The 487,478-nt window shown below is 43.5% G+C and overlaps 3 protein-coding genes and 1 long non-coding RNA gene across 12 annotated transcripts; 3 read left to right on the forward strand and 1 right to left on the reverse strand.

The window, feature by feature from the left end:
• Positions 1–36,969: 36,969 nt before the first annotated feature.
• On the forward strand, positions 36,970–278,659 carry pik3cd (phosphatidylinositol-4,5-bisphosphate 3-kinase, catalytic subunit delta). 4 transcript variants are annotated; one of them, XM_072245380.1, is made up of 26 exons: positions 36,970–37,209; positions 65,732–65,796; positions 107,858–107,966; positions 157,338–157,462; positions 193,455–193,623; positions 198,859–199,087; positions 202,337–202,569; positions 207,409–207,588; positions 210,573–210,728; positions 220,646–220,735; positions 230,211–230,432; positions 237,688–237,784; positions 243,117–243,247; positions 244,186–244,236; positions 245,855–246,022; positions 249,975–250,096; positions 250,478–250,621; positions 251,864–251,963; positions 254,152–254,330; positions 260,814–260,923; positions 262,339–262,417; positions 267,058–267,225; positions 270,467–270,590; positions 273,335–273,480; positions 275,617–275,749; positions 277,491–278,659. In XM_072245380.1, the coding sequence occupies exons 5-26, from the start codon at positions 193,483–193,485 to the stop codon at positions 277,626–277,628; spliced, it is 3,141 nt and encodes a 1,046-aa protein (XP_072101481.1). In that variant the 5' UTR covers positions 36,970–37,209; positions 65,732–65,796; positions 107,858–107,966; positions 157,338–157,462; positions 193,455–193,482; the 3' UTR covers positions 277,629–278,659. The 4 variants fall into 4 exon arrangements, with proteins under 4 accessions (XP_072101481.1, XP_072101482.1, XP_072101483.1 ...); XM_072245381.1 differs by lacking the exon at positions 107,858–107,966; XM_072245382.1 differs by lacking the exons at positions 36,970–37,209; positions 65,732–65,796; positions 107,858–107,966 and adding an exon at positions 129,036–129,162.
• Positions 278,660–294,009: 15,350 nt separating this feature from the next.
• Positions 294,010–309,944, forward strand: lzic (leucine zipper and CTNNBIP1 domain containing). 4 transcript variants are annotated; one of them, XM_072245343.1, is made up of 7 exons: positions 294,010–294,131; positions 294,659–294,766; positions 298,063–298,198; positions 300,825–300,923; positions 305,103–305,198; positions 306,377–306,458; positions 307,202–309,944. In XM_072245343.1, exons 2-7 carry the CDS (start codon positions 294,666–294,668, stop codon positions 307,300–307,302), a joined length of 615 nt encoding a protein of 204 aa, XP_072101444.1. In that variant the 5' UTR covers positions 294,010–294,131; positions 294,659–294,665; the 3' UTR covers positions 307,303–309,944. The 4 variants fall into 4 exon arrangements, with proteins under 4 accessions (XP_072101444.1, XP_072101442.1, XP_072101446.1 ...); XM_072245341.1 differs by having other exon boundaries at positions 294,122–294,209; XM_072245345.1 differs by having other exon boundaries at positions 294,122–294,209; positions 309,651–309,944.
• Positions 309,945–312,081: 2,137 nt separating this feature from the next.
• On the reverse strand, positions 312,082–317,285 carry LOC140188743 (uncharacterized). Its single transcript, XR_011883371.1, has 3 exons — positions 316,864–317,285; positions 314,444–314,703; positions 312,082–312,501 (listed from the first exon to the last, which is right to left on the reverse strand). It is a non-coding gene; the product is annotated as an uncharacterized lncRNA (long non-coding RNA).
• A 958-nt stretch (positions 317,286–318,243) lies between these two features.
• Positions 318,244–398,291, forward strand: ctnnbip1 (catenin, beta interacting protein 1). Of its 3 annotated transcripts, XM_072244966.1 has the most exons (5): positions 318,311–318,398; positions 324,592–324,843; positions 359,142–359,265; positions 369,621–369,711; positions 395,951–398,291. In XM_072244966.1, exons 2-5 carry the CDS (start codon positions 324,662–324,664, stop codon positions 396,007–396,009), a joined length of 456 nt encoding a protein of 151 aa, XP_072101067.1. In that variant the 5' UTR covers positions 318,311–318,398; positions 324,592–324,661; the 3' UTR covers positions 396,010–398,291. The 3 variants fall into 3 exon arrangements, with proteins under 3 accessions (XP_072101069.1, XP_072101067.1, XP_072101068.1); XM_072244968.1 differs by lacking the exon at positions 324,592–324,843 and having other exon boundaries at positions 318,244–318,398; XM_072244967.1 differs by lacking the exons at positions 318,311–318,398; positions 324,592–324,843 and adding an exon at positions 347,766–347,823.
• The last annotated feature ends 89,187 nt before the right edge of the window (positions 398,292–487,478 follow it).

Consider the following 487,478-nt stretch of genomic DNA (forward strand, 5'->3'; position numbering starts at 1 on the left):
ATCTCTTCCCCTTCCACTTCTCTCTTTTTCCATCCCCTCTTCTCTCCTTCTCACCCGCCAATCACCTCCCTCTGTTACCCCACCTCCTTCCCATTCTCCATGGTCCACTCCCCTCTCCTATCTGATTCCCTCTTCTCCAGCCCTTGCCCTCTTCCTCCTACCACCTGCCAGCTTCTTACATCATCCCTCCCTCCCTCACCACCCACCAATCTTCTCCCCCACCTGGTTTCGCCTGTCACCTGCCAGCTCATGGGCCTCCCCTCCTCTTCTTATTCTGGCTTCTGCCCCCTTCCTTTCCAACCCCGATGAAGGGTCTCGGCCTGAAACGTTGACTGTTTATTCCCCTCCATTTTGTGCAGGAAATGGTTAAATGAAGCTTTGAAGGTTTAAATATTTCTTTAAGGGTTGGGGCTTCCAGGCTGGATTCATTCAAATGCATTTAAATGAATTCGGTTCCAGCCTGTCTACAGTGCTGCGGAGATAAAGACACAACACAGGGCTTGTGGGTTGTAAAACAGAATACCACATTGTGTGGCAATCAGGCTTTACTGAACTAACTTTAATACTGGGGAGAGCTGAGCTGAATGTATCAGCTGGTACCTGAGGATTAAGTGGATTTTGATTGGTTTATTAAGTATAATTAGGCTAGGATTAAATCGGGGCATTGATAGAAGGGCCAGAAGGGCCGATTCTGCAGTGTATCTCAGTAAAAAAATAAACAAGAGATTCTGGAAATCCAGAGCAACATAAGACCATCGGATATAGGAGCAGAAATAGGCAATTCGGCCCATCGAGTCTGCTCTGCCATTCAATCATGGGCTGATCCAATTCTTCCAGTCATCCCCACTCCCCTGCCTTCACTCCACACCCTTCGATGCCCTAGCTGATAAAGAACCTATCTATCTCTGCCTTAAATACACCCAATGACCTGGCCTCCACAGCTGCTCGTGGCAACAAATTCCACAGATTTGCCACCCTCTGACTAAAGTAATTTCTCCGCATCTCAGTTCCAAATGGACGTCCTTCAATCCTGAAGTCATGCTCAAAATGCTGGAGGAGCTCAGTAGGTCATGGAGGGGAACAAACAGTTGATGTTTTGGGCTGAGACGCTTTAGAAGGGCTCAATGGATGACAAAGGTTCTGAGCCAGAGACTGCTTGAAATTTGTAGATCTTTTCCTCAAAGCAGCGCATCAGAGAGTCATAGAGCACCACAGCACAGAAACAAGTGCTTCAGCCCATCTAGTCAATGCCAGAAGTATTACTCTGCCTGGGAGGCTGCAGGGAGCAGAAGTCCGCACCTATTCACCTTCCCCCGGAACTCAGGTCCTCAATTCCCAGCAGCATCCTTGTAAACTTTCTGTGTCCTCTTTCAATTTTATTGATATTTTTCCTGTTGGTAGGTGACCATTACTGCACGTGATGCTCCAAATTAGGCCTCACCAACATCTTATACAGCTTCAACATAACATCCCAACTTCTGTACTCAATGCCCTGATTTGTAGGGCACTTGGGAGCACTTTGTGTCCCTTGTCTGACAAGGTATGTGCTGACATCGGAGAGGTTCAAAGCAGGTTCACGAAAATACCTCTGGGTTTGAAAGGTTGATCTTATGAGGAGCATTTGATGGCTCTCGGCTCAGTGGAATTCAAAAGGATGAAGGGGATCTCATTGAAACCTACTGAATGGCAAAAGGCCTTGATAGTGTAAATCTGGAGATGACGTTTCCTATTGTAAGTCTACTCCAGTTCCGCCAAATCTTCATTAGAAGATTGAGGGGGGATCTTATTGAAACGTATAGAATTCTAAAGGGATTGGACAGGCTAGATGCAGGAAGATTGTTCCGATGTTGGGGAAGTCCAGAACGAGGGGTCACAGTTTGAGGATAAAGGGGAAGCCTTTTAGGATCGAGATGAGGAAAAACCTCTTCACACAGAGAGTGGTGAATCTGTGGAATTCTCTGCCACAGGAAACAGTTGAGGCCAGTTCATTGGCTATATTTAAGAGGGAGTTAGATATGGCCCTTGTGGCTAAAGGGATCAGGGGGTATGGAGAGAAGGCAGGTACGGGGTTCTGAGTTGGATGATCAGCCATGATCATACTGAACGGCGGTGCAGGCTCGAAGGGCCAAATGGCCTACTCCTGCACCTATTTTCTATGTTTCTATAAGATTGGGACGGCTGTCCCACCCAAACCCCGTTTTGTGTGGATGCTGTGTAATTTGCTACCCTGTTACGACTCAGTGCCAAGAAATAACAAACACACTGCATACGATTAAAGGAATTATATTTATGAATCTTAACTAAAGGGTTAGTAAAGAAAAGAAAGAAAAAAAGGCAAGAAGGGCCCATTATAATGATGCAGTCAAATGTGCACAAGTTGGAGCTCAGCTCTTCCAAAGGCCATATTCACCCATCCTCTGTAGACCTCCACATCTTGTTCCATCAGATCATGGTCCCCCACCAGGCTGAATCCTACGACCGGTTCTCTGCAGCATCTTCTCTCTTCCCCTCCCGGCAAACAAAGACCCCCAACTCACACTGGTGTCAGGCACACAGGAAAAAAAAACACTCCCCCGATTGAATGGCTCACGTTCCAATGCACCTGTTATCGCTAACCATAACCCAAACACTGCTTCTACAGAAAGACTGTTACTTTAGCAGTGAACCTTTTACCAGGGCATTACACTGTGGTGGGGGGGTCTAAGACCAGGGGACACAGCCTCAGAATAGAGGGGTGTCTATTTAGAATGAAGATGAGGAGGAATTTCTTTAGCCAGAGGGTGGTGCATCTGTGGAGTTTGTTGTCGCAGGCAGCTGTGGAGACCAAGTCATTGGGTATATTTAAGGCAGAGGCTGACAGGCTCTTGATCAGAAAGGGCGTGAAGGGATACAGGGAGAAGGCAGGAGATTGGAGCTGAGAGGGAGATGGGTCAGCTGTGATGAAATGGCGGAACAGACTCAATGGGCCAAGATTCTGCTCCTATATCTTATGGTCTTATGAAGACCAACATGCCAAAGGTTCTCTTTACAACCTTATCAATCTGTGACACCACTTTTGTTGTTTTTTTCTACTTTTAAAGTTGTTATCTTTAAACCTGAAATTAACTCAGCTCCACTGATTACTGCACAGAAATATACGTTGAATACTAAAGCCCCAGTTAAGAACTCAGAGCCCTTTGTTGACTCAGAATCATAATCAGATTTACTATCACAGGCATATGACGTAAATTTGTTGTTCTTATATGGCAAGATATAACAAATATTCTTCTTCTTAGGCATCTGTTAGTTTTGTGAGACCACAGATTTGCACCTTGGAAGGTTTCCAGGGTGCAGGCCAGGGCAAGGTTGTATGGAAGACCGGCAGTTGCCCATGCTGCAAGTCTCCCCTCTCCACGACACCGATGTTGTCCAGGGGAAGGGCACTAGGACCCATACAGCTTGGCACCGGTGTCATCGCAGAGCACTGTGTGGTTAAGTGCCTTGCTCAAGGACACAACACGCTGCCTCAGCCAAGGCTCGAACTAGACGAACGCCTTAACCACTTGGCCACTCGTCAACACTATAACAAATATAAACTTCAAAAATAAATATATAGTGCAAAGTAAAGGAATAGTGTTCACGGCTTTGTGAGTCATTAAGAATTCGGATGGTGGACAGGAAGAAACTGTGTCTGAATCATTGAGTGTGGGTCTTCAGGCTCCTGTACCTCCTTCCTGATGGTAGTAACAAAAGAGGGAGCATGTCCTGAATAGGGAAAATCCTGAGTGATGGATGCTACCTTTCTGAAGGTGTCCTCCATGGTGGGTAGGGTAGTGCCCACGACAGAGATGGTTGAGCCTGTAATCCTCGGCAGCCAGGCCGTCATGAAACCAGTCTGAACGCTCTCCGCTGTACATTTGTAGAAATTTGAAAGAGTCTGCATGCTATTTGTTTGCTAGGGACCATGACTGGTCTTTTGGGAACTGTCAGGGGTCACAGGGAGATCATGCAAAACTTCATGTAAATATTTTGCCATTGTTCAGAATTGAACTTGGCTCCCTGGAGTTGTGCCACTGTGTTATCAGTAACCTCAGAAATGCTTGCCACAGCAGTTCGTGATCCCTTGCCAACTCTCGCCAGCAGAGTGCCACAGCTCCCCAGTCCCCAAACTTAGTCATTTCCACCAGCTCTCCCTTTCCTCAACAGGACCACACACTGGTTGAAGTTGCTCCTGTGGAACTACCCTGGGGTGTCACACTGAAGATAGGCACCATCAGACAGATGAGAAACTCACCCTTGATCCATACCATCAAATGAATGCAGCTGGTTGTTTGTCAGATCCAACAATAACAGGAGACCCGTGTGGGAGAGTGGTTAGAGAGGAAATTCCTTTGCCCTGGGACAGTTCCATTTTCTTGACCTTGGAAGCACAGATCCAGTGGGAAGGATAGCTGTCACAAACTGGGGGACTTCTTTGGCTGCACAACGCCTTCTGTGCCTCGCCATGCCCTTCATTCTACATGCCAGGACAGGCACGTCCTTCTCTCACCTGGTTCAGCCCTCCTGTCGAAGCTGTGTACCGGGGTGGGTGTGGCCACTGTCATAAGTAAACCGTTACTCAGAGCCGCAGATGAGGTCTGAGGGTACAGTAGGGCTCAAAAGGTGAGAGAGCTGCCCCAGAATGGATACAACAAACCCCTTCGCCAGAGGCTACCCATCCTTGAATGCCCCATGCACCCCAGTGCATGTTACAGCAGTACTAATGCACTTCCTCCAGAATAGATGTCATTAGATCCTAGTTCCTGAAAATGAGTTCAACTCATGTACCACTATTGCATGTGTTTAGAAGTCATGTCCCTCCAGGCTCCTGGGAATCTCTGACACCTAAAGCTGAGGGGCATTGTGGACAGTATTGAGAACAACCAGTCTATAAACAAAAAGTAATTAATGGTAGGATTGAGCCATCTCACAAGCCAATCATCTACCTGTCCCATCAGGTACCACCAAACATCTCACAAACTACTCATCTACCTGTTCCATCAAGTACCACCAACCATCTCACAAACTACTCATCTGCCTGTCCCATCAGGTACCACCAACCATCTCACAAGCTAATCACCTACCTGTCCCATCAGGTACTGCCAACCACCTCACAAATCTCACAAACTACTCATCCACCTGTCCCATCAGGTACTTCCTGCCCCATCTCTAGAAGACTCTGCATGTTCTATATTCACTTCATTAGCCACTGAGAAGCCTCAGAGAGAGAGCAGATGCAGATCCCCTCAATCCCAAAACCCTGTCTACAAAGACCAGTTGAGGATGAATTTCTTTCTCTCTGCAATGTTGCCATGCAAACTAAGAAGGCATGTGATGTGTTGACCTTCATTAGTTGAGTGCGGTCAAGAGCCATGAAGTAAAGTTTCAGCTCTATAAGACCTTGGTTAGACCACACCTGTAGTATCCTGCACTTCTCCACTTTGGCCACTCAATTATCTCCAAGTCTACTGACAGTCAAGCCCTCTGCGATGTCCCAATGTCCTTGGCGATCAGCTTCTTTGGCAGTAGGTACAGAGGAGATGTCAGGGGTAAGTTTTTTATGCAGAGAGTGATGTGTGCGTGGAATGGGCTGCCGGCGGCTGTGGAGGCGGAAACTATAGGGTCTTTTAAGAGAATCCTGGATGGCTACATGGAGCTTAGAAAAATAGAGGGCTATGGGTAAAGCCTAGGTAGTTCTAAGGCAGGAACATGTTCAGCACAGCTTTGTGGGCCGAAGAGCCTGTATTGTGCTGTAGGTTTTCTGTTTCCCCAAACCTCGCGGTCTTGTTACCTCTCTCCATTCTTATTGAGATGTCCCACTCTGACCCAAATTCTGTTCTTCAGCCCTGATGTCTTCAGTGGCTTGTCAAATGGTCTTTCTGATGACTCTCCTGTGAAGGTTGTTTGATGAATTTATCAGCCTTCAAACAGAGCACAAAAACTAAACCTCTCCCTCCTCTCTTCATTCCTATGAGGCAATCCTCATTGCTTGGGGCAAATTTTTAGTCATTTGAGCTACTTATGCAGATTTTCTCCCTTTGCACTTCTTGTTTCTTTTTTTTTGTAATTTGTAGTAATTTTAAAGGTACATTGAAATATACAATGAAATGCACAGATTGCGTTAAACCAAATCAGCAAGGACTGTGCCGGGCAGCTTACAAGTGTCGCCACACTTCCAGTGCCAACATAGCATGCCCACAGCTCACGTACCCTGACTGTACGTCTTTGGAATGTGGGAGGAAACCGGAGCACTTGGATGAAGCGCACGCGGTGATGGGGATAACATACAAACTCGTTAAAGACAGCAGCAGGAATTGAACCCCAATCATACAGCTGGCGCCATACAGGGACTGCGCTACCTTGCCACCTCATTTTTTATGCCTACACGGTACTGCTGCCACAAGACAAACGGTGCCAGCAAACCTGAACTGAAACCAATCCAGATCCCACGTTGGATCAGCTGAACCAAATCAAACCCTGAAAGGACAATGGGAGAAGTGACAGGGTGGAGAAGGCGCGACTTTAAGAACCAAGGTGTGCCACAGTCAGGCGTGAATGCAAAATCTATGCAGTCCGCAAAATCCCTTCCAATCTAACAGGTTTCAGCTTTCTACACAAAGCCTGCAGCACTGTGGTGCTTGGGGTGGTTGGTTTCTTGTAGCACGTTCACACCCAATTGTTATTTCATTTAATTCAGAGCTGGTCTATGAAAATCTGTGCTCACGACCTTCTACAGATGCATCCTACTGCATTACTGCGTGGTATGGAAACACCACCGCGTGGTACGGAAACATCACTACGTGGTACGGAAACATCACTGTGTGGTATGGAAACATCACAGTGTGGTACGGAAACATCACAGTGTGGTACAGAAACATCACTGCGTGGTACGGAAACATCACAGTGTGGTACGGAAACATCACTGCAGTGGTATGGAAACATCACCGCATGGTACGGAAACATCACCATGTGGTACAGAAACATCACCGCGTGGTACAGAAACATCACTGCGTGGTACGGAAACATCACAGTGTGGTACGGAAACATCACCACGTGGTACGGAAACATCACAGTGTGGTACGGAAACATCACCGCGTGGTACGGAAACATCACCGTGTGGTACGGAAACATCACTACGTGGTACGGAAACATCACAGTGTGGTACGGAAACATCACTGCAGTGGTATGGAAACATCACCGCATGGTACGGAAACATCACCATGTGATACAGAAACATCACCGCGTGGTACAAAAACATCACTACGTGGTACGGAAACATCACAGTGTGGTACGGAAACATCACTGCAGTGGTATGGAAACATCACTGCATGGACAGGACGGCTCTACGATGGGTCACCAAAACTGCCCAACACATCTCCAGCACCAGCCTACCCCCATCAGGGACGTATACACAGAAAGATGCTGGAAAAATGCCACTAACATCCCAAAGGATCCCACCCACCCTGCTCAGGGACTGTTTGTCCCACTCCCATCAGGGAGGAGGCTACGAAGCATCCACACCAAGACCAGCAGACTCAACAACAGTTACTTTCCCCGAGCAGTAAGACTGATCAGCACCTCCACTCTAACCCACCCCTCCACACCCCCAACCACCAATACTTTATCATTTCCTGTCAGTCACCTTATGTACAGACACTCCTGTGCCTAGCGTCACTTTATGGACATACAATCAATCTGTGAATATATGCTATCCTATGTTTACATTATCTTAGATAAAATAGGTTACAAGACATTGTATAATCTGTTATCTACATATATAAAATACATTAATACATATGTATAATAACATATAATACATGATGTTAGGTACAATACATTATTTTATGTATATAAGCTATCTTATGTATTCATATTTATTGTGTATTTTTATTTTGATCTTATTATTGTGTTTTTTGTTGCATTGGATCTGGAGTAACAATTATTTTGTTGTCCTTTACATTTGTGTACTGGAAATGACATTAAACAATCTTGAATCTTTTCTACCAAAAACATTATTTATCTGCAAGGTACAAATTACTGCAGATACCAGAGAGTGCAGACTTCACAAGGACGAAGGGCAGATTTGGAAGTGTTTCTCAGAGAAAGGCATAATCTGAAAGACAACACTCACTCACTCACTCACTCAGACACACACTCACACATGTGCGCATGCACACGTATACACACACACACACACACACACACACAGTGATTTGTCTGTAAGGTGCTAATAAGTGGTTCTCTCTCTTTTTTTACCTGCCTCCCAACATGGAAGTGATGACCAAGGGAGGGGATGACTATGGTGCACAAATCATATACTCAGCTGTAGCCAAGTTTTTAACTCATTTCTGTCGATCTAATTGGGGAACATTTAGCTAATGACAATTGCGGTTGATCCAATGGCTAGTTTTGAAATTTGGGTTCAGATTTATTTATCACATAGACATCAAAACATACAGTGAAGCTCGTCATTCGTGTTAACAATCAGCACACCTAAGGGTGTGTGTGCCTCAGGGGGACGGGAGGGGTGGCAGCCTGCAAGTGTCGAACTACACGGATAGGCCTAATCTCAAACAATAACGAGGTAGCCTACAGGAAAGAAGTCATCTCTCTGACACAGTGGTGTTAAGAAAACAACCTCTCCCTCAATGTTGCAAAAACAAAGCAGCTGGTTGTGGATTACAGGAGGAATAGAGATGGACTAACCCCTATTCACATCAATGGATCTGGGGTTGAGCAGTTTTAAGTTCCTCGGCATCCACATCACCAAGGATCTCACGTGGTCTGGATACACCAGCTGTGCGGTAAAAATGACACAACAGCGCCTCTTTCACCTCAGACCGTTGAGGAAGTTTGGTATGGGCCCCCAGATCCTAAGAACTTTCTACAGGGGTGCATTTGAGAGCATCCTGACTGGCTGCATCACTGCCTGGTACAGGAACTGTACCTCCCTCAGTCGCAGGACTCTGCAGAGAGTGGTGCGGACAGCCCAGTGCAAATGTCCCACTATTCAGGACATTTACAAAGACAGGTGTGTAAAAAGGGCCCGAAGGATCATTGGGGACCTGAGTCACCCCAACCACAAACTGTTCCAGCTGCTACCATCCGGGAAATGGTACTGCAGCATAAAAGCCAGGACCAACAGGCTCCGGGACAGCTTCTTCCACCAGGCCATCAGACTGATTAATTCATGCTGATACAATTGTATTTCTATGTTATATTGACTGTCCTGTTGTACATACTATTTATTATAAATTGCTCATTGCACATTCAGACAGAGACGTAATATAAAGATTTTTACTCATGTATATGAAGGGTATGAAGAATTGAATTGTCAATTCAATTTAATTCAGCAAGAAGCACAAAAGAACCCATAAAAATACGACAAACACCCAATGTGCAGAGAGAGAGAAAAAACAAATTGTGCAAACAACAGAAGTAAGCAAATAGCATTCAGAATGAAAGCAAGTCCTCAGACACGAAGCCCAGAGCAGCCAGCGCAGGCCACAGTGTTAGCTTTGCTGCACAGTGCAGCAAAGAGGGCAGTAAATATCGCCGAACAGCGAACAGAACTGGCCCGATCTTCACCTCCGGTCCCGACACCTTGCCATTCCAATCCATCTGGGCCGGCATTTAAATCGTCCAAACAACAGGTCGTTCCTCCGCAACCACAACAGCAGAACAAAAAGATTGATGGAATTCTGTTAATCAGAGATATTCATGGATATGGGCAAAAGTCAGAGTAATCCCATTAATTGGGAGAAGGGATTGAGGTTACATTTAAATGACATTTCAGAGACGTGTATACGGATGGAAGGGGTACGTGGATACACCGGCAAAATAGAGTAGCTTGGGTAGGCTCCTTGGTTGGCATGGGCAAGTTGCCCCAAAGGGTCTGCTTCCACACGGTAGTACCCTGGGACCCTAATGGGACTGAACGGCTGAACAGCCTCCTCCTAAAACCAGGAGAAATTGGCAATCGGTTTATATTCATCAGACGTACCATCGTCGTGGCTATCCCTCGAGGTCGAAGATGATGGTCTTCCTTCTGTTGGTCTACTTATAGGCTCTCAAGTAGCTTATGAGTCCAATCTTGGCTTTGAAAGTTCTTCCGCATTCAGGACAGGTAGTTCCAGATGGCAGATCGGGCTTTGGTTGTTGCTGCCTCTCTTTCCATTTTCTTCTCTTTTCTTCTAATTCTGCACATCTGTTGGCTTCGAAAGTTGCTGTTCCTTCTCGGATGATGGCTCGCCAGAGTTTCCCGTCCTTGGCATTGGTTTCCCAATTGTTGATGTCGATGTTACATTTCTTCATGTTGGCTTTTAAGACGTCTTTGAATCACGGCTGTTGTCCGCCTCTTTTATGTTTGCCTTCTTTAAGCTGGGAGTAGAAGATTTGTTTCGGCAGACGTTCGTCTTTCATCCGAACAACATGACTGCTCCATCTTAGTTGGTTCTTGATGACGTAGGCTTCAATGCCTGTTGTTTTTGCTTCATTTATCACACTGACGTTGGTTCTTCTATCTTCCCAGCTGACGTACATCAGACGTGTCAACATACAATGAAAAACTTCTCTTGTCTTGCTGTGGAAAACCATGCTGGGCACGGTTAGTGTAATGTATCACAGTGCCAGCTGTAAGATTGGGGTTCAATTCCTGCCACCCTCTGTATGTTCAGTGGATGACCCCAACAGACTCACAGGTGAAGTGTCACCTCACCTGGAAGGACTGTTTGGGGCCCTGAATGGTAGTGAGGGAGGAGGTGTAGGGGCAGGTATAGCACTTGTTCCGCTTGCAAGAATAAGTGCCAGGAGGGAGATCAGTGGGGAGGGACAAATGGACAAGGGAGTCACATAGGGAGCGATCCCTGCGGAAAGTGGGAAGTGGGGGAAGTAGGGAAGGGCGTGCTTGGTGGTGGGATCCCATTGGAGATGGCGGAAGTTACAGAGAATTATGTGCTGGATGCGGAGGCTGGTGGAGTGGTAAGTGAGGACAAGTGGAACCCTATCCCTGGTAGGGTGGCGGGAGGTTTGGGTAAGGGCAGATGTGGGTGAAATGGAAGAGATATGGGCACTATTGATGGTGGAGGAAGGAAAGCCCCTTCCTTTGAAGAAGGAGGACATCTCATTGTTCTGGAATGAAAAGACTCATCCTGAGAGCAGATGTGGTGAAGACGGAGGAACTGAGAGAAGCGGATGGCATTTTTACAAGTGACAGAGTGGGAAGAGGTATAGTCCAGGTAGCTGTGAGAATCAGTGGGTTTATAAAAGATATCAGTATATAAACCATCTCCAGAGATAGATTGAGAAAGGGGAGGGAGATGTAGGAAATGGACCAGGTACAGTAAATTTGAGGGCAGGGTGGAAGTTAGAGACAAAGTTGATGAAGTCGACGAGCTCCCATGCTTCAACCTTAAGGAACCTGCTCCCATTATTAAACCGAAACAGAAAATGCAGAAAGACTCTGCCAGCCAGGCAGAATCACTGTGTACAGTTAACAGAAACATTGTGCAGAGTTAACAGAAACATTGTGCAGAGTTAACAGAATTACTGGGAAGAGAACAGAATCACAGGGCAGAGTTAACAGAAACACTGGGCAGCATTAACAGAATCACTGGGCAGAGAACAGAATCACTGGGTAGAGAACAGATTCACTGGGCAGAGATAATGGATTCACTAGGCAGAGTAAACAGAAACACTGGGCAGAGTTAACGGATTCACTGGGCAGAGTTAACATTAAGTCAAAACCAATGGAAAGTAATTAAACTAGAATGTGAAATGTGATTAACGTCTGACCTCACCGACACTGTCAGACCTGTGGGGTGTTTCTGACATTTTCTGCCTTCATATTCGCTTCCAACACCCGCAAACACTTTGCTTTAGCTGGGCCATCTTCCTGTTGATTCCACGTCTCCATTGCATACAGTGAGCAGAATGCAAGTAGCCTCTGATGTTCGAACACCTCTTTGGGACAGGTATTGTGAGATTCCAGGATCTCATGCTCGCAGGAACATCCCTTTACGTACACTGCTTGATCAGCTGAGTTCCACCAGCAGATTGTTCTCTGCTCCAGATACCAGACCATCTGCACTCCCCTATGTCACCACAGCTCTCTCCCTCTCTCTCTCACACACTCCTTCCTTCTCTCTCCCCTTCCCTCTTTCCTTCTCTCTCCTCTATCTCTCTCCCTCTCTCCCCTTCTCTCTCTCTCCTTTTCTCCCTCTCTCTCTTTCTCTCTCTCTCTCCCCCTTTTCTGTCTCTCCCCCTCCCCGTCCCCTTTCTCCTCTTTCTCTCCCCCTCTCTATCTTTCAGTCACATGCCATAGAACCATAGAACCATAGAAACTATAGCACAGAAACAGGCCCTTTGGCCCTTCTTGGCTGTGCCGAACCATTTTCTGCCTAGTCCCACTGACCTGCACACAGACCATATCCCTCCATACACCTCCCATCCATGTATCTGTCCAATTTATTCTTAAATGTTAAAAAAGAACCCGCATTTACCACCTCGTCTGGCAGTTCATTCCATACTCCCACCACTCTCTGTGTGAAGAAGCGCCCCCTAATGTTCCCTTTAAACTTTTCCCCCCTCACCCTTAACCCATGTCCTCTGGTTTTTTTCTCCCCTTGCCTCAGTGGAAAAAGCCTGCTTGCATTCACTCTATCTATACCCATCATAATTTTATATACCTCTATCAAATCTCCCCTCAATCTTCTACGCTCCAGGGAATAAAGTCCTAACCTATTCAACCTTTCTCTGTAACTGAGTTTCTCAAGTCCCGGCAACATCCTTGTAAACCTTCTCTGCACTCTTTCAACCTTATTTCTATCCTTCCTGTAATTTGGTGACCAAAACTGAACACAATACTCCAGATTCGGCCTCACCAATGCCTTATACAACCTCATCATAACATTCCAGCTCTTATACTCAATACTTCGATTAATAAAGGCCAATGTACCAAAAGCTCTCTTTACGACCCTATCTACCTGTGACGACACTTTTAGGGAATTTTGTATCTGTATTCCCAGATCCCTCTGTTCCACTGCATTCCTCAGTGCCTTACCATTAACCCTGTCTGTTCTACATTGGTTTGTCCTTCCAACGTGCAATACCTCACACTTGTCAGTATTAAACTCCATCTGCCATTTTTCAGCCCATTTTTCCAGCTGGTCCAAGTCCCTCTGCAGGCTCTGAAAACCTTCCTCACTGTCTACTACACCTCCAATCTTTGTATCATCAGCAAACTTGCTGATCCAATTTACCACATTATCATCCAGATCATTGATATAGATGACAAATAACAATGGACCCAGCACTGATCCCTGTGGCACACCACTAGTCACAGGCCTCCACTCAGAGAAGCAATTCTCTACCACCACTCTCTGGCTTCTTCCATCGAGCCAATGTCTAATCCAATTTACCACCTCTCCATGTATACCTAGTGACTGAATTTTCCTAACGAACCTCCCATGCGGGACCTTGTCAAAGGCCTTACTGAAGTCCATGTAGACAATACCCACTGCCTTCCCTTCATCCACTTTCCTGGTAACCTCCTCGAAAAACTCCAACAGATTGGTCAAACATGACCTACCACGCACAAAGCCATGTTGACTCTCCCTAATAAGCCCCTGTCTATCCAAATGCTTGTAGGTTCTGTCTCTTAGTACTCCCTCCAATAACTTACCTACTACTGACGTTAAACTCACCGGCCTATAATTTCCCGGATAACTTTTCGATCCTTTTTTAAACAACAGAACAACATGAGCCACTCTCCAATCCTCCGGCACTTCACCCGTAGACAGCGACATTTTAAATATTTCTGCCAGGGCCCCCCCAATTTCAACACTAGTCTCCTTCAAGGTCCGAAGGAACACCCTGTCAGGTCCTGGGGATTTATCCACTTTAATTTTCCTCAAGACAGCAAGCACCTCCTCCTTTTCAATCTGTACAGTTGCCATGGTCTCACTACTTGATTCCCTCAATTCCATAGATTTCATGCCAGCTTCCTTAGTAAATACAGACGCAAAAAACCTATTTAAGATCTCCCCCATTTCCTTTGGTTCCGCACAAAGCCGACCACTCTGATCTTCAAGAGGACCAATTTTATCCCTTACAATCCTTTTGCTCTTAATATACTTGTAAAAGCTCTTTGGATGATCCTTCACTTTGACTGCCAAGGCAACCTCATGTCTTCTTTTAGCCCTCCTGATTTCTTTCTTAAGTATTTTCTTGCACTTCTTATACTCCTCAAGCACCTGATTTACCCCCTGTTTCCTATACATTTCATACAACTCCCTCTTCTTCTTTACCAGAGTTGCAATATCCCTTGAGAACCAAGGTTCCTTATTCCTATTCAATTTGCCTTTAATCCTGACAGGAAAATACAAACTCTGCACTCTCAAAATTTTCCCTTTGAAGGCTTCTCACCTACCAATCACATCTTTGCCAGAGAACAACCTGTCCCAATCCACGCTTTTTAGATCCTTTCTCATTTCTTCAAATTTGGCCTTCTTCCAGTTCAGAACCTCAACCCTAGGACCAGATCTATCCTTGTCCATGATCAAATTGAAACTAATGGTGTTATGATCACTGGAACCAAAGTGCTCCCCTATACAGACTTCTGTCACTTGCCCTAATTCGTTTCCTAACAGGAGATCCAATATTGCATTCCCTCTAGTTGGTCCCTCTATATATTGATTTAGAAAACTTCCCTGAACACATTTTACAAACTCTAAACCATCTAGACCCCTAACAGTATGGGAGTCCCAATCAATGTATGGAAAATTAAAATCCCCTACCACCACAACTTAATGTTTCCTGCAGTTGCCTGCTATCTCTCTGCAGATTTGCTCTTCCAAGTCTCGTTGACTATTGGGTGGTCTGTAATACAATCCCACTAATGTGGCCATATCTTTCCTGTTTCTCAGCTCCACCCATAAGGACTCAGTAGACAAGCCCTCTAATCTGTCCTGCCTGAGCACTGCTATAATATTTTCCCTAACAAGCAATGCTACTCCCCCACCTTTCATTCCTCTGCCTTGATCACATCAGAAACATTGGAACCCTGGAATATTAAGCTGCCAGTCCTGCCCCTCCTGTAGCCAAGTTTCACTAATTGCTACAACATCATAATTCCACGTGTCAGTCCACGCCCTCAACTCATCTGCCTTCCCCGCAATACACTTAGCATTGAAATATATACACCTCCCATGCCTGGGAGCCTAACAATGGCAAAGTTGGAAGGGCACGCACGAGGCTGCAGATGTTGGACTTCGAACCAACAAACAAGGTGCCAGAGGAACCCAGATGTTTAGGCAGCATCTGTGGGGAGAATTAGTTGCCATTTTGGGTTAAGACCCTTCACCTGAATTTAGAGGAAAACATCTGAGTCAAAGGTCAAAGTGCTTTTTTTTGTCATCTGCGCAAGTGCATGCCTGCACAGGGGCGATAAACAGTTTACTTGCCTCAGCATCTCCGGCACATGGCTTCATATAAGCAGCGTTCACAAAGAGAAAACTTAGATTGTTTGTAAATTTTAGAAGAAAGTGCACAAGTAGAACAAAGAATTCCATTTTATTGCGAAGTATTCGGAGTGGTCGCAGAGTTGTACTGTAGTGATGAGGGTTGTGCAGTCAGTTCAGGGACCGAGTGGTTGAAGAGAGGTAACAGTTCCTGAACCTGCTGGTGTGGGACTGCAGGCTTCTGTACCTCCTGCCTGATGGTAGCTGAGAGAAGATGGCACGACCCAGATGGTGGGGGTCTTTGATGATTTATGTTGCCTTCTTGAAGCTGTACATTCGAATTGACATACCAGCCCGCAATGCAACCAGTAAGGATACTTCCTACAGAAATTCTGCAGAAATTTCTTAGAGTGTTTAGTGACACACCAAACCTTCTCAACCTCCTCCTTAAGAGGGAGGAAAGACAGAGGGAGGGACAAGGAGAAAGACAGAGAGGGAAAGAAAAATGCTGTCACATCTTGAAATTTGTTTAGAAGTGTTATATGTTTCATTTAGAACCATTTTGCTTTAAAGGAAATGGCCAGTTGTTTGAGCTCTAGCAAATACAACCTTGTCCAACGCCACTTGGCTAAATTCACCTGGAGTAGCCTTTCCCTCAAGTGTGCATCTGCCGCCGCCTAGTGGACATGTAGCGCCCTGCAGGTTAATTCATTTCTCTGCGGCTCTCAGTTGAATCGTGAGTGAGGTCAGTTGTGAGACAAATTCAGGAGGCAAAGGATTGTCTTCTATCTTGCTGGGGAACTGGGAAGACAGAGGTGTGTAGATCATTCTGGGGGATTTGCTCAAACTCAACCTCCTCCTCTGTGTTTCACAGCTCTTGCATTTTTCTGTCTATATAACAAAGACAGAAAATGCTTGAAATACTCAGCAGGTCAGGCTGTGGCTGTGGGGAGAGAAACAAGAGTTAATTTTCTCTGTTCTTTTGACTGAGTTCTCACTCTCTATCTGCTCCCATTTGCTCATTGGCCGAATAACCTTAATAGAGTAGAACTTCATTGTCATTGCTCAAGACAATGAGATTGCAGTGCTACTCCAGTCTGTGATAAACAGAAATTCACAATGCATGCAGCACGGCTTAATTTTTAAAAATTCCTACACTTACATGCAACAAGTGACTTTGATAGTCCATAACACTCAAAGGCCATTGGCAAGCCGGGGTGTAGCATTATTCAGCTGCACAACAGCCCTCGGGAAGAAGCTGTTTTTCAGCCTTACTGTCTTGGCTGAGATGTTTCTGTATCTCCTACTGACGATTGAATATTGAAGATTGAATACGGGAGGTTGAACAGCTCGTGCCTGAGATGGGATTAATCTTTAATGATGTTACAAGAGTGCCATACGCATCGAGAGTTGTAGGTTGTCTCCAGGTCCGGTTGCTGAGTCCTGATGATGTGCTAATCGCGCGTTGGAGTGCTTTGTGATCAGCCTTGCTGCAGCTGGAGTCCCACACTGTCACTCGGTATGTCAGTATGCTGTCTGTCGCACATCGATAAAAGTTTTTGGCGCAGATTAGCTCTCCTTAAGCACCTCAGGCAGTATAGTCACTGTATGACTTCCCTACTATCGAGGTTGTGTTGACCGACCAAGAGAGCTCCTCGGTGATGTTCATCCCCAAAAACTTGAAACTGGACACCCTTTCCACTACCTCGCCATTTATGAATTTTATATTATAGAGTCATACAGCATAGAAACAGGCCCTTTGGCCCATCTGGTCCATGCTGACCACATTCCCATTACTCTTAGTCCCACTTGGCCCATGTTTCTCTAAACTTTTCCGATCACTGACTTGTCCACCTGTCTTGTAAATGTTGTCATTGTACCTGCCCAGCCACCTCCTCTGGGATTGGCAGCTCATTCCTTACGCTCACCACTCTCTGGGTGGGAACATTGCCCCTCATTTGATAGGGTGGTTAAGAAGGTGTGTGGAGTGTTGGTCTTCATTAGTTGGGGGATTGAGTTTAGGAGCTGTGACGTAATGTTTCAGCTCTGTAAAACACTGCTGACACCGTGCTTGGCTTTATTGTGCACAGTTCTGGTCGCCCCATTGTAGGAAGGATGTGAATGCTTTAGAGAGGGTTCAGGGGAGATCTACCAGAGTGATGCCTGGATTAGAGATCATGGTTTATGAGGAAAGGTTGAGTGAGCTGAGGCTTTTCTCTTTGAAGTGAAAGAGAATGAGAGGTGACTTGATAGAGGTGTACAAGATGATAAGAGGCATAGATTGAGTGGACAGCCAGAGAGTTTTCTCAAGGTGAAATAGCTAATACCAGAGAGCATCATCTTAAGGTAACTCCCGTCCACAAGCCCTACACTCAAGGTGGACAAGGACAAAGGACGCTTTATAAGACACTGTTCAGACCGCACTTGTGAGCAATTTTGGGCCCCTTAACTAAGAAAGGATGTTCTGGCATTGCAGAGGGTCCAGAGGAGGTTGACAATAATGATCCCGGGAATGGAAGGGTTAATGTATGAGGAGAGTTTGATGGCTCTGGGCCTGTACTTGCTGGAGTTTAGAAAAATGGCGGGAGGAGGATCTCATTAAAACTTTGAAATGTTGAAAGGCCGGGGTAGAGTGAATGTGGAGAGTGTGTTTCCTACAGTGGGGGAATCTAGTACTGGGGGCACGGCCTCAGAATATAAGGATGTCCCTTTAGAATAGAGATGAGGAGAAATTTCTTTAGCCAGAAGGTGATAAATCAGTGGAATTAATTGCCACAGGTGGCTGTGGAGGCCAAATCATTGGATATATTTAAACTGGAGGTTAATGGGTTCCTGATTAGTAAAGGTGTCAAAGTTTGGGGTGAGAGGCAGGAGAAAGGGGTTGGTAGGGGATTGAACCGTGACCAGTCACTGCACTGAGCGGGGGTACGTGAAGAGAGCTGCCCTTTCAATCAGGTCTGCACTCAAGGTTAAAAAGGCAAAACTTCGCAGGAGTTTTTCCAGAGTTGGACTGCGACCAATCACTGAGCGGGATTCATTAGAAAGGGCGAACAAAAGAAATCGCAAATGCAAAGGGAGCAGCCATCGTTGAGAGCGTGCCAGTGTTCAAAGTGGCTCTGGCGAGACCAGGCTCGGGCGAGGTGAAGTTTCAGGTAAATTCCTCTTTTTGTTCTTAATTCTTCATTCCTCGTCTGTGAGGTCAGATTGGTTTAGTGGGAGTGGCTCCAAGGGCAGTGTTTTGTACTCTGTGTGGGATGTGGGAAGTCTGGTAGGCCTCCAGTCTCCCGGATAAACACACCTGCACCAGGTGTGCTGAGTTGCAGCTCCTGAGAGAAGGTATTGAGGAACTGGAGCTGCAGCTCGATGACCTTCGACTCATACAGGAGAATGAGGAGGGATGGACAGGAGCTACAGGGAGGTAGCCACCCCTAGGTTGCAGGAGACAGGTAACTGGGTGACTGTCAGGAGAAGGAAGAGAAATGCACAGCCAGTGCAGAGTACACCTGTGGCCATTCCCCAAAATAATAAGTATATAAGTTTAGATACTGTTGAGGGGGACGACCTACCAGGGGAGAGCCACAGTGACTGGTCTCTGGCACTGAGTCTGGCGCTGTGACTCAGGGAGGGGAAGAGGACTGCAGTCTTGATAGGAGGTTCCTTAGTCAGAGGAACAGAGACGAGGTTCTGTGGGTGCAATAGAGACATCTGGATGGTGTGTTGCCTCCCAGCTACCAGGGTCAGGGATGTCTTGGCATTCTCAAGGGGGAGTTTGAGCAGCCAGATGTATTGGTACATATACACATAGGTAGACAAGGTGAAGAGGTCCTGAAGAGAGATCTTAGGGAGCTAGGCAGAAATCTGAGAAACAGGACTCCTAGGGTAGTAATCTCTGGATTGCTGCTTGTGCCACATGCCAGTGAAGGTAAAAATAGGAAGATTTGGCAGGTGAATGCATGGCTGAGGAACTGGTGCAGTGGGCAGGGGTTCAGATTTATGGATTATTGAGATCTCCTCTGGAGAAGGTATGACCTCTACAAAAGGGACAGGTTACACCTGAACCTGAGAGGGACCACTATCCTTGCAGGGAGGTTTGCTAGAATTGTTCCAGTGGGTGTAAACTAATTTGGCAGGGGGATGGGAACCAGGGTGACAGGCTGAGGATGAGGTAGTTGGTTTAGAAACAGAGACAATGCGTAGTGAGACTGCGAGCAAGAAGAGGCTGATGACAGGGCAAAATTGCAGTCACCAGGTGAGTTGCAATGTAAAAGAGGGACAAAATCGAAAAGGGTGAATGCGGGACTGAAGGTGTTATATTTGAACGTGCGCAGTTTACAAAATAAATTAGATAAACTTGTAGCACAGTTACAGATAGGCACTGATGATCTTGTAGGCACCACTGAATCATGGTTGAAAGAAGATTATACCTGGGAGCTTAACGTCTGAGGAGACACATTGTATTGAAAGGATAGGCAAGTATTATTAGAAAGAGGTGATAGAGGATCAATAGGTTTTGAATCCTTGTGGGTAGAGTTAGGAGACTGCAGGGGTAGAAAGACTCTGATGGGAGTTACATACAGACCCTCAAACAGTACCAACATCCCAGCACAATTCCGCTGATTTGATTTGGCACAAGTCACGCATTTCTTTGCGTGTTTCGATGCACATGTGACAAATGAAGGTAACCTCTGTTTAATCTTTAAAATCTTTTAACTTGCGTTTGAGAGGATTTAGTACATCACCAAAGACTGCAGACGTACCATGGAGAGCATTCTGACTTGTTGCATTACTGACTGATATGGAGGTTCCACTGCCCAGGGGTGAAAAAAATCTGCAGAGGGTAGTGGACACAGATGGCTCCCTCATAAGCAAAAGCCTGCATATCATAGAGAACAGGCAGGGCCTCAAAAAGACATATCCACCATCTGGGGCACGTCCTCTTTCTAATACCATTAAGGAGGAGGTATAGGAGCCTAAAGACACACACTCAATGTTTTAGAAACAGCTTCTTCCCCTCCGTCATCAGATTTCTGAACAGTCAGTAATCACTACCTCACTATTTTCAAAGTTCAAAGTAAACTTATTATCAAAATGCATATATGTCACAATGTACAACCCTGAGATTTATTTTCTTGAAGGCATACACAGATAATCCAAGAAACACGATAGAATCAGTGAAATACCACACCCAACAGGACGGACAAACAACCAATGTGCAAAAGACAAAAACAAAAGCAAATACAAAATAAATAATAAATATCGAGAACATGAGAGGAGTCCTCGAAAGCCAGCCCATAGGTTGTGTGAACAGTTCAGTGACGGGCAAGTGAAGTTATCTTGTCTGGTTCAGGAGCCTGACGACTGAGGGGTAATGACTGTTCCTGAACCTGCTGGTGTGGGTCCTGAGACTCCTGTACGTTCTTCCTGACGGCTGAGGGGTAATAACTGTTCCTGAACCTGCTGGTGTGGGTCCTGAGGCTCCTGTACGTTCTTCCTGACGGCTGAGGGGTAATAACTGTTCCTGAACCTGCTGGTGTGGGTCCTGAGGCTCCTGTACGTTCTTCCTGACGGCTGAGGGGTAATAACTGTTCCTGAACCTGCTGGTGTGGGTCCTGAGGCTCCTGTACGTTCTTCCTGACGGCTGAGGGGTAATAACTGTTCCTGAACCTGCTGGTGTGGGTCCTGAGGCTCCTGTACATTCTTCCTGACGGCTGAGGGGTAATAACTGTTCCTGAACCTGCTGGTGTGGGTCCTGAGGCTCCTGCACCTCCTTCCTGGTGGCTGAGGGGTAATAACTGTTCCTGAACCTGCTGGTGTGGGTCCTGAGGCTCCTGCACCTCCTTCCTGGTGGCTGAGGGGTAATAACTGTTCCTGAACCTGCTGGTGTGGGTCCTGAGGCTCCTGCACCTCCTTCCTGGTGGCTGAGGGGTAATAACTGTTCCTGAACCTGCTGGTGTGGGTCCTGAGGCTCCTGCACCTCCTTCCTGGTGGCTGAGGGGTAATAACTGTTCCTGAACCTGCTGGTGTGGGTCCTGAGGCTCCTGCACCTCCTTCCTGGTGGCTGAGGGGTAATAACTGTTCCTGAACCTGCTGGTGTGGGTTCTGAGGCTCCTGCACCTCCTTCCTGGTGGCTGAGGGGTAATAACTGTTCCTGAACCTGCTGGTGTGGGTCCTGAGGCTCCTGCACCTCCTTCCTGGTGGCTGAGGGGTAATAACTGTTCCTGAACCTGCTGGTGTGGGTCCTGAGGCTCCTGCACCTCCTTCCTGGTGGCTGAGGGGTAATAACTGTTCCTGAACCTGCTGGTGTGGGTCCTGAGGCTCCTGCACCTCCTTCCTGGTGGCAGAGCGAGGCAAAAAGCAGGAGGCCAGATACTTCCGAATCAGGTTTATTAACACTGATACATGTCATGAAATTTGTTTTGTGGCAGCAGTACTTATTTCTATTAATTATAATAAAACATAAATAATGTAAAAAAAAAGAAACATGAGGTGGTGTTCAGAAATCTAGTGGCAGAGAGGAATGCCCTGAAGCATTGTTGAAGATCCCTGCCACCCATTCCATAATCTCTTTGATCACAGGAGCATCAAGACTCTCTTTTTGCCCTATTTATTTTGTTATATTTCTTATTGCAACTTACTGTCATTTTGTACGGTATGTTGCCACAAAATAACAAATTTCAGTCAGTGATAATATGCCTGATTCTGATTTGTATTTTGCAATTAATGTTTGGCGCTTGCCTGAACTGACACGCTGGTCCACTAGGGGGCAGCAGAAGCTCAGAAATGGCAGGTCTTCGGGCTGGACAAAACTGCAGACTCCAGCCATTCCTTGGCTATGGCTGTGAAGCTCAGGACCTCAAACCTGACACAAAGCTCAGAGACCCTGCTCCCCTGAATGTTACTGAGACAACAGCCCCCTACTGCACTCTAAGCACTGGAGAGATTTTTATTTCAAAATTAGACCTGTTTCATGATAAATTAAATATGTGGGGATACATTTAGGAAATACTGAAATTGAAGATGAGATTGAAATTGGGCAGAGAAAAATTTACAAGGATGTTGCCAGGACCAGAGGACATGAGCTATAGGGAAAGGTTGGATAGGTTAGGACTTTATTCCTTGGAACGTAGAAGATTGAGAGGAGATTTGATAGAGGTAGACAAAATTATGAGAGGTATACAAAGGGTAAATGCAAGCAGGCTTTTTCCACTGAGGTTGGATAAGACAGGAACTAGAGGTCATGGGTTAAGGGTGAAAGGTGAAATGTTTAAGGGGACCTTGAGTGGGAACTTCTTCACTCAAAGGTTTGTGAGAGTGTGGAAGGAGCTGCCAGCGGAAGTGGAGGAAGAGATTTGATGTAAACTTTGAAGAGGAATTTAGGTAGGTACATTGTGGGAGGGTTATGAAGGGCTATGGTCTGGGTGCAGGTTAATGGGACTCAGCAGAATAATGGTTTGGCATGAAGTAGATGGGCCAAATGGCCTGTTTCTGTGATATTGTGTTCTGAGTCTTTATGGTTCTTTGCCATCAACATTGTCTGAGCAATATGGCACGAGAGAGTCTGCAAAAATGGAAGTCCAAGCAACACACACACAAAATGCTGGAGGAACTCAGCAGGCCAGGCAGCATCTATGGAAACGAGTACAGTCAACATTTCGGGCCGAGACCCTTTGACCTGACATCCCAAAGCAAGTTAAGTGAGCTGTTGAGTGTCCGGTCCCAGGCCCCCATCCCAGACTGAAGGCAAGATATCATTCCACTCTGTCGTTCCGATGGGCAGGCCATGTCGCGCCATGATCCATGACAGAGACAATCTATTGTGAAATAATTCTGAGCTGCCTCAGAAAGAGGTTTGCAGTCCCTGTGATGCTCATCCAGGGATCTCGGGCTATCCAAGGTCAGCTAGTCTCGGGATCAGATGTCTGTGCCAGCAGGAGGCACCAGGGCTATTTTTAAAAATTTGATACAACTGAATGGCTTGCTAGGCCATTTCAGAGGGCGTTTAAGAGTCAACCACATTGCAGAGTTACATATAGGTCAGACCAGGTAAGGACATTAATCAACAACGAGGGTTTTTACGACAATCGACATGGTTTCATGGTCATCAGATGGTTTTTTTAAATTCAAATTCGCCGTCTGCCATGGTGGGATTCGAACTCATGTCCCCAGCGTATAACTGGGTCTCTGGATTACTGATCCAGTGGTAATTACCACTATGCCAAAGCTCCCTGCCAGTGAGCCTGGAACTCGAGGTCCCATCACCGCTAGCCCGGTGGTCAATACTGAAAATCGAAGCCCAAAGGTCAATGCTTCCCAAAGCCTGGAGACTGGAATTTGGAGACCTGCCCTGCTGTTGGAAGACTGATCCGGTGCATGGACGGGTGGGTGGGAGAGAGGGAGGGAGGGGAAGGGTTTGTTTTACTGTTGTTGTTTTGTTGTTTGTTGTGTTCTGTGTTGTTCTGCCAAGCATGGTGGGCATGCTGTGTTGGCGCCGGAATGTGTGGGCTGCCCCCAGCACATCTTTAGACTGTGGCTGTTGATGCAAATAACCCGTTCCACTGTATGTTTTGATGTACATGTAATAGATAAATCCAAATGGGAATTGGAATCTGAATTGGAATCTGGTTTATTACCACTGACGTCACGAAATTTATTACTTTGTGGCAACAGTACAGTGCAGGATATTTTAAAAATTACTGTAAGTTACAATAAAAACAGATACCGTCAAAGAGGAATTACTATTGTGCTCATGGGTTCATGGACCATTCAGAAATCTGACAGCGGAGGGGAAAGCTGTTTCTAAATGGTTGAGTGTGCGTCTTTAGGCTCAAAACAACTACAACACATGAAATCAAAATTTAATACAGAATGCAATAATCCTGAGTTTAAAATTTTTAATATTGTGCCACAAAATGTATATTTCTGATGACTTTCTTTATCAAATCTGTAACAGTTGAGATGGTGTAGAGATTACCAGCATCAAGAATGTATCGCAGAAAGAATAAACCTAACAAGCCATCAAATGCTATAAACTTTAATTAAATTGAGAATGAAATGTGTTGTAATTTTATAAACCAGTGATGGTTACAAGTTTAAAGTCGCATTGTTACAAGATCGTTGGCACATTTACACAATATTTAATGGATATGCATAGTTAATGGGCTATGAAATTTGTGAAATTTCAACATTTTATATTAATTGATTTCTGCTCAACTGGAAATGTGTGAAAGGCTTTTCAGTGAGGTTAGAAACAAAATCAGGCTGTGATGGATTGCAGTTTACTGTGAGCCTGCTTTACGTACACTCAGTGGCCACTTTATTAGGTACACCTGTACACCGACTTGTTAATCCAAATATCTAATCAGCCATTTATGAGGCAGCAACTCAATGCAGAAAAGCATGCAGACATGGTCAAGAGGTTCAGTTGTTGGTCAGATCAAACATCAGAACGGGAAAGAAATGTGGTCTAAGTGACTTTGACCGTAAAATGATTGCTGGTGTCAGGTGGGGTGGTTTGAGTATCTCAGAAACTGCTGTTCTCCTGGGATTTTCACGCACAACAATCTCTAGAGTTTACAGATTTTTATTTTTACTGCCTGTTATGCTGCTGGCATTTAGGGCAGCAGTGAAGGTCCTCCATCTCTGACAATGTTCAGGGCTTCCTTCATCCTGTCAGTAACTTCCTCTTGGTTTTCACTGCTGTCAGTCATGCAAGTCCTGGGTGGAGACGCAGGAATACCGTCACACACAGATGCAGAAGGATTCTTCATAGCTGTTTCTGTAACGATTTTGTTTTACCAGTCAGGGTTGTTAACCCTGAGCTGAACCCCCAAACCTGGAGGACCAGTAGACCACTCTTAGTCCGGCCTCTACCCTTTGACCTGTTTAGCATGGGTGACCCTACCAAGAGCCAAAGAATAAAACCCTGACTCCAGCCAACGGAGCTCTCCGGGTCATTGAGGTACGCAGGCCTCCCAACCACGACAAGGTTGTGGTCCTTTTGGAGGAGAGTTTACACAAAATACTGCAAAAAAACTAAAGAAAACTTCCAGTGAGCGGCAATTCTGTGGGCGAAAACATTTTGTTAATGAGAGAGGTCAGAGGAGAATGGCCAGACGGGTTCAAGCTGACAGGACAGTGACAGGAACTCGAATAACCACGTGTCACAACAGTGGTGTGCAGAAGAGTATCTCTGTCAAACCTTGAAGTGGATGGGCTACAGCAGAAGAGGTCTACAGTGGGTTCCACTCCTGTGGCCACTTTATTGGTTACACTCCTGTACTTAATAAACTGTTCACTGAGTGAAAATGGATTATAGAACAATACAGTACAGGGCAGTACAACGCACAATGTTACACCAAACTTTTATTTAGACAGACAGCATGGTAACAGGCACTTTGAGCTCAACAAGCCCAGGCCGCCCAATTATGGAGTCATAGAACTGAAACCGGCCCATACAGTCCGTGCCAAACCACTAACCTGCTGAGTCCCATTGATCTGCACTCGGACCATTTGTCTCCTATCCATGTACCTATCCAAATTCTTCTTTAATGTTGAAATTGAACCCACGTCCACCACTTACACAGGCATCTCAATTCATACTCTCACTACCCTCTGAATGAAGAAATTCCCCCTCATGTTCCCTTTAACCATTTCACCATTCACCCTTAACCCATGACCTCTAGTTGTAGTCTCACTCAATCTCAGTGGAAAAGGCTTGCTTGCATTTACCCCTCATAATTTTGTATGCCTCCCCTCAATCTTCTATGTTCTAGGAAATAATCTCCTACGATATCGTATTTGTTAAATAGGGTACTGTGCACAATTCTGATTTGATGGAGACAGCTGTGAGAAGCACAAAGGAACATCTGGAGGAAGTTCTGAAATGCCCGGTTCACTGCCGCTGCTACTGTGCGATCGAGAATCCCCGGAGGGAAGGCCCCAAAACCCTCAGCTTTGCCTGCTGCTGGCGGCCGGGCTGGGGTCAAAGCGCTCGGCAGAGATGGTGCTCGGTGCTTGGTGTCAGAGGGCTGGTCGGATGCTCGAAGTTTTCGGGCGACTCAGAGTCGGACTGTGGTCGGGCATGGTAGGGAGAGTTTTTTTCCTTCTTCCGTCTGCGTGAGATGTGGGACTTTCAAGAGACTTTGAACTTTTTTTACTGTGCCATGGCCTGTTCTTCATCAAGTTATCATATTGCTTGCACTGTTGTAACTATGTTATAATTATGTGGTTTATGTCAATTTTTCAGTCTTGGTCTGTCCTGTGTTTCTGTGACATCACACCAGAGGAATATTGTATCATTTCTTAATGCATGCATTACTAAATGACAATAAAAGAGGACTGCGTGTCCTCATAATCTAATCTAATCTAACCTTTCTCCATAACTCGGGTCCTCAAGTTCTGACAATATCTTTGTACATTTTTCCTGCACTCTTTCAATCTTATTTACATCTTTCCTGTAGGTAGGTGACCAAAACAACACACAATACTCCAAATTAAACCTCACCAACGTCTTATACAACTTCAGCATAACAAACCAACTCCTGTACCCAATACTTTGTTTATAAAGCCACTGTTCCAAAAGCTTTATTTACGACCCTATCTACATGTGATGCCACATCAAGGAATTCTGATCTGTGTTTACAGACCCCACTGCTCTACCACACTCCTCAGAGCCCCACCGTTCACCGTGTAAGAACTACCCTGTTGGCCCTCTCAAAGTGCAACACCTCGCACTGGTCTGCATTAAATTCCATCTGCCACTTTTCAGCCCATTTGGTGTCATCCACAAATGCAGCAATCCAGTGTACCACGTTATCATCCAGATCGTTGATATGGATGACAAACAACAACGGACCCAACATCGATCCCTGCAGCACACTACTAGTCACAGGCCCACAGTCAGAGAGGCAACCATCTACAACCATTCTCTGGCTTCTTATGCAAAGCCAATGTCTAATCCCATATTGAATGCCAAGTGAACTGATCCTTCTTGACCAACTTCCTATGTGGGACCTTGTCAAAGTACATATAGACACCAACCACTGCCTTGCCTTCATCAATTTTCCTGGTAATTTTTTCGGAAAACTCTGTAAGATTGGTTAGACACGACATATCACACACAAAGCCATGTTGACTATCCCTAATCAGTCCCTGTCTATCCAAATACTCATATTTCCAGCCCCTTTGAATACTTTACAATAACTTTCCCACCACTGATGTGACTAATTAGCCTACTACTCTGTATGTCTTTGGAATACCAGAGGAAACCCACATGGTCACTGGGAGAATGTACAAACTCATTACTGACAGCAGTGGGGACTGAAACCGGGTTACTGGTGTTGTAGTAGCATTAACCTACTCTAAGATCAATCTCACCCTTCCCTCCTACATAGTCCTCCATTTTGCTGTCATCCATTTGCCTATCTAAGAGTTTCTTAAATGCCCCGAATGTACCTGACTCGACCAGCACCCCTCATAGTGTGTTCCGCACACCCTCCACGTTTGATGTAAAAAAACTTACTTCTGACATCCACTCTAGACCCATTTTTCTATTTTATATTCATGATTTATAATTTAAAATTTTTAAATTTACTTATTTTAACTTTTTAATATCTTTAATATTTGTAATCCAGGGAGTGTGAGGTGCAGAATCAAATACCGCTGTGATGATTGTACGTTCTAGTACCAATTGTTTGGCGACAATAAAGTACAAGGTATAAGGACTCTCCTCCAATCACCTTAAAATTATGCTTGCACAACGTCGTCCCCAGACTACAGCAGATACATTACAAGCATCTAACACACACAATAGTGAGTTGGAAGTCCAGTCATAACCCAGCAGAGGGTGAATGTAGACCTGTGTCAGCCCGACAGTCTCCCAGATGCTTGATCGTGCGTACTGTACATTAATCAGCCCTTTGTAAGCTGGGGGGGGGGTAGCTGTACTGGTAACAAATAACCCCATTCCCAATATGTTCCAGGTAGAGATTCCAAAATCAAAGTGTAGATATCAGAGAGTAGTCAGTGGTGTTAACAGTGGTTCAGTGGGGGTCACTCTTACCTGAAGTCTGAAGATTGCAGGTTCAAGTCCCATGCAGGTTGATAGGTTGTCCACGCAAGTTGATAGGGTTATCCATAGGGTTGTTCATACAGGTTGACAGGTTGTCCATGCAAGTTGATAGGTTGTATCACACAAGTAGGTATGTTGTACCATGCAAGTTGATAGAGTTAACCATACAGGTTGATAGGGTTGTCCATAAGGCTGATAGGTTGTACCACGAAAGTTGATAGGGTCGTTCAGAAACCGCATGGTGTGTTGGCCCTCATTAGTTGGAGAATTGAGTTTAAGAAGCGTGAGGTAATGTTGCAGCTCTGTAAAGCTTTGATTATACTATACTTGTGTTAAGTTCCGCAGAGGAGATTTAGCACGATGCTGCCTGGATTAGAGAGCATGGATTATGAGGAAAGTTAAGCAAGCCTGGGCTTTTCTTTTTGGAGCGACAGAGGAGGAGAGGTGACTTCATATAAGTGTACATGATGATACGAGGTGCACAGCCAGAGTCCTTTTCCCACCGTGGAAAAGGCATTGGGAAGAAAGTACAGGGGAGATGTCAGAGATAGGTTTTTTTTACACAGAGAGGTGGGACACACTACCATGGCTGGTGGTAGAGACAGATATACATATCAGGGACATTTAAGAGATTCTTAGATAGGCACATGGTTGAATGAAAAATGGAGGACTATGTGGGAGGAAAGGGTTAGATTGATCTTGGAGTATGTTGAAGGGTCGGCATAACATTGTGGGCTGAAGGGCCTGTGCTGTGCTGAATTGCTCTGTGATCTATGTTCTAACAGAAAGTAATCAGCGGGTTAGCCATGGTTCAGACAGAGAATAACATTCCTGCCTGAAACCTGAAGGTCACGGGTTCAAGTCCCATCGCAGGAAATTGCATACAAATTCTGTGTTGATGTCCCAGAAGAGAACTGAGTATTCTGGACAGTGAGGGCTGGAAGATTAAATGAGGACACCCACGTTCAACCCCCAGTGGGCTAAAATATTCCAGTTAAAGATCAAGGATCAAAGATGAAGGATCAGCTTTATTTGCCATATACTTTTACATGTAATAGGAATTTGCTGTGGTGCGCTGGTCAGGGAACCAATAAAACTGCAACATTCAACTATTATAAGTAATAAAGAAAATTAAAGTTAGAAGTTAAGTTGCGGATATGGAATAAAATATGCATAAATACAGAAACACTAGCATATGAGGTGAGAGCCTCTGTCGTTCAGCGTCAACCATGGGCGTTGCATCCTAGATACGCAAGCCAGGGCAGTACGATATGCAGAGCAAGCTGTTGCCCATGCAGCAAGCTCCCCCTCTCCACACATCTGATGAACGGCAGAGACCGATACAGTTTGGTACCAACAGCGTCACAAGAGCTGCCAGTCAGCACTGAAGTCAACGTAGGGCTGCTTTAGGGACTCCAGCTCCGGACTTTTCCCGGGGGTTTACTCCAGGAGCTTTCCCCGTGAGTGAGTTTAGCCACAAGGCAGCGGAGGTTTGAGATCAGAGTTTTCTTTCTCCACTAGCACGTATTTACAATAAAAACAGTATTAGAGCCATACAGTCATAGAGAAGTACAGCCCAGAAACAGGCTGTTCAGCCCATCTAGTCCATGCTGTAAGCATTTAAACTGACTACTCCCATCAACCCGCACCAGGACCACTACCATCCAAACCTTGCTCAAGTGTTGAAATTGAGCTCGCATGCCCCACTTGCGCTGGCAGCTCGTTCCACACTCTTACGACTCTCTGAGTGAAGAAGTTTTCCCTCATGTTCCTCTTAAACTTTTCACCTTTCACCCTTAACCCAGGACTTCAGGTTGTAGTCCCACCCAACCTCAGTGGAAAACGCCTGCTTGCATTTACCCTGTCTATACCCCTCATAATTTTGTACATCTCTACCAAATCTCCCCTCACTCTTCTATATTCTAAGGAATAAAGTCCTAACCTATTCAAACTTTCCTTATAATTCAGATCCTCCAGACCCAGCAATATCCTTATAAATTTTCTCTGTACTCTTTCAACCTTACTCACATCTTTCCTGGAGGTAGGTAACCAAGACGGCACACAATACTCCAAATTAGGCCTCCATTGTAAGAAGTGGTTTAAAATGTTTACAGAGCAGTGATAGGGTAGTGGTGGGGAAGAGGTTAAATAGAACAGTGGATCACATTAACTGCCTGGGGGAAGAAACTTCTGAAATGGCGTGAAGTTTTTGTTTCGGTAGCCCTATGGCGCTTTCCAGAAGGGAAAGACAGTTTGCAGGGTGGGAAGTGTCACTGTGAATGATATTCCATCAGAGTCTTGTGTTAAAATAAAGGTCCTCCTCTCTCACTCCAATAGAAGACTCATTGGACTAGTTGGAGGAAGTTCTGCTTGCCTCTTCCCCGTCATTACTTAACCTTTAAACTACATGGTCATTATCACAATCCTGTTTGCGGAACTTAGAAAATCAGAACTTACTTGGGTACTAAATTGTTTATAATGCTCCTGAGTTGTAACAGAGATCACGGCCCAAACATAGTGACCATTTCATCCAGAGATCATGAAAGGTAGCTATGCAACTGCGGGCTTTTTGAGGCAAATATCTTGAGCCAGAGGGTGGTGAATCAGTGGAATTATTTGGCACGGACGGCTGTGGAGGCCAAGTCATTGGGTGTACTTAAGGCAGAAGTTGATAGGTTCTTGATTAGTCAGGGTGTCAAAAGTTACAGGAAGAAGGCAAGAGAATGGGGTTGAGAGGGATAGTAAATCAGCCATGATGGAATGGTGGAGCAGAGTCGATGGGGCTGAATGGCCTAATTCTGCCCCTAAGTCTTAGGGTCTATTTCAAACCTTGAGTAAATAAAACCATAAAATCATGAAGCTCTGAACGCCATTCATGTTCATTTGGTATTTGCCATCAGGCAGGACACACAGAAGCCTGAAGTCCCACACCACCAGATTCAAGAACAGTTACTTCCCTTCAGCCACCTGGTTCTTGAAGCAGTCAGCACAACCCCAAGCACTGCCTCTGTAAGAGAACACCATGGCCACTCTGATCACTAAAATAGAGAACGACACACACATGTGCACAAAACGTTGGAGGAACCCAGCAGGTCAGGCAGCGTCTGTGGAGTTGACATTTCAAGCTGAGCCCCTTCATCAGGATTGTAAAGGAAGAGTGAAGAGGCCAGAATAATAAGTTGGGGTTGGGAAAGGGTGCAAGCTGGCAGGTGATAGGTCAAGCCAGGTGAGGGTCGAAGGTAGGTGGGTGGGGTGGGAAGGGGGTGAATTTAAAAGCTGGAATATGATAGGTAGAAAAAGATAAAAGGCTGAAGAAGAAGGAATCTGATAGGAGAGGAGAGTGGATCATGGGGAAAAAGGGAAGGAGGAGGGGATTGGTGGGAGGTGATCGGCAGGTGAGGAGAAGCGAAGGGATAAGAAGGGAACCAGAATAGGGAATGGGAATAGAGAGAGAAGGGGAAGGGAGGAGAAATTAAAAACTAAAATAGACTTTTTTTTTGTTCTAATTGTGTTCTTTCTTGCAAAAATTGTGCGCAATTTTTGCCTATCGTATGAATGCTAGTTATCTGATGCTAAGTATAAATTGAAACTACACCCATGTACTTGTGGAAATGAAAATAAACACGACTTTGACTTTCACTTTGATACCAGCCAAAAATGGGCATGAAGTTAATCCTTCGCCCCATCTCTTCATCCATGGTGCTTTCTGCTACTCCTTTTCCAGGCTCTTTGTAAAAATTATTAAATAATTTTATGTCCTTACATGGACATGAGCAAACAACTCATTTAAAAAAAATAATTTTAACATGGAAAAACACACAGAAAAGGAAAAATCTACTGGTGTTTCCTTGAATTCAGATTCCTCAGTTCTGACCAGCATCAAATGGTGGTAAGCTGGTGATAGATTGAGGTTTGCATTTACCTCTTCCAGCTGGATAAAGATTATGATGAATAACAATTGGAAAATAATAATGATGAAATGAACAGAAATAATTGTACTTGATGTAACTTCACAAGGAGATACTGAGTATTTTTAGTAACTTATTTCTTTTTTTTTGGCGTGTGCCTACGTGCATGCGAGTCTGTGCATGTGCGGCTGCGTGCGTGTCTGTGCGTGCATCTGTGATGATGTCTTTTTCATGGCTTTTTACAAGGCGCGGAGCGAGAGAGAGACTGTGTGGCACGCCATTCCTCACACAGACAGTCTCACAGTATTTTTCTCTTTTTATTTTGTGAGGTCGAGTTGCGATCTCGACACTCAACCTGGCATGGATGGAAAGTGTACTCGGGGGTGGACCTGACTGGCTTCGAACCCGGGAATCTCCGCTCCCAGGTCTAGCGCCGATGTCATTGTGCCACCAGCCGGCCCTTTTAGTACTTATTTCAATTCTTCAACTTCTTAAGCCCCGTCACCCCTACTGGGGCATAGACCACTGACAGCTGCTCACCAGAGTTCCCGGTCCTGGGCCAGTCGTTCAAGTTGTCCCCTGGTCTAGCCCATCTGTGTCCACAACTGTCTGTGGTTTCTAGCAGTCACATGTAGAGCAGTCGCCATACCAAACCATTATGCATTCAGACAGAATAGTAAGAGAGGATGGGGGACATACCAAATTCCTTTACTTCCTGAGGAAGTAGACGTGTTGGTGACCTTTTTTGGCTGCAGCATCAACGTGGCTGGACAAACGTCAAGTAAAAACAAAACTCCCAAGAGCCAAAAATATAATAGTGGAAGCGAGGAGGTGAAAGTGGGGAGAAGTATTTGTGTGTCAACCTATTGTGTGTGTCCACAGGACCTGGGCTGTCAGGAACCTCACTGTAGCCCCATGTCTGAACCTTGCTCTACTTTCATCATTTGGAAACTCAGGCCTTTTCAAAGTTCACAGTAAATTTATTATCACATGGTACCATATACCACCCTGAGGCTCATTTAAGCTTTGACCTTGTTACTCTATCCTGAGTGCGATGTGATGGTAGAAGATGGTTAGAGGAGGCTGTATTATCTTCTTTCAGAAGGGAAACTCAGGGCGGCACCTTGAAGATTGAGCCTGCCTGTCTCATCGACCATCCCATCCCCCAATGGGAATACGTGAACTCCTCATAACCTTCTGGTTGACTCACCATGAAATCAGCATAAATCCCTTCACAAATCAATGTATTGAATGCAGGAGTTGGGGTCTTACATTGAAGTTGTGTAAGACATTGGTGAGGCCTAATCTGGAGTATTGAGTACAGTTCTGGTCACTTACCTACAGAAGCTCAAGGCTTCAAACCTGACACGAAGCTCGGCCTCTCTGCTCTCCCGAAAGCTTCCGAGGTGTCAGCCACCAACTTCACTCAAAGCACTGGAGGGATTTTTTTATTCCAAAAATAGACTCCATTCATGATAAAAAAAAATAACTGGGGATGCCTCCAAGAAATACGTCAATAAGATTGAAATTGGGCAGGAAAATTTCCAAGGATGTCGCCGAGACTCAAGGACTGGGTTACAGGTAACGATTGAATAGGTTCGGACTTTATTCCCTGGAGTGTGGAAGAATGAGGGGAGATTTGATAGAGGTATACAAAATGATGGGGGGAAGAGATAGGGTTAATGCAAGCAAACTTTCTTCCACTGAGGTTGGGTGAGACTAGAACTAGAGGTCGTGGGTTAAGGTGAAAGGTGAAATGTTTACGGGGAACGTGAGAGGTAACTTCTTCACTCGGAGAGTGGTGAGAGTGTGGAACGAGCTGCCAGCGGGAAGTGATGGATTTGGGTTCGATCTCAACATTTGAGAAATTTGGATAAATATGTGGATGAGAGGGGGATGGAGAGCAATAGACCAGATGCAAATCGATGGGACTAGGCAGTTTAATGGCTCAGCAGTGCTGTAAAACCATATAGCCATATAACAATTACAGCATGGAAACAGAACATCTCGGCCCTTCTAGTCCGTGCCGAACTCTTACTCTCACCTAGTCCCACCGACCTGCACTCAGCCTTTCCTTTCCTGTCCATTCCTTTCCTGTCCATATAGCTATCCAATTTAACTTTAAATGACAACATCGAACCTGCCTCAACCACTTCTGCTGGAAGCTCATTTCACACAGCTACCACTCTCTGAGTAAAGAAGTTCCCCCTCGTGTTACCCCTAAACTTTTGCCCGTTAAATCTCAACTCATGTCCTCTTGTTTGAATCTCCCCCATTCTCAACGGAAAAAGCCTATAGTCCTCCGTGACTCTGTGTCTCTATGAAAAGAGCAAGTGGCTGTCATCAGCCTGGACACAGAGTTTACAGATGAGACGAAGATTGAGTGTCAAACACTCTGCTCCGTACCCAGATCTTCTATGCCGAGGTCTGAGAAAGAGGTAATTCTCCAGAGAGGCTTCATTGACCAGAAGGAGCAGGGAAACCCAATTCCAACAGAGTCCTCCTGAACAGAAAAAGCCTCAACATGGTCTTGCCATAATCAATGCCTTGCTTTGCCAGAGAGCCCAGCACAAGATCTCATAGGCGGTGCAGTAGGGTAGCAGCTAGCGTAACACGATTACATTGCCAGCGACCCAGGTTCCATTCCCACTGCTGTCTGCTAGGAATTTGCACGTTCTCCCCACGACCACGTGGATTTCCTCCAGGTGCCCTGGTTTCCTCCCAAAGTCCAGTGATGGACAGGTCAGTGGGTTAATTGTTCATGTGGAAAGGCTCATTGGGCCAAAGGGCCTATTAGCATGCTGTATCTTTAAATCAAAAATAATTAAGATATGGCAATTCCATCCCCCTCCTTTTAGATAATATCATTGTTCAAATGAGAGATTGCAAAAATGTTCACACAAGCTGCGCCGTGACAGGTACCACTGACGGTCAGACTCTCTGCCTGAAACCCTCTGCAATCTCCATCAGCCACACCCCAACCCAATGTTGATGGTCCCCAGGGCCCCGCAAGAGAACTCACATCGGACAATCAGATAGGACTCCAACAAGTGGAGCCACAAGGTATGGACTACCCTAAGTCCACCACAAATAGTACCCAGGAAAGGGTTCTTGGTTTCTTTGCCAGAAGGCAATAGGACAGCTTAGATGAGAGTGACAAGTAGATCCAAGAGCTAATGAATAGCAAGCCCACAATATCCATGGATTAGAGATCCATGATGGCTCAAGGAGAAAGAAACAGAACTAAAGGCACTTGTGGCCAAGGAACAGATGGTGCAGGGAGGGAGTGCAACACGATTGGAAACTCAGTGTGGCTGCACCTTTCAGCTGCCTTCATCTAAAGGCTGAGAGTGCAGTTATCACAGATAGAACACAAAAGTTTTAATTCTATTAGACATTGGATGACATTGGTATTGATTATATTAGACAGTGGGTGAGGGGTACTAATTATATCAGACACCATATGGGAGTATTGATCATATCAGTCACTGAGTGAAGGTATTGATCATATCTGGACTGTATGAAGGTATTGATTATATCAGACAGTGGGTGGAGGGTATTAATTTTATCAGAAACTGTGTGACAGCATTGATCGTATCTGTGACTGCGTGAGGGTATTGATTATATCAGACAGTGGGTAAGGGGTATCAATAATACCAGACAGTGGGCGAGGGATATCAATTTATACTAGTTATTATAAAGTATTATAAATTGCACATTGCACATTTTGACGGATACGTACCATAAAGGTTTTTACTCCTCATATATATGAAGTAATAAAGTCAATTCAATTCAATTATATCAGACCGTGGGTGAGGGATATCAATTAGATCAGATACTGTGTAAGGGTATTGATTATATCAGACAGTGGGTAAGGGTATTGATCATATCAATCACTGTGAAGGTATTGATTATATCAGATAGTGGGTAAGGGAATTGATTGTATCAGTCGTTGTGTAAAGGTATTGATTATATTAAATAGTCTGCGAGGGGCATTAATTAGTTCAGACACTAAGAGGGTATTGATCATATTGGTCACCTGTGTGAGGGTATTGATTATATCAGTCATTGTGTGTTAGTGGTATTGATTATATTAGGCAGTAGGTGAGAGATATTAATTATATCAGACACTGTGTGAGGGGTGATGATACTACGAGACAGCCGGAGAGGAGTGGGGATTGTATCAGACAGTGGGAGAGGGGAGGTATTTCTGTGGGACACCGGGAGAGGAGAGGTGATTATAACAGACAATTACAGTGGGTGTTAATTCGATCACACACTGGGAGAGGGGTGGTGATGATACCAGACAGTGGGAGAGGGATGAAGATGCTATCAGACAGTGGTGATTCTACGCGATATTGATGAGGGGTGCTGAGCACTCCGGGTGCGGGTGCCTGTGTCTGAGACACTCCTGTCTGCGCCGCGGCCAGGCTCTGTGTCTCCACACTGCGCTCTGTTGACCGGCTCCGCCGCTCGGTATTGGTGCGAGCCGCACACTTCAGCACTTCCGCTTTTCAAGGCAGTGGCCTCCATTTTTGTTCTCTCTCTCTGTCTCTGTCTGTGTCTCTCTGTGTGTGTGCAGTTTTCACTGAAGCAGCGGCGGCTCGTTGTGCTGCTGCGGGCGGCGAATGGGGACGGCGGGAGGGGGAAGAGCGGCGAGCGGAGCGGCGCAGTTGTCACGTTCAGCGGGCGATGTGAGAGGGGAACTGCCCTGAATCCTCGACCGCCGGCTGCACATCCTTTCTTCACTATGCTGGTGATGTATAACCGTCTAATAATACCCAATACATATTTGTGTTGTTACACCACAATGTTACAATGTAACTGAAGGAAAACATCGTGTTTACTTCATACTGTGGGTGCCGTCAGTACCAATCTCAGTGAGGCGTTTTTTTTTGTCATCTGTTCATAGTTTGCAGCGTATTTATGCGTGTGCGTCTATTTTTTCTTCAGTGATTTAGTGTTTCGTTTGCTTCAGTAGGTGACAATTAAAATCCTGATTGAATCCGGTATGGATTTGGCCCACGCATTGGAGTGACATCACATTACCAGTCAATTGGTGGTTCTGTCAGTGTTGACCTAGTAAATATTGTTGTAGTAATAGACGTAACGCCTCGTTGTGTGTGTGTGTTGATATATCACTTGGTTCAGTATACCAAGTAGATGTACATTGAACCTGACATTGAACGCCTGCGTTCAACTTGGTCCCAATGTCAAATCCAACCATAAGCTAGCTCACTTGATAATTTGTCTACAAGCTCTTCTGCCTTTAGTGGCGACATTAGTGACCTAAACCCTTTTCATCTGACGTTCTGCTGCAAGACAAGGTGGTTTTTGTTTGTAATGTAATTGTTTATTACTGAAGTGGTTTGAATGTATAATAAATGCAGTTTTTGTTTAAAAAGAGGTTGAGAAATACCTGTTTCAGATTATTTACAATTTTTCTGACATGGAACATTTTGTTACCATGGATAGGAAGCCTCTTGGCCTCTTTTTAAGACCTAATAGGTCATCTGATCTGAGTTTTACCTGTAATAAAACCATTAACTCTCCCAGAACAGTTGCCCACTAAATAGAACGGATATGCAGTCTGGTGTCTCTTGCACTCTTTCCTGAAGACAGGCAGGTGAACCGACACTAAAGGTACAAGACCTTCTATCATAGTAACATGAAGAAGATTTTATCAGTACAGTAATAGATGTTATCTTGTCTGCTAGTAAACTATGTTATTATTTTAAAGTAGTTGATCCCATAAATGTGAATGTGCGATTAAATGAGATAAGGTGAAGATGCAGAGGAAAAAGTGCTGTAAGTCTGGGACATTGCATTTTCAACACATATTAAAACTCATATTGTAGACTTCATTACATCTAGTTTTGGTTATTCTTCCCTTTGCAGTTTCTTGCTAATTTCTTCCTTAGATGTTAGTCATAGAAACAGTACAGCACAGTAACAGGCCCTTCTGCCCATCTAGTCCTTGCTGAACCTCTTAAACTGCCTATACCCATCGACCTTCACCAGGACCATAGCCCTCCATTTCCCTGTCATCTGTGTAACTATCAAAGCTTCTCTTAAATGTTGAAATTGAGCTCGCATGCACCATTTTGTGCTGGCATCTCATTCCATACTCTCTTGACTCTCTGAGTAAAGAAGTTTCTGCACATGTTCCCCTTAAACTTTTCACCTTTCACCCTTAACCCATGACCTCTAGTTGTAGTCCCACCCAACCTCAGTGGAAAAAAGCTGGCTTGTATTTACTATATCTATACCTCTCATCATTTTATATACCTCTATCAAACCTCCCCTCATTCTTCTACACTCCAGGGAATAAAGTCTGAACCTACTCAATCGTTCCTTTGATACTGTGTGAAAGTTAAGAATTACCTCAGTTTTTCACTATGCGCTTTGGTTTAATTAAAGAGAGTTACAAGGGCTTCATTACGTGAGTCTTAGGATTGCAGTATGGGAATGAAACACAAAATAATATCTTGTGCTTTAATTTTAATCTCTATGTCCAGTGATACAACTTGCTTTCAAGGAAAAAGATAAACTTCTGCTTGTAAGATATTTATTGCTTTAATAAGCTTCCATTTATCTAATTCTGGGCTTGTTACCTATGTTTGATTCCTGACCTGGGGTATTGCTGTCAATTTTACTGCTGGGGTCAAAGGTGGATGGGTCACCAAGCAGAGAGCTTACTGCCTGGATGTCCTGGGTTACGAGAATGGGTAACGGTTTGTCAAATGGAATATAATGTGGGGAAACATGAGGTTGTCATTCAAAGTGGAAAATTTTGTTTAAAAACAAAACAGTATAGCACTGTACATTGTATGTTTTGCCAACCATTTAAACTACTCCAAGATCAATCTAACCTTTCCCTCCTACATAGCTCTTCATTTTTTCTCTCATCGATGTGTAAGAGTCTCTTACATGTCCCTAATGTAGGGATTCCCACTGATCCCTCGGTTAACGGTAGAAATCTATGACATAAAGAAGGTTGGGAACCCCTGCTCTAACGTATCTACCTGTACCGCTGCCCCTGGCAGCGAGTTGCATGTGCTCACCATTCTCTGTGTCAAAAAGTTACCTCTGACATCCCACCCACTGTATACTATCCTCCAATCACCGTGTGTCTTCTCCCATAAGCCATTTTCGATCTGGGGAAATATCTCTGGCTGTCCACTTGATCTGTGCCTCTTGTCATCCTGTCCACGTCTTTCAAGTCACCTCTCCTCATCCGCTCCGCAGAGAAGAGCCCTAGCTCGCTCCACCTATTCTCAAAAGACGTTCTCAAATCCAGCTGAACTGGAAATTGATGACAGAATGTTGCTGTGCAGGGTAATCTGGGTTTCTTGTACACAAAACTGAAAGTAAGGGGTGAGCAAAGAGTAAGGGAAGGCAAATGGAATGTTGGCTTTCATTGTCAGGTGGGTGGAGATCAAAGGGACAGAGGTCAAATACTTTGCTGTTTATTCTGTATTTCTTGGGTGGAATGCGGAGCTCAGTATTTTCAGGACTGAGGGTGATAACTTCCATAGGTGTGTGGTGAAGAATGTATTGATTGGCTGCATCACAGCCTGGTATGGAAACACGAGTGCCCTTGAATGGAAAATTCTACAAAATGTTGTGGATATGCCCCAGTCCACCACAGCTAAAAGCCCTCCGTGCCATTGGGCACATCTACATGGAGTGTTGTTGCCAGGAAAGCGGCATCCATCATCAGGGACCCCCACCACCCAGCCATGCTCTCTTCTCACTGCTGCCATCAGAAAGCAGGTACAGGAGCCTCAGGACCCACACCACCAGGTTCAGGAACAGTTATTACCCCTCAACCATCAGGCTCTTGAACCAACAGGGATAACTTCACTCAACTTCACTTGCCCCATCATTGAAATGTTCCCCCAACCTATGGACTCACTTTCAAGAACTCTTGATCTCATGTTCTTGATATTTATTTATTATTTATTTATTTGTTGGTTTATTTTTGTATTTGCACAGTTTGTTGTCTTTTGCATGCTGGTTGAATGCCCAAGGTGCAGTCTTTCAATGATTCTATTATAGTTAGTCTATTATGGCTTTATTGTATTCCAGGGGTCCCCAACCTTTTTTGCACCACGGACCAGTTTAATATTGACAATATTCTTGCGGACCGGCCACCGGGTGGAGGCGGGGGGGGGGGGCGATGTTTAAGTAGGGTTAAACTCACCTCAACATGTCTTTTACAGTTAGGGTTGCCAACATTCTCACTCCCAAATAAGGGACAAAAGTAGCAGTCAAATCCCGGGACACTTGTGTTTACCCCGAGAAAGACTACCATGACCATGAAGCCTTGTGCGGGCACCTGTGTGCGCATGCGTGTACGTGCCGATTTTTTTCCACAAATCGGTTTTGCCTTAATCTTCCCATCTATACTGTACATGCATTATTTCTATTTTATATAGGCTGTGTATTATATCATTCCTGCTCTTACTGTATGTTAGTGTTACTTTAGGTTTTATTTGTTACTTGGTATGATTTGGTAGGTTATCTTTTGGGTCTGGGAACGCTCAAAAATTTTTCTCATACGAATTAATGGTAATTGCTTCTTCGCTTCACGCCATTTCGGCATAAAAGGTTTCATAGGAACGCTCTACCTTAGCGGGGGAAATACGAGACAAGGGCAGTCCCGTATGGGACAAACCAATTTAGCCCAATATACGGGATGTCCCGGCTAATACGGGACAATTGGCAACCCTATGTTCAAGTTCAACAGTGCGTGACAGGGAATGAGGAAAGGTGCAGCTGATCGATATCATTTCTTCGCGGCCCGGTAGCACGTGCTTTGCAGCCCGATACCGGTCTGCGGTCCGGTGGTTGGGGACCGCTGTTGTATGCCCACAAGAAAATGAATCTCAGGGTTGTTTCTAATGGCATGTATGTACTTTGATAATAAATTACTTTGAACTTTGACCTTTGAAAAAGAGAGCAATATAGTTCCTGAGTTCATGGATGTTTCAGAGACCAGCTAAAATCTGTTTGATTGAGTACAGATATTAGCCAGTGTTCCAGTGTGTGTACTTACTGGTTCCTGCTGGAATTACAGTGTAAGCTGTGGTAATGACAGAGTGATCCTTTTAATCAGTACTCAAGTCACTGCCACTTATTATCAAGAATCAGGAGCAGGATTACTTGGCTATCTTACTGAAAGGGGAAAAGGAGCAGGCTGGTGAGATGAGAAGTGATTTTACGGGGATCACTTTAGAGCGCTACAGTGTAAGATTGGGGTTTGTTTCCTGCCACTGTCTGTAAGGAATTTTTTCATTCTCCCCGTGACTGGGTGGTATCCTCTGGGTGCTCTGGTTTCCAAAGTCTTACGAGTAGTGACGATACTTGTGGGCTGCCCAGCATGATCCTCACTGATTTGATTTGACACAAACAACGCACTGCACTGTATATTCTGAAGCACACATGACAAATAAGGCTCTGGTATTGAACTTAAATGTATAACACTGACCTTAAACGTAACACGAGTTGTTTATAATTTTCGGTAATAGATATTTGAAACTTTTCACATAAAGTTCCATTCCAAGATTTAGCCTACTTGGGAGAGGGAGAAATATTAAAATTGTACATTATTTTTCTGGAATCAAGTCACTACATTTCAATCCTCATCAAGGTAAAGCAAGAGTTTGCGTGATGAAGTGGATGCTAAAGGGTAATTTGACTTGAATTTTGGCAAATATATTTCTGTTCTATTTGAGAGCTGAATTTAGACAAACTCAGGTTTTCAGATAAAACTATATAATTTAAATATAGTCATAGAAAAGTACAGCATAGAAACAGGTCCTTTGGCCCATCTAATCCGTACCAAGCCACTTAAACTTCCTACTCCCAGTGACCTGCACTGGGACCGAAGCCCTCCATATCCCTACCGTCTATGTACCTATCGAAACTTCTCTTAAACGTTGAAATCAAGCTCACAAGCATCACTTGTGCTGGCAGCTCGTTCCACACTCTCACCACCCTCTGAGTGAAGATGTTTCCCCTTATCTTCCCCTTAAACTTTTCACCTTCACCCTTAATCCATGACCTCTTGTTCCAGTCTCACCCAACCTCAGTGGAAAAAGTCTGCTTGCATTAACCCTATCCATACCCCTCATTATTTTGTACACCTCTATCAAATCTCCTCTCAATCTTCAATGCTCCAAGGAATACAGTCCTAACCTATTCAATCCTTCCTTATAACTCAGGTCTTCCAGACCTGGCAATATTCTCATACATTTTCCCTGTATTCTTTCTACCTTATTTACATCTTCCCTGTAGGGAGGTGACCAGACAATACTCCAAGTTAGGACTTACCATCATCTTGTACAACTTCAACATAATGTCCCAACCCCTGTACTTAATACTTTGATTAATGAAGCCCAAGTGTACCAAATCAGTGTTTCTGATGAATTATAAATATTATATGGATTAAAAAAAATTTGGTTGTACGTACTTGTTGCTGTAAACAAAAAGATTTTGACTATTTCTGAAGCAAGGTAGCACATTGTATTGAGAATTACTGGCAACTGTAAAGGATTCATACTGAATGTATGTTGCTGACTAAATTATGATGTTTGTGGAATGATCTATCTGACTGCCTCTTGCAATATGAAGTAAAAAGGAAGAATTGAGTTAGCTTTGCATGTTGAATCATTTATTTTTTTTCAAGAAATGCCTCATTTTTGTTCTGTTCTGTTATATTAAAAGGAAAAATTTGTTCCAGCAAAACTTTAACAACACTCAGTGGCCTCTCATTCGGTACAGTACCTCCATTAACTAATAAAGTGGCCACTGAGTGTATGTTTCTGGTCTTCTGCTGCTGTACCCTGTCCACTCCAAGGTTCGATGTGTTGTGTGTTCAGAGATGCTCTTCTGCACACCACTGTTGTAATGTGTGGTTACTTGAGTTACTGTCGTCTTCCAGTCAGCTTGAACCAGTCTGGCTATTCTCTCTCATGGACAAGGTGTTTTCGCCCGCAGAACTGCTGCTCACTGGATGTTTTTGTTTTGTTTTTTGCACCATTCTCCGTAAACTCTAGAGATAGTTGCGTGTAAAATTAAATAAATAAATAAATCCCAGGAGATCCGTTTCTGAAATATTCAAGGCACTCTGTCTGGCACCAGCAGTCATTCCACGGTCAAAATCACTTAAATCACATTTCTTCCCCGTTTTGATGTTTGGTCTGAACAACAACTGAACCTCTTGACCATGTCTGCATACTTTTATTTTAGAAGTGCAGTGCTGTAATACTTTAACACACCTTACTGGTATCCATAAAGATCCCATTATCCAAATAAATGTTTTTAAAAGGGTTGTCTACCTATTCCCTACAGTGCACTGTCACTGTCTGGGTTGATGAATAATGCACAGTACTCTGGAAGATAAAATCCATTCAGAGAGATACTTTAAAAGCATACACACACTACCAAAGCATGAGAATCTCCTGCCAAATACAAATACATCCAGGAAACAGTGACTCAACATATTCTGTTGGTTATTAAGGGATGAGTTAGAGAGATTTTCCTTAAAAGGTCAGTAAATTGGGTTCTCTGTTTCTTATTTGTGTGTCCTGGTTGTGCAAAAAGGATGGAAATTAGAAAATAGGTCAAGCTTTATCCTATTATAAACTGCAGGGTGCTTTTCACTCTGTTGGCTGAGATTTCCATTCTCGCTCTGACCATCCCCAGGTTTTTTTATAATTCACAGTGCCGGAACTTCCGGGCTGGGATTTTGTTCTCTCACACACAGTTGCTTTCAGTAGTAAACTATATTTCACAGGATCTACACAGAGTTTAAGTATCAGAATCGGGTTTATTATCACTGACATGTGTCATGAGATTCGTTGTCTGCTGCAGCATTACAGTATAATTCATAAAGTATTATAATTTCCAATAAGAAACGATAGATTCCAGTTAATTGGGATGCATCCCCAATTGAGCAGCTTCCCCAGTTAGCCAAAGTTTCATGGAGATAGTTAAAAATATATTAAAAAAAAGGCAAACTTCTAGTGAATGGAGTAATAAATTATATATTTAAATGAAATACAGAACAAATTACAATACTAACCATACTATTGCTATAGTACTATAAAACTGTAGTTGGAGGAATTCTTTCAATGTATGTGCCACGTTCTATTGTTTGACTGTAAATGAACAAAATCAGTGCAGACATCTAATGCAGATAATGGTCTACCTTCATAAAATGTTTTCAACAATTGCATCCTCCAAATCTTCATTTTCATTGTAATATTTAAGATGATCGCCAATACCTTCAAATTCTTCATAGTTCCTAACTTGTTGAAGTACTGAAATCTTCACTCCCAGCTATTCCAGACTTGTATGCTTGAAACTGCAGTGAGCAGAACAGTTCTAAAATGCCTTGCTGTTTATTTTTCACCAAAAATCACTGTTTTGAACACCAACACACAACTGACGCTATTTAAAATCACTCCGCTGTAAGTATGGTGCAGTGTTTAACAGCCACACAAGTTATCGCAATTGATGGTTGTCAGAAACTTCAAAAACAGTCTCCTGTCCTAATTAAGCAGCATAGTGTTCCAAATAAACAAAGGAAATCCTGGCTTTTTAAAAATCAATTAGTTTATATCCTTTGAGGGTTGTCGCAAATAAGTGGCTGTCCCAATTAACCACTGGCCCAATTAACTGAAATCCACAGTATTTAAAGAAGAGAGCAAAATAAATAGTGAGGTAGTCTTCACAGGTTCTTTGCCCATTGGATGGCGGAGGGGAAGAATCTGTTCCTAAAGCATTGAGTGTGTGTCTTCAGACTCCTGTGCCACCTCCTTGATGGTAGTAATGAGAAAAGGACACGGCCTGGGTGGCGAGAATCTTTAATAACGGATGTCATCTTTTTGAGGCTTTGTCTTTTGAAGGAGTCCATGATGGTGGGGAAACTAGTGCCCTTGATGGAGTTGGCTGAGTTTGCAACTTTCTGCAGTTTTTTCCACTCCTGTGCAATGGCCCCTCCATACTAGACCAGTCAGAATGCTCTCCACAGCATATCTGTAGATATTTGCTAGAATCTTTGGTGACACATCGCATCTCCTCAAACTCCAAATTAAACATAGCCGCTGGCGCGCTTTCTTTATAGTTGCATCAATACGTTGGGTCCAGAGTTTCGGAGCAGCATGCACGTGTCCTTACCTGGGCAGTAGATGTAGTTTCAACAAGGTGGATTTTGTTCTCCTCGCACCCTTGGTTTGTTTCTGTCCCCGAGACTTCCTTTTATTCCCTGGGACATGAGATTTATTTAAACAGGGATGAAAGTACATCTCACACTCTTTCTGGCCACCTCTTTCTTTGCTGTAGTTGGAAGGGAAGAGAGAAATTCTGAAGCTGCCCTGCTGTTTAATACGAAGTGATGTAGGGTCGGTATAGTGTTCTTTCCAATAGCCGTATTGCTTTGGAGTTCTGAACCTATGGACTCACTTTCAAGGTCTTTACAACTCTTATTCTCTATTATTTATTTATTATTATGTTTGTATTTGCAGTTTGTCGCCTTTTGCGCATTCATTGTTTGTCAGTCTTTGTGTGTTTCATTGATTCTATTGCATTCCTTTGTTCTGTGAATGTCTGCAAGAAAATGAAACACAGGGTAGTGAATGATATATATGTACTCTAATAATAAATTTACTTTGAACTCTGAAGTTTGATAAGTTCTAGCTGACTTCCTAATTTGGACAGAAGTTGTTTTTGCTCATTGAATTGCATTGTGGTTCAGTTACTAATCGGTAATCGATGGTCAAATCCTACTGGGGGAGATGGAAAAGTTTAAAAATCAGTTAATCTAACATATCTGGAATGCAAAGTTAGTAGCCTGGAAATTCAGTCTCAGTCGGCAGTGCTAAATGTATGCTAAAGTGATGTTTGGAGTCCGAGAGAGAAAGAGAGCATGAAAATGTACATTTGGCCCACTGATCTCCATAGCAACCATCAACCACTAACCTGAAATTAATTCTATTTTTATTCCCACATCCCCCATTCTCATCAGCTTCCCCAGATTCTATTCTCCTACGTACTAGGGACAATTTACTATGGCCAGTTAACCCACCAACCCGCACGTTTTTGGGTTGTGTAAGGAAACCAGGGTAACTGGAGGAGACCCAAGCTATCCCAGGGGAGAGCATGCAAACTCCACACAGAATACAGTCAAGGTCAGGATAGAACCTGGGCCTCCGATGAAGTAGCGGCTTGACAGGAAGCAGGGCACAACATGAAAAAGTAATTTTAAGATGCATTTAGTGCCAAGAACCCAGGGTGAATTTCTAGGAACGTACTGTATCTATAATGATCTGGAAAGCTGCCATATTGCCCTAAAAGCTCGGATGGTTCATTAATATCTTTTAGGGAAGGAAGTTGTCGCAAGAGTCCAGACACAATGCATTCTCATCTACTTGTTGTTGCCTTTGAATAATTGAGAAGAAATTGGGAAGAGCCAATGAACGAAGGTCTAGCTGAAGGTGTTCTCATTCTGTAAATGAATTTTAAAAATATGTCTATGCTGCTTTCCTAAGATACAGAAACAGTTCCAATCAAATCACATCCACTGGGAAAATTTTATTTGTAAAAAAAAATAATGCAGTGCAACTTCTTATGCAAACAAAGACAACATAGGACCAGATTTCTGTAATGGGTCACTCAATTGTGTCTTCACAAGGTTGGATTTATGGTGATTACTCAATTCTGATCTGTACACAGAACATGAAACAGTACCAGGCCTTTGATCCACGAAGTTGTGCCATCCTTTTTAAACCACACTAAAATCAATATAACTCTTCCCTTCCACATAGTCCTCCATTTTTCTGTTAGTCATGCACGTATCTAAGAATAACAACAGGAATAGTAATATAGTGATTATAGTATATTATCAGGGACCTCACCACCCAGGGCATGCTCTCTTCTCGTGGCTGCCATCAGGAAGAAGGTGCAGGAGCCTCAGGACTCTCACTAGCAGGTTCAGGAACAGTTCTCACCCCCTGACCATCAGGTTCTTGAACCAAAGGGGATAACTTCACTCAACTTCAAGCGCCCCATCACTGAAATGTTCCTACAACCAATGGACTCAATTTCAAGGACTCTTCATCTCATGTTTTTGATATTTATTGCTTATTTATTATTATTATTTCTTTTCTCTTTGAATTCGTACAGTTCATTGTCTTTTGCTCACTAGTTGAATGTCCAAATTGGTACAGGCTTTCATTGATTCTATTATGGTTATTGTTCTATTATGGATTTATTGAGTATGCCCACAAGAAAACGAATCTCAGGGTTGTATATGGTCACATATATGTACTTTGATAAAGTTACTTTGAACTTTGGTTAAGTTGCTTGGCCAATTGATTGTAGGTCCTCAATGATGTGGTATTTTATAAACTGCTCTCTGTAATGGCCTAACAAATCCTTCAATTCAGGTAAAACGATGCTGATGAAGAGTTGTTAATTGAAAAATTAATTCTAGAACTGCCTTCCCTGATGCTGCCTGACTTTATGAACATTCCCAGCAGTAATACTTTCTCAATCAGGGTACAAGGAACATAGAACGTGGTACAGCATTGACTGGTCCTTTCGGCCCATGATATTGTACCAATGCTTTAACCTATTCCAAGATTAATCAAACCCTTCCCTTGCACGTAACCTTCCATTTTCTATCATCCATGTGCCTATCTAAGAGTTTCTGAAATGCCCCCAATGCACCTACTTCTACCACCACCCTTGGCAGGGTGTTCCACACACCTATCCCTCTCTGTGTAAAGAACTTATCGCTGACATTCCATCTATACTTTCCAAAAGTTGCCTTAAAATTATGCCCCCCTCATATTTGTCATTTCCACCCTGGGGGAAAAAAATCTCTGCCTATCCACTCGATCTATATCTCTATCATCCTCCTTCACTCCAAAGAGAAAATCCCTAATGCACTCCACCTTTCCTCATAAGACAAGCTCTCTTATCCAGGCAGCATCCTGGTAAATCTCCACTATACCCTCTCCAGAACCTCCACACCCTTCCTATAATGAAGAGACCAGAACTGAACACAGTACTCCAAGTGTGGTCTGACCAGGGTTTTATAGATCTGCAACATTACCTCAGCTCTTGAACTCAATCCCTTGACTAATGAAGACTGACACACCATATGCACTTCTTAACCTTCCAACTTGTGTGGCAACTTTGAGAGATCTACGTACGTAGAGCCAAGATTCCCTCTGTTCCTCCACACTGCCAAGAACCCTGTCATTAACCCTGTAAATCTGCCTTCAGAGGGAATCTCTTCACACTTCTCTGGGTTGAACTCCATCTCCACTTCTTTGCCCAGCTCTGTATCCTGTCAATGTCCCACTGCAATGTATGACAACTTCCTACACTAAACACAACACCACCAACCGTCGTGTCATCTGACGTTCCATAATACAGAAAAGATGTAGAACAGTGTATCCATCTGGTTGTAAAATTCCCATGGCACTATTTGTACATACAGGAAGTTCTCATAGTGTGCTAGCCTGTATTGAATTATTCAACCATTACCTGAATAAAAAGATTATCTGGTCATTAGTTGTTGCTGTTTCTGTGGCATTCCACTGAGCATTATTAGTTGCTAAATAATTGCTGTTCTTCAAGGGTGAATGGCAGGATTCTTATCAGTGTGGAGGAACAGGGGGAACTTGGGGTCCATATCCAGAGATCTCTCAAGGTTGTCGTGCAAGTTGTTTGGGTGGTGAAGGGGACATATGGTGTGTTGGCCTTTGTGGGGGATTGAGTTCAAGAGCTGTGAGGTGATGTTGCAGCTCTCTGAAACCCTGGTTAGACCACACTTAGTGTATCGTGCTCAATCCTGGTTGCCTCACTACAGGAAGGACGTGGAAGCTTTAGAGAGGGTTCAGAGGAGGTTTACCAGGATGCTGCCTGGATTTGAGGATAGGTTGAACGAGTTAGGGCTTTACCCTTTGGAATGAAGGAGGATGAGAGGCACAGCTAGAGTTGCCAGCCAATGTCTTTTCTCCCCCAGGGAGGAAATAGCTAATACGAGAGGGCATAATTTTCAGTGACTGGACGGAAGTATAGGGAGGAAGTCAAAGGTAGTTTTTTTACAAAGAGAGCGGGGGGTGCCTGGAATGTGGTGGTGGAGGCAGATATATTAGGGACATTTAAGAGACTCAGATAGACACAGGAAAATGGGGGGCTGTGCAGGAGAGAAGAGTTAGATTGAGTAGGTTAAAGGTCAGTATTAACATTGTGGGCTGAAGAGCCTGCACTCTTCTATGTTGATTGGCTGTGAACCATTCTGGGATACCTTGAGGATGTGATGAATGTCATATAAGTGTGTGAAGCCATTCAGGGAGCTATTTGGTATAGGTTGTCTCTGGAAAACAATAATAATTTATGCATTTTTCAGATATTAAATCTGATTTTGCCCAAATTTAACACATTTTTGTTTAAACAGAAGATATTGGAAACACTTGAAGTCATAATATTTCCTCCATTTTCATTTCTTTTCTACTTTGGATTCTGAGTATTCGCTGTTTGTCAACTTTAAAAGTTTGCATTCTTGATGGTCTCAATTACTAGGGAAAACCCTGAAACTTTCTCCTTGGATCTGTCGTGCCCAATGTACAACACTTCAGCTTTTCAATTCTGCTGAGGTCAATCGAACTGAATTTCTGAACCATTGCATTTAACATCGCCACTCGGCAGGCAAGTTTCTTCCCAGATACTTCACTTATTTTCAAAGAATTTATTTTTCCCCACATTTGAACATTTTGTACAATTTGAAACTATATTTCCTGGACAATTTTCTTTACATTTTATTTGAAACATTTATTTGAAATTGCAAGGCCAATTTGAGGAATTAGAGTTAGTTTTAAAAGCAATTTTTAGATAACATTGCTCATTCAAATTCCCTTCTGTATTTACTTCCTATTAACTGCTGGGAGTGATTTTCCATATCTGTATCAATATCTTTTACAGAGTCTTCTGATGCCCACTTAGTAAGCATTGGTAATAAATTTGCAAGTCAAATATGTAATTTAATATAACAAGCAAACATTAGAACTATAAACTTGGTGACTGGTACAATGCACTCAGTGACATCCTTATTCAGTACTTCCTGTATCTAATAATTTGATGATTGATTGAGTGTATGTCCGTGGTCTACTGCTGTAGCCCATCCACTTCAAATTTCGACGTGTTTTGCGATCAGAGATGCCCTTCTGTGCACCGCAGTTGTAGTGTATGGTTATTTAAGTTAACGTCGCCTTCCTGTCAGCCTCAACCAGTCTGGCCATTCTGCATGAGACCATAAGACATAAGTGTAGAACTAGCCTATTTGGCCCATTGAGTCTGCTCCATCATTCAGTCATGGCTGATCCTTTTTCCCCTTCCTCAGCCTCATCCCCTGCTTTCTCCCCATAACCTTTGATGCTGTGGCCAATCAAGAACCTATCAATCTCCGCCTTAAATACACCCAACGACCTGGCTTCCACAGCTGCCTGTGGTAACAAATTCCACAAATTCACCACCCTCTGGCTAAAGAAATTTCTCCACATCTCTGTTTCAAATGGATGTCCCTCTATCTAGAGGCTGTGCCCTCTTGTCCTAGACTCCCCCACCATGAGAAACAACCATTCCACATCTACTCTGTCTAGGCCTTTCAACATTCAAAAGGTTTCAATGGGATTCCCCCCTCATTCTTCTAAATTCCTGTGAATATGGGCCCAGAGCCATCAAAAGTTCCTCGTATGATAACCTTTTCATTCCTGGAATCATCCTTGTGAACCTCCTCTGACCCCTTTCCAATGCCTGCACATCTTTTCTTAGATAAGGAGCCCAAAACTGTTCACAGTACTCATGGTCAGGCTCACCAGTGCCTTGAAAGTCCTTAGCATCATATCCCTGCTCTTGTATTCCAGACCTCTTGAAATGAATGCTAACACTGCATTTGCCTTCCTCACCACTGACTCAAACTGCAAGTTAACCTTGGGTGTTCTGCACAAGGACTGCCAAGTCCTTTGCATCTCAGATTTTTGGATTTTCTCCCTGTTCAGAAAATAGTCCGCACATTTATTTCTTCTACCAAAGTGCATGACCATGCATTTTCCAACACTGTATTTCATTTGCCACTTTCTTGCCCATTCTCCTAATCGGTCTAAGTCCTTCTGTAGCCTTCCTGTTTCCTCAGCTCTACCTGTCCTTCCAGCATTCTTTGTATCATCTGCAAACTTGGCTACAAAGCCACCTATTCCATCATCTGACGTACATTGACGTACAGCATAAAAATAAGTGGTCCCAACACTGTCCCCTATGGAGCACCACTATTCACTGGCAGCCAACCAGAAAAGGATCTTTTTATTCCCACTTGCTGCCTCCTACCAATCAGCCAATGCTCTCACCATGCTAGTAATTTTCCTGCAATACCATGGGCTCTTAACTTGGTAAGCAACCTCATGTGTGGCACTTGACAAAGGCCTTCTGAAAGTCAAAATATACAACATCCACTACATCCCTTTTATCTATCCTACTTGTAAACTCCTCAAAGAATTCCAACAGATTTATCAGGCAAGAGCTTCCCTTAAGGAAACCATGCTGACTTTGTCCTAGCTTGTCTTGTGTCACCAAATACTCCATAAACTTCACCCTTAACAAATTGAATCCCAACCATTGAGGTCAGGCTAACTGGTCTATAATTTTCTTTTCTGCTGCTTTTCTCCTTTCGTGAAGAGTGGAGTGACATTTGCAATTTTCCAGTCCTCTGGAAACATCCCAGAGTCCAATGATTCTTGAAAGATCATTACTAATGCCTCTACAGTCTCTACCACTACATCCTTCAGAACCCTGGAGTGCAGTTCATCTGGTCTTGGTGAATTGTGCAACTTTAAGTCTTTCAGCTTTTTGTGCACCTTCTCCCTTGTAATAGTAACTGGACTCACTTTTCTTCCCTCCCACCCTTCAACATCTGGCACACTGTTATTATCTTCCACAGTGAAGATTAGTGCGAAATACTCACTTAGTTCATCTGCCATCTCTTTGACCCTGTTATTATTTCTCTGGCCTCATTTTCTAGTGGTCCTATAGCCACTCTCATCTCTCTTTTATTTTTATATACTTGAAAAACCTTTTTCTATCCACTTTGATATTGTTTGCTAGCTTCCTTTCATATTTCATTTCTTCCCTCCTGATGATTATTTTAGTTGCTCACTGTAGGTTTTTAAAAGATTCTCAATCCTCTATCTTCTCGCTAAATTGTGCTTTATTGTATGCCCTCTCTTTTGTTTTTACATTAGCTTTGACTTCCTTTGTCTGCCACAGTTGTACTATTTTGCCATTTGACTACTTTATTTTTGGAATACATCTATCCTGCACCTTCCTCATTTTTCTCAGAAACTCTAGTCATTGCTGCTGTGCTGTCATCCCTGCCAGCATCTCCTTCCAGTTTACTTTGACCAACTTCTCTCTCATACCACTCTAATTTCCTTTACTCCACTGAAATACTGTTGTGTCAGACTTTACTTTCTCCCTATCAAATTTCAAGTTGAATTCAATCATATTGTGATCACTGTGTCCTAAGGCTTTTTCACCTTAAACTCCCTAATTGCCTCCGGTTCATTACGTAGCACTGAATCCAGTATAGCCAATCCCCTAGTAGGCTCAATGACAAACTGCCCTATAAAGCTATCTGGTAGGCATTCGACAAATCCACTCTATTGAAATCCATTACCAACCTGATTTTCCCAATCTACCTGCATGTTAAAATCTCCCATGCTATCATAACATTGCCCTTTTGACACACCCTTTCTATTTCCTATTGTAATCTGTAGTTCATGTCCCAGCTACTGTTGGGAGGCCTGTATATAACCGCCATCAGGGTCCTTTTACCCTCGCAGTTTCTTAACTCAACCCACAAAGATTCAACATCTTCCAATCCTATGTCACATCTTTCTACTGATTTGATGCATTTCTTTACCAACAGAGCCACAGCACCCCCTCTGTCTACCTTCCTATCCCTCCAATACAACATGTAACCTTGGACGTTCAGCTCCCAACTAAAGCCATCCTTCAGCCGCGATAACTGGATGGTTTTTGTTTTCCACAACATTCTCTGTAAACTCTAGAGACTGTTGTGCATGAAAATCCCAGGAGATCAGCAGTTTCTTAGATACTCAAATCTCCCCATCTGGCACCAACAATCATTTCTTGTTCAAAGTCGCTTAGATCACACTTCTTCCCCGTTCTTATGTTTGGTCAGAACAGCAGCTGAGCCTCTTGACCATATCTGCATGCTTTATGCATTGAGTTGCTGCCATGTGATTGGCTGATTAGATATTTGCATTAATGAGCAGATGTACCTAATAAAGTGGCCACTGAGCGTACTTATAAGAGTTTCCACTCTTTGGCTCCAAGCTCGCAGGCCGATGACTGTGAATCTGAGAGTTTGGGTCTGAGGACTGGAGGCCGCAGAGGTAGCCTGTCCTGGGTTTGGAGGCCTGTCTGTGTGTGTGTGTGTATGTGTGTGTGTGTGTGTGTGTGTGTGTGTGAGGTGGTGGAAGAGTGGGTGGGAAAGTGGCTCGTCTTGCTATTGTTGTTGCTTGCGTTGACCTGTTGAAAATTTGAGGGTATGTTACATTGGCCTCGCAATGTTTGGCGACATTTGAGGGCTGCCCTTGGCACATCCTTGGGTGTGCTAGTTGTTAATGCAAGCGAGGCATTTCGCTGTGTGCTTCGATGTGCGTGTGATAAATCTGAATCTGAGATTCAGAATTGCCTATGATTAACAGTAGTTGTAGAAGCCATGTTTCTGTTCTCTATCTGCCTTGTATTCTGTGCTGTGCATTTATTATCTTTATTGCGGTAACTAGTCACAAGAGCGGGGAATGTGGTAAGGGCAAAGGGAATAAGTTGCGTATTATTGCACATTTTGTGGCAGTTTTTAGTTTAGGACTAGTAGAAGGGCATATCTTTTGCTGACCGCTGAATAATGCTTAGCTTACTTTTGGGCGTGCATAAGTTTCATTGCGTCATAATTATATGTTTGCTAATTGCTAATAAATGATTGAATGAAGGATTCGACTTTTCGAGCAATCGTTGGACCTGGGGGCATGTCACGCAAGCATAACAAATCTGCAGGATTGCAGGCTTGTGGCAATTGCTTTCCTTTGGTTTGCTATCGTCACTGCAGTAATGGTTGGCCATTTGTAGACACAAGGGACTGCAGATGCTGGAATGTGGAGCACAGAAAGAAATCATCTGCCGGAGAGACTCAGCGCATCAGGCAGCCTCTGTGGGAGGGAAATGGACAGTCGATGTCTCAGGTTAAGACCCCTCCTCTGGATAAAGAAACTCAATGTGGAATGTTGACTGTCTGTACCACCCCATGGATGCTACCTGACTTGCAGAGTTCCTCCAACAGGTCAATTTTGCTGAGTCTCTCTGACAGCTAGGATTTCTCAGCAACACACACAGAAAGCTGCGGGTACTCAACAGCCAGGCAGAACCTGTGGAAAGGAGTGAACAGTCAACGTTTCGGGCTGAGACCCTTCATCAGGACCCCTCATTCTGATAAAGGGTCTTGGCCCAAAATATCGACTGTTTACTCTTTTCCATAGGTGCGGTCTGGACTGCTGGATTCCTCCAGCATTGTAAGACTGTAAGGTATACGAGCAGAATTAGGCCATTTGGCTCATCGTCTGCTCCACCATTTCATCATGGCTGATCCACCTCGGCCCTAATCTCCTGCCTTCTCCTGTATTCTTTCATGCCCTGACCAATCAAGAATCATTGATTCATCAACCTCTGCCTTAAATATACGTAAGGACTTGACCCCCGATTCCACCGATTCACCATGCTCTGGCTAAAGAAATTCCTCCTCACCTCTGTTCTAAAAGGACACCCTTCTATTCTAAGGTTTTGCCCTGTGGTCCTAGACTCACCCTAGTGTGTTGCTTTGGGTATTCAGTATCTGCAGACTTGCTCGTGTTTGGGATTTCTACCTCTACAGTCTAGCTCGTTCTTCTCTGAGCTTCATCGTACAGTAAACTGGCAGCTTCATGTCATCCTGATTTTATTGACTCCAAAGAAAGATGAGCTTTATTTGTCACAGGCACAAAACAGACAGTTCTTTTTGTCAAATCAAATCAGCGAGAATTGTGCTATGAGCAGCCCGGAAATGATGCCACACTTCCAGCACCAACATAGCATGCTCACAACTCACTGACCCTAACCCGAACATCTTTGGAATATGGGAGGAGACCCACGTGGTTATGGGGAGAGTGCACGAACTCCTTGCAGACTGCGGTGGGAATTGAACCCATAATCACTGCCACTGTGAACCGTTGTGCTAACTGTTCCGCTACTGTGCTGCCCTGTTTTTTTTTCCTCATTGCTGTAGCTGGAAGAAACCAGGTAAATCCTGCAGGTTTAGCGCATTTCCAAGCTCACTTTCAAAACTAAAGGATCTTGAGAAACAGAGCAGAGTTTGAAAGAAAGAAAGATTAGTTTTATTTGTCACATGCGAATCAAAACATTGAAACGTGCAGTGAAATGCTTCGTTTGTGTCAGTGAGGATTTTGCTGGGGGCAGACCACAAGTGTTGCCGTGCTTCCCAGCCAGCATAGCATGCCCACAACTCACTAATCCTAACCTATGTGTCTTTGGAATGTGGGAGGAAACCGGAGCACCTGGAGGAAACCCACGCGATCATGGGGAGATCAGAGAACGAACAAATTCATTTCAGACAGCAGCAGGAATTCAAAGTCAAAAATAAATCAGTTATCAAAGTAAATGTATGTCGTCATATACATCCCTGAGATTCATTTTCTTGCAGGCATACTGAATAAATCCATAATAGAATAATAATCATAATAGAATCAATGAAAAACAGCATCAATTGAGCCCCAGTCTTCCGATTGAAGGCGCTGTAAAGCTTTATGTTAACTACTGTGCTACCACGCTGCCTTGTGCAGACTGCGGCCTTCTGTATTGCTACACAAACCCGTGGATCAGCGCTTCATCATGCAACTGGGCGTGTTGCAGAACTTTGGATTCAATATCTGAATTCTACATCTTCAGGTAAACTTGGTTTCTCGGTCTAGGGGACTTCCCAACCTCCCTTTCAAGCTGTAGGATCTTGAGAAAACAGGATAGAGTTTGATTTTTGACAGCAAGCATGATGCAACATCTCAATAGCATTGTAAAAGAAAAATACAGCAATAGAAATCTGAAACAAGAGCAGCAAATGCTGGAGGGACTCAGCAGATCGGGTAGTGTTTGTGGAGAGAGAGAGAGACCGATTTGTTGCTTCGAAATATTCACTGTCTTGCAATACAGTCCAGTGCCACGGATTGCCACGGTTCACAGTGTTCTAGTGACAGGAGTGAAATCCAGTATTCCAGTACAGGAGCACCAGGATGACTGTCAAACTGAGGAACAGCTTCCTCCCTCAAGCTGTGAGACTAATGAATACTTTGTCATCACCGAGGTCTCGTCTCTAAGACAGCAAGCTGTTTACTGTTTTCCTCTGCTGCGTATTTTACGTGCATTTTGAATTAAATTTTATGAACATTTGTGGTAATATTTTGTTTTATATGCCGTGCGTGATACATGTGGGTGCACCATGATCTGGAGGAACATTGTTCGTGTTGTTGTACATGTCTACAGTCAGATTGCAGTAAACTTGAACTTGGTAGCACCATCTATAAATTTTCACAGTTCTGTAGGTCACACACCTTTGCCAAGTTTGAATCTGTTAAGTTCTGTTGCTTTCTCTGTGCAAATTAATTAGCCGTAAACCACTGAGGAATAGTGGAGAGTCCAAAGTAGGAGCAATTCTTTTTATAAACCAGAAAACTAAAAGCCTCACATGTGACTTGACCAATCATTTCATCATCCAGGCTTGACTTGTGGGAATGCCGCTTATTTATGAAATGCAACCGTACGTTTGTGTACGCTGTTTTGCATTCTGTTATCGCCTGGATCTGATTGTAATCTATTTAGGTGAGCTGATATCAACCCTGTCACTTTGTTGAAGTTGTTTTGCAAAGCAGTAGCAAAGAGTTACTGGATGCATGCTTTAAAACTCATATATGGCCAAAAGAAGCCCTCTTTCATGTAAGATAGGTGTTTTGTAAATGATGTGAATGTTTTGTATAGACCGTAATTGACTGGAACTCTCGGTAGACCTAATCACTTTTATTTCAGTTTAATCATCTGATCAATGCATAACTTAGCAATTGAGTCAATGCAAGAGTTCAAGTTTTTTCCCCTAGCTCAACAATAGGCGTAACGCTACTAAGCACAAGCTATAAAAACATACTGTATAAAACTATGAAAGGGATAGATAAGGTTGTGGCAAAATTGTTCTCACTGGAGCTGTGACTAGATCTAAGGGACATATTCTTAGGTTTCAGGAGGGTGTATTTATGACAGGGATGAGGCGCCACTACTTTTCCCAGAAAGTAATGGATCAGTGAAATTCTCTGCCCGGGGAAACAGTGGAGACCACTTTATTAAATATATTTAAGACAGATGTATTTTTGGATAGCAGGGGAATTATCAAATGTTGAAAGGCCTTGACATAGTAGATGTGGAGAGGGAGAGTCTAGGACCAGAGGACGCAGCCTCAGAATAGAGGGACATCCATTTAGGACAGCGATGAGGAGGAATTTCTTTAGCCAGAGAGTGGTGAATCTGTGGACTTAATTCCCACAGGTGGCTGTGGAGGCCAAGTCCTCGGGTATATTTGAGGCAGATGTTGACAGATTCTTGATTAGTCTGGGCATGAAGGGATAGGGGGAGAAGGTGGGAATTTGGGGCTGAGAGGGAAAATGGATCAGCCATGATGAAATGACAGAGCAGGCTTGATGGGCCAAATGGCCAAATTGTGCTCCACTACCTTGTGGTCTTATGGCAATTAAGGGTTATTGGGAAAAGGCAGGTAGGTGGAGCTGTGTCCACAGCCAGATCAGCCATGATCTCGTAGAATGGCAGAGGAGGCTCAATGGGCCGAGTGGCCTGTGGCTCCTATTTCTTATGTTGAGCAACCTTATAAAAGTAGGAAAGAAAGAAATGCATTTATATAACCTCTTTCACATGACATTCCCATCGGAGCCAATGAAATATTCTTTGAGGAGCAGCCCCATTTTAATGCAACACACACACAAAATGCTGGAGGAACTCAGCAGAACGGGCAGCGTTTATGGAGGGGAATAAACAGTTGCTGTTTCAGGCCAAGACCCTTCATCAAGAAGCTCATTGGAAGCTTCCACAAGCAGCACTTCAATAAAGATCACATAACCAGTTCTGGTATTTTAGATTGAAGGATAGATATTGTAGAGTCTTGGAGGGATACAGTGTGGAAACAGACCCTTCAGCCCTTCTAGTCCATGATGACCACAGCATCATCTCTACTAGCCTATGTTCAGCCCATAACCCTCTGAACCCCTCCCCTCCACATACTTTCCCAAATGCCTCTTAGGTGTTGCAACTGTACCCGCCTCAACCACTTCCTCCAGCAGCTCATTCAAGGTGCTCGTTATCCTCTGTGTACTGACGTAAAGAAGTCACCTCTCGGGTCTGTTCTGAATTCCTCCCCTCTTACCTTGTATCTGTACTCTCTAGTTTTGTACTCAACAACCCTGGAGAAAAGACCCTAACCATTCAAATTGTCCAACTTCTCCATACCCCTCATGATTTTATGAATTTCTGTGAGGTCACGTCTCATTCACTTTCACTGGTTGTTAAATTGTGTGCTGATCCATTGCATCCACTATAACTACACACTGTGCCCACATTATTAGGTATACCTGTACACCTCGTTAATATAAATATCTATTCAGCCAATCATGTGGCAGCAACTCAATGCATAAAAGCATGCAGACATGGTCAAGAGGTTCAGTTGTTGTTCAGACATCAGAATGGGGAAGAAAAGTGATTTAAGTGACTTTGACTGTGAAATGATTGCTGGTGCCACAGGGGGTGGTTTGAGTACCTCAGAAACTGCTAATCTCCTGGGAGTTTCACGGGCAACAGTCTCTAGTGTAGAGTTTACAGTTAATGGTGTGAGAACAAAGGACATCCAGCGAGTGGGAGTTAACACCCTTGTATATGAGAGACATCTGAGGAGAATGGCTAGGAAGGTGACAGTAACTCAGCTAACCACACATTACAACAGTGGTGTGCAGAAGAGCATCTCTGAACGCACAATACATCAAACCTTGAAGTGGATGGGCAGAAGACCATGAACGGACAGCAAAAAGCAGTCTGTGGCCATTTTATTAGGAACCTTCTGTACTTAATAAAATGGCCACTGAATGTATACAGAGCAGGTCAATGTTAATGTTCCCTTACATCCTATATTACTTTCTCACAGAATACTCTCCCTTTCCATTTTACTACCAACTGATTTAAATTTTTATTGGAAGTGTGTGTAACTAGCAAGACACACACGCTGGAGGAACCCTGCAGGTCAGGCTGTGTCTGTTGAGATGAGTAAGCCTTAGATGTTTCAGGCCAATGCCTTTCATCAGGACTTGTAAGGAACTGGGCAAGATGCCCCAAACATCACTTGCCGAGTTTCTCCATCATTTTGTGCATGTTGCTCTGGATTTCCATCAATCTGCAAAATTTCTTGTGTGACTAGTAGCTGTGTTTTCCCTCCAATCCTCAAGAGGGGTCTTAGGCACCGAGAACTCAGACTCAGAGAAGGTAGTGCAACCGAGTACACTGGTGCTGAGGGACGTTTTGCCAATCTTTGATTTTGATTGGTTAACCAGCAGTGAGCCCACTACGGCTATTAGTCATCTTTCTCATAAATGACACGCGGGCCTGCAACGTTGGTTAGATGTGTCAATACCACATTTGTGACCTGGAGTCAGGAGGGTGAAAACAAGCTTCACAGAGTTGAACAGAGCATGGAAACAAACGCTAACTTGCCCATATCAAACAATATGTCTGTTTCAGCTCATTCCTTTTTATCTGCGTTTGGCCCCATCACCTTTTCCTACCCACATACCTGCCCCAATACCTTTTCAACATAGTAACTGTACTCACCTCTACTCTTCCTCTAGCAGGTCGTTCCATCTACCCACCACTCTCCAGATGAAAAAATCCTGCCCCCTCATACTCCCTTTAAATCTTTCCCTCCCTTAAGTCCGTGCCCTCTGGTTTTAGACTTCAGGTAATGGTGTGATCATAAGATAAGATAGACAGATAGACATACTTTATTGATCCCAAGGGAAATTGGGTTTTGATACAGTTGCACCAACCAAGAATAGAGTATAAATATAGCAATATAAAACCATAAATAATTAAATAATAATATGTAAATTATGCCAAATGGAAATAAGTCCCCGACCAGCCTACTGGCTCAGAGTGTCTGACCCTCCAAGGGAGGAGTTGTAAAGTTTGATGGCCACAGGCAGGAATGACTTCCTATGAAGCTCAGTGTTGCATCTCAGTTGGATGAGGCATATAATTAGGCCATTTGACCCATCAAGTCTGCTCTACTTTCAGTCACAGCTGATTTAATTTAACCCCATTCTTCCCGAACTCCTTCCCCCTTACCAACCAGGAACCCATCTATCTCTGCGTTAAGTGCAACATATGACCTGGCCTCTGAGGAAACAAACTCCACAGATTCACCATCCTCCGGCTCGGCAGAAGTCAAGCTATATTGTTTTTGACTGCAGACTTCTGCAGTGTTCAGGGCCTCAGGGGCTTGGGCTGTATAGATTTTGTGTGGCTTGCTATCTGATACGTGCCCTGTGTTGTGTGTGACTGTCGGTACTGTGCTCTGCACCTTGGTCCGGGAGAAATGCTCTTTTGTTTGGCTGCATTCATGGGTATTTGTGTATGATTCAATGGCAATTAAACTTGAACTTGAAGAAAATCCTCTTTATGATGACTATGAAGACATGCAGTCCTCTTTTATTGTCATTTAGTAATGCATGCATTAAGAAATGATACAATATTTCCTCCGGTGTGATATCACAAAACACAGGACAGACCAAGACTGAAAAAACTAACAAAACCACATAATTATAACATATAGTTACAACAGTGCAACAATGCCATAACTTGATGAAGAAGTCCATGAGCACAGTAAAAAGTGCTTCACCTCAATTCTGAAGGGACTCCTTTTATCCTTAGATTCTGGAATCTCCCACTGATGGAAGCATTGTTTCTGTGTTTACTCAATCCAGGGTTTTCAGTATCTGGTAGGTTTCAATAAGAATCCACCTTCCCCATCCTTCTGAACTGCACTAAGCCGTAGGCAGTCACAGGTTATGAAGAGTTACTGGTTCTGACCAATTCTCTGGTTGTTGAACAGGACAATATCAGTTTAGGGTGAAAGATGACCATGCTGAACATACATTTCAGAGAAGGAATGACGTAACAACCATTCTATTCAGCAGATACGAGATTGCAATCACTCTTCTGTTTACAGCACGGCGGTGCAGTGGTCATTACAGCGCCACGGATCGGTGTTCAGTTCCCGCCCCTGTCTGTAAGGAGCTTGTACATTTTCCCCGTGATGGTATGGGACTCCTCTGGCGGCTTCAGTGCCCTCCCACGTTCCAAAGATGTGCGAGTTAGAATTGGCAAGTTGTGGCCATACGTGTGGGCGGCCCCCAGCACATGACTGTTAGTGCTAATGACCAACACAATGCACGTGATGCTGGGATTCCGGTCTGTTACATATGACACAAATTACCTTGTTAGAAATAAGCCTAGGTCACCCTATGGCCTGTCTGTTACTGCACTGAATCTTCCCCTACTTCGATCCACCGCACATGAGGAACTGAAGATTTGACCACGTTGGTGCTCATGGTCGCAGGAAGCATGTGTTCAGGATGTTGTGACTGAGAATTACCACAGCAGAGAGATTAAACTGCTTCTGGTTAAGATCAGCTTGATCAGTCTGCAGAGCAGTAGGTTAGATGGCAACGAGCAACGGCAATGTGGGACAGACCCTTCCAGCCTAATGAGCCGTGATACCCAACAACCCACCCATATAACATTAGCCATATCACGGGACAATTTACAACGACTGCTTAACCTACTAACCAGTATATCTTTGGACTGTGGAAGGAAACTGGGACACCTGCAGGAAGCCCACGCACACATGGGATGGAACGTTCGAACTTGCGTACGGACGACGCCGGAATTGAACTCCACACTCCGATGTCCCGAGCTGTAATTGCGTTAGGAACATAGAAACATAGGTGCAGGAGTAGGCCATTCGGCCCTACAAGCCTGCACCGCCATTCAGTATGATCATGGCTGATCATCCAATTCAGAACCCTGTACCTGTCTTCTCTCCATACCCCCGATCCCTTTTGCCACAAGGGCCATATCTATCTCCCTAACCACTAAATCCTATGCTACCGTGGCGACCCAAGTTTCAGTTATTGGTCTACTCTGAAAGGGTTCCCCTTGTGACTCTGTTCCAGAAATCTACCCCTTCCCCTAATTGCTCACCAGATGTGTGAAGTCTCACCTTAATCATGTAGAACTTCCATTCCTTAACCCTAGAACACTTGCACAAATTCAAGTTGAGGTGCAAGTTCAAGTTTATTGTCATTCAGCCAAACATACATGTACAACTAAACAAAGCAATGTTCCCCTGCGACTGAGGTGCAAAACAGTACATACATCATGGTTGGGAAAAGGGGAAGGGAGAGGGGAGGGAGCAGGAAGCACCAGAGAGACATTTTGTGATGATCAGTAAACCAATTGTTTGAAATCAAATTACCTTGCCTGGTATCTCAGGGCTGGGTGTGTCTGCACCCGTGCCAATCCTCTGTCCGGGCACTCCATCTCTGCCATCTGTAAAGCTGGCAGGAGTAAAGGATGTTGGGATTAGCAAGGGTGGAGTGCTGCGGGATGGGTGTGGGATAAGACTCGTCCACTCCATGCAGCTGATGAATCTGAAAGAACAACGGGGACCGATACAGTTTGGCACCAGAGGTGTTGCTGGAGTTGCCAGTCAGTGCTGAACAACCTGGGGACTCCAGCTCCAGATTTTTCCTGTGTTTACTCCCGGAGCCTTCTCCATGAGCAAGGCAGCGGAAGCTTGAAGTCAGAGTCTTCCTCCTCGATGAGCTGTCTGCCCGAAGTGACTGCTTTTAAGGCGCTAGTAGCCCACCTTTGCCCCTTCTCCTGTCAGCAGAAACAGTTCCACTGAGCTTAGTAGCTAAGCCACATGTGAAGGCCAGGAGCTGGACTTGGTTGTCAGATGTTATTTGAGATGGACGACGTTGGGAGCTATAATAGGTAGTCGGAACTTATTCCCCCCCCCCCCTCAAACCCCCAGCTATGACAACCTTAAGGAATCTATACATAATGCTGTATATACCTATAATATATAAATGTAATATATAATGTAAAATACAGTATATTAATAAAATGTACAAATGTATATAATCTATATATATATAAGGCATCCGTTAGTCTTGCGAGACCATAGATCTGCACCTGGAAAGTGTTCACTCTCCAGGTCGCAGGCCTGGGCAAGACCGGCAGTTGCCCATGCTGCAAGTCTCCCCTCTCCACGACACCGATGTTGTCCAAGGGAAGGGCAAGGGCCGATACAGCTTGGCACCAGTGTCGTCGCAGAGCACAGTGTGGTTAAGTGCCTTGCTCAAGGACACAACACGCGGCCTCGGCTGGGGATCGAACTTACAACCTTCAGATCGCTAGTCCAATGCCTTAACCACTTGACCACGTGCCCACATATAATCTATAATATACAGTATAAATATAAAATAAAATACAGTGGATTCTGGTTAATTGGGACACATTAGGACCAGTACATTTTGGCCCAATTAAGTGGCTACTCCAATTAGCCGAAGTTTCATGGAAATAGTTAAAAAGGTATATAAAAAAAGACGAGCTTCCGTTTAAGTGAGCAACAAATTATGTATGCAAGTGAAATGCAGAACAAGTTAGAACATTATCAATACGACTACAGTACTATAAAACTGTATATTAATTCTTAAGGGTTGGTTTGGAGGTTGTTTGTCATGCCCGATGATGGCAGGAAACCTGTGCAGGACGGTTTTAAAAATGGAAACGCTATTGCACTGGGGCAGTTTGACTCCCTCGACCTTGGAAGTCCCTGTCCAGTGGTACAAAGGTTGTCACAGCTGGGGTTCCTTGGTTGACCATGATTTCGTCTGTGCCTCATCATGCCCTTCACCCTCCACAGAACATTGCAGAACCACCTTTCTGCCCATTGGATCTCACTGTAGATCTCATCTGCCCAGTCTGCCTAAGCTGACTTTGCGTGCTAGGACAGGCATGCCCCTATCTCACCAGGGTATAAGACCCACCTGCTACCCTCATCTAGTTTAGCCCGTCTGTCAGAGCAGTGTACCAAGGTGTGGCCACTGTCGCCTGCGAATAGCTCTATGGAGCCACATTTGAAAGCTGAGTGTAGACTGCCATGTTCTTTTGATTGACTGTAACTGAACAAAATCAGCGCAGATACCTGGACTGCTGTCACACAGTGGTCGGAGATTGCATCCTCCAAATCTTCATTTTAATTGTAACATTCAAGATGATTGTTGATACCTTCAGATTCTTTGTAATTCTTTGTTGTAGTGAAATTGTTTCATTTTAATCCTGGCCGGTTCTGGCATCTCCAAGCCTGAATGCTTGAAACCGCAGTGAGCAAAACAGTTCTGAATTGCCTTATTGCTTATTTCTAACCAACTATCAGTGACAAAAATCGCTGCTTTTTGAACACAAACACATGCAACCTGTTGCTATTTAAAAATTGTTCGCTTTAAGCATGGTGTTGTTTCAAAAGGCCACTCAAGTGCACGCATCCGATGCTAATTAGAAACTATTCAGCAACGGTCTCCTGCCGCAATTAGACAGCAGAGTGTCCCAAATAAACAAAGGGAATCCAAGCACCTTTCTAAATTAGTTTTTTTGCTGTTTAAGAGTTGTCCCAAATAAGTGTCTGCCTCGATTACCCAATGGCCCAATTAACCAGAATCCACTGTATAATAAATATAGATGTATAATTCAAATTATAACTAAAATATGATGTTTTTTTCCATCAGCGAATGAAAATAAAAATGCTAAGCATATAAAGCAAAGACAGGAAATGCTTGAAGCATTATGCAAGCAAAGCAGCATCTGTGGAGGAGAATGTTATAATTGAAATTGAAGAGCCAGATGTAGTCAAGAGAAAACATATTGGAACCGCACCAAATCAAAACTAATTTGTTTTCCTTCTTTTCTAGTGCTGGTGGTGACTTCATCAGAAAGGTCAACTCTCTGTCTCTTCCCACAAATGCTGTCTGACCTGGTGAGTATTTTCGCCATTTTCTGTTTATATCTCTTTCCCTTCTGTGTGTTGGCCAAGGAGCAGAAGGACACATTAAAAGTAACGGCTGTGATGTGGAATTTGGGCAATATAAAGGTGATGGAAATGGAGCGATTGAGGCTTTCAAAAGAGGCTCTTTAGGGAAAATAATTCTCAGAGTTCAGAGAAGAAGTGGGGGATTGGAATTGTTCATTAAGAAGTTGGCATGGACTTCGGTCCTTGTTATTATTGATTCTACAATGCTACGTGTAGGACAAATTTTAAATGGTGATTTTATTTTTTTTTTTACCAATTGTTTGTATTTCATTTGCAATTTTCTTACTGGTTCTTAAAGAACTTTTAGCTTCCTCAAAGTTCAAAGTACATTTATTATCAAAGGATTTGATACAACCTTATACAATCTTGAGATTCATCATCTCCTAACAGGCAGTCATGAGACCTAACCATAAACCATATGGAAAAAAGAACCCATTAAAAAAAAAAGCCATCAAACACCCAACGTGCAGAGAAAAAAAAATACAAATCAACAAATCCTGCAAGCAAATAGCATTCTGAACTGAAGTCCACAAAGAGACTTTGTCCACAGACCCTTAGTTCAGTGCAGAGCCAAGTAAACGTTGTGGAGCAGTGAGCTGAACCAGCCTGACCCTTGCCTCCAGCCCTGACACCCTGACCTTTGATGCGGCTGTAAAATGGTTAGCGAGCATTATTGATGGTTGCATTTCTTGCGGGTGTGGTTGTCAGGGACACTGGCAGATTCCTTGACTTCCTACATCCTGCAAGAGGAGCACACCACCGTCCTAACCATCATTCCTACAGCTCTGACTGTGGAATGAGAAAGAGAGAGATCTTACCAGAGCCTCACTTAAGCCTCTACTAAATGTCTCTGTCTCTACACGCTGAAACCTCTTGTGCCAAAGCTCCAAGTTCCCACTCTTACACTGTTGCAAAGATGGGCAGGGGAGACCTATAGACTTTGAGGAGGGAGATTATGGGCAGAAGGCAGGAGAATGGGATTGAGGGGTAAAGTAAATCAGTTGTGATCGAATGGCAGAGCAGACGCAGTGAGCTGAATGACTTAATGGGTGCCATGGCAACGTAGTGGTTAGCACAGCGCTAGTACAGCTTGGAGCATCAGAGTTTGGAGTTCAATTCAGACGTCGTCTGTATGCCCTCCCTGTGGAATACATGAGTTTTTTGCCGGGTCCTCCGGTTTCCTCCCACAGTCCAAAAACATACCGGTTAGTAGGCTAATTCGTCACTGTAAATTTTCCCATGATTAAGCTAGGGTTAAGTCAGCGGTTGCTGGGCGGTGTGGCACCAAGGGCCTATTCTGAGCTGTTTCCCTAAATGAAAAATAAAGTAATTCTGCTCAACTTCTTTGCCTTTTTGTCTTTTTCTTTGTTCATTCTTCACACTTAATAAACATACGTAACCAGTGAACTTTATACCTCATCTTGACTTCCAAAGAACCTTTGGATTGCAAAATCCAACAGCACTTTGAGCACAGGTTGCAGGCAAATCTCAGTGGGATTGATGGAATTGCTGTGAAAGTCAGCACTGACTCAAGGAGCTGATTGTCCTAAGGAAGTAAGAAACGTGAATGAGATGAAGAACTTGGCCAAAGAAAAGATAGCGGAGGGTGCCCTCATGAAGAGCACTATTATGTATCAGATGTTGTTTCAGAATGACTCTGCAAGGACCTTGAGGGAGCTGCTGACGGCCTGAAAATCAGCAACGTATCAGCAGAAGAATGTGAGCAAACTGAGGAGCTTCGCGATCAAAAATATAACAAGGTCCCTCCCTGCCTCAGCAGCCGGCCGGGTCCCATCCTGATCAGCAAGCTCTCCGAACACCAGCTGAGCTTGCTGTTTGTAACTTCTGCTCAGAAGCTGCAACTTAAGCAGTCCTCTTTCGCAATATAAAAATGAAAATAAAAATTGATGATGGTTTGGAAAGACAAGTTGTTTTTAACACAAAAGATTTTGCAAGAGATTTTGCGGAAGCTTGGAATCCAGAGCAACACACCCAAAGTGCTGGAGGAACTCAGCAGCATCTATGGAAATGAATAAACAGTTGATGTTTTGGGCAGAGACCCTTCATCAGGAGGAAATCACCAGGTCATGTACGGTTCCTGGGTTCTTTGACCCCCTACTATCAAGCAGGACGTCAATGCAGACATCCCACCTCTCCCGGAAGTTCCGGGAGTCTCCCGCATATGAATAGTGGCTCTCTGATGCCCGCGAATTATATACAATATCATGGAAATCAATTTTTTTGAGAGCGAGCGAGCAAGAGAAAGCAAGAGAGAGCGCAAGAACGACCACGAGAGAGAGAGCGTGCGCGCGAGAGAGAGCAACCGAGAGAGAAAGCAAGTGAGAGCTCGCGAGTGAGAGAGCGAGAGAGCGAGAGTGCGTGAGCGAGAGAGAAAGAAAGCGAGAGCGCTTGAGAGCACGCGAGCGACCTCGAGAGAGAGAGAGAGCGCGCGGGAGCGAGAGCACGCCATGGCAGAGTGTTCCAAAAAATATATAAAATGTACGTCACCCCAGACTACACTAAAGTGTACCCCTGCCTAATAGGGGTCAAAATAATGACAGTGTTGCTCGCTGCACTGTTTGCAACAGTGGCTTTTCTATTGCCCATGGTGGGTTAAGACTGTAAAAGACGTGTTGAGGTGAGTTTAACAGGTGTCATTTGTTCATCAGCATAGCTAACGTTATTTAAACTAGCTGGCCAGCTGCTAAGGAGCTACTCTATTGCAGACATCCCACCTCTCCCGGGAGTGTCCCGCAAATTGATGCTGCTACCTCCTTGAAGTGAGTTTTTGCAGGGTGGGATATCTGGTACTGTAGCAGTAGGACTTGGACTGTTAGGATGGGAAACAGTTTCTTCCCCCAGGCATGAGACTACTGAACTCCCTGTCACCACCCAGGTCTCATTGTTTATGAAGTGCCAGTAACATTTATATTGTTCACTGTTTAACTTGTGCCGTAAATGTACTTTATGCTAAATGTCAATCTTCTGGAGTATATATGTTACTTGTTAATTAATTTGTGGTAATATTACTTTGTGTGCATCTTTCCCCTTCCTTTCCAGTCCTGATGAAGGGTCTCGGCCTGAAACGCTGACTGTTTATTTATTTCCATGGATGCTGCCTAACCTGCTGAGTTCCTATAACATTTTGTGTGTTATATGTGTTGAGTTTTGCACCTTGGTCAAGAGGAACATTGTTTGATTTGGTTATATATGTGTATACAGTGAAGACAATAAACTTCAACTTGAGCACGGAGAACCAAATGTACCCATGTGCAATTGCTGTTGTGCAGTGAGAGAGTGTGGTAAGGTGAACTAGAATTAGGGATTCCCCTGTTGTATTAGCTGTAAAATGGTTGAATATCTTGACAAGAATTTACAAACAGCAGCACGACCTAAGCCTCCCTCAGGGCAGTGAGAGTCATCATTCAGTTGAATAACAATGTGAGTTACCTCCTGACTAAGGCTACGTCTACACTAGACCGGATAATTTTGAAAACGCCGGTTTCGAGTAAAAATGACAGGCATCCACACTAGGCGTTTTTCAAAATATCTCTGTCCACGTCAAAACGGATATTTGGGCGAATCTACTCCTACTGGCATGCGCAGACACATCTACAGAAAACAAGCAAAGAGGAAACAGTATAATATTTACGTTTCACGGCGGGGTTGTGGTATTTCCATTGGTCAAAAACTAGAGTATCAACAACAACAGCGAAAGAAAGTTTTCAATAATGTCTTCGAGGAATATAAAGAACACCTCCGCTGGAAAAAGCAGACCGGACTTCTTCATTTGGACAGACAATGAAGTCGAGCTATTTCTGCGAGTTATGAACGACTACAAAGTCAGCAAAGCAGTGGAGAACGTGGAGATGTTTAACTCAAACAAGCTATTAACGTAGACAATAAAGTAAATAACACATGCATGAAGCCGTCCTCTACCCAAGATCAACAAGAGAGTGGAATCTTCTGCTGCTAGACCTGTGCAGTATTTCTGACATTAATATTTTTAAAGATAGACAGGATCAAATCAATTTAGGGGATCTAGTCAAAAAAGTTCACTTTACAATTTAACTCTCACGCCGTTCACACCAACTGCCCGTTATAACAACCGTCCAGCAGTGCTTGCGCAGTACCAAATCTACACTACAACGCGCAACAATCATTTTCAAATTTACACACTCTGGAGAGTGTTTTAGAAAAGCTCTGTTTTCGGGGGATGAAAACGCAGTTTCAATGTGGACGGAGGGTCAAAACAAAGAGAAAAACCTTCATTTTCAAAATTATCCGGCATAGTGTGGACGTAGCCTAAAGATTCAGATAATGTCCGTGAGAGGGACCACATTAAGAACATTGTTCCAGGTCTGGAGTTCAGAAGAGAGAGACACGTGTTGATGGAAAGGAAATAAGGTTGAGGGGAAGACAATCTGCTGGAGGAACTCACTGGGCCAGGTAGCATCCCAGATGTTGACACTTTGTCCCATGCACCACAGTTGCTGCTCAACTCACTGAGATCCTCCTCTAAGCTGTGTATTGGCCACACACAAAATGCTGGTCAACTCAGCAGGTCAGACAGCATCTACTGAGGGGAATAAAAAGACAATGTTTTGGGCCAAGACCCTTCATCAGGACTGGAAAGGAAGGGGGCAGAAACCAGAATAAGGTGATGAGAGACCCTGAACGTCTCTCTTGTTTTCAGTTCCAAAATGGATGCAGTACACATGGTACAGAGCAATGATTTTTTTTACACAAGAACGTTTTTTAAGGTGAAAGGTCTCAACCCAAAATGTTGATTGTTTATTCCCCTCCATAGTTGCTGCCTGACCTGCTGAGTTCCTCCAGCATTTTGTATGTGTCATTCCAGATTTCCAGTGTCTGCAGAATCTCTTGTGTATATTGGCCAAGCTGGGTAACCATTACAGATTTCTATCTACTCTGGGACAGAAGTGAATCAGGACATTTTTATAACAATACAGTATGGTATAGTACCATACAATACAGTATGTTCATTGGCTTTCTCCATGTTTGATTATTTTAATATAATTTAATTTATAACTGAATTTAATTACATTTCAATTTCTAACTGTACCTGGGCAATAGTCCAGTAACTACCTTTATGCTATCACAATTCATGTGTCTCAGTAGAACAAAACTTTCCCTTGATCCAAGCAAGTCTTTTAATTTCATTCTTTAAGTTGGTTCACAGGATCTGCGTGTTGCTGACAGCAACAGTAGTTATTTCCCATTCCTAGTTGCTTCATTTTTCAAGTTGATGAATATTTAATTTTCATGTTACTAATAGATTCTGCAACCCACGAAGTCACTTTCAAGGACTCTACAACTCATGATCTCAATATTACATTATTTATTTATTATTATTACAGTTTGTTTTTCTTTTTGTATTTGCACAGTTTTTGTCGTCTTTTACACATTGGTTATTTGTCCATTTTGCATTTTTTCCATTGATTCTATTGTATATTTTGTATCTACTGTGAATGCCCACAAGAAATTGAATCTATATACTTCAATAATAAATTTACTTTGAACTTTGAACTAGAAAAGCTACTTTATTTTGTTTTAGATACAGCTCAGACTGGGCCCTTCTGGTCCTTTGAGCCACACTGCCCAGCGACCTCTGACAAACCCCATTTGACCCTAACCTGATCACAGGACAATTTACAATGACCAATTAACCTACCCAGTATGGGATGTAGGGGAAAACCCATGCCAGGGCCAGTGGAATAAAACTATAAATCTCTCTGACATCAATTGTCACATCATAATATTGTTCCATTACTCTGGATATAATGGACCATTTCAAATTTTTGGAAATATATAACCAGTGGTTCTAATTGTTAAAGTAATCAGCAATCTTTTTCCTTAAAATAATTCTCTCTGCACTCTTGTTCAAAAAAGGCTTCTCTAAACAGTTCAAGTTTCCCATTTTTTTGGTTACACTTGCGTGGTTTAAATGACCTTTTGTGTGCGTAGCCTCAAAAACTTCCCACCACAGAGTTGTGTTGCATGGATATTTTTCGAAGAAAGGATGTTCTGGCATTGGAGAAGGTCCAGAGGAGGTTCATGAGAATAACAGGGTTGACATACACAGGAGGAGAGCTTGATGTCTCTGGGCCTGTACTTACTGGAGTCCTATCGAATATTGAAAGCCTGGACAGAGTAGATGTGCAGAGGATGTGTCCTATAATAAAGGAGTCTAGGACCAGAGGGCACAGCCTCAGAATAGGACATCCCTTTAGAACAGAGTTGAGGAATTTCTTCAGACAAAAGGAGGTGAATCTGTGGAATTCATTTCCGCAGACGGCAGTGGAGGCTGAGTCCTTGGGTATATTGAAAGCAGAGATTGATAGATTCTTGAATAGTGAGGGCATCAAAGGCTGTGGGAAAAGGTAGGAGAACTAGGTTAAGAGGGAAGGTAAATCAGCCTTGATCGAATGGTGAAGCAGACCCGATGGGCTGATCGTACACCTACAGTATGTTGTCTCTTATGGTCTTTCTCGTTCCACAGCCATCTTGGGGCAGCTGAAACAATGCTCCATCGTCTTTTCAATCTCTAACCTCTGAGTTACATGTTGCTTACTTGCCAGGTAATTTTCCTGGGAGATCTTTATTCCCTTGTCCAGAGTTTGCCTGGAATTCCTTTTCTGGAACTTTGCCCTCTTCTCAGCATCTCCACTGGCCCTTAAACTGAACGAGTTGCTGGGCCATTTCCAACTTTACAGCACTTTGCTGTGGATTTGGGGTCCCTGGGCAACTGGACTCAGCAAGTGCAACTGATTTCCTCCACTAAGGAGCACTAGTGAACCACGTGGGTTCTTGAAACAACCCTACTAATAACTTTATGGTCACTGTTACTAAATTCAGCCTTTTAGGGTCTCATGATGGCGTAGTGGTTTGCTTAATGCTTTACAGTGCTAGTGATCGGAGCTCAATTCCCGCCACTGTCGCTCAGGAATGTTTACATTCTCCCTGTGACCGCATGGGTTTGCTCTGGATTCTCCAGTTTCCTTCCGCATTCCTAAGTTTTGGGCATGCTATATTGGCGCCAGAACTTGGCGACACTTGCGGGCTACCCCCAGTACAACATTGGACAGTGTTGGTCGTTAGTGCAAATGACACACTTCACAGTGATGTTTCTATATAGACGTGCCAAATAAAACCAATTTTTATTTGATTAGAGACACAAGAAACTGCCGATGTTGGAATCCAGAGCACAAGTCAAACTGCTTGAGGAACTTGGCAAGCCTGTGGGAGGGAAATGGGTAGTCGATGCTTCAGATCAAGACCTTTTCATCTGGAGCCTTGATGTAGACTTCCAGTCCGGATGAAGGGTCTTGACCTGAAATGTTGATTGTCTACTTATCTCCACAGACATTGTATGACTGGCTGAGTTCCTCCAGCAGATTGTTGCTCAGGATTCCATCCTGTGTAGTCTCCATCTTTTAAATTCAATTCATCATAGTTTAAAAATGTTTCTTCTGTCAGCTGAGGCAAGTGTGGCTAAGTAGCTTTTCACATTTGAAACTGTTTATGGAGATATGATCAGCTACCCTTTAATCACTTGTTGTTAGATGAAATTGGAGTCCTGTGGTTTCAGAGTTATACCTTCTCGGTCAGAAGCAGTGGAAGAGATGGTCATACAATCTCCATGTATTCTTGATACTTCCTTTTTGCGTGACAACAATGATCAAAGACGTTTGAAAGTAGTGTCCACGAGTGCTGCAAAGCTGTTATTGCTGTTACTGCACCAGTCGGTTTGACTGCATGACCCAGGCTTTAGTGTAGCAGGTACTGAAGACTCAAGCCCCAGCTCGGACCTTACATGTGGGTGCTTTACAAGTTTGATTTTCCACACTCCCAAACCTTGTTCTGTTTCATGAACCTGCACAGTGAGTGGTCGGGCACTGTGGAGTGCAGTAGAATAGAGGGATCTGAGAATGCCATTCCATAATTTCTTGAAAGTTGCGTCGCAGTTAGATAGGGTTTTAAGGAGTGCTTTTGGCACATTGGTCTTCATAAATCAAAGTATTGAGTACAGGAGTTGGGATGTTGAAGTTGTATAAGACATTGGTGAGGCCTAATTTAGAGTACTGTGTGCAGTTCTGCTCACTACCTACAGGAAAGGTATCAATAAAATTAAAAAAGTACAGGGAAAATTTGCAAGAACATTGCCGGGACTTGAGGATCTGAGTTATAGCGAAAGCTTGGATAATTTAGGAGTTTTTTCCCCGTGGAGCATAGGAAAATGAGGAGAGATTTGATAGAGGTACAGGTGTCTCCCGCTTGTCGAATGTTCGCTTTACACCACTTCACTTTTACGAAAGACCTACATAAATACCTGTTTTCGCTAACCGAAGGAAGATTTTTGCTTTTACGAAAAAAAAGATGCCCGCTTTAAACTTGTGTTTACCCTGAGAAAGACTACCATGACCATGAAGCCTTGCGCGGGCAGGTGTGTGCTCATGCGTGTACGTGCCGATTTTTTTCTACAAATCGGTTTTGGCTAAATCTTCCCGATTCTGTTAAGTGAAGCTACACTCTACATACATTATTTCTACTTTATATAGACTGTGTATTTATGATATCATTCCTGCTTTTACTATATGTTTGTGTTATTTTAGGTTTTATGTGCTATTTGGTATGACTTGGTAGGTTGTTTTTGGGTCTGGGAACGCTCAAAAATTTTTCCCATATAAATTAATGGTAATTACTTCTTCGCTTTACGCCATTTCAGCTAACGAACTGTTTCATAGGAACGCTCTACCGTCGAATAGCGGGGAAAACCTGTATAAACATATTGAGCGGTATAGATAGGGTAAATACAAGCAGGCCTTTCCTGCTGAGGTTGGGTGAGACTAGAACTAGAGACCATGGGTTAAAGTAAAAGTAGATATCTAGCATTTTGTGTGCCCCATGTTTCAGTAGTTTGCTTGTTGATTATGTTTTTGGGAACCAGACCAATCCAAGAAGGTTTAAAAAATAAATCAGCCCTATCAGATTGTAATTCCTTTGACCTTGAATGGGAACAAGGGACAACATTGATTGTGGATTCAGTATATCATTAGTCTACAAGAAAGCTTGCACTCCTTCTACGAATTCCTGTCCATTTGTTGCGAGATACAGTGATATTATGGCTCTCTCAAGTGATTTTGTAGCTATAGTCTGTGGTACAATTTGTCTGGAAGTTGTTTGTTTTAAAGTGGTAGGAGGAATGTGTTGGGTATTTACTATTTCAGTAATATTATAAATATATAGTTTCATTGAGGATTCTTGTAAAATGATTCATTACGGGTTATGTGTAAAAATAAGTGAATTGCATACGTTATGGTGCTACCATAGGATGCGTGCACACTTCGCTCAATGTGGAAAAACTAAGTTAGACTCGCATTCTCGGCTCCTTTGTTTTATTTTTAATTATTTTATGTTTTAGAGAAACAAAACATAGCAGACTACCTGGTGTGGCATGTCTGGCTTGCAGAGGTTAGACTTGTGATCAGTTCTGCATAGGTTAGACCACACTTGGGGTATTGTGATCCGTTCTGGTCACCTCATTATAGGAAGGATGTGGAAGCTTTAGAGAGGGTGCAGAGGAGATCTACCAGGACGCTGGCTGGACTAGAGAGCATGTCTTATGAGAATAGGTTGTGTAAAGTGATACGCCTTGGAAGATCGAACTTGAGGGCAGAATACAGGGTTGATTCTTAGCAGTGTAGAGGAACAGAGGGATCTTGGGGTCCACATACATAGATCTCTCAAAGTTGCCGTGCAAGTTGATGGGGTGGTTAACAAGACATGTGTTGTGTAGGAAGGATGGAGAAGCTTTAGAGAGGGTGCAGAGGAGATCTACAGGGATGCTGCCTAAACTAGAGAGCATGTCTTTTGAGAATAGGTTGAAAGAGCTGGGCTTTTCTCTCTGGAGCAAAGGAGGAGGAAGGTGACTTGATAGAATTGTATAAGATAGTAAGAAGCATAGATACAGTGGTCAGTCAGAGACTTTTTCCCAGGGCAGAAATGGCTAATATGAGGGGGATTCATCTAAAGGTGATGAGAAGAAGGTATAGGTGGATATCTGGCAGGAGGAGAAGATAGCAGCACGCTGCGCTCCGTTGAAAATGATATCGTCCCTGTTAAACAGGGGCCGTGGACAATTCTGATTTGATGGAGACAGACGTAAAAGCACAGAGGAACATCCGGAGAAATTTCTGAAACGCCTGTTTGCTGCCGTTGTTACTGCGCGATCGAGAATCTCCGGAGGATGGGCCCCAAAATCCCCGGCTTTGCCTGCTGCTGGCGACCGAGATTGAGGTCGAATCGTTCGGATAGAGATGGTGCTCAGTACTCGGTGTCGGAGGGCTGATCAGAGGCTCAAAGTTTTCGGATGACTCGGACTGTGGTCGGGCATGGCAGGGAGAGTTTTCTTCCTTCTCCCGTCTGCGTGAGATGTGGGACATTCGAGAGACTTTCAACTTTTTACTGTGCCATGGTCTGTTCTTCATCAAGTTATGGTATTGTTGCACTGTTGTAACTATATGTTATAATTATGTGGTTTTGTTAGTTTTTTCAGTCTTGGTCTTTCCTATGTTTTGTGATATCACACCGGAGGAATAATGTATCATTTCTTAATGCATGCATTACTAAATGACAATAAAAAGAGGACTGCGTGTCCTCATAATCTAATCTAATCTAATATCAGAGATGTGTTTTTTCACACAGAGAGTGGTGGGAGTGTGGGACGCCCTGCCAGGGGTGGTGGTAGAGGCAGATCCATTAGGGACATTTAAGAAGCTCTTAGATAGGCACATGGATGATAGAAAAATGGTGGACTATGTAGAAGGAAAGGGTTAGATAGATCTTAGATTAGGGTAAAAGTTTGGCACAACATCATGGGCCAAAGGGCCTGTACTATGTTGTAATGTTCTGTGAACTAGATTATCCTTAAAATGGATGAACTTTAGATAAATCATTGTGTTGATTTTGGATGGCACCAGCCAAACTGCACCCAGGTTGCGTGCAAGTGAAACCACAAGAGTTGTGAGGCAGTGAGTTTAGGAGAGAATGCAGTTGCTTTGTAACTGGTGAAGTGTTGCAAACTGCCCTTTGGTGCTCAGAAGTTAAGGTGACTGTATCTTTGCTGGAGGAGAAGTCAGCCTGCCCTACCTCAGGTGGCGTAATCTCTTAAGAAAACACTATTCCTGGCCTGTTAATACTTGCTCAACATAATCTTATTTGCTTCATAATTATTATTCTAATTATGAACCAATTTGCATAACTATTGGAAAGCTTAATTGTTTTATTATAATAGTGCCAGTCACATTGTACTATCTCACATAAACATGCTCCTCGCACTTCATGTCAACTTGTCAACCTTCAGACCCTGTCACTCAGGGACTTGTGCTAATATTATTTTGTGACCATCTGTGCTGGATCGTAACTACATGTGCTGTGTTTTGCACCTGGGCCTCAGGGGAAGATGTTTTGGTTAGCTCTATATATGTGTATGGTTGAATGACAGTCAGCTTGAACTTTAAGTTTTTGGAATGCACTGGAGAAGGTGCCATATCAGTACTTAGGGCAGGAATAAACAGGACAACGAGAGGGGACGACCATAGGAGGACAACTCAGGGCAGAGCTGCTGGAGGAGGAGGAGGAGAAGGAAGTGGAAAACTCGGTCAAGCAAACAGAGAGGTTGCAGAGATTCAGTGAGCCCTAATCAGAAGGTAAAGATGAAAGGTTAGCTTTATTTGTCACATATACATTGAAGCATGCAGCGAAATGCTTGCTTTTGCACAGTCCAGAGATGTGCTGTAAAAATATGTGTATTGCCTATGTCATGACACTACCACGTGATACGAGCGCACTGGCTTAAACTGAAACACAAAGTTAGACTCACATTTCGGAATCTGGTGTCTTCCTTTGAATTAGTTTAATGTGCGAAGTTGCAAAATGTAACACCCACAACTTACCCCAACCGGTACGTCCTTGGAATGTGGGAGGAAACCGGAGCACCCAAAGGAAACCCACACGGTCACTGGGAGAACGTACAAACTCCTTACAGACAGTGACGGGAATGGGACCCCAATTGTACAGCTGGTGCAATGAAGCATTACGCTAACCACTATGACACCATGCTTTCTAATTCCCAGGAGATTGCCCGAAATTAGGAAGAATGGCTGGAATTCTGCAATAAGTATGTCAATCCTCTCACGTGCCCAGTGAAGTCTATCTCACCAGGGCACTTCTTCCCATTGGGCTTCTCTAGCCCAACAGTGCAAGGGAATTCTTGAACCTTTCTCATTTATTAGGTTAGCTTTCTAACAAATAATGAATTGTAAACATTACTTATATATCAACTAACACACATCAAAGTTGCTGGTGAATGCAGCAGGCCAGGCAGCATCTCTAGGAAGAGGTACAGTCGACGTTTCGGGCCGAGACCCTTCGTCAGGACTAACTGAAAGAAGAGCTAGTAAGAGATTTGAAAGTGGGAGGGGAAGGGGGAGATCCAAAATGATAGGAGAAGACAGGAGGGGGAGGGGTGGAGCCAAGAGCTGGACAGGTGATTGGCAAAAGGGATATGAGAGGATCATGGGACAGGAGGTCCAGGGAGAAGGAAAAGGGAGAGGGGGAGGGAAAAAACCCAGAGGATGGGCAAGGGGTATAGTCAGAGGGACAGAGGGAGAAAAAGGAGAGAGACAGAAAGAATATGTGTATAAAAATAAATAACGGATGGGGTACGAGGGGGAGGTGGGGCATTAGCGGAAGTTAGAGAAGTCAGTGTTCATGCCATCAGGTTGGAGGCTACCCAGACGGAATATAAGGTGTTGTTCCTTCAACCTGAGTGTGGCTTCATCTTCACAGTAGAGGAGGCCGTGGATAGACATATCAGAATGGGAATGGGATGTGGAATTAAAGTGTGTGTATCAACTGGTCACTTTTCATCTTTTACTGTGGCTGTTTCACAAAAGTATATGACTGCTTGCTTTATTATGATAGTGTCAGTGACATTATACTGTCTCACCCAAACATGCTCCTCGCACTTTATGTCAGCCTGTTGAACTTCAGGCCACGTCACTCATTAATATGACTGCTAGTATTATTTTTGTGTTGGGTCCTAACTATGTGGGCTGTGCGTGACTATGGAATTATTACCAAAGTCTTAGGCACTTGTATAGCCCAACATGGAGCGGAGGGTGAGTTTCTAAATCTGGCAGGAGCAAAGGATGTTGGGAATGGTGAGGGCAGAGCGCCGCGGGAGGGGTGTGGGACGGGTGGCAGAGTGCCAAGATGGGGGGAGGCACAGGTGCAGACACGCCCAGCCCTGATTCACCAGGCAGGGTCATTTGATTCTTAACAATTGGTTTATTGACTATTACAGAATGTCTCTCTGGTGCTTCCTGCTCCCTTCCCCCTTTTCCTAACTATGATTCCCCTCTCCCTGCCCTCTTCCCACCCTCAGTCCACAATAGAAACCCATATCAGAATCAGGTTTATCATCACTCACATATGTCATGAAATTTGTTGTTTTTTGGGGGCAGCAGTACAGTGCAATACATAAAATTACTACAGTGCTGTGCAAAAGGCTTAGGCACCCTAGCTATACTGAATGTACCAAGACTTTTGTATGGTACTGTATAGGTGCTGTGTTTTGCACCTTGGTTCTCGGGGAACATTGTTTCGTTTTGCTGTATACGTGTGTATGGTTGAATGACAATAAACTTGAACTTGAAAAGATTTCCTAATAACCATCCTGCAGAGGTTACTGAGCTTTCAGACTGGAAGAGCACAGAGTGATATTTTCCAGTACCTCTTCACCCTATGGTAATTAGTAGCTCTGGTCACAGTGATGGGTCTCCTTGAGCCTATATTATTTTTTAGTTTGGGACCTTGTGGACTGATCTTTAATTTGAACCCCAAAACTTTCCAACTTTCCATCACCAGCTCTGGCATGTGAATGTCACCAATACCAGAGATTCTGCAGATGCTAGAAATGTAGAACACACACACACATACACACACACATTCACTCTCTCATACACACACTCACACGCCTCCCCGTGGCTACGTGGTTTCCTCCCACAGTCCCAAGACGTACCGTTGGTAGGTTAATTGGTCATTGTAAGTTATCCTGTGATTAGGGTAGGGTTAAATTGGTGGTTTGCTGGGCAGCACCTCATTGGGCCAGAAGGGCCTGTTTTGCACCATCTCTCTAAATAAGCAAATAAAATGGTGGTGTAACACACATCAAAGTTGCTGGTGAACGCAGCAGGCCAGGCAGCATCACTAGGAAGAGGTACAGTCGACGTTTCGGGCCAAGACCCTTCGTCCTGACTCTTTCCATGACTATGATTGTTCTTGGCCGTTGGCTTAACATTGCCTTCTTCTGGGAAGTGTGCTTACAAGATGGGTGACCCCAGACATGATCAATACTCTTCAAAGAATATCTGCCTGGGGTCAGTGGTTGCACAACCAGGACTTGTGATATTCCACCAGCTCCTCATACGACCATCCACCACCTGTTCCCATGGCTTCATGTGACCCTGATCAGGGGGCTAAGCAAGTGCTACACCTTGCCCAAGGGTGACCTGCAGGCTAGTGAAGGGAAAGAGTGCCTTACACCTCCATGGTAAAGATGTATCCCCACCCTCCACACTCTGTATTTGATGAAATGGCAAAAAAAATGCAAGGTATGAAATGACCAAATACTTTTCTGAGAAGGGTTTAGTTCCTTTTATGTCGGTAATGGAAGAGAAGTTGTTTTACTAGTTTTACCCAAGAAAATGATGAGATATTTATAACTGAAGGCAGATTTGGGATGTGGTAACCCAGAGAGAGGCAGGCTCATTACCATTGAAGTTTGCAGAAACAAGCTCTCTTTTTATTCAATATATAAACAAAAAATGCCAAAATCTCTTAAACACTGGTGCAGCCATACTGGAGAGGGAAACAAAATTAGTAATTGTTCTTCATGGTGTAGAGGAGGTGGGTTAGAGAGAAGTAAACAGCTAAATTGAACGTTCGAGGTTCAACGTCAGTTTACTATCAAAGTGCGTATATGTCACTAAATGCTACCCTGAGATTCATTGTCTTGCAGGCGTTCACAATAAAACAAAGAAATACAATAGAATCAATGAAAAACTACACACAAAGACTAACAACCAATGTGCAAAAGAAAACAAACTGAAAATACAAAATATATAGGACCCTGGTCAGACGCCACTTGGAGTACTGTGCTCAGTTCTGCTCGCCTCACTACAGGAAGGACGTGGAAACCATAGAAAGGGTGCAGAGGAGATTTACAAGGATGTTGCTTGGATTGGGGAGCATGCCTCATGAGAATAGGTTGAGTGAACTCTGCGTTTTTTCCTTGGAGCGACGGAGGATGAGAGGTGACCTGATCGAGGTGTCCAAGATATTGAGAGGCATTGATTGTGTGGCTAGTCAGAGGCTTTTCCCCAGGGCTAACATGAGAGGGCATAGTTTTAAGGTGCTTGGAAGTGGGTACAGAGGAGATGTCAGGGGTAAGTTTTTTACACAGAGAGCGGTGAGTGCGTGGAATGGGCTGCCGGCGGTGGTAGTGGAGGTAGGGTCGTTTAAGAGATTCCTGGATGGCTACATGGAGCTTAGATAAATAGAGGGCTATGGGTAAAGCCTAGGTAGCTCTAAGGCAGGAACATGTTCAGCACAGCTTTGTGGGCCGAAGATCCTGTATTGTGCTGTAGATTTTCTATGTTTCTATATAATGTTTTTATTTATTTTAGAGATACGGTGCAGAACAGGTCCTTCCGGCTCTTTGAGGTGTGCTGCCCTGCGACCTAATTTAACCCTAGCCTAATAATGGGAGAATTTACAATGACAAATTAACCTACGAATTGGTACAGCTTTGAACTGTAGGAGGAAATTGGGAGTGCCCAGAGTGAACACATGTACACATGGGAAGGAACATATAAACTTTCTCGCAGAGGATATCAGCATTGAACTCTGAACTCTGATGTACTGAGCTGTAATAACGTTGTGCTAACTGCTCTGCTACTGGGGAGCCCTGTATCTTTGAAATAAATAGATAAAACTGAGAACTTGAATTGTAGAGTCCTTGAAAGTGAGTCTGTAGGTTGCACAATCAGTTCAAACTTGAGGTGAGTGAGTTGCCCACGCTGGTTAAGGAGTCTGATTATCGAAGGTTAATAACTGTTCCTGAACCTGGTTGTGTGGGACCTAAGGTTTCTGTAGCTCCTTCCCAGCAGCATCAGCAAGAAGGCAGCATGGCCTGGATGGTGGGACTCCTTGATGATAGGTGCTGCTTTCTTGCAGCAGTGCTCCTTGGAGATGTACTCAGTGGTGAACAGGGTTCTTCTGTGATGGACCGAGTTGTAACCACCACATCTTGTTAGCTTTTGCAATCTTGGGCATTGTTGTTTCCATACCAGGCCGTCATACAGCCAGTCAGCATCCATCTCCAGTCTGCATCTATCGAAGTTTGTCAAAGCTGACAGGCTGACTCTGCATAAACTTGTAAGGAAGTAGAGGCGCTGTCGCTATACCCTGACCTCCTTGTTGTTCTGCAAGTTTTTTTTATAGTCCTGATCAAAGATCATTGACATGGAAGTCTGTTACTCTCTATACAGATGGCATTTGAAAGGTTTTCGTTGTTAGACTTGCAACACCCTCAATTTTTCGTTCGCCCATCATTGCATTTCACTTTATACTTGATGTAAATGTAACATTTGCTGCCAGAGTTTCAGGTGAGAGAGAAATTTCTCTTGCTTGGAGTCAGTATGTGAGCTAATTACAAGGAACGCTCACCAATTTTGAATTGATGCATCATAGAAACATAGAAACGTAGAAACATAGAAAACAGGTGCAGGAGTAGGCCATTCAGCCCTTCAAGCCTGCACCGCCATTCAGTACGATCATGGCTGATCATCCAACTCAGAACCCTGTACCTGCCTTCTCTCCATACCCCCTGATCCCTTCAGCCACAAGGGCCATATCTAACTCCCTCTTAAATATAGCCAATGAACTGGCCTCAACTGTTTCCTGTGGCAGAGAATTCCACAGATTCACCACTCTCTGTGGGAAGAAGATTTTTCTCATCTCGGTCCTAAAAGGCTTCTCCTTTATCCTTAAACTGTGACCCCTTGTTCTAGACTTCCCCAACATCGGGAACAATCTTCCTGCATCTAGCCTGTCCAATCCCTTTAGAATTTTATATGTTTCAATAAGATCCCCCCCCTCAATCTTCTAAATTCCAGCGAGTATAAGCCTAGTCGATCCAATCTTTCTTCATATGAAAGTCCTGCCATCCCAGGAATCAACCTGGTGAACCTTCTTTGTACTCCCTCTATGGCAAGAATGTCTTTCCTCAGATCAGGGAACCAAAACTGCACACAATACTCCAGGTGTGCTCTCACCAAGGCCTTGTACAACTGCAGTAGAAAACGTCACATTCAACATGGTATGGCCTCTGCTCCATCCATGACTGCAAGAAACAGCAGAGTTGTGGACACAGCCCTGTCCATCACGGAAACCATCCTCCCTCCTCTGGACTCTGTCTACACTTCTCACCGGCTCAGTAAAACAGGCGGCAGAATCAAAGACCCCACCCACCTTGGACACTCTCTCTCCACTCCTCTCCCATTTGGCAGAAGATACAAAAGCCTGAAAGCATTTAACACCAGGCTGAAAGACAGCTTCTATCCCACTGTTAAAAGATTATTTAATGGTTTCCTGGTATAATAAGATGGACTTTTGACCTCACAATCTACAGTGCTGTGCAAAAGTCTTAGGCACATATATATGGCTAGGGTGTCTAAGACTTTTGCACAGTACTGTATTTGTCAACGTGGAGTGGAGAGCGAGTTTGTAAATCTGGCGGGAGCAAAGGATGTTGGGAATAGCAAAGGTGTGGGCCAGGTGCTGGGACGGGGGCGTTGGGGCAGGCACAGACACACCCAGCCCTGAGACACCAGGCAAAGTCATTTGATTCCAAACAATTGATTTATTGATCATTACAGAATGTCTCCCTGGTGCTTCCCATTCCCTCCCCTTTCTCTTCCCCTTCTCCCAACCATGATTGCCCTCTCCCTGCCCCCTTCCCACTCTCAGTCCACAATAGAGACCCAGATCAGTATCAGGATTATCATCACTCACATATGTCATGATTTTTTTTGTGGCAGCAGTACAGTGCAATACATAAAATTACTATGTACTGTACAAAGGTCTTAGGCACCCAAGCTATCTATATATATAATATGTGTTTAAGACCTTTGAACAGTACTGTACCTGTGTGACCTTGCACCTTACTGTGTATCTGCACTGCGTTTTCTTGGTAATTGTAGCACTTTATTCTGTACTCTTTTATTGTTCACCTTGTACTACCTCAATGCAATGTTGTACTGAATTATCTGTGTAGGCAGAAGGCAAGGCAGGCTTTTCACTGTACCTCTGTGCATGTGATGATAATAAACCAATTCACCAGTTTAGTGATTGGTTTTGAGCAGGTTTCTGTAAACGAGTTAACAAATCGGACTTTGAGCCTGCTTCACTTTGTTTTAACTTTTCTCTGTTTTAAAGTCCATGTAAACACTTCTCAGTAACAAGGAAGTCTGAGAAATTCTTCCACTTTTTATACAGGGCAAGCTGTTAAAATGCACACAACTATTTTTAAAGATTATAGATTACCTTTGTTTGTCACACGTGCATCAAAATAGTGAAGTGCGTTGTTTGTGTCAATGACCAACACAGTCCGAGGATGTACTGGGGGCAGCCTGCAAATCTCACCGTACTTCCGGCAACAACACAGCAAGCCCACAACTTACTAACCCTAACCCGTACATCTATGGAACGTGGGAGGAAACTGGAACACCCAGAGGAGAATGTGTGAACTCGTTCCAGACAGCAGCAGAAATTGAACCCTGATCTTCCGATCACTGGCATTGTAAAGTGCTACACTGACAACTACACCACATGCCGCATTGAACAATCAGTCAATGTTGGCCCAGGGGCACACTCGGTTTCAAAGTTCTGAGTAACCATTGCCGGCTGTACCCTTGGTGGGTTACCTGTGAATGATTATGTTGGGCACAAGTCTATTTGTTTTTGTTTTTGGAAGAAAAATTCATTTAGGGCACTGATAAAGAAAACTGGAAAATAGCAGCAACGATCTGAAGCTTTTTCTAAGTTCCTTGATGATCAAACATTGTGAACTTTGTAGTCTTGCGCAATTTGTTTTGTTCAATTTGACACGTAGATGTTGCAGTTATCTGGTGTTTATTATCTGCCCTAATTCCAGAAGCTTGATGACTTATTTCAGAGGGCATTTAGGGTGGTGCTGAGGTTGTGATGACTTGCTGGTAGCTCCAGTCTGGACCATTGATCCAGGGACAGGAATGACTCACTATCAAGGACTCTTTACCACTCATGTTCTCAGTGCTATTTGCACAGTATCTCTTCTTTTGCACATTGGTTGTTTGTCGGTCTTTGTCTACTTGTGTTTAGTTTTTTTGTAAATTCTATTATATTTTTATTTTTCCTGTAAATGCCTGCAAGAAAATGAATTTCAAGGCAGTATATGGTAACATATACATACTTTGATAATAAATCTACTTTGAAAATGAGTAATTATTCCAACATGATAGTCGGCAAATTTAGATTCAAGTCATTAAAATGTAGCAGGATTGTGTAAACTTCAAATTTAATTTAGTTAGGAAGGCATCCTTGTGCAGTTGGATCCTGAATGCCCTCACTTGCAGATCCCAGTCAGTTCAGATTGGAAACGATCCCCATCGGCACAGATGCACCACAAGGCTTAGCCCCCTGCTCTACTCGCTTTAGAATTATGATACCGAGGCTAAGCACAACTCCAGTGCCATATTTAAGTTGCTGATGACACCACTATCAGTAGAATCAGAGGTGGCGACAAATCGGGGAGTTTGAAAATCAGGTCGCGTGGTGCCACAGCAACAACCTCTCACTCAATGTCAGTAAAATCAAAGTGCTGATCATTGACTGCTGGAGGAAGAAATCGGTGGTCCAAGTGCCAGTCTTCAATAGGGGATCAGAGAAGAAGAGGGTCAGTAACTTTAAATACCTTGGCTTCCTATGACAAGCTCTCAGGTCGTGTGGGGGAAGATCCGCTACCGTCCCCAGGGTCAAAACTAAATGTGGTGAAGCAGCTTTTAGTTACTATGCTCCACATATCTGGAATAACCTTCCAGAGGATCTGCACTCTGCCCCAACTTTAAGCTCTTTTAAATCAAGGTTTAAAACTTTTATTTTTGCTGCAGCTTTTAATTAGACTCTCCTGCACTATAACTTATATTTATCATATCTATTTTTGCGTGATTTTCTTCTCTTATACAATGTCTGACATTTGATGTTTGATTTTTAGATCTTGTTCTGCGTAAAGCACTTTGAACTGCCTTGTGTTTGAAAAGCGCTGTACAAATAAACTTGCTTGCTTGCTTGGCTATGTGGCAGGGAAGATTGATCTTGGAGTAGGTTAAAGGGTCAGTAGGTCATAGGTGCTGTGTTGTGCTGTTCTATGGTATAATGGAATGAAAGGTATGAAAGTATTGGATTGTTGTAAAAATCATCCGTGGCCCTTTTTTTTGGGGGAGGGGGAGAATCTGCCCCTCACATTTAGTCTAGCCTGTGTGTAAGTCCAGATGCCCAGCAGCAATTGTTCAGAATCAGACTGAGCTGAAGCGTACAATCCTGTGCAGGAGTCTTCAGCACATACAGTATATACCGAGGTGGCTAAGACCTTCGCACAGGACTGTATTTGTGAACACGGTGTGGAAAGTGAATTTGTAAATCCGGTGGGAGCAAAAGATGCTGGGAATGGCGAGGGTGGAGCGCTGCGGGAAGGGTAGCGGAGAAGGGGTTCCAGGGGCGGGGGTAGCACGGGTAAAGACACCCTGAGACACCAGGCAAGGTCATTTGATTGTAAACAATTGTTTTATTGATCATTAGAGGATGTTTCTGCTGCTTCCCACTCTCTCCCCTTTCTCTTCCCCTTTTCCCAACCATGATTCCCCTCTCCCTGCCCCCTTCCCATTCTCAAGTCCACAATAGAGACCCATATCAGAATCAGGTTTATCATCACTCACATACGTCATGAAATTTGTGTTTTTTTGCGAGAGCAGTATAGTGCAATACATAAAATTACTACAGTACTGTGCAAAAGTCTTAGTCACCTCACTATACAATGCTACCATCAGGGAGGACATACAGGAGCCTTAAGGCACACACTCAACAATTCAGGAATAGCTTCTTCCCCAGTGCCATCTGATTTCTGAAAGAATGTTGAACCCATGAACACTACCTCACTACCTTTTTGTTTCTATTTTTACGCTACTTATTTAATTTAACTATTTAATATACAGTATGCATATATGTACCGTAATTCAGTTTTTTAATGATTATGATTTGCATTGTATTGCTGCTGCGAAGACAACAGATTTCACAATATATGCCAGTAATATTAAACCTGATTCTGATTCTGATTCATATCCTATGAACAAGCAAGAGGTGGAATTCACTCTTATATTTGGATCAATGATCCTCACTTTGGAAACTCGATCCACTAATTTAACCATTATGTTGCCACACTCGTTATTGCTGTGTGCTGGTGCTCAAGTGAAGTCTGATTGAATTAAAGGTGTATATATATATCACCATGTATGACTTCTGGTCAGGATGGTGCTGAGCTGCAGTCTTCATAGAGGTTCAGACCTAGTTGTTCATTTAGATTTGTAGGGATAGTTTTGGGGACAGAGAACAGAGTTCGAGGTCTGATTAGGGTTTAGGGACAGGTACGTGAGGGAGCTAGAAGTCAGGTCAGAATGTAGGCCTCTGCTCCATGGTCAAAGGCCAGCAATGTGGACGTATGAGAAAGGAAAGAGCACTGTGTGAGTGAGTGAGTGAGTGTGTGTGTGAGAGAGAGGGGGGGGGGGAGGGTAGGTAGTTAGGTGACTTGTTTTGCTCTTGTTGTTGTGTTGCTGTTGTTTTGTTGTTGCTTGTGTTTTCTGAAAACATGGTGGACATGCTCTGTTGGCACCGGAATGTGAGGTGACACTTGCGGGCTGCCCCCAGCACCTCCTTTGGTTGTGAACACCAACGTCACAGTTCACTGCACATGTGATAACTAAATGAATCTGAATCTGAAATGAAGTAGGATGCAGTGTCGCAGCCACAGAGAAAGTATAGTGTAGGTAGAGAAATGAAGAGCAAGGGGCTCGATGAGACAGATGGAGAGTTCATCGTTTAACCATGTAGCTGGTCCATTCAAGAGCCATTGAACAAGAGTTATTAATCAGCAGGTCAACAGCATCTGTGGAAGAAGTAATGTTTCAGTTCCAATGTTTTTGCATCTGTATTTGTTTCTGACATGTTGTCACTCCAAGTATACACATGTCAGTGAATAGACCATTGCAATATACACTCAGTGGCCCCGATATTCGGTACACCTGTACACTTGCTGATTAATGCAAATACTTAATTAGCCAATCATGTGGCAGCAATGCAATGCATAAAAGCTTGCAGACAAGTTTCAGAATGGGGAAGAAGTGACTTTGACTGTGGAATGTTGGTTGGTGCCAGGCAGGGTGGTTTGAGTATCTCAGAAACTGCTGATCTCTGATGGTTTTATGCACAACAGTCTCTAGAATGTACAAAGTATGATGCCAAAAGCTGAAAGAAAACAGTCAGCAATAGTGGGCTGCTGTGAGTGAAAATGCCTTGTTAATGAGAGAGGTCAGAGGAGATTGGTTAGACTGGTTCAAGGTGATAGTAACTCAAATAACCACAGTGGTGTGCAGAAGAGCATCTCTGAATGCTCAACACTTTGAACTTTGAAGTAGGTGGCCAAATGGAGCAGGAGACCACACCGGGCTACAGTCCAGTCCTAATAGGTAGCCACTGAGTATACTTGGAGTTTAATTTAATCCACCCCAGCACCAGTTGGGCACATTATTTTGAAAAGCCATGTTCCTACATAGCAGAAACTTCCATTTGAAGATGGGTTTCTCAAGCTGGCTTCTCCCTGCCTCAGTCTATACCTGCATCTTGTGTTCGGAGAAGGAGCTTCTCGGAATGACACTTCTCAGAACCCCGCTCCACAGTTTGAGATTGGAGTTGACGTTGACCCCCCCCACCACCACCACTGGCATTACAAAGTACTGAGCAGTTGTGAACTGCTGTTACATCTGCTGTCTTCTTTCAAGGAAGCTAGCGTGGTTGTGACCCTGAGCAGCTGTATTCCCGGAACTGGAGGCCCAGTTACCGTCAGGGGTCGACGTTTCTCACCCTTGTGTTGTGGTCCCACTGCTAAACATTTGCCATCTCAAACCCAGTCTCACACTGAAGTCGGCTATGTTGCAATCTTTCTGTTTGGGTGTTGATGTGGTGGGAGCACAACTAAAAACACACACATGATCTGTGAAATAAAAAGTGATTCTTGTGAAACTTTTATATACTGAACATGCAGGGTATAAGCCACAGGAGCAGAATTAGGCCATGCAGCCCATTGAGTCTCTCTGCCATTCCATCATGGCTGATTTATTATCCCTCTCAACCCCATTCTTCTGCCTTCACCCTGTAACCTTTGCCCTGATTAATCAAGAACCTATCAACTTCCACCTTAAATATACCCAGTGACTTGACTTCCACAGCCATCTGTGGCATTGAATTCCACAGATTCACCACTCTCTGGCAAAAGAAACTCCTCCTCCAATCTGTTCTAAAGGGATAACAGTAACATTTAACAGGGTTTTAGATAAGCTTTGTCACCCTTACTAACCTAGTCTGTGCTGGCCTGCTTTTCTGCCTGGCCTAATCGACCGGCATCCAGACAATAGCCGTCCATACCCCTTTCATCCATGTACCTATCCAGACTTTTCTTAAATATTACAGTTAGCTTCACATCCACCACTTCTGCTGGCTGCTTACTCTTCACCCTCTGAGTGAAGAAGCTCCCCCTCAGATTCCCCCTTAAGCATTTCACCGTTCTCCGTTAACCTATGACCTCTAGTTCTCATCTCACCCAACCTGAGAGGTATGCTCATGTGAAGAGCTTTCTGAAATGTTAACTCTATTAAGGGAGGACATACCTTCCAGATTTTTTCAAAACAAGCAATGGAGTTGTTCTTTCATGAATGCACTTATCCCTTAACGAAAACCTAGACTTTAATGGTTAGCATTTGATTGTGTGTGAACTTGCCCTGTGCAAATTTGTTGCTGCATTTCAAATATAATAAGGGCCACATGACCTTTTAGTCATCTGTACAGAAAATGCCGGAGATTCTGATAAGTGGTCTTCTTTTTGGGCCCTGAGCTCCCAGTGGAACACAGGCCATTGATAAACCTCTGTCTCCATCACCCTCTGTTCTGAGCCAGTTTCTTGAAGGTGGACCAGGAGCATCCCTGTTGACTAATTTCGGCCTTGATGTCTCTCCTCCACGTGTTATTTGGACGTTCCTTTTTCCTCTTTCCTTGGGGATTCCATTTTAATGCCTGCCTGGTGGTGATGTTGTTTGGCTTCCTCAAGGTCTGGCCAATCCACCTCCATTTCCATTAATGTATTTGTATCTCTATGGATTCCTAGTTGGTGTTTTCCCCACAGTTGGTTACTTTGTCAGTCCGTCTGATGTTTAGGATCTTTCTCAGGTGCTGGTTGATGGAAGTCTGTAGCTTTGAACATGGTTCTCACAATCCAGATACGAAGGTAGATGTGGACTTTGGTGGCAAAAGAGTTGTCAGCTGCACAGGATCCTGATGCTCTTCCTTGTGTTGCGTCATGTCCTCACTCAATGATGAGTCTATTCACACAAAGGTGATGGTACGGTTGGAGTTCATCAATATTTCTGTAATCCATTGCACCCACTGTTTAGGGGATTGGCCTATACAGCCTTCACAGGGGTGGCCTTACCCATTTCCACCTGTCACAAAGGGGACAAGGTCTGGTAAATGGTAACTGGTTTATCATGGTCACATGTACCAAGATACAGTGAAAGGCTTACAACAGGAATTCTGCAGATGCTGGAAATTCAAGCAACACACATAAAAGTTGCTGGTGAAAGGCTTTTTTTGTTTGCGTACCATTCAGACAGATTGTGTTGGTTGTCTGTCGTATCCAACAATGACAGGAGACCTGCGTGGGGGTAGGAGTTTTTAAAGTGGATAAAGCCATTGCACTATGGCAGTTCCACGCCCTCGACCTCGGAAATCTGAGTCAGATGGTACGAGTAGTCCCAACTGAGGTCTTCCTTGGTTGCAGTCGATGACCATGCCGCCTTCTGTGCTTTGTTGTGCCCTTCGCTCTCCACGAAGTGTTGCATAGCCTCTTTCGTGGCCATTTGATCTCCTCCACTGACTTCACCTGCTAGGACAGGCATGTCCCTATCTCGCCAGGGTATGAGGCCCACTGGCTACCCTCACCTGCTTTAACTCGCCTGTTGAAGCAGTGTACTGGGGTGTGACCGCTGTCGCGTGCAAACAGCTACTTGGAGCCACAGGTAAGAGCCGAGTGTCCGGTGGGGACCACAAGTGAGTGAGCCACCCCAGGATGGATACAACAAGCCCCTTCACCAGAGGGGCTAGCCCTGCATGGACCCCCCCCCCCCCGTACAACTGTTCAGACAGATTACTTCATATGTAAGTAATTGATACACAAAAAACACAAGTAATCTGAGGTACTGAAGTAGAAGATGAGGTACTATAATATTGTTTTGTTGCTCGTTGTGTTCTGTGTTTTGCTGAGCATTGAGGACGTGCTTCGTTGATGCTGGAATGCGCAGTGGCAGTTGTGGCCTGCCTCCAGCACATCCTTAATTCGTGTTGGTCCGTTCAGAAGTAATTTAACAGCAGTTATAAATCAGCAGGTTAACAGCATCTGTACAATTAGAAAAACAAAAGATAATGTTTCAGGTCTGATCTTTTTTTATCTTATTTGTTTGTCCTGATAGTCCCTTGGGCTTAACTTTCTTTTATCATTACTACTTAATTTATTTAGATCTGCTGTATGACTTAATGGTTCAAAGTAAATTTATTATCAAAGTATATACATATCACCACATACTACCCTGAGATTCATTTTCTTGCAGTCCTTCACAATAGACAGAGAAATACAATAGAATCGATTAAAAACTACAGGTAAAGACTGACAGATAACCAACGTACAAAAGAACGCAAGCTGTCGAAATAAAACATTTAAAAAGTAAATAAATATGCTGAGAACGTGAGTTTTAAAGTTCTTGGAAGTGAGTTGGTTGGGGAATCAGCGGACTGAGGTGGTTCAGAAGCCTGATGGCTGGAGGGTAATTACTGTCTCTGAACCTGGTGATACGGGTCCTGACCTGTACCTGCTGCCCAATAGTGTGAGTCCTTGATGATGGATGCTACTTTCCTGTGGCAGCGCTGCTTGTAGATGTGCTCAATGTGGAGCAGACTCAATGGGCTGAATGGCCTGATTCTGCTCCTGTGTCTTATGGTGGGGACTGCTTTGCCTGCGAAGGACTGAGCTGTATCCTCCATTTTTTGTTGGCTTTTTTTTAGTGTTTCCACACCATCTCTTTCACTCCTGTGCTTGCAACTCTACATGAACTCCCTGGTGATCAACACCCTTTTTATTTCTTCTCTATGCTTTCAAGTTCATTCCTTTCCTCCCCACCTATGTGACCCGTTACAACCTTGTGAAAAAATCTGCTCCGGTCAATCTGGTCACTAGTTCATTGCTTCATAGTTGGCTGCTGAGGTTCTGACCTCTGGAATTCCCTTTCTCAGCTCCCTAGGGCTTTTTTCTTTGGATCATAGGAGCATGAGAGATGACTTGACAGAATTGTACAAAGTAAGTGGAATAGATCAAGTGGATAGCCAGAGTCTGTATCCCAGGACGGAAATGGCTAATACGAGGGACCAAAACTTTCAAAGTGTTTGGAGGAAAGTATTGGGGGGATGTCAGAGGTAGATTTTTACTTACACACAGAGAGTGGTGGATGGGTGGAACGTGATGCTGGGGGTGGTGGTAGAGGCAGATACATTAGGGGCATTTTTTTTAGATTATGAAGACACGTAGTCCCCTTTTATTGTCATTTAGTAATGCATGCATTAAGAAATGATACATTATTTCCTCCGTGTGATATCACGAAACACAGGACAAACCAAGACTGGAAAAAAACTGACAAAACCACATAATTATAACATATAGTTACAACAGTGTAACAATACCATAACTTGATGAAGAAAGTTAAGAGACTCTTCGGTAGGTGAAAAATGGAGGGCGATGTGGGAGGGAAGGATTAGATTGATCTTAGAGTAGGTTAAAAGGTCGGCAGAACATTGTGGGCTGAAGGGCTGTAGTGCTCCATGTTAAACCTGTCTACTGTTCCTTCCTTTCACAAAGGCCCTGCGCAGATCCAGCCCACCCCCGCCCCCCACCAAGTCCCCTTCAAAAAGCCTAGCCTAACAACTGGGTTATAAATTTTGAACGAAATGCTCTTGGAACATGGCTGAAGACTTTTTACATAACCAGAGAAAATGCTGGAAAAACTTAGCAGGTGAGGCTCAATCTGCAGAGGGAGGAACAGAGTTAGCGCATTTCAGGCCAAAAACAGCTCATCGTGGTGGTGGACAGATACTGCTGAATAGTCTTCCATCTGAAACATTAGCTGTTCCTCTTTCTGCGGATCCTGACTAAGCTGCTGAGCATTTCCAGTAACTTGTGTTTTTACTTCAGATTTCCAGCGTTTTACATCTATTTTAAAATTTCCATTACTGTACTATAGATATGTATTTTAATCGAAAAGTTTCTATACAAAATAGCGGTTAGCACAAAGCTATTACATCAGAGGAAGGAGTTCAGTGCCAGCGTCCTCTGTAAGGAGTCTCGGCATCCTCCTCGTGAAATGTGTGCGTTTTCTCCAGTGCTCTGCCTTCCTTTCACATTCCAAAGATGTACCAACCAGCAGGTTAATTGGTCATGGTAAATCGTCCTGTGATTAGACTAGGGTTAAATTGGGGGTTGCTGGGCAGTGTGGCTTGAAGGACCTGTTACGTGCTGTATCTCCAAATAAAATAAATTAAATTTTGGTTTTGCTGAATGATATACACTCAGTGGCTACTTTGTTACGTACACCTGTTGTTAATGCAGATATCTAATCAGCCAATCATGCGGCAGCAACTCAATACATAAAAGCATGCAGACATGGTCAAGAGGTTCAGTTGATGTTTAGACCAAATATCAGAATGGGGAAGAAATGTGATCTAAGTGACTTTGACTGTTGAATGATTGTCAGACGGGGTGGTTTGAGTATCTCAGAAACTGCTGATTTTCTGGATGTTCATACACAACAATCTCTGAAATTTACAGAGAATGGTGTGAAAAGCAAAAAACATCCAGTGAGTGGCAGTTCCATGGGTGAAAATGCCTTGTTAATGAGAGAGGTCAGAGGAGAATCGCCAGCTGGAGGTATCTAATAAAGTAGCCACTGAGTGGATATTGGCATAGTAATTACAATACAAAAATTTGGTTTTGCTGAAAGGTATACACCCTACTTTTTAAACACAGACAATGCTGGAGGACGCATCAGGTCAGGGAAATGGACTGTCGACATTTTAGGTCACGACCTTTCATCAGGACTGTTGTTTTGCATCCAGCTTCCTATCATTGATTTAGTACGAGTTTTCTTGTCCAAATCAGCCTTTCAAGATAAGAAAATCTAACCTCTTTTGCTTGCTGATTATCTTAAATTCACATTAGTTATTTACAATTCATTGGAACTAGTTTCCCAAAATTGCTGTGTCATTCAATTCTCTCTGTAAGTAGATAAGAAGCAGAAATGATCTACGTGTTCCCTCAATTCAGCTTTACAACGCACATTTGCGTGACTCCACAGACTGACTCCAGAGCCTGTAGACTCCCTTTGCTGCTCATGTTCTCTGGATTATCTGTGTACTTTTCTGTTATTTGCACAATTTGTCCTCTTTCGCATATTGGATGTTTGCCTGTCTTTGTTAGGTGTGGTTTACATGGGTTCTGTTGTATTTCTTTGTTTTAATATAGCTTATACACATTGATTGTATGTCCATGAAGTGATCTCAGGCACAGGAGCATCTGTGTATTAGGTGGCTAACAGGAAATGATAAAGTAGTGGGTGAGGAATGTGGAGGGGTGGGTTAGTGGGTGGAGGTGTTGATCAGCCTTACTGCCTGGGGAAAGTAACTGCTTTTTGAGTCTGGTGGCCCTGGCGTGAATGCTACGTAGCCTCCTCCCTGATGGGAGTGGGACAAACAGGCCAGGAACTGGGTGGGTGAGATCCTTCATGATATTGCTAGCCCTTTTCCGGCATCTTTCTGTGTACATGTCCTAGATGGCGGGTAGGCTGGTACTGGTGATGCGATGGGCAGTTTTGACCTTCGGTCTTTTTACGTACGTTTTTTCATGGTTTCTACTGTATTTATTTGTTTTCCTCCGAGTGTCTGCTAAAAAAATAAGTCGCATGGTTGTATATGGTATGCATACTTTGATAGTAAATTCACTTTGAACTTTGATATTTTTGTTCACCCCTTCTTACTAGAATCCTTTTAACTCCACCCACCAACTACCCATGAAGATGCCTGTGTTTGCCAAGTCAAATAACATTGTAAGGATGGTCAAAGATCTCTGCTAATGGCATCAATTCAATCAGTTTGGGAAATTGGCCAAGTGACAGGAAGCAGATGCCATTAGAGAAAGGTTGTTTTTGAGAGTGGAGGGAAGTGTGCAGTGGAGTTCCCCAGGGGTTGGTCGTAGAACCACCAAGTTTCTTAAAATGTATCAGTGACTGGGTTGTGCCGAGCGCAGTTTTCACAGATGACAAGAATGGTGAACGCTGAAAAAGATAGAGATGGGCTTCAAGAACATGTGAAGAGCTGACGGAATGGGCAGATGGGGTGGCAAGTGAAAATGATAAGGCAGAGTGGGATGTAACATTTTCGTAAGAAGAATGAGAACAGTTTGATGTGGATCAGAATTTCAGAAATGACAGTTATTCAGTCATTTGCCCATTTAGTAGAGCTGAAAGAAAAAACCCACTGTGCATTTTATGAATACCTTCCTCTGTGCTTCTTCCACCTGGATTAACAGTGTGTGATTGAAGCAGAGACGAGCATCTGTGGAAGGTCGATGTTTCCGCAAGGGGTTCTGCAGATGCTGGAGATCTTGAGCAACACACACAAATTGCTGAGGAACTCACCAGGTCATGCAGCATCTGTGGAAGGGAATATTTTGGGTCGAGTCCTTCTGAGTTCTGATCCCAGAATGGACTAGATGGGCCAAATAGCCTGCATCAGGACTGGTCAATCCAGATATGAAGGGTCTCGACCCTAAACTGTCAACTGACCATTTCCCTCCACTGAGCTGCCTGACCTGGTGAGTTTGTCGAGCATCTCATTGCTTGCTGCATGTTCCTGCACGTTCAGTCTCGTGTGTCTCCAGTAGGTTTACTGAATATGGCTTTGGCCCTGAAATGCCTCAAATAGATTTGTTCCTTGGGACTCCAGTTATGCTCTGATGGCCCTGAGCCATGGAAGCAGGCAGTGGATGGTCATATGAGCAGCCGGTGCATATCACAAGATCCCAGTTCACACCCACACCACCACAAATCTCCCTCCCACCCGCCCACCCCCGCTCCCACCACATGCACACGCATGCCCTGCCCAAGGCTGAACAACTTTTTGGTCACACTCTTTGCTAAATCGTGTAAATGAAGTTTGGAGTGAGGGTGGCTGGGTGGAGATTTATTTCTACCAAAGGAGGTGTAAGGTGTTCCTTCCCTCTGCTAGCCTGCAGGTCACCCTTGGGCAAGGTGTAGCACCTGCTTAGCCCCCCCCCCCCCCCCCCGATCAAGGTCACATGAAGCCATGGGATGGATGGTCGTATGAGCACCTGGTGCATATCACAAGTCCTGGTTTTGCAACCACTGACAGCAGGCAGACAATCTCTGAAGAGTATTGATTACGGCTGGGGTCACCCGTCTTGTAAAGTCACTGCCCAAACTGCTTCTGAAGAAAAATTTGCCCAAAACTATCATGATCAAGATCATTACAGCCCACGCCATGCGACACGGCTCATAATGACGATGAAGTTTGGAGTGGGTGATTAGCTAGGAGTAAACAGACCAATGAGGCTAGCATTGTAAAGAAACTCGAAGAAATCTCCTGATGGCCTTTGTTTAAACAATTCAGAAAATTGTTATTCTGTTTCATGCCACTTAGCCATCACATCTTCGCTGTCTTGTACAGCTCAGGGGCAGAAATGGTTACTTAGGCTTTAGGTGTTTCAAAAAGGACAGGGAGGGAGGCAAAAGAGGTGGGGGTGTGACATTGCTGATCAGAGATAGTGACATGGCTGCAGAAAAGGAGGAAGTCATGGAGGGATTGTCTACTGAGTCTCTGTGGGTGCAAGTTAGAAACAGGAAAGGGTCCATAACTCTACCAGGTGTTTTTTTTATAGACCACCAAATACTAACAGGGACATCGAGGAGCAGATAGGGAAAGATTCTGGAAAGGTGTAATAAAAACAGGGTTGTCGTAGTGGGAGATTTTAATTTCCCAAATATTGATTGGCATTTCCCTAGAGCAAGGGGTTTAGATGGGGTGGAGTTTGTTAGGTGTGTTCAGGAAGGTTTCCTGACACAATATATAGATAAGCCTATAAGAGGAGAGGCTGTTCTTGATCTGGTATTGGGAAATGAACCTGGTCAGGTGTCAGATCTCTCAGTGGGAGAGCATTTTAGAGATAGTGATCACAATTCTATCTCCTTTACCATAGCATTGGAGAAGGATAGGAACAAACAAGTTAAGGAAATGTTTAATTGAAGTAAGGGGAAATATGAGGCTATCAGGCAGGAACTTGGAAGCATAAATTGGGAACAGATGTTCTCAGGGAAATGTACGACAGAAATGTGGCAAATGTTCAGCGGATATTTGCGTGGCGTTCTGCATAGGCATGTTCCTATGAGACAGGGAAAGAATAGTAGGGTACAGGAACCGTGGTGTACAAAGGCTGTTGTAAATCTAGTCAAGGAGAAAAGAAAGCTTACGAATGGCTCAAAAAGCTAGGTAATGATAGAGATCTGGAAGATTATGAGGCTAGCAGGAAGGAGTTTAAGAATGAAATTAAGAGAGCCAGAAGGTGAGCAGGATTAAAGAAAACCCTAAGGCATTCTTTAAGTAAGTGAAGAGCAAGAGGATAAGACGTGAGAGAATAGGACCAATCAAGTGTGACAGTGGAAAAGTGTGTATGGAACTGGAGGAGATAGCTGAGGTACTTAATGAATACTTTGCTTCAGAATTCACTACAGAAAAGGGTCTTGGCAATTGTAGGGATGACTTACAGCAGATTGAGCGTATAGTCATTAAGAAAGAGGATGTGCTGGAGCTTTTGGAAAGCGTTAAGTTGTATAAGTCTCTGGGAACGGACGAGATGTACCCCAGGAGGGAGGAGATTGCTGAGCCTCTGGCAAAGATCTTTGCATCATCAATGGGGACGGAAGAGGTTCCGGAGGATTGGAGGGTTGCAGATGTTGTTCCCTTTTTCGAGAAAGGGAGTAGAGATAGCCCAGGAAATTATAGACCAGTGAGTCTTACTTCAGTGGTTGATAAGTTGATGGAAAAGATCTTGAGAGGCAAGATCTATGAACATTTGGAGAGGTGTTATATGATTAGGAATAGTCAGCATGGCTTTGTCAAAGGCTGATTGAATTTTTTTGAGGATATGACTAAACATGTTGATGAAAGTAGAGCAATAGATGTAGTCTATGTGGATTTCAGCACGGCATTTGATAAAGTACTCCATGCAAGGCTTATTGAGAAAGTAAGGAGGCATGGGATCCAAGGCGACCTTGCTTTGTGGATCCAGAATTAGCTTGCCCGTAGAAGGCAGAGAGTGGTTGTAAACAGGTCATATTCTGCATGGAGGTTGGTGATCAGTGGTGTGCCTCAGGGGTCTACTTTGAGACCCCTTCTCTTCATGATTTTTATAAATAATCTAGGCTAGGAAGTGGAGGTGGTTCATTTTGGTAGGTCAAATTTAATGGCAGAATATAGTATTAATGGTAAGACTCTTGGCAGTGTGGAAGATCAGAGGTATCTTGGCATCTGAGTCCATATGACACTCAAAGCTGCTGCGCAGCTTGACTCTGTGGTTAAGAAGGCATACAGTGCATTGGCCTTCATCAACTGTGGGATTGAGTTCAAGAGCCGAGACGTAATGTTACAGCTGTATAGGACCCTGGTTAGACCCACTTAGAGTACTACGCTCAGTTCTGGTCACCTCACTACAGGAAGGACGTGGAAACCATAGAAAGGGTGCAGAGGAGATTTACAAGGATGTTGCCTGGATTTGGGAGCGTGCCTTACGAGAATAGGTTGAGTGAACTTGGCTTTTTCTCTTTGGAGTGACAGAGGATAAGAGGTGACCTGATAGAGGTAGATGATAGAAACATAGAAAACCTACAGCACAATACAGGCCCTTTGGCCCACAATGCTGTGCCGAACATGTACTTACCCAAGAGTCTCTTAAAAGACCTTATCATATCTGCCTCCACCACCATCGCCCGCAGCCCATTCCATGCACTCACCACCCTCTGCGTAAAAAACTTACCCCGACATCTCCTCCGTACCTGCTTCCAAGCACCTTAAAACTGTGCCCTCTCGTGCTAGCCATTTCAGCCCTGGGAAAAAGCCTTTGACTATCGACACGATCAATGCCCCTCATCATCTTATACACAATAATACCTTTTTATGAAGTTGGATATTTGATTCTAAGTTGAGTTGTTTATTTGTTTTAAAGTACCAACAAGATTTTGATCTAAGATCTCCAAGATAAAGGAGCAATAATGCATTTCCAAATTTGGAAAATTTACAGATTTGGTTAGCATTTTCTAAGCACCTGTTGCCCTTGCTTTTTTAGGTGGTAGACATTATTGATCTGTGATGTGGATCTGTTGAAGAGGCAGATTCTAATTTTGCTCTCACTTTGGTAAAGTTAACTATTGAGTTGGTTTTTTGAGCACAATGCAACAAACAGCTTTGTGCCTTGGGCAAACAACTGGCTGCCTCTGTGTAACACTCCATGAGTTGCTCAAGATTTCCAGCATCTGCAGAACCTCTTCCGTCTTATTTAAATACAGCTACCTGTCTACAATTACCCAAATCGAATATCACCCTCTGTACGTTTTCTCTGGAGAGTCGGAGGCTGAGGGATGTTTAAAAAAACTGAGGTGTGGCTAGGGTAGACAGTCAGAATCCTTTTCCCAATATAGAGGACCATGCATTTAAGGCAAGAGGAGGGAAGTTTAAGGAAATGTGTGGGGCAGATTTTTTACATGGAGAGTAGTAACTGAGTAGCGTTTGTTTGTTATGTGCTGTGAAGTATGACGTTGGGCGATCATGGTCTTTCCATGAGCATCATAGTTTTTGGCAAATTTTTATACAGAAGTGCTTTGCCATTGCCTTCCTCTGAGCAGATTCACCGCTCACTGGCTAAGACATTCCTTCTCATCTCTGTTCCAAAGGGTAGACTGTGACGTTCAAGAGGCACATGCAAGGAATTGTGAATTATTGATCGTGTGCAAGCGGAAGAGATTTAGTTTGATTTGGACACTGTGTTCTGAAAGTCCTGGTCCTGTGTGGTGCTGTTGTTTGTTGTACACTCAGTGGTCACTTCATTAGGTACACCTGTACTCTTCGTTAATGCAAACGTCTAATCAGTCAATCATATGGCTGCAACTCAAGGCATTAAAGCATGCCGACATAGTCTAGAGATTCAATTGTTGTCCAGACCAAACATCAGAATGGGGAAGAAATGTGATCTAAGTGATTTTGACTGTGGGATGATTCTTGGTGTCAGAAGGGGTGTTTGAGTATCTCAGAAACAACTGATCTCCTGGGATTTTCACACACAACAGTCTCTCGAGCACGGGTTTCCCAACCTGGGGTCCACGGATCCCTCAGTTATCGGTAGAAGTCCATGGCATAAAAAAATGTTCAGAACCTGTGGTCTAGAGTTTACAGAGAATGGTGTGGAAAAACAAAAAAAAAACATTCAGCGAGAGGCAATTCTGTGGGTGAAGATGCCTTGTTATTGAGCAAGGTCAGAGGAGAATGGCCAGACTGGTTCAAGCTGACAGGAAGGCAACAGTAACTCAAGTAACCACACATTACAACAGTGGTGTGCAGAAGAGCATATCTGAGCACACAACACGTCGAACCTTGAGGTGGATGGGCTACCGCAGCAGAAGACCATACCGGGTTCCACTCCTGTACCTAATAAAGTGCCCACTGAGTGTAGGTCCTAATTAGGCTGTGCCTCTGATAAAATCCAGCCTTTGAATCCCATGTCCAGGGTACCACTGCACAGACATGGTGGCACTGAGTTCTCTTTCCTCAGGGAGGGTAAGTAGAGAAGTTAGCCGCCCTGTCTGATGATTGTCTCTGCCACCTGTTCATTGGTAGTGTTGCGTTACGGAACAAGTGAACCTTCGTTGGCAGGCGGCCACTAGACGGTTCCTCTTTTATTGACTTTGTGGTGAGTCCGCACCTGGCAAGGGTGACTGAGGCGAGAGAGAAAAACAGGGGAAGAGACTAATTGGGCTGTCCTAGGAAGAGTCTGCATAAGACATAGACCATAGGACGTAGAAGCAGAATTAAACCATTTGGCACATCGAGTCTGCTCCAGCGTTCGATCATGGCTGATTTAAGTTCAAATTCAAAGTAAATTTGTTATCAAAATATGTATAGATCACTACCTACAATGGTGAGATGCACTTTATTGCAGGCATTCACAGTAGAACAAAGACAATAGTACCAATGAAAAACTACACATAAACACTGACAAGTAATCAATGTACAAAAGACAAACTGCGCAAATGCAAATAAAAATAATAAATAAACCAGTAAATAATAAATAAATAATACTGAGAAAATGAGTTATAGAGCCCTTGAAAGTGAGTCTGTAGGCTGTGGGAGTCAGTTTGGTGTTGAGGTGAGTGCAGTTGTCCATGCTAATTCAGGAGCCTGATGGCTGAAGGGTAATAACTGTTCCTGATCCTGGTGGTGTGGGACCTAACACTCCTGCACCTCCTTCCCAAAGGCAGCAGTGAGAAGAGGACATGGCCTGGTTGGTGGGGGTCCTTGATAATGGCCGCTGCTTTTTTTGGCAGTGCTTCTTCTAAATGTGCTCAATGGTGGGGGTGGCTTTTTCCGTGATGGACTGGGCTGTAGCCATTACCTTTTGTCCCTCTCAACCCCATTTCCGGCCTTTTCCCCGTAACCTTTGATGCCCATACTATTCAAGAACCTGTCAGTCTCCGCTTTAAATATAGCTAATGACTTGGCCTCCACAGCCATCTGCCCTCTTGATCCTACCCGGATCGAATCACTCTATGATTAGCAGAAGGGACCCTGAGTTCTAGAGTTTCCTCCCTGCACCTTGACCTGTTTCTGCATCTTCCTCACTGAGATATTGGGGTTAGCTCCTCCAATATCCCCACCCGTGATTCACCATCAGTCAGTCTTGTCCAACGTTCCTCTCCGCGCACATGGCCTGTCAGACGCTGCAGTGGTTTCATCTTGAATGTTTGCCGTTTCCCAGAAGCGTCGGCACTTACGCCAAGCGTGGAGCCCTTGTACCGAGGGTCACTCAGGACACTTCCTCCACACGCTGCCTCTAAAATAGAAGCTGTTGTGAGAAATGGTGGTGTAGGGGGAGGGGTTTGGTGGGCCAGGAGTGCGAATGCTCTTTCTCTGGTGCAGACTGTGTAGTTTCTGTTCTGCATTTGGAATTCCTGTTATTAGTTTGCAAGTCTGTAAATTAATTGAGCGTTTGGTGTCACTGATTTCTAACTTCCCCTCAACCACATGGCTGACACCTTCAAGTGAAATTTGTGCCAAGGTAATGTCAACAACAGCATATATAATCTATAGTAAAGCAAAATGTCCCCATGTATGTCAGGGGGCAACCTTATTTGCCATATACAGTACATTTACATGTATTAGGAGTTTGCTATGGTGTGCTGGGACAACATGCAATGAAAACAACATTCAACAATTATACAGAATAAAGAATTATATGGTGAATAAAAAGAATAAAGATGAGGAAAAACTTCTTCACGCAGAGAGTGGTGAATCTGTGGAATTCTCTGCCTCAGGAAACAGTTGAGGCCAGTTCATTGGCTATATTTAAGAGGGAGTTAAATATGGCCCTTGTGGCTAAAGGGATCAGGGGGTATGGGGAGAAAGCAGGTACAGAGTTCTGAGTTGGATGATCAGCCATGATCATACTGAATGGCGGTGCAGGCTTGAAGGGCCAAATGGCCTACTCCTGCACCTATTTTCTATGTTTCTATGGAAAGATTGAATAGGTTAGGACTTTATTCCTTGGAATATAGAAGATTGAGGGGAGATTTGATTGAGGTATACAAAATAATGAGGGGTATAGATGGAGTAAATGCAAGCCGGCTTTTGCTACTGAGGTTGGGTGAGACTACAACTAGAGGTCATGGGTTAAGGGTGAAAGGTGAAAAGTTCAAGGGGAACATGAGAGGAAACTTCTTCACTCAGAGGGTCGTGAGGGTGTGGAACGAGCTGTCAGCGCCAGTGGTGGACGCGAGCTTGACTTCAACATTTGAGAGAAGTTTGGATAGGTACATGGACGGGAGGGGTTTGGAGGGCAATGGTCCTGGTGCAGGTCGATGGGAGAAGGCAGTTTAAATGGTTCAGCATGGACTAGATGGGCCGAAGGACCTGTTTCTGTGCTGCACTTTTCTATGACTCTATAAAAAAGTACAGTTAGAAGTACAGAAATAAATACCAGCATGTATTTACAATGTAAACAGCATTACAAAAAGTTGTTTAAAGTGTTTACTGTGCAGTGCAGTGACCGGGGGAGGGGGCAGGGGCTAACTAGAATAGTTGATCAGATTAACCACTTGGGGGAAGAAGCATTTAAGATGACATAACTGATTTAATTTGATGGCCTCATGGTGCTTTCCAAAAGTTCCATCACACGCACAGCCCCAAATTGAGGGTATTTTCAAAACACAATGCCTCAAGAAGTTATCATACATCATTAAGGTTCCTCACCATTTGGGACACACCCTCTTCTGATTGCTGTCATAAGGGAAGAGATACAGGAGGCTGAGGACACATAACCAGAAGGACAGCTTCGTCCCACTTGCCATGAGATTTCTGAGCGACACATGAATCCAAAAGCACTATCTCTTTTGCATTATTTATTTTATCTCGTAATGTAATTTGTTATGCTTGCACTGTACTGCTGCTACAGATCAAATTTCACCACTAATCTCAGTGATTCTGATGCCCGAACCTTGGCTAGATCTTGCGTGGATCCCAATGCAGCTATTTGCTAGTTGAAATGAGCATTGTACGGTCATCAATGAGCTTGTCCACCTTCAGATCTGGACTGAAAGACTGCAGGAAGGGACTTCTTTTTCTGTCCAACTCTTCCCTCTCCTCCTCCCTGTATCTGTCCAGTCATGGCCACAACAGCAGTTCAGAGGCTAGGAATCCTGCAGCAAATATCTCACCTCCTTAGTCCCCAAAATATCCTTAGAGGCTCAACTCAGGAGCCTGATGGAATACTATCTACTTGGATGAGTACAGCTTCAACAGCACTTGAGCTTGCTGCTATACAGGACGTAGCACTCCACGCATAGTCCATCAAACCCCAGGACAGGGCACCGCTTGGCCTCCAGCCTCCCTTGGACTCACAGACACTGGGCCTCTGAATTTCCCAGTGGACTTGGAAACCCGAGGCTGTGGCCGTTGGGCCTTGTCTCCCAGACTTCTGATCGACTTTCAAGCTTTGATCTTTGGTATTGACCCCAGGACTCACAGTTGACGTGACCCCCGAACTCCAGACTCGCCAGTGATGAGACGCCATTATGAGGGACTCTCTCCCTAACAGAACTACGGGACACACCCAAAAGCTCAAGGACTGCAGCGGCTCAAGGAGGCAGTTCACCGCCACCTCACGGGTAAATAGGGATGGCCAATTAACTGCTGGCTCAGTCTGTGAAGTCCACAGCCCTTGAAGAATAACAAAAACTCAGACACTTTAGGACTCTCAACTCACTATGGTACAAAACCACAGGATTACACATTGGCTGGCCTGTAGCACAGATATACCTACCACCTCCATTCAAAGGTTCACAGGTTCATTTATTATCAGAGTATGTATGCAGTATGCAACTCTGAGATTCGTCTTCTCCAGATAGCCATGAAACAAATAAAACCATGGAAGTCAGATTCAAAGAGGAAACAGCAAATCCACCCACCCCGTGCAAAAAAAAGAACGGCGGCATGACCATCAACCCCCCCCCCACCAAACCCCCCTCCCCCCTGCAAAAAACACAAGAACATCAGCCCCCTTCCCCCTTTCCCCACATGAAATGCAACAAGAACATTGGCCCTCAAATCTTCCCTCCCCCTGCACAAAAAAACTAACAACAATGCAACAAGAACATCGACCCCCAAGCTATCCTGGATATCCAATTCTGTTATATTCTGGATATCTAATAGTCTCTCTTCTGAACCGAATTTGTTCTCAAGCTGTTGCGCATTGATACACAGTGTGGCACGGATTGTTTTTGTTACACTGATGGATTAGCAGTTTGCAGCACACTCGCACCGTGCCTTGGTGCATCTTCTGTTCATACTGACAGTGAGAGAGTAAACGATTGGTATCAGAGGACCGTAATGGTAAGGTAAACCTCCAGAGGCTGAGTGATTGATTTGGAAACAAGAGTTTTAAAACCTTCCAGAGCAGCTGAGGAATTTCAGTTATTGATTATATAAATCAAGAATAAAATGTCTCTTATTAGTAGTGGAACCTCTGATCTATAGTGTATTATTGTCTTTAGAAAGAAAATGTATGTCAAATTTATTGTCAAAGTAAGTGTATGTCACCATGTACTACCTTGAGATTCATTTTTACAGGGATTTATAGGAAAATAAAGAAATGGAATATAATTTATGAAAAACTACAGATAAACATAAATAGTCATAGTCATACTTTTTTGATCCCAGGGGAAATTGGTTTTCGTTACAGTTGCACCATAAATAATAAATAGTAATAGAACCATAAATAGTTAAATAGTAATATGTAAATTATGCCCACCCAGTACATTATGTAGTGGATGGGAGACATTGACCAAGATGGCATGCAATTTAGACAGCATCCTCTTTTCAGACACCACCGTGAGAGAGTCCAGTTCCATCCCCACAACATCACATAAACAAAGACTGTCAAATAACCAATGTGCAAATGATGACAAATTGAGCAAATAAAAAATAAATAATACTGAGAACATGAGTTGTAGACTGGTGGGTTGTAGAGTCCTTGAAAGTGGGTCCATAGGTTGTGGAATCAGTTCAGTGATGAGGTGAGTGAAGTTATCCATGCTGGTTCAAGAGCCTCACTCACAACACGCTGGAGGAACTCAGCAGGTCGGGCAGCATCCGTGAAAACGATCAGTCAACGTTTCGGGCCGGAACCCTTCGTCAGGACTGAAGAGGGAAGGGGAAGAGACCCTATAAAGAAGGTGGGGGGAGGGTGGGAAGGGAGTATGAGCATTGAATTCTCCAACTTCTGGTAATTCCCTCCCCCTCCATTTCCCTACCCCTATTTCACTCTGCCCCCTCCCCCAGCTACCTACTACCTCCCTCATGGTTCCGTCTCCTTCTGCTACCCATTGTGTTTTCTCCTATTCCTTCTTCACCTTTCCTGCCTATCACCTCCCTGCTTCCCCTCCCCCACCCCTTTATCTTTCCCCTTACTGGTTTTTCACCTGGAACCTACCAGCCTTCTCCTTCCCACCCTCCCCCCACCTTCTTTATAAGGCCTCTGCTCTTCCCCCTATAGTCCTGACGAAGGATTCTGGCCCGAAACTTCGACTGATCGTTTCCACGGATGCTGCCCAACCTGCTGAGTTCCTCCAGCGTGTTCTGAGTGTTGCTCTGACCCCGGCATCTGCGGAGTATTTTGTGTTTATGGTTCAAGAGCCCCAATGGTTGCAGGATAATAACTGTTCCTGAACCTGGTGGAGCAGAATCTAAGGCTCCTGTACTTCCTGCTGGATGGGAATGGTGAGAAGACAGCAGGACCTGGGAGAGGAGGGACCTTCAAAGGTGGGCTACACCTGGGGACAACCTGGAAGACTGGACCAGGACAGGGGACTTTGGCGAGCTGCTGTCGGCAGCCTTGTGCCCCAGTAGGTGATAGGAAGGAGTGTTGTGTATATAACATTTGAGTAATATTATAAATGTATTGATTGATTAAACATTCTTTGGTTGTTTAAATAATTCATTACGGGTTATATGTATCAGTGTGTGTGTGCCTCGCTTAAAGTAAAAGCGAAGTACCTGACTCTCCTGTCTCTAATTTCAATTAGTTTTGGATTTACAAAACATAACAAGGAGGAGGAGAAGGAGAAGGGGAGAAAGAAAAAGACTTATTTGCATGTAAAATGTAGGTTCATAAACACCCTCGTCCATTCATTTGATGTCACTTAACGCAAAATCCTCCCATAAATACATGGTCAATGAGCTGCAAACTCTTCTGGGGGCTGTGAAGCAATTTAGTCAAGTTACAAAGTACACCTTTTACAATTTAACTGAGGAGTCTGTCAAGCCATTGTATAAGAGAGAGGGAGAGAAAACGAAAGGCAATATGACTTTTTGAAAATTAAATCTCTTGTATTGCACTTGGGATGTCCCAAAGAAATACTTTGAACATTAGGTACTGTTATAATGCAGGGAACATGGCGGTCAATTAGCTCCTATGAACGGCAGTGTGTCGGTGTCTGGATTGTCTTTATTTTGTCAATGAGTAAACTATTGAAGGGACCCTAGTTCATCAATGGTGCTCACATCCTTTTGTCCTTTTTCAGTCTCTGGTCGCTGGTTTTGTTGACCGTATTTTCATTCTGTATTTTAGAGTCTCAGAAACGTCCAATGCAAACACAAGGCTGTGCTAAGTTGAAATTCAAATGAATGGCGATGGAATTATGGGCGCCACAAGTCAAGTTTTCTTCTGATACAAAGAGGTTTGTGTCTATTTATATTAGTACAGCAATGTGTGCTTGCGTAACCTCCTCGACAGTTGTGCCCTGAAGTTATTATTGCACTCTGACTTTTATATATTCTCCACAGTAATGAAAGGTTCCTCAGTATTGCATATATCCCATGTTCTAGAAAGTTCTGTGCATATTTAGACCATAAGACATAGGAGCAGTATTCGGCCGTTCAGTCTGCTCTGCCATTCAATCATGGCTGATTTATTAACCCACTCAAACCCAATCTCCTGCCTTCTCGCCATAAACTTTGATACCCTTACTAATTAAGTACCTATCAACTTCTGCTTTAAATATACTCAGTGACTTGTCCTCTACAGCAGTCTGTGACAATGAATTCCACAGATTCACCACCCTCTGGATAAAGAAATTCCTCCTCATTTCTGTTCTAAATGGACGTCAGTGTGTTCTGAGGCTGGGCCCTCTGGTCCAAGACACTCTCACTACTGGAAAGATCTTCTGCCTGACCACTCTGTCTAGGCCAGGGGTTTCCATCCATTTTAACCCATGGACCAATACCCTGGGGGCGGGAGGGGGACCCACAGGGAGAATGCACAAGTGCCACACGGACAGCACAGGGTGTCAGGACTGAACCCGAGCTGTTGGAGGCATAATGGCAGTACCTCCGCCACCGGGCCAGTTTCTGTTCTGTGCTTCCAGTGAACTGTTGGCAGAGATTGGCCGCTGATGTATTCAGGACCAAGGATTAGAACATAGACCTTACATTACAGTGCCATACAGGCCCTTCTGCCCACCAAGTTGTACCAACCTTTTAACCTACTCTGAGATCAATCTAACCCTTCCTCCTACATAGCCCTCAATTTTCAATCATCCACGTGCCTACCTAGGAGTTTCATAAATGTCCCTAATGGATCTGCCGCTACCATCTCCCCTAGTTCCATCACCCACCACTCTCTTTAAAAAAAAACACCTACCTGACATTTACCCTGTACTTTCCAATCACTTTTAAAATTATGAGACCCTCCCCCAGTATTAACCATTGCCACCCTGGAAGGAAGTCTCAGGATATCTATTTGATCCATGCCTCTTACCTTGCACGCCTCTGTCAAGTTGCCTGTCATTCTCCTTCACTCCAAAGAGAAAAGCCCTTGTGCATTTAACCTTTCCTCATAAGACGTGCTTTCTAATCCGGATCACATCCTAGTAAATCTCCTCTGCACCATCTCTAAAGACTCCACATCCTTCCTACAATGAGGCAACAAGAACTGAACATAGGTGTGATCTAACCAGGGTTTTATAGAACCACAACATTACCTCACAGCTCTTGATGGGAATATCAACACAAAGATATCCAGCAGGTCAGGCAGCACCTATGGAGCTAAAAAACAACAGCTTGAATCAATGAGCCTTGATCAGAACTGAAAAAGTGAGAAAACTAGTCTTTTTGAAATTGCAGAGAGGGGGGACAAGTTAGCGGGAGCAAAGTGTTTGTCCCTGAAACCCTCCACTCTGTGCTAGCTTTTGGTCACCTGTCATAATGACTGCTTGGGATCGAAGGTTCTGCCGCAGAATAAAGGAACGTCCCTTAGGAAGACTTCCTTCAGCCATAGAGTGGTGAATCTGTAGAATTTGTTACCATAGAGGTCAGTAGAGGTCCAGCATTAGGCATATTTAAGGCAGAAACTTTAATGTTCAGCAGCTATATTTCACTAGGAGGTTGATGAGATTTGGTTTGTCACCTAAGATTTTTACAGATGTACCGTGGAGAGCATTCTGACTGACTGCATCACTGTCTGGTATGGGGGGTGGGGGGAGTTACTGCACAGGATGGAAAGAAGCTTCAGAAAATTGTAAACTTAGTCAGCTCCATCTTGGGTGCTAGCCTCCGTAGTATCCAAGACATCTTCAAGAAGTGGTGCCTCAAAAAAGTGACATCCATTGTTAAGCACCCCCATCACCCAGGACGTGCCCTCTGTTACCATCAGGAAGGAGGTACAGAAGCCTGAAGGCACACACTCAGTGATTCAGGAACAGCTTCTTCCCCTCTGCCATCGGATTCCTAAATGAATAGTAAACCCATGAACACTACCTCACTTTTAAAAAAATGTTATTTCTGTTTTTGCACTATTTTTAATTTAACTATTTTTATATATACTTACTGTAATTTACTTTTCGTTCTATATTTATCATGTATTGCATTGTCCCACTGCCGCTAAGTTAACACATCTCTTAGCATATGCCAGTGATATTAGGCCCGACTCTGATTCTGAATGGCAAGAGAGTTAATGGTTACGAGATGAAATAAAAACAGCCTAATTGAATGGCAGAGTAGACTTGATGGGCTGAATGGCCTAATTCTAGTCCTATATCTTATGGTTTTAAGTAAATTCTTGTCACCTAGTGATAAGGAGCAAGGTTCGACTTTATTTGCCATAGCCATTTACATGTATTATAAATTTGCTGTGGCATGTTGTCACGACATGCAACAAAAACAACATTCAACAATTATGCAGAAAAAAAGACATATAAAAATAAACTTAGAAGTATGGATACGGAATGAAATGTGGATAAATACCATCTGAACATGATTAAGATGTGGAATTACAGTTCTTTTTCACAACCACAGTAAGTTTGAGCGGTGAGCTTGCATTGATGCAGTCCATGCCCTTTGTACACAACGCATGATAAATCTTGTTAATACCAGTAAATGCTACATTAGTTTTACTGCATTAAGTGTTTGGCTTAAGTTAAAATATTAATGGCAACATGTTGAGACACTGTGCAGTTTTACCAGTGTATCCTTTTAAGAGATTGGACATTTGTTCGAGTGTAAAGCTGATCCGGTGAAACTCTTTAATCAGTTGCTTTCAGGGAGTGTGCGTAATTCAATTGGACGATTCAATGATTGACAGCAGATGTTTTGGCCAATTGCGATGCACCTGTGTAAAAAGTGAATGTGACTATTCGGAACGTTTCTGTGAGGGTTGCAGCCGCCTGCAAATTCGTGGCTTCTTGCTCATTGGTTTGTTTTGCTAGTGGTGACATGTTTGGTCCGCTTTTAATGAAATCCTCTACAAAAAAACTGTTTGTGCAGTGGAAATAATTATCAATGATTAGTGAACTAATATTTTCTGTAATATTTAACATGTTAGAGTCACTGAGTCGTACAGCATGGAAACAGGCCCTTCAGCCCATCGGGATAGGGCTGACCTCAAGCCCTTGTTCACTAGTCCCACCCTATTATTCCTGTGTTTCCATCAACTGCATGATGAAAGTTCTTGGCTCAAAACATCGACTGTTTTTCCCCTTTCCATTGATGCTGCCTGACCTGCTGAGCTCCTCCAAACATTTTGTGTGTGTGTTTCTACCAACTACCCCCAAATTCTCCAACTCGCCTACACAGGGGCAATTTACAGTGGCTAGTGACCTACCAACCTGCACGTCTTTGGGGTGTGGGAGGGAAATGGAGGAAAATGATTTTGACACTACTGGAGGTCAGGGTTGAACCAGGGTTACTGAAGTTGGTTCTTCCAGCACAAACTTATCTCCTCTAACATAAGTTTGTTCAAAGTACAATTTATTCATCAGAAATGGAGTATTGTGAGCAGTTTTTCTAAGAAAGGTTGTGCTGGCATTGGAAAGGGTCTGGAGGAGGTTTACAAGAATGACCCTGAGAATGAAAGGTTAATGTGTGAGAAGTGTTTGATGGCTCTCGGCCTGTACTTGTTGAAATTTTAGAAGAATGAGGGGGGATCTCATTGAAATCCATCAGATATTGAAAGGCCTAGATAAAGTGGACATGGAGAGGATGTTTCCAATAGTGGGGGTGTCTTGGAGCAGAGGTCACAGTCTCAAAATAGAAGAACGTACCTTTAAAACGGAGATGAGGAGGAATTTCTTTAGCCAGAGGGTGGTGAATTTGATTAGTAAGGGCATTCAAGGTTAAGGAGAGAAGGCAGGAGAATGGAGTTGAGTTGGATAAGAAATCAGTCATCAAACAAGAAAGTCTGCAGATGCTGGAAATCCAAGCAACACGCACACAAAGTGCTGGAGGAACTCAGCATTTTGTGTGTGTTGTTGAATGAATTAGCCATGAGCAAATACTGGAGCAGACTCAATGGGCCAAATGGCCTAATTCTGCTCCTATGTCTTATGGTCTTCATCATCATCACCATTATGTACTGTGTCGTATGATGTGGACGATCATTGTCTTTCCATGACCATGTTTGTCCTTGGTAAGTTTTCCTACAGAACTGGTTTGCCATTGCCTTCTTCTGGGCAGTGTCTTTACAAGACGGGTGACCCCAGCCATTATCAGCACTCTTCAGAGATTGTCTGCCTGGTGTCAGTGGTCATATAACCAGGAGTTGTGATATGCACCAGCTGCTCCTACAACCATCCACCACCTGCTCCCGTGGCTTCACGTGACCCCGATCAGGGGGCTGAGTAGGTGTTGCACCTTGCCCGAAGGTGATCTGCAGGCTAGTAGAGGGAAGGAACACCTTACACCTCCTTTGGTAGAGATGTATCTCCACCCCACCACCCAATTACGGCTTACGGGCTTAAAAAATTTATTTGTACAAATGGGACATAGCAGTATTTTCATGCTCTGTACCTAGCACATCATTCTGGTTTACACTATGGCAATGTGTCACCGGTGTTTGATTCTCAAACGTTCCACTTATGAAGGTCAGAGAGGTTATTATATGAGATTCAGTGACAGTTTGGCCAGTGGTGGGAGGCCTTTCCGGCAACTGCTCCAAGCTTACATGTGGCACTCAGCATGGATGCCTGGAGCATGGATTGCAGCCTTGTATGATGTCTGGGTTGTGGACAACCCCATGTACTGAAAACTCAATGAGATGTCTTTCACCGAACTCACGACCTTTGAGCAGCTCTTCGTTACCATTAGCAGAAATTCTATGTTCAGTCAGATGTCTGGTTACAGAATCTATAGAAAGATCTGACCCTACGAGACAGTGGCAGCGTCTTTGTTGGTTAGAGTGAAAGCCTGATGCTCATTGCCACTTGTCCTGTACAGGTAAAAATCTTCAGGGGCCTCTACTGCACTTTCTTACAGAGTATGAGCAGTTATGAGGAAGTTATGCAAAAAGGTAGCAGGAAAACATAATTTTAATTCGGATTCCCATTCCTGTTCTGACGTGTCAGTCCATGGCCTCCTCTTGTGACATGATGAGGCCACCCTCAGGGTGGAGGAACAACACCTTAAATTCTGTCTGAGTAGCCTGATGGAATGAATATCGATTTCACCTTCCAGTCAAAAAAAATTCCCTCGACCTCCTGTCTTCTATTCCCCGCTGTGGCCTCTTACCTCTTATCTCACCTGCCTGTCACCTCCCCCTAAGTCCCCTCTGTTTTCTCATTTCCATAGATGCAGCCTGACCTGCTGAGTTCCTCCAGCGTTTTGTGTGTGTTGCATGGGATAACATAGGATTGACGTTACTGAGCTAACAGTTTCGGGAACCTGGCTCAGGAGGCATTCAAGTAGATTTATTATTGTTCAGTCTGACACAGCAGTTTTCAAATCTAACATAGCAGCAAGACCATTGGTTTATCATCAGACCATAAGACATGGGAACAGAATTAGGACATTCAGCCCATCAAGTTTGCTCCAACATTCCATCGTGGCTGACCCTGCATCCCACTCATTAAACTTCATTGGCCTACGTGCTTGTACCAACCTGTGACTGGATCATGACTGTTCTCACCCTGTAGAATTGCCCCAATAACAGCAAATATCACAAAACCCCCATGTGACCAATAGGCAAATTTGCCAATGATACCACTGTGGTTGGACTAATCACAGGGGCAGACACAAAGGAGACTACAGATGCTGGAAAGCCCAGGTAGAATGGACGTGCAGAATATGTTTCCACTCGTGGGGGAGTCTAGGACCAGAGGGCACAGCCTTAAAATTGGAGGATGTCACTATTGAATATTAAAAGGCGTAGACAGAATGGACGTGCAGGGGATGTTTCTTATTGTTAGAGTTTCTAGGACAGGAGGCACAGCCTCAGAGTGCAAGGACGTCCCTTTAGAACAGAGATGAGGAGGAATTTCTTTAACCAGAGGGTGGTGAATCTATGGAATTCATTGCCACAGATGGTTGTGGAGGCCAAGTCATTGAGTATATTTAAGCGGAGGTTGATAGATTCTTAATTAGTAAGGGCATCAAAGGTTATGGGGAGAAGGCAGAAGAATGGGATTGAAGGGGAAAGTAAATCAGCGATGATCGAATTTCAGAGCAGTTTTGATGGGCCGAGTGGTCTAATTCTGCTCCTATATCGTATGGTCTTATGCCATAGGACGTGGGAGGGGACAGGCCTTTCAGTCCGCGAATAGAGTGGTGTTGTGGTGGAGCTACCAGAGTGAGGATCCAGAGAACCTGAATATTGGTTATGGAAAGTAATCCGTTTTAATAAATATTAACAACAAGAGTAGAAGTATGGTGGTTACATTGCCTGGCCAATTAGTTGTAGATCCTCAGCATTGGGATATTTTGTTAACAACTCTCTGAAATGTATTTATTGCGATACAGCGCGGAACAGGCCCTTCTGTCCCCTCAAGCCACACCGTCCAGCAATCCCTCGATTTAGTCCTAGCCTAATCACAGGATAATGACCAGTTAGCCTACCAACCGGTACACCTTTGGTCTGTGGGGGACGGGGGGAGCTGGAGCACCCAGAAGAAACCCACATGGTCAAGGGGAGAACGTACAAACTCCTTACAGGCAGCGGCGGGAATTGAACCGGGTCACTGGGATTGTAAAGCATTATGCTAATCACTACACTGCCAAATGGCCTAACAAATCCTTCAGTTCAGGGCAAAATGATGCTGAGGAAGAGTTGTTGATTGAAAAATTAATTTTGGTGCTCCCTCCACTGATGTTGCCTGACCTTATAAACAGTCCCAGCATTATTGCTTTATCAATCAGCGAACAAAGAACAGTACAGCACTGTACAGGTCCTTCCCCCTACAATGTTGTACCGATGCTTTAACCTATTCCAAGATCAATCCAACCCTTCCTTTCTCCAGACCCCTCCATTTATCTTTCAAACATGTGCTTATCTAAAGAATAAAGGCATCCGTTAGTCTTGCGAGACCATGGATCTGCGCCTGGAAGATCTTTACTCTCCAGGGCGTAAGCCTGGGCAAGATTGTAAGGAAGACCAGCAGTTGCCCATGCTGCAAGTTTCCCCTCTCCACGACACCAGTGTTGTCCAAGGGAAGGGCATTAGGACCCATACAGCTTGGCACCGGCGTCATCTCAGAGCAATGTGTGGTTAAGTGCCTTGCTCAAGGACACAGTATGCTGCCTCAGCTGGGGCTTGAATCACAACCTCCAGGTCGCTAGTCCAATGCCTTAACCACTTGGCCACGTGCTTATCTAAGAGTTTCTTAATAAACCCTAGTGCGCCTGCCTCTACCACCACTCCTGGCAGCACGTTTCGTGCACCTCTGTGTAGAAAACCTACCGCTGATATCCCCCTCCCCATGCCCATACTTTCCTCTCAACACCTTATAGTTATGCCCCCTTGTGTTAGTCACTTCCACCCAGGGGAAAAAGCTTCTGTCTATCCACTCGATTGATGGCTCTTATCATCTTGTACCTCTCTATTAAGTCACCTCTTGTCCCCCTCTCCAGAGAGAAAAGCCCCAGCTCACTCACCCTTTCCTCATGAGACATGCTCTCTGATCCAAGCATCATCCATGTAAATCTCCTCTGCACTTTCTCTGAAGGGATTTGGGGGATGAGCGATAAACGCTGGCCTCCATGTGAAGGGATAAATCAAGAAAACGTGAGCTTGCTTTGTTATTAGTGTCCCCTCGCTTGTCCATGGAAGAAAATCTGAAGGGCTGATGTGCATGCGATGCCAGCCCCACACTGCTGTGACCTGTGGTAAACTAACCTCTAAAATATCTGAGCTGATGTACTGTGGAGAGTATCCTGACTGGTTGCATCACAGCCTGGTATGGAAACACCAATGGCCTTGAAAGGAAAAGCCCACAGAAAGTTGTGGATACAGCCCAGTCCATCACAGATAAAGTTCTTCCCACCTTTGAACACACCCGTCACAGGAAAGCAGCATCAGTCATCAAGAGCCTTCCATCATCCAGGCCACGATCTCTTCTCACTGTTGGCATCAGGAAGGAGGTGCAGGAGCCTTAGGTCCCTCACCACCAGCTTTAGGAACAGTTATTACCCCTCAAACATCAGGATAACTTCACCCACCCCAACACTGAACAGATTCCATAACCCATGGACTCACTTTCAAAGACTCTATGACTTGTGTTTCTGTGACTTGCTGCTAAAAGTTGTAAATTTGAGTGGTATTAGGGAGAAGGCGGGAGAATGGGGTTCAGAGGGATAATAAATCTGTCATGATGGAATGGTGGAGCAGACTCGATGGGCCAAACAGCCTAATTCTGCTCCTATGTCTTTTGGTCTAAAGTATTTTGGATTCTGAAAATACCAGGCTCCATTTTATCTTCCTTCCAATGCTGATGAAGCGGCTTTGACCAAAACTTTAATTCTCTCTTTCCACGGAAGCTGCCTGACTTTCCAAGTGTCTCCAGCGTTTTCTGTTTTTCCTGGAAATAATGTGTTCCAGTAAAAGGAAATGTTATATTTCATTAGCACCTCTCTTGGCCTTGAGATGTCTCAATCCAATGAAGCCTGTTATCTTCCATAGAGAATCCAACCGAATGATCTATCCAAAGCTTCTGAAAAGTAAGAGTTATGTGAACATAGTAACCATGGCAACCAATCTGTGCAAAAAGAGTCCCCACAGTAGTAGTGTGAGAAGGCCAAGATACAGGGGTTCCCAATTCTTTTTATGCCATGTACCAATACTTTTAAGCAAGCGGTCTGTGGATTCCAGGTTGGAAACCCCTGTCAAAGTCATTTAATTGGCCAGGATGTATGTGGTTGAGAAGGATAATAATCAGCCATGATGAAATGACAGTGCAGCTTGATAGGCCAAATGCTCTAAATTCTACTCCAATGCCTTCTGGTCTTATGAGACTTCAGGGAGAATTTTCTCACTCCTGCTTGGTCTAGTCAGGTGGAATCTTTAGAGAGGGGAAAACAATCTTTTGGAGGAACTCAGCAGGTTGAGCAGTACATTTCCAAAGCTCAAAGTAAATTTATTATCAAAATACATCTATGTCATCATATAGAACCCTGTGATTCGTTTTCTTGTGGGCATTCATGGTAAATACAAGGAAACACAATAGAATCAATGAAAAGACACAAGCGACGAGTAACAATGTGAAAAAGACAACAAATTGTGCAACTACCAAATGGAAAAAAAGTAATAATAATAAATAAATAAGCAATAAATATTGAGAACATGAGCTGTAGAGTCTGTAAAAGTGAGTCTATAGGACATGGCCTGAAATATCAGAAAAGGACATGCTCTCAGCATTCGATGTTGCTTTTTTTGAGGCATTGACTTTCAAAGACATCCTTGGAGGTGGAGAGACCAGTGTCCAAGATGGAGCTGGCTGAATTTACAACCCTCTGCAGCTTTATCCAATCCTGCGACTGAAAATAGAGTGACCGGTGGATAGTGGAGGGGGTGGGATGGGCAGCTGAGGGCTGCGTGGAAGCTAGTCGTCATGAAGCTGGCGAAGAGCTCAAATCCACATGACCCATTTCAATTGATGGACAAGGTAGAGAGCCAAATGGATTTAGCCTATTAGCAGTTCAAAGTAAATTTATGTCACTATATACAACTCTGAGATCCATTTTCTTGCGGGCATTCACAGTAAAGCACACAAGCACAATAGGATCAGTGAAAAACTACACACACCAATGTGCAAAAGATAACAAACTTACAAATACAAAAAGAAAAATAAACTAATAAATAATATTGAGTACAGGAGCTGTAGAGACCTTGAAAGTGAGTCCATAGATTGCAGATTCAGTTAACTGCTGGGGTAAATGAAGTTATCCACTCTAGTTCAGGAGCCTAATGGTTGAGGGGTAATAACTGTTCCTGAACCTGGTGGTGTGGGACCTAAGGCTCCTGCACCTCCTGCCCAAAGGTAAGCCAGAAGAGAGCATAACCCGGATGGCAGAGGTCCTTGATGATGGATAGTGTCTTCCTGCGACAGCAGTCCTTGCAGGTGTGCCCAGTGGTGGGGAGGGCTTTACGCTTGATACAGGAATAAACCAGAGAGAGAATTGTAAGAAGCTGTTTAGTTTATCAACCAGGGTGATTCATATTGGATGGGTGATTGTTTTTACTATAAAGTGTTAAGATAAGCGGAGCTGTGGCAGACTGAACCACAATTCACGCCTGTACAGAAGGTTGTTTTTAATGGGTAGTACACCACAGCCTCCCACACACCTCCTTGAATGACTAAGCAAGGCCCTTTTCTTTGTGAATTCAGGTAACCATGCTCATTCTGATTGCTTCCTGCTGAGGAAACGTACTCTCTGTCTAATTGTAGCGGCCAAAAACACTTTTATTACTCTTGGGTAAACAGAGATCGAGCCTGGTCCTAGTCAGACTGGGTTTTTCTTTTTTAAAAAACAAATGTCCGTGTATGTGACAAACACGAGAAGATCTGCAGGTGCTGGAAATCCAAAGCAACACACACAAAATGCTGGAGGAACACAGCTGGTCAGGTAGCATCGACAGAAAAGAGTACACAGTCAACATTTTGGGCTGAGACCCTTCTTCAGAACTGAGAGATGCCTAAATTAAATGGTGGGGGTGGCAGGGAAGGAGGCTAGCTGGAAGGTGATAGGTGAAGCCAAGTGGGTGGGAAAGGTCAAGGGCTGGAGAAGAAAGAATCTGATAGGAGAGGAGAGCGGACAGTAGGAGAAAGGGAAGGAGGAGGGGACCCAGGGGAAGTGTTAGGCAGGTGAGAAGAAGTGAGAGGTCAGAGTGGGGAGTAGAGAAGGGGGGATGGGGAAATTTTGTTCCCCGGAAGAAGAAATCAATATTATAGGTTGGAGGCTACCCAGATGCTCCTCCACACAGAGGGTGGCTTCATCTTGTCACAAGAGGAGGCCATGGATCAACACATTGGAACAGGAACGGGAGTTGGAATTAAAATGTTTGGCCACTGGGAAGTCCCCAGTTGAGGCGGCTGGTGTGGAGGTGCTCAATGAAATGGTCCCCCACATACGTGGCACTTTTCATAAGCTGGGTGGTCTGAAGTGTTTTACAGTCAATACTTTTTGAATTGTAATCAGTGCTATTACCTAGGACATAAGGCAACCATTTTGACTACACCCATGATCCCATAGGATAAAGGGGCAGAATAAAGCCATTCAGCCCATTGAGTCTGCTCATAGCATAGTGGTCAGCACAACACTTTACAGTACCACTGGCCCAGGTTCAATTCCCGCCACTGCCTGTAAGGGGTTTTGTACATTCTCCCCCGTGACACGCATGGGTTTCCTCCCACAGTCCAAAGATGTATCGTCGCTAAGTTAATTGGTCATTTAATCATCCCATGATTAGGCTAGGGTTGAATAAGGGCATTGCTAGGCGCCGTGGCTGGAAGGACCAGAATGGCCTAGTCTGCACTGCATCACAATATATAAATAAATAAACATTTCGATTGCGGCTGAAGGGTTTTCCCTCATAACTCCATTCTCCTGTCTCTTCCCCATAACCTTTGATGCCCTTACTCAGAAAGAAACCAGTCAAACTCCACTTTAAGTATGCAACCTACCATCCCTGGTCTTCCCCTAATCTGCAGTTCAGTCCGTTCACACCTCGGGCTGGAGCACCGTGCCCAGGAGTGTGTCAGTTTTTGTGTGTAGTGCTCCACCGGTTCTGGTGTATTCCCTGTTCTACTGTAACTGCCTCGAGAAAATGAACCCCGACATACTATATGGTAACAGAAAGTTAGGTTCACCTGTACACTTCGTTCACGCAAATATCTAATCAGGCAATCATGTGGCAGCAACTCTGCACAAGAGCATGCAGACATGGTCAAGAGGTTCAGTTGTTGTTCAGACCAAACATCAGAATGGGGAAGAAATGTGATCTAAGTGACTTTGACTGTGGAATGGTTGTTGGTGTCATACGGGGTTTGCTTGAGTATCAAAGAAACTGCTCATCTCCTGGGATTTTCATGCACAACAATCTCTTAGAGTGGGGCTTCCCAACCTTTTTTATGCCGTGGACCAGTACCATTAAGCAAGGGGTCTGTAGGCCCCAGGTTGGGAACCCCTGCTTTAGAGTTTACAGAGAACGGTGCAAAAGTCAAAAAATGTCCAGTGAGTGGCAGTTCTGCAGGAGAAAATGCCTTGTCAATGAGAGAGGTCAGAGGTGAATGGCCAGACTGGTTTAAGCTGACAGGAAGGCGACAGTAAGGGTGTGCTGAAGAGCATCCCTGAAGGCACAGCACATTGAACCTCAAAGCGGATGGACTGCTGTAGCAGAAGATCACGGACAAATACTCAGTGGACACTTTATTAGGTACAGCAGGGTACTTGTCCTGTTTTATCTAGTTTAGCTTTTTTTTAAACTTGAGTGAAGATCTGCAGTTCCAATATATTTTGTCGAAATATATATTGAAAATAGCAAATGGTGCACAGTCAGGATTCCTACTGCAAGGAATGATGGGGAACAATCTGCTGGAGGAACTCAGTGAGCAAACAATTTTAAAAATAGTGAGGTAGTGTCCATTCAGAATCTGATGGCAGAGGGGAAGAAACTGTTCCTAAAACGTTGAGTATGTGTCTTCAGGCTCCTGTAACACTTCCTTGATAGCAGCAATGAAAAGAGAACATATCCTGGTTGATGGAGGTCCTTAATTATGGGTACCACCTTTTTGAGGCATTGGCTTTTGAAGCTTTTTCAGGAGTCGTGATGTAGGGTTTTAACGTCAACCATTCCCTTCCTCCCATCGATACTGCTTGACCTGCTGAGTTCCAACAGCACTAAGCCTCCAGACTGTGTATAGCTCAGATTCTGGTATCTATGGTCTCTTGTGTCTCTAAGACGGTGAGTTTCCGAGCCACAGTTTTCCAGCTCTCTCTTTTCTACTTCCTCCTCCTACCACTTTAAATGGAACACATTAATAATTAGGTGCTTTTTCACTTATTTCTGTAATTAAATATTTTCTTTATGAGTTATGTTTACACATAAAGCCAGATTGACCTGCAAATAACATCGCTGGCTGTGTTGCAAACGGTGCATTTCACTGTATGTTTCGATATATGTGTTTGAAACCTAAATCTGAATATTTTAAAAGTATCTGGGGCATACAGGACCAATACTTTCAGAGGCTGACGAAGATTAACATTTGTAATTGCGGCACATTTTGACCCCAAGAAATTCAGACTGCCGATCTCACATCGGAGAGTGTTTAATTTTTAACAATCAAGGATCAACTTTATTTGCCCTATACATTTACCTGTATTAGGAATTTGCTGTGATGTGTTGGTCAGGGCATGACATGCAATGAAAAGCAACATTCAACAATTATAAGATTAAAAATAGAGGTTCAAGTACGTATATGGAATAAAATATGCATAAATACCTTTATGTATTTACAATGTAAACAACATTATGAGAAGTGGGTGATGGAGGTCCTTAATTATGGCTGCCACCTTTTTGAGGCATTGCCTTTTGAAGCCTTTTCAGGAGTCGTGATGTAGGGTTTCGACGATTCTCTTCCTCCCATCGATACTGCTTGACCTGCTGAGTTCCAACAGCACTAAGCCTCCAGGTTGTGTATAGCTCAGATTCTGGTATCTACAGTCTCTTATGTCTCTAAAACGGTGATTGTCAAAACACATATTTTGAATAAAATATGCATAAATACATAAATACCTTTATGTGTTTAAAATGTAATCAGCGTTATGAGAAGTGGTTCAAGTGCTTACAGTGATAGGGATAATAGATAGAGGGGGTGGGGTGGGGCTATCTAGAATGGTTGATCAGATCAATTGCTCGGGGAAAGAAATTTTTAACATGGCATGAAGTGTTTGTTTTAATAGCACTATACTACTTTCCAGAAGGGAGTTTTTTTTTAGAAAAGACAGCTTGCTAAGTAGGTGACACATGCACAAAGTGCTGGAGGAACTGTGAATGTCAAATTATCCTGTGGTAAATTTATTTGTCTGAATCTAGCTTTCTCCAGTTGGATTGTTCCTTGAAGAGACAGGAAGATCAGATTGTCCTCATGCACTCTGTGCCCTTTAACCTCGGGTCCTCTCTATGGAAACGGCCATCGATCGATCTGTGGCTGGCTTCTTTCCAAGCAGACAGAGAGCAGTCTGCAGTGTCCAATGCTCCTGTCGCACACGCTGTGGGTGGAGTTCAAGAGACCAGTCTGATCCGCAGATGGCTGCAACTCTTCAGTGGCTCCTGGACTCTTGCCACAGGAGACCTGAGCTGCTGGCCACCACTGCCTGTGCCTTTAATCTGAGAAAACATCTGTCTCCCCCACCACGCAGGCCAGCCTTTCCACAGAAACAGTTCAATAACAAAAGCAGTTGGGTTATTAGATTAGTGGCTTCCTTTAATTCTGGGAGCTTTCAAGGCAGGCAATTGATAATGTTAGTGGAAGAGCATGACGTTTTGAGTATTTCCAGGGAGTCTGACTACTGTTTATGTTGCACTTATCATATGCTTTTTAAATGGTGTTTTGTTTGAAAAACAGTGCACTGTGGAGAAGTAGTTTCCTGCGTGTGTTTGTCTTGTTTGTGAATGTGGCTTTGTGAGTGAATGTGTCTGAGTGTGTGTGTGTGTGTGTGTGTGTGTGTGTGTGTGTATACATGCACGCATCCATCTTTGTGAATATGTGTGTGTCTGGTCTGTGCATGTGCATTTCTGTGTGAATGTGTATGCATATGTCTTTGTGTGTGCTTGTGTCTTGTCTGTGCCTTTGTGTGTGGATATGTCTTTGTATGTGTGTCTGTCTTTATGTGTGTCTCTGTGTGTCTTTGTCTTTGTGTGAGCATGTGTGTATGTGCTTGTGTCTTTTTCCATTTTGTATGTGTGTGCATGTCTTTGAATGTGTGTCTGTCTTTATGTGAGTGTGTGTGTCTCTGTGTCTCTTTGTGTGTCTTTGTCTTTGTGTGAGCGTGTGTGTATGTGCTTGTGTGTCTTTTTCCATTTTGTATGAGTGTGTACGTCTTTGTATGTGTGTCTGTCTTGGTCTTCGTGTGTAAATATTTGTCTCTTTGTGTGAGCATGAGTGTGTGTGTGTGTGTGTCTCCATGTCTTTTTATGGTTGTGCGTGTTTGTGAGTATTTGTGTCTCCATGTGTCTTTTCTGTATAAGTGTGTGTCACTTTGTGTAAGTTTGTGTCTTTGTGTGTTTCTGTGTGTGTGTATGTATGTATATATATATATATATATATATATATATATATGTATGCATGTCTCTGTGTGTGTGTATGTGTGTATATGTGTGTATATATATATATATATATATATATATATGCATGTCTCTTTGTGTGCGTTTTATGTAGAGTGCTTTCAATAGCTCGAAGCCACATGCAAAAATGAGTTTGATGTTAATCAGCTGAGCAGTTTCACAATTCTTGCAGTTGAGCAAAGGGAAATGTTTACTGAGAGGTAGCAAGTCTTGAAATGTGTTATTGTTTAAAAGGGAAGCGCAGATGCTCTAGTTCTGGTATTGCTTGCAACACTTAGCAATCACTCAGTGCTTTCTGATCGATCATGACAGCCACAAGAATACTACAGTAGCATAGATGAACCTCCTACAGCTTATCAGATTAACCCCGATTTGAGAAGGAAGTAGGATATTTTATTGCCAGGAACGGTTTTTAAAAATTTGTCAGCTGAGATGTATTTTAGAGCTGCTACGGTCATAATAACATTCTGCAATTTGTCTCCATTTTGGGTTCATTTCGACATTGGGTGCTGGGTCTAGGAGAATGGTGGGAGACAAATTATTAGAGGTATAGCTAGGTAAATGCAAACTTTTTCTACTGAGGTTGGGTGAGACTAGGACTAGAGAACATAAGTTAAGGGTGAAAGGTGAAATATTTAAGGGGATCTTGAGGGAGAACAACTTCACTCAGAGAGTGGTGCAAGTGTGGAATGAGCTGCCAGCGGAAATGGTAGATGTGGTTTCAATTGCAACTGGGAAGGAAGAGGGCCAAACCAATCCTGATGAAGGGTCACAGCCTGAAATGTCAACTGTTTATTCTCCTCCATAGATGGAGGAACTTGCTGAGTTCCTCCTGTATTCTGTGTGGTTTGCACAATTTATACTTGCTCACGGCTGTGGCCTGAGTTGAACCCTGGTGGATTTGCAGGCTGCCGGGCTGCTAGCTGGTCTCTGTCCGGTCCTGGACGGAGGTCCCCAGCACGTTCCTGGAAAAAAGTGTGGGCGATGAGGAGCCTTCCCTGGGTGGCAGATGTTGCTAGCTGTCATGACAGAGGAATATGTCATCCAAGTGAGCAAGTGGGCCTCGTACTCTGGGGCTGGGTATGCTCTTGCGTGCCCACCGAGAAGAGGTGGAACCCCAGTTGGGTGGGCTCCCTTCAGCCCAAATTCAGAAGACCCTCTGTTCTATTTATTTATTTTGTGTTTGAACAGATTGTTTTCTTTTGCACTCTGGTTGTTTGTCAGTCTTTACTTTTGTATAGTTAGTAATTAATTCGGTTGTGTTTCTTTGTTCTACTGTGAATGCCTGCAAGAAAATGAATCTCAGGGTTGTACATGGTGGTATTACTTTGAACTTTTCCTGCTACTGGCTCTGCTCAAACTCCAGAAAGCACAAGTCAGGAGTCTCAGGGAACACTGGCAACAATCAAGGAAATCTGCAAATCGTGGCGATAGGAGGTGGAGGTCAGTGAGCAGTGGTGTATTGCAAGGATCGCTGGCAGGACCCTTGTTCTCTGTGATATATAGGTAATGACTCAGATGTGAATGGAAGAGGTATTTGTTTGTTTACAGATGACACAAAGGTTGGTGGTGTTGTGGATAGTGAGGAAGATTGACAAGAGTACAGCAGGACACAGAAAGCTGCGTGGAGTGTTGTCAGATGGAATTTAACTTTGATAAAAGTAATATTCTGGTATTTTGGGAGGTCAGAGAGTGATAGGATATGCAGCAAATGGTGGGGTGCTGAGAAAAATTGATGATCTGAGGGACCTTGGAGTTAGCACATAGAACATAGTAGAGCACGGAGCAACACACACAAAATGCTGGAGGAACTCAGCAGGTCAGGCAGCGTCTGTGGAAATGAATAAACAGTCAACATTATGGGCCGAAACCCTTCATCAGGACTGGAAAGGAAGGGGCAAGATACCAGAATAAAAGGGTGGGGGAAAGGGAAGGAGTGATGGGTGAAGCTAGGTGGGTGGGGGAGAGGGGGAATGAAGTAAGAAGCTGGGAGGTGATAGGTGGGAAAGGTAAAGGGCTGGAGAAGGAGGACTCTGATAGAGAGCAGAGTGGATCATGAGAGAAAGGGAAGGAGGAAGGGTACCAGGGGAGGTGTTGGGCAGGTGAAGAGAAGAGGTAAGAGGTGGGACCAAAGTGGGGAGATGAAGAAGTACAGCACAATACAGACTCTTCAGCCCATGATATTGTGCCGACTTTTTAACCTACTCTAAAATCAATCTAACCTTTCCCTTCCACATAGCCCTCCACTTTTCTATTATCTCTGTGCCTATCTGCGTATCTTAAGTGTCTCTAATGTATCTGCCTCTACCACCATCCCCAACAGCACGTTTCACATACCCACCTCTCTTTGTGTAAAAAAAAATTACCTCTGACATCCCGTTTTCCCCCTGCCCCCAGAGGCACTAGCTTTCCCAACATCCAAGACACCTTCAAAAGATGATGCCTCAGAAAGGTGGCATCCATCATTAAGGACCCCCATCACCGAGGACATGCCTTCTTCTCATTGCTACCATCAGGGAGGAGGGACAGGAGCCTGAAGGCCCCTCTGCCATCCGATTTCTGAATGGGCACTGAACCCATGAACACGACCTCACTACTTTTCCCTCTCTTTTTCCACTACTTATTTAATTTGATCTTTTGCTTTTTTATATATACTTGTTGTAATTTATATATTTTAGGATGCTGTCTAAGTTGCATGCCATCTTGGTCAATGTCGCCCATCCACTACATAATGTACTGGGTGGGCACAGGAGTACATTCAGCCAGAGACTCATTCCATCGAGATGCAGCACAGAGCATCATAGGAAGTCATTCCTGTCTGTGGCCATCAAACTTTACAACTCCTCCCTTGGAGGGTCAGACACCCTGAGCCAATAGGCTGGTCCTGGACTTATTTCATAATCTACTGGCATAATTTTACATATTACTATTGAACTATTTATGGTTCTATTACTATTTATTATTTATGGTGCAACTGTAATGAAAACCAATTTCCCCTGGGATCAATAAAGTATGGCTATTGCAATGTACTGCTGCCACAAAACGATGTATTTCATGACATATGCCAAAGGTATTAAACCTGATTCTGACTCTGTGCTTTTCTTAAATCAACTTAAGATTAAAGTTCGTCCATAGATCCCTGAAAGTGGCAATAGAAGGGGAAAGGATTACCCCTTCTCTTTTCTTCACCCACCTATCATCTCCTTCTGGTATACCCCTCCATGCTCCCTTTCTCCCATTGTCCACTCTCCTCTCCTATCAAACTCCTTCTTCAACCCTTTACCTCTTCCACCTATCACCCCCAGCTTCTTACTTCATCTCCCCCCTTTCCCCTCCACCTATCCTTCTCCTCACCAGGCTTCACATATCACCTGCCAGCTTGTACTCCTGCCCTTCCCCCTATTTTCTTATATCGATTTCCTCCCCTTTCCTTTCCAGTTTTGTTGAAGAATCTCACCCTGAAATATGGGTTGTTTATTGCTCATCATAGACGCTGCCTTCAGCATTTTGTGTTTTATGCCTATGGATTTCGAGCATCTATAGAATACATTGTGTTTATGATGCTGCATGCTTGCCTTCATTGGCCAGGGTGCAGTGTATAACATCTATAAGACCATAAGATATAGGAGCAGAATTGGGCCATTCGGCCTGTTGAGTCCGATCATGGCTGATTCATTTTCTCTCTCAGCCCCTTTCTCCAGCCTTCTCCCCTTAACCTTTCAAGCCCTAACTAATCAAGAGCCTATCAACCTCTGCCTCAAATGCACCCAATGACCTGGCCTCCACAGCCGTCTGTGGCAATGAATTCCACAGATTTCTGGCTAAAGAAATTCCTCCTTATCTCTGTTCTAAATGGACGCCCCTCTATTTTGAGGCTGTGCCCTCTGGTCCTGGACTCCCACACCAAAGGAGACATCCTCTTCACATCCCCTCTGTCTCGGCCTTTCAACATATTTTATGTGTTGCAACTTTACAAAACACTGGGCAGACCACACTTGGAGTGTTGTGTGCAGTTCTAGTTGCCACACTATAGGAAGGATGTGGTTTCGCTGAAGAGCGTGCAAAGGAAGTAGACTAGGATGTTGACTGGATTGGAGAACATTGGTTATGAGGGGAGATTGCATAGACTGGATTTGTTTTCGCTGGAGTGAGGGAGGCTGAGGAACAACGTAGTAGGGGTCTATACCATTATGAGAAACACTGATGAGGTTTACAGCCAGAATCTGTTCCCTTTGGAAGGGGCATCAAAAACAAGAGTGCAAAGGTATAAGGAAGGAGTTTAAAGGTGATTTCAGGGGAAAATTTTGTTTTATACAGATAGCAAATATTTTGAATTACTTTTATTAACTGATTTGTGGTAATATTTTGTTTTATGTGCTGTGTATGATATCTGTTTTGTGGGTGCACTGTAGCCTGGAGGAACGTTGTTTCATTTGGTTGTATACATGTACCATTTGAACTTGACTGACATCTGGAATTTAGAATTAGAATCAAGTTTATTACTGACATCCTGTATATCATGAACCTTGTTGTTTTGCAGCAGCAGTACAGTGCAAAAAATGACTAAGTTACAATAAGAAATATTTTTTAAAAATAAGTGCTACAAAAAAAGAGCAAAATGTGAGGTAGTGTTCGTGGTTGATTCAGCTATCTGAAGATGGAGAGAAGAGGCTATTCCTAAAATGTTGAGAGTGGGTTTTCCTCTTTCCTGATGGTAGCAATGTGAGGGAGCCAATGTACAATCACTACCTTCAAGAAACATTTCGACAGGCACTTGAAAACACAAGGCATAGCAAAATACTGACTTAATCCTGTCAGATTGGGTTATTGTAGATGGGCACGAAGGTTAGTATGGATGTTGTAGGCTGATTGGCCTATTTCTGTGATCAACAACTCCTTAGCTCTCAAACTCCCCTCTACTCTACATCTGCCCTTCATTCCTCTGAGCCAGTCCTGGTGAAGGGTCTTGGCCTGAAACGTCGACTATTTATTTACCTCCATAGATGCTGCCTGACTTGCTGAGTACCTCCAGCATGTTGTGGGTGTGGGTCTAGATTTCCAGCACAAAATGTACAGAAAATTCTGCAGAAAGTCTACAGAATCTCTCAGATCCATAGCGTAAACTCTGTCTTGGTTGTGCTGGACCTTCTGGGGCAGCAAGCAACATGCAATTTCTCACAAAACCCATAAACCAAGGTGCAGAATTTAGCCGTTCAACCCTTCGAGCCTGCTTAGATATTCGGTCATGGCTGCCTTATTTTCCCTCTCAACCCCATTCTCCTGCCTTCTCCCCATAACCTTTTGATGCCTTCACTAATCAAGAACCGACCAACTTCTGCATTAAATAGATTCAATGACTTGGCCTCTACAGCAATCTCTGGCAATGAATTCCACAGATTCACCACCCTCTGGCTAAAGAAATCCCTCCTCATCTCTGTTCTAAATGGACGTTCTTCTATTCCGAGGCTGAGTGTTCTGTTCCTAGACCCTCACACTATTGGAAACATCCTCTCCGCATCCACTTTGTCCAGGCCTTTCAATGAGATCTTCCCCCCACCCACCCCCCAATTCTTCTAAATCCAGCAAGTACAGAACTAGAGCCTCTGAGCAGTTAAGGAACCTGAAGATGCTTTGTCTTTTAATGCTTCGCCCAGCAACTACTTATATTTCACTTGGCAACAGTGTGGAGCAACGGTCATGAGATAGAGATGGTGCTCATTGGCTTGACTGTACACTACACCTTCTGTATCCTGGCCACTGGTGGCAGCACTGAGCTACACTGCCTGACCACAGATCTCGAGACAGGAGTTCAAAGTAAATTTATTGTCAAGGTATGTATATCTTACAATATACTGCATTGAAATTAATTTTCTGAAGACATTTACAGGAAAATAAAGAAATAAAATATAACTTATGAAAAGCTATTCATAAACAAGGCCATACAACCAATATGCAAAAGAAGAGAAATTGCGCAAAAAAGTACTGAGAACATGAATTGTAAGGAGTCTTTGACAGTGAGTACATAGGTTGAAGAATCAGTTCAGAGTTGAGGTGAGTGAAGGTATCCACACCGATTCAAGAGCTTGATGGTTGTAGGGTCGTAATTGCTCCTGAATCTGGTGGTATGGGACCCAATGCTCCTGTATCTACTTCCTGGTGGCAGCAGTGAGATACAACATGACCCTGGATGGTGGGAGAGGGGGTCTGCTTCTTTGTGGCAGTGCTCCATGTAAACGTGCTCAATGGTGGTCCACCACTTTCTGTAGTCTTTTCCTCTCCCGGGCATTGGTGTTTCCATACCATGGTTGTGATGCATACACTTAGAAAAGTCTTCACTGTGCATCGATAGAAGTTTGTCAAAGATTTTGGTGACATGAAAATGAATCTCAGGGTTGTTTATGGTGACATATATGTACTTTGATACTAAATTTACTTTGAAATTTGACTGGAATGAGGAGGCTGGAGCACCTGTCACTGAAAGCAAGCAGTACTCATTGAAACATTTATTATTAGCTATCCATGCCTGTGGAGCATTTCTCCTGATTTTGAAAGGAATTAACTTGCCTCGATAGGGAAGAGAGGGAAATGTATCTGATTACCGGGTTGGGAAATCATGTAGCTAACCTTTTCTACAGCTTGCTGTCCTCGAACTCTATTATTGTCCAGATAAAATTCGGGCAGAGAAGAGGCGATGAGGTAAATCACGCATGGTCACATTGTACGCTGGGATAGGCTTGAGGGGATGAATGGCCTACTTCAGCTGCTCCTGCACAAGGTCAGTTGAAGTGGCTAACAATGCTGGCTCTGTCCTTGGTTCCAACATCTGATTACTAACTTCTACAAAGAAACATAAAACAGTTGTGTTAACCTTGGTGAAGCAAGAGCTGATTGCTGAACAGCTTTGTGCAAAATACAAGGGACTGAAGTCAGACTTGGCAGAGGCACGGACACACTGAGATTTGGCAGGGCTGACTATTCTGTAACCGTCCTTCCTCTAGGCACAGTGAACAAACTAGAGAAAATCTGCAGATGCGGAAGTCCAAAGCAATACACACAAAATGGTTTTGGATAACAGTCATGGGGTCTTGGATCATTGAATCAAACCAGTAGGGCCAAAGTTTACAGTTCAAAATAAATATGTTATCATAATGCATATATGTCACCACCTACTACCCTGAGATTTATTTTCTTATGGAGATTCATGGTAAATGGAAAGGAATGCAGTAGAATCAATGAAAAACCACACACAACAGAGACTGACAAACAACAGGTAGATAGGGTAGTTAAGAAAGCTTATGGAGTGTTAGCTTTCATAAGTCGAGGGATAGAGTTTAAGAGTCGTGGGGTAATGATGCAGCTCCATAAAACTCTGGTTAGGCCACACTTGGAGTACTGTGTCCAGTTCTGGTTGCCTCACTATAGGAAGGATGTGGAAGCATTGGAAAGGGTACAGAGGAGATTTACCAGGATGCTGCCTGGTTTAGAGAGTATGCATTATGATCAGAGATTAAGGGAGCTAGGGCTTTACTGTCTGGAGAGGAGGAGGATGAGAGGAGACATGATAGAGGTATACAGGATATTAAGAGGAATAGATAGAGTGGATAGCCATCGCCTCTTCCCCAGGGCACCACTGCTCAATACAAGAGGACATGGCTTTAAGGTAAGGGGTGGGAAGTTCAGGGGGGATATTAGAAGAAGGTTTTTTACTCAGAGAGTGGTTGGTGCGTGGAATGCACTGCCTGAGTCAGTGGTGGAGGCAGATACACTAGTGAAGTTTAAGAGACTGCTAGACAGGTATATGGAGGAATTTAAGGTGGGGGGGTGGTTATATGGGAGGCAGGGTTTGAGGGTCAGCACAACATTGTGGGCCGAAGGGCCTGTACTGTGCTGTACTATTTTATGTTCTAAAAGACAACAAACTGCAAAAATACAAAGAGAAAAGAAATAACATTTATTGCTTATTTATTTATTATTGAGAATAGAAGTTGTAGAGTCCTTAAAAGTAAGTCCATAGGTGATTCCCCACCCATACTAATCCCACTTACCTGCCCTCCCATTCCCACCAGCTACTCCCTCGCACAAACCCATCCAGACTAGCCTCCAACACCACACAGGCTCACCTGGACCTGCCTTCCACATGCTCCAGTCCTTCCTTCTGCCTTTTTATACTGGCTTTCTCCCCTCTATCTTTCAATCTAGCCAGGGGTTCCCAACCTGGGGTCCAGGGACCCCTTGCTTAACAGTCTTGTCCCATGGCATTTAAAAAAGTTTGGGAATCCCTGGTCTAGATGAAGAGTTTCAGCCCAAAATGTTAACTGTCCATCAGGTGCTGCCTGACCTGGTGAGTTCCACCCAACATTTTGTGCGTTAGTTCAAACGTCATTTCTCAACTTGTGGTTACTAATCATTGGGTCCCAATTTGTAGATCATCCTTTTGGTCTTTCAGAACCTCTATCACTGTTGCAACTTTGGAACATGCTCTCAGTCTAGTTCCCTAGGTCTTATAGAATCGTTGGAAATTTATGGCACAAAGGCTAATCATGTTCAAGACAGTGTTTTTAATCAAGTCATTGCCAAGTCAGTCAAGACTAACAACCCCTGGCATGGGGTTCTCTTTGAATAAGGTTTTCCCTGGTGTCCTTCCTCCTTCCCTTTCTCCTCTCCTAAACGATTCCTTCTTCTCCAGCCCTTCACCTTTTCCTCCTGTAACCTCCCAGTTTCTTGCTTCCTCCCTCATCCCACACCCACTTTGCTTCACCTGTCACTTCCTGGATTGCCCTCCTTCTCCTTCCCTTACCTTTTTATTCTGGCATTGTCCCCTTCCTTTCCAGTCCTGATGAAGGGCCTAGGCCCAAAAACTCAACTCTTTATTCCTTTCCATAGATGCTACCTGACCTGCTGAGTTCCTCCAGCATTTTGTCTGTGTTACTCTGGATTTCCAGCACCTGCAGGGTCTTTTGTGTTAACAATGCAGGCTGCTTAGAACAATCCACAAATCCAGTCTCTTGGTTTTAAAGGCCAAGGAATTTTGGGGCAGTCGATCCTTACTCAATGTTGCAAGCTCCCACCCCACACAACTCTTTTAATCTTGGATCCCATAGTGAAACTCTTCCCATAAAATAAGACATGGGAGCAGAATTAGACCATTTGGCCCATTGAGTCTGCTCCACTGTTTTTATCATGTCCAATTTATTATCCCTCTCAACCTCATTCTCCTGCCTTCTCCCAGTAACCTTTGATGTCCTGATTAATCAAGAATTATCAACCTCTGCCTTGAGTATCCCCAATGACTTGGCCGACACAGCTGTCTGTGGCAATGAATTCCATGGATTCACCACCCTCTGGCTAAATAAGTGTTTCCTCATCTCCATCCTAAATGGATGTCCCTCAGTTCTGTGGCTGTGCCCTCTGGTCTGAGACTCCCTCACTGTAGGAAACATTCTTTCCGCCTCCGCTTTATCCAGACCTTTCAATATTCGATAGGATGCAATGAGTTTCCCCCTCATTCTTCTAAACTCCAGCAAATACAGGCCCAGAGCTGTCAAATGCTCCTCATATGTTAACCCTTTCAATCCTGGGATCATTCTCTTGAGCCTCCTTTGGACCCTTTGCGAAGTCAGCACATCCTTCCTTAGAAAAGGGACCCAAAGCTGCTCACAATATTCCTAGTGTGGTCTGTCCAATGCCTTATAAAACCTCAGCATTACATCCTTGCATTTGTGTCCTAGTACTCATAAAATGAATGCTAACATTGCATTTGCCTTCCTTAACCTGCAAGTTATGCTTTAGGGAATCCTACGCAAGGACTCCTAAGTCCCTTTGCACATCTGATTTTTGAATTTTCTCTCCATTTAGAAAAGAGTCCATGCCTTTATTCCTTCTGTCAAACTGCATGACCGTACACTTCCCTACATTATATTCCACTTGCCAATTCTTTTCCCATTCCCCAATCTGTCTAAGTCCTTCTGCAGACTCCCTGCTTCCTCAACACTACCTGCCTCTCCACCTATCTTCGTATTGTTTGAAAACTAGCCACATTTATGTACTCTGATCATAAATTTGACTTTGACTTCGACAAAGCCATCAATTCCTTCATCTGAATCATTGACACACAACATAAAAAGAAGCATTTCCAACACCGACCCCGTAGCACACTACTAGTCACCTACAGCCAACTAGTAAAGGCTCCCTTTATTCCCACTCTATGCCTCCTGCTGGTCTGTTAATCTTCAGTTCATTCTAGTACCTTTCCTGTAATACCATGGGCTCTTTTCTTGTTAAGCAGCCTCATGTGTGGCACCTTGTCAAAGGCCTTCCGAAATAAACAACATCTACTGACTCTCCTTTGTCTATTCTGCCTATTATTTCATCAAATAATTCCAACAGGTTTATCAGGCAAGATTTCCCCTTAAGAAAAACATGCAGACTTTGTCCTATTTTATCATGTGCCTCCAAGTACCCTAAAACCTCATCTTTAACAATAGAACCAACAACTTGCCAACCACTGAGGTCAGGCTAACTGGCCTACATTTCCTTTCTTCAGCCTCCCTCCCTTCTTGAAGAGTGGAGTGACATACCCAATTTTCCAGTCCTCATGAACCATGCCAAAATTTAGAGATTCTTGAAAGATCATCACTAATGCCTCCACTATCGTCTCAACAGCCTCTTTCAGAATCCCGGGGTATAGTCCATCTGGTCCAGGTGACTTAACATGCATACGAGGTTCAGTTGTTGTTCAGACCAAACATCAAAACAGGGAAGAAATGTGATCTCAGTGACTTTGACTGTGGAATGATTGTTGGTGCCAGATGGCGTGGTTTGAGTATCTCACAAACTGCTGGTCTCCTGGGATTTTCATGCACAACAGTCTCAAGAGTTTACAGAAAATTGTGTGAAAAACAATAAAACAAAAAATCCAGTGAGCAGACGTTCTGTGAATGAAAATTGCCTTGTTAATGAGAAAGGTCAGAGGAGAATGGCTAGACTGGTTCAAGATGACAGGAAAGTGACAGTGACTCAAATAACGACACATTACAACAGAGGTGTGCAGAAGAACATCGCTGAATACACATGTCAAACCTTGAATTGGATGGGCTGCAGCAGCAGAAGACCATGAATATACACTCAATGGCCTCCTTGTTAGGTACAGGAGGTATCTAATACAGTGACCACTGAGTGGAAGCCTTTCTGGTATTGTATTGCTTTGTGTCTATTTTTCTTCTAATTTCTTACCAGCTCAGCATTTTCAGTTTCTCTGTATGCATCTCAAACCCATAAGTGAAAGCTGTGTCCTGATGTCAACTTTCAATTAAATGTGCAGGAATAATGGTTACTTCGGGGGTGGGAGGTTGGGGGGGGGGGGGAGAAGAAAACTCAGTTTCTTTGATGCCTTCCATCTGCTTTGACTGCTTGGGGTGACCTGCATTGATTTTAACTCTTGAGTGTATTTCTCATAATTTATCAGTGGTTCATATTGTGGGAACTTGTATTGCTCTGTCTTCTACTCACTTTGCTTCTCCTGAGTGGAGTATTCTTGAATGAGAAGTGATTAAGTTTCGATTTCTATAAATGAGGAACCATTACATGTGCTTGCTGCACTGGTTTCATGGTTTCATTCTGTTACCAGTGCTAGTTGCATCTTCTATATTTCTTCAGCGCTTGCACGTTTTTGTGTGGATGTACACTCCCTGCATTCCTGTGCACGTGCGCAGGGTAGGGAGATGGTTACAGTTGACCAATGTGAAAGCTGAGTGACCCTCAGGTAAGAGCTATTCATAAACACCAAAGATTCTGCACATGCTGGAAATCCACAGTAACACACACAAGATGCTGGAGGAACTCAGAAGGTCAGGCAGCGTCTATGGAGAGAAATGAACAGTCAATGTTTCAGGCTGAGCCCCTTCATAAGTAAAGGCTAATGTTGTGAACTCTGTTGGGGTCTATACCAGAAGCTTTCTTCACTTGCTGCGTCGAAAGAAGAGGTAAGAATAAGCTGGTGTAAGAACCAGCATACCATACTCGTAAGAATGTGGCCATAATAGTGTGTGTGATGTGACTGAATGGGGAAGAAATGTGAGTCCTTTCATGTTTATTGTCTTGGGCGTTCAAACTGAGGGTATACAGGGTACTGTGCAAAAGTCTTAGGCACATGGAAAAAAACACTGTAAAAACAAAGATGCTTTCAAAAATAGTTAGATGAAAAGCTTATAAATAACAAAACCATTACTATAAAGAGCAGTAAACAGTAAAAAACTAAATCAAATCAATATTTGTTGCGATAACTCTTTGCCTTTAAAACTGCATCAATTCTCTTAGGTATACTGTTGTGCATATTTATCGAAAAATCAGCTGGTAGGTTGTTCCAAGCATCTTGGAGAACTGGCCACAGTTCTTCTGCAGACTTTGGCTGTCTCGCTTGTTTCTGTCTCCCCACGTAATCCCAGACAGCCTGGATGATGTTGATTTTGTGGAAGCCGTACCATCTGAAACCATTAAAAAAACCTAGGGTGCCTAAGACTTTTGCACAGTACTGTAAATACCACGAAAATTATCATTTTTGCAGCAGCAGCACAAAATCTGATCCTATTTGTATCATTAATACTTGTTACGAACATGACAAACACTCAATAAGCAGCAGCAGTACAGTGCAAGAGCATAAGATCTCTATAAAATACAAAGCAAATAGCTTAATGGACAGCCAGAGACATTTTACCAGTGCGGAATTGGCTACTACCAGGGAGTATAATGATTGGAGGGAAGTATTAGGGTGAGGTATGGTGTCAAAGCTAAGGTTTTTTTGCAGAGATTAGTGGGCACATGGAACACATTGCCAGGGGTGGTAGTAGAAACAGATACATTAGGGACATTTGAGAAATCTTAGACAGGCACATTAGTGAAAGAAAAATGGAGGGCTATGTGGAAGGATTGGACTGTTCCTAGAGTAGGTTCAAACTTCAGTTCAACATCACTGGCCGAAGTGCTATGCTGTAGTGCTTAAAAAGAAAAGCAATAAATAGTGCAGGGAAAAAATGAATAACGAGGTTGGGCTCATGCACCATTCAGAAATCCGATGGCAGAGGGGAAGAAGTTCTTCTGAATCATCTTGAGAAGAGGGTGTGTCCCAGGTGGCAGAGGTCCTTAGTGATGAACGCCACCTTCCTGAGGCACTACCTTGTAAAGATGTCCTTGGTGATGGGCAGGTTGAGCCTATGGAGTGACATTGCTGGCTGAGTCTACAACCTCTCCAGCTTATTTTGATCCGATATATTGGGGCTGCCGTACCAGGCAGGGATGCCATGAGTCAGAATGCTCTCCACTGTGCACGTGTAGAAATTTCCGAGAGTCTTTGGTGACAGACTAAATCTCCTCAAACTCCTAATGATGCAGAGCTGCTGGCCTGCCTTCTTCATGAAGAGCTGGGACCAGGAATGCTCCGAGATGTTGACGCCCAGGAACAAGGAGCAGCTCAAATTTACAAATTATGCATAACTTGCAGTATTGTGCAAAGTCTTAGGCACTTATATATAGCCAGGGCACCTTAAGACTTTTGCTCATTACTGTATTTCTCAACGTGGAGTGGAGAGCAAGTTTGTAAATCTAGCGGGAGTAAAGAATGTTGGGAATGGTGAGCATGGAGTGCCGCGGGAGGGGTGTGGGACAGGTGGCAGAGAAGGAGTGCCAGGGCGGAGGATTGTGGTGCATGTGCAGACACACAGCTCTGAGACACTAGGCAAAGTCATTTGATTCCAAATGATTGGTTTATTGATCATTACAGAATGTCTCTCTGGTGCTTCCCACTCCCTCCTCTCTCCCCTTCCCCCTTTTCCCAACCATGATTTCCCCTCTCCCTGTGCCCTTCCCACTCTCAGTCCACAATAGAGACCCATTTCAGAATCAGGTTTATCATCACTCACATACATCATGAAATTTGGGGTTTTACTTAACAGCAGCAGTACAGTGCAATACATAAAATTACTACAGTACTGTGCAAAAGCTTTAGGCTCGCTAGCTATATGTATGTGCCTAAGATTTTTACATAGTCCTGTAGCTGACAAAATAGGAAACAAAAAAACATAAGGACATTAGTGCCAGTTGAGGGAAATATTCTCTGTGGTAGGATTAGGGTTTTTCAGTTTGGCTGAAGAACCCGATGGTAGTAGGGAAGAGGCGGTTATTGAGATGTGGGCCTTCAGGCTCCTGAACCTCCTGCCTGAGGGCAGCAATGTGCACATTTACCTTGTTGTAATTCACTGTGTGATGGAAACGTGTCAATGACTGACCTCCAGCCAACAGCAAGGACTGGCTTCCAACACGCTCACTCTATCTAGGCCTTTCAATATTCGGGAGGTATCCATACCTCTTGTGACGAGAGGGCACAACGACCGTCAGGGGTTGTGGTCATAGTGGGTCTGTGAGGGGATGTGGGAGGAACATGCTGGAAAACAGGGGGATGCTTTCAGGAGTTTCCAGGATATTTTGTTTGTCTGGGAGTCTTCTCATGTTGATGTGGGAAGATTGCAAGTCCTAGGAGAGTTAAAGACTATCCCAATATTTTCACATGATCTGAGTGTCTTCTAACACTAACCTTTTACTCTCCTCTGTCCTCTGTCCCTATAGCCGGTGGTTGAAATGCTTTGGAACTGCAGGGCCCCCTGATGTTCTGCAGGCAATACAAGGCACTAACTAGCAGCTGATGAGAGCCTCACATTCATCGCAGGACATAAAGTTTTCTGTTTTCTCACTTACGTGTTTTATTCCTACCAAAATCTGATCAGGTCAGGGGTCTCCACCCAAAACCTTGACTGTCCATTTTACTCCATCAGTCAAGTTCAAATTTGTTGTCATTCAGCTCTGTACACGCATACTGTCAAACGAAACAACATTTCTCCGGACCAAGGTGCACAACACAGTACATATAATCCATACGTGCCACACAAAGTAATATTACCACAAATAAATTAACAAATAATCAGGTGCATTTACAACACAAGTTACAAAGTAAACAGAATAACTCAAACATGATGAAGCCTGGGTGGTGGCAGGGAGTTTAGTAGTCTCACAACCCGGGGGAAGAAGCTGTTTCCCATTCTAACAGTCCTTGTTCCAATGCTACGGTACCTTCTGCCTGATGATAGGGGTTGAAAGAGATTTTGAAATGCTGTCTGACCCACTGAGTTCCTCTAGTGTTTTGCGTGAGCCCAACATTATACAAAACAGATGACACAAAAGAAGGCCATTAGGCCCATCGTGTCTGTGCTTCATCCCGCCTTCTTAGCCCTGCCAGTTATAGCTGTTCGAGCGCACTCCATATACAATGAAGAGGGTTTCCTTCCCAACCACCTTTTCATCTAGATTGTGACAATCCACTGAAACCAACGACGATGAAGCTACGTCATTGGATATACTTAAAGCTGTAAATGACCTAATCTTCATTAGTAAGGGTGTCAAAGGTTATGGGGAGAAGACAGAAAAATGGGGCTGAGAGTGAAAATAAATGAGCCATGATGGAAAGGCAGAGTAGACTCGATGGGCTGAATGGCCTAATTCTGCTCCTATGACGTTTGGCCTAACCAGGTCCAGATGGTGTGTAATTTGGAGGGGATCCTGCAGATGGTGGTGTTACCCTGCGTCACAGGCCAACGGCTTCCTTGGTGATTGAGAGGTTTCAGAGGTGTTTTCAGAGTTGTCTGCAGCGCCTTTTGCAACAGGACACGCTGCAGCTACTGAGTACTGGTGGTGACGAGAGGGAGTAGATGTTGAGGATAGAGGAAGAGGCTGCCAGTCAAGTAGCTTACTTTGCTTGGATGGTATTGAGCTTCTTGGGAGTTGTTGAAGGTGTGTTCATCCAGCTGAGTATGAATGAGTGGTACCAATATCCAAGAAAAAAAAAGCCTACAAAAAGAGTTGGTTACAGCCTAGTCAATAACAGGCAATGCCCTCCCACTATTGCACACATTTAAAGGAACACTGCTACAAGAATACAGCATCCATTTTCAGGGACTCTCTCCATCCAGGCTATGCTCTACCTGCCATCAAGGACATATATACAGAAAAATGCTGGAAAAGGGCCAGTAACATCCTGAAGGATCATCGACTGTTTACCCCACTCCCATCAGGTAACAGACTACATAGCATCCACATCAGGACCAACAGACGCAAAAAATGGTTACTTTCCCCCAAGACTAAGGCCGATCAACACCTCCAGCCACTAACCCACCTCCTCCACAACCCCAACCACCACTGCTTTATCATTTCCTGTCAGAGTCACCAAAAATATAGACATTACTATGCCTTGCGTTACTTTATGGAGATACAATCGATCTACGTCTATAAGCTACATTATGTTTTTACATTTATTATTTTTTATTATTATGTTCTTTATCTGATCATGTTTTTTTGTGCTGCATTGGATCCAGAATTATAATTATTTTGTTCTCCTTTACACTTGTGTACTGGAAATGACATTAAACAATCTAGAATCAGGAAGAAGGTACAGGAGCCTTAGGTCCCACCCCACCAGGTTCAGGTACAGTTATTATCCTTCAGCCAGCAGGCTCCTGAACCAACGTGGATAACTTCACCCACCTCAACACCGAACTGCTTCCACAACCAATAGACTCACTTTCAAAGACTCTACAACTCAGTATTTATTCATTTATTGTATTTGAACAGTTTGTCTTTTGTCGGTCTTTGTGTGTAGTTTTTCATTGATTCTATTGTATTTTTTTGTTCTACTGTGAATTCCTGCAAGACAATGAATCTCAGGATTGTGCATGGTGATAAGTATGTGCTTGGTGATAATAAAACTACTTTGAACTTCGACACGAGGAAATCTGCAGCTGCTGGAATTTCAAGCAACACACATAAAAGTTGCTGGTGATCGCAGCAGGCCAGGCAGCATCTCTAGGAAGAGGTACAGTCGACGTTTTGGGCTGAGACCCTTTGTCAGGACTAACTGAAAGAAGAGCTAGTAAGAGATTTGAAAGGGGGAGGGGGAGATCTGAAACTTTGAAACTTTGAACTTTGAAGTGGAGAGCATCCCATCACACATCTGACGTGCACTTTGTAGATGCTGGAAATTCCACAGGGGTTTCAGAAGATGAATTACTTAACCATTGACCTCTTTCAGTAGTTGTATTTATGTGACTGATCCAGCTGAATTTTTACTCACAGTGAACCTCCTGGGATGTTGACGATAGCAATGACATTGAATGCCGAGGATAGTGGTTGGGCTCTCTCTTATTCGAGATGGCTTTTGGCTGGGACTTCCGTGGCATGAATATTACTTTGCAGTTACCATGATCTAAGCCTCGTGGCACTGTTGTGTAGCTATCGGCATAACTCTATTACAGTGCCAGCAATCAGTGATCGCAGTTCAAATCCCCCGCTGTCTGTAAGCTTGTATCTTCTCCCTGTGACCACGTGGTTTGCTCCCAAATTCCAAAAACATACGGGTTAGGGATTGTAAGTTGTGCACGTGCTTTGTTGGCACTGGAAGCGTGGCGACACTTGTGGGCTGCCCCAGCACATCCTCGGACCGTGTTGGTCGTTGACGCAAATGACGCATTTTTCCTGCGTGCTTCGGTTGTTTCAATGTAAACCCGACAAATAAAGCTAATCTTTAACCTTTTTTTTAAAAAATAAGCTGAGCTATGTGCAGGCATGGATCGTTTCATTCACTAAGGAATTGTGAATGGATTTAACTACTTTGCAATGGTGAGTGATGTTCCGCACTCCTGACCTTCAGTGGTGGAAGGTCATGAAATAAAGCAACTGAACATGGTTGAGCAGCGCACACAAAATGCTGGAGAAACTCAGCAAGTCAGGCAGCATTTATGGAGGATAATAAGCCACATATTAGCCTTTTTTTTAGATTATGAGGACACTCAGTCCTCGTTTATTGTCATTTAGAAATGCATGCATTAAAAAAATGATACAATGTTCCTCCAGAATGATATCACAAGAAAACACAGGACAAACCAAGACTAAACTGACAAAACCACATAATTATAACATATAGTTACAACAGTGCAAAGCAATACCATAACTTGATAAAGAGCAGACCATGGGCATGGTAAAAAAAAAAGTCTCAAAGTCCCGATAGCCCCATCATCTCACGCAGGCAGCAGAAGGGAGAAACTCTCCCTGCCATGAACCTCCAAGCGCCGCCAACTTGCCGATGCAGCACCTTTGGAAGCACCTGACTGCAAGGGACTCTTGAGTCCATCCAAAAACCTCGAGCCTCTGACCAGCCCCTCCGACACAGCCTCTCCGAGCACCATCCTCTGCCAAGTGCTTTGACCCTGCCCCAGCCGCCAAGCAACAAGCAAAGCTGAGGACTCAGGGCCTTCTCCTCTGGAGATTCTGGACCACACAGTAGCAGCAGCAGCGAAGCAGGAATTTCAGAAGTTTCACCAGACATTCCTCCGTGCTCTCTCGTCCATCTCCATCAAATCAGGATTGTGCATGGCACCCTACTTGACAAATAACAGACATCACCACCGGAGTGGCCGCTGCGAGCTGCGTCGCGCCGCCATCTTCTCCTCCCGCCTTTAAATGGTATTAGCCATTTCTGCCCTGGGAAATAGTTTCTGGCTGTCTGCTCTGTCTATGGCTCTTAGCATCTTGTACACCTCTACTTAGTCACCTCTTATTCTCCTTCGTTCCGAAGAGGACATCCCTAGCTCGTTCAACCTGTCCTCATAAGACATGCTGTCTAATGAGGATATGCCAGGATGCTGCCTGACTTAGAGAACATCTTGTATAACAATGAAGATAAGATGTTTTTCACATTAGCTCTCAGTGAAGCTGAATTACCATGGGAGATCTTCTGATCTACTGATGCAGCTGACTGGTTGTAGGTGCAGTTCTGTGAGGTCTGAAGCTGCTCTCTCCATGTAACACTAATCCTCAGATGTTTCTGAGGAATTTAAGATCACCTGGGCTGCAAGCGACTTCATCACCGTGTCTGAATTTAGTGCTGAGGTCTATGCCAGGAATTTATTTTTCTCTTTGCTTCAATTAGCAGTTACAGTACAAATGAGTAATTTATTTGGCCAGATTAGAGGGCACTGAGGTGTTAGCCATAATGGTGAGTTTGGAGTCACACACAGCCGGGAAAAGGGGAAGGTGATAGATTTCTTCCTTTGAAGGAGATTTGTGACTTGGGTGACTTCCAAAGAAAAGTAAGTTTATTATCAAAATACGTATGTCACCATATACTACCCTGAGATTCATTTCCTTGCGGGCATTCACAGTAAAACAAAGAAAATACAATAGAATCAATGAAAAGCTACACACAAAGACTAATAGAACATAGAACAGTACAGCACAGTACAGGCCCTTCGGCCCACAATAATAAACAACCAATGGGCAAAAGAAGACAATCTATGCAAATACAAAAAAGGGGTGGGTAAATAAATAAATAATACTGCGACCATGAGTTGTAGAGTCCTTGACTGTAAGTCCATAGGTTGTGGAATCAGTTCAGTGTTAAGGTGAGTGAAGTTATCCATGCTGCTTCAGGGAGCCTGAGGGTTGAGGGGTAATAACTGTTCCTGGCCCTGGTGGTGTGGGACCTAAGACTCCTGTACCTCCTCTCCATTGACAATATTGAGGCAACGGCAAAGCCTGGATGGTGGGGTCTTTGATGATTTCTTGTAGCAGTGCTCCGTGTAGATGTGCTCAATGGTGGACAATCTGGTAGTATTCTGGTCATCATTACTAAAGTAGTTTGTTTTTTTTCAGTGACTGATTATCAACTGAACTTAAATTCCAAGTGTTAAGAAAGCATACAACATCCTCATTTCTTTCTGAGTAAGTGTAAGTGTGCATCAACTAAGCATCAGGTTTAGCGGCATTCCCAAGCTGATTAACGCTATTTCGAGAGAGATGACAATACCTATAAGCCGAGGCTGCCACTTGTCATGTAACCCACTGTTCTCAGAATGAACCATCAGGCTCCTGAACCAGTGTGGATAGTTTTGCTCACCTCAACACTAAACTGATTCCACAACCTGCAGGCTCACTTTGAATGACTCTCCAACTCATCTTGTCAGTATTATTTATTTATTGTTTTTTTTTGTCACTTGTGGCCACATCAATACTCATGGCTGCCATTCTATCTGTAAGCAGCACTATGCCAGCAGAGTTAAATACAAAAGTAAGGAGGTTAGGCTTCATTTATGTTGGACACAGGTGACACCACATCCACATACAGTTGTTGCTAAATTGGTTTTTTATTATTATTAGGGAGGCACAGTAGTATAGCGGTTAGCAATTAGAAGATTGGGGTTCAATTCCCACCACTGTGTGTGAAGAGTTTGTATGCTCTCCCCATGGCCGTGTAGGTTTCCTCTGGGTGCCCCGGTTTCCTCCCACATTCCAAGGACATTCCGGCGAGGGTTAGGAAGTTCTTGGCTTGCTATGTTGGCACCAGAGGTACAGCAGCACTTGTGGGCTGCCCTCAGCGCATCCTTGGACAGTGTTGGTCGTTGACACAAATGACACATTTCACTGTACTTTGTGGTGTTTTGATGTACATATGACCAACAAAGCAAATCTTTAAATATCTTTATTGTCACATGTACTGAAGTACAATGGAAAAACATTTGTTTTTGCATGCCATCCTTACCAATCATTTCATCAAAGTACAAAGTACTCAAAGTTCTAAGTAAAATTTTATTATCAGGGTACATACATGCACCACATAAAACCCTGAGATTCTTTTCGCTGAGGGCATACTTATCAAATCTATTGAACAGTAACTGTAAACAGGATCAATGAATAACAAACACTGCAAATGCAAATATAAATAAATAGCAATAAATAACGAGAGCATGAAATAACAAGATAAAGAGTCCTTAAAGTGAGGCCATCGGTTGTGGGAACACCAGAAATAGAAGGAGTGCAGTTATCACCTTTTGTTCAAGGGCCTGATGGTTGAGGGGTAGTAGCTGTTCTTGAGCCTGGTGGTGTGAGTCCTGAGGCACTTGTATCTTCTACCTGATGCCAGCAGTGAGAAGAGAGCGTGGCCTGGGTGATGGGGGTCCCTGATGATAGATGTTGCTTTTCTATGGCAACATTTCATGCAGATATGCTGAATGGTTAGGAGTGTTTTTACTTGTGATATACTAGGCCGAATCCACTACCTTTTGCAGGATCTTCCGCTCAAAGGCATTGGTGTTCCCATATCAGGCCATAATGCAGCCAGTCAGCACACTTTCCACCACACATCTGTAGAATTTTGCCAAGGTTCTTGATGGCATGATGAATCCCCACAGGTTCCTAATTTCTTTGCAATTGTGCTTATGTGATGGGTCTGAGATGGTGACACCCAGGAATTTAAAGTTACTGACCCTCTCCACCTCTGATCCTCCAGTGATTACTGGCTCATGGACCTCTGGCATCCCTCTCCTGAAGTCTACAATCAGGTCCTTGGTCTTATTGTCATTGAGTGAGAGGTTGTTGGTATTACTCCACTCAGCCAAATTTTCAATCTCCCTCCTGTGTGCTGATTCATCACCCTCTTTGATACAGCCCACTACAGTGGTGTCATCAGCAAACTTGAATATGGTGTTGGAGCTGTGCTTAGCCTCACAGTTATTGGCGTAAAGCAAGTAGAGCAGGGGGCCAAGCACACAGCCTTGTGGTGCTCCTGTGCTGATGAAGATTGCGGAGGAGATGTTTTTGCCAATCTGAAATGACTGGGGTCTGCAAGTGAGGAAATCCAGGATCCCATTTCACAAGGGGGTATTGAGGTCCAGGTCCTGCAGTTTACTGATTAGTCTTGAGGGGATGATGGTGTTAAATGCTGAGCAGTAATCGATAAAGAGCACCATGATGTATGCATCTTTGCTGACCAGATGTTCCAGGGTTGTGTGAAGAGCCAATGACATGCATCTGCTGTGAACCTGTTGCGCTGATAGGCAAATTGGACTGGATCCAAGCTGCCACTCAGATAGGAGCTGACTGTGGATGTAAGTGCCACTGGGCGATAGGTCATTGAGGCAGGTTACCACGCTGTTCTTGGGCACTGGTATGATTGAAGCCTGCTCGAAGCAGGTGGGTACCACACACTGCTGGAGCAAGAGGTTGAAGGTATCTGTGAACACACCGGCCAGTTGGTCAACACAGGCATTGAGCTCATCTGGAAGCGAAGCTCTTCTGTCCCCTATGTCACAAGACTTACCTTTGTAAGAGGCTATGACATTCAAACCCAGCTGCAGCTGTCAAGTTATGCACTTTTGTGTGAAATAGACTTCCTTTGGAAGTTAATTTGATTGAAACACCACTGGGGTGCCATTCTGGGAGCACCAGATACAGAGCATGACCGTGACAGACATGCGGGTGAAGTGTAGCCTCACCTAGAAAATCAAGCATCTGATTGTATCAGGTATTATAGCTGCTATGAGATAGTTAGTCATATGTTATTGCTTTAGGACAAGTCAGAGATAACAGTTGAAGGTAAATTCTCAATAGTTTTTGCTTTCAATGAGTTAGATATGCATCAATGAACCAACATGTTTACCAATTGTCCAAGAGACCTTGTTTGCATGCACCAATTGTTTTACCGTCTCTGTGGTTCAGTAGATTGAGAAGTCCAATCTCCCTGCAGAGACTTGGGCATCAAAATCTAGGTCGATGCTCTGGCAGAATGCTGAAGTGTCAGAGGTGCAGGGTTTCAGGTGGGTGGTTAAACCGAGGCATGGCCACACTTGCGCGAACAGTTCCATGGCAAAATAGGCTGCATATCACCGGTCACCCATCTAGTACTCAGTCAGAATTACTGAGATAGAGTTAATGAGCTTTTGTTCCTGCTTAAGACTGTAACACACAGGAGCAGAATTAGGCCATTTGCCCATTGAGTCTGCTCCACCATTCCATCATAGCTGATTTATTATCCCTCTCAACCCATTTTCCTGCCTTCTCCCCGTACCCCCTGACAGTCTTACTGATCAAGAACCTATCAAATGCTGCTTTAAATATACACAGTGACTTGGCCTCCACAGCCAGCTGTGGCCTGAATTCCACAGATTCACCACCCTCTGGCTAAAGAAATTCCACCTCATCTCTGTTCTAAAGGCATGCCCTTCTATTCTGATGCTGTGCCATCTGGTCCAAAGCTCCCCTACAATAGGAAATATTCTCTCCATATCCAGCCTATCTAGGCCTTTCAATGTTCGATAGGTTTCAATGAAATCACCCCTCATGGGATCTTGTTGTAGTTTGTAGGTGCTGGTCACACCCTCCGGCGGGTTCCGTGTTTCCAACATTAGAAGAGTAACTATTTTAAAGAAAAGAACTTGCATGCGGTGCTTTTGGGAGAGATTCAGATTGCGTGAAACACAGCACTGAACTGATCACTGAACACTAACTTTGGCAAGGATTCTCAACTTTTTCTTATTCCATGGCCCACTACCATTAACCGAGGGTTCCATGGACACCAGGTTGGGAGTCCCTGATCCACGGGCTCACTTTCAAGGACTCTACAACTCACGTTCTCCGTATTATTTATTTATTTATTGTTTTTGCATTTGCGCAGTTTGTCTCCTTTTGCATATCGGTTATTTGTCAGTCTTTGTATGTAGTTTTTCATTGATCCTATTATAGTTCTTTGTTCTACTGTAAATGCCTGCAAGAAAATTAATCTCAGGGTAGTATATGGAGACAGATATGTACTTTGATAATAAATTTACATTGAACTTTGAATAGCACAAGCTATGCCTTTGAAATTGATGTCACTGTTACAGAGATAGCCTCTCTGCTTGCAAGGGTATTTAAGTTGAATTCTGCAGTTGTGGTTGCAGAGTGTCTGAGACATGGGATGAAATTCTATTGCTTTGGGTGTGTTTTCATTTTCTTACGGACAGCGGTTGCATTTAGAATATCGTAAACATGAAAAAGTCTGCAGATACTGGAAATCCAAAGCAACGCACACAAAATGCTGGAGGAACTCCATAGGTCAGGCAACATCTATGGAAATGAATAAACAGTCTACATTTTGGGCCGAGGCCCTTCTTCAGTACTGGGATATCTGCTTGTTTGGTTGTTGGGTTATGAGCAAATGTAGCATGCCACATCACATAGGTATGATCTGTTTCTGTAGTTTAGCTCAGAATATACACTCAGTGCCCTTTTAGTTAGGTACATCAGTACACTTTGTTAATGAAAATATCTTATCAGCCAATCATGTGGCAACAACTCAGTGCATAAAGACATGGTCAAGAGGTTCAGTTGTTGTTTAGGCCAAATGTCAGAATAGGGAAGAAATGTGATCTCAGTTACTTTGACCATGGAATGATTGCTAGTGCCAGATGAACTGGTTTGAGTATCTCAGAAACTGCTGATCTCCTGGGATTTTCACACACAACTGTCTCTAGAGCTTACAGAGAATGGTGCACGAAAATAAAACAGCCAGTTCTGTGGGCAAAAATGCCTTACTAATGACAGCAGAGAGGAGAAGGGCCAGAATGGTTCAAACTGACAGGAAGGTAACAGCAATTCAAATAACCACACGTTACAACAGTGGTGTGCAGAAGAGCATCTCTGAACACACAACACATTGAACCTTGAAGTGGATGGGCTTCAGCAGCAGAAGACCATGAACATACAATCAGCAGCCATTTTATTAGGTGCAGGAGGTACCTAGTTAAGTGGACTCTTAGTGTATATTCAAATCTTGAGTCCTTCAGATAGAACTCATTGAGACCCATTACTAGATAGTTCAAGGAGAAGGCGGGTGTGTAGGGTGATGAGCAAGGGACATGAGGGAGGCGTTTAAATTTTTTTTATCGGAATCTACTCATCCCTGATTGCCCTTGGAGAGGTGATGGCAAGTCATCATCTTGAAGCATTGTGGCCTCTATGCAGTTAGGTAGGGAGTCACTAGTAGTAGTCTACCATCACCTGCAGGACTTCTGGGTGTGCAGGATAAAGAAGTGCACAGGAATAACCACTGGAGTCTCTACCAACCCTGCAAGCTGCCTTTTCCAAGAGCTCCCTTCTGAAAAGCGCTGTAGGGCTATTAAAACAAAAACTTCACATCATCTTAAAAGCTTCTTCCCCTGGGCAGTTAATCCGATCAACCATTCTAGTTAGCCCCATCTCCCTCCATCTATTAAGCCGTCCCTGCACTGCACTGCAAACTCTTCAAACTATTTTTATAATGTTGTTTACATTGTAAATACAAGCCCGTATTCATTTTATTCCATATCTATACTTGAACCTCTAAAATATTTGTATATAATTCTTTTTTCTTTAGAATTGCTGAAGGTTTTTTTTTGTTGCATGTTACACCAAAAAACCACAACAAATTCCTAGTACCTGTTAATATATAAAGTGAATAAAGTTCCAGGAATTAGATCTAGCAAAATAGTAATAGTAACATATTGCTAAGTCATCGTCAGGTTGTCACTTGCCATGAGGAGATGTTTTATACTTGTTGAAAGGATGGTTGTGATCAGTGTTAAAGGGTAATTGAAACAGACAATCCTGATTTTTGGAAAGGAATTGCATAGATAGTTAGTTGATGGGGAGTAAGTTCCTGAGCAATGGGAAAAGAGGAGGGGAATGGGATAGATACAGTTTTCTGCCGAGAACTGACTCATTGGGTCCAAAGGCCTCCTTGCCATTACAATACCAAAAGTCCATCCTAAACTAGAGTTGATTTCTTATAAAATATTCTAAAGCAGGACCTCCAGGGTAGTAATAGCAGGATTGCTGCCTGTGCCATGTGCTAATGAGTGCAAGAATAGCATGATCAGGCATATTAATGCGTGGCTGAGAGACTGGTTAGGGGGCAGGGCTTCGGGTTCCTGGATTGTTCGGGCCAAATCATTGTATGTAACGATTTGGACTACGGTATTAATGGATTTGTGGCTAAATTTGCTGATGGTACAAAGATAGGTGGAAGAGCGGGTAGTGTTGAGGAAACAGAGAGCCTGCAGAGAGACTTAGATAGTTTAGGGGAATGGGCAAAGAAGTGGCAAATGAAATAAAAAGTTGGAAAGTGTATGGTCATGCACATTGGTGGAAGAAATAAATGGACAGACTATTATTTAGGTGGGGAGAGAATTCAAAATGCAGAGATGCAAAGGGACTTGGGAGTCCTTGTGCAAGATTCCCGAAAGGTTAACCTCCAAGTTGAATCGGTTGTGAAGAAGGTGAATGCAATGTTAGCACTCATTTCTAGAGGTATAGAATATAAGAGTAGGGATGTGATGTTGAGGCTCTATAAGGCACTCATGAGACCACACTTGGAGTATTGTGTGCAGTTTTAGGCTCCTTATTTTAGAGAGCATATACTGACATTGGAGAGGGTTCAGAGAAGATTCACAAAAATGATTCCAGGAATGAAAGGGTTACCATATGAGGAATGTCTGGCTGCTCTTCAGCTGTATTCCCTGGAGTTCAGGAGAATGAGTGGGGATCTCATAGAAACATTCTGAATGTTAAGAGGCCTGAACAAATTAGATATGGCAAAGTTATTTCCCATGGTAGGGGAGTCTAGGACAAGAGGGCACGACTTCAGGATTGAAGGATGTCCATTTAAATCTGAGATGCGGAGAAATTACTTTAGTCAGAGGGTGGTAAATCTGTGGAATTTGTTGTCACAAGCAGCTGTAGAGGCCAAGACATTGAGTGTATTTAAGGCAGAGGTAGATAGGTTCTTAATTAGCCAGGACATCAAAGGCTATGTTTGAAGGCAGGGGAGTGGGGATGACTGTAAGAATTGGATCAGCCCATGACTGAATGGCGGAGCAGACTCGATGGGCCAAATAGCCTACTTCTGCTCCTATATCTTATGGTCTTATGGCCTCTTCTGGGGAGGTATGACCTGTACAAAAAGGATGGGTTACACCTGAACCCAGAGGGGTCCAATATCCTAGCAGGCAGGTTTAATAGAGCTGGTAAGGAGGGTTTAAGCTAATTTGGCAGGGGGATGGGAACCAGATTGATAGAGCTGAGGAAGGGGGAAACAGAAATAAATCCAAAAATAGCGTGCAACAGAGATGATTGAAAGGACAGGCAAGAGATGAGGCATAATCACAGCCAGTGGGATGATTTACAGGGCAACAGAGGTATGATGCAGTTAAAACAGAAAGCAACAAATACTGGACTGAAAGTGTTATATTTGAATGCACGCAGCGTAAGAAATAAAATGGACAATCTTGAAATTCAGCTACAGATTGGCAAGTATGACGTTGTGGCCATGTCTGAAATATGGCTAATGAAATCCTGCCATTGGGAGCTGAACGTCCAAAGATATACGGTGTATCGGAAAGATAGGTTATTAGGCAGAGGGGGTGGTGTGGCCCTCTGTATAAGAAATAATCCAGAATTGGTTTGCTCACAGAAGGCAAAGAGTGGTTGTAGACGGGTCATATTCTGCATGGAGGTCAGTGACCAGCGAGTATGCCTCAGGGATCTGTTCTGGGACCCCTTCTCTCTGTGATTTTTATAAATGACCTGATGAGGAAGTGGAGTGATGGGTTAGTAATTTTGCTGATGACACAAAGGTTGGGGGTGTTGTGGATAGTGTGGAGGGCTGTCAGAGGTTACAGCAGGACATCGATAGGATGCAAAACTGAGAAGTGGCAGATGGAGGTCAACCCAGGTAAGTGTGAGGTAGTTCATTTTGGTAGCACAAATATGATGGCAGAAAATAGTATTAATGGTAAGACTCTTGGCAGGGTGGAGGATCAGAGGGATCTTGGGGTCCAAGTCCACAGGACACTCAAAGCTGCTGTGCAGGTTGGCTCTGTGGTTAAGAAGGCATACGGTGCATTGGCCTTCGTCAGCCATAGGATTGAGTTCAAGAGCCGAGACGTAATATTACAGCTGTATAGGACCCTGGTCAGACCCCATTTGGAGTACTGTGCACAGTTCTGATCACCTCACTACAGGAAGGATGTGGAAGCTATAGAAAGGATGCAGAGGAGATTTACAAGGATGTTGCCTGGATTGAGGAGCATGCCTTATGAGAATAGGTTGAATGAACTCGAGGATGAGAGGTGACCTGATAGAGGTGTATAAGATCATGAGAGGTATTGATTGTGTGGATAGTCAGAGGCTTTTTCCCAGGGCTAAAAGGGCTAACCTGAGAGGGCATAGTTTTAAGGTGCTTGGAAGTAGGACCAGAGGAGATGTCAGGGTTAAGTTTTTTACGCAGAGAGTAGTGAGTGCATGGAATGGGCTGCCGGCAATGGTGGTGGAGGCAGATATGATAAGGTCTTTTAAGAGACTCCTAGATAGGTACATGGAGCTTAGAAAAATAGAGGGCTATGGGTAACCCTAGGTAATTTCTAAAGTAAGTACATATTTAGTACATCACAGAAACCAATCTTCTGTCCTTGGACTCACTTTACACCGCACGCTGTTGGAGCAGTGCTGCCAGGATAATCAAGGACACAACCCACCTAGCCAACACACTTTTCGTCCCCCTTCCCTCCGGGAGAAGGCTCAGGAGCTTGAAGGCTCGTACGGCCAGATTTGGGAACAGCTTCTTTCCAACTGTGATAAGACTGCTGAACGGATCCTGATCTGGATCTGGGCCGTACCTCCAAATATCCGGACCTGCCTCTCAGTTTTTTTTGCACTACCTTACTTTCCCTTTTCTATTTTCTATTTATGATTTATAATATAAATTTTTAATATTTACTATTGATTTGTACTCCAGGGAGCGTGAAGCGCAGAATCAAATATCGCTGTGATGATTGTACGTTCTAGTATCAATTGTTTGGCGACAATAAAGTATAAAGTATTTGGCACAGCATTGTGGGCTGAAGGGCCTGTATTGTGCTGTAGGTTTTCTATGTTTCTGTGTTTCTCCAAAATAATTTACAGAATAAACTTGGAAATTTGTTGACTGGGATGTTGTTTAGATTGGCCTATACTGAGTGGTAACTCATTTTGTATCCTTCGGCCATTCAGCTTAGTTTAAGTCTCACTTTGTTACACACTGGCACAGTTGACAGAGCTGCTGCCTTACAGTGCCAGAGACCCGGCTTCAAACCTGATCTCTAACACTGTCTGTGTGGAGTTTGCACGTTCTCTCTGTGATGGTGCGAGTTTCCTCTGAGTGCAACGGTTTCCCCCCACATCCCAAAGGTTAATTGGCTGCTGTAGATTGCCCCTTGTGCATAGGTAGGTGGCAGAATCTGGGGGTTGTTCAAGATTGTTCAATGTCATTTCCAGTGCACAAGCATAATGGGAATGAAAGGGTTGTTACTCCAGAACTGATGCAGCACAAAAAAACACAATAAGATAAAGGACACAATCATAAAAACACAATGAATATAGATAGGAAGATAGCTTATGTACATCTTGTTGTGTCTCGTAACTCCAAAACATAAAAGCTCATTGTAAGAAAAAGCCAGAACTGGGCTAAGTTTCGTCTTTACTTTAAGCAAGGTGCATACCTATGACATGGTAGCATGTTGACATATGCCATGCACGTAATTTCACATATAACCTGTAGTCAATTATTTAATTGTACAATATATTACAATATTACTCATGACTGAAATATTAAATACGCAACACATATATTGATTGTATGTCTATAAAAGTGATGCTAGGCACAGGAGTGTCTGTACTTATAGTGACTCTGATAAAGTAGTGGTGTTTGGGGGTGTGGAGAGGTGGGTTACTGGGTGGAGGTGTTGATCAGCCTTACTGCTTGGGCAAAGTAGCTGTTTTTGAGTCTGGTGGTCCTGGGGTGGATACTACATAGCCTCTTCTCTGATGGGAGTGGGACAAACAATCCATGAGTAGGGTGGGTGGCATTCTTCATGATATTGATAGTCCTTTTCCAGCACCTTTCTGTAAGGGGGCAGGGTGAGGGGAATGATGGTTGTAAAAGGGGGAAGCTAGAGGAGAGGGAGCAGAAAGCACCAGAGAGATGTTCTCTAATGATCAATAAACCAATTGTTTTGAATCAAATGACCTTGCCTGGTGTTTCAAGACTAGGTGTGTCTGTACCCACACCACACCCCCCCCCCCACCCCTAACGCTCCTTCCCTGCTACCTGTCCCACACCCCTCCGGCAGAGAAAGTGCAGTGCAAGTAGACAAGTGAGGTGCAAGGAGCTCGACAAGATAGATTGAGAGATCAAGAATTCATTTTTTAATCATGTAGGCGATCTGTTCAAGAGTTATTGAGCAGCAGCAGTTATAAATCAGCAGATCAGGCAGCATCTGTGGAATTAGAAAAAAACAAAAAATAATGTTTCAGCTCTGATGTTTTACATCTTACTTGTTAGTCCCAACAGTCCCTTGGGCCTGTCTTTCTTTTGTCATTATGGAGTCATAGAATACTACATCTAAGAAACAGGTCCTTCAGCCCATCTAGCCCATGCCAAACCATCTGCTTAGTCCCATCGACCTACACCTGGGCAATAGCCCTCCCATCCATGTACCCATCCAAATTTTTCTTAAGTGTTGAAACGAAACCTACATTCACCACTAGAGCTGGGACCTCGTTTCACACTCGCACCACCCTCAGTGAAGACGTTCCCCTTGGTCTGCTGTGTGACTTTGAAGTTTGAGGTTAATTTATTACCAGTGTACATATATGACACCATATACCACCCTCAGATTCGCTTTCTTGCAAGCATTCACAGTAGGAAAAAAAAAGAAACAACAGAATCAATGAAAAACTGCACACAAAGACTGACGATCAATGTACAAAAGAAGATGAACTGTGCAAATTAAAAAATAATAAGTAAGTAAATAATTGAGTTGTAGAGTCCTTGAAAGTGAGTCCATAGGGTTGTGTTCAGTGATCAGTGAACCTGATACTACTTACTGCCTGTTATGCTGCTGGTGTTCAGAGTAGCAGTGAAGGTCCTCCATCTCTGGTGGTGGTTCAGGGCTTCCTTCATCATGTCAGTAGCTTCCTCTCAGTTTCTCTACTGTCGGTCACGCAAGTCCAAGGTGGAGACTCAGGAATACCGTCGCTCTCAGATGTAGAAGGATTCTTCATTGCTGTTTCCATGATGATTTTGTTTTTACCAGTCAGGGTTGTTAGCCCTGAGCTGAACCCCTGAACCTGGAGGACCGGTGGGTTACTCTTAGTCTGGCCTCTACCCTTTGACCTGTTTAGCATGGGTGACCCTACCAAGAGCCAAAGCATAAAGCCCTGACTCCAGCCAGCGTGGCTCTCCGGGTCATTGAGGCACGCAGGCCTCCAAACCACAACAAGGTTGTAGTCCTCTCGGAGGAGGAACCTGATAGTTGAGGGGTAATAACTGTTCCTGAACCTGGAGGTTGGGGCCTAAGGATCTTGTGCCTCCTTCCTGATGTCTGCAGTGAGAAGAGAGCATAGCCTGGATGATGGGGGTCCTCGATGATGGAAAGTGGGATTAGGCTGGCTTGCCCTTTAATGGTAAAGTGGCAGGATAAGTTGTCTCACAGGTCTGTGGAGGAAGTTAGAACCAAATTACTCTTTCGCCAGGTGTTGTTGTCAAAGTATCAGTGGTTTTAACAAGATAATTTTTTTTACCTTGAGGCTGCCATTGTAAATTTACTGTTTATTAAACAAAGAAGTTCCTGATTCTCACCTGAGGGGTTCCCCCAGCGGCCTTCTTCCTGCAATTATTTCAGTCAGGAAGTTAATGTGAATAATTCCATCTGTTACTCACTTATCAGCCATGCCCTTAACCCTGTAATGTCCTTTCTGTTTATATGTTTGTGAGCCTGAGGATCTCCAGTGTTTAAGACAAGAAAAAAAGACTTGTCTTTCTATATCACCGCCTTTATCCCAACCAGAACATCACAGTAAGACATCGTATAGCCAATTAAGACCATAATACCATAAGGCCTAGAATTAAACCATTTGGCCCATCAAATATACACTACCATTAGATCATAGCTGATTTAACTTCCTTCTCAACTCCATCCTACTGCATTCTCCCATAACTTATAACACCTCTGCTAATAAAATACCTATCAGTCTTCACTTTAAATGTACCCAAAGACTTGGCCTCCACAGTCATCTGTGGCAATGAATTCCACAGATTCATCACCCTCTGGCTAAAGAAATTCCTCTTCATCTCTGTTCTAAAGGGACATTCTTATATCCAGAGGCTGTGTCCTCTGGTCCTAGACACTCACACTATTGGAAATGTCCTCTTTACCTCCATTCTATCTAGGCCTTTCAATATTGAATGTGTTTTAATGAGATCCCTTCTCATTCTTCTAAACTCCAGCAAGTATGGGTCCAGAGCTTTCAAACACTCCTCGTACGTTAACCCTTTCATTCCTGGGATCATTCTCAATGACCTCCTCTGAAACTTATAAGTACTTTAGAAGAACAGTCATTGTTCAATACAGGAAACATGCAGGCAATTTATGTGCATCAAGATCTTGCATCTTAATTGTGACAATACCAGATAAAATTGTTTTCAGATATGCAGTCACTTGAGTTGTTTTCTCTAGAGTAGCGGAAGCTGAGGGGACATCTGATACAAGTTTATAAGAGTACAAGATGCATAGATAGAGAAGGCAGCCACTATCTTTTTCCCAGAGTTGAAATGTCAAATACTGTGACCTTTCCTCAGGGCTGGTAAGGAGGGGGAACGATGACAAATAAGAAGGTGGAGGGGGGAAGGGAAAGAGGACAAGCTAGAAGAGGATAAGTGAAGCCAGTTTTTTTTCTCTTTTTCTTCTCCAGCCCTTTGACTTTTCCACCCATCACTTCCCAGCATCTTATTGCTTCTCGACCCCCCCCCACCCCTCACCTGGCTTCCCCTTCCTTTCCAGTTCTAATGAAGGGTCTCAGCCCCAAACTTCAGCTGTTTGTTGATTTCTGTAGACGCTGTCTGACCTGCACAGTTCCTCCAGCATCTTGCCTGTGTTGACCTGGATGTGCATCATCTGCAGAATCTCGTGTGTTATATAACGCTGAGGATTTATAAGCCATTGGCCAGATTGCGCTTGGAGTACTCTGAGCAATTTTGGGCTCCTGATCTAAGAAGAGGGGCACTGGCATTGGAGAGGGTCCAGAGGAATGAAAGGGTTCACGTATAAGAAGCGTTTGATGCTCTGGGCTTGTACACACTGGAGTTTAGAAGAATGAAGGAAATTTTCATTGAAACTTATTGAATATTGAAAGTCCTTGATAGAATGGATTGGAGAGGATATTTCCTAAACTGGGGGAGTCTCAGAATAGTGGGCACACCCTCAGAACAAAAGGATATCCATTTTGAATGGAGATAAGAAAGAATTTATTTAGCCAGAGGGTGGTGAATCTGTAGAATTCATTGGCACGGACAGCTGTGGAGGCCAAGTCATTAGATGTATTTAAAGCGGAAGTTGATAGGTTCTTGATTAGTAAGTACATCAAAGATTACGAAGAGGAGGCAGGAGAATGGGGTTGAGAGGGATAATAAATGAGCAATGATCGAATTGCAAAGCAGATTTAATGGGCCGAATGGCCTAATTCTGCTCCTATGGGTCTTGTAGACTGTGTCAGGCTGCCTTGATCTTTACTGTGCCAACTGTTTAAAAAAAACATTGCAAAACGTCTCTAGAGCAATTTCTTCTGCTCTAACATAAATAAATCCAAAATAAATCACAGTTTAAATATTTGCAAACTCAAATCTTTCTCTCTCAAGTCTTATGTTTTGGAATTTAAAGTATTCCAAAACCTCTTCAGCTTTATCATTAAATGCTCTGAATTCCATGATTGCACCCGTGCCTTTTGTTCTGTGAGAGAATTGCACAGAAAAAAACACTCCATTGTTGTGCCAAGGCACCGTCACACTTAGTGAGGAGATAGTGGTCACAAAGCATCCCACACATGATAAATTATCAATCATTGCCTGTTATTCCAGAAGGTCCCTCCAGTAGACGTAGGCTTGAGCTGACAAGCCTCCCTTAGAAGTGAGGATCCTTGAGAATTTTTTATGCTTATGAAACATTTATTGTCTTCATGTCGTATTTATTGGGGAATAAAAGCCTCCAAGCTAATCCGTTCAATCTCTCTCTACTTGCTTCTGTGATAGATGCTGATGATCTGGCAATAGAACTGTAGATCTCTCTTCGCCATCTGATGGTCAACAATTCCACTGCATGTTCCTGGAACAAATTAAAGGACGTCCCCAAGAATCCTTGTTCACTACAAACAACGGTGAGAGTTTTGCTGCACAACTTTCATTTACTGTTGATGTTGGTTTTGGGTCAGGGAACTTTATAGTGCCACCCTACAGTTAACATTTCTGTGAACCACAGATTTTCAGCTGCATTCTCTTCTACGTTTTCTTTGTCATGGACTGTGGAACTCTCAGTTTCAGTTGAGGCCTCTGTTGGTCAGCGTCAACCACAGACGTTACGTCCTGGCTGTCTAGATACACAAGCTTGGGCAGTACAGGTCCACAATCCCTTATCCGAAATTTTGAGATCCGAAAAGCTCCGAAAACCAAAGTTTTTTCTCGTGGAGTGTGGAGCGTGTCGTAACAAGGCTTGTTTGGCACACCAACAGCTGATGTCACTCAGGTGTGACGTGGCAGCACTAGCAGAGGCCGCCAGACGTCAGTTGTGGCTCAGCGCTCGTACTGGTTACACGTGCGTTTGCTGTTTGCTGATACTTTGTGTTCACTGTTGACTTTGTGTTTAATTTCACTGTGAAAATGTCAAAAAGAGCTGCAGATACCCCTATGGGTAACGATGAGAAAAAGAGAAGGAAGCATCTACCATTATCAATAACGCAGAAAGTGGAGTTATTGCAGAAGCTTGATCGTGGTGTGTCTGTGCGGCATCTTACTGAAGAATATGGTGTTGGAACTGCCATTGTATATGATTTAAAGAAACAGAAAGACAAGTTACTGAAGTTTTATAGTGACAGTGATGACCATAAACTAATGAAAAATAGGAAAATACTGCATAGGGCAAAAAATGAAGATCTTGACCGTGTGTTGATTGAGTCAATATTCAGAGGGTTGGCTGCAAAAATTTAAGAAGTGTCATGGTATAAAATATCTGAAAACCTCTGGTGAAAAAGCTTCTGCTGATCATGAAGCAGCTGAAAATTACATTGACGAATTTGCCAAGATAATATCTGATGAAACAGCTTTGTGCTGGCGCTATGTTCCAGAAAAACATTAACAACAGCTGATGAGAGAGCACCAACAGGTTTTAAAGATGCTAAGGACAGGTTAACTATTCTTGGGTGTGCCAATGCAGCAGGCACACACAAGGTGAAGTTGGCAGTGATTGGAAAAAGCCAACATCCGAGATGTCTGAAAGGTGTACGCAATTTACCTGTGCATTATAGAAACATAGAAAATAGGTGCAGGAGTAGGCCATTCAGCCCTTCGAGCCTGCACCGCCATTTATTATGATCATGGCTGATCATCCAACTCAGAACCCTGCCCCAGCCTTCCCTCCATACCCCCTGATCCCTTTAGCCACAAGGGCCATATCTACCTCCCTCTTAAATATAGCCAATGAACTGGCCTCAACTGTTTCCTGTGGCAGAGAATTCCACAGATTCACCACTCTCTGTGTGAAGAAGTTTTTCCTCATCTCGGTCCTAAAAGGCTTCCCCTTTATCCTCAAACTGTGACCCCTCGTTCTGGACTTCCCCAACATCGGGAACAATCTTCCTGCATCTAGCCTGTCCAATCCCTTTAGGATTTTATACGCTTCAATCAGATCCCCCCTCAATCTTCTAAATTCCAACGAGTACAAGCCCAGTTCATCCAGTCTTTCTTCATATGAAAGTCCTGCCATCCCAGGAATCAATCTGCTGAACCTTCTTTGTACTCCCTCTATGGCAAGGATGTCTTTCCTCAGATTAGGGGACCAAAACTGCACACAGTACTCCAGGTGTGGTCTCACGAAGGCCTTGTACAACTGCAGTAGTACCTCCCTGCTCCTGTACTCGAATCCTCTCGCTATAAATGCCAGCATACCATTCGCCTTTTTCACCGCCTGCTACACCTGCATGCCCACTTTCAATGACTGGTGTATAATGACACCCAGGTCTCGTTGCACCTCCCCTTTTCCTAATCGGCCACCATTCAGATAATAATCTGTTTTCCTATTTTTGCCACCAAAGTGGATAACTTCACATTTATCCACATTAAATTGCATCTGCCATGAATTTGCCCACTCACCCAACCTATCCAAGTCACTCTGCATCCTCTTAGCATCCTCCTCACAGCTAACACTGCCACCCAGCTTCGTGTCATCCGCAAACTTGGAGATGCTGCATTTAATTCCCTCATCCAAGTCATTAGTATATATTGTAAACAACTGGGGTCCCAGCACTGAGCCTTGCGGTACCCCACTAGTCACTGCCTGCCATTCTGAAAAGGTCCCGTTTATTCCCACTCTTTGCTTCCTGTCTGCTAACCAATTCTGTATCCACATCAATACCTTACCCCCAATACCATGTGCTTTAAGTTTGCACACTAATCTCCTGTGTGGGACCTTGTCAAAAGCCTTTTGAAAATCCAAATATACCACATCCACTGGTTCTCCCCTATCCACTCTACTAGTTACATCCTCAAAAAATTCTATGAGATTCGTCAGACATGATTTTCCTTTCACAAATCCATGCTGACTTTGTCCGATAATTTCACCGCTTTCCAAATGTGCTGTTATCACATATTTGATAACTGACTCCAGCAGTTTCCCCACCACCGACGTTAGGCTAACCGGTCTATAATTCCTCGGTTTCTCTCTCCCTCCTTTTTTAAAAAGTGGGGTTATATTAGCCACCCTCCAATCCTCAGGAACTAGTCCAGAATCTAACGAGTTTTGAAAAATTATCACTAATGCATCCACTATTTCTTGGGCTACTTCCTTAAGCGCTCTGGGATGCAGACCATCTGGCGCTGGGGATTTATCTGCCTTTAATCCCTTCAATTTACCTAACACCACTTCCCAACTAACATGTATTTCACTCAGTTCCTCCATCTCACTGGACCCTCTGTCCCCTACTATTTCTGGAAGATTATTTATGTCCTCCTTAGTGAAGACAGAACCAAAGTAATTATTCAATTGGTCTGCCATGTCCTTGCTCCCCATAATCAATTCACCTGTTTCTGTCTGTAGGGGACCTACATTTGTCTTTACCAGTCTTTTCCTTTTTACATATCTATAAAAGCTTTTACAGTCAGTTTTTATGTTCCCTGCCAGTTTTCTCTCATAATCTTTTTTCCCCTTCCTAATTAAGCCCTTTGTCCTCCTCTGCTGAACTCTGAATTTCTCCCAGTCCTCAGGTGAGCCACTTTTTCTGGAAACAAGAAAGCATGGGGAACCGGAGAAATGTTTTCTGACTGGTTCAATAACCACTTTGTACCAGCGGCACGAGCTCATTGCAGGCAAGCTGGACTGGAAGAAAACTGTAAAATTTTATTGCTCCTGGACAACTGCTCCGCGCATCCCCCCTGCCAAACTTGTTGCCAAAAGTAATGTTTTCGCAATTTACTTGCCCCCCCCCCATCGTGACATCTATATTACAGCCTTGTGACCAAGGAATTTTACGCTCCATGAAGACCAAGTATAAAGACTATTTTTTGAATTGTATGCTTTCTGTAGTCAACAGAGGAGTAGGAATCCAAGACTCTCTGAAAGAGTTCAATGTTAAGGATGCCATTTACGCAGTTGCTAATGCTGTGAAAATGTCAACAAGAGTGCAGATCGGGAAAATCCGGAAGTTCTCCCTCCAGCACTCGTTGTTTGAGCGTGTACAGACTTTTTTCTCATCATTATTCCCTAAACAATGCAGTATAACGACTATTTACGTAGCATTTACATTGTATTAGGTATTATAAGTAATCTAGAGATGATTTATAGTATTCGGGAGGATGTGCATAGGTCCGGAGCTCCCCCAGACCGGAATTAACTGAGACAGGTTAATTATCAATATAATTATCAATTTTCTGAAATCTGAAAAATTCTGAATTCCAAAATGCAACTGGCCCCAAGGATTTCGGATAAGAGATTGTGGACCTGTACAATATGGAGAGCAAGCTGTTGCCCGTGTCGCAAGCACCTCCTCTCCACGTGTCTGATGAACCCAAAAGAACAGCAGAGACCAATGTAGTTTGGCAGTAGCAGCGTTGCAGGAGCTGCCAGTCAGCGTTGACCTCAACAGGACTGCCTTAGGGACTCCAGCTCTGGATTTCTCCCTCAGGGTTTACTCCCAAAGCCTCCCCCATGAGTGGGTATAGCCGCAAGGCAGTGGAGATTTGAAATCAGAGTTTCCCTTCTTCTGGGTGAGCTGTTGACCGTGGCTAACGATCCTCAGCTGCCGAAAACAACTGGTTTTAAGGTGCTGGTAACCTGACTTTGCCCCTTCTGCTGTTAGTAGAAACAGTTCTGCCGGACTTAGTAGCCAAGCCACACGCGAAGGCCAGGAGCTGAACTTGGTTGTCAGAGGCTATTTGAGTTGCATGCCATTGGGAGCATTTAATAGGTAGTGGGAGCTGATCCCCATTACCGCCATCGGCTATAACAACCTTACGGGTAGCATCCCAGTAAATTTACATTGTGCATCCAAACCTTGGGCGGCTTACCTGATAAAGGTTTAAACTAACGCTGAATTTAGTGCTGTTTTCTGTGGTAACAGAAGCTAGAGAGCTTGGAAAGCGACATGGATCAAAGTTTTGTCAATTGACCTTTGTCTGTATTCTGAGTCCAATAGGCAGCTAACTTGCCCTGAAAATTAGCACCACAAAATCGTTGGTTCCAGCATAAGATCATATTGTGTCAGGGTGGGATTCGAAAATTGCAATTCATACCTTGTCTTCAATGCTTGAAATCATGTAATGATGCCGGCACTGCCTGTTAGGAGTTGGGGCGTTCACCCCGTGACTGCATGGGTTTCCTTTGGGTACTCCAATTTCCTCCCACAGTCCAAAGACTTGCAGGTTGGTGGGTTAATTGATCATTGTAAATTGTCCTGTGATTAGGCTAAAGTTCAATCAAGGGTTGCTGGGCAGTGTGGCTTGAAGGACCAGAAGAGGCTATTCCACACTGTATAAATAACAAATAGATAGATAGATAAACCCCAATTTTAATGTAGGCTCTAATTTTTCAGTAAAATATTAAGATCATCAAAGAAAAGATACAATCAAATGTGAAGACAAGATAGTCTGTAGATGCTGGAAGTCCAGAGCAGTGTGACGCTGTGTGTTTCCTCTGAGCGCTCTGGTGTCCTTTCACAGTGCGAAGATGTGCCAGTTAGAAGGTATAGGTAGGGTACTGTTGCTGGGCAGTGTGGCTCATTGGGCTGGAAGGGCTATTCTGTGCTCTGTCTCTAAATTAAATAAATAGAATGCTGAATGAACTCGGCAGGCCAGGCAGCTTCTATGGAGGGTTAGAAACATCAATTCGAGCCGGTATCCTTAATCAGGAATGTGATTCCGAAACAGGAGAGCAAATTGCCTTAACCTGTTTAGCTTGTTCGTGCATTATTTTGCATTAAAGCTTTATTAGTTTCTTGTAAAATCTCTTCACTCTATAGGCTTACCCTTCCCCTACTCTAACCTCCTCCAGCCCTTGGGTGATTTGAAACATCCTGTACCACATGACAATTGGTTAAGAATAGCATGGGAGTTCATTTAAAGTGTAGAGTGAAAGACAGGCATTCAGTCCTGAGTGATAAATAAGGTAACGAATAAATCATATGCAAGCATTCATTTCATTCATGATGCCGTCATAAATGCTCCAGGAGACAGAAATATTGCCCCCAGATAGTGCTGGTAAGAGCAGAATTATAGCTATGTGACCTTCTCGAATCAAAACATCATCCATACCACATCAATGCAAAATTGGTTGGGAAATGTTAACATGTCAAAAAAGCAGATTCTTTGAACTCTCTCACCCACACACCCTCAGTGTGAAAGAATTGCAGCATTGTGTAGTGGGGCCGGGTTCTCTCCGGACACTGACTTGACCCAGTTAATTCCCCGATCCTGGCGTCGAATCGGTGTACAAAGGGGGAATCCTGTAGGCCTCTTGGGAACAGGGAACGGGACAAATGGGGTACAAAGCAGCACATGCCAGAAATAAGCAGCAGGCCAGGCAGCAGCTGTGGAGAGAGCAGATTTCACGTTTTGTGTTGATGATCTGATGAAAGGTCATCTATCCCTGTCATGGACTGTATCTGGATTACAGAAGAAGATGTGCTTCCTCTCTTGAGGCAAACTAGGGTGGATAAATCCCCAGTATACCCTTAAACCTTGTGGAAGGCTGGTGCAGAAATTGCAGGGACCTTGGTAGGAATACTTCAAACATCCTTAGGCACAAGGCTGGTGCTAGAAATTCTGTTGTTCATGAAAGGCTCTAAGACAGGGGTTCACAAACTTTTTTACGCCATGGACCAATACCATTAAAGCAAGAGGTCCATGGATCTGAGGCTGGGAACTCCTGCTCTAAGATTTAGCCAAGAAATTACAGATCAGTGAGCCTGACGTCAGTCATTGGTAAATTATTGGAAGGTATTCTAAGGAACAGGATGTATAGGTATTTGGATAGACAGGACCTGATTAGGGAGAGTCAACATGACTTTGTGTGTGGTAGTCATGTCGAACAAATTTTGAAGAGTTTTTTGAGGAGCTTTTGAGGAAGGTTGATGAAAGAAAATTGGTAGACATTATCCATATGGACTTTATCAAGGCCTTTGACAAAGTCCCGCATAGGAGACTGGTGCAGGAGGTTGTTACTTGGCATTGTAAGTGAAGTAGTAAACTGGATTCAGCATTAAGTTAGCAGAAGACAGAGAGTGGTAGTTGATGGCTGTCCCCCTGACGGGAGGGTTTTTATTAGTGGTGTGCTGCAGGGTCTGTTGTTTATTATCCAAATTAATGATTTAAATGATATTGGGGTAAACTGGATCAGCAGATTTGCAGATAACACCGAGATTGGGACATAGTGGACAGCGAGGAAGACTGTCAAAGCTTGCAAAGTGATCTGGACCAGCTGGAATAATGGGCTGAAAAATGGTAGTTGGAATTTAATATAGACAAGTGTGAGGTGTTATATTTTGACAGGAAAACCCAGGGTAGGATTTACACAGTGAATGGTAGGGCACTGAGGTGTGTGGCAGAAGAGAGGGATCTGGGAATACAGATCCATAATTCCTTGAAAATGGAGTCACAGTTGAGGCATGAAGAGAGCTTTTGGCACATTGGCTTTCATAAATCAGAGCATTGAACTTGAGGTTACTCTCAGTATGGAGAAGCAATATTTCATATTCCATCGACGTAGCCCCAACCTGATGGCGTGAAAATTGATTTCTCCTTCCAGTAATTTTTCCCTCCCCCTTTCCTCCTCTTCTATTCCCCCACTCTGCTATCTTACTTCTCCTCCTCACCTGCCTATCGCCTCCCCCGGGGTCCCCCCCCCTTCTCTTTCTCCTATGGTCCTCTATCCTCTCCCATCAGATTCTTTCTTCTCCAGTCCTTAACCTTTCCCACCCACCTGGCTTCACTTATCATCTTCTAACTAATCGTCTTTCCAACCACACCCCCCCCCCAAACTTTTTATTATGGCCAAACAAGAGAAAATCTGCAGATGCTGGAAATCAAAGTAATACACACAAGTGTATTAAGTCTGGAATAAAGAGATTAGAAGTCAGAGAAAGAAGGTGGGATGAGAGGAGAGGAAGGAGTACAAGGTAGTAGGTGATAGGTGAAACTGGGAGAGGGGAGGGGTGAAGTAAAGAGCTGGGAAGTCAATTGGTGACTTCCTGACTGGGAGACCTCAGTCAGTCTGGATTGGAAGCAGCATCTCCAACACCATCACACTGAGCAGGGGGCCCCCCCAGGGCTGTGTGCTCAGTCCACTGCTGTTCACTCTGCTGACCCACGACTGTGCTGCAACACAGGCCTCGAACCACATCATCAAGATCGCCGATGACACGACCGTGGTGGGTCTCATCAGCAAGAACGACGAGTCAGCATACAGAGAAGAGGTGCGGTGGCTAGCGGACTGGTGCAGAGCCAACAACCTGTCTCTGAATGTGAACAAAACAAAAGAGATGGTTGTTGACTTCAGGAGGACATGGAGCGACCACTCTCCGCTGAACATCAACGACTCCTCCGTAGAGATCGTTAAGAGCACCAAATTTCTTGGTGTTCACCTGGCCCAGAATCTCACCTGGTCCCCCAACACCAGCTCCATAGCAAAAAAAGCCCAGCAGCATCAATACTTTCTGCGAAGGCTGAGGAAAGTCCATCTCCCACCTCCCCATCCTCACCACATTCTACAGAGGTTGTATTGAGAGCATCCTGAGCAGCTGCACCACTGCCTGTTTCGGAAATTGCACCATCTTAGATCGCAAGACCCTGCAGCAGATAGTGAGGTCAGCTGAGAAGATCATCGGGGTCTCTCTTCCCGCCATTAGAGACATTTACACAACACGCTGCATCCGTAAAGCAAACAACATTATGAAGGACCCCACACACCCCTCATACAAACTCTTCTCCCTCCTGCCATCTGGCAAAAGGCACCGAAATATTCAGACTCTCACGACCAGACAATGTAACAGTTTCTTCCCCAAAGTCATCAGACTCCTCAATACCCAGAGCCTGGACTGACACCTCTATTTATTTATAATTATAAACCTACTGCCCTCTACTGTGCATATTGTCTTGTTTACTATTTATAGTAATGCCTGCACTGTTTTGTGCACTTTATGCAGTTCTGGGTAGGTCTGTAGTCTAGTGTAGTTTTGTGTTGTTTTACATAGTTCAGAGTAGTTTTTATATTGTTCATGTAGCACCATGGTCCTGAAAAACATTATCTCAATTATGGTTGAAATGACAATAAAAAGTGACTTGACTTGACTTGATAAAGGGCTGGAGAAGGGGGAATCTTATAGAAGAGGCCATCAGAGAAAGGGAAAGAGGAGCAGCACCAGAGAGAGGTGATGGGTAGGTAAGGAGATAAGGTGAGAGAGGGAAATGGGAATGGGAAATAGTGAAGGAGAAGGGTAGGGGGGCAATTACCAGAAGTTCAAGAAATTTTTGTTTGTGACGTCAGGTTGGAGGCCACCCAGACAGAACATAAGGTGTTGCTCCTCCATTGGCCTCTACTGCTGCAATGAGGCCACACTCAGGTTGGAGGAGCGACGCCAACAACGTCTTTTCAGATTCTGATCATGACTGCATGTCCTCAGTTATAAATGCCTAATAACATGACCATTACTCTATATTATCATTCCTCTCTGCACTTCGTGGTGCATCGGGCAGCAACCTTGCTGTTTCTGTAGCATTTTGTCCATTTTACGAGGCCGAGTTGCCAGCTCGACACTCAACCCAGCACAGATGGAATGCATGCAAGGAGCTGGATTCGAATCCGGGGCCACTTGCACGAAAGTCCAGTACTGATGCCACTTCATCACTGTATTACACTATATGGGTCCAGATAATTTAGACTACTACGTAGACTAGGAACAGAATTAGGTCATATGATCCTTCATGTCTACTCTGCCATTCAATTACATTTTTTTTCCAATACCATTAGAACAGCACAGTACAGATCTTTCAACCCACAATGTTGTGCCAACCCTTTGACCTACTCTAGGATCAAGCTAACCCTTCCCTCCACTTTTCTATCATCCATGTACCTACCTAAGAGTCTCTTAAATGTCCCTAATGTATCTGCCTCTACCATCAGCGTGTTCCACGCACCTGTAAAAAAAAAACTCCTGACATTCCTCCTATCTTTTCCTCCAAACACCTTAAAGTTAATCTCCCTCTCATATTAGCCATTTCTGCCCTGGGGAAAAGTCTCTAGCTGTCCACTCTCCCTATGCCTCTTATAATCTTGTACACTTCTATCAAGTCACCTCTTATTCCCCCTGCATGCTAAGGAGAAAGGCTCTAGTCTGCTCAACCTGTGCATTTTGTATCTGCCAATCTTTTGTGAGGCATGTCCTTGATCACCCAGGTCCCTGTGGATTTCCCACATTTGTGCTCTCTCACCATTTACAGAGTAATCCACCTTTTGGTTGTTGAGGATCTCTGTTCCTCGAGCAGCACATGCAGAGATGAAAGGTGTACATAATGAAACAATCTATATGGACGGATAGCAGACAAAACAATGCTCTTCACTGTAATTCCAGATACAATAATATTAAACCAATTGCGTTTGTTTTATTTATAACTTGCCTGACTCTCAGGTAGGGAGATTTTCCATTGATAATCAGCCCAGAGACACCACATTTGCGTCCTGACTGCCCACGAAAGTGCTCAGTTCAAGGGACACTAGGGATGGGCAAGAAAGGATGTGCTGGCATTGGAGAGGGTCCGGGGAGATTCATGAGAATGATGGCAGAAATGAAAGGGTTAATGTATTAAAAGGGTTTGGTGGCATTGGGCCTGTACTTGCTGCAGTTTAGAAGAATGAGGAAGGATATTGCTGTGTATTTAGTATTTAAGTAATATTTGAGTAATATTGTAAATACGTTGCAGACTCTTCTTTAAATAATCCATTACAGGTTATATGTATAAATACGTGAATTGCATACGTCATCACAGTACCACGTGATACATGTGCACCTCATTTAAAGTTATCTGGAAGTTAGACTAGCATTTTGGATGCCTGCGTCTTCCTTTGAATCAGTTTAATGTTTTAAAGTTACAAAATATAACAGATATCATTAAAGCCTATAGAGTATTGAAAGACCTGATAGAGTGGTGGGTGTTGGGGTGGAGATACATCTCTACCAAAGGACTGTGTGAGGCACTCCTTTCCTCCATTGGTCTGCAGGTCACCCTTGGACAAGGTGTGCACCTGCTTAGCACCCCTCCCCACCCCCCCAAGATCAGTGTCACGTGAAGCCTAGAGAGTAGCTGGTGCTATCATAAGTCCTGGTTATATGACCACTGATGCCAGGCAGGCAACCTCTGAAGAATATCGATCATGGCTGGGGCCAGCTGTCTGATAAAGACACTCCCAGAAGCAGGCAATGGCAAACCACTTCTGTGGAAAAATTTGCTAAGAACAATCATGGTCATGGAAAGACCATGCTTGCCCAAGTCATACGACACGGCACGTAATGAATGAATGGAGAGGAATTGTAGATTATTTTTAACGTGGGACAGTCTATGATCAGATGGCACAGCCTCAGAATAGAAGGATATCCCTTTAGAACAAAGCTGAGGAGACATTTCTTTCGCCAGAGGGCGGTGAATCTGTGGAATTCATTGCCACAGACGGCTGTGGAGGCCAAGTCATTGGGTATATTTAAAGGAAAGGTTGATAGGTTCTTGATTAGCAAGGGCGTCAAAGGTTACAGAAAGAAGGCAAGAGAATGGGCGTTGAGAGGAAAAATAAATCAGCCATGAGGGAATGGTGGAGCAAACTTGATGGGCTGAGTAGTCGATATCTGCTCTTATATTTCATGGTCTAATAAATGCACATCCTATGAATGAATTTAAAAATAGAAACTGTCTCCGCATTACAAGCATTGTATTATCTGTTGGTTTCATGTAGTGTGCTCTAAGCTGCCAAGAGGGCTCTAAATCTTACATGTAGGAAGTCGTAATCTGTCTGAATGGCTTCATTAAAACTGAAAAAACAGCATTTAATTCAGTGCATCTATAAACACAGACTCTCTGGGGCATCCAGATGTACTGTTTTATGGTGTATGTACTGGAATTTGTAAGGTTGTTTGCTTGGTAACTATGATTTTCAGAAGTATTACTATTAAGTAAGGAAGTAAACTGAACTTTCAGTGGCTCATTCTGGGGTGGAGTTTGTGTTGTGTGATTAACACAATCTAAGTCCAACCTCCAGATCGTGACTGGATAGGGCCGCAGTAGCACTGAAGCTGTGTGTGGGTTTTATTTTTCCCCTCTGCCTTCTCTCTCTCTCTCTCTGTGATCAAGTTGTGCCTTGCGAAGGAAGTTGCCTTGTCTGGGAGGATTCTGTTGCACTTAAGAGTCAGCGAGGGGAAGGTTGTGAAGAAGTAACGAAGTTTATGAAGGCTGCTGTGTTCTGACCGGGGATGTTTGCTTGGAGCTGTGACTGATGTCAGCTGGCGCTCTGTCATCAGTGAGCCGGAGTAAATGCTTGACTTCCCACTTGAACCGTCGCTGGTATTGCCGCAACCTCCAGCTCCAGCCGGCTTTGCAACTGCAGACAGGAATCTTGTGCGATGCAGCTTTTAACATCTTCCTGAACTGCAACAAACCAATGTTCCCTCAAGGAAGGCAGTTCCCCGCTGGCTGTTCTCATCACTACAGTACGTTCGCACCAGAGTTGTCAGTGCTACTGCATGGGTCCACTGGTCATTTGCACCCATTGTAACGCAAACCAAGGCAAGTTATTTAATGTGCTAGCTTACTTTGTGCAACAGAGCTGTGTTTTATTAATTGTTTTGCATTTTTCCAGCTCATTGATTGTGTAAATTGATTTAGACTACTCGACGTAGAAGCAGACTTTTTAGGCCATTTAGCCCGTCAAGTCTCCTCTGCCATTCCATCGTGGCTGATTTATTATCCCCCTCAATCCCATTCTCGGCCCTTCTCCCCATAACCTTTGATGTCCTTACTAATCAAGAAGCTATCAACCTTACTTTAAATACACGTAATGACATGGCCTCCACAGCCGTCTGTGGCAATGAATTCCACAGGTTCACCATCCCCTGTCTAAAGAAATTTCGCCTCATCCTTGTTATAAAGTGACATCCTTGTATTCTGAGGCTGTTCCCTCTGGTCCTAGATTCCCCCAGTATAGGAAACATCCTCTCCACATCCACTCTATCTGGGCCCTTCAACATTCGATAAGCTTCAATGAGGTCCCCCCCCCCCCATTCTTCTAAACTTCAGCAAGTACAGGCCCAGAGGCATCAAATGTTCCTCGTCCGTTAACCCTTTCATTCCCAGAATCATTCTCGTGAACCTCCTCTGAACCTTCTCCAATCCCAACACATCCTTCCTTAGATAAGTAGACCAAAACTGCTCACAATAGTCCAAGTGTGGTCTGACTAAGGCCTTACAAAGCCCCAGTAAAAGGTAATAAAGCCTGTAGCAATATGCGATAGAATGAAATCCTGGAGATAACAGACAGTTGCTCAACGTTAGTATCTAACTGGAACACTTCAGTGAGAAAGGAAACCCTTACTTCGGCCACTGTTACAGAATCAGTGGGAAATGAGTGATGTAATCAAAAGGCTACCTTTATAAAAAATCTTTTCTTTCAACAAGAAATTCTATAAGGGAATTACCTGTGAAGATGAGACTGAATGTGAGGGTGGAGGCAGACACTGGGATTGATGGAAGATGAAAAATAACAAGGGAGGGTTCTACAACAGTGCTGTTCGTTGTCGTGCTAACATGGCCGGCCTCTGGTACATCCTGCGTCCTTTTCTTAATCTTGTAACAGTTTTATAAGGTTGTAGTGAACGCTATAGGGAGAAGGAAAACTCTGATCTCAAACCTCTGTGGCCTTGCTGCTATGCTCACTCTTGGGGAAGGCTTTGGGAGTAAATCCCAAGGAAAAATCCAGAGCCGGAGTCCCCAAGGCAGTCCCACATTGGGTTCAATGCTGACCGGCAATCCTTAGGTGCCTCTGGTGCCAAACTGTATCGGTCCCTGTAGTTCTTTTGGATTTATCAGCTGTGTGGAGAGGGGCAGCCTGCTGCTTTCCCTCCATATTGTACTGCCCGGGCTTGTGTATCAACAGACATCTAGGATACAGCATCCATGGTCGACCTTGACCAGTGGGCGGCAAAAAGGAAGGAAGGAACGCTGCAGAAATGTAATTTGCTCATTTCTCCTTGTCTCTTCTGCCCTCTTCCTATTCAGTCCTGAAGGGCCTTGGCACGAAATGTCAACTGTTCATTTCCCTAAATGCTGCCTGGCCTGCTGAGTTCCTCCAGCATTTTGTGTGTGTGTGTGTTGCTCCTTATCAAATACTGTTTCTTAACCTGGTATTTCTCCAAGTAAAATTCGTTGCTTTTGAAGACTCTACAGGCTTGGAATGGCAGTGAAGAATGGTTGAGTGGATAATAGTGTTAGCTTTCATTTAGTGAGGATTATAATACAAAAACAAGGATGGACTGCTGAGGCTTTATAAGGCATTAGTCAGAGTGTATTTGGAATATTGTGAACTCTTTTGGCCACTCTATTGCAGGAAGGAGATGCTGACACTAGTGTGGGTCCAGAGGAGATTCACAGGAATGATCCCAGGAATAAAAGGCTGAATATACGAGGAACGTTTGAGGTCTCTGGGTCTGTACTCAAAAGAATTCAGAAGGATGGGTAGAGGTGAGGGGTGGATTTTAGTGAAACCTACTGCATTCTGAAAGGCCTGGATAGAGCAGACATGGAGAGAATGTTTCCATCAGTAGAGTCTAGGATTCGAGAGCACAGCCTCAGAAAAAAGAGACATCAGAATCAGGTTTCATATCACCAGCATATGTCAGGAAATATGTTGTCTTTGAGACTGCAGTAGAATGCAATACATAATAATAGAAAAAGTGTGAATTACAGTAAATATATATACTAAGTAGTTAAATAAGTAGTGCAAAAATAGAAATAAAAAAGTAGTGAGATAGTGTTCACGGGCTCAATGACCACTCAGAAATTGGATGGCAGAGGGTAGGAAGTTGTTCCTGAATCGTTAAGTGTGTGCCTTCAGGCTTTTGCATCTCCTTCCTGTTGGTAGCAGTGAGAACAAGACATGATCAGGGTGATGGGGGACCTTAATGATGGACGCCACCTTTTTGAGACATCGCTCCTTGTAGATACCTTGGATACTACAGAGGCCAGTACCCATTATGATCCAATGCAGTAGCCCCCCTCCTCCACACCTCCCCCATGCCAGACGGTGATGCAGCCAGATAGAATGCTCCCCACAGTACATATGTAGAAATTTGCGGGTGTCTTGGATATCCCTTTAAAACTGACTTGAGAAGGAATTTCTTCAACCAGAGGGTGGAGAATCTGTGGAAGTCGTTATCATGGAGGGCTGTGGAGGTTGTCACTGGGTGTATTTAAGGCAGAGATGGATTGGATCCTGAATAGTAAGGGGGTTAAGGTTTATAGGGAGAATGGGGTAGGAAAAATCAGCTATGATTTTATGGCAGAACAGACCCGATGGGCCGACTGGCCTAACTGCTCTTATGTCTTATGGTCTAGGAAGGCTTGTATCATGTATCAGGTTGGAAGAAAGGCTGCTTAACAGAACAAGACAGATGGTTCTGTGCATCCTCAAATGAACCTGCGGTTGAATGTGGTCCTGTGTTTGGGGCCAAGCTTGTGCCGAAGTCTGGGTAAGAAGATTGGTTGATATATTTGCTTCTGGCATGAAGGCTGCATTATTTCACTGTATCCTGAGTGGGTTTGACAGTCATTGCTTGAAGCGCCAAAACACTGTGAGGTTTTAGAGAACTAATTAGATTTGCCAGGATAAAACTATGCACTGGTGTTCCAGTACTGTAGCTCTGCGTTGGAACCCTTGTTTTAGAGGTTGGTAGCACTAATCTGGGTCGGGTTCCAGAAGGCTTGCTGTGCAGAAATCTTGCACTGATCTTTTGGAACACTGCAGAGGTGAAGCTTCAGTCAAACCCGGGTCGTAGGTCTGCTCTCCCTGGTCAGTATGAAAGCTCCGGGGGCAGTTATCCAAAACCAAGCAAGGGAACTCTTCCCCAGGGTCCTGGCCAATATGAATCTTTGAAAGTATTGTCAAGCCAATATTGTTTAGCTGTTTGTGGAACAGTCTTGTGCATTGTTCGGAACACACTTCGAGTATTATGAGCAGTTTTGGGCCCCTTACTTAAGAAGGGATGTGCTGGCATTGGAGAGGGTCCAGAGGAGGTTCAGGGGAATGAAAGGGTTGATGTATAAGGAGTATTTGTTGACACTGGGCCTGTAGTTGCTGGAGTTTAGAAAAATGAGGGGGGATCTCATTGAAACCCGTCAAATATTGAAAAGCCTAGAAATAGTGGACATGGAGAGGATGTTTCCTATAGTGGGGGAGACTAAGACCAGGGAGCACAGCCTCAGAACACAAGGATGTCCTTTTAGAACAGAGATGAGAATTTTTTTTTAGCCAGAGGGAGGTGAATCTGTGGAACTCATTACCACAGATGACGTGGTTATTTGAATTACTGTCGCTTTCCTGTCAGCTTAAACCAGTCTGGCCATTCTCCTCTGACCTCTCTCATTAACAAGGGGTAATCGCCCACAGAACTGCCGCTCATGGATGTTTTTTTTTTGTTTTTGACACCATTCCCTGTAAACTCTAGAGGCTGTTGTGTGTGAAAACCCCAAGAGATCAGCAGTTTCTGAGATACTCAAACCACCCCGTCTGGCACCAACGATCATTTCATGGTCAAAGTCACTTAGATCATATTTCTTCCCCATTCTGATGTTCGGTCTGAACAACTGAACCTCTTGACCATGTCTGCATGCTAATAAAGTGGCTGCTGACTGTAGATTTATCACTTGTGTAATAATTGGTCATTGAACATGACACAGAAATATGCTCTTCAGCTCACAAGGTCTGCATTGAATACAATGCCAAATTTAACCAAATCTCTAACACAAGAGATTCTACAGTTGCTGGAAATCCAGAACCACACACACAATGCTGGAGGAACTCAGCAGGTCACACAGCGCCTATGAAGTGAAATGTTTTGGGCTGAGATCCTTCTCCGCTGTCCTGGTACAGGGTCTCTGCTTGAAGTGTCGACTGTTTATTTCTCTCCATAGATGCTGCCTGACCTGCTAAGTTCCTCCAGCGTTTTGTGTGTGTTTAACTAAATCTCTTCTGCCTGCATGTGCTCCATGTCCCTCAATGCCCTCAATTCCCTGCACAATCACACCTGTCTAAAAGCCTCTTAAATGCCACTATCGTATCTGCTTCCGCCGCCACCCATGGCCACCCATTACAGGCACCCACCCTTCACTGCATTTAAAAAAAGAAAACTTTGCCCCGCACACTTCCTTTATACTTTCCTCTTCTCACCTTAACTGCACCTCATCGTTGCCTCAGGCAATCGATCTGCTTCTGAAGTTTTGTTGCTGTTGATAATTTATAATCAGAGTCCAAACTATTTAAGAAGAGAAAGTTGTTTCTTGAAGAGTTGCTGGAATGGATTCCAAGTACTGAGCTAGCCAGGCAGGCATCATCCATAGATACAAGAGATTTTGCAATTGTTGGAAGGACAAAAGAGCACCATGGTAGCATAGCAGTGAGCGCCTCTCTATTACAGCTCAGTACACCCTGGAGTTCAGGGTTCAATTCCAGCAATAGTTGTAAGGAGGTTGTACATTCTCCCCATGAAACACCTGGGTTTCCTCCGGGTGCTCCAGTTTCCTTCCACAGTCCAAAGGCCTACCAGTTAGTAGGTTAATTAGTCATTGTAAATGTTCCTATGATTAGGCCTGTGTTAAACGGGTGGGTTACTGGGCAATGCAGTTTGTTGGACTGAAGGAGCATTTTCTGCAAGGCTTCTCTAAATAAATAAATAGATATTGCTATTTATTCATATTTTTATTTACTTATATTTGCATTTACACAGTTTGCTGTTCATTGACCCTGTTTACAATTACTGTTCTATACTGTTGCTAAGTATGCCCGCAGGAAAAAGAATCTCAGGGTTGTATATGGTGACATGTATGTACTTATAATAAAATTTACTTTGACTTTAATAAATAAAATACTGGAGGAACTCAGCAGGTCAGTCAGTATCCATAGAGAAGAATAAAGAGGCGATATTTTGGGCCTTCAAGGGTCTTGGCCAGATACCTCGACTCGTTACCTCTCGGCCCAAAATGTCAACTATTTATTTCCCTCTGTGGAGCTGCTGAGTTCCTCCAACATTTTGTGGACATTATCTTTCTTAGCCTGAACTTTTAGAATCAAACAGATAAAGGAACTGTGATCATTGCAGGATTCAAGTTAATTAGTATACAACTCGGGTAACTTGCTGGTGACTGAACACAGGCCTCTGCTGACAAGGTGGATAGGAACATGGTGAATGGGGCAGCTCCCCTCTCTCCTCCTGCTACTTTCTTCTCAAATTGTTTGCTTTCAGCTGTGGACAGCAAACTTCAGTTGGCTCGGAAAGCCACAGAACAATTGCACAATGAAAATGAATTGTCTCATGTGCATAAAGTGGACTGTCTGCTCAGGGAGAAGGCAGGCCAAGATCAACTCAGTACAAGAGCAGGTAGCTCGTGATCCAGTGTATCATTGATGTGACCAAAAGGCAGTAAATAAAAGTCATCTTCACAACCAAAACTCCTTTTTATGTGTTGTTGACCAGCAGCATTACAAAATGTAATTTTTGTACTTAACCAGAATGAGGTGATAATATGTTCGGCATATGAGGTTAAATGTGTTGTTACGTGGCAGCAGTGTATTGCAATACGTTGTAGTACAAACGTTATTATTATTATTATTGTTGTAAATTACGACATATAAAAGTATAGTCTTTTTGCACTATACTGTAATTAGTGCAAAAAGAGAAAATAAAAGTAATGAGGTAGTGAGGTAGTGTTCATGGATTCAATGTCCATTCAGAAACCTGATAGCAGAGAGGAAGAAGCTGTTCCTGAATTGTTGAGTGTGTGTCTTCAGGCTCCTGTACCTCCTCCCTGGTGGTAGTAATGAGAAGAGGGCACGTTCTGGGTAATAGGGGTTCCTAATGATGGAGTCCACCTTTTTAAGACATAGCTGTTTGAAGATGTCCTTGAATGCTAGGGAGGCTAGTGCCAATGATGGAGCTGACTGAGTTTACAACTTCCTGCAGCTTATTTCGATCCTGTGCAGTCCCCCCCCCCCCCAACACCCCACCAGACGGTGATGGTACATCCGCAGAAATTTGCTATTGTCTTCGGTGACATACCAAGTCTCCTCAAACTCCTAATGAAATATAGCTGCTGTTGTGCCTTCTTTAAAGCTGCATCAATATGGTAACATAGCAGTTAGTGTAATGCTGTACAGCACCAGCAACCAGAAGATCGGGGTTCAATTCCCACTGCTGTCTGTAAAGAGTTTGTACATTCTCTCTGTGAACATGCAGTCTTCCTCCACGTGCTCCAGTTGCCTCCCACATTCCAAAAATGTACAGATTAGGATTAGTTTGCTGTGTACGTGCAGTGTGGGCGCTGGGAGCAAGGTGACACCTTTGGGCTACCTCCAGCACATCCTCGGACTGTGTTAGTCGTTAATGCGGTGTACACGTGACAAACAAAGCTTTAAAATCTTTAAAATTTTGCTGCCATACAACAAGTTTCACTCTAGTGAAATTTATGCCTTTTCCAGGGTGTAAACCTGATTCTGAAATTCCCCACACTATAACAGTGACTACTTGGTCGTTCTCCAGAAAGTGTTGTGAAGAGACAATTAAACTGAAATCTTTCTTTTATCGATGAATTGTACTAGTTAATTGCAACTAAACCAAAATGGGCTTTACCATGGCCTCATGCAGCGAAGGGAAAATTCTACTCCAAAGTTATCTTCTGGAAGATCAGACGAAAACTAATCCAATTTTTGGGGCAAATCTCAATAAGAAATCTGTCTCCAAAGCTCCTGATGATGCCCAGGACAGCGCAGAAAATGCATTAACAGGATAGATTTAACCAGCTCATCAGCCGTCAAGGAAGAGAAGACTTGGGGACATTTTTGACCCTCTGAATCTGCTCTGCGGCCTACCTTAGTACCACTTCCCTGCACTATCCCCGCGTCTTCCCAGGAGAGAAACGGCTAAAGTGAGGGAGCATAATTTTAAGCTGATTGGAGGAAAGTATAGTGTGAATGTCAGAAGTAGTTTTCTTTTCACACAGAGAGTGATAGTGCATGAAAAGCCCTGCCAGGGGTGGTGGTAGAAGCTGATACATTAGGAGCACTTAAGAGACACTTAGATGGCCACATGGATGATAGAGAAAGTGAAGGACTATGGGGAAAGGAAAGGGTTAGATTGATCTTAGAGTAGGTTAAAATGTCAGCACAATATTGAGAGCCAAAGAGCCTGTACTGTTCTATGTTCTATCCTTTGATTTCCTTCAAGTCTAGAAATCTGTTGATCTTGGTTTTGAAAGAACTCAGTTACTCATCCCCCACAGTCCTGTGGGACAGAGAATTCCAACAGTTCACCGGCCTCAGGGGGAAGATATTTCTCCTCATCTCAGCCCTAAACAGGAAGCCATCTCCCCTAATATGCATCTCCATGGCCTGTTGAACCCAGCAAGTTTCAATGAGATTAGTTCTCACTCTACTAAGTTCAAAGATCAAAGTTCAAAGTAAATTTATTATCAAAGTACATACGTCGCCATATACAACTCAGAGATTAATTTTCATACAGACATACACAGTAAGTACAAAGAAAGACCGTACCCAGCAATAAATATTGCTGCTATTCAGTTGGTTTTTGTTAAAGCAGTATGTTTTAGAACTTCTTTAAAAGTTAAAGATTAATATCCACGAAATTAAAAACGTTTAAACTAACGAACTGAAAAGCTGTATTTTGCGTTCTCCTGGCATGTCACTTCTCTCGTCTAGTTTTAATGGACTTGCTGTGTGTGAACCAGGTCTAACTTGGCTTAGGCGCAGATTTCTCAGAACCATTCCCTTCCGAGCAGAGGGGTCTGCTCGGAATTTGTTTGGTTATGAACTTGTTTGCTAGCTGATCAAAACTGGAGAGACCATCCCCCCAACCCCATTTTAATTGAACTAATTTGCCTTCATCCTCACATAAGACTCAGTTTGCTATCTCAGTCTGAATTTAGAGTCACAGCAGCAGTTTGTAGCATTCCGGCTGTTCAGAACCTGTTCCAACGTCCATGTGAGCCAATAACTGGGGGTGCATTTTGATTTTAAGTTTATTGTCAAGTTTTGAGTTTATTGTCGTAGGCATTGTAGAGGATGGTGAGGTGAAGATAAGTCTCTACCAAAGGAGGTGTAAGACATTCCTTCCCTCCACTAGTCTGCAGGTCACCCTTGGGCAAGGTGTAGCACCTACTTAGCCCCTGATCGGACTCATGTAAAGCCATGGGAGCAGGTGGTAGATGGTCGTGTGAGCAGCTGGTGCATATCACAAGTCTTGGTTATGTGACCACTGATAATTTCTGAAGAGTATTGATAATGGCTGGGCTCACCCATCTTGTAAAGACACTGCCCAGTAGAAGGCAATGGCCAACCACTGTTGAAAAATTCGCCAAGAACAATCATGACCAATGACCATTATCACCCAAGATATGACACGGCAGATAATGAACGACCAATAAATTACATGAATATTAGCTCCTTGCATCTGTAGCACAGTGCATTACACACATAAAGTTAACATAAATTTAAATTAACATAAATAATACATAACTTCTTGACAAAACTTATCCAAAATAAGCATCACAACAAGGTGCAAACTGAGAGATTGAAGAAACATAGTCTGAGGTAGAACTAGATTTCTTCAGTTAACCTGATGGCATTGGGGAAGGGGCTGTGTTGAACCTTGACATGTGGGTCTTCAGGTTTCTGTACATCTTGCCTGATGGCAGCATTGAGGAGGGGACATGGGCTTGATGATGGATGTCATCTTCCTGAAACATCATTTCTGCTAAATGTCTTTGTTGTTGAGGAGAGCTGTACCCATGATGGAACTAGCTGAGTCCATCACTCTGTGTAGCTTCTTGCGTTCCTCTGCAATGGATCAAATCAGACTGTGATGCCACCAGTCAGATTGTTTTCCACTGTACATCTGGAAGAGTCTTCAATGACTCACCAAACCTACTAACTGCTGGACCTGCATCCATTGTGTTGGACTCAGAATAGATCCTCTGAGATGCTGACACCCCAGGAACATGAATCTGCTCATCCTTTCCACCACCGACCCATCAGTGAAGAGTGTGCCTATGTGCCCTTCCTAAAGTCCACAATCAGTTCTTTGGTTTTGTTGACTCTGAGTATGAGGTTGTTGTTTATTGAAGTTTGAGGATCTCTTTGGTGTGGGTTCCTGGTGCCAGTGGGCACAGTCTAAAATCTGTTCAATGCAGCTCCCTTTACATCTACACTGAGTGACCACTCTATTAAGTACACCAGTACACTCCATTAATGCAAATATCTAATCATGTGGCAGCAACTCAGTGCATAAAAGCATGCAGACATGGTCAAGAGGCTCAGTTGTTGTTCAGACCAAACATCAGAATGGGGAAGAAATGTGATGTAAGTGACTTTGACTGTGGAATGATTGTTGGTGCCAGATGGGGTGGTTTGAGAATCTCAGAAACTGCTGATCTCCTGGGATTTTCGTGCACAATGGTTTCTAGAGTTTACAGAGAATGGTGTGAAAAACAAAAAAAAAAAATCCAGTGAGCGGCAGTTCTGTGGCAAAAACACCTTGTCAATGAGAGAGATCAGAGGATAATGGTTATAAATATCTTATTGTAATTTATAGCATATTTTATATATTTCATTGTATTGCTGCCGCAAAACATCAAATTTGTCAGTGATAATAAATCAGAGGCTGAACGTTCAGGTTCCCCTTCATGCCCTACTATAGGAAGGATGTGATTAAGCAGAAAAGAGTCAAAAAAAGATGCATAAGGATGTTGTCAGAACTAGAAGGCTTTAGTCATAAGGAGACACTGGATAGCTGGAACTGTTTCCTTGGAGTGAACGTGGCTGAGGGGGTGACCTTATAGCTGTACCTGGCATACAGAAGGTCGATGGTCACCGTTTTTATTCTTCCTGGGGTAGGGGATTTGTGGGCATAGATTTAAGATGAGTGGGGAAAGATTTAAAGGGGACATGAGAGGCAAATTGTTCACGCAGAGTGTGATAGGTATATGGAACGAGGTGCCAGAGGAAGTGGTTAAGGCGGTACAGTAGAAACATTTTGAAGACATTTGGACACATACATGGGTAGGAAGGGTGTAGAGGAATATAGGCCAAACGTGGCCTAATGGGACTGGCTCAGGAAAGCACTGTGGTCGGGTTAGGTTGAAGGGCCTGGTTCCATTCTGTTTCATTCTCTCTCTTATTTCCTGGTATCCTACAACATAGTCTCTCCCATGTGCTGTGGCAGTGCTCTGGTTCTGTAATAGCTGCTTGGGCATAAGAGGTTGATGCCTTCCATAGACAATGCCATGCATGATCCAAAATCTCTGAAGGGACACAGCTCGAAATCACAACAGATGGTGTGTGGCTTGAAGGGGAACCCAAAATTGGTGGTGTTGCCAAGTTGCCATTGCCCTTGTCCTTCTGGCTGGTAAAGTTCAGGGGTTTGGGACATGCTGTTGGGACACTCCAGAGGTGGTGAACCTATAGCACATGTGCCCCAAGGTGGCACGTGCAAAATTTTTGCTGGCGCAAGGCATGCATGTTTTCATAGGTATCTACATTTGTTGGTACTAATTCATTAATCAATTAAGATTAAGATTTATTTATTTGTAAATATTTGTCATATTTACATTGAAACATCAAAACAACAGTAAAATGTGTAATTTGCTTCAATGGCCAACACAGTCTGATTATGTGGTGGGGGCGCAAGTGTTGCCATGCTTCTGGCGCCAACATAACCTGCCCATAAGTTATCAATCCCCTAACCTGTACGTCTTTGGACTGTGGGAGGAAACCAGAGCACCTGGAGGAAGCCCACGTGGTCACGGAGAGAACATACAAACCCTTTACAGACAGCAGTGGGAATTGAACCCCAATCCTGCTCTGTAATAGCATTACGCTAACCTCTACACTATCACCGCAATAGCGTTATGCTAACAGCTCCATTATCCTTGTAATAGTGTTATGCTAACCACTGTGTGATCTTTACTGCCAAATGAAGCAATGAATGATTTTTCTACAGTCCGAGAGCAGTGAGGTATTTTTCCATGGGAGTCTGTGATCATTGTTACTAATTGATTAATTGGTGATGTTCTCCACTAAAATATACCATGGCACACGAGATAATTTTTTTAAGAAGATTATCAGCAATTTGGGCACCTGCTCTCAAAAAGGTTCGCCACCCCTGGCTAGGCAAATGATTGGAGTACATTTTTTTTAGATAGTGCACTGTGTATTCATGGTAGCAGTGAGAGTGAATGTATTGGGTGAAGTGGGTCGACTGTCAAGCAGGCAGCTTTGACCTGGATAGTATTATGTTCTTGTTGAAGATGCCTTGCTAGGAGTTTCCATAACGTTAACCGTCAACTATCAGAGAGTATCTTCTATGTGGTACCTTTCCTTTTCTGACCTTCTATCACCATCCCCCATATACTGAAAGGAAGGTGCTAAAATGTTTTTGACTCATGTGGCTGCTGAGTAGAGATCAAGGTGTCAATGGAAATAGGAATATGATGCTCACGCCAGCAGCTGAGTGTGCGTTACTTTCACCAACAAATTGTCTGCCCACACATAGATGGGTTAGAAATAATTGTAAGCCCAACACACAGCTATGAAGAACAAACACAATGTTTTAAACTCTCAAGAGCCAGGAGATTCAAATAAACATCAGAGCAAGTGAACTTGAGGTTCTGTTTTAAAGTCTCATCTTTGAGGATGAGAGGTGATTTGATAGAGGTGTACAAGAGGCATAGGTTGAGTGGACACTGGAGACTTTTTCCCAGGGAATGGCTAATATGAGGGGGCATAATTTTTTAAGGTGATTGGAGGAAAGCATAGAGGGGATATCAGAGGTAGGTTTTTTACACAGAGAGTGCTGAGTGTGTGGTAGAGGCAGATACATTAGGAAGGGCATTTAAGAAACTCTTAGATAGGCACACTGATGATAGAAAAATAGAAAGCTATGTGGGAGGGAAGGGTTAGATTATTCTTAAAAGGTTGGCACAACATCGTGGACCAAAGGGCCTGTACTGAGCTGTAACGTTCTACGTTTATAAAACTGGTTGTGGAAAAAATTCCCTTCAATTAGCTATCTAATCTGTTTGAGAATGTTATTCTATGAGTGTGTTGATCAATATCAAAAGTATTTGACAAGAGATTCATTCCTGGTCGGTGGCACTAAATGTGAAAGTAGCAGTGTCAAACAATTCGTACCCTGCCTCCTACTCCCATTGCGTTGATATTTCTGGGGCAGAGAACAACATGCTGGGGTTACCTTGCCTGGTTCTACTGTCTGGGCTTGAATTCCCGTCTGCCACTTGCCGCTGCCTCTTTACAAAACCAAGGCTGATGCAATCTTGAACTTAACTCTACTTCCCTGCCTGTTCCACATAACCATTAACTGCCCACTAGGTCAGTAACCAGTCCTTGGCATTATAGGGCTGAGGAGCACCAGTAGGCCGTTCGGCCCATCAAGTCTGCTCTGCCATTTCATCATGGCTGATTTATCATCCCTCTCAAGTGCAATCTCCTGCCTTCTTCCCTTTGATGTGCTTACTAATAAAGAATCTATCAACTTCCGCTTTAAATATAATCAATGACTTGGCCCCCACAGTCATCTATGGCAGTGAATTCCACAGATTCACTACCCCTGTCTAAGGAAATTCCTTCTATGCTTTGTTCTAAATGGATGCCCACCCCGTCTCCCTTATCCTGAGGCTATGCCCTCTGGTTCTAGACTCCCTCACTACAGAAAACATGCCCTGCACATCCAGCGTATTTAGATCTTTCAATATTCAATAGGTTTCAATGAGACCCCCCCCCCATTATTTTAAAACCAGTGAGTACAGGCCCAGAGCCCAAATGCTCCTCATGCATTAACTCTTTCATTCCTGTGATGATTCTTGGAACCTCCTCTGGACCCTCTCCAATAACAGCACATCCGTTCTTAGATAAGGGGCCCAAAACTGTTCACAATACTCCAAGTGCGGTCTGACCAATGCCTTATGAAGCTTCAGCATCACTTCCTTGCTTTTATATTCTAGTCCTCTCTAAATGAGTTTGCGTTGAACGTGAACTTATTCAGTAGCTGGTCCTCCATGACTCCCTGGCGAAGAGAATCCAAAAGTTCTTGAGGAGATGTTCCGTGTCACCAAAGTTACACGTGGGACACCATTCAGTTTGGAATGATGGTCCCCTAGTTCCAGATTTCCCCACAAGGGCAAATATCCCATCAGTGTCCACCCAGTCAACCCCTCTCAAAATCAATTCTCCAATAAAGTCATCTCTTGTCTTTCTCATTTCCAATGTGCAGCGCCGAGGTTGCTCAATGCTGGAAAGAGGCATGGTCACGTTGCTTTTAGTGTACAGTACTGCTATTATACTGCCAGTGAGCTGGGTTCAATTCCTGCCACCTTCTCTTGTAAAGTGTTTGTACATCCTCCCCGTGAACGCATGGGTTTCCTCCGGCTGCTCCGGTTTCCTCCCACATTCCAAAGATGTGCGGGTGAGTAGGTTGATTGGCCACACGGGTGTAATCGGGCAGCGCCTGAAGAAGTTTCTTGGCCCAAAATGTCGACTGTTTATTCCTTTCCTCAGATGCTGCCTGACCTGCTGAGTTCCTCCAGCATTTTGTGTGTGTTACTCTGGATTTCCAGCACCTGCAAAATCTCTTTTGTGTTTATAAGTGAGCTGGCACAGGTTTGTCAGGCTGAGTGGCCTTATTTAGTACATTCTTTCTGATGGACCCATGTTAGTCATGTAACATTGGACATCTAGCAGCCCTGCCCGGTGACACACTGCTTCCTGCCATCCCTTCGCTGATGGCTCACTGTTTTACATGGCTGGTTAGCTCTGTTGTTGAGCCCATTGCCTTGGTTAGACAGCCATGCATGTCTGTCTCTCTTTTTTTTCTCAGCCCAACCCAAATGCCATTTTCTAAGTGGATTCCTTGTAGCAGCTTGCAAGCTATTGCAGTTTGCCTAGACCTCCGCCCATATCCTACCCATAGTAAGACCACAAATCATTCACTGACATGCACGACAAGCCCAGAGCTTAGAATGTCTGCACACAGACATAAGGAGGGTTCAGTTCTTCAATTTGGAAAGCCCCATCTGCATGGCCTGTTTCCCCTTCAGCATTTAGTTACACTTTGAAAGACTTGCCGAGTACTTAAACAAAATAACAAATGCACCACCTACCAGTTTGTGCGGTTTTTTAGTTATTCTTTAGTGGAAAGAAGTGGGAGTTGTAGTCTCAATCCAAATGCACACTTAGCCTAATTATGAAAACATCTGCATATAGATCGAGTGGATAGCCAGAGTCTTTTTTCCCAAGGCAGAAAAGGCTAATACCAGAGAACATAACTTAAAGGTGATTGGAGGAAAGTATAGGAGAGATGTCAGAGGGAAGTTTTTTTTGCACAGAGAGTGATGTTTGTGTGGAATGCCCTGCCAGGGGTGGTGGTGGAAGCAGGTTCATTGCGGCTTTTAAGAGACCATAAGATATAGGAGCAGAACTAGGCCATTTGGCCCATCGAATCTGCTCCACCGTATCATCATGACTGATCCATTTCCCTCTGAGCCCCAATCTGCCTTCTCCTCGTAACCCTTCAAGCCCTGACCAATCAAGAACCTATCAACTCCTCCTTTAAGTATACCCAATGACTTGGCCTCCACAGCTGCCTGTGGCAATGAATTCCACAGATTCACCAGCCACTGGCTAAAGAATTTCCTCCTCATCTCCATTCCAAAGGACGTCCCTCTGAGGCTTTGCCCTCTGGTCCTAGCCTCCCTCGCCATAGGGAGCATCCTGTCCAGGATAGGTACATGGATGATAGAAAAATGAAGAGTTATGTCAGAGAAAAGGGTTAGATTGATCTTGGAGAAGGTTAAAAGGTCAGTACAACCCAAAGGGCCTGTACTGTGCTGTAATGGTTTGTGTTGTATATTTCACTTTCCACTTGCTGCTTATTGTTTTATGTAATAAGCATATTTGTTAATCTGAGAAACGGATACAGGAAATAGCCCAACAATCTCTCAAGCCTGATCTACCATATAAGACCTTGACAGATCCAGTGTCTCATCTGCTTTCCCACCTAGCCTCCTTGATTGCTTTAATCCAAAACCTCAGGAAAAATCTGAGTCTTGAATAAAATTCTCGGCTTTCTAGGGCCAAGTACTCCAAAAACCTGCTTTTCCTGGAAGTAAGGGAATTTTTTCCTGAGCAATCCACAAACATGGGACTGAAAGGGTTAATGTATGAGGAGCGTTTGGTGGCTCTGGGCCTGTACTCACTGGAGTTTTAGAAGAATGAGGGAAGGATCTCATTGAAACCAATGGCATTCCCACCCCTGACTGTAAGGAGTTTGTACGTTCTCCCTGTGAACACGTGGGTTTCCTCCGGGTGCTCCAGTTTCCTCCCACAGTCCAAAGACGTACTGGTTGGCAGGTTAATTGGTCATTGTAAATTGTCTTGTACTTAGGCTAAGGTTAAATCGGGGTGTGCTGGGCAGCGTGGCTTAAAGAGCCGGAAGGGCCTATTCCGTGCTTTATCTCAATAAACAAATAAATAAATGGAAACTTTGGAAGCCCTAGGTAGAGTGGACATGGAGAGGACGTTTCCTGTGGTGGTGGAGTCCAGGACCTCAGAATGCAGGAACGACCCTTTAGGGCAGATGAGGAGGAATTTCTTTATCCAGAAGAGTAGGCTGTGGAATTCATTGTCACAGTCTGTTGTAGAGGCCGAGTCACTGGGTATGTTTAAAGCAGAGGTTAATAGGTTCTTGATTAGTAAGGATATGAAAGGTTACTGGGAAAAGGTAGGAGAATGGGGTTGAGAGGGAAAATAAATCAGCAATTATCGAATGGCAGAGTGGACTTGTTCGGTCGAACGGCCTGATTCTGCTCCTAAGTCTCATGAGAAGGGTGGTGGCTTAAGTTACTATCGAGCTTAATGTGTAGGGGAGTAGTGGAGTCCCAGGGGAGAGTTGATGGGCATACTGGGGAGAATAAATTTCAGGGAATATTGGGGGAAGGGTGGTAAATTGGTATATTATTGTCATATGTATGAGTGAAAAACTTGTCATAGTCGATTGAGGTAGTACAAGATAAAACAGTAAGAGTGCAGAATAAAGTGTTATGGTTTTCAGAGAGAGTGCAGTGTAGGTGGACAACAAGGTCAAGGTCACAATGAGGTCGACTGTGAGGTCAAGAGTCAATCTTGTGCTTGGAAAACATTCAATAATCTTATAATATAAGTGGAATAGAAGCAGTCTGAGCCTGGTGGTCTGTGAACTAGCACGCTGATGGGCCGAAAGCTCTGTGGTCCTGTCAGAGTCTACAGCTGCTGTTCTGTGTGTTTGAACAGCAATGGAACCAGGACTAACTGGGTTTGAGATCAGTTTGCTCACAGATGCTGACTAAATGAGCAGGTGAGGAGAATGTGTCTCTCGGCACCTGCGATCTCTGAGCTGTGATCGGAAGTAAGGGATGTGGAGGTTCGAACTGGGCCCAGTACAGGAAGAAAAAAAATACTTGCATTTCCCTGTCGCCTTTCTCAACCCGAGGTAATTCCAAAACAACCTTTGTGTTTGAACATTAATCCCTATTGCAAACAAAAAGCTGATAGAAACACTCAGCAGGTCAGGCAGCATCTATGGATGGGGAAGCGGAATCAGCATTTAGGGCCCCAAAGAGTCCTTCCAGGTGAGGCAACACTTCATCTGTGGTTGCAGTCATATAATCTGTCCGGTGCTCCTGGTATGGCCCCCTGTATATCGGTGAGACCCAACGTAGATTGGGAGACCGCTTTGCTGAGCATCTATACTCCGTCCACCAGAACAATCGGTTCTCCCAGAGGCCACCCAACTTAATTCCACTTCCCATTCCATCCCAACATGTCCATCCATGACCTCTTCTACTGTCGTGATGAGGCCACACTCGGGTTGGAGGAGCAACACCTTATATTCTGTCTGGGCATCCTCCAACCTGATGGCATGAACATCGATTTCTCAAACTTCCAGTATTGCCCCCCCTCCCCCATCCTTCACCACTCCCCATTCTTACCAGCCCATCACCTCCCTCTGGTGCTCCTCCCACTTTTCTTTTGTCCATGGCCTGTTCTCTATTTCTCCGGCCCCGTATCTCTTTCACCAATCAATTTTCCAGCTCTTTACTTCAACCCCTCCCCCTGCCCCCTCCCAGTTTCACCCGTCATCTTATGTTTCTTCCTCCCCTCTCCCCACCTCTCACTCTGACCCCTCATCTTTTTTTCTCCAGTCCTGATGAAGGAACTCGGCCTGTAATATCAACTGTACTGTTTTCCATAGATGCTGCCTGGCCTGCGGAGTTCCTCCAGCATTTTGTGTGTGTTGCTTTCCAGCACCTGCAGATTTTATTTTGTTTGTGATTAGGCTCCTAAAGATGCTGCCTGGTGTGCTGAGGCCTTCCTACAAATTCTGTCTTTATTTCAGATTTTCAGCATCTGCAGTTTTTTTTAATTGTTCATTCACTGTTGGATGTGCAGTGGCCATTTTAAGCACAGCAAGCCCCCACCAAAAGCATTGTGACAATGAACCAATTTGTCTTAGAGACGTTGCCGGCCCTTCCCATTGTCAGTGATCCTTCCCATCTGTCCAACAATCTCCTTGAACCCTCTACTATCAGACAGAAGGTAGCGTAGCATTAGAACAGGAACCTTTAGCATAGGAAACAGCTTCTTCCCCCAGGCTGTGAGTCTACTGAACTCCCTGCCACCACCCAGGTCTCATCACGTATGAAGTGCCAGTGGCATTATATTGTTTACTTTTTAAATTGTGGCGTAAATGCACTTCATTATTTGTTAATTTATTTGTGGCGTGTTATATGTGTGAGTTATATGTACTGTGTTGTTATCTTGGTACAGAGGAACATTGTTTCATTTGGCGGTATACGTGTGCGCGATTGAATGATAATGAACTTGAATGAGGGATTTTGGTCTCAGACCACCGAGGAATATTCCCCTGGCCGCCTTCAAGGGACTTTTTACAATCACACAATAGACGGATCTTTCTCGCACATTTGAACCTGAAGCTGGACTGGAGGATGAGAGGAAGTGGTAGGCTCCATTTCTGCAGGTTGTTCAAAAAACTGGGTGATCTATTTGATATTCAGACTTATTTATTTATTGAGATACAGCACAGAATAGGCCCTTCCGGCCCTTAAAGCTGCGATGCCCGTCAATCCCCCAGTTTCACCCTAGCCTAATCACAGGACAATTTACAATGTTCAATTACCCTACAGATCTGTACGCCTTTGGACTGTGGGAGGAAACCCACGCGGTCAACAGGGAGAGCGTACAAACTCCTTGCAGGCAGCAGCAGGTATTGAACCTGTTTCCCTGGTGCTGTGGAGTGTTGCGCTAACCACTAGGCTACCTTGCTGCCACCCCCCCCCCCCCCCGTGAAGACATTCTGAGGGTGGAATCCGCAAACCGGTGTGGCCTGGGTGCTGCCGCGCATCTTGCAGCGCCCACGGTTCAGGTGCGATGAAGAGGGTGAGTGTTCTCGGGGCAGTGAGGTCCTGACGAGTGGCCCTACTTCTTTGGACGGTGTGGAGCCGCACGAACTGCCTGCTTCCAGCCCACTCCCGGCAGGCTTACTTAGAGGTGCCATACAGTAACAGGCCCAATTACACCGTGTGTCTGATTAACTGACCTGTACGCCTTTGGAATCCACGAGGAAACACGCGCTTGGCAGACAGCAGCCAAACCGAGCCCAGGCTGCTGGTTTTGCGGTAGTGTTACTCTAATCACTATGCCCTGTTCTGGGAGTCCAAGTCCACTAGGGGCCTGTCCAGGTTTAAAGTAAGTGTATGTGCATGGGAGGGAGGGAGGGAAGGGGCTTGTTTTGCTGTTGGTGTGTCGTTGCTCGTTATGCTCTTTGTGTTCTACATTGTTCTGCCGAGTATTATGGGCATGCTATGCTGGCACCCACTGGGTGTGTTGCTTGTTAACGCAAGCAATGAATTGAATTGAATTGACTTTATTATCCTTCATATACATGAGTAAAAATCTTTACGTTACGTTCTCGTTCAAATGTGCAATGTGCAATTTATAGTAATTTATAATAAATAGTATGTACAACAGGATAGTCAGTGTAACATAGAAATACAGTTGCGTCAGCCTGAATTAATCGGTCTGATGGCCTGGTGGAAAATGCTGTCCCAGAGCCTGTTGGTCCTGGATTTTATGCTGCGGTAGCGTTTCCCGGGTGGTAGCAGCTGGAACAGTTTGTGGTTGGGGTGACTCAGGTTCCCAATAATTCTTCGGGCCCTTTTACACACCTGTCTTTGTAAATGTCCTAAATAGTGGGAAGTTCACATCTACAGATGGACTGGGCTGTCTGCACCACTCTCTGCAGATTCCTGCAATTGAGGGAAGGACAGTTCCCATACCAGGCAGTGATGCAGACAGTCAGGATGCTCTCAATTGTGCTCCTGTAGAAAGTTCTTAGAATTTGGGGGGGGCCATACCAAACAACCTCAAGTCTGAGGTGAAAGAGGGCTGTTGTGCCTTTCTCACCACACAGCCGGTATGTACAGACCACGTGAGCTCTTCAGTGACGTTTATGCTGAGGAACTTAAAGCTATTCACCATCTCAACCCCAGATCCATTGATGTCTATAGGGGTTAGCCTGTCTCCATTCCTCCTGTAGTCCACAACCAGCTCCTTTGTGTTTGCGACATTGAGGGGGAGGTTGTTTTCTTGACACCACTGTGTCAGGGTGATGACCTCCTCTCTGAAGGCTGCCTCACTATTATCTGAGATTAGACCAATCAATGTAGTGTCGTCAGCAAATTTAATTAGCAGATTGGAGCTGTGGGTGACGATACAGTCATGGGTATATAGAGAGTAAAGGAAGGGGCTTAGTACATAACCCTGAGGGGCTCCTGTATTGAGGGGCAGAGGAGCAGAGGTGAGGGAGCCCTCTCTTACCACCTGCTGGCGATCTGACAGGAAGTCCAGGATCCAGCTACACAAGGCAGGGTGAAGGCCGAGGCCTCTGAGCTTCTTGTCGAGCCTGGAGGGAATTAGGGAATTAACAAATGTCATGTCACATGTCGGTGATAATAAACCTGATTCTGATTCTGAATGCTGAACTGTAGTCCAAGAACTGCATTCTTACATAAGCAGTCCTCTTCTCCGGATGTGTAAGGTCGATGTGTAGAGCTGTGGCTATTGTGTTGTCTGTCAATCGGTTGTGTCGGTAGGGGAATTGTAGGGGGTCCAGTGTGGGTGGTAGCATGCTGCAGATGTGGTCCTTGACCAGCCTCTCAAAACATTTGCTTATTATTGAGGTGAGTGCGACAGGCCGCCAGTCGTTCAGACATGTTACCTTGGTCTTTTTAGGTATAGGGATAATGGTGGATGTTTTGAAACAGGAAGGCACTCTACGCTGGGAGAGGGAGAAATTAAAAATGTCAGTAAACACACCTGCCAGTTGTGCCACGCACATCCTGAGTACTCGCCCTGGGATGCCGTCCAGTCCCGCAGCCTTGTGACTGACCACCCGTTGGAAACACCTGCGTACTTCGGCCCCAGAGACGACCAAGCTGCCGGTCATATCACCTACAGGTCTCCTCAGGGGCTCAGTATTGGTGACATCAAATCGAGCACAAAAAGGGATTAGCTCGTCTGGGAGCAAAGCATCAATGTTGGAAACTCCACTGCGCTTAGCTTTGAAGTCTGTGATGGTGTGCAGACCTTGCCATAAGCTGCGTGTGTTGTTGGCAGAAAGTTGAGTCTGAATTTTGTCTCTGTATCGTTGTTTCGCTGCCTTGTTGACTTTGCGCAGATCTTGAGTTCATGTCGGTTACCGGCTACGTATGCTCTGTCTCGCGAGGTAAGTGCGGCTCACATGCAAGTGATGCATTTCACTTCGTGTTTCGATTACACATGATAAACAATCTTGAATGTTGCAGTCACGGGCAGAACGAACAAATTTCTGGCGTAATTGAGCCCAAGTCGCTGGCACTGTAAAGCATTACTCTAATGACTGCACTACCATGCCACCCATTCCTGGGTGGGATTTGTAGAGATGGGGTGGGTGATGGGTGAGGAGGGAGAGGTAGTCAGTGACAGGAATGAGGAGTTAGGAGAAAACCACTGTGAAAACACTTGGCTTTAATTCCCGAATGTAGAATGGTAAATCGTCGTTTTCTTTAAATAACAGCTAGGGAGAAGTTTGTTGTTGCCAATTGCATAAAAACCAGAACAGATAGTTATTTAAAGAATGTACTCACTTTCACCTGCATCTGGGGGAAATCCAGGGTTTCTATACGTAACTAAGGGAACTGTGTTATAATTATCAAACAGAATATATATTAGAATCCTGAACTGGTATGTGTGCTTCTATAAATGTCCCCCACCCACCATCTTCCAGTTTCCCGACATTACACACCTAGGTACCTGGCAACTCATCCAACATTAGGAACCTTCTGGAATACTCGATGTGCTTTCCCTTTACCTCACGAGGTATTTGATCCAGCAATATCCAGATCCACGGAAAACGAGAGGAAGAGTAGGTCACTCAGCCCTTCAAACCTGTCCTGCTTTCAACATGACCATGGCTGATCGATATGCTGGCTTCCACACCTCTTCTGTGTCATTTCTCTATTCCAAAAGTCCAGAATCAGAAACCGGTTTAATGTCATGAAATTTGTTAACTTAGCGGCAGCTATACAATGCAATATATGAAAATATAGAAGAAAAAGAAAATCAATTACAGTAAATTACTGTTCAAAGTAAATTTATTATCAAAGTACATATTTGCCACTATATACTATCCTAGGATTCATTTTCTTGCGAGTATTCAAAGTAGAACAAGGAAATACAATAGAATAAATTAAAAACTACACACAAACAAAGGCTGTCAGACAATGCTACTGGTGGGGGATTGCTGTGCCTAAAATGGCTGCTGCACGTCCAACAGTGAAAGAAAATCAGAAGAAGCTGCAGATGAAAATCCAAGATAAACAATATCACAGCTCAGGGCTTTGGAGTTCAGAGCTCAATGCCAGCATCCACTGTATGTCCTCCCTGTGGAATGTATGGGTTTCCTCTGGGTGCCCTGTTCTCCTCCCACAGTTGAAGACGTACGGATTAGTAGGTTTATTGGTCTGAGTTGTTCTGTGATTAGGCTAGGGTTAAATTAGTGGGTTGCTGGTGGCGCGGCTCGAAAGGCCAGAGGGGCCTATTCTGTGATATATCTCTAAATAAAATAAAATAAAAAACAACTATTGTGCCAAAGAAGACAAATTGTGCAATACAAAGTAATAATAATAAAATAATCAATAATAATGTGTGGCGCGTGTCCAAGTGGGTAGGGTGTTGGACTAGCGATCTGAAGGTCGTGGGTTCGAGCCTCGGCCGGGGCAGTGTGTGTGTCCTTGAGCAAGGCACTTAACCACACAATGATCCGGTCTACCCAGCTGAGAATGGGTACCGGCAAAAAAAATGCTGGGGGTTAACCTCGCGATAGGCTGGCGTCCTGTCCTGGGGGGTGGGGGGGGGGGGGGAGTCTCGTACTCTCAGTTGCTTCATGCCACGGAAACTGGCATAAGCACCAGCCTGATGGGCCGGTGGCAGACTTGAATCTTAATCTTTAAGCAATAATAATGAGAGTATGAGTTATAGGCTCCTTGAAAGTGAGTCCATAGGATGTGGAACCAGTTCAGAGTTAAGATAAGTGAAGTTATCCATGCTGGTTCAGGAGCCTGATAGTTGAGGGTAATAACTGTTTCTGAACCTGGTGGTGTGGGACCCAAGGCTCCTGCTCTCCCTTCCGAGTGGCAGCAGCGAGAAGTGAGCATGGCTTGGATGGTGGGGGTCCTTAATGAAGGATGCTGCTTTCTTGTAGCATTATGCCTTGTGCGCAATGGCAAAGGAAGCTTTCCTGTGATGGACTGGACTGTATCCACCACAATTTGTAGGATTTTCCATTCTTGGGCATTGGTGTTTCCAATCTAGGCCATGTTGCAACCAGGCAGGCTATTTATCTGAAGTCCAGCATGGGAGGAGGCCATTCAGCCCCACGAGTCAATGCCAGCACTCTCTAGCTGAAGCCACTCTTTTACTCTGCAGTTTATCTGCTGTGCAACTTTATTTAGTTCCCTTTTCAATTCATTTGTGGAACCTCAGCCAGTCAATGTATTGTGAAATCGAGCTAGTTGTTGACGAGAAATGGCTCTGTATGCAACATATCAGATGGGTTTTTTTTTTTAGCTGGTACGCAGTGCGACTTACACCATTCCGATCATCTTTTAGAGTCTGGGGGGGTGAGCCAGTATTTTCTCCTTCTGTTAAAAAAAAAACCCCTTCTGCATTTTGTGTCACAGGGAAGAGCGGAGCTGAGAAGGGGACATAATGCCGCCAGGAATCCATTACCTTCAGGACTTCTGGACTGAGGATGAGAACCCAGATGTGGAGGTTGAATTTCTGCTGCCGACGGGGATTTACTTGAACTTCTGTGTGCCTCGCAGTTCGACAATTAAGTTCATCAAAAAGGTTAGTTGGTCATGAAAGCAATGTGTCTGTGGCTATTTGGCGTTGGTATTGAAAGAAAAATTCTACTGCTTCCTCTCAAACCTAAAGGTGTTCTGTTTGCCTCTTGAGTTTTCCTTTTAAATTATGGGATAATTCTGGTAACTCTCTTAATGTTTTAAAGTCCCGATGAGAAAATTTTCTGGGATAGAATCTGTCCTTGAACTGGGTGGTATGTGCCCTCAAGCTTCTAGACCTTTTGCCTGATGGGAGAGGGGAGAAAAGAGGCTATCCAGCACAGGACGTGAAGCATGTAACTTAAAACTGACTTTGTACTCGGTGTTCCAAACAATCAGAGCTATGGGATGATCCTCAGGGATTCAGACATCCATTGTATTAACCGACCAGCATAATGCCTTAAAAAGGAAAGCAAGGTAGAAAAATAGTTAATTGACATATTGTTGGTCGTTGCTAAACCTCAAATGTACCTAACCGAGTAATTAACCTCTGATGTTCTGCTAACAGGAAATTGTGGCCTTAGAGAGAGAAGACAGAATAATCTCTCAGACAGCAGACTAGTATGTTGTACATCATGTAATACTGTTCTTAGACAGCAGAGTTTTTTTTTATATTTAAGTCATGGGTGGTATGTGTAAAGGACAACAGTTCCTTTCCATTTCCCCTCAGGAATCTGGGGTTAAGATGCTAACATGAACCTTGTGGTTCCTCAGAGTTGGATGAAGGAAAAATAGAACAGAAAAAAAAACAAATGAGAATATGTTGGAACTGCTCAGCAGGTTAAGCAGCAGCCACAGAGAGAGAAACTGAGTCAGCAGAATGGAACAGAGACACATCTCTGTCTCTCTCGCCACTGATGCTGCTGTACATTAAGGGTTTCAGCACCTTCCGCTTCACTCCTGAGGAGGGAGTTTGTAGTGGAAAAGCATTTTGTCTGATTAGCAGAGATACGGGGAGGTAATGGTATTCCCATGAACCAAAGGGGATGTCTTTGCTCAGCTTCACCTGCCCCATCATTGAAATGTTCCTACAAATTTTCAAGGACTCTTCATCTCATGTTCTCGATATTTATTGCTTGCTTGCTTGTTTGTTTATTTATTTATTTGTATTTGCACAGTTTGTTGTCTTCTGCTCTCTGGTTGAATGCCCACATTGTTGCGGTCTTTCATTGATTCTGTTATGGTTATTATGCTATAGGTTTATTGAAGATGCCCGCAAGAAAACAGATCTCAGGGTCGTATATGGTGACATATATGTACTTTGATCCTTGTCCTTCTGAGGATAGAAGTTCAGATTTGTAGAGTGAGGTCAGAGTATCCTCGTCAAGTAACGCAGTGTATTTTGTTGCAACAGTGAGCTGTAGTGGTGGGGATGAATTTTTAGAATGGTGCAGGGAGCACTGGTCAAGCCTTGTCCTGAGTGCTGTTGAACTTTTTGAAGTTGTTAGAGCTGCTCACTTCCAGGCAAGTATATTCCAGCACATTGCGGACTTGTACCTTGTAGATGCTGGAAAGGTCTGGAGCTGATAAAAAGTGAATTGGTTTCCAGGAGATCCTACCTACCTACTGTCCATTAGGTTGCCGGTGTTTCGGCCAGTAATGAAGGTCCTCCATCTCTGATGGTGTTCAGGGCTTCCTTCATCATGTCAGTAGCTCAGTTGTCAATATTATCAGTCATGTAAGTCCAAGGTGGAGTCACGGGAATGCCATCATACTCAGATGTAGAAGGATTCTTCATTGCTGTTTCCGTAACAATTTTGTTTTACCAGTCAGGGTTGATAGCCCTGAGCTGAACCCAGAACCTGGAGGACTGGTGGACCACTCTTAGTCTGTCCTCTACCCTTTGACCTGTTTGACATGGGTGACCCTACCAAGAGCCAAAGCATAGAACCCTGACTCCAGCCAACATAGCTCTCCGGGCCGTTGAGACACCTAAGCCTCCAAACCCAAAGACAACTTTGTGGTCCTCTTGGAGGTTCCAGAGGATACCTGATTTGAAAGGTGGGAAAAATATTTCACATTGGCTATGCAGATGGGATTAGCTGAGATGCCATGGCCATTCCCTAAACCTCTGTTTCCAAAAATTTGAGCACAAGAGATTCTGTGGATGCTGGAAAATTTGAGCAACATACACAAAATAGTGGAGGAAATCAAAAAAAGTTCAAAGAAAATTTATTATCAAAGTACATACAGTATATACCACCTGAGATTAATTTTCTTGCAGGCATTCACAGTAGAACAAAGAAATACAATAGAATCAGTGAAAAACTACACACAAAGACTGACAAGCAACCAATGTGAGGAAGAAGACAAACTGTGCAAATACGGAAAAGAATAACAATATAATACTGCGAACGTGGGTTGTAGAGTCCTTGGAAGTGAGTTCATAGGTTGTGGAATCAGTTCAGTGTTGAGGCGAGTGAAGTTATCCACACTAATTCAGGAGCCTGATGGTTGAAGGGTATTAGCTGTTCCTGAACGTGGTGGTGTGGGACCTAAGGCTCCTGTTCCTCCTTCCTGATGGTAGCCAGAAGAAAGCATGGCCTTGCATGGTGGGGGTCCCTTGATGAAGGATACTGCTTTCTTGTGACAGCACTCCATGTCGGTGTGCTCAATGGTGGGAGGGGCTTCACCTGCGATGGACTGAGCTGTAACCAAGCAGCATTAAATCAGGCCAGCCAGCATCCGTTCAGCCCGATCTGCTGATTTCCTCCAGCATTTTGTGCATGTTATATAAATTGAAAAATATTCACCAGCATTATTGTCACTGTGTTCTCCCACCATGATTTTCTGAAGTGTCACCCTTAAACAAAATCTCACCTGGACCAGCCACGTCATTAGTCTGTCTATAAGGGCTGTTCAGAGGCTGGGTAACCTCCGGGCAGTGACTCACTCTCCTGACAGCCCAAAACCTTTCCATCATCTATAGACAGTGTGTGTGTGTGTCAGTAGCAGATTAAAAAGGAAATTAGCCACGTGTCTGAAAACAACTTCTTTTTCAGAGCTGTAGAGAATGAGCAGATGAGACGCAGTTGAGCAGAAAGATAACTTACTAATCTCACTGTAACTTGCAACTGGTTGCATCAATCTAGACGCAGAGTGGGGTTTGGGAGCAGGAACAGGATCATTGAGGCTAATTGTATAGATCTTCCCAATTGCAGACGCTGCAAGCCTGTTGTTCAATTGGAAAGTAATAGCTGTCATTTTCTGAGCCAAGAGGTCTACAGGGCATTAAGTTCATTATTACATAATACATACATTTGTTGCTTCATCACCGAATAAACTACTTGTATGGAACTTCCTCTGCAATAGTGTAGAGGAAGGATTGCACACTCAGTACCTGTAAATGCAACAGAAATTCTAATATTCCATCAGAGAGCGAATGTATTAATTACACAAGTTATTGTTTTGTAACAAGGTAAAGGACGGATTGAAACTTTCAACACAACCATTATCCCCACTGAAGTTTAATTTGAAGCCCATTACAGCCACCTTTGATTCTCCTGTGCAAATGTTACCATTTACATGATGTCTGGCAGTACAGACTTGATGGGCTGAATGGCCTAATTCTGCTGCTGTCTTTTGGTCTTTAGTAATGTTCATTTCTAACAATCTATACTTTCTCCAAGGAGGCAGTATTGAAATTTTTTTTTCCACTTTTCCTCAGCTGCATTGAAATTTGTCCATTTAAATTACTTCCCAGAAGCCCTGCAAACTCTCCTGACCTCCCTCTCTAAGAAGCTCAATCTAGTGTTATCATCATCATCATTATGGCCCTTGTCATATGACGTGGATGATCATGGTCTTGATTGGGATTGTTCTTAGCAAATTTTTCGACAGAAGTGGTTTGCCATTGCCTTCTTCTGGGCAGTATCTTTACAAAACGGGAGACCCTAGCCATTATCAGTACTCTTCAGAGATTGTCCTGCTGGTGTCAGTGGTCGCATAACCAGGACTTGTGATCTGCACCAGCTGCTCATACAACCATCCACCGCCTTCTCCCATGGCTTCACGTGACCCTGATCAGGGGGCTAAGCAGGTGCTACACCTTGCCCAAGGGTGACCTGCAGGCTAGCGGAGGGATTGAGCGCCTTACGTCTCCTTTGGTAGAGACGTATCTCCATCCTGCCACCTTAAGTTACTTCCCAGAAACCCTGCAACCTCTCCTAACCTTCCCTTCTGAGGAACACAATCCAGTGTTAAATACTGAAGGGTACAGCAAGTTTCACATTACTCAGATGTCTTGAAGTGTTCCTGGGTCAAAGAAATATGTCTGAAGTCTAATCATTGTTGCACTGTCAGCAGCTTGCATACTGTTCATGCAGATCAAGTCATACGCGGGGCACTGAGGCAGAATAAGGGTAAAACAATAACAATGCAGATAAAATTGTAAAATGTACCGAAATAAAGTGCAGTGTAGGTAAATGATGAAGTGCAAGATCATAATGAGGCAGATTGGGAGGTCAAGAATCCATCTTATCAAAGAGGTCCCTTGAAGAGTCTGATAACAGCAGGATAGAAGCTGTTCTTGAACCTCATGGTACGTGCTTTTAGGCTTTGGTGTCTTCTGCCCAATGGGAAAGGGGAGAAGAGCGAATGTCTGAGTTGGCTGAGGTCTTTGATTATGCTGGTCGCTTTACCAAGGTAGCGAGATGTATAGACAGAGTCCATAGCAGAGAGGCTGGCTTCCGTGAGGTACTGTACTGTGACCGCGGCTCTCTGTGGTGTCTCGTGGTCACGTGCGGAGCAATTGCTGCACCAAGCACGATGCATCCAGACAGAATGCTTTCTGTGGTGCTTGCGTGAGCCAAATGAATATGGAGGGGATGGGGATAATGCTCAGGCAGATGAGATTCAGTTTAGTTTGGCGCTGTGTTTGGCACAGATGTGGGTGCCACAGAGGCGTAGCTGTTAGCCTAGCGCAGGGTATTGGAGACTGGAGTTCAATTCCTGTAAGGAGTTTGTACGTTCTTCCTGTGACTGAGTGCGTTTCCTCCAGATGCTCTGCTTTCTTCCCACAGTCCAAAGATGTATGGGTTATTTGGTTAGTTTGTCCTGTGATGAGGCTTGGGTTAAATAGGTGGGTTGCTGGGGGGCATGGTTCATTGGACGAGAAGGGCCTGTTCTGCCCTGTATCTCTAAATAAATAAATAGGGATCGGTAACCATTCTGTTCTATGTTCTGTTGAAATGTGTCTCAGACAACGAGGACAGGAATAACCTGTTGCCTCCTCCATCTGCAGTTGCTTTGGCAGCAGGCTCAGCATCAGCCCCTTTTCCACACTTTGAATGAGCCCGATGCCTACGTCTTCACGTGCATCAACCACACAGCCGAGCAGGAGGAGTTGGAGGATGAGCGCAGGCGGCTCTGTGATGTCCGGCCGTTTCTCCCCATCTTGAAACTTGTAGCCCGCGAAGGAGACCGTGCGGAAAAGCTCATTAACTCCCAGATCAGCCTTCTGATTGGCAAAGGTAAGATCCGCAGAACAGAACCACGGATACCAGAGTCTTAAGGGGTAGAGGGAGGGAACGAGGGTGGTAGAGTGGTGCAATGGGTAGAGCCTCTCAGTGTCTGAAACCGGGGTTCAGTCCTTACCACAGGCACTGTCCGTGTGGAGTTCGCACGTCCTCCCTGTGGTTTCCTCCACGTTTCGGTTTCTTCCCATGTCCCACAGTCATGTGGGTTGCTGGGTTAATTGGCTGCTGTAAGTTGCCACGGGTAGGTGGTGTTCATAGGAATGTGAGGAAAGTACAGAAATAAAGAAATTTGTTGACATATGCTTCGAAACATCTGTGAAATGCGTCATTTGCATCAACGACCAACACAGTCCGAGGATGCACTGGGGACAGCCCGCAAGAGACACTGGGCTCCTGGCACCAATATAGCATGCCCACAACTTACTGACCCTAACCTGGACATCTTTGGAATGTGGGAGGGAATTGGAGCACCCAGAAAAAATGCCCGCCATCTCCGGGAGACGCACGCCGTCAACGGGAGAACATACAAACTCTGTACAGGCAGTGGCGGGAATTGAACCCTGAATACTGACACTGTAAAGCATTATGCGAACTGCTGCGCTGCCAAACACCTTTGTGTGACACAAGGATAACAAAGTAAGATTAGTGTAAATAGGTGATTGATGGTTAGTCTGGACCTGTTGGGCCAAAGAGCATGTTTGCCTGCTGTAATCCTCTATACCTCTAAAACTAAAAGAGAGAGCAGGAATTAGAGATTTTTGTAAATGAGGTTGGAAAATACATCTACACAAAGAATGGAATTCACTTTCATGGAGATGAACTGTTGTTGATTGGTTATTAATGCAAATAGCCTTCATAAGTCAAAGTGTTCTCGAACTTCCTGTAATGCCCCCACTTCACTAGTCCCCATTCCCATTTCCTTCTCTCATCTTATCTCCTTAACTTCTGATCACCTCCCTCCGGTGCTCCTCCCCCTTTTCTTTCTTTCTTCCATGGCCTTTTGTCCTCTCCTATCAAATTCCCCATTCTCCAGTCCTGCATCTCTTTCACCAATCAACGTCCCAGCTCTTTACTTCACCCCTCCCCCTCTCCCGGTTTCACCTATCACCTACCTCTCCTCCCCCCACCTTCTTACTCTGACTCATCTTTTTTCTCAGTGCTTATGAAGAGTCTCAGCCTGTAACATTGACTGTACTGTTTTCCATATATGCTGCCTGACCTGCTGAGTTCCTCCAGCATTTTGTGCGTGTTGCTTGGATTTCCAGCATCTGCAGATTTTCTCTTGCTTGGCATTGAGTACGTACAGGAGATGAGATGTTACATTGAAGTTGTATAAGGCATGGGTGGGCCTTAATTTTGAGTATTGTGTACAGTTTTTTCACCTACCTACCTAAGGTTGAAAGAATACAGAGAAAATTTACAAGGATGTCGCTGGGTCTAGAAGACTTGAGTTATAAGGAAAGATTGAATAGGTTAGGACTTTATTCCTTGGAGTGCAGAAGACTGAGAGTAGATTTGATATAGGTATACAAAATTTTGATAGGGGTATAGATAGGATATATGCAAGCAGGCTCTTTCCGCTGAGGTTGGGTGGGACTACAATCATAGGTCATGGGTTAAGGGTGAAAAGTGAAAAGTTTAAGGGGAAAATGAAGGGCACCTTCTTCACTCAGAGGATGGTGAGAGTGTGGAATGAGCTGCTCGCACAAGTGGCTTTCAACGTATAAGAGAAGTTTGTATATGTACATGGATGGTAGATGTATGGAGGTCTATGGTCCCGGTGCAGGTTGATGGGACTAGGCATTTTAAATGGTTCAGCATGCATGGACTAGGTGGGCCGAAAGGCCTGCTGCTGTGCTGTAGTATTCTATGAGTCAATGTGACATTGATGGATTTAGCTAACTACAGGTAGAACCAGGTGGGTATGGCTAGTTGGGTCACCTATCAGCCACAATATTCTTGAATTATAGAGCAGGCTCAAGGACTGAATGGAATCTCCTCCTCCTTGTTATCTATTTATTTATTTTATCTGGCCTCAGGCCTTCAATCCATTGCCTTGTCAAACTCAGGGATCACCAGCCCTCCTTCTTGGGGTCCCTTAGATCCCCATCCTTGGAGATCGCTGGCCTCCAACTAGAACTTTGATCTCTGGCTCTCGAACCCTCCCATTGAACCTTTAAACCTTTGAAGCCTTCCACTGACCTAACCTCTCGCCTCTGGAGTGAGAGGCCAGGTTGTTTACTGCGTCTAGCCTCTCGCTCCCTCAAGGCTGTCCCTACCCCTAAAATGACCCAAAACATCCTGTGCTATCCCCCAAAAGAACATCCCTACAACCTGAAAATCTAAGTCTGAGAAATTCCCTCAAACCAATTGAATTTTATGGGCTATTCACCATTCCATGCCATTATCATTCATTTTATTCATTTGCAGTGATGAGGGAAGATAGAGTTGGAAAATATTTTGTGTTGTGTTGGATTGGAGTTGGATTTGTAGACTTGCCCTGGGAATGCATCTTCCCTCTGGAGAGCTCCCTAACCGTTGTAGAAGGAAAGTTTTGCCTGTGAATCATCTGTTACTGGAAAGGGAGTTGTTGCTTGTAGTTCACTATTGCAACACAGAGTCGTAAGGAATGCTCTTGAGCAGCATCCCAGAATAAGTGTGAGGATTTCTGTCCTCAGTTGCAAGAAGTGCAGTTGTGGTTTGGCTGCCAGAATGGGAGTCATTGTCGGTTTGCGCCGAGACGTGTTGATATTGCCTTACAGGGTAGGGAGCCCGTGAGAAATGTTCCAGTGAGCAGATTACAAGGTTGGTTCCGTAAGTCAGTAAAGGAAAGGGACCTTGATTTGTTTGATTTGATGTTGGGTCACAGATATCACTGAGAATACAAAAAAGTGTCTTCCAAGATTGTTGATGAAATGTGAAAGGGGTTACGACTCAAGATTGTTTAATGTCATTTCCAGTGCACAAGTATAAAGGAGAACAAAATAATTTTTACTCCAGATCCGATGCAGCGCAAAAAAACACAATAGGGTAAAGAAAACAATAATAAAAAAACACAATAAATATAAGTACGTAAAATAGTTTGTATATGTCATGGACAGTGGTGTCGGTGGCGAGAGAGACAGATGTGTCTCTGTTCCTTTCTTGGGCATTGGTGTTTCCATACCAGGCCGGGATGCAACCGGACAGGCACCTGGTTCATTCACTTCCAAAGAACGACAAAGCCTTTGCCTTCATTTTCAGGCCTGCACGAGTTTGACAGCGTGCCCGATTCCGAGGTGAATGAGTTTCGTGGGAGCATGCGTCAGTTTTGTGAGGAGAAAGCCGGAGAGAGGCAGCGCCGATCCTGGCAAGAGTGGATGGAGTACAACTTCCCGCGGGATTTGGAGCCGATCCCTGAAGTAGTGAATAACGGCTGCGCGCTAAAGCAGAACACTCGGAATATTGTCATTAACGTCAAGTTTCAGTCCAATGAAGTGAGTATAAATGTCCATCTGGACCTCAGCTTTATTTTAATTTCCACAGTCAAATCTGTTAGATTTGTAAAAACTTTGCTGCTCTGGTTAATTCAGACCTCTGTCAATTGTCTCAGGTGGCTTACAATGTGTCCTGGGCAATTAAAATTTTAAACAGACAATGTATTAACAATGAAAGCTCTGGATACTGTTCTGACCAAGAGCCAACAGTGGGCCATTGGGCCAAATGGACTCCTCCTGGATGACAATCAGCTGCTGCAGACTTGAAGAAACTTCTATATAATTGAAGATTTTATTAGTTAACAAGTTTAGCTGGTGAGATTTCTCCATCAACTCCATGTGTTCCCGGTGCAATAATTAATTTGTTGAATTGCTGAACTATTAAAACACGGGTTAGAACATAGAACAGTTCAGTACAGAAACAGGCCCTTCAGCCCATAATGTTGAGCTGAACCAATTAAATTAGTAATCAAAGAGCTAACTAAACTACTCTCTTCTAACTACACAATGTCCATATCCTTCCATTCTCCTCACATTCATGTGCCCATCGACACCTCTCTTAAAAGCCTCTAATGTATCTGTGGCCTCTGTCTCCACCCCTGGTACCCACCGCTCTGTGTAAAACAATTGCCCCTCACATCCCCTTTGAAGTTACTCCCTCTCAGCTTAAATGCATGCCCTCTGGTATTAGACATGTCAACACAGGGAAGTAAGATATTGCCTGTCTACTGTTCCTATGCCTCTCGTTCCTGTCGCTGCCTGTAGAATTTGTATGTCCCCCCCTTAACTGCATGGGTTTCCTCCGGGTGCTCCAGTTTCTTAGTAGTTCAAAGATGTACCGGTTGTTAAGTTAATTGGTCATTGTAAATTGTCCCGTGATTAGGCTAGGTTTAAATCGGGGGTTGTTGGGCGGCGTGACTCGAAGGGCAGGAGGTGCCTATTCCACACCGTATCTCAATACATAAATAACCTTATAAACCTCCATCAGATCTCCCCTCAGCTACCGCCGCTCCAGCAAGAGCAGCGCAGTTTTGTCCAACCTCTCATTACAGCACCTGCCCTCAAATCCAGGCCACCTCCTGCTAAACCTCGTCTGCACCCTCTCTACAAATATACCATGGAGAGCATACTGTCTGGCTGCATCACCACCTGGTACTGGGGTGGGGGGAAGGGGAGGCCACTGCACAAGATCGAAGTAAGTTGCAGGAACTTGTAAAATTAGTCAGCTCCATCAAGTGTACTATAGCCTCTGTAGTATCCCAGGCATCTTCAAGGAGCAGTGCGTTAGGAAGTTAGCGTCCGTCATTAAGGATCCCCACCACTTTGGACATGCCTTCTTCACACTGTTACCATCAGGAAGGAGGTACAGAAGCCTAAAGACACACACTCAATGATTCAGGAACAGCTTCTTCCCCTCTGCCGTCTGATTTCTACGTGGACATTGAACCCATGAACACTACCTCATTACTTTTATTTTGCACAAATTATTTTAACTTAACTATTTAATAGACATACACTATACATACTTACTGTAACTCAGTTTTTATCTCTATTTTTCATTTATTTCATTGTACTGCTGCCGTAAAGTTAGCAAATTTCATGATATATGCCAGTGATATTAAACCTGATTCTGATTCTAAAGCCTGAATATCCTTCCAGTAATGGGGTGACATCAAGGTTAGTTGAGAATTTGATACCAAAGCCTAGAAGCTGGATTCCACATTGTAGAACAGTCAGTCATCAGTTAGGGCATTGAGACAAGTTAGGAGATCATGGTGTGTCTGTACAAGATGTTGGTGAGACCGCACTTGGAATATTGTGTACAGTTTTGATCACCCTTCTCTGGGAACAATGTTAATAAACTGGGAAGAGTGCGGAAAGGAGTTACAGGGAGGGGTAGGATAGGATAGGATTTTATTCCTTAGAGCAGAGACTGTGAGGGGTGATTGCATAGAGGTATATAAGGTCATGAGTTGCACAGATAGGGTGAATTCATAGGGATCTGGAGGTTCAACTACATGAATCTTAAAAGGTTGGCAGGTACAAATTTTGGTTGAGCGAGCTAGGGCTTTTTCCATGATGGGGGAGTCTAGTACGAGAGGGCATGATTTAAGGATTGAAGGGCGCCCATTCAGAACAGAGATGTGAAGGAATTTTTTAGCCAGAGGGTGGTGAATCTATGGAATTTGTTGCCACGGGCGGCAGTGGAGGCCGAGTCATTGGGTGTATTTAAGGCAGAGATTGATAGGTATCTGAGTAGCCAGGGCATCAAAGGTTATGGTGAGAAGGCGGGGGAGTGGGACTAAATGGGAGAATGGATCAGCTCATGAAAAAATGACAGAGTAGACTCGATGGGCCGAATGGCTGGCTTCTGCTCCTTTGTGTTATGGTCTTTTCTCTCTGGAGTGAAGGAGGATGAGAGGTGACTTGATAGACGTGTATAAGATGAAAAGAGACTTAGAGTTAACAACCAGTGCCTTTTACCCATGGTGGAAATGGCTAATACCAGGGGCATAATTTTAAGGTGATTGGAGAGAGTGTAGGGAATGTTAGAGTACTTTTTAACAGAGAGAGTGGTGGGAGGGTGGAACGCACGTACTGTCAGGAGTGGTGGTAGAGGCAGATACATTCGGGACATTTACGAGACTCTTAGGTAGGCACGTGGATGAAAGAAAACTGGAAGGAGGAAAGGGTTAGATTGAGTATAAAGGAGGTTAAAAGGTGGGTGCAGCATTGTGAGCCGAAGAGCCTGTACTATGTTAACCATACCATTCCTCATCTAATGCCCTCCAACCCAGCCCTCTGGTCTAGCGATGGATCACTTCAGTACTCTTGTTCTGAAGGGAACTGGATTAGAAATCAGCCCAGACAGGAACTGAGGTGGAACTTTTACAACCCTGTTTCTCCCAATGCAGAATCTTCAGGAGGGCCTTGCCTTGTCCCAGCGTTGAATGGCCGTCTGGGAGCAGGTCTAAATGGCTACCGATTTTGAAATAGTTTCCAATGCAGTCAGAAATTTCATGAAGTCAAAGGGGGAGGATTAAGAAAACCAATAGTTAACAAAGATAATGTGCTGAAATTTTAAGCGTTTAACCACTACAGTTCCGCAGACACTTGACGTTCAAAGGAAAAACCTTAATGCCTCACTCAGTCTTTAATCTATCACATGTTAGATCCACAAAAGAGGCCTCAGGAAAATTCCTTGACAGATTTGTTTTATGTGAACAGACGTACTTTAATTAACCTGTTTACCATTTTGGTTTTGAAAATTCTAAGTTAAGGCGTCATCACTCTCTTTGATGTGTGACATTTATCTTTTCTCAATGAGAGCTTAACCCAGAGCTGACAGTAGCCTGAGGAGAGTTCAGCTGATGAAACATATATAAACTTGGACTTGGTGCAGTTCAATAATGGATCTGCCAAATTATGAAACCAACAAGAAACCTGTGTAGCTATAACTGGGTGCAGTGTCTGTTCCGACCATCTCACTATTGTGCTTTTTGACTCTGACCCCTACACCGGATACTTTAAACAGTGAGATCCGTTGTCGGTGACGTAACATGCTTCCAACGTCAACAGAATGGAGTGGGATCTTCTCACAGAGAACTTTTGGGTTTCTCTGTCCCAGAGTGTAGCAGAAGCTTGCTCGTTGGAATACTTAAATATTTTTAAATCCGACAGTCCGAGGATTGTGTTGGCAGACCATGAGTATCGACGCACTTCCGGCACCAACATAGCACACCCACAACTCGTTAACACTAACCGTACATCTTTGGAAAGTGGGAGGAATCTGGAGCACCCGGAGGAATCTCAACGCCGTGACAGGGAGAACGTACAATCTCCTTGCAGACAGTGGCAGGGCTCGAACCCCAGTCGGTGGCCACTGGCACTCTAAAGTGATTGTGCTAACCACCTCGCTATCATGCTGCCTTGTTGGACAATGAAAGAAGTGCAATACGTTTTCAAGTCAGAATAGTGTGCAGCTTGGAGGGACAAAATCGCGATCTTTCCCAGAGCAAGGGACCAAACGGATCACAATATTCCAACTGTGGCCTCACCAACATCTCAATTTATTTATTTATTTTAGAGATGCAGTATGCAATATGGCCATCCCACTCTTCGAGCCCCACAACCCATTAAACCCCAATTTAACCCTAGCATGATCACAGAACAATTTACAACAGCTAATAAACCCACTGGTACGTCTTTGGACTGTTGGAGGAAACTGGAACGCCCAGCAAAACCCCACGCATTCCGTGGGGAGGACATTCAGACCTTTTACCGATGACGTCAGAGTTGATCTCCGCACTCCGAAGCCCTGAGCTGTGATAACGTCGCGCTAACCGCCACACTCCCGTAGCACCCGATGCTCAGCTAACACACATTTTCATATTTTAGCAGTTCAACAATTTAATTATCACAGCAGGAATATGTGGATTTGATGGCGAAATCTCACCACTTAAACCTTTTAACTAGTAAATTCTTAATTTATATAAAACTGTTTCCTCCTGTACATGGAGTAACCATTGAGCTTAATATTTGTCCTTGTATGCAGTCCATGGTGTGCTATGTTCTTCACCTAAATCTACAATATTGAAGCAGTCTGTCTGACCTGTTTAACGGATGTTGTGGTAATGCCTCCTATTCTACAACCCACCCTATCCACCATTCCCACTCTCCCTCACCCTTTCACCTGTCTTCCCTGGTATTCATCCAGGCCATTTGCCTCAACCATTCTCCATAGGAGAATGTTCTGCCAAGTTCCCTGGGTAAAGGGTTTTCAAATCTTGCACCTGGATTTCATCTTGTGATTTTTTTTTCTCTCTTGTTCTACACCAGGAGAGTTTCAGCTTCCAGATATCCTCCCAGTCACCTCCTGCTCTTCTGATGAAACTGGCTATGAAGAAAAAAGCCACTGTTTTCCGGCACAAAGCATTTGAAGACCCAGAAGATTACACTTTACAGGTCAATGGGACAGAGGAATATATCTACGGCAAATACCCACTCGGCCGATTTAAGGTGGGGTTTGAGTCTGTGTGGTGTTTACATTCTCCTGAATTGCTGGCACGTCCTCTGTTACTATTTAGAGATACATCATGGAAGCTGGCACTTCTGGCCCAATGTGCCCCGGCTGCCCAATTACACCCCTGTGATCAATTAACCTATTAACTCGTATGTCTTTGGGAGGAAACTGGAGGAAATCCACATGTTAGAAGTTCAGATAAAATCTGCATAAACACATAAATACCACCATGTATTTACAATGTAAGCTGCATTATAAAATGTGGATTACAGTGCAGTGATGGGGTAATAGATAGAGGGGGCTGTGGGGGTTAACTCGAACGGTTGACCAGATTCACTGCCCAGGGGAAGAAACTTTTAAGATGGCATGAAGGTTTTTAGTTTTATTAGCCCTATAGCACTTCCCAGAGGGGGGCTTTTGGAAAAGTCAGTTTGCAGGGTGGGTAGTGTCCGTGATGATTTTTTCTGCCTGCTTCTTTGTCCGGGACACATACGAACCATGAAGTGATGGTCGACTGCAGCCGGTGACTTTCCCAGCCGAACCATCATGATTTGCTCATCATAAGAGAGAGGATTATCTGAGTTTTATTGCAGTGGTGTTGTTCAGCAAGTACCTGGACTCAGGAGGTTATGGGGAAGAGACTGGTTTCCAGCGATCCCTGACGTTGGCCTCAGCTTACACTCACCTTCACAGTGGAAATGAATGTTGTATCTAACTGGCAGCCAATTAGTGTTTAACGCTGGCAACCAACTGTCCTCCACCATCTGCAAACCTGCGCGTAGTAGCGGGAAGATCGCCAGTTTGAGGCCCATTAGCAATAAATCTCACATTTGTCGCAGATTCAGGTTTTATTTGTTGCATGTACGTTGAAACATATGGTGAAATGCGTCATTTGCGTTAACAGCCAATGCACTCACAGGTGTGCTGGGCAACCCGCAAGTGTCCCCACACATTCCAGTGTCAACATAGCATGCCCAGGGAAGACAAGCCAGAAAGCAACAACCAGCAAAAACCAGCCCTGTTCCTCTGTCCATTACCATCCAATTAGGCTCCAGATATCCGAATTGGAATGTTGAATATTTAACTAAACAAAAGCTATGTACAAGTGAAGGAGCTGGCACAAACAGGTGATGACTAAGATGCAATGAAATGTTGTTGTAAACACAAGTGATTCTGCAGATGCTGGAAAACCAGAGTAACACACGCAAAATGCTGGAGGAACTCAGCAGGTCAGACAGCATCTACGGAGAGGAATAAACAGTCAACGTTTTGAGCCAAGACCTGAAAGGAATCTGGTTGGAGATGAGAGTGGACTATGGGAGAAAGGAAAGGAGATTCCTTCTTCTTGCGTCTGGGCCCAAGACGTCAACTGTTTATTGACCTCCATAGATGCTGCCTGACCTATTGAGTTCCTCCAGCATTTTTAATGAATTGCTGTCACCCTGACCAAGTCTAAGATGACTATGTAAGGAGGTCTACAGATGGAATTGATTGCCCTAAACGTTGATTCCTTTCACCACCAGCACTCTCCTACTTTAGGTTTTCCTTCTGCAAGAAACTACAGAGAGTTGTGTACACAGCTCAGTACATCGTGGAGACCAACCTCCCCTCCATGGACTCTGTCTGCAATTCTCGAGGCCTCGGTAAAGCTGCCAACAAAACCAAAAGACCCCTCCCAGCCTGGACATTCTCTCTTCTCCCCTCTCACAATGGGCTTAAGATACAAAAACCTGAAAGCACGTACTACCAGGTTCAAAGAAAAAAGGGATACTGTTGAGAGTCCTTGACAGGAGAGGCAGCCATCTGTGGAGGAAGCAGCAGAGTTAATGTTTCAGGTTAAGCACCAATGAAAGATTGTTTTTGGATTAGGACATTAATTGTACTTCTCTTCACAGATGCTGCCTGCCCTGCTGAGTATTTACAGCATTTTATTTCAACTCTTACCTTGACTGGTGTTTCTTATTTGTCAAAGTCGATTCTTTTGTCATTTGCTCAAGTACGTGTATGCACAGGTGTAATGAAAAATCTACTTGTGGCATCATCACAGGCTGCATTCACAATGTAAATTAAAGATAAATTACACACAATTTTTTAGAAGAAAGAGTACAATTAGAAGGAAAAAAAACAATATATTTTAGTGCAAGGTGATCAAACTGGCCATAGTGTTGCTGCACTGATTAGGGTTTGCCAGTTGATTCAAGGTTTGAAGCGAAGTACTTGTTCTTGAACCTGGTAGTTTTTGGCTTTTGTGCTCCTGTCCAATGAAAGCTGCTTGAAGATGGTTTGGGCCGGAATGTTGAGGTCTCTGATGAAGTGTCTCCTATGATACTACCATGGTGGGGAGGGATATGCCCGTGATGTGTTAGGTCGAGTCCATTACTCTCTGCAGCTTCTCACGTTCCTGCACATTTAGATTGTCGTACGAGACCATGATGCCAACAGTCTGGATATTTTCAATGGTACATCTATTTACTGTATTTGTTTATTTAGAAATACAACACAGAACAGGCCCTTCGGGCTCAATGAGTTGTGCTGCCTAGCAACCCACCTATTTAACACTTGCCTAACCACAGAACAATTTACAAAGAACGATTAGCCTACTGACCGGTACATCTTTGGACTGTGGGAAGAAACTGGAGCACCTGGAGGAAACCCACACGGTCACAGGGAGAACGTACAAACTCCTTACAGATAGTGGATTAATTGAACTCTGAACTCCAACACCCCGAGCTGTAATGGCATTGCGCTAACTGCTACAGTATCGTGGCTCCCTACATATCTATAGAAGTTTGTTCGAGTGTTTGGTGACAAACCAAGCCTCCTTATCTTCCAAAGAAAGTAAAGATGCTCGTGTACTTTCCTTGAGCTCTAAGTTGTATTGATTGAGAGAGAGAAGGAGGAAAGGTACTAAGATGTTTGACTGTGATATGATTTACTGAGACACCAGCGAAAATTACCCTTGTTGTTTTTCTTTCTCCAGTACATCTGTCATTGTATGTCCAATAACCTAACACCACACCTGACAATGGTCCATAGCTCCACAATAAGGATGTACCAAGATGAGCAGTCTACTGGCATGGGGCAAATCACAAAGAGCCGGACACATTCCAAGCCACCACCACTTCCCGTTAAAAAGGTAAGCATGGTGCATTCTCTCAGCTGGTGTCAGAATCAGGTAGATTATCACTGACATATGTCGAGAAATATGTAGTTTTGTGGCGGCAATACCGTGCAGGACAAAAAGTAAAATTACTAGAAGTTACATAGTGTAAAAGTCAGATAACAAGGTAGTTTATGGGTTCGTGGACTGTTCTGAAAGCTGATGGCAGGGGGAAAAATTTTGTGGGAACATTGAATGTGTGCCTTCAGGTTCCTGTACCTCCTCCATGATTGCAGTAACCTGCATAGGCCGTGTCCCAGATGGTGAGGGACCTTGATGGGTGGCGACCTTTTGAAGATACCCTCGATAACTGTGATGGAGCTGGATTGAGTCTACAGTTCTCTGCAGATTTTTCTGATCTTGTGCATTGGCCCCTAAATACCAGCTGGTGATGTAAACAAGTCAGAATGCTTCCCACGATATATCTGTACAACCTTGCTAGAGGCTTTGATAACATAATGAATCTCTTCAAACTCCTTATGAAGAAGAGCCTCTGGCATGTTGTGCCTTCTTCATAAATGCAACATTTTGATGGGCGCTGGATGGATCCTTTAAGATGCTGACACCCAGGAACTTGAAATGGCTCGCCCTTTCCACTACTGACTCTTAATGAGGACTAGTGTGTGATCTCCCAACTTTCCCTCCCTGAAGTACACAATCAATTCCTTGGTCTTACTGACTCTGAGAACAAGGTTATTGTCATGTAGCCAATCTATCTCACTCCCGTACACACGCAGAGAACGTGTGGTTCTAATAAATCTCATTAATTAACAGAAGAAATCACATCACTTGTGCATTATTGAAGAAATGACACATTATAATTACTGTGTAAAAAAAAATAGCGCAACCAACATGCACGCAGTCAGCTTAACCAGGCCGAACAATGAGCAAATAATCCTAATTAAATTTGTTTATCCTATTCCTATATGCATAGCTTCGTCCTTCGCTAACTTAATGCTCAGATATTAGATTAGATTAGATTAAGAGGACACTCAGTCCTCGTTTATTGTCATTTAGAAATGATACAATGTGAATCCAGAGTGATATCACAAAATAAAAACAGGACGAACCAAGGACTAACACTGACAAGACCACATAATTATAACATATAGTTACAGCAGTGCAAGGCAATACTATAATTTGATAAAGAGCAGACCATGGGCATGGTAAAAAAAAAAGTCTCAAAGTTCTGATCGACTCCCGATAGTCCCGATAGCAGGCAGCAAAAGGGAGAAACTCTCCCTGCCATAAACCTCCAGGCGCCAACAAATGCTGATGCATTGGAAGCACCCGACCACAGCTGACTCTGAGTCCGTCCGAAAACTTCGAGCCTCCGACCAGCCCCTCCGATACAGCCTCCCGACCCCGCCCCGGCCGCCGAGCATCAGGCAAAGCCAAGGACTCGGGGCCTTCTCCTCCAGAGATTCTGGATCACACAGTAGCAGCGTCAGCAAAGAAGGCATTTCAGAATTTTCTCCGGATGTTCCTCTGTGCTCTCACATCTGTCACCATCAAATCAGGATTGTGCACGGCACTCTTCTTGACAAATAACAGATATCATTTCACCGGAGCGGCCGCTGCGCGCTGTGTCGCGCCGCCATCTTCTCCTCCCATTGTAATGGATCTTTTTACCTGAATGGTATGTACTTGATAAAACATCTTATCTGATGTGTTAACACTTCAGTCCTGATGAAGGGTCTTGGCCCGAAAGGTCGACTCTTTATTACTCTCCATAAATGCTGCCTGACCTGCTGAGTTCCTCCGGCACTTTGTGTGTGTTACTCTGGATTCCCAGTGTCTGCAGGATCTCTTGTGTACATCATTTTATGCGGCTTGTAGATGTCTCTGCAGTATTAGTTACTGACTAAACAGCAGAAACTTCAATCAGTCAAAATTAATGATCTGAAGCCAACAAAAACTAATCCAGTACCAGGATGGATATAAACAAACCAAATATGCTTGGACCATAGCCATCCTTTATTCAAATCCACCTGGATTTGTATTTATAATAATTTCCAGAGATACATAATTCATTGAACATGGTGTTACAGGTAGTTAGGGTCGTAATGAGAGCTTTTGAAACATTGGTTTTCATAAATCAATGTATTGAGTGTTGGGTATTCAATCTTTCAGTAATATTTGAGTAATATTGTAAATATATTGTTTGATTAAGCATTCTTTGTTGCTTACGTAATGCATTATGGGTTATCTGTGGAAGTACATAAATGCCATACGCCAATATGTCACCATGTTATACGTGCGCACCTCACTTAAAGTAAAAACAAAGTTAGATTCACATTCCAGACTCCCTTGTTTTTATTTTGATTAGCTTTATGTTTTGGAGTTACAAAACATAACATTGAGTGCAGGAGTTGGAATGTTGCATTGAAGTTGTATAAGCTGTTGATGAAGCCTGTTTTGGAGAACTGTGACACACACAAAATGCTGGAGGAACTGAGCAGGCCAGGCTGCATCTATGGAAAAAACTACAGTCGACGTTTTGGGCTGAGAGCCTTCAGCAGGACTGGAGGAAAAAAGAGGATTTTCTCCAGCTCTGCTGAAGGGTCTCAGCCTGAAAGGTCAACTGTACTTTTTTCCCACAGATGCTGCCTGGCCTGCTGAGTTCCTCCAGCATTTTGTGTGTGTTGCTTGGATTTCCAGCATCTGCAGATTTTCTCTTGTTTGCAGTACTGTGTGCAGTTTTGGTCACCTACCTGCACGGGAGATATCAATAGGGTTGTAAGAGTGTGGAGAAAATTTACAGAGATGGTGCCAGGACTTGAGGACCGGGGATATAGGGAAAGGTTCAATGGTTAGGACTTTATTTTCCTAGAGCGTAGGAGAATAAGGGGAGATTTGATAGAGGTATGTAAAGTGATGAGTGGTATTTACAGGGTGAATGCAAGCAGGCTTTTTCCACTGAAGTTGGGTTAGACTAGAACTAGAGGTCATGGGTTAAGGGTGAAAGGTGAAATGTTTAAGGGAAACATGAAGGGGAACTTTTTCACTCAGAGGGCGGTGAGAGTGTCGAATTAACTCCCAGTGGAAGTGGTGGATGAGGGTTCGATTTCAACATTTAAGAGAAATTTGTATAGCTGTGTGGATGAGAACGGTACAAAGGACTATAGTCTGGGTACAGGTCAATTGAACTAGGTAGAATAATAGTTTGGCATGGACTAGATGGGCCAAAAGGCCTGTTTCTGTGTTGTAGTGCACAATAACTCTGCAGGTTTAGTGAAAAAGAGCAAATATTCTGTTTCCAAGTGGAAAGTAGAATGTTTTTTTTTAAAAAAAGGAAAATTGCAGATTAGCAATGAATTAAAATATTTTAATGCATATTAGAGGTTACACTGTGGTAAACAAGGCAAGGCTTGCAGGAAGTATGCTATTGAGGTGATCAGTCACCTAGAGTTCAAGATGTAGTGAAATACATTGGGGACTTTTATAATGTATTGATGTAGTTTAATACACAGCAATCCTAGTGTATTCTATCATTCAGAGTTATAAATAGACAGTGTGCTTCTCTTTAGTGTCTCTGTAATGTGCGGTTAATAATGTTTAAGATGCTAATCTGACATGGTGCGTTCGGCAGAATTTCAATGCATCAGCCTAATCTCTGCTCTGAGCCCCGATTAATAGAATTCACATTGGAAGTCTTGTGCACCCTGCCAGTGGTGTTTGCTTGTGCTCCTTTTGTTAGTTTGATCATGGGAAGAGGTGAAAAGGGCCCTATGGTTCAAGTGGCAAAGCTTTCTTCAAATCCCGGCGTTGCGTGGAGCTCCTCAGTTCAGCCTTTACTGAGCCACACACACACACACACACACACACACACACACACACACACACACACACACACACACACACAAACACACAAACACACACACAAACACACACACACACACACACAAACACACAAACACACACACACACACACACACACACAACACTCTAGAGGAACTTAGCATGCCAGGCAGCATCTGCAGAGGGGAATAAAACAGTCAAAACCTCTTTTTTTTTTATTGAATACACCGCAGAATAAGCCCTTCCAGCCCTTTCAAGCCATGCTGCCCAACTATCCCCGATTTAACCCTAGCCTAATCACAGAACAATTTTCAATAAACAATTAACCTACTAACTGGATTATGGGAGGTAACCAGAGCACCCAGGGGAAACCCATGCGGTCGTAGGGAAAATGTACAAAACTCCTTACAAACAGCCGAGACCTTTCATTAGGACCTGTTGACAGTCCCAATGAAGAAACTTGTCCTGAAACATTGTCCGTTCATTCACCTTCATGAATGTGCCTGACTTGCTGAGTTCCTCCAGCTTTTTGTGTGTGTGTTGTGTGTGTTGCTCAAAGTTTCCAGCATCTGAAGAATTTCTTGATTTCATCCTTTATTGGTCGGCTTTCATCAGATCAGAGTAACCACCTCAGTAGCCAAAATCTTGGTGTTTCCTTCAATAGACTGTAAGGCAAAAGAGCAGAATTAGCCACTCAGCCCATCATATCTGCTCCATATCTCATCATGCCTGTTTTACTATCCCACTCAACCCCCTTCTCCTGCCTTATTAATCAAGAACCTTCAACCTCTGCTTTAAATGTACCCAATGACTTGGCCTCCACAACCGTCAGTGGTGATGAATTCCAAAATTTACCACCCTCTGGCTAAAGAAACTTCTCCTCATCTCTGTTCTAAAGGGCTATCCTTGTATTCTGAGGCTGTGCCCTCTGGTCCCAGATTCACCTACTATAGGAAAATCTTCTCCACTTCCTGATGTTAGGAACAGATGGCACTTAAAGCATTGCTCCTCAATGAGCAACCAACTTCCCTTCAGCTGAGGAAGATTGAGAGAGAAAGATAGTGGGCAACTTAAAAAGGGCTACCATGGAGCATAGCACAATACAGATTGGCGCATGCCATTCAGCCCACAATGTTGTGCTGACATTTATCCTACTTTAAGATCAACTTAACCCTTCCTTCCTACATTTTCCTTTGATCCATGTGCCTACCTACGAGTCTCTTAGATGTCCCTAATGTATCTGCCTCTACCAGCACCCCTGGCAGTGCGTTCCATGCACCCATCACTTTCTGTGTAAAAAAAAAACTTACCTCTGACTTTCCCCGTTAAACTTTCCTCCAAACACCTTAAAGTTATGCTCCCTTCATATGTGCCATTTCCTCCCTGGAAAAATGTCTTTGGCTGTCCACTCGATCTATGCCTTTTATTATCTTGTACACCTCTATTAGGTCACCTCTCATCCTCCTCCTTTGCTCCAAAGAGAAAAGCCCTAACTCTCTCAAACTGTCCTCATAAGATTTGCTCCCTAATCCAGGTAGCATCTTGGCAAATCTCCTCTGCATCCTCTCTAAAGCTTCCATGTCCTTCCTATAAAGAGGCGATCAGAACTGAACACAATACTCCAAGTGGTCTAACCAGAATTTTGTAGAGCTGCAACATTACCACCATGGAGTGGATGAATATTTTTAACTCAAACTGCATATAGCTGAGATCTTATGCTTTGTGTTTGGTTCGGTGGCTTAATAGGTAATCTTTGTTGAAGGGTGTGTATGTATGTAAACATTGATAAATGCAGGTATGGGTGTCTGCATTTATATGTGCTAGACCATAAGGCAATAAGACACAGGCTAAGAATTAAGCTATTTGATTGATCAAGTCTGGTCTGTCATACCATTATGGCTAATTTATTAAACCTCTCAATCCCAATCTCCTGCCTTCTCTTTGTAATCTTTGACACTCTAACCAATCAAGAACCTGTCAACATCTGCTTTAAATATAGCCAATGACTTGGTAATAAATTCCACATATTCACCACTCTCTGGCTAAAGAAAGTCCTACTCATCTTTATTCTAAAGGGACATCCTTATATTCTGAGGCTGTGCCCTCTGGTCCTAGACTTCCCTTCTACAGGAAACATCTTTTCCACATCCGCTCTATCTAGGCCTTTCAATATTCGAGAGATTTCAATGAAATTCCCCTCATTCTTTTAAACTCCAGTGTATACGGGTCCAGAGCCATCAAGTTCTCGTCATACATTAACTGTTTCATTCCCATGCTCTTAAATCTTCTCTGGACCCTCTCCAAAGCCAGGACATCCATTTTTAGATATGGGGGCCCAAAACTGCTCACAATTCCCCAAGTGCAGTCTGACCAATACCTAATAAAGTCTCATTGTGCATGCGTGTTGAGTGGCACCATAACACAGCACTTTACAGTACCAGCGACCCAGGTTCAATTCCCATCACTGTCTGTAAGGAGTTTGTCTGTTCTCCCCGTGACCATGTGGGTTTCCTCCACGTGCTCCGGTTTCCTCTCACAGTGCAAAGACATACTGGTTGGTAGGTTAATTGGTCATTGTAAGTTGCCCCGTGATTAGTTGCTGGGCAGCATGGCTTGATAGGCTGTTCCGTGCTGTACCTCAATAAATAAGTAAAAAACGAATGTGTTAAATCTGCAGGTGTATGAATGTGTGTGGAAGTCCCTGCACATGATTGTGAACAATTCTGATCTGACGTACTCTTTTCTGACCACTTTCTTTAGTAGCAGTTCTCTTTGTTCCTTCACGGCATGTTTTATAATACAGCATTACAATATCACTATTGTGCAGAGATCTAAAACCAGTTGTAAACACCACAAAGCTCTGCTGTTGGAGCCCCTTGGAATCTTACAAGGTTTAGAGTGGAGGTATCACATGCTGTGTCGTCGATGACCTTCCAGAGGATTGGAATCGGCATGTGATCCGTTTCCCTGTAACAGAGTGGGGGGGGCGCGGTTTACAGGCAAACTGAGCTGAGCTTGATCAGCATCGGTGATGCCCCACTCACCCTGATCTGTCCACTTGTGCCGCAGAAGTGGGAGTGATGTGTCGGCTGAGGGCAAGTTAGAAGCGGGGCATTTAGAGTAACACACGCAAAGTGCTGGATGAACTCAGCAGGTCAGGCAGCATCTATGGAAAGGAACAAAGGTTTGATGATTTGGGCCAAGATTCTTCATCAGGATAGAGCAGCATTTGTCAGACAGGACTCGTCTCTCAGCACAGGAAGAGGCCTTTTGGCCCAGCGACACCATCCTAGTCTTCAAGCACCCACTTACACTCACACCACCCCCCTGTGGAGAAGTTTCCCACAGATTCCCCTTAAATATTTCACCTTTCACTCTTAACCTGTGACCTCTAGTTCTAGCCTTATCTGAGGGGAAAATGCCTGCATGCGTTCACCCAAACTATACCCCTAATAATTTTATAAACAGTACTGTGCAGAAGTCTTAGGCACATATGTATAGCTAAGGTGCCTAAGACCTTTGCACAGTACTGTAGTAATTTTATGTATGGCACTTTATTGCTGCTGCTACAGAAATAATAAATTTCATGACTTATGTGAGTGGTGATGAACCTGATTCTGATATGGGTCTCGATTGTGGACTGAGAGTGAGAAGGGGGCAGGGAGAGGGGAATCACGGTAGGGAAAGGGGAAGGGAGAGGGGAGGGAGTGGGAAGCACCAGAAAGACATTCTGTAATGATCAATAAACTAATTGTTTGTAATCAAGTGACCTTGCCTGGTGTCCCAGGGCTGGGTGTGTCTGCACTTGTGCCTACCCCAGCCCTGGCACTCCTTCTCTGCCACCTGTCCCACACCCCTCTTGTGGCACTCCACCCTTGCTACTCCCAGCATGTTTTGCTCCTGTCGGATTTGTAAACTTGCTATCCACTCCACACTGATCAATACCGAACTGTGCAGAAGCCAGAGGCACCCTAGCTAGATATACATGCCTAAGATTTTTGCACAGCACTGTACACCTATCAAGTCTCCCTTCGTTCTCCTATGTTGCAGGAAATAAAGTCTTAACCTATTCATCCTTCCCCTATAACTGGGGTCTGACTGTCCTGTCATCATGCTTGTAACCTATTGATCTTTTCCCCATAACTTGGGTCTGACTGTCCTGTCATCATGCTGGTAAGTTTTCTCGACATGTTGTTGTTGTTCATCCATCGTTGTCGTCGATGAAGACCTCGACACCATTATGTACTTAGAGGATGGTGAATGTGTGGAACTTATTGCTATGGACAGCTGTGGAGGCCAAGTCATTGGGTATATTTAAAGTGAAGGTTGAGGTCAAAAGTCCATTTTGTACTTTTCAGTACTTTTCAGGAGTATTCAGTAGTCTGATAACAGTTTCTGATTAGACTGGGTTATTTGGCATGTCCAAATTCTTGTCAGGATCCCTCTCTTAGAGTTTGGAAGTGTGAACAAGCATATTTACGTGTGTGTGTGAGAGAGAGAGAGAGAGAGAGTATGTATACAACAGAAAGAGAGAGATTGAGAAAAATTCAGTTTGAGAACCCTTCAGCAGAACTGAAAGAAAGTTTAAAAGTTCAAAGTTATTATCTCAGTACATATATGGCACCATATACAACCCTGAGATTCATTTTCTTGCAGGCATTTACAAGAGAACAGAGAAATACAATAAAATCAATGAAAAACTACACACAAAGACTGACACACCCAATGTGCAAAAGTCAAACTGTGCAAATATTAATAATAAATAAGTAAGTAAACAATGCTGATAACATGAGTTAATTTTAAGATACCCAGACAGCTGGACAGGGCAAACTGAATATCTCTGATAAGCTGAGGCTCAGGTTGTCATGGAGATGAACTATTGATGAAGTTATGTGTTTGTTAGATTAATGAGGGAAGTCACAATGGGAATGCAAGCAAAGAAGCATGTTGAAGTTGCACACAGAGCCAAAGGAAATACCCAGCAAGATGACCACATCAGTGCCTTTGGAGACAAAAACAGTTGACGTTTAGGGTCATGCACCCCATGTCAGGGGTTGTTTCAGATTTCCAGCACTTTGGTTTATTTTTATTTTCTGTTCTATTCTTGCTCTTCAGAGTTGTTTTTCTAAACATGTTATGATGAGTCCAGTGCATTTTTTCTGCACTGAAGCCAATCTAGTCCCTACTTTGTATGAATTAACTTTTTTTTTATCTAGAGGTACAGCACGGCTGGCCTAACGAGCCGCTGATGGCGGGGAGGGATGTGCCCCTGATGTATTGGGCTGAGATTACTACTCTCGGAGAATTTGAAAGTGTGAGCAAGCATACACTCAGTGGCCACTTTATAAAGTACAGGCGGTACCTTAACAAAGTGGCGAACTGAGTGTATTTCTAGATGCTTGTGGTTTTCTGCTGCTGTAGTCCATCCACTTCAAAGTTCAACGTGCTGTGCATTCAGAAATGCTCTTTTGTACGCCACTGTTGTAATGCATGGTTATTTGAGTTAGTGTCACTTTCCTGTCAGCTTGAACGAGTTATTTTCTGACCCCTTTCATTAACAAGAAGTTTTTGCCCACAGAACAGCCACTTACTGGATGTTGTTTTGTTTTTCACACCATTCTCTGTAAACTCTAGAGACTGTTGTGTATGAAAATCCCAGGAGATCAGTTTCTGAGATACTCAAATAACCCTATCTGGCTCCAATGATCATCCCACAGTCAAAATCACATAGATCACATTTCTCCGCCATTCTGATGTTTGGTCTGAACAACAACCAAACCTCTTGACCATATCTGCATGTTTTTATTCATTGAGTTGCTGCCATATAACTGGCTGATTAGATATTTGTAGTTACGAGCATAATTATACATTATATACAATAATATACTTATTATAAGTAATAATACCATTTGGGTATTAGGTGTACCTAATAAAGTGGACACTACGTGTATATCTGTGTGTACATGTGCATGTATGTATAATCATTCAAATGATTAGTTGCTTCTGTTCGTCCCAGTGAATCACCAACTCTGCTCACCTGTTGTTGACAAAGGGCATGTGAACTGACGCGGTGATTTCCTTTTCTATTTCAGCAGTCAAGCATCAGTCTCTGGGACCTGGATAAGCCTTTTACAATCACTTTGGTATCAGGAAGCAAAGTTAATGCAGATGAAGGAATGAAGGTTGGTGCAGCTCCTTTCTGCCTCAATGTGAACAGATCCCCTTGTTTACTGCATCTGAATGATTAAAATATATATATATATATATATATATATATATATATATATAGATTACATGTCATCAGGCCTCACCTCACCACACATCCACATTAGTGTTGTCAAGCAGTCTGCAAAACTCAGCAACACAGGAAGCTGGAGGTTTTAAGTTTCGACCTCTTGAAGCAAGATATTGCTTCTTAGAATCATGATTTCCCGGTAGTTAAATGTCTTTTTTTCTGCGGTTTCAAGCAGCAAGGGGAAGTTTAGGGTGAAGTTTTGCCGGGGAGAGAAGGGGTTGGTGGACATGGTCAGCCGTGCAAGTGTCATTTTGCAAGGGACTGCCTTGTAGGCGAGACATTTGTCAACGATGAGAGCGAGATAACTAACCAGCAAGCGTTGTTTATAACAATTATTTTGCGGGGAAGAAATTGTTCTGTTTCCTCGAGGCAGATTTTTGGAAGATCAATTAATTTTCCAACAAAGGACTTGTGATTCTTTTAACAGGACTTGAGAATTAGAGGTGCAATATTCCTGGAAGTTTTGTTGTTCTCCCTGCCTCTAAGCACTGACCATTAGCTAGCCTACAAGACTGGCTGGAATATTGTGTGTGATTTTTGTCTCCATGCACAAAGATGTTGTCACTGATTAACTAGACGCTGAATCCTGCACTCATTCCTCAAACATCCTTTATTTTACTTGTCCCCGTCACCGCACAGAGAAATGCCTTTTTTATACAAAATTAACTAGAAGTTATGAGTATTGACCATTTGGTAAGCTGTGTATGTTTGAATTCCATTCACAATACCAGTGAAACTACAAGATAACAATTGATGATACTTTGAAGTTAGTAAAGTAATTGTTCCTTAGTTGGTGTGTGTTTCACATCCTTCCATTACGTTCCTATTCTTCATAAGTGAAATTGCTCTGGCCCTCCTGCTGTGCAAAGGGAAACTATGCTCTTCAAAGACCTTTCTTGCCTTGGCTGTTTTCACTCTATCTACATTCTGTCCTTGCCTGAGCATTATGTTAACCCTTGCCATGCCACAACTTCCACAAGGGGTGGTACACATACCTTTGAGGCAGTGGTCTCATTGTACGGATTCAAGGCTTCAGGGGCGTGTCCATTGAGGAGAAAACGGTAAGATTAGCATAACCATCTCAATGAGTTCAGAAGAGTGATCGGTGGTCTCAATGAGCATGCAAAATCCTGAGAGGGATTATCAAAGTTCAAAGTAGATTTATTATCGAAGTATGTATACTATATACAACTTGAGATTCGTCTCCTCATACACAGCCACAAAACAAAGAAATGCAGTAGAACCCATTTAAAACAAGATTGAAGTCTGTCAAACACCCAATGTGCAGGGGAAAAAACAAATCATGTAAATGATAAAAGTAAGCAAATAGCATTCAGAACTGATTTCACGACCTGATGAAGGGTCTTGGCCTGAAACCTCAGCTGCTTAATCCCCTCCATAGGTGCTGTCTGACCTGGTCCCAACAGGGATTAATCTGCCTATCAATCCTTCTCAGAGTGTTGTTCTGAGAGGAATTGATAGTCAGATGCTGGGAGCCTGGAAACATGGAGCTAGTGGGCATTGTCATAGATTTAAAGTCAGCTACTTAAGACAGGGAATAGTGGAAATTTCTTCACTCAGAGCAGGGGTTCCCAGCCTTTTTTATGCCATGGATCCCAAACCATTACCTAAGGGGTCTGTAGACCCCAGATTGGGAACCCCGGACTCAGGGATGTCAACTCTTGGAATTTTTTTGTCCCAGAGTGCAGTAGATGGACTGCCATTGAGAATAATTCAACTGTAAGACTGATAAAATTATAAAACCGATGGAGTCTGAACAGAAAATAAATCAGCCATGACCTTATTGAAAGTTGGAGCAGCCTCAGAAGACTTTATTCCTTATACCTTCCCCAGAAGACGATGCCTTTACCACAACAACTCAGACAAGGACATTTTCTTTGTTTCCTGATTGGACAATTGGTGATGTTCAGTGAAATGGCCTTTCTGCTCATTTCAAGCGTTTAATAACGAGAGCAAAGATGATTAAGAAACACAACTTTAATTGTACTAAATTGAGAAACTGCAGGAACCCGAAATTAAAATAAAATGCAGGTCACACTCAGTAGGCTGGGAGGGATCTGTGTTCAAGAAGACAGCATTAACACTGTTACAAGAGATTTGGTGTTAGCGTTGTTAATGTTTCACATTGAAGACTCGCCATCAGAAATGGGAAAGAGAATGTCGGTGGATTAATGGGAGCAATTGGAGACTGAAAGTATGACAAAGGGAGCCTAAAATGGTGTAATATGGGGTTTGACCGACAGGTGAGGTTGAGCTAACAGTGAGAGGAAAACAGACCTATTGTCACAGGTGGATGACTCACAGCAGGTGAACAGGTGGAATCATAGAAAAGTACAGCACTGGATCAGGCCCTTCGGCCGATCTAGTCCGTGCCAAACCAGTTAAACTTCCTACTCCCATCAACCTGCACTGGGGCCATGCATGTACCTGTCCAAATTTCTCTTAAATTTCGAAATCGAGCTCGCATACACCACTTGTGCCGGCAGCCCATTCTAGACTCTCACCACCCTCTGGGTGAAGAAGGTCCCTCATGTTCCCCTTGAACTTTTCACCTTTCACCCCTAACCCATGACCTCTGGTTGTAGTCCCACCCAACCTCAGTGGAAAATGCGTGCTTGCATTTACCCGATCTATACCCCTCAGTTCAGAAGCAATCAGGGAAATGCCAGGTACCTGAAATTGTGGAGTTCGATATTGAGTCTGGAAAGCTGCAAAGTGCCCAGACAGAAGATAAGGTGCTGCTCCTCAAATTTATATTGGGTATGTTGGAAAATTATGGTGGATGTCACCCTTGGGCACCATTTGTACTGCAATTCTATTGTGATAATATTTTACTTTGAGCTATCTCCTGTTGAACTGACTTTAAAACATGATTCACACAACAGTTTTACAACTTTGTGTGTGTGTGAATGTGTATGAGAAGGTGGGAAAGGGGCTTGTTTTGCTGTCACAGTCTTGCTTTGTTCTGTCGTTGTTGCCATTGTTGCTGGTGTTGATCTACCGAATGTGCTGGCCACGTGTGGTGACACTTGCACATCTTTGGGCTTGTTGGTTGTTAACGCGAACATCGCCTGTCACTGTATGTTTTGATGTGCTTGTACTAAATAAATCAATGTGAATTTTGTCTAAATCTAAAGTGTCAATGGCAGCATCTCCTAAACTCACGGTCTCTTAAACTTTGAAAAACGGGGTATTTGGGTGCAGGTGACATTCACCTTATGCCAGTTCTAGGTCACACACAACACCTCATTGGAATTATATCGCTGTCCCTTCATTGTTGTTGGAACTCAGTGTGGAATTTTTATTTATTAATTGAAAGATAGAACCAGGAACAGGCTCTTCCAGCCCAACGAGCTCCACCACCCAGCAACCTACCGATTTAACTCCAGCCTCATCACAGGACAATTTACAATGGTCAGCTAACGTACAAGCCAGTGCCTCTTTGGAATGTGGGAGGGAACCAGAACTCCCAGATGAAACTCACGTGGTCACGGGGAGAACCTACAAAGTCCTTACAGACTGTGCTAGAAGTGAACTCCAAACTCTGACACTCTGAGCTGTAATAGTGTTGTGCTAACTGCTACATAATCGTGCCACCCATGGTAGCAAAGTGTTTCTGTATATATTAAATGGAAAGTAATATATGATTGTGATTTTTTTTTGAGAACTTTTACTGTTTTTCTCTGAATGCCTTCATTGCTGAGAGACAATCCATCTTGTTTGACATTGCCGATATCTTTCCCTGATCTGTTCCTTGTCTTTTGTTCCTCTACTGTCGGTCTTGTCTCTTAACTTCTGGTTTTCTTCCAGCACTCTATGGGCAAGGGTCCAGGTGGAAGTAGATGGGACGAGGCAGAATAATAGTTCAGCACGGACCAGATGGGCTGAAGGGCCTGTTTCATTGCTGTAGTTTCTATCACCCATTTCACTTAAAAATAAAGCACAACTGGTACACGTAAAGCTATCAGACTGACTAAAACTCCAACTTGGGGTGCCACGGTAGTGTAGCGGTCAGTGCGACACTGTTACAGCACAGGGCGTTGGAGATCGGCGTTCAATTCCAGCATCCTCCGTATGAACGTTTGAAAATTTTTCCTGTGTGCTCATGGGTTTCCTCCGGGTGCTCTGGTTTCCTCCCACAGTCCAAAGTCCTACTGGTTAGTAGGTTAATCGGTAACCTTGTGATTAGCCTTGGCTTATTAGATGGGTTGGTGGGCAATACAGCTCAAAAGCTGAAAGGGCCAATTCTGCGCTGTATCTCTAAATAAATCAAATTAAATTATCGAAAGACATTCATTATTTCTCTTCCCACAGATCCGCTGACCAGCTTTTCCTCCGTTTTCTGTACTCAGTTCGGATTTCCATATTTGCAATATGTAATATGACTACGTATGACTGAAATCCATCTTGCCATGTCCTGTCACTGTTGCTGTATCCTTGCGACTTTGACCCAGACTTCAGCTGTCCATTGGACAAGGCGGTCTGGATGTCAATCTTCCTCCTGCAGAGGTTAGGTGTAGTCAGACAATCAGTTCTGTGGTTTTGTTTTCACTGAATCACATCCTGTTGGAGTTTTGACCATCTACGTGGATGCCCGCTGCACATTCAGAGTTTCTGTGGTGAAACAAGATTGTCATCAAAATACTTTGGAGCCTTGAGCATAGAGTCATAGAGCACTACAGCACAGAAACAGGCCCTTCAGCCCATCTAGTCTGTGCCAGTCTGGCTCACTGCCTAATATCTGCACCTGGACCATAGTCCTCCATACCTCTGCTGTCCATGTACCAGTCCAAACTTCTCACAAATGCTGCAATTGAATCCGCCACTTCTACTGGCAGCTCGTTCCACACTGGCATCATCCTCTGAGATAGAAATTTATTAGAAGTTCCAGTATTGGCTGCAAATGATATTTGCAGTTGGTTCTGGTAAAATCAGCAGACTGGAAACACTGGGAGGGGAATGTTTGGTGGCCTGTACTCCAGTGTGCAGGCCCATCTGGTGTGAATTTGAAACCAGAATCAGTCCGGTTTATTATCAATGATCTATGTCGTAAAATCTGTTGCTTTATGGTAGCAGTACCATGCAATGCATATAAGCATTACTATAGGTTATGATGAGAAATATTTTAAAAATTCGTAGGTACAGCAGGCAGCATAATGGTTAGCACAATGGTTTACAGTACAGGCGACCCGGGTTCAGTTCCCGCTGCTGCCTGTAAGGAGTTTGTACATTCCCCACATGACTGCGTCCAAAGGCATACCGGTTCGTAGGTTAATTGATCATTGTAAGTTGTCCCCATGATTAGGCTAGGATTAAAACGGGGGATTGCTGGGCGGCACGCTTCGAAAGGCCAGAAGGGCCTACTCCGTGCTGTAACTCAAAAAACAATTACTACAAGTGGGGAGAGAGAGAGAGAAATTGGAAACTTGTTTTGCTGTTCATAGGAACAAAACTATTATACTTAGGGCTTTCGAATTTAATAATATTATTGGAGTTCACTTGTGGTGTTCGTAAGTCAGGCATTTGTAACCCAGGGAAGACCCACGATGGAAAGAATTTAGGAAAAGTCTCCGTGTCCATTGGAACTTCCTGACAAAGGAACCACAGGCAAATCTGTAAATCCTGAACAATGACTGATTATCTTTCCGGCATTTTCTGGTTTCGTTTGAATTCCTGTTTGTTATTAAAGCTTTCAAAAGCAAAATTCAAATTGTCACTTTCCAAATATTTCAAGTATTGACATTTAAAATTCTACCCAATCTCATGTTTGTTCATTATTTGATCATCTGTGGGAACTGCTGTGTGGAACGGACTGCAGAAGTGATTACCCTGGAAATGTATGTGGTGTTTTGGAAGTAGAAAGGCCTGCAGTAGTTCTCAAAGACTCCAGATGTTCACCAAAATTACTTGAGTATCCTGTGCTTGCCCTGTCTCTGCCCTTCTCATGACTGCTGGTTAATGTTCCCAGGACGCTATCTTCTCCCTCGATGAGTCATTCTTTCTATGCAAGCGGCTTTTCATATGGCAACAACTTATCTCTATTCTTTTTTCTTAATTTTTCACTTGCTGGACAGAATGAAGATTTATTGCTGCTTGAATTAGGTGCCTTTTTTTTTAAAGGCTACAGAAAGTGGTGGATGTGGCCCAGTCCATCACAGGCAAGGCCCTCCCCACCATTGAGCACATCGACAAGGAGCATTGCCACAAGGAAGCAGTGTTCATTATCAAGGATCCCCACCACCCAGACCATGGTCTCTTCTCACTGCTACCGTCAGGCAGGAGGAACAGGAAACTTGGTCCCACACCATGCGGTTCAGTGGTTATTATTATTCAGTTATTATCCTACAACCATCAGGCCCCTGAACTGTCACAACTCTGACTCGATTCCACAGCCTACAGACATACTTAGATAAAAATTTACTTTCAATTTTGAACTTTGACTTAAGTGCCTTGTCCAGGTTTTTCCTTGCTTCCAAAACTAAAACTTGTCCCGTTCCCCACACCCTCTTCTTTGAAGCACACCATTTAATCACCTCATCTCTTCAAGAGCTACAGTTTTTGCTTCCAATAATATGTTAAAATGTTCAGGTTTAGGAACAGCTACTTTCCTACAACCATTAGATTCTTGAACTGGCCTGCACAAACCTACCCCTACCTCTGTAATACAACGTCACGGACCACCTCTTGCACTACTGTGAACTTGTCTCTGATTGTGTCTTTCTCCTTTGCACTCTGTTGTATTTGCATAGAATTTGTCACTCTCTCTATCTTCACTCCCTTGTTTATAGTCATAGTCATAGTCATACTTTATTAATCCCGGGGAAAAATGGTTTTCGTTACAGTTGCTACATAAATAATAAATAGTAATAGAACCATAAATATTTAAATAGTAATATGTAAATTATGCCAGGAAATTATGAAATAAGTCCAGGACCAGCCTATTGGCTCAGGATGTCTGACCCTCCAAGGGAGGAGTTGTAAAGTTTGATGGCCACAGGCAGGAATGACTTCCTATGACACTCAGTGCTATTTGTCCTGTGTGCTGTCTCTACCTACCTCTGATTCAGTTGTAAGCAAGTTTTTCCGTTGTACCTGTACTTCAATGTTTTCGGGCCCCTTATCTGAGAAAGGATGTGCTGGCTTTGGAGAGAGTCCAGAGTAGGTTCACGTGAATGATCCCAGGAATGAAAGGGTTAACGTGCAAGAAGCCCTTGATGGCTCTGAGACTGTGCATGCTGGAATTTAAAACAATGAGGGGGGCTGTTATTGAAACCTATCGATTATTGAAAGGCCTGGATAGAGTGGATGTGGAAAAGATGTTTCCAATAGTGGGTGAGACTAGGACCAGAGGACACAGCCTCAGAATAGAAGGACGTCCCTTTAGAACAGAGATGTTGAGGAATTTCTTTAGCCAGAGGGTGGTGAATCTGTGGAATTCTTTGGCATAGACGCCTGTGGATGCCAAGTCATCAGATATATTTAAAGCGGAGGTTGGTAGATTCGTGATTAGTAAGGGTGTCAAAGGTTACGGGGAGAAGGCAGGAAAATAGGGTTGAGGGGAAAAATAAACCAGCCATGATCAAATGGCAGAGCAGACTCAATGGGCCAACTGGTCTAATTCTGCTCCTGTGTCTTATGGTCTTAGGTACCTGTACATGTGACAATAAAATTGACTTGCCTCAACTTGAATATAGTTTGGCTAAATGTTACTCATTACAGGAAGTTGTGCCCGCAAGCCATTCAGTCCTTTTTTCCTCCAGGATGACTGTTGTTTAATTGAATTATGTCTCAGTCAGAAACTGACTCAGTTATAAACACCTTTGTAACGAAGTGCAATTGGTTGATCAGTTTAAGGGTTCTCAGTGCAAGAGGAACACATGGAGGACTGTGTACAGCTTTGGTCTTTGCACCTAAGCAACTGAAAGTCAAAAAAAAACTGCAGGTGTTGGAAATCTGAAATGGAAAGTGAGAAAAAAATAAAAAAGCCAGCCTGTCTAACCTCACCCTATATAGATAGAGAGGATAGCCAAAGACATTTTCCCCAGGGTGGAAATGGCCCATGTGAGGGGGCATAATTTTAAGGTGACTGGAAGAAAATACAGCAGGATATCAGAGTTTTTTTACACAGGGAGTGTTGGGTGCATGGAACGCCCTGCCAGGGGTGGTGGCAGAGGTGATACATTAGGGGCATTTAAGAGGCCCTTAGACAGGCAGATAGATGATATAAAAATGGAGGGCTATGCAGGAAGAAAGGGTTAGATTGATTTCAGAGTAGGCTAAAAAGTCAGCACAAGGTTGTAGACCGAAGGGCCTGTACTCTTCTAAATCAGTCTAACGCATTTCTAAATACTTTTTAAAATCTAGTTAAGCTCATTTTGATTGTTGAAGACATTTAGAAACAGTTGAAATGATTTTTAATAATATGGATTTCAGCAGATATAGCTGGGCCTTTGGATCCAATTCCATATGCACTGCCCTCATTGTTCAGCATCAGATTCTAACACAGAGCTCAGAACATAGAACACCTCAGCACTGTACAGGCCCCTTGACCGACAATCTTGTGCTAGCCTTTTAACCTACTCCTGGATCAATCTAACCCTTCCCTCCTATACAAATGTACTTTGAACTTTTTTACATAGCCCTCCATTTTTCTATCATCCACGTGCTTATCTAAGCATCTCTTAAATGCCCCTAATGTACATGTCACCATCACCCCTGGCAGGGTATTCCACACACTCATCACTCTCTGTGTAAAAAAAAACTTACCTCTGCCATCCCCTCTATACTTTCTTCCAGTTGCCTGAAAGTTACTCCCCCTGGTATAAGCTATTTCTGCCCTGAGGTAAAAGTCTCTGCCTATCCACTCGATCTTTGCCTCTTCAACACACACACAGTGCTGGAGGAACTCAGCAGGCCAGGCAGCATCTATGGAAAAGATGATTCAGGCCGAGATCCTTCATTGGGACTGATGTAGGGTCTCGCCCGAAATGTCGACTGTACTCTTTTCCATAGATGTTGCCAGGCCTGCTGAGTTCCTCCAGCATTGTGTGTGTGTGTGTGTGTGTTGCTTGGATTTCCAGCAAATGCAGATTTTCTCTTATTTGTGACTGATCTACACCTCTTATCATCTTGTACACCTCTATCAAATCACCCCTCATCCTCCATCGCTTCAAAGAGAAAAGCCCAGTTTGAATTATGAAAGTTATTAAGGAAAGCACATGTTGATTTATCCAGTGGTGATCTAGAGGATTAAACCAGCTTGCTTGTAGATATAATTGGAGACCATTTACCACTCCAGTTATTTGCTGCTTATTGTTTAACCGTCCTTGTCTTTACCACAGCTTGTCGTCCAAGCTGGCTTGTTTCACGGGAGTGAGATGCTCTGCAAAACGGTCTACAGCCAAGAGGTCAACGTGAGCTCTGAGCCAGTGTGGAATCAGAACCTGGAGTTTGACATCAATTTCTGTGACCTTCCACGGATGACGCGCCTCTGTTTTGCTTTGTACGCGGTGATCGAAAAGGCCAAAAAGGCTCGGTCGACGAAGAAGAAATCAAAGAAAGCGGTAAGTTCGGTCTGCACTGCCAATCCATAACCTGTGGTGGTAAAAGACAAATGCTTGTGTTTACATGATCTAAGTGGGTGGTTTTTCACCTGGTTGCATTCAGGTAAATTCATCGTTATGACGACTTTGCAAAAGACTTGGTGCTCTGCTTGAGAAAGAAGTTTAATTGCATGAATGCAATTTCCGCGACCGAAGGGCATTTTAGAACAGAGATGAGGAAGAATTTCTTTAGCCAGAGAGTTTTGAATCTTTGGAATTCAGTACCACAGACGGCTGTGGAAGTCAAGTCATTGGTATACTTAAGGCAGAGGTTGGTAGATTCTTGAATTATCAGGGCATGAAGGGATACAAGGAGAAGGCAGGAGATTGGGGCTGAGAGGGAAAACAGATCAGCCGTGAACAAACGGCCTAACTCTGCTCCTATATCCTATGGTCGTATTAGAATCAGAATCAAGTTTAATATCACTGGTGTATGTCCTGAAGTTTGTTGTCTTGCAGCAGTACTACATTGTAATACAGAATAATAAAAAGTATAAAATGCAATAAGTGTGTAAAGAACATTAAATAAATAAGTAGTGCAAAAAAAGAACAAACAATGAAAAAAATGGTAAAGTGGTGTTCATGAATTATTTGTTCAGTCAGAAATCTGATGGTGGAGGGGAAGAAGCTGTTGCTAAAACATTGAGTGTGTGTCATCAGGCCCCTGTACCACCACCTTGAGGGTAGCAATGAGAAGAATGCATGTCCTGGGAGATGGGAGTCTTTAATGATGGTTTAGTTAACATCACAGCAGTCAATAAGCATGGTGGATTTCAGTCATACACAATACATATTGAAAATATGGAAATCCAAGTAAAGAACAGAAAATGGTGGAAAAACTCAGTGGGTCAGGCAGCATCTGTGGGAAGAGAAATAATTCTTCCTCTCCAGTCCTCAACCTGAAACGTTGATGGTTTATTCCCCACCAAAGATTCTGCCTGACCTGCTGATTTCCTCCAGCATTTTGTATTTGCTACTCTGGATTTCCAGCATCTACAGAATCTCTTGTATTGAAGAGAAGTAATTAATGTTTTTAGATCATTTTAGTTAGAGTTTTAGTCAGTCTGTGTTTTTTTTGAGTGAAATCCAATTACACAACACACTCTATTTCCCATCAGAACTCCCCTTCCCCACCCCCAGAGCCTGAAAGTACGTACCATTAAGTTCAAGTTCAGCTTCTGTCCCACTGTTAACAGACCCCTGAATAGACTTTTTAACATGGTCTCTTGACCTCGCAGTCTACCTCATTACAGACTTGCACCTCACTGTCTGCCTGCATTGCACTTTTTCTATAATTGTAACACTGTGTTCTGCTTTCCATTATTGGCTTTTCCCTTTTCCCTTGTATTGCATCGATGTACTGATGTGATGAGATCACACGAAAAACAAAGTTTTTTACCTCGGTTCAAGTGACAATAATAAAACAGTTTGCCAATGGTTTCCAGGTTACTTTGACTCACTTCAGATGTTTGGCCAGGGTCATCCCGATCCCCCAGGTCAGTTCCCTTATTGGGGTCACAGAGGACTGCCCGCATGTCATACCTTTTGGAGATTTGTGGGGGATTGTTATCTCACAGGTGTTCGACATTGGGCACAATGTGTGGTCCTGCCAACGTACTGACAGTTTGGGAGTCTTACAGCTTGGAGACATGCCATTCGGCCCAAATGACACCCAGCGAGCTGGTCCCGCCTTTGCATCTTTGGCCCATAGCCCTCTGAACCTCTCCTAGCCATCTACGTATCTCTCTGGCTATCCATCCCATAGGATGACAATGGTTCCTTTCAGTCAGTTAGTGGGGTGGTACCCCACTCTTCAGAAGGGAACAGTGTGTGCGTGAATGGATTTTAGGTCAGTAGGGGGTAGCACAGGTCCAGACCCACCCTCTCGACATCCCCTCCCGGATCCAGCGGCATGGTGGGGTCCAAGACAGCTGGGGGAAGTTCTGTTGCAGTGAATGGCCAGACCAAGCTTCGATGCAAGGGATGCCCTTTCCACGCTTCATGGCACGTGTTTGCTAGATGGCCGTTGACCCTACGAGAGGGTTCATCCGCCCTTTGACAGGTCTTGTTTTTCATCCTGCAGGGTGTCTACCCACCCTCCTCACCAGGCAAGCTTGGTGGGGGAGCCAGTTCGGTTTAGTCGCCGACCACCCAACCATGCGACAGGTAGTACTGGGGTTACATGGTACCAGTAGCACTCAGACGAGTGACCTGACCAGAATCTAGGCAGTATCTAGACAGCTTTCAAATGTTGCCAATGTGCCGGCTGGTGGGGTGGAGATACATCTCTACCAAAGAAGGTGTATGGCACTCCTTCCCTGCTGGTCATCCTTGGGCAAGGTGAAACACCTGCTTAAATCCCCCCCCCCCCACCCTTTTGGATCAGGGTCACGGGAGCAGGTGGTGGATGGTCGTATGAACAGCCAGCGCATATCACAAATCCTGGTTATGTGACCACAGACGCCAGGCAGACAATCTCTGAAGAGTATTGATAATGGCTGGAGTCACCCGTCTTGTAAAGACACTGCCCAGAAGAAGGTAATGGCAAACCACTTCTGTACAAAAGTTTGCCAAGAACAATCACGGTCAATGAAAGACCGTGATCACTTACGTCATATGACAGGGCACAAAATGATGATGATGAATTGAATGCCCCTTCCTCAAACACTGTTTCTGGCAGCTCTTTCCAAATATGTATCGCCCTTTGCATGAAGAATCTGCCCCAGATGTCCCTGGCACAGCCAGGAGTGGTGGAAGAAGCATATATGTTAGAGACATTTAAGTGACTCTTAGATAGCCACATGAAAAATGGAGGGCTACGAAGGAGGGAAGCTGGAGTAAGGTTATAGGTTGGCACAACATTGTGGGCTGAAGGGCCTGTATTGTTCTATGTTCTATGGTTTAACTTCTAAATGTCTCACCTCTGATTTTAAACTAATACTCTCTTGCTTTTAGCACCCTATTGTCCATGTGACACGACACATGATGATGATGATTGTCTATGACCCTCATGGTCTTACCAAGCTCTTTCAGGTCACCCCTGAGTCTCCTGTGTTCCTCTCCTTGTAACTCAGGTCCCCAAGTCCAGGCAACGTCCTGGTAAATGCTTTCCACTTTAATGATATCTGTCCTATAACAGGGTGACCAAGGCTATGGGCAATAGTCCAAGCACACCCTTACCAACTTCCTAGAAACTGCAACAAAAGATCAATGAGATTAGCTGTGTTTGTCACATGTACATCGAAACATATAGTGAAATGCAGCATAGTAGGCTCACAATTTAGTAACCCTAGCCTGTATTTCTTTTGAATGTGGAAGGAAACCCACGCAGTCACGGGACGGATGTACAAGCTCCTTACAGATAATGGCAGAAATCAAATGCTGATCATACAGCTGGCACTGTAATAGAGTTACGCTGATCATTGTGCTGCTGTGCCATCCCTGTGTCATAAGTGAAATCTGAGGTAGTTACCTCAACCTGACAGAACAGACTAAACCCAGACTGATTTCCACCCGCTCCCCACAAGCCCATCCAGGTGCAGCGACCCCAGTCACCCCCCCCTCAACTGCCCAAGGGGTGGAGTAATGGGAATCAGAGCCCATGACCTCTGGACCCAAGGGATGCCACACGATGGGTGCTGTTATAGATGTGAACAACGCAGGGGTGGGCCATTTGGTCCATCTAGCCCATGCTAGCCCTTTCTCCACCAGTACTAATCACAAACACAAGGAAGTCTGCAGATACTGGAAATCCAAAGCAACACACACACACACACACACACACACAAAATGCAGGAGGAACTCAGAAGGTCAGGCAGCGTCTACGGAAGTGAATATACAGCCGTCGTTTTGGGCCAAGGCCCTTCTTCGGGACTGAAATAGAAGGGGCCAGGAGAAAATCCCACACTAAAAGGATGGAGGAAAGGGGAAGGAGGCTAGCTGGAAGGTGATAGGTGAAGCCAGGTGGGTGGGAAAGGTCAAGAGCTGGAGAGGAAGGAATCTGAGTAGAGGGGAGTGGACCATGGAGAAAGGGGTGGAGGGGACCGAGGGGGAAGTAATAGGCAGGTAAGAGGCCAGAATGGGGTATAGAAGAAGAGGGGAGAGGGAAGGAAATGAAATATTAATCCCATCTGCCCACACTGTCCTTCCAAATGCCTTGCCCAATTAAGGCAAAGAGGGGCACCAGATGAATTTCCTGAGTGTTGCAAAACAGCCCAGGAACAATCGTTACTTCATTTAACTCTGTAAAGAAATTAATCATTGTTTGCATAATACTGAGATAACAAATATTATGTAATAGAACTTAAAGCCATATAATTTGTAGTAAAGAGTTGTATGTACAGCTGTGTGTGTCTGTGTGTGTGTGTCTGTGGCGTGAGTGAGTGTTTATATGTGCAACTTTATACATCACTGATTCATGCAAAGTGTTTTATCTGTAATTGCACACGCAGTACAGAAGACATGGATACCTGATATACTGTGCTTTACTACTGTGTAAGGAGAGGCTGCAGTGTAGTGGATATTACTTGAGGATCCCTTGCTTGGATCAATCCCTTACCCACCCTTGGCTAGGTTGAATCTGAACTTTACCCTGTCAGGGTCAGAGATCCAAAGTCAAGAGGTCCGAGGTTGGTCGATGGTCCTTGAGGTCGAAGGCCCATTATCAGCAGGTCCTAGTGCTGAAACCCAGCAGTCAATCAGTCTGGAGGTTGAAGCCCAGAGGTCAGTCAGTCCAGGGGTTGAATCCCAGAGGTCAGCAAGTCCAGGTACTGAAGTCCAGAGGTCGGACGCCTAATGTTGTGAGTCTGGTCTGGAGGTCAAAGTCCAAAGATTGAAGCCCCTTGGTCAGCAAGTCCAGTGGTCAGAGGCGCGATGTTTGTGAGTCCTGGGCCACATTCTGGAGGTCAGAAGCCCCAGAGGTGGCCTGTGCTGGGGTAGGAGACCTGCTTGTCTCTGTGTGTGTGTGTGGACGCGGGTGGGGGGGTAGGAAAGGGGCTTGTTTTGCTGTTGTTCTTTATATGTTGGCTGCATGGTGTTTTGTTGAACTATGTTGTCAACAGAATGTGTGGTGACTCTCGTTGGTTGCCCTACCACACCCTTCAGGTGTGTTGGTTGTTAACTCAATCGAAGCATTTCACCGTATGTTTTTGATGTACTTGTGATAAATAAACTTGAATCTTGAATGTTGAAGGAATACAGATCGGGCTTGGCCACCTCTGCCTATAGCTCGAGCCTTCTAGTCCCAGCAACATCCTCGTAAACTTTTTTGGCTCTCTTTCCAGTTTAACCACTTCTTTCCTATAATGGTGACACTTGCAGGATGTTCCTAGCCCATCCACAGATTTATCTTGTGCCGAGGATAAATTTATGGACATACATTTAATCTATGTATATAAGCTATCTTACATATTTATATTTATTGTGTTTTTATTATTGTGTTCATTATTTTATTGTGTTTTTTTAGTGCTGCATCAGATCCGGAGTAACAATTATTTTGTTTTCCTTTACACTTGCGTACTGGAAATGACGTTAGACAATTTTGAATCTTTCTGCCCCACGCCTGCAGTTCAGAGGGAGGAAACTCCATGACAAGATCCTTGTTTAGCTCCCTCTCATCTCCCTGACCTTCCTCTGTCCTAGTTGAGGAAAGCTGAATTTGAATGCCTGTTGCCTTGCTGATGGAGGTGGGGGGTGTGGAGAGAGATGGAATTAACAGTGGTGGAGTGGAGGTGGGGAGTGCAGTGAGATATCAGCTGGGGGAATTGGGCAGAAGCCTTAAACCCCACATCTCCAGGTACAAGAACAGCAACTTTCCTCCAAACGGTCAGGTTTTGAACCATCCTTCACAACCCTAATCACTACTCAGTATAGCAACACCGGATGTTTATTTTGTTCTTTTCATTTTTTTTCTTGTCTAATGTTGCATAATTTATGTTTAATTTGTCGTTCTTGTGACTTTTGTGTATCAGGTGCCCTGCCTGTGATGCAGCTGCGTTCGCATTTTTCATTGCACTTGTGCATACACGGAACATGTATAGACATAGTACAGGCCATTCGGCCCACAATATTGTTCTGACCTTTTAACCTTCTCTAAGATCTATCTAAGCCATCCCTCCTACATAGCCCTCCATTTTCTATCATCCTTGTACCTATCTAAGTGTTTTTTAAATGCCCCTAATGTATCTGCCTCTACCACCATCCCTGGCAGGGCGTTCCACACACTCACCACTCTCTGCGTAAAGAAACTTGCCTCCAACTTACCTGCATGTTTAATTCAGGTCAATATTTCACTCTTCTGACATGTGCTTGTGCATATCACAATAAACTTGACTTTGACTTAACAGAGACAGAGGGAACTGTTGATTCAGAATCAGAATCAGGTTTAATATAATCGGCATATATCATGAAATTTGTTAACTTTGTGACGACAGTACAATGCAATACATGATAATAGAGAGAAAAAAGTATTATTATATGTGTGTGTATATATATATCTATGAAGTTAAATAAGTATTGCAAAAAATAGAAAATAAAGAAGTAGTGAGGTAGTGTTCAAGGTTCAATGTCCATTAGGAATTGTATGACAGAGGGGAAGAAGCTATTCTTGAATCATTGAGTGTGTGCCTTCAGGCTCCCATACCTCCTTCCTGATGGTAGCAGTGAGAAGAGGGCATGTCCTGGGTAGTGGGGGTCCTTAACGATGGACTTGTATGTACAGTAAGGTCGATATTTCACTCTTCCTGAGGTGTCCCAGTCCAACACAGCATGTGTAAGACCACATTATCCCAGGGGATGCTGGTGGTCCCTGGACTTTGAGGTCCAAATTCCCCTTTATTGCTCGAAATGGAGATGGTCAACTTGTGCAGCTCAGACGTAGTACCAAGTCAGACTCACAACAGGAAGCACCTGGACAAACCTTTGAAGCAATCCAGTAATTGCTATCGTCATGTTTCATTCATGATCTTGCAGGCAATTGCTTTTGTGTTTGATTTGCGAGATTATAGTTGTTTAAAAACAAATACATATAAAGAATAGGATAAAAATTCATTGGGTGACCTAGAGATAATGCCGGATGTAAATATTGTATTCCCTTATTGAATAGTCTGCCTATCTGCTGAACAAACACTAATGTGCTCAACTTGCAGCTTCAGAATAAGATCCAACTTTATTGATCCTGGAACTTTTATTGACAGGAGTGTTTCCTATTTCCCTGCAGGACTGCCCGATAGCGTGGGTGAACACCATGGTATTTGATTACAAGGACCAGCTGAAGACCGGTGATGTTTGGTTATACACGTGGCCGTCAGTGCCGGGTAAGGCGCACGTAGAGTCATTGAGGAATATAGCCCAGATCCAGGCCCTTCAGCCCAGCAAACCTGTGCTGACCAAAGTACCCCTCCCAATTACATATTCAGCCTCTATTCCTCTAAGCCCCTCCCATGCTTCTATCTGTCCAAATGCTTCTTAACTTGTTTATTTATTCAGAGGTGCAGCACAGACAGGCCCTTCCATTCACCAAGCCACAGCGCCCAGCAAGCCACCAATTTAACCCCAGCCTAATCACAAGACAATTTACAGTGACCAGTTCACCTACTAACCGATACGTCTTTGGACTGTGGGAGGAAACCGGAGCACCCGGAGGAAACCAATGCACACACCAGAAGAACATACAAACTTTCTTACGGAGGATCAGAATCCGGTTTAATATCACCGGCACATGTTGTGAAATTTGTTAACTTTGCGGCAACAGCACAATGAGAGAAACATGTCAATAGAGAGAAAAAAACATGAATTACAGTAGGTTTTATATATATATATTAAATTAAAAAGTGCAAAAGTAGAAATAAATAAATAGTGAGGTCGTGTTCATGGGTTCAATGTCCGTTCAGAAATCTGATGGCAGAGGGGAAGAAGCTGTTCTTGAATCATTGATAGATACGTACCAGAAGCTCCAAGCTGTAACAGCGTCATACTAAGCTACGTACCTGAATCAACCACTTCCTTTGGCAGGTCATTCCATACACTCGTCACCCCGCCGCGTGAAAAAGTTGCCCCTCGGGTCCCTTTTAAATCTTTCCCACCTCACCCTAAATCTCTGCCCCCGAGATCTGGGCTCCCCCTGCCCTGGGGAAAAGGCTGGTACCACCCACCTTATCTAATAAATGTTACATGGAAAAGGTGTTCGACGCCCGGCCAGATTGCCGGAGGCGGCAACTCGCCCTTTCTTGGCATGACGGTGGGGGAGGCTGGCTGAAGTGTCTGAAAGTTGCCATTGTGGCCAACAGCTTTGAGAAGGACCTTTGAGGCGGTATGGTAATGTAGCAGTTAGCGTTAACACTTTACAGAACCAGTGATTGGAAGACTGGGGTTCAATTCCCTCTGCTGTCTGTAAGAAGGTCGTACGTTCTCCATGTGGGTTTCCTCAGGGTGCTCCAGTTTCCTCCAACATTCCAAAAAGACATAACGGGTTACGGTTAGAGATTGTGGGCTTGCCATGTTGGTGCCAGAAGCGTGGCGACATTTGCGGGCTGCCCCCAGCACGGCTTTGGACTGTGTTGGCCTTTGACACAAACATTGCATTTATCTGTGTGTTTCGATGTACCTGTGATAAATAAAGCTAACCTAATCATCCAGCAGCTATGTGTAATTGGACGGTGTGGGCTCATTGGGCCTGTTGCCTTGATGTATCCCGAAAAAAAATTATTACAAATAGAATATACGGTAGTTTAAGATTCACAATGATCCCAGAATGCAATTCAAGCTTAATTGTTCATTGTAAATTGTCCTGTGTTTAGGCTGGTGTTAAATAAGTGGGTTGCTGGGCAGTGTGGCTCATTACAGCGGAAGGGTCTGTTCCATGCTATGTCTCCAAATAAAATTTTTAAAATAAAAATAAAGGCAGATCTAGGATGGAGATTGGGAAGTGTTTGTTTGCGAAAATAGTTGAAAGAAATAACTCGACTCTTGAGTGGTAAAGTTACCTGTGAAAGGATGAGTTTGATCAGCCCGACAAATCCTCATTCAAAGGTCTTTTATTATTAGTAGTTCAGTATTAACGGAAGATTATACAAGGAATGTGTTAGCAAAGCGTTTGGTGAGAATTAATTCCACATAAATATAAACAACGAGTGATTAATAGAAACAACAGGAATTCTGCAGATGCTGAAAATTCAAGCAACACACATGTGTGTTGTGATTAATAGAGTTCTGAATTGTTCGAGTTATTTTCATATTGAAGTAATGGTTTTAGTTTAGTGATAGATGTCATTTTAACTCAGCAACTGTGTAGTCAGAACCCATGCACTAAACTGTCTGGGTAGTCTCCAATTTCCCCTTTCGGTAATTTTATTTTCCCTTCCCCTCCCCTCTTCTTCTATTCCCCACTCTGGTCTCTTAACCTCTTCATACCTGCCTGTCACCTCGCCCTGGGTCTCCTCCTCCTTCCCTTTCTCCTGTGGTCCACTATCCTCTCCTATCAGATTCCTTCATCTCCAGCCCTTTACCTTTCCCACCCACCTGGCTTCACCTATCACCTTCCAGCTGTCCTTCTTCCCCTCCCCCCACCTTTTTACTCTGGCGTCCTTCCTTTCCAGTCCTGAAGACGGGGTCTTGGCCTGAATCGTCGACTGTTTATTCATTTCAGTAGATGCTGACTGACCTGCTGGGTCCCTCCAGCAGTTTGTGTGTGTTGCCATAGTTTAAACTTGCGAGGGTGTAGAGTCAGCTTAGACTTTTTATAAAACATCAAAGCATTTGGGCAGAGTGTCAGCCATGGCATAGAGATCAGCTCCCTTGTGCCTCAGTCAGAAAATTCGGCCGCCTCAGAATATTGACCCCCACCCTGCCCCGAATATCATGGCAGTCCAGTGCAGCACCAAGGAAGTGCTATATCATTTGAGGTGGGGTGAGGTGCATCTTTCTGGTCAGGTGGATTTCAGAGATCCCAAGGCACAATTTCAAGAAGGGGCCTAGGAGTGGGCCCAGCATCTTGTCCTACTGATTAACCTGCCATCTACTTGTGAGGTCCTACTCATAAAAACAAAATGGCTGCCACATTTCCTACACTGCAGCAGTGTGAAACATTTTGGGATGTGAGGGAACCTATAGAAATACAAATTTATCTTTGATTTAAGTACAAGTTGTCCAGCATTGCCCTGTTAGCCGTTACCTGAAGCTCCCTGTGTTTACATGACCAATGGAATGTCAGTGTTGTCACTGATTAACTGGATTCTGACAACTCACAATCTTTTATTCACTTGTGCACAAGGAGAACAGCATGGTTGCTGTCACTACACTGATCTAAAATTTGAACAAAGAAATGCTATTTTTATATGGGATTGGCTAGTTGGATATCGTTATTGACTAATCGGTAACCTTGTATATGTTCAAATTCCTTATTTACATAATCACCAATCAATCACACCACGATAATGCAGGTATTAATAGCCAATAGAATCTACACATGAAAGGTCAATAATACTTTAGAACTAGTAAAGTAACTGAGCAATAGTAAATGTCACCTTAGAATCCGTCGTTTGCACCCTTGTCTCCGTTATGTCAAATGGCTCCGGTCCCCTGATGTACAAAAAGAAGCTGTACTCTTCAAAGACCATTCATAGTCCACTCTCCTCTCCTATCTTCTTCAGTGCGCTTATCATTTTCTACCTATCATCTCCCAGCTTCTCACTTCATTCCCCCCCCCCCCAAACACCATCCACCCTCCCTCTCACTTGGTCTCAACTATCACCTATCAACTTGTACTCCTTCCTTCCCTCCCCCCCCAACCCTTCTTATTCTAGCTTCTTCCCCCTTCCTTTTCCGTCCTGAAGTGCCTCAGCCCAAAACACAACTGTTTATTCATCTCCATAGATGCTGCCTGATCTGACGCGCTGAGTTCCTCCAGCATTTTGTGTGTGCTACTCTAGATTTCCAGCATCTTCAGAATCTCTTGTGTATTCAAAGACCTTTGCTGCCTGGGTTAACTGCACTCTGTCTGTAAGCTATCCTTGCCTGGACATTGACCTTAATCCTTGCCTTGCTGCAACATGCGCACTGGCCCGTGGCAACAGTATGTGTCAGCTGCAGATGTGACCTCTCTGCTGTTCCTGGAACTCTGAGCTTAACTTCCCACAGCAGCAAATCTGCTGACCTCTGCTGCAACCTCACTCTTACTCAGTAGGCCGTGACCTGACTGCATCAGAGAAGTGGGTCTCACCCAACAATTACAGTTCTGTGACCGGTCTGAATGTGGAAGGGCTAGATGAAGGTTTAAGGATGTTTTTGTTTTTATTTAAGAGATACAGCACAGTCACAGGCCCTTCTAGCCCAACAAGCCCGCATGTGCACCTTTGGAAAACGGAGGGAAACTGGAGTACCCAGATGAAGCATGGTGATTGGGGGCGGGGTTGATGTCTTTTTCTTTGAACAGGTTCCATGGTTTTCCTTGCTTCATGGCTGTTGGTGAGAAGACAGATCTCAGAGTTGTATACTGCATGCAAATTTACCTTGAGTGCATTCAAATCCTTGCAGTCACAAAGGGGAAAACGTACAAACTCCTTACAGTCGGCAGTGGGAATTGAATCCCTGGTTGCTGGCAGTGTAATGGTGTTATGCTGAGCACTCTGCTAATGTGGCACCTTCAAAAACATAGTATTAAATCTCCCGTGGGAGTGGAAGGTCTGACGGATCATTAGTGCTGTCATTGTGTTGCAAAGAAAGCTAAGCTATCTGGCTGCCCCTAAATCAATCAATCAATCATTCATTCATTTATTATTTATTTGTATATCTATATATTTATCTGTTTACTTATCTATTTATCTATCGATGTATTTGTTTACTATCTATTTAAATTATGGAGACACGCAGTCCCCTTTTATTGTCATTTAGTAATGCATGCATTAAGAAATGATACATTATTTCCTCCGGTGTGATATCACAAAACACAGGACAAACCAAGACTGAAAAAACTGACAAAACCACATAATTATAACATATAGTTACAACAATGCACAATACCATAACTTGATGAAGAAGTCCATGAGCACAGTAAAGTTCAAAGTTTCTCAAATGTCCCACATCTCATGCAGACGGGAGAAGGAAGAAAAACTCTCCCTGCCATGCCAACCACAATCCGACTCTGAGTCATCCGAAAACTTCGAGCTCTGATCAGCTCTCCGACACCGAGTACTGAGCGGCATCTCTGCCGAATGATTCAACCTCCTTCTCGGTCACCAAAAGCAGGCAAGGCCGGGGATTTTGAGGCCTACCATCCAAAAGGTTCCTGACCACACAGTAATGACAGCAGCAGACGGGCGTTTCAGAAATTTCTCTAGATGTTCCTCTGTGATTTCACGTCCATTCTCCAAATCAGAATTGTCTATCGATGTATTTGTTTACTTATCTATTTATCTGTCTATCTATCTAGTTACTTAGGGATTTAGCACTGGCCCACTGGTCCACACCACCCAATTATACCCATATAACCAACTAACCTACTAACCCATACGTCTTTGCGTCGCTGGCACAGTAATTGTGCTATAATAACCTCTACGCTATCGGACTTAAGATGAGTTATCTTATTGAGATATTATCTTTATAAGTCATCTTCCGGTTCTGTTGATTATACACATCCTCTCTGTTTTGCAGATGAAAAGGGGGAGCTTCTGAACCCGATGGGTACCGTGCAGAGTAACCCAAACACTGACAGCACTGCTGCCTTAAATATCCGCTTCCAAACTGTGGTACCCCACCCCATCTACTACCCTTCCATCGATAAGGTAAGTGCCGGCTGGGTCTGACCTTTGGGGTGGTTTCTCAGAAACTGATAAACAACGGGAGACCCTAAAGTTGGGGTGGTTCACTGGAAAATATATAGGGTTGGAAGACTTCTGGAATATATTTGAGTATAATATCACTTTATGTGGTGTGTGTGAGTTATATGTACTCTGTTGTGCACCTTGATCTGGAGGAACATCGTTTCATTTGTTAGTATACATGTACAAGGCTGAATGACAGTAAACTTGATCACTGAGCTAAGTAATGTGCAGAGGAACTATATCCACCAGGAAACACACTGAGCAATTGTGTATACAGAGGCAACTATATAAAAATAGAAACAATCATAATAAAGTTAAACTATGGGGAAATTAACTAATTATAAATCTAATCCAACAAGAGAGAGGAATGTGATTTTTCCCAGTGCCTCTACTACATTGTGATTTGAAGCCAATGGAATTCTGGATATTCCTTGTGCATCACAGTTTTAGCCTTTCTCCTGTCCTCTTCTGACCAAGGTGTAGGGAGCCTTTCCCCAGGCACCAGTCTTCACAACACGCAGAACATTCAGTTGTGGAATACATCTTAATTCTGAGCCCACAGCCAGAGATGCCGAATGGCCGAGGAGAGCAAAATCCCCTGGTTGGTTCCACCTCCCCTTTCCTCTGTGCTCTCACCAGCCCAGACAATGCATGGGTTGTCCCTGCACCTGCAACCCAACCCAGTTCACCTGCACAGGTAACAGATCCCTCCGCTTCTCCAAGCCACCAGCTGACCCAGACTTAGAAAATCACTCACTGCTTCAAGACGCCATATTCTGGGAATTATATCCCAGCTACAGGTGGAAATTTTCAACAGTGGCCAAACATGCTTCCCAAAGTTGAAAATCTTTTAGATTATCCTATTGTAATGAGTGCGACGTTTATTGTGTCCCCTCTAGATTCTTGATTTGGGGAGAAATGGAGAGCGTCTAAAGGCAACACAGCAAGAGGTAAGTTCCTGTAATAGAAAACACCAAATGCTGGAAGCACTTGGCAGTTTAGGCAATATCTCCAGAAACAGACACAGGGTTAAACTTTCAGGTCAAGAGCCTTGAACAGAACTCAAGTTCCCATCCTGTTATGACCATGTTGTAATTTGAAACTGTAACTAATATGCATCATGGGGTACTGTAATATTGTATTGCTGTGATACTGTAATCACTGAATAAACCACCTTTGGAAAAACTAAACGAGAAAAAAAAGAGTGCTTGAATAATGTAATGATCACAAGGTATCCTGTCTCTTCCCTTCTCTTCTCTTCACCTACCCATCACCTCCCTCTGGTTCCCCTTCTTCCCGTAGTCCCCTCTCCTGTCTAATCAGGTTCCTCCTCCTTGTGGCCTCATGAAGCATCTTGACCCAAAACATCGGCTGTTTATACATTTCCATAGATAGATGCTGCCCAACTTGCTGAGTTCCTCCAGCGTTTTTGTGTGTGTTGTTCCTTCTTCATCAGTACTTCTCCCACCTATCACCTGCTAGCTTCTAACTTCATCCCCTAGCTTTCCACTCACCTGGTCTCACCTTATCACCTGCCAGCTTCTAACTTCATCCCCTAGCTTCCCATTCACTTGGTCTCACCTTATCACCTGCTAGCTTCTAACTTCATCCCCTAGCTTTCCACTCACCTGGTCTCACATCACCTGCCAGCTTGTTCTCCTTATCCTCCCCTCACCACCTTATTCTGGCTTTTTCCCCCGCCGCTTCAGTCCTGATGAAGGATCTCGGCCATTCCTCTCCATATATGCTGCCTGGCCTGAGTTCCTCCAGCATTTTGCATGGGATGCCTGAACAGTAGAACATGGAACAGTACAGCTCAGGAACAGGCCATTCAGCCCACAATGTTGTGCTGAACCAGCCATAAAGCAAATCAAAAACACCCAAACACTAATCCCTCCTACATATACCATGTCCATATCCCTCCATCTTCCTTACATCCATGTAGCTATCCAAACAACTCTTAAAAGCCTCGGACATATTTGCCTCTACCACCATACCACACAGCACATTCCAGGCATCCACCACTGTCTGAATAAAATACTCACCCCGCACATCCCCCTTGAACCTGCCCACTCTCACCTTCAATGCATGCCCGCTGGTATTAGACATTTCAAACAGATATTCTCTGTCCACTCTACCTATGCCTCTCATAATCGTGTAAACCTCTATCAGATCTCCCCTCAGCCTCTGGCGCCCCAGAGAAAACAACCCAAGTTCATTCAGCCTCTCGTGATCGCACGTGCCCTCTAAACCAGGCTGCTTTGAGTGGGGACAAGGGGTTTTCACAGGCAGAGGAGAAAAAGAAATTGTACAGGATATCTGCACTGCAGCACACACAAAATGGTGGAGGAACTCAGCAGATTAGGCAGCATCAATGGAGGGGAATAAACACTCGATGTTTTGGGCAAAGACCCTTCATCAGGACTGGAAAGGAAAGAGGAAGCCAGAAGGTGCCTGACTACTGAGCTCCTCCAGTATTTTTGTGTGTATTACTTTGGATTTCCAGTACCTGCAGAACCTTTTGTGTGTGCTTATGCACTGATTGTTCCCTCTCAACCAATGCCACAGCAATACCAGCTGAGGGAGATAATGGAGCGGAAGACGTGCACTGAGTTTTTCGAAGACGAGAAGGACCTCGTGTGGAAGCTGAGATACGAAGTTCGTGACTATTTCCCCGATGCCCTTGCTAAGCTTCTCTCGGTCACCAAGTGGAATAAACATGAAGATGTTGCTCAGGTAGGAAATTGGGACCAGATTCCCTCAGCATAACCAGTCACCTGGTTGTGTATAAGAGTTCTCAGTCAAAGTCTTGTGATAAATGTATTGCAGGTTCACACGCAACTGGCCAGATATTGAATCACTGGGAGTGGTAAATAATCAGTAAACAGAGAGCAGATTATTGGAATTGTACTGTGCTCTCCAGTGCGGTGATATTGTGAGGAACTTCTAGGGGCAGGACGATAGCGTGGCGGCTAGCAGTAACCCAGGTTCAATTCCCACTGCCTGTCCTGTAAGGAGTTTGTCTGTTCTCTCCAGGACCGTGTGGGTTTCCTCCAGGTGTTCTGATTTCCTCCCATAGTCGAAAGACGAACAGGTCAGCAGGATTGGGCAGCGTGGGCTCATTAACTTCCTGTATCTCTAACTTAAAATAGAATAAATAAATCTTCCATGAAAAACTGTTTCATATGAAACATAAACCTGACTGATCAGTTGTTCAGACATCTTTTGCATATCAACGCCCAGTGTAGCTGATTTGCCCAACACCTTCAGTGTCTGACTCTCAAGCTGGCCAAAGACCATTAGAGTTTCATGGACACCATACTGCTCTGTTCACCAGGAGTGTGGAAGGCAGGTGTTCTCAAACAGATGGAAGATGGCATGGGCATTCTCACCTTTCTGTTTTCTGGGGAAAAGTGTGGGTGGCTTCCCAAGAAAGGAATTGGATGGGAATATAAAACTGGGAAAAAGATTGTTTAGTTATTTCATCTCTCTACATCTACATCTGCAAACTGTCCTGGTTAATATACAGCACAATGAGAGAGAGAATTTGCAGAATGAATGAGGTACAGATTGAGTTTAATTAGATGCTTTAAAAAGCTTTCATTCTGTGGTTACAAATGCAGTGGGTATTCTAATGGCCAATCAGCAGCTCACAGCATTGTGTCAGCCATTGCTGGACACATCCAGAGTTCCCTCCTGGCGCTCTGCACCAAATGTACATTCTCACTCTTTCATTCTTCATCTTTCATTCTCTCTCTCTATCTCTCACTCTCTTCCCCCTTCCCCCAAATCTCTCCCTCTCTCTCAGTCTCTCTTTCTCTTGCATAATCTCTCTCCCATTCTATCTCTCTCATTCTCCCTCATTCACCCACTCTCCCCTTCTCCCTCTCCCCTATCCCGCTCTGCCCTGTCTCCCCCATCCCGCTCTGCCCTGTCTCCCCCATCCCCTCTCTCCACCCCATCCCCTCTCTCTACCCCCTATCCCCTCTCTTCACCCCCTCTCTCCTCTCCTCCATCTCCCCTCTCTCTCCATCCTCTCTCTCTCTCTCTCTGTCTCCTCCTCCTCCCCTTTTCCTCCTCCTCCCCTTTTCCTCCTCCTCCCCTTTTCCTCCTCCTCCCCTTTTCCTCCTCCTCCTCTTTTCCTCCTCCTCTCCTTTGCCCCTTTCCCCTTCTACCCCTTCCCCACCTCCCCTTCCCCCTCCTCCCCTTTACTCCTCTCTCCACTTAACCCTCCCCTTTCCCACCCCTCTCCCCCTCTTCCCCCTATCCCTCCCCTCCCTCCCTCCTCTCTCACTCCTCTCCTTTCTCCATTGTATCCCTGACAATGGGGCCATGTGCTGCATCGCACAGCCTCGAAGGTCATTAGCTTGACGGATATTTTTAATCTGGAGACTGGGAGCTTCCTCTCTGCAGGATATTCGCTGCATCATTTCATAAACTCAATCAGAAGTAATTAACCCTTCATCTCTCAGCAGCAGTCCTCAGCTTGACTCCACGTTCTACTTCAGTCAGTCCCAAACCCGTTATTACCATTTCCGTGCTAACAGAAGCAATTACAGAAGGCTCGGTAGAAGACTGATTTTGCAGGTTTAAGGCATCTTACTTGACGCTAGGAAATTACAAATTAAAATTTGTGTCCTTATTGTAAAATCCTTCAACCTTACCTCCGTCTGACACCTTCTCCATCCTTGTAAGCTTCTAGGATTCCTGCCCTCTGATTCTGACCCTCTGGGTATCCTGAGGTTAACCACTCCACTCTCGTTGCCCTTGCTTTCAACTCCCTGCTGGGCCCCAAACTTGCTCTCAAACCCTCCTACTTCACTATTTAACGTTAAGCTTCTCCTTTGAGCCTTCCCCACCCCCAGACCAAATCACTGGTCATCCGACCCCAAACAGCTTGAGGGGTCCAGTCCTAATTCTTGCTCACCAACTCCCAGTGAAGCGCTCTGAGAGATCTTGCCACATTAAGGACACCACAGTAGTGCAGTGGTTAGCACAACGCCTCACCGTACCAGTGACCCGGGTTCCACTTCCTGCTGTGTTTGAGGGAGTTTGTACGTTCTCCCAGTGACTGTGAGGGTTTCCTCCGGGTGCTCCAGTTTCCTCCCACATTCCAAAGACGTACCAGTTGGTAGGTTAATTAGTTGTTGTACATTGTCCTATGATTAGGCTAGAATTAAATCAGGGGATCGCTGGGTGGTGCAGCTCAAAGAGTCAGAATGCCTTTTCCATAATGTATCTCAATAAATAAATAAATATCTTCATAAGCCTCTGATAACCGGGCATACTCAGGTCTCTGGTGGTGACAGATTGGAAATATTTCCAGATATTGGATAAAGATTAGCTTTGTTTGTCACGTACATCAAAAATATACAGTGGAACGGGTCGTCTGCGTCAACGACCGACACAATCCGAGGATGTGGTGGGGGCAGCTCGTGAGTGTTGCCATGCTTCTTATTAGCCTGAACCCTAACCCGTACGCCTTTGGACTTTGGGAGGAAACAGAGCACCCGGAGGAAACCCTCATGGTCACAGGGAGAATCTACAAACCCCTTACAGACTGCGGCAGGAATTGAACCCTGATTGCTGAGGTGTTACATTAATAGCTACACTACCTTGCCGCCCTAACTGGATGTTTTCCAATTGATACTCCCAACACTTTTAATTCGCTTTTCTGCATGCTGCAGTGCAGCAGTTTCCTGCCAACGTGGAGAGTTTAAAGAGAGCATGGGAAGCAGGAGTTTCTCATGTTTATGTTTTGTTGCTCCACTGCGAAGTCTCTTTGAGGAATGCCTACCTTTCGACAGGAGTTCAGTGAAACCCTCTCTCACTGCTCTCTCTGGCTCGATACCACACACACACCTGGCTTCACCTATCACCTTCTAGCTCTCCTGCTTCCCCTCCCCCCCCCCCCCAAATTAGTCTGGTGTCTTCCCCATTCGTGAAGAGGGGTCTCCACCCAAAACATCAACTGTTTATTCATTTCCATAGATTTCCATCTCTCAGACTTGTAGACATCAGGCCTCCAACTTTGAAATTCGCCAATCTCTGTTCGGGCCTAGACCCCAGGGCTCACCCATCACAGGTTTGACATTCGGACCCTGTCTTCCAGACTCGCACGGGGATCTCTGAGACCAAGGACCAGGACCCCTTAGGTTAAAAGGCGGCAAGGAGGCCAGGAAACAGGCCTGTTCTGTTTATGGAAGCATGTGTAAGGGAGAGAAAGGGCACAGATTAGCGCCTGTTGGGCCATTGGGATTTATGAATAATTGGACAGCGGAGGATTGGAGTTTTACTGGAATAAAAGCCGTTGCTGTTCCCCGTTTCAGAATCAGGTTTAATATCACTGGAATATGTGGTGAAATTTGTTATTTTACAGCAACAGTACTTTGCAATACTAGTAATAAAATAATACATTACAATAAGTATATATAAAAATAAATTAAATAATAGTGCAAAAAGAGAGGGAAAATATCCTGAGGAAGTGTTCATGGGTTCGTTGTCCATTCAGAAACCTGATGGCAGAGGGAAAGAAGCTGTTCCTGAAATGTTTCAGGCTCCTGTACCTCCTCCTTGACTGGTGTGCTTACTGGGAATAGGTGGTCTGGGATGTGATGCAGTACAGTAGCAACGGTGCTTGTGTAGAATGGCCAGTCCCATTACAGCTGGAGTGCATTTTATCTTCCAGGTAATATACCTCCTACAGTCATGGAAAGAATTGTCTGCACTAAACGCACTCGAGCTTCTGGACTACAGCTTCCCCAGCCGTTACGTTCGCTCTCTGGCCATAGACTGTCTAAGGAAGTTGAGGTATGTGACGGTTTGGAAATTGGTGTGTTACACTCTTCATTTGAATCAGAATCAAATTTATTATCACTGATAGTGTGTACCTTTATGTCCAAAAATATACTGTGCTGTTCTGTGCTCTGTTCTTCAATTCCCTTTAAGTCCAGAACTCCATTCAGCTTGGTTCTGTTCTATGTTCTAATTCGTTGATCATTCTCTGTTCTGTGTTCTAATTGGTTGATCATTCTCTGTTCTCTGTTCCAATTGGGTGATCATTCTCTCTTCTCTGTTCCAATTGGTTGATCATTCTGTGTTCTATGTTCCGATTGGTTGATCATTCTGTGTTCTATGTTCTAATTGGTTGATCAACTTATTCATGTTTTGCTCTATCCATTGACCTTTCAGTGATGAAGATCTCCTCCAGTATCTCCTGCAGTTGGTTCAGGTGTTGAAGTATGAGCCCTACCTGGATGCTGAGCTAACCAAGTTCCTACTGGAGAGAGCTTTGACCAACAAAAAAGTTGGACATTTCTTTTTCTGGCACCTCAGGTAAAATAAAATCCTATATAATTAAACATGTACCTTCGAACACTGGTGATGGGTGATCATTAACCTGGAAATGAACCCACCAATTTTCTTCAGTTGTTGAGTAAGGGAGGGGCAGGCTTTTACGATTAGGATGTCTTTATTCAGTAACACAGCAGCTCACACAACACTTTACAGCACCAGCGATTCCGCCTCTGTGAAGAGCTGTATGTTCTCCTTGTGATCGCATGGGTTTCCTCAGGTTGCTCCACTATCCTCCCACGTTCCAGCAACAAGAGCAAAATAGCACCTTTCACACCCTTCCTCCTACCCATCCACTCCCACTCCCACTCTCTCTCTCACACACACACACACACACACACACACACACACACACACAGGCCTACAATCCCAGGACAGGTCACCTCCAGAGTCCTTGGCCCTAGACTCTCAAACTCGCAGACATCAGGCCTCAGAATTCTGGATTCGCTGACTTCAGTCTTTGACCTTTGGGCTTCAACCTCCAGTCTCGACCCAAGGCTCGTCAATCACAGGACTTTGAACTCCAAGCCTCAATCTCCAAACTCACATGGACTTCCGACCACAGGACTTGCCAGCCTGGGAGGGACACTGGCTCTTGTGCCTCCTGTCTGCATAGACCTCTGACCCATGACTTACTGACCTGGGGAGTCACCAGCCCTCATCCTTAGGGCCCACCAGCCACAGTCCTTGACCATGGGGATTGCTGGTCTTTGTCCTCAGCGCCTGCTGACCTGAACCCCGGGGATCACTGGCCTTCAAGCACTCTGACCACCGGTTCCTGCCCCTGGCTCATCATTTATGGGGAGAAGGCAGGAAAAGGGTACTGATTGTGGATGATCAGCCATGATCACAGTGAATGGTGGTGCTGGCTCGAAGGGCTGAATGGCCTACTCCTGCACCTATTGTCTATTGTCTATTTATGGCCCCTAATCTCTAACTCCCCCTCTTACCTTTTCCTAAACCCTAACCTCACTTCTGAGCCACAACATTGATGGACAACCTCAATCAAGCGGGCTGCTTTCTTTTGGACACGGTTAAGTTCCTTGACTGATGTTGGAACTGCACATCTGGCTGAGTTATCTGTACTCTCTGGACTTGTTCCTCATGGATGACAGGATGGCTTTGGGGAATCAAGGGAATTCAGTCTCTGCATAGTACCTTACAGTTACAGTATTTATGCGTTTGGTTGTCCTGAAGATGAGTCCCGTTTTGTGTATCCTTCAGGTCAGAAGTACATTTACCGGCGGTGTCACTACGATTTGGATTAATCCTGGAGGCGTACTGCCGAGGAACCAACCACCACATGAAGTCCTTGTTGAAGCAGGTAAGATGTGACGTTGTTGGGGCGGAACGTCTGTCTATTAACCCAGTGGTTCTCATCCATTTTCTGCTCATGGTTTGCTTGTGACTTCCATTTCCTCTGTGGCCCCAACATTCCGTAGTCTCCGTTAGCTGCCAAAGTTTTATCTGGTCAACTGTACTAATTATTCTAATGTACAATCAATATTTATGTTTTAACAAGTTATAGGTTAAGTTGAAGTTAAATATACTGTTATAGGTGTTTTCAAACTCTGAATAGGATACTCTACTTCCAATATATATATATAAAGCATTCTTCTAACCAGCAACAAAAAATATTGTTACTTTGGATACTTAGTGAGATCCTTGCAACTGATGCAAACTAGCGAGTTTTTCAATATCTGGTTGCAACTTGGTTAGAGATAATCAAAGATCACCTCTTTTCACAACATCAAGACAATTATGAGCTTCTGCTCGCAGATGAAGAGCTTGACCAAAACCACACTCAGCTGGGTAAGAGGTGGGAATCCAATGAATCTTGCTTTCTCCCAGAATTGTGGAAACTTATTTTGAATATCATTAGTTATCCAGAAATTTTGCTTGAGCTGTTATATCACTCTGCAGGTCAGTAAGACATTCTTGCAATGTGGTGTCAACATCATTCACGTTCACCCCAAGTGGATCCACGACCCAGTCTGGAATGTGCATCTCCAGCAGGTCTATGAGCCAAAATTCCCTATCAGTGTGCAATTGTTTCAAAGGATCTAGATACACAATTAGATCATCATCTTGCAATTCTATTTTAAGAGTGGCCAGTGGACGAAATTGCATAAACTCATGATGTCCAATTTTGCTGCTGAAAAGTTTTGAGTTTTCCCAGGAAAGCAGTAATGGGCTCTTTACATGATATGCAATTGCAGTTTTTGCCCTTGTAACTATTAGTTTAATAAATTCAGTTTTTCAAATATATCTGGATATAGTAAACATCAAAGAATTATAATAAGTATAATCTCACATGAAAAAAATATCAGTTTGGAATATACATGTAAAAATAAACTAGCTTTTTTAGGCAGTATTTATTTAAAAATAATATTTAGGGAATTTTAATATGAAATTATATATGCAAATTCCATGTGGTAATAAACTATGTGTATTCATCAAGAAAAGCAAATTGAAACATGACCACTCATTTTCAATGGTTCATGCTGTGACTCTCAACGTGGGCCATGTCAGATTTCGTAAGGGCCACAAGTTAAAGAAACGAGTTGCAACATGCCTAGAAGATGAGGTATTGAAGATTGATCGTATAGAGACAGAGCACTAGAGCCCGTCAAGTCTGTCCCGAGCAATTACTTTGCCTACTCCATCGGACCACACCTGCACCATAGCCCTTCCATCCATGTACCTACCCAGACTTTTCTGAAATGTTGAAATCGAACCTGCATCCACCAGTTCCGCTGGCAGCTCGTTCCACACTCTCACCACCTTCTGAGTGAAGAAGTTTCCCCTCATGTTCCACTTAAACATTTCACATTTCACCTTTAACTCATGACCTGTAGTTCTAGTCTCACCCAACCTCAGAGGAAGAGGCCTGCTTGTATTTACTCTATCTGTATCCTTCATAATTTTGTATACCTCAATCAAATCTCTCCTCATTTGTCTTTGCTCCAGGGAATAAATGCCTAATCTATTCAACCTTTCCGTATAACTCTGGTCCTCAAGTCCCAGCAATATTAATTTTCCCTGTACTCCTTTAATCTTATTGATATCATTCCTGTAGGTAAGTGACAAGAACTGCACACAATAGTCTAAATTTGTCCTTACCACTGTTCAATAGAATTTCAACTTGACATCCCCAACTCCTGTACTCACTACTTTGATTTATGAAGGCCAATGTATTGGGCCTCAGTGTAATAGTGCAGGAGAGAGAGAACGACGAACTGAGGTGGCAGCTAACCAGAAGTTGAGCATCTCCCTGCAGCCGAGGCGCAGGTGTCCTGCAAGCAAACCCCATCTGTGTGTGGTTTCTCAACTCAATGCAATACGCTTTGGCACCAGTGAGTTTGTAGTCAGTGTTCAATGGGTCGTTGGGTGGTGCCTGAGGTGTGTGTGTATGTGTATATATATATTCTGTGCGGCTGCTCTTAATAAAAGGGGCGACGCCTGAATTCTGATCTTCACTGACGCTCTCCAACACAACTCTTTTTTTGCAGTGTGAGGCGTTAAAGAAAATGAAAGCCCTGAATGACTTTGTGAAGTCCAGCTCCCAGAAGACAACCAAAGCAAAAACAAAAGAGGCCTTGCATGTGTATATGAGGCAGGAGACTTGCATGGAAGTACTTTCCAACTTCTATTGTCCATTAAGTCCCAGTAACCTCCGCAAGGAACTCTGGTATGTTGAATGTCAAAGTCAAAGTAAATTTATTATCAAAGTACGTATACATCACCATATACCTACCTGAGATTAATGTTCTTGCCGGCATTTACAGTGGAACATAAGAGAGGCGATATCAAGGAATGTTTGGAAAGGAGATATGGGGGTCTGATGTAAAGGAAGTGTGCTAATCTAGTGAAAGTCAGAACTTATAATTGCCATTGTTTGTTTCTACAGAAGATTATGTTATAGGGGCACATCGTGTATCTTCTCTGGAAATGGCATGCCAAAGATATGCTAAGATAGCCCAAATGCAGTGGCATAGTGGCACAGCTGATGATGGTGCAGTCAGAAAGCTCCAAGTGCCAGGTCCAATCCTGATCACTGGTGCTGTGTGTATTGAGTTTGTACGTTCTCTCTGTGGCCACGTGGGTTTCCTCTGGGTGCTCCAGATTCCTCCCGCATCCCAGAGATCTCTGGGACGGCAGGTTAATTGACTTCTGTAAATTGCCCCTGTTGTTTAGGTGAGCACTAGAATCCAAAGAAGATGATGGGAACTAGGATTTGGAAGTCCTCTTGCAGGATTCCCCAAAAGTTAACTCGCAGGTTCTGCCAGTAGTAAGGAAAGCAATGTTAACATTCAATTTGAGAGGACTAGAATATAAAGGCAAGGATGTAATGCTGAGGCTTTATAAGGCATTGGTCAGAGCACAATTGGAGTATTGTGAGCAGTTTTGGGCCCCTTATCTAAGAAAAGATGTGCTAGCATTGGAGAGGGTCCAGAGGTTCACGAGAATTATCCAAAGAATGAAAGGGTTAACATATGAAGAGTCTTCCTATAGTGGGGCGTTGAGGACCAGAGGGCAGAATAGAACAACGTCCCTTTAGAACAGAGATGAGGAGAAATTTGTTCAGCCAGAGGATGGCAAACCTGTGGAATTCATCGCCACAGACGGCTCTGGAGACCACGTCATTAGGTATATTAAAAATGGAGATTGATAGGTTCATGATTAGTAAGGGCATCAAAGGTTACGAGGAGAATGGGGTTGAGAGGGAAAGTAAATCAGCCGTGATGGGTTGGTGGAGCAGACTTAATGGACTGAATGGCCTAATTCTGCTCCTGTTGTCTTATGGTTTTATAATGTGGGGAGAATTAATTTGGATAGTATAAGCTGGTGCCTGGTGGTCAGTGTGAACATGATGGGCTAAGGACTTGTTTCTGTACTCGGTGGGACAATGCATTTATGAGCAATGAACCATCTGTTGGAAGGTCTCAGATGAGTTGAGTAGCATCTGTGTGAGGTGGGGGGGGGGAGGAATTGTTTACAGTTGTGGTCTTGATGCAGGGTTTCAATCCGAAATGTTGATAAATCCTCTCCAAAATGATGCTGCCTGACTTGCTGAGTTCCTCCGGCGGGTAGTTTGTTGCTCCAGGTTCCAGTGTCTCCGGCGGCCTTGTGATTGATTCACGAGGACCCCCACTGGCAAGACAAGCCTTTATTTCCCGTCTCCACCTGTGCGCGAGAAGGTGGTGACTGGGTCTGTCTGACCACCATCTGACCACCTTTGCCCACTGTGCTGGTGGCAGTTTGATCCAACCGAGTGAGTGACCCATTGGGCCATTTCAGAGGGTGTTAAAGATTCAGCCTCATTTCTGTGATCTGGGGTGCTGTGAATCCCACCCTGGTTAAAGATTGCAGCTTTCCAAATTTCCCTGCAATGTAGGAGGAAACCATTTCAGCCCATCCAGTTTTACCATCTCAGCAAAGCCCTCAGATTACAAATTTGCGTGGCTGTGCATGACTTGGTAAATCAGATGAGATTCCACGCTGTTCTCTACTTAACTTCACCCCACCAGAACTTTAGACCTCTCTACCACAGAACTAAAAATTCTGATTCATTCATTTATCACATGTACATTGAAACATACAGGGAAATGTGTCAATATAAAAACGCAAACACGAGGAAATCTGCAGATGCTGGAATTTCAAGCAACACACATAAAAGTTGCTGGTGAACACAGCAGGCCAGGCAGCATCTTAGGAAGCGGTACGGTCACAGCAGGCCAGGCAGCATCTCTAGGAAGAGGTACAGTCACAGCAGGCCAGGCAGCATCTCTAGGAAGAGGTACGGTCACAGCAGGCCAGGCAGCATCTCTGGGAAGAGGTATGGTCACAGCAGGCCAGGCAGCGTCTCTAGGAAGAGGTATACCTCTTCCTAGAGATGCTGCCTGGCCTGCTGCGTTCACCAGCAACTTTTATGTGTGTTGAGGGAAATGTGTCATCTGTGCTAACAACCAACGCAACTAAGGATGTGCTGGGGGCAGCCCACGCCGTGTCACCACACATTCCAGCTCCGACATAGCATGCCTACAATGCTCAGCAGAACAACACAGAACACAACAAGCAACATCAGAAAAACAAGCCTCTTTTCTTCCTCCCACGTGCACAGACAGGCTTCAAACTCCAAAATAGACCTCTGGGCCTCCAGTGGACTCAAAAGACTTTGGGCCTCTGACTTCCCCAACTTCCCCAGTGGGCAGAGAGGGCTTTGCCTGTGATGGACAGTGTTCTGTTAAGGACATGTGAATTCCTCCATCACTAAGTTGAATTTGATGAGTTCACTGATATTATTCCAGTGCTAGTCACATACATTCTTTTCTACTTGGAAAAATATACAAGCATCTCCCCACCCCCCATACATTACATTACAGAAATCGACCCTTAGAGAAGTTACGAATCGCTACCCAAGAAGATTGTCTATATGCGGCGTGGCATGGTAGTGTAGCAGTTAGCAAAAAGCTAGTCCAGTGCCAGTGACTCAGGTTCAATTCAGTGACCCGCTATCTGTAAGGAGGTTGTATGTTCTCCCCATGACCCTGTGGAGTTCCTCTGGGTGCTCTGGTCCCACGTTCCAAAGATGTATAGGTTAGTGGATTAATTCTGGTCACCGAATTATAGGAAAGGTGTCAATAAAATTGAGAGAGTATAGAGGAGGTTTACTAAAATGTTGCCTGGGTTTCATCTGCTAAGTTACAGAGAAAGGTTGAACAAGTTAGGTCTTTATTCTTTGGAGCGTAGAAGGTTGAGGGGGGACTTGATAGAGGTGTTTAAAATTATGAGGGGGATAGATAGAGTTGACATGGATAGGCTTTTTCCCTTGAGCATGGGGGAGATTCAAACAAGAGGACATGAGTTGAGAGTTAAAGGGCAAAAGTTTAGGGGTAACATGAAGGGGAACTTCTTTACTCAGAGAGTGGTAGCTATGTGGAACGAGCTTCCAGCAGAAGTGGTTGAGGCAGGTTCGATGTTGTCGTTTAAAGTTAAATTGGATAGATATATGGACGGGAAAGGAATGGAGGGTTATGGACCGAGTGCAGGTCGGTGGGACTAGGTGAGAATAAGAGTTTGGCATGGACTAGAAGGGCCGGGATGGCCTGTTTCCGTGCTGTAATTGTTATATGGTTAAATGTTATAATTGGTCACACGGGTGTAATTGGACAGGTTGGGCTCTTTGGGTCAGAGGGGCCTGTTACCCTGCTGTATCTCTAAATAAGTTAATTAAATAAATACATTTGAGATAAGGAATTAACATGGGGAAAAAATTAAATAAACATAAATATTTATTTACGAAATAAATATTTCAATGCGTATTTCTAGACACATCCACGGAAGATGTGCTTTACATTGTGGAAAATTGCAATATGGGCAATGGGCACCCCCTCTCCCACCTTAACACGGGTTACCTGTGCTTCATTCATTAAAATACATGCAGGAAGCACACTCAGTGTATGTTGGTCTTTACAACCATTCTGCTATCAAAATACTTTCTATCTATAATCTATCAATAATACTTGTGTTTCGTCTTTAAACAATGCACCCATGAAGTATTTGATCAGCACCAGGACAGGCTATAATCCAAACCAAAACTACAACGTCCTACAGGGAAAAGCATGATGAAGCTGTTGTGACGGCATCTACAACACTGTGCAAAAATCTTAGGCCGATTTTGCTCGCTCTCCATAACCCTCACTCCTCTCTTCTGGGTGCCAGAGCCTTTTGCTGTTCCGTAGTTTGGTCCATTTAAACAATGGCCCAGATAGACTGAAAGGACAGGGTGTCAGTCAGGACGCGAGCCAATGGTGCTCGTTCTCTGCGACGGTCATCTCCATGTGCTGAGGCTATGACGACTGCCCCTGCTGCTGTGCTCCATGTTGCCAATATGATGAGCTGATAAGGGAGGTTTTGGGCCTACTCTGGGCTGTTCCAGGGTTCGGATCTGAGGACAGTTTTGTTTCGGAATTGCTGCTGTTCACTTCAATTGTTGGCACGATTTGTATTTTTTTTTCTTTCTCTTGCACATCGAGTGTTGGTCTTTTATTTTTATTCGTTTTTTTTTCTTCAGTTGGGTTCTTTTGGGTTTCTTGCTTTGTGGCTACCTGTGAGCAAGCGAATCTCAAGGTTGCATAATTTATACATTCTTTGATAATAAATGGACTTGAATCTTGAATATAGCTAGGATGAACAAGACTTTTGCACAGTACTGTAGTAATTTTATGTATTGCACTGCACTGCTGCCACAAAAAAAGCAAGTTTCATGATATATGTGAGTGATGATAAACCTGATTCTGATATGGGTCTCTATTGTGGACTGAGAGTGGGAAGCGGGGCAGGGAGAGGGGAATCATGGTTGGAAAAAGGGGAAGAGAGAGGGAAGCACCAGAGAGACATTCTGTAATGATCAGTCAACCAATTGTTTTGGAATCAAATGACTTTACCTGGTATCTCAGGGCTGGGTGTGCCTGCACACACCACCCCCCTGCCCCTGGCACTCCTTCTGTGCCACCTGTCTCACACCCCTCCCTCAGTGCTCCACCCTCACCATTCCCAACATCCTTTGCTCCCACCAGATTTACCAACTCACTCTCCGTTCTACATTGACAAATACAGTACAGTTAAAAATCTCAGGCACCCTAGTTGTATCTACATGCCTAAGACTTTTGCACAGCACTACACACTAGTCAGACCTCCTAGGAGTGCATCGGTTCTGTTCTTGCAAACACAAAGCCCAACCACTCAGTCTGCACTTTCTTCCCCCCCACCCCCCACAACCCTTACAAGGAAGGATCGGGAATCCCTGAGGCAAGGCACAGAACAGCAATACACAACTCTCACTGGGGGCTGACGCTTCAGGAAATATTGGCCCAAATGTTTAAGATCTGCCAACAGTACCAAAACAATCTTAACCCATCAGCAATGAATGAGGAGTTTGTATTGGCAAAGGTGTTTCTTCGTTTTTTTTTCAGAAACAGGTTAACTATCTCTGACATTTGTCGTGAAATTTGTTGTTTTATGGCAGCAGTACAGTGCAAGATATTAAAAATTACTCTAAGTTGCAAGAAGAAATATAAATGAATTAGTGCAAAAAGAGGGCAAAATAGCGAGGTAGAGTTCATGGGCTCATGGATGATTCAGAAATCTGATGGCAGAGGGGAAGAACTTGCTACTAAAATGTTGAGTGTAGATCTTAAGGCTCCAGGACCCTCCTTCCTGATGGTAGGTTAAGAAAGGGGTATGTCCTGGATGGTGAAGGCCTTTAGTGAGAGTTGCTGCCGTCTTGACACGTCAGCTTTTTGAAGATATTCTTGAAGGTGGGGATGCTCGTGCCGATGATGAAGCTGGCTGAGCCTATGGTCCTCTGCAGTTTTTCTGATCCTCTCCATTGGCACCTCCATACTCGGGTCAGAGTGCCCTCCAAGGTACATCTGTAGAAATTTGCTACAGTGTTTGGTGACATGCCAAATCTCCTCAAGCTCCTAGTGAAATATAGTTACTGAGGTACCTTCTTCGTAGTTGCATCAATATGTTGTACCCAAGTGTTGGGCACGTGGCCAAGTGGTTAAGGCGTTCATCTAGTGATTTGAAGGTCGCTAGTTCGAGCCTCAGCTATGGCAGCGTGTTTGTGCCCTTGAGCAAGGCACTTAATCACACATTGCTCTAGTGTCTGTGCGAGGAGTGGCACCCCACACAGACTCCCAATCTGCGCCTTGTAAAGCATGAAAATGCCCGACACAGGCCTCTCATGGTCTGAGTCGACGTTCCCCCCAGGATAGATCTTCACTGATGTTGACGCCCAGGAGCTTGAAACTACCCACCCTTCCCATTTCTGATCACTTGATGAGGACTCGTGTGTGTTCCCTCGGCTTCCCTTCGAGGTCCACAATCAACTCCTTAGAGTTGGTGACATTGAGTACAAGGTTGTTATTGCAACACCACACAAACAACTGATATACCTCACTCCTGTACACACGCAGAGAGCGTGTGGTGCCAGTAAACTGTCTAATTAACTGAAGAAGTCATATCACTCATGCATTATTGAAGAACTGGTGACCTGCCAAATGATACACGATGATGTTTGTGTCTACTGCTGAGTTTTTTTTTCTGGGACATGTTTCTCAAGTTGAGCCAGAACACTGATCTACCTCCCTCTTGGTATTTTCAGGGTGGAAAAATGCAAGTTTATGGATTCCAAGATGAAGCCACTGTGGATTGTTCACAAGAACCAAAGATCTGATGGGAATCTGATGGGGATCATTTTCAAGAATGGAGATGGTATGAAGACCTCCATTTTATTTTACACATTTTCGATCCGTATTTGTGTAATGTTACACAAGATACTTCAATTAGCCTCAGAAAAAGATAGATGTACTCGGCAAGTTTGCTGCCAGTTGTCGAGTTGAACTCAAAATAAAAAGCGACACTGCAGACTATAACATTGAAGCAGTGAATTAGTGGTCTCCCCTCTTGCTGTGGAAGGACTTATACTTCTCTCTCCCTTGTTAGTGAGAGGGAGAGAGCTGTGGCATGTCGAACTGTTTGGTGAATTGCAGTTTTTGATGGACTGTAGATCATGGTCTGTCTTTGAGGGCATAGCTGTTGCTTGCATGGTGGGTGGTGGGGATACTGATGCTTTCTGCCGGAATAGAGGGGAAGAGAGGAGGGTAAATCTTTTGCTGCTGCTTGTGTGTGGGAGGGGTAGGGGGCTTTAGAGTTCTTACAATTTTTCTATCATTTGTTCTTTGCGATTTTTCTTCTGTTTTGAGGATGTTTGCGGAGAGAATACATTCACTGATATTGTTATGTCTTTCCTGATTTGGATTGTTATTTTATTTCTAATTACTAGACCTCACTGCTTACTTGTGGGTTCACAGCTATTGTTGATTGCTCACTGTCATATTGCTAAGATTTCACCGCCAGGCTGGCCATTTTATATCGTTTGTACATTTCATTTGGTAGTTAGAAGCACTTGTTAGAACTCGAAGGAATTTCTTTTTTTTTTTGTTTTTGGCGTGTGCCTGCGTGCGTGCGAGTCTGTGCGTGTGCGTCTGCGTGTCCATGCGTGCATCCATGATGATGGACTTTTCATGGCTTTTTTTACAAGGCGTGGAGCGAGTGAGAGAGAGAGAGACCGTGTGGCGCGCCACTCCTCACACAGGCATTTTCACAGTATCTTCCCTTTGTTTTACGAGGTCGAGTTGCGATCTCAACACTCAACCCAGCTTCAAACTCGGCAACCTCCGCTCCCAGGTCCGGCGCCGATGTCGTTGCACCACCAGCCAGCCCAGAAATCGAAGGAATTTCAATCTATAGTTGAACCTGCCTTTCATTCGAACACCAAGAAAAACTGTCTTTTTACATTGGCTTCCTTGTGTACTGTAATGCGTTGTTGAATAATAAAACGGCCCTTAACTACAACTACGCCAGCACTGGAGTTATCTATCTGCCTAGCTTAAGAAAACAGGGAAACTCTTGAGTGAGAGCAGAATAGATATTAAATGGAACCACTGAAGTGAAACTGAGCAAACCTGTCACAGCAGAACAAAGGTCTCGGTCCTGAAACATTAACTCAGATTCTCTTTATTGGCCTGCTGAGTTTTCCAACGTTTTCTGTTTGTCAGAGGGATATAAGTGACCTCCGATTACTGTGTGAGATGAACTTTCTTTATACTTTTATTTCCTTTCTACAGATCTTCGTCAGGATATGTTGACAATACAAATGATTCAGTTAATGGATGTTCTGTGGAAAAAACAGGGTCTGGACTACAGGTAATGAAGCACACCTGATTACAGGTAATAACACCTGTAAGGTGTTACCTACAGGTAACACCTGATCACTTCCAAAGCTCATTACAAATTGTACTCTTACATGAATAGAAGCTAAATTTGGAAGATGGGGAATAATATTGGACTTTTTAAAATTTTCTCCACATGAAAGCAAGAATGTAATGCTTGAGGCTTTATAAGTCATTAGCCAGTCTGCTCTTGGGGTATTGTGAGCAGTTTTGGTCCCTTATCTAGAAAGGATGTGCTGGCATTGGAAAAGGTCCAGAGGAGGTTGAAGAAAGGAATGAAAGGGTTATCATATGAGGAATGTTTGACACCTCTGGGCCTGTACTTGCTGGAGTTTAGAAGAATAAAGGTTGAACCTATTGAATACTGAAAGGCCTAGACAGAGTGGATGTGGAGAGGATGTTTCCTATAGTGGAGGAGTCTAGGACCAGAAATAGGAGGAATTTCTCTAGCTAGAGAGTGGCAAACCTGTGGAATTCATTGCCACAGACAGCTGTGGAGGCCAAATCACTGAATATATTTAAAATGGATGTTGAAAGGTTCTTGATCAGTCAGGGGAGAAGGCAGGAGAGTGGGGTTGAGAGGGATAATAAATCAGCTGTGATGAAATGGTGGAGCAGACCCGATAGGCCAAATGGCCTTAATTCTGCTCCAATGTCTTATGGTCTAAATCTTGCTTATTTATTCCAGGAAAAGATCCAAGCAGTTATGATTCTGACACTTGTGCCAAGTTGCAAAGAACACTGATGTAATCAGAGACGGAAAAGAAAAGCTTTGATTACGACTGCCGCAGTTTATATTTTGGAACACTGCTCTTCATCACATTGCAGTTTTATCACATTTTTGGCATGTGATGGTGAGGTCATGACCTCTCCAACGAAGGGAGGCAGCCAGAATGTCTTTGCAACGCTCGCTGTTGGAAATTATCATAATTTCCGCACTTGTCCAAGCTGTATTTTAATGATTTATTGTCCTTATCTGGGAAGTTAAACATAGAACAGCTTCCAGTTTCGTGATGAATAATCTGCCCAAGCACACTCTCATGAGTCATCATTTTCAAAGTAAATTATTAACGGTATCTTGCATTAAGTTTTGACGTGTGCTTTTAGTCAGTCATAAGGCTCCATGATAGGCTAGTGGTTAGGAGTTCGAAGTTCAATTCTGGAGCGTCAGAGTTCAGTTCTGGCGCCATCTGTAAGGAGTTTGTATGCTTTCCCTGTGGAACGCATGGGTTTTCTCAGGGTGCTTCGGTCTCCTCCAACAGTCCAAAGACGTACTGGTTAGTGGGTCAATTGGTCATTGTAAATTTGGTTAGGGTTAAATAGGTGGGTTGCAATTGGTTTGACCAGATGGGCCTGTTCCACACTGTATCTCTAGACAGAAATAAATATGTCACATAAACAGGCCCTTCAGCCCATCTAGCCCATGCAAAATTGTTATTCTGCCTATTCCCATCAACCAGCATCTGGACCATAGCTCTCCATGCCCTCCTGTCCATTCTTCATTCTTCATTTTGCATGAAACTTTTAGCCCATGATATTAAATTTCTGTGCTCATTATCCTCAAGGTAAACCCGTATCAATGATTCCATTCAATGTCAGAGAATGAGTACAGTATACAACCTGAAATCCTTATTCTTCGCAGACATCCAAAGAATGAAATACAGAAATACATTAGAAACCCAAAGCTACCCTCCCCCTCCATGCTCAAGCAGCAGCAAAGTATCAACCCTCCCCCATTTTCTCCAGCAGAAAGCCTCAGCCCTCCCCACCATCCACCAAGCAATTGCAAGCCCCAAAGACCATGATCTGTAGTCCATCAGTAATTACCATCCATCCCAACACCTTGACATCTCAATAGGCCCTCTCTCACACCAACAAGGTGGAGAGAGAGAGAGATATCTCTCCTGCCACAGCGAGACGGGAGACCAGCAACTTCTGCAGCATCGCTTGACTGCACAGGCCGCACCCGCTGTCTCAACGATTCAATCTGTTAGCGACGTCGGTGAGGAATCGGGTCATCCAAAAGGGCCACACAAGGCTGCACCGTGAAACACACGTCTTCCAACCCACTTCTGGAAATTTAGTTTAGAAGTGAGAATGCAGGGATATTCACTCTAATGCCTTACCCAGAAACGGTGCTCGGTGCCACCCCCATCTGGTCAGACCATGAACTGCATGCTGTGAAGCTTAGGCCGGTCTTTGTTCTATCGGCAAACTTGCTCGCTGATGAAGCAGAACTTCCTCTCAGCAATGATATAGTGTTGTGGGGATAATAGAATACCAGAGAATTTATAATATTGTGAAACAATTCTTCAGAGTGCTTTGAACAACCTTAACAATCTAATATGCAGTACATTCAGAACTATTCCCTAGGCCCTATTATTACACAATCTGAAATGTGCCAGTTATTGGCATATTAAGTTCCTGATATCTATGTATAATGTTGCCTTCCCTATTGGCAGACCTCATTAATGTTGGATTTGGTGTCATATTGTGATGGGTATCAAATTTTCAAAAATTCAAAGTACTTTTATTATCGAAGTATTTATACAGAATACAACTCTGAGATTTGTCCCCCCGCAGGCAGCCACGACACAAAGAAACACCATGGAACCCGTTCAAAAAACCATCAAATACCCAACATGAGAAAGAAAGAACACATTGCACAAACAGCAAAAAGTGAGCGAACAACACACAGAGTAGCAAGTGTCAAGCCAGGAGCCCAGTGGGATTCAGTTCAGTTCAGTTCAGTGCTGCGCCACTAGTCCAATGCTAGCCACAGGGCCGTTCTTCGGCAAATTGCCCTAGTCTGCATCAATTGCCCCGATCAAATCACTCAGAAATAGCAAAAGAATGAGTAACCAGAATCCAGCAACACATGCAACACGAACCCCAAGATCCCCCCCCAAAACTAGTCCACAGACTCACTGGGATCAATCCAGCAACATAGATCCCAAGACTGATGCACTTTCCTCTGACAGCAGCTAGAGGGAGGGAGAGGAAGACCGTTTAAACGCAGGCAGACAGCACCGAACACCTGCCTGCCCTCTGCTCTTGTTCTCATCAATTTCAACCTTGCTCGATGACTCAGTTGGAGAGGAGCAATGGAACCAATCGTGGGCTCGCACCCCCAACGCCTCAGTCAGAGAGAAGCAGTGGAATCGAACACGGGCTCACGCCTTGTCTCCAGGCTACACCTTCTGGTCCAACCCTCAGCGAACTCCCTCCCCTCGGAGACAACAAAGCGCCAGGTCATTCAATCACCCCGAAAACACACCATCAAAATGTAAACCACAGGTTCCAATCGCACGCAGCCTTGTTATAGAATCAATTTGAAAGGAGAAGTAGATTCGTGAACTGTCTGCTGGACATTGCTGTTGGTCGCGTCGTTCACTGGCTCCATCTTGAAAAAGCTTATAGTGCAGGAGGGTTAGAGTTAGGGTTTGTATGGATTTCCAGCATCGACACAATCTCTGGGATTTATCCTTATGATGCTATTTTTATGACCTTGTGAAAGTGCTAAATCCAGTTTATCTGCAATCTTTGTAAGTGGTTCCACTATCTCCTACATCAATTACTCTGTTGCACTTCAGATTGGCCAGAAATCCTCCAGAAATGTAACATTTAACAAAAGATTTACCAGGACGGTAAGCAGAGAAGATTTATTAAGGTGCTGCCTGGATTAGAGAGCATGTCTTATTCTGACTGTGCCGCTGTTCATACACGCTCCCACTACTGAAAACATCCTTTGTCTAGACTTTCAATATTCAGAAGAAGAAAGGGAGAGAGAGAGTGAGAGAGATTAGCTTTATTTGTCACCTGTACATTGAAACGTAAAACAAAACCGTGAAATGCGCCATTTGCGTCAACAACCCACACGGTCCAAAGATGTGCTGGGGGCAGCCCGCAAGTGTTGCCGTGCTTCCGGAGCCAACAGAGCACACTCACAACTCTGACCCCAACCCATTCATCTTTGGAACGTGGGAAGAAACCGGAGCACCCGGAGGAAACCCGCATGGTCTCTTACGGACAGTGGCGGGAATTGAACCGCGATCGCTGGAGCTGTAAAGCATTATGCCAGCCACTGCACTACTGTGCCACCCAGTAGGTGTATTAGTCGCCATATTTCCTGCATTACAATAGCAACCTTTTGTCCACAGTGTAAAAAGTTTTTTTTTAAATTTATGTAGTGCGGAAGCTCCACAGATCCTTTGCTTAATGGTATTGGTCCATGGCATAAAAAAGGTTAGGAAGCCCTGATTTAGTGACACGGAGCCTAATAGGCCCTTCCGGCCCTTTGAACCACACCACCCCAGCAAACCCAATTCACCCTAACCTAGTCATGGGGCAATTTACAATGACCAATTAACCTGTCCGGCCTGTGGGAGGAAACCCACTCGTGCCATGGGAAGAACGTACAGAGATTCCTTACAGACAGCGCCAGAATTGAACTCTGAACTGCAGAACACCCCAATCTGTAATAGCGTCGCGCTAGCCACTTTACTACCACAGTGTCCAATTATCAGATGTTCTAGGGTCATGTACAGTGTCTAATATAGTAAACACCGATCCCTGAAACAGAAGATGTTCATATTGCCATCCAATCTCTTTCAGGATGATTCCTTATGCCTGTCTCTCCACCGGAGATAAAACGGGAGTGATCGAGGTGGTTCCACACTCAGAGACCATCGCAAACATCCAGCTCAATAAAAGCAATATGGCAGCCACGGCAGCTTTCAATAAAGATGCTCTTCTGAATTGGTTGAAGTCAAAGAACCCAGGGTATGTAATCTTGAGGGGTGGGGGGGGGGGACCCTTTTTAATTCAGAATGTTAGTGCCAGAAATGATTTAAAAAATGGAACTCGTGTTGATAAGTGTCAATGGATGATTAACGGTCAGTCTGAACTCGATTGGCCAAAAAGCCTGTTTCTTCATCATCCACCTCTACAATTCCTCAATCAGACGGTATTGAAAAGATCAAAGGAGATTACCATCAGTGGGTTCTGGCAGTTTTTATTTCCCTAGGATGATGAACGACCTCCTGTGCAAGTTCTCTCCTTTCTATTGAGCAGGTTAGGCCAGGTAGAGCACAAGTTGACATTGAATTTCCTGTTATAGCAGCTCTGGTTCCAACCTGGACTAGAGTCGAGGCCTACACTAATAAAACTCTTGTCAGCTGGACAAAAACTCAATAGCTTTCAGTGGGATCCCCTCCCCTCTTTCTTCTAAACTCCAGTAAGTACAGGCCCAGAGCCATCAAATGCTCCTCATGCAGTGAACATTTTGTTCCTGGGATTATTCTCATAAACCTCCTTTGGACCTTCTCCAATGCAAGCACATTCTTAGGTATGGGACCCAAAGCTGCCCCAGTAGTAGCTGGGTAATGGAGAAACTCCCCTGTCAGATTTCTTCTTCTCCAGTCTTTTATCTTTCCAACCTACCTGGCTTCACCTATCACCTTCCAGCTAGCCTCCTTCCCCTCCCCCCCCCCCCACATTTTTATTCGGGCATCTTCCCCCTTCCTTTCCCGACCTGCTGAGTTCCTCCTGCATCTTGCGTGTGTTCCTGTGAAAGGGAATGAGTTTCAAGGAAATGAGTGGTGGAATAGGATTGCCCTGAGAGCTAGTATAGAGCCAGTGGACAGAATAGCCCCTTTCTATGCTTTATGGAAAATACGGTATACCTCTGGACCCTCTCCAATGCCCAAAACTGCTCACAATACTCCAAATGTGGTCTGACCAATTACTTGCAGGAATTAAACATACAATTAGAACAACACGCAGCTTGTTCATTTGGAATGTTTGGAATTCTTGAAACTTTACTCCCAATTATTTTGTTAAACAAGATAAAAAAGACTTCGTTGTTTGCTTGTCACTGCGTTGAGCACAGTCTATCCGATGTGAAGGGAAGGTTTCTTGTACCTGCAGTCCCCTGACACTTGGCTGGAATTTCCTTCCTTCAGTGAGCGCCTCTCAGTTGAGAGTCACGGTGATGGTATCTAAGGCGTTTGTTGTTGGATGTCACATGCCTTGTACATAATTATGTGTGAGTCTTTGTGTTGCTGCTTTCCAGTGACACATTTGTGGTCATCTCACCACTGTTTCTGCTTTCTGCTTTTGCGCCGTGTGCCTCAGCAATGGTATTGAAGTGACGCCGAGCCTTCCCGTGGGAAATAACAGAGTCACAGAGCATTACAGCAGAGGCCCAGGCCCTTCGCCCCATCTAGTCAGTTCCAAACTGTTATTCTGCCTTGTCCAATCGACCTACACCTGCAGCCGAGCCCTCTGCACCCCTCCCATCTATGTACTCACTGCCCGTTAGGTCACTAGCTAAACATTTAGGGCAGCAGTGAAGATCCTTCATCTCTGTCTGTCCTTGGCCACTCAGATGTAGAAGGATTCTTCATTGCTGTTTCCATAACAGTTTTGTTTGACCAGTCGGGGTTGTCAGTCCTGAACTGAACTCCCGAAACTGGAGGACCGGTGGGCCACTCTTAGTCTGGCCTCTACCCTTTGACCTGTTTGGCATGGGTGACTCTACCAAGAGCCAAAGCATAAAGCCCTGACTGCACCCAGCAAGCTCTCCAGGTCACTGAGGCGCGCAATGCCTCCAAACCACGACAAGGTTGTAGTCCTCTTGGAGCCCCAACCACGTATCTATCCAAATTTATCTTCATGGTGCAGCTGAACTCGCATCTACCACCTTCCACTGGCAGCTCGTTCCCACTCTCATCACCCTCTGAGTGAAGAAGTTCACCCTCAGGTTCTCCTTAAATATTTCACCTTTCACCCTTAACCTGTGACCTCTAGTACTAGTCATGCCAATTTTCAGTGACAGTGAGCAGAGGTTCAAGCCTGCCAATACATAATGTCCTTTCCTCTCATTTATTTGTTTGTTTGATCAAAAGTAGAGTGGCGAGATTTGCAAAGAGAAGATTTGGAAACGCCAATCTACCAACTCACCCAAAAGATGCTCTAAAGGTTCTGTATTGGCTTCAAAGGACAGATGCACCGGTGTGATAGTTCAGCACAGGAGGAGACCATTCAGTCCATCTAGTCTATGCAAGCTGCTTCAAAGAATAATCTGGTTATCCCACTCCCCTGCTCCTTCTCCATTTCCTGCGCTAATTATTTTAATAACAGATGTTTAATCATCCCTCTCCTGTGGAGTCCTGTAACATCTCTCTGAAGCCTCCATATTCTTCCTATAATGAGGCGACCAGAACTGAACGCAATACTCCAAGTGTAGTCTAACCAGAGCAACAATACTACGTGTCTCTTGAGCTCAATCCCCTGACTGATGAAGGCCAGCAAACTTATGCCCTTTTAGCCACCCTATCAATTTGTGTGGCAAATTTCAGTGATCTATAATCCTGGACCCCAAGATCCCTCTGTTCCTCCACACTGCTAAGAACCCTGTCATTAACCCTGTACTCCTCCCTCATGTTCCAGCTTCCAAAGGGAATTACTTCACACCATTCCAGATTGAACTCACACTTCACACTTTTCCAGACCTGCCACTCCTCAGCCCAGCTCTTCATCCTGTCAAGCTCCAATTGTAACCTACGACAACTTTCTGCACTGTATATTGCACCACTAACCTTCATGTCATCTGCAAACTTACTAACCACCGTTCTACTTCCTCATCGGAGTCACTTATAAAAATCACAAAGAGCAAGGGTTCCGGAACAGATCCTTGCAGAACACTACTGGTCATGATCATGGAGCAGAATACACCCCATCTGCCACCCTCTTTCTCTGTGTAAAAGCTAATTCTGAATCCATACACCCAAGTTTCCTTGAACCCCAGGCCTCCTGACTTCCTGTATGAGCCTACCGTAATTGTCTATATCAGTGTCACGGTTTTGACCATCAGATACAGGTGCAGAATTGGGCTGTGTATTGAGGCTGCAACACGGGGAGCAACATTCAGCTGGAGACTCTGCTACGGGAAAGTGCCAGGTTAAGTGTTGTTTTGCCTTTGGTGATGTACAATAAAAGTTCCCCTCTTTGTCCTTTTCAGGGAGGCACTGGAACGAGCCATTGAAGAGTTCACCCTCTCGTGTGCCGGCTACTGTGTAGCTACCTACGTGCTTGGAATTGGCGACCGACACAGTGACAATATTATGATCAGGGAAAACGGACAGGTACAAAAGGGGGGTATTATAACCTGGATTCCGAGCTTTGAGAAGCATGCACGTCCTCGCAGGGATAGATGGATGAGTGTTGGAGTTGAGTGGGGGGTGGGGGGCAATGGTGAGGTAATCTCATTTCATCCCCTCTCATCTCATTCAAGGAGTCCCAGGCTTAATCCCCAGGAGCTCACAGGTTAACATCACTCAATCCAGCTAGGAAGGCCTCGATTGGCAGAGGAGGTGGTACTTCAATCTCCCCTTCAAGTTTACTGTCAGGTGCACAATTGCCTGTGTATGCACAAGTGCAATGAAAACCTTACTTGCAGCAGCATCACAGGTATTCAGCACAAGACACACACAACATCCACAAGGAAAATATCAATTCAACAAGAAAGAACACATACTGAATAAAAAAATGTCCATTGTAGTAGAAGTGATCAAAGCTACAGATAAGATTAGATTTATTTGTCACGTACATCAAAACATACAGTGAAATGCATTGTTTGCATCAAATCAAATCAGCGAGGATTGTGCTGGGAGCAGCCTGCAAGTGTCACCGTGCTTGCAGCACCGACATAGCATGCCCACAACTCATTAACCCTAACCCATGTATCTTTAGAAAGTGGGAGAAAATCAGAGCACCGAGAGGAAACCCACACAGTCATAGGGAGGATGTACAAATTTCTTACGGTCAGAAGCGGGAATCGAACCTCTAACCCTGGTGCTGTAAAGCATTACGCTAACTGCATTGCTCCCATGCCACTGTGGTGACGTGTTGCTCTCCTGACGTAGAGTTCAGGGTAGTGCAGGCAGGTTCCAGGACTGAATGGCTGAGGGGAAGTAGCTGTTCTTGAACCTGGTGGTTTTGAACCAATGGGAGTTGAGAGAAGATGCCATGGCCCAGATGGTAGGGACCTTTGATGACGGATGTTGCCTTCTTGAGGCAACGACTGCTGGAGATGCTTCCAACTCTTCAGGATTGTTGTCCCTGCACCCAGCATGTCAGCACCTCCCTAACATTCCAAGTGTCAGTTGACACACAGGCCTCCTAAGTTGGCAGGACAAGGGTTCAAACAGCCCCCACTCCAGGACATGTGTTGGCAATCCACCAAGCTGATCTTTAAAAGGCACGTGGACAATTACTTGGATGTATGAGGCTTAGAGCAGGGGTTCCAACCTGGGGGTCCACGGACCCCTCGGTAAATGGCGGGAGACCCTAATGCGTGGGAACCCCTGGTTTAAAAGAATATGGCCCTAATGTAGGCAAATAGAATTAGTGTAAATGGATTCTGAAAGTTTATTACCACAGAGATATGTCCTGAAGTTTGCCATTTTGCAGCAGCAGCCAGTGCAAAACACCAAAAATATACTATAAGTTACAATAATAAATGGATAAATAAAGTCATAGTAAATAAAAATAACTAAGATAGATATTACAATCAGCATGCATTGGGGCCAAAAGTCCTGTTTCTGTGCTACGACTATGTGTCACTAGCTCGCTGTGGGAATCAGTTTCCCCAAAAATGACTGTGCGGTTGCGTAAATGTGGCGAGTTCTCTTTGAAAATCGATGGCAAAGTGGCTTTGGATGTCGTGAGTCTGCTGCACATGTAAATGTTTATGCGCCTTATCTGCAGGGCAGGTGGCTTGGGGTGACATTAAAAATGTGGCCAGTTTAAAACTAGAAACCAGAAGTATCGAGTTCCTGTTAGCAAGGGGATATAGAGGGATTGGCTTCAGAGAAAGAAAACTAATCTACTTGAGGCTAAAATATTAGTGAGTTTGTATAGTTAGCAGAAGTGCTAGTTAGTGGGTTAATTCATCATTGTGTATTGTCCTGTGATTAGATTAGGTTTAAAGCAATGGAATGCTGGGTAACACACATAAAAGTTGCTGGTGAACGCAGCAGGCCGGGCAGCATCTCTAGGAAGAGGTACAGTCGACGTTTCGGGCCGAGACCCTTCGTCAGGACTAATGCTGCGCAGCGTGGCTCGGTGGGCTGGGAGGACCAATTCCACGCTGTACCTCAAAATAAATAAATAAACAAACAAACAAATAAAACATTCATGTTCATCAGAACAGAGAGGGTCCCGTATGAATAAACAAATTAGGGTTAGCTTTATTCGTCACATATATATCGAAACATACAGTGAAGTGCACCATCTGTATCCAATCAAATCAGCGAGCTGTGCTGGGGGCAGCCCGCAAGTGTCGCCACGCTTCTGGCGCCAACATAGCGTGCCCACAGCTTACAAAACCCCAAGCTGTACGTCTTTGGGATGTGGGAGGAAACCGGAGCACCCGGAGGAATCCCACGTACAAACCCCTGATGGTAGTGGTGAACACAACACTCTACAATACCAGTGACACGGGTTCAATTCCCCACTGCCTGTAAGGAGTTTGTACATTCTCCCCGTGACCACGTGGGTTTCCCCTGGGTGATCCGGTTTCCTCCCACAGTCCAAAGACGTACCGGTTAGTAGGTTAGTTGGTCATTGTAAATCGCCCCCTGATAAAGCTAGGGTTAAATAGGTGGGTTGCTGGGCAACGCGGATTGATGAATAAATAATAGTGGTGGGAATTGAACCGTGATCTACAGCCTGTGTCGTAAGGCTTTGCGCTAACCAGTACACCTCTGTACCACCCCAGGTGGAATTATGAGATAAATCCTCTTCATTTGCATCACCGATTTCTTGCTAAGTGATACTGTTTGACAACTTGTAAGTATCCTTCAATCTCTGTCCTTGTCTCACACAGCTCTTCCACATTGACTTCGGACACTTCCTGGGAAACTTTAAGAGCAAGTTTGGCATCAACAGGGAGCGGGTTCCTTTTATTTTAACGCACGACTTTGTCCACGTGATACAGCAAGGAAAAACCAACAATAGTGAGAAGTTTGAAAGGTAAGTTCAAAGTAAATCTATTATTAAAGTACATATATGTCACCATATACAACCCTGAGGCTCATTTTCTTGCCAGCTTTCACAGTAAATATAAAAAAAATAGAATCAGTGAAAAACCATACACAACAAAGATGAACAAACAACCAATGTGCAAAATACAACAAATTACGCAAATACAAAAAAAACCCAAAATAATAATAATAACTAAATTTGCAATAAATATCGAGAACTTGAGATGAAGAGTCCTTGAAAGTGAGCCCGTAGGTACTGCCTACTACTTGGAGTAATGTCAACCCAGAAAAAATGGACTGAGAGCATAAGGCTGCATACTTGAGTTCCTCCTCTAAGCTCCAGGGAAGGTGCGGGGGGTTGCATAATTGTCAGAAGTGCCATTATTCAGGTATGTGTGGGGTGAGAAAGTTGCCCAGAGAAGAACACCAAGAGGAGCAGGGAACACAAAGGGTTCTGTAGATGCCAGAAATCCAGAGCAACACACACAAAATGCTGGAGGAACTCAGTGGATCAGGCAGTGTCTATGGAGAGGAATAAAGAGTCAATATTTTGGGCTGAGACCCTTCAACAGGATTGGGAAGGAAGGGGGCAGGAGGCAGAATAAGGTACAGAGAGGGGAAGGAGTACAAGCTGGCAGGTGATAGGTGAAACCAGGTGTGGGGGAAGGTGGGTGAGAGAGGAGGGGAGGATGTAAGAAGCTGGGAGGTGATAGGTGGAAGAGGTAAAGGGCTGAAGAAGAAGGAATCTGATAGGAGAGTGGACCATGGGAGAAGGGGATGGAGGAGGGGCACCAGAGGAAGGTGATAGGCAGGTGAAGGAGGAGAAGAGAAGAGTTAAGAGGGGAGTCAGAATGAAAAATGGAAAAATAGGGAGAGAGGGGAGGAAAGTACCAGAAGTTAGAGAAATTGGTGTGCATGCCATCGAATTGGAGGCTACTCAGATGGAATATGAGGAGCGAGGCCTCATTGTGGCAGTAGAGGAGACCATGGACCAACATGTTGGAAAAGGAATGGGTATTGGAATTAAAATGGATGGACACCGGGAAGTCCTGTCTCTTGCGGACAGAGCGAAGGAACCTGTGAACTTCTTCAAAATTGAAGCACTTCCTCCGATCTCTCATCCTTGTGGGCTGTGGGACAAGGTTTACACAGAAGGTGTGAATCTGTTCCTCACTCTCAAAGGGAGTAGTAAAGATGCCCAACATCGCTGCATTTAGGAGAAAGCCAGGAAAATGCACAGGATTGGAAAACCATGTTGACAGGTGTGGGAGCTATGTTGAGATTTCATGTCTCCTGTGCCTTGGTAGCATGTAGTTGTGATTCTTGTAGCATAATAGTTAGGGGGCTGGACTGTAGGAGCCATGTATCTATTCTTTATCTGCTTTGTATTTTGTGTTGTGCATTTATTATGTTTACTATGGTAACTAGTCACAACAGTGGGAGCATAGTAAGAGCAGAGGGAATAAGTTACATATTCTTGCTTGGACTGGTGGAGGATATATCTTTTGCTGACCGCTGAATAATGCTTAGCTTACACGTGGGTGCACTTACGTTTCATGGCTTCAAGATTGTATGTTTGCTAATTGCTAATAAAGGATGAAATAAAAGATTCGACTTTTAGAGCAATCATTGGAGCTGGGGGTGCATCGTAGTAGTGCAACAACTCCGTAATGGTCACAGGCAGCGGCAATTGTCTTGTGTAGTTTTGCCACTACAATAGGATTAGGTGTATGAGACACGAGAGGGGCTGCCCATGGCATAAAACTCTTTCTGGGCTTTAGCCATGTCATACCAGGTGCACTGTGGTATCACTGTGGTAATGGTTAGTGCAATGATTTATTGCACCAGTTCAATTCCTGCCACTGCCTGTAAGGAGTTTGTACGTCCTCACCGTGACCGCATGGATTTCCTCTGGGTGATCCGGTTTCTTCCCACATTTCAAGAATGGACTCTCAAATGAAGCATGATCAGTTTAAAAATGCCCTCTGGAAAACACAACAATCATAAATATATGTGGGTGTGTACATGCCCTTCGGCTTTGGTGCGTGTTTTGTGTTTTTGTATCTGCACGATTTTGGAACTCAGATGGATTTTTCCTTTCTTTCTCTCCCTGTTCCTTGGAAAGGTTCCGGAAACATTGTGAAGAAGCCTACATGATTCTCCGAAAGCACTGCCCTCTCTTCATTAACCTCTTCGCACTGATGCAGGCTGCAGGACTTCCTGAGCTCAGCTGCGCCAAAGACATTCAGTATCTCAAGGTGAGGAAATGCATTGTGTCTGCTGTGGCTCTGACACACTGCCAGGGAGACAGCAGAAAATAAAACCGTGCACTGTCTAAGTCTCCGTCAAGGCAACAAAGGTTCTTCTGCTGTTTAGCGAAAAAACGCGGCCAATTTATACACAGTGAAATTCAGAGTCAGGTTTATTATCATTAGCATATGTTGTGAAATTTGTTGTTTTGTGGCAGCAGTACAGTGCAAGGTGTAACAATCGCTAAAGTTACGATAAATAATGCCAGGAAGGAATCGCGAACTACTGTTTGTGCACTGTTCATAAATCTGACTGCAGAGGAGAACAAGCTGTTCCTGAATCACTGGGTGTTGATATTTGGGCTCCTGTACCTCCTCCCTGATGCTGGGTATTGAGAAGAGGACATGTCCCCGATCAGAGCTTCACCACCTGGGGTCCATTTGCTTAATGGTATTGGTCCACAGCATAAAACAAGTTAGGGACCCCTGTCCTAGACGGTGAGGGTCCGTAATGGTGGATGCTACCCTGTTGAGGCATCACTTTTTGAAGATGTCCTCAATGCTGGGGAGGTTAATGCCCATGAAGGAGCTGGCTGAATTTACAACCCTCTGCAGCTTTTTCCGATCCTGTCCATACCAGATGGTGATGCAACCAATTAGAATGCTCTCCACAGTACTTAAGTAGAAATTTGTTAGTCTTTGGTGACATACCAAAATCTTCTCAAACTTTTAGTGAAATATAGCCGCTGGTGTGCCTTCTTCATAATTGCACGAATATGTTGGGTTCGGGATAGACGTTGACACCCAGGAACTTGAAAGTGCTCACCCTTTCCACCACTGACCCCTCAATGAGGACTGGTATGTGTTCTCTCACCAACTTCTTCCTGAAGTCCACGATCAGTTCCTTGGGCTTATGGACATTGAGTGCAAGTTTGCTGTTGCAACACCACTCAACTAGTTGATCTATCTCACTCCTGTACACACAACGTAAACCTCAGACAACAATGCCTCCCCCTTACACAGGGATTGCGTACACAATGTGGTAAAGAGGAGAGGCAGATAAAGTATAAAGTTCTAGCAAGCAATAGAGAGGAAGGCGGGACATTCTGGCAAGCAAATAGGCAAACTTCTCCAGTTGGCTGCTGCTTGTGCATTTACACTCAGAGACCACTTTATTAGGCACTTCCTATATCTAATAAAGTGGTCTCTGAGTGTATATTCACGGTCTTCTGCTGCTGCAGCCCATCCGCTTCACGGTTTGACATGTTGTTCATTCAGAGATGCTTTTCTGCACACCACTGTTATAAAGCGTGGTTATCTGAGTTATTGTCACCTTCCTGCCAGCTTGAACCAGTCTGGCCATTCTCCTCTGACCTCTGTCATTAACAAGTTGTCTTCACCCACAGAACTGTCTGTCACTGGATGCTTTTTGTTTTTCACACCATTCTCTGTAAGCTCTAGAGACTGTGTGCATGAAAAATCCCTGGAGATCAGCAGTTTGTGAAATACTCAAACCACCCCATCTGGGTCCGACAATCCTTCCATGGTCAAAGTCACTTAGATCACATTTCTTCCCCATTTTGACATCTCATCTGAGCAATAATTGAACCTCTTGACCATGTCTGCGTGCTTTTATACAATGAGCTGCTGCCACGTGATTGGCTGATTTGATATTTACATTAATGAGGAGGTGTACCTGATGAAGTGGCCACTGGGTGAATGTGACAGCGGTGTTTATTTTTACTTGCAGGATTCGCTTGCTTTGGGGAAGACGGAGGATGAGGCTCTGAGGCACTTCAAAATGAAGTTCGACGAGGCACTGCGAGAGAGCTGGAAGACCAAAGTGAACTGGATGGCTCACAATGTCGCCAAGGACAATCGGTCATAGCTGAGTCATTCAATCAGCCTCTTCTCATGAAAGCTCCAAGAGGCAAAGTAATTGGAAGCAATGTGTCAGAATACTACCAAGTCAATGAGTGATTGACAAACCAACCTGTGTATGAAGAATATAAAACATTTTTTCAACTTTTCTTTTGTGAACTTTGAAAGATGTTTACAAGTGCCCGCTCTGACTGCAGCCTTTCCTGGGTACGGACTTGGCACTGAATATCCGATGTAAATACCCGCTTTCAGAGGGGCCTTCACCAGTCTGTTGCACTCTGATACGACCGGTTACTGTCTCGGATTTCTCTCCCGTATTTTATCTCTTAAGCTGGCGCGGACAGCAGGTCCACGGCCACCAGACTAATCAGGGAAAGGTCACGTGGATGACTCTTGGTTCCTAGAACAACTCTCCATTTCTGGCAGAAGGCCGGTCAAAGAAATCCCGGAAGAGCAAAACGGTCGACGTCTTCCAATGTCTCGTCCCCAGCTCGGTGCTGTCTGTCCAAAGTGAGGTGGTCTGCTTCTGTGAAGCATCGCAACCAGGAATCATGTTACCACTGAGATAGATTCGTCTGAGGAGTTTCGTCCATTCCCAGCACAGCTAGGCCTGTATTCTGCTCCGGCCTTTGGTCTGCCTGGCCTCCGCACAGTGAATTGCGCCTCACAGCTTGGTGGTTCTACATCATGAGTACGAGGCCATTTTCCCAAGATAAACCTCTGTAGGCTGTCCCTGCTTCCTCAGTCAGTTCAATTATGGAAGAAACGAATCTTGTTTCAAGTTTTGTGTGATTGAAAATGGATCTGTAGGGTACTAATTTAAGGTGCTTTGATACTGATGGGTACGAAGTAATCAATACCTTTTCGTAATGAAGGTTGCCCAAGCCTCCACTCCTTCTGTCGTAGACGGCGAGGTTGGAAAGAACCAGTGTTGGGTGACAGCTTAATTTGTCTCTTTCCAAGCTGCCTTGTCAGTAACGTCAGGGTAACGGGACTTGGTGGGGGTAAATGGATTCTGATTCATGTGACAGTGTTGAGGGAGGGAGGGAGGGGAAGGAACACTGGTTGGGAATGGGGGGGGAGGGGATGGGGGACAGAAGCAATGGGTGATGGCTACATTCACCCAGTTTAAAACGTTGGGGCTCGTTGGATGAACTTCGCCGCGTCAGCGTGCAGTAGAGTCAGTCGAGTGTCCGGCAAGTGCTGGCGGGAAGCCAAGTCAAGATGGCTCGACCCGCTGACAAAGCCAGAACAACCTTGGAAATACCTGTCCCAAAACCCCTCACAAAGCAGAACTACGGGTGTGGATCAATCCCTCCAAGGCTCCATCTCACACCAAAGCAGCCTTGAGCTGACCACACTGAGAAACTTAGACGCAAAGCTAGTGAAACCGCACCTTGAAGTTAAATGTGCCTTTGTTTTGCTTCTTATGTAAACTTACTGTATGTAAATTGAGCTGTTTAATATTTGCATATTTAAAACAAAGTTGAATGTTTTTTTTTCTTTTTATCAGAGGTACATTTTGTGTAGAACCTCAGAGGAATATGTTTACAAATTAATATCCCAAGATGAGTGAAATGCTTTGTGAAAATTAACTTTGTGAGCAGCAGTGACAAAAGATGGACTTTTTGTTTGTTCTGATTTCATAAAAAAAATTAAACCTGGGTACATTTATAATGTTGCATGTGCAGGTTAGATCTGTGGCCAAGATGTTAGGTTAGTGTGAGTGTTTTGTGAATCGTTTAAGTAACTTTATGCTCGGGGGGTTGTGGCCGGAGTGGGAGGAGGGGGCAGGGGGAGGAGTTTACCAACCTGAAAGGGGGGGGGGAGGTTGCTGTGGCAGTTGCCCCACCTGTCAGTCTGAGCCTTACCCTGGCAAACTGCAGCCAAGCTTCAACACCAAGCTAGTTTGGAGGTTGTTCCAGAAGTTGAGGGGGGTTTGCTGGAGCTGGAGGGGGCAGGAGAAGGGCTGGTTGGACCCCAGTTAGAGATTCCACCTTCAACTTCATTGCCCAGTTTAGCAGCAGCGGTGCACATGAGTGAATATAGTCCCCATTCTTCCCCCTCCCCATGTCTACAGTTACTGATTTCCCAAATATAAGATGCTTTTTGTTAAAAACCAAGAGCTCTCTCTAAAATTATATCATTCTGTTCACATCCCTGTGTTTTAGGGTGTGTCTGGATGTGTGTTAGGGTACACGTATCTTTAATGGAGGGTATGTGCGCTACTGAAGCTGTGTGGAGTCAAGCGTTGGGGTGTCTCTGCTCAAGGATGTGTGTGTCTGTGTGGAGAGAGTGGTGTGTTAGGATGTCTGTGCACAGGGATGCATGCATCTTTGTGGAGTGAGTGGTGTGTTAAATTGTGTGTGTGTATTTGTGTGGAGTGAGTGGTGTGTTAAGTTGTGTGTGGAGTGGTGCGTTAAATTGTGTGTGTGTATTTGGAGTGGTGTGTTAAATTATGTGTGTGTAGTGGTGTGTTAGGATGTCTGTGCACAGGGATGTGTGTATCTTTGTGGAGTGAGTGGTGTGTTAAGTTGTGTGTGGAGTGGTGTGTTAAATTGTGTGTGTATATCTGTGTGGAGTGGTGTGTTAGGATGTCAGTGCACAGTGATGTAGTAAGGAGTGTGCACATGTGTATTTGTGTGTATGTAATGGTGTGTTAAATTGTGTGTGTGGTGGGCTATAGTTGGAATTTATGATACAAGAGGGTCTGGAGATGCTGAAATCCAGAGCAGTACCCAGAATGTGCTGCAGGAGCTCAGCAGGGTCAGGCAGCATCTTGAGATGGGAATAAACAGTCGACATTTTGGGTTGAGACCCTTCGTCAGGGTTTATGTGTTCAGATTATATGTGGATCTGAGTACTTCTGTGTGTGTGTGTGCGTGTGTGTGTGTGTTCAGAGGTGCTACCCACTATTTCTCACTCCACAATGGGGAGAGCAGATTCAGTCCCCTCCCAGTTCCAGCCCCACTCAGTCTCAAGCTGCCCATCCCAGCTCTAATGGAGGATGAGGTCCCTGGAGGGGAGAAAGTGAGATGAAGACCCACTTCACACTGCTCCTCGTACACGCACAAAGACTCGATCTGCCCCACCCACTTGTCAAATGATAATCAGAGAGAGAGGGACTGAGCACCTTCCGCCCCCTGTGCAGATACGTGTTGGAGCTGTAGCCAGCCAGTTTACAGACCAAGTCTGAGCCTGTGGTACTGCAGAAAGTCTGTGAATGAGAGTCTTCAGACCCATGCTCCCGTCTGAATCAGAACAGGTTGTTTCAATACACAAAACCCTTCTCTCCCCCAATTTCCACTACAAATAATATGAAGGGTGGAGGACAAAACCAAAGCTGCCTCAGCTTTGATGCAGGACTTGGCCACAGTGAACAGCAAACCCTGTGTGCTTCCTTATAAAGAGCTTGGCCTTTTGCTAAATACCTCCTCGAGGCTATCAGAGCATTCCGGACCTCAGTGGCAGATGCTCACTCACCTTTGCAACTTACAAGACCCTAAGACGTGGGCATGAGTCTGCTCCACCATTCCATTGTGGCTGATTTATTTTCCCCTCTCAATCCCATTCTCTGCACGACCTTTGACGTCCTGACTAATCAAGAACCCATCAACCTCCACTTTGAGTATCCCCAATGACATGTCCTCCACAGCTGTCTGTGACGATGAATTCCACAGATTCGCCACCCTCTGATTAAAGATTAAATTTAAAGATTTATTTAAGTTTTAAACTTATTCAGTGAACGTCAAAGTAGTTCCTTCCAAAGTTGAGTTCATTACAGGTAGGGGCCTGGAATTTTGGAAAGGCACCCAGGGGAACCTCTCCCCCCCCTCCCCCCACTTTCATTCACTGAGAAGCCAAAGGCTATAGAAACTGGAGTAACACACACAAAATGCTGGAGGAACTCAGCAGGTTCAGGCAGCATCTATGGAGGGAAATAAACAGCTTCATCAGGTCCAAAAATGTTGACCATTTCTTCGCCTCCATAGATACTGCCTGACCTGCTGAGTTCCCCCAGCAACTTGTTATGTGTTTCTCCAGATTTCCAGCATCTGAAGAATCTCTTGTGTTGTAGAAACTAGAAATACACAGCAAACCAGGCAGCAACTGTGGAGGGAGAGACACAGCTGGTGTTTTAGATTGATGGTAATTAATCCGTTCCATGTTTCTCTCTGAAGATACTGCCAGACCTGCTGGGTATATCCAGCACCTAGCTCAAATTTAAGTTACTAAGCCTGTTAAATCATTACTGTCGTTGTCATCAGAGTTTTAGTTGCAGTACTGAGTTCCATCTCTGGGGGAGACTAGATAGATGGGACACTCCCACCGGCTGCACAGGGACTCACTGACCTGATTTTACTGCAGCCAAACTCTCAGCTGGGGCCAGAGTCGCTTCTCAGCACGGCAAGGTTGGGCGCAGTGGCCCTGGAGACAGAGAAAGCTCTTGACATCCAGAGCTGTCTGTCTGTGCGCGGATTCTCTGTGCAACTGCGTGGGTTTCCCGTGGGCTGCTCCAGCTCCCCCCCCCCCCCAACGCCCCGAAGACGGGCAGGCTGTTGGGTCGCTTGGCTGCCGCAAGTTGCCCCCAAGTCTGGATGGAAAGCAGAAGAATCGTAGGTTGATGAGAGTATGTCGAAGGAAAGTGAGCAAGTGGGGGGATAGGATTCATTGGAGTGGTGATGGAGGCATGATGGCTTCCTGGGTACTGAGAAGTCCAAGGTAATGAGAGCGATCAGCAAAGTAACAGCTGAGAGCTGTCCAGAAGGTCTGTGCACTTGAGAAACACGGGAGGTGAATTTTCCCAGTGGAACACTGCAGAAAATTCTCTGGATTTCTTTCCCAGACCAAGAGTTTAAAAAAAACACAAAAAAGTAAACCACATAAAAGTTGCCAGTGAACGCGCAGACTAGGCAGCATCAGGACACGACGAAGGGTCTCGGCCCGAAACGTCGACTGTACCTCTTCCTATAGATGCCGCCTGGCCTGCTGCGTTCACCAGCAACTTTTATGTGTGTTGCTTGAAATTCCAGCATCTGCAGATTTCCTCGTGTTTGTGACAAAAAAGTAAGATCAAGTCTTGCCTTCTACAGCCCAGTTAACCTCGTTATTTCAGCTAGAAGGAGTGTTTCCAGACCACGGCCCCTTGTTAAAATAGCAGTCACTTGTTTAAAGGTGGCTCCCCTCCCCCACCTTCATCGAGCATGGTGCCCCGCACCCCTCAGGTTAAAATTGACGCCAGTGAGATGTTGGGACCTAAACTAACTTAACTCTGGCTGGTGTGGTTCTCACGAGGTGTACAGGGTTAAAAATCAGACCTGGCATTAATTGTAGCTTCCCTAATGGCTCTCTCAGTAGGACGAGGAGAGGAGCAAAGTCAACTATCCATATATCAATGTATAAGGTAAAACTTGGTAATCGCCCATTCCCTTAATGTAAATCCCGCTGAGTAACCACTAACTAGAGGCTCTGCCTGTCTGTACTGCTGATGAGTTAAATTGCCTTCAAATGAGGGTATTTGCACAGAATTTGCAGACTATTTTTTCAAAAGGTTAATAAAACAGAATACTTGATAAAGTCAGCCCTCGCTTCACATAACTTAATGCTTCAATAATTAAAAGGCCCATAACGGTATTACTAGAAGTTCCATTATATTTAAGAAAATACAATGTGTAATTTGCATAGTAAAGTGATGTGCAGCAGACAAGGCATAGGAGGTACCCGATGTGGTCTTGGCAGTGGTGCACAAGATCCATCATCATCATGTGTAGCTAATCTACAGACTGAAATCACTATAATCCTGTTTGGAAACTGTGCCTGAAGTCCCAGTAGATGCAATGAAATGCAGTCTGTAAACTCAAGACATGGACATTTGCAATAAGCCAGTGTGTTTGCATTGTTGGAAATAAAAATGTTGGAATAATCTGTTCTGTATTTATTTGAACGTAGATTAGCTTTATCTGTCACATCCAGTGAAACGTGATGCTTGCAGCCAACATAGCACGCCCACAGCTCACTAACCCTCACCCAAATGTCTTTGAAAGGTGGCAGGAAACCGGGGCACCTGGATGAAACCCACGTGGTCACGTGGAGAATGTACAGGCTTCTTACAGACGGCAGTGGGTATTGAATTCCAATCGCCGCTTATGTGAACTGCTACCGCGGGAATTGAACCCGTGTCAATGGTGCTGTAAACAGCATTGCGCTAACCGTGCTGCTGTAAATTGCCCCTAGTGTGCAGATAGGTTGGGAGAACCAGGAGCAGTCAATGCGAATGTGGCGATTTTTTGCAGGATTGATGAAAACGGTTTCTAGCGAACCTGGTCTGTTAAAGGGCCTGTTCTGTGCTTTGTGATTCTACACAACCCAAGTCAGTACCCTGATACAGCACAAGAGCTGATATTATGAAGAGAATTAGTAATAAAAATGTGCCTGACAGAATAGTCTGATTGGAAAATCATTGACTCTGAATCTTACCTACTTCACTCTCACTCTCAACTGATGCTGCCTGGCCTTCTCTTTCCAGCATTTTCCAATTTTATTTCAGACTTCCAGCATCTTCCATATTTTGTATCTCGCAGAAGTAGCACGATTTTCTTCACCTTTCGCCTGTCTCTGTCAGTTTGCACCTCAGGCCCAGTAACCAGTCTCCACCACCCTCTTCCAGCCGGCACCATCGTACCTTTCCTTTGGCCATTCTGTCTCCCTTGGTTTCCACCTGAGCACAGATGCTCTTAAAGCTGAGTAAATTTATTATCAAAGAACAGAATCAAGTTTATTATCACCGGCATGTGACCTGAAATTTGTTAATTCAGCAGCGGCAGTTTAATGCAATACATAATCTAGCAGAGAGAGAAATAATAATAATAATAAATAAAATAAACCATAATAAATCAATTACATATTGATTTATTACATAAAATACATCAACTACATATTGAATAGATTTTTTAAAGATGTGTAAAAACAGAAATACTGTATATTTAAAAAAAGTGAGGTACTGTCCAAGGGTTCAATGTCCATTTAGGAATTGGATGGCAGAGGGGAAGAAGCTGTTCCTGAATCGCTGAGTGTGTGCCTTCAGGCTTCTGTACCTCCAACCTGATGGTAACAGTGGGAAAAGGGCATGCCCTGGGTGCTGGAGGTCCTTAATAATGAATGCTGCCTTTCTGAGATATATATGTCACAATATCCAATCCTGAGATTCATTTTCTTGTGGGCATACTCAATAAATCCATTAAAGAATCTATGAAAGACCACACCAACTTGGGCATTCAAAGACAACAAACTGTGCAAATACAAAAGGAAAGAAAGAATAACAATAAATAAATAATAAAATTGAGAACATGAGATGAAGAGTCCTTGAAAGTGAGTCCATAGGTTGCGACAAAATTTCAATGATGAAGTTATCCCCTTTTGTTCAAGCACCTGATGATTGAGGGGTAATAACCGTTCCTGAATTTGGTGGTGTGAGTCCTGAGGCTCCTGTACCTTCTTCCTGACGGCAGCAGCGAGAAGAGAGCGTGGCCTGGGTGGTAGGGGTCCCTGATTATGGATGCTGCTTTTCTGTGACAACGCTTCATGTGTAGATGTGCTCAATGGTGGGGAGGTCTTTACCCATGACGGACTGGGCTGTATCCATCACTTTTTGTAGGATTTTCCAGTCAAGGGTATTGGTGTTTCCATACCAGGCTGTGATGCAGCCAGTCAATATACTCTCCACCACACATCTATAAAAGTCTGTCAAAGTTTTATATGTTATGCCAAATCTTCACAAACTCTTAAGGAAGTAGAGGCATTGCCGTGACTTCTTCGTAATTACACTCTCGTGCTGGGCCCACGACATCACCCAAAATGATAGCACCGAGGAATTAAAGTTGCTGACCCTCTCCACTTCTGATCCTTGAAAGAGGGCTGGCTCATGTACCTCTGGTTTCCTCCTCCTGAAATTTATAATCAATTCCTTGGTCTTGCTGACATTTAGTAAGACGTTGTTGTTGTGGCACCCCTCAGCCAGGTTTTGAAATTCCCTTCTATGTGCTGATTCATCACCACCTTTGATTTGGCTTACTACCCTGGAGTCATCAGCCAACATGGATGTGACATTGGAGCTGTGCTCAGCCACACAGTCATGAGTGTAAAGTGAGTAGAGCAGAGGGCTGAGCACACAGCTTTGTGGTGCACCTGTGCTGATGGAGATTGTGGCGGAGGTGTTGTTGGCAGTCTGAACTGACTGGGTTTTGCAAGTGAGGAAACCGAGGATCCGATTACACAAGGAATTTTTGAGGGCAGGATCTTGAAGCTTATTGATTAATTTTGAGGGAATACTGTACTGTGGTCGAAAAAGAGCATCCTGATGCATCTTTGCTGTCCAGATGTTCCAGGGTTGAGTGAAGACCCATTGAAATGGCATCTGCTGTGGACCTGTTGTGTGCCAGAAGGCAAATTGGAGCCGACCCAAGTTGCTTCTCAGGCAGGAGTTGTTACGTTTCATCACCAACCTCTCAAAGAACTTCATCACAGTGGATGTAAGTGTCACTGGATGGTAATCATTGAGGCAGGTTACCACGGTCTTCTTAGGCACTGGTATGATTGAAGCCTGCTTGAAACAGGTGGGTACCTCAGACTGCCGAAGCGAGAGGCTAAAGATCTCAGTGAACCATCCAGCCAGTTGATCAGCACAGGCCTTTAGTACTTGGCCAGGTCTGGGCCGGATGCTTTTCATGGGTTCATCTTCCTGAAAGCTGCTTGCACCTCAGCCTCAGAGGCCGAAATTACAGGATCGTTGGGAGTTCATGATGGTTCCTCCATGTTTCGATGGTCAAAGTGAGCGTAGAAGGCATTAGGTTCATCCGGAAGTGAAGCCCTGTTATCATCCAGGTCACTTGATTTCACTTTAGAAGAGGTGACAGCATTCAAGTCCTGCCACACCTGTCGAATGTCCTTCCTCGATTCAAGTTTAGTTCAGAATTGCCTCCACTTGTGAGACGGCTTTTCGGAGTTCATACCTGGACCACTTGTAACCTTCTTGATCCACAAACTTGAAAGCCTTTGATCTGTCCCTCAGCAGATTGTGTATCTCATGGTTCATCCAGGGTCTGTTGGGGAGGGCTCTGAATGATATTGTGGGGACATATTTGTCACAACTTTTAATAAAGTCTGTGACGACCGTGGTGTATTCACCCAGATCCATAGTGGAGTCCTTGAACACAGCCCAGTCCACCGACTCAAAGCAACCCTGTAGCAACTCGTCTGCCTCCCATGACCACTTCTCTGCTGCCCTCATCTCTTGAGCTTTGCTCTTTAGCCTCTGCCTGTTTGCAGTTAAGGGAAGGACAGACAAGTGATCCGATTTACCAAAATCAGATTAGATTATGAGGACACGCAGTCCTCTTTTATTGCCATTTAGAAATGCATGCATTAAGAAATGATACAATGTTCCTCCAGAATGCTATCACAGAAACACAAGACAAACCAAGACTAAAAAAACTGACAAAAAACACATAATTATAACATATAGTTACAACAGTGCAAGCAATACCGTAATTTGATAAAGAACGAACCATGGGCACAGTAAAAAAAGTCTCAAAGTCTCTCGAAAGTCCCATCATCTCACGCAGACGGTAGGAGTAAGAAAACTCTCCCTGCCATGAACCTCCAGCGACGCAAACTTGCCGATGCAGCACCCTGGAAGCACCCGACCACAGTCCGTCCGAAAACTTCGAGCCTCCGACACCGAGCACCATCTCTGCCGAGCGCTTCGACCCCGGCCCCAGCAACAGGCAATAGGCAAAGCCGAGGATGTGGGGCCTTCCCCTCCGGAGATTCTCGATCGCACAGTAGCAGCGGCAGCGAAGCAGGCAATTCAGAAGTCTGTCCAGATGTTCCTCCATGCTTCTCACGTCTGTCTCCATCAAATCAGGATTGTGCACGGTACCTACTTACAGATACGATATCAGTTCGGAGCGGCTGCGCGTGCTGCGTCGTGCCGCCATCTTCTCCTCCTCCTGTGGTCTGTTCATGGAATGGTAGGCCATCTTGCATCCCTCATTCTCTGCAGTAGTACTGTAGTGTTCCTGGACACAAGGGTCAATAACCTCCTTGCTATGTGAGATTGTTTCACAGCCACAATTCTCTCCCGCCAAGCAGAGTGACCTCCCTCTCACTGTAGGCTCATAATGAGATAACTATTACTGTGAATGCAAACTAACAGTAACATAACTACGATTAATGGGGAATAACGATGAAAAGACCACTACCAATAAGTAAACATGGCTAGTGTAAATATGATTCAGGTAAACACAAAACGTAACAGTTCCTTTAAGGGAAAGAAGGGCTGCAACTTGTATGAACACTGACACCCCCAAGCAAATTTACTGTTTGCCAGAGAGCAGTAATAATTTAGCTCACACCAGTATAAAGTTAGATTAAAATTCTAATGACAAAATATACCGAACTATAACATACAAAGTAAAGAAAAAGCCCATTCTTTTATACTGTATATTAGCCTATAGTGTGCACGTAATCATTGGAGCTCATTTTTGCATAATCAATCTAGTTTGCTTCACTTCGTTCACTTGTGGTACCGAACAATTCTGCCTGAAAGCCCAGTCCAAGTAAAACAGAAATAAATATCCATGCAATGTCTAAGCACAAGGCATCGAACTTTCTCCAAGGTCTTGCGATAACTAGCTAACTAAAAGTTATCTGCACGTCCTACATGAGAACAAAGTCTTCATGACGAATTTCTGACTGCAATATTTGCCCTTCCAAATGATTTCATGTTCCTCTGCTATGTTTGTTGTCTATTTCCATTTTCCTTCTTCCCCCAAAACTCATGCACTCTCCCCAGAAAATGGCTACCCTCCGATCCCTCTAGAATGTTAACAAGACAAATCCTATTAGTTATTACAACAAGCCTACCTTGATCAACTGCATTATTATAAACAACCAAAAAAAGAAATACCTGATTGTGTAATGTAATTAAAGAAACATATTGCATTTTGAGAAAATTTGCAGAAAATAAAATAATCAACAGCATAACAGCATTAATAAAATGAAGCGTGGTCTTAAACCATGGTATTTTATATATAAGTTGAGATCAATTCTATGTTGAGTTGGAGTTTATAATTAAGCAGGGAGGTGTGTTATATATTTAATATTTCATTAATATTTGAGTAATATTGTAAATATTGTTTGAACCATTCTTTATTATTTACGTAATTCATCATGGATCATATGTAGAAGTACGCGAATAGCATATGTCATCACTCCACCACGTCGTAAGTGCGTATCTTGCTAAAATAAAAAATGTAAAGACACGAGTTACCCAGGCTCCATATTTTTCTTTGAATTAGTTTTATTTTTTGGAGTTAAAAATGTAACAACAATGGCCAGATCAGCCACTTTGAATCAGCTCAGAGATTCAGTAATAGGGTTCTAGTCCTGTAATTTAACTAATAATTTCATCTTGCACTTCCTGAGTATTCCATCATTAATAATCAGAACTAATTTTTAACGTATGCAAGTAACAGAAGATCATACTTTGCAAATTTAATTGGACCCCATTTCCAATCTTTGTGTCATTATCATATGTTTGAGCAAAATTTGTGTCTAAAATTTTACAAGTGATTAAGTGCCAGGGCTTGAGGACCCGAGTTAGAGGGAAACGCTCGGCAGGTCAGGGACTTCATTCCCTGGAGGGAGGAGGAGGAGGGAGATCTAAAAAAAAAAGATTTTTTAAAAATTAGATTTATTTGTCACAGGTACGTTGAAATCCATCATTTGCGCCAAATCAGAATCAATGGGGATTGTGCTGGGGGCAAGTCCCATCACGATTCCAGCACCAACATAACGTTCCCACAATTCGCTAACCCTAACTGTACATCTTTAGACGATGGGAGGAAATCAGAGCACACGGAGGAAATGCAGGTGATCACGGGGAGTACGTACAAATTCCTTACAGACAGTGTTGGGAATCGAAACCTAATCGTACAGTTAGCGCTGTAAAGCGTTACACTAACATGCTGTGACCAACTCCGCCCCCCCCTTTTGTGGTAGAGCTATACAAAATTCTGAGGGGTATACATACTGTAAATGCAAGCCAGCTTTTTAAGGGTGAAAAGTGAAACATTTAAAGGGAACCTGCTGGGGGGGTGTGGGGGGCTTCTTCACTCAGAGGGTGATGCAAGTCCATCATCAGGGACCCCCACCACCAACGGTATGGTCTCTTCTCACTGCAATCATCAGGAAGGAGGTACAGGAGCCTCAGGACTCACACCACCAGGCTCAAAACCGTTATTAGCCCTCAACCATCAGGCTCTTGAACCTAACTTCACTTAATTTCATCTGCCCCATCATTGAAATGTTCCGACAATCTATGGACTCACTTTCATCTTGTTCTCCATATTTATTATTTATGTATTATTATTATTTCTTTTTGTATTGTAGGTGCGGTCTTTCATTGATGCTTGTATGGTTTTTATTCTATTATGGAATTGTTGAGTATGCCCACAAGAAAATGAACCTCAGGGTTGTATATGGTGACATATATGTACTCCGATAATAAATTTATTTTGAGCTGCCAGCGGGTGTGATAGGTGTGAATTTGATTGCAACATTCAACAGAAGCTTGGATAAGTACATGGATGGAAGAGGCATGGAGGCCTATGGCCCAGGTGCAACATGACTAGGCAGAATAATATAACCATATAACAATTACAGCACAGAAACAGGCCATCTTGGCCCCTCTAGTCCGTGCCGAACTCTTACTCTCACCTAGTCCCACCGAGCTGCACTCAGCCCATAACCCTCCATTCCCTTCCTGCCCATAGTTTGGCATAGACTAGTTGTGTGTTGTGTGTTCTGTGTTGTGGAGCTCCATGACTCAAAACATTGGGCACCCTATTAATTTGGGTTAATGGATGTGATCATCACCCAGTGAGAAGAGTTGGAAGTGTTTTCCCATTCAGCTGTGGGTCCTGCACACAATGAGGAGATGCTATGCAAAATGGGAATGCCTGCATTGGTGCAGAAAAATGCCCCCATGCAGCAGGTGTATGCCCTCAAATGATGGAATTGCCTAGTGATGCCAATAGGTCACCAATCTAAAGTGCAGGATAGGTATCTCAATGAGTTTTTATGAAGTTGAAATGAATTAAACTTATTAATTCAGATCAGATCAGATCTTCAAGTTCCTCAGCATACACATTACCGAGAACCTCACGTGGTCTGTACATACTGGCTGTGCGGTGAAAAAAGCACAACAGCACCTCTTTCACCTCAGCCGTTTGAAGAAGTTTGGCATGAGGCCCAAATCCTGAGAAATTTCTACAGGGGCACAATTGAGAGCATCCTGACTGGCTGCATCACTGCCTGGTATGGGAACTGTACTTCCTCCTCAATTGCAGGTCTCTGCAGATAGTGGTGTGGACAGCCCAGCACATCTGTGGATGTGAACTTCCCACTATTCAGGACATTTATAGTGACAGATGCGTAAAAAGGGCCCTAGGATTATTGGGACCCAAGTCACTCCTACCACAACTGCTCCAGCTGCTACCATCTGGGAAATGGTACCACAGCATTAAAGCCAGGACCAGCAGGCTCCGGAACAGCTTCTTCCACCAGGCCATCAGACTGATTAATTCACACTGACAGTCAAAGCTATATTGACTGTCCTGTCGTATTTCTCACTGTACATACTATTTATTACAAATTACAATAATCTGCACATTGCACATTCAGACAGAGACATAACGTAAAGATTCTTACTCCTCGTGTATGTGAAGGATGTAAGAAATAAAGTCAATTCAATTCAATTAAAAAGTAAATTACAAATATATTTTCTAAAGATCAATACAGTACCTACTATTAACATTATTTTGCAATTCCATTGATTGCCTGTAGATGGGAGTGTTGGCCATTGGATTAATCAGGGGCGTTTCCAGTTCTCCATACAAAAACATGTATGGTCTCCATTAATGTTGCGTCCCGCCCGTAATTTTTGTATTTAATTCAGACTTTTCCGGACACAGGTTCCAATAGAAATGAAAGTTGTAGTAGGACATATATGAAATTAAAATATAATCATATTAAGTCAATACATTATAAAAGGAAAATCATGTCTGACAAAGATAATAGTTTCCCTCCAATCGCCTTAAAATTATGTCCCCTTATTCAAAGTTCAAAGTAAATTTATTATCAAGGAACATATATGTCACCATGTGCAACCCCGAAACTCATTTTCTTGCGGGCATACTCAATTAAATTTATAGTAGAATAATACTACGCCAGAATCAATGAAAGACCATACCAATTTGGCGTTCAACCAGAATGCAGAAGACAATAAACTGCAAATATAAAAGGTAAAAAATAATAATAATAGGTAAATAAGCAATAGATATTGAGAACATGAGATAAAGAGTCTTTGAAAGTCAATTGGTTGTGGGAACATTTCAATGATGGGACAAGGGAAGTCCAGTGAAGTTATCCCTTTGGTTCAAGAGTCCGATGGTTGAGGGGTAGTAACTGTTCTTGAACCTGGTGGTGTGGATCCTGAGGCTCGTGTACCACCTTCCTGGTGGCAGCAACTCGAAGAAACCATGCTCTGGGGGGGGGGGGGTCCTGATAATGGATGCTGCTTTCCAGTGCCAGTCTTTCATGTAGATGTGCCCAGTGGTGGGGAGGGCTTTACCTGTGATGGACTGGGCCGTATCCACTACTTTTTGTTGGATTTTCCAGGCTGTGGTGCAGTCAGTCAATATACTCTTCACCACACATCTTTAGAAGTTTGTTGAAGTTTTACGTGTCCTGCCAAATCTTTGCAAACTCATAAGGAAGTAGAGGTGCTGCCATGCTTTCTTTGTAATGGCACTTACGAGCTGGACCATTTCTCAGGTCCTCTGAAATAATAACACTGAGGAATTTAATGTCTGTATTGGCCATTTAAAGAGTTTGTATGTCCTCCCCATGGAATGTGTAGATTTCCTCTGGGTGCTCTAGATTCCTCCCACATTATAAAGACGTACTGGTTGGCAGGTTAATTAGTCATTGTAAATTGTCCTGTCATTAGGCTGGGATTAGGTGTGCTGCTGAGTGGTGCATCTCACTGGGCCAGAAGGGTCTGTTCCCTGATGTATCTCCAAATAAAAAATAAAAATTCACATCCTATGAATGAAATAATAAACACAAAAGTCAAGTAGATGGTAGAGCAAACTGTGAGCCCCAAACATTGTATCATCTTCACAGACAAACCGTTCATCACCTGAAACTCCCCATGTTGTCCCATCCAACAGCTGGCCAGAGGCCCAGAAGTGGGCTGTGCTGGGGTTGGAAACTTATCTGTGTGGGTAGGAGAGAGGAAGGAGGCTACTTTTGGTGGTGTTCCTGTTCTGTTGCTTGTTGTTCTTCTCTTCAATGTTCTGCTGAACATTGTGGGCACGTGATGCTGGCACCCAAATGTGTGGCAACACTTGTGGGCCAGCACATCCTTAGGTTGCGTTGGTTGAAAACATAAAAACAACCCGATGCATTTCACTGTATTTTTATATGTACATGTGATAAATAAATGAATCTAAGTCTGTTATAACACATAGGCAGCATTTCAAGTTTAAATCCCACTCTTGTTTCTAAGGACAAGCTAATTTATCTTGTGAGAACCTATTTGAATACTGGCCTCCAGCCATTGTAATCTTCCACCAAAACCTAAGTGGGAAACCGTTCAAGCTGAAACGTTAACATTGACACTGCGTGACCTGTTGAATAATGTCAACATTTTCAGCTGCTATTTCAGAGTTCCTAAGAAATTATTTGGTTTTCAGTTACAATGAATATAGTCAGGGTTCCAAATGTCACCTTATCAAATTTCTAAGAAAATTTCAAACAATTCAAAATCGGTGAGTTGTAACCGGACACTTGAAGCAGAAATGTCAGGAGAAGATTTTAATTAGCGACGACACAAAAGACTGCAGACGGTGGGATCTGGAGCAACGACGAACTCGCTGGAGGAACTGAGCCGATCGAGCAGCGTCTGCTGGGGAGATGGAATTATTGGCATTTTAGATGGAATCTCTGCATCGAGATTGTCCTCCGCTCTTCCTGCGGGGTTTTGGCTCCACAGATGCTGCTGGGTTCTTTAGATTTCTTGTTGCAATGATTAAAGAGCTCCTTCAAAAGGCTAACAGAGGGATAACGGGCCGAACGATCTCCTATACTGTAACGTGTAATGAATTTATATACAACCACTCCTTTTGCTGTTAAGGAGATTCCACGGGACAGGAACGTGGAGCCGCCGTCCCGGCACCTGGGAGGTGGGGCCCGTTTCATTCTCTTAAAAGGGGCGTCACCACGCCGACCCTCGCCCCGCATTAGCCGCCCGGCCCCCTTAAGGGAAGGATTTCCCCGTCTCCTCGACACTCCGGGTGTTGCTGTTCTCCCAGTGACCAGACCCCCGGCCTCCATCGGGGGCGGAAGGATTCCTGGCATCACGCTGCCCACGGGGACCCTATTGAAGGTGACACTGCGCCGCCCGGTGTAGATATGGGACCGGAAGTTGGTCCGTCGGCAGTTGGTTTCCGCCCTGCGCGGAGAGGTGAGGGGGGTTTGGCGGTGGACGGTGGAGGGTAGGTGGGAGTATCGGGGCATCTTCCAGCGGCTGCGATTTCCGAGGGAACCAGCTTCCCCCACCGTCCCTCCCCTTATACAGTATGCTTTAATTCCCCTTTCAGAACCAAATCCCACACCCCGTCATTGCTGTTTACACAAGACCACCGCTTCACCCCACCCGTGAACATTCGGATCGGACGCACAGTATAGAACAAGACAGCTCAAGAAAAGGCTGTTCTGCGCACAGCGTCTGCACTATCCGTTACTTTCAACCCAACTAACCTCATCTACCTGTTCATGTGTCTCTCCGACATCATGTTCAACGCAGACATCGCAGGCCTGTTCAAGTTACTGTGCTCTAATATCATGAGACTACAGTGCATTCAGTTTGACTTTACTAAATAACTAATGTGTAACATTCATTCCTGGGTCTAGGATAAAGATGGCTTCACGAGGAAAGAGTGAAACAAGCAAACTGAAGCAGAACTTAGAGGAGCAACTAGACAGGTTGATGCAGCAGTTACAGGATCTCGATGAGTGCAGGTATGAGAAGAAGCAGTTGTCAAAACCCTTTGCTTTTATTTGTGCTTTTTTTTCCATTTGGTTCCTTTTATTCATATGTGAAGAGCAGCCTTACTGCTGTGGTCGAATGTATGTTGGATCGCAGCACGATGAGGCACTTCTGTTGCACTGATGTTTCTCAAGATGATTTCATAGAAATCACATCAATATAAAAGTGAATGAGCTGTCGCTAGTGGGACAATCTGAAATGAGGGGACGTACACTTAATGGTCACTTTGTTAGGCACCTCACATCCACACACCACTGATGTAACGCGTGGTTATTGGAATTACTGTTGCCCTCTTGTCAGCTTGAACCAATCTGGCCACTCTCCTCTGACAGCAAAGCTCAAAGTAATTTTGTTACCAAAGTACATATACATTACCACATACAACCCTGAGTTTCGTTTTCTTGCTGGCATTCACAGTAAATACAAGAAACACAAAAGAATCAAAGATCACACTCAATAGGACGGAAACCAACCAGTGTACAAACGACAACAACCTGTGCAAATACTAAAAGAAATAATAATAAATAAATATCAAGAAATTGAGGTGAAGAATCATGGAAAGTGAGTCCATAGATTGTGGGAACACTTCAGTGATGGGGTGAGTGGAGTTAGCCCCACTGGTTCAAGAGCCTGATGGTTGAGGGTAACTATTCCTGAACCTGGTGTTGTGGTTCCTGTACCTCCTTTGTGATGGCAGCAGTGAGAAGAGAGCGTGGCCTGGTTGGTGGGGGCCTTGATGATGGCTGCTTTCCTGCGACAGCGCTCCATGTAGTTGTGCTCAGTGGTGGGAGGGCTTTACCCGTGACGGACTGGGCCACATCCATTACATTTTGTGGGCTTTTCCATTCAAGGGCATTGGTGTTTCCATACCACCACCAGTCAGTATACTCTCTTCCACACATCTATAGAAGGTTGTCAAAGTTTTATATGTTGTGCCAAATCTTAACAAACTCCTAAGGAACTAGAGGCATTGCCATGACGACTTCATAATTACACTCTCGTGCTAGGCTCAGGACATCACCCAAAATGATAACACCGAGGAATTAAAGTCGCTGACCCTCTCCACCGCCGATCCTTGAAAGAGGGCTGGCTCATGTACCTCTGGTTTCCTCCTCCTGAAATTTATCATCAATTCCTTGGTCTCGCTGACATTTAGTAAGACGTTGTTGTTGTGGCACCCCTCAGCCAGGTTTTGAAATTCCCTTCTATATGCTGATTCATCACCACCTTTGATTTGGCTTACTACCCTGGCATCATCAGCCAACTTGGATGTGACATTGGAGCTGTGCTCAGCCACACAGTCATAACTGTAAAGTGAGTAGGACAGGGGCAAAGCACACAGCCTTGTGGTGCACCTGTGCTGATAGAGATTATAGAGGAGATGTTGTTGACAATCTGAACTGACTGGTGAGGAAATAAAGGATGCAATTGCACAAGGAGGTATTTAGACTTTGAAGATAATTGATTAGTTTTGAGGGGATGATGGTATTGAGTGCTGAACTGTAGTCAATAAAGAGCAACGTGACGTATGTATCTTCACTGTCCAGATGTTCCAGGGTTGAGGGAAGATCCATTGAAATGGTAACTGTTGTGTGCTGGTAGGCAAATTGGAGTCAATCCAAGTTGCTTCTCAAGCAGGAGTTGTTATGTTTCATCACCAACCTCTCAAAGCACTTCATCACAGTGGATGTAAGTGTTACTGGGCGATACTCATTGAGGCAGGTTACCACGGTCTTCTGAGGAACCGGTATGATTGAAGCCTGCTTGAAACAGGTGCGTATCTCAGATTGTCGGAAGTGGGAGGTTAAAGATCTCAGTGAACTCTCCAGCCAGTTGATCAGCACAGGTCTTTAGTACTTGGCCAGGTACCCCATCTGGGCTGGATGCTTACTGTGGGTTCACCCACCTGATGGCCTTAGACTGAAATCAGAGAGTCATTGGGGCTGTGAGAGTATGTGAAGGTACCTCCTATTTTGACAGTCAAAATGACACCTCTCTCATTAACAAGGCCTTTGTTTTGATGGTCACCTCTCATTATTAAGGCATTTTCACCCACAAACCTGCTGCTCACTGGATTCTTTTTGTTTTTCACACCATTCTCTGTAAACTCCAAAGACTTGTATGTGAAAATCCCAGGAGATCAACAGTTTCTGAGATACTCAAACCACCCCCTCTGGCACCAACAATCAATGCACAGTCAGTCACTTAGATCACATTTCTTCCCTATTCTGATGTTTGGTCCGAACAACAACAGAGCTCTTGACCATTCTGCCTGCTTTTCTGCATTGAGTTGCCGCCGTGTGATTAGATATTTGCAATAACAGGCGTACAGGTGTACCTAATAAAGTGACCACTGAGTGTCTAGCGCAAAAATACATGTTTGGTGTCGGGGTGGAGATGTGTGTCTACCAAAGGATGGTGCTCCTTCCCTCCGCCAGCCTGCAGGTCACCCTTGGGCAAGGTGTAACACCTGCTTAGTCCTCCCCCCACCAAATCAGGGTCACGTGAAGCCATGGGAGCAGGTGGTGGGTGGTCGTATGAGCAGCCGGTGCAGATCACAAGTCCTGGTTATGTGACCACTGATGCCAGGTAGACAACCTCTGAAGAGCATTGTAAAGACACTGCCCAGAAAAAGGCAATGGGAAACCAATTCTGTAGAAAAAATTGCCAAGACCAATCACAGTCTAGAAATACCAGGAGAACCCGCGTCATACATCACAACGAGCGATTGCACTGTACTGCCATAATACAACAAATGTCACAGCATATGAGCCTGGGTCTGACTTTAGAAGTACTTCAGTGGCTGCAATGGATCACGGGATTTCCCATAAGAGTAAAGGAGACATTGCAGAAATTGAAGTCTTTTGTCATCAGAATCAGGTTTAATATCACCAGCATACATAGTGAAATTTGTTAACTTTGTGGCAGCAGTACATTGCAATACATGATAAATATAGAAAAAATACTGAATTACAGTAAGTATGTGTATGTATATTAGATAGCTAAAATAAGTGGTACAAAAACAGAAATAAATAAATATGTAGTGAGGTGGTGTTCATGGGTTCAATGTCCATTTAGAAATCAGATGCCTGGGAGCTTGTGGGTGAACAAGATAAAGACGGAGATTATTACACTACACCCACTGTCAGTAGAGGGGCAGAAGTAAGAAAAGATTATTCCCTCTGCATTTTGATACAGTCTAAAAATTGTATATGGATCTGAAATTAAACAGGTTAATTGATTAATTTCATTGACCCCATTGTTTCAGGGAGGAACTTGAAGCTGAAGAATATGAGGAAACGAAACAGGAAACATTGGAGCAGCTGAGTGAATTCAACGAGTCTCTGAAGAAAATCATGTCCGGAGATATGACATTAGTTGATGAACTCAGTGGAATGCAACTTGTAAGAAGCAAGGCGGGGCTTTTGTATTTGTTGCCTGGGACTCAGTAATACAGCGGAAGTCACGTCTGTGTCTGTACACTGTCCAGGGGTGGGTGCAGTTCCTGGCGTCAAAGGGTTTAAGCCTTCTTTCCTGGTGATATCTCCTTGAGGGAAATAGGAAATCCTGGAGGCAGCATTTGTGAAAGGAGGAATGGAGTTCAAGTTTATTGTATCTGACTATACATATAGACAGCTAAATGAAACAATTCTCCTCTGGACCACAGTGCACCCACAACACAATAATGTGCCAGTTCAGTGTCCTTTTTTGAGACCTTCAATAGAACATTACAGCACAACACAGGCCCTTCAGTCCACGATGTTGTGCCGACTTAACCATCTCTAAGATCAACTTAACCCTTTCTTCCCACATAGCCCTCCATTTTTCTATCATCTGTGTAACCATCTTAAGAGTTTTTTAAATGCCCCTAATGTATCTGCCTCTACCACCACCCCTGGCAGCTCATTCCACACACTGACCACTCTCTGTAAAAAAAAAAACTTACCTCTGACATCTTCCCCCATACTTTCAGTAAGTTAAGAATTGAATTTTTATGATCTTGCCCTATGGATAAAAGAATTTTATTATTTTAGATCTCAAAATTCTCTAGTATTTTACTTTAATAACATCTAGTTTGATTGGTATGAATTTAGACAACTTTCTGCAAAGAAATTCCTGCTTGCAAGGTGATATATAAATGAAAAATTTTCTTTGTAGGAGGGTACAGGTTTATCTCAACTGAACTGTATTTTAAGGCCCCATTTACCCATATGTAACTTGCGGCAAAAGTTGTGGAATTTTAAGTGCAAATTGTGTTCAGGTTACGTTGAGTTTCCAAGAACTTTGTACCAGTTTTAATTATAATCATGCTGATGGCCAGTACTACCAGTGGATAATGAAGTCAGCTGTCACAGAGCTATCCTAAGCACGCTGGGCCAGTCACGGTTTAATTAGTAACACCTTTAGCTTTGAGCTGGAAGGTATTGGACTCAGTTTTGGGAGACCAGAATCGTAAAATGATAGATGACGTTCCACCTCAGACCCACTGGATTGTTGCACTGCGAGAGATCATAGCTCTTGGATGAACGTAGAAAATCTCAGGGCACTACTTCCATCAAGTGCAGTTGAATTAGCTCTGACATGGATGGTCCCAAGCCCTTGTGAAAGGAGGAGGGTTGGGCATGGGGCTAGCAACTTCATCCTGTAGAAACCCAGTGCTACAGAAATGCCAACAAAGCTCCTGAGACCTCATCCTGGGAGGGGAAGAATCTTCACCTTGAAGATGTATGAAGTCGCGTGGTGAAAGCCGCAAGTCCATGGAAGGCACAGGGCCGATCGACCTTCAGCCTAGAACAGAGGACTCTGGTGAGCTGCTGTCAGTGGGCTACGCCCCGGTAGGGGTGATGGGCTTGAGTGGGAAAGAGAGCAAGAATTTGAATTAGTTGGAGTACTCTGGACAATAACTATCTCTGAGCCAATATCCCAAATCAACTATTTTGTCGTTATAATGCTGCTATTTGAGGGAATTTGTTGTATACACATCAACTCTGACATGTCTGCACCTACACTTCACTGCCTTTTAAATACTTTGAAATATGTTTTAACACTTAAAACACTTTTGTGGCTAATTTTGGCCATAACTATAAGGCAAGTGTAGGGAGGATGTCAGAGAGAGGTTTTTTTTTACACAGAGAATGGTGGGTACATGGAACATGCTGCCAGGAGTGGTGGTAGAGGCAGATATATTCATCATCATCATTATGTGCCATGTCGTATGACGTGGGTGATCACGGTCTTTCCATGACTATGATTGTTCTTGGCAAATTTTTCTACATAAGTGGTTTGCCTTTGCCACCTTGTGGGCAGTGTCTTTACGAGACGGGTGACCCCGGCCATTATCAATACTCTTCAGAGATTGTCTGCCTGGTGTCACTGGTCGCATAACCAGGACTTGTGATCTGCATCAGCTGCTCACATGACCATCCACCACCTGCTCCCATGGATGACTTCATGTGACCCTGATTTTTTTTGGGGGGGGGGGAGCCTAAGCAGGTGCTACACCTCGTCCAAGGGTGATCTTCAGGCTGGCAGAGGGAAGGAGCGCCTTACACCTCCTTTGGTAGAGACGTATCTCCAGCTTACACCTCCTTTGGTAGAGGTGTATCTCCACCCTGCCTCCTAGCAGATACATTAGGGACTTCTAAGAATTTCTTAGAAAGGCACATGGATGAAAGGAAAACGGAGGGCTGTGTGGGAGGGAAGGCCTTTATTGATCTTAGACTAGGTTAAAGGGTTGGCACAACATTTTGGGCTGTAGGGCCTGTTCTATGCTGTTCAATGTCATAGGTTTGGGGGAAAAGGATTGTAGAAATGTAAGCTGTGCCTCTTTCCAGTCTGAGAAATTGTTTAAAGGAAAGGATCTGGATTTGCATCATTTCAATCCGGCAGCTAAATGAGAATTAACTCCCTGTGGAATATCCAGGATAAGATTTTATGAGATCATATTCATTGTATTGAGTAGATTTTAATTGTTGTAGCCCTTTTAGAAGTGTTTGATTCCTTCCCCCCCCCCCCCCTTATCTTTGTCAGGCAATCCAGGCAGCAATAAGCCAGGCTTTCAAAACTCCAGAGGTAATCCGAATGTTTGCAAAGAAGCAGCCTGGGCAGCTACGAACGCGACTTGCTGAGGTAAGCACCCCTCAGTGATGCTGAGTACTCTGCAATAATGTTGTGTATTTTGATATTTCTGAATTCTGAGCAAGAGGTTTATATCAGAGAGAGAGAGAGATGGCATCACAGATGATGGTTCTTCAATGTTTGCCCACAGTTGTTTTAACCCTTTTCAGCCCTATACAAATTTTATAGACCAGGGGTTTCCAGCCTTTTTAATGCCATGGACCCCCACCATTATCTGAGGGGTCTTTGAACCCCAGGTTGGGGTTCAAATAAGCAGCTAGTATAACGCTATTACAGCGCCAGCTATCTATAAGGAGTGGGCACGTGGCCAAGTGGTTAAGGCATTGGACTAGCGACCTGAAGGTCGTGAGTTCGAGCTCCAGCCGAGGCAACGTGTTGTGTCCTTGAGCAAGGCACTTAGTCACACATTGCTCTGTGACGACACCGATGCCAGGCTGTATGGGTCCTAATGCCCTTCCCTTGGACAACATCGGTGGCGTGGAGAGGGGAGACTTGCAGCATGGGCAACTGTTGGTCTTCTGTACAACCTTGCCCAGGCCTGCGCCCTGGAGAGTGGAGACTTTCCAGGCGCAGATCCGTGGTCTCGCAAGACAAACAGATGCCTGATTTTTTTATCTATAAGGAGTTTGTATGTTCCTCCCTTTGACTGTGTGGGTTTCCTCTGGGTGCTGCAGTTTCCTCCCACATTCCAAACACGTACTGGTTAGTAGGTAGTTGGCTGCAATTGAATGGCGTGGGTTTGTTGGGCTGGAAAGGACTTGTTGCCGTGCTATATCTCTCAATAGTGTAGCAGTCACCATAACGTTATTACAGCGCCAGAGACCCGGGTTCAATTCACACTGTTGTCTGTACATTCTCCCAGTGACCGCATGGGTTTCCTCTGGGTGCTCCGGTTTCCTCCCATAGTTCAAAGACATATGGGTTAGGAGTTTAATCGGTCACATGGTGTGACGAAGGCGCGTCACTGACTACGGACGGCACATGGTGCACTCAGTAAAACACTCATCCCCAGCAGTAATAAGTCACTGGGTCTGAAACAGAGCTGCTGCATGGAGCTGTCTCGTATGGAGGCAGCAGCAACCTGCTGATGGTGGAGGATACCATCTTTAATTGGATAATTGAGTTAATTAGCTTTTGGTTGGTCTAGGGGGAGGGGCTTAGCAGTTATTAGCCTCAGGTTACCAAGGCTTTGGGGTTAGTTTTCTTTTGTGTTTAGTCTGAGGGTAGCTATATATATTGTTTTTTTCCAGTTTTTGTCTTGTTTTGAGGTAGATAAAAGCACCTCAATCTAGTTTTGCGACTCAAGCCATCTTGTTATTTTTCTTAAACAATTGACCCACAGTTTTTTGTGACACATGGATATTATCGGGAAACGCAGCCTTATTAGGCTGTAAGGACCTGTTACTGTGCTGTATCTCTAAATAAAATAAAAAGATTACATTGTGGTTTTACATTAATTACAAAGCAGCTAATGCATTTTTGAGTGTTAATTATTTTTTTTAAAAAACAAAGTCCTTGCATTCAAGGGTAGCGTGACAATGTTAGAGCCTTAATTCAACCCTATTCATTGTACACAGCTTGCACATACTTCCCAGACTGCATGGTTCTCTGCCAGCTTCTACCCTTTAGCAAATGCACGGTTGGCCATTATAAATCACTCCTTTGGCAAAAGAGTGACCAGAGATTTGGTGATCGGTTGAGACAGAATTGCTGAGACAGAGTAAGGAGAGGAGAGAATGGACCAAAGGAATGCCTATGCTTAAGCTGACATAGACCCAATGGGCTGAATGGCCTCCTGTGTTGTAGTGAATGGTCATGGAGCTCCTGGAAAAGTCAGCATCATCAATGGATCAGTGGCCACTTTATTAGGTACTAGAGTGGAACCTATTGTGGTCTTCTGCTGCTGTAGCCCATCCATATCATGGTTCAACGTGTTATGCATTCAGAGATGCTCTTCTGCACACCACTGTTGTAACGTGTGGTTATCTGGGTTACTGTTACCTTCCTATCAGCTTGAACCAGTCTGGCCATTCTCCTCTGACCTCTGTCATTAACAAGGTGTTTTCATCCACAGAACTGCAGCTCACTGGATGTTTTTTTTCCATCTTTCGCACCGTTCTCTGTAAACTCTAGAGACTGTTGTGTGTGAAAATCCCAGGAGATCAGTTTCTGAGATACTCAAACCACCTCATCTGGCACCAACAACCATTCCACAGTCAAAGTCACTTAGATCGCATTTCTTCCCCATTCTGATGTTTGGTCGGAACAACAACTTCTTGACCATGTCTGCATGCTTTTATGCATTGAGTTGCTGCCACGTGATTGTCTGACTAGATAATTGCATTAATGAGCAGGTGTACCTAGTAAAGTGGCCACTGTCCTTTAATTCATAGCAGAAGTGGGTAATGGAGTTGAACTTAATGTGAGCGACACTGCACACTCAGAATTTCATACATTTTTACCTTGTATCCTCTACGGGAGTTGGTGTCTTGTTTGTTCTTGGTCATAGTGATTGGCCACTCTCACTCCTTCCAACGTGGTTCTTCATAAGTGATCCTTGTACCCAACTGTAGGTTGACTCCCTAATTATGAAGCACACTTCATTGTGAAGACAGACACAGACTTTGCTCTTTATGTGCATATTTCTGAAAATTGTGACGATGTTATTCTAACTCTTGATCCTGGCTACTCAGACGGAATATGAGGTGTTGCTCCTCCAACCTGAGAGTGGCCTCATCATAGCAGTAGAGGAGGCCGTGGACCAACACGTAGAATGGGAATGGGGAGTGGGTGGAATTAAATAGTTAGCCACCCAGAAATCCTGTCGGTTGTGGACGGAGCAAAGGTGCTTGACAAAGTGGCCCCCAATCCATGTTGGGTCTCACTGATGTAAAGGAGGCTGCACCAGGAACACCAGATACAGTAGATCAGGGGTTCCCAACCTCTTTTTATGCCATGGACCCCTACCATTAACCAAGGGGTCCTTGGACCACAGATTGGGAACCCCTGCAGTAAATGATCCCAACAGATTGGCAGGTGAAGTGTTGCCTCACCTGGAAGAACTGTTTGGGACCCTGAATGGAGGTGAGGGAGGAGATGAATGGCGGGTGAGATATTCCATCTGGGTAGCCTCCAAACTGACAGCATGAGCTTTGATTTCTCTAACTTCCAGTAACTTTTCCCTCCCTCCCCCTTCTCCTCAGCAGTCTATTACCTTCTTCCGTCCCTTTGTCCCATGGTCCACTCTACTGTCAGATTCCTCCTTCAGCCTTTTACCTTTTCCACATCAATTCCCATCTCTTACTTAACCCCTTCCCACCTTCCCCCTCACCTAGCTTCACCAATCACCCCACCTTGTTCTGGCTTCTTCCCTCTAACTTTCCAGTCCCTATAAAGGGTCTCAGCCTGAAACATTGATTGTTTATTCCTATTGATGCTGCCTTACCTGCTGAGTTCCTCCAGCATTTTGCGTGTGTTATTAGGAGTCATCTCTCTGTTTAAGGTCAATTGTGTGCCCTGACCTTTATCAGACTCATTGGCCGCTGAGGAGCTGTCAGGAGAGACCATGCAGTATGAATCATTACTGAGTGACATCATTAAAGACCCCCATCACCCATGACATGTCTCTTCTCCTTGCTACCATCAGGGAGGAGGCGCAGGAGCCTGAAAGCACACACTCAACGTTTTAGGAACAGCATTTTCCCTTCCGCCATCAGATTCCTGAACGGACAATGAAGCCTTGTACACTGCCTCAGTTTCTTTCTTTTTTTGCACTATTTATTTAAATTAATTTTATATATATTTATATTTATTGTAATTTGAAGTTTTTATAATTATTGTGTAATGCAGTGTACTATTGCCACTTAAACAACGAATTTTATGACACATGCCAGTGATATTAAATCTGATTCTAATGACAATAGGTATGATCTTTGCCCTTATTATGGAAGAATGCTTAGGCAATTGTAGCTACAGTGTAGTCTGAGCATCAAACGTTGATCCTCCTGGTCTGTGCCTCAAACACTCTGCCAGCTGGCCTGAGGGGGAAACTTCAGTGAACCAGAAAATCTGATTGTACTTTGAGAGATGCAATATTTGTGATATTGGTGTGAAATAATTGCAGTAAATATTTCTTAAAAATCTAGGTTTGATGTTACTGTGTTCCTTCAGATGGAGCGAGATGTAATAGTAGGAAAGTTGCCGCGGGATGTCTATACGCAGCAGAAGGTTGAGGTACTTACAGCGCTAAGAAAGCTGGAAGAAAAGGTAACTATCTGAGGACTAATCGTAGAATTTTTCCTTTTAGACCACAAGACATAGGAAGAGAATTAGGCCATTCAACCCATTGAGTCTGCTCCACCATTCCAGCTTAGCCGATTTATTATCACTCTCAATCCCATTCTCCTGTCTTCTTCCCATAACCTATGCCACCCTTACCGATCAAGAACCAGTCAACCTCCACTTTAATTATACTCTATGACTTGGCCTCCACAGCCATCTGTGGCAATTAATTCCACAGATTCTCCACCCTCTGGCTAAAGAAATTCCTCCTCATCTCTGTTCTGAAACGACATCCTTCTATTATGAGGCTGTGTCTCTGGTCCTAGACTCCCCCACTATTGGAAACATCCTCTCCACGTCCACTCTATCCAGGTCTTTCAATAGTCAATAGATTTCAACGAGATCCTCCCTCATTCTAATCTCCAGTGAGTGCAGGCCCAGAGGTATCAAGCGCTCCTCATACGTTAACCCTTTCATTTCCAGGTTCATTCTCGTGAACCTCCTCTGGTGTTACTTTAGACAATAGACGATAGGTGCAGAAGTAGGCCATTCAGTCCTTCGAGCCAGTACCGCCATTCACTGTGATTATGGCTGATCATCCACAATCAGTACCCTTTTCCTGCCTTCTCCCCATATCCCTTCACTCCGCTATCTTTAAGAGCTCTATCTAACTCTTTTTTGAAAGAATCCAGAGAATTCTGAGGCAGAGCATTCCACAGAACCACAACCCTCTGTGTGAAAAAGTTTTTCCTCAACTCCGTTCTAAATGGTCTACCCCTTATTCTTAAACTGTGGCCTCTGATTCTGGACTCCCCCAACATCGGGAACGTGTTTCCTGCCTCTAGCATGTCCAATCCCTTAATAATCTTATATGTTTCAATCAGATCCCCTCTCATCCTTCTAAATTCCAGTGTATACAACCCCAGTCGCTCCAATCTTTCAACATATGACAGTCCTGCCATCCCGGGAATTAACCGGGATTAATTTATTAATTTTATTAATTAATTTCTTATCTTTATGATAAGAAATGCTTGATTATAGCATGTGGTCTTATGGTGACTAGTGGCTGTGATGGAATTCATAATCTTATGTGTTGTGCAGGCTGTAATGCCTGGTACTGTTTCTAAAGCTACACAGAATTAATATTCTGGCTTTATCTTCAGCTAACTCCAGAGGAAGAAACATTCCTCCTGGCGAATGCCAGTACTATACTCAGTCATTTTGAGAAAGTCTCTGGAAACCTAGGTAAGTCCATTTCTCTGCCATAATCACATGGTTTCAATTTTGCAGCTACCGGAATAATTAGAACTTTCACAGAATATTAGAAACATGCAGGTCACGTCTTGTTTTATTTTGAATAACGATCAGAAATACTTTCAATTACCACACAAACAAAACTTTTGGATACATTAACCAGATTTTTATGAAGATATAAATTCTAAATAAATTTTAGAGACTGATTATTAAATTTTTAGTCTTATTAGTTTATTGTGATAATTATTAATATTAAATATTTAGTTTTACAAAGGAAACTAAATTTTAATTAAGTCAAACTAGATTCCTTGCTGTTTCTTCACATGAGAACTTTCTCTCTTGCTCTTTTTAAAAGCATTCACAGTTCAACAGTTCAGCATGGACTAGATGGGCCAAAGGACCTGTTTCTGTGCAGTAGTGTGCAAGTGACTGATCCATTCAAATAGAAACCCATTTCACTAACAATCATCAAAACCTTAACCTGCTGTGCATTAGGACTTCATGGAGTGGACCAGAAGAACCAATTATCAGGGTTGAAAATTGTACACCACTACTTTTATAAGTTTTCATTTTTTTGTTCTGTCACTTTCTCTGCTTTTTCCATTTCCTAATTTAACGGACTGAGGTGTATTCCTTGTATTCTTACCAGCAGTTGATAGTCACAAGAGAAATGCAGACCATCAGCTGATTACTCTTCCACTGACATTTATTACATCTTTTTGTTTTTTATTTAGAGATACAGTCGGCCCTCCTCATCTGTGGGGGATTGGCTCCGGGACCCCTTGCGGATACCAAAAGACATGGATGCTCAAGTCCATTATATAAAATGGCGTAGTATTTGCATATAACCTACGCACATCTTCCCATATACTTTAAATCATCTCTAGATTACTTATAATACCTAATACAATGTAAATGCTATGTAAATAGTTGTTATACTGTATTGTTTAGGGAATAATGACAAGAAAAAATGCTCAAACAACGAGTGCTGGAGAGAGAATTTATAGGTTTTCCCGATCCGCGCATGCGGAACCCGCGGATAAGGATGGCCGACTGTACAGCACGGTAACAGACCTTTTGGGCTCAACGAGCCCACATTACCCAATTACACCCATGTGACCAATTAATCTACTAACCCATACATCTTTGGAATGTGGGAGCAAACCAGAGCACCCAGAGGAAACTCACACAGTCACAGGGAGAACATGCAAATCTTTTACTGACAGGCGAGAATGGAACCTAATTCGCTGCTGCTGTAATAACGTTACAATTTCTGCTGTGCAACTGTGCCATCTCAAGTATTAGATCCTTAGCCTAATTCTGTCCTCATTTTCCCTTCTGTCCAACTATGGGTTGTCGGACCTGAAACTGTGCCCCACTAATTTTCCCCGCCAACGTCTCGATGTGCATCAACTCAATGTACCATCCCTTTTACCTCTGCAGCTGAGAACAAGCAGGTCAAATGATGATTTAAGCTGCTTATCCAGTCCAGACAGTGAGTGTCAGCCACGTGTTAAGCTGCAGAGCTTTAAGTGTATCTATATAGACTAGACATTAACAGTAAGTGGGGCAGCGGTAGTGTAACGCACTACAGCACCAGGAATCCATGTTCAATTCCTGCTGCTGTCTGTAAGGAATTTATATGATCTCCCCATGTCCGGTGGGTTTCCTTCAGGTACTCCTGTTTCCTCTCATATTCCAAAGATGTATGGGTTAGGGTTAGTAAGTTGTGGGCACCTTTTGTCGGCATCCGAAGCATGGCGACACGTGAGCTGCCCCCAGCACGTCCTCACACTGTATTGGTTATTGACACAAAACGACACATTTCACAGTGTGTTTCTATGTACATGTGACAAATAAACCTGATCTTTATCTTTTGAAAACTGACTAGAAACAGTGTTCCAACAGGAACAGAGGAGAATGCAACTTTTCTTGCACGTCATTTCCAAAATATTCACATAGTAGTTGGTAAAAACCAGCAGCCAGTGAAGTTTCAAAAGCACTTAATGTCTAAAGTGTCTCATAGATGACAATTTACATATCCCAATAGCAAGTAGCATGGAAAATAATCTTCACAAAGCCTTATGTTTTTCCAAATAAGTCATAGAGCAACAGGACAGGGAAACAGTCCCTTCAGCCCACTGGTCCATACTAGCCACGGCAACCTCCTTGCTTGTCCCAGTTGCCTATAACCTTCCAAGCCCCTCCCTTCCATGGACTTATCCAAATGCCTCTTCACTGTTCCCTCAGCCACTTCTCCTGCCTTCTCCTTCAGGATATTAGGTGACATTCTGTGTATGAAAACTTTCTGTTGGTGTAGTTACAAAATCTTCAACGGTGCACGACTTTTCCCACACTTTCTTTAACACATCAAAGCTTTTTTTTGTTTAATATATAAAAATTATTCTGAAGGATCATTTATTAGTAATATTTATACATGACCTGTGCAAATAAACCTGTCCCATTAATTTAAGCGTGGTCAGTATGGAAAATACACTCAGAACAAATGGTGTTTAGTATCAATAGGCTCATTTATTCCTGCAAATTAGATATAAGAAGATTTTTTTTAGATTAAAACTGAAATTGTACACATAACGAATCTTGTTTTCCATTAATTTTATCAAATATATGCTAATGTATTCTTTTGCATGCATTTGGGATGCAAACTGGCTCCTGTTAACGATGTCAGTGTTTAATGTTTTGCATTTGCATCTTCATTGAACTGTTGGTGACAGCGACTTGCCAAGTAGAGACTGGATGACAGTCTATGGTGGGAGGCATAGGTCCCCCGTGCCTTCCTGGCTGATACCAGAAGTCTCAGAGCAGATGGAACGGGGACCTATCCAGTCAAAGTGAATGCCCAGGGGAGTGCATGAGTGGAAGATAATGACGGGCTTCGGACACCCTAAATAACATCAACAAGAGTGCGCGTTCTCTTGGTTTAATATCCAGAAGGGATATTTTTTAGTATATATTATTTCTGTTTTTTGCATGATTTTTAATCTATTCAATATGCATATACTGTATTTATTTTTATTATTATTATATCTCTTCTATATTATGTATTGCATTGAAGTGCTGCTGCTACGTTAGCAAATTTCATGACACATGCCGGTGATAATATACCTGATTCTGAACAATGTAAACTTGGCAATAACCAATTGTGTTTCAATAATCTTGCAGGAACTGGAGATAAAGTATTTGCCCTTGCCAGTTCAGGAGTTGAGATCCCAAAGAAATGAGGAGAGATTTGTATTCCAGTTTTCCACATAACTGCCTGTTTGCTTTGTTTTGTATTTTAATGTCCTGTTTGACTTTGAAATAAACCTGAACGAAATGTAAAGTTAAAACAGTACCTGTATATACATGTTGTTTTGTATGCACAGCCTTTCCAAATGTTTTCTGTATGTACTCAGCTTTAAACACTAAAATTAACATCTTAAATTAATCTCCTTTATAAAATAAAGTCCAAATCTTCATGTATGTCCATGCATCCTTTTTATTCCAGTCCAGTTAAAGCTAGCTTTTACATGTCTAACATCAACCAGATTTTTACCTCACCCCATATTTAAGCAGGTTGCCAGAGTCTGAGCAAAGTTAACAGACTTCCAAATTTTCCAAATTGAGGATGATATTTTTTTCCTGTTCTGTGGGAAATAATTAGGGAGTTCGGTTAAGTAAGCAAATTAATGTTTATAATTTTGCAGATAATCTCATTCAAGACTTTAATATTACTTGGGATTTGTTTTTGTTTGTATTTCTTGTCATAAGTTAGCTAGTTTTATTTAATTACCAACCATCCACTTGCATGCTTTGAGATCCAGCATTTCAATTTGTGTGATTAATATTTATCCCTTAATTAACATCCTGAAAATAGATTGTGATCATTATCATGTTTGTGGCTCAAATTGGCTGCTGTTTTCCCAGATAAGTAATTACATGAAGTACTTCACAGGTCTTATTCACCGTCTTTGACATTATCTGAGATGATGAATTTACTTATTTAAATCCATCACCCCTACTGGAGTATAGCCCACTGATAGCTCACCAGAGTCCTCTGTCCTGGACCCGTCTTTCAAGTTGTCCCGGGGTAGTACATCTTTGAAAATCCTTCCTGTCCCGGGGATGAGGTCTTCGCAATTTCTGTTAGTGTTTCTGTAGTTTTGGGTATTCATGGGACAGGGTTGCTAGCCCATGCCCAACTCTCCTCCTTTTGCAGCTGGGCTTGGGACTGTCCATGTTGGAGTTTGAGATTATGAAGGTGCTACATAAGTGCACATCTTTTCAGCATTGTGGTTCCATTGCACCAAAGTTCTCTTTACCCCATCGTTTCTTAAATAATTTAATAGTGTAGTGCAATTACTGGAGTCATGTATGATGTTCTCCCAAGGGGTTATTCCCTTAGTAGAGAATGCCTGTGTGTGACTTTGTTTAACATGGGGAGGCTGATGCATGGGCAGCCACCGCACACATAGTCCTTGACAGATCAGTCAGGGTCCAGGGGCATGGAACCCTTCACTGCTGCAGCCTTCCTTCATCTTCACTGCCACTGTGATGTGTCGTCATCTTCCGCCAGCTCCACCACTGAGATCTTGGTTGGACTGTTCTTTGTCTGGAAACAACCCCTTGGCCTTACTGCCATGGGTGACCCTACCAGGAGCTAAGAGCCAGATGGCTAAACTCCAGACGGCATTGCTCTCGAGACCTCAGGAATTCACAATCCTTTACACCACCACCAAGGTGACAATTCTCAGAGAAGCTTAAACAATGTACAGACTAAAGAGTAAACATTGATTATTGGGAAGACAGTGGGGAGCTTGTACAAACATCAGTTTGGATGTGATGAAATACCTTGAGGAAATTTTTAACAGGTGATTTTTATAAACTTCCAACTTGGTCTGGGTAATCATTGCCCATTCTGTTCGATGAAGGCAGGTGGTATGAACTGGTAGCTAAGATGGTGCTCACTGTCGGTTACATTACCCACTCTGCCTAATTTGTGGTACCTTTATCGCCCTGTCATTCTGAGGCATTTGGATGGACTGATGGAGGGTCTCAGCCTCATACATCAACTGTTTATTCCGCTCCATAGATGCTGCCTAACCTGCTGAGTTCCTCCAGCATCTTGTAGTGACTGGTACCCATTCGCCACCATGAATCAGAATCAATTTTAATCCTTTCATATGTCATGAAATTTGTTTGGCTATGTTACAGAAATACATAACTAGAGCAAAAGACAAATAATGAGGTAGTGTTCGTGGTTTCATGGATCATTCAGAAATTGATGACAAGGGGGAAAAGTACTTTTCCTGAAGTGTTGACTCCTGTACCACCTCCCATATAGTAATAACATGGAGAGGTTCAAAGGTCCAATTTAATGTCAGAGAAATGTATACAATATACATCCTGAAATGCTTTTTCTTCGCAACCATCCACAAAAACAGAGGAGTACCCCCAAAGAATGAATGACAGTTAAATGTTAGAACCCCAAAGTCCCCCCAGCCCCGCGTAAGCGGCAGCAAGTAACAATCCCCCCTCCCCCACCGGCAAAAAAAAGTACTGGTACTGCCACCGAACACTCAAGTGTGAGCAAAGCAATAGCAGAGACACAGACTTGTAGTTACCCCAAAGACTTCACATTTAATTCGGTATTCGACATGCCGTAGGCTCTCTCTCTCCCTAATAAGGGAGAAAGAGGTGTCTCCATTTCACAGCGAGAGGGGAGACATAACAAACAATTCACTGGTTTACAATGTTAAAAGTCCGTTACGTTGCTTTTTTCGAGCTCTGTGCCCGAAGATCGCAAAGATCCCAAGTCTCCAGGCACACAGTCGCAGATGACCCGACTCCGCCGACGTCACACGGGTCTCCTGTCATGACACCAACCCTCGATCCGCCCATCTCCAAAGTCGGACTCTCAGGCTGAGCCTTTGGTGTGCCAGACAACGGTCAGTTATGGAAACCCGAGAGCAGGTCCCATTCCTGCACAGAACCGTAGCCTGCGTGTAACTCCAGGTCAGGGTCTTCAAAAGAACTGTGAAAGGGGAAAATAGAGATATTAGAGATGGAAATAGAGCTGTTTCTGAAGATGCAAGTAAAGGAGTCGCCGTTAGGCGACATTAACCCTCCTAAGCTCTGCCTTCTTATATCCTGAATGGTGAGGATCTCTAATGATGGATGCTTCCACCCTGCACCATTGCTGCAATTTAAAACAAAGAGGGGATTGAAAGCAACAGATCCATTCAATAGTGCTGCCCATACCCCTCCCGGTCCAGCACCAACCTGCCATGGAAATGTTTCACCATTTCTTCAATGTCGCTGGGTCACAGTTCTCGAACTTCCTACCTACCATTGAGCACATCTGTAAGGAGTGCTGCTGCAGGAAAGCAGCACCATCATCAAGGACACCCACCACTTGATAATAAATTTACTTTGAACTAACAGCACTCTGGGAAGGCCTTTACCAGAAGGACAGGAGCAATTCAAGAAGGTAGCTCACCATTAAAATCTGCCTGCACCCCATGAACTACCAATAAATAAAAATGACATCTCCGAATTCCTGGCTGAATTGTGAGTTTACCAATGAAGATGATTAGTTGAATGTTTGTCTTTATTTTTCCTGTAAATGCCTGCAAAGAATGAATTTCAAAGTAGTATATGGCAACACCTTCGTTCATTAAGTTCCAAGTCATATGACATGGGCGATCATGGTCTTCCATGACCATGATTATTCCTGGCAAATTTTTCTACAGAAGTGGTTTGCTATTGCCGCCTTCTGGGCAGTGTCTTTATGAGACGGGTGACCCCAGCCATTAATTCAATTCAGAGATTGCCTGCCTGGCGTCAGTGGTCAGATTACCAGGACTTGTGATATGCACCAGCTGGTCATACGACCACCCACCACCTTCTCCCACGGCTTCATGGATCCCTGATCGGGGGGGGCGGGGGGGGCTCGGGGCGGTGTGGCTGAGCAGGTGCTACACCTTGCCCAAGGGGGACCTGCAGGCTAGCGGAGGGAAGGAGTGCCTTGCACTCCTTTGGTAGAGACCTATCTCCACCCTGCCACCCTAAACATATACATACTTTAATAATAAACTTTCTTTCAACTTTGTACTCTAAAAGGGTCATAAACTGCATCTGCTAGGGACTGATTTAGAATAGCAGGTAGACATAGGGACACCTGCAGAGCAGAAAAATATTCCTTCAGCTTGATGTCCTGCAAACAGCTACTGTCTCTAGTTGGTGCATGTGTTAGTTTTGTCTAGAAATCCCTCTGAAAGATAATTTGCTCAGCCAATCTGGTATATTTGCATAAAGTGGCCTCATTAATTCACTGTGGGAATTCAGCTAATGAAATGAGAGAGATTTTAGTGTAGAATTCCAGCCTGGAGAATGAGAAGGACCGTGGCAGCAAGGGCTGTCATAATTTGCTTCTCTCTGGACTTTCATGCCTGACCTCCTGATCATGCAGTTTTCCTGCTCATTGTGCCTTCCCCAGTTGCTGTTTTTGAAAACAAAATGAAGTACAAATGGCAGGGCAGAGTTTCAGGCTGACACTTTGAACAAGGTCTTTCAATCCAACTGTCTTTATGCTGTCCTTTATCTACTCCCCGCAAATTGTTTAGATAAGGCTTCCGAGGAATCAAAGATAATTGTATTTGTTCACTCTCAGGGTCTAACAGGGTCATCATTATTTGTCCTTCCTTTAATTAGCTCTTGATTTCAATAGGTTGCTAGGCCATTAGAGAGGGAAGTAAGAGTGAAACCCATAGATCGAGTGCATCCAAATTTAGGCCAGACCTGACAAATGCAGATTTCCTTACCTGACAGACATCAGTAAACTAAATAGTTTTGCAGCAGGCTGGTAGGTTCATGATAATAGCAAATTATTCCAAATTTATTTGGTTGAATTTAAAATCAGTTAAACTCATGTCTCTGGCGGGAGCATATGCGCTAGCATTAACACTTTACAGTACCTTTGATCGGGATTCATTTCCTGCCGCCGTCTGTAAGGAGTTTGTACGCTCTCCCCGTGACCGTTTGGATTTTCTCTGGGTGCTCCAGTTTCCTCCACAGACCAAACATGTATGGGTTAGTAAGTTTGGCGCGTGCTAATTGGCACAGGAAGCATGGCAATACTTGCAGGCTGCCCCCAGCACTTCCTCGAACCGTGTTGGTCGTGACACAAACGACTCATTTCACTGTATGTTTAAATGCACATGGAGGCCTTCAATTTCTTGCAGACATTCACAGTAGAACAAAGAAATACAATAGAATCAATGAAAAACTACACACAAAGACTGACAAACAACCAATGCCTTAAAGAAGACAAACTATGCAAATATAAAACAACAAATAATAATAATAATTAAATAAGTAAACAAATAATACTGAGAACATGATTTGTACATGATGCTCTTTGCAAAGTCACACATCTCAGATTTTAATGACACGCCCTCCAAAATGTTTCAATTTCGCCCCTTCCTAGTGGAATCACCTTAACATCTACCCTATGGTAGGCCTCCGTTGGTCAGGGTCAATCATGGACCCTGGCAACAATTAAAAGTCTTTTTTAAGCAGAGAGTGGTGAGTGTGTGGAATGGGCTGCCAGCGACGGTGGTGGAGGCAGATATGATAGGGTCTTTTAAGAGACTCCTGGATAGGTACATGGAGCTCAGAAAAATAGAGGGTTATGGGTAACCCTAGGTAATTTCTAAGGTAAGGACATGTTTGGCATGGCTTTGTGGGCCAAAGGGCCTGTATTGTGCTGTAGGTTTTCTATGTTTCTATTATACATGTGCCTAAGAAGAATAATGTGAGCTGACGTAATGACTATCGCCCGGTAGCACTCACATCTACAGTGATGAAATGCTTTGAGAGGTTAGTCATGACTAGAATGAACTCCTGCCTCAGCAAGGACCTGGACCCACTGCAATTTGCCTATAGCCACAGTAGGTCAAAGGCAAATGCAATCTCAATGGCTCTTCACACAGCTTTAGACCACCTGGACAATACAAACACCTACGTCAGGATGCTGTCCATCGACTATAACTCAGCATTTAATACCATCATTCCCCACAATCCTGATTGAGAAGTTGCAGAACCTGGGCCTCTGTACCTCCCTCTGCAACTGGATCCTTGACTTCCTAACCGGAAGACCATAATCTGTGCGGATTGGTGATAACATCTCCTCCTCACTGACGATCAACACTGGTGCACCTCAGGGGTGTGTGCTTAGCCCACTGCCATACTCTCTATATACACATGACTGTGTGGCTAGGCATAGCTCAATTATCATCATAAATTTGCTGATGATACAACTATCGTTGGTAGAATCTCAGGTGGTGACAAGAGGGTGTACAGGAGTGAGCTATGCCAACTAGTGGAGTGGTGCTGCAGCAACAACCTGACACTCAACGTCAGTGAGGTGAAAGAGCTGATTGTGGACTTCCAGAAGGGTAAGACGAAGGAACACATACCAATCCTCATATTGGGATCAGAAATGGAGAGAGTGAGCAGTTTCAAGTTCCTGGGTGTCAGGATCTCTGAGGATCTAACCTGGTCCCAACATATCGATGCAGTTATAAAGAAGGCAAGACAGCAGCTATACTTCATTAGGAGTTGGTATGTCAACAAATATACTCAAAAACTTCTATAGATGTACCATGGAGAGCATCTGACAGGCTGCATCACTGTCTGATATGGGGGGGGGGGGGAGCTACTGCTCAGGACTGAAAGAAGCTGCAGAGGATTATAAATTTAGTCAGCTCTATCTTGGGTACTAGCCTACAAAGTACCCAGGACATCTTCAGGGAGCGGTGTCTCAGGAAGGCAGCGTCCATTATTAAGAACCTCCAGCACCCAGGGCATGCCCTTTTCTCACTGTTACCATCAGGAAGGAGGTACAGAAGCCTGAAGGCACACACTCAGCGATTCAGGAACAGCTTCTACCCCTCTGTCATCCGATTCCTAAATGGATATTGAACCCATGGACATTACCTCACTTTTTTAATATACAGTATAGTACTTCTGTTTTGTTATCACAATTTTTAATCTATTCAATATACATATTCTGTAATTGATTTATTTATTTATTTATTATTATTATATTTTGTGTTTTTTTCTATATTACGTATTGCATTCAACTGCTGCTGCTAAATTACCAAATTTCACGTCACATGCCGGTGATAATAAACCTGATTCTGTTTCCGGATGGTGCGTCCTAGGTATATGCAGGCCAGGGCTGTGCAATATGGAAAACAAGCTGTTGCCCATGTAACAAACTCCCCCTCTCCACGTATCTGATGAACCCAAAGGAACGGCAGAGACTGGTACAGTTTGGCACCAGCGGTGTTGCAGGAGTTGCCAGTAACCATTGAACTCAATGTAGGACTACCTTCAGGACTGCCAGTTCCGGATTTTTCCTTAGGGTTTACTCAAGGCAGTGGTTTCTTCTCCTAGATGAGCTGCCAGCCATGGTTGATGAGCCTTATCTGCCCAAAGCGACCGGTTTGAAGGTGCCAGTAACCTGCCCTTGCCCCTTCTCCTGTCAGTAGACACAGTTCTGCTGGTCTTAGTAGCCAAACCACACGTAAAGGCTAGGAACTGGACTTGGTTGTCAGAGACTATTTGAGGTGCATGCCACTGGGAGCATATAATAGGTAGTGGGAGCTTGTCCCCATTTCCACCCCCAACTAAAACAACCTTAGGCAACTATCTACTCTACAATGATCGTAAATTCAGAAAGTTCACCTACAAAATATCGTCCAACTTCACTGGCAAGATAAAGAGAGAAAAATGTCATCTACATCTCTCCCCTCCCCCTTCCCCCATCAACCCCTCCCTCCCCTTTACCCATCACCTCCCGTCCCCCACCCCCTCTCCTTCCCCAATCACTCCCTCTCTCCTCTTCCCCGTCTCACCTCCCTCCCCTTCCCCTTCCCTGTCTCACCTCTCTCCCCTTCTCCCTCACTCCTCCCTCCCCTTCCCCGTCACCACTCCCTTCCACCTCCCTTCCCCAATCACTCCCTCCCCTTCCCTGTCACCCCTTTCTCTTCTTCCCTGTCACCCCTCCCTCCCCCTTCTCCATCACCCCTCCCTCCCCCTTCCCCCCTCCCTCCCCTTTCCCCTCATTCCTCCTTTCTCCTTCCCCATCACCCCTCCCTCCCCCTTCCCCATCACCTCCTCCTTCATTTACCCCATCAGTCCCTCCCTCCCACCCCTACCCATTCACTTCTCCCTCCCCCTCTTCCCATCACCCCCTCCCTCCACTTCCACCTCGTTCTCTCTTCCCCTCTTACTCCCTCTCCCTTCCCTTCCCTATCAGCGCTCCCTTCCCACCCTCCCTCATCACCCCCCTCTCCCTCCCCATTCCCCATCACCCCCTCTCTCCCTCCCTGTTCCGTCACCCCCTCCGTCCCCGTTCCCCATCACTGTCTCTCCCTCGCCTTCCCCTCCCCATCTCCCTCTCCACTTCCCCTCCCACCTTCCTCCTCACTTTCCCCTCCCCACCTTCCTCCTCACTTCCCCTCCACGCCTCCCTCTTCTTTCCCCTTCCTACCTTTACCTCCAGCCACTCACACCCTCTCTCACTCCCCTCATCCCCTCCAGTTCAGCGGCCACCTCCCACCTCCCACACTGTGACCTGCGACCTCTCACTAGCGCCCCCACCCGGATCCTTCGCCTTCGCGGATCGGAGGACCTCCTCACAAAGACCCGCCAGCTCCCCCTGGCGGCGCTCCCCGGCGCTCCCCACTGGAACCGCCTCGCTGCCGCCCCCCATCGGCGGAGCGCGCGCACTACCCGGCGGGCGCCCGGCGCGGCCCGGTCCGTCTCACTCGGCCGCCCATCTCCTGTCCGTAAAGCACCGGTACGCTCTCACAGCCGGGTGCGGCAGGCGGAGGCAGCCTCGCAGGAACGCGGCCAGCAGCGGTAAGAAACCGCCTCTCTCCGTGTTTCCCGATGGGTGGATGGTTGGGGTGGGGTTTCAGGTCGTTGCTCGGCGTTACCGCCGGTTCCGGAGTCGCGCCGTCAGGCCCGGGGCCTGGGCTCCTTAGCAACGGCCGCTTTGTCCCGCTGAGTCCGGGCCACTCTCCTCAACGGCACCAACTCTTAATTATCTTTGTTGCTAAGGAGATGGCTGAATTGCTTCCTCTGTGTCTGTGACTGCCGCACATCCAGTAAATTGTTCAGTGATGGAATGAAACAAAGATTGTGTTGTTTGGCAGCGTGTTTCCCAAAATCGCTTCATTGTTCTACCCCCTGGTTCAGCGAGATGCCTGTCATAGTGGGGTTGCTCTGTGTATCGAGGAACTGGGCTTTAGAGAAACAAAATTAAATTATATATTAATTTTGGTCCTCAATTAGAGTTACAAAAATGTAAATTGCCGGAGCAGCACGCACGAAATGCTGGAGGAACTCAACAGCATCAGGTCATCATTCTGGCTTCTTCCTTTTATCCAGTACTAATGAAGGGTCTCGACCTGAAACGTCGACCCTTTATTCCTCTCCATAGATCCTGCCTGACCTACTGAGCTCCTCCAGCATTTTGTGGGTGTTGCTCTGGGTTTCCAGTGTCCGCAGAATTTCTTGTGTGTATGATTTGCCGGAGCAGTACAATCTTGTTCCAGTGTGGCACCATTGGAAATTAGAGATTCTGCGGATGGTGGAAATCCAGAACAACACAGATCATTAAGGACCCCTATCACCCAGGTTATGCCTTGTTCTTATTGCTACCATCAGGGAGGTATACTCAATGATTCAGGAATAGTTTCTTTCCCTCTGCCATCTGAATTCTGAATGGACATTGAAACCATGAATACTAATTTTTTGCCATACTTAGTTTAACTATTTAATGTATATATAATTACTGTAATTCATGTTTTTTTCTATTATTATGTATTGCGTTGTACTATTATTGCAAAGACATCAAATTTCACAACATATGCCAGTACTATTAAATCTGATTCAGATTCACACTCAAAATGCTGGAGGAACTCAGCAGGTCAGGCAGCATCTATGGAGAGGAATAAACAGTCAACGTTTCTGGCTGACACCCTTCATCTGGGTTGAAAAGGAAGGGGAAGAAACCAGAGTAAGGTGGGATAAGATGAGGGAGTAGAAGCTATCTCCTCCATACTCCCCACTTCATTCTTCCTCCCCAGCAACCTACCTTCCCCCTTAACTGTGTGTGTGTGTGTGTGTGAGACCATTGGAGCTGCTTTCTTCAGCTAAGGAGTGAAAGATCACATAACACTTTTGTGAAGAATAGCAGGAAGGTTACTCCAGACCTAACCATTCCTCATCCAGGATTGCAAAATAAGCAAAATGAAAAGTGCTTTCTGCCTGTGTTTATTAACATCACAGCAGTGAATATACCTCAAAAGTTGTTCATGTGATGTTGAGCATCACTGTCCGTTAACTTGGCGAGTATGCCAGCAATCATGTCCTGATGAAGGGTCTCGGCCTGAAACGTTGACTGTTCATTCATGCCTGACCTGCTGTGTTCCTCCAGCATTTTGTGTGTGTCGCTCTGAATTTCCAGCATCTGCAGTCTCTTGTGCCCAGCTGTTCAATGATAGATATGGATCTTCAAGCTTATTGGGTTGTCTTTGCCGGTAAATGTGTTTAGGGTTGAAGAGGCTATTGAGGCGAGAGTGCTGTTGAAGAATTGTGCCCTAAGATGATCTTTGTTCATGTCAAACACTGAAACGGGCTGTTCCTCAATTTTTAGTTCATCTTTAGAGTCAGAATTAGGTTTAATATCACTGACATACGTTATGAAATTTGTTGTGGTAACAGTACACATGAAAAAACTAAAAATTACAAAAAGACCATAAGACATAGGTGCCTTCATAACAAGGGGAATTGAGTATAAGAGCAAAGAGGTCCTTCTGCAGCTGTACAGGGCCCTGATGAGACCACATCTGGAGTACTGTGTGCAGTTTTGGTCTCCAAATTTGAGGAAGGACATTCTTGCTATTGAGGGAATGCAGCGTAGGTTCACAAGGTTAATTCCCAGGATGGAGGGACTGTCATATGTCGAAAGATTGGAGCGACTGGGCTTGTATACTCTGGAATTTAGAAGGCTGAGAGGGGATCTTATTGAAACACATAAGATTATTAAGGGATTAGACACGCTGCAGGCAGGAAGCATGTTCCAGCTGATGGGTGAGTCCAGAACCAGAGGCCACAGTTTAAGAATAAGGGGTAGGCCATTTAGAACGGAGTTGAGGAAAAATTTTTTCACCCAGAGAGTGGCAGATATATGGAATGCTCTGCTCCAGAAGGCTGTGGAGGCCAAGTCTCTGGATGCTTTCAAGAAAGAGATGGATAGAGCTCTTAAAGATAGTGAAATCAAAGGTAATGGGGATAAGGCAGGAACTGGATACTGATTGTGGATGATCAGCCATGATCACAGTGAATGGCGGTGCTGGCTTGAAAGGCCGAATGGCCTACTCCTGCACCTATTGTCTATTGTCAGAATGAGGCCATTCAGCCCATTGAGTCTGGTCCACCATTCCATCATGGTTGATTTATTATCCCTCTCAACTCCATTCTCCTGCCTTGTCCCCATAATATATGTAATAAGTTGTGCAAAAGGGAGCTAAAATATTGAGGTTTTGTTCATAGAAGCTGTTCTTAAAACATTGAGTATGTGCCTTACGGTTTCTGTACCTCCTCCTCAGTGGTAGTGATCAGAAGAGGGCATGTCCTGGGTGATGGGGCCCTTAATGATAGATGCCTCCTTTTTGAGGCTTTGCCTTTTGAAGAAGTCCTCAATGCTGGGAGGTGAGTGGTTGAATTTACAAACCTGCTGCTTTTTCTGATCCTGTACAGTGGCCCCTTCATAACATATGGTGATGCAACCAGTCGAGGAATGAATTCATTTCCTACAACACAGTCTCAGATTTGCACTGCTGTTAATTTTAAATCTTGATGCGAGGATTAAACTTGCAATTTTTTGTCTGGCCCATATGAGTCTTGTCAACTCAGCTGAGTTGACAGCTTTGTAAGAGATAGAGGTTTACCTCATTGAAATAGTGAACCTCCAGTAGAATTCATAGGCCAAATTGCTCTGCTTGCTTTTTTAAAAAGACGTGAACCTCCTGGAATGAAAGGCCTGTACTCACTGGAGTTTAGAAGATGGAGAAGGGGGGGGATTTCATCAGTCAAATATTAAAAAGCCTAGATAGAGTGGATGTGGAGAGGATATTTCCTTGTGTCATAAATGCCAGAGAGCACAGCCTTCAGAACAGAAATGAGCAGGAATTTCTTGAGCCAGATAGTGGTGAATCTGTGGAATTTATCACCATAGACAGCTGTGGAGGCCAAGTTGTTGGATATATTTAAAGCAGGGGTTGATAGGTTCTTGATTAGTCAGGGTGTCAAAGGTTACGGGGAGAAGACAAGAGAATGAGGTTGAAAGGGATAATAGATCAGCCATGAGGGATGGCGGAAACAGACTGGATGGACAAATGGCCTAATTCTCCTCCTATGGCTTATGGTGTTAATGGAATTTGTATCTATGATAGGATGTTCCAAAGTGCTTTGCAGCTAGTGAAGTACTTGGGTGTTATTGGTTACAACATTGTGTGCTGAAGGACCTGTTCCTCTGCTATGTTCTATAGAACCCCTGTAGCAAGCAGCCAGTTTGTGAGCTGCGGATTCCAGGGGCAGTGTGATAATGATCACTCACACTCTTGCTCATCTGCCAACTGTTTATGTCCACGTGAGAGAGCAGAGGGGAAGGTCGCACCTACCTGTAACAGTCACCTCTGGTATGTAGATAACAACTCTAGGTTTTTGGAGTGGCGAGAGTTGAGGCCACAGCCTTATGACCCAGAGCCAGAAGACCCACTGAGAGACGGCTGAAGTGCCAGTACACATCAGTGCAGGACAGCTTTCCTGATTTAAAGAAACTAATGCTGGTGTGGCAGAGGACCGCAGGATGGAATTACTCATGATTTGTGGAGGATATGAATCCAAACCGTCTGTATTGCATTCATATGTTTCCTTTGACATTGGCTGAGATATCTTGTGATGAGCTCTAACATCCCAATCAGATGGCAATGAATTTGAATCCCACTGATCCCTTTGCTAATCAGAGTTATCACCTCCCAATCTCTTCACCATTTTACTAACCCCCACCATCACCACCCATCTCTTCCTCCCCCTTCCCCTTCACCTCTTTATACTGGGTATCTCCCCTTTACATTCCACCACCCCCACCATCACCCATCTCCTGCCTCACACCCCCCCCCCCACCTCTTTACGCTCAAGGAGCGATGCCTCAGAAAGGTGACTTCTATTATTAAGGACCCCCTCCCCCATTACCCAGGACATGCCTTCTTCTCGTTGTTACTGTTAGGACGGAGGTACAAAGGCCTGAAGCCACACATTCAGTGTTTCAGCAATAGCTTCCTGCCCTCTGCATTACAATTCCTCAATTGACATTGCCTCACTTTTTTAACATATACTACTTCTGTTTTTGCACTATTTTAAATCTATTTAATATTCGTATATATACTACCTGTAATTGATTTCTCTTTTTTCTCGATGTTGTTGTGTATTGCATTGAACTGTTGCTGCTTTCACGACGCATGCCGGTGATAATAAACCTGGTTCGAGTTCTGGCTCTCTCTCCTTTACATCCCCCATCCCCCTCACCTTTTTATATTGGCTACCTTCTCTTTACATTCTGAGTCCTGATGCGGGGTTTGGACCTGAGACATCAACCATCTCTTCACCTCCACAGAAGCTGCCCGACCTGTTGAGTTCCTCCAGTGGCTTGTTTTTTTAGACTAATTTCTACTTTTGACAGAGGAATTCCAGTGCCATCAGCAACTCCAAATGTTTAGTAGTTCTACCAAGTGCCTCTGAGCTAAGGTGTTGTGCTCATAACAATTCCATGCCTCAGTTCGTCACACTCATATTCTGTACATGCGACAAATAAAGCTAATTTATCTTTCTTTCACAAATTCAAAAGAAATGCGGCATCTCCCTTTCTTTCCTTCTATTACAATTGGTCATTTTCTCTGGTAAACATTTATCCAACCTTTACGCCTTTTGTACGATTGCAAGACACTGCTAGATATTAAGAACATCGAGTGCAGAAAGTCTACCAAAAGACTAAATACTTACTTGATTGAATTGACTTTTTTTGTCTTCATTTTTGAGGATTTTTGAAACAAGCATTTAATACCCATCTCTTAATTTTGTAATTTCTCAGAAAAGCAATGACTACTTTTAAAAAGTATTCCTGGTTGCTAAAGATGTTGTGTAAACTTGCATTCTTTCTTCATTCATATGTAAATCTTAAAGAGGTCTTGGGGCGATCAAAGGGTTTTTATATGTGTATAAAAGACTGGGTTGTAAAGTGCTGTATGTCTAGTCTGATGCTCCCAGGTAGCACTGGGGAAATGCTACACTGTTGGGAGGCTCAGGAACTTCAAATAAAATTTAAACATATGTTTACCAATCTTGTCAGAAGAGATCTAAAGAGATTATTTCCTTTTGTGAGAGATTCTAGGACTAGGTCATCTTAATTTATGAAAATGGTTGAAGGGTATATAACGACCACAAGCACTTAACTACTGCTGTTAAATATTGTGTCACAGAATTTTTTTTTTTGTTCAGCTCACAGGTCAGACAGGGTAACAATTTCATGTCTGTTTTGAAAGATGGCATCTTCCAACAGTGTTGCGTTACCACAGTGCCACATGGGAGCCACAGACTAGATATTCTATTAACAAGCCTTTAGAGTGGCACTTAACTACCGGGGGTGGTATTATAGCACAGCAGTCACTTACTTACCATCACCCCTACTGGGGTATAGGCTGCTAACAGCAACTTGCCAGAGACTTCTGAGCTGAGCCAGCCTTTCGAGTTGTCCCCAGGTGTAGCCCATCTTAAGGTCTTTCTTCTCCAAGGGATACGGCCTTTGGAGTTTCTGTTGGGCCTTTATGGGATAGAGTTTTTAGTCCCCTACCCAGTCCTCCTCGTTTTGCAGCCAGGCTTGGGACTGTCCGTGGTAGAGTTAGAATAACAGTTAGTGTAATGCTATTATGGTATCAGCGACACAGATTCAATTCCACTTCTGTACGTTCTCACCATGACCTCATAGGTTTCCTCCCAGTATTCTGGCATCCTACACCTGAAAGATACAGTGGGCACTCCTTATCCGCGAGTTCCGCATGCGCGAATTCAACCAACCACGAATCGGGAAAACCCGGAAGTTCTCTCTTCAGCACTCGTTGTTCAAGCATTGTTCGCCTCACGTCTCGTTCGTTCGCTACTTTGTTTCTGTGAAAAAATGGCTCCTAAAAAGCAATTACGTGGTCAAAGCAGTTCCTCAAAGGCTAAGACAAAGGCAAAGGTAATGTGCTGTCTCTCGCCGAGAAATTAGAAATATTAGATCTTTTGAAAAGTGGCATGTCACATTCTGAAGTGAGCTGTAAGGTTAGTAAGAACGAATGGAGCATTCATACAATAGAGCAGAAAGAAGCTGAAATTCGTGGAAGTGTTAGTTCTGGGGATGGCTGGCTGGCTATGTAAAGCGCTACAGCCTCAAGAATTTAAAGATCATGGGAGAATCGGCTGAGGCTGAGGCGGCATCAGCCTTCCCAGAAGAGCTACGATGGTTGTGTCTGTACTAAACATGTACAGACTTTTTTTCTTGTCATTATTCCCCATACTGTTATACAATACAGTATAACAACTATTTACATAGCATTTACATTGTATTAGGTATTATAAGTCAACGGAACAGAAACACTGAGGGCAGCAGGTCCTGTGCTGCCCTGGGTCCTAAAGTCCACCTGCACTGAGACAGATTAAATAAGGGACTTGAGCATCCGCATTTTTTGGTATCCGAGAGGGGTCTCAGAACCAATCCCTTGCGGATAAGGAGGGCCGACTGTATATGGGTTAGTAGGTTAATTGACCACAAGGATCTAATTGAACAGCGTGGGTTCATTGGGCCGAAGTGCCTGCTACAATGCCGTATCGCAACAAAAAATTAATACTAACAGAATATACTTTAGATGCATAATGATAACAGAATACATTTAATGCTACATAAAGGCAAGTTTTGGATGGCAATTGGGGAACCTTTGTCAGCAAGATTATTTTAAAACAAGAAACTAAATTCCTTTAGTGAGGAATATTAAAGTGAAGAAATGATAAAGTTGTCTGTGATCACAAAGGTTTCCTTCAGGTGCTCCGGTTTCCTCCCACATTCTAAAAATGTACTGTTTAGTATAGTAGTTGGTTGCATGTGTGTAATTGGGCAACATGGACTCATGCTGGATGGGGTCTTTTACCATGCTGTGCCTCTAAATAAAAAAAACTGAATCTCACAATCATCTGACACAAGCACTGAGCCACATCTGATACAAAAAATACTGAAGAATAGCTTTAGGAAGAGCTGTTGTAATGCTTGGGTATCCTGCATTGCAGAATGTAACTAATAGGTTGTCAGATTGTTTCCACAGCATTTGAAATGTAAAAGACTGTTTTTCCAGACAAATCAGATTTGTGGAAACTTGACGTGAATGGGATTGGATTCATTTCCAGGTCGATTTCTTTGAGCAGAATGGGAATCAGGCTTGCCTTTTTCCGTGTGCTCACTTATTTCAAAAGCTATCACAGGTTGGAACTTGAGCTTTAGATTTCTCTTTCAGCTGAGATTGGGGTCCTTATGTGGAATTCCTGGGTGGAGGTTTGCCTTTTCAACAACATTTGTTGTTATATTGCAAAATAAAGATGTAAGTATTTTTAACCAAAAATTGAAGAGATTGCTGTATTTTTAATCTATTTTCTCTTTGAGGAGATGGTTTAACATTCGCAAGTTAAGTGCCTTGTAATTAATTTTCCTAGTCCACTGCAGAGTAGAGTTTTAGAATCAGGTTTAATATCATTGGCATATGTTGTTAAATTTGTTGTTTTGTGACAGTGGTATGTTGCAATACATAATAATAACTACATTACAATAAGAAATATATAATTAAATAGGTAGTGCAAAAAGAGAGCAAAAAAGAAAAAAAATAGTAGTGAGGTAGTGATCTGTAGATTCATTGTCTGTTCAGAAATCTGATGGTGGAGGGGAAGTAGCTGCTCTTCTACCTCCTCCTTGATGGTAGTGATGAGAAGAGGGCCTGTCCTGGGTGCTCTAATCTGCTTTAGTAATGTGCATTGGCCCCAAATTTAAGAAAAAGAAATGTCATTGTTGATGTATTGTCCGTATTATAGCAGCAGCATAGCGGTTAGTGCTTTTGAAGTGCCAGTGATCATTGATCAGATTCAATTTCCGCTGCTTCTTGTAAGGAGTTTGTACATTTATTCCTATGACCGTGTGGGTTTCGTCCCGCATTTCAAAGACATACGGTTAGAGTTAATAAGTTGCGGGCATGCTATGAGGGCACTGAAAGCATGGCAGCACTTGCGGGCTGCCCAGCGCAACCCTTGCTGATTTGATTTGACGCATTGGCACATTTCACTGTATGCTTTGATGTACATGTGACAAATAAAGCTATTCTCAAAGTTCAAAGTAATTTTTTTATCAAGTACATATATGTCATATAGTACCCTGAGATACATTTCTTGCAGGCATTCATAATACGTAGAAACGCAATAGAATTGGTGAAAAACCACACACAGCAGAGATAGACAAACAACCAATTTGCAAAAGACAACAAAACTTGCAAATACAAAAAGAAAAGAAAAATAATAATAATAAATAAGCGATAGATACCGAGGACACAAGTTGTAGAGCCCTTAAAAGCAAGTCCGTAGGTTGAGGAATCTGTTCAGAGTTCAGGTGAGTGAAGTTATTCCTCTAGTTCAAGAGTCTGATTGTTGAGGGGTAATAACTGCTCCTGAATCTGGTGGCCCTCTTGAATCTCCAGAATACTCAAAGGTCGGGCATCTGTGCATGAATGTGAATTCCTTTTTCCCTTTATCAAGTATCTCTGTGACCTCTCTGAATGCAAGAGGCACTTTAAACATTAGTGTGAGGGTGGTTGAATGGTTGTAGCTGTATTGAGTTTTGTCTAATTATGCATTACTTTGCAGAAAATGATTTAACAGTAAGCACTCACAGCAATAATTGCTCATGGGAGATATTTCTCTTACCAGAAGCTGAGCAAGGAGACTTGTGAGAATTTGTCAGTATTTGCAAGAGGTAGCTGGGAACTTGTCAGTCTAAAGGACATCCCTTTAGAACAGAGTTGAGGAAGAATATCATTAGCCAGATGGTGATGAATATGTGGAGCTCATTGTCACAGGTGGCTGTAGAGGCCAAGTCATATATTTAAAGGGGTGGGTGATAGGTTTTTCATAAGTAAAGGCATCAAAGATTATGATGAGAAGGCAAGAGAATGGGGTTGAGAGAGATAATAAATCAGCCATGATAGAATGGCAGAGCCATCTCGATGTGCTGAATGGCCTGGTTCTGCTACTGTCTTATGATCAGAATCAGAGAGTGTCTCACAGAAAAGTTTGCACTTTAGGAGCCATTTTTAATATAAGCTCATAAATATTCAAATCTTAAGAATCCATGCTACGAGCACATTTTTAATGAATTATGCAAGTATCTGAAAAGCAGTTATCTTGTTGAAAAATTCACATGGAAATCATTACTGTAATTATTGCTGCTCCAGCTTTTCAAAATAAATCTGTGCAGTAGATCCAAGCTGCAGTACATTAATCCATTTTGAAGTAGCAATTGATGTGAGGACTTGAAAGTGACAACTCTGGGTTATTAAAACAGCACTGCTCTCTGTCCCCAATAATGTATTAAAATGGTGGCAGCAGAATGTGCCAAACCACTTTACAGCTAGTGAAGGGTTTTTGACATGCGCTCACTATTCTAATGTAGGAAAAGTGGAAACTAATTTGTGCAAAACAATATCACATGATCACCCATGATGTACTGTATACAGGCATGGTAGCATAGCGGTTAGCCTGATGCTATTATAACGCCACTGACCTATGTTAGGTTAATTGGTCACTTGGTGTAATTAGTGGCATGGAATTGTTGACCTGAAAGGGTCTGTTACCATGCTGTGTTAATAATAAATAAATAAGATGTGCTGAGGGATAAACATTGGTTTGTTCATTCCATGTTCTGAACTTGTACCAAAACAACCAGTAAACACAGTGCTTTGAAAAAGTATTCAGCCCGCACAACTATTTTCACATTTTACTGAATAATTTTATACATTTAAAATATATTGAAGTAGGACTTTTTGAGCTAATCTACAAAACATTGTGCATCATGTCAAATAAAAAGAAAATTTCAAAAACCTGTCAACAATTTACTAAAAATTAAAAACCAAAATTGTGAAGCTGAAAAAGTATTCATCCCCTTTGTAATTACTATGCTAACTTTCCTCAAATGCAATACTGTGTCTTACCTTACCAACTCACCCAAATTCTCCATTAAATTGATCAAAATCCCTGGGGTTGTAATGCTCATTTATATGGACAAAGTTATGGGAGGATGAATACTTTTACAAGGCACTGGAAAAGCTCGATAAAGTCTGTGCTGACCAGATGCACATAGTAAGATCATAAGACATAGGAGCAGAATTAGGCCATTTGGCCCATCGAGTCTGCTCTGCCATTTCATTATGGCTGATTTATTATTCCTCTCGACCCCATTATTCCGCCTTCCCCTCCCCCATAACTTTTGATGCCCTTACTAATCAAGAACCTATCAATGTCTACTTTAAATATACCTCACGACATGGCCTTCAAAGCTGTATATGGCATTGAGTTCCACAGATTCACCACTCTCTGGCTAAAGAAATTCCTCTCCATCTTTGTTCTAACATGGCTTCCTTCTATTCTGAGGCTGTGCCCTTTGGTCCTAAACCCCACTATAGGAAACATTCTCTCCACATGCACTCTATCTAGGCCTTTCAATATTTGATAGGTTTCATTGAGATCCTTGTCATTCTTCTAAAGTTGCAGAAAGTCAATCTAACCAGTATCTCCAAGTTCAAAGTAAGTTTATTATCCAAGTACACATATGTCACCATATACAACCCTGAGATTCATTTTCTTGCAGGCATTCTTAGTAGTACCAAGAAATACACACAAAGACTAACAAGCAGCCGATGTTCAAAAGAAGATAAATTGTGCAAATACTAAAAAATAATAATATTGGGGACCTGTTGTAGAGTCCTTGAAAGTGATTCTTTTCACACAGTTTTATTTTATTCATGTGGAATGCGATTGAGTTGGAAGCTAAATAAAGGACTGTGTGCTTTTAATAATGCAAGAGCATTCAGTGCCATCATTACCTGCCCCTTGAATCTAAGGAGCATTCAAGAATAAAGCTCGCTTGCTTTTATCTATAAACATTGAAATGTTCACTGTCTCCTGTTTGAAGTTTTCATGACTAGTTTGACTACAATACTGTAGTCTCCTTTATATTTAAAGGTCTATTGAAATGGACATTACAGTGACAGCATATTTCCTTAGCTGTCTCAGCTTTCTGTACAAAATACCATCTGTCTGCATCCTGAGTAGATTTTATTCATCTGCCAGTTCTCCACTCATATCTGCAACTGATCTATATCCCACTGTTTTCTTTGCCTGTCTTCGACCCTATCCACAACACTACCTGATCTCCATATCATCTGCAAACTTTCTAACCCCTCCATCTACATTTTCATCCAGGTTATTCGTATACAACACAAACAGCAGAGGTCCCAGTGCAGATCCCTGCAGAACACTACTAATCACAGACATCCAGCTAGAAGAAGTCCCTTTGTCCACTACCCTCTTCTATGGCAAGCCAGTTCTGAACCCAAATGGCCAATTCACCATGCATCTTGATCTTCTGGAACTATGTAAACATCATCCACAGCTCTACCTTCATTAAGCTCCCTCATCACCTTGTAAGTAAGATATGACTTGCCCCGCACAAAGCCATGCTGACTCTCCCTAATTAGGCCGTAGTTCTCCAAATGTGCATAAATCCTATCCCTAATAATTCTCTCCAGTAACTTCCCTACCACTGACATGAGACTCACCAGTCTATAGTTTCCAGGATTTTCCCTGCTTTCCTTCTTGAATAATGGAACAATGTTCGCTACTTGCCTATCCTCCAGGACCTTGTCTCTGGCTAGAGAGGACTTAAAGACATTGGGCAAGGTCCCAGCAATCTCATCTCTTGGCTCTCTCAGTAACCTGGAGTATATCCCATCAGGCCCTAGGGACTTGTCCACCTTAATGCTCTTTAAGAGACTCAACACGACCTCCTTTATTTCAAAAGGCCGTAGCATATTAATACATTTGGCACTGATCTCCCTATTCTCCGTGTCCTTCTCTGTGGTATATACTGATGTACAGCACTCTTAAAACTTACCCATGTCCTCTACATCCAAGCAAATGCTCCTTCCGTTATCATTGTACTCTTGCTCCTGATGATTGTATAGAATGCCTTGGGATTCTCTTGTCAAAGACTATTCATGGGCCCTCCTGGTTGTTCTAATTCTTTTTATAATAAAAGTTCAGAGTAAAATTTATTATCAATGTACATACGCATCACCACATACAACCCTGAGATTCTTTTTCCTGCATACATACTCAGCAAAACTATAGAATAGTAACTGTAATAGAATCAGTGAAAGGTCAACTGGAGTGCAGAAGACACAAACTGTGCCAATGCAAATCTAAATAAATAGCAATAAATAACAAGAGCATGAAATAACAAGGTAAAAAGTCCTTAAGGTGAGATCATTGGTCGTGGAAACATCTCAATAGATGAGTGTAGTTATCCTTTTTGTTCAAGACCCTGATGGTTGAGGGGTAGTAACTGAACTTGAACCTGGTGGTGTGAGCCCTGAGGCATTCGTACCTTCTACCTGATGGCAGCAGCAAAAAAAGAGCATGGCCTGGGTGGTGAGGATTTTTGGTCATGGATGCTGCTTTCCTACAACAGTGTTTCATGTAAATGTGCTCAATGGTTGGAAGGGTTTTACCCATGATGTACTGGGCCTCATCCACTACCTTTTGAAGGATTTTGTGTTCAAAGGCATTGGTGTTCCTGTACCAGGCCGTAATGCAGCCAGTCAGTACACCTTCCATTACACATCTATAGAAGTTTGTCAAGGATTTTGATGTCATGCAAATCTCTGCAGACTCCAAAGCAAGTAGAGGGTCAAGGCCTCTGTTTGATTCTAGTTTACTAAGCTTTACATACACATGTTGTGTGTGTTGCCCTTATCTGCATAATCTCTTGTGTTTATGGTAGTTCAAATAATTTGTCTAAAGCTTTGTAGGATGCAAATGTTGATATTGTGCTTGTTATAGGTTGATACCCAAAGTCTCTCAATAAATTATTTTCGCTTTTGTTCATTCTTTTGGTTGTAAACATCCTGTAGCTGAAAAGTAATGGGAAAATTTCTGCTTTTGCTAGATTGGAGGAACAAATTTTCCATTAATTTTCTTTCTCTGCAAAGAGATAACTTATTTGGTAAAATGTAATCCATGTGTCAGGCTTGCTGATTAGTAGCAGGCAGCAAAGTCGGGACAATGTGTAAGCGAGCCCATGCATGTGTATGTGAGCACACAGTTTTGGGGGAGCTGTAAGGGAGTGATATACCTTACACCTGTGCACTTTGTTAATGCAAATATCTCAGCAGCCAATTATGGTGCATGCAAAAAATCATGCAGGCATGGTCAAAGGGTTCAGTTGTTGTTCAAACCAAACAGCAAAATGGAGAAGAAATGTGATCCTGTGACTTTGACCGTGGAATGATTGTTGGATCCAGATGAGGTGGTTTGAGCATCTCAGAAATTGCTGAACTGCAATTAACACCTTGTTAATGAGCGAGGTCAGAGGCGACTGGCCAGACAGGTTCAAGCTGACAAGAAGACAGCAGTAATTCAAATAACCACAAGTTACAGCATTGGTGTACAGAAGAGCATCTCTGCATGCTCAACAGATCGAACCATGAAGTGGATGGGCTACAGCAGCAGAAGACCACAAACATACACTCTGTGGCCGCTTTATTAGGTACAGGAGGGTCCTGATTGACAATTCCTTTCTACCCTTAGATGCTGCTTGACCCACTGAGATTTTCTGGAAGAATATTTATTGCTACTGTTTGAAATGCTTTTGAATGAAAGTTGAGCGACAATTATCCTACTTTATTGTGAGAGCACTAAAGAACAATGGTACTGTTTGAAGAGGAACCATATTCTAGCCAATATCTCTTCCACAACTACCTGATCTTCTATCTCACTGCTGTTTGTTGATATATTCTATTGTCTGACTGACTGCTTCATTTCATTACATTTAATAAAATGACTGCATATTTAAAAAACATTTACTATAGCATACTGAACAAAAGCTTGTTCCTGAGACTTTCCTTGATCATTCTCTCACACAGAGGCATTAGTTTGCAATTTAACGTAATGTTTGTGAACATTGAATTGGAATATTTGTTTAATCAGCACACATTTATATTTTTCTAGTAATTGTTCAAGGGTTGGAGGTAAGAGTATGGTTGGTGCCAACAGGAGGTTGTGAAATAAAACTGGAGCAAAGGCAGCTGTAGGGTGATAGCGTAGAAGTATATAAAATTAATTTATATTAACCAATATTTATTTAAGAATTATTGTATCAGCCTGTACTCTCTGGAGTTTAGAAGAACGAAAGGGGGTGGGGGGGGGGGACATCTCATTGAAATCTACCTAATATAGAAAGGCCTAGATTGAGTGGACATGCAGAGGATGTTTCCAATACTGGGAAAGTCTAAGACCAGAAGGCACATACTCAGAATAGAAGGACGTCCCTTTAGAACAGAGATGAAGAGGAATTTCTTTAGCCAGGCAGTGGCGAATCTGCGGAATTCATTGGCACAGACAACTGTGGAGGCCAAGTCATTGGGTATATTTAAAGTGGAGGTTGATAGGTTCTTGATTAGTAAGGGCATAAATGGTTACAGGAAGAAGACAGTCGAATGAGGTTCAGGGGATTAATAAATGAGCCATGATCGAATGGCAAAACAGACTCATTATGTCAATGGCCTAATTCTGCTCCCATGTCTTATGGTCTGATTACTGTACTGCTGTTTTTGGGAGGTTGTGATGGTCAAATTGGATTCCATGTTTCGTACAAGTCATGACTCTTCAAAAGTATTTCCATTTATGGGGTTGTTATCCTGAGCACTTCCATATCCTGAGGTTGTTTAAGGGTATGGAAATGCATTAACAGAGCCTGCTTCCCACTGATGAGGGTAAGGTTTAAGATGAGATCGAAGAAGTTTAAAGGGGATTTAAGGGGTAAAATTTTCACAAAGAATACTGGTAGTTGATATTTGAAACTAGCTCTCAGAGAAGGTAGTGAAGACAGGAATAGAAAGGACAGAGGTTTCGGGACAGATACTTGAATAAGCAGGGCATAGAGGGATATAGAATTAATGCAGGCAAGTAGGATTAGAAAAGACAGACATGATGGTTGGCAAAGATTCAGTGTGACAAAGGGCCTGATCTTATGCTGCACAACTGCAGGATGTGGGAAGTGTTGAATCCATTCAATAAAGTTATAGGGATATCCATTTGAAATGATAAATATATAAAAACTATGATGCTTCACTAAACAATACAGCTTTGGAGTGGAAAACAGGGCTTAAGGCAATGGCTCATGTTACATTTTAAAATGCCTGGTAACTTTAGAAAGAACTACAGCTGCAAGTTCAGTTGACACCCTCAAGGGGATCAAGGATTTATAATTGGTTATCTACTTCAAGGGCACATGATGCTGCAACATGTAGAGTTGAGAAATCACAGGATTGGGGATTGGTGCTTTAGAATCAGATACACTCCATGATACATTGTGTTTCTCTAGTCAGAGGAAATATGTGATATGGTTACTGCCAAATTAACTACATGCGCAAAAATCCTCTGAAAGCCTTCAACAAACTTGTATAAATTGTCCAACAAACTTTGGGCCAATTAAATTCTTACCTTATAAATGTTTGAGATCTTGAATGTAATTTAGTTTAAACAAGTTTTCTTCCTTGACCCTTTCTCTCTGTGCAGTCTCCTCTGGCTTCATAACCCTTCGAGATTCTCATGCCCCTCTATTTCTGGCCTCGATCATCCATGAATTTAATTGCTCCATTCCTGGTGGTCATGTCTTCAGCTGCCAAAGCCCAAGTTCTGGGATTCCTTCTATATTTATCTTCACCTCTCAAGCTTGCATTCCTTCCTTAAGGCGGTCCGTGACCAAGGTTTTGGCAATCTGTCCATATATTCCTTTATGTGGTTCAATGTTACATTTTTGTGATTAAAAAATCTCGAAAAGTGCCTTGGGATGTATTTTATTGCTCTGTGAAAAATGCTTTACAAGTTCAAGTTGTTGACATTGCTTAAGGAATTAAAAAGCTTTTCATTTGTTGAGCATTTTTCAAGTTCCTAAGAAACAACCGACTGACAGTGGCAAATTTGTCTCGATGAAGGGTCTTGGTCCAAAACATCGACTATTTGTTCCCCTCGCAGATGTTGCCTGACCTGCTGAGTTCCTCCAGCATTTGTAGCACAGCACAGGAACAGGCCCTTCAGTTCACAATATTGTGCTGATCCAATTAAATTAGCAATCAAATGGGCAATCTGATTGATCTCCTCTGCCTACACCATATCCATACCCTTCCATTTTCCTCACATTCACATGCTTAACTAACCGTCTCTTAGAAGTCTCTAATGTATCTGCCTCTGCCACCACCCCGAGGGTTAGATTAATCTTAGAGTAGGTTAAAAGGTCGGCACATCATGGGCTGAAGGGCCTGTACTGTTCTGTTATGTTCAATGTAACATAGGGTAGGAAAGGAGATTGTTGGGTAGTTTTTTTGTTCTTCAGTTCTCCAGTGGAATATAATTGATTATAGGTGGTGGAGACCTGTTATATGTAGGTCCATCCCCTGTGGTCTCTCAAGCGAACCATTAGGCAGTGACTGGCACCTGCACCCACACAATCTGATTCACTGATTTATTGGTGGATGGTGGGTGAGCTGTAATAGTATCATGCTAACTGCTACACTATCGTGGCACACCAGATTCTCCTCCTCTACACACTAGAGCAGGGGTATTGGTCCATGGCATAAAAAAATTTAGGAACTCCCATTCTAGAGGAATACAGAAACGGTTAACTCACTGACCCACATGTCGTTGGATGTGAGAGGAAACCAGAGCACGCAGGAAAAACCCACATGGTCACGGGAGAACGTTCAAACTCCACACACGGGCACCCCGGATGTCAGGATTGAATCCGGGTTTCTGGTGCAGTGGGGCAGCGGCTTTACCCACTGTGCCACAATGCCATTCAATTCTATCAGGTATATCAGTTCTGGTGAGATGAAGCTGGAGAAGGGGTGCCACAAGATGTTGGGGAGGTAACCCAGTAGCCAAGCATGCAGTGGTTGGGGTTGTAAGTGTCAGAATAATCCAAGTCGACCAAAAATACAAAGTGGATAAGATTTTTTTTTAAATGTGCTAAAATCTGCTGATGCTTGTAGACATGCCAGGGGTTTTCAGCTGAGTAGCAGAACTTGCCAGAGTGTTACTAATTGGACTCTCCTTTCAAATTTATAGATTTAATCTGTCTTTTTTTTTGAAATAGTACATAGTTGGGCATCCATAATAGTTGGGTTTTATATCATACTATATAACAGTTTGACTTATAAGCATAGCTAGTTCCGGAACACTTGCCTTTAGTGCAACAGTACGGATGTTGTCTTGTCACATGGCCTTGGCTCTGTCCGGTGCTGTCAGTGTACGGTCATCCTTGTAGAAGTCTCCAGGGGATAACTCATACCATGCAAATGTTGGGTTGAGTGTTGCAGTGCACGTCCGTTCAGTTAAAAAAATACAAAGTAAAGGGTGGATAAAGAAATTCTGTCTGATTTCTGTCCTGAATGGTCTACCCTCTATATCTAAGTCTCTGACAGCTGCTTCCAGCTGGAGAAACATCATTCCTGCATCTGGTTCGTCCAGGCCGTGCTTGCTTCTTGTTGTCGCAATTGCGAAGGAAGTACAGGAGCTGTAGGTTCCACACCACCAGGTTCAGGAACAGTTATTACCCATCAACCATCAAGCTCCTTCCTGGACAAGCATGGATAATTTCACTCACCTCAACACTGAACTGATTCCACAAGCTATGGAGTCACTTTCATGTCCTTTGTATTATTTATTTATTGTATTTGCATAGTTTGTTGTCTTTTATACATTGATTGTCAGTCTTTGTGTGTAGTTTTTCATCGATTCTGTTGTATTTCTTTGTTCTACTGTGCACGCCTGCAAGAAAATTAATCTCAAGGTACTGTAGTATATGGTGACATGTATGTACTTTGATAATAAATTTACTTTGAACTTTGAGACTATGGGGCAGTTTAAGAAAGCTATATGTTTTGATGTAATTACCTTTCATTTGGACTTGAGAGTAAGGGCATGGGATGCTTAAACACTTCTCAGAGGGCCAGTCCTCCATTCCAGGATCAAGATGGTGGATGCCAGTTGCATGTTGTATTGCAAGGCTATCTTTCCTGAGGCGGAATGATCAGACCTACAGACAATATTCCTGAAGCCATTTCACCACAGCCTTGTATAACTGGAACATGGCAGCTTTACTCTTGCCTTTCTAATTGCTTCTATTCCTACCATCTCACAAACTACATGCTCCTTGTTTCATATGGACCTCCTGCCTATGTGTGGAAATATCAGCAGTATTCCTTATTGGAATCTACAAATCTAGCAAATAATCCTTAATCTTAACAGACTGTTTAGCAAAAGGAAGTGGATTCTTGGTTGGAGGAGCAACACCTCATATTCCATCTGGGTAGCCTTCAGCTTCCAGCATAAACATTGATATGTCCAACTTCTAATAATTTCTTCGCTCTCCCGCTTCTCTCTTTTTCCATTCCCCCTTCTGGTCTTCCTCTGTTCTCTTCTCCTCACCTACCTATCACCTCCCTCTGGTGCCCTTCCTTCCTTTTCTCCCCTTTTCCCATCTCTCACCTCCCAGCTTCTCACTTCATCCCCTCCCCAAGCCACCTGCATCCCCCCTCCCCTGGCTTCACTTAACACCTTCTAGTTTATCCTCCTTTCCCTTCCCCCACCATCTTATTCAGGCTTCTGTACCCCTTTCCAGTCCTGATGGAGGGTCTTGGCCCAAAACATCAACTGTTTATTCCTCTCTATAGATGCTGCCTGACCTGCTGAGTTCCTTCAGCAATTTTGTGTGTTTCACAATGGATTTCCAGCATCTGTAGAATCTTTTGTGTTAGGAAATAGATCTGGCAACATCTCAGTCTGACATCAGTAGCAACCTGGTCTGTAGTTACCAATTTATGAAATAGTGGATTATATTTGCTACTTACCAATCTGTGGGACACTTTCTAGGATGTAGAAATTTGGAAAATGGCAAGCAATTTGGCACTATTTCGATAGCTACCTCTTTTAGAATCTTAGGGAATTTATCACTATTATCTCCATTAATCACTCCAATACATTTTTGCTAATGTTAACTTATTTCAGTTGCTCATTCATTCTAAACTTATTGCTTTTGAGGTTCAGTATCTTCTGTGAAGATAGACACAAAATATTTGTTTAGCTTTTCTGTCATTTCCTTATTCCCAAATAGAATTGCTCCAGTCTCTATCAGTAAGGTACCAATGTTGACCTTTGCTAATCTTTTCTCTTTTATGTATCATGAGGAATTTTACAGTCTTCTTGTGTTCAGTGATGACAGGTTGCATCGCTGTCTGTTACGGGGATGGTTGGTGAGGCCGGGGGGGTGGGCGGGGGGGTAGGTGGAGTTGCTACTGCACCGGACCGAACAAAGCTACAGAAAGTTGTAAAATTAGTCAGTGCCATCTTGGGTACTAGCCTCTGTAGCACCCAAGACATCTTCAAGAAGCGATGCCTCAGAAAGGTGACGTCCATTATTAAGGACCCCCATCACCCAGGGTATGCCCTCTTCTCATTGTTACTAACAGGAAGGAGGTACAGAAGTCTAATGGCACACACTCAGCTATTCAGGAACAGCTTCTTCCCCTCTGCCTTACGATTCTGAAATGGACATTGAACCCATGAACACTACCTCACTTTTTAAATTTATGTATATTATTTCTGATTGTGCACTATATATATTTACTGTAATTGATTTACTTATTTATTTTTCTTCTTTCTATATTATGATCTATTGTATTGCATTGAACTGCTGCTGCCAAGTTAACATATTTCACAACACATGCCAATGATATAAACCTGATTCTGATTTATTAGATCACTTTTGATTTCTACATTCCTTTATCTTGAAAATATCTTGGTCGTTCCTTACTGAATTCTGAAGCTATCCCATTCCCCAGGCTTACTATTTTTGATGACAACATAGTAAGCCTTTTTTGTTTGCTAATACTACCTTAAACATTTCATGTTAGCCATGACTAGTCCAGTTCTGTTGGTTTTTGTGTCTTAATGCTAAATTAATGTTCATTAAGCAATTCTTAATACGCTTTAATTCACAGCATATATTTGCTGTGAATTATTCATTCTTTAAGTGTTTTAATTATTGCTTATTTACTGTAATACCTTTCAATATAGTTTCCCAATCTACCTTGGTGTATTCAGGTCTCACATCTTTATAATTCACTTTGCTTAGAGTTTAGACCGTGGTTTCAGGTTGATAAAATTCATTTTCAATCTTCATTTAAAATTCTGTCCTGTTATGATTACTCTTCCCTAAAGGCCCCTTAATTGCCAAATTATTAATTAAACTTTTTTTCATTGCTCGGGGGGGCAGCGCTGTAGTGTACTGGTTGGTGTGACGCTATTGCAATGGCTGCGACCTGGGTTCATTTCTGCTGCTGTGTGTTTGTACGTTTAACCTGTGACCGTGGGTTTTCTTCAGGTGCTCCAGTTTCCTCCCACATCCCAATGACTTACGGGTTTACAGGCTAATTGGACATGTGGGTGTAATTAGGCGGCAAGGCTTAATGAGCCGGTATGGCCTGTTACCATGCCGTATCTAAATAAAGATGAAATTTAAAAATATCGGCTCTGAAATACCCCTTAGTTCAGGGGATCTCAACCTGTGGTCCACAGGCCCTTTACTTAATGGTATTGGTCCATGGCATAAAAGGGTTGGGAACTCCTGTCCTACCCAGTTGGATGCTCAACACGCTAATTAATAAAACTAACTCTTAAACATCATCTCTTTTTAGTATTATTACTGATTTGGTTTGCTTAGTCGATATGCAGATAAAAATTCTCCATGATCATTGGATTACCCTTGCTAAATGTACCTCTAATTTCCTGTTCTGTACTATGCCCTACATCATCACTGTTTGAGGGGGCTGTGGACAATGCTCACCAGTGTTTATTACTGTTTGCTGTTTATCAACACTACACAAATTGATTCCGCCTCTTGATTCTCCAAGCTAAGATCCTTTCTCAGTTGAAATGAATAAAAATGGTCAGTGATTTAAACTATAAAACTGGCAAATTTAAAATGACTTCATCCTGACTTCAGTTTCCATTAAAATGGCAAGTGGCATTTTCTAGATAGTATTTTAGAAAAATATATCGACTTACGTGTGGTAATTTTGCCTATAAATACTGTTCTTCAGATTGTAACTGGATGGTCAAAGTGTTATTAGAAATTTTGCCATTTTTAACATTGTCTTATTGCATTAAGAATAAATGATAATCTTTTTTCAGCTATCAGTGCAGTTGTTTGAGCTGAGTGGGATCAATATTAATATACAGTACTGTGCAAAAGACACATCCATATAGCCAGGGAGCCTAAAACTTTTGCACAGTACTGTAGTAATTTCATGCATTACACTGTACTGCTGCCCAAAACAAAACAAATTTCTTAACATTTGTGAGAGTTGATAAACCTGATTCTGATATGGGTCTCTATTGCGTATTGAGAGTGAGAAAGGGATAAGGAGCGAGGAATCATGGTTGGTAAAATGGGAAGGGAGCAGGAAGCACCAGAGAGACATTCTGTAATGATTAATAAACTAATTGTTTATAATCAGATGACCTTACCTGGTGTCTCAGAGCTGGGTGTGTCTACATCCGTGCCACCCCTTGCCCCTGGCATTCTTTCTCTGTTACCTGTCCCACATCCCTCCCGTGGTGCTCCACCCTCACCATTCCCAACATCCTTTGCTCCCACCAGATTTACAAACTTGATCTTTGTTCCACGTTGACAAATACAGTACTGTGGAAAAATCTTAGGCTCCCTAGTTGTATATATGTGCCTAAGACTGTTTCACAGTACTGTAGTTACAAAATGAAATCTGATCTAAGGTTGAGAGATAACCAAAAAATGTCTTTAAAAACACAAACACGAGGAAATCTGCAGATGCTGGAAATTCAAGTAACACACACACAAAAAATGTTGGTGAATGCAGCAGGCCAGGCAGCATCTATAGGAAGAGGTACAGGTGATGTTTCGGGCCCGAAACGTCGACTGTACCTCTTCCTATAGATGCTGCCTGGCCTGCTGTGTTCACCAGCATTTTTTGTGTGTGTTGCCTAAAAAAAATGCCTTCGATAGTTTCACAGACGTGTTGCTGGCCTGGCCACTGATTTGCCTAGTGGAGGTTTCATTTATTTCTGACAGCTGACCAATGAAATCATTCCCTTAAAGCAGAGGCAAGCCAAAAGTTTTTCTGTGCATAGATTAAGCTCAGCAGATTCTGAATTTGTTCTAAACTCCATTTAATATGTAGCTTCTCAGTAAGCTAATGTTGGGGGAGAGAACGAAAACACTGCAGATGCTGGAATCTGAGCAACAATCTGCTGAGGAACTCAACTGGCTGAGCAGCATCTGGAGGAGGGGTGGGGAGAAGAGGAATTATCAATTCCTTTACCCCCACTGATGTCACTCAGCCCACTGACTTCCTCCTGCAGAATGTTTGGTGTCACTGATCTCTAGAGTCTGATTAAGAGCTGAATACAAATAGGTTTGGTTTTCACATTGATTCTTGCATAACACATGTAATTTCTAATTGCATTTAGTTTCAAAGTGCTGAAATTGCGAACAAATTTAACTGCTGCAGATTAGCCTACATTCTAAAATTATACAACTAGTCCTATAAATTAGCTCATCTAAAATAACTAGGATTTAAAAGTACTGAAGGACAAATGTGGTACCAGCTCCATCTTTCATTTTGCATCTGTATTTGTCTGTAGACAGATGCTGTTATGAAATATTTATTTTATTTAGAGATACAGCCTGGTAACAGGCCTTTCTGGCCCAGTGAGCTTGCACCGTCCAATTACACCCATGTAACCAATTAACCTACTAACCTTTCTTTTTCAATCTTTTTATTATTTCAAAATTAATAAACCTAACAATAATAATAATGATACAAAGTGATCGGGATTACATTAATAACGGTTAACATGTACAAACACAGATTCCAAGTAACAAATGTAGTTTAGCCTCCCAATCTCTTAGTAACTAACCATGAAAAATAATCATAGTCATACTTTATTGATCCCAGGGGAAATTGGTTTTCATTACAGTTGCACCATAAATAATTAAATAGTAATAAAACCATAAATAGTAATATGTAAATTATGCCAGGAAATAAGTCCAGGACCAGCCTATTGGCTCAGGGTGTCTGACCCTCCAAGGGAGGAGTTGTAAAGTTTGGTGGCCACAGGCGGGAATGACTTCCTATGACGCTCTGTGTTGCATCTTGGTGGAATGAGTCTCTGGCTGAATGTACTCCTGTGCCCAACCAGTACATTATGTAGTGGATGGGAGACATTGTCCAAGATGGCATGCAACTTGGACAGCATCCTCTTTTCAGACACCACCATGAGAGAGTCCAGTTCCATCCCCACAACATCACTGGCCTTACGAATGAGTTTGTTGATTCTGTTGGTGTCTGCTACCCTCAGCCTGCTGCCACAGCACACAACAGCAAACATGATCGCACTGGCTACCACAGACTCGTAGAATATCCTCAGCATCGTCCGGCAGATGTTAAAGGACCTCAGTCTCCTCAGGAAATAGAGACGGCCCCACCCCTTCTTGTAGACAGCCTCAGTGTTCTTTGACCAGTCCAGTTTATTGTCAATTCGTATCCCCAGGTATTTGTAAAGATATTTTATAAAGAGGAAAAAAAAAACCTAAACTAAAAAAAAACAACTAACCTGTGTGTCTTTGCAATGTGGGAGGAAACCAAAACAGCCAGAGGAATGCTACGTGGTCACGGGGAGAATGTACATACCCCTTACAGGAAGGCAGTGGAATTGAACCCTGGTTGCTGGCACTGTGATGGTGTTACGCTAATTGCTCCCTATTGTAACGTCCCAATGGCCATGAATGACTGGTATCTGCAGAAAAATCAACAACAAATTTAGAACACCAAAATTAAAGGCTGCAACTTTGAAATTGCAAACTGAGCAAGGCAGAGTGTAGGGAAGGAGCAGATGAAATTTAATGAGTGCATGCTTACAACAGTGCAAGATATTGAAGTTCAAAAAATACGGAATAGGTAACAGACTGTGGAGAGCATTCTAGCTGGTTGCTTCGCTGTCTGGTACGAAGGGGCCACTGCACAGGACTGGAATAGGCTGCAAACTCAGCCAGCTCCATCATAGGCACTAGCTTCCTTAGCATTGAGGACAGCTTCAAAAAGCATTGCGTTAAAAAGGTGGCATCCATCATTAAAGACCCCCATCAGGCAGGACCTGCCCTCTTCTTAGTACTCCCATCAAAGAGGAGGTACAGGAGTCTGAAGACACACATTCAAAATTTTAGAAATGGCTTCTACCCCTCCGCCATCAGATTTCTGTATGGACAATAAACCAACCCGTGAACACTTTTTTTGCTCTCTATTTTGCCTGCTTTTATATAAATATATACAGTATATCGGGCACCACAGTAGCGTAATGGTCATTACAGCACAGGGAGTCAGATTTTGGAGTTCAATCCCAGCATCCTCTGTCCAAGAGTTTGTACGTCCTCCCTGTGGAATGCATGGGTTCTCATCTGGTGTTCCAGTTTCCTCCCACAGTCGATGTACTGGTTAGTAGGTTAATTGGTTATCGTAAATTTCCTAGGCTGGGATTAAATAGGTGGGTTGCTGGGCATTGTGGCCCGAAAGGCCAGAATGGCCTATTCTGCATTGTATGTGTAAATAGAGATAGAGAGAGACATCTTTATGTATGTACATCAATGGTATTAGACCTGATTTTGAGTCGACAAAGCCAATTGAACCTCAGGAAGAGTGCCGTAAAACATAATTTTAGGGAAAGATGTGGCCAAACTGTAAAGTGCTCTGGCCAGAATGAACATTTAATTTCCTGTTCTGGTATTTCACTAACAAAGGAAGACATTCACTGTGCAAGCTATGTGGGAATGAATCATTCAACTAAGAGCATGAATTATGAGAAAGTATCAAAAATTCGTGGGCCATTTGGCTGAAATGTGACATTGTGGCAGAGGCAGAAACCAACAAGATGGAAATGTTTGTGAAAACACTACTTACAGTTAATTTATAACTGTTGGGAAAGTTACTTAAGGTTTGTAAAGCTTTTAGAGTGACAGCAATAAATGTAGCATACAAAGGTGAATGTTACTAATTTTCTGATACAGTAAAGCTGAGAACACTGGCATCATTTAAAAGGCAGGCTGACAGTAGTGGGTCTGTAGGTTTCATTGCGAGCATTGTGAATTAAAGTGAGCCATTAAGAGGGGCTGGAGAACTACAATACTTCACAGTACACTAAGTCAAAGGCTTTTTCCCAGGGCTAAAATGGCTAGCACAAGAGGGCACAGTTTTAAGGTGCTTGGAAGAAGGTACAGAGGAGATATCAGGGGTAAGTTTTTTACGCAGAGAGTGGTGAGTGTGTGGAATGGGCTGCCGGTGGCGGTGGTGGAGGCGGATATGATAGGGTCTTTTAAGAGACTCCTGGACAGGAATATGGAGCTCAAAAAAATAGAGGGCTATGTGTAACCCTGGGTAATTTCTCAGGTAAGGACATGTTTGGCACAGCTTTGTGGGCCGAAGGGCCTGTATTGTGCTGTAGGTTTTCTATGTTTGTATAATAAGAAAATAACAATTGAAGTGAAAGAGGAAGGAGGTAAACTCCCTTGGATATTTGGCATATGCAGAACAGTAGGTCAGGAGTCTTCTATTGAGATGCAATTATTACAAAAGGCAAACATGAGCCTTTGTGGTAATGTATTATTTTGGCTGATGAATTTATTTCTAGAATGTACATTCAGGGGCCACTTTATTAAGTACAGGAGTGAAACTCGGTGTGGACTTCTGCTGCCGTAGCCCAACCACTTCATGGTTCTACTTGTGTGTTCAGAGATACTCCTTTGCACACACTGTTATAACTCATGGTTATTTGAGTTACTGTTGCCTTCCTCTTAGAGACCATTCTCCTCTGACCTCTCGTTAACAAGGCATTTCACACCAGTCTCAGCAAACTCTAGAAACTGTTGTGAGTGAAAATCCAAGGAGATCAGTAGTTTCTGAGATACTTAGACCACTGGCACCAGCCGTCATTCCACGGTCAAAATCACTTAAATCACGTTTCTTCCCCACCCTGATGTTTAATCTGAACAACAACTGAACCTTTTGACCACGTCTGCTTGCTTTTATGCATTGAGTTGCTGCCACATGATTGGCTGGTTAGATATTCGTATTACCTAAATGTAGAGTTCATAACTTGATATGGATTGCAATTAGATTGCTTTTAAAATGGTCACATCTGAGCAGTATGTTTACTGTATTAATTCTAAATACTAATCCATTGTACGTTATTTGCTTAGATTTCCAAAATATTTGTAATTTGTTAAACCTGCACATGAAGTAGGTATATCTCTTCCTGGGATAACAATTACTAGTGTTGCTCATGAATCTGGAAATTCAGCTGTTTGTTGTCTGTGAACTTAGTTGAAGCCTAGCTGTAATTCTAGAAGTAATAATACTCAGCCAGAAAATTAGTTGATCATCTTCTGCAAGACATAACACTGGATTTACATTGTTTTATGTAAATGAATTTTAATGGTGATAATTAAGGGAGCAGTCTGGGGGGAATGGTAAGACATTTGCTGACAAAGTATGGGAAGAATTTTAGCAATTTCACTTAAGACACTTGGTATCATGAAACACTTATCAGTAAAGCAAAATTCTGGACATTATCAGAATTTGAGTCTGAATAGCTACTCTGTGCGTTATGTATAATGATGTTGCTGGTTCTAGGGGATTATGAAGGGTTTAGAGGAAACTCACCAATTAAATAATTAATTCATAAAGAAAAATGCTAACAAGGATGTTTATTTTCATTTGACAAGAGATAATATTGCAGATATTTAAGATAATAAGATTAGGTAAATCATTAGGTTATTTATTTTGTCAGTGAATGTAGAACTAGAGGCCATGTGTACAGAATTTAAATGGAAAGTAATTACAAAAAATCTTTCCTACAAGCTTTTGCTATTTTCCTCTAGAGGAAGGCAAGTTCAATGACCTGGGATTTAACTGGTTAACATTAACATGAAGATGCATGAAACAATAATAAAATTACTTATATTCCATGATGCATCACTTAAAGCACAATGAAGTGACTTGACACTGAAGGACTGTGTAAAAACATGCTTCTATTTTTCATCCTTATTATCAGCAGCCTTGTTAGCCATGCTCAGATCTAAAAATATTGTGGAGCTGCAACTTTAAAATATTTTTAAAATTTAATATTGTAGTAAAGATTCACTGGTTTATAAATGAATTAAAAGAAATAAGGTTCATTATGTAGATCACAATGAGGCTGCCTTTAATTTCACATAAGCTATTCTCACCCACTGCAGAATTTACTCTGACTCGCTCTGTTCGGACTATATCGTGTGTTAGCTAGAGAGTGGGTGCCTTATTACTTGAAAACAAAGCGTCCTTTTCTTTCACATCGCCATAAATAGGTCATGATACAATAAGAGTCTTTAAACAATTTACAGTCAACAAATTTATTTTATAATTATAGGAATGGCTTATTTTATAATTATAGAACAGCTGAAAATAAAAATCAAAGATTGTTATTGTTTTATTAAAATGAACATATAGTTGCTGTATTATTTCTTTAAAAGCACTCCTCAGTTTTGTTATTCAGTTTGTATTGATGTAAAGCTAGATTATTTGGTACCGATATCTACTATCTAGAACAATTTGGATTACCCAAGGCAAGAAGGTCAAGACCACCTCCAGCAGGTGGAGATAACTGCAGCCAAATGTAAAGCTAAATTTAAACTCAATGTTAACGTACAGAGCGGACTGCCTCTCTTTAAAAAGTAACCGCATTGCACTGAGTTCCAATGTTATGAACACAAAATAACACAGGAGCCAGAGTGTTAATTAGAGCATGCCAATCCTGTATTACTCTTATGTTATTACTTCTTGCATAAAATACTCAGCATTTTGTGTGTGCTACTCTGGATTTCCAGTATCTGCAGAATATCTTGTGTTTACATATTATTTATTTTTTAATATTTGACATTGGTTCAGTCATTTGGTATGTAAGAGGGAATTATTTATTTTTTTTCTCACTGTGCCTTAAAAATAAACCTCTTTTCTCCTCACCTTTATACTTTGGAGTTACATGTCATGGTCTTCCCACTCCCCATAATACTTCCTAGGCACTGTGGTGCCTTGCATATGTGAAGCATAGCTAGTTTTTAGGAGTTACTTTCTTTGTTGTTCCAGTGTCCTTTGTAGAATTATAATATATGAGTGTCATGAAATGTTTGTCACAGCAGGAAAAATCAGAATAACCAAATATTTGCTGATTTGCTGTGTTCAACACTCCTCATTCAGTTGGAATAAAATGCTTAGTTTGCTCACAAGTAGAACTTGACAATTTGACAATGTGTAGAGTAACATTTTTTAAAAATTTCAATGCTGTCACAGCTCTGAGAATTGACAGCAGCTTCACTGCACTAGATGTGCAGTGATTCACACTCCCATGAAGTCAAAAGTCACAATTTACTCAAAAGAGTTACCACTCAATTCACAGAGTAAATTTGCTTTGGTTGTTTGTTGAGCTTCTCAACGATACATGTACACCCCATAAATACTTCGGCATGTGGCATTTTGTACACATGAGAATGCTGGCCTGTGGTCTCACTTTGTGTCACTGCAGTATAGACAGTCTTCAAGCACAGGCCAAAAATGTGCTGTGATTTCCCTTGGTTCTCAGCTGAGCTGATTCCTGAAGGGTGGGGGTGGAGGTGGCAGGGGGGAGGGGTGACAGATTCCACTCAGTTGAGCACACAGCAACTCCGGCCACGGGAAATCATGGATCCTTGTAGGTAAGTAGGATTTGGGCTGTGAAAAGGGAGATCAAGAAATTAAATAAGTTTTGTAAATAAATTCATTGTTGTTCAACTTTGCTGCTATCTGCTTGTTAGCTTTTGAGCATGGTTCAAATTGAGTAGTCAAGCCTATCAGCTGTTAAAAGCAGCGCTGGTATAAAGTTATTGTGGACGCCACAGTGTTCTTTTGTACCAAGTAAATTTGTTCTTGAGAAGCAGTAACTAGTCTTTTAAGATTACCTGGACTTTGGATAAGAACAGTTTTAAGAATAACATTGTCATACAGAAAGCATCTGAAACGTTTGACGTAAAATAAAGATATTATTCAATTCAACAACTTATAATTTAACTCCTTCTTAGAAATAAGATGAAATGCTGCTTCAGTGCATGTCCCAGTTTTGTAAATTAATTGATATATAATAACCAATTCATGAAAAACACTAACCTGCAACCAAATATACTGCACATGAGTTTTCAAATTCTATAGACTAGACACAAATATCCTCATGTCCTGCCTGAGGTGTCGACTCTTTATTCCTTTGCATTGATGCTGCCTGACCTGCTGAGTTCCCCAGCATTTTGTGTGTGTTACTCTCTAGACTAGAATTCTCTGTTTATTGTTATATTGCAGAACTGCCAACATAACACCAAAGCTTTTATGGGTCCTTCAGCACATGTGTCACAGTACTGTTGTTCTTCAGCTTCACTGCCCATTTACACGCTGTAAACCTGGTCCTTTGTGTCACAGTGTCAATGGGATGCTAATATATGTCAGTCAGCAAACACAGCGGGTGTTGAGATAGCAGAATGACATCAATTAGACCAATCCAGCGGAGTTTATAGGGGGTAGAAAGAAAGAGATTGTCAAGGAGGTTTCAACAACAAATGTACTAGCTCAGGGGCAGAACGGGATGCTTCTAGTGGCATGTTGGATGCTTTATCAGATGTATATTTTGGGTAAATATGACAATGAGGTTACAACCAGCCGAGTTCCATCTCAGATAGTATCAACGGGTGTATATACTGTATATACGACTTGTATTTCCTCTAAAGCAGGGTTCCCAATCTAGAATTCATGGACCCCTCAGTTAATGGCAGGGGTCCATTGCATAAAAAAGGTTGGGGGACCCTGGCTCTAGAGTTTTGAGGAGACAGCCTGCCCCTCTGTGTTTAGTCAAAGTTAAGCACAGTATTTGTGACCTTAAATGCATGTTAAGAATGTTTTAATGTTACTGAGCTGCCAATTCACCATTTAGTTATTATTAACATAAAATTTGGCCCAATAGACTGCAGTTTAAAATTGCTGGATTTGGGTTAGTTGCAAATGCACTACAGCAAGTGCAAAGCCCAGGTACTGCAGGATAAGTGGTTTCCTGTCACTTGCCAATGTTCAAGTTCTGTTCAGGTTGCTTTTTGTCCAGTGTCATTTTGATCATGCATGTTCAGATCTTCAGAAATTGTGTGTCCAAAATCTACACTGTGGATTTTAATGAATGTGAGCTGAATATTTCCCAAAGTATGCTTTGACACAGAATCAATCAACAGTATTGAAATAAGCAATTGCATGCCACAGTCATTAAAATGTATCATTTTCAGGCAATTTGGTGTCTTTAAGTGTTGTATTTGCAAATGCCCTAGCTGTAGATTCCTGCTTTTTTTCTTTTACTTTCCTTTACTTTCCTTGACTTTTCAAGTATCTCCTATTTGATTCCTTGTCTAGCATCATCATGGTAAGAGTAGAGACTTTGTCCATCTGAATGCTAGGAAGATCAGAGCCAAATGACTTTGGATCTCATCAAAGAACAGTGCTATCTGGTTAATTATTTTGTTCCTTACTCTGATAAGTGTCAGAAAATGAAACAGGCTAATTTGGAATGTTAATTTCAAATCAAATCAATATTTTAACGTACCCAATTTCTGCTCTTTTCAATATTTGCCTCCTTCCTCTTCTGGCTTCTTGTTGATACATTTGTTTAATTACACCATTACAAACACCCATGTCTTCAGCTCCCAAAGCCTTGGAATTCCCATCTAATCTTCTCCTTACAATCAGCCAAGCTTTTGCTCAGCTAACTTAAAACTCCAAGTGAATGCAGTGAAGCTGCATTACTTTCTTTATTTCTTATTTGTTAATTTTATGATTTGTTTATGTATTTGTGGTGATATAACTCACACACAACACAAAGTAATATGTACTGTATTGTACACCTTGGTCCTTGGTCTTGGTCTGTTTCGTTTGGTGGTATACATGTATACAGTTGAATAACAGTAGCCTTGTGCCACAATAGTGTAGCAGTTAATGCGATACTATTACAGCTTGGGATATTCTGGAGTTTGGAGTTGAATTCTGGCACCGTTCAGTTGGAGTCGCTGTGCGTTCTCCCCTTGGAATGTGTGGGTTTTCTCTGGTGCTCCAGTTTCCGTCCAAAGACGTACTGGGTAGGTTAACTGGTCATTGTAAGTTGACCTGTGATTAGATGAGCATTAATTGGGGTTGTGAGGTCGCTGGGGCGGCATGGCTTGAAGGGCCAGATTTGTATAGCTAAATAAATAGGGTGGCCTTGAACTTGAAATTCAAGTAGTACAAAATCATATGATGTCTCAAAATGACATAATGTCAGACATCCCACCCTGCAAAAACTCATTTCAGGGAGGTAGCACCATCAATTTGCGGGAGACTCCTGGAACTTCCGGGAGAGGTGGGATGTCTGCAATAGAGTAGCTCCTTAGCAGCTAGCCAGCAAGTTTAAATAATGTTAGCTATGCTAATGAACGAATGACACCTGTTAAACTCACCTCAACATGTCTTTTACAGTCTTAACTCACCGTGGGCAATAGAAAAGTCACTGTTGCAAACAGCGCAGCGAGCAACACTGTCATTATTTTTGACCACTATCAGGCAGGGGTACACTTTAGGGTAGTCTGGGGTGATGTACGTTTTATATTTTCTTTTTTTGGAACACTCTGTCACGGCGCGTGCATGTGCGCACGCTCTCTCGCTCTCTCTCGCGCGTGCTCTCTCGTGGTCTGTCTCTCTCTCTCTCTCTCTCTCTCTCTCTCTCTCTCTCTCACTCACTCTCACTCTCACTCTCACTCTCTCTCTCTCACTTGCTCTCAAAAAAATTGATTTCCGGGATATTGTGTGGGCATCAGGGAGCCACTATTAATATGCGGGAGACTCCTGGAACTTCTGGGAGAGGTGGGATGTCTGTAATGTGACCCTTTTCTTTACAAGCATTGGTTGAAGATTTGTAACACTTAAAATTTAGTCAAGAAAATTATTGGAAAGGAATGGATAGGTGAAAGGAATAATTTATGCTGATATGGTGATATATAGAGGAATGGGAGGAGGTTTATGTGGAGCATATATAAACTTTGTTTGGACGACTTAGACAAAACGCCTGTTTCTGGCTGTGCAATATCTGTGACTGACTCCAGTGCTTCAGCACAGCTTTTAACCACCTAAGGAAAACTTGGCACTAAGTTTGTGTTCTACCAGGCAGCAGCAGTTTCCCATCCCTCTGTACACTTGGGAAACATGGACTTACCTGCACCTCAAAGCATGAATTAAAAGTCAAAAATGGCAGATGCTGAAAATCTGAAACAAAATGATAATGCTGGAAATATTCACCAGGTTAGATAACACCTGTATAGAGAGAACCAAAATTATTGTCTCAGATCAATGGCCTTTTATCCAGGAAGATCTAGAAAGCACAAACCGAATCAGTTTTATTATCACTGACCTATTTCTTGAAATTTGTTGTTTTTGTGCACTGCCTATTGACGGTGTCTTTGATGGAGGGGAATTAGCTGAGTCTGCAATCCTCTGCAACCTCTTGAGATCCTGGGCATTGGTAGCTTCATACCTGACTGTGATACAGCCAGTTAGAATGGTCTTCACGGTACACCTGTAGAAATTTGCAAGAGTCTTTGCTGATATTCCAAATCTTTTCAAACTACTAATGAAGTAGAGCTGCTGGTGTGCCTTCTTTGTGATTGTGCCAATGTGTTGGGCCTGGGATGGATCCTCTGCGATGTTGATGTCCAGGAACTTGAAGCTGCTTACCCTTTCAGCTACTGACCCTCAATGAGGATTGGTGTGTGTTCTCACAACTTTCCCTTTCCTGAAGTCCGCAATCAATTCCTTGGTCTTAATTGTCATTGAGTTCAAGATTTTTGTCACAATATCACTCAACCAGCTGGTCTATCTCACTCCAGTACACCTTCTCATTGCCACCTAAGATTCTACTTTAATAGCAGAGAGTTGGAGAGAACAAAAGGGATGTCTTATGAAAGGATTGAGACCAGGAAGTATGAATGAACAAGTAACGTGGGCGGCAGTTGAGCGAGAGTAGTACAAGTTTGTTAATTGTGGCTGATTTTAATCCTGAGGTGTACATGGAGAGGACCGAAAGGGTGAAGGAACAAAAAAGTGCTTTATATGTGAAGTACAGAATGCAGCAGTTTCCAGAAATCTGAAAGAAGAGAAAATGGGAAAAGCCAAGTTAACACCATAGGCTGATGTAACACAAGTACTATCAATCAAAATTGTCCGTTCCAATGGTATGTCAAAGGAGCCAGTGTCAGCATCCTCTCTTGGGCCATTAGCAAGAGTTAATGTACAACCCGGTGGAAGTACGTGATGGTGGGCTGTGTCTTTCACATCTCTAGAAACAGGCAATCTATTCTGGCCTGTAGAATTGTAGGACATTACTAGGACAGAGCAAGTGCTCCGCCAGTCCCTTTGGGGGAAAAAACATAACATCCTCACCAACTCATAGCAACTCTTGGCTTGTGACCAATCAAAATGAAGGAAGACATCCAGAAAAGCACTGGAAGTCCCACAAGTGAAGACGGTAGAGGGGACACATCACCTCTAGACCCATTGCTTGTCAAGTGCCACCTACCCCACTGATGCAGAATCTGAGCCCTCCATTTAGGGCTCCTTGGATACCTCAGAACTGGAGAGGAATCAAGTCATCCTCAAATCTAAGGGATTTCCTTAGAGGAAGAAATTCTCTGCCCTCCTTATAAATAATAGAAGAGTTGCATATACTATAGATTATAGATGGGCAGCACAGTAGTGTGGTGGTTAGCATTGCACTATTATAGCGCCAGCCAGCAACCCAGTTCTACTGCTGTCTGTATGGAGTTTGTACATTCTCCACATGAGCTTCGTCCAGGTGCTCCACTTTCCTCCCACATTCCAAAGATTTACAGATTAAGGTTAGTAAGTTATGGTCATGCTATGCTGCTTCCAGAAACATGACGACACTTGCAGGCTGCCCCCAGCACATCCTTAGACTGTGTTGGTTGTTCACACGTAACAACACATTTCACTGTATACTTCAATGTTTCAATGTACATGTGTTAAGTAAAGTTAATCTTATAAACTTAAAAACAATTCGATCCTTGATGTTAGCCTAATAGATCAATCCCGTTTCAGCGCTTCAGGGAGAAAGGGTACAGAAGTGACTTCTGTTCTTTTGTGTCTACTGACTTGCTGCTGCCGCCAGTTTGTATGAAGGTAGGAGTGGGCTCAGCTGCTCTTAGTATTCAAATAATGCAGTGCTTAAACCCAGATATAAACATTGTTCACTGGGATGAAGGTCCTAAAAGAGTTCTGAAGATGCTCTCTTAGTACAACTGCTGCAAATAAAGCAGGAAAAGGAGAACTTTGTTTGCAGGGTATATTTAAGATCATAAGGCACAGGAGCAGAATTAGTTCATTCAGCCCATCAATCTGCTCCATGCCATGGTAGTTTAGCATGTTGCTCTTATTGCTCTTACAGCTTAGGGCGTCGGAGTTCAATCCTGGCATCCTCTGTAAGGAGTTTGTATGTCCTTCCCCCTCCCCCCCACCATGGATCGCATGGGTTTTCCCCAGGTGCTCTGATTTCCTCCCACAATCCAAAGACATACTGAGTAGGTTAATTGGTCATTGCAAATTGTCCTTTGATTAGATTAGGGTTACATGAGGGTTGCTGGGCAGCATAGCTCAAAGGGCCGGAGGGCCTATTCCATGCTGTGTCCCTGAATAGACAGATAAGGCAAAACATTTTGTTGTCCCTCTCAACCTCATTCTCCTGCCTTTTCCCCGTAACCTTTGATGCTCTGACTAATCAAGAACCTATCAGCCTCCGCTTTAAATATACCTAATGACTTGGCCTCCACAGCCATTTGTCGCAATGAATTCCAAGATTTACTGCCCTCTGGCTAAAGAAATCCTTCTTTATCTCTGTTCTAAAGGGGCATCCTTACATTCTGTGACTGTGCACTCTGGTCCTAGACTCCTCCACTATAATCTAATCTGAAATATCCTCTTCACTTCCACTCTATCCAGACATTTCAGTGTTCAATAGATTTAAAAGAGATTCCCCCCTGTTCTAAACTCCATTGAGTACAGGCCCAGAGCCATCAAATACTCCTCACATGTTTACACTTTTAGTCCCTGGATTATTCTTCCGAACCTCTTCAATGCCAGAACATCTTTTCTTAGATAAGGAGCTCAAAACTGCTCACACGAGCGAAAAGGTGTTTGTGAGTAAAGGTGGTATGTCTTTCATATTTTTCACTACATGACTTTCCCAAGCTCTTTGCAATATTTCAAAAATCATTAATTGAGTGTAATGCAGGAACTTGGCTGTCAGTTTGTACACAGCAGTATCAAGATAATCGGACACTTTTTAAGTAACTAACGTTGTTGATTAAGCAACATGTACTAGCTAAGGCACCTGAGATACCACACTGGAGACACGAGAGACTGCAGATGTTGGAATCAGAATCAAAATCAGGTTTAATATCACTGGCATATGTTGTGAGATTTGTTAACTTTACGGGAGCAGGAAAATGTGATACATGATAATAGAGAGAGAAAAATTGTGAATTACATTAAAAACTATATATATGTATATAAATTAGTTAAGTTAAAATAAGTAGTTCAAAAAATAGGAAATAATTCAGGAAATCTGGAGCAACGCACAAAATGCTGGAGGAACTCAGTGGTCAGACAACATCTAAAGCGGAAAAAATCAATGGATACCACACTGCCGCCTTTGAAGTAACTCATGGGACCTTGTATGTCCATTTAAGAGAGAAGCGTGTTTGGTATTTCATCCAAACGATGGCACCTACAACAATGCAGCACCCCTCAGTACCAAATTGGAATGCCAGCTGTGAAATTTGTGATTACATCTCTGGAATGGGACAAGTCTACGCCCCTCTATTTCATGTGGCATTGCTACCAACAAATACACAGATGAAATTTGCATATATAACACTAAAAATGTTAGATATTCCAAAATTCATGTATGTCAACATTGCAAATTATTTATTGTAGACGGGTTATGACTATTACACACTTCTTTCGATAATCAAACTGAGTTGTTGAGCCACTGTAAGGATTTATTTCAAGCTCTAAAAATAACCATGCATCCCTTTCCCGAAAGAGTTATTCCGTGCATTGACCACCCCACAGGAAGTCAGCTGTACATCGTCAGCATTGCAAACTTGTATTCATGCTGCCTGGTGTGTTGGTTTTAAGATGTGCAATCTCAAGAGTGTGTGACATCAGTTCTGGCAGATGAGTCTGCAAAGGAGCATAATTTGGCAGAGGTCGTCATGAGAGAGTTCCACTTTAGGCAAAAACACAAGCCTTTGAATGTCCTTTTTCACACTGTAAGCTAATGTAAGAAACTTCAAAATGCAAGTGAAGGTTGGCTGTGGTGTTGTCCGTCACCTTACCTGCAGAAGTTGAATTTGCTTTCAGTCCAGAACCATTGATTGGAGGTTCTGTTCCAGTTAAAGTGGAGGTTGATAGGTTCTTCATTAGTAAGAGCATCAAAGGTTATGGGGAAAAGGCAGGAGAATAGGGTTGAGAGGGATAGTAATCAGCTATGATAGAATGGTGGAGCAGACTCAATGGGCTGAATGGCCAAATTCTGCTTATATATCTTATGGTCTAATAGACTGGCAGAGCCTGAAGGCACCCACTCAACGATTCAGGAATAGCTTCTTTCCCTCTACCTTCAGATTTCTGAATGGACGTTGAACCCATGAGCACTACCTCACTGTTTTTTTTTTCTCTTTTTGCAGTACTTATTCAATTTAACTTCTAAAATATATATACACTGTAATTTGTAGTTTTTATTATGTATTCCAATGTTCTGCTGCTGCATAACAACAAATTTCACAACATGCCAGATATATTAAACCTGATTCTGTTGCTTATTTTATATTTGTGCCCTCTTCTTGTTTCTGTGTTTACCTACCCTATTCCTAAAAGAATAACACGTGCTTTGGGTTTCTGTTTACCACCAGTTTGTTATATTATTTAAGTAATATTTATTAATATTGATGCTGGACCATTATTATTGCCAGAATATTCAAATATAGAGTCAATCCAATTGGTTCTCTTCTCACTGAAAGTGCGTATACCCCACTTCCTAGCAGAGGTCAATGTGATCTGGAATGGGTAATTTCATTTCACCCAGGCTAATAGTTGTGTCTAGGTTTAGTGTGCTACATTCTATGCAGGATTTGAAGTCTTTTGATTCAGACAGGAGAATGCAGTGTAGTGACACAGCTGATAGTGCACTTAGCACACAGGTTCTATCCTATCCTCAGCTGATATCTGAAGATTTAAAGATTTCTTTTGAAGATTAGCTTTATTTGTCACATATACAGGTGTCCCCCCTGCTTTTCGAACGTTCGCTTTACGAAACCTCGCTGTTACAAAAGACCTACATTAGTTCCCTGTTTTCGCTAACAGAAGGTGTTTTCATTGTTACAAAAAAAGGCAGTGCGCGATAAAAAGCAGCACATGAGAAAAGCAGCGCGCACCCCGAGCAGCCAAGCTCCTCCCCCGGAACTGCATTTTAGCCGGCATTGCTTAAACACGTGCCTGTGAGCAGCCGTTAGCAAGATGAGTTCTAAGGTATCGGAAAAGCCTAAAAGAGCTTGTAAGGGTGTCACACTTAGCATAAAACTAGACATAATTAAGCATTTCAATTGTGGTGAACGAAGTAAGGACAAAGTGAGTTTGGCTTGTGGAAATTGACGAAGATGATGTTGAAGAGGTTTTGGCATCCCATGACCGAGAACTGATAAATGAAGAGCTGGTGCAATTGGAAGAGAAAAGGATAACAATCCAAACTGAATGCAGTAGCGAACGGACCAAAATTGAAGTCGTCCAGGAACTGAGTGTGAAGCAACTGCGTGAGATTTTCGCTGCAATAATTGCAGAAAAGTACGACTTTAATTTTGAAAGGGTACGTCGGTTTAGGGTGTATTTGCAGGATGGTTTGAGTGCTTACAAAGAACTGTATGATAGAAAAATGCGCAAGGCTAAACAGTCAAGTATACTGTCGTTTTTCAAGCGTTCCACATCAGCCACAGCAGACAACGAACCTCAACCTTCAACATCGAGACAGGCAGACATAGAAGAAGATGACCTGCCTGCCCTGATGGAAACAGAAGACAATGAGATAACACCCCAGTATCCCACCACCCCAACCCCCGGGCCATAGACCGATACATTGCCACGGAGAATGCAGCGGTAGCTGGGACGCACCCAACACATCTTTAAGAAAAAAAGCCGAAATAAACAAATTGATTAATTAGGTGCCGCCTGGCACGTAAATGTCGGCCCAGATCAGAGGCAATTGCCGATTGCGTCGCCTCTGATCTGGGTCAACATTTATGTGCCGGGCGGCACCTAATTAATTAGCTTGTTTATTTCGGCTTTTTTCTTAAAGATGTGCTGGGTGCTTCCCTGCTACCGCTGGACCACTGCATTCTCCGCGGATCGGTATCGGTTTGCTGCCCGGAGGTTGGGGACCACTGCACCACCCCAACCTCCAACGACTCAGCCTAACACACCATCATCAGTGTGCTCGGCCCTGTCTTCCCAATTCCGGTAAATGATACTACACTGTACATACACTATTTCTACTTGATATAGGCTGTGTATTTTTATGTGTTATTTGGTATGATTTGGCAGCTTCATAGCTTAAAGGTTACTGGCGAGAGTGTTTCTGCCGAGAGCGCTTGCGTGAGATTTTCACTACAGAGAACAGTGCGACAATGATTGTAGAGAAGTATTTCTACTTTATATAGGCTGTGTATTTATCATATCATTCCTGCTTTTACTATATGTTACTGTTATTTTAGGTTTTATGTGTTATTTGGCATGATTTGGTAGGTTATTTTTTGGGTCTGCAAACGCTCACAAATTTTTCCCATATAAATAAATGATAATTGCTTCTTCACTTTACGACATTCCAGCTTACGAACCGTTTCATAGGAACGCTCTACCTTCGGATGGCGGGGGAAACCTGTATATCAAAGCATCGAAGTACACAGTGAAGTGTGTCATTTGTGTCAACATGCCAACATAGGGACAATCACAAGTGTCATTGTGCTTCTAGTGCCACCATGGTATGCCCACAGTTCACTAATCTGTATGCCTTTAGACTCTGGGAGGAAACACAAGCAGTCACAGTGAGAACATACAAACTTCTAACAGCGTCATGAATTGAATCCCAATGACTGTCACTGTAAAACATTATGCTAGCCGTTATACTACCATGCCACCTGTCCCGTCCATGTCATGTTTACACGTTCTCTGTGTTTCCACCGGGTGCTCCAGTTTCCTCCCACATCCCAAAAACAGTTTGATTGGTAAATTACCACTATTGGAAGAGGAAAGGATAACCTCTTGTAAATTACCACTTTTGTAGGTAATGTAAGGAGCATTATAAAAAGTGATTTAAAAGTTTTTACAGTACAATGCAGTGATGTGAGTAATAGATAGAGTGGCTAACTAGAATGATTGATCAGATTAACTGCCTGAGGGGAAGAAACCTTTAAGAAGACATGGTGGGGGATTGCCGAGGAATGGGCATGATGATGTTGAGGTCAAAGACAATACAAGTTACGGGGAAATCAGAGTGGAAATGAGAATAATGGAATTGATGTAAGAGTCAGTGTGATGGGTCAAATGACTTCCTTCAATGTTTTAAGAAGATATGAGAAATAATATATTTAAAAATTGTGGAACAGCATATAATGAGTCATGCTTATAAACTGAAATATAGTCCAGGGCTTGGAAATGCTGGGGATTTAACCAACTGCATCTTGCGTCAGAGAATATAATCTCATGCTCTGAAAATAATTTGATTGCTTGCATTGGTTGTTTATGATTATCTTCTGATAGGTCTTCTGCAGTAATTGTTGAGTTAAAGGAAATATGACATTAATGGTGTTAAGGCATAAAAATATGGTATTTAAGAATATTTCCTCTTCCTGTCGTTAAGTGATAAGGGAATAACTGGAGCTGAGCAGATGAACCGTGAAGGTGCCCACGGGAAGTCTCCCGATGAGATGTACATCCAACAGAAGGTGCGGGTGCTCCTTATGCTGAGGAAGATGGGATCCAATGTGAGTGCTGAACTTAACGTGCAACCATAACTTTATCGTGTTTGTTGATTAAGGATTGTTAATAAAATCATTAAAAGCTACTCACAAAAGGTGGCCATTCCACTTATTGAGATTGTTCTGGGTCTTCGAAAGAGCTATCCAATTAATTCCACTCTCTTGCCCTTTCTTGCATTCTTTTTCCCATAATCTTCTTCAGATGAAAGTAGCTACAATAACTTTATAACTAGCTTGTCACATAGCAGCACATTGTAATATTTTTTTAAAATCTCAGCATTTTTATTCTCTAAACTTTTTTTTACTTGTGTTTATTCTTCTGGTTCAAGGTGGTAGTATTAGTACAATCACTCGAGTTAAGTGTGGTGTTCTCCCAAGGGGTTGCTCCCTTAATGGAGAGCAGCTGTGCATGACTTTGTTTAACATGGGGAGCCTGATGTGCGGGCAGTCATCACACTATCCTTGGCAGATTGGGGTTAGGGACAGTGGCATAGAATGCAAGGTGACTAAGGACCCTTCACTGCTGCAGCCTTCCACCACCTTCACTACTGTTGTGATGTGTCATCATCTTCCACCAGCTCCACCATTGAGGTCTTGGTTGGATTGCCCTATGTCTGGAACCTCCCCTCTTGACCTTACCACCACGGATAACCCTACCAGGAGCTAAGCTTCAAACAACATATCTCTTGGGATCTCAGAAGCTCACAAGTCGCTTCACTCGACGACCCTCAGAGAAGTGGATTGGGGTAGGCAAGTTCAGAATTCATTGCCCATCTCTAATTTCTCTTGTCAAGGTGGTGCAGAGCTGCCTTTTGAACCAATGTGGTATTTCTCCCACAGTGATGTTAGGTAGTGAGTTCAGGATTTATACTCCACAATAATGGAGGATCAGCAATATACTTCGAGACAAGAACCATGGGCATTTGGAAGGGGAACCTGCAGATGGTGGTGCTTTCCCACATTCATAGTCCTTGTCTACTGTGCTAAAGGTCACAAAGCAAAGTGCTGTTGGAAAAGCCCAGGTGAGTAGTTAGAGTGCATTTTGTAGATTGCACTCATAGTATCCATTTTTCACTAATGGTAGAGAGAATAAATGTGTAAATTGGTGAGGGGATGTCAATAAAGTACTCTGCTTTGTCTTGGATCATGATGAGTGATTGGAGAGTTGTTAGAGATTCGTTCATCCAAGCAAATGGAGAGTATTCCATCATGCTACTGTCTTGTGGCTTGTAGGTGGACAAAAGGTTTGTAAGTCACTAGCTACAGTTAAATCCCCACCCCCCCTGAAAACTGCCTTTGCCAAAATCTCCCTTCTGGAAAACACGACAGGGCTATTAAAACCAAAACTTCATGCCATCTTAAATTTCTTCCCCCATGCAGTTAATTTGAACAACTATTCTAGTAAGCAAACCCCCTCCCTGCCATCTCTGCATTGCACTGTAGACATTTTAGTCCACTTTTTTATAATGTCTTTTACATTGTAAGTGCATGGTGGTATTTATTTATTTGTGCATATTTTTTCCATGTTTGTCCTTTATTCTCTAACTTTATTAGCATGTTTCTATTTCTATATTATCTTTTATTCTTTATAATTGTTGAATTTTTTGTTTCATGTCATGTCCTTACCAACACACCACAGCAAATTCCCAGTACATGTATATGGCAAGTAAAGTTGATCCTTGATAATGGAGGACTTAGTGAAGACAATACCATTGAATGCTCAGGGTGGGTGGACAGTTTGATTCTAGTTAGTACCTGGCAATTCTGTGGCATGAATGTTACTTCACACTTTTTAGTCAATCCTGAATGTTGACTAAGTACTGCTGCAAAGAGGTAGGATTCTTTATTTGCCAAGAAGTTGAAAATGTGTTTGAACATTGTGTAGTCACTGAGAAGTATCACCACTTCTGACATTATAATGGGAGGAAGGTCAGTTGTATATAAAATAGTACAGCACAGTACAGGTCCTAACCCTTAGATTAATAAATATAACACAGTCATTCTAACCTGTAGAAATAATTACTTTGTTAATAATAGTTTATGGAAAGGCTCTTTTCCAACAATTATATTAATTCATATTTTCAGCAGTAAAATTCAGAAAGCTAAGAACTTACACTAGCTCTGTAAAGAAGTATCAGGAATGTATAGAAGTAAATTCAGAGCCTTCTGTGTGCTTGTTTTTCATTGGTAGCCTCCTCATAGAATGGCATGTAATTAGGATAAAGCCTTCCATATTTATAATAATCATAATTCTGTAGAGGAAAATATATGTATTGTAATAAAATGAATCTTCAGGGTGAACCAATATATATGGGATTTATTACTGTTCTAGAGGTCTGCAGTTTGCTCACAGAGACGCGTGGATTAAATTGTGCATTCATGACCTACTTGGGGCCTTTAGGACATTAGTGTGTTGGAGGTGATATTTAAATCTTTAATGCAAAGTTAGAGTAAGAAATTAGATAAATATTTTACTTAAGACCATAAAGTAGGAGCAGAATTAGGCTATTTGGCCCGTTGAGTCTGCTCCACCATTTGATCATCGCTGATTACTTATTAGGATCACAGTCTGGTACAGCATAGCATTGATAAGACCATGTTGCCCAATGTTGGATGTCACCAGGGCAACTCAGTCCAAGTTCCTTCACACTACTCTAAAAGAATTATTGCAAATAGATGTTTACATGATAGAAAGTGTCTTATCAACCTTTCTAAGTATTGTAGAACAACTTGAAAATAGTCTTTATTGATGAATCATTCATGGGGAAAAACTATTTTTCAGTTGCATAGTGTTGAAATAAAATTGCATTATGTATTTGAATTTTCAGGTATGTGTTTACTGAAAAAAGTGCAATTGATATGATGGGTGATATCGAAACCAAAATGGTACAACGAGAGAGATTTAAAATGGCTATCCTTTATTCTGTACTGCAGGAAAGTTGGGGAGCAAAAGTGGGAGGAACTGAAATTTAAAAGTACAGATAAAAGTGATAAGGATATGCTGCATAAATTAATGGTTTTGAAATGAGTGTTTATTGTCGGTAGGTGATACCAGGAATCGTTCTTTGCCGCATGCCATGCTACAACCATCAAAAATTCTTTTCCTTTCAGATGTCAAAGGTCATGAGCTCCAAAAGCTATTGAATTCCAAAACCCTCCTGGTGTTTCCCCTGACTCCATCTCTCCCCCAGGTTCCCTGCCCTGTTTTCACCACCCCTTTTGATCCCAAATGATCAACCCTCATCAGGGCTCTCAACCGATAGTAAGCTCTTCTGTCTCATTTCCAATTCTTTGGCTAGGAGTTTACACCCAAGATTGCAGAATTACAGACCCTTTCCCCAGCTCTAAAACTTAAATCCAACTAGATCTCTCTCCCTCTTCTCCCCCTTTCCTTCCTCTCTCTCCCCTCTCCCCCTTTCCTCCCTCTCTTCCCCCCTCCCTTTCCCTCTTTCTCCCTCTGCCTGTCCCTCTCCCTCCCCATCTCCTTACCCCATCCCTCCCTCACGTCCTCTTGTGATTGCACAACGTTCCCAATGGAACAGCCACTGATTGATTCAATGGATTACTGAGCTATAGAGCAAAATCCAAAACTCCACAAGCAGTCAGAATTGATTTTAGTTGGAACAATAGCAAATTACTGTGGCTACCCAGAAAGTAATCACCTAAATGGTGTGATATACTGCATCCAGTGCTCCAGGTGCAGCCTTCTGTATATTGGTGAGACCCGACGCAGGCTGGGAGACCGTTTCACTGAACACCTACGCTCTGTCTGCCGGAGAAAGCAGAATCTCCCAGTGGCCATACATTTTAATTCCACATCCCATTCCCATTCTGATATGTCTATCCACAGCCTCCTGTACTGTCAAGATGAAGCCACACTCAGGTTGGAGGAACAACACCTTATATTCCGTCTGGGTAGCCTCCAACCTGATTTCATGAACATTGACTTATCTAACTTCCGTTAATGCCCCTTCTTAACCCCATCCCTTATTTATTTATTTATTTATTATTATTCCCCCGCCCCTTTTTTCTCTCCCTTTTTTCTCCCTCTGTCCCCGTCGCTATAACTCCTTGCCTGCTCTCCATCTTCCTCTGGGCTCCCCTACCCCTTTCTTTCTCTCTAAGCCTCCTGTCCCATCATCCTGTCCCTTCTTCAGCCTTGTATCCCTATTGCCAATCAACTGTCCAGCTCTTGGCTCCATCCCTCCCCCTCCTGTTTTCTCCTATCATTTTGGATCTCCCCCTCCCCCTTTCAAATCTCTTACTGTCCCTTCTTTCCGTTAGTCCTGACGAAGGGTCTCGGTCCGAAACGTCGACTGTACCTCTTCCTATAGATGCTGCCTGGCCTGCTGCGTTCCACCAGCATTTTGTGTGTGTGGCCTAAATGGTAGTAGTTTAGTGTCTCTCAACAACTTAATTCTGTGAGTTTTCTTCATTTTTATGTATTTCTTTGTTCCCAGGATGGCAAAGCTAGCAGTTATTATCCAGTCCCTACTGCCCACTGGATTTGATAGCAATTTCAGAAGGCAATTAAACATCCATGTTGGTGGGTCCGGACTCACATAATAGGCCAAACTGGAGTAGGGTGACAGATTTGATTCCTTGAAGAATATTAGTGAACCAAGATTTTATAAACCCCTGATACTTTCATGCCCATCATTACTGATATAGTTTCTCTTATTCCATATCTATTTATTTGGTTTTAAATTTCTCAGCTGCCATTGTAGATTTCAACTCTTGTGTTCGGATGAATAGTATAGGCTTCTGGAAACCGGACAAGTAACCTACCACTCTGCTTCTGTGAAAGGTAAACCTTTAGGGAAAGGAGTGCATGTTCTGCATCTAGTGAGTGTTCTGTATAAAACTTCACATGGAATATCATTCAACTACTTCCCAATAATAGAGGGAACAACAAATCTGGAAGGATAAGTTAAGTCAATGAGGATAGTTGCCAGTTAGGAAGTTGAGACTACAATAGGGTTGAAACGCTGTTTAAATAATCAGGCATTCAGACATAAATTTTAAATTGACTGTAATGTTTCTATGCAGTTATGCACAGAGTCAGCACGAGAAGTCACCCTGCACCATTTAATGCAAGTCAAAGTCAAAGTACATTTCCTATCAAAGAACATAATGTATATATGTCACTATTTACTATCTTGAGATTCACTTTCTTGCAGACATTTACAGGAAAATAAAGAATACAATAAAATTTATGAACAATTATACATAAATGAAGACTAATAAACAGCCAACACACACGAAGTGCTGGTGAACGCAGCAGGCCAGGCAGCATCTATAGGAGGAGGTACAGTAGATGTTTTGGGCCGAGACCCTTCCTATAGATGCTGCCTGGCCTGCTGCGTTCCACCAGCATTTTGTGTGTGTTGCTTGAATTTCCAGCATCTGCAGATTTCCTTATGTTTGCACTAATAAACAACCAATGTGCAAAAAAAGATATTATCCAAGTAAAAATAGTAATACTGAGAACATGAGTCATAGAGGCCTCTAAAGGTTGTGGAGTCGTTTCAGAGTTAAGGTGAGTGAGGTTATTCATGCTGGTTCAGGAGCCTCATGGCTGTAGGGTAACAACTGTTCCTGAACCTGGTGGTGTGGGGCTTAAGGCCCAATAGTAGTAGTGAGAAGAGGGAATGGCCAGAATGGTGGGGGTCCTTGATGATGGATGCTTCCTTGTGGCAGCACATCTTGTAAATCTGCTCAGTGGTGCAGAGGGCTTTCCTTGTAATGGACTGGACTGATCCACCACTCTCTGCAGACTATTTCATTCCTGTGCAGGCATTCTGTTTTCACATCAGGTTGTGATGCAATCATTTAGGATGCTGTTCAGACCAAGTATCAGAACGGGGAAGAAATGTGAAGTGACTTTGAGTGTGGAATGATTTTTGATGCTAGATTGGTTTGAGCATCTCAGAAGCCCTCTGCTCTACTCATTTTATACGAATGACTGTGAGGCTAAGCACAGCTCTAATGCCATATTTAAGTTTGTTGACAACAACACTGTCATTAGTTGAACCAAAGGTAGTGACAAATTAGCATATAGGAGGGATCGTGAAAATCTAGGTAAGTGGTGCTACAACATCAATCTGTCACTCAATGTCAGCAAGACCAAGGAACTGATTATTGGCTTCAGGAGGAGGAAACCGGTGGTCCATGAGCCAGTCCACATCGGGATCAGAGGTGGAAAGCGTCAGCGACTTTAAATTCCTTGGTGTCATCATTTGAGAGGATCTGTTCCAGTGCCATTACAAAGAAAGCACAGTACCGCCTCTACTTACTTAGAAGTTGCGAAGATTCAGCATGTCATCTGAAAGTTTGACAAACTTCTATAGCTGAGTGGTGGAGAATATATTGACTGAATATATCACAGCCTGGGATGGAAGCACCAACGCCCTTGAACAGAAAAGCCAACAAAAGTAGTGGATACAGCCCAGTCTATCATGGGTAAAGCCCTACCCACCACTGAGCACATTTAAATTTTTTTAATTGTTTTTTTAGATGAGTTGTGCTTGTGAGGTTCTAGGGACAAGGGCAGAAAAGTTATGAGTGTTAACCAACATTGATGAGGCATGTTTTTAGCCAAAGTTATTTCTAACTTAGCAACTACCAAGTATAAAATTGGCAATTTTGATGATAGCTAAAATCAGAAAATAAATTAGTTGTAGGCAGAAAAATGTGGAGCAATGTTTTGATAGTTCAGCCTGGCTGTTAACTTTTTGTATTATGTATGTATCTGAACTCTTATACCTGGGCTGAAAATAAAATTGTATATATGTCAAACAATTGACTTGTTAAAAATCGCGAAAATCACCTAAAGTTTTGTGCACTGAAGCCTAATGTACTCTAAGAGAAGTTATTGAAACAACATTAGGAATCGTATCAGCCATTGAAGTGGCATCCTTATTGATTAATTTGTGGGGATAGGTAGTAATTGGAGAATAGGGCAAGATTGATAATTGGACATGGTTGTGGGTAGGTGGTGAATGGGTAGTTACTGGCAATGCTGTACATTCAACGCGCCGGCAATTGAACACAGGTCACTGGCACTGTAATAGCATTATGCTAACCGCCCTGATACTGTACCGCCCCCTTCACTACCGTGGGAGTATTGGTGGGTTAACATCATTGAGAGGCAATAATTTCAACATGGATGATACCGAAAATCTAAAAGTGAACTTTGAGTTATTTTTCATTGTGTGAACCACAATAAAACTGATACTGCTCAGATGTATGGTTTATTATGATGTATGATTTATAGAAACCTGATTTCCTCCCATCCCGGTGTAATTCTATTGTGTGTACTGGAATGTTGTTCTCCAGCTAACTGAAAAAGCTTCTTGAATCTGTTGTGGGGGGAGGGTCATTCCATATGTGAAAGCCAAGCCTAATAACATCCTGTACAAACTTGTGAACGTTTCTGCTTGATTCATATTATTCACTGACCTTGTCCGATTCTGTCCCTGTCTCCATCAAGGAAGTGAAAAACCAGTGTCCTCTTCCTCCCCTGCTTGAGATCTACTTAGACCAGGACTGAATGCTCAGGTCTTGGGGTTTTCAATATATAAAAATTACTTCTATTTATTTCTCTCCCAAGGTTACATATTAGGGATGTCACCGTGCTGCTGTAACGCATAGTTACAGTTGGAACGTGAAATTAAATACAGTTCAGCTAGGATACAGAACGACACATATGTGCTTGCAGTAGCGGCTGTGTTGTAGAAAATATTGCAACAGCTGTGGTAGTCATCACCATAAGTCTCTTCTGAATTCTTAATTGTGCTGTTTTCCTGCAGGGGTTTACAGATCAGAGTGGAACTTCCTGTACAGATTTCTAAAGCACAATAACATATCGCTAAAGTATAATAATGCCATTCAAAAGATTAACCCCTGTTGAAATAAGATTTTTAAAGCCACATTCAGGATTGCCAGACCATGAGTAAATCTTCATGCCGGTTTAGTTCCCAAATCCTAAAGTAGTCTTGCAAAAAGCATGAATTAAATATTCCATTAATTTTGTATATCAATTTTTAATATAGTTATAAAATGTCTATGTTAATGTGGCACAATTTGACAATCAACAGCTTTAATCCTCCAAAATATAATATGGCTCAAACCTTATCTTGTGGTCAGAAACAGCACAAACTTAAAACATTTTTAATGTAGCAAAACATATCAAGCTGCTTCATCGTATTATTAGCAATTAAATGTTGACACAAGCCATAGAGTTATATATGAGTGCAGTTGACCAAAAGCTAAGTCAAATCGGAATTTGTCAGAATAATCAGGTTTTATTGACATTCATTGAGAATTAATCTTTGAACCTTGAATAATATTACCTTGAATCTTCTCCAGCAAATCTCTCCAAAAGTTTGAAGTGAAATTAGTAGACTTACTTTATAAGTATGAAATGATGAGGAGATTAGCAGGGAGGGACTATTGGACAAGCGACATTCCCTCGTCCATTCATCCCTTCCCACTAATTTCCCTCCCTGCACTTATCCCTGCAAGAAGCCCATTCATCTCCTCCCTCGCTTCTATTCAGGGCCCCAAACAGTCTTTCCAGGTGAGACAACACTTCACCTGCGAATCTGCTGGGGTCTTCTATTGTGTCAGGTGTGGTCTCCTCTACATTTGTGAGATCTGTCATAAATTTGTCGACTGCTTCATCAAGCACCTCCGCTCCATCTGCCAAAAGCAGATCTTCCCATGGCCAAACATTTTATTGACGATTCCCATTCCCATTCCAACATATCAGTCCATGTGACATGATAAGGCCACCCTCAGGGTGGAAGAGCAGCTCCTTCTATTCCATTTGGCTAGCCTCCAACCTGATGGCATGAATATTGATTTCTCCCAGTAAAAAAGAACTTCCCTCCCCCACCTCTCTCATTCCCCACTCTGTCCCTCTATCCTCTTTACCTCTTCTCATTTGCCTATCATTTCCCCTGGTGCCTCTCCTCTTTCCCCTTCTCCTATGCTCCACTCTCCTCTCCTATTAGATCTCTACTTTTCCAGCCCTTTACCTTTCCCATTCACATGGCTTCACCTATCACCTTCTAGTTGATCCTCTTTCCCCTCCCCCCCACCTTTTTATTCAGGTGTCTTCCCCCTTCCTTTCCCGCACTGAACAGGGTTCTTGGCCTAAAACATCAACTGTTTACTCTTTTCCATAATTGCTCCCTGCTGAGTTCCTCCAGCATTTTGTGTGTTGCTCTGGATTTCCAGCATCTGCAGAATTTCTTATGTTTATGATTTGTACAGTTTTGATTTCTTTTTATATGCACACAGAAATATTCTACTAGCATATTCAAAATGTAGTTGAACTATGTACAACTGAAAAGATGTTTTATTCTTAAGAAGCTCCTGAAATTCGAAGTCTCTATTGTGGACTGAGACTGAGAAGAGGGCAGAGAGAGGCGAATCATGGTTGGAAAAAGGGGAAGGAAGAAAGGAGGATGTGAGAAACATCAGAGAGACATTCTGTAGTGATCATTAAATCAATTGTTTGAAATCAAATGACCCAGCCTAATGTCTCAAGGCTGGGTGTGTCTGCACCCGCGCATTCCCCCCCCCACCCTTGGCACTCCTTTTCTGCCACCTGTCCCACACCCTTCCTGCAGTGCTCCACCCTCACCAATCCCAACATCTTTTGCTCCTGCCAGTTTTACAAATTCACTCTCCACTTAACGTTACCAAGCGCAGTCTTAGGCACACTAGATAGATAGCTTTAAATGACCTTTGCACATTTTTGCACAGTACTGTACAAACTATATTTAATGATATAGCTTCTACTGATTCCCTGGGCAGAGAATTCCACAAGTTCACTACTCTCTGGGAAGAACAGTTTTTCCTGAACTTTGTCCTAAATCCTAGTCTCGCTTATCAGTGGAAATGACTTTCATGCCTCTGTCTTATCTATCTGTTTCATAAGCTGGAGGGTTGCTGCCCAGAAAGGAAATTGTAGCGTGGAAAGAGGAGTTGAGTTTTAATCCAGGGGAATAATCCTCCACTTTAGCAGTTTCTTCCTGCTATATAAATAAATAAATTGCATTAAGTGTCAGGATAAACAAGCAACACGTGTCTTATCTGTAATGTCACTTCTGCATCAAAGTTCTGTTTTCAAACTTTTATTTCAACAGAATGATACGCACCTAACCTGTAGAATTTGTTGGTCCCTTTTAGATTGTTAACCTGTAATTATTGTGCAATTAACTTTGGAATTTTAATGCCAGTACAAAATCTCATTATATAACTTAAAGCTCATTGCTTAAGAAAATGATATTATAATGGTATTTCAATGCCACAGTGCTGGTAAATAAAACAGGGAATCTTTATTTTAACAGCTAACTCCAAGTGAAGAGGCTTTTCTACGAACGTATGCCGGAGTAGTGAACAGCCAGCTTAGCCAACTTCCACAGCACCCAATTGATCAGGGTAAGAACACAACTGTAAGAGACAATTGCAGCAAATACTTATGTAGAAATCCAGTTTTAAATACCTGTACAAAAAGTAGAGATTCAGATTAATTTTGTCAGGACTGGGCCTTCATCATATTGACAAAGTATTCATATTGTGAGACAATTGTGGCAAATTGAGTTGCTGGAATCTGAGCCAGTTGAATTTAAAGCATAATATTCTTTGCCACTGAGGGCTTCTATTGGTGATAGTTGGGTATTGCAGAGTTTTAATATTGAATGTACTGTTGCACAAACCAAGAACCAGAATTTCATGTTTTTTTTAAATGAAAACCTGGATATAATGCACTTGTTAACCATTTCTATCATTGATATTGGTTACAAGTAGCCCTGGTACAAACACTAATCCTTACATTATATCTACTGGTGAACTGAATTCTTGCAGTTAACTCTGTCTCACTGAAAATGATCCACCTATTGTTTGGTCCTATAACTAGTTCTAAAATAAAAATCTGGATTAGTTGAATAGCTATACCAAGGTGCTGGCATAACACCAGCAACAACAGTGACATCTTGCAGACAACGTACAAAACTACTGGATACTCTTCTTCTAAATATACTATTACTACTACTACTTCTGAGCTGCAATTGATTTTCCCTCTTAAGAATGTATTTTTGTGGGATGACTGAACAATCTGGCGCTTCTGCAATTTCCTGGGGAGTTTGGTGTTGATGAGGGTTTTATGTCAATTCCAAATGGCGAAACACAAACCTGTGGTCAGCTCCATTGCTTCACGCCAATTAAAGCATGGAGCAAGATTAAAATCATCGAGGATGAGAGTGGAGAACTTATAGGTATTCAGCTCAGTCTGCCTGCGCTTGACTAGTTTCTCTCCCCACTGCTGGCGGGCTGAAAGTTCAGGGTTTCACGCCATCGGGTTCAAAAGTGCCTGTCGCCCTACAACCTTCAGGCTACTGGATGGGCTCACCTCAGTGCTGAATGTGCTCCACAGTTGTAGAATCACTACTGGGGACTCAGCAGCTCATGTTCCTTGTGTTTTGTTTACTTCTTTACTATTTGCGCGATTTGATTGGGGTGCTTCAGTGCTGAACTGACTGGAGCTATGGCCTGCGACCATCAGCACAGTACCAAGGACTCACTTTTGGCGACTCTGTGGTCAATGTTACCTGTTTACTTTTTATTATTTGCACAAGTAGCCCTTTTTTTCTGCACGTTGAGTGTTTGATGGTCTTGTGTGGGCTTTTTCTTTGAACGAGTTCTATTGTGTTTCTTTGTTTTGTGGCTGCCTATAAGGTTGTATACTGTATACTTCAATAATGAATGTACTTTGAACCATATGACCTCCTATCCTTGTTTGATTTTACTGCCTTGCCTATTTCAAGATTCCAGGTTGTTTATTGTCATTCTTCAGTAAACGAATGTGAAAGAGAATGAAATGATTGTTACTCTGGATCCGATGCAGCATAGGAAAAACACAATTTGCATAAGGAACACAATAAAGAAACAAAATAATAGATTTAATAGATCAGCTCCATTGTTGCATTGAGTTGGCAATAAGGTAATTGGACTCGTAGGATAAATCCCACTTCATGGTCAAAATATGTGAGGGAATTTGAATGTGCCATTCTGCTACACTTAAAAGATTAGAAAATCCTACCTTATTTTTATAGCTGTATCTGCAGTTATTGAATTTACAGTAGCAACTTCCTGCAGTTTACTGGACAATGCTTTTGTTATGAATAGGAAAGCTCTTCACTCACTTTAAACACATTTGATATCCCTTAAAAATGCAGACAAAAATGTTTGTTGTTAACAGCATGAGGGGTACAGGTAGAGTAAATGCAAGCAGGCTTTTTCCACTGAGGTAGGGTGAGACTAGAACTAGAGGTCATAGGTTAAGGGTGAAAAGTAAAATGTTTAAGGGAAACCTGATAGGTGAACTTCTTCACTCAGAATGTGGAACGAGCTGCCAGCAGAAGTGGTGGATGCACATTTGATTTGAACATTTAAGAGAAATTTAGATAGGTACATGGATGTGAGGTGTATGGAGGGATATGGTCCAGGTACAGGTCAATGGGACTAAGCAGAACAATAGTTTGGGATTGACTAGATTAGCTGAAGAGCCTGTTTCTGTGCCGTATTATTCTATGACTCTCTAACCCTATTAGCTGTATTTCTTCCTTACATTATTTATGTTCAGATATCAAGCTTTTTTTGCATTCTGATGAAACATTAGTTCAGTTTTCACTTCCCAGAAGCAGATTTGTTTTAGAAGTCCTAAAGAATATACAGAGCTTGTCACCAGCAGCTAACTAGACAACCCCTCAGTTAAGCAGGGGTCCTTCAACAATTTGTATGATCAGGAACATTCCAACCCATAGCTGCTGAAACTTTTAAGTTGTTCAGCTTTTGGATTCAGACCCTGGTAAGGTTTACCAGCATGTGAACAAATCTATGAGAGTATAAAAATCCCATTGTGGCACATAATGAAATTAGTTCGGGTGTAGGTAGAGATTACATATTTCCCTCAATGGTGTTTCACTGGAGTGTGTAATCCTCTGGGTGGCATTGTGGCACAACACATTGGTGTGATGATGCACTGCAGAACAGAACAACAGTATTCATTCTTCCAGACTGGAAGACATTGAGTGCAGCTCATACCCTTCCCTGCAATGCAGAGGAAATTGGCAGGGTAAGCCAACAAGTTCATCTGTTCTGTATTTTCCTAGTGCTTCAGGAGTACTGTGTGTTAAGGTGAAAGCTGTGCTTACTGTTATGTTAAGCCATCAAAATCAGAAGGTTTGTTATTTACTGCTCATTAAGCTACTACTGATCTTGGGATGGTGTCTCATATCCACATAATGGGGGTGGGGACCTAAAGAACAGCAACAATATTGTATCACTTAATTTTGCTGGAAGTTTGAGGAAATGTAGTATATCGTCAAAAAGTCTTGCAAATTCCTACAAATGTATCATGGACAGCATTCCAAGTGGCTGCATCACTGGTAGGGACGGGCTACCCCTCAGGATTCAAATAAGCTGCAGAGAGTTGTAAACTTAGCTCCATCATGGGCACTAGCCTCCATAGTATTCAGGATATCTTCAAGGAGCAGTGCCTCAAAAAGGCGGCATCCATCATTAAGGACCCCCATCACCCAGGTCATACCTTGTTCTCATTGCTACCATCAGGAAGGAGGTATAGAAGCCTGAAGGCACACACTCAACAATTCAGGAACAACTTCTTTCCCTCTGCCATATGATTTCTAAATGAACATTGAACTCATGAACAGTACCTCACTACTTTTTTAATTTCAATTTTTGCACTAATTTATATATTTACTGCAATTCACATTTTTTCTATTAATATGTATTGCATTGTACTGCTGCAAAGACAACAAATTTCACAACGCATACCAGTAATATTAAACCTGATTCTGAATCTGAATTTGGACCTTGAGTAGAAACAACTTTGAGTTTAGTTCTGATACAGTCTTGAGTGAATAACTAGCAATTAGCCCAAATCCATCTCATCATCTTAAACAATATTGTCTGTTTACAATCCAAACCGAGGAACGTAGAGAAAAACAGCATCAAAACCCTTCTCTGCACTAGGGGTCAACTCCCTTGACTGCATGTTCATTCCCCACTCCTTCCTCAGTAATTATAAGCAGCAAAATGGTTGTTATTGGGCTAAGCATGAGAGATGTGGACAGTTGTTGTAGAGATATAGGGGGACAAGCTAAATAGGTATTTTGCATCAGTGTTGAAGACAGAGGCGGTATGGTGAAAGTTCCAGGTGTCAGGGGTCATGAAGTGTGTGAAGTTACCACTACTAGAGAGAAATGTTCTTGGGAAATTGAAGGGTCTGGAGGTAGATAAGTCACTTGGACCAGATGTTGTGCACCCCAGAGTTCTGAAAAGAACTGGCTGAAGAGATTATGGAGGTATTAGTAATGATCTTTCAAGAATCACTAGATTCTGGAATGGTTCCAGAAAAATTGAAAATTGCAGATGTCACTCCACTCTTCAGGAAGGGAGGGAGGCAGAAGAAAGGGAACTATAGGCCAGTTAGTCTGACCTCAGTTGTTGGGAAGGTGTTGGAGTCGATTGTTAAGGATGAGATCTCAGGGTACTTGGAGGCACATGTTAAAACAGGCCGTAGATAGCATGGTTTCCTCAAAGGGAAATCTTGCCTGATAAATCTGTTGGAATTCTTTGAAGAAATAACAAGCAGGATAGACAAAGCTGAATCTGTTGATATCATTAACTTGGGTTTTCAGAAGGCCTTTGAAAAAGTGCCACACGAGGCTGCTTAACAAGCCATGAGCCCATGGTATTACAGGAGAGATTCTATCATGGATAAAGCAGTGGCTGATTGGCAGGAGGCAAAGAGTAGGAATAAAGAGAGTCTTTTCTAGTTGGCTGCTGGTAACTAGTGGTGTTGCACGGGGTTCTGTGTTGGGACCAATTCTTTTTACATTATATGTCAATGATTTGTATGATGGAATTGACGGTTTTCTTGCAAAAGTTGAGGACAGTATGAAGATAGGTGGACGAGCAGGTAGTTTTGAGGGGCTACAGAAGGATTTAGACAGATTAGGAGAATGGACAAAGAAGTAGCAGATGGAATACAGTGTCGGGAAGTGTATGGTCATGCACTTTGGTAGAAGAAATAAAAGGCTTCACTATTTTCTAAATGGAGAGAAAATGTACAAAAAAATTGAAGCACAAAGGGACTTGGGAGTCCTTGTGCAGGATTCCCTCAAGGTTAATTTGCAGTTTGAGGCTGTGGAGAGGAAGGCAAATACATTCATTTCAAGAGGTTTGGAATGTAAAAGCAAAGATGCAATGTTGAGACTTTATAAAGCACTGGTGAGGCCTCACATGGGGTATTGTGAGCAGTTTTGGGCCTCTTATCTTAGAACAGATGTACTGAAACTGGAGAGAGTTCATCCAGGATTGAATGTCTTGTCACATGAAGAACATTGGGTGGCTCTGGGCCTGTATTCACTAGAATTCAGAAGAATGAGGGGTGACCTCATTGAAACCCATCGAATGGTGAAAGATCTTTATCCAATAGAGTGGATGTGGGGAGGATATTTCCTATGGTGGGAGGGTCTTAAGAACCAGAGGACATAGCCTCAGAGTAGAGGGGCATTCTTTTAGAACAGAGATGAGCAGGAATTTCTTTAGCCAGAGGGTGGTAAATCTGTCCAGTTCTTTGCCACAGGCAGTTGTGGAGGCCAAGTCTTTAGGTATCTTTAAGGCAGAGGTTGATAGAACCTTGATTGGTCAGGGATGAAGGGATTTGGAGAGAAGGCAGGAGGTTGGAGTTGAGAGGAAAATTGGATCGGCCATGATGAAATGGCGGAGCAGACTCGATAGGCCAAATGGCCTACTTCTGCTCCTATATTATGGTCTTACATGAATTTGAATCCTATCTCAAAAGTTGAAACATTTGAATTCAAGTAATTAAATAATTCTATAAATATCTACTGGTTTTACTAATGTCATTCAGAGGGCAAAATCTGCCATTATTGATTTCTTAAATGACCTAACAAGCCACTTGACCCAGATTCAGGTTTATTTATCTATCACATGTATATCGAAACATACAGTGAAATCTGTCATTGGCATTAACAACCTACACAGCCTAAGGATGTTTTGGAGACAGCTGCAAGTGTTGCCACGTATTTCAGCACACCATAGCATGTCTACAATGTTCAGCAGAACGAGACAGAACATAAAAAGCAACAAAACAATTACAGCAAAACAAGCCCCTTTCCTCCTTCCTAGCTACCCACACAGACAGTCCTGCAACCCCAGGACAGGCTGGCAGTTCTCCAGCAAACTCATGGACGGGGAGCAATTAGGGAGGAAAAGTTGCTCTAGTTATATCTATAGCAGGTGAACACATAGGAAAAATGAGTTAGTCGTGATGAATGAACTCCAGCCAGTTATTATTCTTTCCTAGTATTGAGGTGGTGTGTCCTGAGATAGTAAAACAGCCACAATCATGTACTCAGTCTTGGGCTTCATCATACTGAGCCACAAGAAAAGGTATAAACTTCAATCTAGACTAGAGATACATATTTGAATTGAAAGTATTTGGTACCAGACATTGCTTGTAGACTAGAACATTAAAGGAGCTACCAATTGGCCTGAATCAAGTACACGGTAGCGTAGTGGTTAACACCACACATTTCGGAGTTCCAATTCCGCCACTGTTTGTAAGGAGTTTGTACATTTCTCCCTGTGAACCACGTGGGTTTCCTCTGGCCGCTCAGGTTTCCTCCCACAGTCCAAAGGCATACCAGTTAATAGGTTAATTGGTCATTGTAAATTGCCCTGTGATTAGGCTAGGGTTAAATAGATGGGTTGGTGGATGATGCAGCTTGATGGGCCGGAAGGACATCATGTTCCAATCTACTGTAAAAGTATTACCAATGGGGAGTCTGTATTTATGCATCTTGTGCCTAGTCAGAATAAATGCAAGTTTATATAATCAAAATACTAATGCTAATTTATTACCAACATTAATAAGGCAGACAGGTCTTCCATGTAAAGAAGAGAAAAAATAAATTCCAAATTGGTTGCCAAAATTTTCTTCTTGATCTTAAGGGCATGAATATAAAATACAAGTATGTCATCCTCCTTACTGTTCAAGCTGTAAAACAGTGCACTACGAATGCAGGAGATGTGAGAGCTTGCTGGACAGAGCAAGTGAACAAGAGTGTTTGGTTATGTAAGTTACATAATCGTTTTACTGATCTTTGGTGCTGACGTAGAATTACTTAAGGGAGAACTATTTTAATTGATGAAGAAAATGCTTTCAGAACTTGTGTAAAGTGCATATATTCCTGCAGAGTCACTGTCAGAATAAGTGTAATTCTCACACTTCATTGAAACACTGCACTGCTGGCCGCTACAGAGAATTATATATATGTACACTCACACTCACACTCTCACACTCACAGTCTCAGTGCCACAATCATGTGGCAGCAACTCAATGCATAAAGGCATGAAGACACGGTCAAGGGGCTCAGTTGTTGTTTAGACCAAACATCAGAATGGGGAAGAAATGGGATCGAAGTGATTTTGACTGTGGGATGATTGTTGGTGCCAGATGGGGTGGTTTGATTGTCTTAGATACTGCTGATCTAGGATTTTTATGCACAACGGTCTGTGTAGAGTTTACAGAGAATGAACAAAAAGCAAAACAAATATCCGGTAAGTGGCTGTTCTGTGGGCGAAAACACCTTATTAACGAGAGAGATCAGAGGAAGCTGGCCAGACTGTTTCAGCTGAGAAGAAGGTGACAGTAACTCAAATGCCATGCATTGCAACGGTGGTGTGTAGAGAGCGTTTCTCTTTCTCTCGATGGTGGGGAGAGTTTGCTGACGATTCTTGAGTCAGAGGATCTCAGGATAAAAAGCGACACGGCAGATTGTAATGCCTTAACAACAACTGTTTGTTAGTCTTCCCTTTTGCTGTGAAATGGGTGACAACTCCCTCTCCCTGGTTAGTGAGAGAGAGACCCTGTGGCATGTCGAACTGTCAAGTAAACGATAGTTTTTGTTGACTGTAGATCATGGTCTCCCTTTGGGAGCTTTGCTGTTGCTCGGTGGGTGGTGGGTGCTGACACTTCCAGCTGATTAGGTGGGGGGAGGGGGGAGTTGATGCTTTACTGCTGCTGGTACATGGGAGGGGAAGAGGGGGCTTTGGGATTCTAACATTTTTCTGTCGTTCATTCTTTGGGGTTCTCTTCTGTTTTCATCGATGTCTGTGAAGAGTAAAAATTTTAGTTTGTATACTGTATACATTCTCTGATATTAAAATGGAACCATTTGACACACATGTCGAATCTTGAACTGGATGGGCTACAGCAGCAAAAGGCTACACCAGGTTCCACTCCTGTACATAAAAAAGTGGGCACTGAGTTTATTTATACTAAGTTATAGTTGTTCTCTCTGTGCTTACTACAGAGAAATAGTGATAGCGGTTGGGTGAAGCTGTCACAGCTGTATCATTTGATTACTTCTTCCCTCCTCAGTTTTCTTGCACACAATGCAAGCCATTTATCAACTGTTTTTAATGCTGTTGGTTACAACAGAGGGCAGGTAGGCACAGCAGTTGCAGTGCTATTTATAGGGAATGGATTCAGCAGGAAAGAAGAATTAATTTTCTGCCAACAAAGCTGTTGCATTTCATGCTGATGTATAACCACCCACGTGTGAAATTCAGTGAACTGCATATTCTTCACAAATATGAAATGTCATTGAAGGCATGGCAGATGGAATTTAACTCTGACAAATGCAAAGTGATGCATTTTTGGAAGTTAAATTGGGGCAGAACAGACACAGTAAATGACAGGGCCCCAGGGAGAGCTGTAGAACAGTAGAGGCCTTGGGATACAGTGCATACTCTCAGTGGCCACTTTATTTGGTACATCCTGACCACTGTGTATGCCCATAGTCTTTTGCTGCTGTAGCTCATTCACTTCAAGGTTCAACATGTTGTGTGCTCTTCTGCGCACCATTGTTGTAACGTGTAGTTGTTTGAGTTACTGTTGTCTTCCCGTCACCTGAACCAGTGTGGTCATTTTCCTCTGAACTCGCTCACTACCAAGGCGTTTTTGCCTATAGAACTGACTGTTGAGCAGGAAAACCCCAGGAAAACAGCAGTTTCTGAGATGCTCAGTCACCCCGCCTGGCACCAACAATCATTCCAAGGTCAAATTACTTGGAGCACAATTCTTCTCCATTCTGCTACTTGGTCTGAACAACAGTTGAACCTCTTGACCATGTCTACATGCTTTTATGTATTGACTGCAGGATTGAGTAATGAGGGTAGTCCATTTTTCCTGAAGTGAAGGAGGCTGAGAGGTTACCTTAAAGAGGTTTATGGCAATCAAATCTTAAGTGCCTGTCAAATTAAGTTACTAAGCAGGACACCGAAGGTCCTGATGAAGAGTCTCAGCCCAAATCGTCAACTGTACTCTTTTCCATAAATGCTACCTGGCCTGCTGAGTTCCTCCAGCATTTTGTGTGTGTTGCATTATCTATGACTAAATATTCTGATATGACCTGGAATCATACATTGTCTCATAGAATTCCTGTGAGGAATCTTGGGATGATTTCTGCATCACAGACCTGATCTAAATACAAGATATTGTTGCATCACTATGTCAAGTATGTAATCGCTCACGAAATTATTTTTCATTTATTTCATTCAAAGTGTTTTTGTTAACCCATGAGACATAACATTGTTTAGGCAGTCTAATCATCAGAGGAAACTCTGTGAAAAAGGGATATAAGCAGGAGTAGCCTATTGAACCTGTCATGCTCTCCACCATCTTTTGCCTCAGCACCACTTTCCCGTACTAATCACTTAGCCTTTAATAATATCAATAATGGAGCAATTTTTTGTCTTATGTGGACACAATGACTGAGCCACCACAGGTTCACCACCTTCTGGGAGAAGAAATCTTATCTCTGTCCTGAGCAGTCAACCTCTTATTTTTGAACTCTGATTCCTGGTTCTAAACATTCCAGCGGACACTTTAACTCTCCATCAACCCTGTCAAGCCTCAAGAATCTAGTATGTTTCAGTGAGATCTCCTCTCATTTTTTTGAATGTAGGAGACTTTCTACATTCAAAAGGCTTTTGACAAGGTCCCACACAGGAGATTAGTGTGCAAACTTAAAGCACACGGTATTGGGGGTAAGGTATTGATGTGGGTAGAGAATTGGTTAGCAGACAGGAAGCAAAGAGTGGGAATAAACGGGACCTTTTCAGAATGGCAGGCGGTGACTAGTGGGGTACCGCAAGGCTCAGTGCTGGGACCCCAGTTGTTTACAATATATATTAATGACTTGGATGAGGGAATTAAATGCAGCATCTCCAAGTTTGCGGATGACACGAAGCTGGGTGGCAGTGTTAGCTGTGAGGAGGATGCTAAGAGGATGCAGAGTGACTTGGGTAGGTTGGGTGAGTGGGCAAATTCATGGCAGATGCAATTTAATGTGGATAAATGTGAAGTTATCCACTTTGGTGGCAAAAATAGGAAAACAGATTATTATCTGAATGGTGGCCGATTAGGAAAAGGGGAGGTGCAACGAGACCTGGGTGTCATTATACACCAGTCATTTAAAGTGGGCGTGCAGGTACAGCAGGCGGTGAAAAAGGCGAATGGTATGCTGACATTTATAGCAAGAGGATTGGAGTACAGGAGCAGGGAGGTACTACTGCAGTTGTACAAGGCCTTGGTGAGACCACACCTGGAGTATTGTGTGCAGTTTTGGTCCCCTAATCTGAGGAAAGACATCCTTGCCATAGAGGGAGTACGAAGAAGGTTCACCAGATTGATTCCTGGGATGGCAGGACTTTCATATGAAGAAAGACTGGATGAACTGGGCTTGTACTTGTTGGAATTTAGAAGATTGAGGGGAGATCTGATTGAAACGTATAAAATCCTAAAGGAATTGGACAGGCGAGATGCAGGAAGATTGTTCCTGATGTTGGGGAAGTCCAGAATGAGGTGTCACAGTTTGAGGATAAAGGGGAAGCCTTATAGGACCGAGATTAGGAAAAACTTCTTCACACAGGGAGTGGTGAATCTGTGGAATTCTCTGCCACAGGAAAACAGTTGAGGCCAGTTCATTGGCTATATTTAAGAGGGAGTTAGATATGGCCCTTGTGGCTACGGGGATCAGGGGGTATGGAGGGAAGGCTGGGGCAGGGTTCTGAGTTGGATGATCAGCCATGATCATAATAAATGGCGGTGCAGGCTCAAAGGGCCGAATGGCCTACTCCTGCACCTATTTTCTATGTTTCTATAGGTCCAATTCTGCTTAATAGCTCTTTCTATTGCAAATCTGCCATCCCAGGAGCTGGTCTTCTGAGTCTTCACTGCACACTTTCTTGCTAGTGAACCCTTGCTGCACACACTCTACTGTAAGTATATCCTTCCTTGAGTTAGGAAAGCAGAGTTGCATACAACTTTCACAGTGCAGTTTCACCAGAGTCCCATACAATTGTAATAAGTCATAGGAGCAGAATTAGGCCATTTGGCCCATTGAGTCTGCTCTGCTATTCCATCATGGCTGATTTATTTTACCTCTCAGCCCCATTCTTCTGCCTTCTCCCTGTAACCTTTGATGCCCTTACTAATCAAGAACCTATCAACCTCCACTTTAAATATACCCAATGACAGCCATCAGTAGCAACAAATTCCACAGATTCATCACCCTCTGACGAAAGGAATTCCTCCTCATCTCTGTTCTAAAGGGACATCTTTCTGTTCTGAGGCTTTGGTCTTAGATTCTCCCAGTAATGGAAATGTCCACTTTACCTTTCAATATTTGATAGGTTTCAATGAGATCCTACCTCATTCTAATAACTCCAGCAGGTACAGACCCAGAGCCATCAAATGCTCCTCATACATTTAACCCTTTCATTCCCAGGATCATTCTTGTGTACCTCTTCTGGGCCCTCTTCAGTGCTAGCACAGCATTTTTAGATATGGAGCCCAGAACTGCTTACAATACTCCAAATATGGTATGACCAATGCCTTTTAAAGTCTCAGCATTACATCCTTACTTTTATATTCTTGTCCTCTTGAAATGAACGCTATCATTGCATCTGCCTACATCAAGATGTAGTGATATATTTTGGATTCAGATCCTCTTGCAACTTGAAGGCCAACGTACTGCTTGCCTTCTCAATATTATTTGAGGTATGTTTATAATTTATGTATATAGACAACCATGCTCCTCTAAACAGCAACATCATTTAATCTCTTATCATTTAAAAAATATTTATGACTTTATATTTTCCTTCCGAAATGGATGACCTCATATTATGTTCCATCCTTGCCCATTCACTTAACTTTTGTATATCCCCTTGAAGCCTCTTCTCTGTTCTTCTTGCAGTCCACTTCAGCACCTAGTTCTGCACCATCAGCAAACACGATTTAATTTCACTTAGTCACCTCATCAAAATCATTGATATGGATTGCATCTAACTGAGGTATCAGCATGAGTCCCTGCAGCACCCACTAATTACAGGCTGTACTGAAAATCACCTCTCTTTTCCTATCCGCTCTTTTCTTCATCCTCAATGCATGCTTATGTATTTTTTCCAATAATGTGCACTCGTATTTTAATGATTTCTTGTGAGGCATCTTTTGAAGCCCTTCTGAGTCCAAATACATCACGTTAACTGGTTCATCTTTACCTCATGGACCTTTAATAGTTTTGTCAAATGTGATTTTCCTATCATAAATCCACATTATCTTTGTCTGATCCTATTATTAATTTCTAACTGCCCTTTTATTTTATTAACAGCTTCTAGCTGACTAACTGGTCTATTGATTTCTTTTCACTCTGCTTTCTTAAATAGTGAGATTACATTTGTTTTCTTCCTTTCTAGAATCTGGAATTTTGGAAACTCAAGTCAGTACATAAACAATCTCCATAGCTGCCACCATTAAAATCCTACATGCAGGTCATTGGGTCCTGGAAACGTATTATCTCTCATCCCATTAATTCCTCCAGTGTAATTTTCAAGATTAAAGATTGTTTAATGTGTTTTCCAGTACATTAATGTAAAGGAGGACATTTTTAATGCTAGTATTTAGTATGAAAGGAAAATAAGTGGAAGTTCTAAATCTCTAAACTACAATGAGATACTAAACTTAGTGAAGAAGTTTGAAAAAAAATATAAGATGCGGCCAGTACGTGGGTCACAGGAGATCACAAAGGAAGGTTGAAGCTTGGAAGTATTTTGAAAAGTCCCAAGATTTTGAAGTTGATCATGTTGAAGTGCATGTTGAAGTTGAAATTAGCTTAGTCATGATTGCAGCAAATAAGATTCAGGCAAAGGAGTTGTGAATTAAATAGAATTTAGATTGTATAAATCAGTGAAAATAAAGTTGGAAAAGTAAAGTTTGAGAGTGACAAACAGTGGTGATGAGTAATGTACAGAGATGAAGGGTATTCCAGAGGTAACTGAATCTATCAATATTTCCTGGGGTATAGTCCTAGTCAGCCTCACATTTCTGGCTGTACCTGCTTTAAGTCTGAGAGTCAGCAATATATAATAACTTTCATAAACCCAATTTCCATTGCCAATGACTTTCCACGGTACCAAATTTTATTGTAGCTCGAGGCAATGACTCAACTAGCTAGATATGTTTACATGGATGCTATGTTCAGGACTTCTGATCCATACCGAACATCTCCAGTGGGTTAATGAGACTCACAAAGAAGGCAGTGTGTACTCCATAGCTGTGTGTGTATGAACAACATTTTAGGCAATGTTGCCCAATCAATATCAAAAATAATTTCTATGATTGATACTACAGTCTTGGGTGGCACAGAAGCGAAATGGGTTAGCACGATGCTTTACAGCACCAGTGATTGGGGTTCAATTCCTGACCCTGTAAAGAGTTAGTAACCACATGAGTTTCCTCTGGGTGCTCTGGTTTCCTCCCACATTCCAAAGGCGCACAGATTAGTAGATTGTGTGTTTCCTTTGTTAGTGCCAGAGGCATGGCAAAACTTTGGGCTGCCTCCAGCACATTATTAGGTCTGTGTTGGTCAAAGTTCAAAGTAAAATTTATTATCAAAGTATATATATGTCACCGTATACAACCCTGAGATTCATTTTCTTGTGGGCAGACTACATAAATCTATAGAATAATAACAAAAACAGAATCAATGAAAGACTGCATAACTAGGGCATTCAGTCAGAGCACAGATGACAATAAACTGTGCAAATACAGAAAGAAGAAATAATAAATAATATAGAGAACATGAGATGAAGACTCTTTGAAAGTGAGTCCATTGCTTGTGAGAATATTTCAATAATGGGGGTAAGTAAAGATATCCCCTTTGGTTCAAGAGCTTGATGGTTGAAGGGTAATAACTGTTCCTGAACCTGGTGGTGTAGTGTTTTTAAGCCATTCCTGTGTAGCTTTAGCTTTATGCTTGGGATGATTGTCTTGCTGGAAAACAAATAATCTCCCAAGTTATAGTTCTCTTGCAGACTGCATCAGGTTTTCCACCAGGGTTCCTCTGTATTTTGCTGCATTCATTTTACCCTCTACCTTCACAACCCTTCCAGGGCCTGCTGATGAAGCATCCCCACAGTATGATGCAGTCACCACCATGCTTCATGGTAGGGATGGTGTGTTTTTGATGATGTGCGGTGTTCGCCAAACATGGCATTTAGTCTAATGGCCAAAACGTTCAATTTTATTTTCATCAGACCATCTTCCAGCTGACTTCAGAATCTCCCACGTGCCTTCTGGCAAACACTAGCCGAGATTTCATGTGAGATTTTGTCGACAGTGGCTTTCTCTTTGCCACTCTCCCATAAAACTGCAACTGGTGATGCACCCGGGCAACAGTTGAATGCACAGTCTCTCCCATCTTAGCCACTGAAGCTTGTAACTCCTCCAGAGTTGTCATAGGTCTCCTGGCGGCCTCCCTCACTAGTCCCCTTCTTTACGGTCACTCAGTTTTTGAGGACGGCCTGCTCTCAGCAGATTCACAGCTGTGCCATATTCCTTCCATTTCTTGATGATTGACTTAACTGTGCTCCAAGTGATATTCAGTGACTGGGAAATTTTCTTGTATCCATCTCCTGACTTGTGCTTTTCAACAACATTTTCGCAGAGTTGCTTGGAGTGTTCTTTTGTCTTCGTGGTGTAATTTTTGCCAGGATACTGACTCACCAGCAGTTGGACCTTCCAGTTACAGCTGTATTTTTACTACAATCACTTGAAACACCTTGGTTGCACATGGTGATCTCCATTTAACTTATTATAGAAACATAGAAATCCTGCAGCACAATACAGGCCCTTCGGCCAACAAAACTGTGCCGAACATGTCTTTGCCTTAGAAATTACCCAGGGTTACCCATAGCCCTCTATTTTTCTAAGCTCCATGTACATATCCAGGAGTCTTTTGAAAGACCCCATTGTATCTGCCTCCACCACCGTCGCTGGCAGCCCATTCCACGCACACACCACTCTCTGTGTAAAAAAAAAACTTACCCCTGACATCTCCTCTTTACCTACTTCCAAGCACCTTAAAACTGTGCCCTCTCGTGGCTAGCCATGTGCCTTCTAAAACCAATTGACTACACTAGTGATGATTTGATCTGTCATATTAAAGGGGGGTGGGTGAATACTTATGCAGTCAATTTTTTGTGTTTTATATTTGTAATTAATTTAGATCACTTTGTAGTCTTTTTCTGTGATTCAATGTTGCAAAACAACAAAACTTGAAAATTTGTTGGGGTGGTGAATATGAATACTTTTTTTATAGGCACTCTATGTTTTGTTAAAGTTAAAGTCTGTCCCGAGCCTCTTAGGCCAGGCCCACAGGCCGGTGCTTATGCTGGTTTCCGTGGCGTGAAGCGACTGAGGGTACAAGACTCTCCCCCCCCCCCCACCAAATAGGACGCCAATCTGTCACGAGGTTAACCCCCAGCATGTTTTTCAGCTGGGTGGACTGGAGCAGTGTGTGATTAAGTGCCTTGCTCAAAGACACAACACGCGGCCTCGGCTGGGGCTCAAACCCACAGCCTTCAGATCGCTAGTCCAATGCCTTAACCACTTGGCCACGCGCCACACACTATGTTTGGCTGTAGACTCAAATGACAATTTCACTGGATGTTTTGGTGTACATGTGAAAAATAAAGCTGATCTTTAATCTTTGTCTTAATCAAGTGTCTGCCGCACCCTAGTATCTAGTTTGATATCTGCACCTCAAGATGGCACACTATATTGCCTTCACCAGCCGTGAGTACAGCTTCAACCACTTTGTGGTGCTATTTTCAGGCCCTAATTGAGATGAACAAAGCTAACTACTGATCTTCATGCTAGCATTAAACTCAGGGAACTAAGCACTGGCATGCCCTTGCGGTGGATTTTTTTTCATATTATTGCAATGTTCTGATACAGTTCTATCAGTCATATAGTTCATACAAACATGAGCTCTTTCCTGAAATAACTTTGGAGATGAAAGCATAATGTTAAATTTGTGTGTCTTTGATTCAACTATAGTGTACAGTTCAAACAGGCTTGTTATTAATCTTCTCAAACCAAAACTTCCAGTAACTTGTTCAAACAAGAATTAGAAACAACATCTCTCTGCAGCACCTCTCCCATTTCCACAGCCACATTTCCTTGCTTGATGCTCTCATCTTTGGCAAATTCACTTACCATATGTCTGCACAACTGTCTCCGACTTTTATCAATAATTTGAACTTTCATCAGCAGCGTATCTAACTGTCCAGTTAAATAGAAACTGCATTTAAATAAACTGACAAATTCACAAATCTCCAATTTGTCTTGTAGATACTCAGAAAGTATAAGGAAATAACATATTCCAATTGAACCTGGTGAATCCTTATAGCAAGCCAACAACTTAATCAGCCAACTCCTTATAATTGCTTTGCTTTGATTTGATTTAAATGAAATCAAAAACCCTCAAGCTGTAATTAAGCAGAACATTATGGTCTGAGAATCTAACATTTCATTCTGATAGCGTAGGTGAAAAAGTGTTCAAGAATGGTATCTGTATAAATTGAGCTAGAGGATGTTTATGGCAGTCTTCCCTGATTTGGGTAAGGTGTCGCTTTTTTAAAAATCCTGTTTTATCACTGTTTTCACTTCAGGAAACAAATTGGTTAGCAAATTGGGCCATCATTTAAACTATCATAATTTGCAATCATCTATGCTTTTGACATGTTATATACATAAATTAAGAGTTTTCTCAAACATACTTTTCTGTGGTAAGGCTATTGCTATATATGCTGTTCAAAACACAACAGCTAATTTTGCACAGGAAATTTCCCTGACAAAAGAAATTTGTTCAATATCATTTTGCCTAGGAAAACCAGAGATAATGTCCCTGGTCTTACTCACCCAAAGGTCAAGTGAAGCCGGCTGCTATCCTACAGCACAACGTCACTGCATTGCCACATTAGTAAACTTTTTGTGTACTCGTTTCTAGAGTGGGACTGACAGACAGAGGTGAAACTTACTACCGGCTGAGCCACAGCTGACACTGAGGCTGTCACACTGAGATACGTCAGTGAGCACAGGATGGAGAAGATTGTTCATTTCATTGGAATTAGACATTCTCGGAATACCATTTACTATTTCTTCTGTATGGATTCTTCCCAAGTTACTTGAAAGAAAGAAAATTTGTAATATTTCCATGAGCCCTCGAGATAATTAAGAAAGAATTCTGAGAAATTGGGTGACGGTGAAAAATTGAGGCTCAAGATCAACTGGAGGATTAGACTCATAGGCAAGAGCAATTACACTCCATCTTGGTCTTTTACTTATTCACTGAAGTGGATACATAGCAGTAAATTGGGATTATAAAGCAGGGTGGAACTCGGGAAAACAACAAGCATAATGGTGCTGGGGAAATTGTTGGAGTCCCAGAATGAGAAGCGTCCAGGTCCTAACTGACTTCATCCTAAAGTCTTTAAGAAAAAAAATTGCCTGTAAGATTGTTTGTGACTTAGTTTTAATTACTCAGAGTACTCTAGGTTCAGGAAAGATTCCCTTAAATCAGAAAACAGCAAATATATCCTAAGGAGACAAAGTTCAAACTAAATTTATTATCGAAGTGTGTATATGTCACCGTATATTCCCTTGAGACTTACTTTCTTACAGGCATTCACAATAGAACAGAGTAATACAATGGAATCAATGGAAAAACTACGCAAAGACTGACAAAAACCAATGTGCAAAAGCAGGCAAATGGGAAAATAAATAAATTAATTAAATTAATAGTTACACCCGTTTCTACAGCTTCCTGCCAGTTCATTCCATATATCTAGTAGTCTCTGTGTGAAAAATTCATCCTTCAAGTCCTTTTTTAAATCTTTCCCTACTCAACCATATTCCAGAAGTTATATTTGATTCCTCCTTAGTATGTGCAAAAGTATGTAAGACAAAATGGTGTCAACTGGGAATGGGGAGAATGTTTTGAAAACATACTTCTTGAGCATAGATAATAGTGAAAACATGGTTTTTCTGCAAAACCTGATGTGCTAAGGCCGAAGGTCGCAAGAGGTAACTAAGCACATCTTTCCCTCTCTCCCCCCCCAACTTTCTGCAGGGATTGCTCCCTACGTGACTCCCTTATCCATTCATCCCCCCCCATCCCTCCCCACTGATCTCCATCCCGGCACTTATCCTTGTAAGTGGAACAAGTGCTACACATGCCCTTACATTTCCTCCCTCACTACCATTCAGGGCCCCAGACAGTCCTTCCAGGTGAGCTGACACTTCACCTGTGAGTCGGCTGGGGTGGTATGCTGCGTCTGGTGCCCCCGATGCAGCCTTCTATATATTGTCGAGACCTGACGCAGACTGGGAGACTGTTTTACTGAACACCTATGCTCTGTCCGCCAGAGAAAGCAGGATCTCCCAGTGGCCACACATTTTAATTCCACATCCCATTCCCATTCTGATATGTCCATTCACAGCCTTCTCTACTGTAAAGGTGAAGCCACACTCAGGTTGGAGGAACAACACCTTATATTCAAAGCTACACTCACAACACGCTGGAGGAACCCAGCAGGTCGGGCAGCATCCGTGGAAAAGATCAGTCGACGTTTTGGACCTGACGAAGGGTGCCAGCCCGAAACGTCAACCGATCTTTTCCACAGATGCTGCCCAACATGCTGAGTTCCTCCAGCGTGTTGTGAGTGTTGCTATGGAAGAAAGGGAAGGAGGAGGGAACCAGGGAGTGGTGATGGACAGATAAGGAGAAGGGAAAGAGTGAGGGAGGAAACATTACCGGAAGTTAGATAAATCGATGTTCATACCATCAAGTTGGACCTACCCAGATTCAGATTCAGGTTCAGGTTAATTTTATTTTCACATGCACATCAAAGTGTACAGTGAAATGTGTCGTTGGCATTAACAAACAACCCAGGTACAACAACCCGGATTGAATATGAGGTGGTTGCTCCTCCAACTTGAGAGTGTGGCCTCATTGTAGCAGTAAAGGAGGCCATGGGTGGCCATTGGGAATTTGGAAATATTGAGTTATTTTCCTGTAGTTTGTGAATAGTTTTCTGAATGGGGAGCTCAGTGTGAATGTAACCAGCAAGAGATAATAAGTTAGTTCTTGCTACAGTAACACTTACGAAATGCTGGAGGAGCTCAGCTGGTCAGGCAGCACCTATGAAACGGAATAAACAGTCGACATTTTGGGTTGAGACCCTTCATCAGGAGTTAATCTGTTCTTTTTTTAATGAAAAACATCATTCCCCATATTACAAATTGGAATGAAAAAGTATACAGTGCAGACTGGTTATGTAATTGCCATGAAAAAAATTGCTGCCAGCTTGTCATGATGCATTGGGTACATTAGACACTGCTTCCAGTTAGTGTGCTGTATGTTGTGTTTAGAGCTCAGTAACCAGGTGGAACAGTTTGTTTAATTGGATTTTTTTCTACATGAGCCTGTGGCAGTTCTGGAGTTGGGACTCCAGGGAATACAAGTGATTTGTGTATGTTGTTGGACTCTGTTATTCTGTTACAACGCTGCAGCCTATTTCTAACTCCTTTGAAGTAACACACACTCAACTAATAAATCAAGCCACAAAACTTCTTAAAGAAAATTATGGCAATTAACTGGAATCTTTGAAAATACTGGTCCTCCCCTTGATTAACAGTTCTGAATGCCGCACCCTTATTCTAAGGGAGGGTTTTGCACTCTACAAAGGTTTATACTGTGCTTGATTGCAAAAGGCTGTTCATAAAGCTAGTGCTACCATGACAACACTAGAAAAAAATCATTCACACACAAGAATTGCCTGATTTAAAGAAGTATTTTTTTCAAACCTGTATTTTAATGTTCATATTGATGTATATGTATATGAGTCCTGACGAAGGGTCTCGGCCTGAAACGTCGACTGCACCTCTTCCTAGAGATGCTGCCTGGCCTGCTGCGTTCACCAGCAACTTTTATGTGTGTTGCTTGATGTATATGTGTAGTGTTTGTTTGCTACAAATGCTCACTGTGAAACCTTATTGTACCATTATTTGAGTTATGAAGGGTGAGACCATTGCTGAACGTAGTCCAAGATTACAGTCAACTCAGTTAACATTTACAAATCTCTTAAAGCATATTTTGGGATGCCGCGGGCGATCCCTGTGCATTTCATTACACCGCTTCTTAAAAAATCAGGCTGAAACAATGAGGGTGTGGGTGGTTAATTTGAAAAGATATTAATATTAATTTTAGGCAAAATTTAAATCTGGGGGTTCTTTTTCAAACCCCGAAGACAATTTAACTAGAAAACAATGAAAATAATTTAATGGTAATTTGTTAAAAAGTAATATTTAACGAAGGTATTACTTAATGACAGAGGGAACGTATTCTAGGACTTTGAAAAATAGTGTTGATTATCGTATTAAGAGAAATACAATGTGGGAGGGTGTGGGGGTTGAGAGAATAGATAATGTGGTGATTTTTCCTCTCGGAGGAGAACCACAACCAAGGAGCTTTCAAGATTCAAGACACGAGTGTCTTGAATATGCCCAACAACTTCAACATGGAATGACGACAAGGGATGAAATGAGAAGGAATTTTTTTTTGTGAATCTTTTGATTTCTGTTTCACAAGTTACTGTGGGTGCTGAGTCCTATATATATAGATTATTACATTATAGAGGAATCAGGAATGTGGGAGCAAAGAAGTAAAGTGGTGTTGAACCCAGGAATCATATTAGCAATCGTCCTTTCCAGTGGAGGAGCAGGCACAAGGTGATGAACAAACACGGAAATTCTGCAGATGCTGGAAGCCTAGAGCAACATACATAAAATCAGGACTGGGTTTTGTCCTGAAGCATTAACCGTTTATTTCCCCTCCGTTGATGCTGCCTGAATTACCTAGTTCCTCCAGCATATCGTATGTGTTGCACAAGATGATGAATAATCTCCTCTTTACCAATTTCTTAAATTCTTAGCTCTGTGACTTTTGAATTTGTACATACACACACACAAAACCAATCAATCTCAATCTCAATCTCTCTCTCTCTCTCTCTCTCTCTCTCTCTCACTCTCACTCACTCACTCACTCACTCACACACTCACTCACTCTCACACACCATTCCTCTTTTATGGTAATTCATGGAAAATGTTCTCATTAATTTTCTGTTCATCAATCTCCTATTTGAAATGTCAATTAAAGTTTCAACCAATCTTCATGGGGAGAATATTCCACAATTCTATTGCCTTCTGCATAAATACATTTCTCTGAGCACTCTAACCCACCACTATAGGAAATATATTCTCCAACTCTCCACTAACCCTACCAGTTATCTTGCATATATTTCAGTTGTCTTAACATAGCAAGATACTCCAGTGCACACTCACCATAATTTAACGCTGAACTACTTGAGAATATAGGGCAGAAAAACAAAAGCTTGGTCAAAGAAGTATGTCATGAATGCGACTCTTGCAGGAGGAAACAAAGGTAGCAGGAAGGTGGGTTTAGGACATCTGTGTACTTTAGGGCCTAGACAGCCAAAGGCTGAGCTGCCAGTTTTGGATTGTTTAAATTCTGTGTTGAATAAAAGGTTGGAATTGGAGCAGCATAAAAATATTAGAGGTTTGTGGACTCCCAGAGGAGATTGGAGTGAAAAAAGGGATTGAGACCATGGAGAGATGGATAGAGCTCTTAAAGATAGCGGAATCAAAGATTATGGGGATAAGGCAGGAACGGGATACTGATTGTGGATGTTCAGCCATGAGCACAGTGAATGGCGGTGCTGGCTTGAAGGGCCGAATGGCCTACTCCTGCACCTATTGTCTATTGAGATTTCAAAATAAGAATGAAGACTTTAATGTTTTAGTCTTCACTTGACCTGAAATTATGAGTACAACTAGGGAGAGTTTTAGATAACTTGGAAGATTATGGAGAATAAAATGAGGGAACATAGTCCGTTGGGCCAGTTCAAGCCTAATTCAAGTAATAATTGTCTTCAATTTCACTTTTTACTCCTATTTCAAAATAGTTATTTCTGAATTTTCTGATTATGTGGGAAATTATCAGCAGTATTTGCATTTTTAATATATTTGCTTTGAAATATCTCATGCCAGCTTATTTCAGCCATGTATTTGAGTCATTTCTGATGTTGGGCATCAGAGTAATTAGAAGCAATTATATATTTGTACAGTACTATGTATTAGCACACACCAGGATTAGCCTAAACACAGAGTGAAACTACTGCGCTAATTACATTTCACTGTCTTCTATGGTGAGTTTAATATGTATTATCTATTGCAGCTGCTCTTGTTAACGATCGCAGCTTTAGAGCAATTAATGGTTTATCACCTCTCATCGGCCTAGTTAATGTCTTTCTGTGTGCATTGTAAACTGCTAATAGCACTAAAAAAGAGTGACTGCTGATAAATGAGGCTTCTGAATAGGTAGAGTTTAAACATTCTAAAGAGATTAACTTTATTTGTCAGACATATAAACGTTTGTACATCAAAACATACAGTGAAATGTGTTGTTTGTGTAAACAACCAACACAGTCCAAGGACATACTGGGGGCAGCCCGCAAGTGTCACCGCTTGCAGCGCCAGCGTAGCATGACTGGTACTTCTTTGGGATGTGGGCGGAAACCCACACAATCACAGGGAGGATGTACAAACTTCTTCTAGAGAGCAGTGGGAGCAGAAATATGACTGCTGGTGCTGCAAAGCATTACGCTAACCACCTTGCTACCATGGTTGTTGTTCCTTTCTACGCCTTGTGGCGCAATGGGCAGCAACCTTGTCATTTCTTTATCATTTTTGTCTGTTTTTTATGATGCCGAGTTGCTAGCTCGACACTCAACCCAACGTTGGTGGAAAACGTGCAAGGAACTGGCCGGATTCAAACCTGAGACCGCTCGCCTCAAACTCCAGCGTGGATCCCACTACACCACCGTCCAGCTAATACTGCCATGGTGCCCCATTCATATATATAAAAAACAGCAGAAAACTTGTATCAGTTGCTTCCCATACTAGAGAAAGAGCGGTAGTATTAATAAAAGCTAAATAACCTTGTATATGTTTATAGGATTCAGTTTCAGCATGTGACAAAGACAGGATCAAGATTCAGGCATTGATTCAGTGCTTGTGGTAAAGATACCTTATGAGTTCAAGTTGTTTTTGATGACTTCCAAATTAAGATCCTTCAATGATAGTCATTGTTGAGAGGTATACGAAAGGCTGCAGCGAGAGAGAGGAAATTGTTGGGACAAGCTCCAAGCTATTGGAGCACAGCAGTACATTTAGAGCAGCATCCGGTGAGACTTAGGAACTGATCTACAGGCAATTAGATTATGTGCTCAGTCTGGGAATGAGAACTATTTTGCAAGCTTGTATTTAAAGCTGAGTTTGACCATTTTAGAGTTGATGTGGAAAGCTACTGAACTTGTGTGCAGATTATTTGTATAAAGTCAGGAAATTCAAATACGGTTTGGACGAACTCAAGTAATTTTATATTTGATCTTTTTTTTTTGGCGTGTGCCTGTGTGCCAGTCTGTGCGTGCATGCATGCGTGATGTCTTTTTCATGGCTTTTTACAAGGCACGGAGCGAGAGAGAGACTGTGTGGCGCGCCACTCCTCGCACAGACATTTTCGCAGTATTTTTCCCTTTATTTTACGAGGTCGAGTTGCAATCTCGACATTCAACCCGGCACGGATGGAAAGCGTACTCGAGAGCGGACCCGACTGGTTTCGAACCCAGGAACCTCCACTTCCGGGTCCGGGACCGATGGCATTGCGCCACCAGCCGGCCCTTGATAGACCTTATTGTTGCTTTTTAACTTCGTGCCATAAAACTATGGAACCAAAATGCTCCCATAGAAAATACCCAGATTTGCTGGACATATATGTTACATCTAGAGCAAAGACCTGAAAGACAGACCAATTATTTCAGGCAACACACATCAAAGTTGCTTGAATTTCCAGCATCTGCAGAATTCCTCATGTTTGCCAATTATTTCAGTTCTACACTTCGTAATTTTAGTGGGCAGTTCCCTGAGGTTTAATTTTCTTTGAAAATTACAATATGTATAATGAATAATTCCACAAAACATAGGACATAGGAGCAAAATTAGACTACTTAGTCCACTGAGACTTCTCTGCCCTTCAATCATGGCTGATTTTTAAAACTCCATTCTCTCGATAACCCTGGGCCTTCTTACCAATCAAGAACCTATGATTCTCTGCTTTAAATGTACACAATTTCTTGGCCTCCACAGCCATCAATGGCAATACATTCCAAAGATTTCACCTCCTAGTCGAAGAACTTCCTCCTTATCTTGATTCTCATCCCTTATTCTGAGGCTGTTACCCTACAACCATCAGGCTCCCAAACTGGTATGGTTAACTTCACCCACCACAACTTTGAATTGATTCTACAACCCACAAACTCGCTTTCAAGAACTCTTTACAACTCATGTTCTCAGTATTATTTACTTGCACAATTTGTCTTCTTTTGCTCATTGGTTGCTTGCCAGTCTTTGTTTATGTATGGTTTGTCGTAAGTTCTTTTGTCCTAATTTATCTTTCCAGTAAATGCCAAAGAAAATGGATCTCAAGGTAGTATATGGTAATGTGTACATAATTTGATAATAAATTTACTTTGAACAAAGGGAACATATTTGGTCTTTGAACATGCTCTAGTCACTGAACAAATGAAGAGGCATTCTAGATTAAAGACACCAATAACAGTGATCAACATTGGTAAATCAAAGAACATTGTCCAGCACACCCAAACACAAGGTAATCATTCTCGACACTGTGACTCAGAGGAGAAGTATGTAGATTTTTGCTGCTTCATTGAACACCTTTGCTCTGTCCAGCACAAAATGTGCCACCCACTTCAGTTTGTCTTCCCATTCCCTTTCCGACATGTCATTCCAGGCCTTCTCTATTGCCTTGATGAGGCCCAACTCAGGTTGGAGGAGCAACACCTTGTATTCCATCTGGATAGCCTCCAACCTGATGACATGAACATCAATTCCTCTAAATTTTAGCAATTTCTCTCCCACCCCCTTCTCCCTTTACCATACCCCATTCTGTTTCCCCTTAACTTCTTACCTGCCCATCACTTCCACCTGGTGTCCTCCCTCCTTCCCTTTCTTCCATGGTTCACTCGTCCTATAGCCTTTTCCCTCTTCCACTTATCACCTGCCAGCTTCTTACTTCATCCACCCGCCCACTTTCAGCCTGACCTGTTCTCACTTACCACATTCCAGCTTGTATTCCTTCCTCTCCCCCTACCTTCTTATTCTGGTTTCTACTATCTTCCTTTCCAGTTGTGATGAAGGGTCTCGGCCCAAAACGTCAACTGTTTATCCCATCCATCGATGCTTTGTGTGTTTTGCTCAAGATTTTCAGCGTCTACAAAAACTGTTGTTTATTGTTATCGCTTGATCACACACTTAATACTACAGGCTGAAACCAAATCTGAAGACAAGGATGAAGAGTAAGCTTTACAGTCGCTGCTCCACATTCAGGAAGATGATGGTAGATCTTCCATCGCAACCCTGTTTTTCTGCCCTATTCCATTTCCCCAGATCCTCTTTGCCTAAATTTTCAAGAATGATTGTTTCAGACATCTTCCCCACAAAATGTCCTTGAATGAACCTAAAGAGGCAGATCAGATCCAGCTTGTGAAGCCTAGTTGTAGCATCTTTGTTGCAATATGCCCAAGGACTTCGGCTATCAGTTAGCATCATTTACATGATTCTTGGGTATCTCATCCACAATATAAGTTTACACATTTATGTAAGGGAAAGTGTATTAAACATAGATTTTTACCTAATAGGACCCACAGAATTAGTCCTTTTTAAATAAAAAGAACTGTAATGTGACCTCCTTTGATTGGTAGTGATTATTGTGATAATTAAACAGGATATTATGAAATGATAAAAGAGCATTGATGGGTTGATTTGATTTTAAAGCTTAGTTATAATGACTTTAGACTATCTTCTATTGTATATTTGAATTTATTTTTACAGAACTTCTTATTCCATCATGACTGATAGATTCCAGTGCCAGCAATGTAAACTGAGTCCTGTCAGTATCGACCTGCTCATTTGTGGCCTTTTAGTTGGTGTCTACAGTAGGTTTTAACCAGTATCACATCTGTCATCTGATGTCTAGTAATGCTCTCTTAAATCTTGCAGGTGCAGAGGACGTTGTGATGGCCTTCTCCAGACAAGAAACTGAGGACAGGCGGCAGTGAGGGACTTGGGGTGGCAGGCAGAAAGATTATGGACAATTCTTAATGCAGAATCCAGAGTGCTCACAAGTTGCTTGTCTTCTCGTGTACTTGAACATCACAGCAAAGCCTGTGACTGCCAGGGTTGTGCATCTGGACTGCTTCTAACGACCAGGGGCAAAAAGGCCCAATTTCTTTTTGGTTGGTCAAAGGGATTTACTGTCCTCTTCTATTTTAAATTTGTGTGCATTGTCTTTTTTTTTAAGTTTATTACAGCTGTTCCTAGCTTGCAGTGTCACTGCAGCTTGGACATTGTGTGACACATGCTGGCCTCTGCCCCTGATGCTCTGCATTGTGCACTCCTCCTGTGGAAGGAGATGCAGTGTTTTCCAGTTCATGCTGGTGGACTCTGTGGAGAATTGACTGACATCACATGTCCTTTTACTGCAGCCTAGTAAACACAACACATCACAACGGCTCCTCCCTGGAAACAGCACCATATGCAACAAGTGAAACATTAACTTAACTTTCATTTTTATGTCCTATTAAAACTAATATGGTTACTTGTTCTTTTTGTTTGAATTTAAACAAATTTTAAAATCTTGGACAATTTATTTATGTACGATGACCAAAATGTGTTCAAAGTGCTTGGATTACTACGTCCAATGCCTTGCCCTCCCCTTCCATACTTTTTTTTAAAAGAAAATGGCTGACACTGAATAACAATTTACTTGAAGGAAATACTCTGGGGGACATAAGTATATTACAAATGGAATTAAACAGCAGAGGTAGCAAGTCATCAGGGAGAGATCTGCCTTTAATGATCCATGCGGTTGGTTATTGATTTCTGTGGATGCCGTTACTGAGGTAACTAAACCCAACACGGTGTCACTGGCCTTGAAGGCCCAAGGGCATCCATTTAACTGAAACCTCTGCGCCCAAGTCCTTGATGTGAACAAAGTGAATGTCCGCTTTGTCTCTATTATTCTTTTTTTTGTGGGACTTTTTAAAAAATGTCTTGTTAAGAACAGGTTTTGACTGTATCCTGTTTTTGGAACCTCTTGGGCTTGACTCTCATCGAGTGAAGCAAATAGTGCATGTGTATGTATGATTTTGTTTCGAGAGCCTGTTTGGAAGTCAGGTGCCTGATGTTGTAAATATCTACAGGTATTTCTTGGAACTGGGTATTTCTAAATCGGTTATACGGAGGCAGATTCTTTGTGCCAAAAACTTCTGTACTTGATTTGAATCATGGTTAAGGAAAATTGTTGATATTGTTTTCTTTATAAAAATATCCTCATGTCAAGAATAAAGTAATGAGGGCTATGTGATAAACACAAATTCTGCAGATGCTGGAAATCCAGAATAACACATACAAAACACTAGAGGAACTCAGCAGGTCAGGCAGCATCTATAGAGGGGAATAAATAGTTGACACTTCGGGCTGAGGTCCTTCAGGACCCATCAGGGCTATGTGGTTCAAGATGCAGGGTTCTCTGTTACAAGGCTCTCTAGTTTGTTCAAAGTGATTAACCTTTCTGTCCCTCCAGCCTCCATCCTCCATCCCATTATTCCCTCCACCACTAAATGAAAGAAAAAATGCAAATCCTGCTTCTCAGGAAGCAAAAGATCAAAAACATAGGAGTTCCTACAGATACTAGAAATCCAGAGTAACACACACACACACAAAATTTAGAGGAATGGTCCTGATGACGGGTCTTGGCCCGAAATATCAACTGTTTATTCTCCTCCATGGAAGCTGCTTGACTTGCTGAGTTCCTCCAGCATTTGGTGTGTTTTACTAAGCAAAGGATCAAGTGTATTTGTTTTAGATTTCAACAGAAACTGATGGCAAATCTGTTGTCCCTCTTTAGTATGTAAGCTGAGGGATGCTCAAGCTTGTCAATATGCAGAAAACTGAGAGGAACTTTACATCTGCAGCTGGGCAGGGGTAATGGGGATTTAATAAAAGTCTGCCTTGCCTGAGATTTTACTGTATCCCAGTTTCCTTCTGGATAAAGACTCTCCTTTGACTTTGAGTTGTACATCTGTTAATCAACACTGTATGTCATATACATTATGTCTTACATCCTCCTTCTCCCTCCCATCTCTTGGCCAGATACTTTGGCACAAGATAATTTCATACTACTTAATAATTGCTATTGATTGGTTGACATCTCTCCATTTATGTCAGGTGGTGGATACACAGTTTTCAAAACGTCGGTGAGATTGGGTGTTGTGAGAATTCTGATTGTTCATCTTACTGCTTAGAATAATTGAAAATACATTGAGAACTGTCATGTCAATTTTGATGAAGTATGTTGTCTTTTTTTGCACCAATGAACGGTTTGCACTTGCGCCTTTTTTGGTATCACATTCTCCATTGCTGATGCTTCATCAAACAATGGATTGGATGCAGAGCAGAATAGCTGACATGTCTCACAACCAACAGCAAACTGTGTAACTAACAGTGTCAATTTACTTAGAAAGCAGTCTACATCAGAGATTCCCATCTTGGGGTCCACAGATCCCCTCGGTTAATGATAGGGGTCCATGGCATAAAAAGCTTGGGATCCCCCGGTCTACATGAAGAGTGATGGAAGGAGATGCTATGGCAGAAACTAAAGTGACTTCCACCATCCTGAGCTGGTTATTTTCTCCAGATATGTGGGAAGTGGTGAACAGTTGTGTTCACATTTTGTCCTTCATGGTCTTGGAATGTCTTTAAACTTTTGCAATAGTCCCTATTTTAATACTTGTGGTCAATTCATCAATCAGGCTAAAATAAATCTTGAAATGCAAATAGAATAGAAATTGAATTGCCCCTTGGAGTTCTGCCTCTTCTGGTGCTCTGCAGTATGTATTCCTCACCTTGAACAAAGTTAAACCACCTCTTGATACTAAAATTCTCAAATTGGTTCTCAATTCCCTCTCTATATCTGCAATTACTCCCAGTCCTATAACAAGCTAAATGTTGTTCACTTTATTCTCCCCAGACTTAATCACTTCATTATAAACATCTGCAATTTGAGCTGCCAAGAAATTCCTTCCCCAAGATTCTCTCTCTTCTTAGTTCTTTTTTTCTCCTTCAAGATACTCCCTGAACTCTACATGTTTGATGAATGTTATACATCTGTAACAGTGTGAATGGAGGTATCTGGTACGATGTCTCTGCTTTCCTTCTGTTACACAGTCTAGACATTTACTACTTCTGCTCTTCCTTCACAACCCTGCTGTTTTTTTGCCTTCACATATTTCCATTTCCCCTTTGAAATCCACAATTTAATCTGTGTCCACTGCATTTTAAGACCATAAGACATAGGAGCAGAATTGGGCTATTTGACCTATCAAGTCTGCTGTGCCATTGCTGATGGCCAATTTATTATCCTTCTCAACCTCACTCTCCTGCCTTCTCCCTGTAACCTTTGACACCCTGACTAATCAAGAACCTATCAACCTCTGCTTTAGATATACCCAATGACTTGGCCTCCAGAACCATTTATGCCAATGAATTCCACAGAAACACCACCCTCTGCCCAAAGGAATTCTTCCTCATCTCTGTTCTAAAGGGATGTTCTAATCTGCAACTGTGCCCTCTTGTCCTAGACTCCCCACTATAGGAAACAGGAAGCATCCTTTCCATGTCCACTCTATCTAGGACTTTCAATATTCATTACGTTTCAATGATATCCACACACCTCACGCCCTCCTCCATTCTTCTAAACTCCGGCGAGTACAGGCTTAAACCCATCAAATATTCCTCATGCACTAAGCATTGCTTTCCTGGGATCATTTTTATGAAACTTCCTGGACCTAGCACATCCTTTCTTAGATAAGGGGCCCAAAACAGCTCTCAGTACTCCTAAGTGTGGCCTGACGAATGCCTTATAAAGTCTCAACAGTGCATTCCAGACCATAGCTACATGCTGCTGGGTTTGTCCTCATTTTACAACTTGGATTGTTTGCAGGCTATTGGCTCCTAACCTTTCAACAGTGGCAATTTTTTTTCCTCTAGTTACTCGATTTAAATCTCACCATTTTATTCCCCTGTAATAAATCAACTCTCAACCTTCTCCAATGAAGCATATCCTAGCTTCTCTAACCTGTGACCTTTACTGAAACCCTTTCTCCCTGGAGCCAATCCATTGTATCGTTTTCAATTTCTCTCAGGTCTTTACATCTTTCATAAATTGTTCAAAGTAAATTTATTATCAAAGCATATGTACGTCACCACATACAACTCGGAAATTCATTTTCTTGCGGGCCTTCACAGCAAACACAAATACAAGAAACACAGTAGGATCAATGAAAGACCGCACCCAACAGAACAATTGATGTGCAATAGACAACAAACTACACATTCAAAAAGAAAGAAAAAAATAATAACAGATAAATATGCAATAAATGTCATGAATATGAGATGAAGAGTCCTTGAAGGTGAGTCCATAGGTTGTGTGAACATTTCAGTAATGGGGTGAGTGAAGTTTTTCATGCCAGTTCAGGAGATGGATGGTTAAAGGGTAATAACTGTTCCTGAATCGGGTGGGTGTGTGACCTAAAACTCCTGCACCTCCTGCTCAATAGCGTCAGAAGAGAGCATGGCCTGGATGATGGGGGTCCTTGTTGATGGATGCTGCTTTCTTATGACAGTGCTCAAACGTGCTTAGTTCTCCACTTGACCAACGGTGACCCACGGCCTAAGCGCCAGATAACTAAACTGCAGACGGCATCACTCTCGGGATCTCAGGAACTCACGAACCTCTCCACTGTGACAAGGTGATGATCTTCAGAGATTTGTTACATGTTTGTTAAATATCATGTGAGATTACATTGTGAGTAGTCAATACGGTATACTAAACTGAAAAAAGTAAGCCACTTGTTTGTCTTTTCTTTATTGTCCCATAGTCCAATCACTTTTATTTTGTCATATAATCTCTCCTTTCTTTTACGCTATTACAAAGTGTCCAGTTTGCCTGCTCCACACCCCCAACTCCCATTCCTTCTGATGAGGGGTCACGGATGTAGAACATTAACCCTCTTCCCCTCTTCACAGATGCCACTCTGTTTCCAAGGTCTTAATTTCATTGCTAGATTTCCAGTAACCATATTATTTTGATTTCAGAGTTCAAAATGAATTTATTATCACAGTACATATATGTCACCATTTATTACCCTGAGCTTCATTTTCTCATGGGCATTTACAGTAAATGCAAAGAAACACAATAGAATCAATTGTATGCATATATGTGGGGTGGAATGGTAGTGTAGTGGTTGGCACAATGCTTCACAGTACCAGCAAATGGGTACATTTCCTACCGCTGCCTGTAAGGAATTTGTATGTTCTCCCCGTGGCCGTGTGAGTTTCCTCTGGGTGCTCCAGTTTCCTTCCTCCCACATTCCAAAGATGTCCTGGTTGGTAGATTAGTTGGTCATTGTAAATTGTCCTGCAGTTAGTCAAGGATTAAATTGGGGGGGGGGGGTGGTTTGCTGGGCAGTGTGGCTTGAAGGGCCTGTATGTCAATAAATAATAAAATAAACAAATAAACTGTGCAAAAGACAACAAACTATGTAAATACAAAAAAGAAAAAAAATAATAAATAGATAAGTAAGCAATAAATATAGAAAACATTAGTTGAGGAGTCCTTGAAAGATAGTCCATAGTGTGTTGGGTAGTTCAATGTTGGGTTGAGTGAAGTTATCCCTTTCTGATACAAGAACCTGACAATGAGGGATAATAATTGTTCTTGAACCTGGTGGAGTGGGTCCTGAAGCTCCTTTACCTCCTTCCTGATGGCAGTACGGAGAAGGGATGGAAAGGGTCCTTGATCTGACACTGAAAGCACTTACACAGGTTCTTAAACTTTTTATCCCATATTTTATAATGCTGTTTACATTGCAAATGCATGATGGTATTGTTACGTACCCCGTAACTGGGTTGCCAAACCAGCAGAAATGGACCACTTAGTTGGAGTCTGGATTACTGGAACTAAGAAAGTTTTATTAAAGAAATAAGTAACACAGTACTCTAATCGTAAGGATATAAATGCAACAGGTTAGCAATGATAAAACACACATGTACACAGAACTAGGGTAATAGGAATCAAACAAGCTCTATCACAGTCTAGGGGTAAAATGATCAGCCTCAAGTGACGCAGAGTTCAGTTCAGCATAGTACAGTTCGCAGTAATCGCTGTTGTGCTGTTGGAGAGAGAGAGAGAGCGAATGCAAATTTTGATTCAAACAGACCTTTGATGTTCCTCGCAGTTAGCTTTCTGGCGAGCCCTTTTTAATGTCTTCTGAGGTCACCGACTGTGACCCCTCCGTTCCGGATACGACCGTTCTTCCGCAGTGAACCCGGCACCCAGACAAGGGCGGACACACACACCAGGTTCCCGCCGATCATACCTTTTCACCCTATGCGTCTATGGTCGGTCCTGCGTCCAGACCTCCAAACTCTCACCAACTTGTGGGGGCACACCGCTTTTCCAGGGTCTCGTCTCGTGATCTCGTGGTGTCTGTCATGCCTTAGCGAACCTGTTCCTTTTATCCTCCTGCTGGGGTATCGCCTGTCCATCAAACTTCAAACAGTTCAGGTTCAAAGCAACCGGTCTGTCAATACTCCGAACTGTGTCTCTTTTGGTTAATCTCTCTCGTCTCTCATTAACATTTTGAACGCTTCTCCATTTGTCTCTCTTATCTCTCTCATCAGCATCAATCTTCTGATAACTTGGTTTTTCGTCACAGTATTAATGCACATTTTATTCCATATCCATATTTTAACCTCTAAGATTATTTTTTGTATAATTCTTTATTTTTATAATTATTGAATGTTGTTGTCATGTCACACCAACACGCCACAGCAAGTCCCAGTACATGTAAATGTATATGGTGAATAAAGTTGATCCTTGATAAGGTACTGAGGCTATTCCAGACAATTAGAAATAGACAACACAAGTTAAAAAAAACCATCTTTTCCCCAAAGAGTTGCAATTGCATATTTTTTATATAATTCTTTATTCTTATAATTGTTGAATGTTGTTGTTTTTTGTTGCATATCGCAACACACAACAGCAAGTTCCTAATACGCAGGCGGATTTGGAAAGTTTGGGTACAAGCTAAGACATGCTAGTGGGGTCCAGGCCCAGACCGTTTCAATGCGACTGGGCCCAGGACAGAGCGAAGAACAACCGGATGATCTAAACGCAGCACCGGATTGATTGGGAAGGCAGGGTGTTCAGGACCAGAGGTGAATATCAGGCCGGTTCTGCTCGCTGCTCCGTGACGTGAGACTGTGGGCCTGCTCTGGCTGCTCCAGGCTTCGTGCCTGTGAGCACTGAGACATTTTGCTCCTTTTGAGACTGAGGCTGTGGGCCTGCTCCGGCCGATCTGGGCTTCATGCCTATGGGCTCAATTCCATTCTGAATGCTGTTTCTTTGATGTTATTGTTTGCATGATTTGTGTTTCTCTTTCTCTCCCCCTCCCCCTCCGCATTGGGTATTTGTTGGTCTTTTTTTTAATGGGTTCTTTTGGACTTACTGTTTTGTGGCTACCTGTCAGGAGACAAAGCTCAAGGTTGTATAATATGTACATCCGTTAGTCTTGCGAGACCATGGATCTGCGCCTGGAAAGTCTTCACTCTCCAGGGCGCAGGCCTGGGCAAGGTTGTATGGAAGACCAGCAGTTGCCCATGCGCAAGTCTCCCCTCTCCACGACACCAATGTTGTCCAAGGGAAGGGCATTAGGACCCATACAGCTTGGCACCAGTGTCATCGCAGAGCAGTGTGTGATTAAGTGCCTTGCTCAAGGACACAACACGCTGCCTCGGCTGGGGCTCGAACTCACGACCTTCAGGTCGCTAGTCCAATGCTTTAACCACTTGTCCACGTCGCCACACAATATGTACATACTCTGATAATAAGTGTACTTTGAATATTTAACTTTGAACTTTCACATGTATATGACAAATGCAGTTGATCCTTGATAAACTACTGAGGCTATATTCCCACCACTGTCTGTAAGGAGATTGTACATTGTCCCTGTGACCGTGTGAGCTTCTCTGGTGTCACCCCCCCCCCCCACATACTACAAGGCACACGGGTTAGTAGGTCAATTGGTCATATGGTTGTAAATGGGTGGTACGTGCTCGTTGAGCCAGAAAGACCTGTTACTGTGCCATATCTCTGAATAAATTAAATATTTCATAATGGCATCTGTCTACAAATACAGATCCAAGTTGAAAGATAGAACACTTAATTAGAACTAGACTACACAAGTAAAAAAAAATCTTTTCCCCAAAGCGTTGCAATTACATTTGGAATCAATTCATTGTTGATGCAGTGTCATTGTGACTCATGTGCCAGTGCAAGTTGCTCACAGCAGGATTGCCAGTTAAAGGTATGAATTGAGATAATCTTAAAATAACAATAAACCAGACAACATAACATCCTTGGATGCTGATATGGAAATGTCCTCAGGAAAGAAACGGAGAGAAAAGACATGGTAGCGAGATGTGTTGATTATTACCATGGAGAGAAGAGCAGAGGATGAATTAATATTGCTCATATACTGTGACATCCATAAGTCATTGGAGTAGAATTGGGCAATTTGGCCCATTGAGTCTGCTCCCCTATTTGATAATGACTGATCCATTTCTCCAACCTTCTCCCCGTAACCTTTCACAGCCTGATTTATCAAGAATCTATCATCCTCTACCTTAAATACATTCAACGACCTGTCTCCACAGCAGCCTCTGACAGCAAATTCCACAGATTCAGCACCCTCTGACTAAAGAAATTTCTCCTCATTCTCATTCTAAATAGGCGTCCCTCTGTTCTGAGGTTATGCCCTCTGGTCCTAGACTCCCCCACTATAGGAAACATCCTCTCCACAGGTACTCTATTTAGACCTTCCAGCTTTCGATAGGTTTCAATGAGATCCCCCCCCCCCCGCCCATTTCATTACACTGAATAAGGTTAAAGATTTGTCAAGAAGCATTGTGAAAATGTTTTTTTCACAGCTCTTTCCGCTGTGGGACTGTGTTGAGAAGTGCAGCAACAAGAGGTTTTGCTTCCCCCAAAATTATCACCTGGAAAATTTAACTTTGAAGCAAATTGTTCAAGATGTGAAAATTGACACTGAGAAACCTTTGTAACTTGTGCGCAGTAACTTGAATTAACCTTTGAAGTGATTTTGATTAAATGTTCTATCAAGAGAAAAAAAGACCTTGTGATCCACTTGCCTTTCCTAATTATGTTGCACTTGCATTTGCTTACATGAAATTATACTGCTTCTCTCTCCACCCCCCCCACCCCATTGTCTAGACAGAATCAAACCAGTTAATGAATTGCCGCCTTTCTATCTCCTGCTCTGTTGTTTTACAATCACAGAATATGAATTGTAAGACTACAAGGCACAGGAAACATCCTCTCCATGTCCATATTTAATTGGATTCAATGAGATTCCCCCTCCCCACCCCCACCCCTCCAGTTCTTCAAAACTTCAGCAAGTGCAGGTCCAGAGCCATCAAAAACTCCTCATATATATTAACCCTGTCATTCCCAGAATCATTCTTGAGAGCCTTCTGGACCCTCAATTGTAAATAAGGCATTGTGTATGTTCTGAAGTATGTGGTTATTCCCCTTCGATTGGGCTTTCTGTCAGTGGAAAAGCCCATCCAGTCCAGTTGGTGAGTAGTTGGTAACTAGAAGTTGCTGGGTCCCTTTAAGACACTGTGGCAATGAACGTGATGCAAACCACACCTAAGAGACATACTGGGATTTGTTTTACTTCTCAGGTGTTTAAATCACACTGTTTCCCTTAGATTGTTGCATCTCTTTCTAAACTATTCTATTTATTTAGTGATACATCACAGAACAGGCCCTTCCTGCTCAACAATTCAGCCTAATCACAGGGCAACTTACACTGACCAACTAACTTACTAACCAGTGTGTCTTTGGACTGTAGGAGGAAACCGGAGCACCCGGAGGAAAGCCTCATGGCTCACAGGGAGAATGTATAACTCCTTCTGAATGACACCGGAACTGAAGTCTGAACACTGGCAATCTTGAGCAACACGCACAAAATGCTGGAGGAACTCAGCAGCTCAGGCAGCATCTATGGAAGTGAATAAAGAGTCAACATTTCAAGCTGAGACCCTTCTTCAGAATTGGAAAGGAAGGGGGTAGAAGCCAGAATAAGAAGTTGGGGGGAGGGGAAGACTACAAGCTGGCAGGTGATAGGTGAGGCCAGGTGAGGGGGTAGGTGGGTGGGTAGGGGAGGGACGATAGAAGACTATTTCTTTTCTGGAAGGTGTATATTCTGATAAACTAAAAACAAACAAAACTCTAAGTTTACCTTCCACATATCCCATCATTCATGTTGCCATTATATTGACTTTTGCAACATCACACAATCTGCATCATATAGTTAGTATATTACAATCATCTGAATTTCCTGTCAACATCTTCCAATTCTGTAATGGATACAGGCAGATCATGGAAAGTTGTTTCATCATTACGTGTCCTATAATGGATGCGGTGCTGTGCAAATACTGTATGTGTAATTTCAAGTTAATTGTCATTGAACTATGCACATGTATACCACCAAATGAAACAAAGTTCCTCCGGAAAAGGTGCACGACACAGTACATACAAGTTCAAGTCTTTGTCTAATTATCATTCAGCCATACATGAATATAGGCAAATGGAACAGCGTTCCTCTGTGTCCAAGGTGCACAACACACAACCAACAGCACACTACAAACAGCACATAGCACAATTGGCTACAATTTCAGAAAGACATACAGTCACAAAGAAAAAATAATAATATAGCCCAAGATGCTGAGTGACATGACTGTAGACTGTCCTGGTCCAGCTTGTTCTTCTATCGAGCGAGCACTGGAAGGCAGTACCAATACAAGGGGTCAGCCTCCCCCACCCCCCAACACAGCACAAATCCAGCATGCCCAGCAGATGCTCTTGCTCTCTCCCCCGGGCACTGCATCCAAAAAGACCCCATGGCCGAGGCAACACAGCTCAGCTACATTACCATTGTCCAACAATTCCAATAAAAACATCAAGCATCTGCAGATTTTCTCGTGTTTGCAGGATAATCACTCGCTCTGTTTGTTGGATCGTGCAACGGTACGCAACAAGTAAAAGTGGCAACACAACAATGGTACAGAATAACGCCAGCTTTATCTTTATCGAGCAACTCACTGACGGAGTAGCCATGTGGTACTTGATCCTTTTAGTATCCAGCGGTGACCTGTGATCACAAAAAATACTTACAAGGCGAACAAATGCACCTTTGATTGGACCCTGAGTGGCCGCTGCATCTGATTGTGCCGCCATATAACTCATACACATAGTGTACCACAAATAAATTAACAAATAATAATGTGCATTTACAACAAAAGTTAAAAAGTAAACAGTATAACGCTACTGGGTCTTCATACGTGATGAGGCCTGGGTGGTGGCAGGGAGTTCAGTAGAAAGAAGCTGTTTCCCATTCTAACGGTCCTTGTCCTAATGCTATGGTACCTCCTGCCTGATGGTCAGGGATCAAAGAGATCGTTGGATGGACGGGAGGGATCATTGACAATGCAGGGGGTTCAGCATATGCAGCATCCCTGATGGATGGAAAAGAGACCCTGGTGATCCTCTCAGTGGTCCTCACAATCCTTTGTAGGGACTTGCAGTCAGATGCTTTACAATTTCCATACCAGACGGTGATACAGCTGGTCAGGACACTCTCGATGGTCCTCCTGTAAAAATTGGTTAGAATGGGGTGGAGGGTGCCTCACTTGGCCTCACTCTCCTCAGGAAGTGAAGGTGCTGCTGTGCTTTCTTGACTAAAGAGATGGTGTTGAGGGACCAGGTGAGATTGTCTGTTCTGCACACTCCCAGAAACCTGGTGCTTGCTCCTAATTCTCTCCATCGAGGAGCCATGTATGTGTAGTGAGGAGTGATCAGCCTGCACCTTCCTAAAGTCCACCATCATCTCTTTGGTCTCGTCCACCTTGAGATTCAAGTTGTTGTGCCTGAAGCATTCTACCAGCCAGTCTACTTCCTCTCTGAGCCATCTCGTCGTCGTTGATGATGAAGCCAAACACTGTTGTGTGAATTTGATGATTCGGTTTGAACAGGATCTAGCCATGCAGTCATGCATCAGCAGTGGGCTGAACATACAGCCCTGAGGTAAGGGGGAGGGTGGCGCCAGTGCTCAGTGAGATGGAGCTAGAGATGTTTCTGCCAACATGGACTGCCTGTGGCCTTTCTGTCAAGAAGTCCAGGATCCAGTTCCAGGGAGAGGTGTTGAGACCCAACGAGGACAGTCTACCCACCAGCTTCTGAGAGACGATCAAGCTGAAGTCAGTGAACAACATCCTGGCATATGAGCCATCATTTCCCAGGTGGGAAAGGACAGGGTGGAGTGCAGAGGCTGTGGCATCATCAGTGGACTGATTTGAGCGATAAGAGAAATGGAAATAGTCCAGTGTATCACGAAGATGGGATTTAATGAGATCCTCAAAGCACTTCATTGTTGTTAAGCTCAGTGCCACTGGACGGTAATTGTTGAGGCAAGGGGCACCAGGATGTTGGTGGCTGCCTTGACGCCTGAGGGCTCAGTGGATTGTTCCAGAGAGGTGTTGCAGATGTCTGTTAGAACCTCAGTTAACTGGGCTGCACATCCCTCAGCACCCGAGCAGATATGTCATCAGGTCCCGCAACTTCACATTTGTTGACCCCGGTTAGGATCTTTCTCACATCAACTGTGGCCAGACAGAGTGCCTGCTCTTCGGGGTGGTGGGGAGGGTGGGTGACCTTTCTTGTTGGCACATCGTTCTATGCATCAAACTGAGTGGATAAGATATTCAGACTATGAAGAAGAAAAGCATTGCTGCTTTTGATACACAGGGTGGATTTGGAGTCCATTAAGGTCTGAATGCCCTGTCATATGTTCCTCATGTCTCTAGTGTCACAGAAAGAGCTGTATATTTTCTGTGAATAATCCCATTTTGCCAATATCCCAATGAGACATAGGTGCACGAGAATGATGCTGGAAATGAAAGGGTTAACATATAAGCAACACACATCAAAGTTGCTGGTGAACGCAGCAGGCCAGGCAGCATCTCTAGGAAGAGGTACAGTCGACGTTTCAGGCCGAGATCCTTCGTCAGGACTAACTGAAAGAAGAGTTAGTAAGAAATTTGAAAGGGGGGGGAGATCCAAAATGCTAGGAGAAGATGGGAGGGGGAGGGATGGAGCCAAGAGTTGGACAGGTGATTGGTAAAAGGGATATGAGAGGATCATGGGACAGGGGGCCCAGGGAGAAGGAAAAGGGGGGGGGGACCCGGAGGATGGGAAAGGGGTATAGTCAGAGGGACAGAGAGAGAAAAAGGATGTGTGTATATAATTAAATAATGGATGGGGTACGAGGGGGAGGTGGGACATTAGCGGAAGTTAGAGAAGTCGATGTTCATGCCATCAGGTTGGAGGCTATCCGGACGGAATATAAGGTGTTGTTCCTCCAACTTGAGTGTGGCTTCACCTTTACAGTAGAGGAGGCCGTGGATAGACATATCAGAATGGGAATGGGACGTGGAATTAAAATGTGTGGCCACTGGGAGATCCTGCTTTCTCTGGCAGACAGAGCGTAGGTGTTCAGCAAAACGATCTCCCAGTTTGCATTAACATATAAGGAGCTTTTGATGAATCTGTGCCTGTACTCATTGAAAGCTATAGAATATTGAAAGGCCTAGATAGAGTGGTTGTGGAGAGGATGTTCCCTGCAGTCAGGGAATCTCATACCAGAGGACACAGCCTCAGAATAGAAGGACATCCCTTTAGAGTGGAGATGAGGAGAATTTCTTCAGCCAGAGGGTAGTGAATTTGTGGAATTCACGTCACAGACAGCTGTGGAGGACAAGTCATTGGGATTATTTAAAGCAGAGGTTGATAAGTTTTTCGTTAGTAAGGACATCAAAGGTTACGGGGTGAAAGCAGGGGAATGAGGGTTGAGATGGATAATAAGTCAGCCATGGTGGAATGGCGGTGAAGACTCAATGGGCCGAGTGGCCTAATTCTGGTCCTGTGTCTTAAAGTCTTATGTTTACATGGTCAATTTCAACCATGACTATGTACATGGGGATTTCTAATAATAAACTTGAGAATGATTTATGCATTTGAGATGAGGAGTGTGTTGTGTCTGCGTGCTCTGATTGAATTATCCTTCATTTGTTCTTAACTTCCATGCAATCACACAAAACACAGAAGATGAAGGGGACCATTTGACTTCATCTCAGAAGCCTTTCAAAAGCCAATGTATAATATCCATTAAATATTCACACTGGCAATAGGAACAGGAATACCCTCTACTCTAAATGAATTCTATGACCTACAGACTCACTTTCAAGGACTCTTTAGACTTGTTTTCAGTATGTTTTTGTATTGCACGGTTTGTCTTATTTTACGCATTGGTTGTTTATCAGTCTTTGCCTGTTTAGGAATAATTCCTCATAAATTCTAAGAAAATGAATCTCAAGATAGTAGTATATGGCAACATATGTGCTTTGATAATAAATTTACTTTAAATTTTGAACTTTTGAACAATAATGCGAGTACTTCATGTAGTACATACAGACTCATGCAGAATTCATACAGAATTTTATGCAGGATTTAATGGGATTACTGCAAAGTAGTATGTGGTAACATGTACGTGCTTTGATAATAAATGTACTTTAAACTTTGAACTTTTGAAAAATCATTGGATTACTACATCAGTTCTACACCGCAGAGCACCATAGATACATCTTAGAGATTCAAGTGCTACATTTGCCAACTGTTAAATAATCACTGAGAGACTGTGAGCTCCCCAGTGCCAATCTGGTTTTGGGAATATTTTAAGAGATATTTTCCTGATAGCTTTTCTTGCTTCTGTTTTTCTTTCAGTGTGAAATATGTTGTATTGGCGAGTTTTCTTTAAGATGGTGGTGCGCAGGGACTCCGGTTCTCAACAATGGTGCTTGAACGATCCCCGGTGTGTGAGGCTGGCCAGCAAGAGCATTACTAACTACACAAGGAAAAACAGTGTCAACCGTACAAGTGACATCTCCCTCCCTGATGCCCTAAATAACTTCTATACACACTTCGGGACATGCAGCGCCACACTGGCCACGAAAGTTACCACTTTCCCGGGTGAGCAGCCACTGTCTCTAACAGCAGCAGACCGTGAGAAGGCCTCTGCAGAGAGTAAGGCAGCCGAGCCAATCGACGTCGCAGGCTGAGTTCTCGGGGGTGTGCACACAGGCTCACTGACATCTTCAACACCTCTCATCCAGGCTGCTGTCCCCACAAGCTTCAAATCAACCTCCATCATCCCTGTACCAAATAACTACACCTTCAGAACTAAATGACTACTGCCCAGTGGCACTGATGCCAGCTATCATTAAAATGTCTTAAATGGCTGACAATGGCACATATCAAAAACTTCATTCCTGCCATGTTGGACCCCAACCAATATGCTTACTGACAGAACCATTCTACAACAGATGCTGAAGCATCTGTCATGCACCTGGCCCTGACCCACCAAGAAAACGAGAACTTCAGTTCAGCATTCAACACTATTGTCCCACAGACATTGTTGAACAAATTCCTACTTTTCTGTCTAAAAAAAACTTTTCTCTCTGTGCAACTGGGTGTTGGATTTCTTAATGAACAGACCTCAGATAGTCAGTACGCACAACCTCCCTTCCAATCATCCTCTACACAGGTGACCACCCACCCCCCCCCCCCCCCAGGACTGTGTGCTGAGCCCACTGCTGTACACTCTGTTCACTCATGGCTGCGTGGCCAGACACCCGAGTAATCACATTGTCAGGTTCGCCGATGACGCGACAGTGGTGGAGCTCATCACCAACAATGATGAGACGGTCTGCAGAAAAGAGGTGGAAGAGTTCGAGGCCTGGTGCCAGGCAAGTTACTCCTTAATGTCAACAAGATAAAGGAGATGGTTATCGACTTCAAGAAAACTCGCACCACTCACACCCCCCCCCCCCTTTACACCAGCGGCATTCGAACTCCTGGGAGTGCACACCACACACGACCTCTCAGGGTCCAAGAACGTATCCTACTCGATCAAGGAAGCACACCAACATCCTCACTTTCTGTGGAGGCTGGAGAGAGCTGGACTTGCACATCCATACTCACATCGTACTACAGATGTGCAGAGGAGAGCATCACAGCGAGCTGCATCACTGCTTGGGACGGAAACTGCACTGTGGCGGACAGGAAGGCTCTGAAACAGGTACTCAAAATTGCCCAACGCATCACTGGTACAAGCCCACCCACCACCAAGGACCCATATACAGAAAGGTACAGAAAAGGGACAGTAACATCATGAAGGATCCTATCCACTCTGCTCATGGACTGTTTGTCTCACTCCCATCAGGGGGGTGCCTTCATTGCATCCACGCCAGGACCATCAGACTCAAAAAAAACAGTAAAATAGTTACTCTCCCCATGCAGTAAGGCTGATCGACACCTCCACCATTATTTCCCATCAGTCTCCTTATATACAGCCCAGCATCACATTATAGACATATAGTCAATCAATTTCCATAAGCTATTATATATATATTTATATTTATTGTGTGTTTTTATAATGATCATTGAGTTCTTTGTCTTTTGTGGGGGGGGGGTCAGGTTTGTGCTGCATCAGATCTGGAGTAACAATTCCTCACATTTGTGTACAGGAAGTGACATTAAACAATCTTGAATCTTGTACAGTCTTGTTCCTGAAGTAATCAGCCTGTTTCTCAGACTTTCTAAATATAATGGGAGTAACAACTGAATAGGGGGATCACCAAACACCAACTTGGAAAAAAGATACAGAAAAATAAAGATTACCTTTACTTGTCACATGTACATTGAAACATTGACCCAAACAGTGAAGTACATCAAGTGATAGGCACAGTCCTAGAATTTACTGGGGGCAGCCTCAAGTCTTGCCACGCTTCTGGTGCCAACATAGCCTGCCCACAGCTTCCTAACCCTAACTGTAGGACTTTGGACTGGGGAAGGAAACCGGAGAACCTGGAGGGAACGCATGCAGTCACGGGGAGAACATACAAACTCCTGACAGACAACGGCGGGAATCGACTCCAGTCGGTGATCGCTGGCACCGTAAAGTGATTGTACTAACTGCTACACTATCGTGCCCCAGGAGTCTGAGATAGATTGTTTGATATTAAGGGGATCGGGGTTAATGCAGGAAGGTGAACCTCAGCTGAAAAATCCACCATGATCCCACTGAGCGATGGAACAGGCACAACTGCTGATGGTCTACTCTTTCTAACGTTCTCCTCCCCGGCCGGAGGACAATGCAATTAAAGCTCATCAAATATACACTTTAATTTGGGAATAAAATAATGCAGTTTCATTTAGAATCAGCATCCTACTTAACCAGATTTGGAATTTACAGTATTTATTCATTTATCTTTCAGAAAATAAAGTTTTGTTTTACTCAGAGATACAGTGCCGAACAGACCCTTCTGGTCCTTCGAGCTGAGCCGCCCAGCATCCCACCGATTTAACACTTGGAGTGTTGTGTTCAGTTCTGGTCGCCTCATTACAGGAAGGATGCGGAAGCTTTAGAGAGGGTGCGGAGGAGATTTGCCAGGATGCCGGCTGCATTAGACAGCATGTTTATTTATTTAGAGATACAGTGCATGAATTGCCCTTTGAGGCACATTGCTCTAGCAACCCCCAATTCTACCCAGTCTAATCATGGGACAACTTACAATGACCACGTTACCAACTAACTGGTACATCTTTATCTGTGGGAGGAAACCATAGCACCCAGTGGAAATCCATGCATTCTACAGGGAGGATGTGCGGACTCCCTACAGATGACATTGGAAATGAACTCTGAACCCTTGACACTCCGAGCTGTAAAAACATCGTGCTAACCGCTATGCTGCCATACATTTTGGGAGGTCAAACTTCAAGGCAGAGTAAAGGGTGATTAGCAGTAGTTGAGGAACAGAGGGATCTTGGGGTCCTTGTCCATAGATTTCTCAAAGTCTCCGCATAAGCTGATAGCGTAGTTAAAAAGGCGTATGCTGTGTTGGCTTTCATTAGTCCTGGAATTGAGTTCAATCACAAAGTTTGTCGTGGCACTTCTGTTGCACAATGGGACGAGAAGGTGGAGTCCCTCTCCTTGAAACCGAGGTGGTTAGTGAAAGATTTAATAGAGGAGGCTGCAGATGCTGGAGTCTGCAGCAACAAACAATCTGCTGGAGGAATCGCCGAGAGGATCACAGGGGTCACCTTACCCCCCCTCCCGTTGTGATATTTACTGGGAGCGTTGTAGATGAAGGGCCCAAGGCTTAGTTGAGGATCCCTACCACCCATCCCATAATCTTTGACCCATTACCATCAGGAGGGAGGTACAGGAGCATCAGGACCAGCACTGCCAGACTGGGAAACAGCTTCTTCCCTCAGGCTGTGAGACTAAAGAATACCCTGCCACCACTGAGCTCTCATCACCAGGACAGCAAGCTGTTTACTGTTTGCCTGTGCTGTGCACTATATGCATTTTGAATTATATTTTATTAATTATTAATTACATTATTTATGGTAATACTTTGCTTTAAGTGCTGTTTGTGATCTATGTTTTGTGAGTGCACCATGATCTGGAGGAATGTTGTTTCATTTGGTTGTATAAAAATAAATACCCAGCAAATAACATAATTCAGTAAAAAATAAACAGATTTTCAATATATGTGTCTGTGTGTGCATATAAATAGGTCAGACAACAATAAACTAGAATGTGAACTAGAATCGAAGGCAGGAAGGAACGTTGGTAAGTAGAGGACACAATTTAAAGTGATTAGGAATGAGATTATTTCATTGCACAGTGAGTCATGTACTGTTCATGAAAAGTTGATAGATGCAGATTTTAAAAAAAGAGAAATCAATAAATAACTGGGACATACACTCAGTGTCCACTTTATTAGGTTGTAACATGTGGTTATTTGAGTTACTGCTGTCTTCTTGTGAGCTTGAACCAGTCTGACCATTCTCCTCTGACCTCTCTCATTAACAAGGTGTTTCTGCCCACAGAACTGCCGATCACTAGGTGTTTTTTTTGTTTCTCACACCATTCTCTTTAAAATCTGGAGACTGTTGTGCATGAAAATCCCAGGAGATCAGCAGTTTCTGAGATACTCAAACCACCCTGTCTGGCACCAACAATCATTCCACAGCCAAAGTCACTTAAATCACATTTCTTCCCCATTCTGATGTTTGGTCCGAACAACAACTGAACCTCTTGAGCATGTGAGCATGCTTTTATGCATTGAGATGCTGCCACGTGATTGGCTAATTAGATATTTGCTTTAATCTCCAGGAGGAGAAAATGGTGGCGTGACGCAGCGCGCACAGCCTCTCGAGTGAAATGATATCATATTTGTTAAATAGGGTACCGTGCACAATTCTGATTTGATGGAGACAGCCGTGAGAAGCACGGAGGAACATCTGGAGAAACTTCTGAAATGCCCGGTTCGCTGCTGCTGCTACTGTGAGATAAAGAATCTCCGGAGGGAAGGCCCCAAAATCCTTGGCTTTGTCTGCTGCTGGCGGCTGGGGCTGGGGTTGAAGCGCTCGGTAGGGATGGTGCTCAGTACTCAGTGTCGGAGGGCTGGTCGGAGGCTCAAAGTTTTCGGACGACTCAGAGTTGGACTGTGGTCGGGCATGGCAGGGAGAGTTTTCTTCCTTCTCCCGTCTGCATGAGATGTGGGACTTTCAAGAGACTTTGAACTTTTTTTTACCGTGCCCATGGCCTGTTCTTCATCAAGTTATGGTATTGCTTGCACTGTTGTAACTATAGGTTATAATTATGTGGTTTTTGTCAGTTTTTCAGTATTGGTCTGTCCTGTGTTTTGTGATATCACACCGGAGGAATATTGTATCATTTCTAAATGCATGCCTTACTAAATGACAATAAAAGAGGACTGTGTGTCCTCATAATCTAATCTAATCTGAACAAGCAGGTGTACAGGTGAACCTAATAACGTGGCCTGTAAACCACGGTGCAGGCCATTCAGCCCACAATGTTGTGCCAACCTTTTAAACTCCTCCAAGATCAATCTAACCCTTCCTTCCCACATCGCTCTCCATTTTTCTTGCATTCATGTGTCTATCTGAGAGTCTCTTAATTGTTCCTAATGCATCTACCTGCACCACCACCCTGAGAGTGCATTCCACACACCCACCACTCTGAGTAAAAAGACTACATCTGACACCCCCTACACCCTATGCTTTCCTCCATTCACCTTAGAATTATGCCCCCTTCATATTATCCACTTCCACCCTGGGGAAAAGTCTCTGGCTGTCCACTAGATCTATGCCTCTTATCATCTTGTACACCTCCGCCATCACCTCCCATCCTCCTTTGCTCCAAAGAGAAAAGCTCTCACTTGCTCAACCTCTCCTCATAAGTCATGCTCTCTGGCTGAAAGTGAAAATGTTGCAAGGTATTGGGGAAAGGTGTGGTAAGTGGGAATATGCATGTCTTTTGGAAGTTACTAATCTGAGTGGTGTTCACCTTTGTTCTGTGATCCTATTCTGTAATCCAATGCTTAACTAAAACTGACATCAGATATTAGTTATGGCTTTGGCACAACTAATCAAATATCTGCATGCAAATACTTGCTGATTGAAGAATTTCAGATTTTATGAATTTTTAATATAACAGCATTGATCTTCTGAAGTATGAATCTCTAATTCACATAGCTATTTTTGGCTAAAGATCAGCATCCTATTCTCTGAAACTGGGAATACCATTCCAATTATGGAGGAAAATCTAAATCAAAAGGTTTTAATTTCAAGCAACACACACAAAAAATTCGTTAGGACGAAGGGTCCCGGCCCGAAACGTCGACTGTACCTCTTCCTTTAGATTCTGCCTGGCCCACTGCGTTCACCAGCATTTTTTGTGTGTGTTGCAGAGATAAAGAGATTAGTCTTTAAATAGGTGAAAACCCAGCAGAGTGCATGCTGGGAAAATTATTTAACAAGTAATGTCCCACTGAACAGAAAGCTGACAGTCATTCAAGACAGAGAAAGAGAACCCTTCAGAACTCTCATCTCTCTGATGAGTGTGACAGTCTCCATACTGACCCTTGGCCAAGTCTGGTCTGTTAACTTGTAAGGTTCCAGGGAACTGCAGCTCTTTCAGGCTCTTGAACCAGAGGGGATAACTTCACTCTCCCCATCACTGAACCAATTCCACAACCTATGGACTCACTTTCAAGCACTTTTCACCTCATGTTCTGGATTTTTACTGCTTATTTATTTATGATTATTATTTTTCTTGCTTTTCTTTTGCTTCTTTGTATTTACTGTGAATGCCCACAGGAAAATGTACTTTGATAATAAATGTACTTTGAACTTTGACTGTAAGGATGACAAAGTATTACATGGTTTCATTCATTATGTGGTGTGTTGGACGTGGAGTATTGAGCAGTTTTGGGCCCCTTATCTAAGAAAGGACGTGCTGATACTGGAGAGGGTTCAAAGGAGGTTTACAAAAACGATTGAAAGGCTTGTCATATGAGACGTATTTGATGGCTCTGGGCCTGTGTTCACTAGAAATCCGAAGAATGATGGGTGACCTCATTGAAACCTATCGAATATTGAAAGGTCTAGATAGAGTGCATGTGAAGAGGATGTTTCCTAAGGTGAGGGAGTCTAAGACCAGAGGACACAGCCTCTGAATAGAGGAGCACCCTGTTAGAATGGAGAATTTCTTTAACCAGAGAGTGGTGAATCTGTGGGATTTGTTGTCACAGACGGCTGTGGAGGCCGAGTCATTCAGTGTATTTAAGGCAGAGGTTGATAGATTCTTGATTAGACGGGGCACGAAGGAATACAGGCTGAGAAGGAACTGGGTCAGCCATGATGAAATGGCAGAGCAAACTCAATGGGCCAAATGGCCTGATTCTGCTCCTATATCTTATGGTCTTATGGTAAGATATGGGCGATCATGGACACATGGTTTATTCTTGTAATTTTTAAAATTATGAATAAAGTTTATTTTGTCTTTTTTAAATCTAGTGTTTTTTGAATGGCTTTGTGAGGTTGCAAATATGCCTGCTTTCAGTTGTTGCCTTCAACAGTTCATCTCCTGCTAAATTTGCCACGCTTTCTGTGGCAAGTTTAGTGCTGGAAAACGTTCTTTACGTTGTCCTGACCTGCTGAGATCCTCCTGCCTTCTGTGTGTGTGTTGCTCTGGATTTCCAGCATCTGCAGGATCTCTTGTGTTTACGTTGTCCCTCACTTTGTGTGTGCTGCAAGAATTGGCAATCAAGTTATGGCGGTGTGATTGACGACAGTTTTAACCTCTCCCACGGCGGTCAGCAGAGGAACGAGCAGCCATCAGAAGTCTCGAAGAAATAAAAGCCAGCAGACACATGCATCACAGGGCGACCTCACTTAAACTGTGTGTGGCAATGATGTTTTTCATGCTGAATGACAAAGATACGACCGAGGATTGCACAGAACCGCTTCAAGGTCGGACTGCTCCAATTTTTTATGAGGTATGCACCTGAATAAAAGCAAGCTTATTTTCTGAAATAGTCGCCGTAGCACAGGCAGTGATGAATTGCAGCCACTCTTTGATGACCTTGGAGTCTCAGTCACATGTGAAATTGTAAGCCTTGTGTGTTACTTATTTTTGATTTAGAGATACATCACAGAACAGGGCCTACAGGCCCAACGAGCCACACTGCCCAGCAACCTTCCGATTTAACCCTCGCCCAGTCACAGGACAACTTACAATGACCAACTCACCTACTGACCAGCTCGTCTTTGCACTGTGGGAGGAAACCCCACATATCACGGAGAGGAGACGTCACTGGAATTGAGAAGAATGAGGGGTGACCTCATTGAAACCTGTCGAATGAGGGAAGGCCTCGACAGAGGGGATGTGGAGAGGATGTTTCCGACAATGGTAGAGTCTAAGACCAGAGGACACAGCCTCAGAATAGAGGGGCGTCCTTTTAGGACGGAGATGAAGAAGAATTTCTTTAGCCAGTGGGCGGCTGTGGGGGCCAAGCCATTGGGTATATTTAAGGCAGAAGTTGATAGATTCTTGATTGGTCAGGCCATGAAGGGATAAGGGGAGAAGTCAAGAAATTGGGGCTGAGAGGGAAAATGGATCAGCCGTGATGACATTGTGGAGCAGACTCGATGGGCCAAAGGGCCTAATTCTGCTCCTATATCTTATGGTGTCATGGCATCCCAGGGCGAGTACTCAGCATGTGCGCAGCACAACTGGCAGGTGTGTTTACAGACATTTTTAATCTCTCCCTCTTCCAGTGTAGAGTGCCCTCCTGCTTCAAATTATCCACCATTGTCCCTGTACCAAAAACGACCAAGGTAACATATCTGAACGACTGGCGGCCTGTCACACTCACCTCAATAATAAGCAAATGCTTTGAGAGGCTGGTCAAGGACCACATCTGCAGCTTGCTACCACCCACACTGGACCCCCTACAATTCATCTACCGACACAACCGACTGACAGATGACGCAATAGCCACTGCTCTACACACCGTCCTTACACTTCTGGAGAAGAAGGATGCTTATTGTGAGAATGCTATTCTTGGACTACAGTTCAGTGATCAACACCATAGTTCCATCCAGGCTCGACAAGAAGCTCAGAGACCTTGGCCTTGACCCTGCCTTGTGCAGCTGGATCCTGGATTTCCTGTCAGATCACCAGCAGGTTGTAAGAGTGGGTTCCATCACCTCCAACCCTCTGACTCTCAACACAGGAGCCCCTCAGGGCTGTGTACTGAGTCCTCTTCTTTACTCCCTACATACCCATGACTGTGTTGCCACCCACAGCTCCAATCTTCTAATTAAATTTGCCAACAACACTACATTGATTGGCCTTATCTCAAACGATAACGAGGTGGCCTACAGGGAAGAAGTCATCTCTCTGACACAGTGGTGTCAAGAAAACAACCTCTCCCACAATGTCACAAAAACAAAGGAGCTGGTTGTGGATTACAGGAAGAATGGAGACGGGCTAACCCCTAGCGACATCAATGAATCTGGGGTTGAGAGGGTAAACAGCTTCAAGTTCCTTGTCATCCACATCACCGAGGACCTCACGTGATCTGTACACACCAGCTGTGTGGTGAAAAAGGCACAATAGCACCTTTTTCACCTCAGACAGTTGAGGAAGTTTGGTGTGGGCCCCCAAATCTTAAGAACTTTCTGCAGGGGCACAATTGAGAGCATCCGGACTGGCTGCATCACTGCCTGGTATGGGAACTGTACTTCCCTTAATCATAGGGCTCCACAGAGAGTGGTGCGGACAGCCCAGCGCATCTGTAGTTGTGAATTTCCCATGATTCAGGACATTTACAAAGGGCCCGTAGGATCATTGGGGACCTGAGTCTCCCCAATCCGGGAAACAGTACCGCAGCATAAAAGCCAGGACCAACAGGCTCTGGGACAGCTTCTTCCACCAGGCCATCAGACTGATGAACCCATACTGATTTAAGAGTACTCTATATTACGTTGACTGTTCTATTTATTATAAATTATTGTAAATTACTATGATTGCAAATTGCACATTTAGACGGAGACGTAACGTAAAGATTTTTACTCATGTATGTGAAGCATGTAAGAAATAAAGTCAATTCAATACATACAAACTCCTCCTAGGGTGGTGCTGGAATTGAACCCTGAACACCCCAAACTGTAATCGCGTTGCGCTAACCACAATGCCACTGTATGACACCTTTGAAACGCAAAACGATACTGGTAAATTCTGCGTTCGGCTGAGGGACTTGTAAACTTTAGATCACCGATGATCTGGATTGAAACTGGCGGTGTCAGTGAAACAGAGGAGGTAGTGTGCGGCGTTCTCAGAAGTAAAGCAATCTGCCCTCTTAAATCAATTAGTACACCAGCCAATGTGAGTACTCAGCTAATTGTTTCAGGGTGTGGAAAACAGAATGGAATTTAAATTAGAACCATAAACCCAAGAGATTCTGCAGATACTGGTAGTCCAAAGCAACACACACAAAACGCTGGGGAGTCTCAGCAGGTTGGACAGCATCTGTGGAAAGGCCCTTCATCAGAACTGGGAAGGAAAGGGGAAGATACCAAAATAAAGAGGTGGGAGGAAGGGAAGGAGGATAGCTGGAAGGTGATAGGTGAAGCCAGGTGGGTTAGAAAGGTAAAGGGCTGGAGAAGATTTTATTTTGTAATATTTCTGAATAAAGTATTTTTGGGAAAAAAAGAATCTGATAGGAGGTGAGAGTGGAACACAGGAGAATGGGAAGGAAGAGGAGGAGGTGATAAGCAGGTGAGAAGAGATGATAGATGTGTATTGCCTGAATTTCCAGCAGAATTCCTCGTGTTTGAGAAGAGATGATAAGCAGGTGAGAAGAGATAAGAGGCCAGTGTGGGGAATAGAAGAAGAGGGAGAGGGGAAGGGGAGGGAAATTTTAAATAAATTTTCATTCCCTTCGGGTGGAGGCCTCCCAAACGGAACATAAGGTGTTGCTCCTCCACCCTAGGGGTGGCCTCATCTTGGCACAGTAGAAGGCCATGGACCGACTTGGGAGTCAGACTGCTTCATCCCCCTGTCCTTCCAGTCCTGATGAAGGTTGAAACTTCGACTGCTCTTCTCCACAGATGCTGCCTGAGCTGCTGAGTTCCAGCATTTTGTGTGATGTTACGATAGAATGGGCTTCTGAATTAGAGTCGTAGACAGATGCTGCACAGAGAATCAGAAACAGGCTTACTATCAATAGACAATAGACAATAGGTGCAGGAGTAGGCCATTCGGCCCTTCAAGCCAGCACCGCCATTCACTGTGATCATGGCTGATCATACACAATCAGTATCCAGTTCCTGCCTTATCCCCATAACGTTTGATTCCACTATCTTTAAGAGCTCTATCCATCTCTTTCTTGAAAGCATCCAGAGACTTGGCCTCCACAGCCTCCTGGGGCAGAGCATTCTATATATCCACCACTCTCTGGGTGAAAAAGTTTTTCCTCAACTCCGTTCTAAATGGCCTACCCCTAATTCTTAAACTGTGGTTCTGGACTCACCCATCAGCAGGAACATGCTTCCTGCCTCCAGCGTGTCTAATCCCTTAATAATCTTATATGTTTCAATCAGATCCCCTCTCAGCCTTCTAAATTCCAGAGGAGAAGAACCATATCCTGCACGGTGAGGGTCCTTGGTCCTGGGGAACAGAGATGAGGAGGAATTTCTCTTGGCCAGAGGGTCTTGAATCTGTGGAATTTGTTGCCACAGACATCTCCGTGAAAGTCAAGTCATTGGAAATATTTAAAGCTGAGGCTGATAGGTTCTTGATTAGTCAGGGCGTCAAAGATTACAAAAGAAGGCAGGAGAATAGGATGGAGGGGGATAATGAATCAGCCATGATGGAATAGCAGAGCAGACTTGAATGGCCAAATGGCCTAATTCTGCTCCTGTGTTTTATGTTCTTATGGTCATGCTCTCATCAGTTCCCATCGGAATTTACAACTCTTCACACTTTACAATGCTTGATTGACTCAGCACCTGTGTATTCCTGGCCTAATTATGCTCTTAAATCTGATGGTGTGATGGTTATATGGTGATGAATGCAGCAAGCATAAAGCAAAGGGAGCGGCCCTTCAGCCCATTGAATCCATGCTGACCACTGAGTACCCGTTTACACTAAACCTGCATTAATCTCTTTCTCTTTATTCTCCAATTCACACTACATGGGTGGGGGGCAACTCCTACTCCGAGGGGCATCTCACACTCCGGTGGCAATTCACACTCCAGGGGCAACTCACAATCAGGGGCAATATACAGTGCTGATTAACCTACCAGCCCACGAACGTTTGGCATGTGGGAGGATACCACAGCACCCAGAAGAAACCCTCATGGTGACAGAAAGAACATCAGACTCCATACAGAAAGCACCAGAGGCTAGGACTGAACCCGGGTCTTTGGCGCTGTGAGGCAGCGGATCTGCAAGGTGCGGGCAGGATGGTAGCGTAGCAGTTGGTACAATGCTTTACACCACTACCGATCAGCACTCAGGGCTCAGTTCACGCCGCTGGCTGTAAGAGGTTTCTGTTTTCTCCCCAAGACCGTGTGGGTTTCCTCCGGGAGCCTGGGTTTCCTCCCACAGTCCAAATGACGTACAGATTCAGGTTAGTAAGTTGTGGGCAGGCTGTGCTGATGCTGGAAGAGTGGCGACACTTGCGGGCGGCCCCCAGCATAATCTTCGTTCGGTGTTGGTCGTTGATGCAAAATGACAGCATTTCACCACATTTTGATGTTTCGGTGTACATGTGGCAAATAAAGCGAATCTCTTTTTCACTGCTGTGGGGGTGTGGTCGGGCGGTGTGGAACTTGAGTGATGCAGCTTGAACTTCTTGCCGTGCGCAGCTCAGTCACCTGCAGTGGGCTGATAAATGGGAGGAGAAAACGCTGATGCTTTAAGGTCAGAACTGAGCTGTTGGGAAGAGATGTGCTTTCAGTATTGAGACTGATAGGGTCTCAGTGAAAGGTCACGGCCCAAAAAGCTGACTGTTTACGCTTTTCAATAGATTCTGCCTGGCCTGCTGAGTTCCTCCAGCATTTCGTGCGTGTTTACTTGAGTCTGATAGGTTTTGCAGACTGCTCGAGTATCAAAGCGTATGGGAGTTGGTCATTAACGTGGACAAGCTTGGAGATCATAACCACGAGAGATCCTGCAGATTCTGGAAATCCAGAACATCACACACACAAAATGCTGGAGGAACTCAGCAGATCAGGCAGCACCTGTGGAGGGGAATAAACAGTCAGCGTTTCTGGCCGAGACCCTGCATCAGAACTGGAAAGAAAGGGGGAAGAAAGTAGAAGGTGGGGGAAGGGGAAGGCAAACAAGATGGAAGGTGAGAAGTGAAGCCAGGTGGGTGGGGGAGAGGGGATGATGTGGGTGAGTCTGGGTGAGCACATTGCCAAAGAGTCAGACATCACAGAGGGAGAGAAATGTGAGAAACAGGATCATATCAAAAGGTGAACTAACTTTGAAGAGGTACATGGCCTCTTTACAACAAGCAACAAAAGCTGAAGAAACTCAGCAAGTCAGGCAGTATCTATGGAGGGGAATAAACCGTGAGTTTCGCAGTGTACTGCCACTGCAAAACAATAAATTTCACTCAGTGGCCACTTTATTAGGTACACCTGTACACCTGCTCGTTAATGCAAATATCTAATCAACCAATCATATGGCAGCAACTCAATGTATAAAAGCATGCAGAAGCGGTCAAGAGATTCAGTTGTTGTTCAGACCAAACATCAAAATGGGGAAGAAATGTGATCTCAGTGACTTTGACCGTGGAATGATTGTTGGTGCCAGACAGGGTGGCTTGAGTATCTCAGAAACTGCTGATTTCCTGGGATTTTCACTCGCTACAGTCTCTAGAGTTTACAGCGAATAGTGTGAAAAGCAAAAAAAAATCTAGTGAACGGGAGTCCTGCGGGCAAAAACACCTCGTTAATGAGAGAGGTCAGAGGAGAATGGCCAGACTGGTTCAAGCTGACAGGAAGGCGACAGTAACTCAAGTAACCACATGTTACAACAGTGGTGTGCAGAAGAGCATCTCTGAACACACAACACATCGAACCTTGGAGTGGACGGGCTACAGCAGCAGAAGACCACGAACATACACTCAGTGGCTACATGTCTATTAGGTTCAGGAGGTAGTTGATAAAGTGACTACTGAGTGTGTATGTCGGTGATAATAAACCTGGTTCTCATTTTTGTTGTATCTCAGTACATGTGACAATATTGGGCCAATTGCCAGATGTGACCCCAGGGTTACATGTGCGATTGATTCAGTAACGACCCAGCAAGGACACTGAGGGATGATTCTCGCTCACGCTGCTCAGATCCCAAACAGCGAAAAACACTTTTTAAAAAATCTGCTGATGTGATCCGGTTTCTCAGTATCCGGTCTGGTTTTCCAGCAAATTATTCCCCATGGTGGAAACGAACAAGGAATGATTGTGCAGTCATAAAAGCAGAGGTCTGTTGGGAATAGCTAGTGAATTCCAGGCTGTAGTGGGCTGTAGTTAATCGAGCACCACCACGCCATCCACCAAAAGCAGAATTTCACGATGGCCTATCGTTTTAACTCCTGTCCCCCTTCCTGTTCTGACGTGTCGGGCCACTTTTGCCACGATCAGGTTGGAGGAGCAGTTCCATGTATTCCATCTGGGTAGCCTGCAAACTGATGGTATGAACATTGACTTCTGCTTGCAGTATTTTTTCCCTCTTCTTCTATTCCCCACTCTGGCCTCTCACTTCTTCTCCTCACTTGCCTATCACCTTCCCCTGGTGCCCCTCCTTCTGTTTCTCTTATGGTCCACTCTCCTCTCCTACCACATTCCTTATCCTCCAGCCCTTTATCTTCCCCACCCACCCGGCTTCACCTATCGCCTTCTATCTTGCACTTCTTCTTGTCCCCCTACCTTCTTATTCTGGTAACACAGACAAAATGCTGGAGGAACGAGTACAATCAATGCTCCGGGCTGACACCCTCCATAGATGCTGCCCGGCCTGACGAGGTCCTCCAGCATTTTGTGTGTGTTGCTTGGATTTCCAGCACCTGCAGATTTTCTCATTTTTTTTATTCCTGTCCAGTTCTGAAGGGTCTCAGCCCAAAACATCGACAGCTTATCCATTTCCATAGAGGCTGCCTGATCTGGCTGAGTTCCTCCTGCATTTTGTGTGTGTGGTCGGACATGCCTCAGTGAATCAGCCATCCAGAAAGAACTTGTCATTCAGAGCAAAAGAAATCTCTATTGTCTCCTCTCCCGATGTTAATATTCCACTGAGAATAAAGGGGGAAAGATTTGCTTTATTTATTCATTACGTACATCGAATCATTGGAATGTACTGTGAAATGCATCATTTGCATCGAGGATCGTGCTGGGGGCAGCCCACAAGTGTCTCCACGGTTCCAGCACCAACGTAGCATGCCCACAACTTACTAACCCTAATCTGTGCATCTTTGGAGTGTGAGTACAAACTGGAGCAGCCAGAGGAAATCCCCACGGTCACGGGAAGACGTACAAACTTCTAACAGACAGCGGCGGGAATTGAACCTGGGTCACTGGTGCGGTAATAGTGTTACGCTAACTGCCACACTACCGTGTTGTCCATGTGAGCAACCAGTATAAATATATCACTATTTCTGTAATTAAATTTTATATCCCATTAGAAAATAATTATCAAAACGTTAAGTAGGCTGAATTTTATTTCTTGCCTGTGCTATTTCAATCACACCAGGCTAAATAATGTGGTTGCGAATTTTTTCTCAGTGTAACTCCTTACGTGATGTCCGCTACAGATCATTTCAAGGTGACTCAAAGTGCATTCCGGCTGCTGCAGGAAACGGAGCAGTCAATTTGGTCTCAGCAAGCTCCCACAGCCAAGTAGGCTGAAGTTGCAAGTGTGGACTTGAACCCCAACCCTTTGTCTCCACTAAGGCACAGCTGGCGAATGAACTAACATCAAACACACTTCACAGTTCTCTATCAAATCCCGCGGAGGAGTACCAGAATGTAATCTGAGTAATCACGGTTATTACATAAACACACCTGTAATCTGCTGTTCTTTATACTTAGTCTGTGTAGCAAACATTTGTTGAAGCCATAAATATAAATCCACAAACAGAAGAATTTGTCCTTGAGGGCTCAAGAATGTCTGGGACCAGACAGACTGCCAGTAAAAGATTAAAGATTAGCTGTATTTGTTACATGTATATTGAAACATACAGTGAAATACATTGTTTGAGTCAACGATCAACACAGTTGTGCTGGGGGCAGCCCTTGCAACGCCACTGTAGCATGCCCGTAACTGACTCACCCTAACCCAGACGTCTTTGGAATGTGGGAGAAAAATTTGTTTGAACCTATTCATTACCGGCAAATCTTCCTCACCTACAAATGCCTTTGCCTTCTTTATATGAGAAGACTTTCTTTTATTCCAAAAATTTATATTTAAAAATGCATCTCTTGGTCCAAGAGCCTATGCCGCCCATGTGAGCAATTAACCTACTAATCCGTACATCCTTGGAATGAGGGATGAAACTGGAGCACCCAAAGAAAACCCATGCGGTCATGGGAAGAACATACAAACTCCTTACAGACAGGGGCGGGAAGTGAACCATTGTCACTGGCACTGTGGTAGTGTGACGCTAGTCACTATACTACTCTGCCACCTCCACGAGGGAGCAGTGGTAAGCGTAACGCTATCACAGAACCAGCGATTAACAGTGATTAAAAATCTAAAAGGCGTTTCCTTGACAACGCAGCATTCCTTCCATATCAAAGTTCAACGTTTAAGGCCAACTTATTATCGAAGTACGTATAATACCCTGAGATTCATTTTCTTGCAGGCATTCACAGAAGAACAAAGAAATACGATAGAATCAATGAGTAACAACATACAAACGCTGGCAACCGATGTGCAAAAGAAGACAAACTGTACAAATACAAAAATAAACAAACAACAAATAAATAAATACTGAGAACATGAGCTGTCAAGTCATTGAAAGTCATCCCGCAGGTTGTGGAATCATTTCAGTATTGGGGTGAGTGAACTTATCCACGTTGGTTCAGGAACCAACAGGCTCTTGAATAAGATGGGACAACTTCACTCAATTTCACTTGGCCCATCATTGAAATGTTCCCACAACCTATGGACCCACTTTCAAGGACTCTTCCTCTCATGTTCTTGATATTTATTACTTATTTATTTACATTATTGTTTCTTCTTTTTGAATTTGCACAGTTTGTTGTCTTCTGCACTCTAACTGAATGCCCTACTTGGACGGTTTTCATTGACTTTGTTATGGTTATTATTGTGCAGATTTGTTGAGAATGCTCACAAGAAAGCAAATCTCAGAGTTGTATATGTTGACATATCTGTACTTCGAACTTTGAGTCAAATGGTTGAGGGGTAATAACTGTTCCTGAACCTGGTGATGTGGGACGTAAGGCTCCTGTACCTCGTTCCTGATGCCAACAGTGAGAAGAAAGCATGACCTGGATGGTGGAAGGCCTTGATGATGGATTCTGCTTTCTTGTTTGTGTATTTATCTATTTAGTGACACAGCACAGAGTAGGCCTCCGAGCCTTCGAGCCTTCGAGCCACGCCACCCCAGGAACCCCCGACAAACCCAATTAACCCTAACCTAATCACCGGAGAATTTCCAATGATCAATCAACTTTAGTCAATGGGAGAAAATCGGAGGACCCGGAGAAAACCCACACATTCCACGGGGAGGATGTACAGTGACTCCTTACAGAGGGCACCAGAACTGAACTCAGAGCTCTAGACTGCCCCGAACTGTAACAGCGTCGCGCTAACCGCCACCTTACCGTGGCGCCCATGTGGCAGTGCTCATTGTGGATGCGCTCAGAGGTGGGCAGGGCTTTGCTTGTGATGAACTGGGCATGAGGTTTTGCACTTAAGGTTAATTCAGTCCAATTCTGACATCATTTCTGACAGAAATCCCTGGATTTATAATCAGGGAAGATCATGAATCATTTCCCGGTGCAATTGGTACTTGTAGCTGACAACGTATATACAGCTACACAACCACAGGTTTGCATACAATAAACGTACACTATCCTATTGCACACACACTGGGAATATCCTATTAACCTGACATAAATAGATCCTGCAGTAATCCTATGCAGTACTGTGGATTCAAAAATGATTTAAAACGTGTGCCTTAAAAAAAGAACAAAAGAACAAGATTCAGTTAACTACAACTTGGTGCAGTTAGGAACAAGCAATAAATGTTTAGTTATTAATTTATTGAGATACAGCCCTTCTGGCCCTTTGAGGCGTGCCACCCAGCAATCCCCCAATTTAATCCTTGCCTTATCACAGGACAATTAATAATGACTAATTAACCTACTAGGCAGTACGGCTTTTGGACTGTGGAAGGAAACCGGAGCACCCGGAGGAAATTCACGTGGTCACGGGGAGAACATACAAACTCCTTACAGGCAGTGGCAGGAATTGAACTTGGGCTGCCAGTACTGTTAGGCGTTGTGCTAACCACTACACTACAGTGCTGACTCAACAAGTTACACATACACATTCTGTAAATGAATAAGTAACATACTACCTCCTCTGTCATAGAGTCCTGGAGTGCCACAGCATAGAAACAGGCCCTTCTGCCCATTTAGTTCCTGCTGACTGCTTTTCTACTGCAACCCTCAGGTTATTTCGGCTGAGTAAGTCTGGGGAAGACCATCTCGGGTCCTGCCAAACGGGTGAGACTGAGATGCGAGTCTACCCCTAAACCCCCCCCGTTTGTGTGGACACTGTTACAAATCAGTACCATGAATTAGCAGACAGAACACCACATACAATTAAACGATTTAGCTTTATAATACTTACTGTGACTACAGGGTTAGTGAAGCAAAAAGAAGAAAAGGGCCCATTTTAATGAAATGGTCTAACGTGCACAAGTTGGAGCTCACAGTCTCCCCTTCGCCGATCCTCCTTCGATCTCCCGGCCTTCGTTGGATCATGGTTCTGCTTCGGCGTCTTCTCTCTTCATCTCCCGCCGAACAAAAGACCCAGCTCACCCTGGTGTCAGGCACACGGCACAGAAACACCCTCCCGTCATTGGACGGCTCACGTTCCAAAGCACCTGTTATCTCTAACCATAACCCAAACACTGCTTCTACAGGAAGACCATTATGTTAGCAGTGAAACCTTTCCCAGGGTGTTACACTACTTTGTCCCAACTACCTGCACCCAGATTATATACTACCAAACTCCTCTCATTCGTGTAGACCATAAGACATAGGAGCAGAATTAGGTAATTCGGCCCATCAAGTCTGCTCTGCTATTCCATCATGGCTGATTTATTATCCATTTCAACCCCATTCTACTACCTTCTCTCCATAGTCTTTGACGCCCTGACTAATCAAGAACCTATCAATCTCCGCTTTAATTATACCCAATGACTTGTGGCAATAAATTCCACAGAACCACCACCCTTTGGCTAAAGAAATTCCACCTCATTTCTGTTCTAAATCTATCCAAATTCTTTGTCTCTACCCAAACGTCTCATAAACGTTGCAATCTGACCTGCATTCACCATTTCCGCCGGCAGCTCGTTCCACACTCACGCCACCCTCTGAGTGAGGAAATTTCATCTCGTGTTCCCCTTAAATATCTCAGCTTTCATCCTAGCCCTTTGTAGGAGAACGACTCTGGCAATTTGACCTCCTCTACGTCAATCTGGACAAAGACCACACTCTTGGGATGGCAGGTTACAGCTTTGAAAGCACCGAGGCAAGGCTAACAATCAAAATAGTCTGAGAGATCTAATTTATTTATTTATTTAGCAATACAGTGTAGATTAGGCCTTACCGGCCCTTTGAACCATGCTGGACAGCAACCCCCAACAACCTCGATTTAACCTTAACCTAACTATGGGACAATTTACAATGACCATTTAACCTACCTGGTGTCTTTGGACTGTGGGAGGAAACCCGAACGCCCAGGGCAAACCCAACACATTCCACGGGATGACGTACAGAGACACCTTGCAGAGGACACTGGGATTGAGCTCTGAGCTCTGACACCATGCGCTGTAATGGCGTCACGCTAACTGCTACGGTAACCATGGCGCCCCTAAGAGCTGCCTTGTGCTTTAACATGGCGATTTCACTTCCAGCGCAGTTGGGTTCATCTGCGCACATGGTTCGAGGCCGTTCTAGAAGTTCACCCCTCTCTGAAGAACAATAAAAGATGGAAATATTTCAGTTACGTAACGGAGAGGGACCTTCAAAGTCAAAGTCGAGTTTATTGTCATCAACACGTCCATATGAACACAGGTGCAATGAAAATCATCCTTGCAGCAACATCACAGGCACATGGCATCATCTAAGCAGTATTCACACACCAAAATATATATAAATTAAACATAAGTCAGTGGCAATTATTGCAAGGAAGAACATAAAAGACAAAGTGGCTAAAATAGATATAGTGTTGAGGTATTGATAAAGGTCGTGCAGGTTTGTTCGTGAACTGAGTGGTTAAGGGAAGTAGCTGTTCTGAACCTGGTGGTGTGCAACTTCAAACCCCTGTACCTCCGGCCTGATGGTATCTACGAGAAGATGGCAAGGCCCCGATCTGAGAGTCTTTGATGAAGGATTTTGCCTTTATAGATTCAGCACTGGAGGTGTGTTTAGCCACAGGGAGTAAAGCAGGAGGTAAGCATGTGATTAGATACAGTACCCTCTGGCTAAAAATGGTTCTAAAGATGAGTAGTGGAGAGTATATTGATTGGCTGTATCACAGCCTGGTATGGAAACACCAATGCCCTTGAACGGAAGAACCTACAGAAAGTAGTGGATATGGCAGGTCCATCACGACTAAAATCCTCCCCACCATTGGGCACGTCTACATGAAACGCAGGTGCAGGAAAGCAGCATCCATCAACAAGGACCCCCACCATCCAGGACATGCTCTCTTCTTGCTGCTGCCATCAGGAAGGAGGTACAGGAGCCTCAGGACTCACATCATCAGGTTCAGCAACAGTTATTACCCCTCAACCATCAGGCTCTTGAACCAAAGGGGATAACTTCACTTGCCCCATCATTGAAATGTTCTCACAACCCAAGGACTCACTTGCAAGGACTCTTCATTTCAAGTTCTTGATATTTATTGCTTATTTATTTATTATTATCATTCCTTTTTTTTGTATTTGAAGAGTTCGTTGCGTTTTGCACTCTGGTTGAACGCCCAGTTGGCGTGGTCTTTCATTGATTCTGCGAAGGTTATTATTTTATTAACGATTTACTGAGTTTGCTCACAAGAAAATGAATCTTAAGGGTTGTTTATTATGACATATGTGTCCTTTGTTAAAAAATTTACTTTGAACTTTGAAGAAAATGAGTCGCACCTGGGCTTATAGTCAGTGAAGGTGACGTGTTGTTACCTGTCTTCCCTGCTAAGGGCATAAACAGTGTGTACGCACTTAGTCTTTTCCCCAGAAAAAGGGAGCTAAAAACTAGAGGGCATAGGTTCAGGGTGAGAGATGAAAGATTCAAAAGACACCTGAGGGGCAACTTCGTAACAGGTTGGGTGCCAGAGAAGGTGTTTTAGGCCAGTACCATTACAACATTGAAAAGACATTGATAAGTCGATGGATAGGAGGCATTTAGAGATATGGTCCAAGAAGAATCAGCTTTAATCTCTCTGAAATCTGTCATTTTGTGGCAGCGGTTTTGCAACACTTCATGAAGAGCGAAGGACATAACGAGATACAGGAGAAGTCATGGTCATCCACTGCAACCAAGGGAGACCCCAGTTTCTGACGACCCCTCGTACCAGCAGACACAGACTTCCGGGGTTGAGAGAGTGGAATTACCCCAGTACAAGGGGTTTTCCACTTTAAAAACTTCCCCGCATAGGACGGATAACCAGCACAGTGCAATACATAAAATGTGCTATATATTACAAGAGGAAATACATATGAATAAATAAGTAAGCAATGCAAAGAGAGAATAAAAATAGTGGGGTGGTGTTCATGGGTTCTCTGTCCTGTCAGAAATCTGAAGATGGAGGGGAAGAAGCTGTTGCTAAAACATTAAGTGTGAGAAGAAGCTTTTCCTAAAACACTGACTGGGGAAATAGAACTAGTTTGCTCCTCTTGACTAGTGCCAATGGAGACCAACTCAGGATGGAGGAGCAACACCTTATATTCCATCTGGGTACCCTACAACCTGATGGCATGAACGTCGATTTCTCCTTCCAGGAAACAAATTTCCCCCTCCCCTCCTTCCTTTATTCCCCACTCTAACCTTCTCACCCATTACATCCCCCTGGGTCCTCTCCTCCTTGCGCTTTCTCCTGTTGTCCATCAAATTCTTTCTTCTCCATCTCTTGACCTTTCCCACCCACCTGGCTTCACCGATCACCTTCCAGCTAGCCTCTTTCTCCCCACCCCACCCCCAACTTTTTACTCTAGTGTCATGCCCCTTCCTTTTCATTCCTGAAGAAGAGTCTCAGCCTGCAATGTCTTCTCTTTATTCCTCTCCATAGATGCTGCCTGATCTGCTGAGTTCCTCCAGCATTTTGTGCGTGTTGCAATAGGACCAGTTTGATGGGCACCTTGATTGGCATGACCATGTTGCAGACATCCCACCTCTCCCGGAAGTTCCGGGAGTCTCCCGCATATTAATAGTGGCTCCCTGATGCCCTCAGATTATGTACAATATCACGGAAATCAATTTTTTTGAGAGCAAGCGAGAATGCTTGAGAGTGTGCGAGCGACCATGAGAGAGAGAGAAAGAGAGAGCGAGCGAGAGAGAAAGCAAGCGAGAGCACTTGAGAGAACACGAGTGACCACGAGAGAGAGCGCGCCATGGCAGATTTTTTGTTCCATAAAAAATAAAACGTATGTCACCCCAGACTACGCTAAAGTGCACCCCTGCCTAATAGGGGTCAAAAATAATGACAGTGTTTCTCGCTGCACTGTTTGCAACAATGACTTTTCTATTGCCCATGGTGGGTTAAGACTGTAAAAGACATGTTGAGGTGAGTTTAACAGGTGTCATTTGTTCATCAGCATAGCTAATGTTATTTAAACTAGCTGGCCAGCTGCTAAGGAGCTACTCTATTGCAGACATCCCACCTCTCCCGGAAGTCTCCCGCAAATTGATGGTGCTACCTCCCTGAAATGAGTTTTTGCAGGGTGGGATGTCTGGTCTTGGGCCAAAGGACCTGTTTCTATCTGTATTACTCAATAGCAGTGATTCCCAACCTGGAGCCCACAGACCTCTCGGTTAATGGTGAGGGTCTATGGCATAAAAAACTTTGTGAACCCCTGCTCTACAGTAAAACTTCCTGGAGTAGCATCATGTCAGAGGTTATAAGTATCTGTTCCTTTGTCATGGTGCTTCTGCCGTACTGCATTCCTTCCATAACACCAGTGAAAAATTTACTTTTACCTCCGCTGCTGATAATTAATATGTCAGCTGAAAGTGCCTAAATATTGCTTTCACCTTGCAGAAACCGTCATCCATGTTAATGTCGTGTGGTGGAGGTAAGGTTTAAAAAAAGTAACAACTTGCTATTGTTGGCATCAGCTTAAGGTCCAGATTCCAAATGTAGGCGAAGAGAGCCCAGAGGCTTCATCACAATGAAGGACTCAGATGATATCATTAATCATGAATGTTGAGTCAGAAAGGTTTAATAATGCAATTTCACCCTGAGGTCTTGTATCTAGTGATGTTCTTGATTATTTGGTGTCTGGCTGTGCTGGCTGCCAAGCCTAATTGCGTTTAAACATTCTAACAAAAGAAATTTGATATTCAGGGGGTTTATTGATTTTAACTATTAGTTTAAAGAACGTGTAGAAAAGCCTGCGTTTGGTGCGTCGAGCAACGTTAAGAATCAAACAAGGAAGCGGCCAGAGGTCACCTGCCCATTCACCTCTTCCCTCACCTCCATTCAGGGCCCCAAGCTGTCCTTCCAACCGAGGTAACACTTCGGCTGCGAATCTGCTGGGGCTGCCTATTGTGTCCGGTGCTCCCGATGCGGCCTCCTCTACATTGGTAATACACGTAGAAAATTGAGGGGCTGCTTCTCCGAGCACCAATTCCTAATTTGCCAAAGGCAGAACTTCCTGTTTTAATTCCCATTCCCTTTCCCGTTCCAACATGTCAGTCCATGGCCTCCTCTGGTGCCAAGATGAGGCCACCCTCAGGGTGAAGGAGCCACACCTTCTCTTCCTTCTGTGTACCCTCCAACCTGATGAAATGAATATCGATTTCTCCTTTCATTTCTAACATTTCCCCTCCCGCTCCCCTCTTCTTCTATTCCTGACTCCGGCCACTTACCTCTTCCCTTCACCTGCCTATCACCTCCTCCTGGTGCCTGTCCTCCTTCCCTATCTCCCATGGCCCACTCTGCTCTCCTAACAGATTCCTTCCTCTCCAGCTCTTTACCTTTCCCACCCCCCTGGCTTCACCTGGCTAGCCTCCTTCCCCTCCCCCCACCTTTTAATTCTGGAACCTCCCCCCTTCCTTTCCAATCCGCAAGAACTGTCTCAACCCAAAACGACAACTGTTTATTCGTTTCCGCAGATGCTGCCTCACCTGCCAAGCTGATCCTGCATTTTGTGTGTGTTGATTAGGAAGCGAGGTTGGGAAACAGAGCGTGGATGCAGTCAGGAAATGTCAGTACAGAGTTTACACATTCTTTCCCCGACCACATTCCACACTGTTCCCTCCAGGTGTTCCATTTCCCACTCGTGCTCCATCAGGCACTAGCCTCCCCAGCATTGAGCACATCCTCAAAAAATGATGCCAGAAAAAGGGAGCATCCATCATTGAGGACCCCCGTTCACCCAGGACGTGCCCTCTTCTCATTGCTACCATCAGGGGGGAGGTACAGGAGCCTGACGACACATACTCAATGAATCAGGAACAGCTTCTTCCCCTCTGCCATCAGATCTCTGAATGGACATTGAACCCATGAACACTACCTCACTAATTTTTTCCCTATTTTTTGCTCACCTATTGCATTACTTATCAAATTTGAATTTGCATGTTTATATATTTCTCATTGTAATTTATAGTTTTTTATCTTGGGTATTGCAATGCACTGCTGCTACAAAACAACAAATTTCACGCCATATGCCAGTGATATGGAGTCATAGAGTCGTAGAAAATTACAGAACTGAAATAGGCCCTTCGGCCCATCTAGTCTGTGCCAAAACTATTTAAGCTGCCACTCCCATTGACCTGCACCTCGATCATAGCCCTCTCTCCGTACCCCTTCCATCCATGTACCTATCCAAACTTCCCTTAAACCTGATTCTGATTCTGAAATGTGTATCTGAAAGCACCTACCACAGTGCTCAAGGGCAGCTTCTATCCCACAGTTATCAGACTGTCGAATGGAACTCTTGTATGATAAGATAGACTCTTGGCCTCACAATCTACCTTGTTATGATCTCAAAATGAAAGTAAATTTATATTCCAAGTACGTAGAGTATGTATTACCATATACTACCTTGAGATCCATTTCCTTGCAGACATTTACAGGATTATAAAGAAATACAATTGAATTTATGAAAAACTATATATCAACAAAGATTTACAAATAACCTGATGAAGAGTGTCAGCCCAAAACGTCGACTCTTTATTCCTCTCCATAGATGCTGCCTGACTTGCTGAGTTCCCTCAACATTTTGTGCAAATTTTTAAACAATTGAGCGTAGGTATCTTGCACTCTATTGTTTACCCGCCCTGTGCTTTTTAGTAGCTTTTAGACTTCAAAGATTCAAATTAAAGTTTAAAAATTAAAGAAATGCTTTATTTGTCAAAAGTTCATTGAAACATCAAAACACGCAGTGAACACATCATTTTGCATCAAGACCAAACACAGTCTGAGGATTGGGCGGGGGGGGGCAGCCCGCAAGCGTTGTCACACTTTCTGCATCAACACAGCGTGTCCACAACTTCTTAACCTTTACCCGTATGTCCTTGGAATGTTGGTGGAAACCAGAGCAACTGCAGGAAGCCCACGTGGTCACAGGAAGGATGTACAGACTCCTTACCGACAGTGACAAGAGTATATTCTACATTGTTATTGTTTTACCTCGTTCTACCTCAAAGCACTGTGTCAGGATTTGGGTGGCGGGGTGGACAGCCGAGGCGTAAGACGCTCCTTTTCATTGCTAGCCTGCAGGTCACCTATGGGCAAGGTGTAGCATCTGCTTAGCCTCCCCTCCCCCCCCCCAGTCAGGGTCACGTGACACCATGGGAGCAGGTGGTGGATGGTCGTACGAGCAGCTGGTACATACCACAAGTCCTGGTTATGCGACCACTGACCCCAGGTAGACAATCTCCGAAGAGTATTGATAATGGCTGGGGTCACCGGTCCTGTAAAGACACTGCCCAGAAGAAGGCAATGGCAAACCACTTCTGCAGAAAAATTTGCTAAGATCGATCATGGTCATGAGATTATGATCACCCACATCATACAACAGGGCACATATTGAACAAACAAATTATTTGATCTGTATGAACAGAATATAAGATAAGCTTTTCACTGTATCGCAGTACATGTGATATACCAATACCAAATCTAATAAATCACCATTTAGTGTTGGGTGTTTACAAAAAGATCACCAAAGGGGTGTTGATGGGCATGTAAGAAAGAGTAAGTTCCAGGGTTACAGGGAACTGTGAGGGCAGTAGGACTAATGGGATTGCTCCCTTTGAAGTTGGCATGGCCATGATGGACTGAATGGACTTCTCCTGTAGGTTTGGTGCTCCATCTTACATGTAATAATTGGTAATCCAGGTTAATAGGGTGGTTAAGAAGGCATATATCATGCTTGCCATTATTCATTGAGGCATTGTTCAAATGTCAGGAAGTTATGTTGCAGCTTTACAAAACTGGTTGGGCTGTATCTGGAGTATTACATAGAGTTCCATTTGCCCTATTATAGGAAGGACATGGAGGCTTGGAGAGGGTGCAGAAGGGGTTTACCTGGATTAGAGGAAGTACATTGTATCAAGAGGTTGGACAAACATGGGTTGTTTTCTCTGGAGTGGCAGAGCCTGAGGGAAGCTCTGATGGAGGTTTGACGGAGGTTTATAGGATCATGAGAGGCATAGATGGAGTAGAGAGACAGTATTTTTCCCCAGAGTTGAAATGTCTAATACTAAAGAGTACACTTTTAAGGTAAAGACATAGAAGAGTAGAACATCAGAGCAGGCCATTCAGCCCACAACATTGTGCTGAACCAGCTGAAAAGCAAATCAAAAACACCCAACACTAATCCCTCCTACCTACACCATGTCCATCTTCCTTACATCCATGTGGCTGTCCAAACATCGCTTAAAAGCCTCTAATATAAGGTAGCGCATTCCAGGCATCCACGACTCTCTGAGTAAAAAACTTACCCCTCACATTCCCCTTGAACCTACACCCTCCCCCCCTTCAATGCATGTCCTCTGATATTAGACATTTCAAACTTGGGGAACAGATACTCCCTGTCTACTGTGTCTATGCCTCTCATAATCTTGTAAGCCTCTATCAGATCTCCCCTCAGCTTCCAACACCCCAGTATTGTATTGTATTTGTCAACGTAGAGCAGAGAGTGAGTTTGCAAATCTGGCGGGAGCAAAGGATGTTGGGAATGGTGAGGGTGGAGTGCCATGGAAGGGGTGTGGGACAGGTGGCAGAGAAGTGCCAGGGCTGGGGGTGGCACGGTGCAGACAACCCCAGCCCTGAGACACCAGGCAAGGTCATTTGATTCTAAACAATTGGTTTATTGATCATTACAGAATGTCTCTCTGGTGCTTCCTGCTCCCTCCCCTCTCCCTTCCCCTTTTCCCAACCATGATTCCTCTCTCCCTGCCCCTTCCCACTCTCAGTCCACAATAGAGACCCAGATCAGAATCAGGTTTATCATCACTCACATATGTCATGATTTTTGTTTTTATTTGTAGCAGTAGTACAGCGCAATACATAAAATTGCTTCAGTACTGTGCAAAAGTCTCAGGCATATATATGTATGTGCCTAAGACTTTTGCAAAGTACTGTTTGGGCTAGGGTTAGTAAGTTATGGTATTCTATGTTGACACCAGAGGCATGGCTACACTTGTGGGCTGCCCCCAGCACAATCCTCAGGCTGTGTTGCTCGTTGACATAAAACAGCACATTGTACTGTACATTTGATGTTTCGATGCGCATGTAACAAAGAGAGCTACTCTTTATTAAAATGTAATAACCCATGATAAAATTAATTGGGATTGGGTAAAAATTAAAACCAGCAATGGCAAATACATGACTAAACGTGTTTTGGAAGAAGCTTGGAGAGGGACAATGAAGGTGGAGGAACTGTGTGTTTATGTATTTTCAAACAGCTTTTGATGATGAATTTATTTATTTACTTACTTACTTATTGAGGTACAGAGCAGAACTTTGAGCCATGCCACCAATTTAATCCTAACCTAATTATGGGACAATTTACAATGACCAGTTAACCTACCAGCCGGTACATCATGGGACTGTGGGAGGAAACCAGAGCACCCGGAGGAAACCCACGCGGTCACAGGGAGAACGTACAAACTCCAGACAGCAGTGGGAATTGAACCTGGATCTCTGGTACTGTAAGGTGTTGTGCTGGCCGCTATGCTACGGCCCCAAATCCCAGCAGATGAAAGGGTTGCTGGCTGCGTCGACGTGAAGTTTGAAGCTTCCACCCATCCTCCTACCTGTCAGAGTGGAGGTGGAGGTTTGAATCGTCCCACTGAACTGCTTTGTGGAGCAGTCTTTCTTTTCTTTTCAGTGTGGCTGGGATCCTGTCAAAGTCTGTGATCCACGCCTGCAGCTCACACCGCGGTTCTGCTTTGTGGAGCGCTGGTGTTTAGGTTGCAGTGGTAACGCTGAGCTTGCCATTACCTCTTGCTTTAATTCCCCATTCTACGCTGACTCTAACCTGTCTGTTTGTGGCCTCCAGCATCAACGTACGTAACAAATCCCAGTGTAACCTTAGTGGCCACTTTATTCGTTACACCTGTACACCTCGTTAATGTAAATACCTAATCAGCCAATCATGTGGCAGCAACTCAATGCATAAAAGCACACAGACATGGTCAAGAGGTTCAGTTGCTGTTCAGACCAAACATCAGACTGGGGAAGAAACGTGATCCAAGTGAAAAAGGATCTAATGCTTTCCCGGCATTTATGACGAATAAACTCTTCCTGGGCTTCCGCGTTTTGATGACAAACTCTGCCATCTTCAATGCTGAATGATTGTTGGTGCCAGACAGGGTGTTTTGAGTATCTCAGGAACTGCTGATCTCCTGGGATTTTCACACACTACCCTCTCTAGAGTTTCCAGAGAATAGTGCGAAAAACAAAGAACGTCCAGTGATCGGCAGTTCTGTGGGCGAAAATGCCTTGTTAATGAGAGAGGTCAGAGGAGAATGGCCAGACTGACAGGAAGGCGACAGTAGCTCAAGTAACCACACGTTACAACAGTGGTGTGCGGAAGAGAATCTCTGAATGCTCAGCACGTAAAGTGGACGGGCTACAGCAAAGAAGTTACCTAATAAAGTGGCTACTGATGTCGGCTGTGAGCAACAGATTGGTGAGGTAGGTAGTGTTGTTCCCTCACAGCTCCTGTAATCTGGGCTCATTTTCAACCCCGGGAGCTGTCACAACATATGCCAGTGATATTAAACCTGATTCCGCGTCTGTGTGAAGGTTACACTTTCTGCCTGTGAGTCGTTGGAGCTCGTCCATATCCTCCCATATCCCAAGGATACACGGGTGCTGAGGTTAGTTGGCCTCTGTAAAGTGTGAAAATGTGTTGTAAATTCCAATGGAAACTGATGAGAATAAAACCATTGGAGCAGATTTAGGCCATTCAGCCCATTGAGTCTGTTCTGCCATTCCATCATGGCTGATTTATTAACCTTCACAACCCCATTTTCCTGCCCTCCTCCCTGACTAATCAAGAATCTATCAACCCCCACATTAAGTATATTCAATGACTTGGCCTCCACAGCTTTCTCTGGTAATGAATTCCACAGATTCACCACCCTCTGGCTAACAAAATTCTTCCTCATCTCTGTGCTAAAGGGACATCCTTGTATTCTGAGTCTGTGCCCTTTGGTCCTAGACTCCCCCACTGTAGGAAACATCCTCTCCATGTCCACACTGTCTAGTCCTTTCAATATTCAGTTGATAAGACCCCCTCTCATTCTTCTAAACTCCAGCAGGTACCAGAGCCATCAAATAGTCCCGATACGTTAACACTTTCATTCCTGGAGGTTCATGCCCTTTTTAAAAAGGTAAACAAACCAACTTTGCCTATTAGAAAACATCCTCTCCACATTCACTCTATTCAGGCCTTTCAGTATTAGAGTATAGGGAAAACACAATAGGATTAGTGTAGAATTAATGTAAATGGTTCATTGAGATTGTCCTAGCCAGGGGAGTTAGTGAGGATAAGCTCCCACTACCTATTAAGTAGTCCCAATAGTGTGAGCCTCAAATAGTCCCAGTGGTGTGAGCCTCAAATAGCTTTTGCCAGCCAAGTTCAGCTCCTGGCCTTCATGTGTGGCTTAGCTACTAAATGCGGTGACACCATTTCTACTGACAGGAGAAGGGGCAAAGGTAGGTTACTGGCACCTTAATGCCAGTCGCTTCAGGCAGATGGGGCACGTCGGCCTTGGTTGGCAAACTCACCTAGGGGGAGGAAAACTCTGATTCCAGAACTCGGCTGCCTTGCGGCTGTACCCACTCATGGGGAAGGCTTCGGGAGTAACCCCGAGGGAAAACCCGGAGCTGGAGTCCCTGAGGCAGTCTCACGTTGAGTTCAATGCCGACAGGCAACTCCTGCGACGCCGCTGGTGCCAAACTGTATCAGTCTCTGCCGTTCCTTTGGATTCATCAGCTGCGTGGAGAGGGGGAGCTTGCTGCTTGCTCTCCATGTCATACTGCCCTGGCGTCCGTATCATGTAGACAGCAGGGTCGCAAAATCCATGGCCGACCCCAACCGACAAGGGCCTCAACAATAAGTGTGTAGTTGATGATTGGTACAGACTCAATGGGCCAAAGGGCCTGTCTCTTTTGTGTGTCTCTGAGGCATTCAAGAGGCTCACGACTAGGTGTGAAATGGAAGGATATGGACATTATGAAGGCTGAAGAGATTAAATTTAGTTGGGAATGTGATTGCAATTTAAAAAGTTCAGCACAACATTGTGGGCCGAAGCCCTGTTCCTGTTCAATGCTGTATGTACATATCTGGAGCCACAAGTGGAATAGGATTCCTTCACGAAAGGGCGCCAGTCCATCTAGTGGGTTTTTATAACAATCTGGTAGCTTTATGGTCTCTGTGAATAACATTCCTGATGCTGCCAGGTCAGCAGAAAAGGTCATTGGCTGCCGACTACCATCTCTGCAGGACTTGTATGCGTCCAGGCCAAAGAGGAGGGCAGGAGAAATCACTGCGAACACTACCCTCCCAGTGCACTGCCTTTTGCAAAAATTCCCTTCTGGGAAGTGCTACAGGGCTACTAACACAAAAACTTCCCACCATCTTTAAAGTTTCTTCCACAGGGAGTTTGTCTGAGCAAGCATTCTAGTAAACATCCTCTATCTCTTACCCCGTCACTGCACTGTAAACACTGTACTGTAAACCACTTTTTATAATGCTGTAAATACATGTTGGTGTTTATATATTTATGCATATTTTATTCCATAGCCATACTTTAATCTCTAATTTATTTTTATATAATTCTTTATTCTTTATAATTATTGAATGTTGTTGTTTTTTGTTGCATGTCGCACCCTGACCAATACCCCACGGCAAATTCCTTATACATGGCGAATAAAGACCATAAGACACGGGAGCAGAATTAGGCCATTCAGCCCATCGAGTCTGCTCTGCCATTTCATCAAGGCTGATTCCGGATTCCACTCAACATCGTACACCTGCCTTCTCGCCGTATCATTTGATGCCCTGACCGATCAGGAAATGATCAACTTCCGCCTTAAATATATGCATGGACTTAGCCTCCACTGCAGTCTGTGGCAGAGCGTTCCACAGATTCACTATTCTCTGGCTAAAAAAAATTCCTACTTACCTCTGTCCTAAAAGGTTGCATCTCAGTTCTGAGGCTGTATCCTCTAGTTCTGGATACCCCCACCATCGAAAACATCCACCCTATTTCGTCCTTTCAAAATTCGGTAGGTTTTAATGAGATTCCCCCCTCCCCAGGCATTCTTCTAAATTCCAGTGAGTACGGGCCCAAAGCTGCCAAACACTCCTCATATGGTGGGTATAGATAGAGTGAATGCAAGCAGGCTTTTTCCACTGAGGCAAGGGGAGAAAAAAACCAGAGGACATGGGTTAAGGGTGAGGGGGGAAAAATTTAAAGGGAAAATTGGGGGGGGGGCTTCTTCACACAGAGAGTGGTGGGAGTATGGAATGAGCTGCCAAACGAGGTGGTAAATGCGGGTTCTTTTTTAACATTTAAGAATAAATTGGACAGATACATGGATGGGACGTGTATGGAGGGATATGGTCCGTGTGCAGGTCAGTGGGACTAGGCAGAAAATAGTTCGGCACAGCCAAGAAGGGCCAAAAGGCCTGTTTCTGTGCTGTAGTTTCTATGGTTCTATGGTTCTATATGTTAATCCTTTCATTCCCAGAATCATCCTCGTGAACCTCCTCTGGACTCTGTCCAATGACAACACATTCTTTCTGAGATACGGGGCCCAAGACTGTTGAAAGTTGATTCTTGATCCCTATAACAGCTTGATAACCACTCTGAATAATTTTTCCAATGATTTAATTCATCAAATTAAATTGGCTGGCTGTCTTGATGATATTTCTTGTCCACCATCGAGGATATTAATCCCCTCCTTGTGACTATTCATTGGTAATGTAATCATTGTGCTTCCTTGCTCCTGAGAAAGTGCCTCTATTTTCTTAGAAGTTTACATAGATTTGGCGTGTCATCTAAAACTTTGACAAAGTTCTATAGGTGCACTGTGGAGAGCATCCTGACTGGCTGCATCACGGCCTGGTATGGACACCAATGCTCATGAGTGGAAAATCTACAGAAGGTGATGGATAGAATCCAGGCCATCACAGGCAAAGCCCTCCTCACCACTAAGTAAATTTACATGGAGTGTGCCATGGGAAAGAGGAGTCCACCATTAGGCCATGCTCTCTTCACTCTACTGCCATTGGGAAAGAGGTACAGGAGCCTCAGGTCCCACACCACTGGGCTCAGGAACAGTTAGTACCCCTTGACCATCAGGGTCCTGAACCAGCATGGACAACTTCACTCACCTCAACCCTGAACTGACTCCGCAACATGAAGACTCACTTCCAAGGGCTCGACAACTGGAGCTCTCATTGTTGTTTACTTACTTGTTCATTTTTTTATTTTCACAGTTTGTCTTTTGCACCTTGGTGGTTTGTCAGATTTAGTCTGTGTGTGGTTTTTCATCGATTCTATTGTATTTCTGTGAACGCCTGCAAGGAAATTAATCTCAGGGTAGCATATGCTGACATATATGTACTTTTGGTAATTAATTTACTTTGAACTCTGAACCCTGTAGTTGGAGCTAATCAACGAGATTATTTTAAGTGCTGACGCTTCAACAAAATATCTTCCATCCCACCCGAATTCACAAATCCAGAGGTGAGACCTGTGTTTCGGTCAAGAGGTTCAAAGTTCAAGTTCAAAGTAAATTTATTATTGAAGCACATATACTGCACGTCACCCTGTCCTATCCCGAGATTTATTTTCCTTGTTCTGAGATTGGTAGTTTGTTCTGATGAAGGTTAATTGACCTGAAATATTAACTGTTTCTGTCTGCACAGATAACCTTTTAATGCAGGTTTCCCACCTTTTTTATGCCAAGGAACCCTCCTGCTCTAATGCCTTGAGTAATTCTCATAATTTTCCTTCTTACATCCAGCATCCTCAGAATGAAGGTTTCCTATTTCTGCTGCATGAACAGTAACTGAGACACTGACTGTTGTCCCAATGGGATTAATGCTGACGGAGTGAAATGACGTAATCCTCAGACCAGGAAGGCAATTGTCCTGATTGCTTTCTGACGTGTCACAAAACTCCAGTGAAACGAAGACGATCATTGAATCATTACAGATATTTTAATATTTATATAAAGTCGTGGCTTTACTTTCATTACCCTGTATGACTGTTTACTTCTGGACACATTATTATCCCATTTCTCAATTCGATTTCAGACGAACAGATAAATTAAACTGTGTTCTAATTCGGGAAGCTCATTTGCAAACCAGCACAGGAGAGAGGTGACTCCTTATTAATAAGCTCATACAGTTGCTTTAATTTTATCATTGTAATTCAAATTTCCTGCAATACGGTGTATTATGGGATATAATTGCTCTGTTAATTTACATTATGCTGCTATAGAGTACTACAGCAGAGAAACAGGCCTTTTGGCCCATCCAGTCCATGCTGACCATCTACCTGCACCCAGATTATAGCCTGTTAGGGCAGATTCTGGAGTCATGGTATATACCAAATACTAATTTCAACAACAGCCAGTCTTCAGACCTGAATGTGGATTGTAGATTGAATTTAAAATGCAGCTCTGAACAATGGTCTTCCTGGAGCTGCACTCAGGGGTTGATTGCAAGCAAAGAAACGTTCCATTTGATCGCAGAAGCATGAATGCGGCCCAGAGTGAGTGGGAATTAATATTCATTTTGGGTGCCTGGAGTGTGGGTGTGAAGAAAGAGGTTTTTGAAAATTGTATGTAATTCAGAGGAAGCATTGTAGATACATTGTAACTATAGAATTGCCCTGCTGTTGCCTTTGATCTTTAGCATATAAAAAATGGCATGTAATATTGGGTCGAGCAGGCCTTTTCTTCCAAAAGTGTCTGAATATGATGCCTGTTGCTTGTTTTTTTTTTGCTGAATAAAGGCTTCTATATCTATCGGCTTCTGTCTCTTTCTGGTGACTTTGTCCACAGTCACAACAAAGCCCCCCCCATACCCCTCTCATTCATGTATCTACCCAAACCTCCCTTCAGTCAGAATCAGAATCAGGTTTATTATCGCTGGTGTATGTCAGGACATCTGGTGTTTTACGGCAGCAGTACAGGGCAATACATAAGATATACTTTCAGAAATAGATAAACGGTATATTCAAAGATACAAAGTACATTTATTATCAAAGTATTTATACAGAATAAAACCCTGGGATTTGTCCTCCCACAGGCAGCCGTGAAACAAAGAAAGAATGGAACCCATTCAAGGAAACATCAAACACCCACTGTGCTGTGTGGAGAGAACCACAGCATTGAGGTAAATGACCAGTTACAAGTGGTATTCTCTGTGAATCTGAGTCATAGAGTCATGGAAACAGGCCCTTTGAGCCAACTCGTCTATCCTGACCACAGAATGGTCCCATTTTCCTGCATTTGGTCCACACTCCCTGAACCCCCCGCCTTCCCCATCCCCCATCCCCCATCCAAGTACCTATCCACTTATCTTTTATTTATTTATTTATTTACTTCACACACACACACTCTCTCTCTCTCTCTCTCACACACACACACACACTGAACCAGTATATCTTTGGACTGTGGGAGGAAACTGGAACACCCCCAAAGGGAACCCACAGGGTCACCAGGAGAACATACAAATTCCTCACAGGCAGTGGTGGGAACTGAACCTTGGTCGCTGGTACTGAAAACTGTTGTGCTAACCACTATGCCATTATAATGTTGTGTCATGGTCCGGTCCGTAAAGTCTGCATTCCGGTTCACGGTTCAGTCCATGGACTCAGTACTCCGGGTCTTCCAACTGTCCCTTGTTTGACTAAATCAAAGGCACCTGATTCCCATCTTTGGGCTTGAAATATAAGTAGCCTTGGGAGTGAGTGGAGGCTGCTGGTTTGTCTTGTCAGTCCTCCTTGGAGTAACCTGCTGATGGAAGACTAGTAAATTATTTGTGATCTCTAGACCTGGTTGGAGGACCACTGCTTCATGGAGCCTTGTTGCTACTTGTTGGAGTGGTCTTTGTGGTATGGATTCAGCTGTTTCCTGGGCCAGCTGAGTGGTGGCTAGCCACTCTGAGCTAGGAAGGGATCTGTTTGTTTCTGTAGCCAGCTGAGGTTGCTGGCCAAACTGAGACTTGGAGCTACCCTGGAGCAGAGATGGAACTGTCTATTGTTCTTTGGTGTTTGTCTCTTCTCGTCCTTGCCTCTGTGGGGTAAGTCAGGCTGTTTTGCTGTTGCCCTGTGGGGGGATCTGTCTTGTCTTGTCCTTCTGTGGGGTAAGTCAGGCTGTTTTGCCATTGCCCTGTGGGGGGACATGTCTTGTCTTTACCTCTGTTGGGTAAGTCTGGCTGTGCTGCTGTTACCCAACAGGTGGACCTGTCCCACCTTGGTGTGGAGAAGTTGAGTCCTGGCTTATCTTAGGATAAGTCCTGGCTCTATGTCTATGTTCTGTCCTGTCTCATGTTAGTGTTGTGTTAAAGATGAGTCCTGGCTTGTTAAAGGATAAGTCCTGGCTCTATGTTGATGTTTGGTTCCCAGTCTGTCTCTGAGCTCCAAGAGCCCTAGCCCGGGGGACCCCGCAGCCAAGCTCCAAGAGCCCTAGCCCGGGGGACCCCGCAGCCAAGCTCCAAGAGCCCTAGCCCGGGGGACCCCGCAGCCAAGCTCCAAGAGCCCTAGCCCGGGGGACCCCGCAGCCAAGCTCCAAGAGCCCTAGCCCGGGGGACCCCGCAGCCAAGCTCCAAGAGCCCTAGCCCGGGGGACCCCGCAGCCAAGCTCCAAGAGCCCTAGCCCGGGGGACCCCGCAGCCAAGCTCCAAGAGCCCTAGCCCGGGGGACCCCGCAGCCAAGCTCCAAGAGCCCTAGCCCGGGGGACCCCGCAGCCAAGCTCCAAGAGCCCTAGCCCGGGGGACCCCGCAGCCAAGCTCCAAGAGCCCTAGCCCGGGGGACCCCGCAGCCAAGCTCCAAGAGCCCTAGCCCGGGGGACCCCGCAGCCAAGCTCCAAGAGCCCTAGCCCGGGGGACCCCGCAGCCAAGCTCCAAGAGCCCTAGCCCGGGGGACCCCGCAGCCAAGCTCCAAGAGCCCTAGCCCGGGGGACCCCGCAGCCAAGCTCCAAGAGCCCTAGCCCGGGGGACCCCGCAGCCAAGCTCCAGACCCAAGACCCCAGCCCCCAGCTGGCAGCCAAGTCGTGTCTTTGCCTGGTTCTGGGGTCCCAGCCCAAGGCAAGACCCAGGTTCTGGGTCCTTGTCCAGTCTCGGGCTTGGAGTCCAGGCCTTGTCTCCTAGTCCATGGTTCCTAGTCCTGGTCCCGCTTTCCCTAGTCTAAGTCTGCGTTCTTGTCCCTGCTCCTTGCCTGAATCCTGTCATGTCCTTACTCTAGTCAAGTCCTGTTCCTTGTACTTCAGTGTCTGTCTTGCATTTGGGTCCATTCCCAGCACCCCATTGTGACATGTTGTTGTTATTGTACCTGCCTCAACCACGTTCTCTTGCAGCTCATTCCATATATGCATCACCCTCTGCATGAAGAAATTTGGCTTTCAGGTCCCTTTTAAATCTTCCACCTCACGCCTTAAACATACGCCTTCTGGTTTTAGCTTTCTTTCCCTGGGAAAGTGGCTATGTGCATTTACACTGTCTGTATCCCCTCATGATTTTTTTGCACCTCTTTCAGAACAACCCTTAATGTCCTGCTTTCGAAAGAATCCCAGCCCTGGCTAACATCTCCCTAGAACTTAGGCCCTCAATTACTGGCAGCATCCACATGTTGAGTGGTAAAGCAGGTTCAAAAGGGCAGAATGGCCTTTTGTTGCTCCTAATCCTTACACTCTGGTCTCTTTCTTGGGTACCTCCTATACCTAATAAAGTGGCCACTGAGTTTATGTTCATGGTCTTCCGCTGCTACAGCCCATCCACTTCAAGATTCGAAATGTGTGTTCAGAGATGCTCTTCTGCACACCACTGTTGTAATATGTGGTTATCTGAGTTACTGTCACCTTCCTGGCAGCTTGAACCAGTCTGGCCATTCTCCTCTGACCTGTCATTAACAAGGCATTTTCACCCACTGGACTGTCACTCACTGGATGTTTTTTAATTTTTCACAGCTTTTTCTGTAAACTCTAGAGACTGTTTTGTGAAAATCCTAAGAGATGAGCAGTTTCTGACATATTCAAACCACCCTATCTGGCACCAACAGTTATTCCACAGTCAGTCATTTAGACTGCATTCCTTCCCCATTCTGATGTTTGGTCTGAATGATAACTGAACCTCTTGACCATGTCTGCATGCTTTTATGCATTAAGATACTGCAACATGATTGGCTGATTAGATATTTGCATTACAGAGCAGGTGTACAGGGGTACCTGATAAAGTGGCCACTAAGTGCAATAAATTGTAAGCAGTCCTACCACAGAATAATGAATTAGTCAGAATCAGGTTTAATATCGCTGGCGTAAGTCATAAATTTTGTCATTTTAAGTTTGTCGCCGGTTCAATCAGTATTCACTCCAGAAGCCAGGACTAATAATTAAGTGAGCCAGGCAGTTTAAGAATTTGAATTGAGCTATTAAAACTTCAAGGTAAAGAAGGTGACATTCATAGACTTGATGTTGGAGTTGTGGAACAGTGGATAACATTGAAACTGTCTCACTAATGCCCTTCAGAGACAAGCTGTGTCTGAGTCCTATTCAATGGAGGAGTTGGTACTGCTTTATTAACTGTATTGGTTCATTATTGTCTCAGGTACATGGATGCAGTGAAAAGCTTTTCTTTGCATGTCACCAAGACACATCTTTCCAGACATTAATGTACTTATGTAGCAAAAAGTAAAACAGGATGCGGAATATAGACGCACACACAAAATGCTGGAAGAACTCAGCAGGTCAGGCAGCGTCTATGGAGGGGAGTAAACGGTTGATGTTTGGTCTGGGACCCTTCATCAGGATTAGAAAGGAAAGGAGAATAAGCCAAAATATTGAGGGGAGGGGAAGGTGTACAAGCTGGCAGGTTGCAGTATCACCTTCCTCTCCCCCAACCTTATTCTGCCCCCTTCCTTTCCAGCCCTGATGAAGGGACTTGGCCTGAAATGTTGACTGTTTCTTCCCCTTAGGTGCTGCTTGACCTGCCGGATCCCTCCAGCATTTTGTGCGTGTTGCCCAAGCTGGCAGGTGACAGTGAGCACAGGTGAGAGGAAGGTGGGTGTGTGTGGGAGAGGGGAGGAGGTAAGAAGCTGGAAGGGGATAGGCAGAGGAGGAGTCTTGGGTCCCACTCTGCCAGGTTCAGGAGCAATTGTTACCCTGCAGCCATCAGGCTCCTGGACCAGCTTCACCTGCCGCACTGCTGAACTGACTTTTGGGGACTCTACAGCTCACCTCTTCAGTATTATTTATTTACTTTTTAAAAATTATTTGCACAATTCATCCTTTTTTGCACTTTGGACATTTGTCAGTGTTATATGTGGCTATTTCATGAATTCTATTGTGTTTCTTTGTTTTCCTGCAGGTGCCTGCAAGAAAATGGAATCTCAAGGTTGTGTGCGTACTTTGATAATAAATTTACTTTGACTTTGGGTAAAGGGCTGAAGAAGGGATCTGATAGAGGAGAGCAGATCATGGGAGAAAGGGAAGGAGAAGGGGCACAAGAGGGAGATGGAGATGATGGGCAAGTGAGGAGAAGGGAGCCAAAATAGGGAATGGAAAAAGAGGGAAAGCAGAGGAGGAAAAATTGCTGGAAGTTAGAGAAATCAATGTTCATGGCTTCAGATTTGAGGCTACCCAAGGAGAATATAAAGTGTTGCTCCTCCAACCTGTGTTTGGCCTCATCTTGGCAGTAGAGGAGGCCATGAACTGAAGGGGAATGGGATGTCACATTGAAATGGGTACTCATCAGGATATCTTGCCATTTGTGACTGATGAAGTAGCCCACCAATCTGCGACAAGTCTCCAGAAAAAGCCGACCAGGAATACCTGGTCTCTAGATGGCTCTGACAGACCCACAGGTGAAGTGTCACCTCACCTGGAAGGACTGTGCTACATCCACCCCTACACCTCGTCCCTCACCAACATTCAAGGCCTCAAACATTCACTGTTTCGGGTCGAAACCCTGAATCTCAACCAGCAGATTGCTTGTTGCTCTAGATTCCAGCATCTGTCATCTCCAGTGCCTCCATCATCTGCCTCTCTCCCTGGACTCCATTTGCCAAGGACTGTGAAACATGTGACCCTACACATCCTTTCTCACCACCATTCAGGGCCCCAAACAGATTAATATCAGATTACATAAAGCTCTCGGATGTGGGATGAATTGAGGCAACCTGTACATGTGATAGGCTGAAATATTAATTTTCAATGAGCAAAAGTCAGTGGATACAGCCCAACACAGACAAAGCCTTCCCCACCATTAAGCACATCTACAAGGAGCACTGCCACAAGAAGGCAGCATCCATCACCCAGACCATGCTCTCTTCTCCCTGCTGCCATTGGGAAGGAGGTACAGGGGCCTTCAGTCCCACAGCATGAGGTTCAGGAACAGTTATCACGCTAAACCATCAGTGTGGACAACTTCTCTCACCTCAACAACGAATTGATTCTTGAAACCCACAGTCTCACTTTTCAAGGACCCTGCAACTCATCAGTATTAATTATTTATGTAATATCTTTTGTACTGCCACAGTTTGTCTTGCTTTGCACATTGGTTATTTGTCAGTGTGTAGTTTCCCTTTGATTCTATTGTATTTCCTTGTTTTTCTGTGAATGCCCACAAGAAAACAAATCTCAGGGTAGTATACGGTGACATATTCATACTTTGATAATAAATTTACTTTGAACTAATGAATACTGATTTTAAAACCATGCTATTTTTCTGACCACATCTCACTTAGAAGTTGTGGCTGCCTCTTGGGTGTGGACCTAACTGGCTGCAGGGTGGAGAGGTTCTTCTGTCTGGCTCACTGGGAATGTTTTCTAGTGACACAAAATGCCCAAAATAGAACACATTCTGTTTTCCTGCTCCTTAGTCCATCTGCAGTATTCATCACAATTTCATAAACATACAAATTACCTGAGCCATCTCCTTAGAACTGTACGTTCTGTTGCACAGAGGAGTTGTGCTCCTGTATCTCTTTAAACTTACACAATTTTAAATCATTCGATCCCAAAGGCTCCATACCTAAGACACTGTGTGCTGACATTGGAGAGGGTCCAGAAGAGATTTACAGGATCAAGGCATTGAAAGGGTTAACATATGATGGGTTCTTGATGGCTCTGGAGTTTAGAAGAGTGGGGGGGGGGGCATCTCATTGAAGTCTCCCCCATTTTGAAAGGCCTAGATAGAGTGGAGGCACAAAGGATGTTTACGATAGTGGGGGGAGATATCTAGGACCAGGTGGCACGACCTCTGAATCGAAGGATGTCCCTTTAGAGCGGAGATGGAGAGGAATTCCTTTCACCAGGAAGCTGCGAATCTGTGGAATTCACTGTCATAGACGGCTGTGGAGGCAAGGTCATTGGGTATATTTGAAGCAGAGGTTGATAGGTTCTTGACTTAAAAGAGCATCAAAGGTTAGGGGAAGAGGGCAGGAGAATGGAGTTGGGAGGGCAAATATCAGAATCAGGTTTAATATCAGTGATATACGTTGTGGTAGCAGTACAATGCAATATATTAAAAAAAACTATAAATCCAATAAATATACATATACACATACACACACAAAATAAATTAAGTAATGCGAAAATGGAGCAAAAGTCAGCCATGATCAAATGGCGGAGCAGACTCGATGGGCTGAATGGCCTAATTCTGCTCCTATGCCGTCCTGTCTTACTATCAGAGGTCTGGTCGTTACTGGCGAGATCAGCAATTACTACCCTTGAGGTGGCAGTGGCGAGTGTCTTTTGGAACTGCCCCAGTCCTCTGGTGACGGTGCTTCCAGAGGGTGTGTCGGACAAGAGTTCCAGGATTTCAACCCGCCCAAGCTGAAAGAATGGTGGCATATTGTTAAGGATGGCACACGACTTGGTGGGTGGCCCTTAGCTGGTGACACTGCTTGTACCCACTGCCCTTTCTGTTCTCGGAGTCAAAGTTCATAGGTTTGGGAGGTACTACTATACAGAGAACATGTACAGCCACCATTATATGCTTCTCTGGAAATTCTGTGGAAAAATTAGTATTGGAATAAATCAAGCTTAAACAAGTTACTTAAAAGTATTTTTAGTGTTGACACCTCTTCCCAGTCTACAAAGAGAAAATGCTGGAGGAACTCAGCAGGTCAGGCGGCATCTATGGAGAGGAATAAACAGTCAACGCTTCGGGCTGAGACGGAAAAGTGAGAGCAGGTGAGCGGGAAAGTTGATGGGTTGGGGAGGGGGGAATGAAGTGAGAAGCTGGGAATCTCCTCCTACTGCCTTTTGCTTCTGGTTGCTCTGTCTCTACATTCTGCAAAATAAACACAAATTGCTGGAAGAATTTATCAGGTTAGGCAGCATCTTTTCAGGTCATGACCCATCGCCATGGACACTGATCAGTCTCTGGGGCAGACAGCAGGTTCTCAGTATGTAGGTCCCTGCTTGAAATATGGCCAACGGCCAGTGTGATAGAGACAGCAGCTCACTTCAGTGAGAAGCTAACCATATTATTCTGAGAGGGAAGAAGGAAAAAGCTAATGATTTAACCACATAACAGATCAAAGTGGCTGATAAAGCAATACATAACACTGGCAAAGAACCGGATAAGATCAAAATACTCCATACTCATGACCTTCTACAGATGCGCAGATGAGAGCATCCTAACAAGCTGCATCACACTGTGTGATTCGGACACCGCACTGCAGTGGACAGGAAGGTCTACAACGGGCAGTCAAAGCTGCTCAACGTATCACCAGCATCAACCTACCCACCATCAAGGATGTATATACAGAAAGGTGCTGGAAAAGGGCCAGGAACATCATGAAGGATCCCATCCACCCTGCTCATGGACTGTTTGTCCCACTCCCATCAAGGAGGAGGCTACATAACGTCCATGCCACGACCACCAGACTCAAAAAAGGTTACTTCCCCAAGCAGTAAGGCTGATCAACACCTCCACTCACTAACCCACCCCTCCACACCCCCAACCACCACAACTTTATCATTTCCTGTCAGAATCACCTTGTATACAGACCTTCCTGTCACTTTATGGATGTACAATCAATCTATGTATATAAGTTATCTTATGTATTTATATTTATTGTGTTTCTTGTTATTATTGTGTATATTTATTGAGAGATACAACACAGAGTAGGCCCTTCAGGCCCTTCGAGCCACGTTGCCCCAGCAACCCCCAATTCAACCCTAGCCTAATCACGGGACAATTTACAATGACTAGTTAATCTACTAACACGCACAATTTAGGACTTTGGGAAGGAACGAGAGCCCCATGCATTCCACAGGGAGGACACACAGACTCCTTACAGAACGGAACCAGAATTAAACTCTGAACTCTGGAACGGCCCGGGGTGTGATAGTGTCGTACTGATCACTACGCTATCGTTTATCTTATTGTCTTTCCTCTGCGCTGTGTCAGGTCCGGAGTAACAACTATTCAGTTCTCCTTTGCACTTGTGTACTAGAAATGACGTTAAACAATCTTGAATGTTGAATCTTAAAGATCAAGGAGTGTTCAAAATGAGTGTGGCAGTGATTAATGTAATTTCCTGTGAGTATTTATGCCAGTCTGTTTCCCTAGTTTCATGTTCAGAATACTGACTGTGGTAAAGCCATGTTGTTTACAGAAAACATGTTCTCAGCACCACCCTCACCCTCCCATGACAGCAGTGATTCACTGTCTAGACTCACGACTGAGTCAATCGTCACGTTGTGCTGTATAAAACAGCACCGGCCCTCTGACACACAGCTCCTTGTTTGTGGATGCAGCACAGAATTGCCAAAATAGTTAACACCAGGGTCCCAACGAAAACCCAGCCCTGTGCTCCTTTGTGCTGCCCAAGGGTCGGAAACTGCTGGCCGATGGGTGCAGGTGGACAAACTCAGGAAACATGAACTGAGATCAGAAAATGCTGGTTGGTACTCAGCTGGTCAGGCAGCATCTGTGGAGGGAATGAATGGTCAATTGCTCTTCACTGGAACTGGAAAGGTGTGAAGATGGATAGAGAGGGAGAGGAGAGGAAAGAACAGTCCTTTGAGGGCCAGAAAGAGAGTGTAAATTGAGAGCAAATACTCTCCACCATCAAAGACATCTTCAGAAGGCTCAAAAAAATGGCATCCAATGTTAAGGATCCCCATCACTCAAGGAATACTCTATTTTCATTGCTACCATCGAGGAAGAGGTACAGGAGCCTAAAGACACACACTCAACATTTTACGAATATCTTCGTCCACTTTGCCATCAGATTTCCTGATGGACAGTGAACCAACCCATGAACACTACCTCACATAGACCTGAATGGCAGAACATCAGAGGCCAACGCACAGAACAAGCACCCAGCAACTTGGATCCAACCAGCAGCATGCACTGGCGAGGTGGCGTCACTGGGGGAGCGCCGGGTATCGCAGGTTATTGCCAGCTCTCAGAGGAATTGTAGGAGCTGGTTCTTGATGCATCTAATTCACTGGTAAAGTTGATCAGCCAATCTTATGAGAACAGCATTGTACCAACTCTGATGTCTTATGCAATGCACACTCCCTAAACTCCACCACTGGCAATCCTGCTTTCAACTACCTAAGCCCAAATCTCCGGAATTCCTCCCCAACACCCTTCTATCTCTGTAACTGCAACACTACTTTCTTTCTCCATTTCCCATTCTGGTCCCCCTTTGTGGAGGTACGGAGCATGGAGGGTTATAATCCAGCTGCAGGCTGAATGGGACGAGGGAGAATAAGAGTTTGGTGCAGACTAGACGGGCCGAAGGATCTTTTGTAGCTCTCATTAAATCTATGGAAGGGGAAATTAATGAATGCTCCTGGTTTTGACCCAATATCCAATGACACCCACTGGGAGACAGAATCAGAATCAGATTTATTATTCAAGTTTGTTGTTTTACAGCAGGAATACAGTGACAAGGCATAACATTAATGTAAATTACAAAGTAAATAAATAGTGCAGAACAGAAGGAATGGCAAGGTAATGTTCATGGGTTTATGGGCGGATCAGAAATTTGATGGCAGAGGGGAAGGATCATTGAGTGTGTGTCTTCGGTCTCCTGTACCTCCCCCTGATGGTTTGTTCGTTCATTATGTACCACCTCGTATGACATAGGCAATCATAGTCTTTCCATGACTGATTATTCTTGGTAATTCTTTCTACAGAAGTGGTTTGCCATTACTGCCTTCAGGACAGTGTCTTTACAAGACAGGTGACCCCAGCCATTAGCAATACTCTTCAGAAGTTGTCTGCCTGGCCTCAGTAGGCGCATTACCAGGACTTGTGATCTGCACTGGCTGCTCATACGACCATCCACCACCTGCTCTCATGGCTCCACGTGACCCTGGGGTGTTGGGGGGGGGGGCTAAGCAGGTGCTACATCTGGCCCAAGGGTGACCTGCAGGCTAATGGAGGAAAGGAGTGCCTTTCACCTCCTTTGGTAGCGACGTATCTGCACCCCAACACCCTTGATGGTGGTCATGAGGAAAGACATGTCCTAGATGGTGAGGATCCTTAGTAATGGATGCTGCTTGTTGAGAAATTGTGCCTCGAAGATGGTTTCAACGGTGGGGAGGGTGGTGCTGTATTGGAGCTGGTGAAGTCTACAACCTCCTGCACCTTCTGCAATCCTGCATATTGGAGTGTCCATACCAGGCTGTGATACGACCAGTCAGAATGCCTTCCACTATACATCTACAGAACTTCTTAAATCTTAGGTGACATACCAAATCTCCTGAAACTGTGAGAACTGGGGCCACTGATGTGCCTTTTTCGGGATGCATCAATGTGTTGGGCCCAGGATAGATCCTCTCAGATGCTGACACCCACAAACTTGAAACCGCTCACCATTCCCATCACTGACCCTCAATGGGGACTGTTGTGTTTTCTCCCAGCTTCCCCTTCCTGAAGTTTACTGTCAATTCCTTGGTCTTACCGATGTAGAGTGCGAGTTTCTTGTCATGACACCATTTGATGTTGAGGGTGTGTCTTCAGGCTCCTGTACCTCCTCCTTGATGATAGCAACAAGAAAAGGCCATGTTCCAGATGGTGAGGGTCCTTAATGGTGAATGCCACTTTTCTGAGGTACCAGCTCTTGAGGACGTCTTTGAAGTAATGCCCAAGAAGGAGCTGGCTGACAATAACACTCTGCAGCCTCTTACAATCCTGTGCCTAAGATAATGATCAATAAGACATCAGTGTCCAAGCCCAAACATGAAAAATGGCCAATCAGAACACATATGAAGTGACTTTATGAACTTTGAAATGATTTAATTCATAAATTCAAGTACTACTCTTATGACACTGTTCAAGTTCCTCCCCGTATATTCAGAGGCTGCCAGCCATCTCCTCAAATATATTTAAAGTTCAAAGTTCAAGGTAAGTTTATTATCAAAGTACATTATGTCACCATATACAACTCTGAGATTCATTTTCTTGCAGGTATACTCAATAAATCTACAATAGGATAATAACCATAATAGAATTAATGAAAGACTGCACCATGCTGGGCGTTCAACCATAGCACAAAAGATAAGAAACTGTGCAAATACAAAAATAAAAAAATAATATTAATAGATAAATGAGAAGCAATAAATATCGAGAACATGAGATGAGGAGCCCTTGAAAGTGAGTCCATAGATTGTGGGAACTTCTCAATGATGGGGCAAGTGAAGTTGAGTGAAGTTATCCCCTTTGGTTCAAGATCCTGATGGTTGAGGGGTAATAACTGTTCCTGAACCTGGAGCTGTGAGTCCTGAGGCTCCTGTACCTTCTTCCTGATGGCAGCAGTGAGAAGAGAGCATGTCCTGGGTGGTGGGGGTCCCTGATGATGGATGCTGCTTTCCTGTGACAATGCTTTATGTAGATGTGCTGTATCTACTATAAAGCTTTCTTTTATGATAATGGGAATATATACTCACAGCATCCATGAGAGAAAGAAAAGAAAATGCAGGTATATATAAAACTGCCTTTAAATGTGGCCAAGCAAAAGCTAACTGGATGAGATTCTTCTTATTGCATATAAATTAGATCACGCAGTCTGTTGGATTTGCAGCACTGGGTCGTAGTTGTCAGATCAACGTGGATCACAGATTTATTCAGAGTAAAATAACAGTCTAATTGCCTTGATGCTCCAAAAAAGATTGCTCAGAGCTAGAGAGGGCGAGCTGTAACTATAGCAACAGAAGGCCAATCTCCACATTCAATTAAAGTACCTCACCCTGTACGAGTTCAGCGGTACCTTCTCAGTCCAGTTTTTAATTTTTAATAAAGGTGAGGGAGATCAGATTTCATTTCTTTTGCAAGTACTCTATTATTCTATTGCACTACTACAGGCCCTTCGGCCCATCTATTTTATGCCGAACCATTGATCTGGCTAGTCCCATTGACCTGCACCTGTACCATTACTCTCCATGCCCCTCCCATCCATGTACCTATCCAAATTTATCTTAATTATTGACATTGGACCCACATCCGCCACTTGTGCTGGCAGCTCGTTCCACACTCTCACCACCCTCTGAGTGAAGAAGTTCCCCCTCGTGTTCCCCTTAAACATTTCACCCTTCACCCTTAACCCATGACCTCTAACATTTACGTGATTGCCCTGTCTATGCCCCTCATATTTTTGTATACCTCTGTCAAATCTCCTCTCATTCTCCTACATTCTGAGGAATGAAATAGTAACATTCAATTTTTCCCTCTAACTGAGGTCCACAAGTCCTGGCAAATTCATTGAAAATTTTCTCTGCACTCTTTCAACCTCATTGATATTTTCCTGTAAGTAGGTGATCAAAACTGCACGCAATACTCCAAATTAGGCCTCACCAACATCTTGTACAACTTCAACATCCCAGCTCATGTACTTAATACAGTGGATTCTGGTTAATTGGAGCAGCCACTTATTTGGGACAACTCTCAAAGAACAAAAACTAATCAAGAAAATAGCCGGGTCCCCCTTGTTAATTTGGGACACTATGCCACTTAATTGGGACAGGAGTGTGTTGCCAAACAGTTTCTAACTAGCATCATTCCCATGCATGTGTGTGACCTTTAGACACTACACCATGCTTAGAGTGAACAATTTTTAAATGGCATCAGTAGTGGGTGTTTGTGTTCAAAAAGCAGTGATCTTTTTTGTTACTGATATTTAGTGAGAAATAAGCACTAAGATAATTAGAACTGTTCTGCTCACTGTGGTTTCAAGTATTCGGGCTTGGAGATGCCAGAAGTGGTGGGGAGTGAAAACGAAATGATTTCACTACTTCGACAAGTTAGAATTCACTACTTCAACTACAAAGAATTTGAAGGTATCACCAATCATCATGAATATTACAATGACAATGAAGATTTGGAGGATGCAATTGTCAATAGCTTTGTATGAAGGCAGTCCATTACCTGCACTAGGTGTCTGCGCTGATTTTGTTCATTTACAGTCAATCAAAAGAACACGGCAGTGCACACTGGATGAGTTCCCCTGTCGATAACTATTAGGAACTAATACACAGTTTTATAGCACTGTAGCAATATTAGTAGAGTTCTAATTTGTTGAGTATGTCATTCAAATAGATAAATTGTTACTCAGTTAAACAGTAGTTTGTCTTTTTTCTACCTTTTGCACTGTTTCCATGCAACTTCTGCTAATTGGGGCAGCCGCTTAATTGAGCCAATATATGCTGCTCCCAGTTAACTGGAATCTACCGTATTTCATTTATAAAAGCCAATGTGTCAAAAGCTTGCTTTCTTTCTTTATTTCTTTAGTGAGACAGTGCAGAACAGCCCCTTCTGGCCCAACGAGCCACACGGCCCAGCAACCCACCTACTTAACACTAACCTAATCACAGGACAATTTACAATGAGCAATGAACCTACTGATATCTTTGGACTGTGGGACCGGAGGTCCCGGAGGAAACCCATGAAGTTCACGGGGAGAAAATACAAACTTCTTACAGGTGGTGCCAGAACTGAACTCCAATCTTTGGAATGCCTGAGCTTTAATTGATTCATGCTAACCATGCATCTGTTTTGTGGATTTGGTAAGTGGGACAGAAGACACTGATTGTAAGTAAGCATATTAACTATTTATTTACAAACAAACAATGAAACAGTCAACCAAACATCTTAAGTCAAACAAGTACTTACACAACTACTACCCTAAGAATTCAGTAGTACTTCTAGCGAAAAGAGGAAGTTCATTAAGTCCCCCCAAGTTACACAAAACTAAACATTCAATAAAAAGTGGGCACACGGGCTCCCCTATCTGCAGCACACTTTCCCAATGGTCTTTCAGCCCTAATCGTGACCCAGTCTGACAGGAGCCCTCAGCAAAAAAGAGCCTCTCGCACGCACTTTTCTTATACCCCTGGGATGCCTGAACCGGAACCAGCGCCGTGGGGCAAAAGCCAGCCAATGGGAGGGAGCTGCCACATCCTTCATACAGGCCAATTAGAGACCAGCATGGGGGAAGCGGCTTTCGACGGGCAGATACGTTAACACTTCATGTTACAGTGCCCCTCTTTGATGCCGCTTTCAAGGAATTACAGATCTGTGTTCCCAGATCCTTCTGTTCTACCATAGTCCACAGTGCCCGACAACTCACTGTGCAAGTCCTACCCTGGTTTTCTTCCCAAAGTGCAACGTCGCACACTTGTCTGCATTAAATTCCATCTGAAGTATACCAAATACTAGTGAAGGTAATCTTCGGGATTGCCTTACAGATTTCCAGCCAAAGGCCAGTGCCAGTCTGTGAGGCAGACGTTTGATGAAAAGGGATTGTGGTTAGAGGGAGGGAGGGCCCTGACTAGCACTGAACTGTGGCTCAGCATCTTGGAATGACTTAGCTCACTGGGGTGTGTCTATTTACCAAAGCCTCCCAGAACAAGGACTGTGACACAGAATTAGTCTTGAGTGTAACTTTGGTTTGGAAATTAAGAGCTGGCTGACCACAGACGAACCCTCATAGCTTCTTACATCGGCCCCTTTCCCCACCACCTTCCCCCTCATCTGGTTTCACCTATCACCTTCCAGATTCTCACATCATCCACCCACCTGCCAGTTTGTTTAACAACTTCAGCAATTTTAAGCAATTTTTTATACAACTACGTATAACTTCAAACACTTAAGTTGCACATTCAAATAACTGATTCCAAATCTCTCTGCAGCATGAGATGCATAAAATAAAGTTGTTTAAGACAAGTGAGAACTCAGTACTTCTGAGTGAGTTGGAAATGCATGGTTTCTTTACTCTGGAAATGCTCCCCCACCTTCTTGTTCTGGCTTCCGCCCCTCAGCTTCCTAGTCCTGATGAAGGGTCTTGACCCGAAAAGTCAACACTTTATTCCTTTCCATAGGTGCTGCCTGACCTGCTGAGTTCCTCCAGCATTTTGTGCGTGTTGCTCTGGATTTCCAGCATCTACGGAATCTCTCCTGTTTATTATCTGTAAGGAGTTTTCGTGTTCTTGGGTAAGTTTTTCCTGAGTGCTCCAGTTACCTCTCACATTGCAAAAACACCAAAATGCTGAAGTAATTCAGCATTAAAGAAGCTGGGGTGGAGGCAAAGGGCTGAAGAAGGTTGAATCTGACAGGCATGGTAGGTTAATTTGTCGATTTAATTGCCCCTCCCTACAGGGCATAGATAGATGGCAGGGTTAGTCATAAGCTATATAGCAGAGGAACAAGCCCTTCGTCTTATGGAGTCCACGCTAACAATCAGGCAACCATTAATACTAATTCTATACAAACCCCATTTTATTACTCCACAGATTCTAACACCCCTCACAGATTCTACCTTTGCACTGGGGCAATTTCTATCTCGACCTGGCATTGCAGCAGTCACCTTCCTGCCCCAAATCGGAGACGGCACACCTAGAATCGGTGAAAATCCTACCCCAGGCTGATCGCAGCCAACCCCGGCATTTATCCATCAGATTCTCACAGGATGTCAGAACCAGAATCAGGTTTATTGCAAGTGATACGGTCCTCTGCAATCCTAGGCACATATATATTATAACCATATAACCATATAACAATTACAGCACGGAAACAGGCCATCTCGGCCCTTCTAGTCCGTGCCGAACTCTTACCCTCACCTAGTCCCACCAAACTGCACTCAGCCCATAACCCTCCATTGCTTTCCTGTCCATATAGCTATCATTGCTATATTGCTATATATATATATATATATGTGTGTGTGTGTGTATGTATGTGTGTATATATATATATATGTGTGTGTGTGTGTATATATATATATATTGCTAGGGTGCCTAAGGTTTTTGCACTGTACTGTATATAAAACATAGAACGTTAAAGTACAGGAACAGGCCCCTTTGGATATGGAGTGAAATTTGTCATTTTGCAGCAGAAGTATAGCACAATACATTAAAAAATCACTGTGATTTACAGTAAGATGTTCTGTATAAAAATAAATAAGGAATGTAAAAAGAGGGCATATAATGAGTAACACACACAAAATGCTAGAGGAACTCAGCGGGTCAGGCAGCGTCTATGGAGAGGAATAAAAAGTTGATGTTTTGGAACGAAAACCTTAATCAGGACTGGGAAGGAAGGGGAAAACACCCAGAATAAGAAGGTGGGAGGATGAGACGGAGGATAAGCTAGAAGGCAATAGGTAATTTAGTGAGGTGGTGGTGATTGTGTGACAGGAGTTTGGGGAGATTTGGGTTGTCAACTAAACATTCAAAGACTTCTACAAATGTACCGTGGAGAGCATTCTGACTGGCTGCATCACTGTCTGGTATGGGGAGGGTGGGGGGGGTGTGGCGACTGCACGGGATTAAAAACTTGTAAAGTTAGTCAGCTTTAGCATGGGTACCAGCCTCCATAGTAACCAGGACGTTTTCAAGGAGCAGTGCCCTAGTAAGGCAGCATCCATCACTAAGGATCCCCATTACCCAGGACATGCCATCTTCACACTGTTATTGTCAGGAAGGAGGTACAGAAGCCTGAAGGCACACACTCAGTGATTCAGGAACAGCTTCTGCCCCTCTGCCATCCGATTTCTAAGTGCACATTGAACCCATGAACAACATTTCTCACTGCTTTTTTATTTCTGTTATTTTGCACTGCTTATTTAACTTAACTATTGAATATTCAAACTGCATACTGTATTTAATAGACATAATATAACTCAATTTTTTTCTCTAAATTTATTTATCATATATTTCATTGTACTGCTGCCATAATGTTAACATATTTCACAACATATGCTGGCAACATTAATTCTGATTCTGACAGGAAACTTGTGCGTGAGAGTTCTTAAAAGTGGAAATGTCGTTGCACTCGGGCAATTCTACTCTCTTGGCCAGTTCTACTCTCTCGGCCTCAGAAGTCTGATCCTGTGGTACGAACAAGCATCACAAACTGGGCTCTTTCTTGATTGCAGTGGATGACCATGACGTTGTCTGTGCCTTGACATGCCCTTCACTCACCACAAAGTGTTGCAGAGCAGCCTCCCTGGCCGTTGGATCTCGCTGTAGATCTCACTCTGTCAGAGCTGACTTCACATGCTAGGACAGGCACGTTCTTGTCTGACTTGGGTATGAGGCCTGCTGACTACCCTCACCTGGTTTAGCCTACCTGTCAAAGCAATGTACAGGAGAAGAGGCCACTGTCGCATGCAAACAGCTACTGAGAGTCCCAGGTGACCAAAGCCCCAGTGGGGAGCACAGGTGAGCAATCTGCCCTGGAATGACTATGACAATGATTATGACTTTCCAACCAGGGGGTCAGTGTGGACATGGTGGATGATTACAAATACCTGGGGATACGAATTGACAATAAACTGGACTGGTCAGAGAACACTGAGGCTGTCTACAAGAAGGGTCAGAGCCATCTCTATTTCCTGAGGAGACTGAGGTCCTTTAACATCTACTGGACGATGCTGAGGATGTTCTACGAGTCTGTGGTGGCCAGTGCGATCATGTTTGCTGTTGTGTGCTGGGGCAGCAGGCTGAGGGTAGCAAACACCAACAGAATCAACAAACTCATTCGTAAGGCCAGTGATGTTGTGGAGATGGAACTGGACCCTCTGATGGTGGTGTCTGAAAAGAGGATGCTGTCCAAGTTGCATGCCATCTTGGACAATGGCTCCCATCCACTACATAATGTACTGGGTGGGCAGAGGAGTACATTCAGCCAGAGACTCATTCCACCGAGATGCGACACAGGCTGTCATAGGAAGTCACTCATGCCTGTGGCCAACAAACTTTACAACTCCTCCCTTGGAGGGTAAGACACCCTGAGCCAATAGGCTGGTCCTGGACTTATTTCCTGGCATAATTTACATATTACTATTTAACTATTTATGGTTTTATTACTATTTAATTATTTATGGTGCAACTGTAATGAAAACCAATTTCCTCCGGGATCAATAAAATATGACTATGACTATGACTATGAATTGACAGAACAAGCCCCTTCATCAGAGGTGCTACCCCTCCCTGGACACCCCGTACCTAGCGAGGTGGTGAGGTAGTTTTCGTGGGTTCATGGACCGTTCAGAAATCTGATCCGAACAATTCTGTTGCTCCTGAGTGAAAAATCGGTTCAGGATCAGAAGAGAGCACACACAAAAGATTTTGCTTGTAAGCTTCAATGGAATCTTTCCCTCCTGGTTGCTTAGCAAGTGTTTTGAGTAGATACTAGGAAAGTGTTCATTCGGAATTTGTAGTGAATGGACGATCTTTGACTGGAATTGGTGGGGATTAGGGAAGGTGGATGTCATTTCCTTCAGCCTCAATCTGACAAAGCAGTCGACTGCTAACAACAGTCATCATCAAATAGGAAGGGTTTCCTGTCTCCAACCTGGTGTACACTCACTAATAAAACCAGTGTGACATGGATGTTCACAAGTTTGAAGGAACTAGTTCAGATATTTGCGTAACGATTCAGATTGCTGCTTCAGAGAAACTCAGTTTTAATGGACATGCTAATAACCATGTTAAAAACATCAGTGGAAGTTTCACGTTCCCGGTTAGATAAGCACCTGATGAGGGGGTTACACACACACACACAAAATGCTGGAGGAACTCTGCAAATCGGACACCATCTATGGAATGGAGTAAGCAGTCGATGTTTCGGACCGAGACCCTTCGTCGGTCTTGAAGCGTTCCCCCATTTTGTGTCTGTTACTCTGGATTTCCAGCAACTGCACTATTTCTTGTGTTTATGATAAAGGGTCTCGGCCTGAAATATCAACTGTTTATTCCCTTCCAGAGATCTGCTGAGTTCCTCCAGTATTTTGCAGAATCTCTTGTGCTTATGACTTGTGAAAGTGGTTGGCAGATTTAGTATCTCCCATTTAAATCTTTCAAGAGGTTTGTTTTGTAATTAGACAAGTATCCCTTCCAGAATCTGTCTGAATGAAGTACAATAAATGAGATCACTTTATCCCCACAGATACAGAAGTCCTCCAGTGTGTAATTGCCTGAGTGCCATTTTTCAGAACTTTCCTAAAAATCTGCTCTTAATTTCCCCAGAGAGAAGGAAATGCCAAGGAGGAAGGAATTGGCTTTACTTTCATCTGTTGAGTGTAATGACGACAGAAGTTGGACTCTTGACACCAAACGTAGAGAATTTGGGAATTAACCTTTTGCTCAAACATTTTCATGGAACAAATAGCAGAAGTATAAAAATTCCACCACCCACAGAAACTGCTAGTAATAGCTTTTAATTTGTATTTATTTATTCATTTAGCAATACAGAGCAGAGTAGCCCTTCTGCCCCTTCAAGTCATGCTGCCCCAGCAAACCCAACAACCCCGATTAACCCTAACCTAATCACAGGACAATTTACAATGACTTATTAACCTACCTGGTATGCCTTTGGATGGTGGGGGTTAACCGGCACACCCGGAGAAAACCCATGTGTCCATGGGGAGGGTTTATAGTGTCTTCTTACAGAACGGTGCCAGATTGAGTTCTGAACACAGGAACACCCCCAACTGTAACAGCATCGCGCTAACCTCTACACTACCGTGGCGCATAAGTATTGTTCTGAGGTATCGCTCTTGGGGATTTCCATTCAGGAATTTGACTCAGGAATATTTTCTTCCCCACTGCCATCAGGACTACAAATACCTGGGGATACGAATTGACAATAAACTGAACTGGTCAAAGAACACTGAGGCTGTCTACAAGAAGGGTCAGAGCCGTCTCTATTTCCTGAGGAGGCTGAGGTCCTTTAACATCCACCGGACGATGCTGAGGATGTTCTACGAGTCTGTGGTGGCCAGTGCTATCATGTTTGCTGTTGTGTGCTCGGGCAGCAGGCTGAGGGTAGCAGACACCAACAGAATCAACAAACTCATTCGTAAGGCCAGTGATGTTGTGGGGATGGAACTGGACTCTCTCACGGTGGTGTCTGAAAAGAGGATGCTGTCCAAGTTGCATACCATCTTGGACAATGTCTCCCATCCACTACATAATGTACTGGTTGGGCACAGGAGTACATTCAGCCAGAGACTCATTCCACCGAGATGCAACACAGAGCATCATAGGAAGTCACTCCTGCCTGTGACCATCAAACTTTACAACTCCTCCGTTGGAGGGTAAGAAACCCTGAGCCAATAGGCTGGTCCTGGACTTATTTCCTGGCATAATTTACATATTACTATTTAACTATTTATGGTTTTATTACTATTTAATTATTTATGGTGCAACTGTAACAAAAACCAATTTCCCCTCGGATCAATAAAGTATGACTATGACTATGACTACCAGGTTTCTGAATGGACATTGAACCCATGAACACTACCTCACTACCTTTTTTTCTCTCTTTTTGAGCTAGTTATTTAATTTAACTTTTTTAATGTATATATGCCTACTGTCATTTTCAGTTTTTATTATTGTGTATTACCATGTACTGCTGCCACATACCAACAAATTTCACGACATATGCTGGTGATATTAAACCTGATTCTGGTTCCAACTTCACTTAGGTTGAATAGTTGCTTCCCATGTTTAGAAACATCATGTGGCTCTGTACTTGATTTCAGATAGAGTACCCAGTATGTCTTTGGACTGTGGGGGGAAGCTGGAGCACCCAGAGAAAATCATGCATTCCACGGAGAATAGAGACTCCTTACAGAACAATGCCAGATTGAATCCCAAACTCCAGAACATCCCCAACTGTAATATCATTGCACTGACCACTATGCTGCCGTGATGTGTAGGAATTGCCCTTGGGAATTCCCCTTCTAACTTTGCTTAGTCTGAATAATCACTTCTCATGACAGGGTGGTTAGAAACGTCATGTGGCTGTGCACCTGACTCCAGACAAAGTTACCAGTTTCTTGCAGACTTCTAACGAAGTTGCTGTTGAAAGTATCTTGCCCCATGGTCTGAATCAGAATCAGGTTTATTATCACTGGCATATGTTGTGAAATTTCCTTTTCTGCAGCAGCACCAGTACATGCATACATAAAAGAAAACTGTAACTATAGATTATAAAACCGTAAAACTACACTATGTATATATCATACATACACACAAGGGGTGATTGATAAGTTTGTGGCTTAAGGTAGAAGGAGTCAATTTTAGAAAACCTAGCACATTTGTTTTTCAACATAGTCCCCTCCTACATTTACACACTTAGTCCAGCGGTCGTGGTGCATACGGATCTTGGACCTCCAGAAAGTGCCCACAGCAGGGGTGATTGATAAGTTTGTGGCCTAAGGTAGAAGGAGATGAGTTATTAACTTCAAGCTTTCTGCATCATCACTCAAAGAGTTAACCTGCATGTGCATGTAACGAGAGCTGTATAACTTATCTCCTTCTACCTTAGGCCACGAACTTATCAATCACCCCTGCTGTGGGCACTTTCTGGAGGTCCAAGATCCGTATGCTCCACGACCGCTGGACTAAGTGTGTAAATGTAGGAGGGCACTATGTTGAAAAAAAAATGTGCTAGGTTTTCTAAAATTGACTCCTACCTTTGGCCACAAACTTATCAGTCACCGCTCGTGTAGAAAAACTGGTATGGCAAGTTGGAGTTCAATTTCAAATGTAATTATCATTCAACCATACGTGAATACAGCCACATGAAACAGCATTACTCCAAGGCAAAGGTGCAAAAACACAAAACCAACAGTCAGACACAGCACAAGGCATACAGTATATATCCCATGTAAGATAGCAAGCACCTATAACATATCAGTAAGATACAGTCACACAAAAAGATGTGCAATTCAGATGTGCAGGAATTTTAGAAGTGGCGGACAGCAGCGGACTCTGTCCAATACAGTACATGAACATCCCTCCCCAGCATCGGTGTTATCTACAGGAGGCACTGCCTCAAGGTGGTGTGGTGACATACATCATCAAAGATCCCCACCATCTGGGCCCTGACATCATTTCCCAGCTACCACTGGCCAGGAGGTACAGAAGCATTAAGTCCCACGCTAGCAGTGTCAAGAACTGCCGCTTTCCTTCAACCATACAGTTCTCAAACCGACCAGCACAACCCTAATCACTACCTCGCTGCGGCAGAATCAGAATCAGGTTTATTATCACTGATGTGTTGTGAAATTTGTTACTTTACAGCAGCAGTGCCATGCAAAACACAGAGAAGAACTATGTTATAATAATAAATACATCAGGAAGCAAATAACTTGTGCAAAAAGAGAGCTAAATTGTACGGTAGTGCCCTTGGACCAGGGGAGAAAGGGGAGAAGGAAGAGTTCTCGAGGGAGGTGATGGGTAGGGGAAGAGGTGGGCCACAATGAGGAATAGAAAAAGACAGAAGGTGGAGGGGGGAGAAATTGTCAGAAATTAGAGAAATCCATGTTCGTGCCATCGGGTTGGAGGCTACCCAGACGGAATATAAAGTGTTGTTCCTCCAACCTGAGTGTGGCCTCATCGCGACAGTAGAGGAGACCGTGGACTGACGTGTTGGAATGGGAATAGGAAGTCGTATTGAAATGGGGAGCCTCTGGAGGTCCCTCCGTTTGTGGCAGATGGAGCAAAGGTACCCAACGAAGCCGTCCATCCATCTACATCAGGTCTCACCGATGTAGAGGAGGCTGCACCGGGAGCACCGTATACAGTACAAGACCCCAACAGATTTGCAGATGAAGTTTTGTCTCACCTGGAAGGACTGTTTGGGGAGGGTCTCTGTCCTGAAATCCTACCTCTCTTTCTCTTCCCACAGATGTGACCTGATCTGCTGAATTGCAGCATTTTCTGTTTTATTTCTGGAGTTCATGATTTTCATTACTCTGTGTTAAGGCTTGTTGACATTACTTAGGGAGAACTGCTTTGAAATAAATACTTCCTCCTTATCTACCAGTATACTACTTCATGTGACAACCATTTATAAATAATCTCTACTGGGAATTCAATCTTGGACTCAGCCTGTAATAAGTGTATACTTCCCCTCTTACATGGTTCCCTGTTTTCCTTTGCTCCCTTGATGCTATCTTCTGTAATGACCGTTGGAAATTAAAGTTCTCAATGTCTATTTGACAGTGGCAAGATAAATGATATATTAAGCCCTGGAGGTATATACTGGCCTATATTCGGCACTTGAGTCTAATGGTGCATTATATTTTCTGTTATGAACACCTTATATAATATCTTTCTCTCTCATTCACTCTGTCACACTCTCCTGTGTCTTCTGGTTTCTATTTTTATATTCAAATACAGCAATTGCTTCTTCACAACTTTCCCTCTCTGCTCCTGAGAGGATATTGCAAGGTTACACATACCTGGATTTACAGAAGCTTCTCAGTAATCTATTCTTCATTCATATGGGATGATCACAAACTATAGGAAACACATTTTCTGTACTATTAATACAATCACATCCTTATAATTCACCTTTTTATTAAATGGCACATAATATTTAGATTCAGATTTTTTCTCACATGTACATTGAAACATACAGTGAAATGCATCATTCATGTTAACAACCAATACACCCCAACACTTGTTGGGAGAAGCCCACAAGTGTCACCACACATTCCAGTGCCAACAGAAGGTTCTTGGGAAACTGAAAGGTCTAAAGGTAGACAAGTCAGCCGGACCTCGAGGGAAAATCTTGCCTGACTAATCTGTTGGAATTCTTTGAACAAGTAACAAGCAGGAGAAACAAAGGATGTTGGGTACTTGGATGTTCAGAAGGCTGTTTGTCAAGGTGACACACATGAGGCTACTTAACCACCTACGAGCCCATGATATTACAGGAAAGATTCTAGCATGGATAAAGCAGTGGCTGATTGGCAGGAGGCAAAGAGCGGGAATAAAGGGAGCCTTTTCTGGCTGGCTGCAGGTAACTAGTGGTGTTCCACAGGGGTCTGCGTTGAGACTGATCCTTTTTATGATTTGGATGATGGAATTGATGGCTTTGTTGCAAAGTTTGCAGATGATATGAAGAAAGGTGGAGGAGCAGGTAGTTTTGAGGAAGTAGAGAGGCTACAGAAGGACTTAGACAGATTAGGAGAATGGCCAAAGAAGAAGCAGATGGAATATAGTGTCGGGAAGTGTATGGTCATGCACTTTGGTAGAAGAAATGAAAGGGTTGACTATTTTCCAAATAGAGAGAAAATACAAAAGTCTGAGGCATAAAAGGAGGAAGGGAGAAGATGGCGGCGCAACACAGCGCACGCAGCCATTCTGAATGATAGTGATATGTGTTAACTAGGGGGCCGTGCACAATTCTGATTTGATGGAGACAGCCGTGAGAAGCACAGAGGAACACCTGGAGAAACTTCTGAAATGCCTGCTTTGCTGCCGCTGCTACTGTGCGATCGAGAATCTCTGGAGGGGAAGGCCCCAAATCCTCAGCTTTGCCTATTGCCTGTTGCCGGGGCCGGGGTTGAAGCGCTCGGCAGAGATGGTGCTCGGTGCTGGGCCTGGGCCTCTGATCGACCTACAGGTTTCGACCTGGACCTCCACTTGAGCTACGGGCTTTGATCTTTGGTATCAACCCAGGACTCGCAGATGTTGACAATTGAGGATGCTGGATAAGGACCAGTGGTATTAATTAATTTTCGTCATATTATACAAGGTGGGTCCAAAGGGGGAGTGGGATACAGAACCAGATGCTGAACAACCAGGATTTCAGAATAACAGGATAGTGGAATATGGGAGTTTGACTGCACTTTATTACATAAGGGAACTATGCTTTTAGCTGAGAGAGCTGATTGGAGCCTAAAGCTCATGCAGGATTCAGATTTTCTCAGTAAAATGAAAATATCACAGATGTTGTAAATCATAACAAAAAAAGCCATTAACATTATTGCAACATTATCTCTGTTTCTCCTTCCGCAGATGGTACCCGACCCATCGATTAACTCCAACACTTATCACTTATTCAGATGCTGGGAACTTTAATTCCCAAAGTTCCTTATTACAGATGAAGCTGAGGAAACGTGTTAATGTGGAATTGTTGAGCATGAAATTTTGTTATTTCAAAGGCTGAAATCTGAATATGAACTTTATAACTAATAACTATGTTCTCATTCGAAATCTGCACTTGCGCCTTTTCCATTCATCAGCAACTGAGCTTGAATTAGAAGTGGATTTTCGCTTCTTCAGCCCAGTACAAATTTACCATAGGACCATAAGGACCTAAAGGCATTGGAGCAGAATTAGGCCATTCAGCCCATCGCGTCTGCTCTGCCATTCCATCATGGCTGATTCATTATCTCTCTCACCCCTCTTCTCCTGCCTCCTCCCTGTAAACTTTGACGCCTTTACGAATCCAGAACCTATCAACCTCTGCTTTAAATATGACCTCTACAGCCATCTGTGCCAATGAATTCCACAGATTCACCACCCTCTGGCTAAAGAAATTCCTCCTCATCTCTGTTCCAAATGTTCCTTTATTCCGAAGCTGTGCCCTCTAGTCCTAGACTCTTCTACTATTGGAAACATTCTCTCCACATCCCTTCTATCAAGACTTTTGGGTTGTAATTTGTGGAGCATTGGCAGACAGAATTTAATCGCAACGAGTGCAAGGTGATAAAGTTTGTTAAGTCCAGTAAGCAGATGCCTGGTGCAGGCATGAACCAGAAATATACCAGTGGATGTGGTATATTTGGATTTTCAAAAGGCTTTTGACAAGGTCCCACACAGGAGATTAGTGTGCAAACTTAAAGCACATGGTATTGGCGGTAAGGTATTGAGATGGATGGAGAATTGGTTAGCAGACAAGAAGCAAAGAGTGGGAATAAATGGGACCTTTTCCGAATGGCAGGCGGTGACTAGTGGGGTACCGCAAGGCTCAGTGCTGGGACCCCAGTTGTTTACAACATATATTAATGACTTGGATGAGGGAATTAAATGCAGCATCTCCAAGTTTGCGGATGACACGAAGCTGGGCGGCAGTGTTAGCTGTGAGGAGGATGCAGGGTGACTTGGATAGGTTGGGTGAGTGGGCAAATTCATGGCAGATGCAATTTAATGTGGATAAATGTGAAGTTATCCACTTTGGTAGCAAAAATAGGAAAACAGATTATTATCTGAATGGTGGCTGATTAGGAAAAGGGGAGGTGCAACGAGACCTGGGTGTCATTATACACCAGTCATTGAAAGTGGGCATGTAGGTACAGTAGGCGGTGAAAAAGGCGAATGGTATGCTGGCATTTATAGCGAGAGGATTGGAGTACAGGAGCAGGGAGGTACTACTGCAGTTGTACAAGGCCTTGGTGAGACCACACCTGGAGTATTGTGTGCAGTTTTGGTCCCCTAATCTGAGGAAAGACATCCTTGCCATAGAGGGAGTACAAAGAAGGTTCACCAGATTGATTCCTGGGATGGCAGGACTTTCATATGAAGAAAGACTGGATGAACTGGGCTTGTACTCATTGGAATTTAGAAGATTGAGGGGGGATCTGATTGAAACGTATAAAATTCTAAAGGGATTGGACAGGCTAGATGCAGGAAGATTGTTCCCGATGTTGGGGAAGTCCAGAACAAGGGGTCACAGTTTGACGATAAAGGGGAAGCCTTTTAGGACCGAGATTAGGAAAAACTTCTTCACTCAGAGAGTGGTGAATCTGTGGAATTTTCTGCCACAGGAAGCAGTTGAGGCCAGTACATTGGCTATATTTAAGAGGGAGTTAGATATGGCCCTTGTGGCTACGGGGATCAGGGGGTATGGAGGGAAGGCTGGGGCGGGGTTCTGAGTTGGATGATCAGCCATGATCATAATAAATGGCGGTGCAGGCTCGAATGGCCTACTCCTGCACCTATTTTCTATGTTTCTAAATCTCTGCTGGAATCCCACCTCACCCCACAGTGATTTGCCTCCCCAACTGAAGTGAAAACAAAACTCTGGAACAACAGTCCTGAAGACCAGACTCACCACAAGCTCAAAACTGACTCTTGCGAGATTTTCAGAAGTATTAACACTTTCTGGCCTGAAACCTCTGGAGCTATTTGACGCAGATTCCCAAACAGGATTATTCCATAATTTTTCACCCGTTGGTTGTATCACATCCTGGTATGGAAACACCAAGGCCCAGGAACAGAAAGGCTACAGGAACTAGTGTACATAGCCCAGTCCATCACAAAGACGTCTCCACCATTGAGCACATCTACAAGGAGCACTGCCACGGGAAAGCAGCATCCATTATACCATCCAGATCATGCTCTCTTTAGAAGAATGAGGGGAGACCTCATAGAAACATTTCGAATGTTGAAAGGCATGGACAGAGCGGATGTGGCAAAGTTGTTTCCCATGATGGGGGAGTCTAGTACGAGAGGGCATGACCTAAGGATTGAAGGGCGCCCATTCAGATGCAAAGAAATTTTTTTAGTCAGAGGGTGGTGAATCTATGGAATTTATTGCCACGGGCGGCAGTGGAGGCCGAGTCATTGGGTGTATTTAAGGCAGAGATTGATAAGTATCTGAGTAGCCAGGGCATCAAAGGTTATGGTGAGAAGGCGGGGGAGTGGGACTAAATGGGAGAATGGATCAGCTCATGATAAAATGGTGGAGCAGACTCGATGGGCCGAATGGCCGACTTCTGCTCCTTTGTCTTAGTGGTCTTAAGGTTTTATGGTCTTCCCACTACTACCATCGGGCAGGAGGTACTGGAGCCATAGGTCTGATACCACCTGGTTCTGAAACAATTATTACTCTGCAAGGATCGGGCTACTGTACTAGTGTGGGTAACTCACTCATCCCAACTCTGAACTGATTCCACAACCTACAGACTTACTTTCAACAACTCTTTGCAAATCATGTTCTCAGTATTTTTTTTAATTTGCACATTTTGTCTTCTTTTCCTCATTGGTTGTTTGTCAATAATTCTATAGTATTTCTTTGTTTTCCTGTAAATGCCTGTAAGATTATTGAATCTCAGAATAGCATATGGTAATGTTTACAGTGCTGTGCAAAAGTCCTAGGCACAGAAATATAGGCAGGGTGCCCAAGACTGTTGCACAGTACTGTAGTAATTTTATGTATTGCACTGTACTGCTACTACAAAAGAAGACAACTTTCATGACATCTGTGAGTGATGGTAAACCTGATTCTGATCTGGGTCTCTATTGTGAACTGAGAATGGGATGGAGGCAGGGAGAGGGGAATCATGGTTGGGAAAAGGGAAAAAGGAGGGGAGGGAGCAGGAAGCATCAGAGAGACATTCTGTAATGATTAATAAGCCAATTGTTTGGAATCAAATGACCTTGCCTGGTGTTTCAGGGCTGGGTGTGTCAGCACCCATGCCAACCCCCTGCCCGCTGTGCCTGGCACTCCTCTGCCACCTGCCCAACACCCATCCTGCAGTTCTCCCCTTGCCATTCCCAACATCCTTTGCTCCCACCAGATTTACAAACTCGCTCTCCACTCCACATTGACAAATACAGTACTGTGCAAAAGTCTTAGACACCCTAGCCATATATATGTGCCTAAGACTTTTGTACAGTACTGTATGTACTCTGATAATAATTCTACTTTAAACTTTGAACTTTTTTTACCCATGGTAAAATGCAAAGGGAGATGTAGATATAACTACTTATGGCTTTTGGTGGGCTGATAATGCATGCTATGATGGAGAGCTAGTGATTACTGTCATTGTAATTCACTTGAGTTTAAGATGCTGATGTTCACTCAATTGTTGCTGTAATTAATTCACTGCCTCCAACTGTCTTTTAATTATAGGATAAGACCATAGATATAGGAGCAGAATTACACCATTCGGCCCATCAAGTCTGTTCTGCTATTCAATCATGGCTGTTTATTTATTTGGACGGCACGGTAGAGTAGCAGTTAGTGGAACGCTATTTTGTCGCAGTTTGTAAGGAGTTTGTTTGTTTTCCTCGTAACCAATGAGTTCCTTCCAGGTGTTCCAGTTTCTTCCCACATTCCAAAGATGTACCGGTTGGTTGGTTAATTGGTCACGTGTGCAATTGGGCTCGTTGGGCTCCCTCAGTTAGGGAGGCAAATCACTATGGGGTGAGGTGGGATTCCAGCAGAGATGAGGAAAAACTTCTTCACACAGAGAGTGGTGAATCTGTGGAATTCTCTGCCACAGGAAACAGTTGAGTCCAATTCATTGGCTATATTTAAGAGGGAGTTAGATACGGCCCTTGTGGCAAAAGGGGTCACGGGGTATGGAGAGAAGGCAGGTACAGGGTTCTGAGTTGGATGATCAGCTGAATGGCAGTGCAGGCTTGATGGGCCAAATGGCCTACTCCTGCACCTATTTTCTAATTTTTTAAAATTGACCCCTTTCTCCTATCTTCTCCCTGTAACCCTTAACTCCTTTACCAATTAAGAACCTATCATTATCTGTATTAAATATATTCAATGATTTGGCCTCCACTGTCCTCTGTGGTAACAAATTTCATGGATGTGCCACAGGTTCTAAATAGGGAAAACCGATTTCCCTTTGCATGGTAGTGAAAAGCTAAGGAGCCCACCATTGATTGAAGAATTAAATGGAGGAAATGGAAAGACTTTTTTCACCTGGAACTCTGTGCCTGAATGGAACAGTCGGCAACCTCCATCATATTTAGAAATTACTTGCATATGTACCTGAGGGTTGTAACCTACACGACTATGGACCAACTGTTATAAGTTAAAGTTAGCCTGGAGACCTCTTTTAGAGTAACTGCAGACAAGAATGGTTTCCATATGTGCCGTGAACTTCCTTTGATTCTACACCTCCAAAGAATCTGATTGGCTGTAACATGTATTAGGGTAACTGAAGGCCTTCAAAAGTATTTTTAAAATACTGTATCAATATCAGGATTTCAAGCTTCAAACTTACTTGTCTTGTGTACATCAAAAAATATACTAAGGTGCATTGTTTGTGTCCACAACCAATTTATTCCAAGGGTGTGCTGGGGGCAAGTATTGCCTCACGTTCCGATGCCAAAATAGCATGCCTAAAATGCTTGGGAGAACAACACAAATCACAAGAAGCAACAAAACAACAGCAAAAATAAGCCCTGTTCCTCTCTCCCATCCTTGGGCAGGCTTTCGGTCTTCAGCCTCCAGCAGACGTGGAATCGGCCCTGCAGACACTGGGCTTCAACCTCTCCAGCGGCGTCTCTCTTTATCAGTCTTTCTTCACAATGTTTCCTCCTCATACGTAATTGATTTTAATGCTGCAATTAATCTTTAGGCCAATGCTTCATGTGAATCAAAACTAATCCACTTGAAATACTATCCATAAGGAATTTGAATAATCTAGAACCAACTTTTCACTATCATTTATTACAGAGAAAATAGAGAGTTCAACAAAATATGTTCACCTGGGAACTGGATACATGTACCTGCAATGTCAAAGTTCAAAGTTCAAAGTAAATTCTTTATCGAGGTACTTATACGTCACCATATACAACCCTGAGATTCATTTCCATAAAACCAGATGACCATAAGGCATAGGAGAAGACTTAGACTATTCTGCCCATCGAGTTTGCTCTGCCATTTCGTGGTTGATTTATTATCCCTCTAAACCCCATTTTCCTGCCTTCTCCCCATATGGAGGGAGGAGAAGATGGCGACGTGACCATTTCTGGTGAAATGATATCGTATTTGTTAAATAGGGTACTGTGCATAATTCTGATTCAATGGAGACAGCCGTGAGAACCACAGAAGAACATCTGGAGAAACTTCTGAAATGCCCGGTTCGCTGCCGTTGCTACTGTGCGATCGAGAATCTCCGGAGGGGAAGGCCCCAAATCCTCGGCTTTGCCTGCTGCTGGCGGCTGGGGCCGGGGTCGAAGCGTTTGGTAGAGATGGTGCTCGGTGCTCGGTGTCAGAGGGCTGGTCGGGGGCTCGAAGTTTTCGGTCGACTCAAAGTCGGACTGTGGTTGGGCATAGCAGGGAGAGTTTTCTTCCTTCTCCCGTCTGTATGAGATGTGGGACTTTCGAGAGACATTGAACTTTTTTTTACCGTGCCCATGGCCTGTTCTTCATCAAGTTACAGTATTGTTTGCACTGTTGTAACTATAGGTTATAATTATGTGTTTTTTGTCAGTTTTTCAGTCTTGGTCTGTCCTGTGTTTCTGTGATATCACACCGGAGGAATATTGTATCATTTCTTAATGCATGCATTACTAAATGACAATAAAAGAGAACTGCGCGTCCTCATAATCTAACCTAACCTTTGACGACCTTACTAACCAAGAACATATCCTCAGCCATCTATGGCAATGAATTTCACAGATTCACCACCCTCTGGCTAAAAAATTTGGTGCCAGGGTAGCATAGCGGTTAGTGCAATGCCTTTACAGCTCAGGGCATCCGAGTTTGGAGTTCAATTCCAGCATCTTCTGTAAGAAAGTTTAAATGCTGTTCACATGGAAGGTTTCCTCCCAGAGTCCAAAGACGTGCCAGTTAGTAGGTTAATTGGTCATTGTAAATTGTCCTGTGATTAGGCCAGGGAAATAGGTGGGTTGCTGGACTGTACAGCTTTTTGGGCAGGAAGGGTCTGTTCGATGCTGTATCTCTTGTGACCGGATCCTGAATTATCCATTATGGACTGTGCTTTTAAAAAGAGAGAGACAGCGTACAACACAAACACCTTGTTATTAAGAGAGAGAGAGGCGAAGACTGCTCACAGTTTGTTTGGACTTTCTGCAAGGACACTGCCAGCTTCTGAGTTCCTACAGAAAGAGAAAGGAGGAGCTACTTGATGGACAGCTGGTCTTCAGCATGGTGAGATAAATAGAAGGTCAGCTGGTAGATAGACAGACACATGACTTTTGACACTGGATGAGCTTTGTTGTGCCCACAGAAAGGTGGGTTTTTGGAGGATCGATCAGGAGTGGCTGTCGCAGTGTGGAGAAGGTGTGACCGGTGGAAAGTTATTAGTGTGTCCAACCCTCGCCTGGATTGATAACTCCACCACATAAAACGGTCCCCTTGTTGTGGTCACATTTCGTGACTGCTAAAGGATTTTGGAGGACAACGGGAAGAATCAACGGCATCTGCTTACTCAAACAACTACAACACCTCTTTATCACTACTCAACTCAATACCCCGAACTGAACTGAACTTTACTCATCATCGTAAGACTGTATCCATTTACCCCTAGGCTTGAAGAAGCTTGTTTTTTATATTTCAACATTTACATATATATAATCTTTGCTAACCTGTTTGACTTATCTAATTTTATATTACTGTATTGCGTAGTTACTAATAAAATAGCATTAGTTAATAGCAGTACCAGACTCCAAAGTGTTTTCCATTTCTGCTGGTTCTTTAACCCATCACGGGGTACATGACACTCTAAATAACCATAAACAAATTCTTCCTCACCTTTGTTCTAAATGGACATCCTTTTTTGCATTTCCCGGCAAGCATTCATAGTAGAATAAAGAAATACAATAGAAACAATGATAAACTATACACAAAGTCTACACAGACTGGCATATGTGCCGAACATCAACGTGCAGCGTACAACAGCATGCTATGGTACACAAACAAAAACGGCTACAGGGGAAGAATTTGGACTAACTGAATGACTCTTTCAGGAAGGTGATCATTGTGATTTTAGACAAAAAATTTGCTGCTGGATAGAAAGTAATCACTGACTTGAGACCAAAATTAAAGCCTCAGTTCATTTGATGCTGGAGTTATAGAGCAAATTTGGTTTTCGGCAATCCGGAAGGAAAGAATGGAGTTCTATAACTGACTATAAACACAAGAGATTCTGCAGATACTGGAAATCCAGAGCAACACTCACAAAATGCTTGAGGAACTCAGTGGGTCAGGCAGCAGCTACGGAGAGGAATAAATATTCAATGTCTCAGGCTGACACCCTTCACCGGGACCAGAAAGGAAGGGAGCAGAAGCCAGAATAAGAAGGTGGGGGTGGGGAGGAGTAAAGCTAAAGGTGATAGGTGAAGCCAGGTGAAGGGGAATTTAGGTGGGTTGGGGGAAGGAAGATGAAGAGAGAAGCTGGGAGGTGATAGGAGGAAAAGGTAAAGGGCTGAAGAAGAAGGAATCTGATAGGAGCGGAGAGTGGACCGTGGGGAAAAGAGGAAAGAGGAGAGGCACCAGAGGGAGATGAGGAGAAGAGAAGGGATAAGAGGAGAGCCAGAATGGGGAATGGAAAAATCTATAACTGACCGTCAATTCTTCCACATCAAATTGCAAAAAGAGAGGAATAAAACTCTAAGACAAAAATCATGAGCAGTGCATAACTTATTGCTAATAGTCTTAATAGCTTGTCCACAACTGACCTACAGACTGTAACTTGTTGATGTAGTCAGGCAAAGAGAGACCTCGTCTGCAGAGGACTGCATGACATTAGCGCTTTGATGAATAGCTGTACAGACAGGTACAAAGCAGCATGCCACATCTATGTGTTATACTATGCATTTTGCCTGTGCTATAGTGAGACAACAAACAAAATTATGTCAGGCACATATGCCAGAGGCAGAACACTTGGCTATGAAAACTCAGTCATTGTGAGAAAACTATGCAGAGCATATATTCTTCGTGTTTGGAAAAAATGCAATTTTTGAACAGTTTAATCCAATAATAATAGATTTGTGTAATGGATTCATTGTTAAAGCAGTCTGGCATCATTCCCATTATAGGGCAGCTTTTCGCAAAGACACTAATGGTGAGTGATTTATGTTGAAATAGAACAGGCCCTTGGAGGCTCCAAATGTAATACAACAATACATGCTTTTCACTTGCAGGAGATAATCATGCAGGCAATTACAATAATGGTTAGAAGTTTATAAAAATGGTTCGTCACCATTTGGGAGTCATTAAGAACTAGGGTAAATGCATGTTGGTATAAAACTCAGATTTCTGATACAAAGGCAAAATATAGTCCTTGATCAGTGCAAAATTATGTGATTTTTTTTAAACTGCTGATGCTGAAATAAAAACGGAAATTGCTGGGGAAAGAGATGAAGGGAGTTAGGGCATATTCTGGAGATATGCAATATAGCAAATATTAATTTTAACAGCAACCAGTCTTCAGATCTGAATGTGTATTGTAGATTGAATTCAAGATACAGCTCAGAACAATGGTCTTCCTGGAGCTGCATTTCAGAGTAAATTGCAGACCAGGAAACATCCAATTAACCTGCAATGTCTGCATATGCATGAAAGCAATCAACACACCATTGCATGAATGGAGACCATAGTAATTAACACTCATTTTAGGTGTGTTGGTGGGAAGATCCACGGATTTGTAAAATTACATGTAACTCAAAACAAGCATCATGAGGGTATTGTAACTATAGGAATTATCTCGTAACCTTTGTTCTTTAATGGATAAAAATGTGCTATAATATTGGATTGGGGAGCCTCTCTCTCAAGTGACTCCAAAAACTGTCAGCTTGTGTGTGTCTTGAATAAACACTTCTATATCTACCAGCTGTGTGACTTCGTTCACAGTCATGACAAAGGGTCTCAGCCTGAAACTTTGAATGTTTATTCATTTCCAAAAATACTGCCTGACCTGCTGAGTTCTTCCAACATTTTGAGTGTGTTGCATCTGCAGAATCTCTTGTGTTCAAGAAAGATTACTGTTATTTGTCAAATGTACATTGAAACATCAAAACTTATAAATATATTCCACAGACATTACTGCTTTTGTCCAGATTCATTAATTAACTGTGTACAGAATTGCTGAGGTTCATGAGGAAAGAAAATAAAGATTAGTTATGCAATCAGTTGTGTGTCTGGAAATCAGATTAGCATTTCAAATCAAAATTTTTTTCTGAAGGAGAAGTTGAACCCAACAAGCTACATCACTATGTGGTACAGAAACTGCCCTGGAGCGGACGGGAGGGCTCTACAATAGGTAGTCAAAACTGCCCAACACATCACCAGCATCAGTCTACCCTCCATCAAGGACATGTGATGCTGGAAAAAGGCCAATGATATCATGAAGGATCCCACCCACCCATGTTAGGACCACCAGACTCTAATACAGTTACTTTCCCCAAGCAGTGAGGCTGATCAACACCTCCACCCACTAACCTGCCCCTCCATACCCCCAAGCACCACTAATTTATCATTTCCAGACAGCTAGTGTACCTTATGCACAGGAAGCAACTGACATGATGAGAGAATCCAGAGGAGGTTCACGAGGATGATTCCGGCAATGAAGGGGTTAACGTATGAGGAGTATTTAGCAGCATTGGACCTGTACTCACTGGAATTTGGAAGATCTCATTGAAACCTACTGAATGTTGAAAGGACTAGATAGGGAGGATGTTTCCTGTGGTGGGGGTATCCAGAACTAGAGGGTCCAGTCTCAAAATTGAGGGGCAACCTTTTAGAACAGAGGTAAGGAGGAAATCTTTTAGCCAGAGAGCAGTGAATCTGCAGTGGAGGCCAAATCCTGGGTATATTTAAGGTGGAAGTTGATTGTTTCCTGATCGGTCAGGGCATCAAACGATATGGCGAGAAGGCAGGTGTATGGGGTTGAGTGGGATCCAGGGTCAGCCATGATGGAATGGCGGAACAGACTCGATGGCTGAATGGCCTAATTCTGCTCCTGTATCTTCTGGTCTTATGCTCTTATGGATGAAGGAAACCAGAAATGGCGGACCTACATCGCTGTCATAAACGGCAGCGGCATTACGGGCAAAAGATAGATCTCTTGTACAGTCACTTCTGTGCCGAACATCATTTTATGGACATATAAAATATGTTAATATATATGTTTATATATAACATATAAACCTTCACACAGAGGGTTGTGGTTCTGTAGAATGCTCTGCCTCAGTAGGCAGTGGAGGCCAATTCTCTGGATACTTTTAAAAAAGAGTTAGATAGAGCTCTTAAAGATAGCGGAGTGAAGAGATATGGGGAGAGGGCAGGGAAAGGGTACTGATTGTGGATGATCAGCCATGATCACAGTGAATGGCGGTGCTGGCTCGAAGGGCTGAATAGCCTACTCCTGCACCCAAAGTCTATTGTCTATAATCAATCTATTTATATAAGCCACCTGATGTATTTACTGTATATTGTTTGTGTTTTTTTTTGTGCTGCATTGGATCTGGAGTAACAATCATTTTGTTCTCCTTCACACTTGTGAACTGTTAAATGACAATAAACAATCTTGAATAGAACATAGAACCAATACAACACAGGAACAGACCATTTGGCCCACAATGTTGTGCCAAACCATATAAAAAGTAAATCAAAACACCCAAAAACTAATCCCTCCTACCTACAGAACGTCCATATCCCTCCATATTCCTCATATTCATGTTCCTATCCAAACGTCTCTTAAAGGCCAACCCTTGGGTTGCATTTATACAGGCTCCAGGCCTCACTGAAGCAGGCATCAGTTGCTGAAAGAGCCCTTGGAAAATCCTGTCATTACAAGCTGCTTGGCAATGGGGGATATCAGAGCTGCTCGTGAGCCGGTATCAACGTGGGGTCAGAGTATGGGACTCTCATTCACAATGGCTCTGCAAATACTGTGAGTCTCAAATCCTGCAGGTTAAGCTAAAATTTTAAAATATAATTTATTTTAAAGTAATTTTTAAAAATGTTTTTATTATTATTATCCAAAATTAACACAAGTACATCAAAGTAAGCAACACTTACAATGTCTCAAGAAAAAAAATATCATTTTAAAGATTGGAAAATATTTTGGTGATTAAAAAAACCCCTACTAAGCAAGAAAAAGTGTGTGGGGGGGGGAACCCCATTAGGTGTTGAACCCTGGAGCCAGGCATCATACAAAAAGCTTCTAAAGATAAACATCAAACCCCTAGCAAGAAAAAAAATGTACCAAAAATTTACAATTAGATTGTGGAGGAAATCTATCAATTAACTCAAATGATAATAACAAGCAAACGAACCCCATCTTTTCTCAAAATCAAACATAGGTTCAAAGGTTCGACTTCTAATTTTCTCCAAACTAAGACAAAGCATCACTTGAGAGAACCATTGTGACAAATAAATTTTAAAGATGTAAAAATAAATGGGATTCTGCGGTTGCTGGAAATCCAGAGCAACACACAAAAGAAATGCAGAGCAACAAAACATTGGAGGGTCTCAGCGGGTCAGGCAGCATCTATGGAAATGAAGAAACCGTTGATGTTTCGGGCTGAGTCCCTTCACCAGGACTGGAAAGGAAGGGAGAAGATTCCAGAATAAGGAAGTAGGGGGAGGGGAAGAAGGACAAGCTAGACGGTGATAGTTGGAGCTAGGTGGGTGGGGGAGGAAGCACTCTGTTATGGGTTATGTTAGGTGGAAAAGATAAAGGGCTGGAGAAGAAGGAATCAGATAGGAGAAGAGAGTGGACCATGGGAGAAAGTGCACTAGGAGGAGGTAGTGGGCACGTGAGGAGAAGAGGTAAGAGGCCAGCGTGGGGAATGGAAGAAGAGGGAAGGGGGAGGGAAAAAGTAGCAGAAGTTGGAGAAACCAATATTCATGTCATCAATTTGGAGGCTACCTAGATGGAATATGAGAAGTTGCTCCTCCAACCAGAAAGTGGCCTCATCATGGCAGAAAAGGAGGCTGTGGACCAACGTGTCAGAACAGGATTGGCAATAGGAATTAAAATGTTTGACCACCATGAACTTCTGCATTTTTGTAGATGGAGCAGAGGTGCTCGGCAAAGCGATCCCCTAATCTACGCTGGGTCTCACCAACATAGAGGAAGACACATTTCCAAGACATGATTTGTAACAAATATTCATCCCTTTTAGACATGACATGGTGTCCTCCAAACATAAATAAGGATTATATTACATCTAAGGAAAAAATTTACCATGCTTTTAATTAATCCATTAAAATTGAAAAACAACTTTCCACTTCTGTGTTTTCATCTTTTACTGCTGTTGTTTTAAATATTTTGATATAAAGCCTGCTTGTAAATGCAAATATCTAATCAGCCAATCATGTGGCAGCAACTCAATACATAAAAGCATGCAGACACGGTCAAGAAGTTCAGCTGTGGTTTAGACCAATCATCACAATGGAGCAGAATTCTGATCTAAATGACTTTGACCATGGAATAATTGTTGGTGCCAGATGGTGTGGTTTGAGTATCTCAGAAGCTGCTGATTTTCACCCAGAACAGTCTCTGGAGTTTACAGAGAACAGTGTGAAAATAAAACAAAAGATCCAGTGAGCGGCAGTTCTGTGGGTGAAAATGCCTTGTTAATGAGATAGATTAAAGGAGAATGGACTGGTTCAAACTGGAAAACGACAGTAACTCAAACAACCATGTGTTATAATCATGCTGTGCAGAAGAGCATCCCTGAACACACAACATGTCAAACATTGAAATGGATGGGAAAAAGAAGCAGGGTTGGTACTTTCAGAGGAGGCTTGGGGGAAAATATGCAGCTTTCAGTGGTCTTCAACTAATTATTTGGTTTGGAGAGAACATTGTTGGAAAAATATTATAAGGTACTTCAAGACCCCATACCAGGAAAAATATAAAGACACAAACATGGCGTGTTGGAGAAGGTGTGGCTCCAAGGAGGAAAATCATTTCCATATCATTGATTGGGCAATCAAAAATTGAAAAGCTCGAACAAATAAAAAGAAGGGTAGCTCAAGTGGAGCAGCCAGTGAAGGAGTGGAGCTTTGAGGCTTTGGCTCGAGAGGTTTTGGCAGTTGGATTGTGCAATCAAGTCAATCAAGATTTGAATAGCTCAGACTCAGCAGAAAGCAGCTGACTGGGCAATCGAAAATTGAAAAGCTCAAACAAATAAAAAGAGGGATAGCTCAAACAGAGCGGCCAGTGAGTGAGTGGGGCCAGTGAAGGAGTGGAGATTTGAGGCTTTGGCTCGAGCGGCTTCGGCGAGAAGAGGCAGAGGACGAGCTTGCTCCCAGTGAGGTAAGGCCGGGTAAGTTTCTTTAATTAATTTAATTAACTTAGTAGTAGTTAATGAGGGCAGTAGATAGGGCAGTCCAGTTCTTCGATTGTAGGATGTGGGAAGTCAGGGCGAGCACAATTGTCTCTGATGACTACACCTGCAAAAGGTGCATCCAGCTGCAGCTCCTGTCAAACCCAGTTAGGGAACTGGAGCGGGAACTGGAGCTGAAGCTGGATGAACTTCGGATCATTCAGGAGGCAGAGGCAGTAATAGATCGAGTTTCAGGGAGACAGTCACCCCTTAAAGTCAGGAGACAGGTAACTGGGTGACCATCAGGAGAGGGAAGGGGAATAGGCAGAAAGAGCAGGCACCCTGTGGCCGTTCCCATCAACAATAAGTATACTGTTTTGGATACTGTTGGTGGGGGTGACATACCAGGGACAGTTGTAGTGGTCGCGTTTCCGACACCAAGACTGGACCCTCAGCTCAGAAAGAAAGGAGGGAAAGGAGGAGAGCAGTAGTGATAGAGGATTCAATAGTTAGGGGGACAGATTAGAGGTTCTGTGGGAGAGATCCAGAATCCCGGGTGGTCTGTTGCCTCCCTGGTGCCAGGGTCCGCGATATCTCGGATCGAGTTCTCGGTATTCTCAGGAGAGAGGGTGAGCAGCCAGATGTCATGGTCTTCATGGGGACCAATGACATAGATAGGAGTAGGGATGAGGTCCTGAAGAAGGAATATAGGGAGTTCGGAAAGAAGTTAAAAAGCAGGACCTCAAGGGTGGTAATCTCGGGATTGCTGCCTGTGCCACGAGACAGAGAGGGTAGGAACAGGAAGTTATGGCAGATGAATTGGTGCAGGGGGCAGGGGTTCAGATTTCTGGATCATTGGGATCTCTTCTGGGGAAGGTCTGACCTGTACTAAAAGGACGGTCTGCACCTGAACTGGAAAGAGACCAATATCCTGGTAGGCAGGTTTGCTGGAGCTGTTGGGGAGGGTTTAAACTAGTTTGGCAGGGGGTGGGGTGGGAATTAGAATGTGAGTGCAGAGATTAGGATAGAAGAACAAGGGCATGATGCTATGTGTTCGGAGTTGGTGAGGAAGAAAGATATAAAGCTGCTGCAAGCCCTTTTAGCAGCAAGTAAGAAATCAATCACTAGAAAGTGGCTAAATCCAACATCATCTACATTAGAAGATTGGCAGGAAATTATTTTGGAAATATTTAAAATGGAAAAGATGACTTACTCTCTGGGAATTCAAAAGAAAAATTTTATCAAATTTGGAATAAATGGATTGAAGTTATAACCCCCAATGCGAGCAGATTTTAGATTGTTACTTACATGCAATGGTTTAAATGAACCAGCAGCAATAGGGCACACCTGGAGTCTGGTTTTGCTGTTAAAGCCACTATTTATTAGTAACTACTTAATATATTAACTTAAACCAGGTAAATCCAAAGTTAGCAGTGCTATGCATATACAAACGTATGTTAGATATGTAATAGTGTTAACATAAGCTCCCTTGGTTCAAATGTTCACTGTTTTATTTCTGGAAAACATGGAATTAATACAAGTAAAGAAAAAGATTTGGGAAAAAATGATAAACTGAAGTAAATAAGTACACAGGGATTGGTTAAGTATGTCTGTGGGCAGGAGCAAATATGAACATGTACTTGTGAATGTATAGATATATATAGATTTATACATATATAAAAATAGAAAAGGTTTTTATATGTAAAAAAGTTTGTGTAATACTTGCGAATACCTTATCCAAATAAAAAAAATAAAATTAAAGATTTTTTTTTAATGAAATGGATGGGAAACAGCAGCAGCAGATCACAAACACACATAGGAGGTACCTAATAAAGTGGCCACTGTGTGTATGTAAGGCAAGGCATCATGAGGAATATCTTCGGCATTAGCTGTGAGTTCTTGCTTGTAGACATAACAGAGCTCGGGGTAGAGGGTAACTGGCAGTGAAGCTGAATCTTGTCTGTGATGGCTGTTATGGTGCAATCCTTAATTGAGCAAAAACATTTAATTATATGACAACACACATAAAATGCTGGAGGAACTCAGCAGGTCAGGAAGTATCTACAGAAAAGAGTAAACAGTCGATGTTTTGGGCCAAGACCCTTCTTCAGGACTACTTTAATTACGTTGCCCACTTTCTCCCCCTCTCCTGAAGCAGTAACGTGCCGAGAGATGAGTCGATCAGTGAGTCAACGAGCCTGCTTTATAGCTTCACACCCAAAGACTTCATTGTGGCAGACAGGAGGCTTCAACAACAGGTAGTTAAAACAGCGCAATGCATCACTGGTACCAGCCTACCCGCCATCAAGAACATACACTCAGTGCCACTTTATTAGGTAATAATGTAACCCATCCACTTCAAGGTGCTCTTCTGTACACCACTGTTGTAACATGTGGTTATTCAAGCTACTGTCATCTTTCTGTCAGCTTGAACCACTCTGGCCATTCTCCTCT

Source organism: Mobula birostris, chromosome 27 (assembly GCF_030028105.1).
Source record: "Mobula birostris isolate sMobBir1 chromosome 27, sMobBir1.hap1, whole genome shotgun sequence".
In the NCBI taxonomy this organism is placed as follows: Eukaryota; Metazoa; Chordata; class Chondrichthyes; order Myliobatiformes; family Myliobatidae; genus Mobula; species Mobula birostris.

What these genes read in the sequence shown, in the direction of transcription:
- ctnnbip1 (XM_072244966.1), top strand. Translation starts at nt 324,662, where the DNA reads ATGCGCGAATTCAACCAACCACGAATCGGGAAAACCCGGAAGTTCTCT. An exon ending in AGGCTAAGACAAAGGCAAAG is followed by an intron (nt 324,844 to 359,141) that starts GTAATGTGCTGT and finishes CCTGTCGTTAAG; the next exon opens with TGATAAGGGAATAACTGGAG. An exon ending in ACAGCACCCAATTGATCAGG is followed by an intron (nt 369,712 to 395,950) that starts GTAAGAACACAA and finishes TAAATCTTGCAG; the next exon opens with GTGCAGAGGACGTTGTGATG.
- lzic (XM_072245343.1), top strand. Translation starts at nt 294,666, where the DNA reads ATGGCTTCACGAGGAAAGAGTGAAACAAGCAAACTGAAGCAGAACTTA. An exon ending in CAGGATCTCGATGAGTGCAG is followed by an intron (nt 294,767 to 298,062) that starts GTATGAGAAGAA and finishes CCATTGTTTCAG; the next exon opens with GGAGGAACTTGAAGCTGAAG. An exon ending in TACGAACGCGACTTGCTGAG is followed by an intron (nt 300,924 to 305,102) that starts GTAAGCACCCCT and finishes GTGTTCCTTCAG; the next exon opens with ATGGAGCGAGATGTAATAGT.
- pik3cd (XM_072245380.1), top strand. Translation starts at nt 193,483, where the DNA reads ATGCCGCCAGGAATCCATTACCTTCAGGACTTCTGGACTGAGGATGAG. An exon ending in TCAAGTTTCAGTCCAATGAA is followed by an intron (nt 202,570 to 207,408) that starts GTGAGTATAAAT and finishes GTTCTACACCAG; the next exon opens with GAGAGTTTCAGCTTCCAGAT. An exon ending in AACATGAAGATGTTGCTCAG is followed by an intron (nt 246,023 to 249,974) that starts GTAGGAAATTGG and finishes TTTATCTTCCAG; the next exon opens with GTAATATACCTCCTACAGTC.